This window comes from Bufo bufo, chromosome 5 (assembly GCF_905171765.1).
Source record: "Bufo bufo chromosome 5, aBufBuf1.1, whole genome shotgun sequence".
Classification (NCBI taxonomy): domain Eukaryota; kingdom Metazoa; phylum Chordata; class Amphibia; order Anura; family Bufonidae; genus Bufo; species Bufo bufo.
In genome coordinates, this window is record NC_053393.1 from 183,130,053 (window position 1) to 183,706,768 (window position 576,716).

The 576,716-nt window shown below is 41.9% G+C and overlaps 1 protein-coding gene and 1 long non-coding RNA gene across 2 annotated transcripts; one reads left to right on the forward strand and one right to left on the reverse strand.

The window, feature by feature from the left end:
- Positions 1 to 44,236: 44,236 nt before the first annotated feature.
- On the reverse strand, positions 44,237 to 49,828 carry LOC121001374. Its single transcript, XR_005779043.1, has 3 exons — positions 49,694 to 49,828; positions 47,721 to 47,723; positions 44,237 to 44,247 (listed from the first exon to the last, which is right to left on the reverse strand). It is a non-coding gene; the product is annotated as an uncharacterized LOC121001374 (long non-coding RNA).
- Positions 49,829 to 64,046: 14,218 nt separating this feature from the next.
- Positions 64,047 to 406,860, forward strand: CDH7 (cadherin 7). The gene is made up of 11 exons (XM_040432014.1): positions 64,047 to 64,256; positions 218,692 to 218,986; positions 229,321 to 229,440; positions 287,646 to 287,813; positions 299,307 to 299,494; positions 314,983 to 315,236; positions 340,145 to 340,281; positions 344,019 to 344,140; positions 363,287 to 363,401; positions 396,885 to 397,136; positions 406,367 to 406,860. The coding sequence occupies exons 1-11, from the start codon at positions 64,047 to 64,049 to the stop codon at positions 406,858 to 406,860; spliced, it is 2,355 nt and encodes a 784-aa protein (XP_040287948.1).
- The last annotated feature ends 169,856 nt before the right edge of the window (positions 406,861 to 576,716 follow it).

Genomic DNA, 576,716 nt, shown 5'->3' on the forward strand with positions numbered 1-576,716 from the left:
GGCCAAGTTAGTTTATCTGGCGTTCAATATACTAGATACAGTTAGGCCTGCGTTTCATACATCTGGAATTAGCAAACTAATGTGCTGGGGTTGGGAAAACATATATGTACCCATACTAGAATCTGTCAAAGAAAGCGGTACTCACATATAACAGTCATTCCATCTGTAATCCATACAGTCAAAAGACTGAAAGTATTCCAGTGAGGGGATTTTTTTTTATTTAAAAAAGGCCAAGTTAGTTTATCTGGCGTTCAATATACTAGATACAGTTAGGCCTGCGTTTCATACATCTGGAATTAGCAAACTAATGTGCTGGGGTTGGGAAAACATATATGTACCCATACTAGAATCTGTCAAAGAAAGCAGTACTCACATATAACAGTCATTCCATCTGTAATCCATACAGTCAAAAGACTGAAAGTATTCCAGTGAGGGAATTTTTATTTTATTTAAAAAAGGCCAAGTTAGTTTATCTGGCGTTCAATATACTAGATACAGTTAGGCCTGCGTTTCATACATCTGGAATTAGCAAACTAATGTGCTGGGGTTGGGAAAACATATATGTACCCATACTAGAATCTGTCAAAGAAAGCGGTACTCACATATAACAGTCATTCCATCTGTAATCCATACAGTCAAAAGACTGAAAGTATTCCAGTGAGGGAATTTTTTTTTTATTTAAAAAAGGCCAAGTTAGTTTATCTGGCGTTCAATATACTAGATACAGTTAGGCCTGCGTTTCATACATCTGGAATTAGCAAACTAATGTGCTGGGGTTGGGAAAACATATATGTACCCATACTAGAATCTGTCAAAGAAAGCGGTACTCACATATAACAGTCATTCCATCTGTAATCCATACAGTCAAAAGACTGAAAGTATTCCAGTGAGGGAATTTTTTTTTTATTTAAAAAAGGCCAAGTTAGTTTATCTGGCGTTCAATATACTAGATACAGTTAGGCCTGCGTTTCATACATCTGGAATTAGCAAACTAATGTGCTGGGGTTGGGAAAACATATATGTACCCATACTAGAATCTGTCAAAGAAAGCGGTACTCACATATAACAGTCATTCCATCTGTAATCCATACAGTCAAAAGACTGAAAGTATTCCAGTGAGGGAATTTTTTTTTTATTTAAAAAAGGCCAAGTTAGTTTATCTGGCGTTCAATATACTAGATACAGTTAGGCCTGCGTTTCATACATCTGGAATTAGCAAACTAATGTGCTGGGGTTGGGAAAACATATATGTACCCATACTAGAATCTGTCAAAGAAAGCGGTACTCACATATAACAGTCATTCCATCTGTAATCCATACAGTCAAAAGACTGAAAGTATTCCAGTGAGGGAATTTTTTTTATTTAAAAAAGGCCAAGTTAGTTTATCTGGCGTTCAATATACTAGATACAGTTAGGCCTGCGTTTCATACATCTGGAATTAGCAAACTAATGTGCTGGGGTTGGGAAAACATATATGTACCCATACTAGAATCTGTCAAAGAAAGCGGTACTCACATATAACAGTCATTCCATCTGTAATCCATACAGTCAAAAGACTGAAAGTATTCCAGTGAGGGAATTTTTTTTATTTAAAAAAGGCCAAGTTAGTTTATCTGGCGTTCAATATACTAGATACAGTTAGGCCTGCGTTTCATACATCTGGAATTAGCAAACTAATGTGCTGGGGTTGGGAAAACATATATGTACCCATACTAGAATCTGTCAAAGAAAGCGGTACTCACATATAACAGTCATTCCATCTGTAATCCATACAGTCAAAAGACTGAAAGTATTCCAGTGAGGGAATTTTTTTTATTTAAAAAAGGCCAAGTTAGTTTATCTGGCGTTTAATATACTAGATACAGTTAGGCCTGCGTTTCATACATCTGGAATTAGCAAACTAATGTGCTGGGGTTGGGAAAACATATATGTACCCATACTAGAATCTGTCAAAGAAAGCGGTACTCACATATAACAGTCATTCCATCTGTAATCCATACAGTCAAAAGACTGAAAGTATTCCAGTGAGGGAATTTTTTTTATTTAAAAAAGGCCAAGTTAGTTTATCTGGCGTTCAATATACTAGATACAGTTAGGCCTGCGTTTCATACATCTGGAATTAGCAAACTAATGTGCTGGGGTTGGGAAAACATATATGTACCCATACTAGAATATGTTAAAGAAAGCGGTACTCACATATAACAGTCATTCCATCTGTAATCCATACAGTCAAAAGACTGAAAGTATTCCAGTGAGGGGATTTTTTTTATTTAAAAAAGGCCAAGTTAGTTTATCTGGCGTTCAATATACTAGATACAGTTAGGCCTGCGTTTCATACATCTGGAATTAGCAAACTAATGTGCTGGGGTTGGGAAAACATATATGTACCCATACTAGAATCTGTCAAAGAAAGCGGTACTCACATATAACAGTCATTCCATCTGTAATCCATACAGTCAAAAGACTGAAAGTATTCCAGTGAGGGAATTTTTTTTTCATTTAAAAAAGGCCAAGTTAGTTTATCTGGCGTTCAATATACTAGATACAGTTAGGCCTGCGTTTCATACATCTGGAATTAGCAAACTAATGTGCTGGGGTTGGGAAAACATATATGTACCCATACTAGAATCTGTCAAAGAAAGCGGTACTCACATATAACAGTCATTCCATCTGTAATCCATACAGTCAAAAGACTGAAAGTATTCCAGTGAGGGGATTTTTTTTATTTAAAAAAGGCCAAGTTAGTTTATCTGGCGTTCAATATACTAGATACAGTTAGGCCTGCGTTTCATACATCTGGAATTAGCAAACTAATGTGCTGGGGTTGGGAAAACATATATGTACCCATACTAGAATCTGTCAAAGAAAGCGGTACTCACATATAACAGTCATTCCATCTGTAATCCATACAGTCAAAAGACTGAAAGTATTCCAGTGAGGGGATTTTTTTTATTTAAAAAAGGCCAAGTTAGTTTATCTGGCGTTCAATATACTAGATACAGTTAGGCCTGCGTTTCATACATCTGGAATTAGCAAACTAATGTGCTGGGGTTGGGAAAACATATATGTACCCATACTAGAATCTGTCAAAGAAAGCGGTACTCACATATAACAGTCATTCCATCTGTAATCCATACAGTCAAAAGACTGAAAGTATTCCAGTGAGGGAATTTTTTATTTATTTAAAAAAGGCCAAGTTAGTTTATCTGGCGTTCAATATACTAGATACAGTTAGGCCTGCGTTTCATACATCTGGAATTAGCAAACTAATGTGCTGGGGTTGGGAAAACATATATGTACCCATACTAGAATCTGTCAAAGAAAGCGGTACTCACATATAACAGTCATTCCATCTGTAATCCATACAGTCAAAAGACTGAAAGTATTCCAGTGAGGGAATTTTTTTTTTATTTAAAAAAGGCCAAGTTAGTTTATCTGGCGTTCAATATACTAGATACAGTTAGGCCTGCGTTTCATACATCTGGAATTAGCAAACTAATGTGCTGGGGTTGGGAAAACATATATGTACCCATACTAGAATCTGTCAAAGAAAGCGGTACTCACATATAACAGTCATTCCATCTGTAATCCATACAGTCAAAAGACTGAAAGTATTCCAGTGAGGGGATTTTTTTTATTTAAAAAAGGCCAAGTTAGTTTATCTGGCGTTCAATATACTAGATACAGTTAGGCCTGCGTTTCATACATCTGGAATTAGCAAACTAATGTGCTGGGGTTGGGAAAACATATATGTACCCATACTAGAATCTGTCAAAGAAAGCGGTACTCACATATAACAGTCATTCCATCTGTAATCCATACAGTCAAAAGACTGAAAGTATTCCAGTGAGGGGATTTTTTTTTTATTTAAAAAAGGCCAAGTTAGTTTATCTGGCGTTCAATATACTAGATACAGTTAGGCCTGCGTTTCATACATCTGGAATTAGCAAACTAATGTGCTGGGGTTGGGAAAACATATATGTACCCATACTAGAATCTGTCAAAGAAAGCGGTACTCACATATAACAGTCATTCCATCTGTAATCCATACAGTCAAAAGACTGAAAGTATTCCAGTGAGGGGATTTTTTTTATTTAAAAAAGGCCAAGTTAGTTTATCTGGCGTTCAATATACTAGATACAGTTAGGCCTGCGTTTCATACATCTGGAATTAGCAAACTAATGTGCTGGGGTTGGGAAAACATATATGTACCCATACTAGAATCTGTCAAAGAAAGCGGTACTCACATATAACAGTCATTCCATCTGTAATCCATACAGTCAAAAGACTGAAAGTATTCCAGTGAGGGAATTTTTTTTTTATTTAAAAAAGGCCAAGTTAGTTTATCTGGCGTTCAATATACTAGATACAGTTAGGCCTGCGTTTCATACATCTGGAATTAGCAAACTAATGTGCTGGGGTTGGGAAAACATATATGTACCCATACTAGAATCTGTCAAAGAAAGCGGTACTCACATATAACAGTCATTCCATCTGTAATCCATACAGTCAAAAGACTGAAAGTATTCCAGTGAGGGAATTTTTTTTTTATTTAAAAAAGGCCAAGTTAGTTTATCTGGCGTTCAATATACTAGATACAGTTAGGCCTGCGTTTCATACATCTGGAATTAGCAAACTAATGTGCTGGGGTTGGGAAAACATATATGTACCCATACTAGAATCTGTCAAAGAAAGCGGTACTCACATATAACAGTCATTCCATCTGTAATCCATACAGTCAAAAGACTGAAAGTATTCCAGTGAGGGGATTTTGCTTATAAAAAATAATATATTTCATTGTGGTGCGAGTTGAATCGCAACAATGAAGAAAAATACTATTAAGGGACGAGGACGCGGTCGTGGTGGTGTCCGTGGAGCCTCTGTTGCTGGTAGAGGACGTGGCCGTTCGGCCCCAGGCGCACACAGTAGGGAACGAACTCCCTCAACTAGCCGGCAGAATGTACCGCAATATCTCGTGGGGCCCAATGCCGCTCTTAGGATGGTAAGGCCTGAGCAGGTACAGGCATTAATCGATTGGGTGGCCGACAGTGCTTCCAGCACGTTCACCACATGGTCTTCCACCCAGTCTTCTGCGGAAAGCGCACAGGTGGCACCTGAAAACCAAGCCCATCAGTCTGTCACATCACCCCCAAGCATATCAGGGAAACGGTCTGAGCCACAAGTTATGCAGCAGTCTCTTCTTCTGTTTGAAGACTCTGCTTCCAGGGTTTCCCAGGGGCGTCCACCTAGCCCTTCCCCAGTGGAGGAAGACATACCATGCACTGACGCACAACCACTTATGTCTCCAGATGAAGAGGACATGGGAATACCACCACAGCAGAGTCACCGACTCTCTGATGATGACGAAACACAGGTGCCCACTGCCGCGTCTTTTTGCAGTGTGCAGACTGAACAGGAGGAGGTCAGGGAGGGAGACTGGGTGGAAGACGATGCAGAGGACGATGAGGTCTTAGACCCCACATGGACTGAAGGTCGTGGCGATGACTTTCACAGTTCAGAGGAAGAGGTAGTGGTGAGACCGAGACAACAGCGAAGCCAAAGAGGGAGCAGGGGGCCAAAGCAGACGAGCCGCCGCCCCCAGAGTTCGCCTGCTACTGGACATCGCCAACAGGGACCCAGCCCCACAAAGGCAGCTTCAAAGAGTTCCCTGGCATGGCACTTCTTTAAACAATGTCCTACCGACAAGACCCGAGTGACTTGCACGCTCTGCCATCAGAGCCTGAGGCGAGGCATTAACGTTCTGAACCTCAGCACAACCTGCATGACCAGGCATCTACATGCAAAGCATGAACTGCAGTGGGGTACACACCTTAAAAACCAGGCACTCGCTGAGGCTCCCCCTGCTCCCTCTACCGCTGCTGCCTCGGCTTCCGCCTCGAGAGGAATGTTGCCACCTGCCGAGCAGCAAACAGAGGATGTGCCACCGACACCACCACCACCGCCACCGTCAACTAGCGTCTCCACTATATCACACAGCAGCGTTCAGCTCTCAATATCTCAAACCTTAGAGAGGAAGCGCAAATTCCCCCCGAGTCACCCTCGAGCCCTTGGCCTGAACGCCAGCATTTCTAAACTGCTGGCCTTTGAAATGCTGTCATTCCGGCTGGTGGACACAGACAGCTTCAAACAGCTGATGGCCATGGCTGTCCCGCAGTATGTGGTTCCCAGCCGCCACTACTTCTCCAAGACAGCCGTGCCTTCCCTGCACATGCAAGTGTCCGATAAAATCAAGTGTGCACTGCGCAACGCCATTTGTGGCAAGGTCCACCTAACCACAGATACGTGGACCAGTAAGCACGGCCAGGGACGCTATATCTCACTAACTGCACACTGGATGAATGTAGTGGCGGCTGGGCCCCCGGCGGACAGTTCCTTGGCGCACGTCCTTCCGCCCCCTAGGATCGCAGGGCATCATTCTCTGCCTCCTGTAGCCTCCTCCTCCTACTCGGCTTCCTCCTCCACTGCTTCCACCAGCTCATCCGGTCAGCCACACACCTTCACCACCAACTTCAGCACAGCCCGGGGTAAACGTCAGCAGGCCATTCTGAAACTCATATGTTTGGGGGACAGGCCCCACAGCGCAAAGGAGTTGTGGCGGGGTATTGAACAACAGACCGACGAGTGGTTTCTGCCGGTGGGCCTCAAGCCAGGCCTGGTGGTATGCGATAATGGGCGAAATCTCGTGGCAGCTCTGGGACTAGCCGGTTTGACGCACATCCCTTGCCTGGCGCATGTGCTGAACTTGGTGGTGCAGAGGTTCATTCACCACTACCCCAACATGTCAGAGCTGCTGCATAAAGTGCGGGCCGTCTGTGCGCGCTTCCGCCGTTCACATCCTGCCGCTGCTCGCCTGTCTGCGCTACAGCGGAACTTCGGCCTTCCCGCTCACCGCCTCATATGCGACGTGCCCACCCGGTGGAACTCCACCTTGCACATGCTGGAGAGACTGTGCGAGCAGCAGCAGGCCATAGTGGAGTTTCAGCTGCAGCACGCTCGCGTCAGTCGTACTGCCGAACAGCACCACTTCACCACCAATGATTGGGCCTCCATGCGAGACCTGTTTGCCCTGCTGCGCTGTTTCGAGTACTCCACCAACATGGCCAGTGGCGATGACACTGTTATCAGCGTTACAATACCACTTCTATGTCTCCTTGAGAAAACACTTAGGGCAATGATGTTAGAGGAGGTGGCCCAGGTGGAGGAGGAGGAGGAGGATGAGGGCTCGTTTCTAACACTTTCGGGCCAGTCTGTTCGAAGTGGCTCAGAGGGAGGTTTGTTTAAGCAGCAGAGGACAGGTTCACAAGTCGCCAGCCAAGGCACTGTACTGGAGGACGAGGAGGATGAGGAGGAGGAGGTGGAGGGGGACGAGGATGACGCAAGTTCACAGCGGGGTGGCAGCCCAGGCCCATCACTGGTGCGTGGCTGGGGGGATACGGTGGACGATGACGATACGCCTCCCACAGAGGACAGCTTGTCCTTACCCATGGGTAGCCTGGCCCACATGAGCGAATATATGCTCCAATGCCTGCGCAACGACAGCAGAGTTGCCCACGTTTTAACGTGTGCAGACTACTGGGTGGCCACCCTGCTGGATCCCCGGTATAAAGACAATGTGCCCACTTTAATTCCTGAACTGGAGCGCGACCGTAAGATGCGCGAGTACAAGCGCACGCTGATAGAGGCGCTCTTGAGAGCATTCCCACATGTCACAGGGGAACAGGTGGAAGGTGAAGGCAGAGGAGTGGCAAGAGGTCGCCAACGCAGCTGTGTCACGGCCAGCTCATCTGAGGGCAGGGTTAGCATGGCAGAAATGTGGAAAAGTTTTGTCTCCACGCCACAGCTATCTGCACCGACACCTGATACGGAACGTGTTAGCAGGAGGCAGCATTTCACTAACATGGTTGAACAGTATGTCTGCACACCCCTCCACATCCTGACGGATGGTTCGGCCCCATTCAACTACTGGGTTTCGAAATTGTCCACGTGGCCAGAGTTAGCATGTTATGCCTTGGAGGTGCTTTCCTGCCCGGCGGCCAGCGTTTTATCTGAACGCGTATTCAGCACGGCAGGGGGCGTCATTACTGACAAGCGCAGCCGCCTGTCCACAGCCAACGTGGACAAGCTGACCTTCATAAAGATGAACCAGGCATGGATCCCACAGGACCTGTCCCTCCCTTGTGCAGAGTAGTCCTTATTAACTGCCTAAAACATGTCTTGTTGTGCTACGGGCCACTTCTTTATTTGATACAAATTTTATGAAACCCACAGTTGAATGAAACTCTTCTCTGTCTGGGCGCCGGGGCCTAACCAGATGAAAGTGGCCGGTTAAACTAACGGGTGACATGAAGCCATAACCTCTGCCATGCTACCTCTGTCTTCTGTCTGGGTGCTGAGGCCTAAGTCAAATAAAGCGGTCTTCTGCTGTGCTGGGGGATATGAAGCTAATCTCTGACCTCTCTCCTCTGTCTGGGTCCAAAGGCCTAAATCACTGAAAGAGGCCTTCTCCTGTGGTGTGTGATATGATGCCAGAATATGTGCTGTGGGGCCTCTCTCCTCTTCCTGGGTGCAGGGGTCAAATAAACTAAATTGTGGCCTACTCCTGTGGTGGTTGATATGATGCCTGATTCTCTGATGTGGAACCTCTCTCCTCTGTTTGGGTGAAGGGGTCAAAGTAACTAAATGGTGGCTTCTCCTGTGGTGGCTGATATGATGCCAGAATATGTGCTGTGGTGCCTCTCTCCTCTTCCTGGGTGCGGGGGTCAAAGTAACTCAATGGTGGCTTCTCCTGTGGTGGCTGATATGATGCCAGAATATGTGCTGTGGTGCCTCTCTCCTCTTCCTGGGTGCGGGGGTCAAAGTAACTCAATGGTGGCTTCTCCTGTGGTGGCTGATATGATGCCAGAATATGTGCTGTGGTGCCTCTCTCCTCTTCCTGGGTGCAGGGGTCAAAGTAACTAAATGGTGGCTTCTCCTGTGGTGGTTGATATGATGCCTGATTCTCTGCTGTGAAACCTCTCTCCTCCATCTGGGTGTAGGGGTCAAAGTCTTTCAAAGTCGCCTTCTCCTGTGCTGATTGATATAAAGCTGATGGTTGTGCCATCTGACATGGTTGCCAGGGTCTGATTCAATGGGGGCCTACTCCTGTGGTGGGTGATCTAAATGCCTGATTCTCTGCTGTGAAACCTCTCTCCTCCGTCTGGGTGTAGGGGTCAAAGTCTTTCAAAGTCGCCTTCTCCTGTGCTGATTGATATGAAGCTGATGGTTGTGCCATCTGACATGGTTGCCGGGGTCCCATTAAATTGGGGCCTACTCCTGTGGTGGGTGATCTAAATGCCTGATTCTCTGCTTTGAAACCTCTCTCCTCCGTCCGGGTGTAGGGGTCAAAGTCTGTCAAAGTCGCCTTCTCCTGTGCTGATTGATATAAAGCTTATGCTTGTGCCATCTGACATGGTTGCCGGGGTCTGATTCAATAGTGGCCTACTCCTGTGGTGGGTGATCTAAATGCCTGATTCTCTGCTGTGTAACCTCTCTCCTCCGTCTGGGTGTAGGGGTCAAAGTAACTAAATGGTGGCCTACTCCTGTGGTGGGTGATATGATGCCTGGTTCTCTGCTGTGGGACCTCTCTCCTTTGTCTGGGTGCTGTGGTCAAAATAATAGTAAGTGACCTTCTCCATTGGTGGGTGACTTGAAGCCTGATTCTGTGCTATGGGACCTCACTCCAATTAATATTGTTTAATTTTTATTTATTTTATGTTAACTCATCATTTCCCTATCTACATTTGTTTGCAGGGGATTTAACTACATTTTGCTGCCTTTTGCAGCCCTCTAGCCCTTTCCGGGTGTGTTTTACAGCCTTTTTAGTGCCCAAAAGTTCGGGTCCCCATTGACTTCTATGGGGTTCGGGTTCGGGATGAAGTTCGGGTCGAGTTCGGATCCCGAACCCGAACATTTTTCGAAAGTTCGGCCGAACTCGTCGAACCCGAACATCCAGGTATTCGCTCAACTCTAATCCTGAACGCATCCGGACCTAATCCGTCACGCTCGTGTGAAAGAGGCCTAAGGCCTCTTTCACACGGGCGTTGCGGGAAAATGTGCGGGTGCGTTGCGGGAACACGCACGATTTTTCCGCGCGAGTGCAAAACATTGTAATGCGTTTTGCACTCGCGTGAGAAAAATCGTGCATGTTTGGTACCCAAACCCGAACTTCTTCACAGAAGTTCGGGCTTGGGATCGGTGTTCTGTAGATTGTATTATTTTCCCTTATAACATGGTTATAAGGGAAAATAATAGCATTCTGAATACAGAATGCATAGTAAAATAGCGTTAATTTTTAACTCACCTTAATCCACTTGGTCGCGCAGCCGGCATCTCCTTCTGTCTTCATCTTAGCTGTGTGGAGGAACAGGACCTGTGGTGACGTCACTCCGGTCATCACATGATCCATCACATGATCTTTTACAATGGTGATGGATCATGTGATGGACCATGTGATGACCGGAGTGACATCATCACAGGTCCTGTTCCTTCACACAGCTAAGATGAAGACAGAAGGAGATGCCGGCTGCGCGACCAAGTGGATTAAGGTGAGTTAAATAATAAATAAAAAAATTAACCCCTCCAGCGCTATTGTACTATGCATTCTGTATTCAGAATGCTATTATTTTCCCTTATAACCATGTTATAAGGGAAAATAATAATGACTGGGTCTCCATCCCGATCGTCTCCTAGCAACCGTGCGTGAAAATCGCACCGCATCCGCACTTGCTTGCGGATGCTTGCGATTTTCACGCAACCCCATTCACTTCTATGGGGCCTGCGTTGCGTGAAAAATGCAGAATATAGAGCATGCTGTGATTTTCACGCAACGCACAAGTGATGCGTGAAAATCACCGCTCATGTGAACAGCCCTATAGAAATGAATGGGTCGGTATTCAGTGCGGGTGCAATGCTTTCAACTCACGCATCGCATCCGCGCGGAATACTCGCCCGTGTGAAAGAGGCCTAACAGTTGCTTAGGAGACCCAGCCTAGGGCTAGATCTCCTAGGCTTCCATAGAAAGCAGCTCCCGATGCCTGTACAAGGCATCTGGTTGCCTTCTCACCAGCTGCGGTGACGGGGACCCGAAGGATATCATACACTTTCTATGCCGATCAGCATGACGTAATAGTATGTCAAATTGCGGGAAGTCTCCTCCCGCTATGATGTACTATTATGTAATATGTCAGGAAGGGATTAAAAGTGGATCCAATAGAAGTACAAAGTGTAGAAATAGTGCAACATTTCAAATAATCCCTAGTCTTTCTCAAGCTTGGAGCTGGTTTAGTTTTTGTCTAAAACATCTGACTAAAAGGCCACACACTGTTCGGTCAGTGATTTTTATAAGTGATTATGAATCAAAAGCCACGTACGTGTCAAAAACACAGGACATGTTCAAATCTTTCCATTATACTTTATCTCTGTGTAGACTCCACTTCTGGCTTTGAATCACAATAACTGATATAAATCACTGATGTGTGAATAAGGCCTAAAACATTGACATTGAAAAATCTCCCCCACTGTGTCTATTCTCAAAAAAATATTAGCGACCAAATTGTCACCAAATTTCCATCCCCCTGTCATCTGCACTTGTTTTTCTACTCTTTTAATGACCTATAGTTCTCTTTCTTCTTTTTTGCATTTTATACTTCCTAATACCTGATCTATGTTCGTTCAAACTCACTTCCATGGGTCTACTGTAGATATCTATATAATGTAAAGTAACTTTGGCTGCATGGGCATTTTAACAAGTAGATTGCCATTCCTTGTTTCACAGGTAAATAAACCTTGGATAGGAAATAAAATACCCCTAGATAGATGACTTTATAGATGATGACTAGACTTGTGAGTAGTGAGCACATATAACAAATTCTCACTTCTTCTGCTAACTCACTACTTGCAAACTAGGTTAGGGGCAGATCTGTGTCCACACGTAACTTCCTGCAGGAGTTGATTCAGGAAGGACCATTAACCCCGACTTATCCATACAGAAGCTATGTTGGGTACTTTACAAAGCATTTTCAGATGAAAAAACATTTAATAATTCTGCATAACAACAACAGTTTGCAAGTACCCTGATCCGGGGTATTGCATCCTCCCCTAGCCCTTTAGTGAGGCAAACTTTCCTTGGCTTGTTGTAGGGTCCATTTGTAGCAACATGAAGCATTTATTCAAAGGAACAGGAATAATCTAGTTTCTTTCTTTTGAGTTGGCTGCAAAACAATGGTTAAAGCATATGCAATATACACTATCAGTAAGCCTATACACTATCTGACTACATCATATGGGTAAAAATACACAGTCCTTTTACAATAGTCCAAAGTTAACTAGTAAGGGAATGCAGGGGTTTAGTCACGTGAATGTCCTTTCCTGAAAAGTGTCGGGCGCAAATATTCAAATCGCGAATATAAATAATCGCAAATATCGTCTCTTCAAGAATTTGTGAATATTTAGAATATAGTGAGCTTAGCAACATCCCTAGCAACCAATAGGAAAGTTGCCTACCTCTTACTATATAAGAAACTCCCAGCAGCCATTTTCTGCTGATTTTTAAAGTTCTGAGCGAGAGAGCAGTGATATTACTGTGCTCTGTGTTTTGCTTTGTCATTACATTAGATAATTAGTTAGCTTATATATATATATATAATACAGATAGTTAGTGGGAGATAGTCAGTGTAGGTTAGATAGTGATATAGTGTAGCTGATAGGTTCTGCTGTCCATACATACATGCTACAGACATAGTGCTGTGATGTCACAACAATACTTAGTGCACCAATCAGTAATATGTAGTCAGACCTGCTAAAATGTGAAGTTTCACATATAGCGCCAAAATATGCGCATCATTAGTGCCGATTAGCGCAATCGTGAATATATTGGTGCACTCTATCTGCATATAAAGCTATTCTAATGTTCTGCCGTGCCAACCATTTTCTCCAGTCTCAGGAAACTTCTAGCAGCTTGGAAAATGTTGCAAAAGTGCCCCACGCCTGTATTACGCGCGCATTACGTGAATATTACATTGCTGATTTTCGCAATCAAGAAAATAATGTATATATATATATATATATATATATATATATATATATAATTAATATATGACAAATATTCTACAAAATATTAGCAAAATATTGCGAATTAGAATATTGTTCCTGCCGCTCATCACTATTCCTGAACATAGTACTATAGCATAGGGGGTCTAACTGCATTAAAGTCCATTCCTTGATGTAAACTGTCCAAGCTTCGTCAGGGCCCATGCATAAACGATGAACAGACAAATCACAGAAAGCTTGGGTGCTTCACTTGAACATTACAAAATTTAAAGCATAAAGCGCTTTAGTCAATGAGCATCTTTCTTTAAGTACAAAGCTTAAAACATTGCCATCCTCTCAAGTGTTAGTGTTAAACCTGAGAAGGGAAGAAGGGGTGAATGTTCACAACTTGCATTTTAATGGTGAAGAGGCATCAGGGCAGGCTTATTAGGGCCAACATCACACAAATAAATAAACCTTATAACATATCAAAAAAGAAAGAGATACCGCGCACTTCCACTTCCGATAATCTCACTGGTTCTTCCTCTGCATACAGCCACTTATTTGTATCAATCTAAAGTAAAAAATATAAAGTGAAAATTACCTTATTGTAGATACTGTGTTTGTGGCTGGTGTGTTCGTTTCTGCAGGCTCGGATCCAGGGGATATCAGTCCGGTGTCTATGTCATGGAGCGCGCCCCAGTTGGTGGCGCCGCTCCATACTGGTTTGAATAGATCGCGCTCACGTGGAGCAGCTAGTGACATCACTGACAGAGCTACAGGTAGTTGTATGTGCCAAGCAATAGAACTAGTAATGATCGAGCATGCTCGGCCGAATACCTGTTCGGCTCAAGCATCGCTATGCTCGGCACATGGTGGTACTCGGCCGAGTATCACATGTGTTCGAGCGCCATGCTCGAGTCTCCTCCCAGCACGTTTGGTGCCTGCTATGCAGCCAATAAACGTGCAGGTAAGTATTGCTATCACTGTAATGCCAGTAGCCATGTTTTCTACTGGCATTACAGTGATTGGCTGGCCAGAATGCGTCATCGGGTGCTATATAGCACCCGGTCACACGTGTCCGGCTCATTGCGAGTCAGGGAGAGCTGCTGTTAGGAAGGGACAGAGAGTGTATGGAAAATTTGATCGCAAATTACTCATTTTAAAGACGTTTCAAAGATCAAAAAGTCTTTTTAAGGATTATTGTGTGTGTTGGCAGCAATTTGAAAATGCAAAGTTGCACTTTTTTTTATTTTATTTACATATATTTCCCAGAATCTGACCACATTTTTGCGGTTTAATCCGTTAATCTCAGTTCTCTGCTTTTGAACACCGTCTGTGGTTTTCAGGGCCATATATTGGGAAAAAGTAAAAAAAAAAATATATATAGTATATATATATATATATACATATTTCCCAAAATCTGAACACATTTCTGCTGTCTGCGGTTTAATCCGTTAATCTCAGTGCTCTGCATTTAAACAAAGTCTGTGGTTTTCAGGGCCATATATTGGGAAAAAGTGAAAAAAATATATACAGTATATACATATTTCCCAGAATCTGACCACATTTTTGCTGTCTGCGGTTTAATCCGTTAATCTCAGTGCTCTGCATTTGAACACTGTCTGTGGTTTTTAGGGCCATATATTGGGCAAAAGTGTAAAAACACAACACAAACTATTTTCCCAGAATCTGACCACATTTTTGCTGTTTACTGTGTAATGCGTTAATTGTGTGATCTACATTTCAAAGCATTTGCTGGTTCTCAGGGCCTTATCCAGGGCAAAAATATAGGTTGTCAGGGCCATATCCAGGCCAAAAATTTAAATACAGAAAAAAGTATTTTCTCCCAGAATCTGACCACATTTTTGCTGTCTACAGTGTAATGTGTTAATTGTGTGATCTGCATTTCAAACATTTGTTGGTTGTCAGTGCCTTAACCAGGGCAAAAAAAAAGGTTGTCAGGGCCATATCCAGGTCAAAAATGTAAATACTGAAAAAAGTATTTTTTCCCAGAATCTGACCACATTTTTGCTGTCTACGGTGCAATGTGTTGTGTGATCTGCATTTCAAAGCATTTGCTGGTTGTCAAGGCCTTACGTAGGCCAAAAAATTCAATACAGAACACATTACTTTTTACATAATCTTAACACATTTTTGCTGTCTATGGTGTAATCCCTGAATTGAGTCATCTGCAATTCAATACCTTTTGTGGTTGTCTTCAGGTCCAGATTTTGCCCAAAAAAATAAAATACAGAAAACATGTTTTTTTCCATAATATATCCCGAATTTTTATGTCAATGGTGTCTGCCGTTAACCACCTCCGGACCGCTGTACGCACAGACGCGTCCTGGAGGTGGTTGATTCATTCCTCCTGGACGCGCCGGCGCGTCCTCTCGCGAGACACGAGATTTCCTGTGAACGCGCGCACACAGGCGCGCGCGCTCACAGGAACGGAAGGTAAGAGAGTTGATCTCCAGCCTGCCAGCGGCGATCGTTCGCTGGCAGGCTGGAGATGTGTTTTTTTTAACCCCTAACAGGTATATTAGACGCTGTTTTGATAACAGCGTCTAATATACCTGCTACCTGGTCCTCTGGTGGTCCCCTTTGTTTGGATCGACCACCAGAGGACACAGGTAGCTCAGTAAAGTAGCACCAAGCACCACTACACTACACTACACCCCCCCCGTCACTTATTAACCCCTTATTAGCCCCTGATCACCCCTGATCACCCCATATAGACTCCCTGATCACCCCCCTGTCATTGATTACCCCCCTGTCATTGATCAACCCCCTGTAAAGCTCCATTCAGACGTCCGCATGATTTTTACGGATCCACTGATAGATGGATCGGATCCGCAAAACGCATCCGGACGTCTGAATGAAGCCTTACAGGGGCGTGATCACTGACTGTGGTTATCACCCCATATAGACTCCCTGATCACCCCCCTGTCACTGATTACACCCCTGTCATTGATCAACCCCCTGTAAAGCTCCATTCAGATGTCCGCATGATTTTTACGGATGCACTGATAGATGGATCGGATCCGCAAAACGCATCCGGACGTCTGAATGAAGCCTTACAGGGGCATGATCAATGACTGTGGTTATCACCCCATATAGACTCCCTGATCACCCCCCTGTCATTGATTACACCCCTGTCATTGATCACACCCCTGTAAAGCTCCATTCAGATGTCCGCATGATTTTTACGGATGCACTGATAGATGGATCGGATCCGCAAAACGCATCCGGACGTCTGAATGAAGCCTTACAGGGGCGTGATCACTGACTGTGGTTATCACCCCATATAGACTCCCTGATCACCCCCCTGTCACTGATTACACCCCTGTCATTGATCAACCCCCTGTAAAGCTCCATTCAGATCTCCGCATGATTTTTACGGATGCACTGATAGATGGATCGGATCCGCAAAACGCATCCGGACGTCTGAATGAAGCCTTACAGGGGCGTGATCAATGACTGTGGTGATCACCCCATATAGACTCCCTGATCACCCCCCTGTCATTGATTACCCCCCTGTCATTGATTACCCCCCTGTAAAGCTCCATTCAGACGTCCGCATGATTTTTACGGATCCACTGATAGATGGATCGGATCCGCAAAACGCATCCGGACGTCTGAATGAAGCCTTACAGGGGCGTGATCAATGACTGTGGTGATCACCCCATATAGACTCCCTGATCACCCCCCTGTCATTGATTACCCCCCTGTCATTGATCACACCCCTGTAAAGCTCCATTCAGATGTTCGCATGATTTTTACGGATGCACTGATAGATGGATCGGATCCGCAAAACGCATACGGACGTCTGAATGAAGCCTTACACGGGCGTGATCAATGACTGTGGTTATCACCCCATATAGACTCCCTGATCACCCCCCTGTCATTGATCACCCCCCTGTCATTGATCACCCCCCTGTCATTGATCACCCCCCCTGTCATTGATCACCCCCCTGTCATTGATCACCCCCCCTGTCATTGATCACCCCCCTGTCATTGATCACCCCCCTGTCATTGATCACCCTCTGTAAGGCTCCATTCAGACATTTTTTTGGCCCAAGTTAGCGGAATTATTATTTTTTTTTCTTACAAAGTCTCATATTCCACTAACTTGTGTCAAAAAATTAAATCTCACATGAACTCACCATACCCCTCACGGAATCCAAATGCGTAAAATTTTTTAGACATTTATATTCCAGACTTCTTCTCACGCTTTAGGGCCCCTAGAATGCCAGGGCAGTATAAATACCCCACATGTGACCCCATTTCGGAAAGAAGACACCCCCAGGTATTCCGTGAGGGGCATATTGAGTCCATGAAAGATTTACATTTTTGTCCCAAGTTAGCGGAACGGGAGACTTTGTGAGAAAAAAATAAAAAATATCAATTTCCGCTAACTTGTGCCAAAAAAAAAAAATTTCTATGAACTCGCCATGCCCCTCATTGAATACCTTGGGGTGTCTTCTTTCCAAAATGGGGTCACATGTGGGGTATTTATACTGCCCTGGCATTCTAGGGGCCCCAAAGCGTGAGAAGAAGTCTGGTATCCAAATGTCTAAAAATGCCCTCCTAAATGGAATTTGGGCACCTTTGCGCATCTAGGCTGCAAAAAAGTGTCACACATCTGGTATCGCCGTACTCAGGAGAAGTTGGGGAATGTGTTTTGGGGTGTCATTTTACATATACCCATGCTGGGTGAGAGAAATATCTTGGTCAAATGCCAACTTTGTATAAAAAAATGGGAAAAGTTGTCTTTTGCCAAGATATTTCTCTCACCCAGCAAGGGTATATGTAAAATGACACCCCAAAACACATTCCCCAACTTCTCCTGAATACGGCGATACCACATGTGTGACACTTTTTTGCAGCCTAGGTGGGCAAAGGGGCCCAAATTCCAAAGAGCACCTTTAGGATTTCACAGGTCATTTACCTACTTACCACACATTAGGGCCCCTGGAAAATGCCAGGGCAGTATAACTACCCCACAAGTGACCCCATTTTGGAAAGAAGACACCCCAAGGTATTCCGTGAGGGGCATGGCGAGTTCCTAGAATTTTTTATTTTTTGTCACAAGTTAGTGGAAAATGCTGATTTTTTTTTTTTTTTTTTCATACAAAGTCTCATATTCCACTAACTTGTGACAAAAAATAAAAAGTTCCATGAACTCACTATGCCCATCAGCGAATACCTTGGGGTCTCTTCTTTCCAAAATGAAAGAAGAGACCCCAAGGTATTCGCTGATGGGCACGTGACACAAACTGGCACTCTACGCCTCAGAGGTGCTGGCCTGCCCTGCCGTCAGCGTTTTGTCAGAGTGGGTATTTGTTGCTGCTGGGGGCATAATAGCTAATAAGCGCATCCTCCTGTCAACTTAAAATGCTGACAGGTCGACTCTTATAAAAATGAACAAGGCCTGGATTGCCCCTGATTTCTCTACTCCACCAGATGAAAGTAGCTGAACATAAAGGCAATTTAAATGTGTTGTTTATAATGTAATGAATACACTGTATTCACATGCACCTCTGCCACCACAAAAAAGGTTATATGGTTCAAACTTTTTTTTCTCGTCCTTCTCATCATCCATCATGCAACATTTCCTGGGCCACCTATTTTTAAAGGTGTGCATGGACTGTGGGTGGTTGGCTGGGTATTCGCGCTTTGGTTCAAAGGCCTGGGTTAAGGACAACTGTATGTGGGCCTATTTGGTGTGGCCCACCTTCTCCCTTTAGCCATCCCACAGCCTCATCCAGCCTGTTGTGGTGCTGTGGATCCCTCCCCCTCTGTACTGCTGTCCTAGCTTGTCAGTGATGTCATCGTTCAGCAACCCCTCTTCCACTTCTTCACTTGGGTCATCCTCTTGACTTGTGTTGTTGACCAAACAAGACCCTCACTTATTGACAACTGTGTCGAACCCGCATCATCCACCTCCTTAAACACTAATTGCCATTCCCCACCCTTATTTTCTTCTGACTGTGGATGCTGAGGAGTTTGGGAATCAGTGCACAAGATCTCCTCATGTCCCTCTTCAGGGAGGGTCAGCTCACCTGCAGGCCCAAACCTAAAATCTTTCACTGGGTCAGCTCACCTGCAACTCAATGTGAATGAGGCCCTTCTTTATGTTATATACAGGTTGTATAGGAGTGCCTCTTCCTTGTAATTTTTTGCTGCAATTACACTTTATATACAAGTAAATCTACAGGAAATAATGTTTTTTTTTATTTTTTTCATCTAAATTAATTTTTTTATTTCAAATGTGGGTGTAAAAAATTGTGGACCTGGTGATCAGACAGATTTATTATAAAGATACAGATGGCAAATCCATCTTTAGAGCTGTATGATGGGCACCTGCAGAATAATGCAGCCATCAAAATGAAGTTGGGTTTGTCGGTTCCACCGCAGCTCACCAGCAGGACCTGAAATCTAATCTTAAAAAGGGTCAGCTCACCTGCAGGCCCCAACCCACAATCTTTTACAGGGTCAGCTCGCCTGCAGGCTCAAACCTAAAATCTTTTACAGAGTCAGCTCAACAGCAGGCCAGCAACTCACTGCTTTGAAATGGTAGCCGTATTTGTTTCTCAGGCGCCCGATCCGAAATTGAACAATGATTCACCTTCACCCGTGGTCACCATGTTAGGCGCATAAAAGAACATCAAAAGTTGATAGGCAAGATATCAAAATGGATTGTGGACGTACAATCAGGCAGAAGTTATCTAGAGTCAACAAAGCAGCAGCAGGGCCTCTCCTGTATAACGTTTCCTTATACAAAATACTGCAGTGACATTCCCTGTAAATTTTTATTGCTAATTCCAATAACAGGGCATCTTAAGAGTCATGTATTATTATTTATCGTCAATACCTCCCAGATTCAGGAGAAATTTGCGCGCCCCCCCGCTTGCCTTCCTTGGATGTGGTAGCTTTTTGTCAGGCTACCTCTCCGGAATCAAACACTGATTCCCCGTTACCCGTAGTTTACACATGTTTTGAGCTGACTATTACATGGACAGTTGATAGGCCAGACATCCGAATGGATCGTCGCCGCCACGGGTACGTGCCATCGACCCCAGGTTAACTAGAGTCACCAAATCAGCAGCAGTCCAGCACCCATAATGTTTTTGAGGGTCACCAGCAGGCCAGCAATGATAATTTTTCAAGGGTGTGTATGATGCCCTCCTTTATCTGTTAGAAAGGGTGTATTGGAGTGCCGGTTCATTGTAATTTTTGGCAGCCCTTTCACTTAGTGCATAGGCTTTATGAGTGTAGGAGTCCCACTACCTGAACAATTGTAACACAATGTAAATGAGGCCCTCCTTTATGTGATACACAGGCTGTTTCGGAGTGCCTCTTCCTTGTAATTTTTTGAAGCACTTGCACTTTTTATACAATTTAATATACAGGAAAGAATGTTTCCTAACAATTTTTGCTGTAACATTGATTTTTGTGCATGTTTTGGTCAGTCTGTAAAAGTGGGGTACAACGAGGACAAAATGGTTCCCCGCAGCGACCTGGGAGTCCAAGATGCATCTAGACATCGTCCCCATGCTGTTTCTGATCCATTTCGGTGGTGTTTCTGTCACTTTCTGACCTTTTCCAATGGACAGGCACCCTCCCCTCTTCCGAGCAGGGGGTGCCTGGTTGTCTCCCATTGATTTCCATTATACTCGGGTGCTCGGCCGAGGGCACGAATATCGCCTTGTTTTCAGGCCGAACACCCAAATACTTTGGTGCTTGCTCATCACTAAATAGAACACAAGCGCCAGTGGAACATTGTTAGTTTAATTTAGTACAAATGAATAAACAATGACTCGTTTAATGCCTAGATGCACTCTCTCATGACTCTGGCAATCTTTCTTTCATGGTGATCAGCAGGAATGGCTTCAAGCCTTGTCGGTACCCATGGCCTGTGATGCAGCAGATGAATCTTTGATTGAGGGATCCTTAATGCTCAGGTTCTTTGTGAAGCAATACATGATAACGCCTTGTTTTTTAATGGAATGGAGTTCTGCATTCAGTTGTGGCTACAGAGAACATGGTGAAGTATCTGTGGAGCTGTTACTATTTAGTATGTCACTTTTGGTGGTTAATATAGCCGGTATTGGTTTGGCAGTTTACTGGAAGGGGGTTACAGCAACAGTCAAATGGCGTTAAATATCACTCAAGGCTTGTGGTGAACTCTCTTGGGTTTGTGCCATCTCACAGGTTCCTCAGTGTAGCTGGTTTCTTTTTTTAGGGTACATTTTGGATCTGAGGATCTGGTTTTGATCTGAGGATTTGTGCTAGATAATCCAGTTGAGGCGCAGTAGGCTTACTTGCTCAGTTTTGTGGACTTCTGCTGGGGAGTCTTAGCAATGTCCCGCTCTCTGCAGTAAAGTCTTTATCATCCTTGAACAGCAAATACCTTGCTGTCTAACTCCGGACCTTTTCTTTTCCACTTTTTCTCTCTTTCTGGAGTACTATGAAGCAAAAATGGCCCTTTAGATGTGATAATTGCAGAGTTAATGCTTATCTGGAACACAGGCCTAGTCCTATGAGGAGTGAACACATGCAACAACCTCTCACTTCCTCTGCTAACTCTCTACTAAAAAAATAAATAAGTTAGGGGCGGATCTGAGTCCACACCTAACTCCTTGCAGAGACTAAGTCAGGATCATTAACCTCAGCAGTTATTTCCTCAATATGGAGAGGTACCAGGAAGTAGTAAACAGCAGTAATTCCAGAAATGTCAGATAAGCAGCAACCAGGGATTGGTGAAGTAACTATTACTTTCATTTTATTATTTTAATTTTTTTTGTCATTCTGACTCTAAATCATATTTTCTGGCAGAACAGCTCTTTTAGGTTTTTCAACAATCACAATCATCAACGTCCAAAAAACTATGGGGCTCATTTATTAAGACCGACGTTTTAGACGGCGGTCTTAATAACCCTTATATGTGGCAGAGGATCTGCTGAAGTTATGAAGAGGTGCAATCCTCTAAATAACTTCGGCGCATTCAGCGCCAGTCTAAAGATAAGCTTCCTTACTGGCTTATATTTACACAATTTTCTATGCCTAAAACAGTCGCCCACGCCATGCCCACTTTTATAGACCTGGTGTGAGAAGTCGCAGATTGCGGTGCAACTAACCATTGCGCTGCCATCTGCACCTGAAATATGCCTAATATAGGCATATTTCATTATAATAAATGACCCCCTAAATGTTCACTAGATTTTTGCCATGGATTCTGCAGTGAATACTTATCAAATTCTTTCAGAATGTATTTGTACCACGTGAACATTTCTTAACCCCTTAGTGACCACCCATACGTGTTTTTACGGCGGTCACTAAGGGGCCTTAGGCTGGGCCGCCGCGTTTTTACGGCGGCCCAGTCTAAGCGTGCACGGCTCCCCCGTGCAGCGGGGAGCGCGGACCTGGCTCTCACATGAGAGCAGGGTCCCTGCTCTAACAGCCCGGACCGGCAGGAGTGCCGATCCGGGCTGTTTAACCCTTTACATGCCGGGCGCAATGGCGCCCGCTGCATGTAAAGTGGTGACAGAGGGAGTGGTCTCCCTCTGTCTCCCATCAGCACCCCAAAAATGCGATCGCGGGGTGCTAATGTGTTGGGAAGCTTACCTTGCTTCCGATCAGGGCCCCCAGCCTGTCTTCCGTTACCTCCAGCAGCCTGCTGGTCAATGTTTGAATAGCATTGCTATTGAAATGCAATGCATTATAGAGATACTGCATTACATTTTAAAAGCAATCAAAATACTGTATATTATAGTCCCCTTGTGGGACTATTAAGTAGTAAAAAAAATAGAAAAAAAATACACATTTATTAAATTAAAAAAATTCCATAAAATAAAAAAATATGCTTTTTTTTCCATTGAAAATACGCTTTTCAATGAAAAAAATTGCAAAAAGAAAATATCCCCCATATGTTTGGTATTGCCGCGTCCATACCGACCGGGACTACATAAATATTACATAAATTATCCCCTATGGTGAATGCCGTTAAAAAAAAAAAAGAAAGAATTTCGAATTTATTCTTCGTTTCCACCGAAAAAAAAGTAATAACAAGCGATCGAAAAGCGGCATTTACTCCAAAATTATACCAATGAAAAATACAAGTCGTCTTTCAAAAATCAAGCCCTCACACAATTCCATATAAAAAATAAAAAAAAGTTATGGGTCTTGTGAAGTGGCAATGCAAAATCATTTTTTTTGGTAATAAAAGGGGTTTTATTGCAAAAAAAGTAGTAAAACGTAAACAAAATTACAAGTATTTAGTATCACTGTAATTGTACTGACCCAGAGAATAAAGATTTTATGTTATTTGTACCAAAAAATGAACGCCATAAAATTTATAATGTAAAAACGCAGTGGCAGTATTGCTATTTTTCCCCATCTCCCTCCCAGAAAGAGTTAATAAAAGTTAATCAGAAAGTTATGTGTACCCCAAAATGGCGCCATTAAAAACTACAACTTGTCCCGTAAAAAACAAGCCCTCATAAAGCTATATAGACGAAAAAATACAAAAGTTATAGCTCTTGGAACGAGACCATGAAAAAAGGAAGAAAAACGCTTGGTCATAAAGGCCCAAACAGGCTTGGTCACTAAGGGGTTAATATCTCTGTTCTGGCTCTGTTGGTCCAACACTTACAACAGTATTTGTTCCTCAAGCAGTATGTCACAACTGTAGCCTGTCATTGGCATGTGACCACAGTCTGTGCCAGAAGTTTACATGCAGAGACCCTACAGTGAAGACAATGTTGGACTGATGGAGGTGGAACCAAGCATAAGGTAGTAGATAATTATGCTTCTTTTGACAGGTCCCGTTTATTGTGGGGGTTATTAAAAAAAAAACATAGCTGCTGTACATAAAGACTTTGGCTGAGACAAGTGCCTCACATACTTTGCAGTACTGCAGCCTTGCGACACAATAGGAGTGAACACAACCCCAGAATAACAAAAATTTCAACAGAGGTCACAGTTGCAGCAGTCTGTGGGTCGTGTTCTGACCCCATTCACTTCCATTATGCTGTGAGCTATTGTGTTGCTTAGTGATATTTGGTCACGTCATAGCCAAAATTGCCATGTAGCCCCAGCCTTAAACCACAAATAGGTCAAGTTAATCTTCATTGCTACCACTAAACTCTCAGTATAGCCCCAACCTTAAAGACTATGTACACCTTTCAGTTTTTTTGTACTCATTTTGATCCAAAAATATTTTTTTAATTGGTCTTTATTAAAAATGTTCAGAAAATAGTAGTGGGTTGTAGTGGCTCACTCCTTAGTAGTTACAGGGTGGTGCTGCAAGGTCATATAGAGGGAATCACCCCACCCTCTGTTAAAAAGTAAATCTAACAATGGAAAAATGGGCGAGCACTCATACACTTGGCAACCAAATTGACACATGCAGAAAATATTTATTATTAAATCCCCATAAAATTCAAGTAATAAAAATAATAAAAACTGTGTATTATAGCAATGACATACAAAAACTACAATCACATAAACTATAGTAGATATAATAGTATAGTCAATATTGTATTGAATGCTAAAATATATGATAATAAAATATTCAATACTAGTCTATAGTCGATAAATTCACTGATATAAACCACACACCAAAAACTTCAAGTATTGTCCAGGTCTTATATATGCTGTTATTGTGAAGGGGGAGGTATTTCCTCTGTGAATCTATCTCAGATTGGGAAAATGAGTGTCACTTTAAATATTGTAGGTGTATTTCCCCTGGGAACATAATGTATTCATAAAATGTCCACAGGAATCCTGATAATGTTGGAATAAAAAGTCTCTTATGGTATTTCCTTTTAAAGTCGAGGTAAACTTTAAATCGGTATTTGGCTTACCGTCTGGTATCTGCTGTCTCCCTGTTGCTTGAGTGGAGCTTTAAATGTCTGCCGGCTTATTTGATCGCTCCTTCCATCAAGCTGGTTCAAATTTTGCGGGAGTTCCAAAGATCGCGGGAGTTGACACAGCTTTTCGACGATAAAAGTAGTTGTTCCTTTACTGTAGAATTTTTTTCTTTCTCTGTATGGCCATACAGTTTTATCAGAGGCTTCTCAATACAGGCACATCACTTATTTCACCATACGCGTTTCGGGTAGATTTGCTCTCCCTTCCTTAGTGGTCAAGTGTCTGCCTGCCTGGCGTCCATTTTTATCCATTCCTTCATTACTTCCCAACTCTAAAACACCTGCTGTTCATGCTGTTCCCAATTGGTCAGGAAATCCTCCCACATAATCAGGGGATAATTCTATACAGCATTGAAATTTTATTTTATTTTTATATTTTTTTTCTACTTGCAGTTTCCATGCGTTTTTTTGGGGACACATGCGTTTTTTTGCCCAGATGTCCCAATTGGTGTGATATACTGATGTATGAAATATAAACTTAATATCTAATTGCTAACACATAAAATCACATTTTAATGATAAAATATTATTAAACAGATTATTTAGATTAAAATCCGGATATAAAACTATAAATACTCCCCAACATTTATAATGGATTTGAGGAATCTTGAAAGTTGGAGATTTATAGGATTCTTGAAATATGATAAAATTCTTGGAATTTGATAGAGAAGGAAGGGTGGGTATCTAGGAGCCAAGGACACGTCGCAGCGCCGATAAACGGCCTAGCATGCAACGTGCCGTCGGCCACAAGACACCCAACCTACATGAATCCAAAAATCTCCAACTCCGAATTAAGACCTTTCGGTTGTAGAGATCCAAATTCATAAATGCGTCTGGATTCTATCCTAGACATTTGTCTAATAAAATCACCGCCTCTCCAGTGTTTCTCCACCTTCTCCAGTGCCATAAACATCAGACTAGATGGATCCTGATTGTGTACATCTTTATAATGTTTTGATAGGGAATGTTTATCCCCTTGAGAGATTTGAGTTGGAGCTCAGGAGATGCAGTATGGACGGATTGGACAATGGTACAATATCACAGCAGGAACTGGATTTTATTTTGGGCACGCAGAGGAGGCTACCATGCTTCTACTGCCTGCCTAAAGTTCATAAAAATCTGAATGATCCCCCAGGACGTCCTATCGTCTCAGGGATTGGATCCATTACATCCAACCTGTCCAAATATATAGATGTGCAGTTACAGCCAACAGTTAAGAAAACCAATTCCTATATCAAGGATACGACCCAAATCATACAGATTCTGGAAAACCTAGACGTCCAGTATGGGCACACTTGATATTCAATCACTTTATACTGTGATTGATCATCACCAAGGAATTGATGCTGTAAAAATGCAACTAACAAGAGATGGCGCAATAAAGTATGGAGCAATAAAAAAAGAGTTTATAACGAAAGGAATATAGTATATCCTGAGCCACAACTACTTTTTCTTTGAGGGAGAATTCTTCTTGCAGAAACGGGGTACGGCCATGGGGACCAGATTCGCCCCCAGCTATGCTAATTTATTCTTGGCCGAGTGGGAATATAACCACATCAAGCCGAGACTGGGGACGGATCTGGCCCTGTGGTGCCGTTACATAGATGATGTGATCTTCATCTGGAAACAAAGTAAAGAAGAATTGGAAAAATTCCTAGAAATAATTAATATTAATAACTTAAATTTGGTCTTTACCTCAAACATACAGGAGAGCACCGAATTCTTGGATTTACTAATCACAAAATCTGGTAATAAATACATATGTGAGACGTTTCGCAAACCCACAGCTAGAAATAGCTATATTGATTTTTCTAGCTGTCACCTGCCAAAATGGCTGACAAATGTTCCCTCTGGTCAGTTCCGTAGGATAAAGCGGAACTGCACAGAGGGACACACTTTTGAGATAGAGACCATTGAGATGAAAAGACAATTTATTGAAAAGGAATATCCTGAAAACTTAGTGGAGGAGTCACTTAATCAAATTAGGAAACTAGATAGAAGAGAGTTTTTTGAGAAGGAAGTCAACAAAGATAAAAATGAGAAAGATAAAACACAAAACAAAGAAGAAGCTATTGTTGTTCTTCCATTTAATGAGAACTATAGGAAGATTCAGAAAATTATTAAAAACCCATTGGCACCACGTGCTGAATAACAAAATTGTGGGACATCTACTTCCGACTGTTCCGACAATTACCTTCACTAGGGCACCTAATCTAGGTATTAAGGTGGCCCCTAATGTAAAACCTTGGAAACAGAACAAGTTGAGTCTTTCAGGAACCTGGCTGAGTCTGAAGGGTTTTTATAAATGTGGAAGGTGCATGGGTTGTAGAATGAATAAGAAACCCCTCCTGACGACGACTGTCCCCTCGACGAATGATTTTAATTGGGAGATAGAAGATTGTCTTACATGTGACTCCAGTGGAGTTATCTACCTTCTCCAGTGTCCTTGCAATAGACAATATATAGGACGCACCAAGAGGCCATTCAAAAAAAGAGTGGCCGAGCATATTGCTAACATCAGGAAGGGGTACGATAAACATTCCCTATCAAAACATTATAAAGATGTACACAATCAGGATCCATCTAGTCTGATGTTTGTGGCACTGGAGAAGGTGGAGAAACACTGGAGAGGCGGTGATTTTATTAGACAAATGTCTAGGATAGAATCCAGACGCATTTATGAATTTGGATCTCTACAACCGAAAGGTCTTAATTCGGAGTTGGAGATTTTTGGATTCATGTAGGTTGGGTGTCTTGTGGCCGACGGCACGTTGCATGCTAGGCCGTTTATCGGCGCTGCGACGTGTCCTTGGCTACTAGATACCCACCCTTCCTTCTCTATCAAATTCCAAGAATTTTATCATATTTCAAGAATCCTATAAATCTCCAACTTTCAAGATTCCTCAAATCCATTATAAATGTTGGGGAGTATTTATAGTTTTATATCCGGATTTTAATCTAAATAATCTGTTTAATAATATTTTATCATTAAAATGTGATTTTATGTGTTAGCAATTAGATATTAAGTTTATATTTCATACATCAGTATATCACACCAATTGGGACATCTGGGCAAAAAAAACGCATGTGTCCCCAAAAAAACGCATGGAAACTGCAAGTAGAAAAAAAAAAAAAAAAAAATTTCAATGCTGTATAGAATTATCCCCTGATTATGTGGGAGGATTTCCTGACTAATTGGGAACAGCATGAACAGCAGGTGTTTTAGAGTTGGGAAGTAATGAAGGAATGGATAAAAATGGAGGCCAGGCAGGCAGACACTTGACCACTAAGGAAGGGAGAGCGAATCTACCCGAAACGCGTATGGTGAAACAAGTGATGTACCTGTGTTGAGAAGCCTCCGATAAAACTGTATGGCCATACAGAGAAAGAAAAAAATTCTACAGTAAAGGAACAACTACTTTTATCGTCGAAAAGCTGTGTCAACTCCCGCGATCTTTGGAACTCCCGCTAAAATTTGAACCAGCTTGATGGAAGGAGCGATCAAATAAGCCAACAGACATTTAAAGCTCCACTCAAGCAACAGGGAGACAGCAGATACCAGACGGTAAGCCAAATACAGATTTAAAGTTTACCTCGACTTTAAAAGGAAATACCATAAGAGACTTTTTATTCCAACATTATCAGGATTCCTGTGGACATTTTATGAATACATTATGTTCCCAGGGGAAATACACCTACAATATTTAAAGTGACACTCATTTTCCCAATCTGAGATAGATTAACAGAGGAAATACCTCCCCCTTCACAATAACAGCATATATAAGACCTGGACAATACTTGAAGTTTTTGGTGTGTGATTTATATCAGTGAATTTATCGACTATAGACTAGTATTGAATATTTTATTATCATATATTTTAGCATTCAATACAATATTGACTATACTATTATATCTACTATAGTTTATGTGATTGTAGTTTTTGTATGTCATTGCTATAATACACAGTTTTTATTATTTTTATTACTTGAATTTTATGGGGATTTAATAATAAATATTTTCTGCATATGTCAATTTGGTTGCCAAGTGTATGAGTGCTCGCCCATTTTTCCATTGTTACATTTATAAAAAATGTGGCATTTTTTTTTCTGTACAGCGCTGAGATGCTCTAGTAACACCCTTTGGATTTTCTGTATTTTATGTCAGACCAGGAGCTGATCTGTGATCTCTGACCACCTAACTACTCATTATAGCTTAAAGAGAACCTGTCACCAGGATTTTGTGTATAGAGCTGAGGACATGGGTTGCTAGATGGCCGCTAGTACATCCGCAATACCCAGTCCCCATAGCTATGTGTGCTTTTATTGCGTAATATAAAACGATTTGATACATATGCAATTTAACCTGAGATGAGTCCTGTCCATGAGATGAGTCAGGACTTCTTGGCATCTTTCAGAGGACTCTCCTCTTCAGGTTTCCTATTTACCTTCTTCTCTACTAAATGAGAGATGTCTGGTACACACTTGGGTACAATGCACTCCCCACTCCTCTCTGCTGAAGCAGCAGATGTAGAAATGCCACCGTTCTCTTTTGGAAACCCTGAGGAAGTTCCACCCAGGGTCTCTTTAAGTGTTTCTTTGGAGTCTTCAACCTTCTCCTTGATATCAGGCAGTAGACCCTTCAGATCATCCATCTCCTTCTGGATCTCCCCCTTTAACTCCTCTGAAGCCTTGTTGTTCTCTGAGGGCAGTTAGTCTCTGCTCTATCATATCTATGGACTGTGTGAAGTGAGAGATGGCATCCTCATGTTTCCAGCTATACAGATATGCCAGGCAGTCTTCCACTGCTGGGGTATAGTTGTCGGACTCTATGCTGACTTCTGCCAGCTTGATCAGGTTCATGCCCTGAACCCACTCAGGCTCTTCTTCATAGGCACGGTTCACATTGTATGTCACCTTCATCAACTCTGCACATAAGCTCACTAAGTATAGAGCACTGTGCTGACTGCTTCTCTGCATCTGGTCCTTGTGGTACACCCTCTAGCACTGCCACACTTTCCTGCATTTTTTAAGGGTCCATTCACACATCTGTGTGTGTTTTGCGGATCTGCGGATCCGCAAAACACGGACTCCGCATTTCCAGATCCGGGCAGCACATTGTGCGGCCCCATAGAAATGAATGGGTCCCTAATTTTGTTCCGCAAAATGCGTAACAGAATTGCGGATATGTGAATGGACCCTTAGACAGTGGATTCCCTCAGCTGTGTGCTCTCAACATCAATCAGCATTTCTAAATCACATAGATTTTTACCGGCAGGGGGAGCTTCTTACCTGATCAAAACCTGTAAAGGAAAGGGGGTGTAATCATCATCATCATCATCATCATCATCATCATATATTTAACATGACCCCACGTTTTCATTATGCATTTTAGTTAAGTTGACACATTCAGTCTGCACACTATCTGCACCAGTTTTCAGTGGTTGTTTCTTCACCTAAACCATTGTGTATACTGTGCACCTCCCTTACACCTTTATTTAAAGGGACAGGTACAGGTTCTGCAGGAGTTTCGGCACTTGCTCCAGAAGTGTCTCCATTTCCTCACAACTCTAAAAACAAGGGGAAATGCCGGTCTAACATTAAGTCATACACGAGTGTATTTGCAACACCAAGTTCATAAGTCCCAGTTCTCAATGGAGTCTCACACTCAGTGAGAGCCACCGGATAGTTCTTGCTATCCCCATATATGTCCAGCACACTTAGCATTTTGTCCAACACATAGTCTCCAGCTACCAAGCTGGCATGTACCAGGCTCATCTGGCTTCCTGTGTCCGATAACGCTTGGACTGGACTGCCATCCACCACAATGTCACACATTTTTGTCACAGTCTCTAGTCCCGGTGTCTTAACACCTACTGGCTCGGCAGGTAGCAACTGCCGCCGGCTCACACCACAGTTCATGGCTTCTGAGACCCCAGGGCACTGGTCAGCAACATGCCCAACCTCCAGAGCCTTGCTCACTATCACATTGTTTACTGCACCAGCAAAGAGGATCAGTCTTACCACTTGACGTCACGGGTTTGGCACTCCCGGGAGATGAGGGTGTTCCAGGAACATCTCCACCAAGGTCATCATACTTCTCATGGATCTTGGGAACCTCCTGCCCTTAGTTCCTGGTGCCACGATCACATGCATACTCCTAAATGCAGTGGTTGCCATCGGAAACACCTTGGCCTTAAATCCAGTCTTCTTTTTCAGGACGATGAGTCACACACTCTACTGAAGACTTTTCCTCGGATTCTCCAGCCGCACAATTTGAAGCACTTTCTCAACTCCATAGCTGCCCAAAAAATGGAAAGTCTCTGCCCAGCACAAATTCTACTTCCAGGGTCACACATTTCACGAGCTCCCACTGTACAGAGCCATAGTCCATTACAAAGGTCAGAGACACACTGGTATCCGTCTCTGGCCCCCTCTTCAGGAAGTACAGTATCTCTGGCACAACCCAAGACACTTGTTGGCAAGCATCAAGAGTGACCCCCAGCGGGATTCCCCCTATCACCAACTCGCAGTCTATTTCATATGCTTACTCAGATCTCCTCAGATCCATTGCACAGTCCTCCAGCTGGCAACATTCCCAACAATACTTTGTTGCACCTGATGGGCTCCACCAAGCCGCAGCAACTTAATATTTTTTTTTTTTTTTTCAACAGGTCAGTCTCTTTCACTTGGGTTTCTGGCCCTTTAATTCACCACAATAATTTATTTGCAACACAGCAAAAAGTGTCCAGAATAGTAAGAGCTACAGCTCCACCGGACGAACAGGCTTCCGGCCCTTTAACTCCAACACAGTAGCAAAGCAGAGGATTTATCAAGACAATGGGCTTCCGGCCCTTTAAATGTCCAACTCAATTTCATGCCAAATAGCAACAGTGTCTGGATTAGCAGCATTCAGCAGCACCTGCTCTTTTTGTCATGCTATTACCCGTGCAACACTTTGTCTTTTAACTTTCTGTTGCCCCTAGCAACAATGTTGTGCCCTTTTAGCATGGACACTGCCCGCATCCTCCACCATATGTAAGGGATCGCTCTCTCAAGCAGGGCAGCAATGACAGATTCCTTCTCAGACAACGGGGTTCAAGTCCAAATGGTGCTTTATTCTGGCACTTCACTAATACAGATGATCACCCAGTTATATCGTCACAGGGTGAGGTGAGGTGAGGTTCCAGCACCCCAAAACACAGCAAAATAAATACCTGCCCATCTGGGCTCTACCTAATACATAGGTCTCCCTAAACCCTTTCACACACGGGGTATCCGGCTCTGACACTCAGCAGGTAAGCTTCACCAGGAATAAGTCCCCCATCAGGGGAGAGATCCGGCTTCACTCAGCCTCGCGGCCCCCAGCCATCCTGCCTGGAACCGCATAGAGCCTCTGCAGGCTTCCTTTTCATATTCCCCCTGACTCATACACTGAGGGCTGGTTTATCCCTAGTGATTAAATGCAGCTGGCCTCACCTGGCTAGGTGAATACCTGGGGTGGAATAGGGGTGTGGACTGAAATTATCTATCTATCTATCTATCTATCTTTATTCTCTATATAATATCTATCATCTATTTATTCTATCATCGATCTATCATCTCTCTATTATATCTATCGATCTATCTATCTTTCAAAGAAAAAATGTGGGGGATTCAATCAGCACAACCCTATATGCAGGTGCACATTGCTATGGCGAAATACATATACAAAGAAAAAGACACAAATGCAATGGCACTCTGCAACCAGCATTCTGCCCTGCCTCTATGCTGGATGAGGCATTGGTGTACATTTTGGCCAAAGCGTAATAAGCCACTCACCACGTCAAGGTCGCCTCTATGGAGTGGTCCCTAACACTAGTTCCTACCTGTTTATGGGCCATGACAGCCACACAAAGTCCAGGGAATGTAGGTGCAGCATGCACGCCAAGCACACTCTGCTTTTAACCCCGTCCGGTGCCATTACAGCTTTCATCGGATCCAGGGATGCAAGTACCAACATGCATGCTGAGCCCACCATATACTTCTCCTGGAGCCAAATGGCTACTGGTAGGTGCTATATATGCAGACTCTGGCTGGTTTTAAAGTCAGTATAAAACTGAGTCTGCATATATAGCACCTACCAGTAGCCATTTGGCTCCAGGAGAAGTATATGGTGGGCTCAGCATGCATGTTGGTACTTGCATCCCTGGATCCGATAAAAGCTGTAATGGCACCGGACGGGGTTAAAAGCAGAGTGTGCCTGGCGTGCATGCTGCACCTGCATTCCCTGGACTTTGTGTGGCTGTCATGGCCCATAAACAGGTAGGAACTAGTGTTAGGGACCACTCCATAGAGGCGACCTTGACGTGGTGAGTGGCTTATTACACTTTGGCCAAAATGTACACCAATGCCTCATCCAGCATAGAGGCAGGGCAGAATGCTGGTTGCAGAGTGCTATTGCATTTGTGTCTTTTTCTATCTATCTTTCAGTCTCCCTATTATCTATCTATTTGTATCCTCTATCTAATATATGACTATCTATCTATCTATCTATCTATCTATCTATCTATCTATCTATCTATCTATCTATTATCTACCTACTATCTAATATTTAGGCTATCTTTCTATCTACTATCTAATTTTTGATCTGTCTATCGATCTGTCTTGCTATCTATCTAGCTTCAACATTTAAAAAAATATAATAAATCAAAATATTTTGTGTGACCTGTAAAAAAAATAAAAATAAAGTATTCATATGTTATAGCCAATATACAACTAAAGACAGAGTGTTGTCCTTCTGTAAGTAAGCGAGCCAGGACTCAATGGAAGAAAAGTTAGGTGCGAATCAGCCTTCACTGCTCCACTTTCAATTTTACATGGTGCAAGCAATAGCAAGACAATAGAAACTAGAGCAATAGGCACAGTGTCTCCAGCAACACTATATATCTAACCTTACTCTATTGTTCCAAAGTGTTTAGACACAGGCCCTCTTTTGAAGATGAGTTTCACACTGAGACTAAATCATACACTGGGATTTTACACCTGATAACACAGCGGGTGGAGGAATATACTGAAATAAAGAGTATAGAACTAGGGCAAGCTTGAGAGATTGAAAGGGCAAAACCATAAAGAAAGAAAACTGTAAGTTGTGATTGGCTTTTATGACTTTGGCTTGATGCCTCAGGAGCTCAATTGATCATGGTTCCTAATGACAAGCAAAAAAAATAAAAAATTCTCTCCAGAAGTTCTTTTAAATGCAAATATTTCACAGGAGATAGATTAGTTGCTACCACGCCTCCATTTCATTGACTTTCTCTGATTTTATAGTGAAGGCTCCATCTGCACCTCCTGCAAAGAGGGATGTTCTTGCTTTGGTTTTCATTTTAATAGCAACTGCTGTATCTCAGAGGAACAAAAAGAGAAGAAAGGAAAAAAAGGAGAGAGAGAGAGAGAGAGAGAAGTCACTGTGCTGCCCTTTCACATCCTCAGGTGAAGAAGTGAACTAGTCAGAGCCCACAGAGCATGTTCCCTCAGCAGTTCAGAACCCCCTGAGACCCTCAGATCTCTAAGCTGCTGCTCCTACCGCACAGTCTGCCCAAAGCAGAGCTCCACCAACTTCTCCTTGTGACAGAGCAGGCACATGTCTCCTCCAGGAGCAGGTAGCAGCAGCTTAACATAAGGCACACAGGATTTGCATAATTCTTTATTTGGCTGCACTAGAAGAGCAAGTAGAAGAAGAAGGTAAGATGCTTCTGCTATTTTGGACTCCCTTTTGTGCACTGGATTATTTGTAAGCATTTCATTCCAGGGAATTGTATCCTAGGTTCTTATTTAGTGCCACAGAAAGATGTGTCATTTGCATGCAGCATCAATGACATTTAGAAGTTACTTCCATTCTAATCAGAGGTTGCTTTGAAAAGAGATAAAAAAGACCTGCTGCCAGTAAGCATATAAAAAGGCAAGTCTGCAAAAAAAAAAAAAAGAAGAAGAAGAAGAAGCATGCTTCAAATGAGAAGGCACAGAAGGGAAGGAGGGATAGACGGGAATAGGAAGATATCAGGAGAATGCTTCTCAGGCACAGCAGCCAATTTAGACAGGACTTTCAGGGATCCAAAATTAGGAGCAAGGTAAAAATTCATGCGTGTGTGTGTTTCTGTGTGATGTTTTTTCATTCTTATACATGTGAATGCTGCCTTATGCTCTTCTGACTGGGTTCTCTACACTTGCCCTTACTGATCTGCAGATATAAATGTTCATGTTAAAGTGCTTTGTTACATAGGTGAGGTTCAATGCTTGATGACTTCTGTTCTTCTAAGTGTTCTGACAACCAGGGTGTCTAGTATGGCACTTTATCACGGCGTCCCTGGCAATTCCAGATGAGGCTAAGGTCAGTGTGGTTTATGCTGAGCATGGTGTAATGTGATATGCTCATGCTGTTATGGCTATATCTATATAGAGAGAGAGAGAGAGAGTTACCCTATAGCACAGACTAGTGCACATGTGCTTATACTCTGTACGACATTCAGGTAATCAGAGTAACAGGAGAATGCTAAAAAAAAAATGCTTTGCTAGCAAACTTGTTAGGAATACAAATTACCTGTCCTGGCAGATTATAAAGGTCAAGTCCATTTACTTTCTTTATTTTTTTTCAAGCAGAATGTGCTAGATTTGCATCGAGAATACCTAAGGTGTTGCGTTTCATCAGGTTGGCTATTTATTATCAATGTCATCTCGAATGCAGAAGATGCTTACTAGCAAAGCACCTGAGATCAGGTCCAAAATGATGCTTCAGATCATTTTATGACTGGAAAGATCAATAGGGAATGCATTAAGCTTATTATCACGCATTTTTGGAATCGTTGACAAAAGAGTTCGCAGGTAACAACGCAAAGAACTTGCCTTTCGGTCACATGAGCAAAACTTGAGTGCTAATTTGATCTAAAATGATGAATTTCTCATGACTAAACCATACCTGAGAGCCAGCGATGGAATTATGGACCTTTTGTGTGTCCACGGCACTTTTCTATAGCCAAAGTAAATCAGGGGAAACAAGGATTCAACAGCGTGGAGCAGAGATAATTAGCTAGTTACTGTAGAAGCTACAGTAGTAAATTACCCTGTGCCGAGGTGTCCGGCAACCCTGCCTTCCTTTTATATCCTATCTAGCTTAATTGGAAATAGCGTCATTCAACTGCTCTGTCCACTTGCAACGACAGAGTTAATTTGTATTTCACTTCTGTAGTTCAGCCAGGAGTTCTGCAAAGACATACTGTACGCTCATATTCCCCGAAGCATGGACGCCCCTATCCCAAAAAGCACATTTTATTTATTTTTACATAATGGGATGTCATATAACCTTCAGTGTCGCAGTAAAGGTTAAACCGAGTCGGTCAGATACTGTGCTATAGCAAAACTTCATACAGGACAGTTGAAAGTCATATCCTGGTGATGTTGTTAACTCTAATCAATATATAAATATATATTAGATCTATCCTATTTTCCTGACTGACAGTGTTATACATGGGTGCGCAATGTTGGACCTAAAGGTTATCAACGTAAAGACTTTTAGAGACAGCTGCATTATGACACTTTGGTGCTCATTACCTCCTTGCTAATGTGAATGTTAGGCCTCATGCACGCGAGCGTATGTATTTTGCTGTCCGCCAAAAACGGATCCGCAAAAAATACGGATGACGTCCGTGTGCATTCCGTATTTCGCGGAACGGAACAGCTGGCCCCTAATAGAACAGGACTATCCTTGTCCGTAAGGCGGACAATAATAGGACATGCTCTATTTTTTTGCGGAACGGAAATACTGAAATACTACAGAATGCACCTTCCGTTTTTTGGGCGGACCCATTAAAATGAATGGTTCCGTATACGGTCCGCAACCAAAAACGAAACGGACACGGAAAGAAAATTAATTTGTGTGCATGAGTCCTTAATTTGCAATTATGCAATTGACAGAGACAGAACTGCTGAGTGCCATAACCTATTAATCCTCAGTGATTAATGAAAAAGTATTAACCTGATTAGAAGAATATTCTTTGAGCCCTGCGTGTGGGTAGGAGATCGTACTCCCAGTACCAGCAGATGTCAGTTATCATGGGCTTGTGGTGCATCGCTTGATAGCTTCCGTTTTCTCCTCTGCACAGGTAGACAGATATTTTAAGCCTCGTGGAACATTGCTATATTTATACTAGAAACAATAGGGAGCTGCTGGGCAGCTGGCATACCATGCATCATCATAGGCATTCTACCATCTTCACAGCCACCCTATGTGCTATTTGTAGATTACCAGCTTACCTTGCTAATTATCCTGGCCTGTGACTCATTCTGTTGTCTTTGTTTCTTTAATTATCTGTACCGTAGACAATACATAGAAAGGGATGTTTTTTTTTTCTTGTTTCACAAACAATTTGCTCTTGAGTTGAATGTGACTTTTAATGGGAATCTGAGGATCTCTCTTATTTTTTGCATAAGCGCTCGATGACTTTATTCCCAGATATAATGAAGCCTGCTATGCAAGGATATACGTAATGTGTATTCATGAGATTAAATGTATCGTTTGATAAATAACTATATTCGAACTGCGATGGATAATAAATACCAGACTGCAATGTGATCACCGAGCCAAAATCATCACCGACTACAATTCATTCAAGTGGCATGGTCCTCCATGTCTCAGATATTTCATTTAGAGCACTAATTTAAGGTAGAAGTCAAATAGGTGCATGGGGTCCCGTTTATGATCAACTTTCTTTGCAGTGAATTTTTTGGGGCGTGTATACCTTTAAAATAGTCCCACAAGGCAATTTGCATAGCAAACATGAATTAGAACAGTCCCAATCTACTGCCTTATTGACATACACTTCACACAGTAGAGTAATCTCAAACAAATCTCATGGCCTTAGACTTTCTACTGCAGTTCTAATACTTCCTACTGCAGAACCCATTTTAAAGAGGAACCCCGTCACTAGTTGGGGTGGATTTTAGGGATTTTAATATTTTTTAAAATATATATAAATTAACCCTAAGACCTGTCATATACACAGTGAAGTGCTATTTCAGAGGCAATTTCAGGCTGGGATAGCTGCTAATCGTAGCGTTAATCAATGATGTTCCAGAAACATATCTATCCCATCATCACTGCCATATGTCCACCTCCAATAATATTAGCAGCAGAGCTGTCATATTCTTTCTGCTTACCGTAGATTTTTTTTTTGCCCCTTTAAAATTAGAAATCTGTGATAAATTTACCAAACTTTTTTATATTTTGGAACAGTTTAACAAACCTATGGAAAGATTTAGAACAGTTAATAGCGAGCAAACTTCTTGTTTGTGATTTTCCTGTTTGGGCTGCTGACGGTAGAGATGAGCAAATTTCTCCAAATTTGTTCCAATCCTTGTGTGATTCAGTTTGGCTTCGACTCAATGCTACCTGAATCAAAAGTATTTTGCCTGGAAAATCTCTCTTTCTTTCCTCACCCTCACTCCAGACAATTTCTCTTAAATCGAATTTTAAGAAATTTTGATTCTGACTAATCAGATTTAAAAAAAGAAATCTAAAAATTACCGTAAGTTCAATTTTGATTCTCAGTCTGCATTATAACAGTTTGTCATAGCTAGAAAATACAAGGAAAGACAAGGAAGAGCTCAGGACTGTCAGTGTTAACCAGTGGGTGTCACTATAGTACTGACAAAGGAGGCACTAATTGAACAGAGAGAGGGAATGAGGGAATAACGAAAGTCTCCCTTTCCATGTATGAAACTATCGGCTCTTTTAGTATCTTGTGTTTCTCAGCTGAAATTTGCTTTTGCATTTCAGCAGCAGAAAATGTCTTTTACTGGATAAAGGTTTTACTAGGGAAAAGAAAAATGTTCTTGTTTCAGGTTAAAATCTATATAATATAAATGGCAGTCTCATTAATGCAGTGAATCGTATCTGGCAGAGCAATCTATAGAATTGTGAAAATGAAGCTGTTCCATATGTTGTGTTGCTTTTATGCAGTATTACTTTGTTCAAACATTTGTGAAAAACAAGTTTAAACAATGATCCTCCGAAGAAAGATCTAGGACATGGCTATTAGAGTAATGCAGTAATTCACATGACCGTTGCCCCTCCGTGCCCGTGCTGTGGACCGCAAATTGCGGTCCTCAATGCACGGGCACCGACCGCGGGACAGCTGCATGCGGATCGCGGACCCATTCACTTGAATGGGGCCACGATTCGTCCGTTCCACAAAAAGATAGAGCAAGTTCTATATTTTTGCGGTGCGGAGGCACAGAACGGAACCCCAGGAAGCAATCCATAGTGCTTCCATTCCGCACCGCCTTTTTCGGATTTGCAGACCCATTCAAGTGAATGGCCGGTGCCCCGTGTATTGCGGACCCGCCATATGTGGGCCCCAATACAACAGCGGAGGGGCAGCGGCCGTGTGAACGAGTCCTTAGTCTGTATTATTTGTGAGCAAATATGTAAGACAGATTTATTGTGTACAAGGCGAGGTGAACTATTTCAGCTTTTTTCACAGTTTCTGTTACTATACAGTTTAGTCAGAAAGTCTTCAGACCCTTTTACTTTTTTCACATTTTGTTATGTTGCAGCCTTGTGCTAAAATATAAAACAAATCTCAAGTTTTTCCCATCATTCTGCACTCTAAGCCTCAATACCTTATTAAGAAAGTGAAAACTGAATTTTAGAAATATTTGCTAAGGTAATAAAAAGGAAAAACAAAAATTTCACATGGACATAATTATTCAGACCCTTTACTATGAAATTTAGCATTGGGGGCTTCCAATTTCTTTTGATCATCTTTGAGATGTTTGTATGCCTTGATTTTCCACCTGTGGTAATTTCACCTCATTGGACATGATTTGGAAAGACACACCCCTGTCTATATTTATGGTCTCATAGCTGACAATGCAAATCAGAGCAAATACCAAGCAATGAGGAAGAAAGAACTGCCTGTAGAGCTCAGAGTCATGATTGTGTGGAGGCACAGATCTGGAGAAGGGTACAAAAATGTTCTTCTCTACTGAAAGTTCTCAAGAGCACAGTGGCCTCCATAATTATTAAGTTTGGAACAACGACGACTCTTCATAAAGCTGGCCATTCTGGCTGAACTCCAAAGATCATGTGTGCACATAGGAGAATCTTCCAGAGGGTCCATCATCACTGGAGCATCCTACCATTCTGTGATTTATGGTAGATTGGCCACAAAGAAGCCTTTCCTCAGTAAAAGACACATGTTTGTAACAAAGGTTGAACTTTTTGTCCTCAATTCTAAGCATCCCATTTGAAGGAAATCAGGCACTACCCAATACTATCTGTACAGTGAAGCATGAAGGTGGCTGCATCATGCTGTGGGGGTGTTTTTCAGTGGCTGTGATAGGTAGACTGGGGAAGTTGAATGGAGCAAAGTGCAGAGATATTCTTAATGATAACCTTATCCAGAGTGCTCTGGGCCTCAGACTGGGCTGAAGTTTTACCTTTCAAAAAAAATGTTTCCCTAAGCACACAGCCAAAACAACACAAGAGTGGCTTAGAGACAACTCTGTGAATGTCCTTGAGTCGCCCATCCAGAGAGACTTGAACCCAATCGAATAGCCCTAAGGAGACCTGAAAATGGCTGTCCACCCATGGTCCCCATCCGATCTAATAGAGCTTGAGAGGATCTGCAGAGAATATTGGCAGAAAATCCCCATATCCAGGTGTGCAAATCTTGTGGCATCATCCCCAAGAAGACTTGAGGCTGTTACCACTGCCAAAGGTGCTTCAACTAGTTTCAAAGTAAAGGGTCTCAATGCTTATGTCAATGCAATATTTTAGTTACGCAGAAACATCAGATTTTTTTTATTTTTTATTTTAGCACAAAGCCAAAATATGACAAAATATGAGGATTTTCTGAATGCAATGTATCTATGGCTAATATGGCAAAGTGCATGTGTCTGCAGTATATAGGTCATTTTTGATATTTGTCTTAAAGGAGCTGTCCTAGTACAAGAACATATTATTTACCTATAGGTTAGGAGGACTGACAGTGGAGTGGCAGACACACCTTAATGTCCACAGATCTATTTATCTTTGCAAATAGTCTTGATTAAAAATCTGCTACAGTTCAGGGTCTACAGCTTCTGTGCAGACCTATGTGAATCCCTGATTGCAGACTACAAAAGAACACTGTGTAGTCTTATCTGATGGTTACAGCATAGGCTCTTCTTTCTGTTCATTACTTCTTGCTCACTAAATGTAAGCTAGCAAGCAGTACTGGACAGCTTATTTGTTAACATTTAAAACTCCAAAATCTAGACATTGAAGTCTTATCCCCAGGAATGAACATTTTAGGAAGCTCCTAAAATGTCCAGGAATGCCCCAAAATGCCCACTGTTGGGTGGATTTTCCTAACCTGCTCATTTTGCAATCTGGTTTAGGAGATTGCTCCTCCAAAATAAGGTCTTTGACATATATGAGATAGGTGGAATTAGTTATTAATCTTTAACCATAACCATAGAGACATTGCTAAAAAGTTTTCATTGAATATTATTTGCGATGTTGTTTTAATTGAATTCAGGTGCAATATACACACATAATTAGCAACTTTTAACTTTGGGGGAGGGGGGATTTATTTCATATATACTGGTCCTAATGTAAGAACTGTAAGAACAGTGAAATTTATTCTAAGGGCCCACTGTATAGCTACATGCAAATGCTACCTGATCACATAGCGGCAGACAGCAGCAAGATGTTCAAGATAATTAATTATAAGGGGAAACTGTTTGAGAAGGCAGGTCCCTATGAAAAGAGGGTACTTTCTGACATTCCTCTGTACCTTCAAGTCATCTCAGCTACCTGATGTATCTATAATAATAAACTGGTTAGTTTTGTAAATAATCTACCCAGTTTTCTATATGGATGCCTAGGCTGGTTGAGATGCTGACAGCTGCCAGTCTATATCTAGTCCAATCAGTCATTACAAGGGGTAGGAGCATGGGAGCCCACCATGCTCAGGATTCTGCTATTCTCCTGTGGGCTAGTACAAGCCTGTATAGTAATATGAATGAACTGTATCTTATCTTATTTTCTGTAGTTGCTAAGAAATTAATTATAAAAATACTTCTACTGTTTAAAGAAGTTATTTGTTTTCCACAGTTCCTTTTTGTAAGAAGAGTTCCTCATGGATAACATGATAACAAGGTGTCCCGCAGATGTATCCCTCAGCAATAATCTGTAGTCTGTGGTCACTTGCCAACAAATATTTAATTCCTCTTCAGAACCATCACAGGAAAAATAAAGGGCCACCCCAGTAAAAAAGTAAAAATGAATTGTTTGGCCAATGCCATAGAGCTATACATACTCCCAAGGTTTCATTCACATGAATTGTGTCATTTTAAAGATCCCTTGTTGTGTGTGTGTATATATATATATATACTGCTACTAAAATAGCACAAACTAATGGCACTGGCGCTATTCTGTAACAGCTCATTGGCAGGGCGGTGAGATGTCATTGCCAATCAAACATTGATAGTCTATTTGGAGTATAGACCATCAATATTAAAATCCTGGAATACCCCTTTAAAGAGGGAGAGAAAATTGAGAGAAATTCTAATGCATGCTTTATCCACTTTTCTTAGAATCCATTTATATTTATATTGACAGTAATTTCACTAAACTGTTCTTGATTGATCAACTAAATCCTCTAGGAGCCATCATGTATTTATAGAGTTTTAAAGATTATTTCCATTTAGGGTGTACATATACAATTAGGTGATTAGCATGCACGAATAAACAAGTCCCAAAAAAATTCCACATGAATGTTATTATTAGAGATAAGCAAATTTTACAAAATGATTCGATCCAAATTGAAAATCAGCTATTTCCTGGCTGCAGAGAGCATATATAGTGGTGTAGAAGATTATACCTTGCAGCAACATGCATAGTTCGTCTGCTGTGTTAGTGAAACAATACTGTGAGTCAGTAGGACACGCAGATGACAGGCTTTGCTCTTAGAATCACCGCACACTTCACTTTTTTGGCCAGTTACAGGGCCAAAACTGACCAAATAACTCAAGTGTGAACTCAGCCTTCCAGGTCGATGTTAGCGTCAGGTATAAAGATCCGTGCAGAGGCTCAAGATCCTACTATAGCATGAAAGAGTGCACTTATTTTACACCGTCATCAGCTGATTCCACATAGATGTCTACAGAACCTGTTCTAATAAACACTTATACAAGTAGAGCCCCCCTGAGTGGAGAGTGTATCAGCAGTAAGTTTGTGTTGACGTCAATGATTATTTTGCCCTTTCTCTGATCGTCATAACAATGACCCCCCAAAAAAGGGTTCCTGTCTGTTGATCATCTGCCTTCACTCGGTCAACATTTGGTCAGTAATTCATCAGTATTGCTAATGAAAAAAAAACAGGAGTTGATCCAAAACAGAGATGACTCGTGAATGGAATATTTACATGTCTTCTGTGTTTTGTACCGACTCCTGCTTTTGGCTACCAAATCATAAGCCAATTCTGATGGGACCATACATGCCTTACAGCTGCTACACAGACAGGATCCGTTGTGTGTCTCATTTTTCCTTTCTTCTGACAGATCAGAAGTAGGGTCAAATAAATGATGATGTCAACCAGACCAAAAAGGCAAAATAGTGGCCCAGTCATAAAGTAGGGAGGGTGGGAACAGCATGAGAAGTCCACAGAGTGGCAAAATGACATAGTGTGGAGGTGGCAGCAGCAGCAGCAGCATGAGGAGGCAACAGAGTTGCAAGGTGACATAGTGTTGAGGTAGCAGCAGCATCAGGAAACCACAGAGTGGCAAGGTGACATAGTGTTGAGGAAGCAGCAGCATCAGGAGACCACAGAGTGGCAAAGTGACATAGTGTTGATGTAAGTAGCAGCAGCAACAGGAGACCACAAAGTGACTTAATAACATGTGTTGAAGTGGCAGCAGTATCAGGAGACCACAGAGTGACCCGGTGACAGAGTGGGGAGGTAGGTGGCACTAAAAGTACCCGCTGATGATGGTGGGTGTAAGAAGGAGCACTTGGCATCAGATGTGTGACATCGGGCGGGTGGCAGCATCAGAATAGAAGCTGAGGCAGGTAGCCAGAAGAAACAGGTCTCTTTTGTCAAGGATTGGGTGAGGCAGCATGGATGATCTAATCTGATGCATCAGGTATTGGTGGGTGGAAATCCTGGATGATCCACGCCTGATTCTTCTTGACAAAGGTCAGTCTCTCCACATTTTGGTTGGACAGGCGAGTTCTCCTTGGGGTAACTGGCCCCCGCCGCACTAAACACCCGCTCTGATGCCACACTACTGGCCGGGCAGGATAGCTTTTACAGAGTAAACTCTGCCAGTTGCGGCCACAAATCCAATTTGGCTGCCCAGTAGCCCAGTGGATCTTCAATGATGGCTGGCAGCGTTCACTCCAAGTATGCCAACACCTGCTGGTTCAGGTTCTGCTCTATGTCTAGCTGCTGGTGAGTAGTTTCCTCACTACACGGGTGAAGAAAGCTGCTCATAAGCGACTCTAGACTCAGGCTGCTGCTGATGGAGCTGGTACTGCTCCTGTCACCCCGCCTCCCCCCCAACAGCCATGGCAGTGGAATGTGAGCACAGAGGGCCCCCCCGGTCAGACCTGCGAGAGGATGGACGATGGCACAGATAGGCAGCGGCCAACTGACTACATAGGATGTTTCTATAGTAGTTCAGTTTGCCCTCCCTCTCAGCAGATATAAAAAATGACCCCATTTTGGACCGGTAGCGAGGATCTAACATGGTGGAGAGCCAATACTCATCCCTCTGCTGAATGGTGACAATTTGGCTGTCACTACACAAGCAAGTGAGCATGCATCGGGCCATTTGTGCAAGTGACTTGGAGGGACTCCCTGCCTCTATCTCCACTGCATAGTGCCACGGTGTGTTTGGGTCATCTGCCTCGTCTTCCTCATCACCCTCTTGCTCCTCTGCCTGCTCCTGCTCCTCCTCTCCTGTCACCTGTGTAGAAAAACCACCCATTAAGCTGCAAATTGCTTATGCTCTAATGTCCTCCTCCTATTTCTCCAGTTCAGCTCCCACAGGGCTCATGTGGCCATGAGATGTAGGTACCACGTCTCCAGTCCCCTGACCAGCCAGATTACCAGCATCTTTTCTAGGATATGAATCAGTGGAATGACGTTGTTAATTGAGTAGTCCTGGAGAATAAAGTGGCCTCCTTAAAGGGCACGAGCAAACGGCAGGTGTCATACATGAGCTGCCACTGGCTAACATCAAAGTTACACAGGGGAGTATCTCTGTCCGCTTGGATCATCAAGAAATTGTTTTTGGTCTTTCTCTGTTCATACAGACGGTCCAACATATAGAGGGTGGTATTCCAACGGGTGGAAACGTTGCATATCAGCCTATGTAGGAAGACGCCGCTCTGCGGCTGTAGGTCAGATGGGTGGAAGACATCAGGAAACACTTGACAACCAGATTGAACACGTGTCATGCAGGGCGCATGGCTCAGCTCTCCTTGAAGCAACGCCGACACCATGTTCTTCCCGTTGTCGGTCACCATTGTTAAGATTTTGAGTTGTTGCGGAGAAAGCCAGGATTTGATTTATTGATGAAGGACACAGAGCAGTTCCTACCTTGTGTGACTCCGTTCGACTATGCAAACTAGGTGCAGAACAGAGTGACTCCTCTGTGCCCTGCACATGTGGTATGCTGGTCGGGCACTGTGAATTGTCCCTGCAGTGGAGGCTGGGGAGAAGGTGGAGGATGAGGAGGCAGAGGCGGACATTGTTGCAGGACCAACGGTGTGAGAACGTGGAGACGGAAGTGACGTCACCTGGCCAAGTTGGTGTTTTGGCTGGACAGAAACCACATTTACCCAGTGGGCCGTAAAGGACATACCGTATATCATCCTTGACCGTAGTTATAGCTCCACACGTCATACAGCTCCTGCACTTTGGCAGACATGGACAGGCTCAAGTACTGGCCCACCTTCTGTTCTACATATGTGTGCAGGGCTTGTACTGCCTTTTCGGCAAAGAAATGACGGCTTGGGACTCTCCACCTTGGCTTCGCACAATCCATAAGTTCTCTAAAAGGTACAGAGTCCACCACTTGGAAAGTAAGGGAATACAGTACCAGCAACTTGGCCAGGAGCACGTTCAGCTTCTGCGTCGTTGGATGAATGCACGCATACTTTTGTCTTTTGGCAATCGCTTCAGTGATCGATTGCTGACGGAATGACTAACTAGGAGGAGGAGAAGGAGCATCAGGACCATCAGATGATGGGAAGGACAGACAGCTTCCTTCGTCTGAGATGGTGGAGCTTTGACTGCCTGAAATTGGGTGTGTTCCACTGGGTGATGCAGAAGTTGCTGCAGCAGGCTGGACCACCACATTGGAACCAAGGTTCTCCCAGACCATTTTATGCTCCTACGAAGCAGGTGGTTTACCCCGGGCACGTTTAGCTCCCGACCTCCCACTGCTGCCACCCTGCTGACTTCCGGTCACGCTACCGACTTGCTGGCTGCTCCGCTGCCTCACACACAATTGGCTCTATCATCATCGAGTACTGTCTGCACATCACTGATGTTCTCCTCAACGGTCTCTGAGCCAGGAGCTTGAGCGCTCGCAACACCAGCTCCCACGCCACTCTCCTCATCACTATTGCCCACCTATCGGAGGAAGCGATCTTGGCTGGGCAGTAGCTGCTGACTGTCCTCTAGTAGCTCTTCCCTGCTGTATAGTGGAGCTGAGCCCACAGCATATAGTACTTCTCTGGCTGAGGGAACAGAAAATGACAGAGACAGGTTGAGAACAGATGAGGGCACAGGGCCTGCTCCAGGGCTATGCTAACTAAGGGTTGTGTCTGACAAACCCACAGACTCTTAGCTGGGGTTGTCGGATGTCACTTGCGATGAAGTCGAAGATCGAGTCAACCATTCAAGAACCGTTGGGTTGCTGGTCAAGACATGACCGCCAGCTAACACTGGGAGCTCAGGCCCCTCAAAGTGAGCCATGCTGCCATGCCCCTTACTCTGCTGTGACATGTGCCTGCACCAGAAACATTTAGGCCTGTCCCCCTCCCCTGTGCAGGGCCTTTCACTGTCTGTCTGACATACTGTTAGATCAAATAAGTAAATAAAAAGAAAATCAATACACACCAAAAAGGGCTTTAATTTTCCCACTTCATCACACAATGGCTAATAAGCCTTTTTTCTTTTTCCCCACTAATACACTCCAAAAAACGTCTACATATTATTAGTTGAGGCATTTTTGGATGTGGTGATAATAATGATGTTTATTATTTTATTTTGAAAATGGGGAAGAGAGTTAAATAATTATATTTTTTTAACCTATTAAGGACAGGGCCAATTTTCGTTTTTTGCATTTTGTTTTTTTTCCTCCTTACATTCCAAAGCCATATCTTTATTTTTATTTCTATTCCCATACCCACATGAGGGCTTATTTATTGCAGGACAACTTTTTTTTAACCCTTTACTGACCGGTGACAGTCGAGTATTTAAAGATGGGTGTAGTGGGCACCATAGCCACTGGATGCCTGCTGTTTTAAACAGCAGACTCTTGGGGCTAATTTATGCGATCTACGATAATGTTGACCACGCACAGTTAACCCATCAGATGCCATGGTTTAATGTGACCATGGCATGAGAGCTCAAAAACCAGAAGCATGCGCTCTTGACCATGCACTAGCTTTCCCTAGTGAGAATCATGGTTGCCGGATGTTATGTGCGGTAGCTTTGGTCCTCCTGAATGAGCCAAGGCTTCTACACATTAGGTACCTATGGAAGACAGTGAAATTGTCCTAGACTCCAATTCTAATGCATTGGAGTCTATGAGGGAAGCAATCTAATGATTGTTTGTTCCTAGGAGAACTATTGAAGAGTATAAAAAAAAAAGAAAATATTTCTGAAAATATAAAAAAATATATATATATATAAAAATTCAAATGAGGCCTCCTTCCCCAGAATAAAAAAAAATGCATAAACAATTTAAAAAATAACTATCATAGGTATCGCCACATGCAAAAATGCCAATACTATTAAAATATAAAACTATCTCATATGGCACCTCCCACAACAATTGAATAAAAAGTGATCAAAAAGTCATACAAGTCATACACACCCAAAATGATATCCATGAAAAGTACAGCCTTCACACAGCTCCGTGCACACAACTTCAAAATCCATAAAATAGCATTTTTCCAATTTCACCCCATTTGGAATTTTTTTCCAGCTCCCGACTACATTTATATGCAATAGCAAATGGTGCCATTATAAAGTACAACTTATCTCACAAAAAAAAAGAAATAAGCCCTCATACGGCTATGTGAATGGAAAAATAAAAAAGTTATGGTGCTTAGAAGGCGGGGAGTAAAAAACAAAAGCAAAAAAATGGAAAATAAAGAGTTTTATGACAATATTTAACCCCCTTGCGTGCAGTGGGCATCATGGCTAGAGGGTCTTCGCTGTATCAGACAGCAGAGACCCACGGCTAATGATCACAACCGGCAAAAATGCTGATTGTAGTCATTAAAGCCTTTAGATGCCGTGATCAAGTGAGATCGCATGATCAAGTGAACTTGAGCTTCCAGGCTTCTTACCGGCATCCTCTATGGGCAATGAGGATGCCGGTAATAGATTTCAATGTGCCTGCTCTCTCTGAAGAGACCCAGCACATTGAAGCTGCAATTATTATTTTGTCCAGCAGGTGGAAGGCCAACATAAGAAATGAGCAATTCTGCATAAAAAAAATGGATCTAAAAAATCCATGATTGTTCAGTATTAAAAAAATTGATTTTGTAGGTTCAAATGCGAGATTCAAAAATCATAAAAATAGTAAATAAAACTTAAAAATATAGAAAAAATAAAAAAAAATATCAAATTTTAAATCACAGAATGAAAAACCTACATAAATAAGATATAAAAATATAAACATCATGGAGATCACTGCAACTGAAAAGACCCATACCAATAAAATATAAAAATATTTTTCCAGTACAGCGAATGGAGTAACAGAAAAAAGGGTCAAAATGCCCAATTTAGACTTTTTTCATTGCTTCTCTTACCCCAATTTTTTTTTTATTAAATCTGATCAAAAAGTGAAACACACACCAAAATGTTATCACTAAAAACTACAGATTGTCCTATAAAAAATAAGCCCCCACACAGCTCAGTAGATCTAACTATAAAAACGTTATGGGGGTCAGAATATGATGATGTAAAAATTCTTTTTTTTTCAAAGGCTACATTTATTTTTACACTATTTAGACATAGAAACATATACATATGTGATATGGTTGTAATGGTACTGACCCTGAGAATGAACAGCACAGATCAGTTTTGCTGCAAATGGAACGCTGTGGGAACAAAACCCGTAAAATGGTGGAGGAATTGAGGTTTTTTTTCCAATTCCACCCCATTTGGAATTTTTTCCTGCTTCCCACTACAGTTATTCCATAATAAATGGTGTCATTAGAAAGTACAACTTGTTCCGCAAAAAATAAGCCCTCATACAGCTATGTGAATGGCAAAATAAAAATAGTTATGGCTCAAGGAACATAGGGAAGAAAAATTTAAAGACAAAAACAAAAAAACATCCAGTATCCTAAGGGTTCATTTACCATGCCTTTTTTTGGAAATTCTTTGTGGGGTGAAAATAACAGATGAGCGAATAATTGAAAAGTTTGATTTGACTGATTCGCCGAATTTACCAAAAATTTGCTTTGTGACGAATCACTTTGTCACGAAGTGCATCTTTTTGTAAGTAGCGGGTGCAATGACATGGAGCTGCTATAGCGCCACCCCGGTCATTGTACCCCTCAGATGCCACGTTCATACATAATCGCAGCATCTGAGTGTAAAAACTGTGTAAAATTAACAATAAAAAAATAATTAAATCAAATTTATCGACTCCATTTGCTCACGACGGGCCGGCCGCCGCCATATTGCTTGAAGATCTGGAGCAAAAACTCGCGTAGCGCGAGATTACGTCATCCTGACGGCCGGCTTGGTGACTTCATACGCGCACGTGATTTCAGCCGAGATCTTCAATCAAGGTGGAGGCTGGCGGCCCGTCGCGAGCAAATGGAGGAGGTAAGTTTGAATTTTTTTTTGTTTTTTTTACACTATTTCAGGCTAAATTGATTCGCTGACACGAAGCAAGAGGAAATTCAGCTTCAAGGTGAATCTAATTTATCCTTAAATTTGGATCAAATTCCACTTTGTGGGATTCAATTTGCTCATCTCTAGTGAAAATGAAAAAAAAGAAACACATTCTGTCAAGGTTTTCTTCTGTTTTGATTTTACAGCGTTCACTGTGTAGTAAAAATGACAGGATTTCCTTTTTCTATGGGTCAATATGATTATGTCAATACCAAATTTGCATAGCTTTTTTTTTGCTTTACTACTTAAAACAATAAAAACCTTTGGAAAAAATCTAAGTTTTATTTCCATCCTTTTTTTCTGACAGTTATACCTTTTTATATTTCTGTCTGTCATAGTTGTATTAAGATGTGTTATATCTGTTATATCATAAACTGTAAGCGTTTATAACAGTCTATTGTAACATTTATGTGTTCCTATTAAGCCCTACTACAGACAGTGCTTAATAGTGGTTAACACCCCTCCCCCCCCAATACACTCTTCTTCACCTACCTGCTCCTATTTGACATTGAAGGTACAGTATATCCAGTGGCGTGACGGGGGGGGGCTTTTCCTGACCGCCACGCACACCCCCACTTTGCTACTTTGAATGATAAGTATTACAGCTTTCTACTTTGTTGATGGATTTCATGCACTTTAAACTGTTATACATCTATTCATGTGGGGGTATGTTCATGCTTTTGTGGTGAGTCAGTGTGGCATGTGTAATTGATTCACATGGCCCTGATCTATTGTATACAATAATTTTAACTTGTCTCTTGTCGTGTCTGTTGCTTTCAATAAATTTGATACAATTTTTAGATGTGCGGCTTTCATCTCGGTATTCTTTCTCTTTTTTTGAATCGTATTTTTATTAGTGTAGTCACTGTGCTGTTTGGTATTATGATGCATACCACTCTGAACATGGACCAAAGAAAGCTAAGAAGAGAGTTGTTTCAGAAGATTAGAAAGAATATTATATACATACATGTTAAAAGCAAAGACTGTCTCCAAACAACTTGATATTCCTGTTACTACAGTTGCATACATTATTCAGAAGTTTAAGGTCCACAGGACTGTAGCCAACCTCCTTGGACGTGGCCACAACAGGAAAATTTATGATAAATTGAAGAGACAGATAATACAAATGGTAACTAAAAAGTCTAGAACAACTTCCAAAGAGATTAGAGGTGAACTCCAAGGTCAAGGTACAGTGTCAGATTGCATCATCTGTCACTGTCTTATCCAAAGTGGACTTAATGGAAGACAACTGAAGAGGAAACCTCTGTTGAAAGCAATTCAGAAAGATCCAAAACTATAATTTGCCAAAATGCATATTGACAAGCCCTTTGGACAGATGAGACAAAACTGGAGAATGTCACACCAACTCTATGTTCACAGATTCAAAAATAAAGCATACAAAAAATAGAACATTGTAGCTACTGTGAAACATGGAGGAGGCTCGTTAATATTTTGAGTCTGCTTTGTTGTATGTGGCACAAGTGGTCTTGAATCTGTGAAAGGTACAATGAAATCTCAAAACTATACAGGCATTCTAGAGAGAAATGTACAGCCCAGTGTCAGAAAGCTTAGTCTCAGTCATAGGTCATGGGTCCTCCAACAGGATAATGACCCAAACACACAGCTAAAACATTCAATAATGGCTAAGAGCAAAGCATTGGACTATTCTGAAATAGCCTTCTATAAACCCTGATCTAAATCCTTTTGAACATCTGTGGAAGGAGCTGAAACATGCATTCTCAAGAAGGCACCCTTCAAACATGAGACAGCTGGAGCAGCTTGCTCAGAAGGAGTGGGTCAAAATACCTGTGGACGTGTGCAGAATTTTCATTGAGAATTAAATGGTTTAATTGTAGTGACATCCTCAAAAGGATGTTCCACAAAATATTAAGTTAAGGATACCATCATTTTTGTCCTGGACAGTTACATAGAGATGGGACAGTTTCTTAAATGACTCCAATTGAAAATGTTTTTGGAGTGATCTGATATAGTAAATTAATATTTATTTGGCAGACAGCCCCCTTAAACTAGTGAAATTCACATTCTGTTTCCTGAAAATAGAACATGGGCTGTCATTGTTTAGTGTTCCATTTGTTTATGTAAATATGGTTAAAGTACTGACCAAATCTAGTGCTCCAATTTACTATATCAGCTGCTAAACTGGACAATAAGTTTTGAAGAGATCATATTGTATGCAAATAATTCCTACTCAATCAAGGAGATTGTTCAGATGATTTCAACAAAATACATTCATTATAAAGTGGGGAAAAAAAATTCTAATATTTTCTCTGTATAACAGTTTTGTGATTGCCCAAAACTCTCCTTGCTGTCATTAATTATTTTCAGGGCACAGAGATCTGTTCTTGGAATTAATGGAGCAAGAATATTGCAAGTTTGTAGAATTGTCACCTAATAAAAAATGTACTATTAGCTGAAACCATTACATACATTACCAACCTCTGCGGTATAGGTATGGAAGAAGTTGGGTGTTTAAACATGGCGCCCGTTCATGCGCTAGCCAGGCACCATTGCCATATGTGCTTGCTGTTTTACATAGGAAATGTCTATAATCGGTGATAACGCCAATCTTGGATAATTAACCCCTGATATGCTGTGGTCAATTGCGACTATGGCATCTAAGAGAGGCATTGCACCTCCAGGGCCTGAATGGCTCTCACCCTGAGATCTTGGTAGCCATGCAGTTGTTGTGGCAGCCTCTTTCCTTCTGAAAGCTCTTATGCCTGTCAAACCTGTGTTCCTATAGAGCAGCAGTGGGCAACCTGTGCCACTCCACTACAATTCCCAGCATGCTCTATTAATTTCTATGAGAGTTATGAGAAGAGCAGTGCAAGTATGCATGCTGGGAGTTGTAGTTTCACAATAGCTGGAGTGCCGCAGGTTGCCCACTCCTGCTATAGAGCCTTCCCTATGGCAGGGTTCCATAGGAACATAATGAATCTCCCATAGACTGCAATGGTAATTCATTGAATTCTATAAGAGAAGCATTCTGATGATCGCATGCTAAAGCCCCCTAGTGGAACTTCAAAAATGTAAAAAAAAGTTTGTAAAAATGCAAAAAATAAAAAATATATATAACAATGTAAATCACCCAGTTTTACCATAATAAAAATAAACAATAAACAACAAGTATAAAGGTCACTTGCACTGTTACATTCCAAAATGCCCATACTATTAAATTATAAACATATGTATCCCATATGGTGAACGTAGTAATGGAAAAAAAAAATCAAAGTGGCTGATTTCCTGTTTTTTTGTCACTTCATCTCCAAATATAAAAAGAATAAAAGGTGATCAAAAAGTCTTAGGCCCCTTTCACACGGGCGAGTATTCCGTGCGGATGTGATGCGGGAGGTGAACGCATTGCACCCGCACTGAATACCGACCCATTCATTTCTATCGGGCTGTTCACATGAGCGGTGATTTTCACGCATCACTTGTGTGTTGCGTGAAAATCGCAGCATGCTCCTCTTTGTGCGTTTTTCACATAACGCAGGCCCCATAAAAATGTATATATATATATACAAAAATGTAAAAACGGGCAGCACTCAAGCGGATAAAAATAAAAATAACTTTATTTACCCATAAGGATCATGCGACGTTTCGTAACAATTTACATGTCAGGTGAACACAATTCATTACAATTAATAAATAATCAAGATAAAAAGTGCATTTCAAATATATAGAGAAATTTGACCCAAACAATCAATGTTGCATATTCGTGACAGACATGATTTTACAAAAATTACATCCATAATTATGAAATATAACAAAATATATACACAAACACATAATTAATATTAATTATGTGTTTGTGTATATATTTTGTTATATTTCATAATTATGGATGTAATTTTTGTAAAATCATGTGTGTCACGATTATGCAACATTGATTGTTTGGGTCAAATTTCTCTATATATTTGCAATGCACTTTTTAGCTTGATTATTTATTAATTGTAATGAATTGTGTTCACCTGACATGTAAATTGTTATGATTTGATACAACACTATATATGTTCAGTATTTGGTTTGTACACACTGCTTGAGGAAGGCTCCTGCGTAGAGCCGAAACGTTGCATGATCCTTATGGGTAAATAAAGTTATTTTTATTTTTATCCGCTGGAGTGCTGCCCGTTTTTACATTTTTGTATCTACTTGAATTGGCTTATATCCACATTGGGCTTATGCACCCTACATCCATTTTTTCATTGAGGACGGTGCTGCCATTTTTTTAATTTTTTTTCATATTTTTTTTCATATTTTTTTTTCTTTTTCTATATATATATATATATATATATATATATATACACACTCACCTAAAGAATTATTAGGAACACCTGTTCTATTTCTCATTAATGCAATTATCTAGTCAACCAATCACATGGCAGTTGCTTCAATGCATTTAGGGGGGTGGTCCTGGTCAAGACAATCTCCTGAACTCCAAACTGAATGTCAGAATGGGAAAGAAAGGTGATTTAAGCAATTTTGAGCGTGGCATGGTTGTTGGTGGCAGACGGGCCGGTCTGAGTATTTCACAATCTGCTCAGTTACTGGGATTTTCACGCACAACCATTTCTAGGGTTTACAAAGAATGGTGTGAAAAGGGAAAAACATCCAGTATGCGGCAGTCCTGTGGGAAAAAATGCCTTGTGGACGCTAGAGGTCAGAGGAGAATGGGCCGACTGATTCAAGCTGATAGAAGAGCAACGTTGACTGAAATAACCACTCGTTACAACCGAGGTATGCAGCAAAGCATTTGTGAAGCCACAACACGCACAACCTTGAGGCGGATGGGCTACAACAGCAGAAGACCCCACCGGGTACCACTCATCTCCACTACAAATAGGAAAAAGAGGCTACAATTTGCACGATCTCACCAAAATTGGACTGTTGAAGACTGGAAAAATGTTGCCTGGTCTGATGAGTCTCGATTTCTGTTGAGACATTCAAATGGTAGAGTCCGAATTTGGCGTAAACAGAATGAGAACATGTATCCATCCTCTGATGGCTACTTCTAGCAGGATAATGCACCATGTCACAAAGCTCGAATCATTTCAAATTGGTTTATTGAACATGACAATGAGTTCACTGTACTAAAATGGCCCCACAGTCACCAGATCTCAACCCAATAGAGCATCTTTGGGATGTGGTGGAACGGGAGCTTCATGCCCTGGATGTGCATCCCTCAAATCTCCATCAACTGCAAGATGCTATCCTATCAATATGGGCCAACATTTCTAAAGAATGTTATCAGCACCTTGTTGAATCAATGCCACGTAGAATTAAGGCAGTTCTGAAGGCAAAAGGGGGTCCAACACAGTATTAGTATGGTGTTCCTAATAATTCTTTAGGTGAGTATATATATATATATATATATATATATACACTGCTCAAAAAAATAAAGGGAACACAAAAATAACACATCCTAGATCTGAGTTAATTAAATATTCTTCTGAAATACTTTGTTCTTTACATAGTTGAAAGTGCTGACAACAAAATTACACAAAATAAAAAAATGGAAATCAAATTTTTCAACCCATGGAGGTCTGGATTTGGAGTCACACTCAAAATTAAAGTGGAAAAACACACTACAGGCTGATCCAACTTTGATGTAATGTCCTTAAAACAAGTCAAAATGAGGCTCAGTAGTGTGTGTGGCCTCCACGTGCCTGTATGACCTCCCTACAACGCCTGTGCATGCTCCTGATGAGGTGGCGGACGGTCTCCTGAGGGATCTCCTCCCAGACCTGTACTAAAGCATCTGCCAACTCCTGGACAGTCTGTGGTGCAACGTGACGTTGGTGGATAGAGCAAGACATGATGTCCCAGATGTGCTCAATTGGATTCAGGTCTGGGGAACGGGCGGGCCAGTCCATAGCATCAATGCCTTAGTCTTGCAGGAACTGCTGACACACTCCAGCCACATGAGGTCTAGCATTGTCTTGCATTAGGAGGAACCCAGGGCCAACCGCACCAGCATATGGTCTCACAAGGGGTCTGAGGATCTCATCTCGGTACCTAATGGCAGTCGGCCTACTTCTGGCGAGCACATGGAGGGCTGTGCGGCCCTCCAAAGAAATGCCACCCCACACCATTACTGACCCAATGCCAAACCGGTCATGCTGGAGGATGTTGCCGGCAGCAGAACGTTCTCCACGGCGTCTCAAGACTCTGTCACGTCTGTCACATGTGCTCAGTGTGAACCTGCTTTCATCTGTGAAGAGCACAGGGCGCCAGTGGCGAATTTGCCAATCTTGGTGTTCTCTGGCAAATGTCAAACGTACTGCACGGTGTTGGGCTGTAAGCACAACCCCCACCTGTGGACGTCGGGCCCTCATATCACCCTCATGGAGTCTGTTTCTGACTGTTTGAGCAGACACATGCACATTTGTGGCCTGCTGGAGGTCATTTTGCAGGGCTCTGGCAGTGTTCCTCCTGTTCCTCCTTGCACAAAGGCGGAGGTAGCGGTCCTGCTGCTGGGTTGTTGCCCTCCTACGGCCTCCTCCACATCTCCTGATGTACTGGCCTGTCTCCTGGTAGCGCCTCCATGCTCTGGACACTACGCTGACAGACACAGCAAACCTTCTTGCCACAGCTCGCATTGATGTGCCATCCTGGATAAGCTGCACAAGTGGACAGTTTGATTTCACAGAAGTGTGATTGACTTGGAGTTACATTGTGTTGTTTAAGTGTTCCCTTTATTTTTTTGAGCATATACTTTATATATATAAAGTTATGGGTGTCAGAATATGGTTGATACAAAGAAAAAATAGTTTTTTTTAAAATACTGACCTGAGGAATACAGTGAACAGGTCAGTTGTACTGCATAGTGAATGCCATAATAATGAAACCCATTAGATGGCGTTTTTTTTTCCATTTACCCCCTTTTTCCTCGAGCTTTCCACTACATTGCATAGAAGTTAAAATGGTTCCATTAGAAAGTGCAACTTGTTCTCCAAAAAAACAAGCTTTCATGTGACTTTGTCAATGGGAAAAAAAAAAAAAAGTTATGGCTTTGGGAAGAAAGAGAGTTAAAACAACACAAACATGAAATATCTTAAAGGTGTTAAAGCATATTTTATAGATAAAGCAGATATTAATTATATGATTGAACCCAGCTCTGCTTGAAACATAAGTATTTTAGAAGAGTTTTCTATGTTTAGCAACAAGGCAACACCATTAGGCCTCTTTCACAAGGGCGTCGCAGGTGAGGGCCGGATGCGGTGCAGGCGTGTTCAGGGAAAATTGTGCGAGTAAGAGCCTACAATAACCCAAAAACCGAACCTCACTCCCCAACTTACTGCAACTTGTACAAAAAAAGAGCAAGGATTTAACAAGGTAAAAAAAATCTAATTGTATTAATTATAAATCACATGAACATTACAGGTGAGACTCAAAAGGGACAGAACATGGAGACTGGGCCACAAAAGGGCTCTGCAATGTGGAGAATCACAATGGGGGATAATGTGACCATATACAGCAGGTAACAGGCAATTAACAGAAGCTGTGAATATTGGAGTAGTTGCGGGTGCAATTGCTGTCCCCTAGTGTTGAACAACTACCTAGCTCTTATTCACAGTGTCCCAGCAATGGATGCTGTAGGGTATAATTGGACGGTGCAATACTACTCATAAAGATGGCATATAACAATAACTGTAAGTCACTAGTCCCACCCTAATCCAGATACCATGTTACCTACCGATGTTGCTGCTGAAAAATGGTGACACGGTTCCCCCACTGCTTCGACCTCAACATGTGTTTCGCCACGTAGGCTTCGCCACGTAGGCAATTGCACCCGCAACTACTCCAATATTCACAGCTTCTGTTAATTGTCTGATACCTGCTGTATATGGTCACATTATCCCCCATTGTGATTCTCCACATTGCAGAGCCCTTTTGTGGCCCAGTCTCCATGTTCTGTTCCTTTTGAGTCTCACCTGTAATGTTCATGTGATTTATAATTAATAAAATGAGATATTTTTTTACCTTGTTAAATCCTTGCTCTTTTTTTGTACAAAAATTGTGCGAGTAGGCACACAATTTCAGTCAGTTTTGACTGTGATTGCGTTCCGTTTTGCACGCGCGTGAGAAAAAACTGAATGTGGTACCCAAACCCGAACCCGGACTTCTTCACTGGTTATAATGGAAAATAATAGCATTCTTTAATACAGAATGCTAAGTATAATGTCAATTGAGGGTTAAAAAATAATAAAAACATAACTCACCTCATCCACTTCATCACGGAGCCGGCATCGTCTTCTTTCTTCTTCTTTCAGGACCTTTGATGACGTAATTGCGCTGACCACGTGGTGAGCGTGGTGACGTCAGCACAGGTCCTGCTGAATGAAGATAGAAGGATCTTCATTCAGGACCTGCGCTGACGTCACCAAGCTCACAACGTGGTGAGCGCGATTACTCATCAAAGGTCCTTTTGCAGGTCCTGAAAGAATAAGAAAGAAGACAATGCCAGCTGTGTGATGAAGTGGATGAGGTGATTATATTTTTTTTTAACCCCTCAAGGCACATTTTACTAAGCATTCTGTATTAAGAATGCTATTATTTTCCCTTATAACAATGTTATAAGGGAAAATAATACAGTGAATTTACTTTAATGGAGTCTGGGGTTGCTTATACCTATCGTCTCCTAGCAACCACGCGTGAAAATCACATTGCATCCGCACTTGCTTGCGGATGCTTGCGACTTCCACGCATCCCCATTCATTTCTATGGGGCCTGTGTTGCGTGAAAAACACAGAATATAGAACATGCTGCGATTTTCACGCAATGCACAAGTGATGCATAAAAATCACCGCTCATCTGCACAGCCCCATTGAAGTGAATGGGTCCGGATTCAGTGCGGGTGCAATGCGTTCACCTCACGCATTGCACCCGCACGGAAAACTTGTCCGTGTGATAGGGGCCTTAGGATTTGAATGTAATATCTACTCACTACCCCTACTCGAGTCTTACCTAAAGCTTAATTTTAGTATCTTTTAAATTTTATGGAATGTTTAAATAAAGTAATGTGCTTTTGAAGCAGTCTGCAGTAAAATATACTGTATACCGTAATGTAATCGTAGTTGCTAAGGCACTACATTTCAGTCTGCCTCTCATCTCCCTGTGTGTGCTATCTAAAACACAAACTTTTTTGCCCATAGCCACCAATCACAGCACAGCTTTCATTTTATTACAGTCTTTAGAGATGAGCGACTCGAATCCCATGAAGTGGAATTAGATCTGAATTTCAGGATAAATTGGATTCGCCTTGAAGCCAAATTTTCTTGTATTTTGTGTCAGCGATTCGATTTAACTTGAAATAGTTAAAAAAAAAAAATATCAAAATTACCTCCTCCATTTGCTCGTGAAAGACCGCCAGCCTCCATCTTGATTAAAGATCTCGGCTGAAATCCTGTGCGTGGTGACGTATGACGTCACAACGCCGGCCGGTGTGATGACGTAATCTCAAGCCACGCGAGATTTCGCTCCAGATCTTCAAGCAATATGGCGGCGGGCGGCCCGTCATGAGCAAATGAAGGAAGTAAGTTTGATTTAATTTTGCACAGTTTTTACACTCAGATGCTGCGGTCATGCATGAATGCAGCATCTGATGGATACAATGACAGGGGCAGCTCTATCGCAGCTCCCTGTCATTGCACTCGCTAATTACTGTGCTTCTTGACAAAGTAATTAGTCACAAAGCAATTTTTATTTTTTTATTCGGCGAATCAGCCGAAGCAAACTTTTCAATTATTCACTCATCTCTAACAGTCTTCTTACAATATTGTAGACCTGTGTTCCCCGACCTGCTGCTCTCCAGCTGCTGCAAATCTGCAACTCATGTCATGCCTTGATGGCTGAAGGTTGTTGGGGGCATGATTATGACTCTGAATCACAAAAGACTATACCGCTATTGATGCTATTTCTCTTTTCTTGGGAAATCTTCACAGCCGTTCCTGGATTCAAACCAGTGACCCTTTGCTTGAAAATTAACCTAATAACACACTGAGCTATAAGGGAATGCGAGAACAGGTTGCAATTTGTAGTATACAAGTAGAAAATAAATGTTCCACCACCAAGAGCAAAACAGTAACAATGCATTTACATGACAAGAATCTGCATAACTAATCATATGCTAAAATGTTGAAGTCCAATTTATGTATGAGATAACCAAGATGATTGTCTATAAAATGATGGTTGTCTCACGTTCGAAGCTGTAGTGGATGGTGAGATATGGAGCCTGAAAGTCAAAAGTTTAAAACATTGTTATCCTTTTGCTTGTCAGTGTATATTAAATATCTATTGACTGACCATCAGCTATCTTTCCTGACTCCTTCACTGCTTCCCCATAAATATACATTCTCGGCTTGGCTGATTTCTGGAGGCAGCTGATCTCCCAGGAGAATAAAAAGATCAGTCAAAAATATTTAATTCCTCCCAGCATTCACTCTCTAGACACATACACATTAAACTGTCACTAAATGCGCCATTCTCAGCAGGTTGGGCCAACAATACAGTAATGTGTATGGTGGCCTTAAAATAAAAATATATAGAAAATTGAGGATGTTTTCTCTACCTCTCTATCTGGGTCAAAGACAACAATGAGTATTTCTAAGCGCGCATTAGAAAATATTTATATAGATGTACACCCGGGCAAATCCAGGTATATACACTACACATAATATTTTTTTTTTTTACCTTTTGTTACGTGTGCTATATTCTATAATAATACTAATGGATCCCTATTATATAGTAAAATGTAATCATTATATTATTTTCCTAAAATGTGATTAATACGTATTACTGTAGCAAAGATGCAGATACAGCAATATGTAAATTGTTTTATGAAAATTAGCAAGTTTATAATTCTTTCCTGTCAAGACTGGCAACTCAAACTGATATCTGAGAGGAAGTAGGAAATATATACATGTACCGTGGAGGAAACAATCAACAGCAAAAGGAATAGTTAATGAAAGTTAATTAAATTATATCAGCATAATGAGGAGTAACTATATTGTAATCCATAATATTGTTACTTAGAATTATATTTTCTCTGTAATTTTATGTACAGTAAGTGCAAAGTAGAATGTCTACCGTGTTCATAAAGTTATAATAGGAAGCATTTTAATTACCGTATTATTATTATTATTTTTTTTACTACGGACCCACCATCCTGGACCTCATCAGAAATCCATGTTAAAAGAAAGGACCTTTTATCCAACCAAAAGATATGACTTTGGGCTAAACCTATCCTGGTAGTCCCTGGTATTGACCCTTTAACTCCTTTCCAGGAGCTATATCTGAATCTGGAGTAATATAAATCACCAAATACACACACATTTGTATACTCAATGTACAGATGAAGCCTTTTTCAATACTAGATAATTAGATCTTGATTTCCACATTATTTCCATATAGGCTTCATGTTCTGCTGTCTATCCTGACCCATAAACTGATAACATTAACATGCTCACCACCTGCTGCCTACTCTGACAGCTTGCATTTGAAGTGTAGAGCTGATATTAGCATAGATTCTAACCTGACCAGTTCCATTTGGGAGATATTTGTCTGCTTTGATATTTGTCATCAATCTTCTGAATCGTCTGGTTTCTTCTGATTAACATACATTACACAAGCGTTCGCACAAATTAATTACTTGAACCTGGGTTAATTCAGTCGGCAACAAACAACTGACTTCCAATAAAAATAGGTCAAGTTGATATTTATTATGTCCCTCTTATTCTGAATCACATGCACATATCCATATCTGGCCAGTAAAATGTTTTTCACAGTATGAATGAGAAAATTATTTTGTCAATAATTTACCACTGGAGTTAATCAGCAGAAAGTTTTTTTCTTGACGTTTTATGGCTTTTGTGATCTGATTTCCCTCTGTGACATCATATGAAAGGCAAGTTGGAAAATGCTTCATGTGTAATGTATAAGTGACAAACAATATGGCTGCACATCCTGTTATAATTAGTGATGAGCGACATGGATCATATTCGAATTTGTGATATTTCGCAAATATTTTGTAAAATATTTGTAAATATTTGCAAATTCGAATATTTGTTTTATTCTACATTCTTTTTTTTTTTACTTGAAAATCGGCAAGGTAATGATCGTGTAACAAGTGAATATTACGCAATCAATGCAGGCGTGGGTCAAAAACGAATATATAGCACTATAGAATATAGTGGAAACACAAAAGGGGTTGGTCAGCATATCCCATCCACATGCGCAGGTACATGCTGATATGACTGGAAACATAAAACAACACAACATATAATGCAACAGCTCTCTGCGAACCAAATAAAGTAGAAAAAACATATTATAATGCTTATGCTATGCTAATAAAGTAGAGATGCTTGGCAAACACATTTTGTACTAATTATTTGAGCCCGTCTGCCGCACGTCAAGGCGATCTCTGCAAGACGGGAACCTAACTCTAAGTTTTACCTATTAAGTGCCATGACAGCGACCATGAAATTCAGGGGGTGTAGGTTCCACATGCATGCTGGGTCCCCTTTTATTTTTATCATTTTGGCACCAAATGTAGATAAATTCTATAAAAGCATGGTTGGATGGGTTTGGTGTGAAAGAACTTGACTGGCAGTGCTATGACCTCCACCTCAACAAACAAATTTGGGGTGAATTAGAACAGAGACTGTGAGCCAAGCACTCTTGTTCAACATAGCTCTCTGACCTCACAAACGCTCTTCAGAATAAAAAGGCAAAGATTCAAAGTCTTGTAGAAAGATTTCCTGGAAAAGTGGAAGCCGATTTAGCTGCAAAGGAGGGGCCAACTCCATATTAATACTTATGGTTTTAATATCATAAGAACTCCATTATTTGTCCATATAATGTCAATTCTAAAAATGACTTTTCCACTTGATGATCAGGCCACTGAGTTTACCTATTCCTTATCATGAAATACAGCAGATACACATACCAGAATGTTGGTGAAAAGTTAGACTTGGAAAGCTCCTTGAAGGCATTGATGACTAAGAAGTCAGTTTAAAGAGAACTTTTTATTAACTTTTATGGTACTGAGATCCTACTGTCAGTAACCACTACTAAGTAGTTCTCTGTTTGATCTCATCTAGAGTTATGTATTAACAGGCCTCAATGGCCATTGTTAGATTGTATGTCATTCTCATGGAAATTTAGCTTCATTATGATGGAAAATCTGCTTTAGTATATTTTAATAAAAGTATATTTTAATAAAAGATTCATACTTTCTAAATCTGCTGTTTTGAACTTAAAGAAATCTGAAACTTATTTTTATTTTTAATCCATTAATATTTGTTCTTTTGGAAAATAGTAAACATTTGAAAAATAGCATTTTTTTATTTTATAATATACAGCTTTATTTATTTGACTCCTATTTGGCTAATCTTTTTACTGTTCCTTTTGACATGGAAATATTAATTAAATTAGTTAAAGGACACGTTCATTTTATAATTAACCCAGAGTGTAATATATTCAATAATTCAGCCCTAGAGGGGAAATTAGCCCTTTACTGTCATCGCGCTATAGGTCCTATAGTAAGAACCTCTATTATAACTTCTATGGTAAGTGCAGTAAGTGTCTCACAATATATTTAGAGCTTTAAAAACATTTTAATAAAGCATAAAAAATGTAACTTTTTCTTTAGACTCTTCCAACTTTTTTCATCTGTTTTTCTCATAGTTACTTAACCATTTTCCTGTGGATATATTCTTCGAGTAACCTTCCACTGTCAACAACAAAACACTGTCTGGATCAAGACTGGATTTTATAAGAATACATTTGGGAACTGCTTCTTTCATAGTAATATTTTAATAAAAGTGAAAAAATGAAGATGGGCAAACATGAAATGTGTCATTATCTTCAGCTTATAGCTATTTTTTGCTGTCTCTCTGGAATAAGCCAAGCTGAGCTCTCAATGTCTACATCCAAGCCCTATATTCAGTCTGGAAAATCAAGGACAAAGCGAAGTTGGGTTTGGAACCAGTTCTTTGTCCTTGAGGAATACACTGGCACAGAACCTTTGTATGTTGGCAAAGTAAGTAATATATGTACTTGTATGCACTATATGACTATATATAATTAAGATGCATATACAGCAAATAGCTCTAACCAAATGTCAAGCAAAAAATATAATTGCCCTCTTAACACTAGCAGTACAAATTCTTTACAAGTCATGATATGGTATGGCATTCTATATACCGTAATAATTTTCAATACTTTTACATCATTCTAAATCTCCTTAAATAAATCATAAACATTTAGTATTTCTTCTAATCTCCCTAGTAAAGTTAGAAATAAAAGCAGAATGAAAGTACAGTTTGCACAAAAAATAAAGAAAAACATTTTTGTTTAGTAAAAATCTGATACTTTTGTAAAAATGATGGTTGCATTTTTGCAAAAAGAATTAACCATTTAAGTCCTTTTCAGCTAGAGATATTTTGGTGCAATTTTTATAAGTTTAAAACTTTGTCCCCTAATATAGTACAGATACATCCACACTGAAAGATGAGGCTTCTGTAAGTAGCTAGATGTCTAATTTTTTTCTTCTCATTATCCATGCTCAAAACCCAAGAATGGCTCATATGCAGTTTTGTAGTGCCTCATATGCAATTTTTATTCAGTATAGCTTTAATAGATAATCATTGTTGGCTAATAAAAATTGCAATTGAATTAAACCCTCTGTGTCCACCACCAGTCGACAGGCCACTTAGCCTTAAGGTGGCTATGCACATTTGATTGTTGTGAGCCAAACTTTCAAGGGAAAGGACTGGGCTGCTGGATTTCAATTTGTTCAAACCTTTCTCAGAGGAGATAAGCCTCCACCTGAGATGTCTGCCTAGGGCTTTCTTGGCCTCTCTCTCTCTCCATTTAAATGACTGTTATAATGTATAATTTCTTATGTGTTTGTATTCACTGAATGCCACCATTAAAACATAGCCTTTATTCTAGTTACATATAAAATTGAAATAACCCTCTAAATACGAAAAAAAATTATAATAATTGTGAAAACAAAAAAATCTCTAAAAATAAATAAAAAAAACAGGGGTCATTTAGCCTGAACGTAGATTCATTTTTTTTCTGGGACTCTGTCCCTAGGTCTCACCCTATTCTTGGTGCCCTGCCTACAAAATAAAATAGCCGCCCCTATAGGGCAATCCCGTATCAGGAACCTCCTATATACCCCTGGGGTGGCCCTGATAATGGGATGTAGAACCTCCTAGTGTAGACTGGTTGGTGGATTACCATAGGCACCAAAAATAACAAACAAATCAAGTATAGAACTACCATATACAGTACAGACCAAAAGTTTGGACACACCTTCTCATTCAAAGAGTTTTCTTTATTTTCATGACTATGAAGGCATCAAAACTATGAATTAACACATGTGGAATTATATACAGTACAGACCAAAAGTTTGGACACACCTTCTCATTCAAAGAGTTTTCTTTATTTTCATGACTATGAAAATTGTAGATTCACACTGAAGGCATCAAAACTATGAATTATATACATAACAAACAAGTGTGAAACAACTGAAAATATGTCATTTTCTAGGTTCTTCAAAGTAGCCACCTTTTGCTTTGATTACTGCTTTGCACACTCTTGGCATTCTCTTGATGAGCTTCAAGAGGTAGTCCTCTGAAATGGTTTTCACTTCACAGGTGTGCCCTGTCAGGTTTAATAAGTAGGATTTCTTGCCTTATAAATGGGGTTGGGACCATCAGTGGCGTTGAGGAGAAGTCACGTGGATACACAGCTGATAGTCCTACTGAATAGACTGTTAGAATTTGTATTATGGCAAGAAAAAAGCAGCTAAGTAAAGAAAAACGAGTGGCCATCATTACTTTAAGAAATGAAGGTCAGTCAGTCAGCCGAAAAATTGGGAAAACTTTGAAAGTAAGGGCTATTTGACCATGAAGGAGAGTGATGGGGTGCTGCGCCAGATGACCTGGCCTCCACAGTCACCGGACCTGAACCCAATCGAAATGGTTTGGGGTGAGCTGGACCGCAGAGTGAAGGCAAAAGGAGCAACAAGTGCTAAGCATCTCTGGGAACTCCTTCAAGACGGTTGGAAGACCATTTCAGGGGACTACCTCTTGAAGCTCATCAAGAGAATGCCAAGAGTGTGCAAAGCTGTAATCAAAGCAAAAGGTGGCTACTTTGAAGAACCTAGAATATGACATATTTTCAGTTGTTTCACACTTGTTTGTTATGTATATAATTCCACATGTGTTAATTCATAGTTTTGATGCCTTCATAGTCATGAAAATAAAGAAAACTCTTTGAATGAGAAGGTGTGTCCAAACTTTTGGTCTGTACTGTACATAACAAACAAGTGTGAAACAACTGAAAATATGTCATATTCTAGGGTCTTCAAAGTAGCCACCTTTTGCTTTGATTACTGCTTTGCACACTCTTGGCATTCTCTTGATGAGCTTCAAGAGGTAGTCCCCTGAAATGGTCTTCCAACAGTCTTGAAGGAGTTCCCAGAGATGCTTAGCACTTGTTGGCCCTTTTGCCTTCACTCTGCGGTCCAGCTCACTCCAAACCATCTCGATTGGGTTCAGGTCCAGTGACTGTGGAGGCCAGGTCATCTGGCGCAGCACCCCATCACTCTCCTTCATGGTCAAATAGCCCTTACTTTCAAAGTTTTTCCAATTTTTCGGCTGACTGACTGACCTTCATTTCTTAAAGTAATGATGGCCACTCGTTTTTCTTTACTTAGCTGCTTTTTTCTTGCCATAATACAAATTCTAACAGTCTATTCAGTAGGACTATCAGCTGTGTATCCACCTGACTTCTCCTCAACGCAACTGATGGTCCCAACCCCATTTATAAGGCAAGAAATCCCACTTATTAAACCTGACAGGGCACACCTGTGAAGTGAAAACCATTTCAGGGGACTACCTCTTGAAGCTCATCAAGAGAATGCCAAGAGTGTGCAAAGCAGTAATCAAAGCAAAAGGTGGCTACTTTGAAGAACCTAGAATATGACATATTTTCAGTTGTTTCACACTTGTTTGTTATGTATATAATTCCACATGTGTTAATTCATAGTTTTGATGCCTTCAGTGTGAATCTGCAATTTTCATAGTCATGAAAATAAAGAAAAGTCTTTGAATGAGAAGGTGTGTCCAAACTTTTGGTCTGTACTGTATATGTCAATCACCATTAATTAAGTGATTAAGAATCATCAGGGACTAAATTATCAGGAGTTACCATCACGCCAAAAATAATTGATACAAATATGGGGCAACATTAAAGTGACTCTCGAAATACTATCTAAGGAGTTGTCATTTGAATTGTGACTGACACAAGTTTATGGTGATTTAACTTAATTAATGGTGGTTGACATATATATGGTGGTTCCATACTTGATTTGTTTGTTATTTTCGGTGCCTATGGTAGTCCACCAACCAGTCTACAGTAGGAGGTTCTCCATCCCATCATCAGGGCCACCCCAAAGGGTATATAGAAGGTTCCTGATATGGGATCAGCCCTATCGGGGTGGCTATTCCGTTTTGTAGGCAGGGCACCAAGAATAAGGTGAGACCTTTGGACATAATCCCAGAAAAGAATGAGTTTACATCCAGGCTAAATTATCCCTGTTATTTTCTTTATTTTTTGAATTTTTTTGTTTTCATAATTATAATTTTTTTGTATTTAGAGGGTTATTTCGATTTTAAATGTAACTAGAATAAAGGCTATGTTTTAATGGTGGCATTCTGTGAATAACTGTCTGTTGGTACACTATTTCTGTGGATCATACCTTCTGGCAGGTTATTGCCTTAGCTGTGAGATTATGTATTTGTATGGCCTGATATGGCATGGCATGGTGTGGTATTTGTAAGTCTAGTCTGAATATATAGTAACTTTTAAAAAAAAATAAGTTTCTTTGGCTCATTTTCAAGGTCAAATGTTCACACAAATGCTCATTCGCAATAATTGGTGCATGCAAAGGTGCCACCGTTTACCAGATGAATGTTCATTAGAAGAACCCATAGTTGATGTGGTACCCCAAATCATCGCTTATAGGCAGCAGATCATCCTCTGTAAATATGATTCTCTGTGAGGACAAACAATCCCAGTAGTGATAGCTCACCCCCATACAGAAGGATGATTGCTGTCACGGCTGAGAGTGGGGGAAACCCTCAACCGTGCGATGTTAAACGTATGGAAGCTGCTTGGCCAGGACAACAGAATAGGGAGCAGGTCACCTCCTAACACATCCCTAAATCTGACCCTGACTCCTAGCTGTATGAGCCAACCTTGATAGTAGGAAGGCTCATACTCAGGAACCTCGGGTCACTACTAACCCTCAAGGGATCCCTGAACTAGGAGCTGGGTAAAACAACCTGTTCCTCCTAGACACGGATGAACAGGAGTCTAAACTGGCCTAGCTGCAAGGAAGGGGAAACAAACAGCCTATGGATATGGCAGGTGAGTGATAGCACTTCCACACCTACCTGCCACAGACACACTGACTGGATCCCGTGCTCGCAAGCTGATGTCCAAACCAAACATAAATGGACACAGCACACACACACAAGGAAAGGAGTTAACCCTTCCATCACCAAACAAGGAAAGTGTCACTTAAAGGGAAATGCACACACAACTAATTTCCGTGCATACCAAACATAGACCGTGAACACATTCAAGCACACGCTGCCAGAGGCAACCGCATGCTATGACAGTGAGCAGCCTAGCCACCAGCTCCGGCTGCTCCACTGCCAACCACATCATGTTGCCAGCGGCAACCACACGTGAGGCAACATACACAGAGCCCTCACCTGTGATTGACAACAAAAAGGAAACCACTGACCACTGCATGCGACCAAAGAGTCACGACCATGACCATGGTCGTGACAAAGGCTGCTTGTAAGTGAATCTCTCACCACTTCTGATGAGTAGTCAATAAACAAGAACTAACTGTTCATTGCCGATAATTGCTTGCTCAGCCATCCCATGTAAAGGGGCCTTTAGCCAGTTTATCAGGTAGCACTTTGCACTGGAGCTATATACCTCTTAGTTGGTAAGGCTAGTCATCCTGTTCTCTTTTACCTTATTTTTTTGAGTGAGAGTATCTAGAGGAAGAGCTTACATTTATGTTTGTGAAAACAGATGCACTCTGTGTTATTGTACCTTTAATTTTCTAGATTAAGCTAAATACAGTAGTAAGATTATACAAACATTTGATTAAATTACTTAGATCATCTATATGGAACAGACTTGGATGAAGTAGCATCAGATATGTGTCTAGAATAGAGAGATATATCAAAGAGAGGTATCAAAAACACTTAAAATAATTATATTTCAAGATGCACAAAATAAAAGTCTGGGGGAGTTATTAATAGTGCATGATAACGAGTCATATTGTAATTCTCATTTTTCTAAGGAAAATGGATCAGCAACAGTGACTTCTGCCTTCCTCATAAAGGGTTTGTAAATGTAGAAGGTTGACATGATAGACATATGTTTTTTTGAGCACATTGACTGTAACTTAAAGGGGTTGTGTCACTTCAGCAAATGGCATTTATTATGTAGAGAAAGTTAATACAGGGCACTTACTAATGTATTGTGATTCTCCATATTGCTTCCTTTTCTGGCTGGATTCATTTTTCCATCACATAATACACTGCTTGTTTCCATGGCTATGACCACCTTGCAATCCATCATCTGCTGGATTGCAGCGTGGTTGTCACCATGGAAACGAGCAGTGCATAATGTGATGGAAAATTGAATGAAGCTAGCAAAAGAGGTAATATGGATAATAACAATAGATTAGTAAGTGGCATGTAATAACTTTCTCTACATAATAAATCCCATTTTTTAAAACTATATTATTACATAATAATATAGACATGAAAACTTATCAAAGTAAAAAAAACAATAAGCAAAATACATTTTTAAATATAATGTAATTGAAGTTGAATAGACATAATTTGAGTGATATAATTAGATAATTAGAGATGAGCAAATCAAAGTTGACGAAGTAGAATTTGATCGGAATTTCAGGAAAAATTTGATTTGCACCAAATCCAAATTTCCTCACCCTTCGTGGTAACGAATCAAATTTTTTGCTAAAATGGCTGATGCACATGTTAGGACAAGGAGCAAGGAACTCTGGGAATGAGGGATCACCCACAATGCCATGCATGCAACCAATCAGCAGCCAGCCAGCTCTGTGATGCCAAAGCCCTATAAATAGCCTCAGCCATCTTGGATTCAGCCATTTCCCAGTGTACTTAGTGCAGGGAGAAACATCAGTAGGTGCTAGGGACAGTGGTAGTGGTAGGACAGTGCCGTATAGAAGTTCAGGGAAAGGATATGGAGGAATCATTCCACAGTATTGAAGCAGAACAGGGTTCAGTAGGGGAGTTTACAGCCTGGGAAATAGGAACAATCCTATTACACCTTGCTGCACTGACTGCAGATCCAAATTGCCATTATACAGCTCTGTAATTCCAGCAAATCATTCTTGTTATTGGGGTGCAAGTGCTGTTTGATTCAGCCACTAACAAAGTTTATTACAAGGAAATATTTCTATGTCTTATTTGCCCTTGTGTGGGGCAGTAATATTTTCTAAAGCCCTTTTTGGTGTGTATTAGTGGCAAAAAAATATATATTATTTGCCGGTCAGCGGTGCAGTTATATGTTCTAAAACCCTTTTTGGCATGTATTAGTAGTAAAAAATATATATATATATTTGCCGTTCAGTGGTGCAGTTATATGTTCTAAAGCCCTTTTTGGTGTGTATTATTGGCACAAGAATATATATAATTTGCAGTTCAGCAGTGCAGTTATATGTTCTAAAGCCCTTTTTAGTGTGTATTAGTGGCACAAAAATATATATTATTTGCCGTTCAGTGGTGCAGTTATATGTTCTAAAGCCCTTTTTGGAGTGTATTATTTGAGGTTCTGCGGTGCAGTTATATATTCTAAAGCCTTTTGTTGCATATATAAGTGGAAAAAAAATAAGGGCCTATTTGACGATTAGCGGTGCAATTATATGTTCTAAAGCCCTTTTTGGTGTGTATTAGTGGCAAAAAAATATATATTATTTGCCGTTCAGCTGTGCAGTTATATATTCCAAACCGCTTTGCGGTGCACTTATCTGTAGCAAAGGCTTTAGTAGGGGGGTTTTTACGGAAAAAGAAAAAAAATATTTGCAGCTCAGCAGTGTATTTATTTCTTGTAAAGCCTTTTGTGACATGTATTAGCGCAAAAAAAAAGAATACATTTACCACTCTGTGGTGCACTTATCTGTAGTAAAGGCTTTGGTGGGGTGTTTTAGCGGAAAAAGAAAAAAGACATTTGCTGCTCAGCGGTGTATTTATTTCTTGTAACGCCTTTTTTATGTATAATAGCGCAAAAAGAAAAAATACAATTACCGTTCTGCGGTGCACTTATCTGCAGTAAAGGCTTTGGTGGGGTGTATTAGTGGAAAAAGAAAATATACATTTGCTGCTCAGCGGTGTAGTTATTTCTTGTAAAGCCTTTTTTGATGTATAATAGCGCAAAAAAGAAAAAATACATTTACCTCTCTGAGGTGCACTTATCAGTAGTAAAGGCTTTGGTGAGGTGATTTAGCACAAAAAGAAAAAAAAAATTGCCATTCTGCAGTGCAGTTATTTCTTGTAAAGCCTTTTGTGATGTGTATTAGCGCAAAAAGAAAAAATACATTTACCGCTCTGTGGTGCAATAATCTGTAGATAAGGCTTTGGTGGGGTGTTTTAGCGGAAAAAGAAAAAATATGTTTGCCGCTCAGTGGTGCAGTTTTTTCTTATAAAGCCCGTTATAAGGTGTATTAGTGCAAAAAGAATGAAAACATTAGCCGGTTTGCGGTGCACTTATCTGTAGTAAAGGCTTTGGTGTGGTGTTTTAGCGGAAAAAGAAAAGTATATATTTACCGCTTTGCGGTGCAGTTATCTGTAGTCGAGGCTTTAATAGGGTGTTTTAGCGCAAAAAGAAAAAATACATTTGCCGCTCAGCGGTATAGATATTTTTTGCAATGCCGTTTGTGACGTGTATTAGCGCAAAAAGAAAAAAAAACACATTCACTGCTCTGCGGTGCACTTATCTGTAGTAAAGGCTTTGGAGCAGTGTTTTAGGGCAAAAAGAAAAATATATATTTGCCGCTCAGCGGTGTAGTTATTTCTTGTAAAGCATATTGTGACTTGTATTAGCGCAAATAAAATGCATTTATCTGTAGTAACGGTTTTGGTGGGGCGTTATAGTGGAAAAAGAAAAAATATATTTGCCGTTCTGCGGTGCAGCCTTTTGTGACATGTATTAGCGCAAAAAGAAAAAAATACATTTATCGCTCTGCGGTGCACATATCTGTATTAAAAGCTTTGGTGAGGTGTTTTAGCGCAAAAAGAAAAAATACACTGCTCAAAAATATAAAGGGAACACAAAAATAACACATCCTAGATCTGAATTAATTAAATATTCTTCTGAAATACTTTGTTCTTTACATAGTTGAATGTGCTGACAACAAAATCACACAAAAATTAAAAAATGGAAATCTAATTTTTCAACCCATGGAGGTCTGGATTTGGAGTCACACTCAAAATTAAAGTGGAAAAACACACTACAGGCTGATCCAACTTTGATGTAATGTCCTTAAAACAAGTCAAAATCAGTCTCAGTAGTGTGTGTGGCCTCCACGTGCCTGTATGACCTCCCTACAACGCCTGTGCATGCTTCTGATGAGGTGGCGGACGGTCTCCTGAGGGATCTCCTCCCAGACCTGGACTAAAGCATCTGCCAACTCCTGGACAGTCTGTGGTACAATGTGACGTTGGTGGATAGAGCGAGACATGATGTCCCAAATGTGCTCAATTGGATTCAGGTCTGGGGAACGGGCGGGCCAGTCAGTCCATAGCATCAATGCCTTCGTCTTGCAGGAACTGCTGACACACTCCAGCCACATGAGGTCTAGCATTGTCTTGCATTAGGAGGAACCCAGGACCAACCGCACCAGCATATTGTCTCACAAGGGGTCTGAGGATCTCATCTCGGTACCTAATGGCAGTCAGGCTACCTCTGGCGGGCACATGGAGGGCTGTGCGGCCCTCCAAAGAAATGCCACCCCACACCATTACTGACCCAATGCCAAACCGGTCATGCTGGAGGATGTTGCAGGCAGCAGAACGTTCTCCACGGCGTCTCCAGACTCTGTCACGTCTGTCACATGTGCTCAGTGTGAACCTGCTTTCATCTGTGAAGAGCACAGGGCGCCAGTGGCGAATTTGCCAATCTTGGTGTTCTCTGGCAAATGCCAAACGTCCTGCACGGTGTTGGGCTGTAAGCACAACCCCCACCTGTGGACGTCGGGCCCTCATATCACCCTCATGGAGTCTGTTTCTGACCGTTTGAGCAGACACATGCACATTTGTGGCCTCCTGGAGGTCATTTTGCAGGGCTCTGGCAGTGCTCCTCCTGTTCCTCCTTGCACAAAGGCGGAGGTAGCAGTCCTGCTGCTGGGTTGTTGCCCTCCTACGGCCTCCTCCACGTCTTCTGATGTACTGGCCTGTCTCCTGGTAGCGCCTCCATGCTCTGGACACTACGCTGAGAGACACAGCAAACCTTCTTGCCACAGCTCGCATTGATGTGCCATCCTGGATAAGCTGCACTACCTGAGCCACTTGTGTGGGTTGTAGACTCCGTCTCATGCTACCACTAGAGTGAAAGCACCGCCAGCATTCAAAAGTGACCAAAACATCAGCCAGGAAGCATAGGAACTGAGAAGTGGTCTGTGGTCACCACCTGCAGAACCACTCCTTTATTGGGGGTGTCTTGCTAATTGCCTATAATTTCCACCTGTTGTCTATCCCATTTGCACAACAGCATGTGAAATTGATTGTCACTCAGTGTTGCTTCCTAAGTGGACAGTTTGATTTCACAGAAATGTGATTGACTTGGAGTTACATTGTGTTGTTTAAGCGGAAAAAGAAAAAATATATTTGCTGCTTAGCGGTGTAGTTATTTCTTGCAAAGCTTTTTGTGACGTGTATTAGTGCAAACAGAAAAAATACATTTACCGCACTGCGGTCCACTTATCTGTAGTAAAGGCTTTGGTGTGGTGTTTTAGCCGAAAAGAAAAAATGCAATTACCGCTCTGTGGTGCACTTATCTGCAGTTATTTCTTAAAAAGCCTTTTGTGATGTGTATTAGCGGAAATAAATTATATACATTTACCGCGCTGCGGTGCACTTATCTGTAGTAAAGGCTTTGGTGGTGTTTTTTTAGCAGAAAAAGAAACAATATATTTGCCCCTTAGCGGAGTAGTTATTTATTGTAAGCCTTTTGTTACGTGTATTAGCACAAAAAGAAAAAAATACATTTACTGCTCTGCGGTGCACTTATCTGTAGTAAAGGCATTGGTGGAGTTTTTTTGCAGAAAAAGAAAAAATATATTTTCCGCCTAGCGGAGTAGTTATTTATTGTAAAACCTTTTGTGCCGTGTATTAGCGCAAAAAATAAAAAAATACATTTACGGCTCTGCGGTGCACTAATTTGTAGTAAAGGCTTTGGTTGGTTGTTTTTAGCGCAAGTATAAAAAAAAAATCCATTCTGCGGTGTAGTTATTTCTAATAAAGCCTTTTGTGACATGTATTAATTAGCTCAAAAAAACATAAATTTACCGCTATGCACCCAAAGCTATTAAAAGAGCTTAGCGGTGAACCAGCTAAACCATTAACAGATTTATTTTACCAATCACTGGTAACAGGAGTATTCCCAGAAGATTGGAAATGATCAAATGTTGTGCCCATTCACAAGAAAGGTAGTAGGGAGGAATCGGGCAACTATAGGCCAGTAAGCCTGACATCAATAGTGGGGAAATCAATGGAAACCATACTTAAGGAGAGGATTGTGGAACATCTAAAATCCCATGGATTGAAAGATGAAAAACAGCATGGGTTTACTTCAGGGAGATCATGTCAAACTAATCTAATAGATTTTTTTGATTGGGTGACTAAAATAATAGATGGCGGAGGTGCAGTAGACATCGCTTAACTAGACTTTAGTAAGGCTTTTGATACTGTCCCACATAGAAGTCTTCTCAATAAATTGCAGTCTTTGTGCTTTGACTCCCATATTGTTGAATGGATTAGGCAGTGGCTGAGGGACAGACAACAGAGGGTTGTAATCAATGGAGTATATTCAGACCATGGTCTTGTTACCAGTGGGGTACCTCAGGGATCTGTTCTGGGACCCATATTGTTTAATATCTTTATCAGCGAAATTGCAGAAGGCCTCGATGGTAAGGTGTGTCTTTTTGCTGATGAGACAAAGATTTGTAACAGGGTTGATGTTCCTGGAGGGATACACCAAATGGAAAAGGATTTAGGAAAACTAGAGAAATGGTCAAAAATCTGGCAACTAAAATTTAATGTTGATAAGTGCAAGATAATGCACCTGGGGTGTAAAAACCCAAGAGCAGAATATAAAATCAATGATACAGTCCTAACCTCAGTATCTGAGGAAAGGGATTTAGGGGTCATTATCTCAGAAGACTTAAAGGTAGGCAGACAATGTCATAAAGCAGCAAGAAATGCTAGCAGAATGCTTGGGTGTATAGGGAGAGGCATTAACAGTAGAAAGTGGGAGATGCTCATGCCGCTCTACAGAGCACTAGTGAGACCTCATTTGGAGTATTGTGCGCAGTACTGGAGACCATATCTCCAGAAGGATATTGATATTTTGGAGAGAGTTCAGAGAAAAGCTACTAAACTAGTACATGGATTGCAGGATAAAACTTACCAAGAAAGATTAAAGGACCTTAACATGTATAGCTTGGAAGAAAGATGAGACAGAGGGGATATGATAGAAACTTTTAAATACATAAAGTGAATCAACAATATAAAAGAGGAGAGAATATTTAAAATAAGAAAAACTGCTTCAAGAGGACATAGTTTTAAATTAGAGGGGCAAAGGTTTAAAAGTAATATCAGGAAGTATTACTTTACTGAGAGAGTAGTGGATGCATGGAATAGCCTTCCTGCAGAAGTGGTAGCTGCAAATACAGTGAAGGAGTTTAAGCATGCATGGGATAGGCATAAGGCCATCCTTCATATAAGATAGGGCCAGGGGCTATTCATAGTATTCAGTATATTGGGCCGACTAGATGGGCCAAATGGTTCTTATCTGCTGACACATTCTATGTTTCTATTTGGTGCGCTTATCTGTAGTAAATGCTTTGGTGGGGTGTTTTAGAGTAAAAAGAAAACAATATATTTGCCATTATGTGGTGCAGTTATTTCTTGTAAAGCCTTTTCTGAAATGTATTAGTGCAATAAAATATATACATTTACCGCTCTGCGGTGCACTTATCTATATTAAAGGCTTGGTGGTGTGTTTTAGCGGAAAAAGAAAAAATATAATTGCCGATTAGCAGTGTAGATATTTCTTGTAAAGCCTTTTGTGACGTTTATTAGCGCAATAATACATTTACCTCTCTGAGGTGCACTTATCTGTAGTAAAGGCTTTGGTGGGGTGTTTTAGCGCAAAAACAAAAAATGCATTTGCAATTCTGCAGTGCAGTTATTTTTTTTAAAGTCTTTTGTGACGTGTATTAGTACAAAAGGAAAAAATACATTTACCGCTCTGCGGTGCACTTATCTGTTGTAATGGCTTTGGTGGGGTGATTTAGCGCAAAAAAAAATAAAAAATACATTTGGCATTTTACAGTGCAGTTATTTATTTTAAAGCCTTTTGTGACGTGTATTAGCGAAAAAGAAAAAAATACATTTACCGCTCTGTGGTGCACTTATCTGTAGTAAAGGCTTTGGTAGGGTGTTTTAGCGAGAAAAAAAAAATATATATATATATTTCCGCTCAGCTATGCAGTTATCTCTTGTAAAGCCTTTTGTGACATGTATTAGCGCAAAAAGAAAAAGTCTTTGGTGGTGTTTTTTTGCAGAAAAAGAAAAAATATATTTGCCGCTTAGCCTTGTAGTTATTTTTTGTAAATCCTTTTGTGACGTATATTAGCGCAAAAAGAAAAAAGAAATTTACCGCTCTGTGGTGCACTTATCTGTAGTAAAGGCATTGGTGGAGTTTTTTTAGCGCAAAAAGAAAAATATATTTGCCGTTCTGTGGTGCAGTTATTTCTAATAAAGCCTTTTGTGACGTATATTAGCGCAAAAACAAAAAAATACATTTAACGCCAATCTTTTGTGGTGTGTAATAATTTCCTTTTTATTTATTTGATCCAACATTATGTCAGGCAGAGAAGTGCCAGGCCCTGCACAGGGGAGTGGCAGAAGCCTAAATGTTTCTGGCACAGGCAGAGGTCGCAGCAGAGTAAGGGGCCACGGCAGCAGGGGTCACTTCGAGAGGCCTGAGCTCCCAGTCTCAGCTAGCTGTCGTGTTGTGACCAGCAACCCAGCAATTCTTGAGTGGTTAACTCGATCTTTGACTTTGTCGCAAGTGACATCAGACACCCCCAGCCAAGAGTCAGTGGGTTCATTAGACACAACCCTTAGCTGGCATAGCCCTGGAGCAGGCCCTTTGCCCTCACCTGTCCATAACCTGCCTTTGTCCTTTTCTATTCCCAGAGCCTCAGAAGTATTGTATGCTGTGGGCTCATCTCCACTATACAGTGAGGATGAGGTACTAGAGGACAGTCAGCAGCTACTGCCAAGCCAAATTCTGGAGGAGACACCATAAAGTTCTCTGGGAGAACCGTGGCTCCAATGTGGTGGTCCAGCCTGCAGTAGCAACCTCTTCATCACCCAGTGGCACGCACCCAATTTAAGGTAGTCAAGGCTCCACCACCTTAGCCGAAGGGAGCTGTCTGTCTTTCCCATCATCTGCTGGTCCTGATGCTCCTGCTCCTCCTCCTTCAATTCGTCAGTCATTCCATCAGCAATCGATTACCGAAGCGATTTCCAAGAGACAGCAGGGTGCGTGCACTCATCCAACGGCGCATAAGCTGAAAGTGCTCTTGGCCAAGTTGCTGGTGCTGCAGTCCTTCCCTTTCCAAGTGGTGGACTCTGCACCTTTCAAAATACTGATTGCTTGTGCCGAGCCAAGGTGGACAGTCCCAAGCCATCATTTCTTTGCCAAAAAGGCAGTACCAGCCCTGCACACGTATATAGAAAAGAAGGTGGGCCAGTTCTTGAGCATGTCGGTGTCTGCCAAAATGCATGGCAGTGCCGACGTGTGGAGCTGTAGCTACGGTCAGGGACAATACATGTCCTTTACGGCCCCTTGGGTGAATGTGGTTCCTGCACAGCCACACCAGCAACTTGGCCAGATGACGCTGCTTATGCCTCAACGTTCTCATGCCATTGGTCCTGCGACAATGTCCACCTCTGCCTCCTCATCCTCCACCGTGTCCTCAGCCTCCACTGCATGGACAATTCACAGTGCCCCTCTAGCATACCACATGTGCTGGGCATGGCGGTGTCATGCTGTTCTGCACCTCGTTTGCCTAGACGAACAGAGTCACATAGGGGAGGGACTGCTCCGTGTCTTTCATCAAGATATTAAATCCTGGATTTCTCCGCAATAATTCAAAATCGGAACCATGGTGACCAACAGCGGGAAGAACATTGTATTGGCGCTGCGTCAGAGAGGGCTGAGCCATGCGACATGCATGGCACACGTGTTCAATATGGTTGTCAAGCGGTTTCCTAAAGTCTTCCACCCATCTGCAAGACATCCTAAAAATAGCCAGGAAACTTTGCATGCACTTTAGCCACTCTTACACCTCAAAGCATAACCTTCTTGAGCTGTAGTGGCAGAACGTCATCCCCCAACATAGGCTGATATGCGACGTTTCCAACCATTGGAATTCCACCCTCCATATGTTGGACCGACTATACGAACAGAGAAAGGCCATAAATTATTCATTCCACTGATTCATATCCTGGAACAGATACTGGTAAATCTAGCTGGTCAGGGGACTGGAGACATGGTACCTAGATATTACTGCCACATGAGCCCTCTGGGGGCTGAACTGGAGGAGGAGGAGGACATTAGAGCACAAGCAATGTGTAGCAAAATGGGTGGTTTTTCTACACAGGTGACAGGAGAGGGAGAGCAGGAGCAGCCGCAGGAGCTACAGGGCAATGAAGACGAGGCAGTGGATCCAGACACACTGTGGCAGTATGCAATCTAAATAGAGGCAGGGAGTCCCTCCAAGTAACTTGCACAAATGGCCCGCTGCATGCTCACTTGCTTGTGCAGTGAGAGCCGAATTGTCACCATTCGGCAGAGGGATGACTTCTGGCTCTCCACCTTGTTGGACCCTCGCTACCGGTCCAAAATGCGGGCCTTTTTTACACCCGCTGAGAGGGAGGACAAACTGAACTACTATAGAGACATTGTATGTAGTCAGTTGGCCGCTGCCTACCTGCGCCATCGTCTTGCAGGTCTGACCAGGGAGGTCCTCTGTGCTCACGTTTTTCTGCCATGGCTGCTGTGGCAGGTTGGGGGGATAAGAGCAGTTCCAGCTCCATCAGCAGCAACTTGAGTCTAGAGTCACTCATGAGCAGCTTTCTTCACCCGCATAGTAAAGAAATTACTCAACAGCAGCAGCAGCTTTACCTGAAGCAAGACCTTAACCAGCAGGTAGTGGCATGCTTAGACAGCACCCTGCCACCCCAAATTGACGTTCCGCTGGACTACTGGGCAACCAAACTGGATTTGTGGCCACAACTGGCAGAGTTTGCCCTGGAAAAGCTGTCCTGCTCGGCCAGAAGTGTGTCATCAGAGCGGGTGCTTAATGCGGCAGGGGCCATAGTTACTCCAAGATGAACTCGCCTGTCCACCCAAAATTTTGAGAGACTGACCTTTGTCAAGATGAATGATGCGTGAATCATCCAAGATTTCCACCCACCAATGCCTGATGCATCACACTATATCATCTATGGTACCACGCCAACACTTTGACAAAAGAGACCGGTTTCTTCTGGCTACCTACCTCAGCTACTATTCTGATGCTGCCACCTGCCTGATGCCACACATCTGATGCCAAGTGTTCCTTCTTTCACCCACCATCTTCAGCTAGTATTGGTTTTGCCACCCACCTCCCCACTCTGTCATCGGGTCACTCTGTGGTCTCCTTATGCTTCTGCCACCTCCACACTATGTCACCTTGCCACTCTGTGGTCTCCTGATACTAATGCCACCTCCACTCTATGTCACCTTGCCACTCTGTGGTTTCCTGATGGTGCTGCTACCTCAACACTATGTCACCTTTCCACTCTATTGCCTCCTGATGCTGCTGCTGCCCCCTCCACACTGTAATTGTGACACCCTGTGGCCTTCCCCTGATGCTGTTGCCGCCAACTCCACACTCTGTCATTGTGCCACTCTATGGCTTCCTGATAATGTTGCTGCCACCTACACACTCTGTCATTGTGCAAACCTGTGGCCTCGTCCTGATGCTGCTGCTGCCACCTCCACACTTTGTCATTGTGCCACTCTGCGGTCTCCTCATGCTGCCGCTGCTGCCACCTCCACACTGTCATTGTGCCACCCTGTGGCCTCCTCCTAATGCTGCTGCTGCAGCCACCTCCACACTCTGTCATTTTGCCACTCTGTGGCCTCCTGATGCTGCTGCCACCTCCAGACTCTGTCATTGGGCCACTCTGTTGTCTCCTCGTGCTGCTTCCACCTCACCAGTATGTTATAGGGCCACTCTGTGGACTTCTCACGCTGTTCGCTCCCTCCCCACTTCATGACTGGGCCACTATTTTGCCTTTTGGCCTGGCTGAAATCATCATTTATTTGACCCTTCTTCTGATCTGTCAGAAGGAAGGAAGAGTGAGACGCACAATGGATCCTGTCTATATAACAGCTGTAAGGCCTGCATGACATGGTCCCTATTTTGCATCAGAATTGGCTTATGATTTGGTAGCCAAAAGCAGGAGTGGGTACAAAACACAGAAGACATGGAAATATTCCATTCACTTGTCTTCTCTATTTTGGATCCACTCCTGTTTTTTTTTTTTTTGCTTCAGCAATACTGATGGATTACTGACTAAATGCTGACCAAGTAAATGCTCAACAGATAGGATCTGTTTTTTGGGGGTTATTGTTCTGACGGATCAGAGGAAGGGTAAAATAATCAGTGACATCAAGACAAACTTACTGCTGAAACCCTCTCCACTCTGTCAGGGTGGGGAAGGGGGGGCTCTACTTGTATAAGCGTTTAATAGAACAGGTTCTATAGACATCTATGTGGAATCAGCTGCCGATAGTGTAAAAGTAGTGCGCTTCTTCTTGACGCTAACATTGACCTGTAAGGCTGAGTTCACACTTAAATTATTTCATCAGTTTTGGCCCCGTAACTGCCCAAATAAGTGAAGTGTGCAGTGATTCTAAGAGCGACCCTGTGATCTGCATGTCATACTGACCCACAGTATTGTTTCGCTACCACAGCAGACTCCCTATGAGTGTTACTACAAGTCACAGTGTTCTACATCACTATAAAGGCTCTCTGCAGTCAGAAAATGGCAGTTTTTTAACGTGATTCCCCACAAATAAATTCGGATCGAACCAAATTATTTCGAAAAATTTGGCGAATAGGCCGAATCTAATTTTTGTGAAATCTGCTCATCTCTAGATATAATATAAGCATAGTTTCAATTGGCCATGTATATTTTATATTTATACTGTTGAGAAGAGTTTAATATATTTTTCTTGTCATTTCCATGTTACTGCCTTATTAAATTAAATTATACATAGATATGTAAATAAGGTATAGGATAAATAGCACAGAATATATACTGTTATTTACATCTTTTAAGAGAAATTTTTTGGCTTTCCTGTTATAATAAATTAACTATTAATGAATATGCTTTAAATAGCATGTCACCATGATCAGCACCATTAAACCAGATCTACTGGTAGGGTTGATCATAGTGGATAAAATGAGCTATCTATTGTTGCAATCAGAAGTACAGTAGCAGCATATTTAATAATTGTATTCTTATGCAAATTAGGTGTTTGGAGCACTGAAGAGCTCTACTAGCCCCTCAGAGCACCATTTCACCTCCTCCTCGTCATCACTATTCCAATTCATGACCTAATCGAAAGGGCCAGGCATCCTCGCTGTTCAGATGCCTTGCCATGAAATCTCATGCTTGTGCCTGTAAGACTTCATTGGCGCATGCATAGTCAATGTAGGAGGCTGTCCCCACTTATATCTGCACTGTGCTAGATAAGCAAAGCTGAGCATCTCCTCTTTTAGGAGGAGACTGATGTCATTGGTGCTTGAAGCAGTGCCTATACAGGGAGTGCAGAATTATTAGGCAAGTTGTATTTTTGAGGATTAATTTTATTATTGAACAACAACCATGTTCTCAATGAACCCAAAAAACTCATTAATATCAAAGCTGAATATTTTTGGAAGTAGTTTTTAGTTTGTTTTTAGTTTTAGCTATTTTAGGGGGATATCTGTGTGTGCAGGTGACTATTACTGTGCATAATTATTAGGCAACTTAACAAAAAACTAATATATACCCATTTCAATTATTTATTTTTACCAGTGAAACCAATATAACATCTCAACATTCACAAATATACATTTCTGACATTCAAAAACAAAACAAAAACAAATCAGTGACCAATATAGCCACCTTTCTTTGCAAGGACACTCAAAAGCCTGCCATCCATGGATTCTGTCAGTGTTTTGATCTGTTCACCATCAACATTGCGTGTAGCAGCAACCACAGCCTCCCAGACACTGTTCAGAGAGGTGTACTGTTTTCCCTCCTTGTAAATCTCACATTTGATGATGGACCACAGGTTCTCAATGGGGTTCAGATCAGGTGAACAAGGAGGCCATGTCATTAGATTTTCTTCTTTTATACCCTTTCTTGCCAGCCACGCTGTGGAGTACTTGGACGCGTGTGATGGAGCATTGTCCTGCATGAAAATCATGTTTTTCTTGAAGGATGCAGACTTCTTCCTGTACCACTGCTTGAAGAAGGTGTCTTCCAGAAACTGGCAGTAGGACTGGGAGTTGAGCTTGACTCCATCCTCAACCCGAAAAGGCCCCACAAGCTCATCTTTGATGATACCAGCCCAAACCAGTACTACACCTCCACCTTGCTGGCGTCTGAGTCGGACTGGAGCTCTCTGCCCTTTACCAATCCAGCCACGGGCCCATCCATCTGGCCCATCAAGACTCACTCTCATTTCATCAGTCCATAAAACCTTAGAAAAATCAGTCTTGAGATATTTCTTGGCCCAGTCTTGACGTTTCAGCTTGTGTGTCTTGTTCAGTGGTGGTCGTCTTTTCAGCCTTTCTTACCTTGGCCATGTCTCTGAGTATTGCACACCTTGTGCTTTTGGGCACTCCAGTGATGTTGCAGCTCTGAAATATGGCCAAACTGGTGGCAAGTGGCATCTTGGCAGCTGCACGCTTGACTTTTCTCAGTTCATGGGCAGTTATTTTGCGCCTTGGTTTTTCCACACGCTTCTTGCGACCCTGTTGACTATTTTGAATGAAACGCTTGATTGTTCGATGATCACGCTTCAGAAGCTTTGCAATTTTAAGAGTGCTGCATCCCTCTGCAAGATATCTGAGCCTGTCAAGTCCTTCTTTTGACCCATTTTGCCAAAGGAAAGGAAGTTGCCTAATAATTATGCACACCTAATATAGGGTGTTGATGTCATTAGACCACACCCCTTCTCATTACAGAGATGCACATCACCTAATATGCTTAATTGGTAGTAGCCTATACAGCTTGGAGTAAGACAACATGCATAAAGAGGATGATGTGGTCAAAATACTCATTTGCCTAATAATTCTGCACTCCCTGTACACTTTGAGTAGAGAACAGATATCTTCCTCAACTCCCCAATACTTTTATATGCTTGGATCTGATGATAAAGTATTTCTATTTAAAAGGAAGGAAAGAGAAGAAAGCCACTGCCAGACACCTTTGATGGTGGCTTATCTTCATGGAGAAAAAAAATTGAAATTTAATGCATGCAATCAGTCTCTCCTCCATGAAGCTCTATTGGAGCTTACCATTCACATTAGATTGTCATTCAGTCCTTCCAAATACAGTGTATTATCCAATATATAACTGTGGGCCTTACTCCTTGCTAAGCTATTACTTTGTTAATTAGGAGAGGTTCATCAGTAACCACAATGTTAACTTCATGTTATAGACAATGACATTGAAACTAAAGTAGCCATTTAGTACAAATGATCCTGCACACAATAGTGTAGATCTACTACTCCTAGGTCCTTTGTGTATGTCTTTGTACTTAATTGTATTGAATTTTTAATATTCCTACTTGATTGGAGTTTACATTATAACAGGTAACGGCATGGCTACATATACACTCATTTTAAACTGAATTGTTCAAGTGAATTCTCTTGTGCTATTTGAGTTATTTTACATCTTCCATCATGTATAGCACACATTCCAATAAAAAAATTTAGTAGGCATATTGATTCAGTTACATATAGATCAGCTATTAATGGAACCAGTATATAGAGATCTTGTTGCTTCTCTTACATATAGATCAGCTATTAGAGGAACCAGTATAGTTTCATAGTCATATGATAACTTTAATGCGGCATACACATAACTTTTCCAGTCGATCTTGTTATCTACATTTGCCGCAAAATAAATCGATTATTATTTAGTCTAATAGTTTTAATATTAGGAGTAGTGTTCTTGCAAATGGGCTCATTACATTCCTAATTAAACAAAGTGAACATTTCTAAGAATACTTTGTCTAATTTGAAGTCCATTTAAAACTTTAGCTCGAAGAAAAATTCTTATTACAGTTAAAAGGAAAAGATTATTAAAATAATTTTCTCACTAACACAGGCGCGCGATTTTTGAAATGCCGACAGGGCTGGCCGGAGGAGGAGATCCCGGCTGGCCCTGTCAATCAACACGACGAGGGGGCGGTTTTCTGCAGCTGCTACCAGCAAGTAGCCGCCCTACTTGCTGGTAGAGACCTAATTTACATATTATAAAACTTCATTTTTAGAAGAAACTGCTGAATCAAAGTAAGTAAGACCATTATATTTTCATATATCGCAATATAAGTAATTTAACTAGCCCAAAAAAAATATATGACTTTAGTGGGGTGACAGAAGCCCTTTAAATTAATTCCCTATCTTTAAACACCATGGAGGGAATTTAATTAAAATGGTTAATTCACAGTTTTTTTCTTGCTTCACTTCAACTAAAAAAAAATAATCAAAAGTGATCAAAAAGTCATACACGCTCCAACATGGTTTACCTAAAAACTACAGATCATGCCACAAAAAAAATAAAAAATAAAACTCTCTCAGCTCTGTAGAGGTTAATATAAAAATGCTATAGGGTTCAGAATATAGTGATGCAAAGAAAAATTTTTTTTTTCAAAGATTGTACTTTTTTAAGTATTAAAACACAAGAAAAACTATATAAATGTGGTATTGCTATAAAGATACTGACCAAGAGAATGAAGGCAACAGGTTAGTTTGACTGCATAGAGAATGCTGTAAAAAAGTTATGGCTCTGGGAAGACAAGTAGTAATAATATTAATAAAAAAATATGAGTCAGGAAGGGGTTAAACGCAGAAGCCCAGATGTACTAAGCCTTTAGATAACCTAAAATTGGAAAGGCTGTCTAGACCGGCACTAGATTTTTCACAGTAGCTTGGGGATGATAAATCTGGTGCAGAGATAGACATATTTGTATGACTCTATACAATTATTGATTGTCTTACCCTGAGACAATTTTTTTATGCCAGAATTGCCCTAAAATCTTAGACCCCCAACTGCTCTCTCATGATGTTCCACCTGCTTTCTGCTATGCCCTGGACCTTTTGTCAAGTATTTATAAGAAAACGTATATTAAGGCCTCATGTACACGACCGTGCCGTTTTTTGCGGTCCGCAAACCGCGGATCCGCAAAAAACGGAAGCCGCCCGTGTGCCTTCCGCAATTTGCGGAACAGAACAAGCTGCCCATTGTAGAAATGCCTATTCTTGTCCGCAAAACGGACAAGAATAGGACATGCTATATTTCTTTGTGGGGCCACGGAACGGTGCAACGGATGCGGACAGCACACGTAGTGCTGTATGCATCTTTTGCGGCCCCATTGAAATGAATGGGTCCGCACCCGAGCCGCAAAAAATGCGCTCAGATGCGGACCACAAAAACGGTCGTGTGCATGAGGCCTAGAAGTGTAAAGGTGTATAGTAATATAATAATAATAGACCATTAGATTACTGGTACCTGAATGACATCACAAGGTCCCTTAGCATTTGGGAACACAGCACTCAATATGAGCACTGTGTGTCAAGGTTTTAGTGCCAGGTTACTGGTCATTTCAGTCCTCTGTCATAGCACCAAATTGTTCAATTCATGGATAGGAAAAAAGCTCTGCAACTCAGCATGTGAAGAATCATGCCACCAGATTTTACTCAGATTTTACTAAATGCTGCAATTGACGTATTGAAATAATGTAAAATGTTGTGAACAAACTTCATGTTTATGTTAAGAAGAAAGGCCAATTTTCCTAATGTCTTAATTTTAATAGGACAGATTGCTTGTGGCTCTCCTTACTTTTAGACTTTAAGACTCATCTGAATATCCTACCTTTGTTTATAAATGCTTGTAGTCCATTAACAAGCAGAAGACAGGACTCTCTTGTGGCAGAACTGAATTTTAACACAAGCAGTTTAGAATTTAAACATTACTATTTAAAAGTAGAAACTGAACAGATTATTCTACTGTCTTTGATATCAAAAGTGCTTGGGAGTAGAGTTGAGTGGACACCTGGATGTTCGGGTTCGTCAGGTTCGGCCGAACTTGAAAAAAAAGTTCGGGTTCGGGACCCGAACTTGACCCGAACTTGACCCCGAACCCGAATCCTATTGAAGTCAATAGACAATTTGGAGACCCAGAAGTTGAATGGGGCAGAACCATCAGTCAGTACGTGTAGGCGTGTGCACAGGTACTGTTCCACCATGTTGTTCAAATGCTGCCTCCTGCTAAGACGTATCTTATCAGCAGTTGGGGACGGTTGTTGCAGCGAGGTGACAAAGCTTTTCCACATGTCGGCCATGCTAACCCTGCCTTCTGAGGTGCTGGCGCTGACACAGCTGCGTTGGCGACCTCTTCCTCCTCCCCTGCTTTCGCCTTGTGCTTCCACTTGTCCCCCGGCGTCAGTCGGGAATGCTCTTAGGAGCGTGTCTACCAGCGTGCGCCTGTAGTCGCGTATCTTCCGATCACGCTCCAGTGAGGGAAATAAGGACGGCACATTGTCTTTGTAATGGGGATCCAGCAGGGTGGCAACCCAGTAGTCAGCACACGTTAAAATGTGGGCAACTCTGCTGTCATTGCGCAGGCACTGCAGCATGTAGTCGCTCATGTGTGCCAGGCTGCCCAGAGGTAAGGACAAGCTGTCCTCTGTGGGAGGCGTATCGTCTGCGTCCTCCGTATCCCCCCAGTCACGCACCAGTGATAGGACCGAGCTGCATTGGGTGCCACCCCGCTGTGAACATGCTTCACCCCATCCTCCTCCTCCTCCTCATCCTCCTCCTCCTCATCCTCCAGTAGTGGGCCCTGGCTGGCCAAATTTGTACCTGGCTTCTGCTGTTGCAAAAAACCTCCCTCTGAGCCACTTCTAAAAGACTGGCCTGAAAGTGCTAAAAATGACCCCTCTTCCTCCTCCTCCTCCTCCTCCTGGGCCACCTCCTCTTCCATCATCGCCCTAAGTGTTTTCTCAAGGAGACATAGAAGTGGTATTCTAACGCTGATAACGGCGTCATCGCCACTGGCCATGTTGGTGGAGTACTCGAAACAGCGCAACAGGGCACACAGGTCTCTCATGGAGGCCCAGTCATTGGTGGTGAAGTGGTGCTGTTCCGCAGTGCGACTGACCCGTGCGTGCTGCAGCTGAAACTCCACTATGGCCTGCTGCTGCTCGCACAGTCTCTCCAGAATGTGCAAGGTGGAGTTCCACCTGGTGAGCACGTCGCATATGAGGCGGTGAGAGGGAAGGCCAAAGTTACGCTGTAGAGCAGACAGCCGAGTGGCGGCAGGATGAGAACGCCGGAAGCGCACACAGACGGCCTGAACTTTATGCAGCAGCTCTGACATGTCGGGGTAGTTGTGAATGAATTTCTGCATCACCAAATTCAGCACATGCGCCAGGCAAGGGATGTGCGTCAAACCGGCTAGTCCCAGAGCTGCAACGAGATTTCGCCCATTATCGCACACCACCAGGCCGGGCTTGAGGCTCACTGGCAGCAACCACTCGTCGGTCTGTTGTTCTATACCCCGCCACAACTCCTGCGCGGTGTGGGGCCTATCCCCCAAACACATCAGTTTCAGAACGGCCTGCTGACGTTTAACCCTGGCTGTGCTGAAGTTGTTGGTGAAGGTCCGTCGCTGACCAGATGAGGAGGTGGTAAAAGAGGAGGAGGAAGCCGAGTAGAAAGAGGAGGCAACAGGAGGCAAAGAATGATGCCCTGCCTGGGGCCCAGCCACCACTACATTTACCCAGTGTGCAGTTAGGGAGATATAGCATCCCTGGCCGTGCTTACTGGTCCACGTATCTGTGGTTAGGTGGACCTTGCCACAGATGATGTTGAGCAGTGCACACTTGATTTTATCTGATACTTGGTTATGCAGGGAGGGCACGGCTCTCCTGGAGAAGTAGTGGCGGCTGGGAACGACGTACTATGGGACAGCAAGCGACATGAGCTGTTGACAGCATTTCAAAGGCCAGTAGTTTAGAAATGCTAGCATTCAGGGCCAGGGATTAAGGGTGGCTAGGTGGGAATTTACGCTTTCTCTCCAAGGTTTGTCAGATGGAGAGCTGAACGTTTTTGTGTGACATGGTGGAGATGCTTGGTGACGGAGGTGGTGGTGTTGGTGGAACATCCTCTGTTTGCTGGGCGGCAGGTGCCAACGTTCCTCCGGAGGCGGAGGAAGAGGCCGAGGCAGCAGCAGAAGAGGGAGCAGGAGCCCTTTCTTGGTTTTGAAGGTGCAAACTCCACTGCAGCCTGTGTCTCACATGTAGATGCCTGGTCATGCAGGTTGTGCTAAGGTTCAGAACGTTAATGCCTCGCTTCAGGCTCTGATGGCACAGCGTGCAAACCACTCGCGTCTTGTCGTCAGCACATTGTGTGAAGAAATGCCATGCCAGGGAAATCCTTGAAGCTGCTTTTGGTGTGCTCGATCCGTGGTGACGGTGGCCAGTAGAAGGCAAACTGTTTTGGAGTACGGCTGCTCTGCTTTTGCTACGCTGTTGGCTCAGTCTCACCACTGCCTCTTCCTCCGAACTCTGAAAGTCAGTGGCACGACCTTCATTCCATGTGGGGTCTAGGACCTCATCGTCCTGTGCATCATCTTCCACCCAGTCTTCCTCCCTGGCCTCCTTTTCGGTCTGCACACTGCAGAAAGATGCAGCAGTTGGCACCTGTGTTTCATCATCATCAGAGACGTGCTGAGGTGGTATTCCCATGTCCTCATCAGGAAACATAAGTAGTTGTGCGACAGTGCATTCTATGTCTTCCACCCCTGGGGAAGGGCTAGGTGGATGCCCTTGGGAAACCCTGCCAGCAGAGTCTTCAAACAGCATAAGAGACTGCTGAATGACTTGAGGCACAGACAGGTTCACCGATATGCACGGGGGTGATGTGACAGACTTATGGGCATGGGTTTCAGGCGCCACCTGTGCGCTTTCTGCAGAAGACTGGGTGGGAGATAATGTGAACGTGCTGGATCCACTGTCGGCCACCCAATTGACTAGCGCCTGTACTTGCTCAAGCCTTACCATTCTTAGAACAGCATTAGGCCCGACCAAATATCGCTGTAGATTCTGGCGGCTACTGGGACCTGAGGTAGTAGGTTCAGTAGGATGTGTAGCTGTGGCAGAACGGCCACTTCCTCTCCCTGCACCAGAGGCTCCACCAACACCACCACCACGACCATGACCTCTTCCCTTATTAGATGTTTGCCTCATAGTTAGCATTCACCAAGCAAAGTAAAAAGTGGTTAAGTCTGTTAAAAATAATTAACCGCCAATAAAAACCCTGATGTAGGGTATTGCACTCAATTTTTTTTTAAAAACTCTATATGACAGCGGTATTTGTGGCCTAAATTTCACAGTAACTTATGCACCTCTAATCCCAGATGTGCAGTATATCAGAGTTTTTTTTAACTCCAGTAAGCAAAAAGCCGTATTTGTGGCCTAAATTTCACAGTAATTTATGCACCTCTAATCCCAGGTGTGCAGTATATCAGAGGTTTTTTTTTCAACCCCAGTAAGCAAAAGCTGTATTTGTGGTCTAAATTTCACAGTAACTTATGCACGTCTAATCCCAGATGTGCAGTATATCAGAGGGTTTTTTAGCCCCAGTAAGCAAAAAGCCGTATTTGTGGCCTAAATTTCACAGTCACTTATGCACCTATAATCCTAGATGTGCAGTATATGAAACAAAGGGGTTTGTTTCACCCCAGTATGCCCCAGTATGAGAGAGACGTATTTCTGGCCTAAATTTCACAGTCACTTATGCACGTCTAATCCCAGATGTGCAGTATATCAGAGGGTTTTTCAACCCCAATAAGCAAAATGCCGTATTTGTTGCCTAAATGTGACACTCACTTATGCACCTATAATCCTAGATGTGCACTATATAAAACAGATGTTTTTTTTTTCCACTTCAGTAAGCAAAAAGCCGTATTTGTGGCCTAAATTTCACAGTCACTTATGCACGTCTAATCACAGATGTGCAGTATATCAGAGGGTTTTTTAACCCCAGTAATCAAAAAGCTGTATTTCTGGCCTAAATGTGACACTCACTTATGCACCTATAATCCTAGATGTGCAATATATGAAACAGATGTTTTTTTTTCACCCCAGTAAGCAAAAATTTGTATTTGTGGCCTAAATTTCACAGTCACTTATGCACGTCTAATCCCAGATGTGCAGTATATGAAACAGAGGCGTTTGTTTCACCCAGTATGCCCCAGTATGCCAAAGCTGTATTTCTGGCCTAAATGTGACACTCACTTATGCACCTATAATCCTAGATGTGCACTATATGAAACAGATGTTTTTTTTTCACCCCAGTATGCCCCAGTAAGCAAAAAGCCGTATTTGTGGCTAAAATTTCACAGTCACTTATGCACGTCTTATGCCAGATATGCAGTATATCAGGTTTTTTTTAACCCCAGTAAGCAAAAAGCTGTATTTCTGGCCTAAATGTGACACTTACTTATAATCCTAGATGTGCACTATATGAAACAGATGGGTTTTTTTTCACCCCAGTAAGCAAAAAGCCGTATTTGTGGCCTAAATTTCACAGTAACTTATGCATGTCTAATCCCAGATGTGCAGTATATCAGAGGGTTTTTTAACCCCAGTAAGCAAAAAGGTTTATTTCTGGCCTAAATGTGACACTCACTTATGCACCTATAATCCTAGATGTGCACTATATGAAACAGATGTTTCATTTTGACTCCAGTATGCCTCAGTATGAGAAAGCCGTATTTCTGGCCTAGATGTGCACTATATGAAAAAAAGTTTTTTTTTAACCCCAGTGTCTCAAAGCAGTATTTCTGGACTTGCAGACATGCAGATATCCTGTGCTGGTGCACTATTGTTGCATAAAATGGCTGCCGATTATGTATTGATATTAACTAACTGAAGGAAAAAAAGTAATTTTTCAGTAGTAGTTGGCTCAGGGCAGGCTTAAAACAATTGTGCACTGCACCCACAAAACACATTTGCTGTAGATCGCTGAGTAAAGAAGCAGTTTCTCCCTGATCTCTCCCTCACAGCAGCTGCAGCCTATCCCTACACTTATCCGAGCAGAGTGACGGGCGGTGCTACGCGACTCCAGCTTAAATAGAGGCTGGGTCACATGCTGCAGTTGGCCAATCACCGCCATGCCAATAGTAGGCATGGCTGTGATGGCCTTTTGGGGCAAGTAGTATGACGCTTGTTGAATGGCTGCTTTGCAGCCTTTCAAAAAGCGCCATAAAAATCGCCGAACACCGAACCCGAACTTTTACATAGATGTTCGGGTCCAGGTGCCGAAAAACCTAAAGTTCGGTACGAACCCGAACTTTTGAATTCGGGTTCGCTCAACTCTACTTGGGAGGAATCACAAGAAAGTTCAGTTTTTATTTTCCTGCTGTGACTTTATAGCACACAGTTCTTCTTTCACATTGAGAATAGAAAATAGGAATATATATGGGTTGTCCAGACTTTGATATACAGCATAAGATGTTATAATAACATGCAGAGTTCACTGTAGAAAGAGTTTTAATGTCTGCATGTCGACATAATTGTCACACGATCATTCAAGGTTGGTAAAATTAATAATGTAATGTAAAGTAAATAAAATTGAGTGCAAATTTTAACAGTTAACTATAATCATAGTTAAAAAATATAATTTGGAATACATAATTATGTTTGCCTGGTTTCTGCAAGAAAATGGTTAGAACAGTTCTTAGAATATAAACAACAGACAATTTCATTTCATGGCAGCATCCAGATACAAATATATATTGTTTGTCTTTAATACATATTTTATAAGGAAAAAACATTTTCATGTTTACAATGTAAGAGGTATTTTATGGCCACCAAAGTAATGGGGTGGGGACATATATCAAGCCATGCCATCCAGAATTCTGTCTTCAAAAACTCACAAAATAGGCCCCCTTTGAGGTCACTTGTGCAAACTGTTTGTGAATTTTTGCATGTTTACACTAATAACTTCAGTTTCGAAAAGTAGTTGGAAAGTTTTGCTCCAGAATTATGACTTTTTTTTAAAAAGTTGTAAAAAAATAAATAAATCCCAAAGCCACTCCATAATGGGGTGGTACAGAAAACTAGAGAAGCATTTCTAGACAAAAGTATTAAGTTTAATCCATTCAGTACTGAGCTACTTTTCACCTTAACTCCCAGGCCAATTTTTGCAAATCTGACATATGTCATATATTTATGTGGTAATAACTCCGGAGTGCTTAAACTTATCCAAGCCATTCTGAGATTGTTTTCTTGTGACACATAATACTTCATGTTAGTGATAAATTTGAGTCAATATGTCTTACCTTTACTTAAAAAAAATCCTCACAGGAGCGCGCGTTCATAGGATTGCGCAGTATTCAAGTTTAACTAATGCCTGCCAGCGCTGATCATTGGCTGGCAGGCTGTAGATTTTTAAAATAACCAATCAAATAGGTATATCAGACGCTATTTTGTAAATAGCGTCTGATATACCTGCTACCTGCTCCTCTGGTCGTCCCTTTTGCTTGGATCGACCACCAGAGGACACAGGCAGCTCTGTAAGTAGCACCAAGCACCACACACACATTACACCCCCCCTGTCACTTATTAACCCCTGATCAACCCATATAGACTCCCTGATCGCCCCCCTGTAAGGGTCCCTTATCACCGCCAGTTAGTTAGCTACTTGTTAGGTAGTTAGCGCCCAGGCCACCGCACCGCAGTCACTGATTAGTCGCTGATTAGCGTCATCGCTGTCGCTAATCAGCACTAGTACTATATAGTATCTGTAAGTGATCAAGACTGATCGCTATCAGATCTATATCAGTACATTAGGGTCACCTTAGGCTCTACAAAAAACGCAGTGTTTGCCCGATCAGGCCTGATCTTGTGCCCACACTTGCGTTCAGTCCGCCCCACCGCAGTGACAGAAATGTTTTTTTTCTGATCACTGCAAAAACATCGTAAAATCACTGCGGTGCTATAAAAATCACTTTTGAGCTTTTTGTATCTTTATTAGCGATCGCAGCTTTACTTCGCAAGCACTCATTTTTACTAGGCAGGTGTGCTCTTTTTCCTGGGTAGTCTCCGAGGAATACCCCCTAAATTTAGTTAGCCCAAAATGTAAAAAAAGGGGTATTCCGCTGAAGAGTACTTTTAGGATTTCACAGAGCATTTTTACGCATTTGGATTCCAAACTACTTCTCACGCTTTAGGGGCCCTAAAATACCAGGGCAGTATAAATACCCCACAAGTGACCCCATTTTGGAAAGAAGACACCCCAAGGTATTCAATGAGGGGCATGGCGAGTTCATAGAAGATTTTTTTTTTTGGCACAAGTTAGCGGAAATTGATATATATTTTTTTTTCTTACAAAGTCTCATATTCCACTAACTTGTGACAAAAAATACAATTTTTCATGAACTCACCATAACCCTCACGGAATACCTTGGGGTGTCTTCTTTCTAAAATGGGGTCACTTGTGAAGTATTTATACTGCCGTGGCATTTTAGGGACCCTAAAGCGTGAGAAGTAGTTTGGAATCCAAATGCGTAAAAATGCCCTGTGAAATCCTAAAAGTACTCATTGGAATTTGGGCCCCTTTGCGCACCTAGGCTGCAAAAAAGTGTCACACATGTGGTATCACCGTACTCAGGAGAAGTAGGGCAATGTGTTTTGGGGTGTATTATTACATATACCCATGCTGGGTGAGAGATATATCTCTGTAAATTGACAACTTTGTATAAAAAAAATTGAAAAAGTTGTCATTTACAGAGATATTTCTCACACACAGTATGGGTATATGTAAAAATACACCCCAAAACACATTGCCCTACTTCTTCTGAGTACGGCGATACCATATGTGTGACACTTTTTTGCAGCCTAGGTGCGCAAAGGGGCCCAAATTCCAATGAGTACTTTTAGGATTTCACAGGGCACTTCTCACGCTTTAGGGCCCCTAAAATGCCAGGGCAGTATAAATACCCCAAGTGACCCCATTTTAGAAAGAAGACCCCCCAAGGTATTCCGTGAGGGGTATGGTGAGTTCATGTAAAAAAAAAAAATTTGTCACAAGTTAGTGGAATATGAGACTTTGTAAGAAAAAAATATATATATCAATTTCCGCTAACTTGTGCCAAAAAAAAAATCTTCTATGAACTCGCCATGCCCCTCCCGAAATACCTTGTGGTGTCTTCTTTCCAAAATGGGGTCACTTGTGTGGTATTTATACTGCCCTGGCATTTTAGAGGCCCTAAAGCGTGAGAAGTAGTTTGGAATCCAAATGAGTAAAAATGCCCTGTGAAATCCTAAAGGTACTCATTGGAATTTGGGCCCCTTTGTGCACCTAGGCTGCAAAAAAGTGTCACACATTGGTATCGCCGTACTCAGAAGAAGTAGGGCAATGTGTTTTTGGGTATATTTTTACATATACCCATACTGTGTGTGAGAAATATCTCTTTACAATTTTACATGTCTTTATTATGGGAAAGGGGAGTTTTTTACTTTTTTAACTTTTTTATTTTTGTCACACTATAGGACTTTAACTTTTGGAGGTTTGTTCCCCTCTGAAATGCATTACAACATATGTGTTTTGTAATGCATTGACTGTCACTCTATCGTAACACACTGATAGTGTGCCTGTCTGTGAGACCATACCCTCTGCAAACCCTGTGTATGCCGCAGTCAGCACTGACTGCAACATGCAAGGGGTTAATATGCCCGGCATTGGTGCATGCACCGATGCTGGCGCATACAGCAGGGGCTCGGCTGTTAGGAACAGCTGGACCCCTGCGGCCGATCGGGTGGGTGCAGCTACTGGACCTGCTCGATCAAAGAGACATACATGTACGTTATGGGACTCGTCATATCTTGCAGTGCCATACATGTATGGTGCTGGTATCCTAAGGGTTAAACATGAGCCAAGTTTGACAAACATGTGCTAGTTGATAAATTTAGCTCAACGTAAACTGACTTCAATTATTACCTTCTCCATAAAATCCTCCCATTGATTCTTTGCACCCATCCCTCTATCTATATTACATCTATTGTTATTTTATGAATAAACATCCTTATTGAGTTTTTCTGAGATTTTTTAACTAATGACCTATCCTCTGGATAGGTTATCAGTATCTGATCAGTGGGGGTCCAACACTCAGAACCCCTTCTGAACAGCTCTTTAAAAAGGCACCAGTGATCGCAGTAGCACCGCAGCCTTCTTTCAGCTCACCAAGCACAGCGCAACACATTGCATACCAGCTGTGTTTGGTGTCATAGCTAAGCCAAATTCACTTAAATATGACCCTTGAACCTGATATCAAATGGACTAGGAAAAGCTGCGAGCAACCGTGCCTTCTCAAACAGCTGATTGGCAGGGATCCCGGGTGTTGGACCCCCAATAATCAGATACTGATGACCTATTCAGAGGACAGGTCATAAGTTAAAAAATCTCATGAAACCCCCTTTAAAGCTGATAAAATACAATACAATGATTAATGTATAGTACTTTCAGAGAAATCTACTTTGCATTACGGCCTAACACCTTTCTGTAGATAAAGTAGTTTATAAACAAGGAGGCTTCCAGAAAGGCAATTAAGTTCTAGCAATGAAGTGTGCAGAATGTATGCAAATAAGTCGACAATTATACTGACAGCATCCACCAAGAATGTTTGTAAATTCTGTGTGAGTTTCCTCAACTAAATTGATATAAAGAAATCAATGTTATTGATTGGTTTATTTTGTGCTTTTTTAATGTTGCTTTTCACAACCATTAGTGTGTAATACCTATAATAACATATCTAACTGCAGGACTCCTTATTATGAGGTTGTAAACATCAACATAAGGTTTTATATTTGCTTAGCATTTGCAGTCATCTGATCTAATTTGATGAACAAATTCTCCAGATCTTTTGGAGCTTTTCAGTGTTCAGCTAGAAACATGTGCATTATATCACCCAGGTCTATTATTGCCAAGAACGGAACAAATAGACTCAACAAAACAAACATCTATGATTATTTTATAGACAATCAGACAGATTGGCTATGCTTATGAACCAAAAAGTAAGCAGACACAAATAATTTGCTTGCATTGAAGTCTGATAACATAGATACTGTATGAAAATAACAAGGAAAGATAGATTAAGTACCACAATAGGAGGGAATATGAATAATTTCTGATAATGCTTTGGGTGACAACCTTCAGTAAATCTTTTCCCTCAGTGTATTGGTGAAGGAACGACACCTGTCATGCAAGAATAGAATTAGTGGCTAACTGAAAATGAGTGTATACACTCTATGTATTGTAACAAGGATTTAAGAAAGGAGCAGCAGGAGTTTGTGGACTTTACTGCAGAAACATGAGGTGCACCTGCACTAACAACGATACAGTAGTGGTATAATAGGAAAAAATTCCAAAGAATGCTCAAGAAATGGACATGGGACAATTTAACTGAATCATTTTACATCTGAGAGTTACAATGGCATGCAAAAGTCCAGGCATCCCTGGTCAAAATCACTGTTACTGTGAACAGTTAAGCAAGGTGAAATGATCTCCAAAAGGGATAAAGTTAAAGATGAAACACACTTTTCAACATTTTAATATTAGTGTATTATTTTGTTTTGTACAATTTTTGAGTGAAAAAGGAAAAGAGTACCCTGCAAAAGGAGATTTGAGGGCTCAGATAACTTTGACTGATGTTTCAGACCTTAATTAGCCTTTTAGGGGTATGGCTTGTTCAGAATCATTGATAGGAAGACCAGGTGATACAAATTTCAAAGTACAAATACCTTGTCCCAAGAAAACAGTACCCATGGGTTCTTCTAAGCAGATGTCTAACACTCAAAGAGTTTTCAGATTGCTATTTCCTCCATTTGAAAGGTGATTAAGAAATGGCAATTAACAGGAACAGTAGAGGTCAAGAGAAGGTCTGGAAGACCAAGGAAAAAATTGGAAAAAACGATGTCCTCTTCACAAACTTCAGCGTCATAGGTTTTTAACAGAACATCTAAACAAGTCTGTTGCATTTTAGAATCAAGTCCTGTGGACCGATGATGTTAAAATAGAAGTCTTTGACCACAATGAACAAAAGTATGTTTGGAAAAAAAGGAACAGAATTACATCAAAAGAACATACTTTGTGGTTGTGTTACAGCCAATGGCACAGGGGACATCTCACAAATAGAGGGAAGAATAGATTTAATGAAATTCTAGCAAATTCTGCAAGCAAACATAACACCAACTAAAAAAGCTGAAGATGAAAAGAAGATGGCTTCTACAAATAGATAATGATCCTAACCCACACCTCAAAATCCGCAATATAGGGAGAGACTTGACAAGTGCTAGGGACAGTGTTCAAGAAGCCTTTAATTGTGGAATATTGGATAGGGAGACTGCAGGGACAATGCAGGCTCTGTAATATACATCATTCCCTGTGCAAGGCACAGAACTACAGTCCTGATCAAAAGTTTAAGACCACTTGAAAAATTGCAAAAAATCTTATTTTACATTGTTGGATCTTAACAAGGTTCCAAGTAGAGCTTCAACATGCAACAAGAAGAAATGGGAGTGAGACAAAACATTTTTTGAGCATTCAATTAATTGAAAATAACGATGAAACTGAAACAGGCTGTTTTTCAGCTGATCCAAATTTTAGGACCACATGCCTTTAAAAGGACAAATCTGTGCAAAGATGTGGATTCATTGTCATTATCTGTCAGGTAGTCACACGTTGTGATGGCAAACGCAAAAAAACTCTCCCTTTTTGAACGTGGTCGAGTTGTTGAACTGCATAAGCAGGGTCTCTCACAGCGCGCCATCGCTGCTGAGGTGGGACGCAGTAAGACAGTCATTTGGAATTTCTTAAATGATCCTGAGGGTTATGGAACAAAAAAGTCAAGTGGAATACCCCAAAAAATGTCATCAGCACTGAGCCGGAGGGTCCAATTGGCTGTCCGTCAAGACACTGGACGATCCTCGACCCAAATTAAGGCCCTTACTGGTGCTGACTGCAGCCCCATAACCATCAGACTGCATCTGAGACTGAAGTGCTTCATAAACAAAAAACGTCTTCAAAGACCTCGTCTCCTTGAAGGCCACAGAACTGCTTGTTTGGACTTTGCAAGAGAGCACCAATCATGGGACATTCAAAGGTGGAAGAAAGTTTTATTCTCTGATGAGAAAAAATTTAACCTTGATGGTCCTGATGGTTTCCAACGTTACTGGCATGACAAGCAGATCCCACCTGAGATGTTTTCTATGCGCCACAGTGAAGGGGGCGCCATAATGGTCTGGGGTGCTTTTTCCTTCAGTGGAACAATGGAGCTTCAGGAAGTGCAGGGGCGTCAAGCGGCCGCTGGCTATGTCCAGATGTTGCAGAGTGATATGTGAAGGGGAGCTCGTCTGCACTGGGTTCGTGCGGTGAGTGGATGGACACAAGGTGCAGTTCACAACCCAATTGTGGATACAACGTTTTTTTTATTCTTTGTTTAGCAAAGACGACGCGTTTCCGGGTACACAGGACCCCTTTATCAAGTCTGCATCCTTGTCACCGTAGGCTTACTGTGGGGCACTCCTGTTGAAATCCCTTTTCAAGGGCATAGCAGTTGGCACAGCTCGGAGATGCGGCCGGTGGGTGTCCTAGTATAATAGCGCTTCTGCACGTGCAGCCTGCAAGGTGCATAGGCAATCTTAATGTGAGAATGTGCCCTTATGCCTTCCATGTATCCCTAGAAATGTCAGTTATCTTATAGGTTGAGTTTTGGTGTTTAGGCTGAGTAGGCTGATTCCCATTTATATCCACCAACACAGCCTAGAGAGGCACAGAATAATGTGATGTTTAAGAATAAGCTGTAGCACCAGTGAGCTTTAATATCACCCGTATATGGGGACTAATGCCTATGGCTTAAAACTACTGATGACATACAAATGTAACTCTCGCTATATATAATGCAAAGTAGAGGTCACACCCTACACTTTTAACAGAATCAACAGTGCCATCAGGAGCTGCCAGTATCAGAATAAAAAGATATTAAATGTGAGATATGGCCACAACTGATGGTGTGTGGCCACGCAACCTTGGTCTCATCTGACCAGAGCACCTTCTTCCATATGTTTGCTGTGTCCTCTACATGGCTTGTGGCAAACTGCAAACAGGACTTCTTATGGTTTATTTTCAAAATTTGTTCAAGACTATTAGTTGTTCTCCGGATAGATTCCTGAGCTGTGGATCTCTGAAGCTCCTCCTCCAGAGTGACCATGGGCTTGTTGGCTGCTTCAATAATTAGTTCTCTCCTTGCCTGGGCTGTCAGTTTAGGTGGAAAGCCATGTCTTGTTAGGTTTACAGTTGTGCCATACTCCTTCCATTTTCAGATGATAGATTGAACAGTGCTGTCACAGCCACTATCTCTGGCTGCTCGTTCGGCGCTCCTCGCTGAAGTTTCGTTTCTGTGTGTTATTTGTTGTTCTGTATGGGTTAACTCCCCTGTGTTCCTATTAGGAGTTAATCCTCTCTGTCTGCTCCATGGGTGTGGCCTCTCTGCTGCACCCATGGAACCTGTATATAAGGCTGAGGTTTCCTCAGTTCTGGGTCAGCTCTCCTGGTGTGTGTTGTCTTGTCCTGCTCCTTGTTTGTACCCACTCTCCTATGCTGCTGACCCATGGGATCCCTGTCTGTCTGTCTGTGCTCTGTGGGTTTCCTACTTGTTCATTGACGACGCGGTGGTCTCTCCTGGGACCTCCAACTCGTGACAGAATGAACAAGTGAACTTTCACCGAGTTTTTGGTTCTGTTTTCTGCTTATCTGTGGTGTGTGTGCATTCTATATTTCCCTCTTTATGCTGCCTTTAGGTATCGGATTTGGTTGCCTTGGTGTACTGGCTGCGGTGTTTTCCGTGTATGCTGGTTGCCAGGGGCGACGTCCGGTGTAGCCTTTTAGCTTGCAGTTCTGCCTACGGCTGTGTTTTCTGTTATCGCTTCATGTATCTGCTTCTGTACGCCTCCGGAAGGGGGTGTCAGCATGTCTGACCAATCAGTTCTTGGCAGACATGCCATTCTCCGGAGGGAGAGTGGAGGGGGAGGTGTTAGCACACTGCAGTTCACCGTGACTTTTGTGGCCGTGTAGGCTGGCGGCATTCCCCTTGGCGTGCAGAGTGCTATGGGCAAGGCCACGCAGTATTCCACTGGTGGAGCTAGTCCTTCTCTGCTCATTGGCACTCCTGTTGCGTTTTTCGTGTAGGCTGTTGCTAGGGGCTGCGTGCTGGCTGCGGTCGTCTTATGTGTTCTGCTTGTGTACCTCTGTACCCCTTTGATTCCGATTTTCTTTGTATTCCAGTCTGGTTCCTGTTCCTGGTCCCAATCCTCCGGAAGGGGGTTGTCTGCATGTCTGGCCAATCAGTTCTTGGCAGACATGTCATTCTCCGGAGGGAGAGTGGAGGGGGAGGTAACATCTTGGTGCGGTTCACTTGACGTGTATGCCGTGTTGGCTGGCTATCTTCCCCTGGCGTACTGGTTGCGGACCCTCCGTGTAGGCTGGTTTTCAGGGGTTGGGCTGGTTGCGGTCGTCGTGTGTGTTCCTGCCCTTTTACCTCGTCACCCCTTTGATTTCTGTCCCCTTGCCTGGTTCTGTTTGGGTTGTTGCCCCACTTCTTCCCCTTTCTGTTTGGGAGGAGAGGGGGGGGCTTTGAGGGGTGGGAGTGTCACAGCCACTATCTCTGGCTGTGACCTTCCGTCCTTGCTCGTTCGGCGCTCCTCGCTGAAGTTTCGTTTCTGTGTGTTATTTGTGGTTCTGTATGGGTTAACTCCCCTGTGTTCCTATTAGGAGTTAATCCTAATGGAACCTGTATATAAGGCTGAGGTTTCCTCAGTTCTGGGTCAGCTCTCCTGGTGTCACGACTGTGACTGATCCAGACAGGTCTGGGAGGAGAAGGTCGCAGCGACTTGCTACTCGCGATAGCTTGTGAGTTCGCTCCGTGGTTCAGGGTATGTCATCTGGGTTTTGCCTTGTGAACCTTTTTGTCCTGACTGGGAGTTTGTAGGCATCCTTCTCAATGAGTCCTGTCTGCCACTCCCAGCTACTATATTAGTTTCACTTTCACTTGCAGTCATTGCCAGATATAGTCCTTACTTCCAGTGCTACTCTGACCTTGGAAGGAGATCGTTTGATGGTGTTGCTGTGGAGCTCTTGTCCGGCGTGGACTGTCGTGTTTGGGATCGCCTTCTCTGCTCGTGACTGGATAAGTCTATCTCTGCTGTTGTTTGTTTGTTGCTGTCTTCCCCTGTTGTTTTCCTAGACGTGAGTGATGGTGACTAGCGCTCCCATCGGCCTTTCCCCAGTCCAGACTTGTTAGGGCGACTGAGGGTTTAGGCATCCTGCTCGCCGCACGGGTTCACGCCCCGTCTAGGGTATCAGGGCAGACAGGTGCCAGCTTAGGGTTAGTCAGGGGTGGCCATTCTATTTCCCATCCGTAGATAAGGGTCCCCCTTCCCCTCCGTCTGGTGCGACACGACTGCTGCTGGGATAGCGGTCGTGACACCTGGTGTGTGTTGTCTTGTCCTGCTCCTTGTTTGTACCCACTCTCCCATTCTGCTGACCCATGGGATCCCTGACTGTGCTCTGTGGGTTTCCTACTTGTTCATTGACGACGCAGAGGTCTCTCCTGGGACCTCCAACTCATGACAAGTGCTCTGTGAGATGTTCACAGCTTGGGATATTTTTTTATAAACTAATATTGCTTTATGCCTCTACACAACTTTATCCTTCACCTGTCCAAGGTGTTCCTTGGTTGTCATGATGCTATTTGATCTCTAGCATACCTCTGAGGCCTTCATAGAGCAACTGTAGTTTTACTGAGAATTAATTACACATAGGTGGACTGTATTTACAAATTAGGTGACTTCTGATAGCAATTGGTCACACTGGGGCTGAATACAAATGCATGCCACGCTTTTCAGTTTTTAAAATCATGTATCATGTTCTTTTCACTTCACACATACTTGCTACTTTGTGTTTGTCTATTGCAAAAAATCCAAATGAAATACATATAAGGGCGTGAAGAAATGTGTAAAAGTTCAGGGGTATAAATACATTTTCAAGGCACTGTACGTGGAGTATTTTAATGATAAATTTGGTTCCAAGTAGTTTTGGTCAAGCACCAAAGTGCTTGTGTGCTCGAGTAGAACACTTCCCAATGCTCCGGTGCTCTACAGAGCCCCCGAGCACAATGGAAGTCAATGGGAGAACCCGAACATTAAACCAGGCATCCCCTGCTCTGAAGAGGGGAGGGTGTCAGGACTCTAGATCGGCTTGAGAGACCCTGCTCTGACTCTATATATAGCTATGTCACTATATGGAGTCAGTGCTTGGGGACACCCAGTGTATTTAAATCTAATTCAGCCTCTATTTCTTAAAAGTTTCTGACAGGAATCAAACTCACAACCTTCTACATTACAGCCAAGAATCTTAACCACTACACTATTTGGCCAGTTACTTTAATTGTTTAGTAGTAAGTATTCCTATAATGCAGAAGTCACATATATATATATATATATATATTTTTTTTTATTTATTAACTGGCCATGCAGCTTAATAGTGTAGTGGTTCACATTCTGGGCTGTAATGTAGAAGGATGTGAATTCGAATCCCGTGGGAAACTTTTCAGAAAAAAAGTCTAACTTTAATTTAAACATATATATTAGTTTTTAACCATAATATATTTGTACATATTATTATATATTTAGGATATATAATATATTATAATACTATCAGAAGGACCCGGCTTTACACGGGTATATTTCATCTATTTCATGTTTCCGTGTGTCGTATAAAAAAATATTGACAGTTTCCCCCATAACAGTAACCTCTACAGGGCCCGCCCCTGTAACAATGATCTCCACAGTGCCTGCCCCTTTAACATTAACCACCCCTTTAACAATGACCTCTACAGTGCCCGCCCCTTTTAAATTGACCACCCCTTTATTAGTGACCAACATAGTGGCCTCCCCTTTAACAATGACTTCCACAGTGCATGCCCCTTTTACAATGATCTCAACAGTGCCTGCCTCTTTAACAGTGACCTCCACAGTGGCAGCCTCTTTAACAGTGACCTCCACAGTGCCTGCTCCTTTAACAGTACCTGCTTCTTTAACAGTGACCCCCACAGTGCCCACCCTTTTAACATTGACCACCCCTTTTAACAGTGCCTGCCCCTTTAACAGTGACCTCCATAGTGCCCACTTCTTTAACATTGACTACCCCTTTAACAGTGACCTTCATAGTTGTCGCCCTTTTAACAGTGACCTTCACAGTGCCTGCCCCTTTAACCGTGACCTCCACAGTGACCGCCCCTTTAACAGTGACCTCCACAGTACCTGCCCCTTTAAAAGTGACCTCCACAGTGCCCGCCACTTTAATAGTGACCTCCATAGTGCCCGCCCCTTTAACAGTGACTGCCTCTTTTACTGTTACCTCTACAGTGCCCGCCCCTTTAACTGTGACTTTCACAGTGCCCGCCCCTTTAACAGTGACTTCCACAGTGCCCGCCCCTTTAACAGTGACCTCTGCAGTGCCCTTCTCCTTTAACAGTAACATCCACAGTACCCCTCCCTTTAACAGTGACCTCCCCTTTAACACTGGCCTCCACAGTGCCTGCCCCTTTAATAGTGACATCCAAAGTGTCCACTCCTTTAACAGTGCCCACCACAGTGACTTCCACATTGCCCATCCCTTTAATAGTGCCCGCCCCTTTAACAGTGACATTTACAGTGTCCCCCCTTTAACAGTGACCTCCACAGTACCTGACCCTTTAACAGTGACATCCACAGTGCCCGCCCCTTTAACATTAACCACCCCTTTAACAATGACCTCTACAGTGCCCGCCCCTTTTAAATTGACCACCCCTTTATCAGTGACCATCATAGTGGCCGCCCCTTTAACAGTGACTTCCACAGTGCATGCCCCTTTTACAATGATCTCAACAGTGCCTGCCCTTTTAACAGTGACCTCCACAGTGTCAGCCTCTTTAACAGTGACCTCCACAGTGCACCCCTTAAGGACACATGACGTATCGGTACGGCATGTTTCCCGAGTCCTTAAGGACACATGACGTACCGGTACGTCATGTGTTGTTCCAATCACTGCCGCCCGGCCGGCTGTGATCGGAACAAGGTGCCTGCTCAAATCATTGAGCAGGCACCTCGGCTAAATGCGCGGGGGGGTCCCGTGACACCCCCGATGTCCGCGATCGCAACAAGCCGCAGGTCAATTCAGACCTGCGGTTTGTTGCGCTTTCTGCAGTTTCTGATCGCTGCGGTCCCTGACCGCGGCGATCAGAAACTTTAGTGTGGCGAAAATATATATTTATCACCCCCCCTGCACCTCTGAATGATTTTAGCCCAGTGGGAGGTGCAGGGGGGGTGTTGCGGGCGGTGGGGGCGGTGCGGGAGGCGGGCGGTGCGGCAGGCGGGATCGCGATCCCCCACCCGCCTCCCATTAAATAATCGTTGGTGTACAGTGGGTATACCAGGGTGCCAGCACATTGCTGGCACCCTGGTATAAACGGCTGACATCGGTGATGCGATGTCAGCCGTTTAACCCTTTCCATACAGCGGTCCGTACGGACCGCTGTATGGAAAAAGTTAACAGTAAGAGGGAGCTCCCTCCCTCTCCGATCGGGGGGCTGCTGAGCCTTTGCAGCCCCCCGATGGGAGAGGGAGAGAGCTCCCAGACAGCCCCCCGCCAGCCCCGTCCTCACCCTTCCCCGTCTGCGAAGTTGTGGCAGACGGGGAAGGTTCCCATGGCAACAGGACGCCTCTCAGACGTCCTGCTGTCCATGGTGCTGAACAGATCTGTGCTGAAAGCATAGATCTGTTCAGTGTAAGTAAAATACAGTGCAGTACCCTATATAGAGTACAGTACTGTATTATACAGACATCAGACCCACTGGATCTTCAAGAACCAAGTGGGTCTGGGTAAAAAAAAAAGTAAAAAAAAGTGAAAAAAAAGTAAAAATCAAAAAACACATTTATCACTGATTAAAAATTAAAAAAATAAAATTCCCTACACATGTTTGGTATCGCCGCGTCCGTAACGACCTGATATATAAAACGGTCATGTTACTTCACCCAAACGGTGAACGCCATAAAAATAAAAAATAAAAAACTATGATGAAATTGAAATTTTGCCCACCTTACTTCCCAAAAAAAGGTAATAAAAGTGATCAAAAAGTCATATGCACCCCAAAATAGTGCAAATCAAACCGTCATCTCATCCCGCAAAAAATGAGACCCTACTTAAGATAATCGCCCAAAAACTGAAAAAAACTATGGCTCTTAGACTATGGAGACACTAAAACTTTTTTTTGTTTTAAAAATGAAATCATTGGGTAAAACTTACATAAATTAAAAAAATTGAATACATAGTAGGTATTGCCGCGTCCGTGACAACCTGCTCTATGAAATTACCACATGATCTAACCTGTCAGATGAATGTTGTAAATAACAAAAAAAAAAACGGTGCCAAAAAAGCTATTTCTTGTTACCTTGCCGCACAAAAAGTGTAATATAGAGCAACCAAAAATCATATGTACCCTAAACTAGTACTAACAAAACTGCCACCCTATCCCGTAGTTTCTAAAATCGGGTCACTTTTCTGGAGTTTCTACTCTAGGGGTGCATCAGGGGGGCTTCAAATGGGACATGGTGTCAAAAAACCAGTCCAGCAAAATCTGCCTTCCAAAAACCGTATGGCATTCCTTTCCTTCTGCGCCCTGCCGTGTGCCCGTACAGCAGTTTACAACCACATATGGGGTGTTTCTGTAAACTACAGAATCAGGGCCATAAATAATGAGTTTTCTTTGGCTGTTAACCCTTGCTTTGTAACTGGAAAAAAATATTAAAATGGAAAATCTGCCAAAAAAGTGAAATTTTGAAATTGTATCTCTATTTTCCATTAAATCTTGTGCAACACCTAAAGGGTTAACAACGTGTAAAATCAGTTTTGAATACCTTGAGGGGTGTAGTTTCTTAGATGGGGTCACTTTTATGGAGTTTTTACTCTAGGGGTGCATCAGGGGGCTTCAAATGGGACATGGTGTCAAAAAAACAGTCCAGCAAAATCTGCCTTCCAAAAACCAAACGGCGCACCTTTCACTCTGCGCCCCGCTGTGTGGCCGTACAGTAGTTTACGGCCACATATTGTGTGTTTCTGTAAACGGCAGAGTCAGGGCAAAAAAGATACAGTCTTGTTTGGCTGTTAACCCTTGCTTTGTTAGTGGAAAAAATGGGTTAAAATGGAAAATTAGGCAAAAAAATGAAATTCTCAAATTTTATCCCCATTTGCCAATAACTCTTGTGCAACATCTAAAGGGTTAACGAAGTTTGTCAAATCAGTTTTGAATACCTTGAGGGGTGTAGTTTATAGAATAGTGTCATTTCTGGGTGGTTTCTATTATGTAAGCCTCGCAAAGTGACTTCAGAGCTGTAGTGGTCCCTAAAAATTGGGTTTTTGTAAATTTCTGAAAAATTTCAAGATTTGCTTCTAAACTTCTAAGCCTTATAACATCCCCAAAAAATAAAATATCATTCCCAAAATAATTCAAACATGAAGTAGACATATGGGGAATGGTAAGTCATCACAATTTTTGGGGGTATTACTATGTATTACAGAAGTAGAGAAACTGAAACTTTGATATTTGCAAATTTTTCCAAATTTTTGGTAAATGAGGTATTTTTTTTATGCAAAAAAAAAAGATTTTTTGGACTTCATTTTACCAGTGTCATGAAGTACAATATGTGACAAAAAAACAATCTCAGAATGGCCTGGATAAGTCAAAGCGTTTTAAAGTTATCACCACTTAAAGTGACACTGGTCAGATTTGCAAAAAATGGCCTGGTCCTTAAAGTGAAATAAGGCTGTGTCCTTAAGGGGTTAACAGTGACTTCCATAGTGCACACCCCTTTAACAGTGACCTCCACAGTGCCCGCTTGTTTAACATTGACTACCCCTTTAACAGTGACCTTCATAGTGGTCGCCACTTTAACAGTGACCTCCACAGTACCTGCCCCTTTAAAATTGACCTCCACAGTGCCCGCCCCTTTAACATTGACCACCACTTTAACAGTGACCTCCACAGTGCCCGCCCCTGTAACATTGTCCATCCCTTTAACAGTGACCTTCATAGTGGCTTCCCTTTAACAGTAATTTTCACAGTGCCTGCCCCTTTAACAGTGACTTCCACAGAGCCCGCCCCTTTAACAATGATCTCCACAGTGTTCGCCCCCTTAACATTGACCACACCTTTAACAGTGACCTTCATAGTGGCCGCTTCTTTAACAGTGACCTCCACAGAGCCCGCCCCTTTAACAGTGACCTCCACAGTGCCCGCCCTTTTAACAGTACCTGCTTCTTTAACAGTGACCCCCACAGTGCCCACCCTTTTAACATTGACCACCCCTTTAACAGTGACCTTCATAGTGTCCGCCCCTTTAACAGTGACTTCCACGAAACCCGCCCCTTTCACAGTGACCTCCACAGTGCCCTGCCCCTTTAACAGTAACATCCACAGTACCTGCCCTTTTAACAGTTACCGCCTCTTTAACAGTGACCTCCACATTGCCCGCTCCTTTAATAGTGACCTCCACAGTGTCCGCCCCTTTAACATTGACCTCCACAGTGACTTTCACATTGCCCGTCCCTTTAATAGTGCCCACCCCTTTAACAATGATCTTCACAGTGCCCGCCCCTTTAACAGTGACCTTTACAGTGTCTGCCCCTTTAACAGTGACCTCCACAGTGCCCGCCCCTTTAACATTGACCACCCCTTTAACAGTGAATTCATAGTGGCCGCCCTTTTAACAGTGACCTCCACAGTGCCCACCCCTTTAACACTGACCAGCCCTTTAACAGTGACCTTCATAGTTGCCACCCCTTTAACAGTGAACTCCACAGCGGCTGTCTGTTCTATAGTGGCCCCTTCCTCCCCATGCATGTAGCATCGACCAGTGACCTGCGAACTGCTAAAACCTGTGATCAGTTGTTATGGCAACCTGGAGTAGGACCTGCAAGCTTCTAATGGCTAATAAGGGACATGTGACCATGTAAATGGCAGTTCGGGTTTAAGTGAAATTCTTGCCTGCTTCTTTTGGCTAATGCAGGTAATTTTTTTGGAATATCTCAGGAACGGTAAGTCCCAGAGAGCTGAGACCCAGTCTAAAACCTTCCTGGACACCTGGTGTACCTGTGTGCCAAATTTGGTAAGGAACGTTCCAGTAGTTTGGTCGCGCATAAAGAACGTCCAGACAGACACACGTCTAGACAGACATGGAGAAACTAATTTTTATGTATATAAGAGATATGTAAATATACTATGGCAAAAACATCAGTAGTTTCCCACATATTATGCATTCATATATATCAGAAGTATGATTTTATCTATCTATATCTGTATATACTGTATATATTAGTAATAAACAGTATAATAGTCATAATAACACATTTTTTATAATTACTAAAAAATATTATATTTATAAATTTAATTTAGCTTCTATTTCGGAAACGTTTCTAGCAGGATTTGAACTCTCAACCTTCTACATTACAGCCCAGAATGTTAGCCACTACACTATATAGCTGCATGGCCAGCTATTTAAAAATATATACAGTACAGACCAAAAGTTTGGACACACCTTCTCATTCAAAGAGTTTTCTTAATTTTCATGACTATGAAAATTGTAGATTCACACTGAAGGCATCAAAACTATGAATTAACACATGTGGAATTATATACATAACCAACAAGTGTGAAACAACTGAAAATATGTCATATTCTAGGTTCTTCAAAGTAGCCACCTTTTGCTTTGATTACTGCTTTGCACACTCTTGGCATTCTCTTGATGAGCTTCAAGAGGTAGTCCCCTGAAATGGTTTTCCCTTCACAGGTGTGCCCTGTCAGGTTTAATAAGTGGGATTTCTTGCCTTATAAATGGGGTTGGGACCATCAGTTGCGCTGAGGAGAAGTCAGGTGGATACACAGCTGATAGTCCTACTGAATAGACTGTTAGAATTTGTATTATGGCAAGAAAAAAGCAGCTAAGTAAAGAAAAACGAGTGGCCATCATTACTTTAAGAAATGAAGGTCAGTCAGTCAGCCGAAAAATTGGGAAAACCTTGAAAGTAAGGGCTATTTGACCATGAAGGAGAGTGATGGGGTGCTGTGCCAGATGACCTGGCCTCCACAGTCACCGGACCTGAACCCAATCGAGATGGTTTGGGGTGAGCTAGACTGCAGAGTGAAGGCAAAAGGGCCAACAAGTGCTAAACATCTCTGGGAACTCCTTCAAGACTGTTGGAAGACCATTTCAGGGGACTACCTCTTGAAGCTCATCAAGAGAATGCCAAGAATGTGCAAAGCAGTAATCAAAGCAAAAGGTGGCTACTTTGAAGAACCTATAATATGACATATTTTCAGTTGTTTCACACTTGTTTGTTATGTATATAATTCCACATGTGTTAATTCTTAGTTTTGATGCCTTCATAGTCATGAAAATAAAGAAAACTCTTTGAATGAGAAGGTGTGTCCAAACTTTTGGTCTGTACTGTATATATAAAATCCAAATAACTGTAACGCAGCACTCCTTAGATAAAAAGTGAAAAAATACAAAATGTATTCAACACATGTTGATACAGGCAATGTTTCAGCTCTCTCACAGAGCCATTATTAAGCCAGCTCTGTGAGAGAGCTGAAACGTCGCCTGTATCAACATGTGTTGAATACATTTAGTATTTTTTCACTTTTTATCTAAGGAGTGCTGCGATACATTTATTTGGATTGTGTTTGGACCCCAGGACCCAGGGGAAAACGCTGGCACCTGAATCATTTGCATCACTTGAAGTGAGGAGTGCTGCCCTGCCATCTTTTGGATATATATATATATATATATATATATATATTTTTTTTTAAGTAACTGGCAATGTAGCGCAATAGTGTAGTGGTTAGCATTATTGGCTGTAATGTAGAAGGTTGTGAGTTAGAATCCTGCCAGAAATTTTTCAGAAATAGAGGCTAAACTAGATTAAACTACACTGACTCGAGCATAGTGCTCGAGCACATGCGATATTCGGCCGAGCATAGCCTCACAAATAATTTACTAAGATTCTGGTGACATGTTTTCTGTGCCCCCCCCCCCCACCATTTTTTTTAATTATTATTATTAGTCTCTGTGGGCTAAGGTGAAATGAAAGTTTGCTGTCTATACATTCCCCTACTATTAAACACTGTTCACTGGTCTTTAGAGGCTAATAACTGCTAGTAGGTATGCAGTTATGTTTTATTAACCACTCAGAAAGTGCTGATAAGTGAAAGTGGCATACAAAAGACAACACATATTTCATATTCCTTGTGGTGGGGAAGGTGAGGTAGCAGGAGACTTGTTGGAGTCTGGATTCAACTGGCAACACGGAATGATGTAATTTAAAGATTTATGTCTGCACATTAGATTATTTGTTATGAATCAAAACAATATGGGCTCTTCCTATCTATCTTTATGCATCAAGTCCTGGCAGAATATTGCAGCACACATTTTATTTATATTGTGTTATGTGCTCAGAAGTGGCTGCTCTCTGCTCCTGCCTATCCTAGCTGTGATGAGATAGAGAATACTTCAAACTAGTTGACAGTGGGCTGTGGAAATACTGTTGAAATAATAGAAGGAATGTAATCTTCTTCTCTGTTGTGACAGTGTTTGCTTTGGAGGAGAAACAGGATGAGAACTGATATCCTGAACCAACAGTCCTTATTTTGAAGGGAAGGTGAAACAATAGATTCCCCAGTATAACATTGTTCATGAGTTTAAAAATGATACATTATTTCCTCTAAAAAATGATGGTTTCTTATATACTAAATCTATATAACTTATCTGCTTGATTTCAATAAAGGTTAACCTCTAATTTAAAAGCAAAAGTCAAATAAACATTATCAAAATTCTTACAAGTTTCATAAATATGCTATTTGTACATGCAGCCTTATAAATCCTCATAGAAAACTATAAGACAATGTCCATATTCTACTGTGGACCCATATTGCTCACAGATCTATTCACAGAAACCCTATATAACAGTTCAAAGAGTGATCATGATCTATACCTCACGCCCTCACACACTGTTACGCACTGCGCCGGGCCGTAACTTGAGCATAAATCGCCACCTGAAGCCTGCAAGCACACCCACGCACTAACACAAAACTTTCACTGCCACCACCCTTCAGTTATAAGGTCGACAGGACACCCCTGAGTGTTCCACATGATAGCAAGCCTCACGGAAAAAGAACATACAGCCTCAGACTGCACACACACTCTTCATGGAGCTAACAGGTTCTTAAGGTTGCAAGACAAACCATCCAACTTTTAGGTATAATGTATAAAAAATAGACAGTACTTGGTTACAAAAAAAATGATTAACAAGAGACATACATAAATGGCAAACAATTGTAAAATAAAAAGGAGAAAACATAGAAAGTTCTGATACTTAACATTTGTGTGGTAAAAGTCCTTTCCACCCAGGATATTTGGGTAGAGTAATGGTGCACAAACCAATTTAATTGGATCTCCCAATTTGTGACACCCAAATATCCAGACGCCAGCCCTTCTTCATAATTCATATCTCATTGTTCTGAGTTCTAGCATATCAAACGCTACGCGTCCAGGACGCTCGGAAGATGAGATCCTTATTTTAAGAAGATGAAGGCGAGTTGATATGCCATGTCTGGTGTCCATGCGATGCCCCCATCATACCAGAGATGGTAAGCTACTGTAGATTTTGGGGACATCCGATCCCTCCTGAACAAGTTATGAAGAATTACGGATTATGGTTCATGCTCTGGTTAGGAAGCCCCCATGCTGACACAAGACGCCGGAGAGTCTACTGTCCCCTGTCCCGAGTGTGACCAGCAAACCGGCCCATCCTCATTAGCATCTCTGTGCTAACTACCCCCCGGGGACCAGGCTGCTGTTTTCCCAGATATGAGGCAGACATCTTGGTTCTCTATGCAGCCTCTAACTAATTCATAAATCCATTACCCCCAACATGGCTGCTGGCCTTGTAATACAAATACAGAAATTCCCACTGTATACATGTAAATCACACCGGAATATGTTACACTATGACATATAACTATAAAACATATAATATGACAGCAAACATTATAATAACTAGGGATAAGGTGGTCCTTATTCCTGACACCACCCCCTTTTAAGAGATGGCAAGGGAGATTAATTCACAGATCATCTCTGGAGCCCATCTCAATGCCTTCTCCAGGACAGGATTGTGAGTGGAGATCAGCCGACCTCTTACACAAAGATCAATCATATCAAGATCACTGGGAGCCACATAGCAATGGTACAGTAGATGTTTCATGATCTTCCCTCACTTCAGGAAATGTCTCAAGAAGAGGGCTCACCTCGGTTACTGTGGATATCTGGGGGGTCAGTTTTGATGTTGAAAGGCCTATCATCTCTGATCCCCCTCGCAACTGGTGACATGATCCACCTAAGCGCATCTCAACGTTGAATTTCCTCTGCTACATCCAGTGAGGTTATAATAACTAGGGATAAGGTGGTCCTTATTCCTGACAGTGTTCTATATTCATTTGTCTACCAGTGTGCTGACTTCTGCCTTATTTATGGATTGTGACCCCTGTTGCCTCAGTGGTCCTGTGACTGACCTGTGGATTGCTTGCACTCTGCCTGTCCTGATCATTGCCTGTCCATCAGTACCATTTTGCCTTATCTTTCGTGCCCCACTTTGATGTCTCTGAGCCCTGTAAGTAAGCTGTCAACCAGAGACTACACCAGGAGGTAGTGGCCCGGTGGCTTCCCTGCAACAAAGTCTAGATAATTGTGTAGGGGTTAATGAGTGATAGCAGGAGACTGCCAGGATAACATCCTTAGATTTGGCACAGTGCCAAATCTGTTGATTGACAAAATGGATGCCCACCCACTTCCATAACAATGACCAACTTAAAAAAAAAATAATAATAATCCTGTGTTACTCTGTCATAAGATACATATGCAATAGGTGTCTCTATTCGTCCACCTGGTGGTTTTAATGAGAATTGCAGCCCATCAAGGGTTTGCTAGCATGTTGCAATAGTATATTGAATATACTTCATAGAAAATTTAAGTTCTTTACGAAATTCAAGAAAATAGTGCACACATATGCACACATTCACTGCATATGGCTTCATATTCTTACATCCAATAACCTGAAAACTAGTTTCATTAAATGTAAATTTTTTCTAAACAATAGTTTTAGCTTCAATTGCTGTTAATGGCACAAAAAATGTAGTAAACTCTGCATCGAATCCTTTTTAAGACAGAAAATGCAGTGATTCGGTTCATCAGAATGTGAGAAAAGTCCTGCTAAACTGGTGAACAATCTAAGTACCAACAGATGCAAACAAGTGATTACATTCCTTAGCAATATAATTAACTTCTAAGATTATTTTTCCTTCAGTTGTTAGGAAAGCAATCTGTTGGTTTGGGTAATGGCTTAGTGGTTTCTTTTGTCTTTTCTATGCAAATAGCTATAAGTACCAACAAAAGTTTTCTACAACTTTTTTTAAGTGGTTGGCAAAGTTTCAAGCTTCAATAGACAACGTAATTGTAGGCAATTGTCTTCTCTGTTGTAGGAAGACCATATTTTTTTGAAAAAAAAGTGTTTTACATTTACCTTTTGTCTGGATATACACAGAATGACAAATTGCCTTATTTAAAAAAATAATAATAATAATAAAAAAAAAAAATATATATATATATATATATATATATATATATATATATAAACATCCATTGTACTCACATTGGAGAATAAGGTCATGATAAATTAGGAAATATAGTATCTATTACAAGGGCATGTTAACCCCTTAGCCACCATGAAGTACTTGGTAAGTCACGGTGACTGAGGCAATGTATGGAGAGGGCTGGTGCAGTCTGTATTATACAGCAGGCACCTGGCCTCACTGACATATAATGACATTTAACCCCTTAAATGCTGCGATCAACACCAGCCATGGCATCTGTGATTGAAAGCAGAGGTATGTGGTTCACTCTGCCTTCCAACTTGAGCCCTGCAGAGAAATCAAGGGGCTCCAATCAGTAACCATAGCAGACTGGACACTTCTGAAGATTACCAGGCTGCCACGGTAAGCTCCCTGCTAAGGTATGCATGAAGCAAAGCTCAGCAGAACGAGTGTCAAAATCCTATTCACACTCATGGATTTCTATTAGGATGGATAGGACAAAGAATCAAAAGTTATTACTGTACAGTTAAAAAAAATAAAAGTTTAAATCACCACCCTTTCCATATAAATTATATTAATAAATATATATATCAAGTATCACCACATCCAAAAATGTCTGAACTATTAAAATAATTTTAAAAATGTCCTGTGTAGTAAACACCGTAATGAAACAAAAAAATATATAAGAATAACCCACAATTCACAGTTTTTCAGTCACCATTTTCAAAAAAAACATAATAATGACTGATCAAAAAGTCGGACCTTTCACAAAAATGGTACCAATAAAAACAAGCCCTCATATAGCTCTGTAGACCGAAATATAAAAAAGTTATGGCTGTCAGAAAATCGTGATACAAAGAAAATTTGTATTTTTTTAGAGGTTTTTTTAAGAAGTAAAAAATTATATATATATTAGGAATGAGCGAATTGACTTAGGATGAAAGATCCGAAGTCGATTAGCATAAAACTTTGTTCCAATAGTGTACAGAGCATGAGCTCCATACAGCATTAGAATGTATTGGCTCCGATGAGCCAAAGTTATTGCTTTGCAAAGTCTTGCGAGACTTCGCGCAATACCTTCATGAATCAATTTGTACTGTAAAAAAACATTTCCCGAGCTCAGGTTCGGTTCCAAGGTACCACTTAGAATAAGCAATAACTTCAGCTTCAGATCTGAGCCAATACATTCTAATACTGTACAGAGCTCCTGCTCCGTACAGTATTAGAATAAAGTTTTATGCGAATAGACTTTGGATGTTTCATCCAAAGTTGATTTGCTCATCCCTAATATATATATATATATAAAAAAAAAAAAAATATATATATATATATATATAGAAAAACAAAAAGTTCAGTGGCAGCACCGTCAATGGAATAGAAGCGGGTGCAGCTGACCCAGTGTGGATATAAGCCAATCCAGATAGATAAAAATAGCAAAAGAGGGCAGCACTCCAAAAAGTAAAAATGAAAAAATCTTTATTTACCCATATGGGACAAGCGACGTTTCGGCTCAGTATGTGAGCCTTTCTCAAGCTTCATCCAAAGTTGATTTGCTCATCCCTAATATATATATATAAAAAAATAAATATATATATATATATATATATATATATATATATATACGGATTAGAAATAAGAATATGTGTCGGTAATTTTATTTGGTAAAACAAAAATATAGGTGTTCCATTCCCTTTAACCCCTTAAGTACCCAGACCATTTTTGGTTTTTCATTTTCATTTTTTTCCTCTCCACGTTCCAGCTTTTATAATTTGCCTTAGCCAATAGAAGCTCGCTGGCCGTTATCCTCCACATACACAGTTTTACTCCAGGTTCCCATAACAACCCAGCCATTTATTTTCACAGCTGTAGGTCAGCTTTAAAGGTAATCTATCACCAGGATAACCGCTATTGAAGTAAAGCCATGGCCTAATAGCACTTAGTACCGTATTTCAAGATGTACCTTTGTTCCAGCAATAGCCGAGAGGGGCCTCACTCTTGCAGGAAGGAGCCCAGACACGCCCCCTGCCACAATGTGTCCACCCTCAAAAGACAAACTTAAAACCCCACCCCCAGGTCCCACTAAGCCACGCCCATGATGCAGTTAGGCCACACACCCTCCAACTCCTTAGCCAACAGGGATTGAAAAAATGAAGTTAAAAGTCAACTTCTGTAAGCTGCAGAGGTTGGAGCGAGGGTGACTTTCTCCCTGCAGCTCACACTCAGACAGCACAGTGCAGAGTTAGAAACTAGGTCCCCGGTCTCAATCACCGGGTTTGGCAGCTACCCCTGACACGCTTCAGGATGTTGCAGGTAGGCCCGCATCCAGTCCACAAATCGCACCCTCGCACTTTATCCCAGATAACATCAAAAAAGATATACTGGCAGGGAAGGACATGAATCTAGTGTCTATTCTCATTGCTTCTCAAGATATATCTGAGAACAGGGTCATCAACTGCGGGGAGGTCTCAGTGGTCTTAAAAAGCCAAGGATGCACGACTCAATAGAAAATTGTCTATACCTGAGTTTGTGCTGGCCTTTAGTCTTTACAGGGACATAATGTGCTCTGCCCAACCCAACAGGAGGGAAGAGTTAGATTCTTACCTGTATCGGGTCACGGATTTTGGGCACAAGTACAGCGGATCAGCGTTCTATGATTATCACCGGTCTTTTTCCGCTAAAGCTGCCGCGGCCCTAGCCCAGTTTCAGTTTGTCACAAATTGGGCAGATCTGGACATGGAACTTTTCTGCCGTCATTTTGCAGGCTTCAAGGCTCCACTCTGTTCCATTTGCCAATCCATCTTCCATTCATCTGAATGGTGCCCCAATTCGGTCCATCCTAATCAGTCAGGGCCCGCTCCAGGTCCCTCCGGGGCTCCGAGGAATGCAGCTTCGGTAGACAAGCTCGGTAGACCAATCGTGTACCTGGGTAACAGCCAGCTATGTAATAATTTTAATGCAGGGGGCTGCGTTTTTAACGCTTGCCGGGCGCTCCATGTCTGTACCGTTTGTTTTAGGGCACACCCCCGGTCCACTTGTCCTAGGAAGTCAGCCAAGAATTCCTGACTAACCGACATATGCTGTTAGATCGCAGAGGTGGTCGTAACCCTTGGCAACGAACAGTAAACAAAGCTGATAGAAAAATCATAATTCACAGACAACGAGTGGCTTTTAAAATAGCATTTCAATTGGTAAGTGCATTTAGACATTATGCCTGATATGGGACCACATTGTTTAGGTGTGACAACACCTTTAATTATAAATTCCCCATGGATTTTAAGGGATTAATTTGTGCTGACAACCCTTTTTTTCCTCCAGGTCAGCCAACCAAACCTTTCTTATTTCTCTCATTTTTACTCCTCTATTGCTATATTTTAATTTGTGTAGTAGTGTTGCTTTTTACAGCTTGGTATTGTTATATCAGCAGATGATGTTGCTGTTTACAAGTGTACTACTCCTAAATATTGTATTGTATTACAAATTAGTTATGAATTATAGACCCGAATATGTAAAGCATTGCCAAATATGGGTCCAAATTTAAGGAAAATACTTCAAACATAAAATGACATGTAATCTCAAGAGAATGGTTATGAAAATATTGTAATATTTTGCAGAGCTGTGATATGGTATTGTGCATGAGCCCTTACTCTCCCGCTCTCAGCAGACAGTATCGTTAACAGAAGGGAAGAAACTAAAGCTTAACTTTTATTAACACAGCTAAAATGCTAAATACACAATACTAAATACAATATTGCCAAAAATGCTGTGGAATTGACTACTGAACATATTATACTAACAATAGTGGCTTAAAGCAACAGTGTCAACAGATTTATTAATATACACAATAAGCAGCCAAGGCAGCCAGTAACAAGGTTTATATTCTCCTCCGCTCTGAGTTAAGAAGAGCTAAGTAGATAAAAGAAAAACAAATGAATGCTAAACATGTAAGATAAGTTTTCACAGACAAAAATAAAAATCATGTTGCCTACAAAATTTTAACTTTATATTGTCATGATAATAATGCAGAATTTGAAAACATAAGGGTGATGCCACACTGAGAGGTAGTGAGTGACATAGAAAATTTTGCAAGGAAACAGCTGTTTTTTCCCACAAAACCATGTGATATGAGGCATTTGCCAAAATAAAGCAATTTAGCAATCAAGCAATGTGGTCATGTCACTGCTGCTCATGTGGTCTCACCCTAAGTCTTTCAGACCTGTTAATTAATATTTTTTGCTGGAGCCGAGTAGAAGCCAAGAATGTCTGGAAGAAGAAACTGCTGACAAGGGAAATTAGTATATCTCACTGCTTACTGTGTAGATTTAGCTCTGTCAACCACATTTCTAGTAAATCAGTGTTAGTGCATCTGACCACCAGTCCATGCATAGTATCAAAGAGGACCCAGCACCACCCAAAAAAACTGTGCAATATCCAATTACCTTACTTCAGTTACTGTAGCCACTTTTCCCCAACACTCCTGTCATCATGCTGGGTGTTTGCAAATTAGGCTGTTATTATGTTAATTTGGACAACTTGATGGTCCTTGTTGCCCAGTGTCCACTGGATGTGAACGTTACCTGCTCTGACACTGTCCAATGAGAAAGGATAGCATCAGAACAGCTTTTGTAGCAATATACCACAATATTTCTATCCATGATCTTGCTGTCCTATCTTCACGCATGAGAACCAGCATCAGGAGGTGAGTCATAGCATGGGCAGCTAGGACCATCAAGTTGGGTGCCAAAATTAATGGTGGGAATAGCTGAATAGGACAGAGATAACTAGAAGCAGCACACTGTATGGGCATGGTATGCTCTCCTGAATGTATATGCCCAAAGGAATAGGTAGGTTTAGAGTAGGACCTGCCTAAATGAGACCACCTTGGCGCTGGTACAGTAGGCGGGCACAGATGTGTTGTGATCAAAATATATTGGCTGAGAGTCTCAGACTTTATCATATCAGAGTGAAAGCTTAGTCCTTATATAATGTTTGCATCTATTGTGTTAGTACATTATTCTGTGTGATTTATTTTAAAAATGTAGCCATGCACATCTACATATTTAGTTATCTTATGGTGCAATATGTTTCGTATCTTTTTCCCGTGATTTTTAGGAATAGATGGGTGGGGGGAAACTCTTAGAATTATATTATATTATTATATTATATTATTATACTAAAGGTAAAAAGGTATTTCACACAGTTTTTGGATGGTAACAGTTCTTCTTTGATGTGCAGTGTGGTAGAATACTTAAGAACTGTCAGGATAAATGTAAATGTTTCTTAAGTGTTTCATTTGGTAAATAAATAAAAATGTTATATGTTTAGAAACGGATGAGGGTATAAAGCATTGATAAGTCTAATAATATACATTGCCTTATCTGTGTGACAGGGAGGAATTGTATTAAAGGTACATAATGAGGCGTTACACACATAAGAAAGCGCTAGGGTAGATACAGTATATACATAGATATGTAATTACACGTCTTTGCCATTCACTTTATAACCTCATGATAATAGTTGTAATAAATGTCTGCTAAAACACCTTCCCTCCAGATAGAAACAAGCATGCACCTTATAATCAATCAAACTTTCATATTGCATTTTCATGCTTCCAGAATACCGTTCATTTTAATCTAGACATTTTTTTTTGTTTGTAGGCTAGTTTAACTAAAAATGGTCTTCTATGCACTAGAACAGGAGTCAGCAAACTCTGGCACTCCAGCTGCTATGAAACTACAACTCCCAGCATGCACAATAGCTTGCATAGACCTCCCATAGAAATGAATAGAGGGAATTGTAGTTCAGAACAGCTGGAATGCTGGAGTCTGCTGACCCCTGTACTACAGTGCTAAAAATGCTTATCTGTTATAGTCCTTTGAAGCAGCCATCTCTCCAGGAGAAATCACATAGAATATACATCTGCGCAGTTCCTGAATGGTTGATCCTCTACAGGTTCATATTTCCACTATTCCTCTGTAAGGAACCATATTCTTGCTAAAGTCTCATGCACATGGCTGTGATAAGATACACATAAAGGCTCATGGACACAAACATATTTTTAGTCCGCATCCAATTGCATTTTTTGTGGGTTAGGTGTGGCCCCATTCACTTCAATGCAGCTGCAAAAGATGCTGCCGTGTGCTGTCCGCATCCCTATGTCCGTGGTCCCGCAAAAAAATAGAACTATTCCTGTCTTATTCTTGTCCTTTTTACGGACAGTGGTGGCAGAGTTCTATACAGGGCAGGGCGTTTCATTCCGAAAAAAATGCAGAATATATATGGCCGGCAAAGGATTCTCTTATTGGGGGGCTTTATATCTGGGGTAAACTACACAATACGTCACATGCTGCCAGAGTGCACACCATGTAGCTTGTTTTCGGTCATAATAGAACATCTGCTGATGTATCAGCTTTGGAATAGGAAAAGCCTAGGGATAGACTCCAGCACATTGTGCCGTCCTTCCAGGTGCTGATTGGCCATAGAACCTACAGCAAATTTCAAGGTGGGCCAATGCACAGGGAGCTGCCTGAGCCCTTCTCATGGCCACCAGCCAGGTAAATAGTGATCTGACTCTCCCCTCCTGACTCCTGAACATAACTGTATTGTCATCCTGAGGCAACTGTAATAAGACAAAGCATGGCAGCTGGTGCTGGCGACTACAGAGTGGTAGTTTTTGCTGATGTATTTTGTGCTGCACTGTGTTAGGCTACTTTCACACTAGCGTTCGGGGCTCCGCTTGTGAGCTCCGTTTGAAGGCTCTCACAAGCGGCCCCGAACGGATCCGTACTGCCCCAATGCATTCTGAGTGGATGCGGATCCGCTCAGAATGCATCAGTTTGGCACCGTTTGTCCTCCGCTCCGCTCAGCTGACGGACACCCGAACGCTGCTTGCAGCGTTTTCGTGTCCGCCTGGCCGTGCGGAGCCAAACGGATCCGTCCAGACTTACAATGCAAGTCAATGGGGACGGATCCGTTTGACATTGACACAATATGGTGCAATTTCAAACGGATCCGTCCCCCATTGACTTTCAATGTAAAGTCAGGATTATACCATCAGATCGGAGTTTTCTCCAATCCGATGGTATATTTTAACTTGAAGCGTCCCCATCACCATGGGAACGCCTCTATGTTAGAATATACCATCGGATTTGAGTTACATCGTGAAACTCAAATCCGACAGTATATTCTAACACAGAGGCGTTCCCATGGTGATGGGGACGCTTCAAGTTAGAATATACTGAGAACTGTGCACATGACTGCCCCCTGCTGCCTGGCAGGTGCTGCCAGGCAGCAGGGGGCAGACCCCCCCCCCCCTCCTGTATTTAACTTATTGGTGGCCAGTGCGGCCCCCCCTCCCTCCCCAGTATTAATTGTAACCAGTGCGGCCCCCCTCCCTCTATATTCATCGGTGGCCAGTGCGGATATTAAATATGAGCAGTGCGGTCTCCCCCTCCCTCCCTCCCCAGTATTAAATATGAGCAGTGCGGTCTCCCCCTCCCTCCCCAGTATTAAATATGAGCAGTGCGGTCTCCCCCTCCCTCCCTCCCCAGTATTAAATATGAGCAGTGCGGTCTCTCCCTCCCTCCCCAGTATTAAATATGAGCAGTGCGGTCTCTCCCTCCCTCCCCAGTATTAAATATGAGCAGTGCGGCCTCCCATCTCTCCCCCCCCCCCATCATTGGTGGCAGCGGAGAGTACCGATCGGAGTCCCAGTTTAAATCGCTGGGGCTCCGATCGGTTACCATGGCAGCCAAGACGCTATTGCAGTCTTGGCTGCCATGGTTACTTAGCAACAAATAGCAGCATTATACTTACCTGAAGAGCTGCGATCTATGTGACCGGCCGGGAGCTCCTCCTACTGGTAAGTGACAGGTCTATAGGCAATGCGCCGCACAGACCTGTCACTTTACCAGTAGGAGGAGCTCCCGGCCGGTCACATAGATCGCAGCTCTTCAGGTAAGTATAATGATTCTATTTGTTGCTGAGTAACCATGGCAGCCAAGACTGCAATAGCGTCTTGGCTGCCATGGTAACCGATCGGAGCCCCAGCGATTTAAACTGGGACTCCGATCGGTACTCTCCGCTGCCACCAATGATGGGGGGGGGGGGAAGAGAGGAGAGGCCGCACTGATCACAATACTTTGAATCCGCACTGGCCACCAATGAATAGAGGGAGGGGGAGGCCGCACTGCTCATATTTAATACTGGGGAGGGAGGGAGGGAGGGGGAGACCGCACTGCTCATATTTAATACTGGGGAGGGAGGGAGGGGGAGACCGCACTGCTCATATTTAATACTGGGGAGGGAGGGAGGGGGAGACCGCACTGCTCATATTTAATACTGGGGAGGGAGGGGGAGACCGCACTGCTCATATTTAATACTGGGGAGGGAGGGAGGGGGAGACCGCACTGCTCATATTTAATACTGGGGAGGGAGGGAGGGGGAGACCGCACTGCTCATATTTAATATCCGCACTGGCCACCGATGAATATAGAAGGAGGGGGGCCGCACTGGTTACAATTAATACTGGGAGGGAGGGGGGGCCGCACTGGCCACCAATAAGTTAAATACAGGAGGGGGGGGGGGGTCTGCCCCCTGCTGCCTGGCAGCACCTGCCAGGCAGCAGGGGGCAGTCATGTGCACAGTTCTCAGTATATTCTAACTTGAAGCCTCCCCATCACCATGGGAACGCTTCTGTGTTTAGAATATACTGTCGGATCTGAGTTTTCCGAAGTGAAAAATCAGATCTGAAATAAACTGTTATGCAAACGGATCCGTTCTGAACGGATGCAAGCGTTTGCATTATAGGAGCGGATCCGTCTGATGAAACATCAGACGGACCCGCTCGAACGCTAGTGTGAAAGTAGCCTTAGTGGTACAATGTGCTTAAAGCAAACCTTTCACCTGGATTTCTCTTAATAAACTATCACCAGTACCTTATAGATTATCCTCATTGTGTTTCCATACAGTCTTGTGCCGCTTTCCTGCGATGTATATTCATGAAAAAAACGACTTATAAAGTCCTCTTCTCCAGCTCCTGAAGTCACGGTAGAAGTCAAGGGGGTAGCCCTTCCCTCACTCCGGGCTGTAACTCCCCTGCCCTAACCCTGCCTATTAGCAGTGTAATTGACACCCAGCGGGACCGCACTTGTACAGGCGGCGCATGCGCCGTCGGCCTCAGTAGCAGCGCAATCCCATCTATCGCGCAGACTCAAGCGCGATCCTGTAACTGAATCGCGCATGCGCCATCCCCGATGCCTGCCTGTCTTCTCTTCCTCACGCGCGATTCAGTTACAGGATCGTGCTTGAGTCCGACGGCGCATGCGCCGCCTGTACAAGCGGGGTCCCGGCGACTGAGCCGGGTGTCAATTACACTGCTTAGAGGCGGGGTTAGGGCAGGGGAGTTACAGCCTGGAGTGAGGGAAGGGCTACCCCCTTGACTTCTATAATAACTTCAGGAGCTGGAGAAGAGTACCTAAAATATCCATTGGGGAATACAGGTGGTGATATCTCTTTCCCTCTCACTCTCTCTCTCCCCAAAAACTCCCCTGAACTGAATCAACTAAAATTGTGATTCGATAGAATCTGAATAATTTTAAATCAGTTTGCTCATCCCTACTGTTAAAGGGGTTATCCAACCCCTAAAATGCCTCCCCCAAACACCCGAGCCCCTCACACAAGTTGTACTTACCTGGCTCTCTGGCACCAGCGTCGCTTCTGATGCCCATACAACCGCCGCTGTATCTCCCCGTCGCACAGATGAAAACATACGGCACCGGGGGGGTTCAGCCAATACCAGGCCATGATGGGAAGGAGCCTCCCTAGCAATGCTAGGAAGGCTTTTCACTGTCGCAGCCTGCTATTGACTGCAGCCCCCTCCCCCCAATGCCAGGTGTATTCATCTGCACGATGGGAAGACGCAGCGGCGGCCGTGCGGGCATCAGAAATTACTCAGGTGCCGCTACACCTCAAGGCAGATATATTGTATGATTTTTTTTTTAAGTCTTCATGTGTTATTGTATTCTTACACTTCTGTATGTTTTTATGTGGACCACTATCTTAAAATAGTAAAACTTCAAAGTACTGCGTCTGATGGAGCATGTCACAGTTATTTTTCCATTTTACCCAGAAATGTGTCAATTTAATAAAATTATTTTATGGTCTGATTAAAAGCCTGAAAAAATCTCTGGAAAAGTATCTCACTCTCAAAAATTCACCCAAATCAAATCTCAAGAACTTCATATTCTAACGAATCCCAATTTTTCCCAAAAATTAGGGCAGCTTTTTGATTCTGAAGAATCTTTTTGCTCAACTTTATACATTCTGTGTTAGACAGAAAAAAAGGTCTATAGAAAACTATGGATGCTTTATTAAAGTACCATACAACACAGATCCTTAGTGGAACCAGGTGCACAAGTCCAACGTACTGAGATTATAAAAAAAAAATATTCCACCCGTTGAATACAGTGCAGTCTTGTTCGGGCTCCATATAACACAGCAAATGCTTTTTATGTTATTCTTCTATTAGATCATTACAGTGGTAACTTTTTTTTACCAATACTTACACATTAGTTGGTGAAATCATTTTACCATGATATTTTGAATTCATTGGAAGAAATAATTTAAAAAATGTCTGAATAACCATTTGAGTTATTTTCAGATTTAATTAATACAGTGACGTTTCCCAGGTTTACGCTGGCTCACACGTTTTTATACTGCATCCTACATAGTGTGAGAAATGAAATGTCTGGATTGACTTATTTGAATAATGTTCAGTATGCACGATAAGGAAAAAAAAATCCTTTCTTATATATTTGTGTAGCCTTGGAAACATTTGTCCCTGGAAAAAGTGACATTACACATCACCAGCTACTGTGCGTATATGAATCTGTCCAGATTGTTGAATGTCATGCTTTCTTATTCTGAGTTGTCACGTCTCAGTATACAACCAATGTTTCAGAAAATCAAACATATGCATTATTTATACAGTTGTGTCTTTGATTTGATATTGTCTTACCTTATATTTAATATGATATATACAGTATAGTGTACACATATATCTTTATTTATTTATACAATGATCAGCCAAGGGAAAGGAATATGGTTTCAGTCAAAGGGAAGAATGTCACTAAGCACGCTTTTCTACAATCAATTATAACTGAATGCCGACAAAGTGTAATATTGGGAGTTGAAGATACTCTGTAAAGCAGTCAGAACATGAGCACCATGTTTCAGCCGTCTCTACTGTTGTTTTGCCGTAGGCAATGTTGTCAGCTTACCTCATGGGACAAGATGATTTGTGCTAGTTAACTTTTTTCCACTTCTACTATACAGGGAGTGCAGAATTATTAGGCAAGTTGTATTTTTGAGGATTAATTTTAATATTGAACAACAACCATGTTCTCAATGAACCCAAAAAACTCATTAATATCAAAGCTGAATATTTTTGGAAGTAGTTTTTAGTTTGTTTTTAGTTTTAGCTATTTTAGGGGGATATCTGTGTGTGCAGGTGACTATTACTGTGCATAATTATTAGGCAACTTAACAAAAAACAAATATATACCCATTTCAATTATTTATTTTTACCAGTGAAACCAATATAACATCTCAACATTCACAAATATACATTTCTGACATTCAAAAACAAAACAAAAACAAATCAGTGACCAATATAGCCACCTTTCTTTGCAAGGACACTCAAAAGCCTGCCATCCATGGATTCTGTCAGTGTTTTGATCTGTTCACCATCAACATTGCGTGCAGCAGCAACCACAGCCTCCCAGACACTGTTCAGAGAGGTGTACTGTTTTCCATCCTTGTAAATCTCACATTTGATGATGGACCACAGGTTCTCAATGGGGTTCAGATCAGGTGAACAAGGAGGCCATGTCATTAGATTTTCTTCTTTTATACCCTTTCTTGCCAGCCACGCTGTGGAGTACTTGGACGCGTGTGATGGAGCATTGTCCTGCATGAAAATCATGTTTTTCTTGAAGGATGCAGACTTCTTCCTGTACCACTGCTTGAAGAAGGTGTCTTCCAGAAACTGGCAGTAGGACTGGGAGTTGAGCTTGACTCCATCCTCAACCCGAAAAGGCCCCACAAGCTCATCTTTGATGATACCAGCCCAAACCAGTACTCCACCTCCACCTTGCTGGCGTCTGAGTCGGACTGGAGCTCTCTGCCCTTTACCAATCCAGCCACGGGCCCATCCATCTGGCCCATCAAGACTCACTCTCATTTCATCAGTCCATAAAACCTTAGAAAAATCAGTCTTGAGATATTTCTTGGCCCAGTCTTGACGTTTCAGCTTGTGTGTCTTGTTCAGTGGTGGTCGTCTTTCAGCCTTTCTTACCTTGGCCATGTCTCTGAGTATTGCACACCTTGTGCTTTTGGGCACTCCAGTGATGTTGCAGCTCTGAAATATGGCCAAACTGGTGGCAAATGGCATCTTGGCAGCTGCACGCTTGACTTTTCTCAGTTCATGGGCAGTTATTTTGCGCCTTGGTTTTTCCACACGCTTCTTGCGACCCTGTTGACTATTTTGAATGAAACGCTTGATTGTTCGATGATCACGCTTCAGAAGCTTTGCAATTTTAAGAGTGCTGCATCCCTCTGCAAGATATCTCACTATTTTTGACTTTTCTGAGCCTGTCAAGTCCTTCTTTTGACCCATTTTGCCAAAGGAAAGGAAGTTGCCTAATGATTATGCACACCTAATATAGGGTGTTGATGTCATTAGACCACACCCCTTCGCATTACAGAGATGCACATCACCTAATATGCTTAATTGGTAGTAGGCTTTCGAGCCTATACAGCTTGGAGTAAGACAACATGCATAAAGAGGATGATGTGGTCAAAATACTCATTTGCCTAATAATTCTGCACGCAGTGTACTATATGTTAACAAAATCATGACTTATTATAAATGTGATCATGTCATATCGACACTTAATGACAGTATACAGAATATTTTAATTTGAAAGTTTATTCTATCTATCTATCTATTGAGAGAGCACCATTTAACTGATATATAGTACTAAAAGAAGACAGTGTAGTGCAAATGAGTGATAAACTAATGAAACAATTGTTTCAAGACATACATTATTCATTGGGAGCCCATATGGGGTAACAATTAGAGATGAGCAAAGTTTTGGAAAATTTGATTTAGCTGCTGCGCCAAATTTTACAAAACAATTTTGCTTTGTGAGTCTGTGACTATTGTTGGACGAGCAATCTTGGCCGAACACCAGTTCGGCTCGAGCATCGCTATGCTCGGCCGAATATTGCGTGTGCTCGAGCACGATGCTCGAGTCAGTGTATTTAAATCTAATTTAGGCTACTTTCACACTAGCGTTCGGGGCTCCGCTTGTGAGCTCCGTTTGAAGGCTCTCACAAGCGGCCCCGAACGCATCCGTCCAGCTACCAATGCATTCTGAGTGGACGCGGATCCGCTCAGAATGCATCAGTCTGGCAGCGTTCAGCCTCCGCTCCGCTCAGCAAGCGGACACCTGAACGCTGCTTGCAGCGTTCGGGTGTCCGCCTGGCCGTGCGGAGGCAAACGGATCCGTCCAGACTTACAATGTAAGTCAATGGGGACGGATCCGTTTGAATTTGACACTATATGGCTCAATTTTCAAACGGATCCGTCCCCCATTGACTTTCAATGTAAAGTCTGGACGGATCCGTCTGAAGCTACTTTCACACTTAGAATTTTTTCTACAATATAATGCAGACGGATCCGTTCTGAACGGATCCCAAGTCTGCATTATATGAGCGGATCCGTCTGTGGAGACATCAGCCGGACCCGCTCTGAACGGTAGTGTGAAAGTAGCCTAAGCCTCTATTTCTGAAAGGTTTCTGGCAGGATTCAAACTCACAACCTTTTACATTACAGCGAAAAATGTTAACATCTACACTATAGAGCTGCATGGCCAGTTACAAAAAAATAAATAAAAATATGAGACTTCTGCCGTATAGGAATACTTACTCGACCAACACTATTTGTGATTAATTACTTTATCTTGAAGTGCATTTCTTTGTAAGTAATGGATGCAATGACAGGGAGCAGCAATTGTGCTGCTCTCCGTCATTGTACCCTTCAGATGCTGCGTTCATTGCTCTTGATCTGTTTCTGACTATAAGTATTGCCTGATACCTTGGTGCTTCTCACTGGTGTCTCTGACACCCATGGGTCAGATGTCAACTACAAATGCATACATTTTTAATCAGTCTCTGTGAGCCAATGTGGTGTGTTATCTCTTCATTAAAGAGAACAAAAGCCATTAAAAATCCTTTGAAAGAATGAATCTAATGCACCATCATTATGCAGAAAGTGCATCAAGGGACCAAACAAGAATGGACACGTCTCTACAGCAGGACTATTATTGCATCAGATTATACCCTGGTGGGTCTCCTGCAGCAAAGAACAGATCCCGTTAAAGAGGACCTTTCACCAGAATAAAACATCTAAACTAACTATACAGACGTGTAGAGCGGTGCCCAGGGATCCCCCTGCACTTACTGTTATACCTGGGCGCCGCTTCGTTCGCCCGGTATAGCCTCCGGTATCTTCATAGTTAGGCTCCACCCAAGGGAACCTGCCGGCGTCTCTTTCTCCTATGCTGTAGCGCTGGTCAATCGCAGCGCTCAGCTCATAGCCTGAGAGTTTTTTTTTTTTTCTCAGGCTATGAGCTAAGCGCTGCGATTGGCCAGCGCTACAGCATAGGAGAAAGAGACGCCGGCAGGTTCCACTGGGTGGAGCCTAACTATGAAGATACCGGAGGCTATACCGGGCGAACAAAGCGGCGCCCAGGTATAACAGTAAGTGCAGGGGGATCCCTGGGCACCGCTCTCCATGTCTGTATAGTTAGTTTAGATGTTTTATTCTGGTGAAAGGTCCTCTTTAAAGATGAAAACTGGAAGATGATCAGGACCACACCCTTGGGGATAGCCCAAAGCCAAACCAGTTAATTGGCACAGGGGCACCACACCCAATGCCCGTTGCAATCACTTTCATGCAACTTTGCAACAGACAATGTTTAAAAGGTAAACTGCATGAAAATTCAACTTTCCGACTGAAATGCTCACTCATGAAGACCCTTTAAAATATATCCTGCAAAAATCAGGCACATCTATGTTCACTGTTATATAGTGAAGAGTAAACTTCTGAAAAATTGATTCTGGTAAGATTCATCTGAATCTGATTTTGACCTGAATCAATTCTATGTACCTGAATTAAAAGGCTTTAATCTCCCTGAAAAGCTGTGCATGACATTTTGGTGTCTCTCTCTCTCTCTCTCTCTGACAAGTGCAGGAATGTGCCAACCAGTTTTTTCATGCAAAATAAACTGGGGATAATTTATGTATATAGTTTTACATCTCCTCTAGTTCTAATCAATAATCAAAAATCTGTAAACCTAATCTAAAATTGTAATACTGATTCGTTTGTCGGTTATTTATGGTGACAGATGGTGGGTGAAAATATGTTTCATGGGTCAGAAATATATTGTTGTTATTATGACTATGATGTCTACTGGATTTCCTTAGAGAAACGATCTGCAGATTTTACACTAATGATGTGGTATAGACAGAATAGGGATAGTGCACAATCTATAAACATTACGAATTTGTGCATGTTGCATATATTTTATTGCAACTTATTGTTGCCTACTTGGGTTTAGAGGAGTGATTAGATTTTCCTATTCTTTTCTTGGAAAAAAAAGATCTCCATATGAGACATAGATAAACTATGCTCATTTGAAATCATGCAAGGACAGAAGGAAGATCACAGATGCCCTTCTCTTGGCATATATCCAGCATGCCCCTGCTGCCCCTCTTTCTTCACACAAGTATTTGCAACTCCAACCTCAGCCGCTCTAGCTCAGTCTTAATGTCGCCTAGATTCTTAGCTTTGTGATCAAATCTGAGCTAGAGCCTTTATTAAGCAAAGACGGATATGTCCCAACAGTGCTCCCCTGCTAAGACATACAGTATACGTCTTTGTTAGGGAAAGAGTAGGGGTATTACCACAATTTTCTCTTGTGTTGGACTGTAATTAAGCAAATGAAGACCACACTTTTTAATCGGCCTGCATTTTTAATGGTCATGTGGCATTGAAGGTACCGCATGGCCATTAAAAATGCAGGCCGACTAAACAATGCAGTCTTCATTAGTTTAATTAGAGTGAAGCCATGCCATATGTTTTTACCCTTATGTTATTATCCAAACATGTCATTTATTTTTATTTTTTTCACAAGTGAGCAGTATCTGTGTTGAAATATTAAAAATGGTTGATTGTTTCTTGCTGGCCTTTGTACACTCCACGGCAGGAATGATGTGACACTCCAACACATGACCCCAACAATCAGTTACTGACAGCAGAAGAAAAATCTGAAAGGTGGATATGTGACTGTTGCAGCCAATGTCTGGTCATGTCCCAAGAGGATGATTTTGAAACTTTCAGCACAGGATTTTTCCTATATAAGAGATTATACACACAGTCCTATTATCACATCATTTTGTATAGAGCTGTAATAGGACTTTCATGGAGGCACATGAGTCCTCAGCTGTACCTCTGCATGCCTTGAATTTGATAGGGCTTTTTTTTCTGACTTTATACTTTGCATCTAGAGGACAGCGGTCCTGATTTAGCAAGACCGGTGTATGCTATGCCAGTCTGGATAGGACCTGTGCTACCAGAGGAGGCATGTCATTTATGATGAGGTGCAGGCCTCTTGTGGCCATTTGTGCGCTAGAATAAAATCTATAGCAGCTTGGAGTTGCTGGAGATTTCAGTCATTATGCCAGTTTCCGGAGTAAATAATGATGAATTAGCCGGGGCCGATGAGCCCACCCTCACCATACCCCCTTATTGTAAAATTGACAAAGGCAGTGTAAAATCCCAGATGCAACTAGAAAAAATTGCAATAGCAGTGAAAAGTTGCAAATCTAGTGGATCTGTGAGTTTTTTTAAAGCCAAAAACCAGCATAGGGATATAATGAATTTCATCCAATACACTGAGTCCAATAAACCATAAAGCCTATGTAGTCTACTAGCTGCCTTTTTGGATTTGTAGTTAGTAATTCATCTTTTAAAACTTAGTAGTAATTTTAGAAGTACCGAAGTACATGAATTTCACCAAGCAGTGACTCAGAAACTAATCCTGTGCAAATCAATTGGCAATTAGGCACAGCAATGGAATAAACCAGTTGAAATAATATCGTGTTCTAGTGTTAATGATATTTCGTTACTCTAATTATCTGTTGTTATTCATCAATAAATCTTTAATGAACCTTAGTATTTACTAATGTCCCTGTTCATTAATCACATCCTTGTCAGAGGCTTAATCATTTATGTCTGAAGTTCTGTAACTACCACCCTGTATTACCCTGTACACCTTTTAATATTTTAGGCTTAATCATTTATGTCTGAAGTTCTGTAACTACCACCCTGTATTACCCTGTACACCTTTTAATATTTTTGAGTCCTTAACAGAATTCAAGGATGCTAGTGAGTGAATTGTAGATATCTTGAATAAAAGGAAATATTGGAAAAAAAAATAAAAATCTCATGGAATATTTTATTTATTTATATATAATATGCAATATTACTCTTGGGTCATTAGACAGATGTGCAAATGATCAGTAATTGAAAATAAATTAGTCACCCAGAAAATTAAAAGTACCCAAGATCCAATGGAAGACAATCCCATCTGAAACTGACTTTGGAACAGTTCCATGTTTCTTAGGTTTTATCATGGCAGACAGTAAAGTTTACTATTCAATTAAAACAGGCAAACAGATGTCCTGCATAGGTGTGGAGTGGGCCTTTGGGTAAGCCTAAGTTACCTTACTTAGACATTGTCTGTTCCCAATCATCACATTAGCCATTTACTAAGCAGTTCTGACTGATATTATCACCTCCTCCTCCTAAGATCTGCACTGCCAGCTTTTCATTTCCCCCATGGTCCAATCACTTTGGGGATGTATGCACTTCACACACCCTCTTAAGGCTGGGTTCACACCTGAGCGTATTCAATAAGCGCTTTTTACAGGCGTTTTTATCTGGCTTTTGTATCGGGCGTTTTTATTGGGTGGAAACAAGCAAACGCCCATTTAGGCGCGTTCCCGCTGAAGTCTATGGGCGGGAACGCGCGACAATACGCCCCAAAGAAGCTCCTGTACTTCTTGGGGCGTAGGGTGTTTTTCAGCGCGTTCGTTCGTGCTGTAAAACGCTCAGGTGAGAACCATGCCCATAGGGAAACATTGGTTTTTGCCTGTTGAGTATTTTACAGCGCTGTAAAACGCTCAGGTGTGAACCTAGCCTAAAGGTCAGTTGGATTACTCTAGTTTATGTATGATAGACACCTTCAGACATCCAAAAAAGAATTGTAAAAGAAGCTTATACTGCATGGCTTATTCACCTTCAAAAGTCTACTTTAGTGTGTTTCTTTGTTTGGTATGATAGTTAAGACTATTTTGTATTATTATGGGGCATCTGCATGTACTGTATTTGTCCATATCATCTGGGAAATTGTGCCTTATTCTTTCCAAAAACCTGTTGCAAATCTTCTAAAGTTTATATATGTGCAATAAGCATATTGTGTGTTACTAGCAGTGTATAAATTTGTTATACCCAGGGGATATCCAATTACGCCTATATTTTTCCCTAAAAATTGTTGCAATTTTTGTACTATTTATAAATATGCAAATAAGTGCATTTTAGTGTGTCAATAGCAGTGTATATTTTGGTAGCACCCCATGGACATCCAATTGTGCCTGTTTTTTCCCCAAAAAAAACTGTTGCCACTGCTTCTAGTAATTACTCAGTGTGTCTATAAAAAAAAATGGCAGGTATCTGCTTCCAATAGGTCATTTTGTACTGTTTGTTTTTACATTTTAAAAAGCATATCCTAAATAAGCAAAGCCCCTTCTACCCTGGGCTAGTTTTTACCTTCCAGACCAGGCTATTTTTGCATATGTGTCATTTTATGTCGTAATAACTCTGGAATGCTTTTAATTATCCCAGCCATTCTGAGATTATTTTCTCATGACACATTGTACTTCACGATAGTGGTAAATATGAGTCAATATATTTCACCTTTATTTATAAAAAAAATCCAAAATTGACCAAACATTTGGAAAAATTAGCATTTTGCAAAATTTAAATTTCTCTGCATTTTAGACAGATAGTAATACCTCATACAATAGTTATTACTTTACATCTCCCATACGTCTACTTTATGTTGGCATCATTTTGTAAATGTCATTTTTTATGTTAGATGGATTAGAATTTTAGATGCAATTTTTAACATTTTTAAGAACATTTCCAAAACTCAATTTTTTAAGGAATAATTCAGCTATGAAGTCATTTTGTGACACAAAGAAACCACGCATAAATTACCCCATTGTAGAAGCTGCACCCCTCAGGTTAATCAAGTATGGGTTTACAAATTTGGTTAACCCTTTAGGTGTTCCACAAGAAATAAAGGAAAATAAAGGAGGATTTTTTTTTTTGCACAGCTTCAATAATAATCCATTTGTTCCTGTAAGGCAGCAAGGGTTAATCAAACAAAACTCAATATTTATTACCTTGATTATGCAGTTTACAAAAGCACCCCATATGTGGTCGTAAACTGCTGTATGCCATTTTTGTTTTCTGCTGATCGTCTTATGTAGGGGCTCCTTGTTTGCTGGAGGGTAGGTCATAGGATTTTTTAAAAGAGCCTCTCATTACAGATGCAGCAATATCTAATGTGTCTATTTTTATTAACTTTTTTTTTTAATTAAAAATCACTGGGCCTGCAGACCCTGAGGCCTTTGTATGGTCTATAGTTGACATGGCAGAAATCAGCCCCTGTCATTGCATCCTAAGGGGGGTTGATGAAGAGGCAGAGGGAGCCCTTTCCATCTGCGAACCTCATATATGCTGCAGTCAGCATTGATCACGGCATACAAGGGGTTAACCCACTGACTTTGGCATTTACAGTGATGCCACGGATACAGCTGCGCCCCTACATTGATGGGGTGTATAAATGACATACTAGTAAGTCAATTTGCGGGAAGTCACTTCCCACTGTGTATTCAACCCCTTGCTATGCCATATGTTAGCAAGGGGTTGAACAGGCTTTTTTTTTACACTGCCAACCATGTGTTGACCCATTTCGATATATGCCTAGTGTCACACTGACATTATTTATGTCTTTGGAGAGGAGCCCAGTGTGAAGGAGTAATAATCAGCCTATTTTCTGCAATAGCAGGAGCAAGACTAGGTGGGATCTGAGGAGAAGTCAACCAATTGGTACATATGAAGAAGGTTTAAATATGTCTATCTTTACCATTCCTCTAGTCAGGCTGCTGATAATATTAGATGTGTGAGGGGAGCATAATTGATGCTAGAGCAGTGCAGTGTTCTTGTCTCCAAGAAGGTGTGTTTTTAAGGCTGCATGAAAAGGTGAAGTTGTCGACTGGGTTAGATGTAACCACCTGCTTAGATGGATGGCCTGATGAAAGGAGAAATGACAGGTAGTCCAAAACCATCTTGCTTTCTCCATTGCATTTGTATTCAATATGCTATACGAGGCCTGGAGTGATTTCATAAGAAGTTAGAGATTATGGTTTTCAGTTTCATATAGTAGGATAAAGGAATATCTATGGGTCAAACTTGTAGCGTACTTAACATTTGTGGAAGAATTTAGGTCATGAATTAATTCTTTCTACCCACCCAAGACATATAAGATATCTTAATATTAGTGATATAAATTTTTATTTGCTATACAAGAGGGTGATAATTGTGGGTCAAAAAAACAGTCCAGGTTTGCCAACAGTTGGATGTCCAAGTACTTCAAGGAAGTAGATTGACATTTGAAGGGAGAAATCTCTTGTAGTCGTTAAGACAAGACTGTGGAACAGTAATATTGAGAGCTCCAGATTTATCATATGAAAGTGGGATAATCGTCAAAAGGAATGAAAAATCCATATTACATTAGAGGATGAAGACCTCAGGTTTCATTATGATTATAAATAAATCATTGGCAAAAGTTGTGGTCTGGTGAGTGAAGTTCCCCACCATGTACCCATTGACTTGTCTAAATTTCTGGATAAAGGTTTTCATGATTAAGATGAATAGGGTCCTGGAAAGTGGGCATCCCTGTTTGGTACCATTACCAATATCAAATGCCTCAGATTGGGGGCCATTCACTAGTATTTTAGTAGAGGGGGAGACATATAGAGTAAAGATTTCATGAACAAATAAAGGTGGAAAACAAAATTTTTATAGTACCCGCTTCATATATTGCAAATTAACTTTGTTAAAATCTTCCTTGGCATCTATGTCAATAAGGACTAAAGGTATTTTCATTTTTCTTGCTAAAAATGTTAAAGCAGTTATCCCATGAGTAATATAAAAAAAAAATTGGATATCACATAGTACATGACAGTATCATTCTAACAAGAACCAGTTCTACACCTCACATTGATTGATAGATCTGTTCATTTATTGCTGCAATTTCTCTGCTAGATTTATTTCAAGCTGGAAGCTCAGGAATGTGCACTTTCACAGATGTCATGCTCTGCTGGAGCTGTTGGTAGTTGAAGGATGGAACTGAGCATGTATGTCAACCTCAGTGAGCTGGACAGCGAATTTAGAAAAAGGGCAAACAGCAGGTGGTGCTATGCAGATTTCAGTGAATAACTCAGTGGCTACACAAAATTTTTTATTATATCCAATTACAAAAATATAAAAATTAAGGTGCTAGTTTTAAAAATGTAGAATACAATTTTTGTGGGACAAACCCTTTAATTTATGACATGAGAGGTATGTTTCTCCTCTCTGTGAGAGCCAAAGGCAAGTTGTTTTGGACAAGGAGGGGAGGAGAGGAGCTAAAAGTAGCTAGTAGCTCGGCCCACCAGTTCAGGTAACAGTTGTGAAACAAAATGAGTCTAAAGCTGCTACTCAGTTGTGCATAATTGTTTTAATCTGGCTTCACTGGAGAGTTCTCAACCATGAACTGTTCGTTTAACGTCTTGCCATAGCACCTCAATGGAATTCAAGTCAGGACTTTAACTTGGCCAGATCCTTAATTTAGTTTCTTTTGAGTATATTCAAAAGTTGGTATGTGTGTGTTTGTCAGTTCATTGTTCTGCTGAATAACACTCAACTGCGTTTTAAGTAAAAAAAAAACTGACAGGGGGGCATTCTCTTCTCATCTTATGTTTATGTGATAAGGCTTTTTAGAACAAATATGAGTCTTAAGAGACCAGAAAGTGTTATATACACATTTTAGGCTAATTTAAGCATATTTGATAAGTCCAGGATTCATTCAGGTCTGAATTGAACTTTTCAAAAAGCCTGGAAACAAATTTCAAGAAGTTTGCTCATCTTAAGTTGAAATCCAATTTTTTTTGAGAAGTCAGGAGAAATTCCAAATTGATAGAATTGATTTGTTCATCTCTAGTTTGTATATTTATACATATCTCTTTGAGCTTCATAGATCATTTTTCGCCCCCAATGTTATTTCCACTAAGGTTTTGGTGGTAGCCTCAAGAATTAATAATATTTTTTTATCTATTGATGTCCCCACATAATGCTTCACTGGAAAACAAACATGCACGCAAATCTCCCTTCTGAAAGGAAAGGGTCTCACACCAGTAATCCAGCTCTTTCTTGGTAACTATCGTTTAACAGAGCTGATGAAACAGACTATATTGGCTGTCTGAGAGGCCTTGGTTTGGGTACTATTTTTCTTATAGAGGGCACTGAGTTTGCATGAGACATATTGTAAGCCAGTCAATGTTCCTCTGTGTTTTTGGGGAAAATATATAAAAACTATCACATCTTATATCTGGAATGAGATAGGCTTAGAAAAGCTAATTTGAATATCTTTTCCAGAAATCCAGAGTGTATTCCCTGGCCTACAATACTCTGCACATGTACAACACATATATATTGCGAAGAAACCCAGATTATCATACTAGACTTCTCTCTCTCTCATCTGAACTTCTTGGGAAATTTGATTTGCTCATTATCCTTAATATATACATGTATATATACACAGTCGAGTGACATTATCATGACTACGTCAGCATGTAGCTCATAAAGACAGTCAAGTGTCATGAGATAGCTTTGTAGGTCATATAAAGTGTGCATCAATATGTCTGCACACATATCCCTCCTTGCTTTCATGGGTAAAAAGGGTTATTATAGTCTTTTGGGCCGAGGGTGGCAGCATTTCTGAAACTGCACAGTTTGTGAACTGTTCGCGTGCTGCTTTAGTGAAAGTGTATAATGAGTGGACAAATGGCACCATGGGCCACTGATGTGAGAGGTGATTTCCAGCTATGAAGGTATGCAAGGGTGGACTGACACATTAGGTTGGAGCAGCTCACTGCCGAAAAGAACCAGGGGGGCTACCAGACACGTCTAAAACTTGCGTTCAGTGAACCCCGGTGGTTTCTCATGGACCTTCGTAAGTTGAAACAAGAATCAACATACAACACTTCAGACTCAGACTAATCAAACAATCAGTCACTGGTAAAACACCTATATTGGCTCTCTAGTAGCTCCTCTTTACAGTACAGCAAGGTATGACATATCCTGTACTGTACTCTGTGCCAAGATGAGACTCTCCTTTATACACCAGGTGATGGTGGCTCCATTTTATTTTTTTCTGGTTCTCTGTATGCTATACAAGACCTTAAAGAAGCTCCTGTCCTCTATATAGAAAGTGATTTACAACTTCCAGCATCTATTTCTGACATATGTAAGAAAGAACTTTATTTTAGTTGTCTGCATATTTTTTTTAAATCTTAATTTTCTTTTATCTTGGTGCGAGATTTTGGGGCCTTGGAATAAATTATCAGAGTTATAGACTCATGATGTTTCCATACAGTTATAGATTCAAGCTACAATGGTTTCAACATTTAGCAGTCAAATCAGAACCAATTAATATTGTAACTTGAGGGATATATACATATAATATATATATATATATATATATATATATATATATATATATATATTGCATAGCTTCTAAAACTTATGCCCATCATGACCTGGGCAGCGATGGGGTCCTAGGTTTGAATTGGACAACATCTTCATGGAGTTTATATGTTCTGGGTTTGGGTGGGTTTCCTCCCACACTCCAGAGACATACTGATAGGGAGCTTGGATTGGGAGCTCTACTGGGGAGAGCAAGAGATTATAATGTAAGGTGCTGTTGAATATGTCAGCACTATGGAAGTGAGAAAAATAAATAAATAAAAATGTGACATGCAATATTTTTTTCTTCTCTTTTCTGTTGCCAAAAATTCTGTTTGTTTGAAAGCATTAGTAAGGGCTATCAGAAAGTAAACTGCTTTTATACATCTGTAAGCTTGGCGTTCTATTCTCTATAATGTATATTTGACTTATCTACACATTTATTCTGGTCAGAGAAAGGTCTACAGTAAATTATAGTTTACTGAGAGAGGAGTCTTTCTTGCATTTTCACTGTCTATTCACAGTCAGGATGTGATTTTTTTCTTCTCAAATCAGACTGCCACATGCTATATATGCTTGATATGTCATTTCTTTCTGTAAATGTTTTTTGATACTCTATAAAGCTGATATTTCAACTGGCATATGGATTATTAAGCCAAATTATAAAATAATACAAGTAACATAAAAGTAAAAGATGCCTAGTTATGCAATAAATACTGGTTTGAGTATATTTGAAAAAAATAAATATATATATATATATGGGTTTTCCCAAGATACAACCTTATCTCTTAGGTGGGGATGCGATCACTGGGACCCCTATGATCCAGAAAATGGGAGACTCGAGTTCCATGAATGAAAGCAGTGGGAGTCAATCATCTGGACTTTCGTCTTTTTTCAACTATATTAACTATGTAACCATGCATAATGCTGCTCCATTCGATCTCTATGGGACTGTTAGGGTCTGTCAGAGATATTTGAGGACATTGAGACTTTGTTTACGTGATTGACTTCCAGAGGTCCGATCCCCACTGAGGAGATATTTATCACTTATTCTCTGGAAATACAGAAATAAGTTTATACATTGGGAGCATCTATTTAAAAAAGGAGCTTTCTTTTCTCCATACACTGTGCCACTAGTGTACAAGAGACAATGGGGGACATTTATTAACCTAATTACCCACTATTGTGGTGTTATAAATCTCAAATTATGGTGCATGTCATATATGTGCAACACACCGCCCTCTAGGGCCCTATTGCTTCCCAGGTTTACTTGGAATGCAGAGTGGTGTGCTGCCTATATGTGTCACGGTGCTCCTACCTGGATATAGCGGAACGCCAGGCTTTGGCTCTATAGCATTAAAAAGAGGAATAATTGAGGGATGAAGGACAAATAACTTGAGTCTGGACCATGTTCTGAAGTTCAACAGCAGCTTTACTTGAATAAACTTTCATCCAAATGATATGCAGGCTTTGTCTTGGTTACAGCAGGCTTTGGCATAAACTGGCAGGCAAACTCAATAACCCTGCTTTCTCTCTTTCTCTGCTGTACTGACAGGCTTGCTTAAATACTTTGCTTTTTTTTTCTCCGTGCTGCACTAAACTTTGCTTAAGTCTGGTTTCTGTACTTTAGATCTGTTTTGGTATCCTTGGTTGGGGTGCCGTCGACTATTATTCCCCTCCTGACACTTAGTAAAGCTTATCTTCAGCCGAAGAACTATTCCTGTTGCTGATTTCTCTTATGGTGACCGAAGAACATTTTCCTCTGGTCCCTATGGCTTCCAGACATCTGCTTCCACGTCAGTAGAGCTTAGGAACTTCAGGCTGTGAGCGTGCCACACCTTACTTCTCTCTTGTCTAGACTAGACTTCTTACTCTCTCTGGAAACCGCTGCCCCCCCTGCTGTTAGGGAGCAGGCCTGGCCCACTTCTGCCCAAAGGAGGGGGGAATTGAATGGTGAGCTCCATTCTCTCTAACTATGGCTCTGCCATTTACACTGCCACCTATTGGTGAACCAGGCATATTACATGTAATAAAATATTACATGTAATAAACCGTTGCATAGAAAGATTTTATCACTGCACAATGAAGAGGACCTGGACAGAAATACAAAGATGCCATTTATGTTAACCATTAGAGACAGTAGCAGGGTGTAGGAATGGTAACAACACTCTAGGGTGTTACATACTGTATGCACCATAATTTGCGACTTTATTAGCGTTATGCCACTTTTCCGTTTTCCGAAAGTGCTGAGAAAATGGGTGTGGCTTAGCAGAATGGGGCGAGACATTTGCCTCTTAATAAATTGGGCACATCCCACACCATTGCAAGGAGATAAGAACTGGTATATGAGTACGTCAGTTTTGACAAATATCCCTCTTTGTCTGGTATGGCAGATAAGTTCCCATACACTTTAACAGAATGGAAGATTCAGTGCCTATTAGGCTACATTCACATGACAGTTAAAAATTGGACTTGTGACGGACATTTTTTTAATGGCTGTCACACATACTGTATGTTTTAAGATCAGTGGTAGTTGATGGGGTTATTCTCATGGATGTTTTTTTTTTATAACCAGTGATTAACAGAGAGAAAAAAATAGAGCATGTCTTATTTTCTCAGTTTTTACGGACCAACAACCTCCATACAATTGAAGAGGACTGTTTTTAACATCCTTTTCTCAGAAAGTCCATTTTGCCATTTTTAATGGACTTTTTTCAATGTTATGTGAAAGTATCCTTTGAATTGCTTGGCTTATATACATTACACATTTTTAAATTATTTTGAATTTTTAACTAGGCTTAATAGAAAATTCATAGTAGATTCAGATGTTACTGCAGTTTAATGAGAATGCATTTAGGCTGAAATAAATGATTGAATCCAGGACGAGATGCATATATTCTGCAACTATTCAAGCATAACAATTAAGTTCTTTTTATTTCAAGGTGTATGATATTGTTAACTGCACTCCCTTATTTCATGCTATGATACCACCATTTGTAAACCAGTTAGCAAGTGATTTTATAGCTTGCCATATTTTCTGAACAATGGCTTTGCTATATTATAAATGCATGAATTTTTTCCTCTTGAAGGATTGCTGTCAATCTGAATAAAATACATGTACTGTATTATTTTTTAGAAAAGTAGGTTAAAGAAAGTACAAGTCTTTTAGTGTTTTCTTTATTTTTCACTAGAGGGAATAAGTGTCAGTAGATATAGTTAATTGGTCCCTTAGTGTTACAGTATAACCTATACAGCTGATGGCTATCACCTACTAAATGCCATTTGAGGAAGTCTGAAATTTCACAGTAACATTGAGGTCTTTTGGTTGACTTTTAGTTTTAGTACTTCAAATAAATGTAAAGGTTGTAAAACTATAACTGACATCATAGCCGCATATATGGTGTAGTTAAATAAAGACTTTTTTTGTAGTCCATACTCTATAAGGATACAGGGTCAGCACGCTCTCTATGGCATTCTTGTCTTGAAGCTCAAGCATCATCACTAACTTAAGACAAGTTGCCCTTTAAAAACCAAGGCAGCAGGTCAGTGTTTAATGCACTTCATTTACTCTACTGATGAAAGAAAAAACAAAACTCTACCAAATGAGCAAAAGTGAAAAAGGCTTGTTTTATAAACAAATAGTGTTGAGCGTGAATATTCGAATAGCGAAAATTAATTGTGAATATCGCAACTTCGCGAATATTTTGAATATAGTGCTATATATTCGCTATATCAAATATTCGTCATTTTTTAACAACTGAAAACATTATTCCTCCCTGCTTCTTTCTTGTGGGTCAATGAGTCATTGGCCCAAAAGCAACTTAAGCGGGAAGGAATCATGTTTTCATATGGAAAAAAAACTAATATATAGCAATATAGCGAATATATTCGTTATTTTGAATATTCATCTTTTTTTTCAATCCGTACAGTTGTTCGCATACTCCTCCCCGACAAGCGTCCCCGTCACCATGTGAATTCCTGTGGGTTAGAAAATACCATCGGATCTGAGTTTTCCCTGAGATTTTGAAAACTTAGATCTGATGGTATATTCTAACCCACAGCCTTTCCCATGGTGACGGGGACGCTTGTCGGGGAGGAGAATGCCAAAGTGGAATACCAGTACAGATCGGAAAAAAAAAAAAGACGAATATTCTAAATAACGAATATATTTACTATATTGCTATAACTTTGTTTTTTAGAATATTCATCATATTCTAAAAAACAAAGTTATAGCAATATAGCGAATATTCGTAAAATACACATATAGACTGCAATTTAGCTAATATAGTGCTATAGTAATTTTTTATTTATTTATGAATTTATTGGCTGACCAATAAAAAGAAAGAAATCCCTTCATTACACTTACAAGCTTAATTAATAGTGTTGAGAGAGCATGCTCGGCAGAACACCAGTTCAGCTCAAGCATCGCGATGCTCGGAACATCGCAGTGTTTGGCCGAATACCGCGTGCGCTCGAGCTTGATGGTCGAGTCTCCTCCCCGCACATTTGTTGTCTGCGTAGCAGGTAAGTACTACCACTCACTGTAATGCCGTAGCCATGTTGGTTACTTGCATGACAGTGATTGGCTGGCCGGAACACATTATCGGGTGTTATAAAGCACCCGATGACACGCGGATCGGCTCAGTCTTAGTCAGGGAGAGCTGTGCTGTAGAAGGGATAGATAGCGTAGGGAATTGAATAAATTTTTTTTGTTAGGCAGGGTTGTTGTTGGAGACCCAGAAGTCCTTTTAAGGACCATTGTTGTGTTTGGCAGCAATATATATTTTTAGCGCAACCTGCGCTAAATTGCGTGCAATTGTAGAGACCCAAAAGTCCTTTTAAGGACTATTGTATCTGGCAGCAATATATATTTTTAGCGCAACCTGGGCTAAATGGCTTGCAATTGTTTGGCCGCTGCAGACAGCGACATTATCTGTGCTACATCTCCTGTCTAACATGTGCGCATCCTAAAAATATCTGTGACATCCAGTGTACTTTTTCCGTAGATGCTGCGGACAGTGACATTACCTGCGCTACATCTCCTGTATAATGTTTGCACATCCTAAAAATATCTGTGACATCCAGTTTACTTTTTCCGTGGACGATGCGGACAGTGACATTTTCTGCGCAACATCTCCTGTTTAACATGTGCGCATCCCAAATATCTATGATATTGACTGTAATATTTTCTTAGCGGCTGGTGACAGCAGCGCCATTACCTCTGGTACTTCTCCTGTATAACATTTCCACATCCAAAATATCTGTGACATTGATTGTAATATTTTCTTAGCCGATGGTGACAGCAGTGCCATTACCTGTGGTACCTCTCCTGTATAACATTTCCGCATCACAAATATCTGTGACATTGACTGTAATTTTTTCTTAGCCGCTGGTGATAGCAGCGCCATTACCTGTGGTACCTCTCCTGTATAACGTTTCCGCATCCCAAATATCTGTGACATTGACTATAATTTATTTGCGCATACACAAAAAAAAAACCTGTGCTACTGTACGTGTGACATACTTGCAAGCATATAGAGTATACCATTTAATATGATGAAGTCGAACAGTAAGGGATGGGGAAGTGGCTGTGCTGCTGATGGAGCACGCAGAGGCTGTGGCCCTGGGCATGGTGAAACTGTGCCTGCTGGCAAAGCACAAGAAAGACACTCATCCACGATACCTAGCTTCGTTAAGCACCACCCTGTCTTCCACAAAGTCCAGTCTCAGTAGCCAAGAGTCTAGTCAACCGAATCCTCGCCCTGATACTCTTTCCTCCCACCATGGAGAGTCTTTGCAAACAAGTGATCCCACACTCGGATATTTCGAGGAGCTGTTTTCATCGCCATTCCTTAATTTGGGCCTCTCACCAAGCACGCTTGAAGAGGGACATGAGGAGATCTTGTGCCCTGATTCCCAAACTCTTGAGCATCCACAGTCAGAATAAGATGACGGTGGGGAATGGCAATTAGTGCATCACGACGTGGATGATGAGGATGAGACACGGTTGTCAATAAGTGAGGTTGTTGTTAGGTCAACAAGTCAGGAAGATGACCAGAGTGAGGAAGTGAAAGAGGAGGTGGTGGACGATGAAATCACTGACCTAACTTTGGAAGGTGGCAAGCAGAGCGAGGACAGCAGTACAGAGGGGGAGAGATCCGCAGCACCGCAACAGGCTGAAAGAGGCAGTGGGGTGGCAAAAGGGAGAAGGTGGGCCACACCAAACAGCTCCCTTGCCAAGGGGTAGGTGTTCTGCAGTCTGGCGCTTTTTTGATGAAAGTGCGGATGATAAAAGAATTGTCATTTGCAACCTGTGCCATACCAAAATGAGCAGGGGCTTAAACACTAGCAACCTCACCACCACCAGCAGGATCTGCCACATGGCATCAAAGCACCCTAATAGGTGGGCCTAAAGCCTGGGTCCACAATCAGTGTCTGTGGGTCACACCACTGCCTCCTCTTCCCCTGTGTTATGTGCTGGCCAATCCCCTGTCCAAGACGCAGGCCCAGATGTCTCCCGCCCTGCACCTGTACTTTTGCAAGCACCATCAGCTAGCGCATCGACTTCTGTGTCCCAACACAGTGTACAGATGTCAATACCTCAGGCCTTTGAACGAAAGCGCAAATACCCAGCCACCCACCCACAGGCCATAGCACTAAATGTTCACCTTTCCAAATTGCTGGCCATGAAAATGTTGCCATTTAGGCTTGTGTACGCTGAGGTATTCCGCAGCCTGATGGCGGCGGATATCCCTCATGACTCAGTCCCCAGCCGCTGCTATTTTTCCCGGTGTACCGTCCCAGCCTTACACCAGCATGTGTCCCGTAACATCACCCATGCCCTGAACAACGCAGATTTTTGGGAAGGTCCACTTAACGACTGACACATGGACAAGTGCTTGTAGCCAGGGTAGCTACATTTCCCTGACGGCACACTGGGTGAACATTGTGGGAGCCAGGAGCGAGTCATACCCTGGGATGGCACAGGTGATACCGACGCCAAGGATTGCCGTCCCTACTTCCATCAGGATTTCCGCCACCACCTACATTAGTGTCTGAAACCCCCCCTTCTCCTCCTCCACTTTCTCCTCCACTTCCACCTCTGAATTGTCATCTTGCAGCGCCAGTCAGCCATCAGTCAGTAGCTGGAAGCAGTGTAGCACTGCAGTGGGGAAGCGGCAACAGGCCGTGCTGAAACTTATTTGCTTAGGGGACAAACAGCACACTGCCACAGAGCTGTAGCAGGGTATAAGGGACCAGACTGAGCTGTGGCTCTCGCCACTCAGCCTACAACCAGGCATGGTTGTTTCTGATAATGGCAGTTACTTGGTGGTGGCTTTGGAGCTTGGAAACCCCAATTTGCATAAACTACTAGTGAAGATGTGCCGCGTGTGTGCCACAAGTCATCAACCGCTGCCGTCGGTCTGGCAACGCTGAAGCAGCTCTTTCAATTGCCAGCTCACCGACTGTTATGTGACGTGAGCACGCGCTGGAACTCCACGTTCCACATGTTGGCCAGGCTTTGTGAGCAGCAGAGGGCAGTAGTGGAATACCAGCTGCAACATGGTCGTCGCCTTTCCAGTCAGCTTCCACTCTTCACAAGCTAGGAGTGGGCATGAATTTCTGACCTCTGTGAGGTTTTACGCAACTATGAGGAATCAACACAGATGGTGAACGGTGATGCCGCGATTTTCAGTGTAACCATCCCACTTCTGTGTCTACTGAAATGCTCGCTGCTCACAATGAAGGCGGACGCTTTGCATGTGGAAGAGGTGGAAATGGGGGAAGACAGTACACAGCGTGATAGCCAGACCACCCTCATTTCATCTTCTTAGCGCAAATTGGATGATGATAAGGAGTAGGAGGAGGAGCAGAAGATGGTTGCCTCCGCTACAAAGGGTAGTACCTATAGCAGGTTTATTCTATCTGTTCAGCGTGGATGAGGAGGAAGAGAATGAGGAGATTGAGAGTGATCCTCCTGATGAGGACAGCAAAGTCTTGTCTGTTGGAACTCTGGCACACATGGCTGACTTTATGTTATGTTGCCTTTCCCGTGACCCTCTCGTTATACGCATTTTGGCCAATACCGATTACTGCTTGTTTACCCTTCTCGACCCCCGCTACAAAGAGAACTTCTCATCTCTTATTCTTATGGTGGAGAGGACTAGCAAAATTGTGCAATATCAGAAGGTCCTGGTGGAAAAATTGCTCCAAAAATTTCTAGCTGACAACGCTGGCGGCAGAGTAGGTAGTTTCTTAGGCAAATGAGGAGGGGAGACGAGGGGAACACACAGCAGTTCCAACAGAGGCAGGGCAACACTCTCCAAGGCCTGGGTCAGTTTCATGACACCCCCCCAGCACTCTCACCCTGATGCACAGCCTACTGTCACAAGGAGGGAAAACTTTTGGAAGATGGTGAAGGACTACGTAGCAGACTGAATCTGCGTCCTCAATGATCCCTCTCTGCCTTACAACTATTGGGTGTCCAAGCTGGACATGTGGCACAAACTGGCGCTCTACGACTTGGAGGTGCTGGCCTGCCCTGCCACCAGTGTTTTGTCTAAGCGGGTATTTAGTGCTGCTAGGGGCATAATAACTGATATAAGCGCATCCACCTGTCAACTGAAAATGCCTGGATTGCCCCTGACTTCTCTACTCCACCAGAGAAAAGCGCCTGAACATAAAGGCACTCTAAATGTGGCTTTTATGGTGTATTGAATAAACTGTATTCCAATGCATCCCTTCCACCACAAAAAAGGGTATATGGTTCAATCTTCCTTTTCTAGTCCTCCTCCTCCTCCATCATACACTGCGTGCAGAATTATTAGGCAAATGAGTATTTTGACCACATCATCCTCTTTATGCATGTTGTCTTACTCCAAGCTGTATAGGCTCGAAAGCCTACTACCAATTAAGCATATTAGGTGATGTGCATCTCTGTAATGAGAAGGGGTGTGGTCTAATGACATCAACACCCTATATTAGGTGTGCATAATTATTAGGCAACTTCCTTTCCTTTGGCAAAATGGGTCAAAAGAAGGACTTGACAGGCTCAGAAAAGTCAAAAATAGTGAGATATCTTGCAGAGGGATGCAGCACTCTTAAAATTGCAAAGCTTCTGAAGCGTGATCATCGAACAATCAAGCGTTTCATTCAAAATAGTCAACAGGGTCGCAAGAAGCGTGTGGAAAAACCAAGGCGCAAAATAACTGCCCATGAACTGAGAAAAGTCAAGCGTGCAGCTGCCAAGATGCCACTTGCCACCAGTTTGGCCATATTTCAGAGCTGCAACATCACTGGAGTGCCCAAAAGCACAAGGTGTGCAATACTCAGAGACATGGCCAAGGTAAGAAAGGCTGAAGGACGACCACCACTGAACAAGACACACAAGCTGAAACGTCAAGACTGGGCCAAGAAATATCTCAAGACTGATTTTTCTAAGGTTTTATGGACTGATGAAATGAGAGTGAGTCTTGATGGGCCAGATGGATGGGCCCGTGGCTGGATTGGTAAAGGGCAGAGAGCTCCAGTCCGACTCAGACGCCAGCAAGGTGGAGGTGGAGTACTGGTTTGGGCTGGTATCATCAAAGATGAGCTTGTGGGGCCTTTTCGGGTTGAGGATGGAGTCAAGCTCAACTCCCAGTCCTACTGCCAGTTTCTGGAAGACACCTTCTTCAAGCAGTGGTACAGGAAGAAGTCTGCATCCTTCAAGAAAAACATGATTTTCATGCAGGACAATGCTCCATCACACGCGTCCAAGTACTCCACAGCGTGGCTGGCAAGAAAGGGTATAAAAGAAGAAAATCTAATGACATGGCCTCCTTGTTCACCTGATCTGAACCCCATTGAGAACCTGTGGTCCATCATCAAATGTGAGATTTACAAGGAGGGAAAACAGTACACCTCTCTGAACAGTGTCTGGGAGGCTGTGGTTGCTGCTGCACGCAATGTTGATGGTGAACAGATCAAAACACTGACAGAATCCATGGATGGCAGGCTTTTGAGTGTCCTTGCAAAGAAAGGTGGCTATATTGGTCACTGATTTGTTTTTGTTTTGTTTTTGAATGTCAGAAATGTATATTTGTGAATGTTGAGATGTTATATTGGTTTCACTGGTAAAAATAAATAATTGAAATGGGTATATATTTGTTTTTTGTTAAGTTGCCTAATAGTTATGCACAGTAATAGTCACCTGCACACACAGATATCCCCCTAAAATAGCTAAAACTAAAAACAAACTAAAAACTACTTCCAAAAATATTCAGCTTTGATATTAATGAGTTTTTTGGGTTCATTGAGAACATGGTTGTTGTTCAATAATAAAATTAATCCTCAAAAATACAACTTGCCTAATAATTCTGCACTCCCTGTATCAACATGCTTGTTAGGCTGCCCTCACTCCTAATGTTTTAGATGGTCAGCTCAGCAGCAGGCCCTCGCCCCTAATGTTTTAGATTGTCAGCTCAGCAGCAGACCCTCGCCCCTAATGTTTTAGACAGTCAACTCAGCAGCAGACCCTCACCCCTAATGTTTTAGATGGTCAGCTCAGCAGCAGGCCCTCACCCATAATTTTTTCCATGTTCAGATCAGCAGAAGGCACTCACGCCTAATGTTTTAAAGAGTCAGCTCAGCAGCAGACCCTCAACCATAATTTTTTTCAATGGTCAGCTAAGCAGCAGGCCCTCTCCCAAATATTTTTTCAATGGTCAGCTCAGTAGCAGGCCCTCGCCCATAATTTTTTCCATGGTCAGATTAGCAATAGGCACTCGCCCCTAAATGTTTGAGAGTCAGCTCGGCAGCAGACCCTCACCTCCAATGTTTTATATGGTCAGCTCAGCAGCAGACCCTCACTCCTAATGTTTTAGATGGTCAGATCAGCAGCAGGCCCTTGCCCCTAATGTTTTTTGAGGGTCACCAACAGGCCATCAATCATAATTTTTCAAGGTTGTGTATGATGCCCTCCTTTATGTGTAATAAAAGATGTATTGGAGTGCCGGTTCCCTGTAATTTTTGGCAGCCCTTTCACTTAGTGCATAGGCTTTTTGAGTGTAGGAGTCCCAACCTGAACAATTGTACCACAATGTGAATGAGGCCCTCCTTAATGTGATATACAGGCTGTTTCGGAGTGCCTCTTGCTTGTAATTTTTTGCAGCACTTTATATACAATTGAATATACTGGAAAAAAAATCATTCCTAACAATTTTTCCTGTAAAATTTATTTTTTTGGGGGGTTTTGTGCATATTTTTGTCAGTCTGTAAAGGTGGTGTACAACTCGGACAACATGGTTCCTAGCAGCGACCTGGGAGTACAAGATGCATCCAGACATTCTCCCCATGCTGTTCCCGAACCATTTCAGTGGTGTTTCCATCAATTTCTGACCTTTTCATGTGAACCAGACACCCTCCCCTCTTCAGAGCACGCGGTGACTGGTTTAATGCTCGGGTTCTCCCTTTGACTTCCATTGTGCTCTAGTGCTCGGTCGAGCACCTGAGCATCCCGAGGTGTTCTACTCGAGCACCCGAGCACTTTGGTGCTCGATCAACACTATCAATTAAATTTGAGCTCATCACGACACACCAAGCTTCTGCTTGACCATAGGATTTGCCTTCACTATTAAGTGCTGTATTGCATGAATAATACTGCTGCAGTTGACTCCAAATCACTAATTGGAATTCTGAATTTTTCTCCAGTATCTGTGCAAACTCAAAAGTCCCCTCAGTGTATTGGTTTACGGGGGTCACAGCAAGGGAACCGGGGGGAAGGCTGTTGAATGCACATTTAAATTAGCAATCCAGAGTGACCTGCAGCAGTACCATTCTTCTAGTACTGCACTTGACAGAGCTTAGGAGAGGTGACAGGCTCCATGCAACTACATGAAGGTTGTACAATTCAGTTCAAGGTCTTAAGAATGTCATGAGATAATTTTATAGCATTATGTTATGTAGATTTTCTATGGCAGGACAAGTTTATTTATTACATAAATGTCAAAGAGTATCTGAAAAATCTGTCGGTAATCGACCACAGTACAATTACTGTTTTAATTAGCAGCTCATGTCAAAGGTTGGTCTTCACCCTTGCTGTAAAACCCTATGACACGCTCCGCAAAGTAAAGATCAGCCACCTCAAATCAGCAGAAAATCTGAAGCAGAAAAGGACATGCTATAGGTTTAAAAATCCTCACAGCAACTTTGATTCTTTGCGGAATGTTTTTCATAAACATGTATTGCACTGCCACCCATGGCAGTTTTTCAGTGCAGAGGTCTGCATGGAAAATCCACAACAGATAGTATGTGAGCATTTACCCTAAGTGTGAAGTGATAAAAAAATAAAAAAAAAATAAAAGAAAATAGGTAATGATATCTGCATTACAAATATAGTTTATGCAAATAATATGAAAATATATGTCCATATGACTTGTAGAAGACCCTGGACTCATGGACAAAATTATGTAGTTTCATATCATGTCAATGCAAATGACATGGGAGTGCAGAGGTAGCATTTGTACCCTCACCTGATTGAGCCCAAAATCTCCTCTGTCACATAAGAATACACCAACATTATACATTTCACATGGTTTGTTCAGGTCAGTTTTATAGATTTTGCAGCAAGTAACGATTCTTGAAATGATATCAGAAGGGCAAGCTTTACCTGTGGCAGCTTCTCTCACACTAAGTATTCTGGAGCAGAATTGAAAAGAAAAATTGGAGCATCAGTTTAGATAATTGCTCATATCTGCTTACACTTTTCAGAATAATTGTGGGATTCTACTTGTGTTAGAATTTGAAGTATTTACATAAAACATATCTTACTAATGTACAGATGGAGCATTTCTAAACTAGTATGTGGTGGCACGGCACAGTGTGATATCACATCACAAAAGCCATTGAAAAAGTCAATTAAAAGTTTCTTGCAATTGCTTCCTTAACACATTAAGAATCAAGATGAGGATCACTACATCTGTGTGCCATGTGTTCAAAATCTATGACGTGATTTCATGTTTCTCACATTGAAAGGGGTTAATTGGCCATATGCTGTGATTTCTTATGTCTGCTTATGCTATGTATATCTACACAAGAGAAAATATATTTGAGGAGCTAATTATACAGGTACTGTAACTTTATTTTTGAAAAATCACATCCACAAGAGTGGCTTATATTCATTTGACTATAAAATCCACAAAGACAGTTCAAGTTACACCTCTAGCTGGAGGGAACTGGTTATGTCCAGAATTTGGCATGGGGAGGCTGTTTCAATTTTGGCCTCGTGCAACACGAAGGATATGTGCTTCCCTGCCCCTAGCCACAAAGCACTGAGGGAAGGGGAGACCAATCTGAACTCTTGCACCAGGGCCCATGAGCCTTTAGTTGCGCCCTTGGTAATCAGTATTTGATCTGTGGAGGTCTGACACCCGTAACCCCCACTCTTCGGATATTTAAGAAGGCATCAGCACCTGCAGTAGTGCCATGGCCTTCTTGCAGCTTTGCCTAAGCCATGTGATTTCACTTTCATCAGTCACATGGCCTAGGCACATCTCAGCCCGATTGAAGTAAATTGGACTAAGCTGCGATAGAAGGAACAGCCGCTATACAATGTACTGTGCGGAGATTTCCAGTGTCCTCTGAATCAGTTGATCAACAGAGGTCTCAGGTGTCAGACCCCCGCCCATCTAATACTGATGACCTAACCTGAGGAAAGGTCATCAGTTCCAATATCTTGGAATCGGCTTTAAGGTAGTGGCTACAGAACTTAGTCGAGCCCTACACTGCACTGATTTTTGGACAGTGTGTTATCAAGGGTTCACTGTATGTATTATATAGTAGTGTTAAGCATGGCATGTATGGTTGTAGTATTTAGGCACTCTAAGACACTATTATTTAGTCAATACTGAGACAGCCTAACAGTTTATGCACATGGCTGTATTGTGGCTTGGTGCATTAACTATTCATTTAGTGCAAAGACAGGACTGGTATCTGAAAGTTTTTCTTTAGGAAACCCTTTTTGAACTCCCATAGAAGACTTAGATTCCTTCCTTTGCACTAAATATTTGTTCTTCTGGAAGCAGCTAGCAGCAGGTGGCTGCCTTTCTCTGCCATCAGGAAGAAGGGAGATCTTGTGAGCATCTCATGGGAGAAATTTTTGCTGAAGTGCTAGTGGTAAGAGTTTTATGTACTGGTATTTTGAAAGGGTCCCTTTCTTTATCTAACCTTCAGAGAAGTCTTCAATCAATTTTCATACATATGGCTGTTCTATATTGGCTATACACAGAGTTGTACAGAAACCCCCTGTAATGTGTCCGTACATGATAATATACTGTAAACATAACAATTCATTGTTTAAGGGGTTAGCGTTCCTTCTAAACTGTCTTCATTATAGAAAGAAATTATAGAACATATCCTATACATTATTTTTCACTTCTGGCTTTATATTATGCTTTACTCTCTTTTGAAGCCAATGGGGGAAAATATCAAAAATGGCATGTGCGGTAGTGGGAAGTCTGGAAAAAAAACACATAATATGCCATAGAAATTATTGCTCTGTGGTGTCATGTGTAATCCGAATTTCTTTAAATGATTGTTTGCTGCAATCTTATACTGTCCAATGCTATAAAATGGGGGGGGGACGGGGACTAAATAATTGTGCCAAGAAAAACTGTGTTCCCAAACCTTTTAGAAAAGTGTCAGAAAAGAACTTTAGATACATGTTCCTTTTGATGAGTATGGAGATAAAGCACAGGGGTAGTGTCAGACGTTCTTCCAGTCAAATCACTATGCATTGCTGTTGCCATGCCAACCAGAAAAATCCAGAACACCTTCCCAAAAATATAAAATATACCTTTTAATAATCTCTTAAAAACATAAGCTCAGCTCAAGCTCAGACCCCATGGGTCAAGACACAACTTGTATAGAAATGAAATACTAGTTATCTCAGATCAGCATAAAGTTTAGGCAGTCTTCCAGGGTTACTCACGGTTTGTTGAAATAGCCCAGTGTCCCTGGTTTGAAGGTAGCGGGGTGCTTTTGTTGAGAGGGATGTGGTGAGGAAGAACGTGATGATAATATCACTGATACATCTTACATCTTGGTGGGATACACTTATGTACTCAGCATTCTGTTACTTTTAACTCCCTTTCCTTATTATGGTAGGGTTCAACACGGGCATATAGATTAGGTACGAGGACAGGGAACCCCTACCATCAAGGGGTGTCCCTGGGTTGAGGTTTAGGAAGGGACGCATAGGGAGAAATAGGTTCTATCAATTGTTCTTATCGTTTATTCCCATGCTGCGTTGCCCTGTAAGATGTATCAGTGATATTATCATCACGTTCTTCCTCACCACATCCCTCTCAACAAAAGCACCCCGCTACCTTCAAACCAGGGACACTGGGCTATTTCAACAAACCGTGAGTAACCCTGGAAGACTGCCCAAACTATATGCTGATCTGAGATAACTAGTCTTTCATTTCTATACATGTTGTGTCTTGACCCATGGGGTCTGAGCTTGATCTGAGCTTATGCTTTTTAAGAGACTATTAAAAGGTATATTTTATATTTTTAAGAAGGTGTTCTGGGTTTTTCTGATTTATACTTCCCTGTGTTTCTATATGCTGCTGAGACGGTTTGTGTGTTGATGCCATGCCAACCAGCCAAGTCCCAGCTTGTCAACCTGTCAATGTGACTGGAAGCCAAGCCAATGATGTTTCTGATTCTGTCTCCAGCAGTCCTAGAGCTACGCAGGAGATTATTACCGCTGATTCCTGATTAACTTGCCTGTAATTTGTATTTTGGCACCATACTGTATGAATTCCTATTGACTTTTCTGGTGAACTGACTTCTGGCTTGTTTTTATATTTACCCTGTGGCTGGTCTTCCTGCTTATATAAACTCTCCTGGCAACTGACTTTGACCTGCTTCTGGGTTAACTTCTCTTGTACTGCATTGATTGTATCTGTCTCTCATGTATCTCCCCTACTCCCTGGTCATTCTGCCATCTCTGCCATTACTTTGCCCACAACAGTTTTCCGTTAACAGCTCCACAGATGTATCCTGGTTATGTAGCTATAAAGTCCTTCTAGTCTCACAGAGGGCTCTGATGAACAATATAAAGGTAGCCTTAGCTTTCTACCACCTGGAGTGGTTTTGGAAAGCTAGCAGCAGTTTGGGGGTTGACTAGCTGTGATCCATATCGTGACCTTAGTACTCCATAACAGGGAGAGCATGATATACCACCTGTATATTGAAACCTGCTTGTAAATCTGTCTCTATGACTTACAAGCCAGCAAGCTATAGTGTATCAGCTCACTATCTACCTAGATAACATAAAGTACTACACATTTAATAGTGTAAACTGTGCAAATAAAAACCTGAAAATGCCTTTATCTTAAGCAAAAGTTGCTCAAAACGGATATTGATAATTCTAGACATAACTATAGATTACTAGTATCATTACCAGGTTTTGATAACATCCTGCTGAAGTATAATAGTAAAACTGTGTGCACCCATAATTTGTAGTACTAGTAACCAATAAAATGCCTACTAGTGGTAATATGACAAGTAATTGACCAGTATTGATCATAAGCTTACAGTTCATTTTCTACTGCCTGGCACTGGAAATTCCGTCCTGTCAGGTACAATGATCAGTGTGACATCTTTATTAGAGCAGTAAAGTAGATGGGTATATTATATCAAGGTTCATGCCTTTATTTTAATGTGTTTGTTTCACCATGTAGATTTAGTTCCATTAGTAACCTCTTGAAGATCTACATGTCTTACAGAAAACCTAGGGGGTCACTTATTATGACCGGCATTTTAGATGTTATTTAGACGGCCTCTACATAACTTTGATGCATCCTTCACTGCTTCTAAATGGCTGGCTTATATTTAGACCTTTATTATACCTAAAACAGGTGTAGAAAATGATGACTGAGACGGGCCTGCTGGCCAGTTCCCACCCACGCCACTCCCACCTTTTTAGATCTGGCGTGGGAGGGGAAAAGTCACAGATTGCATTGCAACTAACCATTACTCCGCAATCTGCACCTGAAATACGCCTAATATAGGCGTATTTCAGGTTAAAAAACTAGTGTAGGATCATTTTAATGAAATGGTGTACCCAGGGCAAAGGTTTCGTTAGTGCCCCCGACTCCCGAACACGATAATTTTTTCTAATGTCTTTGTAGTTACTTGAAGGGAACCTGTGAAGAGTTTCATACTGGCCAAACCACAAGCAGCATGGAATCCTAACAGACGCCCTGGTTACAAACAGCAATATTTTACAGTGCAGCATACACAGGAGAAGAGAAGTGGTACTGTGCAGTATGTTTATATACAGAATAAAAGCATACACTGAGAAATACACCCAGAATACAGGACAAGAGCAGTGGCAATGTGCAGAATATTAGCAGAAATTATGTGCAGACACACACACCTTGCATACAGGAAGGAGAAGAGTTGATGTGCAGTGCCATAAATATAGCACAAAAAAAGGGCTACTATTCAATGTCATAGATAGAGGACAAGAATAGTGTTACTAAGCAGTGTCATAAATATAGGACAAGAGTAGTGGCATTGTTCAGTGTCATAAATATATAGGCCAAGAGTAGTGGTACTATGCAATGTTATAAACATAGGACAAGAATAGTGGTAATATGCAATGTTATAAACATAGGACAAGAGTAGTGGTACTGTTTAGTGTCATAAATACAGGACAAGAGTAGTTTCACTATGCAGTGTCATAACTATAGGGGAAAAGTAGTGGTACTGTTCAGTGTCATAAATATAGGCCAAGAGTAGTAGTACTATGCAGTGCAATAAATACAGGACAAGAGTATTGATACTGTTCAGTGTCATAAATACATTAGATGAATAGGTGTACTATGCAGTGTAGTAACTACAGGACAAGAGTATTGGAACTGTTCAGTGTCATAAATACAGGATAAGAATAGTGGTACTATGCAGTGTAGTAACTACAGGACAAGAACAGTGGTACTGTTCAGTGTCATAAATACAGGATAAGCATAGTGGTACTATGCAGTGTAGTAACTACAGGACAAGAGTAGTGGTACTGTTCAGTATCATAAATACAGGATAAGAATAGTGGTACTATGCAGTGTAGTAACTACAGAACAAGAGCAGTGGTACTGTTCAGTGTCATAAATACATGAGAAGAATAGGTGTACTATGCAGTGTAGTAACTACAGGACAAGAGTATTGGTACTGTTCAGTGTCATAAATACAGGAGAAGAATAGTGGTACTATGCAGTGTAGTAACTACAGGACAAGAGTATTGGTACTGTTCAGTGTCATAAATACAGGATAAGAATAGTGGTACTATGCAGTGTAGTAACTACAGGACAAGAGTAGTGGTACTGTTCAATGTTATAAATACAGGATAAGAATAGTGGTACTATGCAGTGTAGTAACTACAGGACAAGAGTAGTGGTACTGTTCAGTGTCATAAATACAGGATAAGAATAGTGGTACTATGCAGTGTAGTAACTACAGGACAAGAACAGTGGTACTGTTCAGTGTCATAAATACAGGATAAGCATAGTGGTACTATGCAGTGTAGTAACTACAGGACAAGAGTAGTGGTACTGTTCAGTGTCATAAATACAGGATAAGAATAGTGGTACTATGCAGTGTAGTAACTACAAGACAAGAGTATTGGTACTGTTCAGTGTCATAAATACAGGATAAGAATAGTGGTACTATGCAGTGTAGTAACTACAGGACAAGAGCAGTGGTACTGTTCAGTGTCATAAATACATGAGAAGAATAGGTGTACTATGCAGTGTAGTAACTACAGGACAAGAGTATTGGTACTGTTCAGTGTCATAAATACAGGAGAAGAATAGTGGTACTATGCAGTGTAGTAACTACAGGACAAGAGTATTGGTACTGTTCAGTGTCATAAATACAGGATAAGAATAGTGGTACTATGCAGTGTAGTAAATACAGGACAAGAGCAGTGGTACTGTTCAGTGTCATAAATACATGAGAAGAATAGGTGTACTATGCAGTGTAGTAACTACAGGACAAGAGTATTGGTACTGTTCAGTGTCATAAATACAGGAGAAGAATAGTGGTACTATGCATTGTAGTAACTACAGGACAAGAGTAGTGGTACTGTTCAGTGTCATAAATACAGGATAAGAATAGTGGTACTATGCAGTGTAGTAACTACAGGACAAGAACAGTGGTACTGTTCAGTGTCATAAATACAGGATAAGCATAGTGGTACTATGCAGTGTAGTAACTACAGGACAAGAGTAGTGGTACTGTTCAGTGTCATAAATACAGGATAAGAATAGTGGTACTATGCAGTGTAGTAACTACAGAACAAGAGCAGTGGTACTGTTCAGTGTCATAAATACATGAGAAGAATAGGTGTACTATGCAGTGTAGTAACTACAGGACAAGAGTATTGGTACTGTTCAGTGTCATAAATACAGGAGAAGAATAGTGGTACTATGCAGTGTAGTAACTACAGGACAAGAGTATTGGTACTGTTCAGTGTCATAAATACAGGATAAGAATAGTGGTACTATGCAGTGTAGTAACTACAGGACAAGAGTAGTGGTACTGTTCAATGTTATAAATACAGGATAAGAATAGTGGTACTATGCAGTGTGGTAACTACAGGACAAGAGTAGTGGTACTGTTCAGTGTCATAAATACAGGATAAGAATAGTGGTACTATGCAGTGTAGTAACTACAGGACAAGAACAGTGGTACTGTTCAGTGTCATAAATACAGGATAAGCATAGTGGTAGTATGCAGTGTAGTAACTACAGGACAAGAGTAGTGGTACTGTTCAATGTCATAAATACAGGATAAGAATAGTGGTACTATGCAGTGTAGTAACTACAAGACAAGAGTATTGGTACTGTTCAGTGTCATAAATACAGGATAAGAATAGTGGTACTATGCAGTGTAGTAACTACAGGACAAGAGCAGTGGTACTGTTCAGTGTCATAAATACATGAGAAGAATAGGTGTACTATGCAGTGTAGTAACTACAGGACAAGAGTATTGGTACTGTTCAGTGTCATAAATACAGGAGAAGAATAGTGGTACTATGCAGTGTAGTAACTACAGGACAAGAGTATTGGTACTGTTCAGTGTCATAAATACAGGATAAGAATAGTGGTACTATGCAGTGTAGTAACTACAGGACAAGAGCAGTGGTACTGTTCAGTGTCATAAATACATGAGAAGAATAGGTGTACTATGCAGTGTAGTAACTACAGGACAAGAGTATTGGTACTGTTCAGTGTCATAAATACAGGAGAAGAATAGTGGTACTATGCATTGTAGTAACTACAGGACAAGAGTAGTGGTACTGTTCAGTGTCATAAATACAGGATAAGAATAGTGGTACTATGCAGTGTAGTAACTACAGGACAAGAACAGTGGTACTGTTCAGTGTCATAAATACAGGATAAGCATAGTGGTACTATGCAGTGTAGTAACTACAGAACAAGAGAAGTGGTACTGTTCAGTGTCATAAATACAGGATAAGAATAGTGGTACTATGCAGTGTAGTAACTACAGGACAAGAGTATTGGTACTGTTCAGTGTCATAAATACAGGATAAGCATAGTGGTACTATGCAGTGTAGTAACTACAGGACAAGAGTAGTGGTACTGTTCAGTGTCATAAATACAGGATAAGAATAGTGGTACTATGCAGTGTAGTAACTACAGGACAAGAGTATTGGTACTGTTCAGTGTCATAAATACAGGATAAGAATAGTGGTACTATGCAGTGTAGTAACTACAGGACAAGAGCAGTGGTACTGTTCAGTGTCATAAATACATGAGAAGAATAGGTGTACTATGCAGTGTAGTAACTACAGGACAAGAGTATTGGTACTGTTCAGTGTCATAAATACAGGATAAGAATAGTGGTACTATGCAGTGTAGTAACTACAGGACAAGAGTAGTGGTACTGTTCAGTGTCATAAATACAGGATAAGAATAGTGGTACTATGCAGTGTAGTAACTACAGGACAAGAACAGTGGTACTGTTCAGTGTCATAAATACAGGATAAGCATAGTGGTACTATGCAGTGTAGTAACTACAGAACAAGAGAAGTGGTACTGTTCAGTGTCATAAATACAGGATAAGAATAGTGGTACTATGCAGTGTAGTAACTACAGGACAAGAGTATTGGTACTGTTCAGTGTCATAAATACAGGATAAGAATAGTGGTACTATGCAGTGTAGTAACTACAGGACAAGAGCAGTGGTACTGTTCAGTGTCATAAATACATGAGAAGAATAGGTGTACTATGCAGTGTAGTAACTACAGGACAAGAGTATTGGTACTGTTCAGTGTCATAAATACAGGATAAGCATAGTGGTACTATGCAGTGTAGTAACTACAGGACAAGAGTAGTGGTACTGTTCAGTGTCATAAATACAGGATAAGAATAGTGGTACTATGCAGTGTAGTAACTACAGGACAAGAGTATTGGTACTGTTCAGTGTCATAAATACAGGATAAGAATAGTGGTACTATGCAGTGTAGTAACTACAGGACAAGAGCAGTGGTACTGTTCAGTGTCATAAATACATGAGAAGAATAGGTGTACTATGCAGTGTAGTAACTACAGGACAAGAGTATTGGTACTGTTCAGTGTCATAAATACATTAGATGAATAGGTGTACTATGCAGTGTAGTAACTACAGGACAAGAGTATTGGTACTGTTCAGTGTCATAAATACAGGATAAGAATAGTGGTACTATGCAGTGTAGTAACTACAGAACAAGAGAAGTGGTACTGTTCAGTGTCATAAATACAGGATAAGAATAGTGGTACTATGCAGTGTAGTAACTACAGGACAAGAGTATTGGTACTGTTCAGTGTCATAAATACAGGATAAGAATAGTGGTACTATGCAGTGTAGTAACTACAGGACAAGAGCAGTGGTACTGTTCAGTGTCATAAATACATGAGAAGAATAGGTGTACTATGCAGTGTAGTAACTACAGGACAAGAGTATTGGTACTGTTCAGTGTCATAAATACAGGATAAGCATAGTGGTACTATGCAGTGTAGTAACTACAGGACAAGAGTAGTGGTACTGTTCAGTGTCATAAATACAGGATAAGAATAGTGGTACTATGCAGTGTAGTAACTACAGGACAAGAGTATTGGTACTGTTCAGTGTCATAAATACAGGATAAGAATAGTGGTACTATGCAGTGTAGTAACTACAGGACAAGAGCAGTGGTACTGTTCAGTGTCATAAATACATGAGAAGAATAGGTGTACTATGCAGTGTAGTAACTACAGGACAAGAGTATTGGTACTGTTCAGTGTCATAAATACAGGAGAAGAATAGTGGTACTATGCAGTGTAGTAACTACAGGACAAGAGTAGTGGTACTGTTCAGTGTCATAAATACAGGATAAGAATAGTGGTACTATGCAGTGTAGTAACTACAGGACAAGAGTAGTGGTACTGTTCAGTGTCATAAATACAGGATAAGAATAGTGGTACTATGCAGTGTAGTAACTACAGGACAAGAACAGTGGTACTGTTCAGTGTCATAAATACAGGATAAGCATAGTGGTACTATGCAGTGTAGTAACTACAGGACAAGAGTAGTGGTACTGTTCAGTGTCATAAATACAGGATAAGAATAGTGGTACTATGCAGTGTAGTAACTACAGGACAAGAGTATTGGTACTGTTCAGTGTCATAAATACATGAGAAGAATAGGTGTACTATGCAGTGTAGTAACTACAGGACAAGAGTATTGGTACTGTTCAGTGTCATAAATACAGGAGAAGAATAGTGGTACTATGCAGTGTAGTAACTACAGGACAAGAGTATTGGTACTGTTCAGTGTCATAAATACAGGATAAGAATAGTGGTACTATGCAGTGTAGTAACTACAGGACAAGAGTAGTGGTACTGTTCAGTGTCATAAATACAGGATAAGAATAGTGGTACTATGCAGTGTAGTAACTACAGGACAAGAGTAGTGGTACTGTTCAGTGTCATAAATACAGGAGAAGAATAGTGGTACTATGCAGTGTAGTAACTACAGGACAAGAGTAGTGGTACTGTTCAGTGTCATAAATACAGAACAAGAGAAGTGTCAATGTGAAGGACAGCAGCAGAAAGCCAGCATACTTTTCACGCGCACTTATATACATACTCATACACACATATACATACCACTTGCACAGATCTTTCACAACTTCTTTTTCTCCTGTCCAGAGTCTTGATGTTCCTTTGACTTGGTCATCTGTAATGTGGTAATGTTATCTGGTCATATCATTTATTTCCAGGTCCTTAATCCACTGAAACATCAAGACTCCAGAGACTCAGTTTGCCCTATGGTTAAATTGACCCTGAGAACAGTCATTGTATGTATATCATAAAGCTGGAGTCATACAGTATGCACACAGTTTTTGTAACAGATTTTTTTGTTATATAAAAAGACTGATATAGTTCCTCTATTTTATTTTATTTTTGAATTCACTACTGTGTTTTGCTAATTTTTTATTCCATCCTTTAAGGGTTTTTTTCATTTTCTGTGGGTATTTTGATACAAAATGACTGGACCTGCAGAGGGAACATACTTACCTGCTCCCCGTTGCTGGGTTCTAACTCCTTCTCTCCCCTGCAGCACTTGGGTCCCTTGCTGTCAACAATGACTGGCCATAGCAGTCACCTGCTGCCTTTTTGTCACGTGACAATTTGAAGTGACACAAGGGGACAGGTCATCATTCAATATTCAGTATTTTAATCTTAAACAGTCCCAAATCTCATATATAACTTTGAATATAACTGTTTCTGTTCTTTTGTTCTGTTGCTAGTTGATCGATTTTATAGCAGAGTAAACTTGAAATGTTATTTACTTTTGTAGGGATAATGTTCAGTCATCCAGAATCTCAGAAATTTTAACTGCTTCTACTGAAAGTACCAACATATATTTTTTCATTTGCAAGTTAAATGTGTGGTGATTTGTTTATAAAAAATACAAGAAATTGAGAAAATGCAGCACTCTCTCGAAATACGCAAAAAGCTAGAAAGCTTTTTTCAAACAAGTGTGACCTTCAACCCAATATGAGATCATTTTGAAGTCTGTGATTGTAAAAGTACATACAAGAAGTATAGGATAAAAATGATTAACTATTATAACTCTAGGAATACAAGCATAAAGATTAACTCTGATTTGTATCAAATGGATGGTCCATTGGAGGTCATATGACAGTGATATTGTATGGTCAATGCTTCTAGGGGAGAATACTTCATAATACACTGTGCTATGGGTACTATACAGCATTAACATATAATGCCACATGTGTGACTCCCAATTTTGGTGGTATACTATTTATATTTATGAATTTATCTCTTTCTTTTACATTTGTTGTTACCTGGAAGCTGTGAACATGGTGATAGTTGATTTTCTAATATATTTTATTTTATACTTATTTGTATTGAGTAGTGTTGGGCGAGTCTCCTCACCGCATGTTTGTTGGCTGCCACGCAGCCAATAAACGTGAAGGTAAGTACTGCCATTCAGTGTAATGACGTAGCCATGTTGGCTGCTGGCATTACAGTGATTGGCTGGCCGGAACGCGTCATCAGGTGCTATATAGCATCCGATGACACGTGTTTGGCTCAGTATTAGTCAGGGAGAGCTGTGCTGTAGAAGGAAGAGATAGTGTAGGGATTGAAATAGCAATATTTTAGTTTTTACACTTGTTATAGACCCAAAAGTCCTTTTAAGGTCAATAATTGTATCTGGCAGCAATATATATTTTTAGCCCAACCTGCGCTAAATAGTTTGCCATTGCTTGGCCGCTGCAGACAGCGACATTATCTGCGCTACATCTCCTGTCTAACGTGTGTGCAGCCTAAAAATATCTGTGACATCAAGTGTACTTTTTCCATAGACGGTGGCCGCTGCAGACAGTTAAATCACCTGCGCTACATCTCCTGTATAATGTTTGCGTATCCAAAATATCAGTGACATTCAGTCAAATTTTTTTGCTGCTGGTGGCAGCGACGTTACCTGCGCTACATCTCCTGTGTAATGTTTGATCATCCTAAATATCAGTGACATTCATTCAGTGTAATTTTTTATTAGTCGATGGCGACAGCATCATTACTTGGGCTATGCCTCCTGTTTAACGTGTGTGCATCCTAGATATCAGTGACATTCATTCAGTGTAAATTTTTATTAGGCGGTGGTGACAGCGACATTGCGATATACCTCCTGTTTAACATGTGCGCATCCTAAATATCAGTGATATTCATTCAGTGTAATTTTTTATTAGGCAGTGGTGACGGCGACATTACTTGCACTATACCTCCTGTTTAACGTGTGCGCATCCTAAAACTATCTGTGACATTCTGTGTACTTTATTTGCGCATACACTTACAAAACCTCTGCTACTGTACGTGTGACATACTTGCAAGCATATATACCATTTAATATGCTCAAGGCGAGCACTAAGGGACAGGGAGGTGGCCGTGCTGCTGATGGTGCATGCAGAGGCCGTGGCCCTGGGCGCAGTGAAACTGTGCCTGCTGCCAGAGCACAAGAAACACACTCATCCACGATACATAGCTTCATGTCCCAGGTTTCAGGGTGCCGCAGGACACCGCTCTCGAAGTCACACCAGTGCGACCAGGAGGTAGATTGGATTGCAGCAGATAATGCTTTCAGTCGGTTAAGCACCACCCTGTCTTCTACAATGTCCAGTCTCAGTAGCCAAGAGTCTGGTCAACGGAATCCTCACCCTGATACTCCTTCCTCACACCATGGAGAGTCTGGGCAAACAAGTGATCCCACACTCGGATATTCCGAGGAGCTGTTTTCATCTCCATTCCTTAATTTGGGCCTCTCGCCAAGCACGCTTGAAGAGGGACATGAGGAGATCTTGTGCCCTGATTCCCAAACTCTGGAGCATCCACAGTCAGGAGAAGATGACGGTGGGGAACGGCAATTAGTGTTTGACGAGGTGGATGATGATGATGATGAGACACAGTTGCCAATAAGTCAACCGCAATTAGTGTCTCAAAAGGTTCATGATGAGGATGAGACACAGTTGTCAATAACTGAGGTTGTTGTTAGGTCAACAAGTCAGGAGGATGACCTGAGTGCGGAAGTGGATGAGGAGGTGGTGGATGATGAAGTCATTGACCCAACCTGGGAAGGTGGCAAGCCAAGCAAGGACAGCAGTACAGAGTGGGAGGGATCCGCAGCACCGCATCAGGCTAGAAGAGGCAGTGTGGTGGCCAAAGGGAGAAGTCGAGCCACACCAAACAGGCCCGTAACTGTTCCCCGGAGCACCCCCTTGCGGCAATCTCCCTTGCCAAGGGGTAGGTGTTCTGCAGTCTGGTGCTTTTTTGATGAAACTGCAGGCAACAAAAGAATTTTCAATTGCAACCTGTGCCGTACAAAAATGAGCAGGGGCGTGAACACTAGCAACCTCACCACCAGCATGATTGGCCAGATGGCATCAAAGCACCCTAATAGGTGGGCAGAATGACCTGGGTCCACAATCAGTGTCTGCGGGTCACACCACTGCCTCCTGTTCCCCTGTGTTACATGCTGGCCAATCCCCTGTCCAAGATGCATGCCGGGATGCCTCCCGCCATGCACCTGGAGCTTCGCAAGCACCATCATCTAGCACATCCATTTATCTGTCCCAGCACAACATACAGATGTCTATACCCCCGGCCTTTGAATGAAAGTGCAAATACCCAGCCATCCACCCACAGAGCATAGAACTAAATGCGCACCTTTCCAAATTGCTGGCCCTGGAAATTTTGCCATTTAGGCTTGTGGACACGGAGACTTTCCGCAGCCTGATGGCGGAGGCCGTCCCTCGTTACTCAGTCCCAACCGCCACTATTTTTCCCAGTGTGACATCCCCGCCTTACACCAGCATGTGTCCCATAACATCACACGTGCCCTGACCAACGCAGTTATTGTGAAGGTCCACTTAACGACTGACACATGGACAAGTGTTTATGGCCAGGGACGCTACATTTCCCTGACGGCATGCTGGGTAAACTTTGTGGAGGCTGTGAGCAAGTCGTACCCTGGGATGGCACAGGTGCTACGAATGCCAAGGATTGCGGGCCCTACTTCTATCAGGGTTTCCGACGCCATCTATGTTAGTGGCTGAAACCCCCCTTTCTCCTCCTCCCCTTCCACCTCTGAATTATCATCTTGCAGCACTAGTCAGTCATCAGTCAGTAGCTGGAAGCAGTGTAGCACTGCAGTGGGGAAGCGGCAACAGGCCCTGCTTAAACTGATCTGCTTAAGTGACAAACAGCACAACGCTGCAGAGCTGTGGCAGGGGATAAGGGACCAGATTGAGCTGTGGCTCTCGCCACTCAACCTACAACCAGGCATTTTAACAGATAAGCGTATCCACCTGTCAACTGAAAATGCTGACAGGTTGACTACTATAAAAATGAACAAGGCCTGGATTGCCACAGACTTCTCGACTCCACCAGAGGAAAGCAGATGAACAAAGGCACTTTAAACGTGTTGTTTAATTAACTCAATACATTGTATTCCCATGCACCCTTTCCACCACAAAAAAGGGTATATGGTCCAATCTCCTTTTTCTCCTCCTCCTCCTCCTCCTCCTCCATCATATCAACATCCTTATTAGGCTGCCCTCACTCCTAATGTTTTAGAGGGTCAGCTCAGCAGCGGGCCCTCACCCATAATGTTTTAGAGGGTCACCAGCGGCCCTCACCCATAATGTTTTTGAGGGTCACCAGCAGTCCCTCAACCATAGTGTTTTAGAGGGTAAGCTCAGAAGCAGGCCCTCAACCATAATGTTTTAGAGGTTCAGCTCAGCAGCAGGCCCTCATCCACAAAATGTTTTAGATGGTCAGCTCGGCAGCACACCCTCGCCCACAATTTTTTTTACATGGTCAGTTCGGCAGCAGGCACTCACTCACAAAATTTATTAGATGGTCAGCTCGGCAGCAGGCCCTCTCCCACAATTTTTTTTCGATGGTTAGCTCAGCAGCAGGCCCTTTCTACTAATGGTTTTGAGGGTCACCAGCAGGCCATCAATCATAATTTTTCAAGGGTGTGTATAGTGATCTACTTTATGTGTAATAAAGGGTGTATTGGAGTGCCGTTTACTTATACTTTTTGGCAAAACTTTATCTTAGTGCATAGGCCTATGAGTGTAGGAGTCCCTCTACCTGAACAATTGTACCACAATGTGAATGAGGCCCTCCTTTATGTGATATACAGGTTGTATCAGAGTGCCTTTTCCATGTAATTTTTGGCAGCACTTGCACTTTATATACAAGTAAATATACAGGAAAGACTGTTTCCTAACAATTTTTCCTCTAAAATCGATTTTATCTTCGGTTTTGTGCGTATTATTGTCAGTCTGTAAAAATGGCGTATTACTCGGACAACATGGTTCCCAGCAGCGACCTGGGAGTCCAAGATGCATCCAGACGTCCTCCCCATGCTGTTCCCGAACCATTTCAGTGGTGTTTTCATCAATTTCTATGAACCAGACACCCTCCCCTCTTTAGAGCAGGGGGTGCCTGGTTTAATGCTCGGGTTCTCCCATTGACTTCCATTGTGCTCGGGTGGTCGAACACTTTGGTGCTCGACCAACACTAGTATTGAGGTTTACTACTGCAATATCTTTAGATTGGTTCAATAAACCCCCTTTCCCAATCCTGCATCTTGGATGTTTAACACATGAAATCTAATTAGTATATTAATAGTTTGCCATTTTTGCTTACTTCTAGTTATATATATTTCGTACACTCAACTGTTCAAATCTTCAAACGCAATGTATGAAAACATAAAATGTTTAAAAATAAATTTAAATATCATTTATCTTCACACATCTACAGAGTAATATATTATTTTTATTGCAGTTTGGTTTGTTCCAACCAAACCATTTGACTTTGGGCTAGTCCTAAGAGATAGGGTTATCCTGTCCCTGGTTTTCACCCTTTAACCCCTATACAGGGGTCTTGTCTTCACTGCAGTGGAACCACAACTTGGAATAGTCCTAGTGTGGTGGGCTGCTGACCCATGGGGGTCAGTGACAACGGTGCAAGGCACTGAGGGAATCAGGCGATACTCCTAGTCAGAAAACAGGCAGATGTCAGGGCAGGCAGAGTTCATGCAAATCCATGAAACAGTCCAAAGGTCCTGGCAGGTGGCTCAGGGTCTGTACAGTAAAAAGGCACAGGTCAGTTGGCTGCAGATCAAAATCTGAAAATCAGTCTGAAGTTGGTACATAGGCAGACAAACGGGTTATAGATCTTTTTTAGGGTTTGTTACTCAGGCATCTTTCCCTTTGGAAAGATGTCTTAAGTACCCACAGGTGTCCAACCATTGGCTGGAGAAGATTGGTGTAATTGTGCACTGGCCCTTTAAGAGCCAGTGATTGTGCATATGCCCTATGGGAAACAGGAAGAGGCCTAGCAGACCGAATGCAGCTTTTAGTGGTAGACACAACTTGCTGGCCCCATTGTTGAAGGGAAGAGAGGGGCCAGTGGGGACCGGCCACCAGGCAGAATTTATGTAATGTGATGGCCATGGCCGCCCCTGATAGTGGTACGGTGGTGGGCAAAGAGCACTGCCATGACAATTATACAACTATATATTGAATTATATAGCTCTTATTGAACTTAATAGGAACTGTAAAAGTTTACGACATACTGTAGTGGTACTTACATTGGGTTAAAATCTCTGATGCATCATATCTTAGTTTCCTATGCCAGTATTTGTGCAAAGGAAACAGGTTCACATCTACATTTTACTGTGATTAACAAAAACTCAGGTTGATATGTACGAATAGCATTGACCTGAGTTTAGTGAGCTCTACCAAATATGGCTATAGGCAGCCAGAAATTTGTTGTTTAACTACGACAGGAAACAATGGATTTGGGCTGTGTAAGAAAATGAAGCTCCAACCGCTATAAACATATAAAGTATATTACAATCTATAGGTGGAGGGTAGTAAATACTGTTCCTGCTTCTGATGTCTCTCTCTCTCTCAGCAGAAGGTTGTACAGAGAGTATGTGTGTGTGTAGAGGGATGGAGGACTGCTTAGAACAGAAAGGCTGTAAATTGAGAGGAAAGCAGATAAAACACAATTTTCAGGGGAAGAAAGCAGCATCCTGGGCACACAGATTCACCATGTATTACTGGAAGAGACACACCCACATGATGAAAGTATGAAACTAGCAACAAGTTGCAACTGCATATCAGGGGAGTCTGAAATAAGTGCAGGAATGAAAGTTCCAACTTGAAACATAGACTAACTTTTTTTTAAATTCAAGATAGCCACTAACATATGTAAAAGCCATTGTTTCCATGTCAAAGTTATCCGTACCCTTTAAAATTTAGACTAAGGCTACATGCACACGATTGTACCATGTTTTGCGGTCTGTAAATTGGGGATCTGCAAAACATGAATGCTGGCCACATGCATTCCACAACTTGCGGAATGGGCCATCCATTATAGAAATGCCTATTCTTGTCCACAAAATGGACAAGAATAGGACATGTTCTATTTTTTTTTTGTGGGGCCACAGAACGGAGCAACGGATGCAGACAGCACACGGAGTGCTGTCCGCGTCTTTTGTGGCCCCATTCAAGTGAATGGGTCCACATCCGAACGGCAAAAAATGCGGACCAATACAGCGGTCATGTGCATGAGGCCTATAGGTGAGTCTATATACCCTGTATAACAGTAATATTGTCACAACATGTCGCTTCTCCTTAGATGTAGCGTTTGTAATGCATTACCTAAAATGTACTAGTCCCATCGACACAAGGAAAGGAGATAGAGTGATTTATATCAAATTTATTAATAATCACTTGTATCTGAAATTACCTGCATTAGGACAGTCTTACAGTTAGAAAATCGAATTTACTTGCTGTAAGAAAAATATGTGCCATTTTCGGGCTTTCTTTTCTGACTAGAACTAGGTCTCCTTAGAGAACATGATTATTTGTGTCGTGACTTTTCAAATTTGGCTAGTGACGAGAAAAGTCACAAATTCATCTTCATTTGTGACTTATTTAAGAAATGTTTACACCAAAAACTAGCTTAAACAGAATAGCAAATGTGGCCCCTTGTCTCCCGATTGAAGAGAGCTCTGCCTATTCTAATTACAGTTTTAATGAAGAGCATAAAAGAATTCCTAATAGATATGATGAATTTATTACACATTATTATTATTGTCAAAATTATCATCCCCTCCAGGGTTATGCATAAGAAATGTGCACTGCTAATTAATTAATTATATTCTGATATGAGATGTTCTTATTTTCTTAATACAATCTGTAATGGACTGAGCGTAGAAAGCTCGATAATAACACCTAAGTGCGTTATGCCATTAAAATGTCACATCACAATAGGTTACAACTTGATTTATGTACTTTTTCTTCCATTGTATTTTTGTGGATTATAATAGTAATGGAAATAAGTAAGACAGGCAAATGTGAATAAAAGGTAAAATAAAAGAAAAGCATATGACCCATTAATATGAAAGTCATTGAAATACGGATAGAAGAACCCTATGTAAAGGGTATATGAAATTGTATGTGTGTGTGTGAAGCAGCGGCCAAAACAGATTTTGAATTGGTATTTTTTCAGCATTCTTGGAGGCAACTCTATGTCTAATAAAGTATGATACTATGCTGTTTTTGTACTGTTATACACTGTATATGTACCTCATTTCTTATAGCATCGTTAATCCTAGTATTATAATTTTTCCATAACTGTTGTGTAGATCATTAGGTGGCTGCTCTGTGATATTTGCAGATGTGTAGCTTTGTATGAAATGCCCTTATAATGGCTGTAGGTGAGAACATGCCTGGTGTACTGGGAAGGACACATGCACTAATGTCCTACTGCTCTGATTAGCAAGACGCGTAGCAGGTGGCAGCACTCATCTCCTTAATCATACCATGTGACTCATTACATATTATTACAATCAATTCCAATTGCCTAATTAATATGCTTGCAGGCACAATGCATCTCTTACATCAGTCATTTCTTAGCAAATTAGGTTAATTGACTATTCTAAGGCATCTTGAGTGGTGAATTAATGGAACCAAGTTGCTAGCTAGAGTAAGTTGTAGGCAGTAATTCTACCAAACAATCACATATACGAATGGGCAAGTATAGCAATCCTGAACGCAGAATTACTGTCTCTCAGGTGTTTGACATGAGCCAGACTTTGGGAGTTTGCATCTCTAACTGCTGTTAATGTACTCAGCATGTCTAAGCAGGTGGTAGGGCATGCTGGCACCTTTACACACCACAGAGAATTAGAATAACAGTGTGAGCTTGTCAAATTAACAGCTTCTAACCTTCGAAGAGTGGTAAAGAAAATTATTTTCTATTTTCCTCCGCAAACATACGCAATACAAAGGGAAATAAGCTCAGACAGACTGACCTCGTCAAAAAAAAAATACCCAGAATTGTCGTTGTTCAGTCTAAAACGTGGCAAATTATAATAAAGTAGATAAAAAATAAGCATAAATCTATTGGTGTTTACTGCCAAGATATGTACATGCATGCTATCTGCACATATAGATCTGTTGGGTCAAGAATGATGACTGCACATGGCGGCAATTGCCTCCTTATCCGAATGCTCATATTTTAATGACAGTCTTAGTGATATGGTCATGTTCTATCACAGTTGGATACTGACATCAATTGATGAGCACAGTCTCCAGGGTGAAAAGCTGAGTCCTAAAGCTTATAGTAATACTGCTACCAATTTCCTCAATCCATCTCCATCTATGCTTCTCCAGCTATGCTTATATATGGATGTAGTGTATGTTTGGAAAATGAGCGTATACAACAGTGATGTTATCAGTGCAGGAAATTTCCAAATTTTTCTGAATTTATTTCTCTGCAATAAGTGACTTTCCATGTCTGCTTTCATGAACTGCATTTTTTTTTTTTTACACTCAAACATTTTCCAATAGATTGTCCAAGAGAGCTATTTGGTTTATGGAGCCATGTCTTTAGCAGTCAGTCACTTAGACAGTGCCCAAAAAAAGCTATAAAATGGGTCAGATTTACCAGTCCTGTAGATGGCCGAAAGTTAGGCAGGCTGTCCAGACCTGCACCCGGGTTATTACAGTGGGTCTTGCTGGATGATAAACTTGAAACATGTCTGGACACTTTTGTCTAACTGTATACCGACTATTAGTTCCCTTATTTTGATAAAGAATTTTATGCCAGAATTTTGGCACAATTTTGGGTTCAAAATGTTGCATATAACACCATTCCACCTTTTGAGTCAAGGCTACTCCATTTTCTCATTTAAGATTCTCTGTCGGCATGATCAGCACTTGTGTTGACCGAATTGGGCTTCGGATCAAAGGTCTGAAGTTGATTCGTTCAAAATTTCATTTGAATGCTGTACTGAGGTCTGTCTCAGTACAGCATTACAATGTATGGACTCTGGTGAGGTGAAATTTGTTATCACCAGGAATTTGGTGAATAACTTCGGCTATTGATTTTTAAACTTAAAAAAAAATAAAAAATTTAAACTTGGATCCGAAGTCTGCTTATTTAAAAATCAAAGTCTGAAGTTATTTACCTAAGTCCTGCTAGTTTCCCTTGCCAGAGCCCATCCGTACATTTGAATGCTGTAAGGAGGCAAATGTCCATAAGACATTCAAACAAAGTTTTGAACAAATCGACTTTGGACCTTGGATCCGAAGCTCGATTTGCTCAACACTAATCAGAACTATTAATCCAAGCATACTGCCTAGTATAGTAGATTGTGATGAATAAAACAATATATTTTTTTCTATCTGTATGTTAAACAGCTACAAAGATAGCAATTTTTATTCATTTATATACAAATGAGCACTTTGGAGCATTGCTTTGAAACTAGACATCTCTATGTGCAAAGAAGACAACTTATCTCTACAGTAATTGTATCATATTGACAGTTAAAGGGGTTTTGTTACTTCAGCAAGTGCCATTTTTTACTTCTATGGAAACAAGCAGTGTATAATGTGATGGAAAAATGTATCCTGCCAGCAAAGGATGCAATGTGGATAATAACAATACATTAGTAAGTGCATTGTATTAACTTTCTCTACATAATAAATGCTATTTGCTGAAGTTAAGGTTTTTCTATACTTAGAAAGCTAATACATATTACTAATATATTTATAATCATGTAATGTGTCTGTGTATAACATGTATAATATGTATAATGGTACCACTTGGAACCGAACTCGAGTTCGGTAAAAGGATTTTAACAGTAGAAATAAATTTCTGAAGTTATTACCCAAAGTCCCGCGAGACTTCACGAAGTAATAACTTCGGCTCATAGGAGTCAATACATTCTAATACTGTATGGAGCGAGCGTTTTATGCAAATCGACTTTGGATGTTTCATCCAAAGTCGATTCGCTCATCCCTATTAGGGTCCTGGTTTTGAATTTTAAAGGGGTTGTCTAACTTCAGCAAATGGGATTTATCATGTAGAAAATGTTAATATAAGGCTTTAACTAATGTATAATGATTATCTATATTGCCCCTTTTGCTGGCTTGATTAATTTTTCCATCACATTAAAAAACTTCTCATATCCATCAGCTGTGGCTATGCTTGCACACTATAGGAAAAGGGCCAGCATCTTTGGTGGCTAGGACCATGGGAGCACGTATAGGCCACTACTTTATCCTATAGTGTACAAGCATGGCCACCACTGCTCTGTTGCAGGGTGGTTGTAAACCTTGAATATGAGTGTATAAAGTGATGAAAAAAATTAATCAAGCCAGGAACGGAAGCAATATGGTCAATCACTATACATTAGAAAGGGTCTTATAATAACGTTGTCTACATGATAAATGCCATTTGCTGAAGTAAGACAACCCTTTAAGGGCAAAATGAGCATGAAGTTTATAAACTTGGGTTTCCTACTTCACTACAGGAGCATACTGAAAAGGAAATTTTAGGATTTGATTGTGAGCCCTAATGGAGACGTGTACATGTTTTTTTTTTCAGAATATGAACTAAAGGCATGGGCTTGTAGTATACATGGTCCTCTTGGCTTGGAAAGGTCCTTTAGTGCTCATACCTTTTCTATGTTTTGTCCAACAGCCCTATTTATGCAGCATCCTTACTTGCAGTTCACTAAAGCTATGGGGGTGGGTCCCCAACTCTAATGTCAACACTACAAATGCTGAGAACTCCTGTCCTTATTGCCTATTATACTTACTGTCCAATCAGATTCATGTCCCAAGGAGAAGCCCCCCTCTTTGCCATTCCTGTATGTCTTTCAGATATTAAAGGTGGGGGAAATTGGCCATAGTCCCTACAGGAAAACTTCTCGGTGGGCCAATGACCAGGAGGCTGTGTGAGCCTCCATTCAGGTGATTAATGTTCTGATTCCCTTCTCCTGACTACTGAATTCAACTGTATTGCCATCCCGAGGCAACTTGAGTAGGAGGATAGAACATGGCACAGGGATCCTTGAAGTTACAATTCACAATTTGTTTTTATGTGCAGGAGCCCACCTTTTTTGTCTAAAAATCTGTTGTAAGACTTCTACAGTTCATAAGTGTGCAACAGGCATATTTACCAACATAAGGAGCAGCATTCATTTTACTGCATATGGTGTGTAATTGTGCCTGTTTTGTGCAATTAAGCGTAATTTAGTGAGTCAATACCAATCTATAGTATACTGGTTTATCTCTACAGTATCTACCATATATCATATGAGGGGACCTTTGGAGCAAACTATTGTTATTGTATTTTTGGGTTTTTTTTGTAGTTTTTATTAGTTTCTATTAAAATTTAGTTTTTGACTAGAGGGTTTTTCTACTATGACTTTATGTATTTTTGTTGTAGTTTACAGTTTTGTCAGAGCCCTGGGACGTTCAATTAGGCCTTTTTTTGCTAAAAACCTGTTTCATTAAGACATAGTTTTTGGACTGCTTGTTCAGAACAAGATATTACGTCTTCCAATTATACCATTTGTGTGTATAAACACAGCATCCACCCCTGTTTAAGCATAATAAATAATTAGGATGCTAATTGAAAACAAGCTTCTGATACTAGCACATGTGTGTGCTAGTATCAGAAGCTTGATAAAAACAGGGAGTCATCTGTTAGGGCATAATTTTTTGATGCTTGTTTATAGAGATGAGCAAAGTTTAAAAAAAATCTATTTGACTGCTTCACAAAACTTCAACAAGAAATTTGATTTGTTACGAATTACTTAGTCACAAATCACTTTCCATTGTATGGAGTGGGTGCAATAACGGGGAATAGCGATCATGTTGCCTCTCATCATTTAACCCACAGATGTCGCATTCAACATTGATTGCAGCATCTGTCACTCACATTAAGCCGTTCAGCGGTTAATAAGAGGTTAAAAAAATTATACTCACCTCATCCACTTGCTCACGGAGAGGCCGTCCGCTCCTGTCTTGATTTAAGAAAGCCTACCAAAGAACCTGCGTGATCACGTGGTGTCGTCATCATGCTCGCTGCAGGTGCTTAGGTTGGTTTTCTTCAATCAAGGGGGGAGCAGACAGCAAGTGGATGAGGTGAGTATATTTTTTTAATTTTATTTTCAGCCATTTTAAAATTGATTTGTTACCACAAAGAGTGAGGAAATTCGGCTTTGTGGCGAATCAAATTTTTCGGAAATTCGGATCGAAATCCACTTTGGACACTTCAATTTGCTCAACACTACTTGTTGAGAACAAACCACTGTTTCTTCTGATACTACCTTTTCTGTGTATAAACATAGGCACCCATCTGTCTCTGTTGAACTCTTGACAACATTCGCCATACAAGTATGGCTTGTTTAGTCTGTTTAAAGAGAGAACCTACTCCGGAGTGAATCAGGTGCCATAGCAATCTGGTGCCTGATGTTTCACACAGCTGACAACTGGGGTTAATTTATGCGATCAATGTTAACAACAATCACAGACATTTAACTCCCTAGAGACAGTTTTCTGCTCCTGAGGACCGAACAGCTTTCGAGCAGTGAAATCAAGGAAGCTATCTCTCTGAAGAGTTTTATGCTATTACAACTCTAGCTCCTGGAGGATTTCAGGTGGCAGGGCTCTATAACAAAAACTGTAAATCTGCCATACACTACAGCGCTAATTCATTGCAATTTAAGGGAGAAGTGACCTAAAGATTGCATATTCAAGCGCTAGAGGGGCCTAAAATTTTTTTTAAAGTGAAAAAACTTTTAAAAAAATTGAAAATAAAAATAAAAAATCTAAATTCAACCCCCCATAAACAATAAAAGAAAAAGATTATATGCATTGGCACATCCCAAATCTTCCAAACTATTATACTAAAAAAGTATTTATCCTATACAGTGAATACAGTAATAAAAATAAAAAATGCAATTTTTTTTTTCCACTTCACCCTCCCAAAAATTTTTATAAAAAGAGAACATAAAGGCATACACACTCTAAATTAGTATCAATATAAACTACCAATAGCACCACAACAAATGTACCCCAAACAGCTCCATAGATGGAAATGTGGTATCACTGTAATCGTATTGACCCACAGGTTAGTTTTACAGCATATGAACTACGGTGAAAAGGAAACCCATAAAACTATGGCACAATTGTGTTTTTTATGTATGCAATATTAAATGGCGGCGTTAGGAAGTGTAACTTTTTTTTGCAAGAAACAAGCCCTCATAAATCTATATGAATAGAAAAATAAAAGCATCACTTTGGGAAAGTAGAAAGTGAAAAATGAAAATCTAAAAATGGAAGATGTGCAGGGTTAAGGCATAATTTTCGGACCATTTTTTAAAGCAAGCCACTGTTTTTTCTAATACTACTGTATTAGGGCTCGTTCACACGAACGTGTGATGACCGTTGCCATATTGCGGACTGCATTTGCGGATCCGCAATACACGGGCACCGTTCCGTAGCCATTCCACATCACGGATGCAGACCCATTCATTTCAATGGGTCTGAAAATCCGGAGATGCGGAACGGTGCTGAACGGAAGAACAAACAAAACACTCCGGAAGCACTATGGAGTGCTTTCTGGGGTTCCGTTCCATGCCTCCGCACTGCAAAAAGATAGAACATGCTCTGTCTTTTTGCAGAACGGAGGGATCGCGGATCCATTCAAGTGAATGGGTCCACAATCCCCTTGCGGCTGGGCCACGGTCAGTGCCCGTGCATTGCGAACCAAAATCTGCGGTCCACAGCATGGGCACGGGCTTCACAAGGTCATGTGAACGAACCATAATGGCCAATTTTTTTTAAACTTTAAAAGCATAAATCCAACGATGCAGTGCATTTTAAAACATGCTGTTTGTTAATACCATCAAACATGTGTTTACCCATAGCTATATTTGTCAGTGTCACACTCGCTTTCTTTGAGTTAAACAGCTTAAAAGGGGAGGGGGGAATAGCAAAAAAGAGAAGATAAACAATATGAGTTCTAAGAGACCTCAGAGTGTCATATACCAAATAAAATTTTTGTGATTGATTTGTTAGAATCAGACCCAATACAGACTTCAAGAAATTCACTTCAGCTCTAGAACCTACCCTTGTTTATGCTTTGCATTATAATAGAGAAAAATTAATAAAAAAAAAAAATGTTTTGCTCTGCAGTATGATAGCAATAAGTGAGTCTCTTCTTGGTAACACACACACATGAAAGTGTTATAACGCTTCACAAGGCAGTAAAGTACAAGACACAGCACTGGCAATGTTCCACACAGAACACAGGTCACAATTAAATAGAAAATGATTATGATGGCTGTGTCATAGGTGCTCTTATTTGATCTGAGCATACACAAATCAGACAGGATATTGATCAGCCAATTATCTCACTCATTCTCCAGATTCCCCGTGTCAGCAGGAACTCACATTTCTGATAGGTATATCTATTATCGTGTACTTAAATGCTTGCTGATGAAAAAATATCTTTTTTTCTCTTTTATTTGCTGCCAATCTCAAGTACATCAGAGCCTCAAGCAGCTGTAAAGTGAATGTTTATGAAATAGCAGTAATAAAATTGCTTTAATTTGTCATTTACTGCATATGGTCAAAAAAGTATATAAAAAGTATATAGTAGTGTTGAGCGAGCATGCTCGGCCGAACACCAGTTCGGCTCGAGCATCGCTATGCTCGGCCAAACACTGCGTGTGCTCAAGTCAGTGTATTTAAATCTAATTTACCCTCTATTTCTATGCAGAAGATCGCTGTACAGTGAGGGATATATATAGCTATGTCCACATATGGAGTCAGTGCTTGGGGACACCTCAGTGTATTTAAATCTAATTTAGCCTGTATTTCAGAAAAGTTTCTGCCAGGTTCAAACTCAAAAACTTCTGCATTAGAGGCAAGGCACTTAACCACCTAGCTATAATAGCTGCATGGCCAGTTATTTAAAAAAAAAAAAAAAAAATTCTACTGTACTGTACTTCTACTGGGACCTATACAGTAGAAGTCTCATATTTAATTTAATTAATTTTTTTTGTAGTGACTGGCTATGCAGCTATATAGTGTAGTTGTTAAAGTTCTGGGCTATGATGAAAAAGCTGTGACTTCAAATCCCATCACAAATTTTTTTTAGAAATAGAAGTTAAATTAGATTTATATAAGTTATATATTTTTTAGTCATTTAAAAAAATGTATGGCAAAAAATAAATGTGTGATAACTAGAAAAATAAATAAATAAAATAAATAAATAAATATATATATATATATATATACATATATAAAATCATACTTCTTAATATATGAATGCATAATATGTGGGAAACTACTACTGATATTTTAGCCATAATATATTTACTTATATTATAATATATTATATATTCTAAATATATATGTCACTACCAGAGCTTTGGGATGTTCTCACAGCTCTGTTTCTCCACCCCTGTGATGATGTCACTACTAGAGCTGGGAGGAGTTCTCACTGCTCTGTTTACTTTTGGTTTCCTTCCTCCCAGCTGTTCCTCATGCGTTTGATTTCCCTCTCTTTATATCACCCCTCCTCCGATTGTAGGGTGTGGATTATAGTTCTCATTTCAGTTGTAGCTCTTGCTTTAGTATCTTCACTTGTAGCTATCAGTTCACTGGACCTGTGTTCTGCTGCAGCAAGCACTCCGGATATTGCCAGCTGTCCTTGGATCCGTCTTCTCTGCGGCTGCAACACCTTCAGCTAAGTGTACAGACATTGTTGTGTACCTGATTATTTTCTGACTGGATCTGAGGTGGCCACGGTTCCCTCCATATACTGAGTAGGGCACCGGTGGCCGTGCCCCTTCCACTATTGTAGGGGTTACAGTGGTCATCAGTCTTAGGTACGTGGGCATGCCTCGTTCCGCCATTTGGATCCGGGCATGTGCTTTAGCAGCATAGGGAGAGCTTTGAGGGTCTGACAGGGGTCACCCTTTATCCTCCCTAGTTTGGGTCCGGTCAGTAGCTCTTTTACTGTGTATACTATTGTTGCTCACATACAGCCGTGACAATATAATAATATGTGTAAATATATTATGGCTAAAAACTATATATATATATATATATATATATATATATGTTTAAATAAAGTTTAGCCTCTATTTCTGAAAAAGTTTATGACAGGATTTGAACTCTCAGCTTCTGTCTGCATCACAACCCAGAACATTAACCACTACACTATATAGCTGCACATAGCCAATAGTAAAATAAAAAAAAATGAGACTTCTTTTATATAGGTCTCAGTAGAAGTACAGTAGAAGTCTCATATATTTTTTTTAATTATCATTTTATATATATATATATATATATATACTCACCTAAAGAATTATTAGGAACACCTGTTCTATTTCTCATTAATGCAATTATCTAGTCAACCAACCACATGGCAGTTGCTTCAATGCATTTAGGGGGGTGGTCCTGGTCAAGACAATCTCCTGAACTCCAAACGGAATGTCAGAATGGGAAAGAAAGGTGATTTAAGCAATTTTGAGCGTGGCATGGTTGTTGGTGCCAGACGGGCCGGTCTGAGTATTTCACAATCTGCTCAGTTACTGGGATTTTCATGCACAACCATTTCTAGGGTTTACAAAGAATGGTGTGAAAAGGGAAAAACATCCAGTATGCGGGAGTCCTGTGGGCAAAAATGCCTTGTGGATGCTAGAGGTCAGAGGAGAATGGGCCGACTGATTCAAGCTGATAAAAGAGCAACGTTGACTGAAATAACCACTCGTTACAACCGAGGTATGCAGCAAAGCATTTGTGAAGACACAACACGCACAACCTTGAGGCGGATGGGCTACAACAGCAGAAGACCCCACCGGGTACCACTCATCTCCACTACAAATAGGAAAAAAAGGCTACAATTTGCACGAGCTCACCAAAATTGGACTGTTGAAGACTGAAAAAATGTTGCCTGGTCTGATGAGACATTCAAATGGTAGAGTCCCAATTTGGCGTAAACAGAATGAGAACATGTATCCATCCTCTGATGGCTACTTCCAGCAGGATAATGCACCATGTCACAAAGCTCAAATCATTTCAAATTGGTTTCTTGAACATGACAATGAGTTCACTGTACTAAAATGGCCCCCACAGTCACCAGATCTCAACCCAATAGAGCATCTTTGGGATGTGGTGGAACGGGAGCTTCGTGCCCTGGATGTGCATCCCTCAAATCTCCATCAACTGCAAGATGCTATCCTATCAATATGGGCCAACATTTCTAAATAATGCTATCAGCACCTTGTTGAATCAATGCCACGTAGAATTAAGGCAGTTCTGAAGGCAAAAGGGGGTATTAGTATGGTGTACCTAATAATTCTTTAGGTGAATATATATATATATATATAAAAAGAAAACCAATTTACCTTTATGCACTTTATTGCGATTACGCATTCACTTTATAATGTATTTGATATATACCACTGATTCATTGATATATTGTACACTGTTATACTTACGTTTTTATGTATTATATATGCACTATTTGCACTTTATTGTATTTGGCTGATAATTGATCACATTGTGATGTCATAGGGGTTGGCCTATATATACCCCCTTTTGTATTGTGTTCATTGCTTGACAAAGGCTCTTGTATGAGCTGAAACGTTGCCATCCACATGGGTGAATAAACACCATCAACTTTTACCTGGAGTGCTGTCCGTTTTTCATCTACTATATATATATATATATATATATATATATATATATATATATATATATATATATATATATATATATTATTATTATTTATTTTTTTTAAAGTAACTGGCTATGCAGCTGTTATAGATGAGTGGTTCAGTGCCTCGCCTCTAATACAGAAGGTTGTGAGTTCAAATCCCTGCAGAAACTTTTCTGAAATACAGGCTAAATTAGATTTAAATACACTGGGGTATTCCCAAGCACTGACTTCAGATATGGACATACCTATATATGGAGTCAGAGCAGGGAATCCTATGCCGACACTCTCCCCTCTTCTGAGCAGGGGTGCCTCGTTTAATTCTCGGGTTCTCCCATTGACTACCATTGTGCTTGTGTTTTCTACTTTGGTATAAGATCAACACTAGTATATAGGCTTAACAAATCCTAAATACATGCTTATATAGAATATGAAACTTAGTTTTTCATTTGTCCTAATTGGTTATCACTGCTTCAACTCTGGTTTTGGTATATTCATGAACACTTTAAAAATGCTGTCCCCCTATACCGGGCCTGAACTAAGAAAATTTATTTAATTTAAAGGCCTTTTAGGCTATATGACAGGAAGCACCAGTATGATTATTTCTGCAGTATGGGGACTCTATCTTCAAAACTCCCATATTAACTACAGGAACTAAGTCATAATTCTTCCATTGCTTTCAAAAGGAAACATGAAGTACGATTTTCATACTGTTACATAGTTAATATGGTTGAAAAAAGACATAAGTCCATCAATTTTTAACCAAGGGATAGGTGGGGACTTCGGACGTGAATTCCAGAAGGAAGTGAGACTCAGATTTGCACATTTTCATAAACATTAATGTTGTTTACTTTTAAGAATTCATCTAAACCCTTTTTAAAACTGTCCACTGTTCCTTTTGTGACCACGTCTAGAGGAAGTATATTCCACAGATTCACAGTTCTTACAATAAAGTTTTGACGCTTCTGGAGACTAAACTTTTTCTTCTTTAGTCGGAAGAAGCGTCCCCGTATTTTTTGTATGGCCCATTTATATATTTGTATAGGTTTATCATGTCCCCCCTTAGACGTCTCTTCTCAAGACTAAATAAATTATTTTAATCTTTCTTCATAACTAAGACCCTTCATGCCCCTTATCAGTTTAGTTGCTGTCCTCTGGACTTTTTCCAGCTGCAGAGCTTCCTTTCTATGGACTGGTGTTCACAACTGAACTGCATATTCCAGATGAGACCGCAACAGCACTTTGTAAAGTGGTAGTATTACATCCCTGCCCCGCGAGTCCATGCCTCTTTTAATGCTTGACAATATCCTGGTGGCCTTAGAAGCAGCTTATTGACATTGTATGTTGTTATTCAATCTATGATCTACAAGGACACCCAAATCCTTCTCTACAAGTGACTCCCCCAGTGTTACATCCCCTAGGACATATGAAGCACAGAGATTATTACTACGCATAACTTTACATTTATCCACATTGAACCTCATTTACCAACTTGATGCCCAATCACTTAGAGTGTCCAAGTCAGCTTGTAGTTTATGAGCATTTTCCATAGACTGTACTGTACTACATACCTTACTGTGACATTGTCCCCAGTTAAAAAGAATAAAAATCTAACATAACAGTTCGCAAAACTACACAATATACGGTACATGTGTGGTAGACTGGAACTGTTCTGGTATGAGAAACTTCTGAACATGGGAAATGTCACAGTTCATTGCCAATATTGTACCCTATTGTCTTTAGCACTGACCAAGGCTTATGAAAAACACAATTTGTAATTCTCCCCACCAACAGGAGCTAAGGGAATATATTCACTTGTCATTATAGATGAACTGATTCATTGGAGCAGTGGAGAGGGGGTATACCAGTCAATATGCTAATTAAAACATCTGTGATCTACTCAGTACCTGTAAGCGATCTACTGATGGATCTTGATTTGCCGGTTGCTTAACAAGACCATGAAGGTGCGACCACGTGGCACGTTTGTGTCATGGTTTTGACGTGGGCGCTTTCAGTCGAGTATTACATGGCCGTAGAGGCCAAAGCAGGACACTTTCAGTACTGCACACTCATTAACAAAATAGACCCACTATACAATATGTGACATGACTGTGCTGTGTGCTTGTACTTTGAAATGGTTGACAATTCTATAATACATTCAGAATTCTCTTTAGATCATAAAAATGTATAGTGGACCTAGAGTGAAAATAGAAATCGTACATGTGCTGTAAGCTGTAGATGTTTCCTTTGTCAGACAATTATTAGGCTTACTCTAGTAGCTGAGTCCTTAAAGTAATGTTATATCAGCTATTTATACCACTGATGGAGCTGGGACAGTTCATGAGGCGACAGTTCATGGATGTACAGTCACTGATCTGCTTCCTTATTACATTTAACAGTGTTTTCATGTATAACCTTAAGGCAGGCATGCTCAACCTGCGGCCCTCCAGCTGTTGCAAAACTACAACTCCCAGCATTCCCAGACAGTCTACAGCTATCAGCCTGCAGCTGTGCATGGTGGGAGTTGTAGTTTTACAACAGCTGGAGGGCCACAGGTTGAGCCTCCCTGCCTTAAGGTTATACATGAAAACACTGTTCAATGTAAAATATATATATTTATATTTAAGTGACCGCATGACTGCTTTATTTTGGACCTAAGTTGCCTGTTCAAGTTGGTACAGAAGTCTTCTTATTGTACGTACTTCCATATGAAAAGCATTAATATAGTTTTTTATATGATCATAACAACCCAGATAGCAAGGATAACTTACCACAAACTTGTGGCAGGGTTAAATTGTAAGTCTTGTTAACTTTCTGCACACATTCTCAGGCAAGTTGTACACTTGCAGAGAACTTGCAGCACAAGTTCTAGTTGACACTTTTTCAACTTGCAGCAAATTTCCTTGGCAAGTCTCTAGCAAGAGCATAATAACTTAACGAGAACTTGCAGCAAGTTTGCAAAAGCAAGTTAATCTGGAGACTTGCAAAGCAGACTTGCTGCAAGTTTGCAACATACTTGTGAAGCTTGGCAAGTCTGCAATAGCTTAGAAAGTCATTTTCAAAATTGCAGCACAATTACTTGCTATCTGGGAAGAGACATAATTAACCATCATTTGCAGCTTCAGTGACCAGAATGCAAGTCAAAATGCCTTGTCTAAAATGCCAGTTGCAGTGTCCTGTCAGAAATGCAGTTGTAGTGCCCTATCCTATTGCCAGGAATGGCAAAGAAAAGGGAATGGCATAAAATATGCCAATGTGTGACACATTTGCGTCACAGTATTAGTGTAAAAAAAAGCTCACCAATAGGTTTTATAAAGTTACACAAGATTGTCAAAACATACACTAATTTAATCCTGCATGATTCATCTGGCATATCTTTAGAATGTCTAGTCTAAATTTAAAATGTCTAAATATTACACACGATTAGTACATTTTTTGCTATTTTGATATGTTTTGATCTAACCGATATGTGCACATATTTCCCTGATGGAATTTTAAATGATTAAATGTAACATTTTTAGTTAGTAAATTAAAAATTCTGCATCTATAGTTAAGCTGTTTTCATATTCACCAAATCTTCTAAAATGTAAATGTCCTTGCCACACAAAGCTTTAAGAAAAGTTACGGTCTAGCATTAAAATGGTTTTGGTCCAGTAGTTTATAGTGTTCTGTACTGACAATTAGTCACAGTTATTGGTTTAGCTGGTTTACATTTTCACCTTTTAACGTTTGGAAGTACTTTAATGATAGTAATTATTCTTTTTTCTAGCCAGAGTTGTGATGTAAAATACAGATGATGTATTGCTCTTGGAACTTAAATTCATATAGCACAAAAAGAATAACCTTTACAATGCTCTTGGAAAATTATTTAATTATAATGCTGATACTGAAAGGCCAAAACTTTATTTTTGATACTATTATGATACTGAAACCATGACCCTGCCATATTTCACCTTAAAGACCAGGCCATTTTTTGCAAATCTGACCAGTGTCACTTTATGTGGTGATAACTTTAAAAAGCTTTTACTTATCCAGCCAATTCTGAGATTGTTTTCTCGTCACATATTGTACTTCATGACAGTAGTAAAATTGAGTCCAACAATTTCATTTTTATTTATGAAAAATTTCAAAAATTTACAAATATTTTTAAAAATTTCCAAATTTACAAATTAGATAGTAAAACCTCCAAAAAAAGTTATTACTTTCCATTACCCATATCTACTTCATGTTTGAATCATTTTGTGAATGCCATTTTATTTTTTGGGGATGTTAGACATGAGTAAGGACTGCAATACAAGGGTCCGAAATGCGCAGACGTACTTTTGCGTTTGTTTGTTGGAAGTTTTTACTGCACCGCAAATAAAGAACCACTTGTTTGTCAAGAGACGGATTTCGTACCTATTTTTTCAGTTCTAACACAGCCGTGTCCAGGCTGTAATCCGAGCTCACAACAGGTGTAACAGGTGTGAGCTGCTTTTCCTTGTGTTGACAGTTTGATTGGTACTATTGTGGGGTGCATATGACTTTTTGATCGCTTGTTATTACACTTTTTGTGATGTAAAGTGCCAAAAAATGGCTTTTTTGACACACTTTTTATTTTCATTTTTTTGCGATGTTCATCTGAGGGGTTAGGTCATGTGATATTTTTATACAGAAGGTTCTAATGGATGTGGAAATAACTAATATGTCAACTTTTTTTTATTTAGTTAAGTTTTATACAATAATATTATTTTTGAAACAAAGAAAAATTATTTTATTGTCTTCATAGTCTGAGAGCCATAGTTTTTTTTTTTTTTTTTGGGCGATTGTCTTAGGTAGGGTATCATTTTTGCGGGATGAGATGACAGTTTTATTAGCACTCTTTTCGGGTGCATATGACTTTTTGATCCCTTGCTATTACTCCTTTTGTGATGTAAGGTGACAAAAATGGCTTTTTTAACAACCGTTTTTATTTAATTTTTTTCAGTGTTCACCTGAGGATAGGTCATGTGATATTTTTATACAGCAGGTTCTTACTGACACAACGATACCTACTATGTCAATTATTATTATTTTTAAGTTTTACACAATAATCATTTTTGAAACAAAAGAAAAATCATTTTAGTGTCTGAATGCCATAGTTTTTTTTATTCTTTGGGCGATTGTCTTAGATTGGTACTATTTTGGGGGGCATACGCCTTTTTGATCGCTTGGTGTTGCACTTTTAGTGATGTAAGGTGACAAAAAAAATTTTTTTTTTAGCAAAGTTTTTATTAAAATTTTTTGACGGTGTTCATCTGAGGGGTTAGGTCATGTGATATTTTTAAAGAGCCGGTTGTTACGGATGTGGCAATACCTAACATGTCAACTTTTTTATTTATGTAAGTTTTACACAATAATAGTGTAAAAGTGCAAAAGTGTCTCGATATTCTGAGAGCCATCGTTTTTTCAGTTTTTTTGCGATTGTCTTAGGTAGGGTATCATTTTTGCGGGATGAGATGACGGTTTGATTGGCACTATTTTGGGGTGCATATGACTTTTTGATCGCTTGTTATTACACTTTTTGTGATGTAAAGTGCCAAAAAATGGCTTTTGACACTTTTTTTTTTTTTTTAGGGTGTTCATCTGAGTGGTTAGGTCATGTGATATTTTTTATAGAGCCTGTCATTACGGATATATGTATACTTATTTTTTTTATTTATTTAAAGGGTATCTGTCACCTGAAAAATTGGTATTAGGTTGGCTGACAATAGCGATGTGCTAATGTCAGCTGAACATAGCTTTATTAGTGCCATCTCACTGCCTAAAGCCTTTATTGAGAAAAACCAACTTTATAATATACTAATTAGCCTCTAGGAGCGCGGGGAGGGCGTTGCACCTGCTCCTAGAGGCTCCGTTTGCCCACCTCTTTTCACGCCCTTCTTCTCTTGATTGAGAGGGCCAGGGCAACGCTGCTCTCCTTCCACCGGCCATGTCTGCAGTGTAAATCTTGCACCGTTCAGTATTCGGCGCAGGCGCAGTGAGGAAGTCAGCAGCCGTTGAGCGTCCTTTCCTCACTGCGCCTGCGCCGAATACTGAACGGCGCGAGATTTACACTGCAGACATGGCTGGTGGGAGGAGAGCAGCGCTACCTGGCCCTATTTTTTACTATTTTTTTTTACTTTATTTTTGGAAAAGGACGCTTTTTTACTATTTTTTTTTTTTTTATAAAACTTTTTTTTTTTTTTTACTTTTTTTTTACACTTTATTTTTTGTCCCACTCTGGGACTCCAACTTTTTGGGGTTTGATCCCCTTTACAATGCATCACAATACTTCAGTATTGGGATGTATTGGCTGTAAGTGTATTACAGGCTGTAATACACTTATGGCCTGTTTGTCTGTGAGATCCAGGGGGCTGGATTTCACAGTCTGTCACGTTAGGCAGCCACGATGCCTAAGGAATCCATAGGGCTGCCTTCCCTGCCATGGCTGCTCTATCCCTCCCTCCACACATCGCACATGCCACTGTCAGCACTGACCGCGGCACATCAAGGGTTAGCAGCAGGAGTCCGGCTATAAGTGACTGCCGGACCCCTGCCACAGATCGGTCGGGCTCATCTCCTGCACCCACCCGATCACAGCGCCGTACATGTACGGCGCTGGCCCTTAAGTCACGGACATCTTTGCCATACATGTACGGCGCAGGTCCTTAAGGGGTTAATTAACTTTCTTGTGTTCATATAAATTAATCTTGACTTATATATCACATGCTCCAATGTGGCACAGACATATGCAACTGTATTCCTTTCACCAATTGACTCCTATTGTAAATAAAATTAAAAAAAATTACATTCATATATATAGTCGACTATGAATAGAAAAGTTCTACAGTTCACCATTAGATCATTTCTTTTCCCCAAATAGAATAACTAAATATGGTAATTGAAATCTTAAGAAACTGATAGTCTCAAATTTGATTCAATTTAGGAAATTCAGTCCATATGATATATTTTCTACATGCAGACTTCATATTGTGCTAGGCCATAGCCTGTTACTACTTAAGTGGCTTCTGGCAGTCCATAGGAAGACAGGGACCTGGTTGTGGCCAGGAAAAGTCAATAGCCTCAATTAACACATATGCAGTGATCAGCAATGATGTGCCATTTTTGCACATTAGTGTTGGGCGCGAATATTAATCGCGAATATCGGCACTTCGAGAATTCGCAAGTATTTAGAATATGGTGCTATATATTCGTATTTTCGAATATTCTAGATTTTTTTTTCATCTGAATCCATGATCCCTCACTGCTTCTTGCTTATTGGCCAATGAGGCAATGTCTTTGTCAGAGCTTATCAACATCCCTAGCAACCAATAGGAAAGTTGCCTACCCCTTACTATATAAGAACCTTCCCAGCAGTTATTTGCTACAGTTTTTTTTTAAGTTCTGAGATTGACAGCAGTGTCATTGCTGTGCTCTGTGCTTTCTGCTCATTACATTAGATAGATAGATAGTTAGATAGCTCATATATATAATACAGACAGTTAGTGGGAGATACTTAGTGTAGGTTATATCCTGATATAGTGTAGATGTTGCAGTGCAGGGTGTTAGGTAGTGTGATAGGTTCTGTGTCCATACATACATGCTACAGACATAGTGCTGTGATGTCACAACAATACATAATAATTAATCAGTAATATGTAGTCAGACCTGCTAAAATGTGAAGTTTCACCAAAATATTTGCATCATTAGCGCAATCAAAAATATATTGGAGCACTCATATATACAAAATATATTCTACAAAATATTTGCGAAATATCATGAATTCGAATATTGCCCCTGCCGCTCATCACTATTGCACATATGACCGCCAAAGCCAGTGAATGTCTTCAGTAGTTTTATTACCAAGAACAGGTCTCCGCATCTTCCGGTTTGTGCACTCAGCACATCGGCCAAAATGAGCTATTTTATAGTTAGTTGCCTTTAACCTTAATTTGGGATAAAAGAGATAATAATAACAAGAAAACAATTCTAACAACATCTGGAGGGGTCTTCTTTACACACTACTGTTTGTTTATTTGCTGTGAGATACATTTTTAGATTAACCTGTAATATAACTTCAATATGTGTTGCAATCTTTCAGTTTTATGTGACTGTGTAAGGCCATATTTTTTTGTGTATTTTTCCTATGCACTAAAAACATGTTTTGCATCATCCCTGTGCTGGGACATCACTGCTAATTGCTGCTATAATCACTGCTTGTACATTTTTAGCACTGTAACTTCAACTGTTAAATCACTCTGAACATAATTTTTATTTTGATTAAAATTATTACCACTTTACTGTGTATGTGGATTATCTAAATATATAGAAAATTGATCAAATTGTCTATCTAGCATGCCTAGTATGCCTTTACATGACTTTCTTTAGGAAACAACTTGGATGCAGCTTTTCTCAAATCCCTCTGTCTCTTCATGTAATCCCAGACAAACTTGAGATCAGGCTTTATTGGGGGGTCACTTCCAGGACTCATTCTTCTTTACTCTGAAGATAGTTCTTAATTGGCTGTATATTTAGGGTTATTGTCTTGTTGCAGAATACATTTGGAGCCAATCAGACTTCTCATCGATGGTATTCCATGTTGGATAAGTATCTGCCTGAATTTCTTAGCATTGAAGACACAATTTATCCTGACCAAAATATGATCAGGTAGCCTCTTTTTTTAGAGATAAGTGAATCGAAGCTGACGAAGTGTAATTCAATCCGAATTTCAGGAATTATTCTATTTGCACCGAATCCGAATTTCCTAACGCTTTGTGGTAACGAATCAAATTTTTTCCTAAAACAGCTGCTGCACATGTTAGGACATGGAGCAAGGAACTCTGGGAATGAGGGATCACCCACAATGCCATGCATGCAGCCAATCAGCAGGCAGCTAGCCCTGTGATGTCACAGCCCTATAAATAGCCTCTGCCATCTTTACATTTTCCAGTGTACTTAGTGCAGGGACGCTAGGGACAGTGCTAGCAAAGACTTGAAAACATATATTTTGCTCAATAGAAGTTCAGGGAAAGAGCATTAGAAGTGTAGGGGAAGGATAGGGAGCAATTATTTCACAGTATTGAAGAAGAACAGGGTCTAATAGGGGAGTGTACAGCCTGAGTAATAGGAACAATCCTTGCTGCATTGACTGCGGTTCCAAATTGCCATTATACTGCAGCTCATTTCAGGTTTGCAATACCTCTGTAATTCCAGCAAACTGTTCTTGTTATTGGGGTCTTATTAGCCCTCGTGTGGTGATAAATATGTTCTAAAGCTTATTTTGTCGTGTATTAGTGGGGGGAAAAGGGGGTTTATTAGACGTTGTGTGATTAAATGAGAAAATTACAGCCCTTTTTGGTGTGTATTAGTGGCAAAAAAAATATATTATTTGCCGTTCACGGGCGCAGTAATATATTCTAAAGCCTTTTTTGGCGTGCATTAGTGGGGGAAAAAAAAAGGGCTTATTAGCCGTTGTGTGTTGAAGTGAGAAAATGAAAGCCCTTTTTGGCATGTATTAGTGGGGGGGAAAGGGGCTTATTAGCTGTTGTGTGGTGAAGTGAGAAAATTAAAGCCCTTTTTGGCGTGTATTAATTTCAGTATTATTTACTTATTTGATCTAACAGTATGTCAGACAGAGAAGTGACAGGCCCTGCACAGGGGAAGGGCACAGGCCTAAATTTTTCACACTGGCGTTCCGGTTTTGTTCCGGATGCGTCGCGTGTGCATTGTGGGAAAGCCGCACGAGTAGGCACGCAATTGCAGTCAGTTTTGACTGCGATTGTGTTCCGATGTTCAGTTTTTTCTGCGCGAGTGCAATGCATTTTGGTACGATTTACAAGTGCAGGGAAAGATTATTCGAGGTGTTGGGAAAATATAAGGAGGAATCATTCCACAGCATTTCTGTTGAACAGGGTTCAGTCAGAGAGGTGACAGCCTGGGTAATAGGAACATTCCTATTACACCTTGCTGCACTGACTGGGGATCCAAATTGCCATTATACAGCTCTGTAATTCCAGCAAACCGTTCTTATAAGGGTGCAAGTGCTTTTTGATACAGGCATTAACAGGTGTTATTACAAGGAAATATTTCTACGTTTTATTTGCCCTAGTGTGGTGCAGTTATATGTTTAAAGCATTTTTTGGTTTGTATTAGTGGGGAAAAAAAGGACATAGCCGTTGGGTGGTGAAGTGCAAAACAAAAATAATAGCTTTTTTTATCGTGTATTAGTGGCAAAAGTAAAATATATTTGCCGCTCAGCGGTGCAGTTATCTGTTTTAAAGCCCTTTTTTGCGTGTATTAGTGTAAAAAGGAAAAAAAAAATTGCTGCTCAGTGGTGCAGTTATATATTCTGAAGACCAGTTTGCCGTGTATTAGTGGTGAAAAAAATATAAATTCGCCGTTCAGTGTTGCACTTATCTGTTCAAAACCTTTTGTGTAAAAGTAGAAAAAAATTAGGGCCTAATTGCCGTTCTGCGGTTCAGTGAAATATTCTAAAACCCAGTTTGCCGTGTATTACTGGCAAAATAAAAATATATTCGCTGTTCAGCATTGCACTTATCTATTGAATAGAAAGTCTTTTGTGTTGTGTAAAAGTTGGAAAAAAATTAGGGCCTAATTGCCGTTCTGCAGTGCAGTGAAATATTCTACAGCCCAGTTTGCCGTGAATTGCTAGAGATGGCCTTGCGGTTCGCACGGTGGTCGTTTCACGGCAAACTTTGCTCGTTCGTGGTTCGCCGAACCTATGGTGAACATATGGCAATGTCCGCCATCGCCATAATCATTTGCATTGTGCAGAACTTTGACCCATCACACATCCATCAGGTGGGACAGGACAGCCAATTGAGAAGTTTCAGCACATAGACCCACCTCCTACCCTATAAATAAACCCAATCTGGCCGCCATTTTACATTCAGGCTTTTGCCAGTGTAGGGAGAGGTGGCTGTGTGGAGCAGGGACAGACTGTTAGGGACACCAAACGCTAGCTAATAGGGCCACAAAAGTCCGTTTAAGGACTGGTATAGGTGTGCTATCGATAGGTGTAACAAACAGAGGGGTGTGATATACTTATATTATACTTTCTAACATAGAGACATTCAGAGAGACAAACACTATTGGAACAACTAATTCCAACTGGTGTGATATAACAGTTTCTCCCCTAAAAAGCGATTAAGGCAGGGGTGTGATTTACCTATAATATAATTTCTATATAGTGCATTTGTATTGTTTAGCAGTTGTGTGCAGTCCTGTTGAGATATCGCAGCTATACAGAGGGACAAACGCTATTAAAACAACTAATTTCAACTGGTGTGATATACCAGTTGTCCCCCCAAAAAACTGATTGAGGCAGGGGTGTGATATACCTATAATATACTTTCTATATAGTGCATTTGTATTGTACAGCAGTTGTGTGCGGTTCTGCTGAGATACCTCAGCTATACAGAGGGACAAACGCTATTGGAACAACTAATTGCAACTGGTGTGATATACCAATTGCCCCACAAAAAAACTGAGCTGGCACAATTTGCCATGGAACTCTTAGCATGCCACTCATCGACTGTCCTGTCCGAAAGGACGTTCAGCACAGCAGGGGGGAACGTGACAGATAAGCCACATAATCACTTGTTCTTTTCTGTCAGGTGAATGCCTAATTTTTGGGGCCGGAACTGGCCTACAGTAAAATTTTTAGACAGTGACCTCCTAATGTACCTCCAGCCACATCATCACACGTTCTTTTCTGTCAGGTGAATGCCTAAATGTTGGCGCATGTACTGGCCTACAGTACATTTTTTAGCCAGTGACTGCCTAATGTACCTCCAGCCACATAATCACAAGTTCTTTTCTGTTAGGTGAATGCCTAATTTTTGGGGCCTGTACTGGCCTAAAGTAAAATTGTTATCCCCTGACCGTCTATTATACCTCCAGCCACATAATCACTTGTTCTTTTCTGTCAGGTGAATTCCAAATTTTTGGGGCCTATACTTCACTGGCCTACAGTAAAATTGTTATTCAGTGACCGCCTGATTTACCTCCAGCCACATAATCCCTTGTTCTTTTCTTTCAGGTGAATGCCTAATGTTTGGGGCCTGTACTGGCCTACAGTAAAATTGTTATCCATTGACCGTCTAATATACCTCCAGTCACATAATCACTTGTTCTTTTCTGTCAGGTGAATGCCTAATTTTTGGGGCCTATACTCCTCTGGCCTACAGTAAAATTGTTATTCAGTGACTGCCTAATGTACCTCCAGCCACATAATCACTTGTTTTTTTCTGTCAGGTGAATGCCTAATTTTTGGGGCCTGTACTGGCCTACAGTGAAATTGTTATCCACTGACTGTCTAATATACCTCCAGCCACATAATCGCCTAACTTTTGGGGCCTGTGCTCTTGTGGACTTAAATATAAATTTTCTAGGCTCCAGCAGGGCACATTTTTATGAGTTTCCCTTTAACAAATGAAAATACATATTTTTGTGGGAATGGTTTGCCACTATTCATGTTGTGGGACTATTTGTGCACTTCTAGTAAGTATTTGGTGGCGGAAAATATGACCTGAAGTTTTTACAGGTTCGCCTGCTATAAAAGTGAATGGGGCCAGCCGTGAACGCGCGGTTCGCGAACATCCTGGCCCATGTTTGTCCATCATTATTCTGCACCTCGTTTGCCTGGGCAAAACAGAGTCATACAGGGGAGAAACTGCTCCATGTCCTTCATCAAGAAATCGAATCCTGGCTCAATCCGAGACAACGCAGAATCGGAACCATGGTGACCAACAACAGAAAGAACATTATGTCGGCATTGCGCCAAGGAGGGCTGAGCCATGCGCCATGCATGGCACACATGTTCAATCTGCTTGTCAAGCGGTTCCTGAAGTCTTCCACTCTCCAAGATATTCTAAAAATGGCCAGGAAACTTTGCATGCACTTTAGGCACTTGTACACTGCCAAGCACACCCTCCTTGAGCTGCAGCAGCAGAACGGCATCCCTCGACATACGCTGATATGCAACATTTTCCCCCGTTGGAATTTCACCCTTTATATGTTGGACCAACTGTACGAACACAGAAAGGCCATAAACGATTTCCTGATGATCCAAGCAGACAGGAGTACTCCTCTGTGTAACTTCGATGTCAGCCAGTGGCAGCTCATGCATGACACCTGCCATTTGCTCAGGCTTTTTTTTACACCCGCTGAGAGGGAGTACAAACTAAACTACTACAGAGACATCCTATGTAGTTAGTTGGCCGCTGCCTATCTGCGCCATCGTCCATCCTCTTGCAGGTATGACCAGGAGGGCTCTCTACGCTCACGTTTCACTGCCATGGCTGCTGGGGAGGGGTGGGGTGGCAGGAGCATTACCAGCTTCATCAGCAGTAGCCTGAGTCTAGAGTCGCTGATGAACAGCTTTCTTCATCCGCATAGTGAAGAAACTACTCACCAGCATCTAGACGTAGAGCAGAACCTGAACCAGCAGGTGGAGGCATATATGGAGTGCACCCTGCCAGCCATCATTGAAGATCCTCTGGACTACTGGGCAGCTAAACTGGAAAACTGGATTTGTGGCAACAACTGGCCGAGTTTGCCCTGGAAAAGCTGTCTTGCCCGGCCAGTAGTGTGGCATTAGAGCGGGTGTTTAGTGCAGTGGGGGCCATAGTTAACCCAAGGAGAACTCACCTGTCCACCCAAAATGTGGAGAGACTGACCTTTGTCAGGCGTGGATCAGCCAGGATTTTCACCTAACAATTCCTGATGCATCAGACTAGATCATCCATGGTGCTACACCAACACTTTGACAAAATAGACCGGTTTCTTCTGGCAACCTGCCTCAGCTACTATTCTGATGCTGCCACCCGCCTGATGCCACACATCTGATGCTAAGTGCTACACTCTGTCAGGGGGGCTCTACTTGTATAAGTGTTTAATAGAACAGGTTCTGTATACATCTATATCTATGTGGAATCAGCTGTAGAGTTGAGCGAACACCTGGATGTTCGCGTTCGACGAGTTCGGCCGAACTTTCGAAAAATGTTCGGGTTCGGGATCCGAACTCGACCCGAACTTCATCCCGAACCCGAACCCCATAGAAGTCAATGGGGACCCGAACTTTTGGGCACTAAAAAGGCTGTAAAACACACCCGGAAAGGGCTAGAGGGCTGCAAAAGGCAGCAAAATGTAGTTAAATCCCCTGCAAACAAATGTAGATAGGGAAATGATGAGTTAACATAAAATAAATAAAAATTAAACAATATTAATTGGAGAGAGGTCCCATAGCACAGAATCAGGCTTCAAGTCACCCACCAATGGAGAAGGTCACTTACTATTATTTTGACCACAGCACCCAGACAAAGGAGAGAGGTCCCACAGCAGAGAACCAGGCATCATATCACCCACCACAGGAGTAGGCCACCATTTAGTTACTTTGACCCCTACACCCAGACGGAGGAGAGAGGTTACACAGCAGAGAATCAGGCATTTAGATCACCCACCACAGGAGTAGGCCACCATTGAATCAGACCCCGGCAACCATGTCAGATGGCACAAGCATAAGCTTTATATCAATCAGCACAGGAGAAGGCGACTTTGACAGACTTTGACCCCTACACCCGGACGGAGGAGAGAGGTTTCAAAGCAGAGAATCAGGCATTTAGATCACCCACCACAGGAGTAGGCCCCAATTTAATGGGACCCCGGCAACCATGTCAGATGGCACAACCATCAGCTTCATATCAATCAGCACAGGAGAAGGCGACTTTGAAAGACTTTGACCCCTACACCCAGATGGAGGAGAGAGGTTTCACAGCAGAGAATCAGGCATCATATCAACCACCACAGGAGAAGCCACCATTTAGTTACTTTGACCCCTGCACCCAGGAAGAGGAGAGAGGCACCACAGCACAAATTCTGGCATCATATCAGCCACCACAGGAGAAGCCACCATTGAGTTACTTTGACCCCCGCACCCAGGAAGAGGAGAGAGGCACCACAGCACATATTCTGGCATCATATCAGCCACCACAGGAGAAGCCACCATTGAGTTACTTTGACCCCCGCACCCAGGAAGAGGAGAGAGGCACCACAGCACATATTCTGGCATCATATCAGCCACCACAGGAGAAGCCACCATTGAGTTACTTTGACCCCTGCACCCAGGAAGAGGAGAGAGGCCCCACAGCACATATTCTGGCATCATATCAGCCACCACAGGAGAAGCCACCATTTAGTTACTTTGACCCCTTCACCCAAACAGAGGAGAGAGGTTCCACATCAGAGAATCAGGCATCATATCAACCACCACAGGAGTAGGCCACAATTTAATGGGACCCCGGCAACCATGTCAGATGGCACAACCATCAGCTTCATATCAATCAGCACAGGAGAAGGCGACTTTGAAAGACTTTGACCCCTACGCCCAGACGGAGGAGAGAGGTTTCACAGCAGAGAATCAGGCATTTAGATCACCCACCACAGGAGTAGGCCCCCATTGAATCAGACCCTGGCAACCATGTCAGATGGCACAACCATCAGCTTTATATCAATCAGCACAGGAGAAGCCACCATTGAGTTACTTTGACCCCTGCACCCAGGAAGAGGAGAGAGGCCCCACAGCACATATTCTGGCATCATATCAGCCACCACAGGAGAAGCCACCATTTAGTTACTTTGACCCCTTCACCCAAACAGAGGAGAGAGGTTCCACATCAGAGAATCAGGCATCATATCAACCACCACAGGAGTAGGCCACAATTTAATGGGACCCCGGCAACCATGTCAGATGGCACAACCATCAGCTTCATATCAATCAGCACAGGAGAAGCCACCATTGAGTTACTTTGACCCCTGCACCCAGGAAGAGGAGAGAGGCCCCACAGCACATATTCTGGCATCATATCAGCCACCACAGGAGAAGCCACCATTTAGTTACTTTGACCCCTTCACCCAAACAGAGGAGAGAGGTTCCACATCAGAGAATCAGGCATCATATCAACCACCACAGGAGTAGGCCACAATTTAATGGGACCCCGGCAACCATGTCAGATGGCACAACCATCAGCTTCATATCAATCAGCACAGGAGAAGGCGACTTTGAAAGACTTTGACCCCTACACCCAGACGGAGGAGAGAGGTTTCACAGCAGAGAATCAGGCATTTAGATCACCCACCACAGGAGTAGGCCCCCATTGAATCAGACCCTGGCAACCATGTCAGATGGCACAACCATCAGCTTTATATCAATCAGCACAGGAGAAGCCACCATTGAGTTACTTTGACCCCCGCACCCAGGAAGAGGAGAGAGGCACCACAGCACATATTCTGGCATCATATCAGCCACCACAGGAGAAGCCACCATTGAGTTACTTTGACCCCTGCACCCAGGAAGAGGAGAGAGGCACCACAGCACATATTCTGGCATCATACTAACCACCACAGGAGAAGCCACCATTGAGTTACTTTGACCCCTGCACCCAGGAAGAGGAGAGAGGCCCCACAGCACATATTCTGGCATCATATCAGCCACCACAGGAGAAGCCACCATTGAGTTACTTTGACCCCCGCACCCAGGAAGAGGAGAGAGGCACCACAGCACATATTCTGGCATCATATCAGCCACCACAGGAGAAGCCACCATTGAGTTACTTTGACCCCGCACCCAGGAAGAGGAGAGAGGCACCACAGCACATATTCAGGCATCATATCACACACCACAGGAGAAGGCCTCTTTCAGTGATTTAGGCCTTTGGACCCAGACAGAGGAGAGAGGCACCACAGCACATATTCTGGCACCATATCAGCCACCACAGGAGAAGCCACCATTGAGTTACTTTGACCCCTGCACCCAGGAAGAGGAGAGAGGCCCCACAGCACATATTCTGGCATCATATCAGCCACCACAGGAGAAGCCACCATTTAGTTACTTTGACCCCTTCACCCAAACAGAGGAGAGAGGTTCCACATCAGAGAATCAGGCATCATATCAACCACCACAGGAGTAGGCCACAATTTAGTTTATTTGACCCCTGCACCCAGGAAGAGGAGAGAGGCCCCACAGCACATATTCTGGCATCATATCACACACCACAGGAGAAGGCATCTTTCAGTGATTTAGGCCTTTGGACCCAGACAGAGGAGAGAGGTCAGAGATTAGCTTCATATTCCCCAGCACAGCAGAAGACCGCTTTATTTGACTTAGGCCTCAGCACCCAGACAGAAGACAGAGGTAGCATGGCAGAGGTTATGGCTTCATGTCACCCGTTAGTTTAACCGGCCACTTTCATCTGGTTAGGCCCCGGCGCCCAGACAGAGAAGAGTTTCATTCAACTGTGGGTTTCAGTAAATTTGTATCAAATAAAGAAGTGGCCCGTAGCACAACAAGACATGTTGTAGGCAGTTAATAAGGACTACTCTGCACAAGGGAGGGACAGGTCCTGTGGGATCCATGCCTGGTTCATCTTTATGAAGGTCAGCTTGTCCACGTTGGCTGTGGACAGGCGGCTGCGCTTGTCAGTAATGACGCCCCCTGCCGTGCTGAATACGCGTTCAGATAAAACGCTGGCCGCCGGGCAGGAAAGCACCTCCAAGGCATAACATGCTAACTCTGGCCACGTGGACAATTTCGAAACCCAGTAGTTGAATGGGGCCGAACCATCCGTCAGGATGTGGAGGGGTGTGCAGACATACTGTTCAACCATGTTAGTGAAATGCTGCCTCCTGCTAACACGTTCCGTATCAGGTGTCAGTGCAGATAGCTGTGGCGTGGAGACAAAACTTTTCCACATTTCTGCCATGCTAACCCTGCCCTCAGATGAGCTGGCCGTGACACAGCTGCGTTGGTGACCTCTTGCCACTCCTCTGCCTTCACCTTCCACCTGTTCCCCTGTGACATGTGGGAATGCTCTCAAGAGCGCCTCTATCAGCGTGCGCTTGTACTCGCGCATCTTACGGTCGCGCTCCAGTTCAGGAATTAAAGTGGGCACATTGTCTTTATACCGGGGATCCAGCAGGGTGGCCACCCAGTAGTCTGCACACGTTAAAACGTGGGCAACTCTGCTGTCGTTGCGCAGGCATTGGAGCATATATTCGCTCATGTGGGCCAGGCTACCCATGGGTAAGGACAAGCTGTCCTCTGTGGGAGGCGTATCGTCATCGTCCACCGTATCCCCCCAGCCACGCACCAGTGATGGGCCTGGGCTGCCACCCCGCTGTGAACTTGCGTCATCCTCGTCCCCCTCCACCTCCTCCTCCTCATCCTCCTCGTCCTCCAGTACAGTGCCTTGGCTGGCGACTTGTGAACCTGTCCTCTGCTGCTTAAACAAACCTCCCTCTGAGCCACTTCGAACAGACTGGCCCGAAAGTGTTAGAAACGAGCCCTCATCCTCCTCCTCCTCCTCCACCTGGGCCACCTCCTCTAACATCATTGCCCTAAGTGTTTTCTCAAGGAGACATAGAAGTGGTATTGTAACGCTGATAACAGTGTCATCGCCACTGGCCATGTTGGTGGAGTACTCGAAACAGCGCAGCAGGGCACACAGGTCTCGCATGGAGGCCCAATCATTGGTGGTGAAGTGGTGCTGTTCGGCAGTACGACTGACGCGAGCGTGCTGCAGCTGAAACTCCACTATGTCCTGCTGCTGCTCGCACAGTCTCTCCAGCATGTGCAAGGTGGAGTTCCACCGGGTGGGCACGTCGCATATGAGGCGGTGAGCGGGAAGGCCGAAGTTCCGCTGTAGCGCAGACAGGCGAGCAGCGGCAGGATGTGAACGGCGGAAGCGCGCACAGACGGCCCGCACTTTATGCAGCAGCTCTGACATGTTGGGGTAGTGGTTAATGAACCTCTGCACCACCAAGTTCAGCACATGCGCCAGGCAAGGGATGTGCGTCAAACCGGCTAGTCCCAGAGCTGCCACGAGATTTCGCCCATTATCGCATACCACCAGGCCTGGCTTGAGGCCCACCGGCAGAAACCACTCGTCGGTCTGTTGTTCAATACCCCGCCACAACTCCTTTGCGCTGTGGGGCCTGTCCCCCAAACATATGAGTTTCAGAATGGCCTGCTGACGTTTACCCTGGGCTGTGCTGAAGTTGGTGGTGAAGGTGTGTGGCTGACCGGATGAGCTGGTGGAAGCAGTGGAGGAGGAAGCCGAGTAGGAGGAGGAGGCTACAGGAGGCAGAGAATGATGCCCTGCGATCCTAGGGGGCGGAAGGACGTGCGCCAAGGAACTGTCCGCCGGGGGCCCAGCCGCCACTACATTCATCCAGTGTGCAGTTAGTGAGATATAGCGTCCCTGGCCGTGCTTACTGGTCCACGTATCTGTGGTTAGGTGGACCTTGCCACAAATGGCGTTGCGCAGTGCACACTTGATTTTATCGGACACTTGCATGTGCAGGGAAGGCACGGCTGTCTTGGAGAAGTAGTGGCGGCTGGGAACCACATACTGCGGGACAGCCATGGCCATCAGCTGTTTGAAGCTGTCTGTGTCCACCAGCCGGAATGACAGCATTTCAAAGGCCAGCAGTTTAGAAATGCTGGCGTTCAGGCCAAGGGCTCGAGGGTGACTCGGGGGGAATTTGCGCTTCCTCTCTAAGGTTTGAGATATTGAGAGCTGAACGCTGCTGTGTGATATAGTGGAGACGCTAGTTGACGGTGGCGGTGGTGGTGGTGTCGGTGGCACATCCTCTGTTTGCTGCTCGGCAGGTGGCAACATTCCTCTCGAGGCGGAAGTCGAGGCAGCAGCGGTAGAGGGAGCAGGGGGAGCCTCAGCGAGTGCCTGGTTTTTAAGGTGTGTACCCCACTGCAGTTCATGCTTTGCATGTAGATGCCTGGTCATGCAGGTTGTGCTGAGGTTCAGAACGTTAATGCCTCGCCTCAGGCTCTGATGGCAGAGCGTGCAAGTCACTCGGGTCTTGTCGGTAGGACATTGTTTAAAGAAGTGCCATGCCAGGGAACTCTTTGAAGCTGCCTTTGTGGGGCTGGGTCCCTGTTGGCGATGTCCAGTAGCAGGCGAACTCTGGGGGCGGCGGCTCGTCTGCTTTGGCCCCCTGCTCCCTCTTTGGCTTCGCTGTTGTCTCGGTCTCACCACTACCTCTTCCTCTGAACTGTGAAAGTCATCGCCACGACCTTCAGTCCATGTGGGGTCTAAGACCTCATCGTCCTCTGCATCGTCTTCCACCCAGTCTCCCTCCCTGACCTCCTCCTGTTCAGTCTGCACACTGCAAAAAGACGCGGCAGTGGGCACCTGTGTTTCGTCATCATCAGAGAGTCGGTGACTCTGCTGTGGTGGTATTCCCATGTCCTCTTCATCTGGAGACATAAGTGGTTGTGCGTCAGTGCATGGTATGTCTTCCGCCACTGGGGAAGGGCTAGGTGGACGCCCCTGGGAAACCCTGGAAGCAGAGTCTTCAAACAGAAGAAGAGACTGCTGCATAACTTGTGGCTCAGACCGTTTCCCTGATATGCTTGGGGGTGATGTGACAGACTGATGGGCTTGGTTTTCAGGTGCCACCTGTGCGCTTTCCGCAGAAGACTGGGTGGAAGACCATGTGGTGAACGTGCTGGAAGCACTGTCGGCCACCCAATCGATTAATGCCTGTACCTGCTCAGGCCTTACCATCCTAAGAGCGGCATTGGGCCCCACGAGATATTGCGGTACATTCTGCCGGCTAGTTGAGGGAGTTCGTTCCCTACTGTGTGCGCCTGGGGCCGAACGGCCACGTCCTCTACCAGCAACAGAGGCTCCACGGACACCACCACGACCGCGTCCTCGTCCCTTAATAGTATTTTTCTTCATTGTTGCGATTCAACTCGCACCACAATGAAATATATTATTTTTTATAAGCAAAATCCCCTCACTGGAATACTTTCAGATGGAATGACCGTTATATGTGAGTACCGCTTTCTTTGACAGATTCTAGTATGGGTACATATATGTTTTCCCAACCCCAGCACATTAGTTTGCTAATTCCAGATGTATGAAACGCAGGCCTAACTGTATCTAGTATATTGAACGCCAGATAAACTAACTTGGCCTTTTTTAAATAAAAAAGAAATTCCCTCACTGGAATACTTTCAGTCTTTTGACTGTATGGATTACAGATGGAATGACTGTTATATGTGAGTACCGCTTTCTTTGACAGATTCTAGTATGGGTACATATATGTTTTCCCAACCCCAGCACATTAGTTTGCTAATTCCAGATGTATGAAACGCAGGCCTAACTGTATCTAGTATATTGAACGCCAGATAAACTAACTTGGCCTTTTTTAAATAAAAAAAAAATTCCCTCACTGGAATACTTTCAGTCTTTTGACTGTATGGATTACAGATGGAATGACTGTTATATGTGAGTACCGCTTTCTTTGACAGATTCTAGTATGGGTACATATATGTTTTCCCAACCCCAGCACATTAGTTTGCTAATTCCAGATGTATGAAACGCAGGCCTAACTGTATCTAGTATATTGAACGCCAGATAAACTAACTTGGCCTTTTTTAAATAAAAAAAATTCCCTCACTGGAATACTTTCAGTCTTTTGACTGTATGGATTACAGATGGAATGACTGTTATATGTGAGTACCGCTTTCTTTGACAGATTCTAGTATGGGTACATATATGTTTTCCCAACCCCAGCACATTAGTTTGCTAATTCCAGATGTATGAAACGCAGGCCTAACTGTATCTAGTATATTGAACGCCAGATAAACTAACTTGGCCTTTTTTAAATAAAAAAAAAATTCCCTCACTGGAATACTTTCAGTCTTTTGACTGTATGGATTACAGATGGAATGACTGTTATATGTGAGTACCGCTTTCTTTGACAGATTCTAGTATGGGTACATATATGTTTTCCCAACCCCAGCACATTAGTTTGCTAATTCCAGATGTATGAAACGCAGGCCTAACTGTATCTAGTATATTGAACGCCAGATAAACTAACTTGGCCTTTTTTAAATAAAAAAAATTCCCTCACTGGAATACTTTCAGTCTTTTGACTGTATGGATTACAGATGGAATGACTGTTATATGTGAGTACCGCTTTCTTTGACAGATTCTAGTATGGGTACATATATGTTTTCCCAACCCCAGCACATTAGTTTGCTAATTCCAGATGTATGAAACGCAGGCCTAACTGTATCTAGTATATTGAACGCCAGATAAACTAACTTGGCCTTTTTTAAATAAAAAAAAAATTCCCTCACTGGAATACTTTCAGTCTTTTGACTGTATGGATTACAGATGGAATGACTGTTATATGTGAGTACCGCTTTCTTTGACAGATTCTAGTATGGGTACATATATGTTTTCCCAACCCCAGCACATTAGTTTGCTAATTCCAGATGTATGAAACGCAGGCCTAACTGTATCTAGTATATTGAACGCCAGATAAACTAACTTGGCTTTTTTTAAATAAAAAAAATTCCCTCACTGGAATACTTTCAGTCTTTTGACTGTATGGATTACAGATGGAATGACTGTTATATGTGAGTACCGCTTTCTTTGACAGATTCTAGTATGGGTACATATATGTTTTCCCAACCCCAGCACATTAGTTTGCTAATTCCAGATGTATGAAACGCAGGCCTAACTGTATCTAGTATATTGAACGCCAGATAAACTAACTTGGCCTTTTTTAAATAAAAAAAATTCCCTCACTGGAATACTTTCAGTCTTTTGACTGTATGGATTACAGATGGAATGACTGTTATATGTGAGTACCGCTTTCTTTGACAGATTCTAGTATGGGTACATATATGTTTTCCCAACCCCAGCACATTAGTTTGCTAATTCCAGATGTATGAAACGCAGGCCTAACTGTATCTAGTATATTGAACGCCAGATAAACTAACTTGGCCTTTTTTAAATAAAAAAAAAATTCCCTCACTGGAATACTTTCAGTCTTTTGACTGTATGGATTACAGATGGAATGACTGTTATATGTGAGTACCGCTTTCTTTGACAGATTCTAGTATGGGTACATATATGTTTTCCCAACCCCAGCACATTAGTTTGCTAATTCCAGATGTATGAAACGCAGGCCTAACTGTATCTAGTATATTGAACGCCAGATAAACTAACTTGGCCTTTTTTAAATAAAAAAAATTCCCTCACTGGAATACTTTCAGTCTTTTGACTGTATGGATTACAGATGGAATGACTGTTATATGTGAGTACCGCTTTCTTTGACAGATTCTAGTATGGGTACATATATGTTTTCCCAACCCCAGCACATTAGTTTGCTAATTCCAGATGTATGAAACGCAGGCCTAACTGTATCTAGTATATTGAACGCCAGATAAACTAACTTGGCCTTTTTTAAATAAAAAAAATTCCCTCACTGGAATACTTTCAGTCTTTTGACTGTATGGATTACAGATGGAATGACTGTTATATGTGAGTACCGCTTTCTTTGACAGATTCTAGTATGGGTACATATATGTTTTCCCAACCCCAGCACATTAGTTTGCTAATTCCAGATGTATGAAACGCAGGCCTAACTGTATCTAGTATATTGAACGCCAGATAAACTAACTTGGCCTTTTTTAAATAAAAAAAAAATTCCCTCACTGGAATACTTTCAGTCTTTTGACTGTATGGATTACAGATGGAATGACTGTTATATGTGAGTACCGCTTTCTTTGACAGATTCTAGTATGGGTACATATATGTTTTCCCAACCCCAGCACATTAGTTTGCTAATTCCAGATGTATGAAACGCAGGCCTAACTGTATCTAGTATATTGAACGCCAGATAAACTAACTTGGCCTTTTTTAAATAAAAAAAAAATTCCCTCACTGGAATACTTTCAGTCTTTTGACTGTATGGATTACAGATGGAATGACTGTTATATGTGAGTACCGCTTTCTTTGACAGATTCTAGTATGGGTACATATATGTTTTCCCAACCCCAGCACATTAGTTTGCTAATTCCAGATGTATGAAACGCAGGCCTAACTGTATCTAGTATATTGAACGCCAGATAAACTAACTTGGCCTTTTTTAAATAAAAAAAATTCCCTCACTGGAATACTTTCAGTCTTTTGACTGTATGGATTACAGATGGAATGACTGTTATATGTGAGTACCGCTTTCTTTGACAGATTCTAGTATGGGTACATATATGTTTTCCCAACCCCAGCACATTAGTTTGCTAATTCCAGATATATGAAACGCAGGCCTAACTGTATCTAGTATATTGAACGCCAGATAAACTAACTTGGCCTTTTTTAAATAAAAAAAAAATTTCCTCACTGGAATACTTTCAGTCTTTTGACTGTATGGATTACAGATGGAATGACTGTTATATGTGAGTACCACTTTCTTTGACAGATTCTAGTATGGGTACATATATGTTTTCCCAACCCCAGCACATTAGTTTGCTAATTCCAGATGTATTAAACGCAGGCCTAACTGTATCTAGTATATTGAACGCCAGATAAACTAACTTGGCCTTTTTTAAATAAAAAAAAAATTCCCTCACTGGAATACTTTCAGTCTTTTGACTGTATGGATTACAGATGGAATGACTGTTATATGTGAGTACCGCTTTCTTTGACAGATTCTAGTATGGGTACATATATGTTTTCCCAACCCCAGCACATTAGTTTGCTAATTCCAGATGTATGAAACGCAGGCCTAACTGTATCTAGTATATTGAACGCCAGATAAACTAACTTGGCCTTTTTTAAATAAAAAAAATTCCCTCACTGGAATACTTTCAGTCTTTTGACTGTATGGATTACAGATGGAATGACTGTTATATGTGAGTACCGCTTTCTTTGACAGATTCTAGTATGGGTACATATATGTTTTCCCAACCCCAGCACATTAGTTTGCTAATTCCAGATGTATGAAACGCAGGCCTAACTGTATCTAGTATATTGAACGCCAGATAAACTAACTTGGCCTTTTTTAAATAAAATAAAAATTCCCTCACTGGAATACTTTCAGTCTTTTGACTGTATGGATTACAGATGGAATGACTGTTATATGTGAGTACCGCTTTCTTTGACAGATTCTAGTATGGGTACATATATGTTTTCCCAACCCCAGCACATTAGTTTGCTAATTCCAGATGTATGAAACGCAGGCCTAACTGTATCTAGTATATTGAACGCCAGATAAACTAACTTGGCCTTTTTTAAATAAAAAAAAAATTCCCTCACTGGAATACTTTCAGTCTTTTGACTGTATGGATTACAGATGGAATGACTGTTATATGTGAGTACCGCTTTCTTTGACAGATTCTAGTATGGGTACATATATGTTTTCCCAACCCCAGCACATTAGTTTGCTAATTCCAGATGTATGAAACGCAGGCCTAACTGTATCTAGTATATTGAACGCCAGATAAACTAACTTGGCCTTTTTTAAATAAAAAAAATTCCCTCACTGGAATACTTTCAGTCTTTTGACTGTATGGATTACAGATGGAATGACTGTTATATGTGAGTACCGCTTTCTTTGACAGATTCTAGTATGGGTACATATATGTTTTCCCAACCCCAGCACATTAGTTTGCTAATTCCAGATGTATGAAACGCAGGCCTAACTGTATCTAGTATATTGAACGCCAGATAAACTAACTTGGCCTTTTTTAAATAAAAAAAATTCCCTCACTGGAATACTTTCAGTCTTTTGACTGTATGGATTACAGATGGAATGACTGTTATATGTGAGTACCGCTTTCTTTGACAGATTCTAGTATGGGTACATATATGTTTTCCCAACCCCAGCACATTAGTTTGCTAATTCCAGATGTATGAAACGCAGGCCTAACTGTATCTAGTATATTGAACGCCAGATAAACTAACTTGGCCTTTTTTAAATAAAAAAAAAATTCCCTCACTGGAATACTTTCAGTCTTTTGACTGTATGGATTACAGATGGAATGACTGTTATATGTGAGTACCGCTTTCTTTGACAGATTCTAGTATGGGTACATATATGTTTTCCCAACCCCAGCACATTAGTTTGCTAATTCCAGATGTATGAAACGCAGGCCTAACTGTATCTAGTATATTGAACGCCAGATAAACTAACTTGGCCTTTTTTAAATAAAAAAAATTCCCTCACTGGAATACTTTCAGTCTTTTGACTGTATGGATTACAGATGGAATGACTGTTATATGTGAGTACCGCTTTCTTTGACAGATTCTAGTATGGGTACATATATGTTTTCCCAACCCCAGCACATTAGTTTGCTAATTCCAGATGTATGAAACGCAGGCCTAACTGTATCTAGTATATTGAACGCCAGATAAACTAACTTGGCCTTTTTTAAATAAAAAAAATTCCCTCACTGGAATACTTTCAGTCTTTTGACTGTATGGATTACAGATGGAATGACTGTTATATGTGAGTACCGCTTTCTTTGACAGATTCTAGTATGGGTACATATATGTTTTCCCAACCCCAGCACATTAGTTTGCTAATTCCAGATGTATGAAACGCAGGCCTAACTGTATCTAGTATATTGAACGCCAGATAAACTAACTTGGCCTTTTTTAAATAAAAAAAAAATTCCCTCACTGGAATACTTTCAGTCTTTTGACTGTATGGATTACAGATGGAATGACTGTTATATGTGAGTACCGCTTTCTTTGACAGATTCTAGTATGGGTACATATATGTTTTCCCAACCCCAGCACATTAGTTTGCTAATTCCAGATGTATGAAACGCAGGCCTAACTGTATCTAGTATATTGAACGCCAGATAAACTAACTTGGCCTTTTTTAAATAAAAAAAAAATTCCCTCACTGGAATACTTTCAGTCTTTTGACTGTATGGATTACAGATGGAATGACTGTTATATGTGAGTACCGCTTTCTTTGACAGATTCTAGTATGGGTACATATATGTTTTCCCAACCCCAGCACATTAGTTTGCTAATTCCAGATGTATGAAACGCAGGCCTAACTGTATCTAGTATATTGAACGCCAGATAAACTAACTTGGCCTTTTTTAAATAAAAAAAATTCCCTCACTGGAATACTTTCAGTCTTTTGACTGTATGGATTACAGATGGAATGACTGTTATATGTGAGTACCGCTTTCTTTGACAGATTCTAGTATGGGTACATATATGTTTTCCCAACCCCAGCACATTAGTTTGCTAATTCCAGATGTATGAAACGCAGGCCTAACTGTATCTAGTATATTGAACGCCAGATAAACTAACTTGGCCTTTTTTAAATAAAAAAAAAATTCCCTCACTGGAATACTTTCAGTCTTTTGACTGTATGGATTACAGATGGAATGACTGTTATATGTGAGTACCGCTTTCTTTGACAGATTCTAGTATGGGTACATATATGTTTTCCCAACCCCAGCACATTAGTTTGCTAATTCCAGATGTATGAAACGCAGGCCTAACTGTATCTAGTATATTGAACGCCAGATAAACTAACTTGGCCTTTTTTAAATAAAAAAAAAATTCCCTCACTGGAATACTTTCAGTCTTTTGACTGTATGGATTACAGATGGAATGACTGTTATATGTGAGTACCGCTTTCTTTGACAGATTCTAGTATGGGTACATATATGTTTTCCCAACCCCAGCACATTAGTTTGCTAATTCCAGATGTATGAAACGCAGGCCTAACTGTATCTAGTATATTGAACGCCAGATAAACTAACTTGGCCTTTTTTAAATAAAAAAAATTCCCTCACTGGAATACTTTCAGTCTTTTGACTGTATGGATTACAAATGGAATGACTGTTATATGTGAGTACCGCTTTCTTTGACAGATTCTAGTATGGGTACATATATGTTTTCCCAACCCCAGCACATTAGTTTGCTAATTCCAGATATATGAAACGCAGGCCTAACTGTATCTAGTATATTGAACGCCAGATAAACTAACTTGGCCTTTTTTAAATAAAAAAAAAATTCCCTCACTGGAATACTTTCAGTCTTTTGACTGTATGGATTACAGATGGAATGACTGTTATATGTGAGTACCGCTTTCTTTGACAGATTCTATTATGGGTACATATATGTTTTCCCAACCCCAGCACATTAGTTTGCTAATTCCAGATGTATGAAACGCAGGCCTAACTGTATCTAGTATATTGAACGCCAGATAAACTAACTTGGCCTTTTTTAAATAAAATAAAAATTCCCTCACTGGAATACTTTCAGTCTTTTGACTGTATGGATTACAGATGGAATGACTGTTATATGTGAGTACCGCTTTCTTTGACAGATTCTAGTATGGGTACATATATGTTTTCCCAACCCCAGCACATTAGTTTGCTAATTCCAGATGTATGAAACGCAGGCCTAACTGTATCTAGTATATTGAACGCCAGATAAACTAACTTGGCCTTTTTTAAATAAAAAAAATTCCCTCACTGGAATACTTTCAGTCTTTTGACTGTATGGATTACAGATGGAATGACTGTTATATGTGAGTACCGCTTTCTTTGACAGATTCTAGTATGGGTACATATATGTTTTCCCAACCCCAGCACATTAGTTTGCTAATTCCAGATGTATGAAACGCAGGCCTAACTGTATCTAGTATATTGAACGCCAGATAAACTAACTTGGCCTTTTTTAAATAAAAAAAATTCCCTCACTGGAATACTTTCAGTCTTTTGACTGTATGGATTACAGATGGAATGACTGTTATATGTGAGTACCGCTTTCTTTGACAGATTCTAGTATGGGTACATATATGTTTTCCCAACCCCAGCACATTAGTTTGCTAATTCCAGATGTATGAAACGCAGGCCTAACTGTATCTAGTATATTGAACGCCAGATAAACTAACTTGGCCTTTTTTAAATAAAAAAAATCCCCTCACTGGAATACTTTCAGTCTTTTGACTGTATGGATTACAGATGGAATGACTGTTATATGTGAGTACCGCTTTCTTTGACAGATTCTAGTATGGGTACATATATGTTTTCCCAACCCCAGCACATTAGTTTGCTAATTCCAGATGTATGAAACGCAGGCCTAACTGTATCTAGTATATTGAACGCCAGATAAACTAACTTGGCCTTTTTTAAATAAAAAAAATTCCCTCACTGGAATACTTTCAGTCTTTTGACTGTATGGATTACAGATGGAATGACTGTTATATGTGAGTACCGCTTTCTTTGACAGATTCTAGTATGGGTACATATATGTTTTCCCAACCCCAGCATATTAGTTTGCTAATTCCAGATGTATGAAACGCAGGCCTAACTGTATCTAGTATATTGAACGCCAGATAAACTAACTTGGCCTTTTTTAAATAAAAAAAAAATTCCCTCACTGGAATACTTTCAGTCTTTTGACTTTATGGATTACAGATGGAATGACTGTTATATGTGAGTACCGCTTTCTTTGACAGATTCTAGTATGGGTACATATATGTTTTCCCAACCCCAGCACATTAGTTTGCTAATTCCAGATGTATGAAACGCAGGCCTAACTGTATCTAGTATATTGAACGCCAGATAAACTAACTTGGCCTTTTTTAAATAAATAAAAAATTCCTCACTGGAATACTTTCAGTCTTTTGACTGTATGGATTACAGATGGAATGACTGTTATATGTGAGTACCGCTTTCTTTGACAGATTCTAGTATGGGTACATATATGTTTTCCCAACCCCAGCACATTAGTTTGCTAATTCCAGATGTATGAAACGCAGGCCTAACTGTATCTAGTATATTGAACGCCAGATAAACTAACTTGGCCTTTTTTAAATAAAAAAAATTCCCTCACTGGAATACTTTCAGTCTTTTGACTGTATGGATTACAGATGGAATGACTGTTATATGTGAGTACCGCTTTCTTTGACAGATTCTAGTATGGGTACATATATGTTTTCCCAACCCCAGCACATTAGTTTGCTAATTCCAGATGTATGAAACGCAGGCCTAACTGTATCTAGTATATTGAACGCCAGATAAACTAACTTGGCCTTTTTTAAATAAAAAAAATCCCCTCACTGGAATACTTTCAGTCTTTTGACTGTATGGATTACATATGGAATGACTGTTATATGTGAGTACCGCTTTCTTTGACAGATTCTAGTATGGGTACATATATGTTTTCCCAACCCCAGCACATTAGTTTGCTAATTCCAGATGTATGAAACGCAGGCCTAACTGTATCTAGTATATTGAACGCCAGATAAACTAACTTGGCCTTTTTTAAATAAAAAAAATTCCCTCACTGGAATACTTTCAGTCTTTTGACTGTATGGATTACAGATGGAATGACTGTTATATGTGAGTACCGCTTTCTTTGACAGATTCTAGTATGGGTACATATATGTTTTCCCAACCCCAGCACATTAGTTTGCTAATTCCAGATGTATGAAACGCAGGCCTAACTGTATCTAGTATATTGAACGCCAGATAAACTAACTTGGCCTTTTTTAAATAAAAAAAAAATTCCCTCACTGGAATACTTTATGGCTTTTCACTGTATGGATTACAGGTGGACTGGTATTAGTAGGGGTGACACAAGCACACCCAAGTCCTTGATGTAGGATTTCTATGGCACAGACCACTATTACAAGTGATTAATGGACGTTGGGAGAGATTGTGCTGCAGCACTAGTCCCAAGATGGCCGCCGCCTATCAGCCCAGTAACATGTGCCACAAAATGGTCTGCACAACCTTTAAAAAAAATAGCCTTGGACTGTGCTGCTAAATCGCTATTGGTCTGTATCCCAGGTGTAGATGTCTGACTTGTTTGGAGCTTTGGAATGCACACTGTGGCAGCTTCTGCTGCAGCACTACAAGTCGCAAAATGGCAGCCGGCGGTCAGCCCAGGTACATGTGGATGGAAAAATCACTCTGGCCACTCTAAAAATAGCCAATCCCTATCAAAAAAGCAGCTCAGCTGCAGTTGTTCAGATGAATCACAGGTGGAGGAGAGAAATTTGCTTCCAGTTATTCAATTATCCCTGCCTATTCTCGCCCTAGCATCAGCTGCGTCTATCCCTGTTCTATTCACATCGGGAGTGAGCACGTCCCGACGTGCGCACAAGCTTATAAAGAGGCTGAGTCACATGCTGCACTTGGCCAATCACAGCCTTGCCAATAGTAGGCATGGCTGCGATGGCATCTTAGGGCAAGTAGTATGATGCATGTTGATTGGCTGCTTTGCAGCCTTTCAAAATGCGCCAAAATACATGCCGAACGACGAACCCGAACCCGAACTTTTACGAAAAAGTTCGGGTTCGGGTCCGTGTCACGAACACCCCAAAATTCGGTACGGACCCGAACTATGCTCGAACTGTTCGCTCAACACTAATCAGCTGACGTCGGTGTAAAAGAAGTGCGCTCTTTCACGCTATAGTAGGATCTTGGACCTTTGCACAGTTCTTTATACCTGACGCTAACATCGACCTGTAAGGCTGAGTTCACACTTGAGTTATTTGGTGTGCAGTGATTCTAGGAGCGACGCCTGTCATCTGTGTGTCATACTGACTCACAGTTTTGTTTCACTACTACAGCAGACTAACTATGCTTGTTACTGCAAGGCAGTGTTCTATCCTACTATACAGGCTCTCTGCAGCCAGGAAATAGCTGTTTTTTAACTTGATTCGCCACAAATTAATTCGGATCGAATCGAATATTTTCTGAAAATTTGTTGAACCGACCGAATCAAATTTCTGAGTAATTTGCTCATCTCTACTCTTGTTCACAAGAGTTTCCATTATTTTATTACTACATTTGTTAAAGTATAACTGTCCTTTCAGTTTAAAGAGTCTGCTATTAAAGCTGTAACTTAGCGTTACTAAGGAGAGTCTGTCTTCAGTCTTCAGAGTTTTACTGAGCACTAAAGATGTCTGTGTGTAACAAGTCAGATAGGCAGGGTGATGAACAGTAAGTCCACATGTCCATAGTCAGAGACTGATATAGTGACAAGAGGTGGCTGGTCACCTCTGCATATTACACATAGGTGTTTTCTGCAGATTTTAGACCAAACACAGATTATCCTTAGCAACGCTGTTAGAGCTTTACTAAGAAAGACTCTTTTCACCCTGTTTTCTAGTAGAAAGAATCATCTTTCCCTAATAAAGTACATGACAAAAATGTTTAACACCCTTATCCCTACATTATATTTAAAAAATTGAAACAACAGTTACACTTTAAGCTACTGTACTTGGTCTGTCATTACTGATTTCTTCTCTACTACCCTATTAGTCATTGTCTTATCATCAATAACATTGCCTGTTAGAAGTGACTGGTTAAACAAATCACTGGTGAAACAAAGTAAAAATGCAGTTCTTTAAGGTATTATGGATTCTATCTGGATAAATTGTCTTTTTTATTTTAATTTTACTTTAAATGCACCTAAAGTATCAGCTTCCAAAATACTGGAGTTGATCACTAGAAATAATGCCATGCCCAAAAATACTATGATTCCGCCTCCTGACAATACTGAAATGCTGTTCAAATTTTCAATGACAACATTATCCCCATTAATATAATTATTTTTATAATTTCTCATTATTGTAAGTTCTTCTTCCTTTGACCATTATACCTGAAAAAAGTTTTACACCCTCAATAGATTGATTGGTGGGGGTGCCGGGTGTCGGACCCCTGCTGATCTGATATTGATGACCTATCCTGAGGATAGGTCATCAATATTAAAAGTCCCGACAACCTCTTTAAGTTGCTTTGAATAGCTAATATATAGTTTAGTTGTTCTAATAGTGTCCATTTGGCACTCACGCCTAATAATATATTCCACCATTTTAATTCTTTTTATTTTAAATACTTTATTTCATTGGAAGAAATTCAGTTTCTAAGTATCTAAGTATTTATAAGTATAGATACTGTGACATCAATGTATGCTGAACAATAAAAGTTATATTTAGGATCCACATTTTTCGTTGTCCCATTAAGAACTAAAGTAAAGGGTGTAATATATAAACTATATTTTAAACAAACTGCACATTTTCTTTTTCTTAGTGCCTTCTTTCAACAATAACCTCAGAAGGTTTAGCAAGGTCTTAAAATCCTGAAATATGTTGAAATGCTTAACACTGTATAACGACAATATATTCTGAAAAACAAGCTTCTTGACTTTAGATGTCATGGCTACTGATCTAGAATTCTCAGGTTGAATTGTTCTCTTGAATTTCTATAAATCTTATGTCTTGGAAGATTAAAAAATGACTTGGCTATACATGAACAATTCTTGATTTAAAAAGAAAATGTTGGGTGCCTGCCATCTAGATTAAGACATAATATTTTTTTTTATCTAGTCTGTTATTCAACCCTTGCAATGAGTTTTCTAAGCATCTTTGGTGAACAGTAGACTTTGTTGAGATATTAACTTAAATAAACTATAAATTTGTCCTACAATGTCAGGAAATTTGTGTTCACTGAATAGATTATTTATGTTTAGTTTTGTCAGACACTTCTGGCCAAATTGATGGGAGATAAGACCATTTAGCTCTCAGGTTGTGAAGCATAGTAGATGTGAACACCATGAGTACTGACAATGTCTTCAGGAAGATTGACCCAAAATATGCCTGTTATTTTAAGCTACAATACTTTATACATGATTACTCATAAATATCAACACAAATTTTTACAACATTATCCATTTAGAATATTCAGGAAATACGGTAAATCTGAAAGAATTTGAAATATTTTAGTACACTTACATCAAGTATAACATACACGTGTCAACTCTTCCTTTATGTCTAATTTGGTTAAGAACTCCAATTAAAACAATTCAGTGCAACATCTCAATATGATAGTGAATCCCTTTAAAAGTTGAAATTCACATCAAAGCCACGAGTAGGATGTCCCTAGACCTATATAGGACAAAATTATGACAACATATCACAAATTTACATTGTTATGAATTGGTTGTTATCTTGTGACATAATAGGACATGTCCATGTAAGATGAAATGTAAGGAACAACACAATTTATAGGCATTGCTTATTTTGTATATGTGCTGAATTATTATTATTTTTTTTGGGGGGTGGGCAAATGCTAATGCTAAATAGCTTGCCTTTAATTCCTCCCTTTGTGAGGCTGCCAAAACATAAATAATAATAATCACTTTCTACAGATGTCTAAGGTTTGGATGATAACTTCATATTTACGTCATATTCATTGATATCCCAGCTCTTTCTATTGAAGGAAGTTAGAGTCATGTGGGCAACCCTTAAGCACAAAAAAAGCAGGGATTTCTATTTATTATTATTTATACTGCATATTTTCCCACAAAACTATATATCAATCTGCTCAGTTTATCTTGCTTTATTAAAGACCTGTGACCTCTATTGAAACGTCTTTTTAGCAACTACTTGTATTCACAATGTAATAATTCTGGGGTATTTATTCTTATGACTTATGTCTGGTGGACACAGTCAGTGCAATAAAATAAAAAATTAAACTAGAGAAGTGGAGCTGGTATAAAGATCAGTGATGCTCCAAAATAATACAGGCACTCCTGGTTCTCGGAACAGGTAGTAAATAGCAATCTGCTCTCATGTAGCTTCTTACATATATTTCTTAAATATGAAATTCAGTAGGTGTATGAATCTGAAAATAGATAGGAAGAGGCAGTTTAATATGAGCAAATTTTTCAAAACATTTTTTGATCCAATCAGTCTGAATTGGGCAAGAACTTCAACTTGTGTACAAATCTATTCTACTGGAACTAAATGTGTTTAAAATGCCTGGAAAAATCACCCTCTTTCTCTCTCTCTCTCTTTCTTTCTCTCTGCACAAATTCAACCAAATGCATCTGAAGGAATTCTGATTCTCCCAAATCAGAATTTTTTCAAAGATTCAAGTCGAATTTTGATTGTAACGGATCTCTAGAACAATAGAACAATAGAACAGTTTGATAGTGCAGGAGACTATAAGGCAGAACATTTAAAAAGTTTGTCAAATGTTATGTTCATCAGATTTCTTTGGTTCACAGCTAGAGACACAGAATTTTTCTGAAATTTGTTTTGGTTACAATTTAAACAAATCAGTCAGCAGATTCCATTCAGGTATGAATAAATTTGACCCAAATTTAAAGTGCTCAGATTTCCTTTAAAAGTTGTGTATTTTACTCTGGGGTCTTATTTGATTGTATCTAACCACTTTCAAGCTCTGTAATTCCAATACAGCATTAGTGATGTCTAGGGAAGAGCAAAGCGAGCTTCAGATCCTAGATCGGAAGTCTCTTCACTCAAAACCTTGAGTTAATGCTGTATGGAGATTAGTGTTGATCACGAATATTTGAATTGCAAATTTTTATTGCGAATATAGGTACTTCGAAAATTCGCGAATATTTAGAATATAGTGATATATATTTGGAATTTCGAATATTCGTGTTTTTTTATTGCAAATTTTTGTAATGCGAATTTACGTAATGCAAATTTTTTATCACAAATTTTTCAATTGCCAAGTAAAAACATGATTCCTCCCTGCTTCTTGCTTGTGGGCCAATGACTTATTGGCCGACAAGCAAGAAGCAGGGAGGAATCATGACTTTAAATGGGAAAAATGCTGAATATTCTAATATATCGAATATATTTTTTTTTCCGAATATTCGTAATATTTTAAAACAAGAATATATAGGATTCATAAGATTCAGATATATTGGGCAGACTAGATGGGCCAAATGGTTTTTATCTGCCGACACATTCTATGTTTCTATGTTTCTATATAGCAATATAGCAAATATTCGAAAAAAACTAATATAAAGCAATTTAGCTAATATAGTGCTTTAATCTTCATTGTCTAATAGTTGTATTTTTTTTCTCATCTGAAATTCTATTGAACTATTGAAAAAAAAGATTATAGCACTATATTAGCTAAATTGCTCTATATTTGTTTTGTTTTATTCGGATATTCGCTATATTGCTATATATTCTTGTTTTAGAATATTACGAATATTCGAAAAAACTAATATATTCAATATAGTGCAGTGCTATGACTCATTGGCCCACAAGCAAGAAGCAGGGAGGAATCATGTTTTTGCTCGGCAATTATGAAAATTTGCATATTACGCGATTATTAACTTGCCGATTTTTCAAGTAAAAAAAATCGTAGAATATAACGAATATTTGAATTCGTGAATATTCGCTGAATATTCTATAAAATATTTGTGAAATATCGCGAATTCTAATATGAAACCCTGCCGCTCATCACTAATGGAGATCCGTCCCCATACAGCATTAAAATGTAAGGCCTCCATTGAGGCAAAGTCAGTTATTCCTGAAGTCTCACAAGACTTTGGTGAATAACTTAGTTATTTGATTTTTAAAGTGGAAAACCATTTTAAAACTTGGATTGGAGATGGATATCCATACATCAATAATCCAAAGTTTTGAGCAAAGTGATTTTCAGATCTAGAATCTGAAGCTTGATTCGTTCATCCCTAGTAAGGTCAAATTTACTATGACTATGGGTTAACACATAGTGTACCATTTATTAAGATCGGCGATTTACACGCCGGTATTAATTGTCTTTGCACTGCTGGAGGAAGTGCCAAAGTTATATGGAGGCAGCAGCCTCTACATTACTGTACTTTGGTGCTTTCTTCAGCAGGCCGTGTGACAAACTTAAATTTATGTCAGCTCCCTTGCTGGTGTAGATTTAAGCCATTTTATATGCCTAAACCTGACATATAAAAGGCTGAATGAGACGGGCCTGCAGGCATGCCCTCTCCCCCTCTCACACCAGACCCCCTTTTTCTCCGCTTGTCCGAAAGTGGCGTGAGCAGGGAAAAGTCACAGATTTTGTTGCAGAATGGCTAGCTACAAAATTTGTGACTGATATATGCCACAAAAGTATATGCTCTAAATGAGCCCCATTTATCACCACCAATTCTGCTACCACTACTACATGTGCCAGTAAGTTCTGGGAAAGTGAAGAAGCAATTACTTTTGTAGAGCAAAAGTGGTAAGGAACCTGACGGAGAAGGCGGGAAGTGTGGCCGTGTAGGGGGTGGTAGTAGTGGCAGCAGGTGCAGTAGTAGTTATGATCCTCCTTTTTCTTCTTCCATGCCCTGCTATCTTCTGATCTATAAAATGGCATATGTCCAAATAGAATTGCAAGAAGCTTGGATACACTAGAACCCCAAAGTTTTTGGAAATTTGAGATTAATTTGATTTGTGTGAAATTGATTCACTCATCTCTATTCACAGGCCATGAATGTCAATAAAAAAGTAAATAATATAAGTGTATTCTACTGTTCCTATGCTAGGCTACAGATGCTTACATGGACTGCAGTTCTGGATATTTGCAATTAATAAATTGCCATCGCAATTATAATCCAGTAGCTTACATTAAAATTAATACATAATTCTGTTTTCTTAGTCTTCTCGATTTGGCATACAGTAATAGCAAAATATAACATTTACAGTTACAAAGGTGAATCACTTAAGAAAACAGGAAAATACGGAACATCCAAAAAATAATACATAGTGATGTGCAATGTCAAACAAGAAAACATTTCTAGTTTGTAAAAAAACGCAGCATAAATAACTTTATCTAAGATGCTCCTCAGTGACCCGGTGCCACTAGAGGAAATAAATTGTAAACTATTTACAAGTCATATTTCCTACGCAATGAATGTGACAGTGCTTCAAACTGTGGTATGAATGTGATTTCCAGCACAGTGTGAAATACAGAGTGCATCCAAATTGTTTATTGGGAGATATAAAAATTGGTTTGCTTCCCAAAGCATTTGACAGAGCTTCATCATTTTTTTCAGTGAACAAGAAACTTTTCCAGATCATTTTCAAAACAATGACAATTCATGTATTTCACTAGGAGGCAATGGATTTTTCTTGATTTTCTCTGTGTCACTTTGCCTTTTAACTTAACATCTTTTTTCAATTTTCCAACAGCTTCACTCTGATGTGGATACGGGAGAAAACTCCATCAAATATGTTTTGACGGGTGAAGGGGCTGGTTCCATATTTAATATTGATGAAAATACTGGTGACATTCATGCTACAAAGAGGTTGGATAGAGAAGAACAAGCTTACTATACGTTGCGAGCACAAGCTATTGACAGGCAAACAAATAGACCAGTGGAGCCTGAATCTGAATTTGTCATCAAAGTACAAGATATAAATGACAATGAGCCAAAATTTCTGGATGGACCCTATACTGCTGGCATCCCTGAAATGTCCCCTGTTGGTAAGAAAGAGAAAAAAAATATCTAGCTTGACATACTGAATAAAAGTATTTTTGCTTTCCTTTTGTTAAAATCTTTTGTTTTAACATTTTTCCTATAACCTGCAAAACCTTAGACCTTCCAGACATTGACTGGTTCATTAGAGATACTTCCCTGAAGAATTGCATGTACAAGCTGTAAAGCATGATGCTGTCAAAGTAAATCTGATTGGACAAGGCTGTGACTTCTCCAATAAACTCCTGACAATGTTACACAGCTTCTTTTATAGTCAATGTTCCCATTCTACCTCAACTACCTATTCAAAGATACAACGGTATACAAGCACTACTTACTGTTGCAGCCGTTGCTCTGATATTAGACTCTTTGTCACGCCAACTTCGAGATACGGTATGGTAATGGATATTTTGAGCACTGAATGTGTATTGCATCAAGCCTACAGTTCAAGCTTCTTAAATATAGCAATTTACTGAAAAAAGTCTCAAATGGTTTGCATCTATCGGGTTTCAAAGCTAATCACTATATATAAGAAAGAGCTCAAGCTAAAATAAAATAACAAAACTTTATTTGTAGTCAGGTTAAAATCTCAATAATCTGCTTTTATTTATGTAAACCAATGAACCAACCACACTCTGTGCTCCAACCCCTCAGAACACCTGCTTCTCATTAGGTGTGGTGTGGGTTGACAATGGCAGTGTCTGTGGTTCAGACTGATGTGAGGGTAGGGATAGTTTGGCACACTTATATAACGGGTAGCGATATGATCCGCTGAGCTGACCTAGTGCTTACTTAGATCATTAGCAGTATAAAATTGTATCTATGTATCTGGCACACTGATGAAATGTCTAGCAATTAAGATCCACTGAGCTAAACTTGTGCTCGGTTAGATCAATAGTAGCCTGGATTAGCTAGACCCGGTGTTGCCCTGTGTATAATCCCTATGTTAATAGCCTTCACTTAAATTGCCTACATATGTAATTGGCTTCCTAACCAGCGTCTTCCTCTATGCGTTTCCTTGCTGGATACTATTAGCTATTCATCAGGAGTAAAGGCGCATGTAATTAAGCCGGTTTAAACCAAAATAACAAATAAACATTAGTAGCTGCACGCCACTGATGTCATGCATGCAGCAGCAAGTAGCCCCCAGCACTATGACAGCCCTACCGCGGCCGCCATAGTGCGCTCCTTAAGAGCAGGTAGCCACTCCCCCTCATGTTGGAGCCCCACAGTGATGCGTCCAATAAGGTGAGGAGGCATGTATCACCACTTCTCCTCCAGCTGTGGATAGACGAATTCTGAATGACAATGCATGTTACAGAAGGCTGGACACTAACCCCACTGAGACCTTCAATATGAAGTTAACTCAGATCTTGGACAGAGCTAAGTGACAATGCTTGATCAGCGATGCTGAATATGCATGTTTGCTACCTAAATATCCGATACTGCCATCTTTTTTATAGTCTACCGAAGATACACAAGGGGGTCTCCCCTTTGAAAGCTAGACCAATTGTATCTGGATTGGTAGTCTAATCAGCCTTTACGTGGACAGGATTTTGAGATCGTTCGTAGTCAGCCTGCTGTCTTATGCAGTAATTAGCGGTATAGGCAAAAAAAAATTCACAATATTTCGTGAATTTTTCACATAATATTCGCGATAAATTAGCAAATTCTAGAATCCAAGATCACTAGTCATTATTTTCGTGATTGCACAAATCAGCACTAATGATGCACATATTTTTTGCGCAATACATGCAAATTTGCATTTTATCAGGTCTGAGTAGATATTACTGATTGGTGCACTAAGTATTGCTGTGACATCATAGCACTATGTCTGTAGCATGTATGTATGGACAGCAGAGAAACTTTGATTCCTATCACACTACCTAACACCCTCCACTGGAACCTATCAGCTACACTATATCACTATCTAACCTACACTGACTATCTCCTACTTACTAGGCGCCTTTATATATTATATATATATGAGATAAATATCTAATGTAATTGAATAAGGAATAGGATCCAGATGAAAGCACAGAGCACAGCAATGACACTGCTCTCTCTCTCTTAAAACTGCAAAAAAAAAACAGCAGAAAATAGCTGCTGGGGAGTTTCCTATATAGTAAGGGGTAGGCAACATTTCTATTGGTTGCTAGGAATGTTGCTAAGCTCTGACAAAGATATTGCAGCTTTCTCATTGGCCCACAAGCAAGAAGGGAGGTTACTGATGAAAAAAAAATCTTGAATATTTGCTATTACGAATATATAGGCCTACTGCATTATCCCCAGAGAAACCGCACCATACCATACAAATCTTGCGATTAAGGGGTATCAACCGGCAGCGCACAAAAAGAATTTGAACTCCGGCCTAACACTGATCATGTGGGACTCCACGTGACTTTCCGGCACCCACGTAACTTACTACCCGGAAGCAACCCGCAGTCTACGGGACCTACTCCAGGCTGAGACAGAGAACACCGCCCCAGCACACCGACCCACAAAGGGGGAAAGAGACGTTGGGGATACGGTAAACTCTCACAAGCTACGAGACCAGGTAAATCACTTCTTTAAACACTAAAAGGCTTCCCAAATCACAGCAGATACAAATAGGTACGTTGGATCACAGGGAATTTATCAGATCTAATACCCTGTGTAAACACCCAGAAAGTGGATACATCCCACCTCCCACAGCTACTACCTTTATATGGGAGATTTACTGAGATAATATATTTGAATTGAACTATACCCACACTATCCCAGGAGCTTGCAAGACTATATACACCCCTTCATCTGCAACCGGACTATTTTTATCACTATTTTTCATTTTTTAACCCCTTTTTTTTATCCTTTTACCCACCTTTTTGCTTTTTTACCAATTTTGAGGAACGCAATGTGAATATATGATCTATTAACTAAATAAATATATTTTTAATATATACATGTCTCAACACTGGATTCTCTATAACATCAACATCTCACCCATAGAAATACCTCTCTGCAGTTTCAGGTGATAGAGTGCCTGTAACACTCCATATACTTATCTAATATATTTCTGGTTGCTAGGAATGTTGCTAAGCTCTGACAAAGATATTGCAGCTTTCTCATTGGCCCACAAGCAAGAAGGGAGGTTACTGATGAAAAGAAAATCTAGAATATTCGCTATTACGAAAATATAGCACTATATTCTACATCTTCGCAAATTCTCGAAGTGCCGATATTTGCAATAAAAGTTAGCGATTAGAATATTCGCTATCAAAACTGGTCTTATGTACGAGACACTATGGATGTGTTAAGGTGCCTCGATAATATACACCTTGATGAAGGTATATTGCTAGTCAGTTTAGATGTTGAGGCTCTTTATAGCTCAATCCCTCATGACAAGGGATGTGAGGCAATTAGAGCATTCCTGGCGGAAAGAGGTGCACATTTAACGATGCACAATGAATTTGTGATGGAGTTGCTCCGATTTGTCCTGGGGCGTAACATCTTCTCCTTTGATCGGGATATCTACCACCAGCTCAGGGGTGTGACAATGGGGAGTCCATGTGCCCCGACTTATGCCAATTTATACCTGGGCTGTTGGGAAAGGTGACGTGATCGTCTTTGGTGACGTGATGGATTGATGGACCTCATCCATTGATTTATGGATGAAGTTCATTGATGATGTTTTCATTCTGTGGAGTGGTACCGTGACTGAATTTGAGGGATTTGTTTCCTCGCTCAATGTGAATGAGCTGGGGTTATATTTCACCTATGAAATCAGTGTTACTCATCTCACATTTCTAGACCTTTCCATCAGCATCAGTCAATCCAAAAAAATAGTCACCAAGATGTTTCGGAAATCCATAGCTACTAACTCCCTCGTGCAATGGGAAAGAAGACATCCAATCTCACTCAAACGAGGCATTCCTAAAGGCCAATATTTAAGGGCCTGACAGAATTGCTCCAAATGGGCAGACTTTAAGATGGCAGCTAGCGATCTCCAAAGAAGGTTCACTCAAAGGGGTTACCTTATTTCCTCCCTGAAGACAGCCTATCAGCACACTGTTGGCTGCAACAGGGAGAGTTTACTGAACCCCAAAAAAAGAGACACGGATCATGATTAATTGAGGATTATTGGCACATTCTATCTGGCGAACAAAGAAGTATGGGAGATTCTTCAGGAATCCTGGGGTATCCTACCCAGTTGTAGGAGATCTGGTGGCTTATTTTCCCCAGATTACATACTGAAGAGGTGGCAATTTAAGGGATAGATTGGTCCTGCAAATGAGATGTGGCTTCCAAAAGAACCATGTGGCACATTTAAATGTGGTGGCTGTGTTGCGTGCCAAGCTATCAAAAAAGGCAACACAGTCACTAGCTCGGTGACGAGACGCAGTTATAATATTAGATCATTTATTAACTGCAAAACTGTTGGCATAGTGTATGTGGCCACATGCATATGTCAAAAGCAATATGTGGGTAAAACCAAAAGGGAGTTTAAGAGACAGATAGGGGAGCATCTATCCAACATTACCAAACAGGATGACACATCTATAGCGCAACATGTGCTGGAACACCATGTAGGAAGATCTAACTGCATACGTTTTCAGGAAATTGAACAAATCAAACCATCACCTAGAGGAGGCAACATTGATAACCTCCTTTTACGTAAAGAAGCTGAGTGGACATTTAGACTCCATACTGTTAAACCTAATGGACTAAATTATTACATATCATACACCTGCTTTATATAAACAGTGTGTCCTGGCACAGGTTAGAAGGGTGCACAGGCATTCCAGTTCTGTTCATGTCTCTGCTTATGTCAATATCCACATCCATCGTAATTAGTTTTTTTTCCCCTTATTGATGGTTGTGGGTATTATATATGTACTTGAGGGCTTATTAGACCCCACATACTTCATATCTGAGTGGTCTCCGTATTAAATGCACAGATACATATCTAATTGTGCATGATATACAGATGTGTCCACACTTAACTGATCACTTATCTCAACATGTCCTGAGATGTGTCACGAAAGACGTTATATCTAAATTGGCTAAATTGCAATGCAAGGTTCAGACAGCAGGTGGCGCTTTGTGTTACTAGCTATGCAACGTTCAGACAGCAGGTGGCGCATTGTGTTACTAGCTAAATACCTGAACTTAAGGTAAAGAGCTGGTAATGGAATTACAATTGTGAAATTTGGTCGGGTTCACATCAGGTGTTTGTCTGACATTTAACATATATAAAAAAATATATTGTATACATTAAACAAATCCCTCCAACGGATGCTCTTTTTTTTTTTACTGGGCAAAGATTACCATGTATTTTGACCTGTTCCATTGTTCACTACAATTCTATATGCCGTATACTATGATTTAGATACACTTGGTGTCAGTATACAGTGCTAGTCTAGTATTATATTTATTATATTCAAAATAACACACCAACCACAGAATTATGCAGAGATTATTATATACTTTTAACAGTCCCATTACATGTTACAAATGTACATAATACAATTCAGACACATTGGGTGTCAGTATAGACTGCAATTTTTGCATGACATTTAAAATACTTATTGATTGTCTGCTGAGCTGTGTATCTAATCCTATCATGTGTGATACTGTCTGCTGAGCTGTGTATCTAATCCTATTATGTGTGATACTGCCTGATAAGCTGCATATCTAATCCTATTATGTGTGATACTGTCTGCAGAGTGGTGTGTCTAAACCTATTGTGATTGATACTGTCTGCTTAGTTGTGTATCTAATCCTATCATGTGTGATACTGTCTGCTCAGCTGTGTATCTAATCCTATCATGTGTGATATTGTTTGCAGAGTTGTGTATCTAATCCTATTTTGTGTGATACTGTCTGCTGAGCTGTGTATCTAATCCTACCATGTGAGATACTGTCTTCAGAGTTGTGTGTCTAAGCCTATGGTGTTTTATACTGTCTGTTGAGTGGTGTATCTAATCCTATCATGCGTGATACTGCCTGCTAAGCTGCGTATCGAATCCTATCATGTGTTATACTGCCTGCTGAGCTGCGTATCTAATCCTACCATGTGTGATACTGTCTATGAAGCTATTATATGTATTTGTATAGAGTATTATACAGATATAGGTTATATAGGATATATAGCAGCGGTCTTCTTTAATAACGAGCAGCAACATAACTATTCCCAAGTAATATCACCAAAGTGCCCTCAGTATTTATAATGCCGCCCCTGCAGGTCCCCATGTAGTTCTAATGCCCTCTGCAGTTATAACTCCCCTGTACTGTGCCCTCAGTATTTATAATGTCCCCTGAAGTGTCTGTATATATATATATACATAAAAGAGAGAAAGAGGAGAGGAGGCAGCGCCTCGTGTGTAGAACCTTACAGTAATAAGTGTTAGCAAGTACACTGATTATGCTTACCGAATGGGGTTGTGATGGGTCACAACGCCTCCGAATTGTTTTGCTGGATATTACCCGTCCAGCTTACGGGAAAAACTGCGTCTGCTTCCCTGGTCTGTGCCCCTTGCCGTGACTAACGGTTAGCGGGATAAGGATACATGCAGTAAAAAAGAAAATAAAATGATTACATTCAAACATACTTTTTCCCATTGTTTTATGCACTCTGTTTGAGCGCAATGTGTGTGAGTCACATGGGCGGGGGGGAGGAGTTGGGGGCGTGGAGGCTTGAGGGGTCAATAGGATACAGTGGCTCCCCTCAAGTTAAAACAGCCAATTGCTCCGTATTATGGGCGGTGTTGATGCCCTATGTCGTTCCTCCTGGTGACGTATTATGGGCAGTGCTCTTTTTTTTATTCGCCTGGCCTCCGGATGATTTCTATGGGGCGGATTCAGGATCTCTCTCCTAGTCGGTCACATGTACATCAGAGCGTGTGTAAGATAGTGACGCAGTATGATCACATGATTTTATTCTTGGTCAGGTGACCACCTGGAATGGTCTGAATTTTCTTTTTTACTGCATGTATATATATATATATATATATATATATATATATTTATTGATTGGCTCCAGTGTTTAATGCTCCTCCATTTCCACCAGTAGTGCCAGCAGTATATAATCCTCTTTTGACCTCCCTCCTCATTTTGCGTGCTTTGCCAATAAATATATATTGACCACCCTCTATTGCCAATGGAGAATTCCCCCTGCAAAATACACAAGGATAGGACAGGTTCTATATTCTTGGGGGGCCACAGAACAGACATTCAGATGCAGGCAGCACATGGTGCTGTCCACATCTTTTTTGCCCCCATTGAAATGAATGGGTCCTCAAAAAATGTGGATCGGATGCAGACCAAAAATATGGTCATGTGAATGCACTAAGGCTAAATACACAAGGTTTTTTGGATGAGGATTTGAAGCAGACCTGCCCACAGAAATGGATTGGAAAGGAATTAGAAATATACAGTAAAGGAAGGATTTCTACTTCTGGCTTTGGCTGAAAATCGGCTGTGTTTAGCCCTGGAATGTCAGCATTCAGCATCATAGCTTCTCACAAATCTCCCATCATCTAAGTGTCCAGGCCTCATATTTCCTGCCTATGTCAAGGCTCCAGTCTCCAGGCCCTGTCTCTTTATTAACTGTTTGTTGGCTCTGACTATTCACCATTGTATCCAGCTGTTCTTTGATTAGTCCCTGATTAAGTTACATCCAGCCGCTCCTCTATTGTTCACACCTAGAAGTGTAAACGTAAGGTTCTCGTTCTTCTGAGACATTGCACAAAGTGCACAAAATCAAATGATACCAGAATTGTAACTAATGAAATATACACTGCAAACAATGTTTCTGCTTTCCACAACTATCACCCCTATTCTCCTGCACTGCCGAAGACCCCTGCACCCAGCAAGGAACTTCTCATCTCCCCCTCCATCTGACCTCCTGCTCATATCTGTTCCTTAACACAAAACCTTCCTCTCTAGAGGGAATTGTAAGAATGATAGAGACAGAAAAACCTGGGAATGTAAAATGAGCCACTGTATCACACATAATAGGATTAGATGCGCATCTTAGCAGACAGTATCACACAGAATAGGATTAGATACACAGCTCAGCAGGCAGTATCACACACGACAGAATTAGATACACATCTTATAAAAAAAATTCACACATGATAGGATTAGATAAGCAGCTTAGCGAAGAGTGTCACACATGATAGGATTAGATACACAGCTAAGCAGAAAGTTTCACACATGATTTGATTAGATACACAACTCAGCAGGCAGAATCACACACAATAGGCTTAGATACACGACTCTGCAGACAGTATCACACAGAATAGAATTATATACACAGCTCAGCAGGCAGTATCACACATGATTGGATTAGATACACAGCTCAGCAGGCAGTATCACACACAATAGGCTTAGATACAATGCTCTGGCAGACAGTATCACACATGATAGGTTTAGATAAACAGCAGAGCAGACAGTATCACACAAGGTAGAATTACAGAGATACACAGCTCTGCGGACAGTATCACACATGATATGATTAGATACACAGCTCAGCAGGCAGTATCACACATAATATGATTAGATACGCAGCTGAGTAGACAGTATCACGCATGATATGATTAGATACACAGCTAAGCAGGCAGTATCACACATGATATTTGGATTCTGGATTTAGTGTTCCTTTATTCTCATGTGTTTGACTTTTGCACATTTAATATTCTCATAGATGTTACCAAATCTAGCTAGGTCTTCCGCTTAATATCTCATATTTGAGGCTAGCTTCTCTGCAGCTTAAGTAATAAGCTAAATGTGGAGCATTCACCGCCCAGTGGTTGTGATGTGTATTGCAGCTTTTTAGAGTTTAGTTACAGTCTCGCGATATGATGTTGTTTTGCTCTCAGGACAAAATTGACTCCACTTCCAGTTTGGAGATCAGGTAAGAGAGGACGCATCTGTATATCATGAGGTGCCAGAGGGTAAATAATCCCCCCTTTTTAGGGGTTTATTATGTTTATTGTAAGTATTGCATTTCAGTGACATATATACCATCTGTCACATGATCTAAAAATCTCTCCTTCGCTTTGGAAGGTTTACTACCATCTAACCTGTTTGTGTAAAGTATTTCTCTATTACCAGCGATTAGTAAAATACATATTATCATCGCTGTGATTGTCCTGCTGTATACTCTGCCTTGTCCCCAGAGCATTCTGTATGGCCGTGGTTTAGTCACTGCATACTTTGAATACATCATTCTCACCCTCTGGCACCGTGCGTGTCTATCCACAGCTGGAGGAGGAGTGGTGATACAGGCCTCCTCACTTTATTGGACGCGTCACTGTGGGTCTCTGCCTTGAGGGGGAGTGGCTACCTGCTCTTAAGGAGCACACTATGGCGGCCGCTCTACAGCCGTCATAGTGCCGAGGGCTACTTGCTGCTGCACGACATCAGTGGCGTGCAGTTGCTAATGTTTATTTGTCATTTTTGTTTAAACTGGCTTAATTACATGCGCTTTTTCTCCTGGTGAATAGCTGGCAGTATCCAGCAGGGAAACGCATCGAGGAAGGCGCTGGTTAGGAAGCCAGTTACATATGTAGCCAATTTAAGTGAGGTAATTAGTTTGAACCATAGAAACTGCCATTATCAACCCACACCTAATGAGAAGCAGGTATGCTGAGGGTTGGAGCACGGAGTGTGGTTCATTCATTGTTTTACATAATTAGAGGCAGATAGACAATTATTGAGATTTTAAGCTGACTACCAATAAAGTTTTGTTATTTTATTTTAGTTTGAGCTCTTTCTTATATCAAGTGAATAACTCCATAAATAAAGGGTTAATACAATTTGTATGCTCAATTCATTTTGTTTCTTATGTTCGAGTTGTTTTCTCTTATAGACTTATGAATATGTACCAATAAAATGTAATTAATATGCACCTCTCCTCATGCATATGCATTTTGGAGGCAACCATTTATAGAAATAAAACTTTACCAGAAGCCCATTTACTGGAAACTAGATACATTATTAAAGTCATAGAACTCAGTGATATAACTAGAAATTAATGAATGAACAATCTGCTACTCATGAACATCTAGTTTACAAAATCCCTTTCCATTTTAGCCTCTCTTTTCAAAACGTGTATTTAAAGTTACGGTAAATTCCGAATTACAACACGGGTTATGGTTGAATTCATTTTGTAACTAACTAACGCCATTTAAATTGGTTTTACAATGTGATTTATATGAGTTTATGTACAGTAATTAAATGAACAAATAACATGTACATCTGCCAGCAATGTTTCTAGAATTACAATATTATAAATGTTTTACAATGTACTGCTGTAGGTTGAAATCTGCTTAACTGAAACCAATACCATTTTATTAAGGAACATCAGTGATGCAAGTAACAGCAACAGATGCCGATGATCCTACTTATGGAAATAGCGCTCGAGTGATCTATAGCATTCTTCAAGGCCAGCCATACTTTTCTGTGGAGCCAAAGACAGGTAAGGAACAAAAAATATTTGTCTTATGAAAAACAATAGACTTCGATATAAAAAAAAAACACTTATGTAACTGTTTGATATTTAGTCCACTTAGGCTACTGTACTATTCCTTCAAGATGTGCCTTGATTTGCCTTGGAATATGTAGAAGAATGGATTCCTATTGGAAACAATTGGTTCCAGATTTCATGCAGATTTTGGCTTGGATGCTGAAATATTCAAGAAATTTGTGCCATACATGGACCCTTACAGTACTGCAAACAAAGTCATGCCACAAAAAAAAGAACTGCTATGAAAGATATATATATATATATATATATATATATATACATAGAAGATGAGAAAACGGACAGCACTCCAGGTAAAAGTAAGTGGTGTTTTATTCACCCATGTGGATGGCAACGTTTCAGCTCATACAAGAGCCTTTGTCAAGCTTTACAAAGGCTCTTGTATGAGCTGAAACGTTGCCATCCACATGGGTGAATAAAACACCACTTACTTTTACCTGGAGTGCTGTCCGTTTTCTCATCTTCCATTGACGGGGTAAGCTGCTTCATCCCTGGACATAGCACCCTCCTTGTGTTATTCTTCCGGTGCCGCCATTATTTTCCTTTTTTTATATATATACATATATATATATATATTTGTGGTCATGGCTACGGCCAAGAGATATCCGAAGAACCCTAGGGAGAGAAACAACGGGAGCAACCTAACCCAGCTAGGCGTGTCTTAGCTAACCTGACTAAATGGCTTGTTGTGTGCCCTAAGCCATGATCATGGGTAGGCCTATAAGTGGGCATACCCTGTGGAAATGAGAAGATAAGGGAGGGAGGGTGGGGCACCTGAGAACACACGCCTGTGAGTGAGGCTGTGGCTCGTATATGAAGAGCCTCCGCCCCTCCCACAAATGCAGGCTGACTAATCAGCCTTACCAACTTGTGGTCATGGCTATGGCCAAGAGATATCCGAAGAACCCCAGGGAGGGAAACAACGGGAACAACCTAACCCAGCTAGGCGTGTCTTAGCTAACCTGACTAAATGGCTTGTTGTGTGCCCTAAGTCATGATCGGGGGTAGGCCTATAAGTGGGCAAAAACCAAGCCAAGTAGGGTAGAAAAGGAACTCGAATGGCATGTGCAAACTAATCCCCAAGCCAACTGCAAGGCGTCAGGGATCTAGAGCAAAAATTCGGGGTGTATGAGGCAAGACCAGAAGGAGACCTACAACCCATCTTGTGGATGACAAGGCCAGAGATATAATGCTCAATATTGCGGATACTGCCCCAAAGGGGAATGGAGGACCGGGAATACGTTGTGAAATGGATCATGAAAACCAACTGAACCTTGTAAAGTTTTGGTTCTAGTGCGAGTACTGGCAATGCCCTAGCCTCAGGAGCTTGTGGGACCGAACCATGTAGATAGGAAGAGAATCCTTGAATAGTTCCCCAGACAACAGCTATCTGCTAGCCGTGGTCCACGAGTTGTTCTACTGTGTGCCCCTGAGAATTGTTTTAACGCTTGAGACGTGAAGACCGACCTACTATCTGAATCTTCTACCGTGAGGAAATGCTGAACCTTGTCCAAAAACCGATTCAACGTGGTTGTAGGGAGTCTGAGGTTAGTGCGGCAAGAAGCTATGAAGCCATAATATACAAGATTCTGTCTATCCCCTCCCATGAGTGAGGGAATACAATTGCAATGAAGCTACCGGCGAAAATGAATTCCTGGTCGTGGTAAAAAGGCAAAGACTTTGCGCGGGGACCTGGTTGACAAGATATGATCGACTACGATTAGAGACTGAAATGCTAGAGGGAATTGCCCTACTTGTTCTTCCTCTGGCAGGACCTGAACGAAAGCATGAACAATTAAAGCAAGTCAAAATATCTGCGTAAGACATGACAATGATGCTGTAGGGCAAACCGGACCAGTTTGCGGTCAAAACATAAAGTGAGCGATCAACATGGATTATTAGGAAATTAGGGAAGCAGGTATGTATGCAATACATACGGGCCAAATCAGCCCAGATGCACAGATGGACAATCAACCAGGCAATCAGCCCAGCAGGACTGAAAACAGTCATCAGGCCCCCAAAGCCATGGGGCCGAAGCTGTCATCGGGCCCCCGAAGCCATGGGGCCGAAGCTGTCATCGGGCCCCCGAAGCCATGGGGCAGAGTTTTTTTATTTTTATTCAAGAATCATAACTATAATAAGTGACCTGAATAAGGTGCAGGTGAAATTAAACCATGAGCCTGACCGATGTGGCAGGCGATACCCGAGATAAACTACGTGACCTGAATAACATGCAAGGCGAAATATCGTTAGGAACGAGACCTGACCGACGTGGAAGGTGACCCCCAACATGAGTATGGCGGGAGCCATGCGTGCGAGTCTCTTATGGCGGGAGCCATGCGTGCGAGTCTCTTATGGCGGGAGCCATGCGTGCGAGTCTCTTATGGCGGGAGCCATGCGTGCGAGTCTCTTATGGCGGGAGCCATGCGTGCGAGTCTCCTATGGCGGGAGCCATGCGTGCGAGTCTCTTATGGCGGGAGCCATGCGTGCGAGTCTCTTATGGCGGAAGCCATACGTGCGAGTCTCTTATGGCGGAAGTATCAGATGACCATGCGAACTACGAATGACGATGCCAGTCGTGAGGTCCTATAAGCGAAGAGTCACTCGTGCGAGCCTCATATGACTTTTTTTATTTTTTTTATTCGCATAACAATGACCCCCTCCAACAGCAAACCTGGGACACTAACCAGCCTACAACCATGTCGTACCCCTAACAAACAAAACATGAAAAACGGTTATGGGGCCCCCGGAGACATGAGGCCGGATCAGTCATAGGGCCCTCGAAGCCAGAGGGATGACGTTGCGGTGACGATAAGTAATTAAAACGTAAGCCGGACCTGATGGGATATGCAGCAACTTGAATGATTGGATTGGCTAGAAGGTGGCCTAAGGAACATAACTGCCAACAGGCGTTGAAAATATAGACATTAGAAATCCGAAGCACGTGCATACATAACACTAACCACCGTGAACCATAAAACGCAAACATGAAATTGAAACAGAGATGGGAGAAAAACAAGAGCCTGAGGCATTGCAAGTTCGCTAAGAGAAGTCTCTTATCGTGACAAACAAATGAACAGCTTGTGAATACATAGCAGGAAACTCACTCCTATTGGCCGACTGACCTCCGCTGAGGAGCTGTTTGGTGAACTGGGGCAGGAGACCAATCTGAGTGAATACGAACCAGAAGTAAAAGGAGACCAGTCTGAGTGATTATGAACCAAGATTAAAAAGAAAAGTAGTCCTATGGAATATAACAGACCACCGAGGAAAGGAACGTAAGCCTGAAAAAAACGCAGTTATGTTTGTCAGGAGAGAGGTACCAGAGTGGTGGGTGCAGACTGCCCCGGTGAGATTATTGAGTAAAACCATGACGTAGCAATGAACAGGAGAATGCAGCTTTGAGTGGGAGCAGAGTACAACACATGATGTAACAACAAATGGGTGAATGCAGCTTTGGATGTGAGTGGTACCTAAAAAACATGGTATGGGCGCAGCTCTGAGTATGGGTAGCGCATGAAAAGCATACGTGAAAATGCAATCTGAAAGTGATCAGAGTATTGACGTGATGTAGCAGTAGAAGTGTGAACACAACTCTGGGTATAAGCAGAGCATGAAATTTGGTATAACAGCAGCTCTGGTTGTGAACGGAGCATAACATAGATGTAACAGCGACGTGAATGCAGTTCTTGAAATGGGCCTGGAAAGAACCTGTAGTAGCATAGGACGTGTGAACGCAGCTCTGAGTGCGAGTAGAGCAAAAATGATGTACAGATAGACGTATGAATGCAACTATGGTCGTGGGTGGAGTGCAAAAAATGATTTGACAGCGTAGTGTGAATGCACCTCTGTGGCCGAGAATGAAATTGGAAGAATAGCAGCTCTAAATGTGAGTGGAGCATAAACATGATGTAACAGTGAACGTGAATGCAGCTCTGAAACAAGCCTAGTATGAACATGTTGTGACAGCGGACGTGTAAACACAGCTCTCACAGTGAGCAGAGCAAACATGGTATACCAGTCGACGCATGAACGCAGCTCTGGTTGTGAGTGGAGCAAGGTGGGAACACCAGGGTGGTGCATCCAGAGCTTAAAAACGGAGTAACAGTAGCAGCTATGGCTGTAAGCCGAGTATACAACATGTAATAACAGGTGTGTAATACGGATCCGGCTGTCGGCTGGGGACGGAATGAGATGTAACAGCCAACGGGTGACCGCAGCTTAAATGTGAGACCAATCTGAGTGAATATGAACCAAGAGTAGGAAAGTGCTGGACAGTAAAGACGTGCGGATTCTGCATAAGACACGAAATAAGAGCCGAAAGTGTAAATGCCGCTCAGGATAACAGCAGAGCATAAAAGTGCGGCAGGGTTTTTAAGTACATGGAGCAGTGAAATACGTGAAGTCTAAAGATGGTGGTAGCGGGGGGAGGGGGAGACACATGGCAAGGAACAGCTACAGCAAGAGGCCTAAACAATAACAGCTGCATCTGATCTCCAAACATGACGTCACGTGCAGCCCGGGTAACTCTTTCTTTACAGCAAACCGGCTGAAGTAACTTTTCATACGAGACGAACAAAGCGAAGTAAAACTTGTAAGATTTATACAGTAGGAACTAACTCCTATTACCCACAAACATAGTTGAAAAGAAATAGAAGTATTTAGCCCCAACGAGCAAACCTGAGGTAGCAGATTCTGAGGCGAAGCCTCCTGTTCGCTAGCAAAGTCGGTTCTGACCGGCCAGGAGAGACGGCCCCGGCCCAACCTACTTACATAGTATGGCACGTGCATGCTACGGTAGCAGAGAGCAAAATAACAAGCTCTATTCTGGCTCCATGCTGCAAAGAAAGACTCCTACCACCAGAGAAGCTAGTTTGCTAATGACACCCAGCGGCAGCTGTGCACCTGAGAACACACGCCTGTGAGTGAGGCTGTGGCTCGTATATGAAGAGCCTCCGCCCCTCCCACAAATGCAGGCTGACTAATCAGCCTTACCAACATATAAATATATATACATATTAAGGTCCAGATGGGTGTTACCAGTTGGATGTGTCTACCTGCACAATGAGAACCCCCCCCCCCCCAAATGGTAACACACATATGACCTTCAATACAGAATGCTGGTAATTTATTCATAACTTCTGGAAGGAATAATAAAGCAACAGAACACATACAGTCATAAGAAAATATGTTTTAGAATTGTTATTACAAGAGGGATGCAATTAGTTGTTAAGACAGACAAGTCAGGAGAGGCTACAAGTAATCTTTCATGTGTGGACATGTTTACTATGTCCATGTTATCATACATAAAAACAGATGTAATACCCAGTCACTGGCCTGATCTAATGATGATTAGGAAAACCTCGGATCTCCATCTTGTAACAGCCTCTGTGCCATGATCACAATCTCCAAAGGAAAACACAAAGGCCAATTCTCCCTTGATGATGTCAAGTAGCTATCCTGTGATGTCACCCATAGTCAACTTACATGGGCAGACATTCAGCAGATTATAGAAGGACGGTAGGGCTTGCTGTGCATGATGCCTTTTGTTAGGGCATATTACGTTAGGTTCTTATTAGAGAACAAACTAAAATTGTGCATGGTAGTGGTTATGCATGGTTGAGGCAATATTAGCTTCTGCAATCACTAGCTTCAACATCATCTATCTCTTACATAATGACAGATAAGTGTATGTGTGTACATGTGTGAGATGAGTGAATTTCTAAAAATTTGTTTCATCTCTGATTCACCAAATGTTTCCAAAAATTTTAATTCAGGTCCAAATCGTTTCTACCTGAATCAGGTATACATCAACTGTCCTGGAAATTGGTGCATACCACTCTAAGATCTTCTAAGACTTATGTTTTTCCTCTCAGATTCCTAGAAGATGAGAGACAAACACTTACCCATAACACTTCTACTTCCAAAGGGATCAGAGTACTAAAGTGAAAATTCCTCTGGTTTGATGAGTGGTCTTGGGAGTGTGCTTCCTCATTAAGGAGACCACCTAGTATGCATGAGGATTATTGTAGTTCAGCCAACACTGCTCTGCATTCCTCGGAAATGTGTATGCAAAGTTGTATATCTTATATTTGCTTGCATCAGATAGGCTTAGTGTTCTTTTCTTTTTGAAAGAAAAGCTAATTTGCACACAGTTGGGTTACTAGGAAATATATTCAATTTAGCTTTCCTTTATGAAAAAGCACTGATTGAACAGTTTAAGGGTACCACCAGATTTTCCCCACCAGTATTAGATCATGGGGGTCCAACTTCAGTCTGCTGTATGAAGAGAACACACTGCTCCAGCCAGAGCTGGGTTCTCTTCACTGTTTATCTGCTTGATGTCTACAGTACATTGCAGTGCAAGCAGGTGTAATTACAGCTTCTCTGTTGCATTCACTTGATGGTACAGTGCAATTGTACTTACACCCCATCCCATTCAAGTGAATGGGACAGAGGAATTGTAATGACACCTACTTACCGCTGCAATGTTGACGGCAAGCAGATAAACAAGGAAGAGAATGCAGTGCTTGCAAAAGCTCTGTGTTCTCTTCATACAGCTTATTAGCTGGGGTGCTGGGAATTGGATTCCTGCAGTTCTGGTATTGATGACCTATCCTGGGGATAGGTCATCAATATGGGGAAAGCAGAAGACCCCTTTAATAATAGATTCCCTTTAGAAAGTTCTACTATCAATCTATGTTGCTGCATATTTATTAGGATTGTCATAAAAAATTATCATTTTAGTATGGCCTATTCCAAGGGTAATGTGTGTATTTCTGGGCTTCTTTGTTAGAGTCAGGGATTTAGCAAAATCCAAAATCTGTTTTGACTCAACAAATTAGCAATTATATTGTGTTAATGTTTAGAAAAAAGTAACTCATTTCTAATTTATATCACTTATAGTTAGTAATTTGTACAGTGTCCATTTAACACATCATGGAGTTCTTACACAGGGAAGGTTTCATATGCATTTTTTATTCATATGCTTCTATTCCATTCTTTAATAACACAGTTCACTTCACAAACATAAAGTAAAATTAATCACATCAAGAACAAACAATACCCAGGGTAGAAATTATCAATATTGCCTATTTAAAGTGATGTATCACAGCATAATTACTCTAAAAAAAAAAATTCCAAAAATATAAAAATCTATTAAATGCATTCAATTATACTGTAAGCATCTATACATTTCACTTCAGAGTCCTGAAATCTGTTAACATGAAATAGTCTAAATTTGCTGACCGAAATTTATCTTTCCTTGTGTCCAAAGGCAGCACACACAAAAGGTTAATGTCTTGCTCCTCCCATCTAGGACAGAAGATAAATCATTAGTAATTCAGACTAATTAACCCCCCCATAAAGGAATGCACACCCACTAGGCAGACATGTTTTTTCCAAGCAATGTCTTTTTTCAGGAAAGGATTTAATTGCTGCCTTTGGACTCAAGGAAAAATACATTTCAGTAAGCAAATTTAGACTTTCCTTGTAGTTCTTCAGAGAGCACACACAAAGGGATCTGAAAAGCAGTATTAAACAAGAGGTGGATTAAAATCGCAGCCTTAATAATCACTTGTCTGTCAATGGCTGAATCGCAAGCACCAGATACATCCAACTTATATTGTTTTGTAAAGATGCATGGAGAAGACCATGTAGCGGACATGCATATTTGATCCAATGTCTTTATTTTTTTTTAGTCCCCCACCCTTTCTCTGTTAACTCAACCTGGTAACTGGAGTACTTGAAATTTAGAAGCAGACTTTAATAGTATTCTTAATCCAAGCAGTGTAGGCTTGCTGGCTTTTAAACCTCTCTACAAACAGCTGGTCAGCCGACCTGAAGGACCCAGGTTCTCCAATGACCAGTAGATGAAGCTTGTCTTGTTTAGCTGATGTTTTCCTTAACTTATATTCATGTCAGATGAGACTTTTGGTAGGATATAGGGCACCAACCTTAAAATCAAGTCTTCTTGATGTACTTTCAGATATGGCCCTTTACATAATAGAGATTGCAAAGTCTGACATTTCTTGGCTGATGCAATTGCCAACAGAAATAAAACCTTACAGGCAGTGGCGTACATAGAGACGTAAGGGCCCCATAGCGAGGATCAAACCAGGCCCCCCACATAGCACATAAGGGTTTCTGCCTAGACCATTTTCAATGACCCTTGGGACATTTCTCCACCGCCTTATTTGCTAAAAGTTGTTCCTTTAGAGGGTAGAGTCCTGACCAAGTTTTCACCTCCAGTAGAAGAGGAGATAATCGCAACTAAGACTGGGCCCCCTTTTGCCCTGGGACCCATAGCAGTCACATGGTCTGCCACTATGGTAGTTACGCCTCTGCTTCCAAGATACAAACCTTAGTGGTGCTTCTGTAAGAGGCTCAAATAGAGATTCAACCAGGGTCTTAAGAAGAACAGCCTGATCCCAGGCTGGAAAAAGAGGCTTAACTGATTAAAGTAAATGAAATTAAAAAAAATGATCTTAAAAAATGCATGAATGCACGATGGCTGCATCTATGCAAGCAGTGGCAGCCGTGGAATGCACTCTTAGGCCGAGTTCACACGTGTGTGACCCGTGCCCGTGCTGCGGCCCGCAAATTCTATCTTTTTGCGGAACGGAAGTAAGGGACGCAGACCCACGGAAGCACTCCGTAGTGCTTCCAAGGGGTCCCGTTCCGTGCGGCCGTTCCGCTATTCCGGATTTGCGGACCCATTGAAGTGAATGGGTCCGCATCCAATACGGCCACGGATCACACTCGTTCGTGTAAACTTAGCCTAACAGTGTTAGATTTTAACCCAAACTGGAAACCTTCCTGTAAGGCCTCATGCACACGACCGTATTTTTTTGCGGTCCGCAAAACGGGGTTCCGTTTTACCGTGATCCGTGACCGTTTTTTCGTCCGTGGGTCTTCCTTGATTTTTGGAGGATCCACGGACATGAAAAAAAATTTCGTTTTGGTGTCCGCCTGGCCGTGCGGAGCCAAACGGATCCGTCATGAATTACAATGCAAGTCAATGGGGACGGATCCGTTTGACGTTGACACAATATGGTGCCATTTCAAACGGATCCGTCCCCATTGACTTTCAATGTAAAGTCTGGAGTCCCTTTTATACCATCAGATCGGAGTTTTCTCCAATCCGATGGTATATTTTAACTTGAAGCGTCCCCATCACCATGGGAACGCCTCTATGTTAGAATATACTGTCGGATATGAGTTAGATCGTGAAACCTCATTTCCGACAGTATATTCTAACACAGAGGCGTTCCCATGGTGATGGGGACGCTTCTAGTTAGAATATACTACAAACTGTGTACATGACTGCCCCCTGCTGCCTAGCAGCATCCGATCTCTTACAGGGGGCCGTGATCAGCACAATTAACCCCTCAGGTGCCGCACCTGAAGGGGTTAATTGTACTATCATATCCCCCTGTAAGAGATCAGGGCTGCCAGGCAGCAGGGGGCAGACCCTCCCCCCCTCCCCAGTTTGAATATCATTGGTGGCCAGTGCGGCCCCCCCCCCCTTCATCCCTCTATTGTAATAATTTGTTGGTGGCACAGTGTGCCCCCCCCTTCCTCCCTCTATTGTAATAATTCGTTGGTGGCACAGTGTGCGCCCCCCCCCTTCCTCCCTCTATTGTAATAATTCGTTGGTGGCACAGTGTGCCCCCCCCTTCCTCCCTCTATTGTAATAATTCGTTGGTGGCACAGTGTGCGCCCCCCATTGGCCCCCCCTCCCTCTATAGCATTAACAACATTGGTGGCCAGTGTGCGGCCTCCCATCTCCCCCCCCCCCCCCGATCATTGGTGGTGGCGGGTTACTAGCAATAGTACAATAGTAAAAGATTCATACTTACCTGGGAGCTGCGATGTTCGTGTCCGGGCGGGAGCTCCTCCTACTAGTAAGTGACAGTTCATTTAGCAATGCGCCGCACAGACCTGTCACTTACCAGTAGGTGGAGCTCCCGGCCGGACACGAACATCGCAGCAGCAGCCAGCAGCAGGTAAGTATGAATCTTCTACTATTGTACTATTGCTAAGTAACCATGGCAACCAGGACTGTAGTAGCGTCCCGGTTGCCATGGTTACCGATCGGAGCCCCAGCGATTAAACTGGGACTCCGATCGGAACTCCGCTGCCACCAATGATGGGGGGGGGGGGGAGATGGGAGGCCGCACACTGGCCACCAATGTTGTTAATGCTATAGAGGGAGGGGGGGCCGATGGGGGGCGCACACTGTGCCACCAACGAATTATTACAATAGAGGGAGGGGGGGGGGCCGCACTGGCCACCAATGATATTCAAACTGGGGAGGGGGGAGGGTCTGCCCCCTGCTGCCTGGCAGCCCTGATCTCTTACAGGGGGCCGTGATCAGCACAATTAACCCCTTCAGGTGCGGCACCTGAAGGGGTTAATTGTGCTGATCACGGCCCCCTGTAAGAGATCGGATGCTGCCAGGCAGCAGGGGGCAGTCTTGTACACAGTTTGTAGTGTATTCTAACTAGAAGCGTCCCCATCACCATGGGAACGCTTCTGTGTTAGAAAATACTGTCGGTTCTGAGTTTTCACGAAGTGAAAACTCAGCTTTGAAAAAGCTTTTATGCAGACGGATCTTCGGATCCGTCTGTATAAAAACTAACCTACAGCCACGGACACGGATGCCAATCTTGTGTGCATCCGTGTTCTTTCACGGACCCATTGACTTGAATGGGTCCGTGAACCGTTGGCCGTGAAAAAAATAGGACAGGTCATATTTTTTTCACGGCCAGGAAACACGGCTCACGGATGCGGCTGCCAAACGGGGCATTTTCCGTTTTTTCCACGGACCCATTGAAAGTCAATGGGTCCGCGAAAAAAAACGGAAAACGGCACAACGGCCACGGATGCACACAACGGTCGTGTGCATGAGGCCTAAAAAATATGTAAGACTTAAGACAGATCAGGGTTCTGAAGAGTTTCCACCACCACATCTTACAAGCCTTTCTTCAGGCCTAAATAGAGATGAGCAAATTCTTTTAAAAAATTTGATTTGACGGTCCGCAAAATTTTTATTTTTTTAATCTGATTTGATCCGAATACATTTGCAGCTAATTTTGTTAAAAAAGGCTATTTCCAGCTATTTCCAGGCTTGCAGTAACACGCATAGGGACTGCTTTGGTAGTGAAATAATACTGTGAGTCCGTATGACATGCAGATGACAGGCATCGCTCTTAGAATCACTGCACAATTCACTTATTTGGGCAGTCACGGGGCCAAAACAGGACCAAATAACTCAAGTATGAACTCAGCCTTACAGGTTGATGTTAGTGCCAAAAGGTTGTCAGCTGATTCCACATACATGTCAACAGAACCTGTTCTATTAAACGCTTATACGAGCAGAGCCACCCCCCCTTCCCGACAGAGTGGAGAGGGTGTCAGCAGTAAGTTTGTGTTGATGTCACAGATTATTTTGCCATTCCTCTGATCTGTCAGAACAATAACCCACAAAAAATTAATCCTGTCTGTGAATCATCCGCCTTTACTCGGTCAGCATTTGGTCAGTAATCTATCAGTATTGCTAATGCCAAAAAAAACAGGAGTGGATCCAAAACAGAGATGACACGTGAAGGGAATATTTGCAAGTCTTCTGTGTTTTGTACCCACTCCTGTTTCTGGCTACCAAATCATAAGCCAATTCTGATGGAACCATACAGGCCTTACAGCTGCTTTACAGAGAGGATCCGTTGTGCATCTCATTTTACCTTCCTTCTGACAGATCAGAAGAAGGGTCAAATAAATGATGATTTGAGCCAAGCCAAAAAGGCAAAATAGTTGCCCAGTCATGTAGTGGGGAAGTTGGGAACAGCATGAGAAGTCCACAGAGTGGCCCTATGACATAGTGGTGAGGTGGAAGCAGCATGAGGAGACCACAGAGTGGCCCAATGACAGAGTCTCTAGGATGCAGCAGCGTCAGGAGGCCACAGAGTGGTACAATGATAGAGTGTGGAGGTGGCGGCAGCATCAGAAGACCACAGAGTGGCAAGGTGACATAGTGGTGAGGTAGAAGCAGCATGAGGAGACCATAGAGTGGCCCAATAACAGAGTCTGTAGGTTTCGGCAGCATCAGGAGGCCACAGAGAGGCAATGTGACAGTGTGGAGGTGGTAGCAGCATCAGGAGGCCACAGAGTGGCAAGGTGACATAGTGTGGAGGTGGAAGCAGCATGAGGAGGCCACAGAGTGGCAAGGTGACATAGTGTGGAGGGGCAGCAGCATGAGGAGACCACAGAGTGGCAAGGTGACATAGTGTGGAGGTTGCAGCAGCATGAGGAGACAACAGAGTGGCAAGATGACATAGTGTAAAGGTGGCAGCAGCATCAGGAGGCCACAGAGTGGCAAGGTCAAATAGTGTGGAGATGAGTGGCAATACCAGTACCCGCTAAAGATGGTGGGTGAAAGAAGGAGCACTTGGCATCAGATGTGTGGCATCAGGCGGGGTGCAGCATCAGAATAATAGCTAAGGCAGGTAGCCAGAAGAAACTAGTCTGTTTTGTCAAAGTGATGGTGTGGCGCCATGGATGATCTAGCCTGATGTTAGGAATTGGTGGGTGAAAATCCTGGCTGATCCACGCCTGATTCATCTTGACAAAAGTTAAGTGTCTCCACATTTTGGGTGGACAGGCGAGTTTTCCTTGTGGTAACTATTGCTTCCGCGGCACTAAACACCCGCTCTGTATCCACACTACTGTATGGGCAAGATAGCTTTTCCAGGGAAAACTCGGCCAGTTGCGGCCACAAATCCAGTTTGGCTGCCCAGTAGTCCAGCGGATCTTCAACGATGGCTGGCAGGGTGCACTCCAAGTATGCCACCACCTGCTAGTTCAGGTTCTGCTCTAAGTCTAGCTGCTGGTGAGTAGTTTCTTTACTAGGCGGGTGAAGAAATCTGCTCATCAGCGACCGTAGACTCAGGCTGCTGCAGATGGAGCTGGTACTACTCCTGCCACCCCACGACTCTCTGCACTCACGTTCCACTGCCATGACTGCTAGGAAGTCCCCCCAGTCAGACCTGCGAGAGGATGGACCATGGCACAGATAGGCAGGGGCCTACATAGGATGTCTCTATATTAGTTCAGTTTGTCCTCCCTCTCAGCGGGTGTAAAAAAAGGTCCCCATTTCAGACCGGTAGAAAGGGTTCAACAAGGTGGAAAGCCAGAAGTCATCCCTCTGCCGAATGGTGACAATTCGGCAGTTACTACCCAAGCAAGTGAGCATGCAGCGGACCATTTGCACAAGTGACTTGGAGGAACTGCCTGCCTCCATCTCCACTGCATACTGCCATGGTGTGTCTGGGTCCTCTGCCTCATCTTTTTTATCGTCCTGTATCACCTCTGGCTGCTGCTACTTCTCCTCTTTTGTCACCTGTGTAGAAAAACTACCCATTTCACTACAAATTACTTGTGCTCCAATGTCCTCCTCCTCCTCCATCAGTTCAGCCCCCACACGACTCATGTGGCAGTGAGATCTAGGTGCTACGTCTCCAGTCCCCTGACCAGCCAGATTTACCAGCATCTGTTCCAGGACATGAAGCAGTGGAATGACATTGTTCATCCCGTATTCCTGGCGACTGACAAATAACGTGGCGTCCTCAAAGGGCCATGAGCAAATTGCAGGTATCACGCATGAGCTGCCACTGGCTGACATCGAAGTTACACAGGGGAGTACGCCTGTCCACTTGGATCATCAGGAAATCGTTTATGGCCTTTCTCTGTTCGTACAGTCGGTCCAACATATGAAGGTGGAATTCCAATGGGTTGGGTGATGCCGTTCTGCTGCTGAAGCTCGAGGAGGGTGTGCTTTGTGGTGTACGAGTGGCTGAAGTGCATGAAAAGTTCATCCAGGCAAGCGAGGTGCAGAACAGCGTGACACTGCCTTGCCCTGCACATGTGGTATGCTGGAGGGGCACTGTGAATTGTTCATGCAGTGGAGGCTGAGGACACGGTGGAGGATGAGGAGGCAAAGGCGGACACTGTCGCTGGACCAACGTTATGGCAATGTAGAGGTGGAGGCAGCGTCACCTGGCCAGGTTGCTGGTGTGGCTGTACAGGAACCACATTGACCCAGTGGGTTGTAAAGGACATGTATTTTCCCTGACTGTAGTTACAGCTCTGCACGTCAGAGCTGCCATGCACTTTGGCAGACACCGAAAGGCTCAAGGACTGGCTCACCTTCTGTTCTACATGTGTGTGCAGTGCTTTTACTGCTTTTTTGGCAAAGAAATGACGGCTTGGGACTCTCCACCTTGGCTCAGTGCAAGCCATCAGTTCTCTGAAAGGTGCAGAGTGCACCACTTGGACAGAAGCACGTTCAGCTTCTGTGCCATTGGATGAGTGAACGCATACTGTTGTCTCTTGGCAATCGCTTCAGTGATCGATTGCTGATGAAATGACTGAAAAGGAGGAGGAGCAGGAGCATCAGGACCAGCAGATGAAGGGAAGGACACCTTTGACTGATGTGGTGGAGCCTTGACTGCCTGAAATCGGCTTTGTGCCACTGGGTGATGGAGCCATTGCTGTGGCAGGCTGGACCACCACATCGGAGCCACGGTTCTCCCAGGCCACTTTATGGCGACACTGTACGCAGGGCCGTAGTTCCAATATTGGCCCCCTGACCACGCTTCACCTTATGTCCAGAGATTCTAGATATGGCCACGTTCACCTCCTCCGGCGGCTTAACAAAAAACTGCCACACCACAGAGTAGGTGATTTTACCCCCAACACTACACACTGACTGACTGCTATCGCCACTGCCTCCTCGAACCCCTGCACCGCTACTTCAGGTAGGCTGACACAAAGCGGGTGGTCTACCCTGGGAACGTTTGGCTACTGAGCTCCCACTGCTGCCACCCTGCTGACTCCTGTGCACGCTAGTGACTTGATAACTCTGCTACTGAATCACGGGCAAGCTGCCACCCTTTTCTCCAGATGATGATGAAGTTTCTTCGTCACCTGGCTCCTAAGCGCAATCAGCTACATCATCATCATCATCGAATACTGTCTGCACTTCACTGATGTCCTCCTCAACCGTCTCTGGGTCAGCAACACCAGCTCCCACAACACTCTTCTCATCACTAATTGCCTGCCTAGTGGAGGAAGCGCCTAGCGGAGGATGTCTTCTCTAGATCTTGGCTGGGCAGTAGCTGCTATCCTCTAGTAGCTCTTCCTCGCTGAAAAGTGGAGCTGAGCCTATGACATATAATACTTCCGGTGAGGGAACTGAAAATGACAGAGGAGATTTCAGGACAGGTGGGGGCACAGGGCCTGCTCCATGCCAACTAAACATCGTGTCAGAGGAACCCACCGACTCTTGGCTGAGGTTGTCTGATGTCACTTGGTACAAAGTCGATGACCAAGTCAACCATTCAAGAACCGCTAGATGACACCTGGAGCTCAAGCCTCTCACTGCAACCCCTGTTGCCACACCCCCTTACCCTGCTGCGACCTGTGGCCTCTGCCACTTCTCTGTCTGACATAATTTAGAATATATCACTGCACCACTGAATGCCAATTAGGCCCTAATTTTGTTTCTACTTTTACACAACACAAAAGGCTTTTCAACAGATAAGTGCAACGCTGAATGGCGAAAATATTTTTATTTTGCCACTAATACACATCAAACAGGGCTTTAGAGTATATCAATGCACCGCTGACGACAATTAGGCCCTAATTTTTGTCTACATTTACACAACACAAAAGGCTTTTCAACAGATAAGTGTAATGCTGAACAGCGAATATATTTTTATATTGCCACTAATACACGGCAAACAAGGCTTTAGAATATATCACTGCACCGCACAAGGGCAAATATATTTTTCTTTTGCCACTAATACACGGCAAAAAGGGCTGTACAACATATAACCGCACCGCACAAAGGCAAATAAGACGTGTTTTAGAAATATTTCCTTGTAATAAACCCTGTTAATGGCTGTATCAAACAGCACTTGCACCCCAATAATCTGCACACAATCTGTTAAAAATACAGTCGGTGAGACTTCAACTGTGACCTACTTTACAGATCCGCCTGAACATTCAAAACACCCTGAATGTCACATTTCACTGCCCAAGTCATAATTTGACTGTATTGAGTGTTCCGTGGATCATAATAGAGATGTTGCAAACATAAAATTTTCAGTTCACGAACGGCGAACGCTAATTTCCGCAAATGGTCGCGAACGGGCGAACCGGGCGAACCGCCATAGACTTCAATAGCAGACGAATTTTAAAACCCACAGGGACTCTTTCTGGCCACAATAGTGATGGAAAAGTTGTTTCAAGGGGACTAACACCTGGACTGTGGCATGCCCGAGGGGGATCTATGGCAAAACTCCCATGGAAAATTACGTAGTTGACGCAGAGTCGGGTTTTAATTCATAAAGGGCATAAATCACCTAACATTCCTAAATTGTTTGGAATAACGTGCTTTAAAACATCCAGTGTGTGTATACGATCAGATATGGTGTTGTATCGATCAGGTAGTGTAAGGGTTACTCCCGCTTCACAGTGACAGACCAAACTCTGACAGACCAAACTCCCGGTTTAACGCACCGCAAACAACCGCAAAGAGTTGTCAATAGTTGACACACTCATGACATTAATTTTATTCCTCTATGCGTCAATCTTGGTGTAGTGATGACTGTGCTCATGCGCACGTTCGGGAGATTGCAGGCGATGGCAGTTTTTCAAAGCCTATGGTCGTGCTGAGGTAGTTCAGTGACAGTTAAGTGACCCAGAAAACAATGAATCTGCAGTGTGGGCCCATTGTTGGCCTAGTAGGCTTTAATGATCATCTTAGATGATCACAAAGAAAATTAATGTTTTTTCTATGAAAAATTATCCAGCCGATCGCTTTTGGTCTGTTCACAATGAAGCAACAACCTTATCATCTGGGGTGTGCCAACATTGCCAACACACTCATAGAGGTGATCGCTTCATTGTGATACGCAAGCCCCTTCACCACAACAAGGTAACGATCACGAAAGGGAATTGACACATGTATGTGCCTTCTTTTTTGTTTTGTTTTTGCAGCCACAGTGCAGCACCAGAGGCCCGAAAAATTAGGCATGTACGCATGCCTGACAAATTAGGTATTGTTAAAAATTGATGTTTTCCAGGCAGAAAGTGTACTAAAACATTGCGGCTTGAACCCTAGTTGGTGGCGGAGAAGTCACGCAAGTCATCCGGCATGCAGAGATTAAATACAGCAGCGTGGGGACCATTTTTAGCCTAAGGCATCTCATCAGGCCTTTTTTTGTCAAATGCATCCCCCACTGTCAGTCCCTTCGGGATCCATGCCTCATTCATCTTAATAAAGGTGAGGTAATCTAGACTTTTTTGACCTAGGCGACTTCTCTTCTCAGTGACAATACCTCCTGCTGCGCTGAAGGTCCTTTCTGACAGGACACTTGAAGCGGGGCAGGCCAGAAGTTCTATCGCAAATTGGGATAGCTCAGGCCACAGGTCAAGCGAGCACACCCAGTAGTCAAGGGGTTCATCGCTACTCAGAGTGTCGATATCTGTAGTTAAGGCGAGGTAGTCTGCTACCTGTCGGTCGAGTCGTTCTCTGAGGGTGGACCCCGAAGGGCTGTGGCGATGCGTAGGACTTAAAAAGCTCTGCATGTCCTCCATCAACAACACGTCTGTAAAGCGTCCAGTTCTTGCCGGCATGGTCGTGGTAGGAGGAGGATTACTTTCACCTCTTCCCCTGTTAGGCTACTTTCACACTTGCGGCAGTGTGATCCGGCGGGCAGTTCCATCGTCAGAATTGCCCGCCGGATCCGCCGATCTGCTGCTGACTGAAAGCATTTGTGAGACGGATCCGGATGCGGATCCGTTTCACAAATGCATTGCAAGGACGGATCCGTCTCTCCGCTTGTCATGCGGACAGACGGATCCGTCTTGTACATTTTTTCATATTTTTACCGGTCTGCGCATGGGCAGGCCGGGAGGACGGATCCGGCATTCCGATATTCTGAATGCCGGATCCGGCGCTAATACATTCCTATGGGAAAAAATGCCGGATCCGGCATTCAGGCAAGTCTTCAGTTTTTTTCGCCGGAGAGAAAACCGTAGCATGCTGTGGTTTTCTCTTTTGCCTGATCAGTCAAAACGACTGAATCAGTTCTTTTCCGGTATAGAGCCCCTGTGACGGAACTCTATGTCGGAAAAGAAAAACGCAAGTGTGAAAGTACCCTTAGATTCCCGTTGTGCTGTGACATCACCCTTATACGCTGTGTAAAGCATACTTTTTAACTTGTTTTGGAACTGCTGCATCCTTTTTGACTTCGGGTAATTCGGTAACATTTCAGCCACTTTCTGCTTATACCGGGGGTCTAGTAGCGTGGCCACCCAGTACAGGTCGTTCTCCTTCAGCCTTTTTATACGAGGGTCCCTCAACAGGCATGACAGCATGAAAGACCCCATTTGCACAAGGTTGGATGCCGAGCTACTCATGTCCCGTTCCTCGTCCTCACTGATCTCATTGAAGGTCTGTTCTTCCCCCAAGCCACGTACAACACCACGGGTCCCAGATAGGTGACAACGAGCACCCTGGGATGCCTGCTGTGGTTGGTCTTCCTCCTCCTCAAAGCCACATTCCTCCTCTGACTCCTCTTCCTCAGACTCCTCTTCCAGTGTTGCCGCAGGTCCAGCAAGCGATGATGATAAGGCTGTTTCTGGTGGTGATGGTGACCACAACTCTTCCTCTTCCTCTTCACGCTCATCTACGGCCTGATCCAGCACTCTTCGCAGGGCATGCTCCAGGAAGAAAACAAATGGGATGAGGTCGCTGATGGTGCCTTTGGTGTGACTGACTAGATTTGTCACCTCCTCAAAAGGACACATGAGCCTACAGGCATTGTGCATGAGCATCCAGTAATGTGGCAAAAAAATACCCAGAGGCTGTCCTAGCACCCCGGTCATACAAATACTCATTGACGGCTTTTTCTTCTTGGAGCAGGTGGTCGAACATTAGGAGTGTTGAATTCCAACGTGTCGGGCTGTTGCAAATCAAGCGCCTCACTGGCATGTTGTTTTGCTGCTGAATATCGGAAAAGTGTGCCATGGCCGTGTAGGAACGCCTGAAATGGCCACACACCTTCCTGGCCTGCTTGAGGATGTCCTGTAAGCCTGGGTACTTATACACAAAGCGTTTTACGATCAGATTCAACACATGTGCCATGCACGGCACATGTGTCAACTTGCCCAAATTCAATGCCGCCAACAGATTGCTTCCGTTGTCACATACCACTTTGCCGATCTCCAGTTGGTGCGGGGTCAGCCACTGATCCACCTGTGCGTTCAGGGCGGACAGGAGTGCTGGTCCGGTTTGACTCTCTGCTTTTAGGCAAGTCAACCCGAAGACGGCGTGACACTGTCGTATCCGTGATGTGGAATAGCCACTGGGGAACTGAAGGGGTGCAGTTGATGTGGAGCAAGACGCAGCAGCAGAAGAGGACTCAGCCGAGGAGGTTAGCGAAGAGGATGGAGTAGGAGGAGTAGAGGAGGTGGCAGCAGGCCTGCCTGCAAGTCGTGGCGGTGTCACCAACTCCGCTGCAGAGCCACGCATTCCATGCTTGGCAGCCGTCTGCAGGTTTGCCCAATGCACGGTGTACGTGATATACCTGCCCTGACCGTGCTTTGCAGACCAGGTATCAGTGGTCAGATGGACCCTTGCCCCAACACTGTGTGCCAGACATGCCATGACTTCCTTTTCCACAATAGAGTACAGGTTGGGGATTGCCTTTTGTGAAAAAAAAAAATCATCCTGGTACCTTCCACTGCGGTGTCCCAATAGCTACAAATTTTTTGAAGGCCTCAGACTCCACCAGCTTGTATGGTGAAAGCTGGCGGGCTAAGAGTTCCGACAAGCCAGCTGTCAGAAGCCGGGCAAGGGGGTGACTCTATGACATTGGCTTCTTACGCTCAAACATTTCCTTGACAGACACCTGACTGTGGGCAGATGAGCAGGAACTGCTGAAGGTGAGAGGCGAAGTGGCGGGTTGAGAGGGGGCAAGGAGGACAGCAGTGGTTGACGTGGCTGAAGATGCTGGACCAGGAGGAGGATGGTGGCTTTGAGTTTGTGTGCTGAATGTACTCATGTGTTGATCCCATAGGTGTTTGTGATGTGAGATCATGTGCCTTCGCAAAGCAGTTGTACCTAGGTGGGTGTTGGACTTCCCACGACTCAGTTTCTTTTGGCACAGGTTGCAAATGGCATTGCTGTTATCAGAGGCAGACACACAAAAAAAATGCCACACTGCTGGTGGCAACAGCATGCGTTGATTGGAGTGCTGTCTGGCTGACCCCGGGTGCTGATACCTGCTGTCTGACTGTGCCACTAGCTCCTTGCGACGACCTCCCCCTGCTTTCAACTCGTCTCCTCCTCCTCTCTGTCTCCCCATCTGAACTTTCCCCCTGTTCTTCTTCTCTTCGAGCGGGCACCCACGTGACATCCACGGACACATCGTCATCATCAACCACTTCACTTGTATCTGAAAACTCAGCAAAGGAAGCAGCAGCGGGTACAACATCATCATCATCATCACACCGTACGTCCATGTGTGTAATGCTGCCTGACTGAGACATATCCCTGTTATCTACATCCTCTGGCAATAATGGTTGCCCATCACTCATTTCTTCCAACTGATGTGTAAATAACTCCTCTGACAGATCAAGTGAAGCGGCTGTGGTGCTATTGTTGGTGGTGGTGGCGGGCGGGCGGGCGAGTGGTAACTTGAGAGGTGCCCGAAGCTGAGCTGGAGGAGGATGGTGCGTCAAGGTTCCGAGCAGAAGCTGTAGAAGATTGGGAGTCCTGTGTAAGCCAGTCAACTATGTCCTCAGAATTTTTCGAGTTTAGGGTATGTGGCCTCTGAACACTGGGCATTATTCTAGGGCCAAAGTAAATCACAGCACCATGACCACGACGGCCCCTGCGGGGTGGCCTGCCTCTGCCTGTCATTTTTTTTTTAGATTAGTGGTACTATGCATGCAATGTACTGTGCCACCCTATATGAGTGGTGGGCAGTGGGCACAGTACAGTCAGTAGGCCTGACACTCACTGGCAGGCAACTGCAATTATATTACAGAGGAAAAATTTAATGATTTTTTTATATGCAAGGTACTGTGCCACCCTATATGAGTGGTGGGCAGTGGGCACAGTACAGTCTGTGGGCCTGAGACTCACTGGCAGGCAACTGCAATTATATTACAGAGGAAAAATGTAATTACTTTTTTATCTGCAAGGTACTGTGCCACCCTATATGAGTGGTGGGCAGTGGGCACAGTACAGTCTGTGGGCCTGACACACACTGGCAGGCAACTGCAATTATATTACAGAGAAAAAATTAAATGACTTTTTTATCTGCAAGGTACTGTGCCACCCGATATGAGTGGTGTGCACACAGTACAGTCTGTGGGCCTGTGGCCTCTCACACACGAGCAGCCAACTGCAATATATATATAGAAAAAAATAATAAAAGCAGACTGATGTACCAGCCCTAAAATGGGTTTTTTGGGGTGCTGTCAGGACGCTGTCCTTACAGCAGATGAGTCTTTGAGGACTGGAGTGGACACAGAACACTTGCCTAGCTACCACTTTCCCTATTAATTCAGCACCAGCAGCAGTCTCCCTGCTCTAACTAACACTGCAGCTTCAGAATGAATCTAAGAGGGCTGCCGTCCTTGCTTTTTTATAGGAGGTGGGAGGGTCTGGGAGGGAGGGTATGCTGATTGGCTGGAATGTGTCTGCTGACTGTCAGGTACAGGGTCAAAGTTTGCTCAATGATGACGTATAGGGGGCGGACCGAACATCGCATATGTTTGCCCCCCGCCGCGGCGAACGCGAACAAGCAATGTTCGCCGGCGAATAGTTCGGGACATCTCTAGATCCGAGCGAGTCCTGTGCCAATTGTTGATATAGCACATGGTGGAGATATTATCTGTTTGCTCCACCACTGATTGATTATTGAGCCTGTCGTAAATGAAGAAATAGATACAGTGGATATAAAAAGTCTTACACACCCCTGTTAAAATGTCAGGTTTCTGTGTTGTAAAAAAAATGAGACAAAGATAGATCATTTCAGAACTTTTTCCACCTTTAATGTGACCTATAAACTGTACAACTCAATTAAAAAACAAACTGAAATCTTTTAGGTAGAGGGAAGAAAAAATATTATGGTTGCATAAGTGTGCACACCCTTAAACTAATACTTTTTGATTTTTATTACAGCACTCAGTCTTTTGGGTATGAGTCTATCAGCATGGCACATTTTGACTTGGCAAGATTTGCCCACTCTTCTTTGCAAAAACACTCCAAATCTGTCAGATTGCGAGGGTATCTCCTGTGCACAGCCCTCTTTAGATCACCCCACAGATTTTCAATCGGATTCAGGTCTGGGCTCTCGCTAGGCCATTCCAAAACTTTAGTCTTCTTCTGGTGAAGCCATTTCTTTGTTGATTTGGATGTATGCTTTGGGTCATTGTTATGCTGAAAGATGTAGTTCCTCTTCATGGTCAGCTTTCTAGCAGAGGCCTGAAGGTTTTGTGCAATATTGACTGGTATTTGGAACTGTTCATAAGTCCCTCTAGCTTAACTAAGATCCCAGTTCCAGCTGAAGAAAAACAGCCACAAAGCATGATGCTGCCACCACCATGCTTCACTGTGGGTATGGTGTTCTTTTGGTGATGTGTAGTGTTGTTTTGGAATTATGGCCAAAAAGTTCAACCTTGGTTTCATCAGACCATAACACATTTCCCACATGCTTTTGGGAGACTTCAGATGTGTTTTTGCAAAATGTAGCATGGCTTGGATGTTGTTCTTCATAAGAAAAAGCTTTTGTCTGACCACTCTACCCCATAGCCCAGACATATGAAGAATACGGGAGATTGTTGTCACATGTACCACACAGCCAGTACTTGCCAGATATTCCTGCAGCTACTTTAATTTTGCTGTAGGCCTCTTGGTAGCCTCCCAGACCAGTTTTCTTCTCGTCTTTTCATCAATTTTGGAGGGACATCCAGTTCAATGGTAATGTCACTGTTGTGCCACATTTTCTCCACTTGATGATGACTGTCTTCACTGTGTTCCATGGTATATCCAATGCCTTGGAAATTCTTTTGTACCCTTCTCCTGACTCCTGATACCTTTTAACAATGAGATTCCTCTGATGCTTTGGAAGCTCTCTGAGGACCATGGCTTTTGCTGTGGGATGTGACTAAGAAAATTTCAGGAAAGACCAACTAGAGCAGCTGAACTTTATTTGGGGTTAATCAGAGGCACTTTAAATGATGGCAGGTGTATGCTGACTCCTATTTAACATGATTTTGAATTTGATTGCTTAATTCTGAACACAGCTACATCCCCAGTCAAGAGGGTGTGCACACTTATGCAACCACATTATTTTAGTTTTTGTTGTTTTCTTCCCTCCACCTAAAAGATTTACGTTTGTTTTTCAATTGAGTGGTACAGTTTATAGGTCACATGTCTCATTTTTTTTACAGCACATAAACCTGACATTTTAACAGGGGTGTGTAGACTTTTTATATCCACAGTATATTGCTCCCAGGTCTCTGATATTGGATCACACATACATCTTTTGAGGAGACAAACTCTCCTGAACTCAAAGAATGTGGAAGTGTACTTCCTGACCAGAGATAATGGAATAGCCAAAAAAAATCTACCTTGTTAAGTATTTCTCGGACAAAGCCATCAAGTCTTCCGGAGTTTCTGGCTTAATCACCATAAGATGAACCAGACATGATAAACATTGATTTCTTCCTGAAACAATGCTGGTTTGCAATGTATACTAATGTCCATGTTACTGCTTCTATCGAAGAGGTCAGGAAAGTATATATTTGTAGACAGAGTGGCTGCCTGGCCTGATCTGATAGCGATCTGACTAGCGACAGGAGAGGTGGTTGCACGTGACGGGGGAAGGGGGAGGGGCTGGGGCTTGCACAGAAGTTGCTGAGGGGAGCCCTATTCAAATATTTCCTGTGGGCCAAGTTATTTCTAGTTACTCCACTGGGTCCTGACTGGCACTTGGTGATGGGACATTAGATCTCACATCTAACTTGATTTCTGGATCTGCTCCGGTGAGAGCTTAAGCAACCAGTTTTTGGAGTCTAACTGGAAGCTAAGGGCCAGGGGCGTAGCTAGAAATGCATGAGCCCCATAGCAAATTCATGCCCCCCCCATCTTCCACCCCCACATATCTATCTGGCCTCCCACCACCCCTTCCAGAGCTCCCACCCGAACACCCATCCTAGATCTCCCACCGCCATGAGCTGCGCTGGAGCTCCGCCCCATCCCCATTATAGTCAATGGGGACGAAGCAGCGGTCCAGCGAAATAGCGGCAGGACGGATCCGACAGGCTGCCGGATCCGTCCTGCCGCAAGTGTAAAAGTACCCTTAGTCTGTCATATAAGAAGGGGGGGGAGAAACCCCAGAACTAGAGTGTGCCCCCCAAAAGAAGGAAGGAACGCCCTCCTTATCACTGCTGGCATCTCAGATCATCAGACTCTCACTTACTAATTACAGCACACACCTCTGTAGTGTCCACCATCAGACAGGGGAGGGAAGAAACCCCAGTTGGGGGCAAACTCCAGTTCTGGGGTTTCTTCCCCCGTCTGATGGTGGACACTACAGGGGTGTGTGTGCTGTAAATTTGTAATTAGTGAGAGTCTGATGATCTGAATTCTGAAGTTAAAAAGAGCTGCCTGCATACCTGCAATGATAAGGAGGGCACGGGGGCCCCTGCCCCCTTGCTTCTCTTGGGGGCCCCAAGAGAAGGAAGGGGGAAGGGGCCCCCACACCCTCCTTCACTTCAGGTCTGCAGGCAGCTCTTTTTAACTTCAGAATTCAGATCATTATCAAGTTCAACATCATCACGATACTGTACTGATCATCATAATTTTCTGAACCTTAGTTCTAAGTTCTCACACTTACTTTTAGACTGAGGCACACTGGCACAGTCAGAACAGAAACAACTGTAGCCGCAGGCAGAGGCACAGAGGCAGGACTGGAGACAGTGTAGTGGACGCCGGAGTGGAGTGGAGACCACTGACCAGTTGAGGAGGAGGGAGCAAACTGGAGAAGGGTCGGACTCGGACCGGTCACCGGTCCCACCACAGCGCAGGCAGGCTGAGCTGAGGCACAGGCTGGCAGCAGAGAGACTGACATTTTCAGTCAGTCTCAGACACTGCTGCGGCGGGAATCAAGGCCACTCCCTCCTAGACTCCAGGACCAGGTATAGTACACACCCCCGTGACCCCGGCCCGACCCCCTCCACCGCGGCCTATCTCATCTGCTGCCCGGCCCCGTCGTGCCCTCACTGCCCTGATCTCTCCTGACTCCTCCTCCCCGTCCCCAGCCAGGCCCGAGCCGGCCCAGGCCGTGGACCGCCCTTGGATGGGCCGGCAAGTGGATGTAAAGAAAAAATAAAATAAAATAAATCAACAGGCCCGGGCGGGCCCCCAGTGGCATAGGGCCCCATAGCCACTGCTATGGTTGCTATGGAGATCCCTACGCCATTGCTAAGGGCTGAGTTAGCACCACAACTAGCATAGTAAAAACACCAGGCGATGATGATAAACCAAAGGTCAGTGAATTGAAGATTAGAAACCCTGGTGAGTGATTGCCATAACATTGTCCTGCTGGTGAATGTTGATAACAAAACAGAAATTCACATTATGAATTTCTTCCGAGAAGGTATTTGTTTAGTAGTGTTGATCACAAATATTCTAATCGCAAATTTTTATTGTGAACATCGGCACTTCGAGAATTATCGAAGATGCAGAATATAGTGCTATATATTCGTTAAGGCGAATATTCTAGATTTTTTTTTTTGCCATCAGTAACCTCCCTTCTTGCTTGTGGGTCAATGAGAAGGCTGCAATATCTTTGTCAGAGCTTAGCAACATCCCTAGCAACCAATAGGAAAGTTTCCTACCCCAAACCTCCCTAGCAGCCATTTTCTGCTGTTTTTTTTTTTTGCAGTTCTGAGAGAGAGAGAGCAATGACATTGCTGTGCTCTGTGCTTTCATCTGGATCCTATTCCTTATCCAATTACATTAGTTAGTTATCTCATATATATAATACAGATAGTTAGTGGGAGATAATCAGTGTAGGTTAGATAGTGATATAGTGTAGCTGATTCCTGTGCAGGGTGTTAGGTAGTGTGATAGGAATTACTGTTTCTCTGCTGTCCATACATGTGAAGTTGCATGTATTGCGCAAAAAAATTGCTCATCATTAGTGCCGATTTGCGCTATCGCGGAAATAATGACTGGAGATCATGAATTCTAGAATTTGCTAATTTATTGGGAATATTATACGAAAAATTCACAAAATATAATGAAAACGAATATTGCCTATGCCACTCATCACTATTGTTTAGGCACGTCAGATCTAGCCTCCATCTTACCTGTGGCTTTGGCACAGCATACACTCTTGAAAAGACCCCAGAAAGTTCCTGGGAAAGAGATCAATATTTCCCTTTGAAGTCCTGAAGGGTTGACTTATTTGCCTTGGGGGGCAACTTCTTTAACCTTAGGAAATAACCTGCATACAAGATTCTGTCCAGGTGTACGTAATCTTTGCACAATTTGAGAAAAGGTTTTGTAATTTTGCTCCAACTGGAAGCCTGTTGTCCTAAATTTGATGTTTCCCTGTTCAAAATTTCAACTTTTTAGTGCTTGGAGAGCCTGAAACTTAGAACTTACTCTTCTCTATCTGATATTTCTGAGCCTCTCTCAGGTGATCTTTGGAATTAAAATGATAAGAATGAAACTAGACCTAGAGGTATATTGTGGAAAGGAGAACCCTCTGTAACAACGATTGATTATAAATAGAATTAATTTGGTGAGGAACAAAATGGCACTAACAGAAAGTCCCTCTGTGCAGTGTGTCTAGGGGGAACACATGAACTCAGAGGCACATTCACGCGAAAGTATTTTTTCTTTCCGACACAATTTGCAGATCTCATGTGGACCCATTATTACAACGGGACTGAAAGACACGGACAGCACACAGTGTGCCGCCCACATCCGCACATCCATTCCGCGGCCCCGAAAAGAGATGCAGGAAGCAGGGTATTCTGAACTGCAAATGCAAAATTCACACGGTGGCATCTGTGTCCTATAGATCTGCAACTTGTGTTCGGCAAAATAGGCTACGGTTCTGTGAATGGACCCCTAATCTTAGTTGACTAAGCGAGGCTTCATGGGGAAGCAGCAGGAAAACAATCTTTCTGACTAGAAGATCCCTGACAGGGAATAACCGACTGCCAGAAAAAAAGTCTTCCTAGCCAGACTCGCCCCTAGGATATTACCTTAGGATGTTTCCCCACTGAGCTGAGACCACAGGATCTGTAACCTCTGTAATCTAGCTCCCATATAATGTTACCTATCTGGCTGGGACAATGCTCCTGCCATATATCACTTTTATAGGATCATCAGGAAATACCCTGGAGTTTGATTATTTTTTTTTATTTTTATTTTCATCCATTTTGGGCTTATCCCCTCTAGTTACAACCATTTCAAGGTGAGCTAGCACAGCTTTTAATAATGAAGGTAAATTAAACATCATGAAAGAAAGATCTTCAGAATCCTCCTAATCACAGAGACAGAGTCCACATCCAGATGGGATGAGGCAGGAGATAAGGTAAAAAGAGTTGTAAATAAGCATGGTCTTATAGATATGAGCAGAAAGGACCAGAGTGAAAGCTTCTGACCACAGAGAAGTAAACCATCTGTATGTGTGAGCTTCATTGTCCTAGACAGAAAACAAAAAACATCTCTGCCTAGTGAGTGTGCACTCCATTATAGGGGGTTAATTAGTCTGATTTACTAATGATTTATCTTCTATTCTAGATGGGAGGAGCAAGACATTAACCCTTTTTGTGTGTTGCCTGAAGGACAATAAGGAAAGCATTTATATACTGTTCTAACTAGAATGTTAGATTCTTCTGTTCCATGTTTCAAGTGGAAATGATTTTTAAGGTAGAGATGAGATCACACTGTGCCTCAGCAAGACTGAGAATATCATGAGATTCGTCTTATCTTCAATTATTTTAATTCTGTTAACCTCCAAGGACTACATTTTCAGAACGTCTTTTTAGAGATAAACATCTGATACAAAGAGCTGTGATAAACCTCTGTAATGTCTCTATCATACAATTCATCTAAGAGAACTCTTCTCCTCATAATTATCTGCTTGTTAGTTCCCAGAGGAACTTACTTTATTGTTTGCGTGCAGTGGTCCACGCAGTATGGACTTGAGGTTATACCAATGTTTTTTCCATTTCCAATGTGAACCAACATTAGAGATAAATGCAGTAGTGCCAAATTTAATTATATTACTATACATTACTAATCTTGTCTAAAATGTACAGCATAAATGTAGTCAAGCAGTCTAAAGATGTGCACAATCACTGATAAGGTGCCTATTAAAACTTAAAGGGGTTGTCCGGGCATTTTCTATTGATGACCTATCCTCAGGATAGATAATCAATATCAGATCAGCGGGGGTCTGACACCTGGCACCAACGCCGATCAGCTGCATGAGGAGATGTCGTATGCAGTGTGCATATGCAGGCTCTCGTCTCTCTTCATGTTCACTGCTACTTTGACATATACATAGCAGCGGTGAGCAGGAAATGAGATGGAAGACGGCACATGCACACTGCGTACGCCGTCTCCTCATACAACTGATTTGCGGCGGTGCCGGGTGTCGGACCCCTGCCTCTCTGATATTGATGATCTATCCTGAGGATAGGTCATCAGTATTAAAAGTGATAAAACCCCTTTAATTTTATTCTATATAGTTTAAAACCAAAGTTTTACACCAAAACCAAGGGACAACCTTAGTAGGGCTACTGTTGAGAGTAACATACTGCAAGCTATGTTAGGGTGAGTTCACACTAGCATTATGGAGTCTGTTATGGCTTTCCGTTATAACAGGGTTATAATGAAACATAACGGAATCCATAAGACGGAAGGACGCTGCCCATAGACTTGCATTATGACGGAATGCAAAATGGATGCCTTTAAAAGGCATTCCGTTTGCTCTCCGTCCTAATAGAAGTCTATGGGAATCAAAAAGGATCTGTCTGGTTCCCGTTATGCAAGACGGAAAACAAAGTCCTGTCGACAGGACTTTGTTTTCCGTCTTGCATAACGGGAACCAGACAGTGTCACAACCAGACTGCTGAGAAGCTCTGACAGGAGCTTTCCAGATCCTCCTCATTGAGTTTCTTTGTTTTGGTTAAGTTCCTCATCTCGTTAGTCTATCTCAGCTGTCATGCAGTTGGACTGATTGCTTCCCTTTAAGTTCCTCCCCATGATGCATTAGGTTGCGGCTTATACAACTTCCTGGAGTGTGTGTGCATGCTGTTTCCCAGACCTCTGCAAGATAAGTGCTGTTCCTTTATTTGTGATTTTCTGTCTGCTGGATTTTCAGGTGACCCTGACTCCCTCCGTCTCTAGTGTAGGGAGCCGGTGGTCGTGTCCCCTCACTATTGTAGGGTCTTCAGGTATTAGATAGCCGAGGTACGTGGATATGCGCCCATCCACCTTTGGGGTGTTCGCATAGGCTGAGCAATTAGGGAGAGTGGCAGGTCTCATGCAGGGGTCTCCCTTTTGTTCCTTAGTTGTGGATCCAGTAAGTCATTTATTGTATTGCATTGTCTTGTTTCCTGTACACCATCCGTGACATTATAAGCCGCCTTTAAACCGTCTCAAGCATGGATCCGGTTTCACTTTTGGCTGAGCGCTTCCAGGGTCTTTCATTGGAGGTAGCTGATCTCCGTAAGACTTTTTCTCAGTTTCAAGTGACCGGTTCAGCTTGCGTTCATGGAGTTTGTTCTGAGCCTAAGATCTCGCTCCCGGATACGTTCTCCGGGGGTAGTGAGTATTTTGTGCGTTTTAGAGAGGCTTGCAAACTCCATTTTCGCCTTCTTCCCCATTCCTCTGGTGATGAGGAACGGAGGGTGGGGATCATTATATCGCTGCTCAGGGGTAACGCTCAATCCTGGGCCTTTTCGCTGCCGGAGGGGGCACGGCCCCTCCGTTCAGTGGATGAATTCTTTTTAGCCCTGGGTCAGATATATGATGATCCGGATCGTATTGCTCTGGCTGAGTCTAGACTACGTCTGTTATGCCAGGGTAAACAATCCGCAGAGATATACTGCTCAGAATTTCGGAGATGGGCAGCGGATACTGGTTGGAATGATGCTGCACTCCGAAGTCAATTTTGCCATGGTCTTTCAGAGGGATTGAAAGATGCATTTGCCTTTCATGAGAGACCTACCTCCTTGGATTCTGCTATGTCTCAGGCCGTTCGTATTGACAGGCGTCTTAGAGAGAGAGGAGAGATCTCTCCTTCCTGTCATACTCAGTCCCGGGACAGTGCAGCGGTCTCTTTCTGTGCGCAGGGGTCTCAGTCGCTGTCAGCCCCTTCTGAGCAGGAGCCCATGCAGCTGGGGTTGATTGCCTCTGACAATAGAAGATTCAGCCCGCATGGGAGGGTTTGTTTTTGTTGTGGAGGTATAAATCATTTGGCAAATGTTTGTCCCTCTAGGAGATTCAGGCAGTCTTCTGGGAGTAATAAAGAAACAAAAAGGAAAAAATCTTTTAAAAATGTTCTGTCTGTTACTATTGGCAGGGTTGAGGCGGAAATTGAAGGTTTTCCATTTGCTTGTAGTTCCCGTTTTGTCCTGCCTGCTAGGGTGGCGCTAGAGAGCAAGAGCATTTTTTGTGAGATTTTTGTGGATAATGGAGCAGCTGTCAATCTCACTGATAATCAATTTGCAATAACTCATGGTTTCCAGGTATGCACTTTGGGAAAGGATATTCCTGTTTTTGCTATTGATTCCGCTCCACTTTCTCAGAAATCATTAAAGGGCATAGTTCACAATATCCGTTTAATTGTGAGTGATGCTCATGTTGAGGATGTGTCATGTTTCGTCCTTAGCGGTTTGCCTACTCCTCTAGTGTTGGGGCTACCCTGGCTCACTAAACATAACCCCACCATTGATTGGCAAGCGAGGCAAATAAATGGTTGGAGTGACTTTTGCAGAGAGAATTGCCTCATGACATCTGTTTCTGAGGTTTCTACTAAGACTGTACCACCTTTCCTCTCTGAATTTTCAGATGTCTTCTCTGAGAGTGGAGTTCAGGATTTGCCCCCGCACAGGGAGTACGATTGCCCTATTAATCTCATCCCAGGCGCCAAGCTGCCTAAATCTCGTTTATACAATCTTTCCCAACCTGAGAGGGTCGCTATGCATGCTTATATCTCTGAGAGTCTGAGAAAAGGACACATACGACCCTCGAAGTCACCTGTTGCCGCAGTTTTTTTCTTTGTTAAGAAAAAAGATGGTTCTTTAAGACCTTGTCTGGATTTCAGGGAGCTGAACAGTATCACTATTCGTGACCCTTATCCGCTTCCTCTGATCCCGGACCTGTTTAACCAGGTTGTTGGGGCTAAAGTCTTTTCCAAATTAGACCTAAGAGGGGCATACAACCTGGCCAGGGTCAGAGAAGGAGACGAATGGAAGACGGCTTTCAATACCCCTGAGGGCCATTTTGAGAATTTGGTTATGCCTTTTGGTTTGATGAATGCCCCAGCCGTTTTTCAGCATTTCGTGAACAGCATTTTTTATCATTTAATGGGAAAATTTGTATTAGTGTATTTGGATGACATTTTGATTTTTTCTCCTGATTTCAAGACTCATAAGGAACACTTACGTCAGGTCTTGCTCATCCTGCGGGAGAATAAATTATACGCGAAACCGGAAAAATGTGTGTTTGCGGTTCCAGAAATTCAATTTCTGGGGTTTCTTCTCTCCGCTTCTGGTTTTCGCATGGACCCCGAGAAGGTCCGCGCTGTGCCTGATTCGGAGCTTCCTGAGAATCAGAAGGCGCTGATGCGTTTTTTGGGCTTTGCCAATTATTACAGGAAATTTATTTAGAATTATTCCTCTGTTGTTAAACCACTCACTGATATGACCAGAAAGGGGGTGGATTTTTCTTCCTGGTCGGTAGAGGCGCGTAAGGCCTTTTCTAATATCAAGGAGAGCTTTGCTTCCGCTCCCATCCTGGTACAACCTGATATTTCGTTACCCTTCCTAGTTGAGGTTGATGCTTCTGAGGTGGGTGTGGGTGCGGTCTTGTCTCAGGGTTCCTCTCCTGCCAAATGGCAACCATGTGCCTTTTTCTCGAAGAAACTCTCCTCCGCAGAGAGAAATTATGATGTGGGAGATAGGGAATTGTTGGCCATCAAGTTGGCTTTTGAGGAATGGCGCCATTGGCTAGAGGGAGCCAGACACCCTATTACCGTGTTTACTGATCATAAAAATCTGGCCTACTTGGAGTCAGCCAAGCGTCTGAACCCGAGACAGGCCAGATGGTCTTTGTTCTTTTCAAGGTTTAATTTTGTTGTCACGTTCCGCCCTGGGGTTAAGAATGTGAAGGCAGATGCCCTGTCACGTTGTTTTCCGGGAGGTGGGAATTTTGAAGACCCGGGTCCCATTTTGGCTGAAGGTGTAGTGGTCTCTGCTCTTTTTCCTGAATTGGAGGCAGAGGTGCAGGCAGCCCAGTCAGAGGCTCCTGATCTTTGTCCTCCTGGGAGGTTGTTTGTGCCTCTCGCTTTGAGACACAAGATTTTTAAGGAACACCACGATACGGTCCTTGCTGGGCACCCGGGGGCAAGAGCCACACTGGATCTCATCGCTCGGAGATTCTGGTGGCCTGCGCTTCGTAAGTCGGTTGAGGGTTTTGTGGCAGCTTGCGAGACTTGCGCTCGTGCCAAAGTCCCTCATTCACGGCCATCCGGTCCTCTCCTTCCCTTACCCATTCCTTCCCGTCCTTGGACACATCTGTCCATGGACTTCATAACGGACTTGCCTCGTTCCTCGGGGAAGACTGTGATTCTGGTGGTGGTGGACCGTTTTAGCAAAATGGTGCATTTCATCCCTTTTCCTGGTTTGCCCAATGCTAAGACGCTGGCGCAGGCATTTATTGACCACATTGTCAAATTGCATGGTATTCCTTCAGACATAGTCTCTGATAGGGGCACGCAGTTTGTTTCCAGATTCTGGAAGGCTTTCTGTTCTCGCTTGGGGGTTCGGTTGTCATTCTCCTCTGCTTTCCACCCGCAGTCGAATGGCCAGACGGAGCGCGTCAATCAGAATCTGGAGACATATCTGCACTGTTTTGTGGCGGAGAATCAGGAGGATTGGTGTTCTTTTTTGTCCCTTGCTGAGTTTGCTTTAAATAACCGTCGCCAGGAGTCCTCTGATAAGTCACCATTTTTTGGTGCATATGGGTTTCATCCGCAGTTTGGGACTTTCTCGGGAGAGGGGTCTTCTGGTTTACCTGATGAGGACAGATTCTCCTCGTCTTTGTCATCTATTTGGCAAAAGATTCAGGATAATCTAAAGAGCATGAGTGAGAGATATAAGCGTGTGGCAGATAAGAGACGTGTGTCTGGTCCGGACCTGAATGTTGGTGATCTGGTGTGGTTGTCTACCAAGAATATCAAATTGAAGGTTCCCTCCTGGAAGTTGGGTCCTAGGTTTATTGGGCCTTACAAGATCCTGTCTGTCATCAATCCTGTTGCCTACCGTCTTGATCTTCCTCAGACTTGGAAGATCTATAATGTTTTTCATAAGTCCTTATTGAAACCTTATGTTCAACCTATTGTACCCTCGCCTTTGCCTCCTCCTCCGATTATGGTTGATGGAAATCTTGAATTTCAGGTCTCTAGGATTGTGGATTCTCGTCTTGTCCGCGGTTCCCTCCAGTACCTCGTTCATTGGGAGGGTTATGGTCCTGAGGAGAGGATGTGGGTCCCAGTGACGGACATTAAGGCCACTCGTCTCATCAGGGCTTTCCATAGGTCCCATCCTGAGAAGGTGGGCCATGAGTGTCCGGAGTCCACTCGTAGAGGGAGGGGTACTGTCACAACCAGACTGCTGAGAAGCTCTGACAGGAGCTTTCCAGATCCTCCTCCTTGAGTTTCTTTGTTTTGGTTAAGTTCCTAATCTCGTTAGTCTATCTCAGCTGTCATGCAGTTGGACTGATTGCTTCCCTTTAAGTTCCTCCCCATGATGCATTAGGTTGCGGCTTATACAACTTCCTGGAGTGTGTGTGTATGCTGTTTTCTGTTTCCCAGACCTCTGCAAGATAAGTGCTGTTCCTTTATTTGTGATTTTCTGTCTGCTGGATTTTCAGGTGACCCTGACTCCCTCCGTGTCTAGTGTAGGGAGCCGGTGGTCGTGTCCCCTCACTATTGTAGGGTCTTCAGGTATTAGATAGCCGAGGTACGTGGATATGCGCCCATCCACCTTTGGGGTGTTCGCATAGGCTGAGCAATTAGGGAGAGTGGCAGGTCTCATGCAGGGGTCTCCCTTTTGTTCCTTAGTTGTGGATCCAGTAAGTCATTTATTGTATTGCATTGTCTTGTTTCCTGTACACCATCCGTGACAGACAGATCCTTTTTGATTCCCATAGACTTCTATTAGGATGGAGAGCAAACAGAATGCCTTTTAAAGGCAGTCCTGTCGACAGGACTTTGTTTTCCGTCTTGCATAACGGGACCCAGACGGATCCGTTATGTTTTCCCATAGACTTCTATTAGGACGGAGCAAAACAGAATGCCTCTTAAAGGCTTCCGTTTTGCATTCCATCCTATGGACTCCATTATTTTCTGTTATAAACAGGTAGGAACTAGTGTTAGGGACCACTCAAATGAGGCGACCTTGACATGGTGAGTGGCTTATTACGCTTTGGCCAAAATGTACACCAATGTCTCATCCAGCATGGAGGCAGGACAGAGTGCTGGATGTAGAGTGCGATCACATTTGCATTTTCCGTTTGTATATGTATTTCGCCATAGTGATGTGCACCTACATACGGGTTGTGCTGACTCAATCCCCCACATTTTTTCTTTGTAGTATATATTGGAGGCGTGGCGATCTCCTTTGAGTCATGCACACCTGACCAGTCAATCTGTCCTGGAGGCTGGTTTTAAAGTCAGTATAAAACTGAGTCTGCTTATATAGAACCTACCAGTAGCCATTTGGCTCCAGGAGAAGTATATGGTGGGCTCAGCATGCATGTTGGTACTTGCATCCCTGGATCCAGAGTGCTGGATGTAGAGTGCGATCACATTTGCATTTTCCGTTTGTATATGTATTTCGCCATAGTGATGTGCACCTACATACGGGTTGTGCTGACTCAATCCCCCACATTTTTTCTTTGTAGTATATATTGGAGGCGTGGCGATCTCCTTTGAGTCATGCACACCTGACCAGTCAATCTGTCCTGGAGGCTGGTTTTAAAGTCAGTATAAAACTGAGTCTGCTTATATAGAACCTACCAGTAGCCATTTGGCTCCAGGAGAAGTATATGGTGGGCTCAGCATGCATGTTGGTACTTGCATCCCTGGATCCAGAGTGCTGGATGTAGAGTGCGATCACATTTGCATTTTTCATTCTGTTAGATGTTGCATTACATAGCATCAGTACTAGGCCACAGTTAAATATTTAGCCCTGTTCAACTGTGCAGTAGAACCAAATTTATCATACATAGTGAATGCATTTTGTTCGCTGTTATGTTACATAGTTACGTTACATAGTTAGACCATGGTTAAAGATCCAACTGGACAGAAATATAAAAAAAAGTTTTGGCTGTCAGAAAATGCAGATGCAAAGAAAATGCATAATTTTTTTTATTTTTTTTATTTTTTATAAGTAGTAAAACAAAATAAAAAATCCTGTATGAGTTTGGTATCTCTGTATTACTATTAACCCCTTAGGGACTTAGGAAGTACCGATACGCCACATTTGCCGAGTCCTTAAGGACTCAGGATGCACCGGTATGTCCTAACTTTAAAACGCGATTGCGATGCGGCAGGGGTTAATCGGAACAGGATGTCCGCTGAAATCATTCAGCGGGCATCCTGTCACAACGCCGGGGGGGTCATGTGACCCCCCCGCATCGGCGATCACAGCAAACCGCAGGTCAATTCAAATCTGCGGTTTGCTGCGTTTCCGGTCCATTCGGGTCTCCGGTGACCCAATGAACCGAAAAAGGACGGTGATCGGTGGTGTGATTACACACCACCAATCACAGTCCGAGCATTTTGGGGAGGCGGTGCTGGCCGTAGTGCTGATGGATGCTGTCCATGGTGCTGATTGGTCCTGGAGAGAGGCGGGAGATTCAAACTCCCGGCGCTCCTCTCTCCCCTCCTATTCCTGCTGCTGCACCTGCACCGTCCAGCACCGTCCTCACCAGCTCCTGCGATTCCCCCGTCGGCACCCATCACCTCCTGCACCCATCACCCTCCAGGTAGGTTAGGGTCAGTGAGGGAGAGGCACTATTAGGCAGGGATAGAAGGGAAAAGTTAGTTAGGAAAAAAAAAACACTTTATCTGATTTATTGTTTCTGGTGGTTGGGGTCCACAGCACTTAGCTGTGAGACCCTAGACCCACCCCTGCCCCTTGCCCCCCCAGCCCCACCCCCTGCTCAGCACCCGGGCTCCTTTTTGGCTAGACCCGGTGGCTGGACAGCTGTCAGTGCAGCCGAGATGAGGACATTTTGGGGCCTCGTGCTGCACATGGGTCTAGTGTAAAAACCCAGTGTCAGAGTGTCAGGCAATACTGGAGTGGGGACGTCCTCTACCAGACCCCACTCTACAGTATGTCTATGGTTTGAGGCCATCCGGAAATGTCTGCATTATTCAGATAATGCAGCATGTCCCCCGAGGTGATCCTGCCCATGGTCATTGATCACTTTGGGGCCAAATTTGCGCAGCCCTACATACCTGGAAGGGAGGTCGCGGCTGATGAGTCTCTCGTTGCGTTCAATTGGAGACTCAGTTTCCGCCAATACATTCCCACTAAGCGGGCGAGGTATGGCGTGAAAATGTACAAAATTTGTGAGAGTACCTCAGGGTACACTTACAAATTTTATGTGTACGAGGGGCGAGATTCCTGTATTGAACCCCCAGAATGTCCCCCCATTCTGGGTGTTAGCGGAAAACTTGTGTGGGACCTTATGCACCCACTGCTAGATAAGGGTTACCACCTATACGTGGATAACTTTTATACCAGTATCCCATTGTTCAGGTCCCTTGCCACCAGATCCACGTCCGCTTGTGGGACCGTGCAGAAAAATCCACGCGGCCTCCCTACCTACCCCCTCCAGGTACCTATCCCCAGGGGTGAGACCCGTGCCCTTACCAGTGGAAACCTGTTGCTGGTCAGGTATAAGGACAAGAGGGATGTCCTTATACTGTCCACAATCCACGGTAACAGCATCACCCCTGTCCCTGTGCGAGGTACCGCGGCAACGGTCCTCAAGCCCGATTGTATCTTCGACTACAATCGGTATATGGGAGGAGTTGATCTCTCTGATCAAGTCCTCAAGCCATATAATGCCATGCGCAAAACTCGGGCATGGTACAAAAAAGTTGCGGTCTACTTGGTACAGGTTGCCTTGTACAACGCTTTTGTACTATCCTGAAGCGCTGGCAGCACAGGGACATTCCTCCAATTCTATGAGGCAGTCCTCAAGGACCTGATCTTTTCAGACCAGGAAAGAGCAGGCCGGAGTACCTCGGGAATTGGAGGCACCCGGATCGTCCCTGGCCAACATTTTCCATACTGGAAAGAAGGGACGAACCCCAAAAAAGTGCAGAGTGTGTCACAGGAGGGGGATACGGAAGGACACCACCACTCAATGTGACACGTGCCCCAATCATCCGGGCCTCTGCGTTATCGATTGCTTCAGGGAGTATCACACTTCCATGGAGTACTACATTTTTATAATCCCCAACAGTCCCCTAGAGAACATAAAAAACTATGGCTCTCAGACACGGAAACAATTTTTTTTCCCAAAAATATTAGTTTTAGTGCAGGCATCCTCAAACTGCGGCCCTCCAGATGTTGTAAAACTATAACTCCTAGCATGCCCAAACAACCTACAGCTATCAGCAGGGCATGGTGGGAATTGTAGTTTTACAGCATCTGGAGGGCCGCAGTTTGAGGATGCCTGCTTAGTCTCTCCAAAGTCTGAGAGCCAGACATATTGGGCATCGCCGCGTCCGTAAAAATCTTCTCTATAAAAATAACATTTAACCCAACCCCCCCAGATGAACAGCGTTAAAAAAAAACTAACATCACAAAAAATGTAATAGCGAGCGATCAAAATGTCATATGCACCCCCAATGAGTGCCAATAAAACCGCCATCTCATCCCACAAAAAATGAGCCCCTACATTAGATAGTTGCCCAACTAAAAAAAAATAAACTGTAGCTCCCAGGCTATGGAGATACTAAAATAATTTTTTTTTGTTCCTAAAATGATAATTTAGTGTAAAATCTAAATAAATTTTAAAATGTAGACATATTAGGTATCACCGCGTCCGTAAGAATCTGCCCTATAAAAATAACATTTGACCAAACCCCTCGGATGAACAGCGTTAAAAATATAAAATAAAAACTGTGCCAAAACACCCATTTTTTGGCAAAATTTCCATTTGAATCCTTTTTTTACGGTAATAAAACTAAATATTTATTGCCCTGAATTCTGTAGTTTGCAGAAACACCCCATATGTGGTCGTAAAGGGCTATATAACCATATGGCCTTCCCCTTCTTCTATGTCCTGCCATTTAGCCAAATAGTAGTTTACGACCACATATGGGGTGTTTCTGCAAACTACAGAATCAGGGCAACCCATATTGAGTTTTGTTTGGCTGTTAACCCATTTTTTTCCAGTAATAAAGTAAGGGTTAAAATGGAAAATGTTCCCAAAAATAGAAATTCCAAAATAGTTTCTCCATCTGCCATTAACTCTTGTGGAACATCTAAAGAGTTAACAAAGTTTGTAAACCCAGTTTTGAATACTTTGAGGGGTGTACTTTCTTAGATGGAGTTAATTTTTTTGGAATTTCTATTCTAGGGGTGCAACGGGGGGCTTGAAATGGGACATGATATAAACAAAACCAGTCCTGCAAAATCTGTCTTCCAAAACCCATATGGCGTTCCCCTCCTTCTATGTCCTCTCGTTTGGCCAAACAGTAGTTTAGGACCACATATGGGGTGTTTTTGCAAACTACAGAATCAGGGAAACCCATATTGAGTTTTGTTTGGCAGTTAACCCTTACTTTATTAATGGGAAAAATGGGTTAATGGAAAATTTTCCAAAAAAAAATCGAAATTCCAAAATTGTTTCTCCATCTGCCATTAACTCTTGTGGAACACCTAAAGGGTTAACACAATTTGTAAACCCAGTTTTGAATATCTTGAGGGGTGTACTTTCTTAGATGGAGTCACTTTTTGGAATTTCTATTCTAGGGGTGCAACGGGGGGCTTGAAATGGGACATGGTATAAGCAAAACCAGTCCTGTAAAAACTGCCTTGCAAAAACCATATGGCGTTCCCCTCCTTCTATGTCCTCCAGTTTGGCCAAACAGTAGTTTAGGACCACATATGGGGTGTTTCTGCAAACTACAGAATCAGAGCAGCCCATATTGAGTTTTGTTTGGCAGTTAACCCTTGCTTTGTTCCTGGAAAAAATTCATTATATTGGAAAATTTTAAAAAAAAATTCTTACATTTTATGTCCATTTGCCATGAAGTCTTGTGGAAGACCTAAAGGGTTAACAAAGTTTGTATAATCAGTTTTGAATACCTTGAAGGGTGTAGTTTCTATAATGGGGTCATTTTTGGGTGGTTTCTATTACGTAAGCCTCACAAAGTGACTTCAGACCTGGACTGGTCCATAAAAAGTGGGATTTGGAAAATTTCTGAAAAATTTCCTTCAAAACTTCTAAGCTATGTAACATCCCCAAAAAATAAAATGGCATTCCCAAAAATGATACAAACATGAAGTAGACATATAGGGAATGTAAAGTCATCACAATTTTGGGGGGTCTTACTATGTATTACAGAAGTAGAGAAACTGAAACTTTGAAAATTTGCAAATTTTTTTTATGCAAAAAAATTTACTTTTTTTACCCAATTTTAGCAGTGTCATGAAGTACAATATGTGTCGGAAAAAACTATCTCAGAACGGCCTGGGTAAGTCAAAGCGTTTTAAAGTTATCAGCACTTAAAGTGACACTGGTCAGATTTGCAAAAAATGGCTAAGTCCTTAAGGTGAAATAGGGCTGAGTCCTAAGGGGATAAGCTGCATAATAAGGATGCCATATCATTTTTAGCATAAAGTGAACACTGTGATGTCAAAACCCCAAAACCTTGGCAGAATTTATTTATTCTTTTTTTTTTTGCAATTTAACCCCACAAATATTTTTTTCTATTTTCTATATAAAATACATGGTAAATTAAATGGTGCCCTTAAAATGCAACTTATCCCAAATAAAAATACACTCTCATATGGCTATATGAATGAGAGATTTTAAACTGCTGTTCGGCTCGGCACATGGCGGTACTCGGGCGAGTACTGCATGTGCTCAAGTGCCATGCTCGAGTTTCCTTCCCACACATTTTGCGGCTGCTATGCAGCCAATAAAAGTGCAGGTAAGTTCTGCCCTCACTGTAATGCCAGTAGCCATGTTGGCTACTGGCATTATAGTGATTAGCTGGCCGGAACACCTCATCGGGTGCTATATAGCACCCAATGACGCATGTTCGGCTCATTTGTGGTCAGGGAGAGCTGCGCTTCGGAAGGGACAGAGAGTGTAGGGAGTCTGATCGCAATCAATTCAGTAGAAAAACGCTTCAAAGACCAAAAAGTCCTTTTAAGGACTATTGTGTGTGGTGGCAGGCTGGCAGTATTTATAGCGACAGTACAATTTTTTTCCCAGCATTTTCTATATTTTTTCTATAGAGGTTGTCAGCAGTGACTTGTGACATCTGTCCAATACCTTCAGTGTGTCAGGGGAAGAAATTGGAGAAATATAAGTGAAAATTAATATATTTTTTTCTATCATTTTCAATACTTTTTATATAGAGGGTGCCTGCAGCGACTTTTGACATCTGTCCAATACCTTCTGTGTGTCAGGGTCAGAGATTGGAGAAATATAACAGAAAATTACTATATTTTTTCCATCATTTTCAATACTTTTTATATAGAGGGTGTCTGCAGTGACTAGAGACATCTGTCCAATACCTTCTGTGTGTCTGGGCCAGAGATTAGAGAAATATAACTTAACCCCTTAAGGACCGGGCTCATTTTCACCTTCAGGAGCAGGCCATTTTTTGCAAATCTGACCAGTGTCACTTTATGTGGTAATAACTTTAAAATGCTTTGACTTATCAAGGCCATTCTGAGAATGTTTTTTTTTTTATCACATATTGTACTTCATGACACTGGTAAAATGGAGTAAAAAAAATTAGCAAATTTCCAAGTTTCAATTTCTCTACTTCTATAATACATATAAATACCTACAAAAATAGTTATTACTTTACATGTCCCATATGTCTACTTCATGTTTAAATCATTTTGGGAATGACATTTTATTTTTTGGGGACGTTACAAGGCTTAGAAGTTTAGAAGTAAATTTTGAAATTTCTCCGAAATTTTCAAAAACCAACTTTTTAAGGACCAGTTCAGGTCTGAAGTCCTTTTGTGAAGCTTACATAATAGAAACCACCCAAAAATGACCCCATTCTAGAAACTACACCCCTCAAGGTATTAAAAACTGATTTTACAAATGTCGTTAACCCTTTAGGTGTTCGACAAGAATTAATGGAAAATAGAGATACAATTTCAAAATTTCACATTTTTGTCAGATTTTTCATTTTAATATTTTTTTTCCAGTTACAAAGCAAGGGTTAACAGCCAACCAAAACTCAATATTTATGGCCCTGATTCTTTAGTTTACAGAAACACCCCATATGTGGTCGTAAACTGCTGTGCGAGCACACGGCAGGGCGCAGAAGGAAAGGAATGCCATACGGTTTTTGGAAGGCAGATTTTGCTAGACTGGTTTTTCTGACACCATGTCCCATTTAAAGCCCCCCTGATGCACCCCTAGAGTAGAAACTCCATAAAAGTGACCCCATCTAAGAAACTACACCCCTCAATGTATTCAAAACTGATATTACAAACATTGTTAACACTTTAGGTGTTCCACAAGAATTTATGGAAAATAGAGATACAATTTCAAAATATCACTTTTTGGGCAGATTTTCCATTTTAATATTTTTTTTCCAGTAACAAAGCAAGGGTTAACAGCCAAACAAAACTCAATATTTATGGCCCTGATTCTGTAGTTTACAGAAACACTCCATATGTGGTCGTAAACTGCTGTACAGGCACACGGCAGAGCGCAGAAGGAAAGGAATGCCATACGGTTTTTGGAAGGCTTGGAAGGCAGATTTTGCTAGACAGTTTTTTTTTTCACCTTGTCCCATTTAAAGCCCCCCTGATGCACCCCTAGAGTAGAAACATCAAAGAACTGACCCTATTTTAGAAACTACGGGATAGGGTGGAAGTTTTGTTGGTACTAGTTTTGGGTACATATGAGGCTACTTTCACACTAGCGTTCGGAGCGGATCCGTCTGATGTTTCATCAGACGGATCCGCTCCGATAATGCAGACGTTCGCATCCGTTCAGAACGGATCCGTCTGCATTAAAACTTAGAAAATTTTCTAAGTGTGAAAGTAGCCTGAGCGGATCCGTTCAGACTTTACATTGAAAGTCAATGGGGAACGGATCCGCTTGAAGATTGAGCCACATTGTGTCATCTTCAAGCGGATCCGTCCCCATTGACTTACATTGTAAGTGTGGACGGATCCGCTCGCCTCCGCACGGCCAGGCGGACACCCGAACGCTGCAAGCAGCGTTCAGCTGTCCGCCTGGCCGTGCGGAGGCGAGCGGAGCGGAGGCTGAACGCCGGCAGACTGATGCAGTCTGAGCGGATCCGCATCCATTCAGACTGCATCAGGGCTGGACGGAAGCGTTCTGCTCCGCTCGTGAGCCCCTTCAAACGGAGCTCACGAGCGGACAGCAGAACGCTAGTGTGAAAGTAGCCTGATTTTTGGTTGCTTTATATTACACTTTTTGTGAGGCAAGGTAACAAGAAATAGCTGTTTTGGCACAGTTTTTTATTTTTTGTCATTTACAAAATTCATCTGACAGGTTAGTTCATATGGTATTTTTATAGAGCAGGTTGTCACAGATGCAGCGATACCTAGTATATATACAATTTTTTTATTTATGTAAGTTTTACACAATGATTTCATTTTTGAAACAAAAATAAAATCCTGTTTTAGTGTCTCCATAGTCTGAGAGCCATAGTTTTTTCAGTTTTCGGGTGATTATCTTAGGTAAGGTCTCATTTTTTGCGGGATGTGATGACGGTTTGAATGGCTCTATTTTGCGGTGCATATGACTTTTTGATTGCTTGCTATTATACTTTTTGTGATGTAAGGTGGGGTTAAGAGGTTAGGTCATGTGATATTTTTATAGAGCTGTCGATACGGACGCGGCGATACCTAATATGTATACTTTTTATTTATTTATGTAAGTTTTACACAATAATTTCATTTTTGAAACAAAAAAAATCATGTTTTAGTGTTTCCATAGTCTAAGAGCCATTTTTTTTTTCAGTTTTTGGGCGATTATCTTGGGTAGAGTATGATTTTTGCGGGATAAGATGATGGTTTGATTGGCACTATTTTGGGGTGCATATGACTTTTTGATCGCTTGCTATTACTCTTTTTGTGATGTAAGGTGACAAAAAATGCTTTATTTAGCACAGTTTTTATTTTTAATTTTTTATGGTGTACACCTAAATGGTTAGGTCATGTGATATTTTTATAGAGCCGGTCGATATGGACGCGGCAATACCTAATATGTATACTTTATTTTTATTTATGTAAGTTTTACACAATATTATCCTTTTTGAAAAAAAAAATAATCATGTTTTAGTGTCTCCATATTCTGAGAGCCATAGTTTTTTCAGTTTTCGGGTGATTATCTTAGTAAGGGTCTTATTTTTTGCGGGATGAGATAACGGTGTGATTGGCTCTATTTTGGGGTGTATATGACTTTTTGATTGCTTGCTATTACACTTTTTGTGATGTAAGGTGACAAAAAATGGTTTATTTAGCACAGTTTTTATTTTTTATTTTTTACAGTGTTCACCTAAGGGGTTAGGTCATAAGATATTTTTATAGAGCCAGTCGATACGGACGCGGCGATAGCTAATATGTATACTTTTATTTTATTTATGTAAGTTTTACACAATAATATCATTTTTGAAACAAAAAAAATAATCATGTTTTAGTATCTCCATATTCTGAGAGCCATCGTTTTTTCAGTTTTTGGGAGATTATCTTAGGTAGGTTATAATTTTTTGCGGGATGATATGACGTTTTGATTGGCACTATTTTGGGGTGCATATGACCTTTTGATCGTTTGCTATTACACTTTTTGTGATGTAAGGTGACAAAAAATGTTTTTTTTAGCATAGTTTTTATTTATTATTTTTTACGGTGTTCACCTAAGGGGTTAGGTCATGTGATATTTTTATAGAGCCGGTCGATACGGACGCGGCAATACCTAATATGTATACTTTTTATATATTTATGTAAGTTTTACACAATAATTTCATTTTTGAAACAAAAAAATCATGTTTTAGTGTTTCCATAGTCTAAGAGCCATAGTTTTTTTCAGTTTTTGGGCGATTATCTTGGGTAGGGTATGATTTTTTTGGGATGAGATGACGGTTTGATTGGCACTATTTTGGGGTGCATATGACTTTTTGATCACTTGCTATTACTCTTTTTGTGATGTAAGGTGACAAAAAATTGTTTATTTAGCATAGTTTTTATTTATTATTTTTTACGGTGTTCACCTAAGGGGTTAGGTCATGTGATATTTGTTTAGAGCCGGTTGATACGGACGCGGCGATACCTAATATGTAAACTTTTTTTATATTTATGTAAATTTCACTCAATAATATCATTTTAGAAACAAAAAAAAATATTGTTTTAGTGTCTCCATATTCTGAGAGCCATAGTTTTTACAGTTTTTGGGCAATTATCTTAGGTAGGGTCTCATTTTTTGCGGCATGAGATGATGGTTTGATTGGCACTATTTTGGGGTGCATATGATATTTTGATTGCTTGCTATTACACTTTTTGTGATGTAAGGTGACAAAAAATTGTTTATTTATCACAGTTTTTATTTTTTATTTTTTACGGTGTTCACCTAAGGGGTTAGGTCATGTGATATTTTTATAGAGCCAGTCGATAAGGACGCGGAGATACCTAATATGTATACTTTTTCTTTATTTATGTAAGTTTTACACAATAACAGCTTTTTTAATTTTTTTATGATGTTTTAGTGTCTCCATATTCTGAGTCATCGTTTTTTTAATTTTTTGGGCAATTGTCTCAGGTAGGGGCTCATTTTTTGCGGCATGAGATGATGGTTTGATTGGCACTATTTTGGGGTGCATATGATATTTTGATTGCTTGCTATTACACTTTTTGTGATGTAAGGTGACAAAAAATGGTTTATTTAGCACAGTTTTTATTTTTTACAGTGTTGACCTAAGGGGTTAGGTCATAAGATATTTTTATAGAGCCGGTCGATACGGACGCGGTGATACCTAATATGTATACTTTTTATTTATTAATGTGAGTTTTACACAATAATTTTTAGTGTTACACATGTTTTAGTGTTTCCATAGTCTAAGAGCCATAGTTTTTTTTCCGTTTTTGGGTGATTATCTTGGTTAGGGTATGATTTTTGCGGGATGAGATGACGGTTTGATTGGCACTATTTTGGGGTGCATATGACTTTTTGATCGCTTGCTATTACTCTTTTTGTGATGTAAGGTGACAAAAAATGTTTTTTTTAGCATAGTTTTTATTTATTATTTTTTACGGTGTTCACCTAAGGGGTTAGGTCATGTGATATTTTTATAGAGCCGGTCGATACGGATGCGGCGATACCTAATATGTATACTTTTTATATATTTATGTAAGTTTTACACAATAATTTCATTTTTGAAACAAAAAAATCATGTTATAGTGTTTCCATAGTCTAAGAGCCATAGTTTTTTTCAGTTTTTGGGCGATTATCTTGGGTAGGGTATGATTTTTTTGGGATGAGATGACTGTTTGATTGGCACTATTTTGGGGTGCATATGACTTTTTGATCACTTGCTATTACTCTTTTTGTGATGTAAGGTGACAAAAAATTGTTTATTTAGCATAGTTTTTATTTATAATTTTTTACGGTGTTCACCTAAGGGGTTAGGACATGAGATATTTGTTTAGAGCCGGTTGATACGGACGCGGCGATACCTAATATGTATACTTTTTTTATATTTATGTAAATTTTACTCAATAATATCATTTTTTAAACAAAAAAAAATATTGTTTTAGTGTCTCCATATTCTGAGAGCCATAGTTTTTACAGTTTTTGGGCAATTATCTTAGGTAGGGTCTCATTTTTTGCGGCATGAGATTATGGTTTGATTGGCACTATTTTGGGGTGCATATGATATTTTGATTGCTTGCTATTACACTTTTTGTGATGTAAGGTGACAAAAAATTGTTTATTTATCACAGTTTTTATTTTTTACGGTGTTCACCTAAGGGGTTAGGTCATGTGATATTTTTATAGAGCCAGTCGATACGGACGCGGAGATACCTAATATGTATACTTTTTCTTTATTTATGTAAGTTTTACACAATAACAGCTTTTTTAATTTTTTAATGATGTTTTAGTGTCTCCATATTCTGAGTCATCGTTTTTTTATTTTTTGGGCAATTGTCTCAGGTAGGGGCTAATTTTTTACGGGATGAGGTAACAGCCGGATCTCTGCCACTGATCGCGGGACCGCAGTGGGGGGAGAGAAGGATCGCAGGAAGAGAATGCTCATCCTCTAGCGCTAAGTGCCGTCGATTTAGGACGAGCATTCTCGTCCTGGTCATTAAGTGGTTAAAAATACTATATTTTTTCCATCATTTTCAATCATTTTACTATAGAGGGTGTCAGCAGTGACTTGTGACATCTGTCCAATACTTTATGTGTGTCAGGGCCAGAAATTGGAAAAATATAACAGAAAATTACTATATTTTTCTATCATTTTCAATACTTTTTATATAGAGGGCGTCTGCAGTGACTAAAGACATCTGTCCAATATCTTCTGTCTGTCAATGACAGAGATTGGAGAAATATAAGTGAAAATTATATGATTTTTTCCATCATTTTCAATAATTGTTCTATAGAGGGTGTCTGCAGTGAATAGAGACATCTGTCCAATACCTTCTGTTTGTCAGGGCCAGAAATTGGAGAAATATAAGTGAAAATTTGATAATTTTTTCCATAATTATCAATAATTTTTCTATACAGGGTGTCTGCATTGACTAGAGACATCTGTCCAATACCTTCTGTGTTTTAGGGGCCAGAGATAGGAAAAATATAGATGAAATCTATTTTCCTTTTTCCATACTTTTAGGTACTTTTTCCATATACTCTGCTTGCTGTGAACTGTGATATCTGTGCCACATCTTGTGTGTCAAGCGTGCATATAACATTTAATATGCGCAAGGTGAGCAGTAAGGGACGGGGAAGTGGCCGTGATGCTGATTGTTTAAGAAGAGGCCGTTGAAAACTGTGCCTGCTGCAGAGCACAAGAAAAACAATCATCCATGATACCTAGCATCCTGTCCCAGTTTGCAGAGCGTCGCAGAAAAAAACTCTTGAAGTTAGACCAGTGCGATCAGGTGATCGGATGGATAGTAGCAGATTATGCTTCCAGTCGGTTAAGCACCACCCTGTCTTCCGCCAAGTCCAGTCTCAGTAGCCAAGAGTCTGGTTAACAGAATCCTCACCCTGATCCTCCTTCCTCCCACCATGGAGAGTCTGGCCAAGCAAGTGATCCCACACTTTGAAATTCTGAGGAGCTCTTTTAATCGGCATTAATTGATTTGGCCCTCTCGCCAAGCATGCTTGAAGAGGGACATGAGATCTTTTGCCCTGATTCCAAACCTCTTGAGCATCCACAGTCACAAGAACATGATGATGGGGAACGGCAATTAGTGTTTAATGAGGTGGATGATGATGAGACACAGTTGCCAATGAGTAAACCGCAATTATTGTCTCAAGAGGTTAATGAAGGTTGTGGTTAGGTCAACAAATCAAGATGATGATCAAAGTGAGGAAGTGGAAGAGGAGGTGGTGGACGATGAAGTCACTGACCCAACCTGGGTTTGTGGAAAGCCCAGCGAGGACAGCAGTACAGAGGGGGAAGGATCTGCAGCACCGCAACAGGCTGGAAGAGGCAGTGGGGTAGCAAAAGGGAAAAGGTGGGCCACACCAAATAGGCCCACAACTGTTTCACGGAGCACACCCTTGCGTAATTCTCCCTTGCCAATTGGTAGGTATTACGCAGTATGGCACTTTTTTGAGGAAAGTACGGACGACAAAAGAATAGTACTTTGCAACCTGTGCCACACCAAAATGAGCCAGGGCGGGAACATTAGCAACCTCACCACTACCAGCATGATCCGCCACATGGCGTCCAAGCACCGTAATAAGTGGGACGAAAGCCTGGGTCCACAATCTGTGTCTGCAAGTCACACCACTGCCTCCTCTTCCCCTATGGTCAGTGCTGGCCAATCGCCTATTAAAAAAGGGCAGGCGAGGATGCCTCCTACCCTGCACCTGGACCTTCACAAGCACCATCAGCGACCACATACACTTCCCTGTCCCAGCGCAGCGTCCAAATGTCATTACCCCAGGCATTTGAACGCAAGCACAAATACCCAGTCACCCATCCACAGGCCATAGCACTAAATACGCACCTTTCAAAATTACTGGCCCTGGAAATACTGCCATTTAGACTTGTGGACACTGAGGCCTTGCGCAGCCTGATGTCGGCGGCCATCCCGCAGTATTCTGTCCACTATTTTTTGAGGTGTGCCATGCCCACCTTACACCAACATGTGTCCTGAAACGTCACACATGCCCTGACCAAAGCAGTTACTGGGAAGGTCCACTTTACGACAGACACATGGACAAGTGCATTTGGCCAGGGACGCTACATTTCCCTGACAGCACACTGGGTGAACATTGTTGTGGCCGGGAGTGAGTAGTACTCTGGGATGGCACAGGTGCTACTGACGCCGAGAATTGCGGGCCCTAATTCCATCAGGATTTCCGCCAGCACCTACGTTAGTGGCTCCAACCCCCACTTCTCCTCCTCACACTAAAAGCACAGAGAGCTATGGGGAATGGATATTGTAGATGTGCTAGCGGCGATCTAGCAGCCCATGTCCTCAGCTCTATACCCAAAATCCAGGTGACAGGTTTCATTTAAGGACGACACTTTGCATGTGGAAGAGGTGGAAATGGGGGAAGAAGACATTACACAGGGTGATAGCAAGACCACTCTCTGTCCGTCTTCTCAGCGTGAATTGGACGATGAAGAGGAGGAGGAGGAGCAGGAGATGGTTGCCTCCGCTACAGAGGGTAGTACCCATGGAAGTTTAATTGCATCTGTTCAGCGTGGGTGGGCAGAAGAGGAGGAAGAGGATAAGGAGATTGAGAGTGATCCTCCTGATGACAACAGAGAAGTCATGCCTGTTGGTACTCTGGCACACATGGCTGACTTCATGTTAGGCTGCCTTTCCCGCGACCCTCGCATTATATGCATTTTAGACAACACGGATTACTGGGTGTTCACCCTTCTCGACCCCCGCTGCAAAGAGAGGAGAGGACGAGCCAAATGATGCAATACCAGAAGGTCCTTTCCATCTGACAACGCTAGCGGCAGAGTCCATACTTCCTTGGGCAACCGAGGAGGGGAGGGGAACACACAGCAGTTCCAACAGAGGCAGGACAACACTCTCCAAGGCCTGGGACAGTTTCATGACACCCAGCCAGCACCCTCACCCTGATGCGCGGCCTAATGTATTTTTGGAAGATAATGGAGGAATACATAGTAGACCGTTTCAGCGTCCTCAGTGATCCTTAATTGCCTTACAACTACTGGGTGTCCAAGATGGACACATGGCACGAACTGGAGTTCTACGCCTTGGAGGTTTTGGCTTGCCCTGCCTCCAGCGTTTTGTCTGAGCGAGTATTTAGCACTGCTGGTGGCATTATAACAGATAAGTGTATCTGCCTGTCAGCTGAAAATGCTGACAGGTTGACTCTTATAAAAAAGGAACAAGGCCTGGATTGCCCCAGACTTCTCGACTCCATCATAGTAAAGCGGATGAACAAAGGCACTTTCAATGTGTTGTTTAATGTACTGAATACACTGTATTCCCATACACCCCTTCCACCACAAAAAAAGGATATATGGTTAAATCTTCCTTTTCTCATCCTCCTCCTCCTCTTCCATCCTATCAACATGCTTATTTGTCGCATATAATTTTTTACAGGGTCAGCTCAACTGCAGGCCCTCACATATAATGTTTTACAGGGTCAGCTCAACTTCAGGCCCTCGCATATAATGTTTTACAGGGTCAGCTCACCTGCAGGCCCTCGCATATGTTTTACAGGGTCAGCTCAACTGAAGGCCCTTGCATATAATGTTTTACAGGGTCAGCTCACCTGCAGGCCCTCGCATATAATTTTTTAGAGTGTCATGTTAGGCTGCCTTTCCCACGACCCGTGCGTTATACGCATTTTAGACAACACGGATTACTGGTTGTTCACCCTTCTTGACCCCCGCTACAAAGATAACTTCACATCTCTCATTCCTCTGGTGGAGAGGACAAGCAAAACGGTGCTATACCAGAAGGTCCTTGCTAAAAAATTGCTCCAAAGTTGATAGGGCAGACATCCAAATGGATCGTCGACGTTACGGGGACATGCGATCGCCTAGAAGTTATCTATCGTCAACAATGCGGCAGCAGGCCCTCCCCTACAAGTCTAGTCTAAGTAGCCAAGAGTCTGGTCAACACAATCTTCATCATGATGGCACACTGGGTGAACATTGTGGAGGCCGAGAGCAAGCAGACTTGCCCTCCAATAGATCCTCGTTGGCAGAAAGTGTATTCATTCCAATAACAGGGCCGCTTAGGAGTGCTGTATTGATATTTATCATCACTACCTCCCCGAGTCGGGAGTGGGTAATTGCCATGCGCCTGCTGCCTTCCTTAAATGCTTGTGCTTTAATAACTTGACCCACCTCTGGGTGATTCACAATTAGGAAAAAAAAAAGGGGCAAGGCAACAACAGCCAATCAGATTTCAGCCATTGACATTCCTTGGATGTGGTAGCCCTTTCTCAGGCTCCCTTTCCGGCATCAAACCCTGATCGCCCGTTTACCGTGATCACCATGGTAGGTGCAGAAAAGAACATTGAAAGTTGATAGTGCAGACATCCGAATGGATCGTCGCCGTCACGGGCACGTGCAATCACCCAGAGGTTATCTAGAGTCACCAATGCGGCAGCAGGCCCTTGTCCTTAACCCTTTCATGACCCTTTCATGACCAAGGGTCATTGATGTCCCAGTGTCCAGGTCAAATTTTACAAATCTGACATGCGTCACTTTATGTGGTAATAGCTTTGGAACACTTTTATTTATTCAAGCCATTCTGAGATTGTTTTCTCGTGACACATTCTACTTCATGACAGTCATAAATTTGAGTCAATATATTTCACCTTTATTTATGAAAAAATCCCAAATTTACCAAAAAGTTTGAAAAATTCGCAATTTTATATATTTCAATTTCTCTGCTTTTAAAACAGAAAGTGATTCCTCATAAAGCATTTATTACTTAACATTCCCCATATGTCTACTTTATTTTGGCATCATTTTGGAAATGTCATTTTATTTTTTTAGGACATTAGAAGGCTTAGAAGTTTAGAAGCAATTCTTAAAATTTTTAAGAAAATTTCTAAAACCCACTTTTTAAGGACCAGTTCAGATCTGAAGTCACTTTGTGGGGCTTACATAGTGGGTACCCCCATGAATGACCCCATTGTAGAAACTATACCCCTCAAGTTATTTAAAACTGATTTTACAAACTTTAAAGAATTAAAGGAAAATGGAGATTAAATTTAAAAATTTCACTTATTTGGCAAATTTTCCATTTTATTAAATTTTTTTCTTTAACGCATTGAGGGTTAACAGCCAAACAAAACTCAATATTTATTACCCTGATTCTGCGGTTTACAGAAACACCCCACATGTGGTCGTAAAATGATGTATAGGGCGCACGGCAGGGCGCAGAAGAAAAGGAGCGCTGCATGGTTTTTGAAAGGAAGATTTTGCTGGACTGGTTTTTAGATGCCATGTCCCATTTAAAGCCCCCCTGATGCACCTCTACAGTAGAAACTCCCAAAAAGTGACCCTATTTTGGAAACTAGGGGATAAGGTGCCAGATGTATTGGTACTATTTTGGGGTACATATGATTTTTAAATGCTCTATATTAAGTTTTTTGTGAGGCAAGGTAACCAAAAAATGGCTGTTTTGGCACCGTTTTGTTATTTTTAATATTTTACAAGATTCATCTGACAGGGTAGATCATGTGCTATTTTTATAGAGCAGGTTGTTACGGACGCAGTGATATCAAATATGTTTACTTTCTTTGTTTCAGTTTTAAATAATAAAGCATTTTTGAAAAAGAAATTATGTTTTTGTGTAACCATTTTCTGAACGCCATATTTTTTTTATTTTTTTGATGATCGTCTTGTGCAGAGGCTCGTTTTTTGCATCGCTTTGCATTTTTCCATCGTGATGCTTGCTTCGTCTAGCATCTATAACGTGACTCCGGCACCAAGATCACACAGACCTCTGCTGAGCCCATACATTTTACAGTAGTACGGAGTATTTATTGATAATACAATTTTCAAACTAATCAGGTTCGCATACAGCAGTCCGAACCCGATTCACTTAATACTAATACACACACCACCGGGGTCATGTAATCCTTGTTCATCTTTCCTGTCTTTGGAGAAATGGCTAATATTATTTTGAGAAATTTGCGTGAAACAAATTGAGAAACCATGTTGATTTCTGATTAGCTATGAATTGATTTGCTTATCTCTAATCAGAAGGTATTTAAAGATATAAAATTAGGATGTATAAAATAAATATTCAGTAGTTGCTAATATTAGAAAAATAAAATTGTTTATATTAAAAATAGCAGCACTGATATATAGAAAGATGAAAAATTAACTAAATAAATTGATCAATAAAAAAAAGATAGAAACAAATAGTTAGATTTTTTTTATACATTTATCAGATAAGAATTGATGTGATTGATTCAGTACAAAGCAATTATAAAAAAAAAAGAAGTAAAATCATGGGCAAAACTACCAGGGTAGCAAGCATAGCAGCCCTACAGCTGAGGGGGCCCATTATTATTCATGTGTGCACATAATGTGCAGCTAGTGATAAAATGTATATAGGTTGCCATGAAAAATTTACTACAACCCCATTCTGTTTTATTATCTTACTATCTAAGTTACTTTTTTAATTTATTACTCATTCCGCCTGCCATTACTTTTTGCTTCTTTTGTGCTGTGACATCACTACATTTATCCTGTTTTAAGACATAATATATGCATTATACTTGCATTTGACATCAGTGTATGTATTAGGGCACATGCGCAGTGATGTATGAATGATGGTTACACAGCCTTATTGAATGGTACCAATTGATGTGTTCTCTATCATACTTTTTTATACCTCTAATTTTATATCAAGATTTATATATATTTTTTTTCCTATCCAAAATCTTATGAAATCTGTGAGAGCAAAATTGTAGCATGTAGAATTGTATAAATTATTACTTAGATATTCTTCCCTAAAAGTATTGTTTCCAGGAGAGAATATGTTGCAGGAGCGTACGGCGTCATTGGTTGCTATGACGCGTGTATAGTGATACACTGGTATAGATTATACCAGTGTATGACTGTACTGTGGCGGCAGCAGGAAGCGCACAGCGTCAAAGCAACCAATGACGGAGTGCGCTTCTGCACTCAGAAGAAATCCAGGCCGGTATCACACGGACCGTGTTCCATGGACGTGTGAATGCAGCCTTATAGAGACACTCTAAAGTAACAATAATGCCTTTGGGCACATATTACAAGACTCCATAATATGGCACCACTGTGGGCCACCATACAGAACTAGCAAGTAAATGATAGGGATTGAAATGAAAATAATAATAATAATGTTGCCTTAAGCACTGGGAAAATATGCATAAATCATATCATAATTTTAAGTTGTCATTTATGGGTTCTAGTTTGTGATTACATTTTCAATTGGAAGCTTTGAAAAGATTTAATGACTCACAAAGCTATATATCAATCTGCTCAGCTCCTCCTACTGTATTACATGGTGCTTGTAGCCTACATTTGCATTTTCATGATGATAGATTCTCTTTAATTATATAAAACTGAGGTACAGGAAGCTTCACTAAATACTTTGGGGGAGGCTTATTGAAACTAGTATAAAAAAATAATAATTTTTCAGAGCTCCTTTGGAAACTGAAATGTGGAATCTGATTAATTGCTATGGACAACTAAGCCAGTTTTTGTTTACACCAGTTTTTATAAATCTCCCCCTTGAACTGTATTGTAAAAAGTACTATATATTCATTATTTTGTTAGAACTATATAAATTGAATCACTTAAGTCCAAATTTTTTAATATGTATTCCTATTAGTGTTGATCGAGCACCAAAGTGCTCGTGTGCTAGAGTAGAATAGAGTAGAGTAGAATAGAATAGAGTAGAGTAGAATACTTTGTGATGCTCAGGTGCTCTACCGAGCACAATGGAAGTTAATAGGAGAGCCCAAGCATTAAACCAGGCACCCCCTGTTCTGAAGAGTGGAGGGTGTCGGGACTCTAGTTCGGCTTAGGCTACTTTCACACTAGCGTTCGGAGCGGATCCGTCTGATGTTTCATCAGACGGATCCGCTCCGATAATGCAGACGTTTGCATCCGTTCAGAACGGATCCGTCTGCATTATAACTTAGAAAATTTTCTAAGTCAGAAAGTAGCCTGAGCGGATCCGTTCAGACTTTACATTGAAAGTCAAGGGGGAACGGATCCGCTTGAAGATTGAGCCATATAGTGTCATCTTCAAGCGGATCCGTCCCCATTGACTTCCATTATAAGTCTGGACGGATCCGCTCGCCTCCGCACGGCCAGGCGGACACCCGAACGCTGCAAGCGGAGCGGAGGCTGAGCGCTGGCAGGCGGATGCATTCTCAGTGGATCCGCCTCCACTGAGAATGCATTAGGGCCAGACGGATGCGTTCGGGGCCGCTCGTGAGCCCCTTCAAACGGAGCTCACGAGCGGACACCCGAACGCTCGTGTGAAAGTAGCCTTAGGAGTCCCTGCTCTGACTCCTTATATAGCTATGTCCATATATGGAGTCAGTGCTTATGGACACCCCAGTGTATTTAAATATAATTTAGCCTGTATTTCAGAAAAGTTTGTGCAAGGATTCAAACTCACAACCTTCTGTATTATAGCCAAGGCACTTAACCACCCAGCTATAATAGCTGCATAGCCAGTTATTAAAAAAATAATAATAATGAGACTTCTACTATACTGTACTTCTACTGAAACAAATACAGTAGAAGTCTCATATTTATTTATTTATTTATTTTTTAATTATTGGCTATGCAGCTACAGTGGGGGAAATAATTATTTGACCCCTCACTGATTTTGTAAGTTTGTCCAATGACAAAGAAATGAAAAGTCTCAGAACAGTATCATTTCAATGGTAGGTTTATTGTAACAGTGGCAGATAGCACATCAAAAGGAAAATCGAAAAAAATAACTTTAAATAAAAGATAGCAACTGATTTGCATTTCATTGAGTGAAATAAGTATTTGAACCCCTACCAACCATTAAGAGTTCTGGCTCCCACAGAGTGGTTAGACACTTCTACTCAATTAGTCACCCTCATTAAGGACACCTGTCTTAACTAGTCACCTGTATAAAAGACACCTGTCCACAGAATCAATCAATCAAGCAGACTCCAAACTCTCCAACATGGGAAAGACCAAAGAGCTGTCCAAGGATGTCAGAGACAAAATTGTAGACCTGCACAAGGCTGGAATGGGCTACAAAACCATTAGCAAGAAGCTGGGAGAGAAGGTGACAACTGTTGGTGCGATTGTTCGAAAATGGAAGGAGCACAAAATGACCATCAATCGACCTCGCTCTGGGGCTCCACGCAAGATCTCACCTCGTGGGGTGTCAATGGTTCTGAGAAAGGTGAAAAAGCATCCTAGAACTACACGGGAGGAGTTAGTTAATGACCTCAAATTAGCAGGGACCACAGTCACCAAGAAAACCATTGGAAACACATTACACCGCAATGGATTAAAATCCTGCAGGGCTCGCAAGGTCCCCCTGCTCAGGAAGGCACATGTGCAGGCCCGTCTGAAGTTTGCCAATGAACACCTGAATGATTCAGAGAGTGACTGGGAGAAGGTGCTGTGGTCTGATGAGACCAAAATAGAGCTCTTTGGCATTAACTCAACTCGCTGTGTTTGGAGGAAGAAAAATGCTGCCTATGACCCCCAAAACACCGTCCCCACCGTCAAGCATGGGGGTGGAAACATTTTGCTTTGGGGGTGTTTTTCTGCTAAGGGCACAGGACAACTTATTCGCATAAACGGGAAAATGGACGGAGCCATGTATCGTGAAATCCTGAGCGACAACCTCCTTCCCTCTGCCAGGAAACTGAAAATGGGTCGTGGATGGGTGTTCCAGCACGACAATGACCCAAAACATACAGCAAAGGCAACAAAGGAGTGGCTCAAGAAGAAGCACATTAAGGTCATGGAGTGGCCTAGTCAGTCTCCGGACCTTAATCCAATCGAAAACCTATGGAGGGAGCTCAAGCTCAGAGTTGCACAGAGACAGCCTCGAAACCTTAGGGATTTAGAGATGATCTGCAAAGAGGAGTGGACCAACATTCCTCCTAAAATGTGCGCAAACTTGGTCATCAATTACAAGAAACGTTTGACCTCTGTGCTTGCAAACAAGGGTTTTTCCACCAAGTATTAAGTCTTTTTTTGTTAGAGGGTTCAAATACTTATTTCACTCAATGAAATGCAAATCAGTTGCTATCTTTTATTTAAAGTTATTTTTTCGATTTTCCTTTTGATGTGCTATCTGCCACTGTTACAATAAACCTACCATTGAAATGATACTGTTCTGAGACTTTTCATTTCTTTGTCATTGGACAAACTTACAAAATCAGTGAGGGGTCAAATAATTATTTCCCCCACTGTATGTAGTGTAGTGGTTAAAGTTCTGTGATGCAGAAGCTGTGAGTTCAAATCCTGTCGCAAACATTTTTCAGAAATAGAGGCTAAACTTAATTTAAACATATATATATATATATATATATTTAGCCATAATATATATACACATATTATTATATATTTAGAATATATAATATATTATAATATAGGTAAATTATTATGGCTAAAACATCAGTAATAGTTTCCCACATATTATGCATTCATATATATCTTAAGTATGATTTTATCTATATATAATTTTAAAAAATATATAAAATATATAAATCTAATTTAACCTCTATTTCTGAAAAAAATTGAGACTTGAACTCACAGCTTCTGCATCATAGCTCAGAACTTTAACCAATACACAATATTGCTGCATAGCCAGTCGCTTAAAAAATTAAATAAAATATGAGACTTCTACTGTATAGGTCTCAGTAGAAGTGCAGTACAGTAAAAGTCTCATATTTTTTCTTTTTTCTTTTTTTTTTTTAGCAATGGGCTATGTAGCTATTATAGCTGAGTGGGTAAGTGCTTTGCCTCTAATACAGAAAGTCGTGAGTTTGAATCCCGGCAGAAACTTTTCTGAAATACAGGCTAAATTAGATTTAAATACAATGAGGGGGTCCCCAAGCACTGACTCCATATATGGACATAGCTATATATGGAGTCCGAACAGGGACTCCTAAGCAGCGGACTCACACTGAGGGATTCCCTCACTGTACAGCGATCTTCTGCATAGAAATAGAGGCTAAATTAGATTTACATACACTGACTCAAGCACACGCGGTGTTCGGCCGAGCATGCTCGCTCAACACTATTTCTTATGAATCATTAATAAATTTCCTCTGCTTTATTCTTGGTTATTTTTCCTTACAGGCATTATTCGAACAGCCTTACCTAACATGGACAGAGAAGCCAAAGACCAATATCTTCTGGTAATACAGGCTAAAGATATGGTTGGACTAATGGGAGGATTGTCAGGCACAACCTCTGTCACAGTCACACTTACTGATGTTAATGACAACCCACCAAAGTTTCCTCGAAGTAAGTTATTGCTTCCAAATTGGGAAGTGTATGTCTATGAAATCTAGGATTGTGTCTCATTTATCGTAAAATATTTTCTGGACTATAATATACTGTGGAAAAGTAACTTAAGAGGTTGTCCAATATTTAAAAGACTTGCAGGTGGCAACAATTTCCTATATTGCAGAGCTGTTCTACTGTTTGATCACTTTGGTGTTTATAGCTTCTGTGAAGAACTAATTGTCTCCTTGAGTCCACCCTGCAACAGACCCTATATAGCCTTATTCTGTGAGGATAATAATTTATACCAGGCTCCTTACAGCTTGCTTATGTGCATTTGCAAGGTTAAGGACTCTTTCACACAAGCAAGTTTTCCATGCGGGTGTAATGTGTGATGTGAACGCGTAGCACCCGCACTGAATCCTGACCGATTAATTTCAGTGGGTCTGTGCACATGAGTGTTGTTTTTCACGCACGTGGAGAACACGTACAGCACATGTCCGTGGAACACTGATGTGTGAATGAGGCTTGACTGACATGAAACAGTAAGATTTCTAATACTGTTTGCAAAGTTGCTTCATTTTTCTTAATGTTTTATATAGGAGCAATAAAAAATTTTTTGTTTCAAAGGTGTATATATCCTTTAAGACTGAAATTATGGTAATTACTACGAGGCTGTTGTTTATGGGTTTGCTTTGAGGTTGTATAAATCTTAGAACAAGTGTTTCTATTTTTTGGTCAGTATTGTCAGTGTATTTAGTGGTATTTAGCGGTAGTGGTGGTGCTTTTAATCTCACCATGCCCATTTAAAACCTGCCGCAAATGCAGTTTTTGATGAGATATTTTTGAGCTAAAGCGAGAAGTGAATCTAACAAGAGAAGACATCCTTCCTTTATATTTTAATTCCCTTTGAACCCTGTCCAAAACTGCATGTGTGCCTTAACTAAAGTGAATCTTTTTGCCAAGGTCATGAAGCTATACATGAAAGTTTTGTTCACGTGAATGGTGCCATTACAGAGATCCCCTTCTAGATCACAGCTGAAGCCTGCCATAACTGAATGTTTGATCTGAATGTGAAGAGTCAACTACTGTAATCCTATTATTTGTCAATATTTAGATAAGTTAGATATTAGATCACTCTTTGGTAAATTTTGTCTTTATCAATTTGACAAAAATATGCCAATTTACAGTTTTTGTCATACATATCTGTGTAATGAGACATGAATAGAGACTTAGAACGCTTGCTGGACTTAAATCTTGTTTACTTTTTAGCCACAATGATTTTCTTACTATCATTCGATCCAGTTTCTATTATGTCCAATCTCACAATCACAGGACCCACAGGCAATGCCTAGTTGCACCTGCATTTTATACTAATTGATGTCTCAGATATGGCGGGGAATGGCTTCTGGACCACATGATAGTGAGATGGAATGCAGTAATCCAGAGACAAAAAAAAAACTTTTATTTTATATGCAATATATCTCTAAAGTGCTCTGAGGACAGGAATTAGCTGCTCAGTGCACCATAGCTTTGACGCTTTGCTCTCCCAGAGCCTTCTTCTCCTGCTTGATTGACAGGGCCAGGCTTTACAGTGTCATCGCATATGTCCCTACATATCTAATACAAGTTTTTTTTAGTTTTTTTTCTCTGAAATACAGTATTGGTTCCTGCACATAAATGTATGATTATAACTTTGGGAGGGAGCTGTACCAAACATTGAAAGTACAAAAAAAAAAAAAGTTAAGACTCCTGTATGAGTCAATCCTCCTTGATAATATGCACCCGTGCACAGTGACCTGGCAGGGCAGGCGTCCTGTAAGCAATAGGACAAAAAGGCAAAGGGATCCAATACTGGGAATTCTTAATAATCCAAAATTCCTTTATTGGTCCATGCAAAGAATTGTTAAAAAAAAAAAAATTGACCTATGCATCATACAGACTTATGCATTTTGAGTGCAAAAGATGCTCTTACACACATGAGTCTTTTGCGCTCAATACACGTAGATATTTACAATGTTTCAACAGTTCAACAGTTCTTTCCATGGACCAATAAAGGCATTTTAGAATTATCAAGACTTTCCAATGCTGGACCACTTTGCCTTTTGTTGTACCAAACATTGAGCCTAGTTTAAAACTGATTTTTTATATATATTTTTTTAACACTAGACTCCCTTTAAGTGGGTACCGTCATTTCACAGAACTTTGAATAAATAAATAACCCGATAGCAGTGACCAGGTTCAGAGATAATCCTGATCCTTTTTATTTAACCCCTCAGATGCCCCAATCAATAGAGAATGTGGTGGCTGTTGGGTTAAACAGAGGGAGGCTTCCCTGTGGCTTCCAATTGGAAGACTCCCAGCTCTGTCATAGCGGGCTGCCTGAAAAGCCAATCCTGAAGCACAGTATGAGAAGCATCCAGTGAAATATCCCTAGACTGCAATAATATTCTACTGCAGTCTATGGGACAAGGAATCAGAAGATCACAAGTTCAAGTCTCATAAGGGGACCTAAAATGAAAATAAAAAAGTAAAAATAAAAATAAAAAACAAGAATAATAAAAATTCTAATCACTCCCTTCTCACAATTTTACATATAAAAATAGACTATAAAAATAAGGTGCACAGTATTAGGTATTGAATTAAAAGTAATTAAAGAGTTGTATGTACCCCTATATCTTACAAAAAGAAGCTACAACTTGCCCCGTAAACAAATAGCCTAGTATACAGAAAAACACAAATGTTATTTATGGCAATGCAAAGAAAAAAATCAAGGTTTTTATTTTCTAAAAGTAGAAAAACTTAATAGAAACTATATAAATTTGGTACCACTGTAATCATACCAATCTGCACTGGAAATTTTTATTTATTTTTTCAATTTTATCCTTCAAGGAATTTTTTCCCAATTTCCAAAGCAACCCATGAAAAATTAAATGGTGACATTATAACTAATACAACATGTTCTACAAAAAATAAGCCTTCAATTGGGTACATGAACAAAAAAAAATTATGGCTTTTCGAAGAAAGGGAGAAAAAAAAACGCAAAATTGAATATTGCCCATGTCATTAATGGGTTAAACAAAAATAATTCCTAGCAAAGTTAAAGGAGAATTCAATAGTGCTGGTAGGCTCTGCTTGCATACAGTCACTGCACGCCCGCCATCAGTGGTGTGCAGTTTTACTCTTGTGTGAGCTAACACGCCATATGTATAGGTGGGCAGCACTCACTGTACCTGCTATAATACTGCTATGCGCTGAGTTAATAGACGCGCAGTTACCCTACACTGATCCTGATGACTTGCTATTTAAATAAGGATAGAAATGCGTTGAGCAGACGCAATATAGAATAGAAGGGTTTGAAACAAAGCAAAATTAGTGAGCTTATGAGGTGTATGGGGAAATGGTGAGCGCTGGTGTTGTTAATAATGCTCTTATAACATTCAATGCATCAATGTTACCCCAGAACCCAGCTGTTTACCTTTGCAGCAGATTAGCTACTTTTTATATGTAGCAGATGGAGAGCAATATGCTACATAATGATACATAGTGCCCACTGATAATACTCTGAAGTGGTAATATGTATCTCTATTTGCCACCATATTAGGTATAGCTACAATTATTGGTGGATAAAGTGAGGAGGTTTATCTATATACAGTTGCAAGAAAAAGTATCTGAACCCTTTGAAATGATATGGATTTTTGCACAAATTGGTCATAAAATGTGATCGGATCTTCATCTAAGTCACAACAATCACAGTCTGCTTAAACTAATAACACACAAAAAATTTAATGTTACCTTGTTTTTATTGAACACACCATGTAAACATTCACAGTGCAGGTGGAAAAAGTATGTGAACCCCTAGACTAATGACATCTCCAAGAGCTAATTGGAGTGAGGTATCAGCCAACTGGAGTCCAATCAATGAGATAAGATTGGAGGTGTTGGTTACAGCTGCCCTGTCCTATAAAAAACACACACCAGTTCTGGGTTTGCTTTTTAAAAAAAGCATTGCCTGATATGAATGATGCCTCGCACAAAAGAGCTCTCAGAAGACCTACGATTAAGAATTGTTGACTTGCATAAAGCTGGAAAGGGTTATAAAAGTATCTCCAAAAGCCTTGCTGTTCATCAGTCCACGGTAAGACAAATTGTCTATAAAGGGAGAAAGTTCAGCACTGCTGCTACTCTCCCTAGGAGTGGCCATCCTGTAAAGATGACTGCAAGAGCACAGTGCAGACTGCTCAATGAGGTGAAGAAGAATCCTAGAGTGTCAGCTAAAGACTTACAAAAGTCTCTGGCATATGCTAACATCCCTGTTAGCGAATCTACGATACGTAAAACACTAAACAAGAATGGATTTCATGGGAGGATACCACAGAGGAAGCCTCTGCTGTCCAAAAAAAACATTGCTGCACGTTTACAGTTTGCAGAAGAGCACCTGGATGTTCCACAGCAGTACTGGCAAAATATTCTGTGGACAGATGAAACCTGAAAGTTGAGTTGTTTGGAAGAAACACACAACACTATGTGTTGAGAAAAAGAGGCACAGCACACCAACATCAAAACCTCATCCCAACTGTGAGGTATGGTGGTGGGGTTTGGGGATGGTTTGCTGCATCAGGGCCTGGACGGATTGCTATCATCAAAGGAAAAATGAATTCCCAAGTTTATCAAGACATTTTGCAGGAGATCTTAAGGCCATCTGTCCACCAGCTGAAGCTCAACAGAAGATGGGTGCTGCAACAGGACAACGACCCAAAGCATAGAAGTAAATCAACAACAGAATGGCTTAAACAGAAGAAAATACGCCTTTTGGAGTGGCCCAGTCAGAGTCCTGACCTCAACCCGATTGAGATGCTGTGGCATGACCTCAAGAAAGCGATTCACACCAGACATCCCAAAAATATTGCTGAACTGAAACAGTTCTGTAAAGAGGAATGGTCAAGAATTACTCCTAACCATTGTGCATGTCTGATCTGCAACTACAGGAAACGTTTGGTTGAAGTTATTGCTGCCAAAAGAACGTTCAAGCAGTTATTAAATCCAAGGGTTCACATACTTTTTCCACCTGCACTGTAAATGTTTACATGGTGTGTTCAATAAAAACATGGTAACATTTAAATCTTTGTGTGTGATTAGTTTAAGCAGACTGTGATTGTCTATTGTTGTGACTTAGATGAAGATCAGATCACATTTTATGACAAATTTTTGCAGAAATCCATATAATTCCAAAGGGTTCACATACTTTTTCTTGCAACTGTATGTTAATAAGAAAACAATAACCTCCACTTCACACCTAAGTCTGATTGAGATACAGTGGTTGTTAGCCACATATTAGTTTTAATAAGTGTATTTATTAAAGTATATGCTTTTAAGCGTTCCGTTTTTCAGACAGTAAAATTATTTGTTCCGCAAACTAGTGTATCGTATATTAGTAACTTCATCTGAGAATTCAATAAAACAAAGTATGGTATGCACAGGGTAAAGCCTTGGATTACCTTAATTACCATGCAACAAGGAGCCTTGATGTGTTGAGTAAGCTTTCTCTACAGTGTATTGTAATTTGTATTACCAGTAGAATCATTGTTGACTGTTTCTGGAGAATTATGCCATATCTTTTGCTGTGTACTACCTTTAACAATATAATAATAGCAAAGACAGGTGCACTCTGCAGACTTACTAAGCCCTCAAACTGATGATAAAATTGAGAGATTAGCCAACATGTCCTACTAGGAGGACATGTCTGAGTCCGAGCACCGCACCAAGGTTTCTCAAGTAGCTCGGGTCCTAACGCTCACCTACCTGAGCTGTATGGCTCAGGTAGGTGAGTGTTAGGACCCAAGCTACTTGAGAAACCTTGGTGCGGTCAGTTTTAGGGTTTGAGGGTTTAGTAAGTCTGCAGAGTGCACCTATCTTTTCTATTATTATATTGTTATATTGATTATCACATCCACATAATTGCTATCTTGTGTAGGATGTCTATTGTGGTACTTGTGGTCCGCCGCAGGCATCCTCCACTGTATGCATTTTTGCTGGGGATCGCCATTAGCAACGGGCCACAAGTACAGGATTTGCTCCCCTGTATATACATGCACAACTGCATGTGGGTTTGAGCACTTCCTGCCTGTTTAACACCATGCAATTCTTTTCATTTGTTTGTGTACTACTTTTAAATGAATGACTGATGAAAATCAACAAGGATAGCATTGTTAAAGAGAACATAGCACACACACAGTATCACATGACTGGAAGATCTAGAGACTATTTATAAAAGTTCAGAACTTTTACATTTTAGCCTTGGAATGCTAATCTTGAATAAAAACTTTTATGAAAATGGATAATGGACTGAGCTGTCACTAAAAGGTCAAGCAGAAAATAGTGGTCTGCATATGCTTTTGAAATAATCCTTCATAAAGCACACACTTGCAGGGACTGGAAATAAAAGGAACGACAGTGCTAACAATAAGAGCCTAGAATATTGAAATATAGATGAAAATTAATGGTAATGCGATGCTGGAAAGTGTGTGAAGCACTAGGTTTTATGGAGACTATTCAATTCCTAACAACTGAAATAATTAGAAAAATAGTGCTGTTTGGTATTTAATGACGGCTCTTACATAGCATTTTTATAATATCCGTTATTGTATTCTGCAGTATGGAAATAACATTACAAAACGCGTTTTCATTTTCAAAGTTTCGTGTCATGACAAACCCGAGGACAGATATATCACAGTCATGTGTGTGCTGCTATTTGCTCTTTTCTAATTCATTTAAATTGAAAGGCAACTTTAATTAGAGATACTAGTTTTGCATCATGCAGAGTAAGGTCTCATGCACATGAACATATTTTTTTCCCGTTTCTGTTCTATTTTTTTTACTAGCCCATTTGCGGAACCATTCATTTGAATGGGTTCGCTAAAAACCTGAAATGGCTCTGCGTGCATTCCATTTCCGTATATCTGCATGTCCGTTCTACAATAAAAATAGAACATGTCCTATTCTTGTCTGTTTGGCGGACAAGTAAAGGCATTGCTACAATGGATCCACAAAAAAAAAACTGATTCAACACTGATGTCATCCATTTTTTTATTTGCAGATCTGTGTTTTGCAACTGAAAAATACATACGATTGTGTGCATGAGCCCTAATGCAGTTTTGTCAATGTTTTCAAGATGTCTGCTGACTTTCCTTTTAAAGGAAGCTTTAAAGAAAATCTGTCATATCCAAAACGCCCTCAAACTAAAGTAAGTGTCGTATAGTGTAAGTGATGCCAGCTATGTCATTTTTATCTTCAGGCGCACTTGCATTCTAGTGCTGTAAAATGCATCGAGAGGACTCCTCCTTGAGTCCTCACCATTATAGGAGTAAGCACAGGAGTCCTCTCAATGCATTTTACTGCTGGTTTGTAGGAGCACAGCACAGGAATGCAAGTTAGTTTGAAGATAAAAATTACATAACTAGATTCGACAACACTTACACTATACACTGCTTGCTTCAGTTTGGGGGGGGGGGGGGGCGGTGTTTTGGATTGGATTCCCTCTAAGGTATGTGCACATGCATGTACACTGCAGAGTTTCCATTGTGGAACTGTATATATAGAAAATCCACAGTGCATTACGGCAGCAGGAAAGTGGATAGGATTTTACAAAATCTCATCCATATGCTGCAGAACAACTATGCAATGGTCTTCACACATAACTTGACTTATGGTGCAGACTTTAAAGGGAACCCGTCCCCATGAAAATCTAGTAGTTCAGTCTGCAGGCACATGTGATAGCAGAAGGAGCTGAGTAGATTGATATTTAGTGCTATGGGAAAAGATTCAGTATAGCTTGTAATTAGGAGCGAGCGTTCCATACAGTAATAGAATGTATTGGCTACTATGAGCAGAAGTTACCAATTGGTGAAATGGCTTTTTACAGTAGAAATTAATTTATAAAGTTATTATGCGAAGTCTCGCGAGACTTTGCTAAGTAATACATTTATCACACAACCAGATATCTATGGTCAATTGTTTGTTTTATAATGGATGACCCAATGGGTTATCATTCCTAACAATTAGTGGGTGTTCTTCCTAAAACTTAGCTTTTAATAAATATGCGATACAAAATAGGGCCGGTATACATATGTCTTAAAATATCTCAAAATAACACAATATAGTGCAACCTACCTGCATGAATATAGTGTTCATGCATACAGAAATAATGAAAGATAAAAGGCTGAGAAGAGGATAGCATATATCTGTAAAGAATAAATCAAGGCAACTGGACTTACTCTAGATTTCTTGAAAACGTTTCACTCGTTCTTCCAAAGAGCTTTCTCAATTCTGAGTGACTGTACAAGAATTCTCTGGGAATAAATATGTAACTGAATCAACATCTGGTAATTATACAAAGCATGGGGTCAGAGGTCATTATACCCAGCATGGGGTCAAAGGTGTTGATTCCATTATCCTAATTGGAGTCAGTAGGTGATAATGACCTCCCAGAAAAAGGTGTCAAGACAGCATTGTATGTGGCAGACAATAGATGTCTAACCCCCCTGCCTCTATTCAAGCTTAGCTTCTCCATTTTTATATGTCACACCTTTGAAGACAGTCAAGTATGTGTTTTGGATAAGGAGGCCGATTGGTACAAACAAGGTGTGAAGGAGGCCATCTATGTAAAAATGGAGAGGCCAAGCTTAGAGGCGGGGGGTTAGACATCTTATTGTCTGCCACATACAATGCTGTCTTGACACCTTTGGAATCAACACCTTTGAACCCATGCTGGGTATAATGACCTCTGACCCCATGCTGGGTATAATTACCAGATGTTGATTCAGTTACATATTTATTCCCAGAGAATTCTTGTACAGTCACTCAGAATTGAGAAAGCTCATTGGAAGAACGAGTGAAACGCTTTCAAGAAATCTACAGTAAGTCCTTGTCATGACCTAACAACTTAGGTTGTCCTTGTCCTCTTTGGTCCGGATGACATGGCGTCCCAGATTTCCAAAAAGAACTTCGAATCGTGACTCGTCTGACCACAGAACAGTCTTCCATTTTGCCACACTCCATTTTAAATGATCCCTGGCCCAGTGAAAACGCCTGAGCTTGTGGATCTTGCTTAGAAATGGCTTCTTCTTTGCACTGTAGAGTTTCAGCTGGCAACGGCGGATGGCACGGTGGATTGTGTTCACTGACAATGGATTCTGGAAGTATTCCTGAGCCCATTCTGTGATTTCCTTTACAGTAGCATTCCTGTTTGTGGTGCAGTGTCGTTTAAGGGCCCAGAGATCACGGGCATCCAGTATGATTTTACGGCCTTGACCCTTACGCGCAGAGATTGTTCCAGATTCTCTGAATCTTCGGATGATGTTATGCACAGTTGATGATAATAGATGCAAAGTCTTTGCAATTTTTCGCTGGGTAACACCTTTCTGATATTGCTCCACTATCTTTCTGCGCAACTTTGTGGGAATTGGTGATCCTCTACCCATCTTGGCTTCTGAGAGACACTGCCACTCTGAGAAGCTCTTTTTATACCCAATCATGTTGCCAATTGACCTAATTAGTGTTAATTGGTCTTCCAGCTCTTCGTTATGCTCAAATTTACTTTTTCCAGCCTCTTATTGCTACTTGTCCCAACTTTTTGGGGATTTGTTGACACCATGAAAATTGGAATCAACGTATTTTTCCTTTAAAATGATACATTTACTCGGATTAAATGTTTGATCTGTCATCTACGTTCTATTACAAATAAAATATTAACATTTGCTATCTCCACATCATTGCATTCAGTTTTTATTCACAATTTGTTTAGTGTCCCAACTTTTTTGGAATCCGGTTTGTATAAAAATTTACTATTTATTTTTATACAAATACAAACATTTATTTAATAAACCCATGATACTCCTTTATGTGTTATTTTGCCATTTTTTTGCTGCCAGTATCCTCTATCCCCAAGAGTTACAGTTTACAATGCTACATGACGATCAACATCACCCAACTGGATTTACCAATCGATGCTTGCCTCAAGTATGTCAGCATGGATGATATCACTGTGATAGGCAATAACTGACCACAACAAAAAGGCACTGGGATCAAGAAATTGTTTACTGCTGTAAACAGGAACCAGTGTGGGATAGGGGATGCCAACAGTTTATACAGTGATATCATTAGGTAGCTATACATAGGTGTTTTTTTCTTTATTTTTTTTGTTTTGCATAAAATAAAATAAAAATTTGCTCCCCAGAAAACATTTTTCACATAGTAAAATAACTTTCAGAAATTAGTCATGACAATTTTATGTCTGAATTTCATAATATTTTAAGGTAAAAAAAAAAGGCAGAAATTGATGAACTTTAAATGCATAAACAAACTTATTGTCATAAATTGCCATGTTTGATTTCCCTGCACCACATTAACAACCTCTTCTAAGAGCGTTGTCTAAGTGAACCCCTCATTCTTTGTAGTACCCCTGATGGTGGGGATAGACTTTACCGAGGGGAACACCAGGTTGCTAACTCTTGAGGAGGGCTGGTTCACAAGGCAGCTGGTCACAGTTGACCAGGAGGTACCAGAGCAAGGTACCAGAGGTACAGACATAGTCAACAGGCCAAGTCGTAACCAGGAGGAACAGTGCAGGACCATAGGATGAGGCAGAGACAAACAAGGAAAATGTCAGGGAGGGCAGCTCAGGTACAGGTCAGGCAATCCAGGTCGGCAACATAAGAGTCGAGGAAGCAGGCAGGGATCAGGTAGCGGAGTGCAGAAACACAAGCATGTGTCAGGTCACAGGAACACAATCAGGGATAACAGCAGTCTTTACAGGACACAAGGACCTTGATGATCAGTCACCTTGTAAGGGGACTGAAGCACTTATAAAGGCTAGCATTGGTCAGCATGGTCACATGTGCTAAACCCATAAATCACAGGAAGTGATGTGCCCTGGCCCTTAAGGAAGTGTTACAGGGAACAAACTGAAAGCATGCTGTGCCCAAGTCTGGAAGGAAACTGTAGAGCGGATTCACCGCTGAACACGGAGCCCAGAACCGCTGAGGTAAGCAGGGGGACATTGGCAGACAGCAACCGCTGTTACACTTATGCATGAATACTCCAAATACCACCATTTATAAAAACTGCCTTATTCAAAAAAATATTGTTTACCATTGCATCCTGTTGCAAATTTGCTTCGATACTCAGTAGCTGTAGGTTACATCTTGAATTGGAGCCTTGTAATGTAGGACGTAGAAGTGTTCTTGGTAAGGACATGGGGTGTGGTACGTGTGGCATGATCTCTTGATGTGAGGAAACTGTGGGACTGTAGACACATGACAAACCAGGAAGTAGGATTTAAACATGGGAAAAGAGAAAATGGCAAATAGGTAAAAAAAAAAAAAAAAGAACAATCTAAGGAGGAATGGAAACTGAGAAATAGCTGAAATTAAACTTTAGAGTGAAAAGTAGTTTATGGCACACCACTTTAACCTATAAAGTAAGATTTACTTATGGTTTACCTTTTTCTTTCTCCAGGGTCTGAACAGTATTATGTGCCTGAATCCTTGCCTGTTGGCTCAACAGTGGCAAAAATCAAAGCAGCAGATGCTGATATTGGACAGAATGCAGAGATGGAATATAAGATTGTTGATGGCGATGTGGAAGGGTTTTTTAAAATCTCTGTAGATAAAGATACGCAAGAAGGAATTGTTGCAATTCAGAAGGTATGTGAACATTTTCAAAAAAAAATCTGTTTTAATGAAGATATATTCCATCAGTCTCAAGGTGAAGAATATCCTATTTCAGGAACAGTACCTGACTTGGTAGTCCAAAGGATGCCAGTGCTCCATGTCTAAAGTTACTGAGCGCTTCAGCATAACCCATAATAGTATCAGTTATACAGCAGTGGATGTGGAACCATGGCAGTGGGTGTGGAAGCACTGTGTCAACCAACCAGCTTGACTTTGGGCTAAACCTAAGGGTATTATCCTGGCAGTCCCCTGGTATTTACTCTTTAACCCCTATTCAGGTATCTGGACTTTGCTGCAGGGGAGCCACCACTCCACGATCTCTTGGAATGGTCCCGGTGTGATTGGCAGCTAACCCATGGGGGTCAAAGACACTGATGTGAAGCACCGAGGGATCAGCCAGACTTATTGTCAGTAACCATATGAGGTTTGGCAGGCAGAGTATGTACAAATCCGTGAAACTGGTACAATGTCAGAGGAGCAAACAGTGTGGGTCAAAATGGTAATTAGGCACAGTCAGAGGATGTGAACAGCTAAACAAGTCAGTACAAGGGCAGACAATAGAACAGCACACCTTTACAGGGAACTTAGCAAGCCAAGGAAATGTATTGCTCAGTCACCTTTCCACTGGGGAAGGGCCTAAAATATCCACAGGATGCCAACCATTGGCTTGTGAATATTGAGACATGCTAGTCCTTTAAGAGCTGGAGGGAATGTGTGGTCACACTATGGTGTTGAGAGTGCAACATAGAAAGCCTCAGACTGTGAGTGGGAGCAGTGTTATCCCTGCAGTTGGATCACACGGTCCCCAATGGGGCTCACAATCTAAGGTCCCTATCAGTATGTCTTTGTAGTGTGGGAGGAAACTGGAGTACCCGGGGGAAACCCACAAACACAGGGAGAACCTACAAACTCCATGCAGATGTTGCCCATGGTTGGATTTGAACCTAGGAGCCACCATGCTGCCCAGATTATCACAAGGTTTAGCTTCATTGTCGTCAAATGTAGTTAATCCTGTACTTTTATGTGTTTGGCAATAAATAGAATGTTATATTTTTTTTTTGTGTGTGTGGAGCAGCAAAAAATCGGCATGCTAATGCTAACATGTATGGAATGTCCATTCACATGGGTAGGATGTGGACTGTCATTAGATTTGATGTCGATTTCAGCACAGAATCTGCGCTGAAAACCATGGCAAAAGTAACGTGTGAACCTTACAGATCATTGAAAGCACTTAAAAAAGCAGGATTAAAACATTTCTCCAGCATGCTGTAAGCTTGCATCCCACAGTTTCCATATCTGATGGTATTTGCAAGAATGCCTGTTCATTCTAAAAACTCATTTATTTATTCTCTTTTTTCAAGTCAATGTTTTTATTTCCCATTATATTAACCCAGAATACATTATATACCTGTATTATATTTTTTACATTTGTCCTGTATTTTTTCCATAAATTATAAATAGCGAACCTGAAGTAATTTTGTGATTTTATAAACAAATTAAAGTGAACTGTATTGGAACAATATTTTTTGAGCATTATCATACTAGTAATGAGAAGAAGAATTTTACGCCATACAACCCCATGTCCCCCTCTATATATTTCAGCAATACAGATCATCATCATTTACAAAACTCAATTATAATGATTTAAAAAAAAAAATAAAAGATTGTATCCATTTTGCATTTGAAATAAAATTCATTTTTCACACTAGATTAAACAGAATGATAAGAGTATTTTTCCCCTCTAGATATCACCTGTAATTAGTTTCTATAATCTAATCAATTATTATCACTAATGTGGTTTATAAGATATACTTTACTTTTTTAACAAAAGGGATCTACGCTTTAAAGCTTCAATTTTCACCTATGAAGATAATTTAAGTAACTGGTAGGCTGATCAAATCTAAAAGGCGGTAAAAATGTTACCATTTTAAGTATATTTCAAATTTTTAATTGACAACCTGGGAGAAAATTTCTGTAAAAGTGATTAGTCAACTTTTATTGCTTCATTGTATTTACCATAGTAAAAATGTGCAGTTTTATTAAACTTTATTTACTAAGCAAGCGCAACTGACTAGAAAATGTTATATTATTGCAGCCAAGCAAATTTTGCAGTTCATAAACCATACAAGGCCAGGATGATTCTTGAGTTTGTTTGTCGTTCTTGATTTGAGTGACAAAATGATTATGGTGTAAATCAAAACGATGACCTTCTCTACTGAGCACTGTCACCAGAAGTGTTATCCAAGAAACAAGCTGCATGTTTAGACATAATTCATGCAATCAATATAGTGTAGGATATTGCTAGTTTTGCATTCAAGTATATTCAAGCAGTGAATTCTCAAAGTGTCCTAGTGGATTAAAAAAAAATCCTTGTATCAGTACTATACATAACATATAATGTAAAATATTCCTGCTTTGCTTGAAGTGTAACTGCCATTTTTATCTAATGTGTAGGGACAATACAGTTTATTTAGAGAACTTGTACATTTATATGAGAAATCTTGCCCTGAAATGTCACTTAGCAGTGCTCTCTAAAAAAGCATTGATAAGTAGTGTCGAGCGAGAATATTCGAATAGCGAATATTAATCGCAAATATCACAACTTTGCTAATTCGCTAATATTTCGAATATAGTGCTATATATTCGCTATATTGAATATTCGTCATTTTTTAACATCTGAAAACATGATTCCTCCCTGCTTCTTTCTTGTGGGTCAATGAGTCACTGGCCCACAAGCAACTTAAGCAGGGAGGAATCATGTTTTCATATGGAAAAAAATGACGTATATTGTAAAAAACGAATATATAGCAATATAGGGAATATATTAGTTATTTTGAATATTCACCTTTTTTTTCCAATCTGTACAGTTGTTCGCATACTCCTCCCCGACAAGCGTCCCCGTCACCATGGGAACGCCTGTGGGTTAGAAAATACCATTGGATCTGCGTTTTCCCTGAGATCATGAAAACTCAGATCCGATGGTATATTCTAAGCCACAGGTGTTCCCATTGTGACGGGGACGCTTGTCGGGGAGGAGTATGCCAAAGTGGAATAACAGTACAGATTGAAAAAAAAAAAAGACGAATATTCTAAATAACGAATATATTCGCTATATTGCTATAACTTTGTTTTTTAGAATATTCGTCATATTCGTCATATTCTAAAACAAGAATATATAGCAATAAAGCGAATATTCGTAAAATACACATATAGACCGCAATTTAGCTAATATAGTGTTATAGTATTTTTTTTTATAGTGTAAATTGTTTCCAAATCTGAAGTTCAGAAGAGACTAAAAACTTTGACTATAAAAAAAGATTATAGCACTATATTAGCTAAATTGCAGTCTATATGTGTATTTTACGAATATTTACTGTATTGCTATAACTTTGTTTTTTTGAATATTCGTCATATTCTAAAACAAGAATATTTATAAATATAGAAAATATTCGTAAAATACACATATTAGCCATAGCCATAGCCAACCAATAGGAAAGTTACTTTATACAGTTAAAAGAAAATCACAATACGCGAATAATTAAATCACATATTATTCGCGATAAATAGAATCATGACGAATATTCGATTTCGACGAATATAAGACAAATATTTAATAGAATATTCGCGAAATATCGCGAAATCGAATATGGCACCTCCCGCTCATCACTATTGATAAGGCATGTGGATGGAAGATGGTTGGGGTTAATTCATTTTCCCTCCATGCTGGCTCCCATATAGTTCTAGAAATTAATATCTGTACTATGCCTATAGATATGGTCTGCCTTCTTACTATATTGACACTGATCAGCATGGTCAATGCTGAACATTAAAAATTCTTTTGTATGCCCAGGGAGATAAGAAGCTAACCAGCAGCCTGGAGATGCAGGGCAGATTGTGCAGTTAGCACCGACTATTGAGGAGGAGAAACAGGGGGCTGATTTATAACATATAGGGACAGTATATACTATAAATCAGCTACTCCCTGTCTCTCCCCGTCTTCATAGTGAGTGCTGCTCTGTACTGTGTAGACGGACATGCCTTAGAAATGGTCATTTAGAGAGCACTGCTAAGGGACATTTAATGGCAAGTTTTATCATATAAATGTACAAGTTATTTGAATAAAGTGTATTGAAATATGTTTCCTATAACCCTCCCTAAACAGTAGAAGAAAAAATAAATAAATAAATAAATAAATGGCAGATTCACTTTAAAGGGGATTTCCAGGATTATTATGGCTTTTATCAGATGTGCTCATGTAGTTGCTTACCTCATGCACATCTTCCTCATGCTTTTTTTTTCTTTCCAAATTTGACTCCAACCAAACCCATGATGCACTTCTCCTTTCTCTGCCAAAGCTCCAGCACTGTCCAAAAGTTTATGGCTCCTCCCACCCAGCTAGTTACATAGACATCCCCCTATCACTGCCCCTGTTGCTGCTTTGATACAACCATGGACATAACACCACAGGGAATAAGTAAGAGCTGTATGGACACGATCATGTGATCACAACCCAGATTGGAAGATAGAGAAATAAGATAAAAGAAATATGACAAGATTACAGCCACCATAATAAATGTTTTTTTTTTTAAAAGATGCTGATGAAAACTGGAAAACCACTTTAAATGCTAGTAGTAACCTATAATGGTAAAACATAATGGGACATATGAATTATTCATTTGGCTGGGAGACATTGTGATCTATAATTTGTTAGGCAGCATGGTAGCTCAGTGGTTAGCACTGGTGCTTTGCAGCATTGGAGTCCCTGGTTTGAATCCAAACAAGGACAACCTTTGCATGGAGTTTGTATGTTCTCCCCATGTTTGCATGGAGTTCCTCCCACACTCTAAAGACAGAGTAAGGAACTTAGATTGTGAGCTCCTTTAGGGACAGCTTGATGCTAATGTTTGTAAAGCACAGTGTATAAAATAAATAAAACAACACATTGTTTTTCAGAAAACTTAAAAATGTCACTTGACTCAATATCAATGACTGCAAAATAATAGTGAAGCTATAAACTAGGACTAGCCTCTCACAAAAACGTTTGTCTTCAGACATTTTACAGCATGTTTTATGGTTTGGGAATATGCTCCCCCCTCACTTGCCCCCGCCACCCACCTGAAGAGATTACTTACCTGCTTCCCAGCACTGGCTCTGTGCTCCTTCTCCTCCAGGCCTCCGATGCTCCGCTGGTCTCTCTCACTGTAAACATCCATTTTGACATGACCACAGCCAATCCCTGGCTGTGGTGGAGATCGAATCCCCTTGCATCATGTGACCATTTGTCATAACGTAAGGGGAGCCAGTCACTGCTGTACCAAGGATTGGCTGTGGCAATGTAAAACTAGGATGTTTACAGTGAGGGAGCCTAGAGGAGCATCACAGGCCCGGAGGAGAAGGACTGTGGACCCAGCACCTAGAAGCAGGTCTGGCCAAGTGTATGTGTGGGGGGAAGGGGGGGTTACTAATTCTATTCTTGCACAACCCCTTTAAAATAGAAATTAAAATAAGCAAAAATGCTGGCAAATATAACATAAAGTCAAAATGATAAAATGTTACAAAATATACAACCAAAACATCAAAAAAGGACTACATGAGAAAATAACATCATGTGTTTTGGTAGTCTATAGAAAATCTTATACCTAATGTATCTGAAATGAAAGCTGATATTTTATCATATTAAAGGGTTTCTATCACTTTGTTTCACCTATTTAGCTTTCAGACACTAGCGATCCGCTAGTGTCTGCTTTATCTAACCATCCTAATATAAGAGCTTATTGTCCTGCCGTTTAGCTAAAAAAATAACTTATATAGATATGCAAATGAGCCTCTAGGTGCTATGGGGGCGTGATTAGCACCTAGAGGCTCCGTCTACCTTAACAAACTGCCGCCGCCCAGCGCGTCCCTCCAGCCCGCCCATCTCCTCCGGAATGCGATGCTCCTCGTATTCGGCGCATGCGCAGTGAATGTCTGATCGCTTCCCTGCTCAGACATCTCCACTGCGCCTGCGCCGATGACGTCATAGTGCTCCGAGGAACAGGCGCAGTGGAGATGTCTGAGCAGGGAAGCGATCAGACATTCACTGCGCATGCGCAGAACAGAGACGCGCACGGAGAGGATCGCTTCAGCTGGAGATGGGCGGGCTGGAGGGACGCACTGGGCGGCGGCAGTTTGTTAAGGTAGACGGAGCCTCTAGGTGCTAATCACGCCCCCATAGCACCTAGAGGCTCATTTGCATATCTATATAAGTTATTTTTTTAGCTAAACGGCAGGACAATAAGCTCTTATATTAGGATGGTTAGATAAAGCAGACACTAGCGGATCGCTAGTGTCTGAAAGCTAAATAGGTGAAACAAAGTGATAGAAACCCTTTAATAGAACACAAGTCAGGCAGAACAATTAGTCTCTAGAGTCATAAACAAAACAACTCTCTCCAGGTTCCATAGACGTACTACACCCCTAATACATAAAATAAAAACAAAAACAAATCGGCTATGTGCATGCATATATTGTATAAAGTAAGTTTCTTATTAATTTCATAGAAAGTCCGATACTGTAAAACAAAAGATGACAGACCAAAGAGAAGATCTCACTTCTCCTTTTGGTATTTCATTTAGAAAATAGCTTTATCTTGGGCTTACAGTATGAGTACATGATTACAATTTGGGAGATGCTGGGTAGTAACTTGGCAAAAGGAAATATTCACACAGTAAATTAATGCACAAATAGAAGTAGAAGAAGGAAATAATATGTCCTAGTTGATTCTAGGCATTATTGAAGTGTTATAGACAGTCAAAATGTACAGTTAGGCTACATGCACACGACCGTATGTGTTTTGCGGTCCGCAAATTGCGGATCCGCAAAAAAAAAACAGATGACTTTCCGTATGGCATGCGTTTTTTTTGCGGATCCATTGTAATAATGCCTATCCTTGTCCGCAAACTAGAAAAAAATAGGACATGCACTATTTTTTTTGCGGAGCAACGGAACGGACATACTGATGCGGACAGCACACGGTGTGCTGTCCGCGTTTTTTTGCGGACCCATTGAAATTAATGGGTCTGCATCCTATCCGCAAAAAAACAAAACAAAACGGACACGGAAACAAAATACGGTCGTGTGCATGAGGCCTTAATATCTAACTCTCTGTTGAATATAGAGTTTAGGCCTTTGAAAGAGTGGCTAATAGCAAACTATTCTCCACTGATAAGGCCACCGAGCTTTATACACATTATTCTCTTCCTAATGGGAAACTATGTCAGTTTTAGATGATGGATAAAAGAGTGAACTAAAGGTTAATGGATGAAGATCAGAGAATATGTCACTCTTTCCATAATGATGTAATAATAGAAAAAAATGTAAAAAACAATATGCTAATTGCTCTCTATAGGTATGCATAGATGATAATGGCATCATTAGCCAGCAATATTTCCTAACTGACTGGTACGATATGAACAAAAAGCCAGTGTCAAATATCAGTAAAGGTTCTGTTGATCATTATTGAAATACATCACACTTTTTTTTAGAAGTACACAGTTTTTCTATATTTATAGTACATTTTTTGTTCTTTTAGTTTCACATTTAGATATAAATGATATGAAACCTGCATTTGCATTCTGTTGCCACAAAGGCAGATCATACAACTATGAATTAAAACTAGCCTGTGCTTCTGAACCACTATGGGTACTTTCACACTAGCGGCAGGGGACTCCGGCAGGCTGTTCCGGCGGGTGAACAGCCTGTCGCATCCGTCCTGCCGCTAGTTCACGTGTGCCCCCATTGACTATAATAGGGGCAGGGGCGGAGTTCTGGCGGCAGCATGGCAGCGCACGCCAAGAGGCGGCCGGACTGAAAGTACTGCATGCATCTACATCAGCTGCACTAGGGGAAAAAATGTTGTGCAGACTAAGGTTACTTTCACACTTGCGTTAGGAGCGGATCCGTCTGGTGTCTGCACAGACGGATTCGCTCCTATAATGCAAACTCTTGCATCCGTTCAGAACGAATCCGTCTGCATAACTGTTTTTTTCAGATCTGATTTTTCACTTCGTGAAAACTCAGATCCGACAGTATGATGGGGACGGGGGTGATGGGGACGCTTCAAGTTAGAATATACTAAAAGAACTGTGTACATGACTGCCCCCTGCTGCCTGGCAGCACCCGATCTCTTACAGGGGGCTGTGATCCGCACAATTAACCCCTCAGGTGCCGCACCTGAGGGGTTAATTGTGCATATCATACCCCCCTGTAAGAGATCAGGTGCTGCCAGGCAGCAGGGGCCAGACTCCCCCTCCCCCCCTGTATTTAACTCATTGGTGGCCAGTGCGGCCCCCCTCCCTCCCCTGTATTTAACTCATTGGTGGCCGGGGGCAGTTATTACACAGTTCTCAGTATATTCTAACTTGAAGCGTCCCCATCACTATGGGAACGCCTCTGTGTTAGAATATACTGTCGGATCTGAGTTTCACGATCTAACTCAAATCCGATGGTATATTCTAACATAGAGGCGTTCCCATGGTGAACCATCGTTAAAATATACCATCAGATTGGAGAAAACTCCAATCTGATGGTATATTAATAGGGACTCCTGACTTTACATTGAAAGTCAATAGGGGACGGATCCGTTTGCAATTGCACCATATTGTGTCACCGTCAAACGGATCCGTCCCCATTGACTTGCATTGTGAATCTGGACGGATCCGTTTGGCTCCGCACGGCCAGGCGGACACCCGAACGCTGCAAGCTGCGTTCGGGTGTCCGCCTGCTGAGCGGAACGGAGGCCAAACGGTGCCAAACTGATGCATTCTGAGCGGATCCGCATCCACTCAGAATGCATTGGGGCTGTACGGATCCTTTCGGGGCCGCTTGTGAGAGCCTTCAAACGGAACTCACAAGCGGAACCCCGAAGTGTGAAAGTAGCCTAATCCCTGTGAAGATTGTAACTAAAGTTGTTCATGCAGTAGTTCGCTAAAATCAGAAGTGTCTGGATGTTAATCCTAACCCCATTAAGCACCAAATGTGATTGCAAAAGTGAAACATGATGTACAGTTACCCATTGTTGTCTATATGAATCTAGGAATAAAGAGTTTATGCAGATATTTTTTATGCTAAAATGTGTATACATTTTTTGGCTCCTCTTTGTGTGTGTATATATATATACCGTATAAATATATATATATATATATATATATATATAATGCTGCATATTCATACACACTTACACACTGTCTACGTAACCAAGTATTTTCAAGGTATTTAAATATTTCACATTTCATATATATGATAATGCGCTATCATTTCAGGACATTTTAATATTTCATGCATTCTATTATTATGCTTTTAAAAGCTCTGTATTTTAGTCTCTTGTATAATATGTCAGTGAGATTTATTAAGTCCTTCCATTGTTACTTTTCTGTATATTACACCTGAGGTCTACATGATATTGATTGTATCTATCATTGCAAATAACCCATATCCACACATATAAAACATATTATCCTTACTGTAATATATATATATATATATATATATATATATATATACTATAATAGCTTGTGTTGTATTGTCTATATAATATTATGGTGAGAAAGACAATTTATAGTGAAATTTGAAGATGCAATAATGATGATGGTAGCAATTAGAGATGTTCAAATCAGCAAAAAAAAATATAATAAATCAATGGGTATGTCTCTCCAGTCAAATTTCCAATTGCAAAGCCATATTTTGTTCTATCAATTCAGTTTATGCGTTGTATCAATTTGGTCATAAGCAATTTACTCCAGACTAAACATTGGATTCCTTTTTTAAAGAATGTATGTGGGACCATATAAAATTAATTATATTTTATATTATTTATTTGTCAAAGCTGTACTTAGGTAATAATGTTTACTAGCTTCAACAGAAGTATATGGATAACAATTATCCACACATACACTATGACTTACTTACAGTTTGTACTTTTAATTGATACAATTTTGGAGTATGTGTGACTGATCACATTTTATAAAAAAAAATTGGGTAAGAGAAGCAATGAAAAAATGGCAATATATATTTTTTATTTTTTATATATCTTTTTACATTTTTTTTTATTTTTTTGTGATCATTATGTGTCTTATATATGAGCTTATTACATTTTTTATCTTATTTTTAATTTTGGTTTATCAGGAATTTATTATTAGCTTATTTTGCTCACTTTTGCTAATTTCTTATCCTGGCCTGCCATCGGTTGGCCAAAATAAGAATTGCAGTTTGAATACTGTTAGCTTACTCAGTAAGGCCTCTTTCACAAGGGCGCCGTGTGTGAGGGCCGGACAAGATGCAGGCGTGTTGCGGGAAAATGCACGATTTTTCCACGCGAGTGCAAAGCGTTTTAATGCATTTTGCACGCGCGTGAGAAAAATCAGCATTTTTGGTACCCAGACCCGAACCCGGACTTCTTCACAGAAGTTCGGGTTTGGGTTAGGTGTTTTCTGTAGATTTTATTATTTTTCCTTATAACATGGTTATAAGGGAAATTAATAGCATTCTTAATGTGATGGACCATGTGATGAGCGCAGTGACGTCATCAAATGTCATTTAGCCAGGTCCTGAAGAAAGTAGAAAGAAGAGGAGATCCACTACGCGACCAAGTGGATGGGGTGAGTTAAATTTGTTCATTATTTTTAACCCCTCAATGGACATTTTACTAAGCATTCTGTATTGAGAATGCTATTATTTTCCCTTATAACCATGTTTTAAAGGAAAATAATAAAGAACGGGTCCCCATCCCGATCGTCTCCTAGCAACCATGCGTGAAAATTGCACCGCATCCGCACTTGCTTGAGGATGCTTACGATTTTCACGCAGCCCCATTCACTTCTATGGGGCCTGCTTTGTGTGAACAACGCACAATATAGAGCTTGCTGCGATTTTCACGCTCATCTGAATAGCCCCATTAAGTGAATGGGTCTGCATTCAGTGCGGGTGCAATGCGTTCACCTCACGCATTGCACCCACGCGGAATTCTCGCCCGTGTGAAAGGGGCCTAAAGCTACTAGTATTCAGCGCAACTATCTATGCGCAACTATCACAGCGCTTAGGTAGGAAGCACGGAAGCGCGAGCTTCCAGGTTTTTTCCACATTTATGTGCTGTTATCTCATTTGATCATGCCATCTAAAGCATTTAATTACCGCGATCGGCATTATTGTCGGTCACGGAAATTAGCCGCAGGTCTCTGCTGTATGAAACAGCAGAGATCTTCCGGCCATGACGCCTGCTGCACGTGCGAGCGGGCATCATGTTTATACAGCGCACCAGCGCCGTAGGGCTAAGACCGGTGTTTTAGAAGCCAGTCTTAATAAAGCCCCTGTGCTGCTGGTGGATCGCTGAAGTTATGTAAAAGCGCTGACCTCTACATAACTTTTGCATATCCAGTGCTGCTTCTAAATGTAAGCCAGCTTCCTACCTGGCTTACATTTAGACCATTTTCTATGCCTAAAGCAGGCGTATAAAATGATGAATGAGATGGTTCTGCTGACCCGTTCCCTTCCCCGCTCACTTTTTTTAGACCTTACGTGAGTGGGCAAAAGTTGCAGATTACGTCGCAATTAACTGTTGTGCCGCAAATTCCGCAATATGCGCCTGAAATACACCTAATATAGGCATACAGTATTTCAGGTTGATAAATGACCCACTATGTGTCCTTCTTCATGGTCTGTTCAAAAAAACTACACATTTTATTTTAAAATATTCAGATCTCTAGCCACGTGATGGAGAGACTAGTCATCACCATCTGTAAAATTAAAGCTTGATAAACCTTACTAGAATAAAGAGCGTCTGTCAGCATGATCAAAACTATTAAACCATCTTGCCTAGTAGGGTTGTCCTGCTGAGTATAACAATATATTTATTTTGCTTGTATCTTAAACAGCTGCTGAGAAATCTTTACATTTATTTTTATGCAAATTAGGCAGTTGGAGCACCAATGGGCAGGCATAGCTCTTAGAGCACTGCTACTGCTATGCCCCTCGGTGCTCAATACACTCCCCCTTCCCTTTGATTGACAGGGCTAGATGAAATAGCCACATCTTCTCATGCCGTTGTGTCACTAATATGATTCCTTGTAAATATAATTGTAAATCATTGGTGTGTTAAAGCAAATCATGCATTTCAATTTTGCTTATTTTGCCCTGTTGCTTATGGTCAATGCTCAATGGTGGCAGTGGAGCCTCTGCAGAAGGGAGCAAGTACTGTGCACGGACAAGATAATACTTACAGAGTGATCCTTTCTGCAGATGTGCTCCTCCACTGTGTATGAATCATGCATGTCAGTCCATCTGGAAGTGGAGGTGCTGGGAGGATCAGACTAAGTATTCTATTGTCCTTGTACTGTGATACTGTGAGAGCTTCCTTCTTCACAGGCTCCACTACCACCAATGAGCACCAGCAAGCAAATATAAACAATAGAGCATCCGTAAAATCACTTAATATTAGTGGAATGTATGATTTCCTTGAGCACACTGCCACCGACGATTTACAATTGTAGTTACAAAGAATTATATTGGTAGCACAGCAGCATTAGAGACCAGTCTATCTCATCTAGCCCTGTCAATTATACTTGAGTGAATTGAGCTTAGGATCATAGATTCAAAGTCGATTCGTTGAAAAGATTTGGTGTTAATGCTGTTTCCGTACAGCATTAAAATGTTTGGCTCTATGGAGCCAAACCGTGTCGCCCAAAGCTGCGCTAAACTTCGATGAATTGTTACGGAATTCCTATCTGAGTCTTTAAAGACATTTTTAAATAGGAATCTGAGGTACTAGCCAGAACCAAAGCCCACTTCGGAGCCAATACATTTTAATGCTTTTTCAAACTAATGGACTTTGGGTCTATGATCCAAAGCTCGGTTCGCTCAAGCCTACTGTCAATCATGCCTAGTGCCTGCAGCCTACCAAAGTAATGGGGAAGGAAGATGCGTCTCTCCTGCTCCGCCGCAGCATCCAACTGTATCGCTGTCCTGAGGACGGCGTTACAGATGAATTTAGAGAGATGAGCGCTTCGACAATGGAAGTGCTCATTTCCCATGGCCCTGTCACCCGAGGCAATCACTTCACTGTGCCTAATTGGTGGTGCAGTCCTGGGGCCCCCCCAACAACAGTGGGCCTGGCACTTGCCCGGGTATGCCGGGTGATGATGCCAGTCCTATAGTTTTATGCACATTTTAATTTTCAGGGACTTGGATTGAAGATACTAACAACAGGTGGTGAGCTGAACTGTTTTTTAGTTTTTTATTTATAAGCTACATTATGCACGGTTTTTACAAAGAAAGGCAAAGAGAAGATAAAAATAATGCTCAATAGAATATAGCACAATTTCCTGTGGAATCCCTAATGTCATTCCTACCTCAGAGAAGTTTAGTGTAGCAGCTGGTATAACATTCTGTAACTCTTAACCAGTGCTATGAATGTAGCTAACGCTGTCTAAATGGATGGTACAATACTCAACTCATAGTCCACTATGCTATTTGCTTAGCATGCCTTTCAAATACACTTAGAAAAAGAATACTACACCATATTATCTGCCATGGTACAATACTCAAAGTAGCATGTTGTCATTAGATGACACTTGTTAGATCTGTACAGTTTGGCTCAAATACATTTGTTGGTACAATTCTTTAAATTGGCTGTTTGCTTTCCCTCTTGGTTGAAAGTGACAGGTCTTGTTGCTGTTCTGGGGAACCACTGTTCTGCGGAAACCTGTTTGGGAAATACAGGTATATAGTTAGATTATTCATTTCATACTGTATAAACAAGATTTATTACAGAAAAATGATTTCTTAGGTAAAGATTATGGGCACATTTCCACTGATTTTATTGTTCAATTGCTTCATGCATTCACAATTACTTCCATTTTGGTTCTGCAACGTGTCTGCAAGTCTTTCTTACATGGCCGGTCAGAGTAGAGATGAGAGAAAGCTTGCTCATTTACACACAGAATCAGTCCAGAAATTCAGATGTACTGAAACATTAAAGCTAATGAAGACAGCATCATCCTGGAAACACCAACCTGTCACTACCAGAGCTTTGGGACGTTCTCACAGCTCTGTTTCTCCACCCCTGTGATGATGTCACTACTAGAGCTGGGAGGAGTTCTCACTACTCTGTTTACTTTTGGTTTCTTTCACCACAGCTGTCCTTCATGTGTTTGATTTTCCTCTCTTTATATCACCCCTCCTCCTATGATAGGATGTGGATTATAGTTCTCACTTCAGTTGTAGCTCTGGCTTTAGTTTCTTCACTTAGAGCTACTGACTGGACCCAGAACTAGGGAGGATAACGGGTGACCCCTGTCCGACCCTCAACGCTCTCCCTATTCTGCTAAAGCACATGCCCGGATCCAAATGGCGGAAAGAGGCATGCCCACGTGCCTAAGACTAATGACCACTGTAACCCCTACAATAGTGGAAGGGGCACGGCCACCAGTGCCCTACTCAGTATATGGAGGGAACCGTGGCCACCTCAGATCCAGTCAGAAAATAAACAGGAACACAACAATGTCTGCACACTTAGCTGACGGTGTTGCAGCCGCAGAGAAGACGGATCCAAGGACAGGCTGGCAATATCCGGAGTGCTAGCTGCAGCAGAACACAGGTCCAGTGAACTGATAGCTACAAGTGAAGAAACTAAAGCCAGAGCTACAACTGAAGTGAGAACTATAATCCACATCCTATCATAGGAGGAGGGGTGATATAAAGAGAGGAAAATCAAACACATGAAGGACAGCTGTGGTGAAAGAAACCAAAAGTAAACAGAGTAGTGAGAACTCCTCCCAGCTCTAGTAGTGACATCATCACAGGGGTGGAGAAACAGAGCTGTGAGAACGTCCCAAAGCTCTGGTAGTGACACAACCTCTCATCCGGCATATATTACTGGAGGGGACACCCGACGTGAGAAATGTCTGAAACTAAGGACAGGTTGCAAACTGAACATTAGGAGTCTGAGAATAAAGGAATGAAGATTGTAAATTGAATCTTTGACTTCATTTAGCCAGCAATAATGTGGCCATATTTTAGTGTCCATATTACAGCTGTAAATCTCAAGCTTGGGCACAAATCTATTAACCCAGATTTACAGCACCATAGATCACTATTATGCTGTTAGTTTGAATCCCTAAATCCATGGTTGGGCTGGGATTTGCAGCTGTAGTATGCATGCTAAAATGCAAGCAGATTTTGGACATCTGTATGAGGACTTATACGTAAAAAATCACTTTTTTCCAATGCTAAAAATGTCCATATAATTTAACTGTATGTGTGTATTGTGCTGTTGTATAAGAAGCACAATTTCTTATTAAAAAATATATAAATGAGCTTTTATTTTTTTGTGTATAATATATCATAAGAAAATAAATATTTTATAGAAATATAAGTATTTGTTTTTTCCATATATTTCTTATTCTTCTCTTTGTGCTTTCTTTATTTTACAGGAGCTGGACTATGAAACAAAATCCAGCTATACACTGAAAATAGAAGCCTCAAATAAGCATGTGGACAATCGATTTCTCAGCGTTGGTCCATTTATGGATACAACAACAGTGAAAATTACTGTGGAAGATGTGGATGAACCTCCTGTATTTTCTCAACAGATATACACAATGGTGGAGTCTGAAGCAGCAAAAATAGGCAGCAGCATAGGAGCAGTAACAGCACATGACCCAGATTCTTCACACAGCCCTGTGAGGTAGAATATTTGTCACTATTTTCGTTATTGTTCTCAGCCAAAATATAGAATAATTTGCAGTGAATGACAATACTGCAGGGTTTGATCCGAATTTCTAATTGACATCATGAGAGCGACCAGCTTTAACGCTGAAACAAACCACATTCAGCATACTCAATTTTAATTAAGTCTCAGCATCCATAAATGTTTTGTAAATGTTCCTTTTTGCTGAATGTTCTAGTTGTGACATTCATTTATCATATATGTATGCATTAAAATTGTTGTTGGCCGCAGAGTTTAGTCATCAATCATTCTGTGAACAGGATACATGATTTCCTATGACTAGTAAATGAATTGAGAATCTGACCAAAATAGAGGGTAATCATATTGATGAAAGGCTATATATATGCATATTCATATTAATGGTATGAAATAGCCTACCCATGTGTTCATGAAATGTATAAATGCATTTTTTTGAATATTTAAAGCATAGTTAGGTATGCTTGATGTATAATATACTTGATAAGAGCATTATATGCATGCCCGTAATATACATTTATTAGATGATCTGTTTTACTTGGCAGAAACCCCTGGGGCCAGTGCAAAATTTTTAACACTTACCATGTATCTTTTATGGTACACATGTTTTTACATGTGGCAAAAGGACATTGGGGTGTTCTCAGTAACGTGGTCAGGGTGCATCTGGTACCTCTGGATCCCCCTCCGGGTGTAACTGGTACCTCTGCATCCCCCTCAGGATGCAACTGATAACTCTGCGTCCCACTGCTATTCTCTGGACCAAGGTCTGGGTGGGTGCAGCCTTTGGGGGTTGAAATAGATCTAGTACAGCAAAAGAGCCAGAAAATAAATTTGTTTCCACTTCAAAATACAAATTTCACATTGGTTTAAATTAGCCTACTTGGGAAGTCTTTCACTCCTAAGTGGAAAAAAAACAAATCTTTTACCTTCAGATATGCCTGATCATTAACACTTGATAATACATGTTGCTGCAGTCTCTTCTTCTGGTCACCTTTCCCACATAATAAACCAGTAGGATTACATTAGCATCTTCCTATAGTTGTCATTTCTCCACTCCTCCTCCCCTAGTTTCCTTGACAGTCAGCGTGAGTTCACTTCCATTGTCAACTCGCTTCTACCTTTATGAAAGGTGCAATGAGTGATATTCTTAGAAAGACAAGCAGAACCTACACTGTACAGAAAGGGTAGATAATGTAGCAATGCCTTATATTACTCTGCATTGTGAGGGTATTTAATAGTGATGAGCAAATCAAAGTCCACAAAATGGACTTCGATTCGAATTTCACAATAAATTTGATTTGCTGCAAAGCCGAATTTCCAATGTAAATTGAAATAGTGTAAAAAGCTAAAAAAAATTCTGCCAAAATCCTCTGCTCGGTGATGACGGCATGATGACGTCATCTTGGGCCACGCAACCTTCAAGCAGGATGGCGGTGGCCGGCCCGTTGCAAAAAATAAATCAGGTATTATGTTTCTTTTTTAATTTTACCCTCTCTTATGTATATCGGATGCCACAATTATTTATGAATCACTGCTCCCTGTCATTTCACTCACAAAGAAATGCTCTTTGTGATAAAGTTATTAATCACAAAGCGTTTTTTTTTTGTCAAATTTGGCGAAGCAGCCAAATCAAATTTTTTAATACTCATCACTGGTATTTAAGTATATGTTTAAAGCAGGGTGACACAGGGTTAAATAAATGTACCCTTCCCAATTGCTGGATCTTATAGTTGCATTTAGGTAGGATGGGCTTGAGAGGAAAACTATTTACTTTTATTATATTTAATAATTAAAGAGGTTCTCCCCTTTAGCTCTCTTGATAACCTACCCTCAAGGTAGGTAATCAATATCAAATTTGCGGGGGCTTGACTGCCAGCACCCCTGCCGATCAGCTATATGAAGAGAATACAGCACTCGTACAAAGGCTGTGTTCTCCTCACCATTTAACTGACATCAACATTGCAGCAGCAAGCTGTGTAATTACAACTTCTCCAGCCTATTCACTTCAATTGAATAGGAGGACGCTGCCTATTCACTGAAGGGAATGGGATAGCAGAGCTGTAATTCCACTGCTCGCCGCTGCAATGTCAATGGCGAGCAGGTAAACAGTGAAGAGTATGCATATGAGTGCTGTGTTCTTTTCATACAATTGATTGGCAGGGGTTCTGGCAGTTGAGCCACTGCTGATATGATTTTGAAGATCTATCCTAAGGATAGGTCATCAATATAGGAAAAGTGTAGAACCCCTTTATTGAACCTGTTTTACCTCCATACTTGTATCTGAAATATGAATAAAAACATAGAAAACTTGTGAAACTACATAAACCTTGTACTACACATCAGTACATGCACATGTTCTGTACATGCCAAAAACAGCATGTGTTTTGTAGTCATAAAATTTATAACAATAATAATCTTTATATACTGTAGAGCCAACATGTTCCAATCATGTACAAACAGATTCATAAATGCATAGGAACAAATAGCAACAAGTAAACAATTAAAGCAAGGGGAGTGAGGGCCCTGCTCACAACAGCCTACAATCTGTGAGGAGATAGGGGTGACACAAAAGGTAAAAAGTGTTTGTTTGTACAATGGTCCAGCCATCTTAACAAAATAGGGGAGTAGATATATAAAGCTGCATGAGCCAATCACCAGCTAAAATGTGTTGCTTTTGATTGCATAGGGTGATGGATCAGGTTCAGAAGAATGATAATGAAGGAGGAGGGGGGTTGAATGGAGAAGATTTATATCAGGGGAAGTGATAGGTCATCCTAAAAAAGATGTGTTTTAGGGAGCACCTAAAACAGTGTTGAATTACCCAAATTGCTTGGAATAGGGTATTTCAGAGAATTGATATAGCTTGGGAGAATTATTGAAGACAGGAGTTAGAGGGTGAGATTATGGTAGATGTGTGTCATAAATCAATTGCAGATCACAAAGCATGTATATGGTGGTAGACAGAAATGAGGTAAGAGATGTAGGGGGTGCAGCACTGTGGAGAGCTGTGTGGGTGAGAATGAGCAGTTTATATTGAATTCTGTACTGTATGGGCAACCAGTGTAATGGCACAGGCACAGGGTGGAGGCACCGAAGTAGTGGTTAGATAGATGAGCTTGGCTGCTGCATTAAGGATAGACTAGAAAAGGGAGAGTTTAGTGAGGGGGAGACCAATTAGTAATGATTTACAGTAGTTAAGACAAAAATGGATCAGGCTGACAATGAGTTTTTGTTGTTTCAACAGTAAAAAAGTGGCAGATTCTTGAGATGTTTTTGAGGTGCAGGCGGTGTGCAAGCAATTAAATATAGGGGGCAAAGGAAAGATTAGTATTAAAAATAACACTGAGACAGCTGCCTAGGCATTATGGCAGTGCCACACACTGAGAGAGAAATACCAGGTTTAGGTAGGTTAGTAGATGGAGAAAACATAAGTAGTTCGGTTTTTGAAAGATTCAGTTTCAAGAAGAGGACATGATGCTAGAGGCAGCGGACAGATAGTCATATGTGTTCTGTAGTACTACAGGGATGATATCACAGGTTGAAGTGTATAGCTGGGTGTCATCAGCATAGAGATGGTACTGAAAACCAAATCTGCTGATTTTTTCCAATAGAGGCTGTGCAGAGAGGAAAGAGGGGAGGACCTAGAACTGAACCCTGAGAAACCCCAACAGCTAGAGGGAGAGGAGGGGAAGTGGAACCAGCAAATAGTACACTGAAAGAGCGACCAAATTCAAAGGAAATGAACCAAGAGAGAGTGGTGTCCTTAAAGTTGATAGATGCTAAGTAGCAGATGATCTAACTGCAGAGATCCAGAAGAATTAGTAAAGAGTAGTCACTGTTGCATTTGGCTGTCAGTAGGTCATTTGTCACTATGAATTATAGTGGATCAAGAAGAAAGTTAACAGAGAGATAGCGAATGAGGTGAGTAGACCAGAGATGAAGTAGAGATTGGAGACGGGTCTGTAGTTAGTTGCTCAGGATAGGTCAAGGAAAGTTTTTTTTTTAACAACAGGGTTTAAAAAAGCAGTGGAAAAGGCCTAATTTCACCTTCCTTTACCCAAATCAGTTGCTTTTCTTAAATGGTTCTATTAATTGGTTTTATTTTTTATATTTTTTGGCAAATTCTTTATTTTTTAGTATAGTAAAACATAATACAAAGTCAATGACAATTAAAGGATTCAAGGTACATCATCTAACGAGTGCTGGAACAGTCCAGACATGTGTGAATACAAAAAAGGTAAAGGAAAAATACTTAGTGAGAGGAAAGTCCAGTACTGCAAATCTTGAGTGAAAGGCTTCATGAGTATCTCCTGATGTCCGATCCGGGAGACAAGGTGTAGAGTAAAAACAAATAAACAAAGACATAAAAGTAAAATCAACAACATAGATGAGGCATAGAAAGTTTAATGTGCAGCCTTCAATCAACAAGGTAAGATATGGATGTATCAGAGTGTCTGGATATCTGGATATCTTCCATTGGTAGGACTCAGTGGTTTGATTTATTTTTGATACATTTATTGACAAACCTATCCTCAGGATAGGTAAATAATATCAGATCAGTTCTTTAAAGTGAAATTAGGGCTAGTGTAAGTGTTGCTTCTGCTTCAAAATTAGCTACATCTTGTTTATAGAGACAGTACAGTGTAATTACATCTGCTCGTCCCATTCACTTTCATGAACTGCACAACCCCTTTGAGAAATTATAGAGATATTGATCATATGATTTGCGTAAGACTATGATTTTGGAACAAAACAGTACAGAAAATTCATATTGACTTTGAGGTTAGTTTAACATTGGTAGTGGAAATAAGCAAATTTCCAGTCTTTGCCAAATTCTTGAATCTAGCTTCAAAAAGAGAGTATAATGTTCCTTCCAAAATGGAAGAAAACTAACTGTCTTTGTGGAAAGCTTCTCTGGAAAAAAAATAAGTACACACCAGTCCTGCTTACTAAAGGAAAAGAAGACTGTCTCATACCAGTAAACAGTTTTAAAAAAAAATCAGGACTGAGTAGAGAGAATTAATGGAGAGACCTTGTTTGGGGTCTGAGGGTTCTACTATTATTCCTTATGAGACCGCTCAGTATGCATTATAAATGTTGTAGTCCAGGTAATGTTCCTCTGGGTTTCTCAGAAAAAATATATGCAAATTAGCACTACATGCAACTGCTGACATGAGTGAGACTTACCTTTCTTTCCTTTTTGGAATGGAAAGTTAATTTGCACATATTTCAGTTTCTAGAAACCATATGCAAATTAGCTTTCTCTTCAAAAGGAAAAGAAAGCTAAGCCTCCCTAATACCAGCAGATGTAAGAAGTGCTAATTTGTATATAATTTTCACAGAAACCCAAAGAACTTTTCCCTTGACTACAATGCTCCTTTTCGTGTACTCGCTGGTTTCCATAAAGAAAGATAGTACCCTCCAGACCAAGGCCTCTCAGGCAACTAGGCTAATTCTCTCTGCCAGCTCTAAAAGGAGAGCTAATTTGTATGTCTCTTTTTCAGAGGACTGTTATGCGGAGACATTTAGATTTCTTTCCTTTAGGAAGGACGACTGACTTGCATGTTATTTTTTCCAGAGAAGCGTTATGTGTTAGTTGATCTCTCTCCAGTTTTCCTGATGTGACTCTCAAAATTTTTTGGTTTCTTAGAACCTGATTTTTTTTAGAAATTCGGACTAAAATCCAAATCAGTTCACTCATTTTAAAATGGTAGTCATACATAAGTTTTCATTTCTTAGTAGGTTGTAGCAAGATGTAGCCATTTAATTTATGGTATTAAGAGCGCCAAAATGGAAAATAGATGTCTCCAGTCTAAGCAGTAGAATGAATGTCCATATAACTTAAAATTTTGGTTGCCTGGACATAGATGGAAATTCAACTCAAAGTCTTCTGATATTAAATTAAGCTTCTTTCACTTGTGCGGCTGTGCTCTCTGGTAGACTGTTTGTGGCATAGAATGCTGGTAATCAGCCAGATAAAAACTGTTGCGTGCCACATTTCTTGTGCGGCCGAATCTCAGCATATTTGCAAGCGACTAGATCTCTGCAAGTCCAAATTATAGTCAATGGGGATCCAAAAAACTCTGGCTGGCTCTACTGGAACAGCCTCCTAAGAGCACAGCCATAAATATGAAAATAGCTTTACAGTTTGTTTTTGTTTTTTTTTGGAGTTGAACTGTTTTATTTCTCCTTAGTGATCAAGTTTCCTCTTTGACAATTTTGTTTTATTGCATTAAAATTATATCAGTAGTAACATTCTATGCCAGAATATCTGAAAATAAACCCCCATTGACAAAAAGGAAACCTTATCAACAGGCACTTTATAGCATTGTAGATATTGCTCATGCCTTAACATTTAGGTCACAATCTATGTTTCAGGCTCAAAATGTTAATTTGTGCCTCATTGATCATGTGCTCATGGAGAAAATTAAATTATTTCTCATTGTAAAAGGTTTCTATCTTCCCACAAAATGGCAGACACATTGACATGTGAAATTGAGAAAGGCATCAACTGTGCAAACGTTCTACATAGTGTGAAATCACCATATATTATCTTTTACTGTTTGATATAGCACAAGAACTGACAGCATAATGAACAAATGAATTAGCAGGGAAATTGATTATATTGAGTCTAAACATCCATTAGAGCTTACTGGGTTATTATGTGTGCACTTATTTTCTACATAAATTCCATTTTGAAAATTTACCCTTGATGTGATATGATGTGATATGATGTTACTTATCTCAGCACATCAGATATGAGAATGACTAGGGAAATAATGAAATATAATACAAAAAATAAAGAAATAGGATGGCTACACAGTGCAAAAGTAAATTCTACTTTATGAACATGGTCCAAAACCAGTGGCTCCAGAGCCACGTGTGACTCTGCAATCCCTTGCTATGTGGATTACCACAGAATCCCTCATTTATCCCTTCTACGCCCTGCCGTGTGCCCGTACAGCAATTTACGACCACATATGGGGTGTTTCTGTAAACTACAGAATAAGTCCATCAAATATTGAGTTTTGTTTGGCTGCTAACCCTTGCTTTGTTACTGGAAAAAATGGATTAAAAAGGAAAATCTGCCAAAAAAGTGGGGTTACTTTTTTGGAGTTTCTACTCTAGGGGTGCATCAGGGGGTCTTTAACCACTTGCCATCTGGGCCATTTGCCCCCTTCCTGACCAGGCCTAATTTTGCAAAACTGACATATCTCACTTTATGTGGTAATAACTTTGGAACGCCTTTACTTATCCAAGTCATTCAGAGATTGTTTTCTCGTGACACTTTGTACTTCATGACAGTCATAAATTTGAGTCAAAATATTTCACCTTTATTTATGAAAAAATCCCAAATTTACAAAAAAAATTGAAAAATTCGCAATTTTCTAAATTTCTATTTCTCTGTTTTTAAAACAGAAAGTGATACCTCATAAAATATTTATTACTTAACATTCCCCATATGTCGACTTTATGTTGGCATCATTTTGGAAATGTAATTTTATTTTTTTAAGACGTTAGAAGGCTTAGAAGTTTAGAAGCAATTCTTCAAATTTTTAAGAAAATTGCCAAAACCCACTTTTTAAAGGACCAGTTCAGGTCTGAAGTCATTTTGTGGGGCCTACATAGTGGATACCCCCATAAATGACACCATTATAGAAACTACACCCCTCAAGGTATTCAAAACCGATTTTACAAACTTTGTTAACCCTTTAGGCGTTCCACAAGAATTAAAGGAAAATGGAGATCAAATTTTAAAATTTCACTTTTTTGGCAGATTTTCCATTTTAATCAATTTATTTCTTTAACACATCGATGGTTAACAGCTAAACAAAACTCAATATTTATTACCCAGATTCTGCGGTTTACAGAAACACCCCACATGTGGTCATAAACTGCTGTATGGGCACACGGCAGGGCACAGAGGAAAAGGAACTCCACATGGTTTTTAGATGCCATGTCCCATTTGAAGCCCCCTGATGCACCCTTACAGTAGAAACTCCCAAGAAGTGATCCCATTTTGGAAACTAGGGGATAAGGTGCCAGTTTAATTGCTACTATTTTTGGGTACATATGATTTTTTGATCATTCATTATAACACTTTATGGGGCAAGGTGACCAAAAAATTGGTTGTTTTAGCACAGTTTCTATTTATTTCTTTTTACAGCATTCACCTGAGGGGTTCAGTCAAGTGAAATTTTTATAGAGCAGATTGTTACGGACGTGGCGATACCTAATATGTATACTTTTTCTTATTTATTAAAGTTTTAAACAATAATAGCATTTTTGAAACAAAAAAAATATGTTTTAATGTGTCCATGTTCTGAGAGCTATATTTTTTTTATTTTTTGAGAGATTTTGTTCTGTAGGGGTTCATTTTTTGCGGGATGAGGTGACGGTTTTATTAGTACCATTTTGTGGGACATACGCATTTTTGATCACTTGGTGTTGCACCTTTTGTGATGTAAGGTGACAAAAATTGCTTGTTTTGACACAGTTTTTTTTTTTTTTTTACGGTGTTCACCTGAGGGGTTAGATCATGTGATATTTTTATAGAGCTGTTTTTTACGGACGCAGCAATACCTAATATGTATACTTTTTTTTATTTGTTTCACTTTAACACAATAATAGCATTTTTGAAACCAAAAAAATTATGTTTTAGTGTCTCCATGTTCTAAGAGCTATAGTTTTTTTATTTTTTGAGAGATTTTCTTATGTAGGGGCTCATTTTTTGCGAGATGAGGTGACGGTTTTATTGGTACCATTTTGTGGGACATACGCGTTTTTAATCACTTGGTGTTGCACCTTTTGTGATGTAAGGTGACAAAAATTGCTTGTTTTGACACATTTTTTTTTTTTTTTACGGTGTTCACCTGAGGGGTTAGGTCATGTGATATTTTTATAGAGCTGGTTTTTACGGACGCAGCAATACCTAATATGTATACTTTTTTTTATTTGTTTCACTTTAACACAATAATAGCATTTTTGAAACCAAAAAAATGATGTTTTAGTGTTTCCATGTTCTAAGAGCTATAGTTTTTTTTTATTTTTTGAGAGATTTTCTTATGTAGGGGCTCATTTTTTGCGGGATGAGGTGACGGTTTTATTGGTACCCTTTTGTGGGACATACGCGTTTTGATCACTTGGTGTTGCACCTTTTGTGATGTAAGGTGGTAAGGTGACAAAAATTGCTTGTTTTGACACCGTTTTATTTTTATTTTTTACGGTGTTCACCCGAGGAGTTAGGTCATGTGATATTTTTATAGAGATGGTTTTTACAGACGCGGCAATACCAAATATGTCTATTTTATTTATTTTTTTCTATTTTTAGCATTTTTTTTTATTCCTTACTTGGGGAATTTTTTTTTTTACATGTGAAACCTTTTTTTTATTTTATTTTTTCAACCCTTTATTTTTATTTTTTTTATTTTACACTTTTCGTCCCCCATAAGGTCATACAAGACCTCTGGGGGACATTTACTTCACTTTTTCTATTTTTTTTTAACTGTTGATTTCTCCTGTAACTGGGGCTGACATAGTAGCCCCAAATACAGGAGAAATCCACCGCCCAGAGAGGCTGTACAGCATAATTCTGCGCTGCACAGCCTCAGAGCAGGGCTAATCGAGGTCTGTGAAAGACCTCACACAGCTCCTGCACTCTCCGATCACGGCGGTCACATGACCGCCGGGCCGGAACAGGAAGCGCATAGCGCTTCCTGCTCTGCATACACAGTGCTCGGTGAGCGCTGTATATGCAGCGATCTAGAAGGCAGGGACACCTGGGCACTGTCCCTGCCTTCTCTCTGGGTTGCCCTGCTGTCACTGACAGCGGGCAACCCGATCAGCAGCTGCACGATTAGCATGCAGCTGCAGTTTCTGAACGGACGTTCTGGAACGTCCGTTCAGAAATAGAGAACCACCTCCCGGACATTTATATCCTATGGGCAGACGGGAGGTGGTTAAATCTGACATGTCAGCTTAAAATTATCTGAGTGAAATCTGTTTTCCAAAAACCATATGGTGTTCCTTTCCTTCTGCACATTGTCGTGTGCCCGTACATCAGTTTACGACCACATATGGGGTGTTTCTGTAAACTACAGAATCAGGGCAATGAATATTGAGTTTGTTTGACTGTTAACCCTTTCTTTGTTAGTGGAAAAAATGTGGATTAAAATGCAAAATCTGCCAAGAAAGTGAAATTCTGAAATGTGGATTAATGGTGTAATTTTTGGGTGGTTTCTATTATGTAAGCCTCACAAAGTTACTTCATAACTGAACTGGTCCTTAAAAAGTGGGTTTTGGAAATTTTCTAAAAAATTTCGAGATTTGCTTCTAAACTTCTAAGCCTTCTAACGTCCCCTAAAAATAAATTGGCATTCAAAAAATAATCCAAACAGGAAGTAGGCATATGGGGAATGTAAAGTAATAACTATTTTAGGAATTATTACTATCTATTATAAAAGTAGAGACATAGAAATTTGGAAATGTGCTAATTTTTCAAATTTTTTGGTACATTTAGTAATTTTATATAAATTAAAATTACAATTTTTGACTCAATTTTGAAGTACAATATGTGACGAGAAAACTATCTCAGAAAAGCGTTTTAAAGTTACTACTACATAAATTGACACATGTCAGATTTGCTAAAAATGGCCTGGTCCTTAAGGTGAAAAATGGCAGGGTCCTTAACCCCTTCAGGACCGGGCTCATTTTCACCTTAAGGACCAGGCCATTTTTTGGAAATCTGACCAGTGTCACTTTAAGTGCTAATAACTTTAAAACGCTTTGACTTATCCAGGCAATTCTGAGATAGTTTTTTCGTCACATATTGTACTTCATGACACTGGTAAAATGAAGTCAAAAAAATTATTTTTTTTGCACAAAAAAATACCTAATTTACCAAAAATTTGGAAAAATTTTCAAATTTCAAAGTTTCAGTTTCTCTACTTCTGTAATACATAGTAATACCCCAAAAAATTGTGATGACTTTACATTCCCCATATGTCTACTTCATGCTTGAATTGTTTTGGGAATGATAATTTATTTTTTGGGGATGTTATAAGGCTTAGAAGTTTAGAAGCAAATCTTGAAATTTTTCCGAAATTTACAAAAACTCAATTTTTAGGGACCAGTTCAGGTCTGAAGTCACTTTGCGAGGCTTACATAATAGAAACCACCCAAAAATGACCCCATCTAAGAAACTACACCCCTCAAGGTATTCAAAACTGATTTTGCATACATTGTTAACCCTTTAGGTGTTGCACAAGAGTTATTGGCAAATGGCGAGGAAATTTGAGAATTTCATTTTTTTGTCTAATTTTTCATTTTAACCCATTTTTTCCACTAACAAAGCAAGGGTTAACAGCCAAACAAGACTGTATCTTTATTGCCCTGACTCTGCCGTTTACAGAAACACCCAATATGTGGCCGTAAACTACCGTACGGCCACACAGCGGGGCGTAGAGTGAAAGGTGCGCAGTTTGGTTTTTGGAAGGCTGATTTTTATGGACTGGTTTATCTACACCATGTCCCATTTGAAGCCCCCTAATGCACCCCTAGAGTAGAAACTTTCTAAATGTGACCCCATCTAAGAAACTACACCCCTCAAGGTATTCAAAACTGATTTTACATACGTCATTAACCCTTTAGGTGTTGCACAAGAGTTATTGGCAAATGGAGATGAAATTTGAGAATTTAATTTTTTTGCCTAATTTTCAATTTTAACCCATTTTTTCCACTAACAAAGCAAGGGTTAACAGCCAAACAAGACTGTATCTTTATTGCCCTGACTCTGATGTTCACAGAAACACCCCATATGTGGCCGTAAACTACTGTATGGCCACACAGCGGGGCGTAGAGTGAAAGGTGCGCCGTTTGGTTTCTGGAGGGCTAATTTTGCTGGACTGTTTTTTTTACACCATGTCACATTTGAAGCCCCCCTGATGCACCCCTAGAGTAGAAACTCCATAAAAGTGACCCCATCTAAGAAACTACACCCCTCAAGGTATTCAAAACTGATTTTACAAACTTTGTTAACCCTTTAGGTGTTGCACAAGATTTAATGGAAAATAGAGACACAATTTCAAAATTTCACATTTTTGGCAGATTTTCCATTTTAATATTTTTTTTCCAGTTACAAAGCAAGGGTTAACAGCCAAACAAAACTCATTATTTATGGCCCTGATTTTGTAGTTTACAGAAACACCCCATATGTGGTCGTAAACTGCTGTATGGCCACACGGCAGGGCGCAGAAGGAAAGGAACACCATATGGTTTCTGGAAGGCAGATTTTGCTGGATTGTTTTTAGACACCATGTCCCATTTAAAGCCCCCTGATGCACCCCTAGGTTAGAAACTCCAAAAAAGTGGCCCCATTTTGGAAACTACGGGATAAGGTGGCAGTTTTGTTGGTACTATTTTAGGGTACATATGATTTTTGGTTGCTCTATATTACACTTTTTTGTGAGGCAAAGTAACAAAAAATAGAAATTCAGAAATTTCATCTCCATTTGCCATTAACTCTTGTGGAACACTTAAAGGGTTAACAAAGTTTATAAAATCAGTTTTGAATACCTTGAGGGGTGTAGTTTCCAAAATGGGGTCATTTTTTGGAGTTTATAATCTAGGGGTGCATCGGGGGGGCTTCAAATGGGACATGGTGTCAAAAAACCAGTCCAGCAAAAACTGCCTTCCAAAAACCATATGGCGCTCCTTTCCTTCTGCGCCCTGCCGTGTGGCCATACAGCAGTTTACGACCACATATGGGGCATTTCTATAAACTAAAGAATCAGGGCAATAAATATTGAGTTTTGTTTGGCTGTTAACCCTTGCTTTGTTATGGGAAAAAATGAATTAAAATGGAAAATTTGCCAAAAAATAGCTGTTTTGGCACTGTTTTTATTTTTTATTATTTACAACGTTCATCTGACAGGTTAGATCATGTGCTATTTTTATTGAGCAGGTTCTTACGGACGTGACGATACCTAATATGTATACTTTTTTATTTATTTAGGTTTTACACAATAATATAATTTTTGACACAAAAAAAAAACATGTTTTAGTGTCTCCATAGTCTGAGAGCCATAGTTTTTTCAGTTTTTTGGCGATTGTCTCAGGTTGGGTATCATTTTTGCGGGATGAGATGACGGTTAGATTGGTACTATTTTGGGGTGCACATGACTTTTTGATCGCTTGCTATTACACTTTTTGTGATGTAAGGTAACAAATAAATAGCTTTTTTGACACCGTTTTTATTTAATTTTTTTTACAGTGTTCACCTGAGGGGTTAGGTCATGTGGTATTTTTATAGATCAGGTTCTTACGGACATGGCAATACCTAATATGTCTACCTTTTTATAATTTATCAGGGTTTTACACAATAATATTTTTGAAACAAAAAAAAAATCATGTTTTAGTATCTCCATAGTCTGAGACCCATAGTTTTTTTATTTTTTGGGCCATTGTCTCATGTAAGGGCTCATTTTTTGCGGGATGAGGTGACGGTTTGATTGGTACTTTTTTGGCGTACATGCGACTTTTTTGATCACTTTTATTACTTTTTTGGGAAGTAAGGTGGGCAAAATTTCAATTTCCTCATAGTTTTTATTTTTTTATTTTTATGGCGTTCACCGTGCGGGGAAAGTAACATGACCGTTTTATAGATCAGGTCGTTACGGACGCGGCGATACCTAATATGTGTAGTGTATTTTTTTTTTTTTTCTTTATTCAGTGATAAATATGTTTTTTTGAAACTTTACTTTTTTCACTTTTTTTTACTTTTTTTTTGACCCAGACCCACTTGGTTCTTGAAGATCCAGTGGGTCTGATGTCTGTATAATACAGTACAGAACAATATATATTGTTCTGTACTGTATTTTACACTTGTCTGAACAGATCTATGCCTTTTAGCATAGATCTGTTCAGCACCATGGACAGCAGGACGCCTGAGAGGCGTCCTGTTGCCATGGGAACCTTCCCCGTCTGCTCAGTACTGGTCAGAACTGCGCAGACGGGGAAGAGTACAGGGCTGAGGGGGGCTCTCTGGGGGCTCTCTCCCTCTCCCATCAGGGGGCTGCAAAGGCACAGCAGCCCCCCGATGGGAGAGGGAGGGAGCTCCCTGCGCTGTTAACCTTTTCCATACAGCTGTCCGTACGGACCGCTGTATGGAAAGGGTTAAACGGCTGACATTGCATCGCAGATGTCAGCCGTTTATACCAGGGTGCCAGCAATGTGCTGGCACCCTGGTATCCCCACTAGACACCAACGATCATTGAAGGGGAGGCGGGCGGGGGATCGCGATCCCGCCTGCCGCACCGCCCGCCTCCCGCACCTTACCGCACCTCCGCACCGCCTGCGACACCCCCCCTGCACCACCCGCCCACATAACATCATTCAGGGGTGCAGGGGGGGTGAAACATCTTTATTTTGGGCATACTAAAGTTTCTGATCAGTAACCGCAGAAAGCGCTACAAACCGCAGGTCTGAATTGACCTGCGGTTTGCAGCGATCGCCGACATGGGGGGGTCACAGGACCCCCCTCGGCATTGACCTAAGGTGCCCGGCTGTGTGTGACAGCCGGGATCTCAGCGCTGTCACCATGTCTGCAGACATGGTGACAGTTTATGCCATGACGTGTATACTCATCATGGCGCGCTAAGTAGCAGTGCGCCATGACGAGTATACTCGTCATAGGTGGTGAATATTTTCACACTTTCTCCTTCTCTGATCGCTTCCCTGACAGGAATTGGGGCGATCAGAGAAGGAGAAGCACATAGTCCCTCCCTAACCCCCCCTTACCTGCCCCGATGCGCTGTGATTGGTCCCTCTGCAGTAATGGACCAATCACAGCGATCGCGGGCAGGTCAGAGCTCCAATACAGCTCCTGCCGGCTTTTCTGGTTGCCTAGCAACCCCAGCACGCCGGCTTCACTGAAGCTTCAGCGCTTCGCTCCCTGCGCTGACAGTGAAACTCGATCACGTACATGCACGTGGGGATGCGGTGAGGCACCACATTCCCCCACGTACATGTACGTGATGTTGCGTGAAGGGGTTAAGGGGTTAATGATAATGAACCAGCCAAATCAAATTTGAAAGAACTTTGCCCATCTCTGTTCCTCAGTTTTGGAAACTATGAAGGTTTTATTTTGTAAACCAGGATTCTGTATTTTAATGGAGCTTTCCCCTTTTATAAAGTGATGTCATTTTAGGTGTTATATTTGCTTTTTTGTGCTCTTTCTAAGGAAAATGTATCTATACTGTATGTATTACAAGAGAAGATTAAATAAAAATCAGCTCTTAGAACAAAATTATTAAATAGCTCTGATGATTCATTACATGGTTACATAAGGTAAATTTGATAACCAGGTTGAAAGAGTATTAATTAAAAGATATAAGTTGAAAGTTTACTTGTTTAATTACATTTAGATTATACACAGTGAACTAGCAGAATAACGTGTTCTTTATAGACCTTTTAAATGGCCATTTTTTAAAGCTTTATATAAAATAAAATATATTTTTTTCATAGAGAACAAGAGAGCAATAAATATGTGTGCAGCTGAACTCCATTATGATCATTTTCCAGTTAAATTGTACAAATTATAGCTGTGAATTTTTTATTCAATTTCTTCAGGGCCTTGCAATTTTCAGTTTTTGTTTTTTACTCCCTGCTTTCCCGGAGCAATAACTTTCTTCCACTTACATAGCAGTTTTTTGAGGGACAGGTTGTTCTTTATAGCGGCCATTTAATATTAAAATATCCAAATTGTGGGGAATTGGAAAAAAAAATGCAATTTTGCTATAGTTTTATGGGTTTTGTTTTCACTACTTTCCTAAAACTGACCCATTTCCATCATTCTCAGGGTCACTAAGATTACAATGATAACACATTTGTATAGATTTTTGTGTATTTTAATACTAAAAAAATATCAGATTTTTATTTTATTTTTATTTCATTGTCAAATTCTGACCCCCATAATTTTTTTTTTTGTTATGTCTATGGAGCTGTATGGGGCCTCATTTTTTGTTTGACAATTTGTAGATTTTATTTATACCATTTTGGAGTGTGTATTACTTTGTCATCACTTTTTATAGAATTTTTTGAGAGGAGGTTAAGTATTGAAAAAAATGGGGAATTGGTAATTTTGATTTTTTTTTTCTGTTATGCTGGTCGCCATAAGGGATAAATAATTTTTATATTTTAATAGTACAGCTGTTTTCAGATGCAGAAATGCCTATGATGTTTATTTTTTTGATTATTTATTTTGGGGAAAGGTGATTTAATTTTTATATTTAGCATTTTTAAATATAAAAAAAAAATGTTTCTTTTACTTTTTTCCCACTTTTTTATGCCCCCAAAGGCCTAACAACATGCAATCATCAGATTGCCACTTCTATTTGCTTTGGATTTAATTCCATTGATAATTAGAAGATTCAGTATATTCCAATGTAGTGCTGCCACCTGCAGGTCTATATTGGAATATACCTGTGAAAGGCATTATAGCCTCCAGCGGACTCCAAGCTTTTCATAACGAATAAATGGCTCCATCAATCTCTGTGCAGGGGAACTGTTCCAGGTCCAGAAGTGCATCGCATCCTGGTTTTGCATTCTCAGATGACATGGTCACATTTGACTATGACACCTGAGGAGTTAAATGCCGATGATTGGCATTATCGTACATGTATGACGGAAGTATGTGTCACGACTGTGACTGATCCAGACAGGTCTGGGAGGAGAAGGTCGCAGCGACTTGCTACTCGCGATAGCTTGTGAGTTTGCTCCAAGGTTCAGGGTATGTCATCTGGGTTTTGCCTTGTGAACCTTTTTGTCCTGACTGGGAGTTTGTAGGCATCCTTCTCAGGTGAGTCCTGTCTGCCACTCCCAGCTACTATATTAGTTTCAGTTTCACTTGCAGTCATTGCTAGATATAGTCCTTACTTCCAGTGCTACTCTGACCTTGGAAGGAGATCGTTTGATGGTGTTGCTGTGGAGCTCTTGTCCGGCGTGGACTGTCGTGTTTGGGATCGCCTTCTCTGCTCGTGACTGGATAAGTCTATCTCTGCTGTTGTTTGTTTGTTGCTGTCTTCCCCTGTTGTTTTCCTAGACGTGAGTGATGGTGACTAGCGCTCCCATCGGCCTTTCCCCAGTCCAGTCTTGTTAGGGCGACTGAGGGTTTAGGCATCCTGCTCGCCGCACGGGTTCACACCCCGTCTAGGGTATCAGGGCAGACAGGTGCCAGCTTAGGGTTAGTCAGGGGTGACCATTCTATTTCCCATCCGTAGATAAGGGTCCCCCTTCCCCTCCGTCTGGTGCGACACGACTGCTGCTGGGATAGCGGTTGTGACAGTATATCTGGCCTTTTAAAAAAAAAAAAAAAAAAAGTGATTTTTTTTTTTTTTTTTTTTTCTGCTTGCTGTTTTGCTTTGTATTTTGTCTGTTCCACTATGGCAGTGTTTTCCAACCAGTGTGCCTCCAGCTGTTTCAAAACTACAACTCCCAGCATGCCCGGACAGCCTTTGGCTGTGCGGACATGCTGGGAGTTGTAGTTTTGCAACAGCTGGAGGCACACTGGTTGGGAAACACTGCACTATGGATCCGGTTTCGGTTTTGGCGAAACAATTACAGGGGCTATCCCTTGAAGTGGCAGGATTAAAAGCAACAGTGCTGCAGCAGCAATCCTTGGGTTCCACCGTTGCTACGGGAAACCAAGGTACTCCTGAGCCAAAAGTGGCTTTACCTGATAGGTTCTCAGGAGGGAGAGACCAATTTGTAGCCTTCAGAGAAGCTTGCAAATTGTTCTTCAGGTTACGCCCTAGATCCTCCGGCGGTGAGGAACAACAGGTGGGCATTGTATTTCTCCCTACCATCAGACTCTCCGGCCTTACGATCAGTGGAGGAGTTTTTTGAAGCCCTGGGTCTCGTATATGATGACCCGGACAGGGTCTCACTGGCTGAGTCTAAGCTACGTAGACTTCGGCAAGAGAACCGGTCTGCTGAACTATATTGTTCCGAATTCCGTAGGTGGGCTACTGATACATTATAGAACGACTGGGCCCTTAGGAGTCAGTTCTGCCAGGAGTTGTCTGAAAAATTAAAAGACGCGCTGGCGGTATACGAGGTCCCTGGGTCTCTTGAGGCTGCTATGTCTCTGTCCATAAGAATCGACAGACGACTCAGGGAGAGACTATTAAATTTTACGGAGGCCTCTATAGGGCAGGGATCGGTCTGTTATGGTCCAGTCGAACCAATGCAAATAGGGGGCGCCACTAGACGGGTGAATCCTCCTAAGTTCCGCCGTAGGTCAGAGGTTTGTTTTCGTTGTGGGGGGAGGGGTCATTTTGTAAAGGTTTGTCCCTCAGAACCCAAGAGACCACAAACAAAGGAGCCGCCGGAAAACTAGAGTCCCCAGATTGTGCAGAGGAGAACAGTCTGGGCGTATTCGTTTCCTCCATACGCATGTCTCAGTTTTTGTTGTCCGCTACCGTTGAGGCGGGCAATAAAACTGAGATCTGTTCCGTCTTTTTGGACAGTGGGGCGGGGGTCAACTTGGTGGATTCACGGTTTGCTCAGGCTCTGGGTTTTACTCCGGAACTGGTATGCAGAACTATTCCTGTTTTTGCCATCGACTCCTCCCCTCTTACTCAGAGAGAGTTAACTCAGATCATCCATAATATCCATCTGCAGGTAGGGGACCTCCATAAAGAGCATATCTCTTGTTATGTCCTGGACGGTCTTCCGGCTCCTATGGTATTGGGGCTTCCCTGGCTGGTGACTCACAATCCAGTGGTAGATTGGCAGGCCGGGGAGATTGTGGAGTGGAGTGAACATTGTAAGGACAACTGCTTGAGTAGTAGGTGCTCTACACTCTCTGTAACATCTCTACCTGCTTTTCTGTCAGATTTTATGGATGTGTTCTCTGAGAAGGGTTGTCAGGGGTTACCACCTCATCGTCCATATGATTGCCCGATTAATCTATTACCTGGGGCAAAACTATCTAAAACCCGGTTATACAATCTTTCCGGCCCGGAGAGGAAGGCTATGAAAGATTATATTTCGGAGAGTTTGGCTAAGGGACACATCAGACCCTCTTCTTCACCTGTGGCTGCAGGGTTCTTTTTTGTTAAAAAGAAAGATGGGGGCCTACGTCCTTGCCTGGATTTCCGGGAATTAAACCGGATAACTATCCGAGATCCCTATCCTCTTCCTCTCATTCCCGACCTCTTTAATCAGGTTGCTGGCGCTAAATGGTTCTCCAAAATGGATCCCAGAGGAGCCTATAACCTGGTTCGCATCAAAGAGGGGGATGAGTGGAAGACGGCTTTTAATACTCCGGAAGGGCATTATGAAAATCTGGTCATGCCATTTGGTCTTACTAATGCGCCTGCGGTATTCCAACATTTTGTCAACGATATTTTTAGTCACCTTATCGGGAGATTTGTTGTGATATATCTTGATGACATCCTGGTCTATTCCCCGGATCTGGATACTCATAAGATCCATGTGAGACAAGTGCTGCAGATATTAAGGGCCAACAAATTGTTTGCTAAGTTAGAAAAATGTGTGTTCGCCGTAAAAGAACTGCCATTTCTGGGGTATGTGTTGTCAGATTCAGGTTTCCGCATGGATCCAGAGAAAGTCCGGGCGATTATAGACTGGGATCTGCCTGAGAACCTGAAGGCATTGCAACGCTTCCTGGGGTTTGCCAATTTTTATAGAAAGTTTATAAAGAACTATTCCTTGGTGGTCAAACCACTGACGGACATGACCCGAAAAGGTTCCGATTTTTCCAAATGGTCACATGCAGCCAAAACTGCCTTTGCATCTCTGAAGGAGAGATTCACCTCGGCCCCTATTCTCGTACAGCCAGATGTCTCGCTTCCTTTTATTGTAGAGGTTGACGCATCAGAGGTGGGGGTGGGAGCGGTACTATCTCAGGGCCCGTCCCCTGGTGAATGGCGTCCGTGTGCTTTCTTTTCGAAGAAATTGTCTACTGCAGAAAGGAACTATGATATTGGCAACAGGGAACTTTTGGCTATTAAGTTGGCTTTTGAGGAGTGGCGTCATTTTTTGGAGGGGGCGGTTCATCCCGTCACGGTGATTACTGATCACAAAAACTTATTATATCTGGAGTCTGCTAAACGTCTCACCCCTAGACAGGCTCGGTGGTCGTTATTTTTTACTAGGTTTAATTTTGTAATAACCTATCGCCCGGGGGCAAAAAATACTAAGGCGGATGCATTGTCTCGAAGTTTTCCTGGTGGGGGTGATGTTGAGGTACCAGAGCCCATTTTGCAAAAGGGGGTGGTGGTCTCTGCATTACACTCAGGTTTGGAGGGGAGGGTGTTGGAAGCTCAGGGGGACGCCCCGGCCTCCTGCCCCTCGGGTAAACTTTTTGTGCCAGAAAATTTACGACTGGAGATACTAAAAGAACACCATAACTCCACACTGGCAGGACACCAGGGTAGTAGGACAACCTCTGAGTTAGTGTCTCGTCGGTTCTGGTGGCCTAAATGGCGCCAGGAGGTGTTGAATTTTGTGTCTGCATGTGCTACCTGTGCTCGTTCTAAGGTAGATCATACTCGTCCAGCAGGGCGTCTTTTACCTCTGGCCATCCCCAACAGGCCTTGGACGCACCTGTCTATGGATTTCATTACAGATCTACCAGTATCAGCGGGGAAGACTGTTATTCTTGTAGTTGTTGACAGATTCAGTAAAATGGTGCACTTTATTGCTCTTGCCGCATTGCCTAATGCTAACACACTGGCTCAGGTTTTTATTGACCACATCGTGAAGCTTCACGGGGTCCCTTCCGATATTGTTTCGGATCGTGGTACCCAATTTGTTTCTAAATTTTGGAAAGCTTTTTGTTCTCGTTTAGGGGTTCATCTGTCGCTTTCTTCATCTTTCCATCCGCAGTCCAACGGTAAGACTGAACGTACCAATCAAAACCTAGAGACATATTTGAGATGCTTTGTTTCCGAAAATCAGGAGGAATGGTCATCTTATTTACCGTTAGCCGAGTTTGCCATTAATAATCGTCGTCAAGAATCCACCGATAAGTCACTATTTTTTGGTGCGTATGGTTTCCATCCTCAGTTTTGTACGTTTAGTGAGGGGGGGCCGTCTGGGATTCCCGAGGAGGAACGATTTGCGTCTTCACTTTCTTCAGTGTGGCAGAGTGTGCAAGAAAGTTTGAAGAGAATTGGTGGTAGATACAAACGAGCGGCTGATAGGAAGCGCTCTGAAGGTCCGGACCTTGGGGTGAATGACTTGGTGTGGTTGTCTACCAGAAATATCAAGTTGAAGGTTCCCTCGTGGAAATTAGGTCCGAGATTTATTGGTCCTTATAGGGTAATTAAGATCATTAACCCGGTGGCTTTTCGTCTGGAGCTACCTCAGACTCTAAGGATCCATAATGTCTTCCACAGATCTCTGCTTAAGAGATATCTAGAACCTCCTGAACCATTGCCACTACCGCCTCCACCGGTGGTTGTTGATGGTAGTCTTGCGTTTCAGGTAGAAAAGATTGTTGATTCACGATATGTTCGCCGCTCTCTTCAGTACCTGGTGCACTGGAAAGGTTATGGTTCCGAAGAGAGAATGTGGGTTCCAGCAGAGATAAAAGCGGACAGACTCATTCGGGCTTTTCATAGCTCCCATCCTGAGAGGCCTGGTCTTGAGGGTCCAGGGGCCCCTCGTAGAAAGGGGGGTACTGTCACGACTGTGACTGATCCAGACAGGTCTGGGAGGAGAAGGTCGCAGCGACTTGCTACTCGCGATAGCTTGTGAGTTTGCTCCGTGGTTCAGGGCATGTCATCTGGGTTTTGCCTTGTGAACCTTTTTGTCCTGACTGGGAGTTTGTAGGCATCCTTCTCAGGTGAGTCCTGTCTGCCACTCCCAGCTACTATATTAGTTTCAGTTTCACTTGCAGTCATTGCCAGATATAGTCCTTACTTCCAGTGCTACTCTGACCTTGGAAGGAGATCGTTTGATGGTGTTGCTGTGGAGCTCTTGTCCGGCGTGGACTGTCGTGTTTGGGATTGCCTTCTCTGCTCGTGACTGGATAAGTCTATCTCTGCTGTTGTTTGTTTGTTGCTGTCTTCCCCTGTTGTTTTCCTAGACGTGAGTGATGGTGACTAGCGCTCCCATCGGCCTTTCCCCAGTCCAGTCTTGTTAGGGCGACTGAGGGTTTAGGCATCCTGCTCGCCGCACGGGTTCACACCCCGTCTAGGGTATCAGGGCAGACAGGTGCCAGCTTAGGGATAGTCAGGGGTGACCATTCTATTTCCCATCCGTAGATAAGGGTCCCCCTTCCCCTCCGTCTGGTGCGACACGACTGCTGCTGGGATAGCGGTCGTGACAGTATGCAAAGGGTTAAAGGGGTTTTCCGACTTCGGCCGAATGGACACGGCCGTGTTCCGGGGCCGAGAGCAGTCCGTGGTATGCCGGGCTGGATTCCTGTTCAGAGCAGGAGCGCACGGCGTCATTAGTTGCTATGACTCAGTGCGCTTCATGCCGCCGCTGCTGTACAGTAATACACTATACGAGTGTATTACTGTACAGCAGCGGCGGCATGAAGCGCACGGTGTCATTGCAACCAATGACGCCGTGCGCTCCTGCTCTGAACAGGAATCCAGCCCGGCATACCACGGACCGCTCTCGGCCGCGGAACACGGCCGTGTGCATTCGGCCTTAGGCTGAGTACACACGGGTGAGATTTCCGCGTGGGTGCAATGCGGGAGGTGAACGCATTGCACCCGCACTGAATCCGGACCCATTCATTTCTATGGGGCTGTGCACATGAGCTGTGATTTTCACGCATCACTTATGCGTTGCGTGAAAATTGCAGCATGCTCTATATTGTGCGTTTATCACGCAACGCAGGACCATAGGTTGGGCAAGCAAGTGCGGATTCGGTGCGATTTTCACGCACGGTTGCTAGGTGACGATCGGGATGGGGACCCGATCATTATTATTTTCCCTTATAACATGGTTATAAGGGAAAATAATAGCATTCTGAATACAGAATGCATAGTACAATAGGGCTGGAGGGGTTACATTTTTATTTTTTTACTCACCTTAATCCACTTGTTCGCGCAGTCGGCATCTCTTCTGTCTTCTTTTGTGAAGAATAGGACCTTTGATGACGTCACTACGTTCATCACATGGTCCGTCACATGATCCATCACCATGGTGATGGAACAAGACAGAAGAGATGCCGGCTGCGCGAACAAGTGGAATAAGGTGAGTTTAAATATATATATTTTTTTTAATCCCTCCAGTCCTATTGTACTATGCATTCTGTATTCGGAATGCTATTATTTTCCCTATAACCATGTTATAAGGGAAAATAATACAATATACACTTCAACTAACCCAAACCTGAACTTCTGTGAACCACAGTCGGTTTTTTATCACGTGCGTGCAAAACACATTGCATCCGCGCGATACAAACTGAACATCGGAACGCAATCCCAGTCAAAATTGACTGCAATTGTGTACCTACTCGCGCGTGTTTGCCGCAATACACCGGGACGCATCCGGACCTAATCCGGACACGCTCGTGTGAACTCAGCCTTAGTGCAAATGGTTTATATACAGTAAGATCTATCATTTACTAATGCATTGTCTGTAGTGGAGACATATCTGTAAGCCAGTAAGTTACGTGATGATTCGGGTGGTTATCTCCTGGAGTATAAAATGTCACATATATTGTCTTATATATGCATTGCTTTCTTCTCCCTCCTATCTCAGGCCTCTTTCACACTACCGTATGGCTATTTCAGTGTTTTGCGGTCAGTTTTTCACGGATCCGTTGTTCCGTTTTTTGTTTCCGTTGTGTTTCCGTTTCCATTCCGTTTTTCCGTTTGGCATATACAGTATACAGTAATTACATAGAAAAAATTGGGCTGGGCATAACATTTTCAATAGATGGTTTCGCAAAAACGGAATGGATACGGAAGACATACGGATGCATTTCCGTATGTGTTCTGTTTTTTTCGCGGACCCATTGACTTGAATGGAGCCACGGAACGTGATTTGCGGGCAATAATAGGACATGTTCTATCTTTCAACGGAACGGAAAAAACGGAAATACGGAAACAGAATGCATACGGAGTACATTCTGTTTTTTTTCCGGAACCATTGAAATAAATGGTTCCGTATACGGACCGTATACGGAACGCAAAAAACGGCCGGCAAAACTGGTAGTGTGAAAGAGGCCTTACAGTTCCTTATACCCTATACTGAGGAAAGGGGGCAGATGTAAATGGAGGCAATGTCTGTGATAGGAGACAATAAATATTGGAACTACAGTATGGTTGTGTATGTGGCAATCCCACCACTGCAGTCCCTAGCAGCATCAAGCTAAATGTGTAATTAGATAAGATGCAAAAATGGAAAAAAGAAAACTGCTTCTAATCTATGGTGGCTTTGCCTGGTAAGCATTCAGCAACCACAAAGATATGTTTTTGAATTCTCTATAAGCTTAGAAAATCCTATAAAGAACTTCTCACTTTCCATTCTGATTGATTAATGCTAAATTGTATTTTTAGACTGCGGAAACCGGGGTTACCATAGGAAGTCAAAATTCTATTGCCATCCTTGTAGTACTTCTAAATCACTCCCAGATGGACCTACAGATGAATCAGTTTCTAACTTGAACCTGATAACTTGCTGCAGTGTGATGTCACACCATAAAAGCTATTGAAAACCATTAAAAAGTCAAGTAACAGTTACTTTTAACAGTTTTTCAGCCATTTTATAATATATTGTAGACAGTCACTCCAAACAATATTTTTTACTTTAAATCATATCAGTTGCTTGATTCATTAACAATGTGATGTATTGAATTCAATATTGAAAATTTTATTTTTTGTTGTTTTGCCTCAAAATAGATACTCAATTGATCGTAACACAGACCTGGAGAGATATTTTAACATTGATGCCAACAGCGGACTCATCACTATAGCTAAACCTTTGGACAGAGAGACTAACGCTGTCCACAACATAACAGTTCTGGCAATCGAGAGTCGTAAGTTAAAATGTTATTTATTGATTTATTCAAATATGCTAGAAATTTCCTGTAAAGGTTTATTATTGGTTTATTACTGCAACTGTATTATTAGATGAAAGTGGTAGAGCCCGCGTAGCACAGCATATTAGCTGAACTTATAGTACAAAGGGTATTACCTGGCTCAAATAATACTATGAATTGTGCAGTAATAAGAAATGACAACTAGTGCGTGTCATTTCTTCTGCAAAGCCTCCATGAGAATCACTTCATTTCAGTTTCTAAGGTCCGAGTTCAAAAACAGATGTGTAAATCTTATTTTCCTTATGACAGGTCTGAGCCAAGTTGTTGAAACAAACTGTAATGTTTTATTTTTTATTTTTTTTGCACATAACCTGCCTCCTACTTAAGGTGCCTGATAGCTTCTTCTAAACAAAATAGCTTTCTTCAACGTATAACTGTCCATAAGATCAAACTGGAATAATATTCCAGTGTAATATACAAGTGTAATTTTGCTTGTTTATTCCTTTACTGATACTTTTAAGTGCTATAGATTCATCTGAACTCAAATAGTACAGCCTGAGATAATAGCACATTTATTTTAACTTTTCATTGCTTTTTGCTGACAGAAAAATCTTTTAATTTGTTTTTCCTTTATACTGTATTGTAACACGATAGTAAATATATTATATCATATAATAAAATAAAGAATTGCCCCTTGCATCTAAGAAAAAAGACAAAAAAAACCGATTAAGAATTCGTAAGTATTTGAGAATGTGAAGGTGTTACTTTACTGTTAGATCTATAAACATTTGAAACATGTTCCCACTGGAACTGGTAAAGGTGGATTGTATTGATACATTTAAAAAATGACTGGGCATTTTTCTTTAGAAACGGAGTGAACAAGGTTACTGGTTTGAACCATTCAGAATATTGATTTACTGGTTTATCCAATTGCCTTTTAATTTAAAGGTTAGGAAGGAATTAGTCCACTTGCGGGGACTATGGTTTTCAAGGGATTTGGTTTGCCATTTTTTTATACTTTAAAGTATAGTATAAAAATAAAGTAAAAAAAATAAGCAAGCACAAATGCAACACTTACATTAGTCTTCCTGTATCTTATTCTAATCATTACATAGTCCCCCTCCATCTCCCCCTTACAGTGCTTGTAAACTGGAAATGTATGAGCAACTGATTTGGATTTTTTGCTATTTTTGTAGCTTGTATTATTATTATTTTTTTTATGTGTAAGTGATCCTGCTTCTCTGCAGTCTGAGACAAGGCAATATATCTTACACCACCTTACCAAAGCAATGCTCCCCGTCACAGTAAAAGGCGGAAGGGATAAGAATGACATGAATTCTGTTTTCTAAGCTTGTTATAATATTGTATGGAATGTTATCGTATTGCTATTTTATATCAAGTACACCTATTGAAAAGCAACACATTAAGTAACACTCATTCTTAAGCATAAATGCATATATAGGACAGCTTATCATGTGATGGAACAATATAATGATGATGATATATGAATAGTCACTGTCAACAAGTACATCAGTGGGTACAGTGCATGTAGTGAGACACATGTATGTGCAAGGTGGGAACAGCATGTGCTTAACAAGGAATAATAGAAACAAAAGAGGAATTTAGCGCAAAAGTCAGTGTGCTTTCTGGCATAGTCAGGTGGTATTGTGGCTGGCAATGTGATGAGACGCTGTGACATTATGGTTGATAATGTAATGAGGTACTGTGGCTGGCAATGTAATGGGGCACTGTGGCTGGCAATGTGATGAGTTATTGTGGCTGTCATAGTCAGGGGGCATTATGGATGCTAAATGTGATAAGACTCTGTGGCTGGGATAGCCAGGGGGCACTATGATTGAAAATGTGATAAGGCACTGTTGCTGGCATAGCCAATGGGCACTGAGACTGATATAGTCAGAGGACATTATGGATGCTAATGTGGCATAAGACACTAATCAGGCACTGTGGCTAGCATAGTCAAGGGGCACTGTGGCTGGTAATGTGATAGTTACACTGTGACTGGCAATATGATGGGACACTGTGGCTGGCAATGTGAAGAAGCACTGTGCATGGTATTGTCAGGTAGTACTGAGACTGGCATAGTCAGGGAGCATTAGGGCTGCTAATATGAGGCACTGTGGCTGGCAATGTGATGAGGTATTGTGGCTGTCATAGTCAGGGGGCATTATGGATGCTAAATGCGATAAAACTGTGTGGCTGGCATAGCCTGAGGGCACTGTGATTGGCAATGTGATAAGGCACTGTTGCTGGCATAGCCAGTGGGCATTGAGACTGATATAGTCAGAGGATATTATGAATGCTAATGTGGCATAAGGCGCTAATCAGGCACTGTGGCTAGCATAGTCAAGACACTGTGGCTGGTAATGTGATGGTTGCACTGTGACTGGCAATGTGATGGGACACTGCGGTTGGCAATGTGAAGAATCACTGTGAATGGCATTGTCAGGTGGTACTGAGACTTGTATAGTCAGGGAAAATTAGGGCTGCTAATATGAGGTACTGTGGCTGACAAAGTCAGGGGGCACTGTGGCTGTCAATATGATGGGGCAATGTGGCTGGCATACTCAGGGGACACTGGCAATGTTATGGGGCATTGGTACTGTGTCTCTAATATCAACTGGGTATCACCCATCGGATATGTACAGAAAAAAATATATATTTTCTATTTTTATGCTTCTAATTGTGGGTGCCTCTTATGGTCTGGTGCATCTTTTACTGCGAAAAATATGGTATACACTTCTTCAAACATGGAAATGTGCTGTTTTAAAATCAGAGGTTATTGCTGCAAAGACCATTAGGAATCAAAGAAATTGGAGGAAGCACACATAAAGTACTGGCTGATTTTTTTTATTTTCTGCAGATCATATTGTGTAACAGCTCTCAGAGTTTCAGGTCACAAGTGTAATTACAATGGCTACATAAGAAATATTATAACTGTAGAGATAAATGCATAGGGCTGTGCAGATTGTTAAAGACACTGTCATCCAGAAACAACCGTCAATCATTGCTGTAATGTAAGGTGTATGCCCTATCCAAGGCTGTGATCATGCATATAGTCTGCCCTAATTTATATTACATATTGTGATTTTTCAGATATAAAACAATATATATTCTTTTTGTACTTTTCTCAATGGAAACTAAAAAATTCACAGCATTTTTAAATTCAACTTATTTGAAAGAAATATGATGATATTTCCATTGAGTAAAACTATTCAATAGACTAATAAATGTTATATTAAAGTAGTTGTTCCCACAAAAAATATTCTACAGTTTTCAAACCAGCACCTAGATCTGAATACTTTTGTAATTGCATTTAATAAAAAATTTGGCATAGCCACTGAGTTATTCAATAAAATGTATCTGTATAGCGCAACCTGTTTGTTTTTTTCTTATTTCTTTGGCCTGCTCACTGAGATGGCTGCACATGCTCAGTTTCATCCTTCAACTGCCTCCTGAGCTGTGATAGGGAGAGTTGAGACACGCCCCCTTAGCTGCAGCAGAAAAGACACTCCCCTGAGCTGTCAGCTTGATATTAATCTAGCTGAGCAATGAATGAGGAGATCTGTGGATCCATGTGAGGTACAGGACTGGTTCTAACTTTGTTAGAAAGAGATTGTCATTTACTATTTGATCTCTCTTTTTCATTTTTTATATTAGTCATAGGATAATAATTTAATTACGTTATCATAAACTGTGTTTGTAATTTCGCACAGAAAATCCTGCACAAATCGGGAAAGGCTATGTGGCCATAAGCATTCTGGATATCAATGATAACGCACCTGAATTTGCTATGGAATATGAGACAAATGTTTGTGAGAATGCTCTTCCAGGACAGGTAAGTTCATTGACATATACACTGACTTTGACACATGCATATACACCCTTATATACTGACTTGATACAAACCAAATACTATACACTGTAGTAATAGGAACTAACGTAGTATAGAAACCTGCTGTTAGATTTCTTTAAAGGGGTTGTCCTGTTTTCCAATATTTGTGACATTCTCAAGATAGGTCATCCATATCAGTTCAGTGGAGGCCTGACTCCTGGCACTCCTAGCATGGCAGTTGATGCTGCTACTGATGTCTCTCTTAGGTGCTAATGGTTCCCTTGACTACCCTACATTTCATCTACAACAGTTTTGTGGCGCAAAATAAAACTGTAACTTGGAGTTGCTATAGATTTCAGTCTAGGTGTACAGACTGTCAAAAGAAACACCTAGCCATAAATTAGGCACATCCTCTGGCAACGCAGGGGATATCATGACTAGCGATGGCCTTGCGGTTCGCCCGGTGGTCATTTTGCGTCAAACTTTGCTCATTCGCGATTTGCAGAACATGTGAACATATGGCGATATTCGCACCGAATAGCGCGGAACTTTGACCCATGACACATCCATCAGGTGGGACAGGATGGCCAATTGAGACATTTCAGCACATGGTCACACCCCCAACCCTATAACAGAACCCAATCTGGCAGCCATTTTACATAATGTGTTTTGCCAGTGTAGGGAGAGGTCGCATTTTGGAGCAGGGACAGTTAGGGTCACCAAACGCTAGCTAATAGGGCCAAAAAAGTCCTTTTAAGGACTGGTATAGGTGTGCTATCAATAGGTGTGATATACTTATAATATGCTTTCTAGCATAGATTGAGGGGTTCTATATACCTGTTTCTGCCAAATACTGATTGAGGGGTGCTCTATACCAGTTTCCGCCAAATACTGATTGAGGTGTGCTATATACCCATATCTGCCAAATACTGATTGAGGGGTGCTATATACCTGTTTCCGCCATATACTGATTGAGGGGTGCCATATACCTTCTTCCACAAAATATTGATTGAAGGGGTGCCATATACCTGTTTCCGCCAAATACTGATTGAGGGGTGCTATATACCTGTTTCCGCCAAATGCTGGTTGAGGGGTGCTATATACCTGTTTCTGCCAAATACTGATTGAGGAGTGCCATATACATTATTCCACAAAATACTGATTGAGGGGTGCTATTGCTCTATACCTTCTTCCACCAAATACTGATTGAGGGCTGCAATATACCTGCTTCCACAAAATACTGATTGAGGGGAGCTATATACCCGTTTCCGCCAAATACTGATTGAGGGGTGCTATATACCTGTTTCCGCCAAATACTGATTGAGGGGTGCCATATACCTGCTTTCACAAAATACTGATTGAGGGGTGCCATATACCTGTTTCCGCCAAATAGTGAATGAGGCGTGCTATATACCAGTTGCCGCCAAATACTGATTGAGGGGTGCCACATACCTTCGTCCACTAAATAATGATTGAGGGGTGCTATTCCTAAATAACTTCTTCCACCAAATACTAATTTAACGCTACAATACACCTGCTTCTACAAAATACTCATTGAGGGGTACCATATACCTGTTTCCGCCAAATACTGATTGAGGGGTGCTATATACCTGTTTCTACCAAATACTGATTGAGGGGTGCTATATACCTGTTTCTACCAAATACTGATTGAGGGGTGCTATATACCTGTTTCCGCTAAATACTGATTATGGGGTGCCATATACCTGCTTCCACAAAATACTGATTGAGGGGTGCCATATACCTGTTTCCACCAAATATGGATTAAGGGGGGCTATATACTTTCTTTTACAAAATCCAGGAGTCTTGCGGCAGGCCAGGAAAATCTCTGGCCATTTTAGAAGATCTTACACGGCCATGGCTTGCCTTGCTGAGGTTCAGCGGTGAAACCACTTGCCCGTCAGACGTCTGATTTGTGACTGCCTGACACCCTGGAGCACTACCTTGTATATGCTTGATAGGCTTATCCAGCAGAAACGTGCAGTTAACGACTATCTGTACGAACTCCAAACTGGTCAGTCGCAGACAGGGCGCTTTCAGTGACATCGTACCTTACGTCTTCTTTTTGGAGCATGCATTGCGTCGTGTCATTGATCAAGCCATCGAGGAGCAGGAGCAGGAAGATGAGGAAGTCGCAATGCTAAATGAATTCCTGGGGGGGCTACTCCATCTGAGACAAGTCAGCAGGAGTCTGAAGAGGAGTCAGAGGAGGATGGTGACTGGGGGAAGGAGGAGCAAAAAGAGCAGGCTTTAATCTTTTCTGGGATCCCTGGTGTTGTCCGTGGGTGGGGGGAGGAGATTGATGACGACATTCTCCTGGGCGATAAGCAGGAGCCAGGGCGCTCCACCGCTTCCAATTTAGTGCAAATGGGGGCCTTCATGCTCCAGTGTTTGAAGAGGGACCCCCGTATAAAAAGCATAAAGGTCAAGGACCTGTACTGAATGGCAATGTACTTAGACCCCCAGTACAAACACAAAATGACGGACATGTTACCAGCATCACAGAGGGCTGTCAGAATGCAGCATTTCCAGGCCTTGCTGCCAGAGATGCAGCATTCTGCAGTTGCGGGCACTGGCAGAAGAATTTCCACCCACAGCGAAACAGTTGCGGGTACCAATCCTACCGCGCCTGCAAAAAGAGGGCGGTTTGAAGATGTGTTGGTCCCTTCGGATATGAGATCATTCTTGCAGTCAACCCATCGACAGCCGTCCTTCGGATCCAGCCTCAGGGAACGCCTAGCCTGACAGTTATCCGTCTACATCGTGTTAACGGCCGATGTGTACTCTTTGAGAAGCAAGGAACCCCTTGACTACTGGATGTGCAGGCTTGACCTGTGGTCAGAGCTGGCACAATTTGCCATGAAACTCTTGGCTTGCTCCTCGTTGAGTGTCCTGTCCGAAAGGACGTTCAGCGCAGCAGGGGGGAACATGACCGATAAGCCCACTAGCCTAGCTCACGACAGTGAGGACTACCTCACATTATTAAAAATGAAAAAATGAATGAGGCATGGATCTCTGAGGAATTCTACACCTGTGATGACCACGTGTAAATGAATTCCTCATGCCAGCCCACACATATCTGCCACCACACAGAACAAAGAATGGTCCTTGCATTATGTATATACAGCTGCATAAAAGGCCTTTTATGTATGGTGAATGCCTAATTTTTGGGGCCTGTACTGGCCGACAGTTAGATATTTATCAATTGACCGCCTAACGCACCTTCAGCCACAGAATCCAAAGTTCTGTGCTTTCATGTGAATGCCGAATGCCTATTGGATAATTTTTGGGGCCTGTACCGGCCGACAGTTACATATTTATCCTGTGACTGTTTAATGTACCTCCAGCCACAGAATCCAAAGTTCTTTGCTGTCAGGTTAATGCCTATTGCCTAATTTTTGGGGACTTTACTGGCCGACAGTTACATTTTTATCCTGTGACCACCTAATGTACCTCCAACCACAGAATCCAAAGTTCTTTGCTGTCAGGTGAATGCCTATTGCCTAATTTTTGGGTCCTGTACTGGCCGACAGTATTTTTTTTTTTTTATCTCTAACCACATAATCACACCCCTGTCTCACTCCTCTGCCTCTCATTATGGTGGCTTATGAACCACATTCACCATAAGGACCTTCTAATGCCACAGGGTCATGTGACTGTGCCCCCCACCCCGTACTGTGCCCCTCACCCTGTACTGTGCCCCCTTATAACCTGCATTGTGCCCTCTTACCACACCCTGTGCAGTGCCCCTAGTTATTCCCTGTACTGTGCCCTCTTATACCCTTTTATCCGGTCACAGTATGGCAGTGTTATCTGGTCACTGTACAGAGGTGTTATCCGGTTAATGTATGGCGGTGGTATCCAATAACTGGATAGCCATAACTGTATCCCTTTTCCTGCCCACGCCATCCTTTTTTAGACCTGGCATGAGCTGGAAAAATATGCAGATTGTGATGCTAAGGACCTTTGTGCCACAATCTGTGTCAGATATACGCCTAACATAGACGTATTTCTATATAATAAATGACCACCTAATTGTATTATTCGGGGGTAGGGCTCATGTCTTTATATTATATAGATTCTAGTGTATTATACTGTGCCCTCTATTTCCTAGTAGAAAATTATCCTTGGGAAACACAGTCCTCATCCCTGACTACCAGGACCAGGTAGCGCTCTGTCAGTACATGATGGCCTCCCCTCTACGCCACGCTGCTCCGCTGTGTACTGGTGCTTATTCTTACACTAGGGCTGGGTTCACATTCTATTTTTGCCATCCATTTAATGCATGCAAAAAATATATGCATTAACAGATGTCTCAGACTGATGCCGTACAGTGGTGTCCATTCACCATACAGTTCCATGGTTGAAAAAAAAAATGACATTAACGTATGCATTTTTTAATGGACACTGCAGGATACAAAAATGTGAAGTGCTGCACATTTGTATACATCAAACCGATAGGAAATAAAGTGTTTCTAGGCTTCAGCAGGGCACATTTTTTAGAGTTTCGCTTTAAGGCGCATAAAAATGGCCCCTGATTAAAATACATATTTTTTGTGGGAATTTTTGTCAATGATCCCCCTCTGGTATATCACTGTCAATGTTGTGTAACTATTTGTGTACTTCTAGTATGGCCTCATGCACACGACCTTTGTGTGTTTTGCGGTCCGAGATAACTGCCTATTCTTGTCCACAAAATGGACAAAAATAGGACAGGTTATATTTTTTTTGCGCGACCACGGAACTGAGCAACGGATGCGAACAGCACACGGAGTGCTGTCCGCATCTTTTGCGGCCCCATTGAAGTGAATGGGTCCGCATCCAAACAAAAACTCCCCTGCATAACGGAAACGGGATGGATCCATTTTGCAGCCCATAGACTTCTATTATGATGGAATGAATAACGGAATCCCTCTAAAGGCATTACGTTATGCATTCTGTCATAGAATTGCATTATGGTCCGTGGTAATGGAATCCATAAGACAATTCACCTTTTACGACCAAACAAAGTGTGAATGAATTTCAAAATATGAAATTTGCTCATCTTTAGTTAGAATGCTTAGAGAATTAGAAGCAAATCTTGAAATTTTTTTGAAAATTTCCAAAACCCACTTTTTAAGGACCGTTCAGGTCTGAAGTCACTTTGTGAGGCTTACATAAAAGAAACCACCAATAAATGTCCCCATTTTAGAAACTACACCCTCAAGGTATTCAAAACTGATATTACAAACTTTGTTAACCCTTTAGGTGTTCAACAAGGATTAAAGGAAAATGTAGATGAAATTTCAGAATTTCACTTTTTTGGCAGATTTTCTATTTTAATCAATTTTTTTCCAGTTACAAAGCAAGAGTTAACATCCAAACAAAACTCAATATTTATTGCCCTTTTTCTGTAGTTTACAGAAACACCTCATATGTGGTCGTAAACTGCTGTATTGGCACACGGCAGGGCGAAGAAGGAAAGGAACCCCATATGGTTTTTGGAAGGCAGATTTCACTGGGATAATTTTGAGTTGCCAAGACCCCCTGATGCACCCCTAGAATAGAAACCCCCCAAAAAACAACTTGGAAACTACGGGATAATGTGGCAGTTTTGTTGGTACTAGAGTACATATGATTTTTGGTTGCTTTTTGTGAGGCAAGGTAACAAAAAATAGCTGTTTTGGCACCGTTTTTATTTTTTGTTATTTACAATGTTCATCTGACAGGTTAGATCATGTGGTATTTTCATAGAGCAGGTTGTTACGGATGCGACAATACCAAATATGACTACTTTTTTTAGTTGTTTGTTTCAGTTTTACATAATAAAGCATTTTTGAAAAAAAAAATTTTTTTGTGTCTCCATATTCTGAAAGCCATAGTTTTTTTATGACACAGTTAATTTTATTTGTTTTTTTACGTTATTCATCTGAGTGGTTAGGTCATGTGATATACGGTGTTCACCTGAGTGGTTAGGTCATGTGATATTTTTATACATCAGGTTCTTACTGATGTGGCAATACCAAATATATAGACTTTTACATTTATTTAAGTTTTACACAATAACAGCATTTTTGAAACAAAAATATCATGTTTTAGTCTCTCCATATTCTGAGAGCCATAGTTTATTTTTATTTTTATGCGATTCTTAGATAGGGTCTAATTTTTTTGCGGGGTGAGATGACGGTTTAAATGGTACAATTTTGGGTTGAGTATGACTTTTTAAAAGCTTAGTATTACACTTTTTGTGATGTAAGGTGACAAAAAAGACTTTTATGACACAGTTCATTTTATTTGTTTTTTTACGGTGTTCATCTGAGTGGTTAGGTCATGTGATATACGGTGTTCACCTGAGTGGTTAGGTCATGTGATATTTTTATACATCAGGTTCTTACTGATGTGGCAATACCAAATATATAGACTTTTACATTTATTTAAGTTTTACACAATAACAGCATTTTTGAAACAAAAATATCATGTTTTAGTCTCTCCATATTCTGAGAGCCATAGTTTATTTTTATTTTTATGCGATTCTTAGATAGGGTCTAATTTTTTTGCGGGATGAGATGACGGTTTAAATGGTACAATTTTGGGTTGAGTGTGACTTTTTAAAAGCTTAGTATTCCACTTTTTGTGATGTAAGGTGCTAAAAAAATGGCTTTTATGATATTTTTTTTTTTTTTACAGTGTTGGGGGTTAGGTCTTTTGATATTTTTATAGAGCCGGTCATTATGGATCCGGCAATACCTAATATGTATACTTTCTTTTATTTATTTAAGTTTTACACAATAATATTTTTTGAAACAAAACAAAAAACATGTTTTAGGGTACTTTCACACTTGCGGCAGGACGGATCCGACATGCTGTTTACCATGTCGGATCCGTCCTTCCGCTATTTCCCATTAACTATAATGGGGAAATAGGGACAAGTGGCTCCATCCCCATTGACTATAATGGGGACGGGGGAGGAGCTCCGGCGCAGCACGGCGGTGCACGGCAAAAGCCGCCGGACTAAAAAGTCGGACATGCAGGACTTTTTAGTCCGTCGGCTTTCGCCGTGCTGCACCGGAACTCCGCCCCCGTTCCTATTATAGTCAATGGGGACGGAGCGGCGGCACAGTGAAATAGCACAAGGACGGATCCGACATGGTGAACAGCATGTCGGATCCGTCCTGCCGCAAGTGTGAAAGTAGCCTTAGTGTCTCCATAGTCTGAGAGCCATATTTATTTTTAATTTTTTGGGCGATTGTCTTAGATAGGGTTTCATTTTTGCGGGATGAGATGACTGTTTGTTTGGCACTATTTTGGGGTGCATATGACTTTTTGATCGCTTGCTATTACACATTTTGTGATGTAAGGTGACAAAAAATGGCTTTTGTGACACAGTTTTTATTTGATCTTTTTTACGGTGTTCATCTGAGGGGTTAGGTCATGTGGTACTTTTATAGAGCAGGTTGTTACAGATGCGGCAATACCTAATATGTCTACTTTTTTATTTTATTTTTACATTTAACCCAATAAAGGCATTTTTGAAACAAAAAAAAACATGTTTTAGTGTCTCCATAGTTTGAGAGCCATAGTTTATTTTTATTTTTTGGGTAATTGTTTTAGGTAGGGGCTCATTTTTTGCAGGATGAGGTGAAGGTTAGATTGGTTCTATTTTGGGATGCATACACCTTTTTGATCGCTTGGTGTTGCACTTTTAGTGATGTAAGGTGACAACAATTTTTTTTTGTAGCACATTTTTTATTTTATTTTTTTGATGTCGTTCACCTAAGAGGTTAGGTCATGTTATATTTTTATAGAGCCAGTCAATACAGATGCAGCGATACCTAATATGTCTACATTACTTTTTTTGCCTAATTAAAAATATATATATTACTTTATTTTGTGAAAATGAAGCTTTTTTTTTTTTATTGAAACTAAAAAAAAATTGTAAAACTTTATTTTTTTAACTTCTTTTTTCACTTTATTTTTTGTCCCACTCTGCGACTTTTACATTTGGGGGTCTGATCCCCTTTACATTGCATTGCAATACTTCTGTATTGTAATGCATTGGCTGTAAGTGTATTACAGACTGTAATACACTTACAGATTTCCTGCCTGTGAGATCAAGGGGGCTGGATCTCACAGGCTGTGACGGAAGGCAGCCGCAATGCTTAAGGAAGGCATTGGGCTGCCTTCCCTGCCATTGGGTCCCCGTCAAAGCAGCACGGGGACCCAATGGCAGCTCCTTCCCTCCCCATATATCGCACGTGCCTTTGTCAGCACTGACCGCGGCAGTGTGAGGGTTAATGCGCCGGCATCTGTGTTTTCACCGGATCCCTGCCACTGATATGGCGGGCGCAGCTCCTGCTCCCGCCCGATCAACCATGCAGTACATGTACGTCACTGGTCGTTAAGTTGCGGCCAGATATGATGTACATGTACGTCATGGGTCCTTATGGGGTTAAACAGATTTTAAACAAATCTTTACTGAATGGTTCACAGCTTTCTGTTACTGGAAATCTGGAATAAGTAAGTAAAATGCCACACAATTCAATCTTAGACTTGTGTCAGAAACAGAAATCTCTGTGCAGTTCTAAAGGTCTTGAGCTCTCTGCTCTCATTTCATTGATATGTGATAAAAGGAAGGTTGCTGTACAACTGTATGCTGTTATGTGCTCATTTATCATTCAAAACTCCTTGTCCATTATTTTTTTTAAATTAGAGTCTTCTTTAGGTATACATCGGCGTGTAGGCAAGTGTTTAATACAAGTCTTCACACTTTCTGTTTGATAGCATTACACATAGGATTAACATCAAATATGACGGATTTTAGACAAATCTTTAGCACCGAAGGAGAAAACTAATTTAGTTACTTATCAGAGCTTAGGAACATGAACATCTTACCAACAATCAATAGTGTCATTATATGAGCTAGAGGTGTATCTTACTGACAACTCTAAGGCTGAGTTCACACGAACGGATAAGGTCTGGATGCGTTGCGGCAAACCCGCGCGAGTAGGTACCCAATTGCAGTCAGTTTTGACTGCGATTGCGTTCCGTTGTTCAGTTTTTATCGCGCGGGTGCAATGCGTTTTGCACGCGCGTGATAAAAAACAGACTGTGGTACCCAGACCCGAACTTCTTCACTGAAGTTCAGGTTTGGGTTCGGTGTTGTGTAGATGTTATTATTTTCCCTTTTAACATGGTTATAAGGGAAAATAATAGCATTCTTTAATACAGAATGCTTAGTAGGTGGTCAATTGAGGGTTAAAAAATAAAAAAAATAATTAACTCACCTTCTCCTCTTGATCGCGTAGCTGCCGGTCTCTTCTTACATCTTTAATCATGAGCTGCCGGCTAAAGGACCTGTGGTGACTTCAGATCACATGGTCCAATCACATGGTCCATCACCACTGATGGATATATTACTATCACTTTGGAAACATATTATCAGATGTAAAGTGGTTGGATATTTTAACAGGTTTAATTTTATGCAAAATGTGAATGGGTATTTGTATGTGCAATTGATCACATGATACGGATATGTTAATTAATCACATGATTTGGATATGCTAATTTGTCACATGACTTTGTATTTGTATGTTCATTGGTCACTAGATTATTTGAGTGTTATTTAATGAAGGCACAAGCTTGTATACCTTTGCTTGAGAAAGGCTCAGTTGTGAGCTGAAACGTTGCAATTGTTCCACATGGGTGAATAAAGACATCATGTTTTTTCAAGTCTTTGAGTGCTGTCCGATTTCATATATATATATATATATATATATATATATATATATATATATATATATATATACAGAATAAGAGCAGATACTGAGAATTACACTCAGTATACAGGACACGAGAAGTGGAACTGTGCAGTATTCATATACAGTATACAGAATAATAGCAGTTACTGAGAATTACACCCAGTACACAGAACAAGAGAAGTGGTACTGTGCAGTGTCCATATATACAGAATAAGAGCAGTTACTGAGAATTACAGTACACCTATTATACAGGACAGGATAAGTGGTACTGAGCAGTTTCCCTATATACAGAATAAGAGCAGATACTGAGAATTACACCCAGTATGAAGGACAGGAGAAGTGGCACTATGCAGTGTCCATATATAAAGAATAAGAGCAGTTACTGAGAATTAACACCTATTATACAGGACAGGAGAAGTGGTACTGTGCAGTGTCCATATATACAGAATAGGAGCAGATACAAGAATTACACCCAGTATACAGGACAAGAGAAGGGGTACTGTGCAGTGTCCATATATACAGAATAAGAGCAGTTACTGAGAATTACACCCAGTATACAGGACAAGAGAAGTGATACTGTGCAGTGTCCATATATACAGAATAGGAGCAGATACTGAGAATTACACCCAGTATACAGGACAGGAGAAGTTGGACTGTGCAGTGTCCATATATACAGAATAAGAGCAGTTACTGAAAATTACAGTACACCTATTATACAGGACAGGATAAGTGGTACTGTGCAGTTTCCCTATATACAGAATAAGAGCAGATACTGAGAATTACACCCAGCATACAGGATAGGAGAAGTGGTACTGTGCAGTGTCCATATATACAGAATAAGAGCAGATACTGAGAAATACACCCAGTATGAAGGACAGGAGAAGGGGTACTGTGCAGTGTCCATATATAGAGAATAAGAGCAGATACTGAGAATTACACCCAGTATACAGGACAGGAGAAGTGGTACTGTGCAGTGTCCATATATAAAGAATAAGAGCAGATACTGAGAATTACACCCAGTATGAAGGACAGGAGAAGTGGTACTATGCAGTGTCCATATATAAAGAATAAGAGCAGTTACTGAGAATTACACCTATTATACAGGACAGGAGAAGTGGTACTGTGCAGTGTCCATATATAGAGAATAAGAGCTGATACTGAGAATTACACCCAGTATACAGGGCAAGATAAGTGATACCGAGCAGTGCAATTGCAGCTTCCTGTCATTGCACCCACTACTTACAAAGAAATACACTTCGTGACTTAGTAATTTGTCACAAAGCAAATTTATTTTGTAAAATTTGGCTAAGCAGACAAATTATGTTTTTGAATACTTCGCTCATCTCTAATTATGACCACTTCCTACTTTATGATGTCAGCAGCACATACTGTAGCTCATAAAATAATTACTTGTGGTGAGCTGTCTGCAGACATATAAACCTACAATGTTGTTAAAGAACAAACAACAAAAAGAATGCCCAAAATATTCCAAAAATATAGTTTATTTAATTACAATAGACATATCGTGATTTATAAAATATTAGAAATAACAGAATAGAGAACCAGCAGAAAGGCGGATGCCGCAATCCACTGGCCTATGCTGCTGTCACCCACCAAAAGATGGAGGACATGTCAGGTATACAGATGGTGTATATCAAGGTGATTCCGCATAAAGCAGCACAAAAAATGCTGCTACTGCCGAGTGTAAGATATGCGGTCATCACCTTGATACATGACCATCAGACAGGGCTCAACTCAAGGTTCAGTCAAGGGGAGATTGAACAAAGGCTAGAATCTAGCAATAGAGGGAGAGGTTGAGGTGAAACTCGCGTCGAGGTTCCTATCCTGACCTGCGCCTGCTGCTTTCACCCCCCATCATTTCTTGTGGTATGCTTTGATTTCGATTACTAGTTATTTGCTGGGCTCCTCCATACCCCTTATTATAAGGTTTTGTGAATTGTTATATTTTGAGGGGCTAACCTCTCCCTCTATTGCTAGATTCTAGCCTTTGTTCAATCTCCCCTTGACTGAACCTTGAGTTGAGCCCTGTCTGATGGTCATGTATCAGGGTGATGACCGCATATCTTACACTCGGCAGTGGCAGCATTATTTGTGCTGCTTTATGCGGAATCACCTTGATATACACCATCTGTATACCTGACATGTCCTCCATCTTTTGGTGGGTGACAGAGGCATAGGCCAGTGGATTGCGGCATCCACCTTTCTGCTGGTTCTCTATTCTGTTATTTTTAATATTTTATAAATCACGATATTATTATAATTTAATAAACTATATTTTTTAAATATTTTGGGCATTCTTTTTATTGTTTGTTCTTTAGCAACATTGTAGGTTTATATGGTTTTTAATCCTTTGCCCAGACTTATAGCTTGTATATTGAGGCGTTCTTTTTGGTTCTATGTCTGCAGACATATACCTCATTGCTGTCCTGGGTACCTAGTAGACAGGGAAATACATTGCACTAGTTTGTCTGTTACATTGTCGGGTGAAATTCACCAACTTTTGGCTGTGATATACCCCTGCTCTACCTAGAGGACAAGGAAATACATTTCACTAATTTGTCTGTTACATTGTCGGGTGAAATTCACCAATTTTTGGCTGTGATATACCCCTGTTCTACCTAGTAGACAGGGAAATACATTGCACTAATTTGTCTATTAAATTGTCGGGTGAAATTCACCAATTTTTGGCTGTGATATACCCCTGCTCTACCTAGTGGACAAGGAAACACATTTAACTAATTTGTCTGTTACATTGTCGGGTGAAATTCACAAATTTTTGGCTGTGATATACCCCTGCTCTACCTAGTGGACAAGGAAATATTTTTCACTAATGCGTCTGTTACATTTTTGGGTGACAAATGCTCATCTTTTGCGCTAGAAAGTACATTTGCGGCCTACACTGCATTTAGGACAGGATGAATCAGGTGAGGCCAGAACAAGTACAGACTATAGTAGATTGGGGGGGCTGACAGTGCCTACAGTTCCTATGCATTGTTTCCCACCCAGTCCCTGCTGAAAGATCAGAGTTGGCACCAACAGCCCATGGCCATCTGTCTTTCAACTTACCCCCTGGCAAATCAGGCAAGCAGTCTGAGCCTCAAGTCATGCAGCAGTCTCTTATGCTTTTTGACGACTCTGCTGGCAGGGTTTCCGTGGGCCATCCTCTTAGCCCTGCACCAGAAGTGAAAGAGATTGAGTGCACTGATGCCCAACCACTTATGTTTCAGGATGAGGACATTGGAAGACCACCACAGCACATCTCTGATGATGACAAAACACAGGTGCCAACTGCTGCGGCTTTCTGCAGTATGCAGACCGGCAAGGAGGGCACGGGTAAAGAGTGGGTGGAAGATGATGTGGAAGATGATGAGATACTAGACCCCACATGGAATCAAGGTCATGCGAGTGACGGGTGCAGTTTGGAGGAAGAGGCGGTGGTCGCAAAGAGGCATCAGCACACAAAAGAAGGGGCAGGGTGCAAAAGCGTCTGTTACATTCTTGGGTGACATTTTACCATTTTCGCCATGAATAAACCTCTGCTCTGCATAGGTGACAGGGACATAAATTTAAAAAAATTGTCTGTTACATTGTCAGGTGACATTTTACCAATTTTGCAATATACAAACCCCTGCTCTGCATAGGTGACAGGGACCTAAATTTGTAAAATCGTCTGTTCAATTGGTGGGTGACATGAACACAGTTTTGCCTAGAATAAAACCCCTGCTCTTCATACTTGACAGGGACCGAAATTTTTAAAAATCGTCTGTTCCATTGGTGGGTGATATTAACCCATTTTTGCCGATGAAAAACCCCTGCTCTGCATAGGTGACAGGGACTTAAATTTCTAAAATTTGTCTTTAATTGACGCGCGCCACTTCCTTTCATTCGATCCTTCCGCTTTAACAACTTGTCCCACATTTCCGCTCGATCACATTTCAGCCATTGACTTCCTTTGGATGTGGTATCCCTTTCTAAAGCTCCCTCTCCAGCGTGGGACCCTGATTCGCCGCTAACCGTGATCAATATGGTAGGCGCAGAAAAGAGCATCGAAAGTTGATAGAGAAGATATCCAATTGGATCGTGGATGTCACGGGGACGTGCAATCAGGCAGAAGTTATCTATTCAACAAAGCGGCAGCAGGGCCTCTCCTGTCTAACGTTTCCAAATCCAAAATACTCCAGTGACATTCCCTATAATTTTTTATTAATTATTCCAATAACAGGGCATCTTAGGAGTCCTGTATTGTTATTTATCTTCACTACCTCCCCGAGTCGGGAGTGGGTAATTGCTGCGCACCCCCTCCTTTACTTGGAAGCTTCTTCTTCAATAATTTGTCCCACTTTTCCGCTCTATCACATTTAATTTTATACATTGACCTCCCTTGGATGTGGTATCCCTTTCTAACGCTCCCTCTCCGGCGTGGAACCCTGATTCGCCGCTAACCGTGATCAACATGGTAGGCGCAGAAAAGAACATCAAAAGTTGATAGAGAAGATATCCAATTGGATCGAGGACATCACGGGGACGTGTGACATGGTGGAGCAGTATGTGTGCACACGCCTACACATACTGACTGATGGGTCTGCCCCCTTCAACTTCTGGGTCTCCAAATTGGGCACATGGCCTGAGCTTTCCTGTTACGCCTTGGAGGTGCTGCCCTGCAGCCAGTGTATTGTCTGAACATTTGTTTAGCACGGCAGGAGGGGGTTATCACAGGTTACATTTCCCAATTTTTGGGGGTCTACCCAAATTTAAACAAAAAATAATAATAATAAAATAAAAATAAAAAAACAGTGTTGGCTACCTCCTCCACCGCCGCTTCAACCTACACCACCACATCCACTGCCTCCTCAACCTCCTACTCCATATGGACATCTTCCTCTTAGATCAAGATTATTATTTTTATTTTTACGTATTTTATGTTATTTTAAGTAATTTCCCTATCCACATTTGTTTGCAGAGCTCTTGCCATGCTCTTAACCACATTTTGCTAGCCCTTTCCATGACTTTTTTGGAGCCATTTTATTGCTCAAAAGTTCGGGTCCCCATTGACTTTAATGGGGTTTGGGTCAAGATCGGGTCAAGTTTGGGTCATGAACTCGAACTTTTCTGTGAAGTTCGACCAAAGCCGTCGATCCCGAACATCCAGGTGTCTGCTCAACTCTAATAGTTAGGTAGCTTATATATACAGTTGTGTTCAAAATTATTCAACCCCCACTGAAATTGAGTGTTTTGGCCAGTTTGACATTGATTTTGATCATTTCAGTCATCTTGTTTACAATTAAATCAAAGAGGCACTTGTAAGTCAGACAAATATAACATAACATTTATAATGAAATAACCACAAATGTCTTTTCTGTGCTCACATCATTATCAGTTTTATTCAACCCCCAAGTGACATTCAATCTTAGTACTTAGTGCAACATCCTTTTCCAGTTATAACAGCTTTTAAACGTGAAGCATAGCTTGACACAAGTGTCTTGCAGCGATCTACGGGTATCTTCGCCCATTCTTCATGGGCAAAAGCCTCCAGTTCAGTCACATTCTTAGGCTTGCGCGCTGCAACTGCTTTCTTTAAGTCCCACCAGAGGTTCTCAATCGGATTTAAGTCTGGTGACTGCGATGGCCACTTCAAAATGTTCCAGCCTTTAATCTGCAACCATGCTCTAGTGCAGTGGTCGGCAAAGTGCGGCTCGCGAGTCACAAGCGGCTCTTTAGACCCTTCAATGCGGCTCTTTCCCACGGCGACCCATCCTGCACTACAGAGGAGTCAGTGGCGTAACTATCAGGGAAGCAGCTGCTTCGGGGCCCGGGAGCAGTCACTGTACTTCGTCACCCCGGGCCTCTGTCAGAGCAGCTGACTTCTCCTGCACCGGGTCCAGAGTCCTGCACTTGCACTTTGTCACATCTGACAAATCTTTTTTCAGTTCCTCAGCAGTCACACGGGGACTTTTCTCAACTTTGCGGTTCAGGTAGCGCACAGCAGTCAAAGTCAGAATCTTCTTTCTGCCACGACCAGGTAGCGTTTCAACAGTGCCCTTTGCCTTGAATTTGCAAATGATGCTTCCTATGGTGTCTCTTGGTATGTTTAACATCTTTGCAATCTTCTTATAGCCATTGCCCTTCCTGTGAAGAGAAATCACCTCTTCTCTTGACTTCCTGGACCATTCTCTTGACTTCACCATGTTTGTAAACACACCAGTAAATGTCTAGAAGGAGCTGAGTATCACAGTCCTTTTAAATCTGCCTAATTGGTGCTTATTATGCTTGATTGCTGCTCCTTGACATCCACAGGTGTTTTCAATACCTGATCGAAAACACTTGAATGAACCTCTGTTCTTAAGAGTGGTAGTCTTTAAGGGGTTGAATAATTGTCAATGAAGAAATCACAAAAAAAAAAAAACATTTAATACTGTATTACAAAAACAATTGATGTCATTTTAGTTGCATTTCGTTCTTTAAAAAGTCCTTGTAAGATTTCATTCTGAACACAATTACAAATGTACACTAAATTCCCTAAAACCCTTTACAGCATTGGGGGTTGAATAATTTTTAACACAACTGTATAATACAGATACAGTAGTTAGTGGGAGATAGTCAGTGTAGGGTATATCCTGATATAGTGTAGCTGTTGCAGTGCAGTGTGTTAGATAGTGTGATAGGTTCTGCTGTCCATACATACAGGCAGACCTACTATTGCGCCAAAATATTCACATCCTTAGTGCCAATTAGCGCAATAGCGAATATATTGGAGCACTCTAACTGGATATAAAGCCATTTTTAATGTTCTGCCGTGCCAAGCATTTTTTCCAGTCTCAGGAAACTTCTAGCAGCTTGGAAATTGTAGCAAAAGTAACCCACGCCTGTATTTCATGCACATTATGTGAATATTACATTGCCAATTTTTTGCAATCAAGAAAATAATCTTGAATTTGCGAATATATGACAAATATTTACCCAAATATTCGTGAAATCTCGCAAATTCAAATATAGCCCCTGCCGCTCATCACTAGTTGGCACCTGTGTTTTGTCATCATCATAGATGTGCTGCGGTGGTCCTCCCATGTTCACATTTTCAAACATAAGTGGTTGGGCATCAGTGCACTCAATCTCTTCCACTTCTGGGGCAGGGCTAGGTGGATGGCCCATGGAATCCCTGCAAGCAGAGTCATCAAAAAGCATAAGAGACTGCTGCATGACTTGGGGCTCAGACTGCTTGCCTGATTTTTAGATTTTTAAGGGATTGAGGTAAAAGACAAATGCCCATGGGCTGCAGGTGCCAACTCTACTCTTTCAGCAGGGGACAGGGTGGGATACAATGTGAAGGAGCTGGAGGCACTGTCAGCCACCCAATCTACTACTGCTTCTACTTGTTCTGGCCTCACCATTCGTACACTAGTATTCGGGCCTACAAAATAACGCTAAACGTTCAATCGCCTATGTGCACCTGAGGAAGGTGTTTCATTTGGGAGTGTAGCTGGCACAGATCGACTACATCCTCTCCTTGCAACAGGAGCTTTACCAACTCCAGCAACACCACAACCAGGGCCACGTCCCTTATTTGATGCTCTCCTCCTTCTTTGAGGTCTCCCACTGAACTAACAGACAGATTAACTGCATTAATTTTCCTGTCTAGTATGCACTGCAGGTGTACCTCACACCAAAAATGAGTATATGTCACCCACCAATCTAACAGACAAATTAACTATTTTAATTTCCCTGTCACGTATGCAATGCAGGTGTACCTCACAGCAAAAATGGATATATGTCACCCACCGATCTAACAGACAGATTAACTATATTAATTTCCCTGTCATGTATGCAGTGCAGGTGTACCTCACACAAAAAAATGGGCATAGGTCACTGACCAAACTAACAGATGGATTGACTATAATAATTTCCCTGTCACGGATGCAGTGCAGGTGTACCTCACACACAAAATCGGTATATGTCACCCACTGAACTAACAGACAGATTAACTATATCAATTTCCCTGTCACGGATGCAGTGCAGGTGTACTTCACACCAAAAATGGGTATATGCCACCCACCGAACTAACAGATGGATTAACTATTATATTTTTGTGTCAGGGGTAGAAAGATGGTGCATTGCACTCACAAAAAAACACTGTCCATCACTTAAAGGGGTTATCCGAGTTATGAAAAAAAAATAATATAGCACTAAATATCTGATCTATAACTGAGCTAAGCAAGTTTTATGCAAAAAAAATATATATATTTCCTCATTTCCCTGGTTCTTTTCTAGCCCTTTGTTTACATGCAATAAAAACAATCTCTGCCCCTCCCCCCGCTCTGCTAAGGGAGTGAATACAAGAGCTGCCCTGAGTGACATGTCTGCCTGCTGGGAGACTCTGCAGCTTGTTGTATGTGTAGGACTACAAGTCCCAGCTGTATAATGACACTGCTAAGGGAGTGGATACAAGAGCTGCCCTGAGTGCTGGGAGAAAACAGCAACTTGTAAGTGTAGAACTACAAGTTCCACTTATATAATGACACTGCTAATACACACAGGATCTTCTCCCTACCTGTAATGCTCTGCAGAACTTCTCTTTCAGCTCCTGTGCCCAGCATTTGTCTCCTCACTGCCTGCAGCTACACAGTAAACACTTCAGCCCTGAGTCTGTGCAGCTGAAGGGGTTAAGATTCCTAGGATAGAGCACACAGCCGGCAGGGAAGAGGGGCGTGGCCAGCACAGTGACGTCTCGTTTACAGGCTTGTAAACGACCTTTATCAGAGCAGGGAGAGAAGCTGACATCACAGGTCATGTGGCCCTCAGTAAAATCTGAGAAACCAGCCACTGCAGATAAAGTGAGTTAATTGGAAAGCTGTTACATTTGCCCAGTTAGGAACATAGAAAGAACAAAAAAATAACTCGGATAACCCCTTTAAGCTGCCTGCTTCCTGTCCCTGCACTACAGGGAGCTAATGGGTGGTGCTACACGTGATCCAGCTTGTATAGAGGCTTGGTCACATGATGCACCGGCCAATCACAACCATGCCATTACTTGGCATGGCTGTGATGGCTTCTAAGTGCCCACAGCTTAAAAGCTTGTTGATTGACTGCTCTGCAGCCTTTCAACAAACTTTATTAAATGCCCGATTACCGAACTCAAACCTGCACTTTTGCTGCAAAGTTAGGGTTCTGGTCCAGGTACCCAAACTCGCAAAATTCGGGTTCGCTCGCTCAACACTAATTACATTAAATATTCAGGACATTTTCTGTTAATTATATTTTTATAAAATGGTGATATACAACATTTTAGATGTTTAGTATAAAGTTGCTAAAAGCAAATTAATGTTCTTATTTTTTTTAAAAACTGAATGTAAACCTTGTATGTGTCTTCTTTTTACAGGTTATTCAAGAGATAAGTGCAGTAGATAAAGATGAACCATCAAATGGGCATTGGTTTTATTTCAGTTTGCCACCTGATGCAAGTAACATTAATTTCACGTTAAAAGACAATAAAGGTACCCATATTGCTGAAATGACATAAACAATGTATGCATTTTATGAATTTTACAAATTTACATAGTTATTCCTTCACCAAATTAATTCATTTCGTGTTAGCAGCTGGTAAGCTTTTTGTAACCTCTGGTCCTAGTATCCAAGTGTCTGGCCAAGATAGACCAGCTCTTTCATATTGACGAACTTGCTGCTCTTACTAATCACACTATTGCATCCTTCAAAGGGGTTTGGAAACTTTGGCGGATTTAGCATAAGTCTCCCTCTTATATTTCTACTATCTGTTCTCACTCTCAGAATACTTCCTAAGGAGCATTTGAAGCAACCTCCTGCACACCTATATAATTTATGTATAATTCAAAACAACACTCCATGAATTAGGTTTCTATATTGTTCCAATCCCTTCTATCTTACCCCATTAACCTAGCATTCCTTACCCCTAACCTTATCCTTACAACCACTCCTTCTAGTCCCCCTTCACCTTGACACACCCAGATAATGTTTGAAATCTTCATACATACTAATTTGTAGAAATAATCGGCACTCTGGAAGAAAGTGGTGGTGCTCGTATCCTTGCCGGCCCATACATCCAAGTAGAAGAAGTGGATCAGCTCTCGCCCTTTGATGCTAATAAATTTTCACTTTATTGCTAAAAACAGAATACAGGCAAATGTGACACATTTTGGCTAAACAGCCTTTTTCAGACAAGCATCTAGTTTGAAACAGGCTATTTAGCCAAAACATATCACATTTGTCTGTATTCAGTTTATGACAATGAAGGGAATCTTTGAACACCCTTTTATATATTAATGCAAATAGGCAGACAAGTCTTAATTTCTTAATACAATGTGGAACAGAAGTATTTGAACACCCTGCGATTTTGCAAGTTCTCCCACTTAGAAATCATGGAGGGGTCTGAAATTCACATTGTAGGTGCATTCACACTCTGAGAGACAGAATTATAAAAAAGAATATTCTGGAAATCACATTGTATGATTTTTTAAGAATTTATTTGTCTTGCACTGCTGAACATAAGTATTTGAACACCTGAGAAACAGCAAGAATTCTGGCTCTCAGAGACCTGTTACTGTGCCTTTTAAAAGTCTACCTCTACTCCACTCATTAATCTAACTTAGTAGCCCGTGTCTGAGCTCTTTAAAGACACCTGTCCACCCCACAGTCAGTCAGACGCCAACTACTACCATGGGCAAGACCAAAGAGCTGTCAAAAGACACCAGAGACAAAATTATGGACCTCCACAAGGCTGGAAAGGGCTACGGTGCAATTTCCAAGCAGCTTGGTGAAAATAGATCAACTGTTGAAGCAATTGTTAGAAAATGGAAGAGGCTAAAGACGACTGTCAGTCTCCCTCGCACCGGGGCTCCATGCAAGATCTCACCTGGTGGGGTATCACTGATGATAAGAAAGGTGAGGAATCAGCCCAGAACTACAAGGGAGGAGCTGGTCTATGACATGAAGAGAGCTGGGACCACAGTTTTAAAAGTCACTGTTGGTAGAACACTACGCCGTCATGGTTTCAAATCATGCATTGCACGGAAGGTTCCCCTGCTCAAGTCATCACATGTCCAGGCCCGTCTGAAGTTTGCCAATGACCATCTGGATGATCCAGAGACGTCATGGGAGAAAGTCAGTGTTCAGATGAGACCAAAGTAGAACTTTTTGGTCTAAACTTCACTCATCATGTTTGGAGGAAAAAGAAGCAGGAGTTGCATCCCAAGAACACCATCCCTAATGTGAAGCATGGGTATGGTAAAATCATGCTTTGGGGGTGCTTTTCTGCGAAGGGGACAGGATGACTGCACTGTATTAAGGAAAGGATAAATGGGACCATTTATTCAGAGCATTGAAGATGGTTTGTGGCTGGGTCTTCCAACATGACCACGACCTGAAGTACACAGCCAGGATAACCAAGGAGTGGCTCCGTAAGATGCATATCAAGGTTCTGGAGTGGCCTAGCCAGTCTCCAGACCTAAATCCAATAGAACATCTTTGGAGGGAGATGAAACTCCATGTTGCTCAGCGACAGCCCCGAAACCTGACCGATCTAGAGGAGATCTGTGTGGAGGAGTGGGCCAAAATCCTTGTTGCAGTGTGTGCAAACCTGGTCAAGAACTACAGGAAACGTTTGACCTATGTAATTGCAAACAAAGGCTTCTGTACCAAATATTCACACTGATTTTCTCAGGTGTTCAAATACTTATGTTCAGCAGTGCAAGACAAATAAATTCTTTAAAAATCATACAATGTGATTTCCTGATTATTTTTTTTTTTTATTCTGTCTCTCACAGTGGGAATGTACCTACAATGTGAATTTCAGACCCCTCCATGAACTTGCAAAATCGCAGGGTGTTCAAATAATTTTGTTCCTCACTGTATATCTTTAAAGTGATTAGAGCTATATTTCTTTGATGCATAAGCCCAAATCCCCTGTTTTGTTGATAATAGATAAAAGCTTGTATACTGTACCTATTTTTTTTAAAAAAGTATACAGTAAGTTCCGAATTTTCCTCTAGTGGTGTCCTTATGCAAAGAGCATGCTAAATTTTAACTGTATGTCTATGCAGTAGATTGTGAGCTCTGCATAAAAAAAATGGAGATCAGACATTATCAATATATATTATGGTATCGATAAACACATAAAGATCAGACAAAAATGTCATTGGAGGACTTTATCATGAAGAGAATTGTTGCCGGCATTTTCGCTTTAATTTGTGCCAGATTTGCCAAATGTCACATTGTTGTTTAATATCTGGCATATGGCATATGGCATATCTTTAACCATTATTAACAGGGTTATCCCAAAAATGTATTACTATTCAAATAATTCAATAATTGGGGCATTTAAAAAAAAAGCATTGTGTTTTTATGGACGTTTTCCTCCCTGGTAGTGCCCCCTGCTATTAATTCTTCTGGTCCACCTTGCATTTAGTGTGGACTAATATGCTCAATAGCATCCCTGCTCTCTTCTCTTCCTCTTTCTTCAGTCCTGATGCAGTGATCCAATAGAAATTTTAATCTAATCAATATCTCTCTCTAGACAGCAGAGAAGGAAATCTGGGAGCATTGAATCATCCATATTTATCTCTGCAGTAATATATGAGGGACTATTTAGGAGTTAACAAGAGATAGTTGAAATGAATCATGAGATATAAAGTTGCTTGTTTGTCTCATGTGAGCTGCTGCCCACCTACACAAAGGAAAGAGAGTGATCTAGATAAGTGATTAAAAAAACTGTTGTAAAATAAATTTTAAATGTGTAGGATAACCCTTTTAACACTTTGGTGTAGAGCTGTTATGTTTGTTGTAAGCTACCCCATTACAGGAGTAAGATTGCACTTTTAAAAAAACTGCAGGCGGATTAAACTAGCTAACCATGCCCAGCGTTTCTACTCACTTTAGTCCAGGGAAAGGCAAAACAACCTGCAAAAACCACAAAATTTCTATACAAATATTGTGCATGCAAAATATTGTAACTAGGGTTGAGAGAATCAAAGAATCTAAAGTGGAGTTCGATCCGAATTTCAGGGAAACTTTGATTTGCCGTGAAGCTAAATTTCCTTGTGCTTCATGGTAACAAATAAATTTCCCTGAAATGGCGTAAAAAAAACAAAACAAACGTACTCCCCTCATCTATTTCAGCGCGAAGAGGCCACCACAGCCATCTTGATTGAAGATCCCATGCAAAATCTCCTGCACGGTCACACACACCGCGCAACATTCGCACGAGATCTTTAATCCAGATGGCCGCATCGGCCTCTTAGGCCCCTTGGAGACGAGTGAGTATTCCGCGAGGGTGCAATGCGCCCACACGGAATCCGGACCCATTCATTTCAATGGGGCTGTGCTTTTTTTTGCGTTGGTTTTCACACACCACTTGTGCGTTGCAGCATGTTCTATATTCTGCGTTTTTTACGCAGCCCGGCCCCATAGAAATGAATGGGACTGCATGAATAACGCATTGCATCCGGATGCAATGCTTTGCATTCTGTTTTTAACGCATGTTACTTAGCAACAGTTGAAGGTAGATTCCACAGGAAGTGAGCATTTTCCGTGTCTGCCTCATACTACCTGTGCGGAGCTGGTTTCTTGGAGGTATTGCTGTCCTTGCTGAGTTCCAGACAAGATGCCAAGGCAAGCCAGCAAGCCTATGGATGTTGAGAAGCTGATCGTGGTGGTCCAGGAGAGGCCCTGCCTTTTGGACAGCAGGTCTGGCAACTACCATGACTGATATAAAAAGGATGCCGCCTGGGAGGAAGTAGCACAGAAGGTGTTCGCCAGTGTTTGGTCCAAAACCCCTGAACCAAAGCGCATTACTTTAAGTAAGTCCACTGTCCATATACAGTCCTGATCAAAAGTTTAAGACCACTTGAAAAATGGCAAAAAATCATATTTAGCATGGCTGGATCTTAACAAGGTTCCAAGTAGAGCTTCAACATGCAACAAGAAGAAATGGGAGTAAGACAAAACATTTTTTGAGCATTCAATTTAATGAAAACAACGAATAAACTGAAACAGGCTGTTTTTAAGCTGATCAAAAGTTTAGGACCACACCTCCAAAAAAAAACGAAACCCCCCCAAAACAGAAATCCAACTTCCAAACATGAACTCAGTAATGAGTAGCTCCGCCGTTATTGTTTATCACTTCAAAAATTTGTTTTGGCATGCTTGATGCAAGCATTTCCATGAGGTGAGTGGGAACATTTCTCCAAGTGGTGAAGACGGCCGCACGAAGGCCATCTACTGTCTGGAACTGTTGTCCATTTTTGTAAACTTCCCTTGCCATCCATCCCCAAAGGTTCTCAATTGGATTTAGATCAGGGAAACACGCACCGGGGCCAAAAGAGTGATGTTATTCTCCTGGAAGAAGTCCCTTGTCCTGCGGGCATTGTGTACTGCAGCGTTGTCCTGTTGAAAAACCCAGTCGTTACCACACAGTTGCTCTCTGCAACATCTGGACATAGCCAGCGGCCGTTTGACGCCCCTGCACTTCCTGAAGCTCCATAGTTCCACTGAAGGAAAAAGCACCCCAGACCATTATGGCACCCCCTCTACTGTGGCGCGTAGAAAACATCTCAGGTGGGATCTGCTTGTCATGCCAGTAACGTTGGAAACCATCAGGACCATCAAGGTTACATTTTTTCTCTTCAGAGAATAAAACTTTCTTCCACCTTTGAATGTCCCATGTTTGGTGCTCTCTTGCAAAGTCCAAAAGAGCAGTTCTGTGGCGTTCAAGGAGACGAGGTCTTTGAAGACGTTTTTTTGTTTTTGAAGCCCTTCAGTCTCAGATGCCGTCTGATGGTTATGGGGCTGCAGTCAGCACTAGTAAGGGCCTTAATTTGGGTCGAGGATCGTCCAGTGTCTTGACGGACAGCCAATTGGATCCTCCAGCTCAGTGCTGATGAATTTTTTTTGGGTCTTCCACTTGAATTTTTTGTTCCAAAACCCTCAGGATTTTCCAAATGACTGTCTTACTGCGTCCAACCTCAGCATCGATGGCGCGCTGTGAGAGAACCTGCTTATGCAGTTCAACCACCCGACCACGTTCAAAAAGGGAGAGTTTTTTTGCCTTTGCCATCACAACACTTGACTACCTGACAGAAAATGACAATGAATCCACATCTTTGCACAGATTTGGCCTTTTAAAGGCATGTGGTCCTAAACTTTTGATCAGCTGAAAAACAGCCTGTTTCAGTTTATTCATTGTTTTCATTAAATTAAATGCTCAAAAAATGTTTTGTCTCACTCCCATTTCTTCTTGTTGCATGTTGAAGCTCTACTTGGAACCTTGTTAAGATCCAGCCATGGTAAATATGATTTTTTGCCATATTTTGGTCTTAAACTTTTGATCAGGACTGTATATACAGTAGTATTAATTATACATATGTTTGTTTCAGCATGTTTTCAGAATAGGAAATAACATGAAACATTTAACATAGAATATGGTGGAACTCAGAATTGAGCCTTAAAATATTATTTTCTTTATTAGCATTAGAGTGAACGGCTCATTTAGTTATAGCAATATAGAGAATATTCGAAAAAAAAAAAAAAAAAAACGAATTTAGCTAATATAGTGCTATAATCTTCTTTGTCTAATAGTTGCAAGTTGTAAAATTCGCAATAAAAATTCACATTACGAAAATCCGCAAACAACACTACTCCTAAAGTCAAATTTACTGCAGCCTTCTCATTGGCCCACAAGCTAGAAGCAGGGAGGGATCATGTGTACTGATTAAAAAAAAAATTGAATATTCGAAATTACGAATATATATCACTATATTCAAAATATTTGCGAATTTTCGAAGTACCTATATTCACGATAAAAATTCTAAATTCGAATATTCGTGATCAACACTAGTCATATACCAGTTGCCCCCCAAAAAACTGATTGAGGCAGGGGTGTGATATACCTATAATATAATTTCTATATAGTGCATGTGCAGCATTTCTGTGCGGTTTTGATGAGAAACAGCAGCTATACAGAGGGAAAAACGCTATTGGAACAACTAATTGCAACTGTTGTAATATACCAGTTGCCCCTCAAAAAAACTTATTGAGGCAGGGGTGTGATAAACCTATAATATAATTTCTATATAATGCATATGCAGCATTTGTGTGTGGTTCTGCTGAGATACGGCAGCTATACAGAGGGACAAATGCTATTGGAACAACTAAGGCTACTTTTACACTAGCGTTCGGAGCGGATCCGTCTGATGTTTCATCAGACGGATCCGCTCCGATAATGCAGACGTTCGCATCCGTTCAGAACGGATGCGTCTGCATTAAAACTTAGAAAATTTTCTAAGTGTGAAAGTTGTCTGAGCGGATACGTTCAGACTTTACATTGAAAGTCAATGGGGAACGGATCCGCTTGAAGATTGAGCCATATGGTGTCATCTTCAAGCGGATCCGTCCCCATTGACTTCCATTATAAGTCTGGACGGATCCGCTCGCCTCCGCACGGCCAGGCGGACACCCGAACGCTGCAAGCAGCGTTCAGGTGTCCGCTCACTGAGTGGAGCGGAGGCTGAACGCTGGCAGGCGGATGCATTCTCAGTGCATCCGCCTCCACTGAGAATGCATTGGGGCCAGACGGATGCGTTCGGGGCCGCTCGTGAGCCCCTTCAAACGGTGCGCACGAGCGGACACCCGAACGCTAGAGTGAAAGTAGCCTAATTGCAACTGTTGTGATATACCAGTTGCCCCCCAATTTTTTTTATTGAGGCAGGGGTGTGATATACCTTTAATATAATTTATATATAGTACATGTGAGGCATTTGTGAGCGGTTCAGCTGAGATACCGCAGCTATACAGAGGGACAAATGCTACTGGAACAACTAATTTTAACTGGTGTGATATACCAGTTGCCCCCCAAAAAAAACTGATTGAGGCAGGGGTGTGATATACCTATAATTTATATATAGTGCATGTGCAGCATTTGTGTGTGGTTCTGTTGAGATACGGCAGCTATACAGAGGGACAAACGCTATTAAAACAACTAATTGCAACTGTTGTGATATACCAGTTACCCCCCAAAAAAACTAATTGAGGCAGGGGTGTGATATACCTATAATATAATTTCTATATAGTGCATTTGTATTGTGCAGCATTTGTGTGTGGTTCTGCTGAGATACGGCAGCTATACAGAGGGACAAATGCTATTGGAACAACTAATTGCAACTGGTGTGATATACCTGTTGTTGCTTCAAAATAAACTGATTAAGGGGTTTGATATACCAGCTTCCAACAAATACTCATAAAGGTGTTCTATATACCTGCTTCCACAAATACTGCTCTACTATAGGGACTTTTTCACAGACTCATTTTGAAAGTGACAGGCAGAGGAATATGCAGGCCATTCCGCAGGGGTGGTAGGGGTAGGGCAGGTGCACCAGGCCGGAGCCTAAGTGGGAATTTGAAGAAGGTGCGTGCAATTACGTCAAAGGACGCACCAGAGTTGGTTGAGTGGCTCACTCAGCCTTCCGCTTCTGCACCCTCCTCATCCTCTGTATCAGCACCCTCCTCACTCTCTGCTGTATGCACCCCCAAAGACACCACCATCACCATCATAGCCCCTCCACTTGAGTCAGAGGAATTATTTTCCTATCAATTTCTAGGGAATGCCTAGACCGACAGGTGTCCGACTACATCGGGTTAACCGCCGATGTGGACACTTTGAGAAGCGAGGAACCCCTTGACTACTGGGTGTGCAGGCTTGACCTGTGGCCAGAGCTGGCACAATTTGCCATGGAAGTCTTGACTTGCCCCTCGTCGAGTGTCTTGTCCGAAAGGACGTTCAGCACGGCAGGGGGGATCGTGACCGATAAGTGCACTTGCCTAGCTCACGACAGTGTGAACTACCTCACATTTCTAAAAATGAAAGAGGCATGGATTCAACACCTGTGACGACCATGTTTAAATGAATTTCCTCATGCCAGCACACATATATCCGCCACCACCCAGAACAAAGAATGGTCCCTGTAAATACAGCGGCATAAAAGGCCTTTTCTGTCCGGTAAATGCCTAATGTTTGGGACCTCGGAGGAATTCAACACCTGTGATGACCACGTGTTATCAAATTTTAACTTTATCATTTCAGGTTTTTTCAAGAGGGGGGATTTCGCTAGCCATGTTTTTATTCCATTTTTTTTATTTTTTGTTATTTGAAACATATGCATTTGACATGTATTTGTACTGGCCTGCAGTAAAATTAATATCCAATGAGCATCTAATATACCTCCAGCCACATAATCACTTGATGTTTTCTGTCCGGTGAATTAATAATTTTTGGTGCCTGTAGTCCACTGGCCTGCAGTAAAATTGATATCCATTGACCGTCTAATATACCTCCAGCCACATAATCACTTGATCTTTTTTGCACGGTAAATGCATCATTTTTGGGGCCTATAATCTAACTGGCCAACAGTAAAATTGTTATATGGTACCTCCAGCCACATTATCAATTGTTCTTTTCTGTACGGTGAATGAATAATTTTTGCTGCCTGTAGTCCACTGGCCTGCATTAAAATTGATATCCATTGACCGTCTAATATACCTCCGGCCACATAATCACAGATCTTTTATGTACGGTGAATGCATAATTTTTGAGGCCTGTAATCTAACTGGCCAACAGTAAAATTGTTATACGGTGAATGCCTAATGTACCTCCAGCCACATTATCAATTGTTCTTTTCTGTACAGTGAATGAATCATTTTTGGGGCCTATAGTCCACTGGCCTGCTGTAAAATTGATATCCATTGACTGTCTAATATACCTCTAGCCACATAATCACTTGATCTTTTATGTACAGTGAATACATAATTTTGGGGGCCTGTAATCTAACTGGCCAACAGTAAAATTGCTATACAATGAACGCCTAATATACCTCTAGCCACATAATCAATTGTTCTTTTCTGTACGGTGAATGAATAATACTGTACGGTGAATGAATCATTCGTAATAATTTTACTGGCCTGCAGTAAAATTTATATCTATTGACCGTCTAATATACCTCCAGCCACATAATCACTAAATCCTTTCTGTACGGTGAATGCCTAATTGTTGGGGCATCGGAGGAATTCAACACCTGTGACGAGCACGTGTTATCGAATGCAACCTTTTATCATTTGGGGTTTATTCAAGAGCGGGGATTTTGTTAGCCATGGTTTCAATCAAATTTAGTATTTTTATTTCTTTGAAACATATGTATTTGACATGTATTTGTACTGGGCTGCAGTAAAATTGATATCCAATGACCGTCTAATATACCTCCAGCCACATAATCACTTGATGTTTTCTGTCCGGTGAATGCCTAATGTTTGGGGCCTGTACTCCCGTGGACTAAAATAAAAATTTTCCAGGCTCCAGCAGGGGACATTTTTGCGAGTTTCCCTTTAAGATGCATAAAAATAGCCCCTGATTAAAATACAAATTTTTGGTGGGAATTTTTTCCATTGATGCCCCTCTGGTATGTCACTGTCCATGTTGTCGGATGATTTGTGCACTTCTTGTAAGTATTTGGTGGCTGCAAATATGACCTGAAGGTTTTTCAGGTTCGCCTGCCATTAAAGTGAATGGGGCCCGCCGCGAACTTGCTGTTCGCAAACATTTGATCGTGTTTGTGCGATCGTGTTCGTGAATCGTCCCGGCCGATGTTCGTCTATCACTAATTATAGAATCACGACCCTGAGTTTGGTGGCTTCATCACCCATATATGCTTCCCGTCAAGGCCACAGTTGGGGAATCGTGCCCTCTCCAGGATGCCCTGGGCAATCTGAATCCACTGCTGCCTTGTTGGTTGTGGCAGCACAGCATCTCGCAGTCGCAATCAAATGGTGGCACAGGTTGCCCTCACTATCCAAGCTATTGTGGAGATCCCCATGCAAAATTCAAAATGTAATGAGAAAAATGAGTTTCCTGTGGCCAAAAATCTGTGAACACATAAAAAGCAACATCAGGTAAACGCTATAAAAACAATCTCCATCACATTTATTTTGATATTATGCAACTTTAAATCACCTATATATCGGAAATAAACTACATTTCTGTTTTTATAACTGCACAAAAATGTACATACCTCAGAGTTATAATTAGCCGTTCTTCAGCTGAAACACAATGCCACATGTTGGTGTCCATGAAGGTCAAGCCAGGCCTCAACTCCCCCAAAAGCCGATCAATATTAGGGATCAACATTCTACAAAAATTTTAAAATTTTGCAGGGTGCTCACGTAGCTCTGCATACAGACTTGTAAACTGACCTTTGCAAGCCCTCCGCGCAATAATAGGGTGAACCCACATCCTCTTCCTCCGCGGTTCCTCCTCAAGCATTTCTCTTCGCTCTCTGAATCATCGGGACACCAGCCAGTGCAAAAGCACAAGGTCAGGATTTGATATGGGCAAAAAGGACATCCTGCTAAAAGGAACAACTTCAAAAACACTCCACTAACTTTAGATCCACACAAAATGGAGCTTCCCCAAACAGAAGAGCATGCTGTTTTTTTTTTTATATGTGTTTCCAATGAACATGTGACTATAGATGATGGTTGCGTTTTTTCTCATGCACTTTAAAAACGCATGCCATCCGGATGTCATCCGTGCAGAAAAAATGCTAACACTAAATGTAATCGCATTTAAAACTAACTTATTTTGGTATCAAAATTGCACGTTTTTAACTGAACGCACCCTGAATACATTCTGAGCCAATCTGTCCCGCTCGTGTGAAAGGGGCCTTAGCACTCAAATATATATATATATATATATATATATATATATATATAATTTAGTTTTTTTTACTGATTAACTCCTGAAAGTCCTCATTATTAATCTTAGTTTCTTCGATCAGCGATGAACGTGGCATCTGAGGGGTACAATGACAGGAAGCGGCACAACCCCCGTTCTCCATCATTGCGCATGCTACTTGCAAAGAAACGAGATTCGTGACAAAGTAATTCGTCATAAACCAAATTTCTTGGTGAAATTCTTCGAAGCAGCTGAATCAAATCTTTGTAAAATTTACTCAACACTAATGACAAATGGAATAATACATTTTCCCCTGGGTATCACAATGTGGACATGTGCTTTAAGGTGAAAGGGTTGTTTAAAGTAGTTTTCTAGGACTCCTATTCTCTGTATAGGTAATCAGCATCTGATAACACTCGGCACCCCAGGTAATCAGCTGTTTGAAGAGGCCAAGGTCTCTGGTGAGCGTTGTGGCCTTTTCACAGCTAACTAAGTACAGAGCCGTACATTGTACAGTGGCTGGGTTTTGTAGTGTAGCTCAAGCCCATTCTCATGAATAGTACTGAGCTGCAGTTAGGCCATAAGAACCGATGAATGTGATGTAACTGACCAATAAATAGGCTGCAACACTCACTGCAGCGCTGCAGCTTCTTTATACAAATGATCAGACTCCCAATGATCAGATACTGTTGACCTATCCTGAGGATAGGCCATCAATATACAAATGTGGCAAAACTAAAAGGAATTGTGCAACACGTCACAGTGCAATCTCATGACAAAAGCCATTGAAAAGCATTAAAAAAGTCATTAACATTTAATTGCCATTGTTTGTTTAACATGTTAACAATTTCTTTTAGCTTTGCTACATCTGTATGAAAAGCCTTTTTCACTTTTTTATTTTAGGCTTAAAGGTCATATAGTTTCATCAAAAACCTTTGATATATTGTAATATCAAGATAAGTTGTGCTGAACCTAAATCTTAGTTTTGCTGTACTTCTATAGTTGGATCTATTACTGTTGATATGTTAGTACGTGCATATTAGCACAGCTCTGCTATTCAGTTGTGACATTTTATGTTGTTACACTAAATTATTCAAAGTATTGTATTTTGTATTTTTTTTTTCAGTTTTGTGTGTATTAGAGATGATTTTTTTCACATGTCGAAAATGACCTCAAGTTACAGCAGTACAAAAAAAATATTGTCATCTTTGTGGAATATTTAGATAATCATTTCTCCAACGAGTCCTTAAGGAAATACTATCAACCATGCAGTGTATCAATTTATCTTTAAAATTGAAATCGGCAAACTCCAACCCTTCATCTGTTGATGAAATATGACTCATCTGCAGCAGCCTGTAGGCAAATGATTTTTAAGCAATTTCAGTGTAATCACTATGAACTGAAGTAATTCATACGTGATGGAAAATTTTAAATATTTTTTTCATGATTTGCTTTGTGACTTCGTTGAATACATTTACAATACAATGTTGTATATATTAAAAGCTAATGTAGCAATAAATTACAAATTGCGTATGACACAAATGATACTTTCGCAACGAAGATATATCTAAATAATATGAAAGAGGTATCCAGCTTTCAACACATGGGTCTACAAGACCTTATCCTTACAGCAGCTTATATAGACATTCTCATTTAAAAGAAAACTAATTGATTCCTTCCATCTTTCAAAGACAGATTTCAGCAAATGTGTTCCATTCATCTTATTTGATTATTATTATTTTTTTAATAATACCCCGTTAAGCTTTAAACCCCTTAACTTTTTCCAAATATCCAACATTCATGTATGCTGGAAGTCACAAGATAGTGTATTGCACAGGCACAGTAGCTGAGCCCACTTCTTACATAGAAGAGTACATATAGTGAAATATACTGCAACAGACAAGATTGAAAATAACTCTTATCCTGTCCATGTAACCCTGGGACTGTTCAAGTTGTTAGAGAGAGAGATAAGGTTCCTTCTGTCATCCAATTCTCACATTCACTCCCTCTCCCACAGAACATCATTGCAAGATGCTAATGGTTGTCAAGGCGGGAGACTGATGAAGGTGCTGAGGTCTGCCATCTGTGTACTCTTATTGGGCACTGACAGAGGCATGGCTTAATAGGATGACACTGCATGTAAAATACATTACAATACAAAAGTATTGCAGTGTATTATGAAAGCAATCAAGTGACTGCATTGTAAAGTTCCCTAATGGAGCTAAAACAAAAGTAATACAATATAACAAAAATTGAAAGTGAGGGCGAGCACTCAACACCTGTAGCCAATTAGTAGTGCATAAAATTTTATTAAATCACCATATAATAATATGACATATAAATGGACCATATGAACTAAAATGCAATATAAAATGCCACTTTAAGGAAAAGGTTAAATAGTAGCAGTCTCTTGTGTTCAAGGCTACTATAGAATGTAGCTAATGCGTTTCACCGCTGCGTTTCACTGTCCCATGCGCATATTACAATAGTCAATGAGTTTGGCTGACTCGTGTGCACTGCTCCAATATCAGCCAAACAATAGTGCAGGTAGATTTAACAGTGTCCGCTACCACATATGGACTAGGCTTGGTGTCCTCAACTGCCAATGGTCAAATGGCCGAGCACATTTAGTTAATAAGCCTCACCGCATGAGGTTTGAACCAGTAGTGTTCCTACCTTCCTCTGGTTTCGAGGACGTTAATCCAGACGTGTGCGGTGGGTCAGCTGCGAGCGACTGCTCCGGCGTCCAGCTCGTGGTGTCTGTGATCAGCTGTTTCCTGATCTCGCGGGACCTCGGAAGTAGTATGTGCCTGGACTGCACAGCAATACTAAGAGTTTCTGTACTTAGCGTCTCAGGAATCCAGCTTCTTCCGATAGGTTATGTTGTTCGCATGGCCATGCGTCAATTGCGGAGATGCTTCTGTTGCAGGTGTGCGGCCCAGACGCGTTTCGGGAACTCCTTCCCTTCGTCAGTGGTACAGCAACACCTGCATTACTCCGCCTTTTATATCCTCATCTAGCCCCCAAATCCTGGATCACCGGATTGGCTTTCAACTGCATGGAATGTACATGCGTTTTTTCAAGCGGTTCTGATGCGGTTTTTTTTTTTAAGGGACATGCGTTTTATCATAAAATAGATTCCTTATGACAATCTATATATCCTGCATGGGACACATATGTAATTTCCAATTGTGCAAATGAATAATAATGTTAACATCCAAATAGACATGCATGCATAGAATAATGACATTTTTCAACAGACTGCGACATGGACTAATCCAATAAATTAAATTCAACCATGATTAGTGGCATGTATAACACCATAGTGTCTCTTCTTATATATAGAAAATGTGAAAAAATAATACAAATACAAATAATTAAATAAAAATCTATAAGATATAGACTACCAGTAGAACATACCTCATATAAAAGTATATATATATATATGCACCTGGTATCAATGGTGTGATATGATATAAAAATACATACACTTAAAATGTATAAAAATATATATTTGGCTGGGAGAGAGAGTTAAAAATATATAATATAATATAAAAATGTAATATAAAATTATAAAAAATTATAAAAAATGAGAAATGCACATACAGGCTGGGTGCATGTCAGATAGATAATGGGGTTCAGACCGACTGTATGTGCTGGATGTGATGAATAAGACTGGGGGCCCACAACCGAGTCCACGACTCAGTGTCGATAAACGACCAAACTAAGTCGTAGGAGTCGGAATGGGGGCACCCAGTCTACAAAAAACCAAAAATCTCCAATTCAGCATTCAAGCCCACTGGCAGCAGAGATCCAAACTGGTAAATATGTTTGGATTCTATCCTAGACATCTGTTTAATGTAATTTCCACCCCTCCAGTGTCTCTCTACCTTCTCCAGTGCCGTGAAGACCAGGCCGGAGGGATCTTTATTATGTATATCTTTATAATGTTTGGACAGGCAATGCTTGTCATAACCCTTCCTTATATTGGCTATGTGTTCAGCCAACCTGGTCTTCAAGGGACGTTTAGTTCTCCCTATATACTGTCTCCTACACGGGCACTGGACAAGGTAGATGACTCCCGACGTATTGCAAGTGATGCAGTCTTTGATCTCCCATATGAAGTTATTTTGCATTGAGGAGATAGTAGTGGTTTTTCTAGTTGTGGGGTTGACCTTGCAGGCCATACATTTCCCACATTTAAAAAAACCTTTTAAATTCATCCAGGAGCCCAAGATTGTATTCTCCTTTTTCATTGTTTTAGATCTTTTAATTGATGGGGCTATTTTTAAACCTAGATTAGGTGCCTTGGTGAATATTAAAGCCGGGGTGGTTGGTAACAGATGGCCTATCTTTTTATCACATAAGATATGGTGCCAGTGGGTTTTAACAATTTTCTGTAGTCGCTTATGACTATTCGTGAATGGAAAGATAATTTTATTGTTAATAATCTCACTATCTTGTATAGTCTCTGTCCCATCTATCTTATTTATGAAGAAACTACTTCTGTCCAGATTTCTCGTTTTTTCTAGAGCTAAATTGATCACTCTTTCGGGATACTGTCTCTCCATAAATTGATCTTTCATCTTGACTACTTCCACCTCAAAATCTTCATCTTGTGTGCAGTTTCTTTTTATTCTGCGAAACTGACCGTATGGCACATTTAACAGCCAAGTCGGTAAGTGGCAGCTAGTAAACTGTATGAAGCTGTTTTTTGAGGTGGGTTTCGAGAATGTGTTACATATATACCTTTCTTCTACCGATTTTATTTTTAAGTCCAGGAATTCTGTCTCCTCTGCAATATTTGCAGTAAATTTCAAATTAAACTGGTTTTGATTAATTTCATCCAGGAAAGAATTCAGTTCTTCTCTACTCTTATTCCAAATAAAGATGACATCATCGATAAATCTCCGCCATAGGACCAGATCCACCCCCAGCCGGGGTTTGATGGTATTAAATTCCCACTCTGCCAAAAACAAATTAGCATAGCTGGGGGCGAATCTGGTTCCCATGGCGGTCCCGCATTTCTGCAGGTAGAAGTTGCCCTCGAAATAGAAATAATTGTGGGTCAAAATATAGTTTATACCCTCTAAAATAAATTCAATACATGTTTCATCCATTGTTCCATCTCTTCTTAATTGTTCCCCTACTGCTGATACACCTTGTTGATGGTCAATCACTGTGTACAGTGACTGGACATCAAGAGTACCCATAATCCACCCAGTTTCAATTCTCATTTCTTCCAATATTTTAATAATGTGGGTTGTATCTTTTATATACGAGGTTGTTTTCTTCACTACCGGTTGTATCTGTACATCTATGTATTTAGACAGATTAGATGATATTGAACCAATTCCCGAAACTATTGGTCTGCCTGGTGGTTTGTCCAGGCTTTTGTGTACTTTGGGGAGACAATAGAAGACAGGTAGTCTCCTCTGTGTCCCCAAAATGAAATCATGTTCTTGTCTCGTGATTATTGTGAGTTCTAAACCTTTGGTGCACAATAGTTTCAGGTCTTGTTCAAAGTCATCTAGTGGATCGTTTTTTAGTTGTATATATGTCTCAATATCTGACAATTGACGTAGACATTCATCATTATAGTCTACTGTATTTAAAACTACCACTGCCCCCCCTTTATCGGCGGGTTGTATCGTGATGGCTTCATTTTTTTGTAACTGTCTAATGGCTTGATGTTCTTGTCTGGTCAGATTGTCCTGGTGTGTCGAACCTGCTTTCAATTTGCGTATATCCTCTTCCACATTCCTTTGGAAGGTAGCCATTTCAGCACTAATTTCATTCCTAGGGAAGAATGTGGATTTATTTTTAAGTATGGGTTTTCTCGGATCTGTTAGTGTATTCCTCGTAATTGGATTCTTCAAGAAGTGTTTTTTTAAACATATATTTCTTACGTATTTTTGGATCCCTATATATGCGGAAAATTTATCTAATTTTTCGGTTGGCGCAAATTTAAGACCTTTTTCTAATAACTTAATTTGTGGATTAGTGAGATTAATTGAACTTAAATTAATTATTGTGGTGTTTGTATTTAACGGTGTCTCCTGTGATACCTTGTTCTTTCTACAACTTCTTCTGGTTTTTTTCGTGCCTCTGTGTAATCTTGGTGGTAATTTTTCCTGGAATCCTTTTGATTCCTTGGGAGATATGTGTTGTGGTCTCTCCCTTGGGGATTGTGGTGTTGGTGATTCTCTGAAATCTGTGTTGGATAATGATTTTTGTGCCTCAAGTTGTATCTGTGTGTTGGTGATTCTTGGTTGTGAATTGGGGGAGTGTGTTCTCTGTGTCTTATTCGTGTCTTGTGATGTGCTGGGGTATGGTCTAAAAAATGTTGGTTAGATAGCTGGTCATATCTATTATTAACCGTTACCGCATATCTATCTTGTATAATCTCTTCTTCTGTTTCTTTATTATTTAAGGGGTTATCCTCAGATACGTTCGGGTGGTCCCTAGTATTATCTGCCTGATAGTTCCTCTGGGAATATTGGTGTTTCCTCCCTTTTCTATTTATTATTTCACTTTCTATCCTATCTAGGCCCCTACATAATCTTTCCTGCCAGTTCTCAAATTCTTCATTTTTAGGTAATTTTTCAATCAATTCTTTTAAAATTGTAATTTTAATATTGAGATCGCCCAATATTTCAGTTCTCCTTTTAATAATTAATTTAATCAGCGACACTGAATGTGAAGCCAATAAGGCATTCCATTCCTCTTCAAATTTGTCGCTGAGTAAATCTTGTGCAGGAACTTTATTGCATAGGAGACCCTTTGGTATATCCTCATTCTCTAAATATTGTTGGAGGGACCTAATCTCCCAATGTTGTTTTAGTTGTTTTTGTAGGAGTCCCTCTAGTTCACGAAAAATATCTGACATGTCCCTATCTCCCGATTGTGCATTTTTCACTTCATTAAATTTAAAAGTCTCTGCTCTCAGCCTTTTGGCTTCTAAATGGTGCCAGATGTCCATAATCCCGTCTGAAGGAGCTCACACAAGGGGTGATTAAATATAGAAAGTCTGTGGACTCAAGATTGGTGGCTCACCTCAGATGGGGTTCTGGATGTGGTGCTACTAGCCCAGTGTAGAGGATCACCCCTCCTCTAGTGATAAATAAACAAAAATTGAAAGTGAGGGCGAGCACTCAACACCTGTAGCCAATTAGTAGTGCATAAAATTTTATTAAATCACCATATAATAATATGACATATAAATGGACCATATGAACTAAAATGCAATATAAAATGCCACTTTAAGGAAAAGGTTAAATAGTAGCAGTCTCTTGTGTTCAAGGCTACTATAGAATGTAGCTAATGCGTTTCACCGCTGCGTTTCACTGTCCCAGTCTTATTCATCACATCCAGCACATACAGTCGGTCTGAACCCCATTATCTATCTGACATGCACCCAGCCTGTATGTGCATTTCTCATTTTTTATAATTTTTTATAATTTTATATTACATTTTTATATTATATTATATATTTTTAACTCTCTCTCCCAGCCAAATATATATTTTTATACATTTTAAGTGTATGTATTTTTATATCATATCACACCATTGATACCAGGTGCATATATATATATATACTTTTATATGAGGTATGTTCTACTGGTAGTCTATATCTTATAGATTTTTATTTAATTATTTGTATTTGTATTATTTTTTCACATTTTCTATATATAAGAAGAGACACTATGGTGTTATACATGCCACTAATCATGGTTGAATTTAATTTATTGGATTAGTCCATGTCGCAGTCTGTTGAAAAATGTCATTATTCTATGCATGCATGTCTATTTGGATGTTAACATTATTATTCATTTGCACAATTGGAAATTACATATGTGTCCCATGCAGGATATATAGATTGTCATAAGGAATCTATTTTATGATAAAACGCATGTCCCTTAAAAAAAAAAACCGCATCAGAACCGCTTGAAAAAACGCATGTACATTCCATGCAGTTGAAAGCCAATCCGGTGATCCAGGATTTGGGGGCTAGATGAGGATATAAAAGGCGGAGTAATGCAGGTGTTGCTGTACCACTGACGAAGGGAAGGAGTTCCCGAAACGCGTCTGGGCCGCACACCTGCAACAGAAGCATCTCTGCAATTGACGCATGGCCATGCGAACAACATAACCTATCGGAAGAAGCTGGATTCCTGAGACGCTAAGTACAGAAACTCTTAGTATTGCTGTGCAGTCCAGGCACATACTACTTCCGAGGTCCCGCGAGATCAGGAAACAGCTGATCACAGACACCACGAGCTGGACGCCGGAGCAGTCGCTCGCAGCTGACCCACCGCACACGTCTGGATTAACGTCCTCGAAACCAGAGGAAGGTAGGAACACTACTGGTTCAAACCTCATGCGGTGAGGCTTATTAACTAAATGTGCTCGGCCATTTGACCATTGGCAGTTGAGGACACCAAGCCTAGTCCATATGTGGTAGCGGACACTGTTAAATCTACCTGCACTATTGTTTGGCTGATATTGGAGCAGTGCACACGAGTCAGCCAAACTCATTGACTATTGTAATATGCGCATGGGACAGTGAAACGCAGCGGTGAAACGCATTAGCTACATTCTATAGTAGCCTTGAACACAAGAGACTGCTACTATTTAACCTTTTCCTTAAAGTGGCATTTTATATTGCATTTTAGTTCATATGGCCCATTTATATGTCATATTATTATATGGTGATTTAATAAAATTTTATGCACTACTAATTGGCTACAGGTGTTGAGTGCTCGCCCTCACTTTCAATTTTTGTTATATTTATCACTAGAGGAGGGGTGATCCTCTACACTGGGCTAGTAGCACCACATCCAGAACCCCATCTGAGGTGAGCCACCAATCTTGAGTCCACAAAAGTAATACAATGTTCAGTTTTTTTCAATAGTAGTAAAACATAACACAAACAATATAAATCTGGTAACGTTTTAACAGAATAGAGCTGACATATAATTTTTTTTCTGCAAAGTGAAACACATAAAAATGAAAACCAAAAAAACTATGTCATAATCGATTTTTTTCTTATTTCGCCCTCAAATATTGTATGATACTGTACATTAAATGATACCAATAAAAAAAATTACTTATCCCACAAAATGAAAAGCCCACATCTTCAAGATAGGTCAACAGTTGGGATGAGCGAAGGGAGCTTCGGATCCAAAATCCAAAATCGCTTCGCTCCAAACTTAGTTTTAATGCTGTACGGAGATCCATCTCTGAACAGCATTAAAATGTATGGGCTTCATACTTGAACTTGAAAACTATTTTCAAACTTATTTCTGAAGTCAGCTTTGGTACCGAGGTAGCAATCGGTACCAAAGCTGACTTCAGATACCTGTTTTAAAATGTTTTTCAAGTTTAATAATCAAATACCAAAGTTATTCACTGAAGTCTACCAAGACTTCGGTGATAACTCACTTTGCTCGCCCGGGCGCACACATATTAATGCTGTATGGAGATGGATTTCCTTACAGCATTAAAATGAAGTTTGGGGCGAAGTGGCTTTGTATCTTGGATCCAAAGCTCACTTCGCTCATCACTAGTCAACAGTATTCAATCAGCTGTTTGAGAAGGCATCGACACTCCTGTGAGCACCGTGACCTTCCCTGTGCTTACAAAGCACAGCACTGTATATTGTGTATCAGCTGTGCTTGGTATCGCACTCAGTCCCATTGACTTCTATGGGGCTGACATTTTTTACACCTTGATTGGACTCCACCTTTGGAAATTTCATTTGATGTGGGGGGATATGAAAGTAAGTGAAAAAAAGTTACCACTTGATTTGGAAAGACATACCACAGCTGACAATGAGCAAAATGAAAAAAAAAAAACAGCAAAAACCAAGCCATCAAAGGAAAGAACTCCCTGAAGAGCAAAGAGACATGATTTTATGGAGGCACAGATCTGAAGAAGGGTAAAAAACGAATTGACCTGATGTAGACTAATGTTTTTGCTAAAATAATTTTGGTCAAATTGATAGAGTGATTTGTGTGGTTCATTCCGATAACCAACGACACTCCTCCTGTTTGTCAATAAACCAGCTACCATGTTTGATTCATCCAGCAAGATCAGCCCATCTGGTTTTATCCCTAATATATGTTGAAAGCAAAATACCATTAATTTCATAATATGGAGGGATCCCGGACCATATGGAAGGATCCACATGGGGTAAAATTCCATTGCACTGGACATTGATGTCAAATTTGCTTAAAATGTGTTGTGGATGTCAGTGTGACACATAATAAAATTTTCCATAACAGAATGTGGTAGCTAGGAATGAAGACATTTAGTTCAGTTGGTGGAGCAATTTATCTGATAGTACCATCAAAGTTCCGACTAGAGATGAGCAAATTGAATCCCGTGAATAATTTGCTTCGCCTCTAAGCCGAATCTCCTCGTGCTTTGTGTTAGCGAATCGATTTAACCTGAAATAGTGTAAAAAAATAAAAATAAATCATACTTACCTCCTCCATTTGCTTGCGACAGGCCGCCAGCTGCCATCTTGATTGAAGATCTCGACCAAAATACAGTGCGTGGTGACGTATGACGTCACCACATCATCCGGCGTGATGACGTAATCATGAGCGGCGTGAGATTTCACGCCAGATCTTCAAGCAAGATGGCGGCGTCCGGCCCGTCATGAACAAATGGAGGCAGTAAGTTTGATTGCATTTTTTTTTATGTTAATTTTACACCGTTTTTACACTCAGAGGCCACAATCATGTATGAACGCAGCATTCGAGGGGTACAATGACAAGGGGCTACAAAGTTGCAGCTCTCTGTCGCTGCACTTGCTATTTACAAAAAAATGTGCTTTGTGATGAAGTAATTAGTCACAAAGCAATTTTTTGGGTAAAATTCTGCAAATCAACCGAATCAAACTTTTCAAAAATTCACTCATCTCTAGAACTTATTAGCTACGAGGAATTTGGGTCGAGTTGGTAGAGTGATTTGTGTGGTTCATTCCAATAACCAACGACACTCCTCCTGTATGGCAATAATAAAGCTGCCTTTTTTTATCCATCCAGCAAGTACTGCTCATCTGGTTTTAATACACATATATACAAACCGGATTCCAATAAAGTTGGGACACTAAACAAATTGTGAATAAAAACTAAATGCAATGATGTGGAGATGGCAAATGTCATATTTTATTTGTAATAGAACGTAGATGACAGATCAAACGTTTAATCCGAGTAAATGTATCATTTTAAAGGAAAAATACGTTGATTCCAATTTTCACGGTGTCAACAAATCCCAAAAAAGTTGGGACAAGTAGCAATAAGAGGCTGGAAAAAGTAAATTTGAGCATAACGATGAGCTGGAAGACCAATTAACACTAATTAGGTCAATTGGCAACATGATTGGGTATAAAAAGAGCTTCTCAGAGTGGCAGTGTCTCTCAGAAGCCAAGATGGGTAGAGGATCACCAATTCCCACAATGTTGCGCAGAAAAATAGTGGAACAATATCAGAAAGGTGTTACCCAGCGAAAAATTGCAAAGACTTTGCATCTATCATCATCAACTGTGCATAACATCATCCGAAGATTCAGAGAATCTGGAACAATCTCTGTGCGTAAGGGTCAAGGCCGTAAAACCATACTGGATGCCCGTGATCTCCGGGCCCTAAACGACACTGCACCACAAACAGGAATGCTACTGTAAAGGAAATCACAGAATGGGCTCAGGAATACTTCCAGAAACCATTGTCAGTGAACACAATCCACCGTGCCATCCGCCGTTGCCAGCTGAAACTCTACAGTGCAAAGAAGAAGCCATTTCTAAGCAAGATCCACAAGCTCAGGCGTTTTCACTGGGCCAGGGATCATTTAAAATGGAGTGTGGCAAAATGGAAGACTGTTCTGTGGTCAGACGAGTCACGATTCGAAGTTCTTTTTGGAAATCTGGGACGCCATGTCATCCGGACCAAAGAGGACAAGGACAACCCAAGTTGCTATCGACACTCAGTTCAGATGCCTGCATCTCTGATGGTATGGGGTTGCATGAGTGCGTGTGGCATGGGCAGCTTGCATGACTGGAAAGGCACCATCAATGCAGAAAAATATATTTAGGTTCTAGAACAACATATGCTCCCATCCAGACGTCATCTCTTTCAGGGAAGACCCTGCATTTTTCAACAAGATAATGCCAGACCACATTCTGCATCAATCACAACATCATGGCTGCGTAGGAGAAGGATCCGGGTACTGAAATGGCCGGTCTGCAGTCCAGATCTTTCACCTATAGAGAACATTTGGCGCATCATAAAGAGGAAGGTGCAACAAAGAAGGCCCAAGACGATTGAACAGTTAGAGGCCTGTATTAGACAAGAATGGGAGAGCATTCCTATTTCTAAACTTGAGAAACTGGTCTCCTCGGTCCCCAGACGTCTGTTGAGTGTTGTAAGAAGAAGGGGAGATGCCACACAGTGGTGAAAATGGCCTTGTCCCAACTTTTTGGGGATTTGTTGACACCATGAAATTCAGATTCAACATATTTTTCCCTTAAAATGGTACATTTTCTCAGTTTAAACTTTTGTTCCGTGATTTATGTTCTATTCTGAATAAAATATTAGAAGTTGGCACCTCCACATCATTGCATTCAGTTTTTATTCACGATTTGTATAGTGTCCCAACTTTTTTGGAATCCGGTTTGTACAAAGATCACGTCCGATGCTGGTGGGAAGTTCAGACTTTGGACATATATATAAAAAACAACATAGTCCCATAAGGTCTTAGAAGTCCGATCCTCCCCACAGCACGTGTACGCTCTAGTGAGTTTCTCAAAAAGTGGGAACAGGAATCCATCGAAGGTTCCCTCCGCCTAATGCGGTTATTATTGGAGAAAGAGAAACGGTTACTTATAGTGAGCGAAGGATGCATTACACAAGCCAAAAAATTATGTGGTCATAGTGAATTTTGCAAAAAAGAAACGCTCTTACAACAAAATATTGAGCGTTTTACAGCCCAAATTAAAGAAAGAAAACACTTCCTGTACAACAGAGATACCAGCGACTTTAAGGAAGGGAGGGTACTTGAATTTGGCCCGAGACGTCAGGTCACTTCAGAGGTAGACACAGATTTATCTTCTTCTGAATGTGACACTGACGGTGAGCAATTCGAGGACATGGCAATTTGAATAGAAGATCTCAGGGACCACGGGGACCAAAACAAGGAGGTAGATCAGGGAGAGGGTCACGGGGTGTTTTTTTAGATCAGACCCCACCGGTATCTGACTACCTATTACGCTACAAGAGACCCCCAGTGGATCCCAAGTAGATGAACTTCAGGTTGTTAATTTGTCCAAATGTGACCTCTCTTCATCACAAATAGAGGTCCTTCAAAAGGGCTTATCTTTTGTACCCCTTCAAAAGTTTAACTTGTTCTACTGGATTAAAGACCTACAATTGTATGTGCGCAAGCTTAAGTGGAAGAAATTTTTCTCCATGCATAATAAACGACAGTGCCTTGAGTTGGGTATTGATGTGGAGGATCTTCAAGATCTAAACCTTTTGGTGGGCCTATCGGAGGAGGGGGATAGGAACATAGGTGATGGTCCATATACGGACCTGAAGAACCCATCAAAAACATTCCCACCCCTTAATGACAACACTCCAATGGATACCTTTCTAAATGTGGTAACTCGTGATCTCCGGAAACTTGACGGGGTATCTATGGGACACGATAATATGAACCACGAGGAAAGGATCGCCTTGGAGCAGTTGGAAAATGACAACAATATTGTCATTAAGCCCTCGGATAAGGGCGGCAATATTGTTGTCATGGACCAGGATAAATATCGAATGTTGTGTCGCAGACTCCTGGATGATAAAAAAAAACGATAATATCCTGGTTTCTGACCCTACATCTATTTTTAAGACCCAACTCATGACAATACTCAGTGATGCTATGGAGGAGAGACTGATTAGCAAGGCAGAGTATGAATTTTTACTACCTAAATCCCCTGTCCTTGCTACATTTTATAGTCTGCCTAAGTTACATAAACAAAGCCCCCTCTTGAAGGGCAGACCCATTGTCTCGGGAATGGGCAGCCTCACTGCAAATATTTTTGCGTCCATTTGTGGTGAGTCTGCCCTCATATGCCCGTGACACCATGGATGTGTTACAGAGGCTGGATGAAATTTATTGTGATGAGGGAATATGGTTGGCGAGTTTGGACGTCGAAGCCCTATACACCTCTATACCCCATGATTTGGGATGTGAGGCTGTGGGGACCTTCCTCCAACAGAGGGGTGATCAGTGTCGCCGCCATAATGCCTTCATTATGCAACTCCTGAATTTTATATTGACACGAAACATCTTCCTCTTTGACCAACGTATCTACCACCAGCTCAGGGGGGTCGCGATGGGCAGTCCTTGTGCCCCAACGTTTGCAAACCTCTTCCTGGGATGGTGGGAGAAGGAGGTGGTGTTTACAGACACGGTGGACCAATATACATCCTGCATCCAGTTATGGATTAGATATCTGGATGATGTACTGATATTGTGGAATGGTACTAAAAATAGATTTCTTGAATTTGTGGAGACCTTAAACACCAATGTGGTCGGCCTTTTCTTTACATCTGAAATGCAGGAGAGCCAGATCACGTTTCTAGACCTCACCATCTCTATAGGTAGGGATAGGAGATTTACCACCAAACTTTTTAGAAAACAAACCTCCACTAATAGTCTCCTACATTGGGAGAGTGGACATCCCCTGGTCCTGAGAAGTGGTATCCCGAAGGGACAGTATCTTTGGGCCAGAAGGAACTGTTCTGAGATGGGTGAGTTTAAGGTCGCAGCTTCGGACCTCAAATGTAGGTTTAAAAATAGAGGATACCCGGAATACACTTTGAAAAAGGCATACCACCATGCCATGAGTGCGAATCGGAGTGAATTGCTGGTCCCTAAAAGCAGGGACAATACCGATTCTGCTCCACGTATCCTAGCTAATTTTGACAAGGCCCACCGTCAAGTCCGTGAAATTCTGCAAAATCACTGGTCTATTCTCCAGTCGGATCCAGATATCGGACCATCTATATCCGACCGCCCATTGGTCACATACAGACGTGGCTCTAATCTACGTGATCGATTGGTGCATAGCCTTTACACCCGGCCCACGCCTGAAACATGGCTCCAAAATACAGCAAAAGGCAACTTCCCCTGTGGTTCTTGCATTATATGCAAGTACATCATGAAAGGAGATTTATTTACCAGTTCTTCTACTGGAGAGAGATATAATATTTGGTCCTTCATTAGATGTACCTCAGTGGGTGTAGTGTACCTGATTACTTGCAAATGTGGCCTACAATATGTAGGTAAGACCAAGCGTGAGTTTAGGAGGAGAATAGGCGAACACCTGTCGGATATCCGCAACTCACGGGACCCTACGGTGTCTCGTCATGTGTGTGAGGCACATGCTGGTAATCCAGATGTGTTGCGAGTTCAGGGGATTGTCATGCATAATAGATCCAGACGTGGTGGAGATGTGGATACACCACTACTTCGCAAAGAAGCCATGTGGATCTTTAAGCTACAAACCATCCAGCCTAGGGGCCTGAATGAAGCGATTTCCTATGCTTGCTTCATTTGAGCCAGATGTACCACATACCATGGTTACTTCCACATACCCTTGAGTTTATGCATATACTGAATTGTGTGGATGTCCTCTGATGCTTATCTTTTTCCTAAATTTCTTATCTGTTTGCTGCAAGTAGTGTGCTGCAGTATACAGATATGTTAGGCAATAAGCGGGGAGTACTAGGGCAACACAGTGTTAACTAATTTTGGTTTGTGTTTTCCTTAATATGGTTTTATAATCGATGCATATATATACCGTTTTGTCACCTGCTAGGGTTCCCTGTTATTCTGACACCAGAGTGAGGCGTTGAGGTGACATATACTGAGCCGCGATCTTCGATTCCCCCTATACATGAGCGCTTGTTGCACTGGTAAGGAGGCGTGTGCTGTGACGTGGGCACTGGGAAGATCAGGGGCGAATGTCAGATGACGTGCTTCTGGCTGATTCGCTGAGTGCCAGCACACGCCCTTACTATAGGCGGGGCTTATCTGATATCTCCTCGGCGTCTGAGCGGCCGCGTACGGCCATCACAGCGCCGGAGCCTTGACACGCAAAATTGTGAGGCTAGTTCTGCTCCACAGGCTACTTTATGTAATAAGAGATTCTTGCTCCTGATGAGTTGTGGCTTACAGTGCCATAGTGAAACACGTTGAGCCGGTGATCTATAATTAGGACACGGCTCTCTAGGCAGGGTGCTGATCAATAGTCAAGCAGCGCAAAAGCTGACTTGATAGTGTGTATGCGGTCTGAGACCGAGACCCAGTGTGTGTGCACATGAATGGGTAGGCTGATGGAGGCAGCTGAGTGAGCGTCCACATATATTATAGCATCTTGTGGATGCTGTATACTGAATTGCCTTGGCAACCAGCTTAACTTTCACTCGAAGCTGCCTTATAATTTCTGCTAGGTAGGTCTGCTCCTGATCACGCACCTGTGCCTGGTTCAAATATATGAACCGTGTCCTGATTCCCTCCCCAGTATATATTGGCACCACTGTGCTAGCTGGATAGGGATTTTGTCCAGACTTTAGGCTGTGTTGTGGATCCAATCAAACTCCTACACCACATTACCTGAGTCTGGAAGCCTGATAGTCACAGAAAGTGATATACAGTTTTTCCCGTTTTTAACCTAGAGTTTAATAAACACTTTATTATTTTCTTTAATACGTTCTTCAGGCAGTGAATTTCATCTGGTTTTAACCCTAATGCAAGGAATTATTTGACCCCAGGAGTTTCATGTCCATTTTCAAGGCCAAGTGGCATTCAATACTAACTGTTCTATGATGCCCTTACATGTCCGGGGCTGCACATATGCTGCACTGAAGGGATTTCCATGTGTCTACCCTTTGCCAACAGGTGTAGGTTACCCGCTGAAAGTCGTTGGACACGCCACAAACAGTAGAATGAGACAGGTGTATCACCAAAATTTGTGAATCAGGGTCTGATAGAATTGCTTATTTATCAATCAATGTGGACACGCCACAAACAGTAGAGTGAGACAATTGCATCACTTGTGAAAAAATGCCTAATAGAATTTCGTATATATTAAACAATGTGTCTATCTATAACAGAACAGACAAAGTATAAATGGCGTAGCAGATGACCTAGATAAATGTGCCTATATATTAGACTGACTGTTAACGTTGAGTCTGATTCACAGTAAGTCTATGTATAACAGGACAGATTAAGTATAAATGGCACAGCAGATTAATTAGATTAAACGCACCTAAATAATTGACCACCTGTTGACAATGAGTCTAATGCACAGTAAGTCTATGTATAACAGAAATTATTAAGAATGAATGGCACAGCAGGTGAGCAAGATGCACAGGGTGATTACACTGAGCCTGCACTGTCCCTCAAGTCTCCCTATGTTCTCCCTACAGTGTCTAAAAACTCTCCCTACGATCTCCCTACACTGTCACTGCACTGTCCTTGTCCAATATTATACAATTAAAAGCTTTCTAACACACTGTCCCTGGTGCTTGCCATGTTTCTCTCTATGCTCAGTTCATAATGAAATGGCAGAGATTGTGCAGGATCAGGGTCTTATAGGGATGTGACATCACAGGGGATGGCTGATTGGTTGGATGCACGGCTTTATGCGTCATATCACATTACCGAGCTTCTTACTTTCACTTTGTAACAGGTGTAGCTCCCATTTTAGGGGGAAAAAAATTGTTACCATGAAATGCAAAGAATTTTGATTCGTGGTGAGTTAAATTTTTCCTGAAATTCGTATTTGCGTCACTTCAATTTGCTCAACACTAATTCTGGTGATATACTTCTTTATGTTTTACTACTTTTGCACAATTAAAGAAATTTAATGAGATAAGCTCAGACAAGCCCTGCAACAGTCTAAAATAAAAGTTCACCTTACACCGTATATTAACCCCTTTCTCTGTAAGGCTGGTTCAGTCTTCCTGAAACTGTTTATTTTTTTACAAACTTTAGCTAGGATGTTCTGATATAAAGCATGCCGCCGCTGCCAGTCACTTGCTGTCTTCAGCCGTCTAAGATGCATACTGTTGAGGGCAGTGATTGGCTGCAGTGGTCATATGCCATTCAGGAGATCAGAGATAAGAGCTACACATGAGCCATCAGATAATGGGATTCAAGGAAAATAGAAAGTGACAGCTTGCAAAAGATTGATTTTCTATTTCTCAGAAATGGCTAAAAATGTTCAATAAAGACCAATTGAAAAAATGCAATCATAAAAAAATTGCCCGAAGGTGTCCATAGCCTCTAATATACACCTTGGACCCTATAGAAAAAAAAAAAACATTGGACCAGAATGCAAACATAGCATACAATACAAGCAACAGATAGGAGTGTGACTGCCTCAACATGCATTTTGTGTAGGCTTCGTCAGGAGGCTTAATGAATGTTCTTAAGGATTTGAGCATCAATCCCATTACCTCGTGCATGCTAAGGAAGCACTTTACCATTTCAGATAATCCTCCTAGCCTAACAAAGCATATGGTAGGATGATAGTTCCGGAGAAAGTTTAAAGTAATTATATTAATTTAGCCTTGACTATAGAAGGCAAAACAAACTACTATAAGTTTCTAAATGGCACATTAAAATAAAAAAAAGCTGTTTTATTTAAAATCCCCTCAAAAGACAATGGGTCACCCCCTCCATTTGGAAAAAAAAAAAAGGTCCAGTCTCCGGAGGCAACAAGGCTTCTTTAACATTAGAGCTGTGAATCTGTGGGATAGACTTCCTCAGGAGCCGGTCACAGCAGGAACAGTTAAAAGCTTCAAAAAAGGCTTAAATGATTTAATACTTATGTAAATGTAAAGAATTCTTGCTTGAATGTTGATCCAGTCTGATCACCACTGAGAAACAGGAGAGAAATGTAGCCCTTTTAGGGCGAATTGGTTTGTGCTTTACAGATTTTTTTTTTTACCTTCCCTTAGGAGGAAAAAAAATGTCTAAAGTTTAACCATACTACTTTTCTTCATCCACATCCTATCTTATCCTTTGGTTGAATATGATTAGAGATGAGTGAAAAAATTGTTTCACGTTCAACAAGAAGTTTGATTTGCTACAAATTAATTTGTCACAAATCGTTTTAAATCAGATATATCTCGGCCACTCTGCCGTTTAGGCAGGTTGCGGCCATGCTGCGTTGAAGAACCACACAGCCAATTAACCCACAGCTGCCTTTCATTTAATGATGAAGACCGCACTGTATAGTTGGTCTTCATTGTTAATGGCCGCACTTCAATTTTAATGCACCTTTAAACAGGGGCTGTTGCTGGTATGGGGTTTGGCTGGTTAGGTGGGGGCACAATATGCTTCCATACCCACTTCTCCAACCCCAGCACTCTCCTGGCCTACAGGTGGGAGACCTCTTTCTGCCATCTGCTTTTCCTCCTTTTCCACATCATCTAATATCGATGAGAATATGTCATTAGAAACATCCAGCTCCTTCTCACTCTGAATCTTGCTGACTTGTCCAGGAAGTAAAGCCAGAAAAAGATAAGGATGGGCAATATTAAGACCTGGCCCCCCTAAGTGGAGCAGACTGGATGGTATTGGTTGGCACGTTGGACATTGGAATAATAAAGGCTTCCTTTTTTGTATTAAATTATTCTATTAATCGTTTTCAACACTGTCTCTAGCGCATGAGCTCTTGCCACTACTCTCCCTATGCCCAGCACACAGGACATTGGCGGAGACCATGCGGGATGAGGGTTTTATCAGGCTGGGACCTCACAGGGGATGGCTATCTGTGGATTACCCAGGAATGTCTCCTCTACACTTAGTTTCACTTTGTAACATGTGCAGCCAGCATTTTAGGAAAACTTGATTCGTTACCACGAAGCGTGAGGAAATTCAGAATCAAAGTTTTCCTAAACTTCAGACTGAATTCCACTTTACATGCTTTGCTTCGCTCAACACTAAATATGATACATGGTGCTTTTTAACCATATAAACATGCAACTATGTAACAATACCGACGAACAGTAAGACAGAATTAGAACAAAAATCATCCAAGGCAGCCTTAAACTTCAAATGTGGACATTTCTGTAAAGTAGAAAGGAATGGTAATATTGTTCCTGTGAGTAAAAGCCCCTGAAACCAATGTTAAATGTCTTATCATATCAGCAAAATCATCACAAGTAAATTTATATTACATAAAGTTTATTTGCATGGACTGGTACAAAGAAAACATCTTAAAGAAAAAAGAAAGAAAAAAACTTTTGGGAGTGCATTTTAGGGTTCAGCATTAATTGGTACCCAGTGAAATTATTAATTATGCTGTATGTATTGACAGAGAAATGTTCATTAAAATGACATCTAAGGACAAGTTTTCAGTTCATCTCTATGGAAGCCACTTTCAGACGCAAAATAACTATGACAGCCTAAAATTATTTAATCAAAAGTACAATCTTTTTTCTCTTAGTGTTTTGCTGTTTTTCTAACCTTTACAACAGTCCTTCTTTTTAATTTTTTATTTTTTTGTTACAAACAGCAGTCTGCTCGGCCATATAATAAAGAAATGTCATGGTAACTGTTTTCTGTGCAACCACAGATCAAGTGTACTATATTGCATCTTCAAGGACATCATTTTGAAAAAAGTCATCACTCTTTCCTTCTTGTCAGTACAATTTATTTTTTCTTTTCTCCGGTCAGGATAATATTTGTGTGCTCGAAGTTCTCTTTATTATGAAAGACATATATTTTTACTTCAAGGCTCTACTTACGAAGCTTTTTTTTATTTTTTATTTTATTGTGCATCTACATATGTAACATATGCAGTTGCTTAACAACTGGAAGAATCAAATGGAGACTTTCATTTTTTAGTTTATTTATTTAAAAACAAAATTCCATAGATATCCACATTGAAGTTGTTGTTTTCATAAGACATGAGCATATATTTCTTTTTCTTGTACTCTTATACTGTTTGATTAATTCTGGCATTGCCAAAGGGTAATACATCGCTGACAAAAAGTGAGAAATCAAAAGTAATGCTAAATTGCCTGTCCTTCTTTGCTCTGCCTGTTGATTGAAGATCTGCAGTGTGACATTTGCTTGACTTTGTATCATGTCTGGATTGTGACAGAGAGCGTAATGCCTCCAAATGAAATATATAGATCAAATTTATAAACAATATTTAGATGCTAATTTAGGCCAAAGCGTATGTTAAACCTCCAATAGTAAAGAACATCTTGCACATAATGTATTGTTATCAAATAACTCTTGACAAATAAGTTAGAGTGCTCCGTATTCCATTCTGTCTTGTTTTTTAGCTCAGATGCTGTCTCTTAAAGATTTAGCTTTTAGCTTCAATGGTAGTGGCAATAGCTGAAATATTTTGTATTAATGTTACTCATTATAGAAAATGATAATTTGGGGAATATTTTTTATATAATAGTATTAATCGTCATCATTGTTATTGTTTTAACTACTACTACTGCTATTATTATTATTACTACTACTTTTACTTTTACTGTTTTACATATAGTAAAATATCATTAGTGGCAATGATGAATATTAAGAACATTTTCCTGCTTTAGTAATTCCATAGCAATCTCAAAAAAAGGAAAATCAAAACAGGATTTGGGATTATAACAGCCTCAGAGCATGCATTACATAAAAGGGAACATCTTTCTTATGGAGCCAATTACATAGAGGTTGTGCAGCCAGTACATATTGATGACCAATCCTCAGGATAGTTCATAAATATCTGATCAGTGGATGGGGAGGAGGGCGGCTACCCGCACCATCAACAATTTGCTGTTTGAAGAGATGGTGGCGCTTGTGCGCTGCTTCCTCTTCAAGATTACACTGTGTGTTGTCTCAAAAGTCTTGGCAGTGCAGTGTAATTACAAGTGATTGTTCCATTTACTTGAATGGGTCAAGCACTTGTAATTACACTGTGCTGCTACTGCTGCAAGTGAGATCACATGCAGTGTACAGAAAAGGAAGCAGTGCTCGAACGAGAGCCGCCTACTCTACAAACAGTTGATTGACAGGGGTGCCGGGAGTCAGATCCCCCACCAATCAGATATTTATGACTTATCCTGAGGCTAGGTCATTAATTTGTACTTGCTGCACAACCCCTTTAGCATTATTGATAATGAGCATGCTAACAATATATGTCTCCCTACAGATAATACAGCTTCAGTCCTTACAAAGAGAAATGGATTTCGGAGGCAAGAACAGTCAGTGTTTTATTTGCCAGTTGTTATTGTGGACAGTGGATCTCCATCACTTAGTAGCACCAACACCCTTACTATCAGGGTTTGTGATTGTGATGCAGATGGGATTGCTCAGACCTGCAATGCTGAAGCCTACACCTTACCTGCGGGTCTAAGTACAGGAGCACTAATTGCAATATTAGCCTGTGTCTTAACACTGTTGGGTAAGTATCAGATTTTCACATGATTATCATAAAAATATGTTGTAATTGGTCTACCATCAAATGCTCAATACCTGATTTAATAATAAAAGTAAAGCAGAGATTTTGGCTAGATTCACACTAGCGGCAAGGAACTACGGTAGGCTGTTCCGGTGGGTGAACAGCCTGTCGGATCCGTGCTGCCACCAGTGCATGCATGCCCCCGGACTACCGATCCGGCCCCATTTACTAGAATGGGGCGGGCCGGAGTTCCGGCGGCAGCACGACAAACATGCCGAGAGGTGGCCGGAATAAAACTATGACATGTCTTCTGTTTTATCCACCATTTGTAGTTTATGTGGAGTGGAGTTTGGTGTGATATTCTGCATCTGGAGCTATATAAGCCACTATAACGCTAGGTTTACATGACGGAGCTGGTGCATGCAGATAAAACCCAGCCCAATGACCACGTGACTTTAAAGGTTATGCCTTAGTTTTATCTTTAAAATCATGTGGCTGTCAGCCCCCACATTTGGCCAAGGTTTGGCCACCAAACCTCTTGGACCAGCCTGGCCATGAGTTTCTAACTATTGATGGGTTTTTAAACATTGCAGGAGAATCAATGTCTGACTCCTGTCTACATTATAATTGGCCTAACGGGTTTGGATCTTACTTTGATTTCTGATAAGCATATAAAATCTAATTAGAATTTAGAATGTGACAGTACTTTTCACTCCTGTGGTAGCGGTAAATTGATCATTCAATGCTCCTGAGGTACTTGTATTTTTATTTGTGGTTCTTTACATTTTACTTAAAGAGCATCTGTCTGCATGATCAACCCTAATTAAACCAGGCATGTTGGCTGGTAGAGTTGATCATGCTGAGTTAAACATTGTATTTATTTTTTATAAAGGGTTAATAATGGCCAAAATATATTAGTTATTATATTTATGTAAATTACCCATTTGAAGCACCAGGAGGCCGACCATAGCACTAGGAGCACCACTCACGCAACACCTCCTGTGCTGTCTATCCTCCCCTTTGTATGATAGGGCTAGACATTTTTTTTTGTGTTCTGAGTTCTGTGTTCATCTAATCATCTGTGTTCTTGCGGCAGCGCCAAGGCTCTGTGAGCGCTCATCAAATCCACTGTGCAGATACTGTCAACTTGGTGCGTCATGGAGTCAACTTGACGTGTGTGTAATGGATCTTCTGCTGCTTCCCAAGCTCAAGAAGCGGTATCTGATTCACCTAGAAAAAAACCAAGCCACTGAACCTCGGCACTTCTGCAAGAATACACCTCCAGATGAGATACAGTTAGGTCCATAAATATTGGGACATTGACACAATTTTCCACCACAATGGATTGGAAATGAAACAAACAAGATGTGCTTTAACTGCAGACTGTTAGCTTTAATTTGAGGGTATTGACATCCAAATCAGGTGAACGGTGTAGGAATTACAACAGTTTGCATATGTGCCTCTCACTTGTTAAGGGACCAAAAGTAATGGGACAGAATAATAATCATAAATCAAACTTTCACTTTTTAATACTTGGTTGCAAATCCTTTGCAGTCAATTATAGCCTGAAGTCTGGAACACATGGACATCACCAGACGCTGGGTTTTATCCCTGGTGATGCTCTGCCAGGCCTACTGTCTTCAGTTCCTGCTTGTTCTCGGGGCATTTTCCCTTCAGTTTTGTCTTCAGCAAGTGAAATGCATGCTCAATCGGATTCAGGTCAGGTGATTGACTTGGCCATTGCATAACATTCCACTTCTTTCCCTTAAAAAACTCTTTGGTTGCTTTTGCAGTATGCTTTAGGTCATTGTCCATGTGCACTGTTAAAGGGCTTCTGTCACCCCACAAAACCGTTTTTTTTTTTTTGTTTACTAATAATCCCTATACTGCGAGCTCTGCATACATAAGTTAAATAATCATTTTTGTTCAGTAGAATTTGATAAAAAGCGATTTTTTAAATATGCAAATTACATTGCTACCAGCAAGTAGGGCAGCTACTTGCTGGTAGCAGCCGCATCCTCCGATCCTAATGACGCCCCCTCCGCATTGTGATTGACAGGGCCAGGGAACGGAATTGTTCTCTGCTGGCCCTGCCTGTTAGCATTCAAAATCTGGCGCCGGCGCCGCGGCCGTACCTATCTTCAGTCTGTGCAGGCACACTGAGTGACGGCCACTCGCTCGGCCGCTCCATCCTCAATGCGCCTGCGCCGATGACGTCACATCTACACCTGGCGCAGGCGCATTGAGGAGCGAGCGGCCGCCTCTCAGTGCGCCTGCGCAGATTGAAGATAGGTACGGCCGCGGCGATGGCGCCAGATTTTGAATGCTAACAGGCAGGGCCAGCAGAGAACGATTCCGTTCCCTGGCCCTGTCAATCACAATGCGAAGGGGGCGTCTTTAGGATAGGAGGATGCGGCTGCTACCAGCAAGTAGCCGCCCTACTTGCTGGTAGCAAGGTAATTTGCATATTTTAAAAATCGCTTTTTATCAAATTCTACTGAACAAAAATTATTATTTAACTTATGTATGCAGAGCTCGCAGTATAGGGATTATTAGTAAACAAAAAAAACAAAACGGTTTAGTGGGCTGACAGAAGCCCTTTAAGCGCCATCCAATGAGTTCTGAAGCATTTGGCTGAATATGAGCAGATAATATTGCCCGAAACACTTCAGAATTCATCCTGCTGCTTTTGTCAGAAGTCACATCATCAATAAATGCAAAAGAACCAGTTCCATTGGCAGCCATACATGCCCACGCCATGACACTACCACCACCATGCTTCACTGATGAGGTGGTATGCTTAGGATCATGAGCAGTTCCTTTCCTTCTCCATACTCTTCTCTTCGTATCACTCTGGTACAAGTTGATCTTGGTCTCATCTGTTCATAGGATGTTGTTCCAGAACTGTGAAGGCATTTTTAGATGTTGTTTGGCAAACTCTAATCTGGCCTTCCTGTTTTTGAGGCTCACCAATGGTTTACATCTTCTGGTGAACACTCTATATTTACTCTGGTGAAGTCTTCTCTTGATTGTTGACTTTGACACACATACACCTACCTCCTGGATAGTGTTCTTGATCTGGCCAACTGTTGTGAAGGGTCTTTTCTTCACCAGGGAAAATATTCTTCGGTCATCCACCACAGTTGTTTTCCGTGGTCTTCTGGATCTTTTGGTGTTGCTGAGCTCACCGGTGCGTTACTTCTTTTTAAGAATGTACCAAATAGTTGTTTTGGTCACGCCTAGTGTTTTTGCTATCTCGCTGATGGGTATGTTGTGTTTTTTCAGCCTAATGATGGCTTGCCTCACTGATAGTGACAGGTCTTTGGATCTCATCTTGAGAGTTGACAGCAACAGATTCCAAATGCAAATAGCACACTTCAAATGAACTCTGGACCTTTTATCTGCTCATTGTAATTGGGATAATGAGGGAATAACACACACCTGGCCATGGAACAGCTGAGAAGCCAATTGTCCCATTACTTTCAGTCCCTTAACAAGTGGGAGGCACATATGCAAACTGTTGTTATTCCTAGACCGTTCATCTGATTTGGATGTAAATACCCTCAAATTAAAGCTGACATTCTGCAGTTAAAGCATGTCTTGTTTGTTTCATTTCAAATCCATTGTGGTGGTGTATAGAGCCAAAAATGTTAGAATTGTGTTGATGTCCCAATATGTATGGACCTGACTGTATGTAGTCTTGTCACTTAAAGGGGAAGGAAGAGTGCAGACAGCACAAAGGGTGTTGTGCTAGCAGTGCTCTTATTGCTCTGACCAGTCCCCTTGTGCTCCTACTAGGCAATTTACATATCTCAGCCATTATCAAGCCTTTATAGAAAACATATATATATATATATATATATATATATAAAGAAAAAACTGTGGCAGCACCGTCCCTGATGCAGGCTGGTGGGTGCAACAGCCCAGTACGGAATAAAGCCAATCCACAAATACAAAATGGAAAAGATGGGCAGCACTCCAAAAAGTAAAAAATACAAAAATCTTTATTTACCCCATTGGGAAATGCGACATTTCGGCTCTAGACAGGAGCCTTCCTCAAGCAGAGGCGAAACGTCGCATTTCCCACTGGGGTAAATAAAGATTTTTGTATTTTTTACTTTTTGGAGTGCTGCCCATCTTTTCCATTTTATATATATATATATATATATATATATAAATACAAATAGTGCAGCAGCACAGTCAGATGAGATGTACCGGGTGCAAACTCCCCACAGAGGTTGGCTCTTCCTCCTTGAGAAAGGCCTCATTGAACAGGCCGAAACGTCGCTTGAATAAAGTTTGGGGTCCTCACCCGTTCACCTTATACTGGAAGTGCTGCCTCATCATTCGTTCGATATATATATATATATATATATATATTGTATTGCTCAGCATGATCAAACCTAACAGGCAATATGTCTGGTTTAGTGGGGTTCATTAGGCAGACTGGGGCTTTTTAAAGGAGTATTTCAGCATACAAAACTTGACCTTTATGGCATCACTGATAGGCATTAGCATAGCTGGTAAATAAAAATTAATATTAAACAAATACAGTCAATGTCAATAAGTAATTGCCTACTCATCAATTTTTACCATTTGTAATATGTATCAATAAATTCTATTATTGTAATCACATTGTGTAATGTGGCTGTCACGGCTGGTGTGTGCACTTCCCCTTTTAGTGATATCCTCCCTCTGTCTGGTCCTTGAAGGGTTAACTCCCTGACTGGATGTGGCCACTAGGGTTTTATCCCCTGTGGCTCCCTGGCTGGAGTCAGTTGTACTTCAGCTGCCGTTGGTGCTGGAGCTCTGCTCCAGTCCAGGGTGTTCTATCTGCCCAATCCTTGAGGGCCACCTTGTAGGACATCGATGTCATCCCTCTGTCTTCTCCTTGTCCTTTCCCTACCTTATCTGTTGACTGTTTGGTGAGGGTTTGATTTGGGGACTTGTTGTTATGTCTAGTTTGTTGATACATGTCTGGTGTGTTGTTTGTGTTGTCCAGCATGTATGCTAGACATTCCCTTGCCTACCTCCGGAAGGGGGATGGTTTCCCAGAGGGGTGAACCATAAGCATGTATGCAGCACTGCCTGGGGCTGCCGTGCACCTTGCGGCATGGGGTCCAGACAGTATCTGGTGTGCTGGATACCTGTGTGTGGGCTCCTGTACTTATGCACGGGTTCCAGTCGTGGTGGCAGCGGCAGGTAAGCGTGTTGTCTGGTGTTATTACCTGCCGACTCTGTTTCTGTATTCAGTCTTCCACTCTTCCCTGCAGTTAGGTCATTTGAGACTTGTTCCTCCGTGTCTGGGAAGAACAGGTCATCTCTCCCCTGCATGTGAGGGATTCTCAAGGCCACTCAGGGCCAAAGGTATCCAGGGTATGAGCGTCATACCATCAAGGTCCGCTCATATGGTTAGGAGTTAGGGCGAGGATTAGGGACACAATAGGTGACCTGCTCCCTTATCCTTGTGTTTAGACCTAGTTGCTACCCTTATATCAATGACATTGTACGGTGGGGTGTTTTCCCCACTCCCCCACGTGACAGTGGCTTACTGGATACATCTTACTGTGACTTATTATAGAGGAATATCATATTACATAGGAGTGTAACTGTGTAGTGGCTATATATTATCTTCAATATATAGTCATGTAATATTTTCAATAGTCTCCCACATAATCACTCATCACTTAAGGGCGCAAAATGTGAGGAGTGAACCGGAGATCCAACAGCTCCAGTTCCAATGGCTCCACAGCAACAGTTGTCTACCTGAGGTCAGAATAGAATATCTGGAAGGAAGGTCTATATCTGGCAACAAGGGAATCAGAAAGGGAGAATATATAGTAGCTGGGAGAACAGCTAAAAGGAAAAGCTACAGATTCCAAAATGGGACACAAAGGATCGCAAACCAAAGCAGGAAAACCTGGACCAGAATCTATTCTCACCATTAGGTCATGGAGTGATCCCTTGAGAAACCGAGTGCATAGCCACCTGCTGCGAGCTTCTGACCCCAGGCACAACAGGGTCAGCGATAGGTCATGACACCCTCGTGACACTGTTACGACCAGTTTTAGCTTGATGGTCAAGTATGCTCAGTTCCAGAATTAGAAAATAATCGGAAGGTCATCAGGAAGGTCTACATGGGCTTTTGATGAAGCAAAGTCTATTCTTGCTGCTCTGAGGAGGAGCACATAGGAAACAATGGTGAAACTAAAAAAATGTAAATATGCATGTGTAGGGTGCAGCATTATTATTGTACCATTCTGTATATTACCTTGCAGCCTTTTTTCATGTTACTCATCCAAATGCCTGAATACAGGTGTAAAATATTTTTTCTTTAATTTTATGATGACTGCGTTTCAATTAGGAGAATGAAAAGGCAGTGGTCTTCACTAGAATCGGCAGCAGCTCTTTTTTTTGCTTAACAGTTATTATAGCATAGCCCATTCAAGTGAGCAGTACTAAGCTGCTATACCAGCCACATGCATATAGACATTGCTGTATTGTGTACTGCAGAGATTTTGCATGGAATAGAGCGCTTGAGGTTTGAATAACCAAATATGTATGATCCTAAGAATTTTTTTCCACTGCTCATGGTATACATAGATGGGAATTTATCACAAGGGTAATATCTGAAGTCAGTTTTGCTTCAGTCTGCATTGGAGTACTTTATGCCACATCAATAAAATGTCACATGTTTGATTAATGTGTTGTATCCTTAAACCTAAGACTTATGTCTAGAAAAGCTACTTCAGTTTTCCTACTCCACCCTCCTAATGCAGTGAGATTGCACCTTTTTTGCAACTTTTAAAAAAAAGTCTCAAATAAATCTGGAGTGAAACTCATTAACATAGCTAACCAAACCTACTTTTCCACCCACATTACAAAACTGGAGTGAGTGGTGTAAAAATGCAAAAAGTCGCAAATTTTTTGCATAGGTGAGTGCAAAAAGTTGCAAAAAAACTATTTTGCTTCTTTTTGATGCCAAAAATTTTGGACTGAAGCAATGATAAATCAGGGCCATAGAGCAGAAAGTAAAAAATAAATCTGTCTTGTCTTGTATATCGATTTATTTTATTTTTCTCTGTTTAATTCATAATTTATAGTTGGGTATATAGCGGCAAAATTTATGTACACACAGTCCCTTTTCATAATGGGGTTTATCATCTAATTTCCTTGTCTAAGAGGCGTAAAGTATATTTCTACTAATTTCATAGCAATTAACCTATCAGTATGTTTATGTAAGGGTTCTAATGATGATATATAATAATGTGGTGCCTGTGTTATAACAATAATAGGTGTGAAAGGATGAAATTATTTCATTCCTGTAGCCAAATCTTGAGGGAGAAGAATGTTGGCAGAAAAGTCAGAGACCCATGCCTAGAGTTCCTCCTTGGAACATTACAGATTTAATCCATTACTGTCAATGCTGATCTTGCATTTTAGTAAGAGGATTATTAAGGTTATCTCTGTGATACAGAGGTTATTGACTATAATGCAGATTAGTAAGAGGACACTGAATTATTAAGGCATGCGTGTATCTTTTCTAATATTTGAAGATTTGCATTCAAATTTTGACTTAAAGGGGTTATTTCATGACTAATGTAAAAAATTCAAATCAGACATCATATAGTACATAACAACCTCTTTCTAAGCTAGCTAGAAGCAGCCAGGTACCTCACATGGATCAGTCATTGCTCTGCTAGATTTATATCAAGCTGGCAGCTCAAGGGGAGTGTCTTTTCTGCTGCAGCTCAGGGGGCGTGTGCCAAGTTCCACCTATCACAGCTGAGGAGGCAGTTAAAGGATGAAACTGAGCATGTGCGACCTTCTCAGGGAGCCGGACAAAGAAATAAGGAAAAAAACAAATAGCAGGTGGTGCTATACAGATACATTTAATTGAATAACTCAGTGGCTATGCTAAATTTTTAATAACATGCAATAACAAAAGTATTCATATCCAGGTGCTGGTTTCAAAACTGTAGAATAATTTATGTGGCACAACCCCTTTAATAAAGCTGTTGGCTAATTTTGATCGTGTAAACAGGATACTGTTTTTCACCTTCCAGATGTCAAATGTCCGTGTGAAAAAAAAGTAATGCCAGTAAGATATGGCCATCACTAAAATGCATGAACAATAACAAGACACAAAGATATAGATATCAAGCAGTTGTGATGATTCGAGCTCTGTTTAAAGTAATTGGCAAGACATTCACAGAAAATTACCTTATTTTTTAATTAGAAATGATACTGCCTCTGCTTATTTAGACAGTAGAAAAGCATTTAAATGCCAATTTAAAAGGTCAGAGAAATTTCTTCAAAGCATCTCAGATTTTTTTTGCTAATGTGCCTGAAACCACTGTCTCCTCTATTTAATTTAAAAGTGAACCAGTGTTTGCATTATTTTCCAAGCAAACATTAAGGCTGATCTAGCATTATTTTACATTTGCAAGGCATCTACTAATATATGGATCATTAGAGGAAAGCCTGGTAGCTACTACATGACAAGTAATTTATTGCTTGTTATATGTGTCAAGGGAGGCTGCAGGAAAAAAAAAAAAAAAGTGCTTCACCCTGTTATGGAGACAGAGACCGACTTTTAACAGTTTTCCCTATAGGCTTAAACATAGAAAGGAAAATCTTTCAAACAAGGATACAGCAGATAAGTATTGTAAATTAGGATCATTTATCTCCCAAAGTGTAAAATAAATGTGAAAACACATATTAACCTAAGAAAAAATTCAGCATAGAGGAATCCACCGAGAAGTGATAGCTATCCGAGCAGGCTATTACTATTTTAAATTAAATCTCATTTTCTTATATTTTAAACACTGTGTATCCTGTTAAATATTTAAGGGCAGCAAACAAAATCAATTATTTTTGCATGGTTCTTGTTACTACTTCGGCCCACCATTTACTTACCATGGCACACGAACATCATTTTCTTCTTGCCTACTGCACTATGAAATGGGCAAATATATCCAGCCTTGCTGCTGGGGGTCTCATACAGCTTCAATGTCACCTTGGGCTCACACAGTTTTACTGCTTCATGGAGCACCCGTCGGCAATTTTGTTCATACACAGGAGCATCATTCCGAAAGGTTTCATTCTAATCCTATGAGACAGATGAGGGGTAGACAGCATCAAAGCTTAGATAGCTATTTTGAAAATGAGTCTATGTATTTCTTTGAAAGTATCTATTTGAAGCTAACTCATCTTTATTTTTTTTAATTTAGTACTCGTTCTTCTTATTGTCACCATGAGAAGAAGAAAAAAGGAGCCTTTAATTTTTGATGAAGAGCGAGATGTTAGAGAAAACATTGTAAGGTACGATGATGAAGGAGGAGGTGAAGAGGACACGGAAGCCTTTGACATAACCACACTGAGGAACCTTAATATTATCCGAGACAACAAAAGCAGAAGGGATGTAACACCAGAGATCCAGTTCTTAAGCAGACCATCACTACGGAGTGCTCCAGACAATTTAATCTTTAGGGAATTTATTTGGGAGAGACTAAAGGAAGCTGATGTGGATCCTTGTGCTCCACCTTATGACTCCTTACAGACATATGCTTTTGAAGGAAATGGCTCAGTTGCCGAGTCTCTCAGTTCTTTAGAGTCAGTCAGCTCAAACTCTGAACATAATTATGACTACCTTAGTGACTGGGGTCCTCGTTTTAAAAGACTTGCTGACATGTATGGCACTATTGAAGATAACTTGTACTCTTAGCACTGGAATACATACATCTAAGGCACTAAACAAACTCAGTATTGACTGCAAAAATGTACATTTGTGCTCATTGTATCCTTAGGGACTTTGATTTCGTGATTTTTTTCTCTCCTCCTGCTGAAGGCACTACACCGACCTGAAACTGGACAAATTTTACTTTTGGATGACAAAAAAAAAAATCTTCAATAGTTATAAAATATTTCATTGATATAATGTTAACATAGTCAAGATTTAATTCTGAACTGGTGTGCTGAAGGCTTTGATCAAATCAATTGAAAATGCAAGAGGATTGATTAGAAGTGTTGAGAGTGAATATTCGAATTGCGAATTTTAATGGCGAATATCGCCAATTTGAGAATTCGCTAATATTTAGAATATAGTGCTATATATTCGTATTCGCGAATAGCGTTGAATATTCTAATCGCAAATTTATCGCAAATTTATTGCAAATTTATTGCGAATATATTACATTGCCGATTTTCGCAATCAAATAAACAATGACTGGAGATCACAAATTCTCGAATTTGCAAATTTATGGCAAAAATTCGCAAAATATTGCAAATTCGAATATTGCCTATGCCGCTCATCACTATTCATTAGTGCAGGAAGTATCGTCAATTAAAAGGTATGTCCACCGTTGCAGCCATTTCTTAGGGTTTCAATGTACTATAAAAATAATACAACTTTAAAAATAGTCTTAATTAAAAATCTACAATTTTATATCCACAGTGTCAATGTAAACCTTCATGCATTTCCATGGTAACAGATAGGGATGAGCGAATCAAAGTCCACGAAGGATAACTTCGATACACTGCAAAGCCGAATTTTCTTGTGCTTCACGATAGCGAATAGATTTAACCTGAAATAGTGCAAAAAAGCCCCCAAAAAATAACAATAGTTACCTGCTCCATTTGCTTGAACGGGCTGTCCACCACATTCTTGCTTGAAGATCTTGGCTGAAATCCCATGAGTCACCACACCAGCCAGCGTGATGACATCATCTCAGGCCAGTCAAGCAAGATGGCGCGTCCAGCCTATTGTGAGCAAATGGTTCAGGTAAGTTTTTTTTTTAAACTCTTTTATGTATATCAGATGCCGTGATCATGTATGAACGCGGCATCTGCATGGTACAATAACGGGGAGTGGCATATTCACCGCTCACTGTCATTGCACCCACTACTTACAAAGAAATGCGCTTCATGATGAAGAAATTCGCCATGAAGCAGATTTTTTTTGTAAAATTTGGTGAAGCAGCCAAATCAATTTTTTTTAATACTTTGCTCAACTCTAATAACAGACTACAGACAATACCTATGTAATCTGGCCTGCAATCACACTCCCTTCCAACTGTCTCCAGGTACTTGCTAATGTACTTTTCTGAAGGAAGCATGACTACAGGATCTAACTACAAGGGGTTTGTTTGTAGTCTGCATAATGGAGATGCATAGGTTTATGCAAGATGGTACTGTAGGATGTTTTTAATCTATTTTCTAAGTTTCTTATTTTAATTCCATTAGAGGCAAAGGTGTACATACCTTTTAATCTGTGTTGACCCTGTACTTTTTTGTGCAAAGTAAACTGACTGTAGAAAATGACATGTTGCAAAGCGCAATTGTTAGATGTACAATGTTTCTGATCATTAGGGACATTTGCAGTCCCTATGCACGGGCAACATACATGCCGATTCCGCAGATGGATCTAGACTCATTATACTTGTCTGCATAGCAAAACGTAGTGCATGCACTACTTTTTTGCGGGGCAGAGGCCTGGACAGAAACCCCACAGAAACCTTCCAGATTGCAGACCCATTCAAGTAAATGGGTCTGCATCCGTGATACGTGGTGCACACAGCTGGTGCCCAGCCATGTGCATGAGCCCTAAGGGTGCGCGTTTTTTCTCATGGGTGTGCTCTTTCTGCTGCAGCTGGTGGCAGTTGAAGGATGGAACTGAGCATGTGCTTCTGTTTCAGTAAGAAGGACAGAGAAATTAAAATAAGAGCAAACAGCATATGGTGCTGATAGATTTCATTGAATAATTCAGTAGCTACAGTAATTTTTTAATTATTATCATTATAAAAGTATTCAGATTCAGGTACTAGTTTGAAAATTAGAGAACATTTTTTTTATGGACAAACCCTTTTAATTATAATAATTAGCAACGCAAAGTTAATAATAAAATCTAAGAATAAATATTGTTATCATAGCAATAGGATTTGTATTAGATTTATTAAATGGGAATTAAAAATCAAGCCCCCCGCCATACACTAAAACTGGCCTAAAATAAGTTTTTCTTGAGTATATAGGGACTGTGTATATACAGTAGAAGGTTATTTGAGATTAAGCTACCGTCTTGTACCCCAATATATTTCAAGCTACATAAGCTCAAGCAAAAACTGCACATAAAATTACAGAGCCACAAAATTATTCACTTGTGCTGGTACAGCAGTAAACTGTGCTGAAGTATGTCTATAAAAGCTAGAGGTTAGAAATGAGGCTTATATTCAAAATTGATTACATTTCAGTGTGAGCCTAAAGTCTTTAAAGAGACTATTTCATATACACAAGATTATTTTATCTAAGAAATGTATGCTGCTTGATAGGTGGACATCTCAGTTCATTGGTAAGAGCCCCAACTTGACCCTACACACCTTGTTTCCTAACTTTATAGTAACTATACAAATTGGACTCTCAAGCATTTTAACATTTTCCATGACAAAAGGAGATAAGGACCTATGTTCAATCTAAACAGATGATCCACGTTTATTCCACATTATAAAATGTGATATTATTGGAAATGATGGTGATATCAACAAGGTCAAATAGGTCATTTGTGAATACACCTTAAAATTTATACTAATTAGCTCCAAAGTCAGTAACAGTGGGTCATTTTCTTTTTAATCTTTTGGGCCTACCATTGGTCCACTGGAAGATCGACTTGTATTCTGATGGACCAGCTTAAAATACTGCACATCTCTTGAATGGTAGTGGTTGATGATGAATAGTAATATTTCAGTTCTTTATATAGACCAAATGCATTATGTTGTTGAAAGGGTTTGCCAGTAAGATTGTAGAAGTCTATTGGTTTGAAGGTCTTAAAAATAACAATAAGGTCTTAAAAATAAGAATGTTTACTCACCTTCACCAATTTTCCACCACTGCTATTCCGATGTTGCTAAGCCCCCACTGCTTTTAATTTCCTGATCTTGGCTTGATATGGTGGAAATGCCAGAAAACCCTGCTCAGGCAATCACTGGCCAAAATTGTATCTGAACTCAGGCAGTGAGTAGCTGAGGAGCCCTTCCTGGAATTTTTGGTGTCGAGCCAGAACCCAAACGTGAAGAACAACAGGGAGTGGAACAGGGTGGGAATAGGTGGGAAAGTAATGATTCTTTGTTATTTTTAACACCTTTTGACCACTGTGCATAAAAAAAAATGTTCTGGAAAAAACACTTTAACTTTTACCTTGCATACTGTAGGTAACACATGGGATGGCATCTTTCTTTATACAGTATGTGATCTAGGCAACACTATATTGTTTTCAAACCATAAGTACCGTTTTTTGCATTTACAATTGTGTACTTGTCAAGTGAAAGCTGCCTGATTACTCTATGGTGACCATTATGTCGCACATATACTTTAATATTTGTCTTAAACTTCCTCATTTTGGTTCCTCGTTAATTGATCAGGGGCCAGATCAGCCAATAAAAGTAACAGCTACAGACAGGAACAATTTTTACCCTCCAAAAGTGTGTCTCTAGAGGCCACCATGTACATTGAATAGCTGTCAGCTAAAGGATCGTTTGGCTGAAAGCTGTCTCCCCCGACTCCTCCATATACACACGTTCGGTTTGGCTGAATGTGTATGGATATTCAATGGAGAGAGGAGAGAAAGTTGCTGCTGCCATCTTCCAGTAGAACAAAAGGATCAGGTGAAAATATTCACTTCATTAGGCCCTTCTGCGGCATCCGACAGCAACCAGGGGTCCCTTTTATAAGAAATATTTGTGACGCCAGTTGCAGTGAAACAACAACCGGACGGAGTCCCTTTAAAAAATGGTGTTGGTGGTGGTACCCAGGTGTAGGAATGGCCGAGTTGTATAGGGTGGCCTATAATGTCCCTTAATGTTTTGTGCACGTGTCACAGTGCTCCTACCTAGATACGCTGGACCCCAGGCGTTGTCTTCCACAGCAGAAAAAGGGGATAAGTTAACATGGGGATGAAGACCTTGTGATGAAGTTGAAAAGCAGCTTTACTTTCAATAAACATTTATCCAAACGATTTACAGACTTTGTCTTCGTCCCAACAGGCTTTAGCATTAAAACTGTGTCAGGCAAACGCCTCTCTGCTACATCTGTTGCTCTCTGGCTCTGCTGTGCTGACAGGCTTACTGAATAACTTTGCTTTAGCTGTATGCTGCAACTTCTCTCTAGTCGGACTCTAGCTTAATCCAGGGAACTTTTCCTCCTGGCTCCTGAGGCTCTAAGCTGTGGCCTCTATATCCAGCAGAGCTTAGGGTGCTCTAACTGGCTTGCTTTGCTTGGCTGGGGCACATCCAGCAGGGACGTGCACCTGCTGCACACCCTTCCCCTAGCTGGGGGTGAACTAGACTAACTTCTAACTAACTAGTCCCCTCCCCTCCTTAGAGGGATTGTTAGAATGGAAATAAGGATTCCATTCTCTTTAACTGTAGCTCTAAAATGCTTGCTGCCACCTACTGGTGAACCAGGTACATTACACTTGAACATAACAGTTGCAAAACAGAGAATGTACAGTGTTTGGACCTGAAATAAATACACATAATGATATGAGGTTAACCAATAAAGACAGTAGCAGGTTGCAAAGGTGGTAATGCCACACTGGGGCGCTCTCTCCCCTGGCATCATCTGTCAGGAGAGAGTCGGGGATCTCCACACTGTTGCCCGAACTCGCTGGTCAATGAAGGCCTAGTTAGTTGTATGTATCCATTAGCAACATTATTATATTGTACTGGTTTCAGAAAATAGACAAAGGGGCTCTTGACTAAAAGAGAAAGGGATCTTGTTGGTAATAGCACCAGTTCATATTTTTTCTTTAATATAGTTTAGACAGTTCTTCCATTTATCATTTGTAGACTGTTGGAGTGATTACAAGTGTTCATTTCCCTTAAAACAACACCACAGGAAAACTTATGTGTAACATGGTGTTCCTTGAAATCTGACATGGTGGCTATTGAAATTAATGGGTAATATTTCTAATTCTTGAATGTGCTGGGCTGTTGTTAGTGAGACCTTCTTTGTAGCAGCTCTTCGCTTTGACTAATAAAGGTTGCTCTTAAATTAGTTACTCCCTTCTACTTAGTATGGCAATCTAGCATATTTGACAATGGGTTTTCGAAACCACACAGCCCAATCATCAACAATCAAGCAGTGAACAATGTTGTATCTATGAGTCTTATAGGCTCCAGGGCAAAATTTGAACCCACTTAAGCATTATACATGCCCTTCCCCACCCTCAGAGCTCACAAACAGTGCCACACTGGAATACATTATGACAATATCCCTGGAAACAGTATACAGTCTGACAGCATACTTTATACCAACCTGCCAATTTGCATACATGGTGGGGATGAGCAAATTGGTTCTAATGAATCGATTTGTCTAATTAGCAAGAGTCCTTCACCTGTGAAGGGATGTCCCCACAGGCGAAGAAGCTCCCACCTGCCTGTTGATTGACATGTAATGGCACTTGCACAGTCACTGCTCCTGAAGCTTAAGCAGATCCGTTGTCTCTGCACCATTACTGGGGCAAATAAGGGCCCAGATGGTCTATAGGCAGGTGGACACTTCTTCACCTGTGGGGACAGCTCCTTACAGATGAAGAATCCTTGCTCAATCCATTAGAATAGATTTGTTCATCCCTAATATATAGCGCTGTGTTAGATTCTAGTGCAGCACTGTGTCTGTGCATGTGAATGAGGCAAAAGTGTTGCCATTTCTGCATACATGGGTTCCCCTGCCTCTCCCAACTGAATAGCTGCTTTACTTTTATACACTGCACTGTAATGTATTCTAGCAATGCTCTGTGCATGCAATCGTGATGGTGAGGGAACAGACACTTCTGATCCCAGCTTGATCATGATGTGCTTTGCAGCATCATGGGCCCACTACGTCTCTGGACCCAGTCATGATTGTGCTCCAGTCAGTAGACCTGCACATTATAGAGGGGTGGATTTGGCATTTCATCGGCCGCACACAAAGTTATATCTGCCCTCCCCCTACACAACTAAGCTCCTTGGCAATTCCAAGCTCTGCTATTTTGGACCTCTGAGCCCCACTTTAAAACTAGCAGTGCAGACTGAGCACTTCTGCTGATGCTCTATTGCTGGGAAGGGGCCAGATCCCACCTGGGCAGTATGTCCACCCCATTTAGTCAGTTGTTTTTAGCCAACCACATGTGGCTGGGAGTGGGTCCCCCATCTCTGAGGTTTCTGTAGTGGTGAAGTCAGACCCTGATTACAGAAGGCTCTAATATGGTATTATATCTGATATGGTCTGCAAACACAGCACAGTGGTTCAGTGGTTAGCACTGGTTCCCTACAGTGTGAATTTGACCAAGGACAACATCTGCATGGAATTTGTATGTTCTCCCTGTGTTTTCGTGGGTTTCCTCCCACACTCCATAGACATACTGATAGAGAACTTAGATTGTGAGCTCCATTGGAGACAGCAAGCAATGATCATTTCTGTAAAGCAAACATTAACCATTTTGCAGGGATAGTTGATTGTGATCATAACTTTGGTAACATGTCACTTTCTTTGGTTCACAGCCAACAGCAACTTATTCATTAGAAAAACTGTGTGCAATACAGTAGCAGATAATTGTATATTGATTGTATATATTATGGTGACCATTGGCATTAGGTGCATTTTTTTCGTTAATAACAGATATGTTTCAGCAAGCTTGTGTACTATAATTGCCTACATTAGGCTTGAGAGAAGAAACTATTTGCAGTATATATTTTGTGATTGCCTTATTTACAGAATCAGAAAAGATAACACTTGAGTTATGTAACTGATACATTTAGAGTGCTGGTTCCTCAGGCGGTAACTTTGATAGTTGCATTCTTTGTTTTCTTTTATCCTCTAATTTATAAAGGACATTTACCTTTTTACTTGATGTGTAGTGTTGCGTTGCATTTTTGGAGCACTGATCTACATAAAATTCAGGTCCATTTTGCTGCCTTGCAGTATAAGTCTCAACAAAACATGCTGATTTTCCTCTGTACTCCTATGTGAATGAAATGAAGCATGGAAAATGAGAAAGAACTCTAAAGCAATCGAACGGCATTGATACAGAAAGAAATCGCTTACAAGGACATTTGATTTTGATACATTAATATTTATGAGACATTCAAATCAAATAATTGTACGCTATTTCCCTTGGAAAAAAAGGAAACTGAAGACGATGGCTATGGATTGAAATATGATTTTCAAAAATACCTGTTAAATCTGTTACTAAATTGCAGTCACAAGGGAACTTTTTGTGTTGTTAATAATATACAGTGATAAGGCTGTTTCGCATACGAATCTTATCTGTTGTTTTGCTATTGAGTTGACCTTGTTTTTTTCACCTACTCGTATTGATTTGGAAAACATACTTTGTATACTGATTAATACTCAACAAATAGTAAAATAATTTCAACTTCTAAAAAGCATTTTTTAATTCAATAACTTTTGCAAGACTCAAATATTTAAGCATTTGGGTGTTTTCATTCTATATGATGGATTAAATGTATTTTTCCTTAATATTATTTGAATTTTCTTGGTATATTATTTCATGATATATGGTCATATTAATATGGTAATTTTTTGCGTATTGGACACAGACTCGTTCATTTCAATGGGGCAACAAAAAATGCAGACACCACACCAGGCAAAAGAAATGTCTGTTTTGCGGACAAGATTATGGAATTTGACAGTGGAGCCCACCAAAAGTGCGGGATGCAAATGGTCGGTATCCCTATTTTGAGATTCTGCAGGTTACCATCCACAAAATGCATACAGTTGTGTGCATGACGCCTTCTACAAAGGAAAAAAACAGCTGCAGATATACATATACTTGGCATGTATATTTTTCTGGTATTATGGCCCTGGATCTGGACATTAAAGACATTAAAGGGTACCTATCATTTTCACAAACTTCTGATGTGCCATTGTGACATGCCAAAAGCTTTATCTAGTGGGGATCTGGGTGCTAAGACACCCCCTCTGTAATGACTAAATTGAAGGGACAGAAGTGCCGAGTAACCCTGTTTCTGTGAATCGGTACAGCCCCACTGAAAAGTAAGAAATTTAACACCAATATATCCAATTATTGCTTTTTTAAGCCTCACAAATGTTTGAAATCACATGTAATTTGCTTCTCTGTAAAGTTTTTCAAACAAAAATAAAGAAGCTCAACTGAGCTTTTCTGCCCTGACGTTATAGTGATTGGTTGGGTCTCAATACACGGATTCCTACCCATCAAAACTTTTGACATGTCACAATGACATGTCAGAACCTTGTGAAAATAATAGAAACCATGTTGTCTTTCACACAGTACTTCCAGAAGCTGTAGAAAATAGCCTTAATTGTATGGCATAGAGCTATAATGTTTCTAATGTTCTATACTCACCTTCTACTTCCCATAAATTAAGTAAGGAAGCAGGAGAAGAAGTGATGCAGCAGCAGCGCAACCAAAATAAGTAAGTCTTCACTGATCAAGCTTTAAGCACTTTATTTCAAGTTGTTCAAGTAACGAGTTTTGGAACTGGACCGGCCCCTTAGTTAGACAAAGTTGTGTTGGTCTGATGAAGGGCCTCTCTCCGGCCCTGAAACTTGTTACTTGAATACTGTAACTTTGAATAAAATGTTTAATGCTTAATCAGTGAAGACTTACATTGGGTGCGTCACTGCTGCATCCTGTCGTCCTCGGCTTCCTGGTTACTAGTCCTGTGCCACATGCCGTCTGGAGGGAGTGCTTGGCTGCATCTTGGTCTTTGGTGTTTCTACACTCATGAAGTGGCTGTTAAGCAATATGTGAAGTTGAGAAGCTCTGCTAGAAGGGCCCCTTTTGCATCTGACAGTCCTCCCTATTAAGCTCTTTTTTCTCTCATAAATGAAATGAAAAGTCATTCCAACCTCCTGAAGATTCTGTACTAAAGAGCCATATAGCACTCCATATCTAGGTAATAGCCTAAACTCTTCATCAGGGAGGGTGAATGAAAATATTGGTGAAACAATCTTCTAGCTAATATTATAGAATGTACTTAGTGAACAACTCCAAGAATTTGCGAAAGAGTATTTAAACTAGGAAGGGGGGGGCAAAAGAGTGAAAATAAAAGAGTCCAATTGCCCCCCGAAACAATGCCAGAACAGGTCAGAAGCACAGAGGTTAAGAAATGATAAGCTCAGAGTCCTGTCTACAAATGCTCGCAGTTTAGGTAAAAAAATCAATGAACTTGGGTCAATAATGGCATCTGAGAATGTAGATTTAGTGGCTGTTACGGAGACATGGTTTAATGAAAGAAATGACTGGGACATAACCATACCAGGGTACTCTTTATACAGAAGAGACAGAGAAGGCAAGAAAGGAGGAGGAGTGGCCCTGTATGTGAAAGATAGCATTAAATCTAACCTAATACAAGTTGGTGAGGCCAACATAGAGTCAGTTTGGGTTACATTGCAGTTTGCTAACCATGCAGTAACTCGTGTAGGTGTGATATATAGACCACCTGGTCAAGTTAAAGAACTAAATGATCTACTAGTTGAAGAAATAGCTAAAATGACAATGAAAGGAGAAGTTATCATTATGGGAGATTTCAATCTTCCAGATATAAACTGGAAAACCAAAATAGCAAGTTCTACCAGGAGTACAGATATTCTAAATTCCCTACTGGGGTTATCTCTACAACAAGTGGTTGAGGAGCCAACCCGGAGGGAGGCCATTTTGGATTTGGTATTTACAAACGGGGATTCGGTATATGATGTCATTGTAGGCGAAACCTTGGGATCTAGTGATCACCAGTCAGTGTGGTTTAATATAAGAACTGTGAAAGAGTCCCACCACACAAAAACAAAAGTTTTAGATTTTAGAAAAACAGACTTTTCAAAAATGAAATTAGTCATAAATGAGTCCTTATCAGACTGGAATGGATTACATGGAGTCCAGGAGAAATGGGACTACTTAAAAGGTGCATTATTGAAGGCAACAGAAAATTGCATTAGACTTGTCAGTAAAAGCAAAAAAAGGAGGAGACCAATGTGGTACTCAGCAGAAGTGGCCCAAATCATTAAAAATAAAAAGCTAGCATTTTGTAATTATAAAAAAACCCAGAGCAATGAAGATAAGGAAATCTACAAGATTAGGCAGAGAGAGGCCAAGCAAGTCATAAGAACTTCTAAAGCGCAGGCAGAAGAAAAACTAGCTCAGTCTATGAAAAAAGGGGATAAGACATTCTTCAGATATATAAATGAAAAAAGGAAATTAAAACAAGGAATAACTAAATTAAAAACAAAGGACGGAAGGTATGTGGAAGAGAATAAAGGGCTAGCCGACTGCCTTAATGAATACTTCTGTTCAGTTTTTACAAAAGAAAAAGGAGAAGGACCTCCACTAGAAAGAATGACTATTAAATCGTTTGATGCATGTATCTTTACAGAGGAAGATGTTCTAAGTTTGCTGTCTAAGGTGAAGACAGATAAGTCACAGGGGCCTGATGAGATACACCCAAAATTATTAAAAGAGCTTAGTGGTGAGCTGGCAAAACCGTTAACAGATTTATTTAACCAATCATTAGTAACAGGAGTCGTCCCGGAAGATTGGAAATTGGCAAATGTCGTGCCCATTCACAAGAAAGGTAGTAGGGAAGAATCGAGCAACTATAGACCAGTGAGTCTGACATCAATAGTAGGCAAATTAATGGAAACCCTATTAAAGGATAGGATTGTGGAACATCTAAAATCCCATGGATTGCAAGATGAAAAACAACATGGGTTTACTTCAGGGAGATCATGTCAAACAAATCTTATAGATTTTTTTGACTGGGTGAATAAAATAATAGACGGTGGAGGTGCAGTAGACATCGCATATCTAGATTTTAGTAAGGCTTTTGACACTGTCCCACATAGAAGACTTATCAATAAACTGCAGTCATTGAGCATGGACTCCCATATTGTTGAGTGGATTAGGCAGTGGCTGAGTGACAGACAACAGAGGGTTGTAGTCAATGGAGAACATTCAAAACAAGGTAATGTTACCAGTGGGGTTCCACAGGGATCTGTACTGGGACCGATTTTGTTTAATATCTTCATAAGTGATATTGCAAAAGGCCTCGCTGGTAAGGTTTGTCTTTTTGCTGATGACACAAAGATATGTAACAGGGTTGATGTTCCTGGAGGGAAACGCCAAATGGAAAAGGATTTAGGAAAACTAGAAGAATGGTCAGAACTCTGGAAACTGAAATTTAATGTGGATAAGTGCAAGATAATGCACCTGGGGCGTAAAAACCCAAGGGCAGAATATAGAATATTTGACACAGTCCTGACCTCAGTATCTGAGGAAAGGGATTTAGGAGTAATTATTTCAGAAGACTTAAAGGTGGGAAGACAATGTAATAGAGCAGCACGAAATGCCAGCAGAATGCTTGGATGTATAGGGAGAGGTATAAGCAGTAGAAAGAGTGAAGTGCTTATGCCGCTGTACAGAACACTGGTGAGACCTCACTTGGAGTATTGTGCGCAGTACTGGAGGCCATATCTCCAGAAGGATATAGATACTCTAGAGAGAGTTCAGAGAAGAGCTACTAAACTAGTACATGGATTGCAGGATAAAACTTACCAGGAAAGGTTAAAGGACCTTAATATGTATAGCTTGGAAGAAAGAAGAGACAGAGGGGATATGATAGAAACTTTTAAATACATAAAGGGAATCAACTCGGTAAAGGAAGAGAGCATATTTAAAAGAAGAAAAACTACCACAAGAGGACACAGTTTTAAATTAGAGGGGCAAAGGTTTAAAAGTAATATAAGGAAGTATTACTTTACTGAGAGAGTAGTGGATGCATGGAATAGCCTTCCTGCAGAAGTGGTAGCTGCAAATACAGTGAAGGGGTTTAAGCATGCATGGGATAGGCATAAGGCCATCCTTCATATAAGATAGGGCCGGGGGCTATCCATAGTATTCAGTATATTGGGCAGACTAGATGGGCCAAATGGTTCTTATCTGCCGACACATTCTATGTTTCTATGTTTCTATGTTTCTAATACCAAAATCTTTGCAAAACCAAAACAAATTGCCCTTCTCATAGTGGTGCTGTGTCTTCCCCAGGGAATTGACACAAACACACACACCAAGCCATTCACATGTTGAAAAAGAAAACATGATTTTTCAGACCAGACCACCTTCCTTTGTTGCTTCATAGTGCAATCTTGATGCCTCCTTGTCAAATACATTTACTTTTGGACAGGGGTCAGCATAACCACAATTAGAAATGAGCGAAGTTTTGAAAAATTCCATTGGGCAGCTTTGCCAAAGTCCCACAAAAAATTTGCTCTGAATTAATTTGTCACAAATTACTATAAATCAGTTATAAACAGGCTACTCTGCCTTAGGGTACAGCCACATGGAGTGGCTGTGCTGAGGGCAGGGTGCAGCCATGCTGTGGTGAATAACTGCATGGCAAATTATCCCACAGTTACCTTTCATTAAATAATGAAGACTGCACGTATATTCAGTCTTCATGGTAAATGGCCTCATGACACCTTTAATGCACCTTCAAATAAGGGCTGTACCCACATCTCCAACCCCAGCACTCTCCAGCCCTACAGGTGGGAGCCATTTGTCTGCCATCCGCTTTTCCTCCTTTTCCACATCAACTCATATTAATGAGAATATATAATCAGGAACATCCAGCTCCTCCTCTGTTTGCATCTTGACTTTTCTAGAAGATGGAGACTTTGAAGGATGATTTGGAAGACACAAAGTCAGCAAAAGATAAGGATGGTCATCATTAGCACCTGCCCCCCCTTAAGGAGTGCAGACTGGATGGTATTGGTTGGAACGCTGGCAGTGGAGTAATAAAGGCATCCATCTTATTGCTATTGAATTAAATATCTTAGTTCACGGCTTTTGTAGGAATAAGTAAATGTAGGAATAAATAAAATTGACACACAATGAGTCTCCATGCACTCTCCCTGCATTATCCCTGCAGTCTCCCTGCACTCTCCTTCTCTAATATTCTTCTATTAATCATTTTAAGCAACACTGTCCCTAGTGCATTAACACTTGTCATGTCTCTTCCTATGCGCAGCTCACAGGATAATGGCGGAGACCACACGAGATTAGGGTTTTATGGGGCTATGACATCACAGGGGATGGCTATCTGCGGATTGGTTGGTTGCACTTCATTATGGGTGATCTTACAGACTTGTCTCCTCTACACGTAATATTTCGAACACGTGCAGCACCATTTCGGCAAAACCAAATTTATTACCACAAATTAATGTTAAACTTTAGACCAAATTCCACATTGAATGCTGCTCTTCGCTCAACAGTACCTACAAACCAGTGGTACAAAGCCATCTATGCAGCAAGCTACAACTCACTGTGTATTTTGAAACCTTTCTAGTATAACCTTTCTAGCATAACCAGCATTAACTTTTTCAGTAATTTGTACTACAGTACATTTATTGTAGATCTTGTGTAGGATAGGACCAGGATGGCTAACTTTCGCTTCTGACATATATCAAGGAGTCTTGGACACCCATAACCCTCTACCCATTTGGCACTTCTTGGTCTTTCTTTTTGATAGGTAATCATTAATGCATGCCAGGAACACCTCACAAGACCTGCTGTTTTGAAAACTCTCTGACACAGTAGTCCAGCCATCACAATTAGAGATGAGTGAATCGAAGCTGACAAAGTGGAATTTGATCCGAACTTCAGGAAAAATTCGATTTGCACCAAAGCCGAATTTCTTCTTGCTTCTTGGTGACGAATCAAATTTTTTCCTAAAATGGCTACTGCACATGTGAGGACATGGAGAAAGGAACTCTGGGAAGCCGGGATCACCCATAATGCCATGCATGCAGCCAATCAGAAGCCATCCCTGTGATTTCACAGCCCTATAAATAGCGTCAGTCGTCTTAGATTCTGCCATTTTCCAGTGTACTTAATGCAGGGAGAGACGACAGCAGGTGCTAGGGACAGTGTTAGCAAAAACTTAATTGTGCTAAAGAAACGATTTACAAGTGCAGGGAAAGATTTTTCAAGGTGTAGTGAAAGGATAGGGAGGAATCATTCCACAGCATTTATGTTGAACAGGGTTCAGTAGGGGAGATTACAGCCTGGGTAATAGGAACAATTCTATTACACCTTGCTGCACTGACTGGGGATCCAAATTGCCATTATACAGCTCTGTAATTCCAGCAAACCGTTCTTATTAGGGTGCAAGTGTTGTTTAAAACAAGCATTAACAGGGTTTATTACAAGGAAAAATGTCTATGTCTTATTTGTCCTTGTGCGGTGCAGTTAAATGCTCTAAAGCATTTATTGGCTTGCATTAATGGGAAAAAAGGGCTTATTAGGCGTTGTGTGGTGAAGTGCGAAAATTACAGCCCTTTTTGTCCTATATTAGTGGCAAAAGTAAAATATATTTGCTGGTCAACGGTACAGTTATATGTTCTAAAGCTCCTTTTTATCATGTGTTAGTTGAAAAAGAAAAAAATATATTTGCAGGTCAGCGGTGCAGTTAGATGTTCTAAAGCCTTTTGTGGCGTGTATTAGTTGAAAAAGAAAAAAATATATTTGCCAGTCAGCGGTGCAGTTATATGTTCTAAAGCCTTTTGTGGTGTGTATTAATTTAAAAAAATAATATTTATATATATTTGCCGGTCAGCGGTACAGTTATATGTTTTAAAGCCTTTTGTGGTGTGTATTAGTGGAAAAAGAAAAAATATATATTTGCCGTTCAGCAGTGCAGTTATCTGTTCTAAAGCATTTCATGGTGTGTATTAGTGGAAAAAGAAAAAAATATACCGGTATTTGCTGTTCAGCGGTGCAGTTATCTGTTCTAAAGCCTTTTGTGGCATGTATTAGTGGGGAAAAAATTATAAAATTTGCCGGTCAGCAGTGCAGTTATATGTTTTAAAGCCTTTTGTGGCGTATATTAGTGGCAAAATAAAAATATATTTGCTGTTCAGCAGTGCAGTTACAGAGCATTACAGAGTTTTTTGGAGTGTTTTAATTTTCTTTTTATTTATTTATTTGATCTAACAGTATGTCAGACAGAGAAGTGCCAGGCCCTGCAGGGGAGTGGCAGAGGCCTAAATGTTTCTGGCGCAGGCAGATGTCGCAGCATAATAAGGGGCCGTGGCAGCAGGGGTCACTTCGAGAGGCATGAGCTCCCAGTGTCAGCTAGTGGTCGTGTCTTGACCAGCAACCCAGTGGTTCTTGAATGGTTGACTCAGTCGTCTCTGTTTTGGATCCACTCCTGTTTTTTTGGGCATTAAAAAAAATACTGATGGATTACTGACCAAATGCTGACCGAGTGAAGGCGGATGCTCCACAGACAGGATCTGTTTTTTGTGGGTTATAGTTCTGACGGATCAGGAAGAGCAAACTAATCAGTGACGTCAACACAAACTTACTGCTGATATCTTCTCCACTCTGACGGGGGGCTCTACTTGTATAAGCATTTATTACAACAGGTTCTGTGCAGTTGTTAAACAGGGTTTTAGGGGAAAAATCTTTGTGGAATCAGCTGACGATGGTGTAAAAGGAGTGCACTTCTTCTTGGTCCTAACATTGACCTGTAAGGCTGAGTTCATACAAGAGTTATTTGCTCAGTTTTGGCCCCGTGACAGCCCAAATTAGTGAAGTGTGCAGTGATTCTAAGGCCTCATACACATGAACTGATTTTTTTTCCGCTTCCGTTTCATTTTTTGGCGTAATGTATGCGGAACCATTCACTTCAATGGGTCCGCAAAAACAATGGAAGGTACTCCGTGTGCATTCCGTTTCCGTATTTCTGTTCCGCCAAAAAATTGTGCATGTCCTATTATTGTCCGCAAATCACGGTCCGAGGCCCCATTCAAGTCAATGGTCCGCAAAAAATACGGAACGCACACGGAACAAATCCGTATGTCATCCGTATTTCATCCATATTTTACGGATCCCTACTGTAGAAATGCTATGCCCAGCCCATATTGCTCATGTGTTTGGTGATTAATAAGTTACTGTTTCCGTTTCCGAATCGCAAAAAAAAGATCGCATACGAAAAACATACGGATATGTTTTGTGGAATAACGGAATGGAAGATGACTTAAATCAGAGAAAAAAAAAACTCAGATACGGAAAAACGGACCGCAAAACAACAACGGTCGTGTGCATGAGCCCTAAGACCGACGCCTGTCATCTGCATGTTATACGAACTCACAGTATTATTTCACCAAAGCAGACTCTCTATGTGTGTTACTGCAAGGCACAGTATTCTCCACCACTATAAAGGCTCTCTGCAGACAGGAAATAGCAGTTTTGTAACAAAATTCTCTTTGAATATATTTGGATCGAACCAAATTTTTTTTTGTTGAAGCGGCTAATCAAATTTTTAAAAAATTTTCTCATCTCTAATCACAATTTAACATGCTTAGTTCCTGACACTTGCTTGTTTTTCTGCTTCAAAGACATCTTCTAGAAGAATTTACTGCTCACCACCTAATATATCCCACTCTGTGCCAGGTCACAAGATAATTAGTGTTATTGACTGGGGTCAGAACAGGTGCCGACACATTCATTCTCAATGGGGACACAAAAGATGTGGATAGCACACTGTGTGCTGTACGCATCCTCACTTCCGTTCCGCAGCACCACAAAAAAATTTAACATGTCCTATTCTTGTCCGCATCCACGGACAAGAAAAGGCATATCAATTATAGAGCCTGCCATGTGCGGGCTGAAAAATGCGGAATTCACATGACCGGTGTCCGCGTTTTGCAGATCCGCAATTTTCGGATCGCAAAACACTTGCGGACATGTGAATGGACCCTTAATCAGTTTTTTTTTACTGATCGGTGTAGTACATGAGAATAGACAACATCTTCCCCTCACAGCAGCAGTAAACTGAGAATAGATTACATTTCTATTTAGAAGGTATTATCATTTGTCTTGACTAGTGTTAATCGAGCACCATAGTGCTCGGGTGCTCGAGCCGAACACATTGGGATGCTCGGGTGTTATACCGAGCACCCGAGTATAATGGAAGTCAATGGGAAAACCCGAGCATTAAACCAGGCACCCCCTGCTCTGAAGAGGGGAGGGTGCCTGGTTCATAGGAAAAGGTCGGAAATTTATGGAAACACCACCGAAATGGTTTGGGAATAGCATGGGGAGAATGTCTGGATACATCTTGGACTCCCAGGTCGCTGCTGGGAACGATGTTGTCCGAGTAGTACACCACTTTTACAGACTGACAATAATACGCACCAAACCGAAGATAAAATCAATTTTAGGGGAAAAATTGTTAGGAAACATTCTTTCCTGTATATTTACTTGTATATAAAGTGCAAGTGCTTGCAAAAATTACAAGGAAGAGGCACTCCGATACAACCTGTATATAACATAAAGGAGGGGCTCATTCACATTGTGGTACAATTGTTTATGTAGTGGGACTCCTACACTGATAAAGCCTATGCACTAAGTGAAAAGGCTGACAAAAATTACAAGGAACCTGCACTACAATACACCCTTTGTTACACATAAAGGAGGGCATCATACACAGCCTTGAAAAATTATGATTGATGGCCTGCTGGTGACCCTCAAAAACATTTGGAGCAAGGGCCTGCTGATCTGACTATCTAAAACATTATGTGCGAGGGCCTGCTGCCGCTTTGGTGACTCTAGCTAACCTGGGGACGATCTCACGTCCCCATGATGGCGATGATCCATTCGGATGTCTGCCCTATCAACTTTCAATGTTATTTTCAGCCCAAGCCATGTAGACCATGGGTAACGGGGGAATCATGGTTCAATTCCGGAGAGGGAGCCTGAGAAACAGCTACAGCTACCACATCCAAGCAAGGCAGCATGCGCGCAAATTACCGATTCTGTATAATTAGGTGATGGCCTGCAGATGATCTGACCCTGTAAAAGATTTTAGGTGCAGGCCTGCTGGTAATCGGACCCTGTAAAAGATTGTAGGTGAAGGCCTGCTGGTGAGCTGACCCTGTAAAAATTTATATGCGAGGTCCTGCTGGTGAGCTGACCCTGTAAAAAATTATATGCGATGGCTTTCAGGTGAGTTGACACTGTAAAAGATTGTAGGTGAAGGCCTGCTGGTGAGCTGACCCTGTAAAACATTATATGCAAGGGCCTGCTGGTGAGCTGACCCTGTAAAACATTATATGCGAGGGCTTTCAGGTGAGCTGACCCTATAAAGGATTTGAGGTGCGGGCCTGCTGGTGAGCTGACCCTGTAAAAGATTTTAGGTGCGGGCCTGCTGGTGAGCTGACCCTGTAAAGGTTGTAGGTGAGGGCCTGCAGGTGAGCTGACCCTCGAAAACATTATATGTGAGGGCCTGCTGGTGAGCTGACCCTTTAAAAAAATTATATGCGATGGCCTGCAGCTCAGATGACCCTGTAAAACATTATATGCAAAGGGGAAATATATCTTCTGGTATTGCACCGTTTTGCTTATCCTCTCCACCAGAGGAATGAGAGATGAGAATGTATTTTTGTAGCGGGGGTTGAGAAGGGTGAACAACCAGTAATCTGTGTTGTCTAAAATGTGTATAACGCGCGGGTCGTGGGAAAGGCAGCCTAACATGAAGTCAGCCATGTGTGCTAGAGTACCAACAGGCAAGACATTGCTGTCGTCATCAGGAGGATCACTCTTAATCTCCTCATCCTCTTCCACTTCTTCTGCCCACCCACGCTGAACAAATGGAATTAAACTTCCATGGGTTCTACCCTCTGTAGCGGAGGCAACCGCCTCCTGCTCCTCCTCCTCCTCCTCTTCATCGTCCAATTCGCGCTGAGAAGACGAACTGAGGGTGGTCTGGCTATCACCCTGTGTAATGTCTTCCCCCATTTCCACCTCTTCCACATGCAAAGCATTGTCCTTAATTGTGAGCAGCGAGCATTTGAGTAGACACAGAAGTGTGATGGTTACGCTGATAATAGCGTTATTGCCGCTCACAATATGTGTTGATTCCTCAAAGTTTCTTAAAACGACACAGAGGTCAGACATCCATGCCCACTCCTTGCTTGTGAATAGCGGAAGCTGACTTGAAAGGAGACAACCATGTTGCAGCTGGTATTCCACTACTGCCCTCTTCTGCTCTCAAAGCCTGGCCAACATGAGGAACGTCGAGTTACATTGCGTGCTCACGTCGGTAAGCTGGTAATTTCAAGTGCTGCTGCAGCGTTGACAGACCGTCTGAAGCTGTTGATGACTTGCTGAAATGTGAACACATTTTAAGAAACCGCTGAACCACAAGATTGAACACGTGAGATAGGAATGGGATGTGTCTGAGCTTGCCGAGCTCCAAAGTCACCACCAAGTTACGGCCATTATCAGACACAACTGGTTGTATTTTGAGTGGCGAGAGCCACAGCAAAATCTGGTCTCTTATCTCATGCCACAGCTCTGCGGTGGTGTGCTGTTTGTCCCCTAAGCATATCAGCTTCAGCACAGCCTGTTGCCACTTTCCCATTGCAGTGCTACACTGCTTCCAGCTACCTACCGACTGATGACTGATTGGTGCTGCACGCAAATAAATCGGAGATGGAAGTGGAGGAGGAGGCGGAGGAGGAGAAGTGGGGTTTGGAGCCACTAACAAAGGTGCTGTTGGAAACCCTGTTCGACGTAGGGCCTGCAATCCTTGGCTTCGGTAGCACCTGTACCATCCCAGGGTATGACTCGCTCCCGGCTTCCACAACATTCACTCAGTGTGCCATCAGGGAAATGTAGCGTCCCTGGCCAAATGCACTTGTCCATGTGTCCGTGGTTAAGTGGACCTTCCTAGTAAATGCATTGGTCAGGGCACGTATGATGTTACAGGACACATGTTGGTGTAAGGCAGGCACGGCACACCTCAAAAATAGTGGCGGCTGGGGACTGCGCAACAGGCAGCGGAAGGCCTCAGTGTCCACAAGCCTAAAAGGCAACATTTCCAGGGCCAGTAATTTGGAAAGCTGCGCATTTAGTGCTATTGCCTGTGTGTGGGTGGCTAGGTATTTTTGATAGCATTCAAAGGCCTGGGGTAAGGACATTTGGACGCTGCGCTGGGACACTGAAGTGGAAGTGGTCACTGATGGTGCTTGCGAAGGTCCAGGTGCAGAGCGGGAGGCATACGGGCCTGCGCCTTCGACAGGAGATTTGCCAGCACGTAACATAGGGGAAGAGGAGGCATTCGTCCCACTTATTATGGTGCTTGGATGCCATGTGGCGGATCAGGATGGTGGTTGTGAGGTTGCTAGTGTTCATGCCCCGGCTCATTTTCATATGGCACAGGTTGAAAACTACTATTCTTTTGTCGTCCGCACTTTCATCAAAAAAGTGTCATACTGTGAAACATCTACCCCTTGGAAAGGGACATTTATGCAAGGGGGTGCTCCGTGGAACAGTTGCGGGCCTGTTTGGTGTGGCCCGCCTTCTCCCTTTTGGCACCCCACTGCCTCTTCCAGCCTGTTGCAGTGCTGCAGATTCCTCCACCTCTGTACTGGTGTCCTCCCTCGGCTTTCCACCTTCCCAAGTTGGTTCAGTGACCTTATCGTCCACCACCTTCTCTTCCACTTCCTCACTCTGATCATCCTCCTGACAAAAACATGACAAAACATAACAAAAACTATATAAATTTGGTATCTCTGTAAAGATACTGACAAGCAGGATAAGAATGAAAACATGGATGAATTGGGTGTTTGTTTTTTTCAGTCTGCTGTATGAAAAAGCAGGCACCCGGTGGCTATAGCGCTTGCTACACTCTGGAGTGACACCGTCTTTAAAGACCCTACATCTTCTGTACATGTACGATGGATGTCGAGAAGAGTTGAGTGGACACCTGGATGTTCGGGTTCAACGGGTTCGGCCGAACTTCACAAAAAAGTTTGAGTTCAGGACCCGAACTTGACCCCGAACCCCATTGGAATATGGAAATGACTTAAAATAACATAAAATCCGAAAAAATAAAAAATAATAATCTTGATCTTGGAGGACGAGGTCCATATAGACTAGGAGGTTGAGGAGGCAGTGAATGTGGCGGTGTCGGTGGAAGCGGAGGTGGAGAAGGAGGGGGTAGCCAACACTGGTTTTTGGTTTGAATTTTTTATTTTTTAGTTTAAATTAGGGTACACCCCAAAACATTGGGAAATATAACCTGTGATAACCCCCTCCAGCCATGCTAAACAAACGATCAGACAATACACTGGCTGCAGGGCAGGCCAGCACCTCCAAAGCGTAAAGGGCAAGCTCAGGCAATGTGCCCAATTTGGAGACCCAGAAGTTGAAAGGGGCAGACCCATCAGTCAGTACGTGTAGACGTGTGCATATATACTGCTCCACCATGTCGCACGTCCCCGTGATGTCCACAATCCAATTGGATATCTGCCCCATCAACTTTCGATGTTCTTTTCTGTGCCTACCATGTTGATCACGGGTAGCGGCGAATCAGAGTTCCACGCCAGAGAGGGAGCATGAGAAAGGGAGACCACATCCAAGGGACATCAATGGCTGCAATGTGATCAAGCTGAAATGTGGAACAAATTATTGAAGCCAAAGCTTTCAAGTAAAGGAGGGGGCGCGCGGCAATTACCCACTCCCGACTCGGGGAGGTAGTGACGATAAATAACAATACAGGACTCTTAAGATGCTCTGTTATTGGAATGATTAATAAAAAATTATAGGGAATGTCACTGAGGTATTTTGGATTTGGAAACGTTAGTCAGGAGAGGCCCTGCTGCCGCTTTGTTGACTCTAGATAACTTCTGCCTGATCACACGTCCCCGTGACGTCCACCATCCAATTGGATATCTTCTCTATCAACTTTTGATGTTCTTTTCTGCGCCTACCATGTTAATCACGGTTAGCGGCGAATCAGGGTTCCACGCCGGAGAGTGAGTGTGAGAAAAGGATACCACATACAATGTGGGCCAAGCTATTAAAGCAGAAGGATGGAATGAAAGGGCCACTAAAAGATGAATTTTACAAATTTAAGTCCCTGTCACCTATGCAGAGCAGGGGTTTTTCATTGCCAAAAATGGGTTAATGTCACCCACCAAAAATTTTGGGCCCTGTCACCTATGCAGAGCAGGGGTTTATTCACGGCAAAAATGGTAAAATGTCACCCAAGAATGTAACAGACGAATTAGTGAAATGTATTTCCTTGTCCACTAGGTAAAACAGGGGTATATCACAGCCAAAAATTGGTGAATGTCACCCGACAATGTAACAGACAAATTAGTGAAATTTGTTTACCTGTCTACTAGGTAGAGCAGGGGTATATCACAACCAAAAATTTGAGAATTTTACCCAAAACTGTAACAGACAAATGAGTGAAATATGTTTATCTGTTTACTAGGTGGAGCAGGGGTATATCACAGCCAGAAATTGTGAAATTTCACCCGAAAATGTAAGAGACAAATTATTGAAATTACATCAAATAAAATAAAATGCATACAAATAAAAAAAAGAATATCTTAATGTATGAGGTGGAGGTACATATGGAGTAGGAGGTTGAGGAGGCGGTGGACGTAGCAGTGTAGGTGGAGGAGGACGAGGTAGCCAACACTGGTTTTTGGTTTTATTTTTTATTTTATTTTTTGTTTGAATTAGGGTACACCCCAAAAGAGTGGGAAATATCAAAAATACAACAATGAGCAATTGCGCTGTAGTATAACAATGGCTGGTTAAGGCCGGTATACATGTCTATTCTGCACAAAGTACGGACAAGTCCTGTAGGATCCATGCCTGGTTCATTTTAATGAACGTGAGCTTGTCCACATTGACTGCTGCGCTTGTCTGTGATAACCCCTCCTGCCGTGCTAAACACACGTTTAGACAATACACTGGCTGCAGGGCAGGTTTGCACCTCCAAGGCGTAAAGGACAAGCTCAAGCCATGTGCCTAATTTGGAGACACAGCAGTTGAAGGGGGCAGACCCATCATTCAGTACGTGTAGGCGTGTGCACACATACTGCTTCACCATGTTGCTGAACTGTTGCCTCCTGGTAAGACGTTCCATATCAACTGGTAGTGCTGGTTGTTGTGGCTTGCTGACAAAACGTTTCCACATTTCGGCCATGCTAATCCTGTCTTCTGAGGTGCTGGTGTTGCCCCAACTGCATTGGCGACCTCTTCCTCCTTATCTGCCTTCGCCTTGTGCTTCCACTGTGCCCCCGCTGTCAGGTGGGAATGCCACCAGCAGCGTGTCTACCAGCATGCGCTTGTACTCGCCCATCTTACGATCACGCTCTAGTGACGGAATTAAGGATGGTACATTGTCCTTGTAACGGGGATCCAGCAGCGTGGCCACCCAGTAATCAGCGCAAGTTAGAATGTGGTCAACTCGGCGTTCGTTGCGGAGACACTGCAGCATGTAATCGCTCATGTGTGCCAGGCTGCCCAGAGGCAACAAAAAGCTGTCCTCTGTGGGAGGTGTATCGTCCGTGTCCTCTGTATCCCCCCCCAGCCACGCACCAGTGATGGCATTGAGCTGGTCTGGGTGCCACCCTGGTGTGAACAAGGTTCCTCCTCCTCCTCCATCTCCTCCTCCTAATCCTCTACCTCGTCATCCTCCAGAACTGTGCCCTAGCTGGACAATTGTGTACCTGGCGTTCGTGGGTGCAGGAACTCACCCTCTGAGCCACTTGTGAAAGACTTGCCTGAAACCCTATGAAATGATTCCTCTTCCTCCTCCTCCTCCTGTGCTACATCCTCTTCCATCATTGTCCGAAGCGTTTTTTCAAGGAGGCATGGAAGTAGGATAGTAACGCTGGGAACGGCGTCATCGGCACTGGCCATGTTGGGGGAGTACTCAAAACAGCGCAACAAGGCATACAGGTCTCGCATGTATGCCCAGTTATTGGTGGTGAAGTGGTTATGTTCCGCAGAGCGACTCACCCGTGCGTGCTGCAGCTGAAGCTCCACTATTGCCTGCTGCTGCTTGCACAGTCTGGCCAGCATGTGCAAGGTGGAGTTCCACCTTGTGGGCACATCGCATATGAGGCGGTGAGCGTGAAGGCCAAAGTTACGCTGCAGCGCTGACAGGCGAGCAGCAGCAGGGTGAGAACGTCGAAAGCGCGAACAGATGGCCCACACTTTCTGCAGCAGCTCTGACATGTCAGGGTAATTTTTAAGAAACCTCTGCACCACCAAATTCAGCACATGCGCCAGGCAAGGATTGTGCATCAAAACAGCTAGGCCCAGTGCTTCTACGAGATTTTGCCCATTATCACACACCACCAGGCCGGGCTTGAGGCTCACTGGCACCAACCACTCATCGGTCTGTTGTTCCATGCCCATCCACAGCTCCAGCACGGTGTGGGGTTTGTCCCCCAAACAGTTAAGTTTTAAAACTGCTTGCTGTCGTTTACCCCTGGCTGTGCTGAAGTTGGTGGTAAAGGTGTTACGCTGACTGGATCAGGAGGCGGTAGAGGATGAGGAAGCGGAGTAGGAGGAGGAAGCAACAGGAGGCAAACTGAAGTGCCCTGCAATCCTGGGTGGTGGAAGGACATGCGCCAAACTGCTATCCGCCTCAGGCCCAGCTGCCACTGCATTTACCCAGTGTGCTGTTAGGGAGATATAATGTCCCTGACCATGCTTACTGGTCCACGTATCCGTAGTTAAGTGGACCTTGCCACAGATGGCGTTGCGCAGTGCACACCTGATTTTGTCCCCCAGTCTTAGTCAGAGCAGTGCTGCTGGATTTTAGCAGACCTAGAACAGCTCTGTATGTTTAAAGTACCCACACAGCAAGGCTGTTTTCCCCTGTAATTTGGGTTCCTCTGGATACCCCAGTTTTCATGGAATTGTGCAAAATAAAAATAAAAATTGTAACCGTCTTCCAGAAGTTGTTCTACAACAAAATGGCAGCTACACATATTACAAAGTGAAAGTAAGAAGCCCGGGAATGTGATATCACCCATAAGGCCATGCAAACAGCCAATTAGCAGCTAGCCAGCCTCTGTGATGTCACAGCTCTTTAAAAGCCTCAACCCGCATGGTCTCTGCCATTTCACTGTGAGATGAGCATAGGGAAAGACGTGACAAGCGCTAGGGACAGTGTTGTTTAAAGCTTTTAATTTTAGAATACTGGACAGGGAGACAGCAGGAACAGTGAGGAGATCGTAGGGAGAGTTTTTATACACTGTAGGGAGAGCATAGGGAGATCATAGGGATACTGCAGGGACAGAGCAGGCTCTGTAATCTGAAACTGAAGGATCCATAAGAGACAGCACAGTTTGCATCAATCCCTGTGTAGGGCACAGAGCTATCTAACTAAACAGTGTCCTCCTTGTTTGACAGAAAAGCAATTATATTAGGCCTTGATTCTCAAACTGGGGTGAATAAGCTGTCTAATTCTACTGTTATTGGGGGGTCCACCTGCCTGTCACATTAACTGTTTCACTACCAGAAAAGATTAGCTATGCACGTTGCTGCAATGCACAGTGATGTACACTGAGATACACTCTGCCTGCAGGCCAGGATATAGCTAAGTTAACATTCTTTGTGACACATTCATTCGGATTAAAGCTAATTTCTTTAAAAAAATCGGCGAACCGCCCGAATCTAATTTTTTTAAAGTTTGCTCATCTATAGTAAAGATGTGCAAACTTCCCAAAATTCATTTAGGTTCTGATTCTAAAAACTTAGGTCAGTTAGGTCTGAAAAATTTGACCAGAATCAATGTATGTCACTCGGGGACCTTCTTTGACTGTATCTAACCCCTTTCACGCTCTGTAGTAGCAAGACAGCATTATGAATGTCAATGTGGCAATGACATATATGGCTATGGGTAAATGGATGGTGACTGGTATTGGTTGGTACTTCTGTTATTTGTTGAAGTAGTGCTGGCAGCAGAAGCAGTAGAATGGTGATTCAGTCGGCAGCAGAAAGGGGCCTCTAGGTCGCTCATGTAGCCAGCAGGCATCTGTACAAGCTAGGTACAAAGTGTATCCTTGTAATGCACCAATTTTGACTCCTTTTCAGGAGAAGAAAAAATGTCCACATTTTTCTTTTAATTGAGGTTATAAAAGCAAGATTATCCTATAGTCATCCCTTTGCTTAATGTCAATGATATCAAGCAAAGCAACCAAGCATGCAGCTTGCCATTATAGCCAACATGCCCATGAACCTAGTTGTTTAAGTCTCAACTAGAGACGAAAAATTTGATTCAGCAGATTTGATTCATTATGAATTACTTTTTCACAAATCGCTTTTAGGGATAAGCGAACACATGAAAGTATAGGATCCGAACTTAACCCGAACTTGACCCCGAACCAGAACCCCATTGAAGTCAATCGGGACCTGAACTTTGGGGCACTAAAATGCCTGTAAAATAGTCATAGTAAGGGCTAGAGGGCTGCAAAAGGAAGCAAAATAGGGGTAAGAGCAGGACAATTGCCCTGCAAACAAATGTGGATAGGGAAATGACATAAAAAACATTGAATAGAAAAAGAATTATAATAATATATATATTTTTGGTATGAGCTGAGATGAGCGTGTGACGGAAGAGGCATGCCTACAACACTGCCCTGACCTATCTGGCTGGAGTGTGCCCGGAGCCAGGTACGAGGTAAGGCCTAAATATGTGGGCCACCCAAGGAGAGACATATGAGCAAAAGGGATGGGAGGGTGGGGCACAAAACGACTGCCCTCTGACTCCCGGCCGCTGAGGATAAGTAGCGGAGGCAGCCCCTCCCACAACTACAGGCTATATATATATATATATTTGTGGTATGAGCTGAGATGAGCGTGTGATGGAAGAGGCATGCCTACAACACTTCCCTAACCTATCTGGCTGGAGTGTGCCCGGAGCCAGGTACGAGGTAAGGCCTAAATATGTGGGCAAAAATTACGGTCGCCACTTTTTTGAAAGAGTTTAATTGAGCAAAACATGACCTTTACAGAGCTAATGAACAAAAGGCTCTAGATATTTCAACCTGTGGATTAGGAATATATCTTGCGTAACATGATAACCTCCAGCGACCCATCTTACGGATCACATGGGCCGGAACCTGATGCCTCGAACCAAAATCAGTAATGCGGTACAAATAGGTGTCTAATTCCTCCCGCCTGTGGGATTGCGCTGAGCAAATGGTGTCTCTGTACAGGCTGAAGTTGAGAATTCAACTCCTCCATTCTGGATTGGATATCTGCCACTGATCCGGCCAGGCTGCCGATAGTGGACTGCAGGTGGAGCCGGGACAGCTGGATAGAAGAGAGAGAGGGTTGTTTGCTTGAACCCCCTGACTCCGCCATCAGGAGACGGTAGAGTTCTGCCTTCCTCGCTGATGCGGGATGATGAATCCCTCTCTTATTGAGCTCCGAGATGAGCTTAGGTATGGTCCAGCTCCTAAGGGACTAGTTACTGGCGCGTCCTGACACCGAAGACCCGGGCAATGACATGTTATCCTCCACATCTGACGCTTGAGACATCTTTCGCCTGTATGGGAAACAAGTATGCATATATATTTATTTTTATTTATTTATTTTTATTTTATTAATTTTTTTAAAGACGAATTGCGATAGAAACGACCGGGTGAGAGCGGTGAGAAACTGGAAAAGCGTGACATAGAAATGATTCACAAACCTACCCGAACCAACCGTCAACCCTGACTAATTTCTCTGACGGGACTGGAGACCTGGCAATGAAAGCTCGCAATGAATAAGGGAAAAATAAAAAAATAGTGGCGCGACCGAATTTCGCAACCTTGCTTTAACTTAGCTGGAACCTGACATCGTGGAATGAACAACAATGGAGAAGAGCAGCGAATCGTATGAAGCTGGACCGGGAATTCCGATGGCTTGTGGCCCGGTTGAACGAAAAATAAGCTTGCGTTGACACGAGACCTGGAGAGGAGTGTACACGAAAAACCAGAAATGACTGGAGGAAGACAACCGAAAGAGCCGGAGATTCGGATGAACCAATAGACAGCACCGTGCATCCTGGTTGACCCGGAAGACAAGACAGATTGAAGACAAGGTAGCGACCTGAGTGATATAGGTAACTAAACAAACTATACATGACCTGAACGATTCAGGGACCAATGCTGCACTGCATGAAGAATGACCTGAGCGATTCAGGCAATTATACATGCGGGACCCATGACCGGAGCTAATCAGGAACCAACGGTACACTGCGAGAAAAAAGACCTGAGCGATTCAGGCAATTGCATATGACCTGAGCGATTCAGGAACCAACGTAACATTGTAAGACAGACAACCTGAGTGAATCAGGAAATAATACATGACTGATACATGACCTGAGTGATATCAGGAACCAACGATACCCTGCAGGAAAAAGACCTGAGCGATTCAGGCAATTGCATACGACCTGAGCGATTCAGGAACCAACGTAACATTGTAAGACAGATGACCTGAGCGATTCAGGAACCAACGTAACATTGTAAGGGTACTTTCACACTAGCGTTTTTCTTTTCCGGCGCTGAGTTCCATCCTAGGGGCTCAAATCCGGAAAAGAACTGATCAGTTTTATCCTAATGCATTCTGAATGGAGAGTAATCAGTTCAGGATGCATCAGGATGTCTTCACTTCAGTCTTTTTGACTGATCAGGCTTTTCAGAAAAACGTAGCATGCTGTATTTTTACCTCCGGCCAAAAATCCTGAACACTTTGACTGAACGCCGGTCTTTTTCCCATTGACTTGCATTAACGCCGGATCCGTCGCTGTGTGTTCAGTCAAACCGGATCCGGCTTTTGCATGTTAAACACTAAAATTTTTTTAAAAAAGTTAAAGTCTATAAATGGCGGATCCGTTTTTTCCAATGCATTTTTTCATTGTGATCAAAATCCTGATCAGGATTCAAATGTAATCAGTTTTCACACTTTTTTCCAGATCCGGCGGGCAGTTCCGGTGTCGGAATTGAACGCCGGATTAAAACAACGCTAGTGTGAAAGTAGCCTAAGACAGACAACCTGAGTGAATCAGGAAATAATACATGACTGATACATGACCTGAGTGATATCAGGAACCAACGATACCCTGCAGGAAAAAGACCTGAGCGATTCAGGCAATTGCATACGACCTGAGCGATTCAGGAACCAACGTAACATTGTAAGACAGACGACCTGGGCGATTCAGGCAACAATACATGACTGATACATGGCCTAAGTGATATCAGGAACCAATGATACCATGTAGGAAAAAGGCCTGAGCAATTCAGGCAATTGCATATGACCTGAGCGAATCAGGAACCAACGTAACTTGTAAGACAGACGACCTGAGCGATTCAGGCAATTATACATGACTGATACATGACCTGAGTTATCTTCACCGCCACTTCTGTGAGAAGGTCTGACAGACGTCCTTCTCTACGTCTTGCATGATGTTCTTTGTTTTGGTTTCTCTTTCTCATCTCATCTCATTTAGGGTTTTATAGGGGTTTTATAGGGGTCATCTATATGCTCCTTAGTTTGGGATCAAGCCAGTCAGATGTTTATTCATAACTTCCAGCTATCTGCAACATCATCCGTGACATTATAAACCGCCATTACTGTCTTAAGCATGGATCCGGTTTCAGCCTTGATTGACCGCATGCAGGGTCTTTCACTGGAGGTAGCAGATCTCCGTAAAACTGTGTCTCAGTTTCAGGTGACCGGTTCTGCTTGCGTTCATGCAGTTTGTTCCGAGCCTAAAATCTCGCTTCCGGATACGTTCTCCGGGGGTAGTGAGAATTTTGTTCGCTTTAGAGAGGCTTGCAAACTCCATTTTCGCCTACTTCCCCATTCCTCTGGTGATGAGGAGCAAAGGGTGGGGATCATCATCTCGCTGCTCAGGTATAACGCTCAGTCTTGGGCCTTTTCGCTGCCGGTGGGGGCACGGCCCCTCCGATCGGTGGATGAATTTTTTGTAGCCCTGGGGCAGATATATGATGACCCAGATAGTATTGCTCTGGCTGAATCTAAACTGTGTCTTTTATGCCAGGGTAAACAGTCCGCAGAAATATATTGTTCTCATTTTCGGAGATGGGCAGCTGATACTGGTTGGAATGATGCTGCACTCCGAAGTCAATTTTGCCATGGTCTTTCGGAGGGATTGAAAAATGCATTTGCTTTTCATGAGAGACCTGCCTTGTTGGAGTCTGCCATGTCTCTAACTGTTCGTATAGACAGGCATCTTAGAGAGAGAGGAGGGACCACTCCTTCCTGTCATATTCAGCCCAAGGACAGTGGGGCTGTCTCCTTCAGTGTGCAGGGGTCTCAGTCTCTCTCAATCCCCTCTGAGGAGGAGGCCATGCAGCTGGGTTTGCTTGCCTCTGATAGTAGAGGATTCAGCTCTCAGAGGAGGGTTTGTTTCTGTTGTGGGGGTATAAATCATTTGGCTAATGTTTGCCTCTCTAGGAGATTCAAAAAACTCTAAAAACTTTCCATTTCCTACTATTGGCAAGGTTGATGCGGAAATTGAAGGTTTGCTGCTTGCTTGTAGTTCCCGTTTTCTCCTAGCTGCCAGGGTGGCGCTAGACAGCAAGAACATTGTTTGTGAGATTTTTGTAGATAGTGCAGCAGCTGTCAATCTCATTGATAATCAATTTGCTATAACGCATGGTTTCCAGGTATGCACTTTGGAAAAGGATATACCTGTGTTTGCTATCGATTCTGCTCCACTTTCTCAAAGATCGTTAAAGGCATAGTTCACAATTCCCTTTTGACTGTGGGTGATGCTCATGTTGAGGATATGTCATGTTTCGTCTTAAGCGGATTACCTACTCCTCTAGTGTTGGGGCTACCCTGGCTCACTAAACATAACCCCACCATTGATTGGCAAGCAAGGCAAATAAATGGTTGGAGTGACTTTTGCAGAGAGAATTGCCTCACGGCGTCTCTTTCAGAGGTTTCTACCAAGACTGTACCATCTTTTCTTTGAATTTTCGGATGTGTTTTCCGAGAGTGGTGTCCAGGAGTTGCCCCCTCACCGGGAGTACGATTGCCCTATTTATCTCATCCCAGGCGCCAAGCTGCCAAAATCAAGTTTATACAATCTCTTCCAACCTGAAAGAGTCGCTATGCGTACTTATATCTCTGAGAGCCTGAGAAAGGGACACATCCGACCCTCAAAGTCACCTGTTGCCGCTGTTTTTTTTTTTTTTGTTAAGAAAAAAGATGGTTCTTTAAGACCTTGTCTGGATTTCAGGGAGCTGAACCGTATCACAATTCGTGACCCATATCCATTTCCTCTGACCTGTTTAACCAGATTGTTGGGGCTAAAGTTATTTCTAAGTTGGATTTAAAAGGGGCATACAACCTAGTCAGGGTCAGGGAAGGGGACGAATGGAAGACGGCCTTCAATACCCCTGAGGGTCATTTCGAGAATTTGGTTATGCCCTTTGGTTTGATGAATGCTCCGGCCGTCTTCCAACATTTTGTGAACAGCATTTTTTATCATTTAATGGGGAAATTTGTACTGGTGTATCTAGATGACATTTTGATTTTTTCTCCTGATTTCAAAACTCATAGGGACCACCTACGTCAGGTCTTGCTGATTCTGCGGGAGAATAAATTGTACGCTAAACTGGAAAAATGTGTGTTTGCGGTTCCGGAGATTCAATTTCTTGGTTTTCTTCTCTCCGCTTCTGGTTTTCGCATGGACCCTGAGAAGGTCCGCGCTGTGCTTGATTGGGAGCTTCCTGAGAATCAGAAGGTGCTGATGCGGTTTTTGGGTTTTGCAGAAAGTTCATTTTAAATTATTCCTCTGTTGTTAAGCCACTAACTGATATGACTAAAAAGGGGGTAGATTTTTCTTCCTGGTCGGTAGATGCACTTAAGGTCTTTTCTAGTATCAAAGAGAGTTTTGCTTCCGCTCCCATTTTGGTACAACCTGATGTCTCTCTACCTTTTATTGTTGAGGTGGACGCTTATGAGGTGGGTGTGGGTGCGGTCTTATCTCAGGGTCCCTCTCCTGCTAAATGGCGACCGTGTGCCTTTTTCTCAAGGAAACTCTCCTCTGCAGAGAGAAATTACGATGTGGGAGATAGGGAGTTGTTGGCCATCAAATTAGCTTTTGAGGAATGGCGCCATTGGTTAGAGGGAGCCAGACACCCTATTACCGTGTTTACCGACCATAAGAATCTGGCCTACTTGGAATCAGCCAAGCGCCTGAACCCGAGACAGGCCAGATGATCTTTGTTCTTTTCTAGGTTTTATTTTGTTGTCACGTTCCGCCCTGGGGTTAAAAATGTGAAGGCGGATGCCCTGTCACGTTGTTTTCCGGGAGGGGGGAACTTAGAAGACCTGGGTCCCATTTTGGCTGAAGGGGTGGTCGTCTCTGCTCTTTATCCTGATTTGGAGCAGAGATTCAGGCAGCCCAGGCAGAGGCTCCCGATCTTTGTCTTCCGGGGAGGTTGTTTGTGCCTCTCGCTTTACGACACAAGGTTTTTAAGAAGCACCACGATACTGTCCTTGCTGGGCACCCGGGGAGTAGAGACTCAGTAGATCTCATTGCTCGGAGATACTGGTGGCCGGCTCTTCGTAAGACGGTTGAGGGTTTTGTGGCAGCCTGCGAGACCTGCGCTCGTGCCAAGGTCCCTTATTCACGGCCATTGGGTTCTCTCCTCCTGTTACCCATTCCTTCCCGTCCTGGGACGCATCTGTCCATGGACTTCATTACGGACCTGCCTCGTTCCTCGGGTAAGACTGTGATTCTGGTGGTAGTGGACCGTTTTAGCAAAATGGCACATTTCATTCCCTTTCCTGGGTTACCCAATGCTAAGACGTTGGCGCAAGCGTTTGTTGATCACATTGTTAAATTGCATAGCATTCCTTCAGACATTGTTTCTGATAGGGGCACGCAATTTGTTTCCAGATTCTGGAAGGCCTTCTGTTCTCGCTTGGGGATTCATTTTCTTCTGCTTTTCATCCGCAGTCGAATGGTCAGACCAAACGCGTCAATCAGAATCTGGAGACATATCTGCACTGTTTTGTGGCGGAGAATCAGGAGGATTGGTATTATTTTTTGTCCCTTGCTGAGTTTGCCTTAAATAACCATCGCCAGGAGTCCTCTGATAAGTCACCATTTTTTGGTGCATATGGGTTTCATCCACAGTTTGGGACATTCTCTGGAGAGGGGTCTTCTGGTTTACCTGATGAGAAGAGATTTTCCTCGTCTTTGTCATTTATTTGGCAAAAGATTCAGGGTAATCTGAAGAGGATGAGTGAGAAATATAAGCGTGTGGCGGATAAGAGACGTGTGCCTGGTCCGGACCTGAGTGTGGGTGATCTGGTGTGGTTGTCTACAAAGAATATTAAACTGAAGGTTCCCTCCTGGAAGTTGGGTCCTAAGTTTATTGGGCCTTACAAGATCTTGTCCGTCATCAATCCCGTTGCATACCGTCTTGATCTTCCTCAGACTTGGAAGATCCATAATGTTTTTCACAGGTCCCTATTAAAACCTTATGTCCAACCCACTGTACCCTCCTCTTTGCCTCCTCCTCCGATTTTTGTTGATGGTTATTTTGAATTCCAGGTCTCTAGGATTGTGGATTCTTGCATTGTCCGCGGTTCTCTCCAGTACCTTGTTCATTGGAGGGTTATGGTCCTGAGGAGAGAATGTGGGTCCCAGTGGCGGTCATTAAGGCCACTAGTCTCATCAAGGCTTTCCATAGGTCTCATCCTGAGAAGGTGGGTTCTGAGTGTCCGGAGTCCACCCGTAGAGGGAGGGGTACTGTCACCGCCACTTCTGTGAGAAGGTCTGACAGACGTCCTTCTCTACCTCTTGCATGATGTTCTTTGTTTTGGTTTCACTTTCTCATCTAATTTTCTTCTCCCAGGTGTCACCTATTTAGACTAATCGTCTTTCCTTTATATTCCCTCCCATACTGCCTCACTTTGTGGTTTATACTACTTCCTGGATTGAAGTGTTCACTGCTGGAAGCTTCTGCTACTGCTTGTTCAGATAAGTCCTTTCATGTATTGTGTTTCCTTGCTGGCTTGATTCTAGGTGACCCTGACTCCCTCCGTATGAAGTGCAGGGAGCCGGTGGTCGTGTCCCCTTACTATTATAGGGTTTTCAGGTGTCACACAGTCTAGGTACGGGGGCATACAATCGTCTACCTTTGAGACCCTTGTATGTGCTTAGCAGTCAGGGTGAGCTCTTAGGGTTTTATAGGGGTCACCTATATGCTCCTTTGTTTGGGATCAAGCCAGTCAGACGTTTATTTATAACTTCCAGCTATCTGCAACATCATCCGTGACAGTTATTTCAGGAACCAATGCTACATTGCATGAAGGATAACCTGAGCGTTCCAGGCAATAAACATGATACCATACCTGAGCGAATCAGGAAGCCACGTCACACCGTATGAAGAGTGACCTGGGCAATTTCACTTACACATACCTTGGCCTGAGCGAATCAGGAACCCATATTAAGCTGCATGAAAGATGACCTAGGTGAATCAGTCAATTCTATATGAAAGATACCGGACCTGAGCGAAACAGTGACCAGCGCCACCCTGCCGGACGATAAACCTGAATGACACATGATTTGAGAGATGTGCAGCATAACCTGGGCGAGCAAGACATGGGCAAGGCATGACCTGTAAATAAGCACGGCGAGCCTGAGTGAAGCAGGGCCGGCCCTAACTTGGAAACAGCTGAGTACTGTGGAGAAAGCCCAAACACCTGTGCACCTTGAGGAATAGAAGGAGGAGATCGTACAGAAAAAAGCAAGATAGGAGAGGACCATGGTACACCACCTTGGAAGTGATATGTGCAGCGTCCCACTACGTGTGTGTGGGCACTACTTAAAAGCACTTTTTACTCTATTACAAGCACTAGGTTGTCATGTATAACTTTGCATTTGTGTATCTGCAAAATCCCTGTTAACAGGCCTATTAGGTGTAATTTATACATCCCGCCACTAGATGGGGATAAAGTTCAGGTCCTATATATACTCAGGCCAGGACTAGTTAGTTAGTTGTTGAGGAGAGGAGATCAGATTAGAACAGATTAGTTCAGGTCAGTGGTTAGTGGAGGTAGAATAGAGTGAGACCACGGGTCAGTGTGAAGATCAGTGTGTATATTGACACTGAGAGAGTGAAAAGGTGCACTTCAGCACTTCAGCTCTAAAGAAAAGTTTTAGTCCAGAAAGGGACAAGAGAAAAGATTCAACTTCATCCAAAGGATAAAAGCCGTAAACCAGGCATAAAGGACCTTTGGGATATTTTAGGTGAAGGATACCACAGCCTCCGGCAACCTCACCAGAAGTTCCACTGATATTGAAATAACCTGCTGCTCCAAATCCACAAAAACCTGACAAGCCTACAACAGTGGATTTGCAGAATTACCTCTGTATCATCTAAAGACTGCATAATTGTACTGCTGCAACTAAAAGACATCCAAAGTAAAAGTGAGTTGCATCTTACCACTATCTACCTCATTATTACTACCTATGGTTGTACCACCATTAACGGTACTGGCGTCACGACAAAAAACATCAAGGGACTCAGCCTCAAAAGCACCCTAAGCACCCCTAACATCAAGGGCACCTCAACCACCATCTTGGCTGATGCTTCCTACCACAGAGTGTGCCCCGGAGGATTTCGTGCTGTCCACTTCAACACTGTGCTGCCAGCCCAGGGAGGCATTCTGCTAACCGTGAGTAAACTGATGAACTGTGTGTTATACCATTTGACCCCTCATCGGTCCACCGTGAACCTCACGTGTTCCCCCTGCGACTGGCTGGCTGCATAACCTTTTTATTGGCGTCACGAACAGGATATTAACCCTTGCGCCATATTTGAGAGACTGTCGCATGTGAATAAGCCCCTTTATTTGCTTGAGAGACTTTTGCTTATTGTGCGCTGTTTTGGGGTCCAGAACTGTTCAAACTGATTGCAAAGTATATGGAGGTGCTATACTAGTCCCCAGGATCAAAACCGCTGTGTCAAAAGTGAGAAAATCCAACATTTGTGTGTCACTATACAGTGGGGGAAATAATTATTTGACCCCTCACTGATTTTGTAAGTTTGTCCAATGACAAAGAAATGAAAAGTCTCAGAACAGTATCATTTCAATGGTAGGTTTATTGTAACAGTGGCAGATAGCACATCAAAAGGAAAATCGAAAAAATAACTTTAAATAAAAGATAGCAACTGATTTGCATTTCATTGAGTGAAATAAGTATTTGAACCCTCTAACAAAAAAAGACTTAATACTTGGTGGAAAAACCCTTGTTTGCAAGCACAGAGGTCAAACGTTTCTTGTAATTGATGACCAAGTTTGCGCACATTTTAGGAGGAATGTTGGTCCACTCCTCTTTGCAGATCATCTCTAAATCCCTAAGGTTTCGAGGCTGTCTCTGTGCAACTCTGAGCTTGAGCTCCCTCCATAGGTTTTCGATTGGATTAAGGTCCGGAGACTGACTAGGCCACTCCATGACCTTAATGTGCTTCTTCTTGAGCCACTCCTTTGTTGCCTTTGCTGTATGTTTTGGGTCATTGTCGTGCTGGAACACCCATCCACGACCCATTTTCAGTTTCCTGGCAGAGGGAAGGAGGTTGTCGCTCAGGATTTCACGATACATGGCTCCGTCCATTTTCCCGTTTATGCGAATAAGTTGTCCTGTGCCCTTAGCAGAAAAACACCCCCAAAGCAAAATGTTTCCATCCCCATGCTTGACGGTGGGGACGGTGTTTTGGGGGTCATAGGCAGCATTTTTCTTCCTCCAAACACAGCGAGTTGAGTTAATGCCAAAGAGCTCTATTTTGGTCTCATCAGACCACAGCACCTTCTCCCAGTCACTCTCTGAATCATTCAGGTGTTCATTGGCAAACTTCAGACGGGCCTGCATATGTGCCTTCCTGAGCAGGGGGACCTTGCGAGCCCTGCAGGATTTTAATCCATTGCGGTGTAATGTGTTTCCAATGGTTTTCTTGGTGACTGTGGTCCCTGCTAATTTGAGGTCATTAACTAACTCCTCCCGTGTAGTTCTAGGATGCTTTTTCACCTTTCTCAGAACCATTGACACCCCACGAGGTGAGATCTTGCGTGGAGCCCCAGAGCGAGGTCGATTGATGGTCATTTTGTGCTCCTTCCATTTTCGAACAATCGCACCAACAGTTGTCACCTTCTCTCCCAGCTTCTTGCTAATGGTTTTGTAGCCCATTCCAGCCTTGTGCAGGTCTACAATTTTGTCTCTGACATCCTTGGACAGCTCTTTGGTCTTTCCCATGTTGGAGAGTTTGGAGTCTGCTTGATTGATTGATTCTGTGGACAGGTGTCTTTTATACAGGTGACTAGTTAAGACAGGTGTCCTTAATGAGGGTGACTAATTGAGTAGAGTGTCTAACCACTCTGTGGGAGCCAGAACTCTTAATGGTTGGTAGGGGTTCAAATACTTATTTCACTCAATGAAATGCAAATCAGTTGCTATCTTTTATTTAAAGTTTTTTTTTCGATTTTCCTTTTGATGTGCTATCTGCCACTGTTACAATAAACCTACCATTGAAATGATACTGTTCTGAGACTTTTCATTTCTTTGTCATTGGACAAACTTACAAAATCAGTGAGGGGTCAAATAATTATTTCCCCCACTGTAACTGCTTGCTGTCAGTGAATAGACTGTTACTGTTTAACTAATATGGCCTCTGGAGCTCCGATTTAAAAAAAGAATACTGTGCCATCACTGTGCTAATTGGCGACACCCCCTGCAGAGCGGGAAACCAGTGTGCCGCCCCTTTATGCAAAGTTGTCCGGTTCAAGCCCATCCTACCTGTACTGTGTGGGTTCTGAGAGGCAGGCCCTGTATGCAAGCTCAGCGCCTCCTCCTCTGCTTGTGGACACATCAAAGGGAGACGCCGCGCATGGGAGGACGGTGTGACGTGCGTGCATCCCCAAGGTATCGCGAGATTTACACCGGCAAGCTGCCGGATCGCATCGCATTGCCTGTCTGCCCCCAAGTAACCACCGCAGACTGTAAGTTACTATTGCCACCTGAGAGTGAAGCACCGCTAGCCAGGAGCGCCATTAGGAATCCAAATAAGCGCTGCCTGAGTATTGTACTTAGCCGACATTGAACATTTAAAGGGCCATACCCCGAAAAAAATAAAAATAAATAGCAGTCGTCCATAGCAATGTTAAGTAAAGAGTATTACAAGCCACAATTAACCTATCTGACTGCAATTAAACTATTGTCAGCATGTCTGTGCAGGAAGATAACGTACAGGCTGACCTCCGCGGACGCCCTGCGGTAGCCGCAGCCGGTCCTAGCGCAATGACAACTGCTGCAGCACCAAGTTTAATGCCTTTAACAATGCCTTATTATTTTGGGGCCCCCTAGTTCCCACGTTATTCTGGTGAAACTCATACTTTAAGGGACTTTAAAGAAAAAATGCTTGCTGCAGATGGAGATTCTTCTTGCGCAATTAGAAGGAGCTGCTCTCAGAGAAGTGAAATCCTGGCCAAGTTCAGAGAGGAGGACACTGAAGCAGATATTTGAACGTCTCTACAACACCTTTGAACCCAGGACCGTGTCAGAAGTCAAGATGAGGTTCTTCAGTAAAAAAACAGCAAACGGGTGAGTCACTCAGAGACTTTGCATTATCTTTACAAGAAGCCCTTAGAGCTGTTGTACAAGTTGACCCCCGCGAGGCAGAGAATCAGGACAAAACCCTGAAAGAACAGTTTATTGAAGGTGTTAATACAGACAATTTAAAGAGCCAACTAAGAATGTTAGCTGCCCAGCATCCAAGTGTTGCTTTCCTAGATTTTAAAGAACTAGCTATCAGTATACTGGGAAAAAGTTCACCAACAGAACCCGTTGGATCCGCTGTAGTGCCAGTAACACAGCCGGTCACCCCTGTTAAACCTTTACCTGTCGTCAGTCAGGCAACTCAAGCCCCAATTCCTGACGCAGTTGCTACCCTTACTGAGCAAGTCCAATTCCTAACTAAAAGTCTGGAGAAAGTTCATAAAAAATTGGAACAATGGGAAAAGCCACTATTGCTGGAGGATGAGAAACCAGTATCCAGAAGGCTCTTCTCTCCTGATTACAAAGGGACTTACTCCAGAAATTCAGGCAGATGCCCATCTGACCGCAATAGTACCCCCAAGCGGCCTATCTGTACATACTGTCACAAACCAGTTCATACTGATGCCACCTGCTGGCAGTTAAACGGGTGACCCCCGAGGTCAGGGACCACCCCTCGGGAGGTAGATCAATAGGTCCAGAAGATCCTTATTGGATGCCAAGATATGTAGGATCCTGTCCAGAAGTGACACTTCAAATAAATGGAGTTCCTTTTGTTGCCCTAGTTGACACAGGATCCCAAGTCACTACCATACAACAAACAGCATTTGAGAAATACTGGGATCAAAATCAACTTACCCAGCCACCAGAATCCTGGATGAGTCTCATAGCCAGCAACGGCAAACCTGTACCAATACTGAGTTACTGGGAACCTACCAATCAAATAGGAAGAACCATCTTATCCCAACAAGGCATTATTGTAGTGCAAGTGAAGGAAAACAATAACAACCCTCCTATAGTCTTAGGCATGAATGTCCTTAGGAATTGCTATGTTGAAATGTTGGAAGCTTTACACCAATCAGTGCCTACTGCTTCTTTTGCTTCTAAGAAGGTAATCCAACAAACTATCTGTGTGCTGAATGCGCAACAGAGATTCGCTAATGAAAGAGGAGAAATTTGCTGTGTCCGCATCCGAGACAATCAACCAGTGATTCTCAAGCCCAACACTGAAACTCTCCTATGGTGCCGAGCTGTAGTCGGAATTCAAGGTCAAGACTACCAAGCCTTGGTGGAACCAGTTGTTTTGGAAGACTATCCTTTAGTCAGAGCTGCAAGAAGCCTGGTAACTGTCAGTGAAGGTAAAGTGCCTATTCGTCTCCTCAACTTGAGTGATCACAATGTCACATTAGCCAAGTACCATCCTATTGCACAGCTGATCCAAATCACCTTTCAAGACGTCATCAGTGTGACTACAGATCTCAAGAAAGTACACCCACAGGGCCAAAACTTAAACACCCCCTGGTGGAAAGAACTTCATGTGGGAGATGCTTCCACACCAGAACACCAAATAGATGGAGTATTGCAATTCGTGAAGGAACATCACCGTGCCTTCAGCAAACATTCTACAGACTATGGAGAAGTAGACATCATAAAACACTTCATTCCTACAGGTTCACACGCACCGATCAAGGAAAGGTATCAGTCTATACCACCTACTATGTACCAATCTGTCAAGCGTTCCACAATCTGGGTCTGACAGTCACACCACTGCCTCCTCTTCCCCTGTTTTACGCACTGCTGGCCAATCCTCTGTCGAAGGCGCATGACAAAGACCCAAAGCATACATCCAAATCAACAAAGGAATGGCTTCAACAGAAGAAGATTTAAGTTTTGGAATGGCCCAGACAGAGCCCAGACCTGAATCCGATTGAAAATCTGTGGGGCTCTGCACAGGAGATTCCCTCACAATCTGACAGATTTGTAGTGTTTTTGCAAAGAAGAGTGGGCAAATCTTGCCAAGTCAAAATGTGCCATGCTGATAGACTCATACCCAAAAAGACTGAGTGCTGTAATAAAATCTAAAGGTGCTTCAACAAATTATTAATTTAAGGGTGTGCACACTTATGCAACCATATTATTTTATTTTTATATTTTTTCTTCCCTCTATCTAAAATAGTTTTCAGTTTGTTTTTCAATTGAGTTGTACAGTTTATAGGTTACATTAAAGGTGGAAAAAGTTCTGAAATGATTTATCTTTGTCAAATTTTTTTACATCATAGAAACCTGACATTTTAACAGGGGTGGGTTGACTTTTTATATCCACTCTAGATATCTTTCATGGGGGCTAATTACATGCCATCACTTGCCTAATGGCAGTGAAAGCCACTGAAATGGGAGCAACTGCAATGGCATCGCCAGCAACTTGGCCAATGGGAAGTTTGGTTGGCATACAGCTGGTTTACTGGATGATTATTATTGTTTCCTGTCCACACATACCATTATGGATAACTAAGTGTGGAGATCGATGAAGTGGAGGAGGATGTGTAGGAAAAGCAGTAGACCATGATGATGATGACAATGTGGCCTTGCTCTTAAAATAGCCATGTGGAGGAGGAGAATGATCTTGCTGACATTGCTGGCCAGATCTATTTTCCCTTGTGAGTCTGTAATTATTCTTCATGTTCTGATGGAGAGCTGTAGTTCCTACATTTGTGCCTAAATAGCTATGTCTTAGGGCGAGATTTATCATTACACTTACATCTTACTCCACTTTTACATATGTCCAAAGTCATTTTTGGCTGAATCTGATTTATTAATGGTCCTGTGATAAATGTGGTTTGACGGTAGCAGTTCATACTTCGGTAAACAGCTTTACAAAAGTCGCACGTCTTTACGAAATAGTTGCATGTTCTATTGAAAAGTCACATAAGATAAGCATGGTCCTCACTCGAGTGAAATTGTGTAATTTTTGCGCTTTTTTTGTGACTTTTTTTATATTGTCGCAATAGTAAATCTGTCTAGAGATTAATTTACATGAGAAAACACGCCCACTTTCAGAAAACTGGCGAGCATAGCGCAGAGCCAATAAAAGTCACAAATTTGTGCGCAGTTTTAGCGATTGCGCAAAAATTCACAACTTTTTCACTCCATTATTTTGACTTGAGCTAATGATTAATCTCTTCCTGCATAGCTTCACATTGCAATGTTTTTTTTTTTCTGCTGGCAATGTTGTAAAAAACAAGATTGACGGCTCCTGAGCTGACTATATTAGAAGCAGATCTGCCCCTGTCAGATATTTTTGATGCCTGCCTGCTCCAATGGCTGTCATAACTGTCTTTAATTTAATCACCTCCTCATCACCCTGATTCAGTTCTCTGGTCCTATCTAACACACAATTGTCATTGTCATCAATAGTGTTTTTAAGGGAAAAATTTGATTTGTCATGAAACCGAATTTCCGTGGTGGCGAATCAATTTTTCCTGAAATGGCAGTAAAAAAAAAAAAAAAAAACATACTCACCTCATCAATTTGCTCACGGAGAGGCCATGGCAGCCATCTTGATTAAAGGAAAAATGCAAAATGTTGCTTGCTGCCGTGGGACATTACCACATCATCACAATGGCCAAGCGTGGTGACGTAATCAGTAATGACTGATTGACAAAGGCTACATGTAGCCGAAACGTTGCCACTTTTGTACATCGTTCTTATGGAAGTCTGAATAAAGAAGCTCTGTATTTGGATATGCTGCTGTAGCCTCCATCCTTTTGTTGTAATCAGTAATGACGTCACCGCGTCCACCCAGCGTGATGACGTGGTGATGTCAGAGATATGCAATGAAAACTGGCTCAAAGGCATGGTGTCATACTCTGAGGTAACATCAACATCATCCTGCTATAACTGAGATAATAGGTCTACAGCTCCACAATGTCATCTGCTTTCTCCCCAATAACACACCATTGAAATTGCCATGAAAAAAATTACTGTGGCCTGAAATTACTGGCTGGAGGTCAGGTGCAGCTACTTCTGCTACAGCTACTCTCATTTTCACTGGCAGATGACAGGGCACATATGTTCTGTTTTAGAATACCCCATATAATATTGTCAATCTGATGTTTTTTAACATAGTACTTATCAAGATAGATAATCATTAGTGAAAAGCGAGCATGCTCGGCGGAATACTTTTTCGGCTCGAGCATCGCTATCTTCGGCACATGGCGGTACTCGGCCCAGTACCACATGTGCTCGAACGGCATGGGTGACATATTCCTATTCCTCTTGTGAGGTACACCTGCACTGCATACCTGCCAGGGAAATAAATGTAGTTATTTTTAGTGTTGAGCGAGCATGCACGGCCGAATACCGGTTCGGCTCGAGCATCGCTATGCTCGGCGCATGGCAGTACTCGGCGCATGGCAGTACTCGGCCGAGTACCGCTTGTGCTCGAGCGCCATGCTCGAGTCTCCTGCCCGCACATTTCGCGGCTGCTAAGCATATATAGGTAGAAAACTATAATACAGAAAACACAATTTTTTTCCTCATAATATATCCACATTTTTTCTGTCAACGGTGTAATCCGTGAATTGTGTGATCTGCGCTTCAATACATTGTGTGGTTGTCAGGCACAGATATAGTGAAAAATATAAATATAAACTACATCAGAAAACAGTGTCTGTACCGCAGATTCCAATAATCTGGGCCTAAAATAGTGTCCATATTCTGTGGTATACTGTGACATATACAGTACGCCTTCTGAAAACTGTTTCTTTAGCGTAAATTTAAATAATCAGGGGCCAGTCCTCATCTACTGTGTCGGTATTGTGTGCGTGTAATACACATCCGTGACATATACAGTACTCTATCCGAAAACTGTTTCTTTAGGGCAAATTCAAAAAATCTGGGCGTAATCTAGTGTCCATATTATGTTTGTTTATGTGACATATACTGTCCTGCATCCAAAAACTGTTTCTTAGGGCAAATTCCAATAATCTGGGCCTAATCTAGTGTCTATATTCTGTGTGTTTCTGTGACATATACTGTCCTGCATCCGAAAACTGTTTCTTTAGGGCAAATTCCAATAATCTGGGCCAAATCTAGTGTCCATATTCTCTGTGTTTCTGTGATGTATACTGTCCTGCATCCGAAAAAACTGAGTTTGTATTGCAAATTCCAAATATTGGGGCTTAATATAGTGTCCATATTCTGTGTGTTTCTGAGACATATACTGTCCTGCATCCGAAAATGGTTTCTTTAGGGAAAATTCCAATAATCTGGGCCTAATCTAGTGTCCATATTCTGTGTGTTTCTGTGACATCTACTGTCCTGCATCCAAAAACTGTTTCTTTAGGGCAAATTCCAATAATTTGGTCCTAATTTAGTTTCCATATTCTGTGTGTTTCTGTGACATATACTGTCCTGTATCCAAAAACTGTTTCTTTAGGGAAAATTCCAATAATCTGGGCCTAATCTTTTGTCCGTATTATGTGTGTTTCTGTGACATATACTGTCCTGCATCCAAAAACTGAGTTTGTATTGCAGAATCCAAAAATATGGGCCGAATCTGGTGTCCATATTTTGTGTATTTCTGTGAAATATACTGGCCTGCATCCAAAATCTGTTTCTTTAGAGCAAATTCTAATAATCTGGGTCAAATCTAGTGTCCATATTTTGTGTCTTTCTGTGACATATACTGTCCTGCATCCAAAAACAGTTTATTTTAGGGCAAAGTCAAAAAAATCTGGGCCTAATCTAGTGTCCATATTATGTGTGTTTCTTTGCCATATACTGTCCTGCATCCGAAAACTGTTTCTTTAGGGCAAATTCCAATAATCTGGGCCTAATCTAGTGTCCATATTCTCTGTGTTTCTGTGATATATACTGTCCTGCATCCGAAAACTGAGTTTGTATTGCAAATTCCAAATATCGGGGCCTAATATAGTGTCCATATTCTGTGTGTTTCTGAGACATATACTGTCCTGCATCCGAAAACAGTTTCTTTAGGGAAAATTCCAATAATCTGGGCCTAATCTAGTGTTCATATTCTGTGTGTTTCTGTGACATATACTGTCCTGCATCCAAAAACTGTTTCTTTAGGGCAAATTCCAATAATCTGGGCCTAACTTAGTGTCCATATTCTGTGTGTTTCTGTGACATATACTGTCCTGCATCCAAAAACTGTTTCTTTAGGGCAAATTCCAATAATCTGGGCTTAATCTAGAAAAATGACGGACTGTAAAACAATCTGCGCTACATCTAGTTACAAAACCATTAATATGAAGAAGGCAAGCACTAAGGGATGGGGAAGTGGGCGGAATGCTGATGTTGCATGCAAAGTCCGTGGCCCTGGGCGCAATGAAACTGTGCCTTCTGCCAGTGCACCAGAAAACATCCACCAAACCCAGCTTCATGTCCAATTTAGCTGGGCGGCGCAGGACAACACTGTCCAAATTGGACTAGTGCGAACAGTTGGTCGGTTGGATTGCTGAAGATAATGCCTCCAGTCGGTTAAGCGCCACCCTCTCTTCCATCAAGTCCAGTCTTTGTAGCCAAGAATCTGGTCAACCGAATACTTTCTATTATCATCCTTCCTCCCACCATGGAGAGGCTTGCCAAACGAGTGATCCCACACTCGGATATTCCGAGGAGCTCTATCCAGCGCCACTATTACATTTGGCCCTTGCGTCCAGCACGCTTGAAAATGGATCTGAGATATTGTGCCCCGATTCCCAACCTCTTGAGCCTTCACAGTCTCAAGAAGATGATGGTGGTGAACGGCAATCATTCGTTTACGAGGTGGATGATGATGAGACACAGTCACCAATCTCTGAGGTTGTGGTTAGGTCAAGTCAGGAGGATGAGCATAGTCAGGAAGTGGAAGAGGAGGTGGTTGACGATGAGGTCACTGACCCAACATGAGAAGGTGAAAAGCCAAGCGAGGACAGAAAGGGAGAAGTCAGCCCACACAAAACAGGCCCACAGCCATTCCACCGAGTACCCCCATGTGTATATCTACCTTGCCATGGGGTAGGTGTTCCACAGTATGGTGCTTTTCTTAGGAAAGTGCAGATGACAAAAGAGTGGTAGTTTGCAACCTGTGCCATACCAAAATGAGCCGGGGCGTGAACACTAGCAACCTCACCACCACCAGCATGTCCCCAGCTGCCACTATTTTTCACTGTGTGCCGTGCCCGCCTTGCATGTGTCCCAGAACATCACCAGTGCCCTGACCAATGCAGTTACTGGGAAGGTTGCCTTAACCACGTACACATGGACAAATGCTGGTGGCCAGGGACACTAAATTTTCCTGATGGCACATTGGGTGAATGTTGAGGAGGCCGGGAGTGATTCGTACCCTGGGATGGCACAGGTGCTACCCACGCCCAAGGATTGCGGGCCCTACGTCCATCAGGATCTCGGCAAGCAACTATATTACTGGCTCCAACCCCCACTTCTCCTCCTCCGCAGCCTCCTCCTCCGCAGCCTCCTCCTCCACTTCCACTTCCAGCAGCAGTCAGCCATCAGTCGCTAGCTAGAAGCAGTGTAGCACTGCTGTGGGTAAGTGTCAACAGGCCATGCTGAAGTTGATCTGTTTAGGGGACAAACAGCACACTGCCACAGAGTTGTGGCAGGGTATAAGGGACCAAACCGAGCTGTGGCAGAGTATAAGGGACCAAACCGAGCTGTGGTCCTCGCCACTAACCTACAACCAGGCATGGTTGTGTCTGACAATGGCCATAACTTGGTGGTGGCTTTGGAGCTCAGCAACCTGACACACATACCATGCCACTAGTGAAGGCGCGCCGTGTGTGTCCCCATTTCCGCAAATCGTCAACAGCTTTAGCCGGTCTGTCAGCGCTGCAGCAGCGGTTGTGCCTTCCAGCTCACCGACTGTTGTGCAACGCGAGCACGTGCTGGAACTCTACGTTCCACATGTTGGCCAGGCATTGTGAGCAGCAGAGGGCAGTTGTGGAATACCAGCTGCAACATGGTCATTGCCTTTCGAGTCAACTGCCACTATTCACAAGCGAGGAGTGGGCATTGATGTCAGACCTCTGTGAGGTTTTAAGAAACTTTGATGAATCCACTCAGATGGTTAGTGGCGATAACGCTATTATCAGCGTAACCATCCCACTTCTGTGTCTACTCAAACGATCGCTGCTCACAATTAAGGATGACGCTGTGAATGTGGCAGATGAGGAAATGGGGGAGGACATTACACAGGGTGATAGCCAGACCACCCACAGTTCGTCTTCTCAGCACGAATTGGACCATGAAGAGGAGGAGCTGGAGACAGTTGCCTCTGCTACAGAGGGTAGTACCCATGGAAGTTTAATTCTATCTGTTCAGCATGGATGGGCAGAAGAGGGGGAGGAGGAGATGGAGAGTGATCCTGATGTCGACATCGACGTCTTGTCTGTTGGTACTCTGGCACGCATGCCTGACTTCATGTTTGGCTGCCTTTCCCGCAACCCTCGCGTTATATGCATTTTAGATAGCATGGATTACTGGGTGTTCACCCTTCTCGACCCCCGCTACAAAGAGAACTTCTCATCTCTCTTTCCTGTGGTGGAGAGGACAAGTAAAATGGTTCAATACCAGAAGGTACTTGTTGAGAGATTGCTTCAAAATTTTCCATCTGACAACGCGGCCGACAGAGTCCATACTTCCTTAGGCAACCAAGGAAGGGAGACAAGGGGTACACACAGCAGTTCCAACAAAGGATGGCCAACACTCTCCAATGCATGGGACACTTTCATGACACCTGTTCAGCAACATCACCCTGAAGCGCGGCCTAGTGGTACAAGGAAAGAAAAGTTTTGGAAGATGGTGAAGGAATATATACTGTAGCAGACAGTGTCAGTGTCCTAAATGATCCCTCAGTGCCTTACAACTACTGGGTGTCCAAGCTGTACACGTGGCACGAACTTGCGCTCTACACCCTGGAGGTGCTGGCCTGCCCTGCCGCCAGTGTTTTGTCTAAACGTGTATTTAGTGCTGCTGTGGGCATCATAACAGATAAGCGTATCCGCTTGTCCACTGGCAATGCTGACAGGTTGACTCAGATAAAAATGAACAAGGCCTGGATTGCCCCTGACTTCTCAACTCCACCAGAGGACAGCTGAGCTAATAATGAACATAAAGGCAATTTCAATCTAACATTTATAATGTACTCAATCTAATGCAGTGTATTCCCATGCACCTTTTCCACCACAAAAAAAGAGTATATGGTTGAATCTTGCTTCCTCCTCCTCCTCCTCCTCATCCAGATTGTATATATTCCCTCCACTCAAATTTTTTTAATAGGGTCAGCTCAACTGCAGGCCCTCGCCCCTAATGTTTTAGAGGGTCAGTTCAGCAGCAGGCCCTCGCCCCTAATCTTTTAGAGGGTCAGCTCAGCAGTAGGTCCTCACCCCTAATGTTTTAGAGGGTCAGCTCAGCAGCAGGCCCTCGCCCCTAATGTTTTAGAGGGTCAACTCAGCAGCAGGCTCTTGCCTCTAATGTTTTAGAGGGTCAGCTCAGCAGTAGGCCCTCGCCCCTAATGTTTTAGAGGGTCAGTTCAGCAGCAGGCCCTCGCCCCTAATGTTTTAGAGGGTCAACTCAGCAGCAGGCCATCGCATATAATGTTTTACAGGGTTAGCTCACCAGCAGGCCCTCGCCCCAGATGTTTTAGAGGGTCAGGTCAGCAGCAGGCCCTCGAATATAATGTTTTACAGGGTCAGCTCACCAACAGGCGCGCACTTAAAATCTTTTCCAGGGTCGGGCTCACCTGCAGGCCCAAATCTAAAATCTTTTACAAGGTCAGCTCACCTTCAGGCCTGCATATCAAATCTTTTACAGGGTCAGCTCACCTGAAGGCCCGCAACTCATGCTGCCTTGCTTTGAAGTAGTATCCGTAGCCGTTTATCAGGCTCCCTCTCTGAAATCGAACAATGATTCCCTGTTACCGGTGGTCACCATGTTAGGCGCATAAAAGAACATTGAAAGTTGATAGGGAAGATATCTAAATAAACCGGGGACGTGCGATCAGGCAAAAGTTATCTAGAGTCAACAAAGTGGCAGCAGGGCCTCTACTGTATAACGTTTCCTCATCCAAAATACCGCAGTGACATTCCCTGTAATTTTTTATTACTCATTCCAATAACTGGGCATCTTAAGAGTCCTGTATTGTTATTTATCGTCACTACCTCTCCAAGTCAGGAGTGGGTAATTGCTGCGTGCCTGCTGCCTTCCTTGGATGTTTCTGCTTTAATAACTTGACCCGCCCTCTTAACCCAATCAGATTTCAGCCATTGACCTCCCTTGGATGTGGTATCCCTTTCTCAAGCTCCCTCTCCGACATCAAACCCTGATTCCCTGTTACCCGTGATCACCATGGTAGGCGCAGAAAATAACATTGAAAGCTGATAGGGCAGACATCCAAATGGATCGTTCCCTTACGGGGACGTGCAATCACCCAGAGGTTATCTATAGTCACCAATGCGGCAGCAGGTCCTCGCCCCTAAGGTTTAAGATGGTTAGATCAGCAGGTCCTTGCTCCAAATGTTTTTGAGGGTCACCAGCAGGCCATCAATCATAATTTTTTAAAGGTGTGTATGATGCCCTCGTTTATGTGTAACAAAGGGTGTTTTGGAGTGCTGGTTCCTTGTAATTTTTGGCAGCCCTTTCACTTAGTGCATAGGCTTTATGAGTGTAGGAGTCCCACTACCTAAACAATTGTACCACATTGTGAATGAGGCCCTCCTTTATGTGATATACAGGTTGTATCAGAGTGCCTCTTCCTTGTAATTTTATTGCAGCACTTGCACTTTATATACAATTGAATATACAGGAAAGAATGTTTCCTAACAATTTTTCCTGCAAAATTTTTTTTTGGGAGGTTTTCTGCATATTATTGTCAGTCTGTAAAAGTGGCGTACAACTCGGACAACATGGTTCCCAGCAGCGACCTGGGAGTCCAAGATGCATCCAGACATCGTCCCCATGCTGTTCCCGATCCATTTCGGTGGTGTTTCTGTCACTTTCTGACCTTTTGCAATGGACCAGGCACCCTTTCCTCTACAGTACAGGGGGTGCCTGGTTGTCTCCCATTGACTTCCATTATACTTGGGGGCTCGGCCGAGCACACGAATATAGCAATGTGTTTGGGCCGAACACCCGATACTTTGGTGCTCGATCATCACTAATAATCATAAGTCACAGAGTTGACTTTAAGTACATTGTATGGTTGGACTGAGTCCAGTACTGTCACCATGTGGTACACTGTGACAGTTGTGGTCATGAAGGCTGGATTCATGCTCTCGTGCCTACTGGCTGCAGGCTGACTCCTGTGTATGCTGGTTGCTTGGGGCTGCGTACTGGCTGCGGTGTTGTGCGTGAACTGTTGCCTGTCTTTGTGTCTCCCAACGTCCATATCTCTGTGGCTCCTGTGTGTACTGACTGTGGCGTTTCTATGTATACTGGTTCTGCAATGTGTGCTGGCTGTGGCCTTGAGTGTGAACAGGGTCTGAGTATGGATGCAATGCGCGGTTCTGTCACTCTTTGTTGTGTAGGCTGGCTGCCTGTAACCTTGTATTGGCTACAGTTTTTCCTGTGTATGGTGGTTGTCATTTGCGTGGTGCTGGCTGCAGCCTTCTGTGACTGGTATGAATTGACACTTGTGATTGTATGTGTTATGTTTCTGGTTACTCCTGTTTCTGGTGGGGTTATTATTCCCTGGTATGTTCCTGGGTGTAGCTTATTAGGTGCCCTCGTTATTGCAGCTATTCATATCTGTGAGTTGTGGAGCTTGGGGTCAGTTCTGTCTTGTCTATTGCTTAACCTGCTTGTCCTGCACTACTGTCGTGTTCCTTTATTGCATGTATAATAAAGTATTCCGTTGGTTTTCTGGTCTGTAATCTGCCTATGTCCTGTATGCATGACATTCTGGAGGTCTACCTGCTCCTCTGGAAGGTGACAAGTACAATATACCTATAGTTTACCTTAGATTGTGAGCCCCACTGGGGACAGCATGATGCTAATGTCTGTACAGTGCTGTGGAATATGTTAGCGCTATATAAGTGCATAAAGTAAGTGCATAAAGTAGTAACTGTGACACAGAACAATATGTTAGGTTGGTTGTACCCTGGTCACTGATCTACTGAGTTAAACAAAAGGTCAGTTTGACAGAGTTCACTACAATACACTGTTATAAAAAAAGCTGTCAGTAAACTAGTCTGTAATTAACAGATTTTTTTTTTATAAACTTTAAAAAGATTTTTTTCAAACAGGGCAATTGGACAGAGTCCACTACAATATACAGTCAATAACTGTGATGCACACAAATACGAAAGGCAGGACACTGTCAGCACCAGGATTATTATTGTGAATATTAATATTGTGATACCACAAAAAAAATAAGAAAGAAACAGTATAAGTAAAGTGAATTCACAAAAATGAAGAAGGAGGAAAAAAAAGGGGACATAATAGAGTGAGAATGATAAAACATGGATTACTTTAACTATAAACAAAAGAAGAAAAATAATGTCATCACTATTTATTTTGTATATAACCTAGAAAATATTCCCTTATAAGGTAATATGACAGCTACACAAACAAATCAACCTAAACAAAAAGAATGCATCAGTAACTCTATGGTGGTTGAAAGTTTCTGAACCTTTGGGATTCCTTTGTGACCTTGAGGACTATTACACACCTTGATCTTGGAGTGATCTTTGTGTAAACAGGTCGTCCACTCTCACCAGATCATCATCTCATCGAATGACCATTGAAACACCAGATGCTAATTTCACCTTCAAATTATCTGCTAATCCTAAAGGTTTACTTAATTTTGCATTTCACAGATGTGATATTTCCTCAATAAATAAACTGCCATGTTTTATATTTTGACTCATTTGTTCAATTTGGTTATCTTTATCTACATGTAGGATTTGTGTGAAATTCTGCAGACATTTAGAAAATTCTGAAAGTTTTACAAACTTTTAAGCACCACTATATATATAGTATATTTCTAGAATATACTACTTGTACTAATATTCATCATATACACAAACATCACATAGGTAAATGATTCCTTAGCAATAGCCGAGATATACCAGATCAAATAGATAAGTGGGATCATAAAGACAAGCCCCTACCCTTAGGCATAATGACTGTGTGGAAGCAAAAGACCAGGCAATGTATATCTTTTTTGCATCTTACTGTATGTTCTTTATGATGATGTTGTTTCCTTTCACTACTCTGGTCATTTGGTCCATTTGTTTTTTTTTTCCAGTAATGGATATTACACAACACTGTTCTGACTTTATTGTAGGTGACTGACACTTTGCTGATTTTTCTATTATCCATCAGTCATAATATGTCATGTCCTGGCCATACAAAATGATGTGAAAGTAATGAAGTTTGACTGTTGGGGACAGGTCAAGGCAATGGACAATGTCACCCAACAGCGCTGACTGTGTACTGTAGTTCTGTACATATTAGCTGTTTCATTCCCAAAAGCTCAGTAAGGAAATTATTCATATGTATCTTATGGAGTGGTTTCTTGTCTTATCAATGACAGCTGTTGTATATTTAAGTAATTATTTCCAGATAGGTATGGTGTATTTTTGTTAATTGGTGTTCAGAGATGTATTTGTGTTCCAATTATGGAGAAATCATACTCGTAGGAAGGTTTAACATAAATCCCTGAGACATATGAAAATGCGTAATGATTACAGACTGTGATTACCGTGCAGAAATCATTATTATTTAATATCCCTTAAAAATGCTTTATAGTCAAAAAATGTAACATTTCTTTCCCTGACATTTTATGAGCAGAGCTTGGGAAATTTACAGACTGTGAAACAAAAATTGTAAAATATATTTGGGGCAGATATATCAGCAAAGAGAAGCACTAAGCAATCATGGCAATTTATCAAGGAATTACAATGTGTTCTCCGCGGGTTCACTGTGTAGAATCATTCTCTTGCCAAGTTTATGTTCCAGAAAGTGAGAGCTCAGCCATGTCAGGGCTCTGTCAAATTAGCTCCCTGCCAAGATTTTATCTTGCACTGATGGGTCCATGCATTGCTCTTACCTAGAGAAGTCAACTTCACAATATGGAAAGCCTTCTGACATGTTAGTCTATATTTCTTCCTTGTTCTCCGGCTTTATATTAATAAAACATTGGCAATCTTCTTTGGTAACAGGAGGCCAATGGCTCATTACATCTAAGAGCACATCACATGTAACAGCTTGTTTTTCTACCTGCACTTTGCTTGTGAGGTCTGACCTTACTGGATGATTAAAGGAAACAAGCAATATAAAAGATGGTTTCAAGAGAGTATATGCCACGTAAGTAAGGTATTGTGCACTGACCTGAATCAGTAACCTCTAGTTTATCTGCAAAACATCTTGGCAGATGTTCAGACTCACCACTGATTTGTTCTGTTTTTAAGCAGTTTGTTATGTTAAATTCCAAAGCACCATACAATGTGAAAATATGCATCTTTTACTCCAAGAGCATTGATTTATTTTTTATGTAAATGTTTAAAATGCGTCTAACTTTACAATGACGATAATAAGCAAATTAATTTAAGCATAATATACTAAAGGGAAGTACGAAACTCACGCAAGTTGCATAGTTTGGGATATACTTTCGGTGTCACTCCTCAAACCTGCACAACATGGAAAGAATTTGTCATAAAGCAAATTTATGAATTATGAATTTATATTTAACATATACTTTGTGGGGGAGGCAAAAACATAGCATACTACAAGTCAGAAATAAATACATACATTAAATAGATACATTTTTTTCTTTTACAATGGAACTCTAAAGTGATGGGTACCACTACTGACTGTAAAGGTCATGTGTAGATGTTAAACAAGGACAAAAACCTTATGTGAACACAGCCTTATTTGCGTCAGATATTGCACATTGACAAATTTGCTTGTCAAGCAATGTTACACTAGTTTTTACGCCACCCACTACAGAAATGAGAGTGCACCATGTTTTTCAACTTTTTCACAAAGTGGCATCTGATAAATCTGATGTACACCTATGTATACCTACTCTCCTGGAAAACCATGCCTATTTTCCCAGCCGTTTTTCAAAAGTGACAAAAGCAGTGTTAAAATCTCAAAAATTGTAATTCATAATGTAACACTGAACAATGTATAATTGATCTGAGAAAAGTTTAGCTTTTAAATTTTTCTTCCCTATCTTCTTTGAGCCATAACTTTTTAGATTTCCATTCACATAGCTGTATGAGGGCTCATTTTTAGCAGGACAAGTTGTACTTTCTAATGCCACCATTTAAAAAATGTAAAACAATTCCAAATGGGGTGGAATTGGAAAAAAAACTCAATTCCTCCACCATTTTATGGGTTTTGTTCCCACAGCATTCCATTTGCGGCAAAACTGACCTGTGCCCGTCATTCTCTGGGTCAGTAAGATTTCAACAATACCACATGTGTATAGGTTTTTATGTCTAAATAGTGTAAAAATAAATTTTAACTTTGAATTTATTTATTTTTACATCACCATATTTGGACCTCCATAACTTTTTTATAGTTATATCTACTGAGCTGTGTGAAGGCTAATTTTTTGCAGGACTCTGTGTACGTTTAACTGATACCATATTGGAGTGTGTGTGACTTTTTGATCACATTTCATTATTTTTTTGGGGGTAAGAGAATCGATGAAAAAATTGCAAATTGGCCAATTTGACCTCTTTTGCCTTTATGCCAATTGCTGTATTGGAAAAAATATTTTTATAGTATGGGCATTTTCAGTCGTGGTGATGCCCATGATGTTTATTTTTTTTTTAGGATTTTTAAGCTCGTATTCATTATTTGTACAGAATTGTTCATTTATTTTTATTTATTTTTAACCATCGTTTTTATTGAAGAGTTTTCAAAAGTATAATACAGAGATGTATACAATATTACATCTTATGATAGATACAAATGTTTACTATGCAAACTTGTGATAGCACAAGATAAAATAAGGATTAGGGGGAGGGAGGGGAAGGGGAGGAATGAACAGTCAAGTCCATAAATATTGAGACATCAACACAATTCTAACATTTTTGGCTCTATACACCACCAAGCGAATAGATAATGGTGGTCGCGCTGCCCAGTACATAGAGGTCTGTCAGGTAACGGTAAATCAGATTTCCAAGCTCTTTACAATGCAGCCACACAATAAGATTCAGGGGTCGGTGCACTGGAGGACATCCAAACCGCTGTAACGAAAATTTGGCACAAGGATAAAATTCCCAAGGATTTTTATTATACTCACAGGATAGTGAATTATAAAAGCATAAAACCAAATAGTGGTTCCTCGTATAGCACCCGACCTAGGTTTCAACACAAATGAAAAATGTGCAACTCGCTATAGCTAAAGCGGGTATGACACATAAGGTAAAAGGTGAGATGTCACGTAAAAAAATGGGAGTAGTCTATTTGCCCGTGTGGGCTCCAGTACGTAGGCAGGACCCTCCGTAAACTCAAAACACGGATACAAGAACACATTGGCAATATCAAAAAAGGTTTGGAAAATCATAGTGTCCCTCTCCACTTCAAACTACATCATAATAAAATTCCGACAGGTTTGAAATTTATGGGTTTAGAAAAAGTTAGTTTGAACTGGCGGGGGGGGGGGGGGGGGTGATCCAGTATTTAATATAAATCGCAAAGAAGTGGAGTGGATATATAAAATGGACACCTTGAAACCAGGCAGGCTGAATATCGATTTCGATCTTAAGCCCTACTTGATCGATTAGTTAAAGTGTGTGAACCGTTTCTTGTATATTCGCTCTGTCAAAGAGGGAATCGACAGATATTCCATGTATTGTGTATTAAATAAAGAGAAGATTTGATGCGGCATTTGACTAGCTGAACAGGTGTAGGATCTAATTGGATGAAAATGGACACGTGATCGAACTGTGTATTGGGAGGCACATATGCAAACTGTTGTAATTCCTACACCGTTCACCTGATTTGGATGTAAATACCCTCAAATTAAAGCTGACAGTCTGCAGTTAAAGCATTATGGTGGTGTATAGAGCCAAAATTTTTAGAATTGTGTTGATGTCCCAATATTTATGGACCTGAATGTAAGTAATTTGAAGGGGATGGGAGGATAAAACATCACAGGTCGAGGATTGAAATACCAGCTGAAATGTAGATGAAGCTTGACATCTTGAATAGACTTTGTAAAAGTATCTAATTTATGCTAATAATTGGTCATCCTGTCCGGCAAGCAACCAAACACACAAAAACCAAGGATAGAAGAAAAAAGTATTCTTCATCACAAAATAAGCCTGTATGAGATCCTGCCCTACCGGAAGCATGGTTGCACCAGGCTAAAACATCAGTTATAATGGAGCAGGTAAGTTGCAGTAACCATTGAAGATCCAGATTCCCCATCTTCTCCCAAAGGTCCTTGTGGAGTTCAAGGATGAAGCCCAACATCCTTCATACCAACAGTTGTTGTTTACTGATCTTATGATCCTTTTAATATTTAGCAAAGTATTAGATTTCCAGCATAATGCAATTTTGTGTCTGGTAGAAATTAGAAAATGTAATATTACTGTTTTAAAATCATAAGGGAAGTACTCTAGGCCTATTGATAATAATGCCAATTCTGGCATAGGGGAGATTGAAACCTGACAGACCTCAGAGAGAAGACGGAACCCCCCCTCCCCCCACAGCTTCCGAAACCCACTGCATTCCCACCAAATGTGAATGAAGGAACCTTCTGAAATATTGCATCTCCAGCAGATTGAAGGACACTCTGGGAATATTTTATGAAGATATTGTGGAGTGTAATTCCATCTATATGATATTTTTCTGGATGTTTCTATATGGCCCGCACATTTGGAGAATTTGGAGGTTACCGAGAAGGAGACCTTCCATTGTTCCTGGGAGAATTGTTTACCTAAATCTGCTTGCCACAAGTCCATTAGATGGGATAGAGGGTCTTGAAGTGGGGTTTTTAGAATTTGCTAACCTTTGGTAATGCCTTTATCAGAAGGTTTCTTAGAGTTAATCCATTCGTATAAGGAGAGCAATATAGGAGTAACACTAGGGGTTTTAGAGGAGAGAAGTAAGTGGCGGATTTGGAGAAATTTGTAGAAGTCCTTGTTGGGTATGTTAAAGGACTATTTCATATAGTTAAAATCCACAAGTGAATTGTTGATCCATAATTGGGAGATTGAATATAGGCCTGATTCGATCCAGTTTTTAATGTTTAGATTTGGAATTAATAATTCACATATTTCTAGGTGCTGAGGAAAGAGATAATGTAAATGCTTTCTCTAAAATGGTTAATGATTTCCAAATCCTGTAAAACGAATGCAAACAAATGAGGTTATCTATAAATGTAGTGTTAATAAGGGAGTGGGCAGAGAGATGCATTTCTATGGGTTTGGGACCTATATAGTGTGATTCTATTTCCACTCATTTTCTTGATGTGTCTTTGCTAGATAAATAACTTCGCATATGATAGCTTTGTAATAGTGCTTAATAGAAGGAAAATGAATACCTCCTTGAGCTAGGGGTTTAATAAGATTGAGGCTTTGACTCTTGATTTATTTTTCCCCCATAATTGGTGGGTTAAGATAGACTGTAGTTTTTTTATATAGGAGTTTGGGAGAGGAATGGGAACATTACGCATGATATCAGAGGCATACATATAAATCACTGGGCCCCATAGCAAGAATCTGAATTGGGCCCCCTAACCTCGCCCACTACCTACCCCTGGCCCATCCCACCTCCTTTACTGGCTCCTCCCCTGCCACACCCCCATTTTCCAATAAAGAAATGTATACATACGTTTGTACGTATTCACACTGACCCAGAGAATGAAGGGCACAGGTCAGTTTTGCGGCAAAGGGAATGCCGTAGGAACAAAACCTTGTGATATCTGAATCTATGGGACTCCTGTGGATATTCCATAAAAGTTTTATCTGCAGTCCTATGTAACATTAAAAATAACACAGTGATAACTCTTTGAGTATAGATAATGTAGTAGATGTCACCTGTAGTCCTATGTAACACCACAAATAACACAGTGATAGCTCTCTGAATACAGATAACACAGTGATGGCTCTCTGATTACTGAAAATGTAGTAGTGTTACCTGCAGTCCTATGTAAAACCACAGATAACACTAGTGTAGATCATGTGGTAATGTTACTTGTGTCCTTAGTGTGCCTCCCTGTGCCTCTCCCATGGACTCCATGCAGGCGTCTTTGCCTGCTCTTCCTTCTTCTTTCTCTTGCCCCACACAGAACGTCCTGATGCAGCTGCGTCAAGACATAGGAACACTGTGTCATAGAGGACTCGGGGGGGGGGGGGGGGGGAGGGATCATATAGGACTCAGGGGGGGCTCATAGAGGACAGTGTGCTTTCCTCCTCCTACTTCCCCCTGGGCATTTTGGGGGGCATTATGGGTTAGGGGGGACTCATAGAGGACTCGGGGGGGCCCATAGAGGACAGAGCAGGAGGAAAGCAGACTTTCCTCTATGAGCCCCCTCTCCCCTCCCTCCCTATGAGTTCTCTTGCTGGAAATGCTGCATTATCCCTTCCCTTCCCATACACAACACAACCAACAACCAACCAATAGACCACCGGCCGGTTAGGAGCGGGCCGTCCTTTAGTCTGGGCAGTGGCAGATGACTTTTTCAGCATGGCGGGCGGCGAGGAAGAATGAGTGCAGGTGCAGGGTGCTGTGTGCGTCGCCTACTTGCCTCGCTCACACTCGGTATGTATGAGCGGCACCCACTAATGCTGCCTGCAATACACTGGCCAATCAGCAGCTGCCTCTTTGTGCTGACTTGCGCTGATTGGCCAGTGTGAACTACAACACGTCCGCAGCCCGGCCGGATGATTAAAGTTCAGGTAGGTCAGACAAGACTCCAGGGGGAGCGATGTTGCCGCCGTCGTCAATCAAAGGCAAGTGCCACTACGCCTGCACCACATATTAGCTACTTAGTGTGTGTACTGTCTAAACGGAGGGGGCGGGGCCTTCCGTGCACTCTGGGCCCCCCTGTGCTGCTGGCCCCATAGCAACGGCGTGGTCTGCCTATATTGGCGGTACGCCACTGCATGATATATTGTATTTTGGGAAAAATAGTCATCTTGATTGATGCTGATCTTCCTAGCCATGACAGATAGTGATATCGCCGTTTGCTCCTTTATCTCGTTCTCACAACCAAAAACAACCACCAGAAGTACAATCGGGAAATCCTTGGTGTAGTGTGCGTCGATATGTGCGCAATTCCTCCAAAATAACATCACAGAGACGTTCTCAAGTAGGATCCAATAATTTGCCTGCTTCCAACAGCTACGCGTGGTTTATTTATACCAGAAGATGGGAGGCGGTCTTACAATGCATGCACCAATGCACATCTCGGCGGCCATAGGCCTCCATCTCTGCACCATATATGCATCTCCTCTACCTCCATCGGCACAGTGCCTGACGAAGGCCAGACACGGCCGAAAACATTCGCACATTTTCGCCGCATTCCTTTGCAAATAAAATCTATGAAAGAAACCTTCTGCTATGATTTATGATTTTGATGACGACAGGGCTGGGAACCCTATCTACAGCACAAAGAGGCAGGTAGCCACAAAGTTTGGTAAAAAACTGTGGAGAGACAGGTTATGGTATGAAGTTATTGTCTGGCGAAGATGTGAATGTTCGCACACTTATTTGCGCCCTTGCATTGCCGCGCTTATCCTCGTGGATGAAGAAACCTTTGTTTGACGGTCCCCATCCCTCCCGCCTCAGCCGGCGCCATGACACTGGAATCCTGCTGGGCACAAATCAGCTACAGGTCGAGACGACCAGACCATCGTGCAAAAGTTTCTTCGCAGATGTGAACGTGAATGCGAACGAATCTGCGCATCTCCATAGGATAGATGGCGACCATACGGCGAACAATAATTTTTCCACAACAATAGTTTAGGTTTAAATCAAAGAAGGATTTATTTTATTGTATCTGTTAGTGGTTGGTAATTACAGGGAGTGCAGAATTATTAGGCAAGTTGTATTTTTGAGGATTAATTTTATTATTGAACAACAACCATGTTCTCAATGAACCCAAAAAACTCATTAATATCAAAGCTGAATATTTTTGGAAGTAGTTTTTAGTTTGTTTTTAGTTTTAGCTATTTTAGGGGGATATCTGTGTGTGCAGGTGACTATTACTGTGCATAATTATTAGGCAACTTAACAAAAAACAAATATATACCCATTTCAATTATTTATTTTTACCAGTGAAACCAATATAACATCTCAACATTCACAAATATACATTTCTGACATTCAAAAACAAAACAAAAACAAATCAGTGACCAATATAGCCACCTTTCTTTGCAAGGACACTCAAAAGCCTGCCATCCATGGATTCTGTCAGTGTTTTGATCTGTTCACCATCAACATTGCGTGCAGCAGCAACCACAGCCTCCCAGACACTGTTCAGAGAGGTGTACTGTTTTCCCTCCTTGTAAATCTCACATTTGATGATGGACCACAGGTTCTCAATGGGGTTCAGATCAGGTGAACAAGGAGGCCATGTCATTAGATTTTCTTCTTTTATACCCTTTCTTGCCAGCCACGCTGTGGAGTACTTGGACGCGTGTGATGGAGCATTGTCCTGCATGAAAATCATGTTTTTCTTGAAGGATGCAGACTTCTTCCTGTACCACTGCTTGAAGAAGGTGTCTTCCAGAAACTGGCAGTAGGACTGGGAGTTGAGCTTGACTCCATCCTCAACCCGAAAAGGCCCCACAAGCTCATCTTTGATGATACCAGCCCAAACCAGTACTCCACCTCCACCTTGCTGGCGTCTGAGTCGGACTGGAGCTCTCTGCCCTTTACCAATCCAGCCACGGGCCCATCCATCTGGCCCATCAAGACTCACTCTCATTTAATCAGTCCATAAAACCTTAGAAAAATCAGTCTTGAGATATTTCTTGGCCCAGTCTTGACGTTTCAGCTTGTGTGTCTTGTTCAGTGGTGGTCGTCTTTCAGCCTTTCTTACCTTGTCTCTGAGTATTGCACACCTTGTGCTTTTGGGCACTCCAGTGATGTTGCAGCTCTGAAATATGGCCAAACTGGTGGCAAGTGGCATCTTGGCAGCTGCACGCTTGACTTTTCTCAGTTCATGGGCAGTTATTTTGCGCCTTGGTTTTTCCACACGCTTCTTGCGACCCTGTTGACTATTTTGAATGAAACGCTTGATTGTTCGATGATCACGCTTCAGAATCTTTGCAATTTTAAGAGTGCTGCATCCCTCTGCAAGATATCTCACTATTTTTGACTTTTCTGAGCCTGTCAAGTCCTTCTTTTGACCCATTTTGCCAAAGGAAAGAAAGTTGCCTAATAATTATGCACACCTAATATAGGGTGTTGATGTCATTAGACCACACCCCTTCTCATTACAGAGATGCACATCACCTAATATGCTTAATTGGTAGTAGGCTTTCGAGCCTATACAGCTTGGAGTAAGACAACATGCATAAAGAGGATGATGTGGTCAAAATACTCATTTGCCTAATAATTCTGCACTCCCTGTATGTTCAAAGAGCAAGGAGGTGGGATAAGTTACGTTTATGGCAGAGATTTATCAGCCCAGGCGAAGCCAAAGGTCTTTGCAATCTCTTTTGAAAGAGGGACAGAAAGCCCCAAATTTAGCATTTGACATTTACTAGTGTTGATTTTTTAGTATGAGGCAGCACTAAAGCGGGAAATTATGTCATTAATAGACTTCAGGGATTCCAAAGGATTGGAAGTGGCCATAATGACATAGTCTGCAAATAGGTCAATACGATGTTCTTGATTACCCACAGAGATACCCTTTATACAAGGAGAAGAGCGAATATGTTCTGCAAATGGTTCCATTACCAAAGCAAAAATTAATGGTGAAAGGGGGCAACCCTGTCTTGTGCCATTTTTAATTTTAAAGGGAGAGGATAAAAAAACAGAAGTGTACACTGAGGCACTTGGGTTGGAATAGAGAGACATTACTGATGATAGAAAAAAAAAACCTGAGAATCAAAATTTAGTCAAGGTAGCTTCTAGCTAACCCCAGTGCACCCTATCAAACGCCTTCTCCGCATCCAAAGAGAGAAGCAGAGAAGGCATTTGAGAGAGGCAGGCCATATCTATTAAGTCAATAAAGCTTCTGGTGCCATCCCATCTCTGTCTACTTCTGACAAAACCACTCTGATCTCCACCTATCAGAGAGGGCAGAATATGTACCAGCCGGGAAGCAAGAAATTTAGCATATATTTTCAAATCTGAGTTTAGAAGAGAGATTGGTCTAAAGTTAGCAGGTGAGTCTGGCGATTTACCAGGTTTAGGCAGAGTTATGATAATTGCCATCAGCATATCCTGGGGGACCTGGCCGCTTTGAGCTAGTTGATCGAAGATTCTCAATAGGAAGGGAGTTAGAATACTGGAGAATGTTTTATAGTATTTGTTTGATAATCCATCCGTGCCAGGGGTTTTATTTGGCTTTGGCCTCATGCACACGACCGTTGTTGTGTTCCGTTCCGCAAAATGGGGTTCAGTTGTTCCGTGATCCGTTTTCGTTTTTGTTTCCCTGTGTCTTCCTTTATTTTTGGAGGATCACCAGACATGATGGAAAGTAAAGAAAAGTCAAGTTTGCCATGCAAATGATAGGGAAAAAACGGACGCGGACGCGCGGGCGTGGATGACAATCTTGTGTTCCTCCGCGTTTTTTCACGGTCCCATTGACTTGAATGGGTCCGCGAACCGTTTTCCATGAAAAAAATAGGACAGGTCATATTTTTTTGACGGACTGGAAAAACGGATCACGGACGCGGATGACAAACGGTGCATTAGCCGAGTTTTCAACGGACCCATTGAAAGTCAAAGGGTCCGCAGAAAATCACGAAAAGCGGAACAACGGACATGGAATAAAACAACGGTCGTGTGCATGAGGCCTTTAGAGAAGAAATAGCTGAATGGATCTCCTCAGAAGTTATTTTCTCATTTAGCTAAGATAAACATTGAGGGGATAGAGAGGGGAGGCTTATTTCCTGTAGAAAACTGTTAATGATAGTGGGGGTTGGTTGAATAATATCTTTAGTGTTTTCTAGGTTATACAAGGAGGCATAATAATTAGCAAATTCTTCTGAAATGTCTTTAGGGTTAATTATATTTTTGTGATTTTTGTTTAATAAATATTATATCCTGGATTTTGCTTCTTTCTTTTTAATTCTGTTAGCTAATATTTAGATGATTTATTACCTTGCCAATAATAATGAATTTTTTATTTCCTAAGGTGAAGTCCATATTTGCTTTGTAAAAGAAGATATAAGTGATATCTGGCTTCTTTCAGTTTAGTTAGAATAAGATGGATAAGATAATTTTTGTGGTCATCCTTCAATTTTTGGATGTATAATAGTAGATCATTGACTGCTGCAGTTCTAATTTTCTTTTGAGTAGCAGCTAATTTTAGAAAGTGACCTCTAATGTAGGCTTTATGCGCACACCATAATGAGGTGTCTGGTACCATATTATTATCATTAACCTGAAAGTATTCAGTGAGGGATTCAGTAGTTGCTTTCACTGTGGAAGGGTATTGTATAAGAGAATCATTTAGTCTCCAGGGGGAGGTAAATGGAGTATTTGTGGTTTCGGATAGGGTTAGTAAAATTGGTGCATGGTCCGTCCAGGATATGCCAAGTATATAAACACTCAAGACCCTCTGCAAAAGCCATCTTTCAGAAATAAAAAGGTATATGTGAGACCAAGGCTTGTGTGTGTTGGAGAAAAAATTTAAGTCTTTTTCGTTGGCATGTTGAGCTCGCCATATATCGTAAAGCCCTTCTTGGAAGAGAAAGTCCTGAAGGGTTGCTCTACCAGGTTGGTGAATGGGGGGGGATTCTTATCTATCATAGGGTCGGGGGATGTATTGAATTTTCTGCATATTAAGAGAGACCCTTGTTTAATATTGAGAGCCGATTGAAGTACTTCTTTAATGAATCTGAGCTGATGACTATTTGGAGAATATAGATGAACTATAGTATGTAGCTCATTGTTAATAGACCATACCAAGATGATATATCTGCCCTCTTCATCAATTAGTGTTTTGTGACATTGAAAGGCTAAAGTATTTTTAAATCCAATTATAACCCCCTTTATCTTTTGCTTAGGATGAGCAAAGAATATATTAGTGAAGGATTGGTGGTGAAACCTGTGGGAGTCAGATTGGTTCAGATGGGTTTCTTGAATACAGAAAAGGTCACATTTTTGCTTCTTAATTTCAGCCCACAATGTAGAATGCTTGAAGGGGTTGTTCAAACCCTTCACATTAAGGGATAGTATCTTAAGTACCATAACAAAGAATAAGAGATGCACTTTGAAATATGGTGACAGATTGTAACATATTTTTAAGTGTTGAGCCCGGTGCAACATACCTTACTATAATGTCAGCTACATTGACAGTAACTTTACCAGAGAGATTATAGAACCAGTAGAATCCTCTAGGATACAACATACATGTGACTTCTTGTGTATGAGACCTGTAAAACACAAACTGACAAAAAAGGAACTTTTTTTAGTCCAACTGGGACTAAAAATACCATAATATCAGGTCAGTTGGAGGATGGGAAGTCTCTAGGATAAGGAAGAAGGAGTCACGAGAGTGAGAGACGAGCCCCAGAACAAATATAAATGTTAGGATACAAAATGAAATTAACAAGAATAGAGTAAGGAAAGATAAAATGTAGAGTACAGTAGAACTAGAATATGAGAGAAGGAGAAAAGGAGTTTAAGAAGGGAGAGACCAGGTTAAAAGAAAATAATTGACAAGCAGTAAGCTAGTCATTTTGGCAGATGAACCAATTATTTCATTTCTAATCAACATCTTGGGTGGTGCTGGGTCCAACCTTGGACCATTCTTGGGACAACAGCGTTGGTTTCTTCCTTGGAGGTGAAGCAGAGTTATCTTTGTCTTTGTCTTGAGCGCCATCTTGTGGTAGAGAGATGTTCCATCTGCAGAGTGCCATTATGTCGCACTAGTAGTTTTGCAGGGTAACTCCATTTATATGGAATGTTATTCATCCTGAGAATTTTGGTGAAGGATATGAATTCTCTTCTCCTTGAGAGAGTTGCTGGAGAGAGGTCTGTAAAGAGTAAGATTTGTTTAAATCTATCAGGAACCTCTGGTTTGTTCATTGCTGCTTTCATAACAGCTTCATAACAGCTTCTTTCAAATGATAGAAATGAAGCCTGGCTGAAACAGATGTATTTTTTTTCACCCCAGTAAGCACAAAGCCGTATTTCTGGCCTAAATGTGACAGTCACTTATGCACGTCTAATCCCAGATGTGCAGTATATTAGAGGGTTTTCTCACCCCAGTAAGCACAAAGCCGTATTTCTGACCTAAATGTGACAGTCACTTATGCACGTCTAATCCCAGATGTGCAGTATATTAGAGGGTTTTCTCACCCCAGTAAGCACAAAGCCGTATTTCTGGCCTAAATGTGACAGTCACTTATGCACGTCTAATCCCAGATGTGCAGTATATCAGAGGGATTTTTCACCCCAGTAAAAAAAAAGCCGTATTTCTGGCCTAAATGTGACAGTCACTTATGCATGTCTAATCCCAGATGTGCAGTATATTAGCGGGTTTTTTCACCCCAGTAACCAAAAAGCCATATTTATGGCCTAAATGTGACACTAAATATGAAATCAAACTAGGGTGGTGTACTGGATATACGCCTATATATACAATCAAACAAATAATGTGGGAATAGGCGCTAAAACAAAATAATAATATTATCTTTATTATATGTACGGTTAAAATAAAGGGTATCACCCGTCAGTGTAACGGTCAGCACTGACTAATACTGAGTATGTGAGAAGGAAATAATGTCTCCAAACAGCGCCACCATCTGGAGCACTAGAACAGTCTCACAGACTAACCAACACGTAAAGGGGCTCAATACACCACAGGGTAGAAGGTATTTGACCCAGGGTGAGGACTATAATCAAGGGGATGTCTGGTGTCAGGAATTCACCAAACAACACTCCAAAGAGCGAAAGCCAGCGCGCAGACTCTCACTGCACTAGAATAGTCACAGGTGCAGGACTATGGCAGAGCATAAGCCGTCACTCCAATGTAGAATTACGGAGCAAGGATTGCCCTGACATACCCCTAATTGGTAACAGCTCAACGCGTTTCTATGCATTGGGAATGCATTTCATCAGTAACTATGTGCACCAAACTTAAAACAGAGCCCAAAGCCTCAGCTATGATTTTTAGACTGAGGTAGTGGACGGACAGACAGCAGTAGAATAACCTGCCTAACACCGCATTCCTCTAGTATGAGGTACGGAGCTGTAAATAACAGACCACTGTCCTGCCTGAGCTAGCAGCCTCTAGGTTGAGGCGCAGCGTGCTAGTGTGCATATGAATCGGCACTGTAATGGCCGCAAAGCGGCCCACAGAACGCCGAAATTTACAGGGTGAAACCCCGCCCTGCTAGACACGCCTCCGTCTCAAAGCCAATCCGGCCAGGAGGCTCGGCACAGGGTGAACCAATGGCTAACAGAAGGAGGAACTCAGTGGGTCTCAGGGGAAGCGCAGAAGCGCCACATTTGTATGTAAGGGAATTAACAAGGCGGCTTCAAATACAATCACCGCAGCATGGAAACCTTTTCATTAGTATACAGTGGGGTAAGATCATAAAGGAGAGATGTATGTGAACGAGCAGACGCATATGCTCACATGCATAAGTGGATCAATATGAATCTCTTAATTCAATACAATGCACGAGATGATCAAACAGTCTTGTCATTATATAAAGGGGACAAAAGAGATCGCATCATTGAGGCCAGATGGTTTAATGGTGTTTAAAGAAAAAATCCATCAAATGATGGATTTTTTCTTTAAACACCATTAAACCATCTGGCCTCAATGATGCGATCTCTTTTGTCCCCTTTATATAATGACAAGACTGTTTGATCTTACCCCACTGTATACTAATGAAAAGGTTTCCATGCTGCGGTGATTGTATTTGAAGCCGCCTTGTTAATTCCCTTACATACAAATGCGGCGCTTCTGCGCTTCCCCTGAGACCCACTGAGTTCCTCCTCCAACCTAGAGGCTGCTAGCTCAGGCAGGACAGTGGTCTGTTATTTACAGCTCCGTACCTCATACTAGAGGAATGCGGTGTTAGGCAGGTTATTCTACTGCTGCCTGTCCGTCCACTACCTCGGTCTAAAAATCATAGCTGAGGCTTTGGGCTCTGTTCTAAGTTTGGTGCACATAGCTCCTGATGAAATGCATTCCCAATGCATAGAAACGCGTTGAGCTGTTACCAATTAGGGGTATGTCAGGGCAATCCTTGCTCTGTAATTCTACATTGGAGTGACGGCTTATGCTCTGCCATAGTCCTGCACCTGTGACTATTCTAGTGCAGTGAGAGTCTGCGCGCTGGCTCTCGCTGTTTGGAGTGTTGTTTGGTGAATTCCTGACACCAGACATCCCCTTGATTATAGTCCTCACCCTGGGTCAAATACCTTGTACCCTGTGGTGTATTGAGCCCCTTTACGTGTTGGTTAGTCTGTGAGACTGTTCTAGTGCTCCAGATGGTGGCGCTGTTTGGAGACATTATTTCCTTCTCACATACTCAGTATTAGTCAGTGCTGACCGTTACACTGACGGGTGATACCCTTTATTTTAACCGTACATATAATAAAGATAATATTATTATTTTGTTTTAGCGCCTATTCCCACATTATTTGTCTAAATGTGACACTCACTTATGCATGTCTAATCCCAGATGTGCAATATATCAGAGGGTTTTTTCATCCCAGTAACTAAAAAGCCGTATTTCTGGCCTAAATGTGACAGTCACTTATGCATGTCTCATCCCAGATGTGCAGTATATTAGAGGGGTTTTTCACCCCAGTAACCAAAAAGCCGTATTTCTGGCCTAAATGTTACAGTAATTTATGCATGTCTAATCCCAGATGTGCAGTATATCAGAGGGTTTTTTCACCCTAGTAAGCACAAAGCCATATTTCTGGCCTAAATGTGACACTCACTTATGCACGTCTAATCCCAGATGTGCAGTATATCAGAGGGTTTTTTCACCCCAGTAAGCACAAAGCCATATTTCTGGCCTAAATGTGAAACTCACTTATGCATGTCTAATCCCAGATGTGCACTATATGAAGCAGATGTATTTTTTTCACCCCACTAAACAAAAAGCTGTATTTCTGGCCTAAATGTGACACTCACTTATGCACCTCTAATCCCAGATGTGCAGTATATGAAACAGATGTATTTTTTTTACCCCAGTAAGCAAAAAGTTGAATTTCTGGCCTAAATGTGACAATCACTTATGCACGTCTAATCCCAGATGTGCACTATATGAAACAGATGTATTTTTTTCACTCCAGTAAGCACAAAGCCGTATTTCTGGCCTAAATGTGACACTCACTTACGCACGTCTAATCCCAGATGTGCAGTATATCAGAGGGTTTTTTCACCCCAGTAAGCGCAAAGCCGTATTTCTGGCCTAAATGTGACACTCACTTATGCATGTCTAATCCCAGATGTGCACTATATGAAACAGATGTTTGTTTTTCACCCCAGTAAGCAAAAAGCTGTATTTCTGGCTTAAATGTGACACTCACTTATGCACGTCTAATCCCAGATGTGCACTATATGAAACAGATGTATTTTTTTCACCCCAGTAAGCAAAAAGCTGTATTTCTGGCCTAAATGTGACACTCACTTATGCACGTCTAATCCCAGATGTGCACTATATGAAACAGATGTATTTTTTTTTTTACCCCAGTAAGCAAAAAGCTGTATTTCTGGACTTGCAGACATGTAGATAGCCTGTGCTGGTGCACTATCGTTGCATAAAATGGCTGCCGATTATGTATTGATATTGACTAACTGAAGGAAAAAAAGTTTGTTTTCAGTAGTAGTTGGCTCAGGGCAGGCTTAAAAAAATTGTGCACTGCACCCACAAAACACATTTGCTGTAGATCGCTGAGTAAAGAAGCAGTTCTGAATCTTCATAAGATTTCTCCCTGATCTCTCCCTCACAGCAGCTGCAGCCTCTCCCTACACTAATCCTAGCAGAGTGACGGGCGGCGCTACGTGACTCCAGCTAAAAAAGAGGCTGGGTCACATTCTGCAGTTGGCCAATCACAGCCATGCCAATAGTAGGCATGGCTGTGATGGCCTTTTGGGGCAAGTAGTATGACACTTGTTGATTGGCTGCTTTGCAGCCTTTCAAAAAGTGACATAAGAATCGCCGAACACCGAACCCGAACCCAAACTTTTAAATAAATGTTCGGGTTTGGGTCCGGGTGCCGAAAACCCTAAAGTTTGGTACGAACCCGAACTTTACAGTTCGGGTTTGCTCAACTCTAATTAGTAGCATTGGTGAGGTAGCTGTATTCACCAGATTTTGAGCATTCACCACCATGGGAGAGCTGTGGTAGGAAACTCCAGGCATGGGAATTGGAGCTCCTTTGCTTGGAGAGCTGCTTTTCTGGCTTTTGCAGCTGGCTCCGGAGACAATTGATCGCTCTGGCGGGAATCGGCACCATCTTGGGATGCTGGAGGCGCATGGGTGAAAAAGGCAGTGAGTTTTGCCAGGCTTGTACCCTTTCTCCTCCTTCTTGTCATCTTCTGGGACATCTAGAAGCTTTGCGGAGGCTTTAGGAACAATTTGAAGTGTAATCTTGAGGCTTTTAAAAGATTGCTGTGTGTTGCTTGTGATCATGGGCTCGGAGCTTCCAGCTCACACGTCCTCCTCTCCCGGCATCTGGCCACCCAGAATTGCTCATTTCTTATGTTGGCCTGCCACCTGCTGGCCAAAATAATAACTTTAGCTTCAATGCCCTGGGTTTCTTCAGAGAGACACAGCACATTGCCTGCATCCTCATTGGCCAAAGGATGCCGGTAATAAACCTTTAGATGCTGTGATATCACTTTAAAGGCTTTAAAGGGGTTGTCTGACCTGATAAAGTCATAGTTATTGTGTATATGATGTTATTTTCAGTCACTTTGTAATGTACTTCTGTTTTCTATATGGCTTCTCTTCCCCGTTTTCTTTCATTATAACTTCCTTTAGACCCTGCTCATCTCTAGGGGTTACGGCCACTGCTGCAATGCACATGTGGTTGCTGCTCTTGCACACTTAGAGATAAATATCCGGCCTTTATGGTGGCCGGGAATCGCGGGAGCAAGTGTACATAGAGGCCAGTGTATGTGCATTCGCTCCCGTCCCCGGCCACCTGGTATGTATTATTGGATTATCTCCAGCACCCATCCACCTCGTTCTGCTATAGAACAGCCCTGAAGCTGTCCTGTACAGTTATGCTAGGAGGGTAAATAGTATAACAGGTTTGGGGCTTGCACAAATAGCCCTGAACCTGTAATATACAGATCTCAAGTGCCAGCAGTCATCTTGTGAAAGATGACTGTAGGAAAGCTTCAGATCTGACCTGAAAGTTTCCTACAGTGTCTATAACCTCCTCAGGAGACAGACATTACCGCTTGCTGGAACCCACTGTTATCTATATATGCAAATATATAGAGATAACAGTGTGCAGTGAGCTATGGAGGGCTGCCTGTGTGAGCGCATGGAGAGGCAAGGGTTGTCAGGAGGAGAAGCCCTGCCCAGCTCCAGCTCAGAACGAAGCCCACTGAGCAGCAGAGATGCTGGGAAGGCAGAAGGTGCCTCGATGTAACTGTTTATGGTCAGCTTTTATGTCTGGTTGGTTAGCTTTATGGCATATTCTCCCCAAAATTAGTTTCTGTTCATTCATAAATTCAGTCTCAGAAACAAACAGAAGTAAAATATTTAGAGTGCCATAACTACTTGAGTCCTAGTGGTAATGGGTAGAGCAGTCATATATCAGACCTTCTGCACAAAGGGGACGCAAAAAAGGCGAACAGTAAATGGATGTCATCATGTGCTGTCTGCATCTGTGTGTCTGTCCTGCAAATTCTAGAACATGTCATATTCTTGTCCATTTTGCAGACAAGAATAGCCATTTTTACTATTCAGACTGAGAAAAATATGGCATGCACACAGCCAATATCTATATCTTGTGTTCCACAGTTTGCAGACCACACATATTGTCGTGCGCATCAGGTCTAAGGGGAAGAAATTATAAAAATTGCATAAAACATTTCTCCTTATTGAAAAAAAATCATAGTAGAGTATAAAACTAATAGAAAAGTAGCATTATAGGATGGGTGAGAATAAACTTCTCAAACGTAATGATTCTGTTACAACAATTTCTATTTGCTGAACTTCCTTGATGCTTCCATATTGATTACAGGATTTCATCCATGTAGCTGTCTCCAACTCTACTCCAGACAAAAAAGCAACTGTGCTATCAGCAAATAGCATTTGCTTCCACTATTCAGCACAGCAGCCCCTGTGTTCTTCTGTGGAGATGAAGCTCTTCGATCTAAGTAAAAGCTTTTCTTTAGAACTGTCAACTTTTTTTTTGGACAAGATTGCTCCTGGTTAGATGATATAATTTATTTACCAGGTTTCATATTTGCAGCTAATCAGAGTAGTCTGCATGTTAGAGAATGAATAAAAGTATATTTTAATTTGTTATCCCTGACTTCAAAGGCTACTTTCACACTAGCGTTTTTTTGTGGATCCTTCATGGATCTGCAAAAACGCTTCTGTTACAATAATACAACTCATCCGGTTGTATTATGTCTAATATAGCTATGACAGATCCGACATGAACACCATTGAAAGTCAATGGGGGACGGATCACTTTTCTATCGTGTCAGAGAAAATGGATCATTGTGTGTCAGGATGGATCCATCTTGCCCCGCACCACATCGCGGACAGAAAATCGCTGCTTGCCGCATTATTCTGCCCGTGATGGGAGCACAACCAAATGGAACGGAATGCATTTTGGTGCATTCCGTTTAGTTCAGTTCAGTTTTGTCCCCATTGACAATGAATGGGGACAAAACTAAAGTGTTTTCATTTGCTATTGAGATCCTATGATGGATCTCAATAGCGGAATTGAAAACGCTAGTGTGAAAGTAGCCTAAGTTGGGTACTTGTATTTCAGTGAGCACTGTGTTTCCAGGCAGTGCTGGCAGTAATGAATATGTTTAAAATGCTCTTAGGCTATCATAGTCCAAATTTATAATAAAAGAGAGTTCTCGTTTGGCTGCTTTACTAGTGTTGATCGAGCACCAAAGTGCTTAGGTGCTCGAGTAGAACACTTTGGGATGCTCCGGTGCTATACAGAGCACCCGAGCACAATAGAAGTCATAGGAAGAACCCGAGCAATAAACCAGGCACCCCCTGCTCTGAAGAGGGGAGGGTGTCTGGTTCATAGGAAAAGGTCAGAAATTGATGGAAACACCACTGAAATGGTTTGAGAACAGCATGGGGAAGATGTCTGGATGCATCTTGGACTCCCAGGTCGCTGCTGGGAATGATGTTGTCCGAGAATTACGCCACTTTTAAAGACTGACAATAATACGCACCAAACCGAAGATATGATCGATTTTAGAGGAAAAATTGTTAAGAAACATTATTTCCTGTATATTTACTTGTATATAAAGTGCAAGTGCTGCCAAAAATTACAAGGAAGAGGCCCTCCAATACAACCTGTATATCACATAAAGGAGGGCCTCATTCACATTGTGGTACAATTGTTCAGGTAGAGGGACTCCTACACTCATAAAGCCTATGCAAGGGCTGACAAAAATTACCAGGAATCGGCACTCCAAAACACATAAAGGAGGTCATCATACACACCCTTGAAAAATTATGATTGATGGCCTGCTGGTGACCTTCAAAAACATTAGGGGCAAGGGCCTGCTGGTGACCTAAAACATAAGGGGTGAGGGCCTGCTGCTGATCTGACCATCTACAAAATTAGAGGTGAGGGTCTGCTGTTGAGCTGACCCTCTAAAACATTAGGGGCGAGGGTCTGCTGCTGAACTGACCATCTTAAACATTAGGGGTGAGGGTCTGCTGCTGAGCTGACCATCTAAAACATTATGGCTGAGGGTCTGCTGTTGAGCTGACCATCTAAAATAATAGGTGTGAGGGTCTGCTGCTGATCTGACCATCTAAAACATTAGGGTTGAGAGTCTGCTGCTGATATGATCTTCTAAAACATTAGGGGCGAAGGCCTGCTGCTGACCATCTAAAACATTATGGCTGAGGGTCTGCTGCTGAGCTGACCATCAAAAACATTAGGGGCGAGGGCCTGCTGCTAATCTGACCATCTAAAAAATTAGGGATGAGGGTCTGCTGCTGAGCTGAACATCTAAAAAATTAGGGGTGAGAGTCTGCTGCTGATCTAACCTTCTAAAACATCAGGGGTGAGGGGCTGCTTCTTAGCTGACCATCTAAAACATTAGGGGTGAGGGCCTGCTGCTGATCGGACCATCTAAAAAATTAGGGGTGAGGGTCTGCTGCTGAGCTGACCATCTAAAACATTAGGGGCGAAGGCCTGCTGCTGATCTGACCATCTAAAAAAATTGTGGTGAGGGTCTGCTGCTGAGCTGACCATCTAAAATTTAGGGGTAAGGGTCTGCTGCTGATCTGACCATCTAAAACAATAGGGGTGAGGGTCTGCTGCTAATCTGACCATCTAAAAATTATGGGTGGGGGTATGCTGCTGAGCTGACCCTCTAAAACATTTAGGACGAGGGACTGGTGCTGATCTAACCATCTAAAACATTATGGGCGAGGGCCTGCTGGTGACCCTCTAAAACATAAGGGGTGAGGGTCTGCTGCTGAGTGACCCTCTAAAACATTAGGAGCAAGGGCCTGCTGCTGAGCTGACCCTCTAAAACATTAGGAGCGAGGGCAGCCTAATAAGCATGTTGATATGATGGAGGAGTAGGAAGGGGACGAGAAAAGGAATATTGAACCATATAGCCTTTTTTGTGGTGGAAGGGGTGCATACAATACATTCAATACACCATAAAAGCCACATTTAAAGTGCCTTTAAGTTCAGCCGCTTTCCTCTGGTGGAATAGAGAAGTCAGGGGCAATCTAGGCCTTGTTCATTTTGACAAGAGTAAACCTGTCAGCATTTTCAGTTGACAGGCGGATGCGCTTATCAGTTATTATGCCCGAGCAGCACTAAATACCCACTCTGACAAAACGCTGGCAGCATGGCAGGCAAGCACCTCCAAGGAGTAGAGTGCAGGTTCATGCCACGTGTCCAGCTTGGACTCCCAATAGTTATAAGGCACAGAGGGATCACTGAAGACGCTTATATGGTCTGCTATGTACTCCTTCACCATCTTCCAAAACTTTTACCTCCTTGTGACACTAGGCCGCACATCAGGGTGTTGGCGGAATGTCATGAAACTGTCCCAGGCCTTGGAGAGTGTTTCCCTGCCTTTTTTGGAACTGCTGTGTGTTCTCCTCGTATCCCCTCCTCGGTTGCCCAAGGAACTACGCACTCTGCTGCCAGCGTTGTCATCTGGAAATTTTTGGAGCAATTTTTCCACAAGGACCTTCTGGTATTGCACCATTTTGCTTGTCCTCTCCACCACAGGAATGAGAGATAAGAAGTTCTCTTTGTAGCGGGGGTCGAGAAGTGTGAACAAATAGTAATCTATGTTAGCCAAAATGCGTACAACGCGAGGGTCACGGGAAAGGCAGCATAACATAAAGTTAGCCATGTGTGGCAGAGTGCCAACAGACAAGACTTTGCTGTCCTCATCAGGAGGATGACTCTCAATCTCCTCATCCTCTTCCTCCTCTTCAGTCCATCCATGCTGAACAGATGGAATAAACCTGCTATGGGTACTACCCTCTGTAGTGGAGGCAACCATCTCCAGTTCCTCCTCCTCCTCATTATCATCCAATTTGCGCTGAGAATACAAACTGAGGGTGGTCTGGCTATCACCGTGTGTACTGTCTTCCCCCATTTCCACCTCTTCCACAAGCAAAGCATCCGCCTTCATTGTGAGCAGTGAGCGTTTCAGTAGACACAGAAGTTGGATGGTTACGCTGATAATAGCGGCATCGCCGCTAACCATCTGTGTTGTTTCCTCAAAGTTGCATAAAACCTCACAGAGGTCAGACATCCATGCCCATCCACTACTGCCCTCTGCTGCTGGCCAACATGTGGAACGTGGAGTTCCAGCACATGCTCACATCGCACAACAGTCGGTGATCTGGCAATTACAAGCACTGCTGCAGCATTGCCACATTGGCGGCAGCTGTAGATAGCTTTTGGAAATAGGCACACACATGGCACACCTTCACCAGTAGCTTAGGCAAATTGGGGTAGGTTTTGAGAAACCGCTGAACCACCAAGTTGAACACGTGGGCTAGGCATGGGATGTGTGTGCGTGTTTGCCGAGCTCCAAAGCCGCCACCAAGTTACGGGCATTATCAGACACAACCATGCCTGGTTCTAGGTTGAGTGGCGAGAGCCACAGCTCGGTCTGGTCCCTTATACCCTGCCAAAGCTCTGTGGCGATGTGCTGTTTGTCACCTAAGCAAATTAGTTTCAACACGGCCTGTTGCCGCTTCCACAGTGCAGTGCTGCACTGCTTCCAGCTACTGACTAATGGCTGACTGGTGCTGCAAGATGAGAATTCAGAGGTGGAAGTGGAGTAGGAGGTGGAGGAGGAGAAGGGGGGGGGTTGTAGCCACTAATGTAAATGGTGGCGGAAATCCTGATCGAAGTAGGGCCCGCATTTCTCGGTATCACCTGTGCCATCCCAGGGTACGACTCGCACCCTGCCTCTACAACGTTCACCCAGTGTGCCATCAGGGAAATGTAGCATCCCTGGCCAAAATCACTTGTCCATGTGTCAGTCGCTAAGTGGACCTTCCCAATAACTGCGTTGGTCCGGGCACGGGTGATGCTACGGGACACATGCTGGTGTAAGGCGCGGACTGCCATGGCCATCAGGCTGCGGAAAGCCTCAGTGTCCACAAGCCTAAATGGCAGCATTTCCGGGGCCAGCAATTTGGAAAGATGTGCATTTAGCGCTATGGCCTATGGGTGGGTGGCTGGTTATTTGCGCTTTCGTTCAAATGCCTGGAGTATGGACATATGTATGCTGCGCTGGGACACAGAAGTGGATGTGCTAGCTGATGGTGCTTGCGAAGGTCCAGGTGCAGTCCAGGAGGCATCCAGGCCTGTGTCTTGGACAGGGGATTGGCCAGCACGTAACACAGGGGAAGAGGAGGCAGTGGTGTGACCCGCAGATACGGATTATGGACTCAGGCGTTCAACCCATCTATTAGAGTTCTTTGATGCCATGTGGCGGATCATGCTGGTGGTTGTGAGGTTGCTAGTGTTCATGCCCCTGCTCCATTTGGTACAGCACAGGTTGCAAATGACAATTCTTTTATTGTCTGCGCTTTCCTCAAAAAAGTGCCAGACTGCAGAACACCTACCCCTTGGCAAGGGAGATTTCCGCAAGGGGGTGCTCCAGGGAACAGTTGCAGGCCTATTTGGTATCGCCCCCCTTTTCCCTTTTGCCGCTACACTGCCTCTTTCAGCCTGTTGCGGTGCTGCGGATCCCTCCGCCTCTGTACTGCTGTCCTCGCTTGGCTTGCCACCTTCCCAGATTGGGTCAGTGATTTAATTGTCCACCACCTCCTCTTCCAATTCCTCACTCTGGTCACCCTCCTGACTTGTTGACCTAACAAGAACGTCACTTATTGCCAACTGTGTCTCATCGTCATCATGAACCTTTTGAGACACTAATTGCGGTTGACTTATTGGCAACTATGTCTCATAATCATCATCCACCTTGTGAAACACTAATTGCCGTTCCCCACTGCCATCTTTTTCTGACTGTGGACGCTTAAGAGTTTGGGAATCGGTGCAAAAGATCTCCTCATGTCCCTCTTCAAGCGGGCTTGTCGAGAGGCCCAAACAAAGGAATGGCGCTGAAAATATCAGAGTGTGGGATCGCTTGTTTGCCAAGACTCTCCATGGTGGGAGGAAGACAGACTCTTGGCTACTGAGACTGGACTTTTTGGAAGACAGGGGGGTGCTTAACCGACTGGAAGCATTATCTGCTGCAATCCATCCAACCACCTGGTCACACTGGTGTGACTTCGAGAGTGGTGTCCTGCGCCGCCCTGCAAACTGGGACACAAAGTAAGAAGTGTTGGGCGAGCATGCTCGGCCAAACACCAGTTCGGCTCGAGCATCGCTATGCTCGGCCGAATATCGCATGTGCTCGAGTCAGTGTATTTAAATGTAATTTACCATCTATTTCTGAAAAGTTTCTGGCAGGATTGAAACTCACAACCGCCCACATTTCAGCCCAGAATGTTAACCACTACACTATACAGCTGCATGGCCAGTTCCTTGAATAAAAAAAAATTAGACTTCTGCTTTATAGGAATGCATGCTGTATAAGTATTCCTATATAGCAGAAGTCTTATTTTTATTTTTTTTAAATAACTGGGCATGCAGCTGCATAGTGTAGTTGGTTAACCTTCTGGGCTATAATGTAAAAGGTTCTGAGTTTGAATCCCGTCAGAAATAGAGGCTAAATTTAATATATATATATAACATTTTAGCCATAATATATTTACATACAGTATATTATATATATTTAGAATATATAATATATTATAATATAATATATTATGCCTAAAACATCAGTAGTAGTTTCCCACATATTATGCATTCATATATATCAGAAGTATGATTATATATATACCGGCGTATAAGACCACTGGGTATATAGGGTTTGGGCTATACTCGCCGTATAAGACTACCCCTGCCTGCCCAGCCCTCCTTGTCTCCAAGACGATCTTCTCCAGTCCAGGGAACTGACCATGGCAGCCAGGCCTTCAGTAGCATCCTGGCTGCCATGGTAACCTATCTTTTTCTTTTCACATTCCCAGTTTCCCACATAGGAACTACTAGGGGCTGGGAAAAGATGGTGGGTCCATTGCAATGGGGGATCTGTGGATGGCACTGTTATAGAGGGGATCTGTGGATGGCACTGTTATTGGGGGGTATCTGTGGATGGCACTGTTATGGGGGGTATCTGTGGATGGCACTGTTATGGGGAGGGGGATCTGAGGATGACACTGTTATGGGAGGGGGATCTGTGGATGACACTGCTATGGGGAGGGGGATCTGTGGATGACCATGCTATGGGGGGATCTATGACACTATATAGCATCTTATGCTATATGTGTCATCCACAGATCTCCTCCATAACAGTGACCCCAATACACCAGCCCCGCCGCTCACAGGCAGTATAATATCTAAAGACTATTCGTTAACCGGCAGTAACTTGAACTTTAAATCAGCGCTATGATCTTTATTACCTTATTACTAGAGTTGAGCGAACACCTGGATGTTCGGGTTCGAGAAATTCGGCCGAACTTCCCGGAAATGTTCGGGTTCGGGATCCGAACCCGACCCGAACTTCGTGCCGAACTCGAACCCCATTGAAGTCAATGGGGACCCGAACTTTTCGGCACTAAAAAGGCTGTAAAACAGCCCCAGGAAAGGGCTAGAGTGCTGCAAAAGGCAGCAAAATGTAGTTAAATCCCCTGCAAACAAATGTGGATAGGGAAATGAATAAAAATAAAAATAAATAAAAATTAACCAATATCAATTTGAGAGAGGTCCCATAGCAGAGAATCAGGCTTCATGTCACCCACCACTGCAACAGGCCCCTGTCAGATATTTAGACCCCGCCACCCAGACAGAGGAGAGAGGTCCCATAGCAGAGAATCAGGCTTCATTTCATAGCAGAGAATCAGGCTTCATGTCACCCACCACTGGAACAGGCCATTGTCAATTATTTTTAGGCCCCGACACCCAGACAGAGGAGAGAGGTCCCATAGCAGAGAATCAGGCTTCATGTCATAGCAGAGAATCAGGCTTCATGTCATAGCAGAGAATCAGGCTTCATGTCACCCACCACTGGAACAGGCCATTGTCAGATATTTTTAGGCCCCAGCACCCAGACAGAGGAGAGAGGTCCCATAGCAGAGAATCAGGCTTCATGTCATAGCAGAGAATCATGCTTCATGTCACCCACCACTGGAACAGGTCATTATCAGATATTTTTAGGCCCCGGCACCCAGACAGAGGAGAGAGGTCCCATAGCAGAGAATCAGGCTTCATGTCATAGCAGAGAATCATGCTTCATGTCACCCACCACTGGAACAGGCCATTGTCAGATATTTTTAGGCCCCGGCACCCAGACAGAGGAGAGGTTCATTCAACTTTGGGTTGCCCCGCAATATAATGGTAAAATGAAAATAAAAAAGGATTGAATGAGGAAGTGCCCTGGAGTTCAATAATATATGGTTAAGGGGAGGTAGTTATAAATGTCTAATCTGCACAAGGGATGGACAGGTCCTGTGGGATCCATGCTTGGTTCATTTTTATGAACGTCAGCTTGTCCACATTGGCTGTAGACCGGCGGCTGCGTTTGTCTGTAATGACGCCCCCTGCCGTGCTGAATACACGTTCATACAAAACGCTGGCCGCCGGGCAGGCCAGCACCTCCAAGGCATAAAAGGCTAGCACTGGCCACATGGACAATTTGGAGACCCAGAAGTTGAATGGGGCCGAACCATCAGTCAGTACGTGGAGGGGTGTGCACACGTACTGTTCCACCATGTTAGTGAAATGTTGCCTCCTGCTAACACGTTCTGTATCAGGTGGTGGTGCAGTTAGCTGTGGCGTGTTGACAAAACTTTTCCACATCTCTGCCATGCTAACCCTGCCCTCAGAGGAGCTGGCCGTGACACAGCTGCGTTGGCGACCTCTTGCTCCTCCTCTGCCTTCGCCTTGGGCTTCCACTTGTTCCCCTGTGACATTTGGGAATGCTCTCAGTAGCGCGTCTACCAATGTGCGCTTGTACTCGTGCATCTTCCTATCACGCTCCAGTGTAGGAAGTAAGGTGGGCACATTGTCTTTGTACCGGGGATCCAGCAGGGTGGCAACCCAGTAGTCTGCACACGTTAAAATGTGGGCAACTCTGCTGTCATTGCGCAGGCACTGCAGCATGTAGTCGATCATGTGTGCCAGGCTGCCCAGAGGTAAGGACAAGCTGTCCTCTGTGGGAGGCATATCGTAATCGTCCTGCGTTTCCCCCCAGCCACGCACCAGTGATGGGCCAGAGCTGCGTTGGGTGCCACCCCGCTGTGAACATGCTTCATCCTCATCCTCCTCCACCTCCTCCTCATCCTCGTCCTCCTCATCCTCCAGTAGTGGGCCCTGTCTGGCCACATTTGTACCTGGCCTCTGGTGTTGCAAAAAACCTCCCTCTGAGTCACTTCGAAGAGACTGGCCTGAAAGTGCTAAAAATGACCCATCTTCCTCCTCCTCCTCCTCCTGGGCCACCTCCTCTTCCATCATCGCCCTAAGTGTTTTCTCAAGGAGACATAGAAGTGGTATTGTAACGCTGATAACGGCATCATCGCCACTGGCCATGTTGGTGGAGTACTCGAAACAGCGCAACAGGGCACACAGGTCTCGCATGGAGGCCCAGTCATTGGTGGTGAAGTGGTGCTGTTCCGCAGTGCGACTGACCCGTGCGTGCTGCAGCTGAAACTCCACTATGGCCTGCTGCTGCTCGCACAGTCTGTCCAGCATGTGCAAGGTGGAGTTCCACCTGGTGGGCACTACGCACATGAGGCGGTGAGCGGGAAGACTGAAGTTACGCTGTAGCGCAGACAGGCAAGCAGCGGCAGGTTGTGAACGCCGGAAGCGCGCACAGACAGCCCGCACTTTATGCAGCAGCTCTGACATGTCGGGGTATTTGTGAATGAACTTCTGCACCACCAAATTCAGCACATGCACCACCAAATTCAGCACATGCGCCATGCGCCAGGCAAGGGATGTGTGTCAAACCGGCTAGTCCCAGAGCTGCAACGAGATTTCGCCCATTATCGCACACCACCAGGCCAGGCTTGAGGTTCACCGGCAGCAACCACTCGTCGGTCTGTTGTTCTAGGGTCCACTAACACCACCACGACCATGTCCGCGTCCCTTACTAGATGTTTTCCTCATTGTTACCGTTCACCACAATAAGAAAAAAATTATTTGGCCCAATGTATTGAATTCAAATTCAGGCTTTTTTTTACAGGCACCTAACACTATCTGGCTATCTATTTAGGTACCGTATTACACTAATACAGGCACAGCAGTAACGACAGATTTAGCTGAATATAAATTGTAGGCCTAGTATTTAGGCGCTGGATGACAGGTATATGATTACGGACAGAATTAAACTTGGAAATGCACGGTAGCGTGTGTGTGAAGTAATTGAGAATGACCCTATCCGCACCTTCAATCTAATATACCCTTTTATGGATAGATTTAAAGTAGGCCTGATACAGCAGAAACCACTGATTTAGGGAATTGCTAAGTTGGGAATTGTATTCAACCCAGAACAAAAACTGTGCTTTGGCGGACACTAAATAAATTGACCAGCCTCAGCAATAAACATAGATTTAGCTGAATATAAATTTTAGGCCTATTATTTAGGCGCTGGGTGAAAGGTAAACGTTTACGGACAGAATTATTTAAACTTGGAAATACACGGTAGCTTGTGCAGTTATTGAGGATGACACTATCCGCACCTTCAATCTAATATACCCTTTTATGGATAGATTTAAAGTAGGCCTGATACAGCAGAAACCACTGATTTAGGGAATTGCTAAGTTGGGAATTGTATTCAACCCAGAACAAAAACTGTGCTTTGGCGGACACTAAATAAATTGACCAGCCTCAGCAATAAACATAGATTTAGCTGAATATAAATTTTAGGCCTATTATTTAGGCGCTGGGTGACAGGTATACGTTTACGGACAGAATTATTTAAACTTGGAAATGCACGGTAGCGTGTGAAGATATTGAGGATGACACTATCCGCACCTTCAATCTAATATACCCTTTTATGGATCAATTTAAACTTGGCCTGATACAGCAGAAAAAAATATTTAGGGGATTGCTAAGTTGGGAATTGTATTCAACCCAGAACAAAAACTGTGCTTCGGCAGACAGCAGACAGTATTACAATTGGCTAGCCACAGCTGAAACACCAGATTTAGGGTACTGCTATTTTGGCCAATTGTATTTTACTCCTCAATAAAATAGCAAGCACAGCCAAGCCCCTGATGCAGGATATAGCAAAAAAATAACCACACTATTGATGGTTAAATGGACTTGGTGGCAGCTTGTGCTGGCGCACCACAAGACGCAAAATGGCCGCCGATCACCCAAGAAAAAAGTGACATAAAAATGCTCTGGGCAGCCTAAAAACAGTGAGCAATTAAATAGCAGCAGTTCAATGATCCACAGCTGTAGATCGATCACTGAATTAAGTGTTTTTGCTGAGTAAATCCCTGCCTAATCTCTCCCTAACAGAAGCAGCTGCAACCTCTCTCCCTACACTGATCATAGCAGAGTGACGTGCGGCGCTATGTGACTCCAGCTTAAATAGAGGCTGGGTCACATGCTGCACTGGCCAATCACAGCCATGCCAATAGTAGGCATGGCTGTGATGGCCTCTTGGGGCAAGTAGTATGACGCTTGTTGATTGGCTGCTTTGCAGCCTTTCAAAAAGCGCCAAGAAAGCGCCGAACACCGAACTCGAACCCGGACTTTTACGAAAATGTTCGGGTTCGGGTCCATGTCACGGACACCCCAAAATTCGGTACGAACCCGAACCATACAGTTCGGGTTCGCTCATCCCTACTTATTACGGTAACAGGCAGAGCGGGCGACAGTGTAACGTCACTCACGTGACGCGTCTGCTCCGCCTGCTTCATTCATAAAGTGAGCGGAGCAGATGCGTCACATGAGTGAGTGATGTTACGCTACTGCTCGATCTGCCTGTTACCGGAGCTTCATTGTAAGGTAATAAAGATCATAGCGCTTATTTAAAGTCCAAGTTACTGCCGGTTAAGGAATAGTCATTAGATATTATACTGCTGTGAGCGGCGGGCTGCTGTAAGAGTACAGTGACTGCACCGGCCCCTCTGCGAGTTGCTGCCTCATGCCTCTTCTCCCTCCCGGCTGATACATCGCTGCGCTGTGAAGCATCGCAGCCAGCAATGTATCAGGCACTTAACTTGAAGCCCTACAGTGAATAAATTAAGAGAAGGCGGCGCTGGGATCCAGGATTCGGGGCGCGGCAGCACAGGGGGAGGGAGGGACTGCTTCCTTCTCCCCTGTGCTGCCTTTTACCTGGCGTATAAGATGATCCCCGACTTTTGAAAATCATTTTGAGTGTTAGAAAGTCGTCTTATGCGCCGGAAAATACAGTATATACTGTATAATCATACTTTTGATATATATGAATGCATAATATGTGGGAAACTACTACTGATGTTTTAGCCATAATATATTTACATATATTTAAATATATTATATATTCTATATATAATAAATATATAATAGGGCACCCGATCATCGGGAAGTGTTCTACTCGAGCACACAAGCACTTTGCTGCTCAACCAACACTAGAAGCTAGGCATCGTGGATGAGTGTGTTTCTTGTGCTCTGGCAGCAGGCACAGTTTCATTGTGCCCAGGGCCACAGCCTCTGCGTGCACCATCAGCAGCACGGCCACTTCCCCGTCCCTTACTGCTCGCCTTGATCATATTAAATAGTATATATGTTTGCAAGTATGTCACACGTACAGTAGCGCAGGTTTTGTAAGTGTATGCACAAATAAATTAAACTGAATGTCACTGATATTTATGATGCTCAAACGTTATACAGGAGATGTAGCACAGGTAATGTCACTGGCACCAGCAGCGAAAAAATTTAACTGAATGTCACTGATATTAAGGATGGGCAAATATTATACAGGAGATGTGGTGCAGGTAATGTCGCTGTGACCAGTGACTAATAAAAAATTAAACTGAATGTCACAGATATTTATGATGCACAAAAGTTATACAGGAGATGTAGGGCAGGTAATGTCGTTGTCAACAGTGGCAAAAAATATTAAACTTAATGTCACTGATATTTATGATGCACAAACTTTATACAGGAGATGTAGTGCAGGTAATGTCGCTGTCACCACCAGCGAAGAAATTTGACTTAATGTCACTGATATTTAGGATGCTCAAACGTTATACAGGAGATGTAGCGCAGATAATGTCGCTGCTGTTACCAGAGGCTAACGTTATACAGGAGATGTAGTGCAGGTAATATTGTTGCTGTCACCAGCAGCCAAACAATTGCACGCAATTTAGCGCACATTGCGCTAATATATTTTGCAGCCAGATAAAACAATAGTCCTTAAAAGTACTGTTGGGACTCTAACACCTTTCAACACTCAAAACTCTTTCAACACTCAAATTAAAAATTCCTTTCTCTACACTATCTGTCCCTTCTGCTGCAGCTCACCCTGACTAAGTCTGAACCGAACCACGTGTCATCGGATGCTATATAGCACAGGATGACGCTTTCCGGACAGTCAATCACTGTAATGCCAGTAACCAACATGGCTACGGCATTACAGTGAGTGACGCTACTTTCCCGCACGTTTATTGGCTGCGTAGCAGCCAACGAACGTACGGGGAGGAGACTCGACCATCGCGCTCGGGCACACGCGGTGTTCAGCCGAACATCCCGATGTGCCGAGCATCGCTATGCTCGAGTGAAAAAGGTGTTCGGCCGAGCATGCTCGACCAACACTATGCTTTACATTTGATATGCTATTTTTTATCTGTACTGAATAGAGTACAGCTGTATACATCAAATTAATGGCAATCAATATTAGGCATGAAGTGTTACGTGTCTAAACAGTCCTGCCACATATAATGCCCAAATTTGGAACGTATGGTGACTTAGTGGTTGGCATTCTAGGTTTGAATCTGATCAATATCAACATCTGCAGGGAGTTTGTGTGCTCTTCCTGGATTCATGTCTGGTTATTTGGCCATATATTTGGCCCTAGGATATCTGTTTGAAATAAGCACATCTGTCTGACATACTCTTGATTAAATGTCTCCTACCATTTTGTGTCTACAGTTCTTATGCAGGTCTATGTATCTAAATAGTATGCTCTGCTCTCTTCCATCTGCCCCTTACTTTTTACTAACACATTATTTTGTGTATTTTCAAGCTACTTCCCCTTCTAGCTTTGGAAATTGACCTACTTCTGTTTAGTAGTTAATGGTGCACAGAGAGAAGATGGGAATGGTCATGGGATATATATGTATAAAGTTTTAAAATTTTTGGTTACATAAAGATGCTTCATTTCTCTGCTCTGACATTACACTGCCATGGCATTAACTGACATTAAATTTTCTGACCTAATAAAAATAATTTACAAAAAATAAATACAAATAGGTCTACATAGACCTTGTTAACACAAGTTAGAATATTTTTAATCAAGGCTGTTTGCAAAGTTCCTTTTATTTTTCTTATACATAGGAATAGTATATGTTATTTGATGTGAAAGTAGATATAGCCCTAAAGCTTACTATTTGATTTCTTTCATGATTTCACCATTAAAATGCATATTCGGCTTAGGAGAAATGCGACTGAACATGTCGGACATTGGTGAATTTGCTGGCACAACAAAGGATGAAGGCATATCGAAATACAACATGCTTGACCCTAATTTATCTTGATGTCTTCCATTTACCATACACATACGATTGTAGAAAGGTCCCACTAATTTCTGCAAGGTCAATTAATGCACAGTAATATGGCAAGTACTGTCTGCTGGAAAATGTCTACGTGTAAGATGTTGATGTATGTAGGATGAATGTTTACTCCTCGTTTGACAAATGCACTTCTTTAGGACCAATACATTTTTGGCCTGTAGGGACAGAATTAGTTATAAAATTTTCCTTTTTTTTTTTAGGTACAGTAGATGTTTGAAACTTTGATTTTTCTTGGACAACTTTCCTGTATGGTTGGTTTGGACCAGTTATAATTTATGTTTTTTAACATTGTTCATTATATAAATTACATGTTATATTTACTATACAATATTTAACTTTACTATACAGATATTAAATATGTTTACTTTTTATATTTTATGACTTTATTCAAATATAACCTGTCACCACAAAATGTGATTGACATATAGTTTTGTGAGAAAACATTCATCAAAACTTTTAATTTTTACATTTAAATCTCTGGTCATCCTAAGTTCAGATGTACATAGAAGCCATCTCATCAGTGACTGATAGCTATGTATAGACTTTTAGGGGTCTATTAGACTTTCCAATGTTTGTGCAGGAAGAGCGTCCTTGGAGAATAAACATCCATTGTATGGAAAGTGAATGTGGTGGGAATGATTGCTACTGTAGTCATTTCTCCCTCATTCACTTTTCTGAGTAGACAGAGATGTGCTGCCAATAATTGCATCCTGCACTCTGATGAAAGATGCAAATCAGTAGACAAACAAGCATTTGCTCATTTATCTGCTGATCAGCAGCATGATTATATGCTTTTATATTATATGATTATATCAGGATGGAACAAACATTCCTATGAACACTTTTTCCCAATGATTGACCCAAACATAATTCGACATTATATGGCCCTTACAGAGAAAATGCTAAAAATGAGTGCTATCAACTGGAAATCTGGGAATCTTGTGGCACACTTGGTTATTCGGCGCTAGGAGTTGGGTTCTTACCCCATAGAAACATAGTAACATACAGTAGTTTGTTAGACTAAAAAAAAGACATCATTCATCCATTCTAGTCTGTTATCCTGCAAGTTGATCCTGAGGAAGGCAAAAAAATAAAACTGAGGTAAAAGCCAATTTTCCTTATTTTAGGTGAAAAAAATCCTTCCCGACTCCAATCAGGCAGTCAGAATACTCCTTGGATCAATGACCTCTCCAGAAATCTAATAACTATAACCTGTAATATTCTTACACTCCAGAAATACAGCCAAGCCCCTCTTGAACTCTTTTAGTGAACTCACCATCATCACCACCTCCTTCCATAGTCTCACTGCTCTTACTGTAAAGAATCCTCTTCTATGTTTGTGTACAAACCTTCTTTCCCTCAGACACAGAGGATGTCCCCTCGTCACAGTCCTGAGGATAAATAGATGATGGGAGAGATCTCTGTACTGACCCCTGATATAGTTATACTCAAATATTAGATAAATATGATTTATCTTCCCACTTTAATTCACTCCTAGTTTTGGCTTCCAAAACTGCCTGCAGAAACCGCGTGGCTGTACCCTAATACATATGCATTACCTTGCATTCTTTCCTGTGCAAAAAAAAAAGTGACATGTTCCTGCTTTATGCTTTATTTCATCAGGTTAAAATTATGGTCAGCTATTTACAGATGTAACTGTGATAATCCAGCAAAATCATGTTACAGTAATGCAACAAATCACTTTAAAGTGATCACTCTGGCATACATGTTGTCAAGATAAAGCTGGTTATATCTGTTCACATTTTGAGCCCTGAGTTATCTCTCATACCTACATCTGTTCTGTATGTGCAAATTGAAATTCAACCATAAACATCACCGTTTGTGACAAGGTAGACAGAAAATGAACAATGGCAGCCTGTTCCCTTTGTTCTTCCCTATGCGTGCCACAATTCATGGCACATATGAGGGTTAACTTATTAGTGACTGCCAATATGACTTTTTACGGCAGTCACTAACAGGCCTTAGGCTAAGCCACCACCTTTTTACGGTGACCTAGTCTAAGCACTTCATGGGTCTCCAATGGAGAGGGGGCTCGACTCTCACGAGAGTTGTGCTCCTCCTCCTAATCACCAGGACAGGCAGAAGCACCAATCCAGGCTGTTTAAACCCTCAGATGCTTTGGTCAATAGCGACAATGACATCTAAGTTGTTTAGAGTGAGGGATCTCCCTCTTGCGGGAGTTCTAGTGTCTTTGTATGGGAGTCTGGGGCCAAATGAAGGCCCTAGGCTTGTCAGCGGTGTATGCTTAGAATGCTGCACCTCTCTGGTGCAAAACCCAATATATACCCCAACCAGGGATCCTATTGCTACTCAAAGAGTAGATAACTAGCATAAGTCTATGGCAAAACACCATAATACAAAGCCTAATGACTGCCAGACCGCTTATAAATTAATGTCATTTTATTACATGATTACACATATTACACAAACACGAAAGCCTGCTGGTGTCCATTAGTATAGCACTGACAGGAAAATACGCTGTACTGCACAAGCAGCACAATGTATTGTAAAAACAATCAAAAGAATGCCTGTTTACGTCCCCTTTCAAAAAAAAGTTTAAAAAGTTTGATAAATTTATCCTGCATGGTAAAAGCTGTAAAATAAAATCCACCGTTGCTGTTAATGCTTAGTTGCCATAAAACAATTAAATAAAAAGTGATCAATAAGTGTTATGTGCTCAAAAATGATATAATTGAAAAAGGACATTGAAAATCTCTTGGTTACTAAGACCCAAAACAGGCTGGTCAGCAAAGGTGTCAAAGAGTGGGGACTGGAAGGAATCACTCTATTACTTTATAGAACATGTTGTTTTTGCTATGTAAAGCTGCTTTTGTTGCAAGAAAGGAAGACATGAATATTCATAATTTTCTCTAAGAATGTTTATATACTGATTAATTAGAATTAAGAGAAAGCTCAGTAATGCACTACTGATTGCTAAGACTTTCGAGCTTCTAGTAAAAGTTAAAATGTCTCAACAGACAATGAACAACTTGTATTACATTAATTTCCGCTAGGAAAACTCGACAGCATTATGTTTGACTAATTGCTACTCGCAATGTTTTGATCACTTTGAAGGATATTGCCATATTTATATTTTGGTTGTGTTTTTTAATTGCTTCACTTTTAACACAATATTTCATTGTTATTCAGATGAATTTGTTGCTTGCCTGAAATTCAGAGTATATTCCGGTGTGAATAGTGGTTAAATAATGCTTTGTTTAGTGCATGCAATTATGCTAATCTAATTTATCTTGACTGCAACACAGAATTGATCTGTTGACTCTGCACCTTTGTGGATCACTTACAAAACACTAGTAATTAATCAGTTCTTAATATGGCTCAGTTACTAGTCCATTTTCTGTACAACAGAGAAGGTCATTATGAAATTGGTACTGCAGTTAATGTAATGTCTGGGATTCACTCTGCTACTGTACCACAATTAGTCTAATATTAAACGTCTGCAAAATGTACATTTATTGCAAAATCTGTAAGGCTTAATCATGCAATTTGGTGATAAATATAAAACTATAGATACATTTTTAAGTTAGTATAAAATCACATAATTAAAACTGTACATCCACATAGCTATGTAACTAGCCCCCAGTTATTTTTTTATTACTTTATTAACTTTATATTATTACTTTATTTAGGTTATATTTTTTATTATTTTCTTTTTGCACAGTACCATAACCTGAAATACAGAGCCATAAGATGGTGTTTATAGACGTCTAAGAGGCCCATTGGAATCATTTTCATATGGAAAATACTAAATTCCATCGTAGCTTGTTCAATCAAACACTGTGTTATTGAGCTTATCTACTATAGAAGTCCTCTATGTTCCTCCATACAGACCTTGGTGCACATCAGAGATGTAACTAAAATATATAGGGCCCCATAGCAAAAATAGGATGGGGCCCCCACCAGGAGCGGACTGGGTACTTAAAGTGGCCCTGGTGAAAATACAAAGAGTGGCCCTATTTTGTAGTCGGGACCAAATTGATGGAAGTCAGGGCCAGCAATACCATATTGTGGCACATTATACCACCCTAACAGAGCCAAATACCACAGTCCATCACAAAATACTGCCAGCAGCACAAAATACATCCCCAAAAACTTTCAGTGCCCGTGAGGAGGGCACAGGCAGCCCCCTGGGCATCGGCCCACCGGGAAATTTCCCGGTAAGGTCTATGGCCAATCCAACCCTGGCCCCCACCACCTAGTATAATAAAATTAAAACAGCAGCATAAGTAGAAATAATTAAAGGTATGTATAATAGCACCATATATCAGAAAACAATAAGCCACTATATTATTTTTCCCCACACAAAGGTACAATCTTCTTGCACATGATAGCTAAACCCCACCCCCCAACCTTTGGTTCCGATAGCAAATGTTTTGGCTGCTGTGGCTAAAGTTATGCCCACGGTGCAAATGACTCAGCAATGTGCCATTAATTATTATTATTATTATTTAGTTTAACACCTTGACAACCAGCACTGTACATATACGGCTGAAGTTGTTACTTTAAAGATGACTTCTGCTCGTGAAAACCATAGCCGATGGGTCCCTGCTATCTCAAACATCAGAGGCCCGTGCGAATGTTAAGGCCAATAGCAGACATTTAACCCCTCAGATGCAGTGGTCAAACGTGACACCATCATCTCAGTGGTGAAAATGCAGGAGCTGCATGCTCCCTCTCTAGTAACAGATTCCCCCAGCTGAGATCAAGAATGCTGTTACCTTGTAGTGAAAGGCTGGAGCCTGCTTCAGGCTCTGATGCCTACCATTAGTATATTCCAATGAAAAGTACAGATTCCCCCACAAAAATGAGCCCTGACACAGCTCCATAGACATACCGTAAATATAAAAAAAAGTTATGGGATTCAGAATATGATAATAAAATGAAAATATATTTTTACAAAGTTTCTATTTATTTCAGGAATAAAACACAAAAAAAACTATCCAAATATGGTACAATTGTAATTCTCCTAACCCAGAGAATGAAGGTAACAGGTCAGTTTTACTGCATAGGGAATGCAGTAAAAACAAAACCCGTAAAACAGTTGGTAATTGCTATTTTTGTTTTTCAAATCCACCCCATTTGGAATTTTTTCTAGCTTCCCACCACTTTGTATGCAATATAAAATTGTGCCATTATTTCTTACACCTACCAACACTTTCCATTCAACAGATATCTAGTTTAAGTTCCCCCTTCACCCTCCTGGAACTGCAGCTTGCCCTAAAAGTCACTCCATCTGGAAAAAGCCCAGGCCCAGATGGTCTACCAGTGAATTTTTACAAGACATTCACTGATACGCTCCCCCCCCCCATTATAAGCCTTTTCTGCCGCGGCGGACGATCATGATTTTCCTACCCAGACACTAGAAGCCCATATTACCGTGTTACCCAAGGAAGGTAAAGATGCCAGTCTGTGCAGCAGCTATCGCCCTATCTCGGTACTTAATGTAGACGTCAAACTTTATGCCAAGCTTTTAGCAACCCGGCTTTCGCCACTCATTCCCTCCCTGATCAATCCAGAACAGGTGGGTTTTGTCAAATGTAAAGAGGGAAAGGACAACACCCTGAGGGTTCAACACCTGATTCAGTATGCCAAAATCAAGAAAATCCAGCTTGCCTTACTATCCACCGATGCAGAAAAAGCTTTTGACCGGAAAGACTGGTTATTTATGGGCATAGCTCTGGCCAAATTTGGGCTCCGTGATTTGTTCATTCAGGCCATCTTTGCACTATACAAGCATCCTACTGCCTCCATCCTAGTAAACGGCACACTCTTCTCCACATTTTTTATCCGAAATGATACACGACAGGGATGCCCTCTGTCCCCATTGTTCTTTGTTCTTAGTATGGAAACCCTCATACAACAAACTCGGCAACACCCTGACATTAAGGGCATCCAGGTGGGAGGTCGGGAACACCTAATAGCGGCATTTGTAGATGAGCTACTCCTTTTAACGTCCAACCCGAACACATCCTTCCCTATAATGTCTAGTATATGCGGCAATTTCCAAACCATCTCTAACTTCATTAACACATCCAATTCTACAACTTTGAACATTTCATGCCTATCCAGGTTAATTAGGCTACTTTCATACTCGCGTTTTGGCTGTCCGTTTGTGAGATCCGTCATAGGCTCACAAGTGGTCCAAAATGGATCAGTTTTGCCCTAATGCATTCTGAATGGAAAAGGATCTGCTCAGAATGCATCAGTTTGCCTCCGATCAGTCGCCATTCCGCTCTGGAGGTGGACATCAAAACGCTGCCTGCAGCGTTTTGCTGTCCTCTTGATGAAACTGAGCCAAATGGATCCGTCCTGATAAGAGTTGAGCGGACACCTGGATGTTCGGGTTCGACTGATTCAGCCTAACTTCACAAAAAAGTTTGAGTTTGGGACCCGAACTTGACCTAAACTTGACCCCGAACCCCATTAAAGTCAATAGGGACCCAAACTTTTGAGTACTAAAATGGCTCTAAAAATGTCATGGAAAGGGCTAGAGGGCTGCAAATGCCAGCAAAATGTGGTTAAGAGCATGGCAAGTGCTCTGCAAACAAATGTGGAGAGGAAAATTACTTTAAATAACATAAAATACGTAAAAATAAAAAAATATAATCTTGGTCTAGGAGGACGAGGTCCATATGGAGTAGGAAGTTGAGGAGGCAGTGGATGTGGCGGTGTAGGTAGAAGCGGCAGTGGAGGAGGAGGTAGCCTACACTGCTTTTTGGTTTTAAATTTATTTTTATTTTTTTAAATTAGGGTACATCCCAAAACATTGGGAAATATAACCTGTGATAACCCCCTCCAGTCGTGCTAAACACACATTCAGACAATACACTGGCTGTAGGGCAGGCCAGCACCTCCAAGGCGAAAAGGGCAAGCTCAGGCCATGTGCCCAATTTGGAGACCCAGAAGTTGCAAGGGGCAGACCCATCAGTCAGTTCGTGTAGGCGTATGCACACATACTGCCCCACCATGTTGCACGTCCACGTGATGTTCACGATACAATTGGATATCTGCTCTATCAACTTTCGATGTTCTTTTCTGCGCCTACCATGTTGATCACGGTTAGCGGCGAATCAGGGTTCCACGCCGGAGAGGGAGCATGAGAAATGGATAGAACATCCAAGGGAGATCAATGGATAAAATTTAATTGTGATTGAGTGGAAACGTGGGAGAAACTATTAAAACAGAAGAATCGAAGGAAAGGAGGGGGCGCGCGGCAATTACCCACTGCCAACTCGGGAGGTAGTGACGATAAATAACAATACAGGACTCTTAAGATGCCCTGTTATTGGAATGATTAATAAAAAATTATAGGGAATTTCACTGGGGTATTTAGGATTTGGAAACTTTAGCCAGATTTGGAAACTGCCGCTTTGTTGAATCTGAATAACTTCTGCCTGATCGCACGTCACCGTGATGTCCACGATCCATTTTTTTATCTTCTCTATCAACTTTCGATGTTCTTTTCTAAACCTACCATGTTGATCACAGTTATCGGCGAATCAGGGTTCCAAGCCAGAGAGGTAGCGTGAGAAAGAGACCTTATCCAAGGGAGGTTAATTTTTTTTAAATTAAATATGATCAAGCGGAAAAATGGGACAAATTATTGAAGCGCAAATGTGAGACAAGTTGTTAAAGTTTAGGCATTGAATGAAAGGAGGGGGCGCGCATCAATTAAAGAAACATTTTTGACATGTAATTCCCTGTCACCTATGCAGAGCAGGGGTTTGTATAAGGCAAAATTGGTAAAATGTCACCTGACAATGTAACAGACGATTTTTGGAAATTTATTTCCCTACCACCTATGCAGAGCAGGGGTTTAATCACAACAAAAATGGTCAAATGTCACCCAAGAATGTAATAGACAAATTAGTGAAATGTTTTGACCTGTCTACTAGGTATAGCAGGGGTATATCACAGAAAATAATTGGTGAATTTCACCCGAGAATGTAACAGACAAATTAGTGAAATTTGTTTACCTATCTACTAGGTACAGCAGGGGTATATCACACCCAAAAATTGGTGAATTTCACCCAAAAATGTAACAGACAATTTAATGATTTTTTTTTTTACCTGTCTACTAGGTATAGCAGTGGTATATCACACCCAGAAATTGGTGAATTTCACCCAAAAATGTAACATACAAAATAGTGAAATGTTTTTACCTGTCTACTAGGTACAGTCGGGGTATATCACACCTAAAAAATTGGTGAATTTCACCCAAATATGTAACAGGCAAATTAGTGAAATGTTACATGTCTACTAGGTAGAGCAGGGGTATATCACACCCAAAAATTGGTGAATTTCACCCGAATATGTAACAGCCAAATTAGAGAAATGTTACAGGTTTTTTTTGCCTTCCTCTGGATCAACTTGAGGATAACAGGCCGAACTGGATGGACAAATGTCTTTTTTCGGCCTTATGTACTATGTTACTATGTTACTATGTTACCTGTCTACTAGGTAGAGCAGGGGTATATCAATTAGACAGAGGTCCCATAGCAGAGAATCTGGCTTCACGTCAGCAGAGAATCAGTCTCTTCATGCCATAGCAGAGAATCTGGCTTCATGTCAGCGCAGAATCAGTCTTCATGTCATAGCAGAGAATCAGGCTTCACGTCACCCACCACTGGAACAGGCCACTGTCACACATTTAGGCCCCGGCACCCAGACAGAGGAGAGAGGTCCTGTAACAGAGAATCTGGCCTTATGTCAGCACAGAATCTGTCTTCATGTCATAGCAGAGAATCAGGCATCACGTCACCCACCACTGGAACAGGCCACTGTCACACATTTAGGCCCAGGCACCCAGGCAGAGGAGAGAGGTCCCGTAACAGAGAATCTGGCCTTATGTCAGCGCAGAATCTGTATTCATGTCATAGCAGAGAATCGGGCTTCACGTCACCCACCAATGGAACAGGCCACTGTCACACATTTAGGCCCCGGCACCCAGACAGGGGAGAGCGGTCCCGTAACAGAGAATCTGGCCTTATGTCAGCGCAGAATCTGTCTTCATGTCATAGCAGAGAATCAGGCTTCACGTCAGCCACCACTGGAACAGGCCACTGTCACACATTTAGGCCCAGGCACCCAGGCAGAGGAGAGAGGTCCCGTAACAGAGAATCTGGCCTTATGTCAGCGCAGAATCTGTATTCATGTCATAGCAGAGAATCAGGCTTCACGTCACCCACCACTGGAACAGGCCACTGTCACACATTTAGGCCCCGGCACCCAGACAGAGGAGAGAGGTCCTGTAACAGAGAATCTGGCCTTATGTCAGCGCAGAATCTGTATTCATGTCATAGCAGAGAATCAGGCTTCACGTCACCCACCACTGGAACAGGCCACTGTCACACATTTAGGCCCAGGCACCCAGGCAGAGGAGAGAGGTCCCGTAACAGAGAATCTGGCCTTATGTCAGCGCAGAATCTGTCTTCATGTCATAGCAGAGAATCAAGCTTCACGTCACCCACCACTGGAACAGGCCACTGTCACACATTTAGGCCCCGGCACCCAGACAGAGGAGAGAGGTCCTGTAACAGAGAATCTGGCCTTATGTCACCACAGAATCTGTCTTCATGTCATAGCAGAGAATCAGGCATCACGTCACCCACCACTGGAACAGGCCACTGTCACACATTTAGGCCCCGGCACCCAGACAGAGGAGAGGTTCATTCAACTTTGGGTTGCCCCACAATATAATGGTAAAATGAAATTAAAAATAGTATTGAATGAGGAAGTGCCCTGGAGTAGAATAATATATTGTTAAGGGGAGGTAGTTAATATCTAATCTGCACAAGGGATAGACAGGTCCTGTGGGATCCATGCCTGGTTCATTTTTATGAACGTCAGCTTGTCCACATTGGCTGTAGACAGGCGGCTGCGTTTGTCTGTAATGACGCCCCCTGCCGTGCTGAATACACGTTCAGACAAAACGCTGGCCGACGGGCAGGCCAGCACCTCCAAGGCATAAAAGGCTAGCTCTGGCCACGTGGACAATTTGGAGACCCAGAAGTTGAATGGAGCCGAACCATCAGTCAGTACGTGGAGGGGTGTGCACAGGTACTGTTCCACCATGTTAGTGAAATGTTGCCTCCTGCTAACACGTTCCGTATCAGGAGGTGGTGCAGTTAGCTGTGGCGTGGTGACAAAACTTTTCCACATCTCTGCCATGCTAACCCTGCCCTCAGAGGAGCTGGCCGTGACACAGCTGCGTTGGCGACCTCTTGCTCCTCCTCTGCCTTCGCCTTGGGCTTCCACTGGTTCCCCTGTGACATTTGGGAATGCTCTCAGTAGCGCGTCTACCAACGTGCGCTTGTACTCGCGCATCTTCCTATCACGCTCCAGTGTAGGAAGTAAGGTGGGCACATTGTCTTTGTACCGGGGATCCAGCAGGGTGGCAACCCAGTAGTCTGCACACGTTAAAATGTGGGCAACTCTGCTGTCGTTGCGCAGGCACTGCAGCATGTAGTCGCTCATGTGTGCCAGGCTGCCCAGAGGTAAGGACAAGCTGTCCTCTGTGGGAGGCGTATCGTCATCGTCCTGTGTTTCCCCCCAGCCACGCACCAGTGATGGGCCCGAGCTGCTTTGGGTGCCACCCCGCTGTGAACATGCTTCATCCTCATCCTCCTCCACCTCCTTCTCATCCTCGTCCTCCTCGTCCTCCAGTAGTGGGCCCTGTCTGGCCACATTTGTACCTGGCCTCTGGTGTTGCAAAAAACCTCCCTCTGAGTCACTTTGAAGAGACTGGCCTGAAAGTGCTAAAAATGACCCCTCTTCCTCCTCTTCCTCCTGGGCCACCTCCTCTTCCATCATCGCCCTAAGTGTTTTCTCAAGGAGACATAGAAGTGGTATTGTAACGCTGATAACGGCGTCATCGCCACTGGCCATGTTGGTGGAGTACTCGAAACAGCGCAACAGGGCACACAGGTCTCGCATGGAGGCCCAGTCATTGGTGGTGAAGTGGGTCTGATCCGCAGTGCGACTGACCCGTGCGTGCTGCAGCTGAAACTCCACTATGGCCTGCTGCTGCTCGCACAGTCTGTCCAGCATATGCAAGGTGGAGTTCCACCTGGTGGGCACGTCGCATATGAGGCGGTGAGCGGGAAGGCCGAAGTTACGCTGTAGCACAGACAGGCGAGAAGCGGCAGGGTGTGAACGCCGGAAGCGCGAACAGACGGCCCGCACTTTATGCAGCAGCTCTGACATGTCGGGGTAGTTGCGAATGAACTTCTGCACCACCAAATTCAGCACATGCGCAAGGCAAGGGATGTGCGTCAAACCGGCTAGTCCCAGAGCTGCAACGAGATTTCGCCCATTATCGCACACCACCAGGCCGGGCTTGAGGCTCACCGGCAGCAACCACTCGTCGGTCTGTTGTTCTATACCCCGCCACAACTCCTGTGCGGTGTGGGGCCTGTCCCCCAAACATATGAGTTTCAGAATGGCCTGCTGACGTTTACCCCGTGCTGTGCTGAAGTTGGTGGTGAAGGTGTGTGGCTGACTGGATGAGCAGGTGGAAGAAGAGGAGGAGGAAGCTGAGTAGGAGGAGGAGGAGACAGGAGGCAAAGAATGTTGCCCTGCGATCCTTGGCGGCAGAAGGACGTGCGCCAAATAGCTCTCCGCCTGGGGCCCAGCCGCCACTACATTTACCCAGTGTGCAGTTAGGGAGATATAGCGTCCCTGGCCGTGCTTACTGGTCCACGTATCTGTGGTTAGGTGGACCTTGCCACAGATGGCGTTGCGCAGTGCACACTTGATTTTATCGGACACTTGTTTGTGCAGGGAAGGCACGGCTCTCTTGGAGAAGTAGTGGCGGCTGGGAACAACATACTGTGGGACAGCAAGTGACATGAGCTGTTTGAAGCTGTGTGTGTCCACCAGCCTAAATGACAGCATTTCATAGGCCAGTAGTTTAGAAATGCTGGCATTCAGGGCCAGGGATCGAGGGTGGCTAGGTGAGAATTTACGCTTTCTCTCAAATGTTTGTGAGATGGAGAGCTGAACGCTGCCGTGTGACATGGTTGAGATGCTTGGTGATGCAGGTGGTGGTGTTGGTGGTACATCCCATGTTTGCTGGGCGGCAGGTGCCAACGTTCCTCCAGAGGCGGAGGAAGAGGCCGAGGCGGCAGCAGCAGAAGAGGCCGAGGCGGCAGCAGCAGAAAAGGTAGCAGGGGGAGCCTGAGTGACTTCCTTGTTTTTAAGGTGTTTACTCCACTGCAGTTCATGCTTTGCATGCAGGTGCCTGGTCATGCAGGTTGTGCTAAGGTTCAGAACGTTAATCCCTCGCTTCAGGCTCTGATGGCACAGCGTGCAAACCACTCGGGTCTTGTCGTCAGCACATTGTTTGAAGAAGTGCCATGCCAGGGAACTCCTTGAAGCTGCCTTTGGGGTGCTCGGTCCCAGATGGCGGCGGTCAGTAGCAGGCGGAGTCTCTTGGCGGCGGGTGTTCTGATTTTGCCCACTGCTCCCTCTTTTGCTACGCTGTTCGCTCGGTCTCACCACTGCCTCTTCCTCCGAACTGTGAAAGTCAGTGGCACGACCTTCATTCCATGTGGGGTCTAGGACCTCATCGTCCCCTGCATCGTCTTCCACCCAGTCTTGACCCCTGACCTCCTGTTCAGTCTGCACACTGCAGAAAGACGCAGCAGTTGGCACCTGTGTTTCGTCATCATCAGAGACGTGCTGAGGTGGTATTCCCATGTCCTCATCATCAGGAAACATAAGTGGTGGTGCGTTAGTGCATTCTATCTCTTCCACCCCTGGTGAAGGGCTAGGTGGATGCCCTTGGAAAACCCTGGCAGCAGAGTCTTCAAACAGCATAAGAGACTGCTGCATAACTTGAGGCTCAGACAGTTTCCCTGATATGCATGGGGGTGATGTGACAGACTGATGGGCTTGGTTTTTATGCGCCATCTGTGCGCTTTCTGCAGAAGACTGGGTGGGAGATAATGTGAACGTGCTGGATGCACTGTCGGCCACCCAATTGACTAATGCCTGTACCTGCTCAGGCCTTACCATCCTTAGAACGGCATTGGGCCCCACCAAATATCCCTGTAAATTCTGGCGGCTACTGGGACCTGAGGTAGTTGGTTCACTAGGACGTGTGGCTGTGGCAGAACGGCCACGTCCTCTCCCAGCACCAGAGGGTCCACTAACACCACCACGACCATGTCCACGTCCGCGTCCCTTATTAGATGTTTTCCTCATTGTTCCCGTTCACCACAATTTTGAGAATGGCAAATTTGGGAATGCTTTTTCAACCCAGAACAAAAAGTCTGCTTTGACGGTCACTACAAATAACTTGACCAGCTAAAACTGTGCAGATTTGGTTGAATAGAGATGTGAGACCTGTTTTTTTTTGCGCTGTGTGACAGTTATAGCTTTAATCACAGAATGACACTTCTATCAGCACGCTAGCGTGTGTCTTAGGTTTTTCTGAATGATACTATCAATAACTTTAATGGAAGATTTTCTTTTTGGGATAGATTTCAAGTAGGCCTGAAATACCACAAACTAGTTATTTTCAGAATGGCAAATTTGGGAATGCTTTTTCAACCCAGAACAAAAAGTCTGCTTTGATGGTCACTACAAATAACTTGACCAGCTAAAACTGTGCAGATTTGGTTGAATAGAGATGTGAGACCTGTTTTTTTTTTGCGCTGTGTGACAGTTATAGCTTTAATCACAGACTGACACTTCTATCAGCACGCTAGCGTGTGTCTTAGGTTTTTCTGAATGATACTATCAATAACTTTAATGGAAGATTTTCTTTTTGGGATAGATTTCAAGTAGGCCTGAAATACCACAAACTAGTTATTTTCAGAATGGCAAATTTGGGAATGCTTTTTCAACCCAGAACAAAAAGTCTGCTTTGACGGTCACTACAAATAACTTGACCAGCTAAAACTGTGCAGATTTGGTTGAATAGAGATGTGAGACCTGTTTTTTGTTGCGCTGTGTGACATTTATAGCTTTAATCACAGAATGACACTTCTATCAGCACGCTAGCGTGTGTCTTAGGTTTTTCTGAATGATACTATCAATAACTTTAATGGAAGATTTTCTTTTTGGGATAGATTTCAAGTAGGCCTGAAATACCACAAACTAGTTATTTTCAGAATGGCAAATTTGGGAATGCTTTTTCAACCCAGAACAAAAAGTCTGCTTTGACGGTCACTACAAATAACTTGACCAGCTAAAACTGTGCAGATTTGGTTGAATAGAGATGTGAGACCTGTTTTTTTTTGCGCTGTGTGACAGTTATAGGTTTAATCACAGAATGACACTTCTATCAGCACGCTAGCGTGTGTCTTAGGTTTTTCTGAATGATACTATCAATAACTTTAATGGAAGATTTTCTTTTTGGGATAGATTTCAAGTAGGCCTGAAATACCACAAACTAGTTATTTTCAGAATGGCAAATTTGGGAATGCTTTTTCAACCCAGAACAAAAAGTCTGCTTTGACGGTCACTACAAATAACTTGACCAGCTAAAACTGTGCAGATTTGGTTGAATAGAAATGTCAGGTCTATTTTTTAGGCGCTGGGTGACAGGCTCAACTTGCCCCTGATGTAATATATGGCCAAAAAATAACCAGACTGTTGATGGTTAAATGCACTTCGGTGACACAGGCTCAGCCTGCAGCTGATGTAGTATATGGCCAAAAAATAATCAGACTGTTTATGGTTAAATGCACTTGGGTGAAACAGGCTCAGCCTGCAGCTGATGTAGTATATGGCCAAAAAATAACCAGACTGTTGATGGTTAAATACACTTCGGTGACACAGGCTCAGCCTGCAGCTGATGTAGGATATAGCACAAAATAACCACACTATCGATGGTTAAATACACTTGGTGATAGCTCGTGCTGGCGCACCACAAGTCACAAAATGGCCGCCGATCACCCCAGAAAAAAAGTGATCTAAAAACGCTCTGGGCAGCCTCAAAAAAGTGAGCAAGTCAATAATAGCACTTCAATGATCCACAGCTGCAGATCGATCACAGAATGAAGTCTTTTGGAGGAGTTAATCTGCCTAATCTCGCCCTAACGTCGCAGCTGCAACCTCTCCCTATACTGATCATAGCAGAGTGACGTGCGGCGCTACGTGACTCCAGCTTAAATAGAGGCTGGGTCACATGGTGCACTGGCCAATCACAGCCATGCCAATAGTAGGCAAGGCTGTGATGGCCTCTTGGGGCAAGTAGTATGACGCTTGTTGATTGGCTGCTTTGCAGCCTTTCAAAAAGCGCCAAGAGAGCGCCGAACACCGAACCCGAACCCGGAATTTTACGAAAATGTTCGGGTTCGGGTCAGTGTCACGGACACCCCAAAATTCGGTACGAACCCGAACTCATCCTTAGTAGCCAACACTGGTTTTTGGTTTTAATTTACATTTTTTTAAATTAGGGTACACTCCAAAAGAGTGTTAAATATCCAAAATACAACAATGAGCAATTGCGCTGTAGTATAACAATGGCTAGATAAGGCCGGTATTCATGTCTTTACTGCACAAAGTACAGACAAGTCCTGTAGGATTATTTTAATGAACGTGAGCTTGTCTACATTGGCTGTGGACAGGTGGCTGCGCTTGTCTGTGATAACGCCCCCTGCCGTGCTAAACACACGTTCAGACAATACACTAGCTGCAGGGCAGGTAGCACCTCAAAGGTGTAAAGGGCAGGCTCAGGCCATGTGCCCAATTTGGAGACCCACAAGTTGAAGGAGGCAGACCCGTCATTCAGTACGTGTAGGCGTGTGCACACATACTGCTCCACAATGTTGCTGAAATGCTGCCTCCTGCTAAGACGTTCCATATCAGCTGGTGGTGATGGTTGTTGTGGCTTGCTGACAAAGCTTTTCCACATTTCGGCCATGCTAACCCTGCCTTCTGAGGTGCTGGTGGTGCCCCAGCTGCGTTGGCGACCTCTTCCTCCTCCTCTGCCTTCGCCTTGTGCTTCCACTGTGCCCCGCTGTCCGGTGGGAATGCCACCAGCAGTGTGTCTACCAGCGTGCGCTTGTACTCGCGCATCTTACGATCACACTCCAGTGACGGAATTAAGGACAGTACGTTGTCCTTGTAACGGGGATTCAGCAGCGTGGCAAACCAGTAATCAGCACAATTTAGAATGTGGGCAACTCGGTGGTCATTGCGGAGACACTGCAGCATGTAATCACTCATGTGTGCCAGGCTGCCCAGAGGCAACGAAAAGCTGTCCTCTGTGGGAGGTGTGTCGTCTGTGTCCTCTGAATCCCCCCAGCCATGCACCAGTGATGGCCATGAGCTGGTTCGGGTGCCACCCTGCTATGAACATGGTTACTCCTCCTCCATCAACTCCTCCTCGTCCTCCACCTCGTCATCTTCCAGAACTGTGCCCTGGCTGGACAATTGTGTACCTGGCATTTGTGGGTGCAGAAACCCACCCTCGGAGCCACTTTTGAATGATTGGCCGGAAACCCTATAAAATTATCCTTCTTCCTCCTCCTCCTGTGCCACATCCTCTTCCATCATCGCCAGCAGCGTTTTTTCAAGGAAGCATAGAAGTGGGATAGTAACGCTGAGAACGGCGTTATCGGCACTGGCCATGTTGGTATATCCGTAGTTAGGTAGACCTTGCCACAGATGGCACTGCGCAGTGCACATCTGATTTTGTCCCCCACTTTTTTGTGCAGGGAAGGGATGGCATGCCCGGAAAAGTAGTGCCGGCTGGGCACGACGTACTGTGAGACAGCCACCGCCATAAGACTTTTAAAACTCTCCGTCTCCACCAGACGGAATGACAGCATTTCAAAGGACAGTAATTTTAAAATGCTGGCATTCAGGGCCAGGGATCGCAGGTGGGTAGGGGGTTACTTCCTCTTCCGCTCCATTGTTTGGGAGATGATGAGCTGAACGCTTCTGTGGGACATTGTGGAGATTCTTGGTGACCCAGGTGGTGGTGTTGCTGGCAAATTCTCTGTTTGCGGGTTGGCAGGTGGCACTGTCACTCCAGAGGTGGATGAAGAGGCCGAGACTGCAACAGAAGAGGATGCAGGAGGAGCTAGAGACTAGAGTTGAGCGAACACCTGGATGTTCGGGTTCGAGAAGTTCGGGCGAACTTCCCGGAAATGTTCGGGTTCGGGATCCGAACCCGACCCGAACTTCGTCCCGAACCCGAACCCCATTGAAGTCAATGGGAACCCGAACTTTTCGGCACTAAAAAGGCTGTAAAACAGCCCAGGAAAGAGTTGGAGGGCTGCAAAAGGCAGCAACATGTAGGTAAATCCCCTGCAAACAAATGTGGATAGGGAAATGAATTAAAATAAAAAAATAAAATAAAAAAATTAACCAATATCAATTGGACAGAGGTCCCATAGCAGAGAATCTGGCTTCACGTCAGCAGAGAATCAGTCTCTTCATGCCATAGCAGAGAATCTGGCTTCATGTCAGCAGAGAATCAGTCTTCATGTCATAGCAGAGAATCAGGCTTCACGTCACCCACCACTGGAACAGGCCACTGTCACACATTTAGGCCCAGGCACCCAGGCAGAGGAGAGAGGTCCCGTAACAGAGAATCTGGCTTCATGTCAGCAGAGAATCAGTCTTCATGTCATACCAGAGAATCAGGCTTCACGTCACCCACCACTGGAACAGGCCACTGTCACATATTTAGGCCCCATGACCCAGACAGAGGAGAGAGGTCCCGTAACAGAGAATCTGGCTTCATGTCAGCAGAGAATTAGTCTTCATGTCATAGCAGAGAATCAGGCTTCACGTCACCCACCACTGGAACAGGCCACTGTCACATATTTAGGCCCCGGCACCCAGACAGAGGAGAGAGGTCCCGTAACAGAGAATATGGCTTCATGTCAGCAGAGAATCAGTCTTCATGTCATAGCAGAGAATCAGGCTTCACGTCACCCACCACTGAAACAGGCCACTGTCACATATTTAGGCCCAGGCACCCAGGCAGAGGAGAGAGGTCCCGTAACAGAGAATCTGGCTTCATGTCAGCAGAGAATCAGTCTTCATGTTATAGCAGAGAATCAGGCTTCACGTCACCCACCACTGGAACAGGCCACTGTCACATATTTAGGCCCCGGCACCCAGACAGAGGAGAGGTTCATTCAACTTTGGGTTGCCCCGCAATATAATGGTAAAATGAAAAAAAAAATAGGATTGAATGAGGAAGTGCCCTGGAGAGCAATAATATATTGTTAAGGGGAGGTAGTTAATGTCTAATCTGCACAAGGGATGGACAGGTCCTGTGGGATCCATGCCTGGTTCATTTTTATGAACGTCAGCTTGTCCACATTGGCTGTAGACAGGCGGCTGCGTTTGTCTGTAATGACGCCCCCTGCCGTGCTGAATACACGTTCAGACAAAACGCTGGCCGCCGGGCAGGCCAGCACCTCCAAGGCATAAAAGGCTAGCTCTGGCCACGTGGACAATTTGGAGACCCAGAAGTTGAATGGGGCCGAACCATCAGTCAGTACGTGGAGGGGTGTGCACAGGTACTGTTCCACCATGTTATTGAAATGTTGCCTCCTGCTAACACGTTCCGTATCAGGTGGTGGTGCAGTTAGCTGTGGCGTGGTGACAAAACATTTCGACATCTCTGCCATGCTAACCCTGCCCTCAGAGGAGCTGGCCGTGACACAGCTGCGTTGGCGACCTCTTGCTCCTCCTCTGCCTTCGCCTTGGGCTTCCACTTGTTCCCCTGTGACATTTGGGAATGCTCTCAGTAGCACGTCTACCAACGTGCGCTTGTACTCGCGCATCTTACTATCACGCTCCAGTGCATGAAGTAAGGTGGGCACATTGTCTTTGTACCGTGGATCCAGCAGGGTGGCAACCCAGTAGTCCGCACACGTTAAAATGTGGGCAACTCTGCTGTCGTTGCGCAGGCACTGCAGCATGTAGTCGCTCATGTGTGCCAGGCTGCCCAGAGGTAAGGACAAGCTGTCCTCTGTGGGAGGCGTACCGTCATCGTCCTGCGTTTCCCCACAGCCACGCACCAGTGATGGGCCCGAGCTGCGTTGGGTGTCAGCCCGCTGTGAACCTGCTTCATCCTCATCCTCCTCCACCTCCTCCTCATTCTCGTCCTCCAGTAGTGGGCCCTGTCTGGCCACATTTGTACCTGTCCTCTGCTGTTGCAAAAAACCTCCCTTTGAGTCACTTCGAAGAGACTGGCCTGAAAGTGCTAAAAATGACCCCTCTTCCTCCTCCTCCTCCTGGGCCACCTCCTCTTCCATCATCGCCCTAAGTGTTTTCTCAAGGAGACATAGAAGTGGCATTGTAACGCTGATAACGGCGTCATCGCCACTGGCCATGTTGGTGGAGTACTCGAAACAGCACAACAGGGCACACAGGTCTTGCATGGAAGCCCAGTCATTGGTGGTGAACTGGAGCTGATCCGCAGTGCGACTGACCCGTGCGTGCTGCAGCTGAAACTCCACTATGGCCTGCTGCTGCTCGCACAGTCTGTCCAGCATGTGCAAGGTGGAGTTCCACCTGGTGGGCACATCGCATATGAGGCGGTGAGCGGGAAGGCCGAAGTTACGCTGTAGCGCAGACAGACGAGCAGCGGCAGGGTGTGAACGCCGGAAGCGCGAACAGACGGCCCGCACTTTATGCAGAAGCTCTGACATGTCGGGGTAATTGTGAATGAACTTCTGCACCACCAAATTCAGCACATGCGCCAGGCAAGGGATGTGCGGCAAACCGGCTAGTCCCAGAGCTGCAACGAGATTTCGCCCATTATCGCACACCACCAGGCCGGGCTTGAGGCTCACCGGCAGCAACCACTCGTCGGTCTGTTGTTCTATACCCCGCCACAACTCCTGTGCGGTGTGGGGCCTGTCCCCCAAACATATGAGTTTCAGAACAGCCTGCTGATGTTTACCACGGGCTGTGCGGAAGTTGGTGGTGAAGGTGTGTGGCTGACTGGATGAACAGGTGGAAGAAGAGGAGGAGGAAGCTGAGTAGGAGGAGGAGGAGACAGGAGGCAAAGAATGTTGCCCTGCGATCCTTGGCGGCGGAAGGACGTGCGCCAAACAGCTCTCCGCCTGGGGCCCAGCCGCTACTACATTTACCCAGTGTGCAGTTAGGGAGATATAGCGTCCCTGGCCGTGCTTACTGGTCCACGTATCTGTGGTTAGGTGGACCTTGCCACAGATGGCGTTGCGCAGTGCACACTTGATTTTATCGGATACTTGGTTGTGCAGGGAAGGCATGGCTCTCTTGGAGAAGTAGTGCTGGCTGGGAACAACATACTGTGGGACAGCAAGTGACATTAGCTGTTTGAAGCTGTCTGTCTCCACCAGCCTAAATGACAGCATTTCATAGTCCAGTAGTTTAGAAATGCTGGCATTGAGGGCCAGGGATCGAGGGTGGCTAGGTGGGAATTTACGCTTTCTCTCAAATGTTTGTGAGATGGAGAGCTGAACGCTGCCGTGTGACATGGTTGAGATGCTTGGTGACGCAGGTGGTGGTGTTGGTGGTACATCCCATGTTTGCTGGGCGGTAGTGCCAACGTCCCTCCAGAGGCGGAGGAAGAGGCCGAGGCGGCGGCAGCAGCAGAAGAGGCCGAGGCGGCAGCAGCAGAAGAGGTAGCAGGGGGAGCCTGAGTGACTTCCTTGTTTTTAAGGTTTTTACTCCACTGCAGTTCATGCTTTGCATGCAGGTGCCTGGTCATGCAGGTTGTGCTAAGGTTCAGAACGTTAATGCCTCGCTCCAAGCTCTGATGGCACAGCGTGCAAACCACTCGGGTCTTGTCGTCAGCACATTGTTTGAAGAAGTGCCATGCCAGGGAACTCCTTGAAGCTGTCTTTAGGGTGCTCGGTCCCAGATGGCGGCGGTCAGTAGCAGGCGGACTCTCTTGGCGGCGGGTGTTCTGATTTTGCCCACTGCTCCCTCTTTGTCTTTTGCTACGCTGTTCGCTCGGTCTCAGCACTGCCTCTTCCTCCGAACTGTGAAAGTCAGTGGCACGACCTTCATTTCATGTGGGGTCTAGGACCTCATCGTCCCCTGCATCGTCTTCCACCCAGTCTTGATCCCTGACCCCCTGTTCAGTCTGCACACTGCAGAAAGACGCAGCAGTTGGCACCTGTGTTTCGTCATCATCAGAGACGTGCTGAGGTGGTATTCCCATGTCCTCATCATCAAGAAACATAAGTGGTGGTGCGTTAGTGCATTCTATCTCTTCCACCCCTGGGGAAGGGCTAGGTGGATGCCCTTGGGAAACCCTGGCAGCAGAGTCTTCAAACAGCATAAGAGACTGCTGCATAACTTGAGGCTCAGACAGTTTCCCTGATATGCATGGGGGTGATGTGACAGACTGATGGGCTTGGTTTTCATGCGCCATCTGTGCGCTTTCTGCAGAAGACTGGGTGGGAGATAATGTTAACGTGCTGAATGCACTGTCGGCCACCCAATTGACTAATGCCTGTACCTGCTCAGGCCTTACCATCCTTAGAACGGCATTGGGCCCCACCAAATATCCCTGTAAATTCTGGCGGCTACTGGGACCTGAGGTAGTTGGTACACTAGGACGTGTGGCTGTGGCAGAACGGCCACGTCCTCTCCCAGCACCAGAGGGTCCACTAACACCACCACGACCATGTCCACGTCCGCGTCCCTTACTAGATGTTTTCCTCATTGTTACCGTTCACCACAATAAGAAAAATATTATTCGGGCCAATGTATTGAATTAAAATTCAGGCCTTTTTTTACAGACACCTAACACTGTCTGGCTATCTATTTAGGTACCGTATTACACTAATACAGGCACACCAGTAATGACAGATTTAGCTGAATATAAATGTGAGGCCTATTTTTTAGGCACTGTGTGACAGGTATACGTTTAATCACAGAATTAGACTTGTATCTGCACTGTAGCGTGTGTGTTAAGTTTTTCACAATGACCTTATCAGCACCTTGAATCTAATATACCCTTTTAGGGATAGATTTAAAGTAGGTCTGATACAGCAGAAACCACTAATTTTGAGAATTGCAAATTTGGGAATTGTTTTTCAACCCAGAACAAAAACTGTGCTTTTACGGTCACTAAAAATAACTTGACCAGCTAAAACAGTACTGATTTGGAGGAATATAAATGTGAGGCCTATTTTTTAGGCGCTGTGTAACAGGCTCAACTTGCCCCTGATGTAGTATATGGCCAAAAAATAACCACACTATTGATGGTTAAATGCACTTAGGTGACACAGGCTCAGCCTGTACCTGATGTAGTATATGGCCAAAAAATAACCACACTATTGATGGTTAAATGCACTTGATGAAAGCTTGACCCTGATGTAGGATATAGCAAAAAATAACCACACTATTGATGGTTAAATGCACTTGGGTGACACAGGCTCAGCCTGCACCTGATGTAGTATATGGCCAAAAAATAACCACACTATTGATGGTTAAATGCACTTGATGAAAGCTTGACCCTGATGTAGGATATAGCAAAAAATAACCACACTATTGATGGTTAAATGCACTTGGGTGACACAGGCTCAGCTTGCCCCTGATGTAGTATATGGCCAAAAAATAACCACACTATTGATGGTTAAATGCACTTGGGTGACACAGCCTCAGCCTGCACTTGATGTAGGATATGGCCAAAAAATAACCACACTATTGATGGTTAAATGCACTTGATGAAAGCTTGACCCTGATGTAGGATATGGCCAAAAAATAACCACACTATTGATGGTTAAATGCACTTGGGTGACACAGGCTCAGCCTGCACCTGATGTAGTATATGGCCAAAAAATAACCACACTATTGATGGTTAAATGCACTTGATGAAAGCTTGACCCTGATGTAGGATATAGCAAAAAATAAGCACACTATTGATGGTTAAATGCACTTGGGTGACACAGGCTCAGCCTGCACCTGATGTAGCATATGGCCAAAAAATAATCACACTATTGATGGTTAAATGCACTTGATGAAAGCTTGACCCTGATGTAGGATATAGCAAAAAATAACCACACTATTGATGGTTAAATGCACTTGGTGGTAGCTTGTGCTGGCGCACCACAAGCCACAAAATGGCCGCCGATCACCCCAGAAAAAAGTGACTGAAAAACGCTCTGGGCAGCCTAAAAACACTGAGCAATTGAATAGAAGCAGTTCAATGATCCACAGCTGTAGATCGATCACTGAATGAAGTCTTTTGGAGGAGTTAATCTGCCTAATCTCACCCTAACGTCGCAGCTGCAACCTCTCCCTACGCTTGTAACAGCAGAGTGACGTGCAGCGCTACGTGACCCAAGCTTATATAGAGGCTGGGTCACATGCTGCACTGGCCAATCACAGCCATGCCAATAGTAGGCATGGCTGTGATGGCCTCTTGGGGCAAGTAGTATGACGCTTGTTGATTGGCTCCTTTGCAGCCTTTCAAAAAGCACCAAGAAAGCCCGGGCACCGAACCCGAATCCGGACTTTTACGAAAATGTTCGGGTTCGGGTCCGTGTCACGGACACCCCAAAATTCGGTACGAACCCGAACTATACAGTTCGGGTTCGCACATCCCTAGACATAACCACATAAATTTCTTGATCCGTATGCATTACCCTCGCGGTCACCCCGACACTGGTCGTCAATCCATTCTTGTTGATGAAGCATTTTGTTTTTCCAGTTTGTATTTTAAATCTTGTGGTTTTGCCCCTTCTGTGTTGTATTTTATGTGTGTTAATATCCTGTTTGTTAAATAAACATAGTTTTTTCTCCCCCGTTAAAAAAATAAATAATAATTGGTTTGTGATTTGGTAGCCAAAAGCAGGAGTGGGTGCAAAACACAGAATACAAGCAACACTTCCGTTCATGTGTCATCTCTGTTTTGGATACACTCCTGTTTTTTTTGGCATTAGTAATACTAACGGAATACTGACCAAATGCTGACCATGTGAAGGCGGATGCTCAAAAGACAGGGTCCGTTTTTTGGGTGTTGTTCTTATGATAGATCAGAAAAAGGGCAAAAAATAAACAGTGACATAAACACAATCTTACTCCTGACACCCTCTCCACTCTGTTATAGGGGCACTAAGTTCTGTAAACATCTATGTGGAATCAGCTGATGACGGTGTAAAAGGAGTGCGCTTCTTCTTGGCGTTAAAATGACCTATAAGGCTGAGTTCATACTTGAGTTATTTGGTCAATTTTGGCTCCGTGACTGCCCAAATAAGTGAAGTATGCATTGATTCAAAGTGTGATGCCTGTCATCTGCTTGTCATACTGACTCACAGTATTATTTCACTACCAAAGCAGACTTCCTATGCGTGTTGCTGCAAGGCACAGTGTTCTACACCACTATAAAGGCTCTCTGCAGCCAGGAAATAGCCTTTTTTAAATGTAATTCACTGCAAATTTATTCGGATCGAACCAACTTTTCCCCAAAAAATTGGCGAACCAGCAAATACATTTTTTTTAAAAATTTGCTCATCTCTAACAATTTTCATACATTTTTCCCAAAAACCAAGAATAGTATTGCTTATCATAAAATAGTTGTCACATAAATTACCTTGTCTCTATAATATAAGTAGTACCCACAAAATCCTCCCCCCAAGGCTTCTCAGCTAGAAAACTCAATTCTGCCTGCTTTACTGTAATAAAGGCTTGTTTGCCCTGAAAGCAATGTTTGCAGATGTGTTGTTCAAGTTATGCTATGAAGCCTGTTTAACCTCTTCAGGACACATGAAGTATCGGTACTTAAAGCATTGAGCAGGCACCTTGGCTAAATGCGTCGGGGGGTCCTGTGACCCCCCCATGTCGGCTATCGCAGCAAACCGCAGGTCAATTCAGACCTGCGGTTTGCTGCGGTTTCTGTAGTCTCTGATCCCCGCGGTCTGTGACCCATGTGGCAAAAAAGGAAGCAACGTTTCAGCTCAACAATAGAGCCTTTCTCAAGCCTTGAGAGAAAGGCTCTATTGCTGAGCCGAAATGTTGCTTCCTTTTTTGCCACATGGGTGAATAAATCTTGTTTCATATTTGGAGTGTTTATATATATATATATATATATATATATATATACACATACATATTTAGTATGTTAGATTAAAGCTATATTTTAGATGAGAAAAAAAATATCTTTCTTTAAACTATGAGAAGAATATTAGCTTACTTAGATAAATGTACTCTTAGAGCAGAATAATAAGAGCTCCGACAGTCATGACTAAATCTGTGCTGTGAAAATTAAAAAAACATCAATAGGGAGAAATGAACAGGGTGTTAGCTAATGACTTTTAATTAATTTTAATTGCTGACATTTAGAATAGTAGTTTTGTGTTTTTATTCTTGCATTTTGATAAGTTTGGGATTTGTGCCAGTGTTCTTATTACTCAGAGATTCTTAATGCCTTGTTAAAAAAAAAAGAAAAAAAAATCTGTTTTAATACTTGTCTAAATGAGACCATGAAATTAAGTAAATATTGCGGTAACACTGCATGATTTTATAACCGAATGGGTTAAAGTCAAGGATTCAGTTGCAATCTGCTTTAAAACTCCCGAGAGAACTTTAAAGTGCCATCTGTACTGATCATATTTTAAGGTTTAGAACATGTGGCAGTGACATTAAATAATATATTAGTAATTTCAAAATTCAAGGAACATTTTTTACTAATATCAAAAAAAATTAACATCACGTAAAATGCCAAAGACATACTATAACATGCTGATGCAAAGAAAACTTGTAAGTGCATAAATACACTGCACTGCAAGAAGTATAAACTAAATGGTAGTAAGAAGAGTGCATACAAATCTAGTTACTGTATATAAAGCACAATGTTACATAAATGAATGGAAGCGCATTTCTTTGTAAGTATTTTTTTTAATAGGCCTTTAAAAAAGGAGACATAATAATAGGTATTGTGGCATCTGCAACAACCTGATCTATAAAAATTTCACATTATCTAACCCCTAAAGTGAATGCTGTAAAAAAAAAGTGCCCAAAAAAATATTTTTTGGTTCTCCTTGTCCCATAAAGTGTATGTTGAGTGATCAAAAAATCATATGTAACCAAAAGTGGTACTAATAAAAAGGCAACTCATTCAGCAAAAAACAATCCCCAAAGCAAGACGATTGGCAGAAAAATAAAATAATATGGCTTTCAGAAAATGGAGGCATCAAAACATGATTTTTTTTCTAAAATTCTTTATTATGTAAAACCGAAACAAAAAAATGGACATATTTGGTATTGTTGCTTTATAAAAATAGCATATGATCTTACCTGTCAGGTGAACATTGTAAAAAACAGAAAATAAAAGCTGTACCAGAACAGCCATTTTTTTTGTTACCTTGAATCACAAAAAGCGTAAAATAAAGTGATCAAAATCATAATAACCCCAAAATAATACTAACAAAACTGTCACCTTATCCTTCAGTTTCCAAAATGGGGTCACTTTTTGGTAGTTTCTGCTGTAGGGTGCATCAAAGGTCATCAAATGTGAGATGGTGCCTAAAAACCAGTTCAGCAAAATCTGCCCTCCAGAAACAATATGGCCATGTTGTGTGTCCATACAGCAGTTTACAAGCACGTATGGGTAGTTTCTGTAAATTGCAGTATCAGGGTAATAGATTTGGAGTTTTGTTTTATCTCTTAACTTTGCTGTGTTACAGGAAAAAATGTATTCAAATGGAAAATCTGCCAAAAAAAGTGAATTTTTTTAATTTCATCTTCATTTCTTTTGACCATCTCCGGACCGCTGTACGCACAGACGCGTCCTGGAGGTGGTTGATTCATTCCTCCTGGACACACCGGCGCGTCCTCTCGCGAGACGCGAGATTTCCTGTGAACGCGCGCACACAGGCGCGCGCGCTCACAGGAACGGAAGGTAAGAGAGTGGATCTCCAGCCTGCCAGCGGCGATCGTTCGCTGGCAGGCTGGAGATGTAATTTTTTTAACCCCTAACAGGTATATTAGACGCTGTTTTGATAACAGCGTCTAATATACCTGCTACCTGGTCCTCTGGTGGTCCCCTTTGTTTGGATCGACCACCAGAGGACACAGGTAGCTCAGTAATATGTTGCACCAAGCACCACTACACTACACCCCCCCCTGTCACTTATTAACCCCTTATTCACCCTTGATCACCCCTGATCACCCCATATAGACTCCCTGATCACCCCCCTGTCATTGATTACCCCCCTGTCATTGATTACCCCCCTGTAAAGCTCCATTCAGATGTCCGCATGATTTTTACGGATCCACTGATAGATGGATCGGATCCGCAAAACGCATACGGACGTCTGAATGGAGCCTTACAGGGGCGTGATCAATGACTGTGGTGATCACCCCATATAGACTCCCTGATCACCCCCCTGTCATTGATTACCCCCCTGTCATTGATTACCCCCCTGTAAAGCTCCATTCAGATGTCCGCATGATTTTTACGGATCCACTGATAGATGGATCGGATAAGCAAAACGCATACGGACGTCTGAATGGAGCCTTACAGGGGCGTGATCAATGACTGTGGTGATCACCCCATATAGACTCAGTGATGCCCCCCTGTCATTGATTACCCCCCTGTAAAGCTCCATTCAGATGTCCGCATGATTTTTACGGATCCACTGATAGATGGATCGGATCCGCAAAACGCATACGGACGTCTGAATGGAGCCTTACAGGGGCGTGATCAATGACTGTGGTGATCACCCCACATAGACTCCCTGATCACCCCCCTGTCATTGATTACCCCCCTGTCATTGATCACCCCCCTGTAAAGCTCCATTCAGATGTCCGCATGATTTTTACGGATCCACTGATAGATGGATCGGATCCGCAAAACGCATACGGACGTCTGAATGGAGCCTTACAGGGGCGTGATCAATGACTGTGGTGATCACCCCATATAGACTCCCTGATCACCCTCCTGTCATTGATTACCCCCCTGTCATTGATCACCCCCCTGTAAAGCTCCATTCAGACGTCCGCATGATTTTTACGGATCCACTGATAGATGGCTCGGATCCGCAAAACACATACAGGCGTCTCCCTGGAGCCTTCCAGGGGGGGTGATCACCCCATATAGACTCCCTGATCACCCCCCTGTCATTGATCACCCCCCCTGTCATTGATCACCCCCCCCTGTCATTGATCACCCCCCTGTCAGGCTGCATTCAGATGTCCGTATGATTTTTACGGATCCACGGATACATGGATCGGATCCGCAAAACACATACGGACATCTGAATGGAGCCTTATAGGGGGGGGATCAATGACAGGGGTGTGATCACCCCATATAGACTCCCTGATCACCCCCCTGTCATTGATCACCCCCCTGTCATTGATCACCCCCCCTGTCAGGCTGCATTCAGATGTCCGTATGATTTTTACGGATCCACGGATACATGGATCGGATCCGCAAAACACATACGGACATCTGAATGGAGCCTAATTGGGGGGGGGTGAATGACAGGGGTGTGATCACCCCATATAGACTCTCTGATCACCCCCCTGTCATTGATCACCCCCCTGTCATTGATCACCCCCCTGTCATTGATCACCCCCCTGTAAGGCTCCATTCAGACATTTTTTTGGCCCAAGTTAGAGGAAATTTTTTTTTTTTTCCTCATATTCCACTAACTTGTGTCAAAAAATAAAATCTCACATGAACTCACCATACCCCTCACGGAATCCAAATGCGTAAAAAATTTTGAGATTTATATTCCAGACTTCTTCTCACGCTTTAGGGCCCCTAGAATGCCAGGGCAGTATAAATACCCCACATGTGACCCCATTTCGGAAAGAAGACACCCCAAGGTATTCCGTGAGGGGCATATTGAGTCCATGAAAGATTGAGAAGGGAGACTTTGTGAGAAAAAAATAAATAAAATCAATTTCCGCTAACTTGTGCCAAAAAAAAAAAAATTATATGAACTCGCCATGCCCCTCATTGAATACCTTGGGGTGTCTTCTTTCCAAAATGGGGTCACATGTGGGGTATTTATACTGCCCTGGCATTCTAGGGGCTCTAAAGCGTGAGAAGAAGTCTGGGATCCAAATGTCTAAAAATGCCCTCATAAAAGGAATGTGGGCCCCTTTGCGCATCTAGGCTGCAAAAAAGTGTCACACATCTGGTATCGCCGTACTCAGGAGAAGTTGGGCAATGTGTTTTGGGGTGTCATTTTACATATACCCATGCTGGGTGAGATAAATATCTTGGTCAAATGCCAACTTTGTATAATAAAATGGGAAAAGTTGTCTTTTGCCGAGATATTTCTCTCACCCAGCATGAGTATATGTAAAAAAACACCCCAAAACACATTGCCCAACTTCTCCTGAATACGGCGATACCACATGTGTGACACTTTTTTGCAGCCTAGGTGGGCAAAAGGGCCCACATTCCAAAGAGCACCTTTAGGATTTCACAGGTCATTTACCTACTTACCACACTTTAGGGCCCCTGGAAAATGCCAGGGCAGTATAACTACCCCACAAGTGACCCCATTTTGGAAAGAAGACCCCCCAAGGTATTCCGTGAGGGGCATGGCGAGTTCCTAGATTTTTTTATTTTTTGTCACAAGTTAGTGGAAAATGATGATTTTATTTTTTTTTTTCTTACAAAGTCTCATATTCCACTAACTTGTGACAAAAAATAAAAACTTCCATGAACTCACTATGCCCATCAGCGAATACCTTGGGGTGTCTTCTTTCCAAAATGGGGTCACTTGTGGGGTAGTTATACTGCCCTGGCATTCTAGGGGCCCAAATGTGTGGTACAGAGATTAAAATCAAATTCTGTAAAAAATGACCAGTGAAATCCGAAAGGTGCTCTTTGGAATATGGGCTCCTTTGCCCACCTAGGCTGCAAAAAAGTGTCACACATGTGGTATCTCCGTATTCAGGAGAAGTTGGGGAATGTGTTTTGGGGTGTCATTTTACATATACCCATGCTGGGTGAGAGAAATATCTTGGCAAAAGACAACTTTTCCTATTTTTTTATACAAAGTTGGCATTTGACCAAGATATTTATCTCACCCAGCATGGGTATATGTAAAATGACACCCCAAAACACATTCCCCAACTTCTCCTGAATACGGAGATACCACATGTGTGACACTTTTTTGCAGCCTAGGTGGGCAAAGGGGCCCACATTCCAACGAGCACCTTTCGGATTTCACTGGCCATTTTTTACAGAATTTGATTTCAAACTCCTTACCACACATTTGGGCCCCTAGAATGCCAGGGCAGTATAACTACCCCACAAGTGACCCCATTTTGGAAAGAAGACACCCCAAGGTATTCGCTGATGGGAATAGTGAGTTCATGGAAGTTTTTATTTTTTGTCACAAGTTAGTGGAATATGAGACTTTGTAAGAAAAAAAAAAATCATCATTTTCCGCTAACTTGTGACAAAAAATAAAAAGTTCTATGAACTCACTATACCCATCAGCGAATACCTTAGGGTGTCTACTTTCCGAAATGGGGTGATTTGTGGGGTGTTTGTACTGTCTGGCCATTGTAGAACCTCAGGAAACATGACAGGTGCTCAGAAAGTCAGAGCTGCTTCAAAAAGCGGAAATTCACATTTTTGTACCATAGTTTGTAAACGCTATAACTTTTACCCAAACCATTTTTTTTTTACCCAAACATTTTTTTTTTATTAAAGACATGTAGAACAATAAATTTAGAGCAAAATTATATATGGATCTCGTTTTTTTTGCAAAATTTTACAACTGAAAGTGAAAAATGTCATTTTTTTGCAAAAAAATCGTTAAATTTCGTTTAATAACAAAAAAAGTAAAAATGTCAGCAGCAATGAAATACCACCAAATGAAAGCTCTATTAGTGAGAAGAAAAGGAGGTAAAATTCATTTGGGTGGTAAGTTGCATGACCGAGCAATAAACGGTGAAAGTAGTGTAGGTCAGAAGTGTAAAAAGTGGCCTGGTCTTTCAGGGTGTTTAAGCACTGGGGGCTGAGGTGGTTAAAGGGTTAGCAAAGTTTGTAATATCAGCTTTGAATAACTTGAGGAGTGTAGTTTCTGAAATGGGGCCATTTATGGGTGGTTTCTACTATGTAAGCCCCACAAAGTGACTTCAAAACTGAACTGGTCCTTAAAAAGTGGGTTTTGGAAATTTAAATTTCTAAGCCTTCTAAAGACCTACAGAAAAAAATATTATTTACAAAATGATGGCAACATAAAGTATACATATGGGGAATGTTAAGAAATAACTATTTTATGAAATTTTTAAAATTGGGAATGTTTTCACATTTTTTGTAAATTTTGGATTTTTTTTCTAAATAAATATGAAATATACCACTGTCATGAAGTACAATGTGTCACATGAAAACACTCTTAGAAGGGCTTGGATAAGTAAAATGATTCCAAAGTTATTACCACATAAATTGACACGTCAGATTTGCAAAAAAATGTCCTGGGCAGGAAGGTAAAAACTGTCTCGGGGTACAAGGGGTTAAAACCTGGAGAAAAACAAAAACAGAAACAAAAATAAGTCATAAAACAAACAAAACAAAATGCTCGACATTTTTGCTGGAGCAGTAGAGCAGAAGAAGGTATCTTCCGTAGTGAAGATGCCATATCTAAAGGGCTAATATAGAATGGTCAAACTGAGAAGAGCTAACAGTCAAAAAGGTGCTCGCAAGCACCGACAACAGCAAAGCTAGAGACTTACACATAGCTAGATAATTATGACAACTCTCATGGCGGGGTTGTTCGTTTGGGTGAGACTTATTTCCATTCTAAACCCACTCTGACTAGAGCCCAGATTCTGGAGAAGACTGGGTGAGTGTCATGTATCCTTTAAGAAGTTGTGTGCCATCTCACATGAAGGAAATTGCAAAGGTAGACCCTTTTTGGTTGATGATAAGTTTCACTGGGAATCCCCAGTGATAAGGTATATTATTCTCCTCCAGCGTAGCTATAATCAGCAAGAGTTGTCTCCTGAGTCTCAGGGTCATTGACAAGAGATCAGTGTACAATTTAACCTGATGGAAAGGAATAGGTAATTCCTTGGACTTGCATGAAGCAAACATGGTCCCTTCTTTAATATAGAAATAGTGCATTCTTCCTTCGAATTGTTTTAGGTAGGTGTTTCGGTCGTGCCACTCTGTGTACTTTATCCAAAGTGAGATCCAGTGGAGTGCTAGTTGGTAAGAGTAGCAGGAGCAGTTTTTGCAAGTAGGGAACTAATTCTTGTTGGGTAATCTCCTCATGAATACCCCTGAACTGTATATTGCTCCTGCAGAAAAGTCTTCTAAATCTACAACCAGCCCACAATGATGTCACCTCCTCCTCTAGCACCTGATGCAAATCAATTAACTAATTGTTGGAGCCCACAAATTCGCCGATCTTGATTTCTATATGGGACACATGGTGGTGTAAATCTGAGACTGATGCTTGCAAAGGAAAAACTAGCTGGGTGATGCTCTGCTGAAGCGATTGGCTGTATGCCAGTAATAGCTCCTTTGGCATTGAGCCTGAAGTGGGGATAGAGGCAAAGCACTCTGTCGTTCTATAGTGGGACTCGTGGACAGAGAATTCCAAGATGGCACCGCTGTGATCTACAGATTCCCGTGGTGCATATCTGGAGCCTGGAGGGGAGTTTGCTGATGGGCCCGGTAGTGTGGAGGGGTCGCTTCCCTGGTCTGTGACGGCTTCCTGGTCTGCTGGATCACCCAGAACTGAAGACTGTGAGGATTAAGGTGAGTTACTTCCTCGCATGGTTGCCGACTCCGCTCTTTCACTGTTGGCCTCAAAGTAGAAGTCCAACTTACTCTGGGACTTAAGCCTTCTCTTTACCGTGGTCATCATGCCTTCCAGAGTGGGGATATTAGATTCAGTGCCGTAAGAACCTGGAACGGGCTGCTAAAAGCTGCGTCGGTGACAGAGCTTTGTGTTTAGTTGGCCACTTGTGCTCACAGCAAAACCACTCCCCCTCCATTTTGCAGATTTTATTATAGACATTATAGATTTCCAGAAATCTTGGGGTGAACATATAAAATAGGTTTAAAGTGGATAACTTAAATCTGGAACATTGCCTGAGAGCCCCTTCTTCCCTTGTGCCCCTGTTATGTTGGAGCTCCTGCCTGATTGTAGTTTGGGTCCCTTTGGTGTTATAAGTGTGGTAAGGGTGCAAGACATGTGCGTATGGGTGATGAAGTCAATAACCAGGATAATTGTATAAAATAAACAAGTTTCTATTTTTAAAGTGTAGAATGGAAGTTTTAGTACATCCAACAATATCAAGACACAGTTCCAAGGCAAGTCACAGTGCATTCTCTTCTCAATAGCTGTACATAGGCAAATCAACAATGATGATAATAGGAGTAGTACTGTAGTTCCTAAGCTCCTTCTAAGAACTTTGCAACTTTTCCAAGATGATCACAGACGTGCAAAACTCTCAAAAATGTGGTAGGCATCCTAGACAATAAACCATCCATACACATAGCAAGAAAGCGTGGTAGGCGACAGAAACTATAAACAACCGACATGTAAAAAGTCTCACAATCAGCCCTATAGACTGTCCCAGACCGAGGGATACAGATCACCAAATGGTCAGCCAAACCATTATATTTGCGAAAGGTGCCGTTAACTGGTAATCCTTCCACAAGCAGCAAAATGTCTATCAGCCATAAACAGTGAATACCTTGCTAACATGCATAACCTTGTGTTCCTACACACTTTGTGAATGTCTTCTCCAGCTTTCCCTCAGGTGTTGTTCTCTAAAAAGAAATGTTGTTTCTCCTGGAGCTAAACTGTGCTAGCATCTGACTCTAGTCAGAACATAATGTCGGCATTCTGCTTATGCTTGAAAAAGGATTTTCTGGTAAACCCAAAATGTTGCAACTAATTGATTAATTTGTTAATGGAATTTTATGATTTAAGTAGTGTTGAGCGAACCCGAACTGTAAAGTTTGGGTCCGTACCGAACTTTGCGAGTTCGGGTACCCAGACCCGAACTTTGACGTAATAGTTTGGGTTTGAGTTCGGCGTTCGGGTATTTAATAAAGCTTTTAAAAGGCTGCAGGGCAGCCAATCAACAAGCTCTTAAGTTGTGGGCACTTAGAGGCCATCACAGCCATGTCAGCCATTGGCCGGTGCATCATGTGACCCAGCCTCTATACAAGCTAGGTCACGTGTAGCTCTGAGTAGTGCAGGGACAGGAAGCAGGCAGCTGAAGCAAAGAAAAGTGTTAGGAACCTGTATATTTGTTTTGTGAGTGACCTATAATGATTTATTGTGGGTGCAATACGCCAGCTTTGCACCCCTGACACAGAAATATAAAAATAAATCTAGCTGTTAATTCTGTGGGAGACCTATAGTGATTTTTTGTGGGTGCAATGCACCATTTTTGTACCCGACACAAAAATATAATAGTTAATCCGTCAATGGGTGACATATACCCATTTTTGGTGTGAGATACACGTGCACTGCATATGTGACAGGGAAATTAATATAGTTAATCCCTCTGTTAGTTCGGTGGGTGACATATTCCCATTTTTGGTGTGAGGTACACCTGCACTGCATACTTGACAGGGAAATTAATATAGTTAATCCGTCTGTTAATTCGGTAGGCGACCTAAAAGAATAAGGAGAGCATCAAATAAGGGACGTGGCCCTGGTTGTGGTGCTGCTGATGGAGCTCCTGTTGCAGGGAGAGGATGTGGTCGATCTGAGCCAGCTACACGTCAAAATGAAACACCTTCCTCAGGTGCACGTAGGCGACAGGAGTTCAGCGTCATTTTGTAGGCCAGAATACTGGTGTACGAATGGTGAGGCCAGAACAAGTAGAGGGGGTAGTAGATTGGAAGGCTGACAGTGCCTCTAGTTCCTTTACAATGTCTCCTGAGAGTTAGCACATGCAGCCCATGGGCATCTGTCTTTCACCTCACCCCCTTGCAAATCAGCCAAGCAGTCTGAGCCCCAAGTCACGCAGCAGTCTCTTATGCTGTTTGATGACTCTGCTGGCGGGGTTTCCGTGGGCCATCCGCCTAGCCCTGCCCCATAAGTGGAAGAGATTGAGTGCACTGATGCCCAACCACTTATGTTTCAGGATGTGGACATGGGAGGACCACTGCAGCACGTCTCTGATGATGATAACGAAACACAGGTGCCAACTGCTGTGGATTTCTGCCATGTGCAGACCGGCAAGGAGGGCAGGGGTGAAGAGTGGGTGGAAGATGATGTTGAGGATGATGAGGTTCTAGACCCTACATGGAATCAAGGTCATGCGAGTTATGTGTGCAGTTCGGAGGAAGAGGTTGTGGTCACACAGCGCCAGCCACACAGCAAAAGAGGAAGCCGGGTGCTAAAGCAGAGTGGCTGTCCCGTAGCCAGTATGCCTGCTACTGCCCACCGCACTCAGGGACTGAGCACACCAAAGACAGCTCCAAGGTGTTCCCTGGCGTGGCAGTGTCGGAATATTTATGCTGTCTCCGATTGACAGTCTATATTATTTATGTGAATAAATTAAAATCTATAATGAAGGAGATTATAATTTATTATCATAAATATCAAGCTAAAACAAGCTCGTGATCTGCGTTGAATTGAAGACAAAACCCAGTTACAAACAAAATATATATGTAATTTATTAATACAAATTTTAGTACAAAATAATATATAATAAAATTGGTGATAATAAAATTCAATCAATAATATGCAAAATAGTGAGAAAGTCAAAAATAATTAGGAATATATATCTACACAATTATGCCTTCTTATAATGATACCCCTCAATTATATTTTAAATCAATTTAGTACTTGATTTCTCTCAGCCGACAAATGTCCGATTAAACCCAAATCTGGTTTATCTTTTATCTATACAGATATTTATACATATATAATCAACCGTACCGGTCTAGAACTGAATTCAGTTCCTTGGAGATAATACCGTGTTTTCACCAGTATATTTTTACTCTCCCTGTATTGGATTAATTTTCAGGATGATGCTGCAGGTACACCCCAATCTTATTCCAAAACAGATACTATACGCAAGGTATGGTTAATTGAATATACAGGGAGTGCAGAATTATTAGGCAAGTTGTATTTTTGAGGATTAATTTTATTATTGAACAACAACCATGTTCTCAATGAACCCAAAAAACTCATTAATATCAAAGCTGAATATTTTTGGAAGTAGTTTTTAGTTTGTTTTTAGTTTTAGCTATTTTAGGGGGATATCTGTGTGTGCAGGTGACTATTACTGTGCATAAGTATTAGGCAACTTAACAAAAAACAAATATATACCCATTTCAATTATTTATTTTTACCAGTGAAACCAATATAACATCTCAACATTCACAAATATACATTTCTGACATTCAAAAACAAAACAAAAACAAATCAGTGACCAATATAGCCACCTTTCTTTGCAAGGACACTCAAAAGCCTGCCATCCATGGATTCTGTCAGTGTTTTTATCTGTTCACCATCAACATTGCGTGCAGCAGCAACCACAGCCTCCCAGACACTGTTCAGAGAAGTGTACTGTTTTCCCTCCTTGTAAATCTCACATTTGATGATGGACCACAGGTTCTCAATGGGGTTCAGATCAGGTGAACAAGGAGGCCATGTCATTAGATTTTCTTCTTTTATACCCTTTCTTGCCAGCCACGCTGTGGAGTACTTGGACGCGTGTGATGGAGCATTGTCCTGCATAAAAATCATGTTTTTCTTGAAGGATGCAGACTTCTTCCTGTACCACTGCTTGAAGAAGGTGTCTTCCAGAAACTGGCAGTAGGACTGGGAGTTAAGCTTGACTCCATCCTCAACCCGAAAAGGCCCCACAAGCTCATCTTTGATGATACCAGCCCAAACCAGTACTCCACCTCCACCTTGCTGGCGTCTGAGTCGGACTGGAGCTCTCTGCCCTTTACCAATCCAGCCACGGGCCCATCCATCTGGCCCATCAAGACTCACTCTCTTTTCATCAGTCCATAAAACCTTAGAAAAATCAGTCTTGACGTTTCAGCTTGTGTGTCTTGTTCAGTGGTGGTCGTCTTTCAGCCTTTCTTACCTTGGCCATGTCTCTGAGTATTGCACACCTTGTGCTTTTGGGCACTCCAGTGATGTTGCAGCTCTGAAATATGGCCAAACTGGTGGCAAGTGGCATCTTGGCAGCTGCACGCTTGACTTTTCTCAGTTCATGGGCAGTTATTTTGCGCCTTGGTTTTTCCACACGCTTCTTGCGACCCTGTTGACTATTTTGAATGAAACGCTTGATTGTTCGATGATCACGCTTCAGAAGCTTTGCAATTTTAAGAGTGCTGCATCCCTCTGCAAGATATCTTACTATTTTTGACTTTTCTGAGCCTGTCAAGTCCTTCTTTTGACCCATTTTGCCAAAGGAAAGGAAGTTGCCTAATAATTATGCACACCTAATATAGGGTGTTGATGTCATTAGACCACACCCCTTCTCATTACAGAGATGCACATCACATAATATGCTTAATTACTAGTAGACTTTCGAGCCTATACAGCTTGGAGTAAGACAACATGCATAAAGAGGATGATGTGGTCAAAATACTCATTTGCCTAATAATTCTGCACGCAGTGTATATAGATATGTATTATATTAATTAATTATCCTATAAAATATAGGTAAGGTTATACTATACCCAAAATATCAGCTAGCAGAAATCAGTTTCAATGGTTCTAAGATGTCTGCCTCCAATGATTGAAAAGGTGGTCAGGGCTGGATCTGGTCTTTTCCCTTGATGATCGTCCCTTGATGATGATAGTTAGAGAGAGAGCTCCAGAGATAGATTGATGGATGGCTCCTTGGATGGATCAATGGATCCCCTCTGTCAGCCCAGACCATCTTTTTATCCTCTCTTAGAAAGGGTTTGGCCAAGTTTTATCATTAACTAGTGACCTCACTTATAACCAATAGAACCTCCCTCTAGGGAAAATACACCCGAGATCTTTAGGTTACCCTAACACTAGATGGCACTAGTACTCCATACAAAATCGAGGCACTCATTTATATTTTCTTATTCATTTACTAACGACAAATTTTTAACTAAGGTTTCAGACACAACCTTGAGGAGATCTTGAATAGACAATGACTTTTGCATCTGGTCAAACACCTCGCATATCCCTTAATCTTTTGACCAGACCTAATTAAATCAAGATACACATGACCATACTCAAGTCATTGTTCTGGGGAAAAGACAAGGTTTGTTTATGGTCACCTGTGTCCACATTTCTTCATTCAAGAAACTTTCAGGAAAGAAATCATTAATTTGTTTCTGGAAGAGATTCTAAAAAAAATGACATAGGAATTTCTAACATTAAAACTGAATATATCTATAAGGACCACACTCTTATATATACAGTACAACACACGTATTTAAATTGATGATATAAAATCAATCTACTCATACATTGCTTAATATAAAAACCCCAAAGAAAGATTAGAGTCTTTCTATACACTGAAAATCATCAAGACTCAGCATATGTCTAATACATTGTCTTATCTAGGCAATTACTAAAAACAGACTTGAGTAAACACCTTGGTACAGATTGTTAATCTTAGGTTAGTAATTCTGAGTTAAAATCTTGAACTCACTCTGCCCTCTTAAAATAAGACAAAATGGTTGTTCTTTAGGCTCATGTTCAGACATCTTATATAGGCCTTATACTTATAGACTTTATTTATACCCAATAGTTCTGACAGCAGTTCTTCAGACAATGTGCTAATGACAAGATGTGAGTGGTTTGCACGCTGTGCAAACAGAGCCTGAAACAGGGCATAAATGTTCTAAACCTGAGCACCACCTGCATGACCAGGCATCTAAATGCAAAGCATGAGCTGGAGTACACACCTGAAAAACCACTCCTCTGGCTCCCTCTTCTGCTGCGGTCTCGGCGTCTTCCTTCCTCTCTGGAATAACAGTGGCACCTGCCACCCCGCAAACATAGAATTTGGCAGCTACTCCACCACCACTGTCACCCAGCATGGGACAGTGTGTCCCATGGAAGCATTCAGCTTTCCATCCCCCAAACACTAGAGAGAAAGAGGAAGTACCCACCAACCCACCCACGATCCCTGGCTCTGTATGTCAGCATTTCAAAATTCCTGGCCTTTGAAATCCTGTCATTCCGTCTGGTGGACACAGAGACTTTTAAAAACCTTATGGCGGTGGCTGTCCTACATTACGTCGTTCCCAGCCGCCACTACTTTTCCAGGAGAGACAACCAAGTGGCGGACAAAATCAGGTGTGCACTGCGAAATGCCATCTGTGGCAAGGTCCACATAACTACCGATACGTGCACCAGTAAGCATGGGCAGGGATGCTATATCTCCATAACTGCACACTGAGTAAAAGCAGTGGTGGTGGATAGCAGCTTGGTGCATGTCCTACCGCCATCGAGGATTGAAGGACATTTCTCGTTGCCTCCTCCTCCTGCTCTGCTCTCTCCTCTACCGCCTCCTCATCCAGTCAGCATAACACCTTCACCACCAACATCAGCACAGCAGGCTGTTATGAAACTCATCTGTTTGGGGGAAAAATCCCACACCGCATTGGAGCTGTGGACGGGCATGGAACAACAGAACGATGAGTGGTTGGTGCCGCTGAGCCTCAAGCCTGGCCTGGTGGCCTCGTAGCAGCTCTGGGGCTAGCCGGTTAGACGCACATTTCTTGCCTGCCACATGTGCGGAATTTGGTGGTGCAGAGGTTCCTGAAAATTTATCCCGACATGTCAGTGCTGCTGCAGAAAGTGCGGGCTATCTGTGTGCGCTGTCGGCGTTGTCACCCTGCTGCCGCTCGCCTGTCTGCGCTGCAGCGTAACTTCGGCCTTCCCACTTACTGCCTCATATGCGACATACCCACAAGGTTGAACTCCACCTTACATATGCCGGAGAGACTGTGCAACCAGCAGCAGGCAATAGTGAAGTTTCAGCTGCAGCACGCACGCTCTGCGGAAAAGCACCACTTCACCAACAATGAGTGGGCCTTCATGCGGGACGTGTGTGCCGTGTTGCACTGTTTCAACTACTCCACCAACATGCCCAGTGCCGATGACACAGTGCTCAGCGTTACTATCCCACTTCTATGTCTCCTTGAAAAAACACTTTGGGCAATGATGGAAGAGATTGTGGCACAGGAAGAAGAGGAGGAGGAAGAGGGGTCATTTCCACGGTTATCAGGCCAGTCATTCACAAGTGGCTCGGAGGGTGGGTTCCTGCACCAACAGAGGCCAAGTACACAACTGTCCAGCCAGGGCACAGTTCTGCAGGATGTGGAGGAGGAGGATGATGATGAGGAGGAACCGTATTCACAGCAGCGTCGCACCCAAAGCAGCTTATGGGAATCATTGGATCGTGGCTGGGGGGATACAGAGGACACAGATGATACACCTCCCACGGAGGACAGCTTTTTGTTGCCTCTGGGCATCCTGGCACACATGAGCAACTACATGCTGCAGTGCCTGCGCAATGACCACCGAGTTGCCCACATTTTAACTTATGCTGATTACTTGGTGGTCACCCTGCTGGATCCCCGCTACAAAGACAACATGCTGTCCTTAATTCCGTCACTGAAGTGTGATCGGAAGATGCGCGAGTACAAGTGCACGCTGGTAGACACACTGCTGATGGCATTCACACCTGACAGCGGGGGCTCAGTGGAAGCACAAGGCAAAGGCAGAGGAGGAAGAAGTTGCCAATGCAGCTGGGGCACCGCCAGCACCTGAGAAGGGAGGGTTAGGATGACTGAAATGTGGAAATTCTTTGTCAGCACACCACAACAACCAGCACCACCAGCTGATACGGAACGTCTTAGCAGGAGGCATCATTTCAGCTAAAACTATGAGGTTGCTCAGGCATCTTCCTGTGGTAGGAAGCACCTTTAATTACCTCCTGCAATCCAGCCAAAGGCTGATGAGACAGAGGTCGTGTATGTGTTGCCTCATAGGTGAAGAGAGACACACCTATGCAAACTTCAAACACCAGTACAAGTCTCCAGCAGGAAGGAAACTGGCATGGAACACAGATATCATAGTTAAGCTACCTGCTGCCCTCACTTGTCAGCACGGCACATGGCGGCAAAAAAAGAGGGAGCCTGGCGCCCTTGCCCGTGGTTAGGGGCAGCAGCTCCGGCACGGACCACTGGGCTAACACCCTCTAGCCCTTACTATGACTATTTTGCAGCCATTTTAGTGCACTAAAGTTCAAGTCCCCATTTACTTCAATCGGGTTTGGGTTCGAGTTCGGGTCAAGTTCGGCCGAACTCGAACATCCACGGGTCCGCTCATCCCTAGATTTAAGCTTTGCTGGACAAAAATAAAGACTACCAAATTGCAGTAAAATATTTAGTGCTGTCCTCATATATTAAAATTATGGTTGTCTAAAGGCTTCATGGTAGAAGAGGTTTCTATTAGACCAAGCTATTGTTACTAGGAGATGGATAATGCTGTTGCCATCCACTAAGAAGTTCTGATACAATTCTGATACATATTTAGAATTTATGAACATTTTGCTTTATTTTTTCCAACCTGAACAACTATATAGTAAATATAAAAGAATGTTTAAAAAAATTATGCTGTTCTGGGAATTAGCTTCATTAGTCCAGTTTAAACCTATTGGTTTCTATGGGCAATGATAGCATTTTTCTTCTTGTAAAATTCAGAAGACAAGCTACCCTGTATATATGGAATTAATGTCACATTTATGCAATTTTTCCACCTCAACTATGTTTTTGTGGCTTAATAACATAAGTAAGTGTATTTAAAATGTATGCACTTTTGAGCATTGTTATCAATAGTTAAAGTGCTGCAAGTTCATCAGTTTTCAGATTACAAAAAAAGAGTATATCTATATGGACATAAATATTAACCAGGATACTGCATGGCTAAATAATTAGGGTGAAGAAGGCTTGAGAAGACAATCAATTTTCTAAAAACAAAGTTTCATCCACAGATAAGACAGTGTTATACCAAGTGAAGATTAATTTATAGTTACTGATTTTCCTTGGAGCATGATGAATAGGTTGCCAACGATACTATGGTGCAGCATTTCAATATAGCTGAAGACGTTTGCAGTTCTCGGTGGAGAGTATTTGCATGTACAGTTCTTATCTGGTGAAGCTCTGAATCTCACACCATTAGCTGAAAACAGTTGCAAGTCTAGAATATATATTTTAAACTTGACAAATGCTGCATATTTTTTCAAAACATAATGTAAGTTAGGTCAGTAAAATATATTCCAAATACTAAAAAACTGGACTAGAACTGAGATTGTTTGGCTTGTTTAGCCTTGTCCCTGCTATGATACAGATTGCCCTATTTAGCAGTTGAACTTCCATTATTACAGCACATCTCACTCCCAGTGTGACATCGCTCTCCAGCCATCTTTATCATACTCCTATATAAAAGTTAAAAGGTATGTTGCCAACAACTAACTTCTTCTCTGATTGGCTGCAGTGGTGGTCACATGGTGTGAACACTTCAGCCAATCAGCGGCAGGTTGAAGCACAGCTAGTGCAAACTGTAACTTCTCAGTCTGCTTCTCATATCTCTGTGTGGTCTATTCTAAGTGTGCTATCATTTTACTAGAGCAGTTTAATAAAAGGAAAACTGAGCTCTGACTGGTTGCTATTGGCATGACAATGCCACATGGAGACAGCAATGTAATACAAGTATATACATATAGTGAATCAGCTCTTGCAATAATAGCAATAATTGCATCATTTGTAAAGCCTAATGGAAGGGACAGACACGGACAGTGAACTGATAATACAACCATGTGCATCCGTTATGAACGGATCAGGTTGTATTATCTTTAACATAGCCAGAGCATGCTGAAAGATCTGAATTGCACGATGAACGAGCAGTATTAGACTGCCAGATGATCGCTAACAAGCATTCATAGAAATGGTTGTTAGCGATTAACGGGGAGAAAATCTGCCAGTCTAATATAGCCTTTAGTGAGGCTGCCCAATAATTCTGTTGCAAAGTAAGAAAGCCAATAGATGATAACATTATACAAAAGTGTCTAGCCGTACTCCAAACTTATCATCTAGCATGAGCCACTGTGATAAATTTGGTGCATTTTTAGGTTACTATCAAAATTTACATTGGCTACAGGATTAATAAATCTTCCCCAGTGTTATTTGCTTAAAGAATATAACTAAACTAAAAAGTCTTTGTCCTTGGCTGAGCCAAATTAAATGTAGCTTTACCAAGAGAAGAATGAGATTACCACTTGTACAATAAACCATTGATTTTTTACTAATGGTAATTGAAGCTCATTGTTCCTAATTTACTCGCAAAATAGATTACTTGAACAACCAGTTAGATTGTTAGATAATTTATAGCAATAGGTGTGATAAATTAAAACTGGGAAAAAATTATTCTGCTCACTGCGAACACTGCACATATCAGTGGATATAAATGGTATATATGAAATAGGCAGGCAAACACTGACCTTTTTAGTAGGTGTGCACAACATAATGTTGTGAAATACTTGCATATTTAAAGAATTTACTAGTTTAAAAAAACAGATATTTTTCTCCGTTCAGACCTGAATTGATTCTACCCAAACCAAAGTTTCATGTTACGATTTCGCCTTTGCGATTTCACTCGATTTTTTGTGGTTCTTTCAACAATCGATGCTCTTAACAACTGATCCTTTTAAGTATTTCAATCAATATTGTTTGAATATTATTCTCAAGAGTTGATTATAACATCGATTTATATTCGAATATTATTCTCAAGAATCGATTATAATATCGATTACAACATCGATTTATATTTGTATATTATAGAATGATTTGATTTGTTTTAAATGCTATGTTTTAAATGTTAATTTTAATGTTATAGTGATATGTTTATATAAACTTTTTTGATGCAACTCCTATGACTTGAGTGCCCGTTTCTACATATATTTACTTTTCACTTGTTTTTGGGGTAAACATATACATGGGCACCTGATCCCAATTGGTTTGGAGGTGAGCTGCCCGTTTACATTTTCTCTAGTTGCCCTGAAAATTGGTATATAATGCCCTCTAGTCTCTTAGGAAAACATCTCATCTCCTGTTAATTTTTTTATTTATTTTTTGTTTCTTTTTCCTCTCCCTCCCCCTCCCTAAGCTCTTGAAAGCAATGACAGCAACAGCAAATAAAGCTGACACTATAATATATATTTGAGTAAATGCATGTTTGATAACATTAACAAACAACAAGTTTAAAAACACACTGCACCATTGCAAGTGTTATGTTTTATTCATATTCCAAAGCTTCCAAAAATTGTTCCATGTTGGGGACAGATATGTTTAAATACACACAATGTTATGGGGAAAAACAGTAGCTTGTTGGAGGACCAAGTGTCCAAAAATGATGCCTTTATGGGGTCTCAATGCTTGTCCATATGACACACAGATGGCAAGAGTCAGACCACCTGGGATAAATAACATTTTGGCAAAGGTGCGAAAGTGCACCACATTTCCAGACCAACGAGAGTTAATATTTTGTTTATAGGTCTGACAGTGCTGCTCTTGCTTGCTTGAGTTAGTTGTTAGTTGCAAGAGAGTCCAAGCACACCACCCGGGCCACAATTTAGATAAACTAGATTCAGGCAAAAGTGTGGAAGTGCATCACATTGACAAGTTAAATTTTGCATATAGCATTGGTATACATTCCGTTATGGATACCTCAATATGGAGCAGAGGGCAAGAAAGAGGAAAAGTCTGAGCAGGAGATGAAGCAGCTGATAATGATGAAAAGGACACGGTACTTCTTGGGGATGCAGGCTGGTTGCCACCAAGAAGGCCAGGAGAAGGAGTACAGACTTGTTCTGATTGGGAATTCTGTCCAATTCTATTTTCTCACAGGATCCAGTGATGTCACATCTTGTGCTTCAATAAAGCCCTGGCACCTATCTTTGTGTTTGGACACCCACAACTTAGTTTATTCCTGCATCACTTGCTGGTTATGGTTTTGTGTTCCAGCTTTGAGAAGAAAAAAAATGGCACATGGGAGTTGATCACAGAGACCTAGAGACAGCTCGGCCTAGGTCTTGGACATTTTGAACCTGTACCCGCAGTATCAGCGGCATCACCAGTTCCCAAGTAGAGCACACTAGAAGCAGACCTAGCCCTGGCAGTTGTTTTGGAGGTTTTGGCCATACCTTGCCTCCTGTCTTTATTGCCACCGTGGCCACCACCCTTTTACCGGCTCCTCAGCATCTCGATCCAGCTCCTAGGTCCTGTCCAAAAATCATAGTCCTCACCTCTATGCCACTTTTTATCATACTGATATCTCATTGTGGGCTCATTGGCTCCACTTCCTATTCCCTGTTCCGTATTTGCCCAGAGCACCACTATCGCTACCACTGCCCCTACCATTGCTATTGTGGCTATAAGTGCCATCACCACTAGCACCAATACAGCTATGCATGAGGTCCTCCATTTCCCCTTAAACTCCTCCTGTAGGCAGTTCAAACACTAACTGCTCTCACACAAGTCAACATGGAAGACCAGAAAGTATACTGTGATCTCTGGCTTTAAGGAACAGTGTTAGATTCAAAAGCTACCTCTATGGCATCCTGTTGTGACTGAGAGGACGAGTGATCCATCCAGTCCACAATCTTCTCTTTTTCCAGAATAATAATGTTCGGAAGCCAGTGAGAACTGTGGCCTACCATTACTATTACTACCTGGATTGCTGCTGCTAAGCACATTCTGGCTCTGGAAGGATGAGGTCTTGATCTTTCATTTTGAAGTCTTCCATATTCCAATCATTTCATTATGACGCCTAATGAAAACTCACAATTTTCTTAAATAAAAAGTCACGGGTTTGGTGCATAGTCCTACAAATTATGGAACGATGAAAGCAAAATTGCAAGCATGTTTTCTGTAATTTAATTGAAGAGGTTCAATTAAACATCCTTTGCCTTCTACAAACACACTCACTGGCATGGAAAATTTACTTTAGGAATATTGCATTATTTTAGCCAGTAAGATTTCTGCCTGCTGTGTTATAAGCGTCTTTGAGATGGGAGTCAGAGAGTTGGATTAGCGAGGATTCTAGTTATAAGTGATTGGTTACAGGGAGAGCGTGAGAAGGGTGGTAGACAGAAATGAAGGAGGAGATGTAGGGGGTGCAGCTTTGTGGGTGAGGGGAATAAATTTAAACTGTATCTGGTATGGGTTACCAATGCAGTGACTGGCATAGGGTAGTGACATTGGTATAGCGGTTGCACATGTAAATTAACTTTTCTACAGGATAGATTGGAGCAGGGAGAGCTTAGTAACTGGAAGACCCATTAGTAATGAGTTATGATAATCCAGATGAGAATTTATCAGGGCAACAATGAGAGCTTTTGTTGTTTCCACAGTAAGAAAATAACAGATCCTAGAGATGTTTCTGAAGTGCAGGTGGCATGAGCGGACAAGTCGTTGAATATAAGAGGTGAATAAAAGATGTGAGTCTATTATAACCACAAGACAGTGAGCATTCTGTCTAGGAGCCATGGTAGTATTACTCACTGAAGCTAAAATTTCAAGTTTAGATAGCTTAGTAGATGAAGAAAAAAGTTCAGTTTTTGAAAGATTGAATTTAAGATAGAGAATAGATATGCCACAGAAAGGCAACCACTGGTGTTGAATTTGTAAGGAGCAATGTCACTGGATGAGGTATGACATCAGCATATAGATGGTATTGAAAGCCAAATCTGCTGACAGTTTGTCCAATAGTAGCTGTAGAAAATAGGACAGAATCTAGGTAGAAATGCTGAGGAATCCCAACTGCAAGGGTAAGAGGAGAAGAAGTAGAGTAGACAAATGAAACACTGAAAGAAGGGTCAGAGAGGTAGGAAGAAAACCAAGACAGAGCAGTGTCCTTTTTTTATTTTTTAGTTAACATCTTTATTACTATGAAAAGCAAATACACAACGTACAGTTAAAGCTTATTAAAAATTTTCTCAACATTTTACCCGCTTAACCCCATTATCCCCCCCCCCCCCCCACCCTGCGATGCGTCCACCGTCCACCCCCTGCCCCCCCCTCGAAAGGAAATAAGGAGAAGGGAAGATGGAAGAGCGAGAAAAAATAAATAAATAAATAAATATATTCCAGATACGGTCCTATCAGAACTACCAGCCGTCCCATATCTTAACCCATTTCTCTAATCTACCTCTCTGCTTATAAAGAATCTGTTCGTAGTTTTTCACCTTATTAACCAGGTTTATCCAATTGTTTACCTCTGGAGCATGGCGTGCAAATCAGTTCTGACTAATCAGGAGCCTGGCCAATAGTAATGTTCTACCTAGTAGAATCTTTTGGGGTTTATGGCTACTTAATGTGGAAAGATCGTTCAGTAAAAACAATTGTGGCTCAAGAGGAATCTGTGCTTTTAATTTGTGGGTGAGAAGATTGTTAATAGCACTCCAGTATGCCCCGAGTTCTGGGCATGCCCAGATCATATGTAGATAATCCGCACCGTCAGTGTCACATCGAGGACACTTGGAGGTGGTATCTCTTATTCCACACTTGTTTAACCAAACAGGGGTAACATATAATCTGTGATAAATGTTAAACTGTACTAGAACATGATTAAAGTTATAAGAAAGTGCATCTGGATTAGTGAAAATGCTCCCCCACCCTACCATTTGTATATTTGGGCAGTCCCTCTCCCAGGCCTTCTGCCCTGGTGATTGTGTCTCAGAAAACCGTTACTTAATTAATAATTTGTATATGTTTGACATCTTCATTCTTAGTGGTATCTTCCCGAACCTCTCATTTAACGGAGAAGAATTATCTATTTCTAACAGTGATTTATCCTCCAAACTAAAAAGTGCAGAGCGAAGCTGAAAATACCTAAACCAAGATAGATTCTCTACACTATGTGATAATTCCACAAACGACTTAATTTCTCCGTTCTTAACCACCTGTGTCGTATAGAGAATCCCATTCTTTTGCCAGAATTGATTCCTTGCTATACCATCTAAAGTCTGTAAGTAAGTATTGTGCCAGAGAGGCGTGAATATAAGTGATCCCTTTACCCCCAACCATCCTCTAGTAGTAGCCCACATTTTCAATAGTAATTTTTTAACCCCTTTATGGCCCCAGTCCCTATTATTCAATAGCCCAGATTCCAAAAGCGTAAATATATTATTATGTACAGAGCTTCTTACTAGGCTGCTTAAGGAAGTACTATTTGGCCATTCATTGCACATCCATAGCTGAGCAGTGATGAAATAGCCTTTAAAGCATGGGAGATTTAAACCCCCTGCTCCAGCGGCTTATATAAATATTCTAATTTGAGTCTCACTCGTTTTCTTCCCCAAATCAAATCATTGATTATTCTTTCCATTAGTTTGAAGTATTTATCCTCTACCCAAATAGGTATATTCCTAAGGACATAGAGGAATTGGGGTAGAATTACCATTTTAACCAGTGACACTCAGTCAGCTCTGGATAAGGGAAGCCTCAACCAGATCCCTATTTTTGCCCTAGTTTTTGTTATCAATGGGGTCAGATTAAGATGTACAGAATTTTCAACCTTGGGGGATATCGTCATACCTAAGTATTGAAAAGTATCAACAACATCTAACTGGGTTATCAAGGACTCCTCTTGAGACACCGGGTCTATTGGCATCAGGATAGTCTTTGACCAGTTTATATCCAGGCCTGATACCTCACCAAATAGTTTAACCATCCGAATAATTCTTGGGACAGTTATCTCTGTATTATCTGCAAAAAAAAGGACATCATCCACGTATAGAAAAATACAATCTTCCTCTCCCAGTGTTCCAAATCCTTTAATTTGGACATCCTGCCTAATAGCCAAGGCCAGGGGCTCAATATAAATATTGAATAGGAGTGGGGATAATGGGCAACCCTGACGAGTACCTCTATTTAGATCAATACTGGCAGTCAGCTCCCATTGATACTCAACTTGGCCGTAAGGATCTGTAGAGTGTTTTGATCATATTTATAAATCTCTCCCCAAAGCCCATCCTCGCCAAAACCCTCCATAGGAACCACCACTCCACCCTGTCAAAGGCCTTAGAGGCATCTAAGGACAGGATGGAGCGAGTAGACCCCCCAGAAGCCTGTATATTGGCCAAAAAGCCGGTGGAGATTATGTTGTGTGCCTTTGTTTGGAATGAAACCGTTCTGGTCCGGGTGGACAATGGAGGAGATAACCCCAGAAAGTCTTGTGGCCAGGATCCTCGCCAGGAGTTTTACATCCCCGTTCAACAGCGAGATCGGTCTATAGGATCCCATATCTTTGGGGTTCTTACCTTTTTTTGGAATTTAATATTATTACGGCCTCCATCATTAGACCCGGAAGTGTCCTTAAGGCCAATCTACTGAAGCATGCCGAGTATGAGTTGGTGTTTTACAATGTCAAATGCTGCAGAGAGGCCAAGAAGAATCCATATAGAGTGGTCATTTTTACATTTAGCCATCAGTTGATGATTTTAAACTTTTGTAAGGGCAATATCTGTAGATTGTGTGGAAACCCGATGCTAAGGGGTCGAGAAGAGAGATATCAAATAAAATAAAAACAGAATTCAACAGTTCAATTCCCTGCTGATCCATTGCATATGCTTTGTTGGCTGCTCATCGATCTTTGATTACAGATTGCTAGGGATATTTTGTATGCGCACATGCCAAATGCAACCAGTTATTATTGTTAAAGGAAATGTGTCACCATTTTTTTTCTGACAGTTAAAACCAGATAGCAACACATATCCTATACTAGGCTACCATCTTGCCTGTAATTATACAAAAATCCCAATAAAATTGTTCTTATCACGAGCTCAAATACTTGCGCTGCAGGTCCCAGAAGTGAAGTGGGTATATTCACATAGAGACATTATATATAGCCCCTGACAAAGCCTTGTGCGAAACCCGCGTCGGGCTGTTACGCGGATTATGTTTTATGATATGCTCGCAATTTTATTCTGTGTGTGAGTATAATAAAACCACAGAAATGTTAAACTTTACCAGAGGTATTTCACTATTGTGTGATTTTGATACTCTACAGAGGAACCCATAGAGGTCTGGTTTAAGATCAATGTTGGGAGTATTGATGTCCGATGTCTGATAATGTGGATGATTGCACCAAAGGATAAAGTTCTTCGAATGTGAAACAGGGCGGTTCCATAAATTTTGCATCGTTGCCTGTAATGATGCTTGTTCTTAATTAGTGATGAGCGGCAGGGGCAATATTCACATTTGCGATATTTCGCAAATATCTTGTTGAATATTCGTCATATATTCGCGAATTTGAGAATTCGCGATTAAATACTTGATTGCGAAAATCGGTAATGTAATTTGCGTGTATTGCGCACGCAATATAGGCGTGGGTCACTTATGCTACATTTTTCAAGCTGGTATACGTTTTCTGAGACTGGAGAAAATGGTTGGCATGGCAGAACATTACAATCGCTTTATATGCAGATAGAATGCTCCAAAATATTTGCGATTGTGCAAATCGGCAATTAATGATGTGCATATTTTAGCGCATTATGTCCAACTTGTGACATCACAGCACTATGTCTGTAGCATGTATGTATGCACAGCAGAACCTATCAGCTACACTATATATCAATCTAACCTACACTGACTACCTCCCCCTAACTATCTGAATTATATATATGTTAGCTGTCTAATGTAATAACACAAAGCACAGAGCACAACAATGACACTGCTGTCTCTTTCATAACTGCAATAAACTTTAGAAAATGGCTGCTGGGGAGGTGCTAATATAGTAAGTGGTAGGCAACTTTCCTATTGGTTACTAGGGATGTTGCTAAGCTCAGACATAGACATTGCTGCCTTCTCATTGGGCCATAAGCAAGAAGCAGGGAGGGATCATGGGTTTAGAAGAAAAAAAATATTTGAATATTCGTGAATATAAATAGCACTAAATTCTAAATCTTTGCAAATTCTCGAAGTTGCGATATTCGCGATTAATATTCACAATATGAATATTTGAGCCCAACACTATTGTTAATAACATTTAGAAAGCATTAAGTAAATTGCTTTATGGTAGCCTCAAGGTCCATAGACACAGTCGTCGAGAAACCTCCATGGCTTCTATGAGTTAATTTTCCAGGTATACTCTGTGACCTGTGCAGTTGTCACAGAATAGATAAGCTTTGACAATCACCTACTGTGAATGGTGGATTGTGTCTTATCTATACACAGAGATGACATCATTATAGGCAGGATTAGAATGACAGATAAGACGATAACTGCAGTAAAGTGATTTGTACAAAACAAGAAAGAATTAGGCTTAGTGGCTACTGTGAAAACTGAAGAATTTTATGGTTTTTGTTTACATATAGATATTGACATGGAAAAATTCAAAAATATTATCATCAAAAATTCTTTAAAAATATGTTTAAAAAAATGATTTAAACAATAGGTCATTTTCTGATGACACATCCCTTTTAAAGGGTTAAAATTCAGAAACCAGTATGACAAATATGCAATTACAGGGGATATCTTATTTAAATGGGTTTCCGCATTACAATATTTCCTCTGTCCACAGAATAGGCAATAAGTGTCTGATTAGCAGGAGTCTGACTGCTGGGGCTCCAGATGATCTGGTGTTCCTCTATTTGAATAGAGCAGCAGAACTGAATGCATGTCAGATAGGCTGTATGGGGCTGCTAAAGATAGCTAAGTACTAGAGAATGTCTATTTCCTACAGCCCCATAGAGTTGAATAAGGCAGCAGTACACATGGGTATCGCTCTTCAAATGCAGGAACATGAGTGGCCTTTCTGGTGATTGATGGGGGCCCCAGTGGTCAGAACCCTGCTGACCAGACACTTATCCCCTTTAAGTGTTCTGTAATCACTGTGTATACAGTAATACAGATATATTTTCAGACTTTTAATAAAAAGATCCATAATGTCAGTGGAAGAACATGCATGGTTTAAACAATACTGAAATATTCTGTAGATGGACAGTTTGATAAATAGAGATCTGATCCTTATGCTGTTGAGTAAGAAAGTCAAATATGGAAAGTGCTGAAATGACAAACCAGTAGAGATAATCGTAAGTGATGAAAGTGGCCATAATGAAATGCAAAGGAAGTGATTCTGTATAAAAGTGCCCATGTAACATACAAAAAATAATGAACACTGGAAATAACAGCGCATAAGGAGGTGTCAGATGAAACAAATATGGAACATAATCATCAGCGACTGAGAAAGAGATATATTTAAAGCCAATTCTCCAAACTACCTTCTTCTATTTCTCTTTGAATAACTCTTTTCCAAAACTTAAGGATGGTTGTTAATACAGTGGAAATGCTTCCTTCTCAGGTAAATGTAAGTCTCGTTAATTTTATTTATTGAACTTGCTTTTGTTTATTATCAAGCTGAACTGGCTAATGATGAACAATTAGGGGGCAATGTATTAATGGGACTTTTTGCCCTCATTTGTCGCACAGAATACCTATGGATTTTTTCATTCTAAAATCTAACATCATTTATTATAGAGGCCTCCAACAGTCTGTACGTAACCAGGGCACTGGAGTACACTGGTGACTTTTCAAAGGTAAAAAAAAAAAGTTGTAATAAGAAATCTGGCTAAAAATAAAGCCTTGTCCACAAAACATCTGTCCAATCCTAAGTAAATGTAGTTTGCCAGAAATGGTGCAAACCCACCTAAAAATAGCACCATATATTTTGAGCTAATGCCTACTCCACTGACAAAATAGGCAAAATAACTCAAATTTTCTAGCACAGAATAGATTGTTCTAATTTGTGTCTTCTTGGATTTAAAAAGTTAAAGTTCCAATCTCGGCAGTTAAATCTGCTAATGGGCTTGTTAGTATTTTTTTAACCCTATCCTTTCCAGGGCACAAAGCTTAGAGGGAACACTGCTCCTAAGTTTACACTACCTATTAGTTGCCTTAGTTTACTCCCTTTTTGGTGAATGACAGCTCATTTAAGCCACATCCTCTCCCATGAAGCCACACATCCTTTTTGTTAATACACACCGCCTATTCAGACAAGGCATACATAGGTTAGAAAAGTGTCTAAAACACTTGATAAATACAGTGAAAATCATGTATGCCACTTTTTGCCACAAATTGTGGCAAAAAAACTGGCACATTTTCAATGCTAAGTCTGTCCATGATATTTGTAAAAACCATTGAGGATTTATAAAGATATTGTTTCTGAAAGCACTAAAATCTGTAACAGTTGATACTACAAATGCAGAAATAAAATACAAGTAAAAACATAGAATAGAAATAAAGTTAATGTTATAGTTATAATTAATGCATTACATGTTAGGAAAGTTCAGGCACTAAAAACAAAATATTAATTCCATTCAAGTAAGCCACTGGTGTCAAGAATTAGACTGAAAACTAGCCCATGTTAGCCAAACCAGAGATTCCCCCAAATGGAAGAGCAGCTCATCTGTACATAGCAGTTTCAGGGTTCTGGCCCTTGTCAGTACAGAGCAGGGTATTAGTAAGATGGATGAGATGCATTGGATGCAACTGGGTTGCTTGGTCTCGTTGCAGGGACACAGTGGGTGTACTGTATGGAGACTTATTTCTAAGGTAAAAAACATTAAACAGCTGTCTACGGTTGGATTCTTCCATTTGGAAAAGTCTATGGTTTGACTGACATAAGCTAATGTGTATACTAGAGATGAGCGAATCGAAGCTGAAAAATTTTATTCGCACCAAATGCAAATTTCCTCGCGCTCGCTGCTGCACATGTGAGGACATGGAGAAAGGAACTCTGGGAAGACGGGATCACCCATAATGACATGCATGCAGCCAATCAGCAGCCAGCCCGCCCTGTGATGTCACAGCCCTATAAATAGCGGCAGCCATCTTAGATTCTGTAATTAGTGCAGGGAGAGAAGTCTTCAGGAGCTAGGGACAGTGCTAGAAAAAACATAATTGTGTTAAAAAAAACGATTTACAAGTGTATGAAAAGATTATTCATGGTGTAGGGAAAGTATAGGGAGGAATCATTACACAGCATTTCTTTTGAACAAGGTTCAGCCAGGGAGGTGACAGCCTGAGTAATAGGAACAATCCTATTACACCTTGCAGTACTGACTGGGGATCCAAATTGCCATTATGTAGCTCTGTCATTCCATAAAACCGTTCTTATTAGGGTGCAAGTGCTGTTTGATACAGGTACAAGGAAATATTTCTACGTTTTATTTGCCCTAGTGCGGTGCAATTATATGTTCTAAAGCATTTTTTGGCTTGTATTAGTGGGAAAAAAGGGCTTATTAGGAAGTGCGATAATTACAGCCCTTTTTGTCGTGTTAGTGGCAAAAGTAAAATATATTTGCCGCTCAGTGGTGCAGTTATCTGTTTTAAAGCCCTTTCTTGCGTGTATTAGTGGAAAAGGGAAAAATATCTTTGCCGTTCAGCAGTCCAGCGATATATTCTAAAGCCCAGTTTGCCGCGTATTAGTGGCAAAATAAAAATATATTCGCCATTCAGCGTTGCACTTATCTATTGAAAAGCCTTCTGTGTAAAAGTAAGGCTGAGTTCATACTTGAGTTAATTGGTCAGTTTTGGCCCCGTGACTGCCCAATTAAGTGAAGTGTGCAGTGATTCTAAGAGCGACACCTGTCATCTGCATGTCATACTGACTCACAGTATTATTCAACTACCAAAGCTGACTTTCTATTTGTGTTACTGCAAGGCACGGTGTTCTACACCACTATAAAGGCTCTCTGCAGCCAGGGAAATAGCCTTTTTTTAACGTAATTTGCCGCAACTTTATTCATATCGAACCAAATTTTTCCAAAAATATTCAGCGAAACGGCAAATCAGATTTTTGAAAAATTCACTCATCTCTAGTGTACACTGTACCTTTGCTTTTAAAAATAAAACTCTGTATGCTCACTGAGTCTCTTCAATGAGAAAAGGTACTTCCCCAAGCAGCATCCTATCGAGCTAACCAGTACCCTGCGGTACTTGAGGGGAAATTGTCCTTAAAAAAGTTGTCTACAGGTGAGTTGCTTTTCCTTTTAAAGTGGTCTCTTCAAAGACAAATCTTCCCTCCCCCGAAATGAAAGTGCATGAAATCCAATTGTGGCAACAGTATATAGGCTAGGGCTTCACATCAACTTACAGTTGCACCTTTAGGTTTTTCCTTGAGTATCCACAATATAATGTCTCCATCTGGAGGAAAAAAAATCATATCTCCATTTTGTAAGGGGTCAAACTGGTCAAACCCCTGGTGCAGTAACAGCCCTATAAGCTACCTGATAAGCATGTCTAGCAGCAACCAGAGGCTATGCAGCCCTGGAGCATTATGGCTTCTGCATAATGCCAGCCCAGCATTTAATTTGTGAGAGGGGGAGGATGCCATTCCAGATTTTTAGAAATTACTTGGTATACTTACCCTTTGCTGATGCTGTCAAAACCCAGACCCAGTGAAGCAGTGACCAGAGCTGATGAGGACTAAAAAGTAAAAGAGGATAAGTATTCAGAGATCTGGCCTGGGGTCTAAAAATTTGCATTAGGGCCCAGCATTTTCTAGTTTTTGCCTGTGATAGGTAATATTATTTTGATAGTGTGATATTTGAGAGAATTGGCTAAAATCTAGGTACAGTAATGGAGGAACCTAGGACAACAAAAGTCAAGGTATTGGTGGTAGCTGCAAGATCACATTGTTAAAACATCAGAGGGTTTTGCTGCTATAGGGGCTAGAAATAGTATGGGGAAATGAGAGTCCAAAAATAATTGTGTGGGGTTATCATAGCAGTCCTAGCTGAATGGGGGAGACAGGAAAAGCAGGCTACTACAAACAGGGAATATATCACCTGTGAGTCACTGACATTTTATCGTGGCTCTGACAGTGTCTGATATGTTCTGCATTTACATGTATGATTTATGCTAATATTTGGGATATGCCAGTTTTTTTGTGTTGCTGCTAATACAGATTTCCCATAGAACTCAACCACGTCTTTACTAAATAGAAAGATTTAGCCTTGTTAATTAAATGTAGAGGAATGTATATTAAATCTGTATGAAAGGCGATTCTCTGTTTTCCAGAAACCAGCAATGGGTGTGGACCCACTGTGCTAACTAACCAGTATGACTTTGGGCTAAATCTAAGGGTGTTCAACTTTTAACCCCTGTACAGGGATCTGGTCTTCATTGCAGGAAACCAGTCAGGCTGCTACCACTTAGAGTAGTCCTGGTGTAGTTGGCTGCTTACCCACAGGGGTCAGAGACAAAAAAGTTTAGTCTGAACACAGCCCAATAGTCAGGGCAGACTGAGCACTAGAATATTCCAAATAACAATTCCAAGGTCAATGCAGGCTGAGTACAAGCGTAATCCAGGTCATGGTTACAAGGTCGGGGCAGGAAGCAAGGAGCAGAATTTGTAGACAGACAAGGTTTGGTGTACGGATATCAAGATGAGATCATCTTCACTGGCTATTAGCAAGAAGGTAACCTCAAAGCTCAGGTGAGGAAGTGGATCCACAGCCCAGCTAAGCAGTGATGAGTGGCAGGGGCAAAATTCGAATTTGCGATATCATAATAGAAGTCTATGGGCTGCAAAACGGATCCGTCCCATTTCCGTTATGCAGGGTCATAATAGAATTCTATTGGCTGCAAAACGGATTTGTCCATTTTCCGTTATTCAGGGGAGGACTCCCACCACCTGGGTCACCAAGCATCTCCACAAGGTCCCACGGAAGAGTTCAGCTCTCCATCTCCTAATCACTGGAGAGGAAGAGGAAGTACCCCCTTACCCACTCGCGATCCCTGGCCCTGAATGCCAGCATTTCAAAATTACTAGCCTTTGAAATGCTGTCATTCTGTCTGGTGGAGACGGAGAGTTTTAAAAGCCTTATGGCGGTGGCTGTTCCACAGTATGTCGTGCCCAACCGCCACTACTTTTCCAGGTGTTCCATCCCTTCCTTTTACAACCAAGTGGTGGACAAAATTAGGTGATCACTGCGCAACGCCATCTGTGGCAAGGTCCACCTAACTACGGATACGTGGACCAGTAAGCACGGTCAGGGACATTATATTTCCATAATAACACACTGGATAAATGCAGTGGTGGCTGGGCCTGAGGCGGATAGCAGTTTGGCGCATGTCCTTCCACCACTGAGAATTGCAGGGCGCTTCAGTTTGCCTCCTGTTGCTTCCTCCTCCTACTCTGCTTCGCCATCCTCTACCGACTCCTCATCCGGTCAGCGTAACACCTTCACCACCAACTTCAGCACAGCCAGGGGTAAACAACAGCAGGCAGTTTTAAAACGTATCTGTTTGGGGGACAAACCCCACACCGCGCAGGAGCTGTGGACGGGCCTTGAATAACAGACCGATGAGTGGTTGGTGCCAGTGAGCCTCAAGCCCGGCCTTGTGGTGTGCGATAATGGGCGAAATCTCGTAGCAGCTCTAGGACTAGCTGGTTTGACACACAGCCCTTGCATGTGCTGAATTTGGTGGTGCAGAGGTCCCTTAAAAACTACCCGGATATGTCAGAGCTGCTGCATAAAGTGCGGGCCATCTATGCGTGCTTTCAGAGTTTTCACCCTGCTGCTGCTCGCCTGTCAGCGCTGCAGCGTAACTTCGGCCTTCCCGCTCACCGCCTCATATGCGACATGCCCACAAGGTGGAACTCCACCTTGCACATGCTGGCCAGACTGTGTGAGCAGCAGCAGGCGATAGTGGAGTTTCAGCTGCAGCACGCAATGGTTAGTCGCTCTGCGAAACAGCACCACTTCACCAACAATGACTGGGCCTCCCTGCGAGACCTGTGTTCCTTGTTGCACTGTTTCGAGTACTCCACCAACATGGCCATTGCCGATAACGCTGTTCTCAGCGTTACTATCCCACTTCTATATCTCTTTAAAAAAACGCTGTTGGCGATGATGGAAGAGGATGTGGCACAGGAGGAGGAGGAGGAAGAGGGATCATTTCATAGGGTTTCCGGCCAGTCATTCACAATTGGCTCCGAGGGTGGGTTCCTGCACCCACAAACGCCAGGTACACAATTGTCCTTCCAGGGCACACTTCTGGAGGATGACTAGGTGGAGGATGAGGAGGAGGAGATGGAGGAGGAACCGTGTTCCCAGCAGGGTGGCACCCAAACCAGCTCATGGCCATCACTGGTGCGTGGCTGGGGGGATACAGGAGACACAGACAATACACCTCCCACAGAGGACAGCTTTTTGTTGCCTCTGGGCAGCCTGGCACACATGAGCGATTACATGCTGTAGTGTCTCCGCAACGACCGCCGAGATGCCCACATTCTAACTTATGCTGATTACTGGGCGGCCACTCTGCTGGATCCCCGTTACAAGGACAACGTACCGTCCTTAATTCCGTCACTGGAGCGTAATCGTAAGATGCGCGAGTACAAGCGCACGCTGGTAGACGCACTGCTGATGGCATTCCAACCTGACAGAGGGGGCACAGTGGAAGAACAAGGCGAAAGAGATCGCCAATGCAGCTGGGGCACCACCAGCACCTCAGAAGGCAGGGTTACCATGGCCAAAATGTGGAAAAACTTTGTCAGCACGCGACAACAACCAGCACCACCAGCTAATATGGAACGTCTTAGCAGGAGGCAGCATTTCAGCAACATGGAGGAGTAGTATGTGTGCACAGGCCTACACGTACTGAATGACGGGTCTGCCCACTTCAACTTCTGGGTCTCCAATTTGGGCACATGGCCTGAGCTTGCTCTTTACGCCTTGGAGGTGCTGGCCTGCCCTTCAGCCAGTGTATTGTCTGAACGTGTGTTTAGCATGGCAGGGGGCGTTATCACAGACTAGTGCAGCTGCCTGTCCACAGCTAATGTGGACAAGCTCACGTTCATTAAAATTAACCAGGCATAGATCCCACAGGACTTGTCCGTACCTTGTGCAGAATAGACATGTATACCGACCTTAACCAGCCATTGTTATACTACAGCGCAAGTGCTCATTGTTGTATTTTGGATATTTCCCACTCTTTTGGGGTGTACCCAAATAAAAAAAAAATATTTTTTATATTTAAACAAAAAAGAATGTTGGCTACCTCATCCTCCTCCACCGCCACTTCCACCTACACCGCTACGCCCACCGCCTCCTCAAACTCCTACTCCATATGGACCTCCACCTCATAAAGTTTTTATTTTTTTATTTTGTAATTATTTTATTTTATGTCATTTCACTAATTGGTCTGTTACATATTTGGGTGAAATTCACCAATTTTTGGCTGTGATATACCCCTGCTCTACCTAGTAGACATGTAATAAAAAAAACACTAATTTGTCTGTTACATACTCGGGTGAAATTTGCCAATTTTTGGGTATGATATACCCCTGCTCTACCTAGTAGACAGGTAAAAACATTTCACTAATTTGTCTGTTACATATTCGGGTTAAATTCACCAATTTTTGGCTGTGATATACCCCTGCTCTACCTAGTAGACAGGTAATAAAAATTCACTAATTTGTCTGTTACATATTTGGGTGAAATTCACCAATTTTTGGCTGTGATATACCACTGATATGCCTAGTAGACAGGTAAAAAAAAATCACTAATTTGTCTGTTACTTATTCGGGTGAAATTCACCAATTTTTAGGTGTGATATACCCCTGCTGTACCTAGTAGAGAGGTAAAACAATTTCACTAATTTGTCTGTTACATACTCGGGTGAAATTCACCAATTTTTGATTGTGATATACCCCTGCTGTACCTAGTAGACAGGTAAAAAAAAATCACAAATTTGTCTGTTACATACTCGGGTGAAATTCACCAATTTTTGGCTGTGATATACCCCTGCTCTACCTAGTAGACAGGTAAAAAAAAATCACTAATTTGTCTGTTACATATTTGGGTGAAATTCACCAATTTTTGGCTGTGATATACCACTGCTATACCTAGTAGACAGGTAAAAAAAATTCACTAATTTGTCTGTTACATATTTGGGTGAAATTCACCAATTTTTGGCTGTGATATACCACTGCTATGCCTAGTAGACAGGTAAAAAAAAATCACTAATTTGTCTGTTACTTATTCGGGTGAAATTCACCAATTTTTAGGTGTGATATACCCCTGCTCTACCTAGTAGAGAGGTAAAACAATTTCACTAATTTGTCTGCTACATACTTGGGTGAAATTCACCAATTTTTGATTGTGATATACCCCTGCTGTACCTAGTAGACAGCTAAAAAAAATCACAAATTTGTCTGTTACATACTCGGGTGAAATTCACAAATTTTTGGCTGTGATATACCCCTGCTCTACCTAGTAGATAGGTAAAAAAAATTCACTAATTTGTCTGTTACATATTCAGGTGAAATTCACCAATTTTTGGCTGTGATATACCACTGCTATACCTAGTAGACAGGTAAAAAAAATCACTAATTTGTCTGTTACATATTTGGGTGAAATTCACCAATTTTTGGCTGTGATATACCACTGCTATGCCTAGTAGAAAGGTAAAAATAAAATCACTAATTTGTCTGTTACTTATTCGGGTGAAATTCACAAATTTTTAGGTGTGATATACCCCTGCTCTACCTAGTAGAGAGGTAAAACAATTTCACTAATTTGTCTGTTACATACTCGGGTGAAATTCACCAATTTTTGATTGTGATATACCCCTGCTGTACCTAGTAGACAGGTAAAAAAAAATCACAAATTTGTCTGTTACATACTCGGGTGAAATTCCCCAATTTTTGGGTGTGATATACCCCTGCTGTACCTAGTAGACAGGTAAAAACATTTCACTAATTTGTCTGTTACATTCTTGGGTGACATTTGACCATTTACGCCGTGATTAAACCCCTGCTCTTCATAAGTGACAGGGACATAAATATCAAAAAATCGTCTGTTACATTGTCAGATGACAGTTTACCAATTTTAGCATATACAAACCCCTGCTCTGCATAGGTGACAGGGAATTAAATTTCAAAAATTCTTCTTTAATTGACGCGCGCCACCTCCTTTACTTGTAAGCTTTGGCTTCAATAATTTGTCCCACTTTTCCATTCGATCAACATTTAATTTCATCCATTGACCTCCCTTGTATGTGGTATCTCTTTTTCACGCTCCCTGGTTCGCCAATATCCGTGATCAACATGGTAGGCTCAGAAAAGAACATCCAAAGTTGATAGAGAAGATATCCCAATGGATCGTGGACGTCATGGAGACGTGCGATCAGGCAGAAGTTATCTAGAGTCAACAAAGCGGCAGCAGGGCCTCTACTGTCAAACGTTTCCTAATCCAAAATACCCCAGTGACATTCCCTATAATTTTTTATTAATCATTCCAATAACAGGGCATCTTAAGAGTCCTGTATTATTATTTATCGTCACTACCTCTCCGAGTCGGGAGTGGGTAATTGCCGCACGCCCCCTCCTTTCCTTCGATTCTTCAGGTTTCCACATTTCCGCTCGATCACAATTAAATTTCATCCATTCATCTCCCTTGGATATGCTATCCCTTTCTCACGCTCCCTCTCCAGCGTGGAACACAGATTCGCCGCTAACCGTGATCAACATGGTAGGCGCAGAAAAGAACATCGAAAGTTGACAGAGCAGATATCCAATTAGATCGTGAACATCACTGGGACGTGCGACATGGAGGAGCAGTATGTGTGCACATGCCTACACGTGCTGACTGATTATTCTTACCCCTTCAACTTCTGGGTCTCCAAATTGGGCACATGGCCTGAGCTTGCCCTTTACGCCTTGAAGGTGCTGGCCTGCCCTGCAGCCAGTGTATTGTCTGAACGTGTGTTTAGTACGACTGGAGGGGGTTATCACAGGTTATATTTCCCAATGTTTTGGGGTGTACCCTAATTTAAAAAAAAATATATAATAATTTCAAATGAAAAACCAGTGTAGGCTAACTCCTGCTCCTCCACTGCCGCTTCCTCCTACACCGCCACATCCACTGCCTCCTCAACCTCCTACTCCATATGGACCTCGTCCTCCTAGATCAAGATTATTATTTTTTATTTTTACGTATTTTATGTTATTTGAAGTAATTTCCCAATCCACTTGCCATGCTCTTAACCACATTTTGCTGGCATTTGCAGCCCTCTAGCCCTTTCCATGACATTTTAGAGCAATTTTAGTGCTCAAAAGTTCGGGTCCCCATTGACTTCAATGGGTTTCGGGGTCAAATTCGGGTCCCAAACTCGAACTTTTTCTGTGAAGTTCGGCCGAACCCGTCGAACCCGAACATCCAGGTGTACGCTCAACTCTAATGCCAGCCTTTTGCCAGATATAAAATGTTGCATGCAACATATTTGTCCAGACAAAAAGCACCACTTTTGCTGGAAAGTGGCTGTATCCCCACTGGAATCCATTATATTCAATGGGGTCCGACAGTGAATGGCAGTATCTGGCAAGGCCTGATCTGGGGAACTCTGGCAGTCTGGTCTTGGGCAGAACAGCCTGCCCAATCTATTTAACGCAACTGTGGACCTACTATAAGTTACTCAACTTGTAGTAATGGGCTTTTCTGAAGCCACTAGCATGAAAGTCAATTAGAATAGTAAGGATAGTATTACTTCCAAAGTTACTGGGCAACATCACTTCCACAGGATATACAGTATGTTTGAAAATGATGTGGTCTTCTATGAATTTACTAATATTAAGGAAAATTGCTTTGTGTAATGTAATGTTTTTCTCCTTTGTGCTATAAGCTTTAATGAGGGAATCCTCTGCTGTTCCATTTAAACTAGATTATCTACTTTGCTTTTTTTTTTTATACCTATAGGAGCTAAATCCACTACAAAGTCATTATTGATTGCCATTATTAATTGCTTCCATGCTGCCGCTGGCACTAGTTGTTGCCATTTAACTTTTAGGTCTTTTTAACCTTTCCTATCTTACAGTTCATTTGATCTGAATTTTTTGTAGTTAAGAAGACTCAGGTAGAATTCCATCTCATATCCATTGGCCTTCAGGAGATGAAAATCAAACATATTCATTTTAAAACAAAATGTAATGCAAAAAATGTAATTACTATGGGAAAGTGAAGTAATTTAAACTTAGTTTCAGGCATTAACCTTCTTATGTATTCAACAGATTTGACTGGCTAAGTGCTGACTTAATTTTGTGTTGCCCGTCAGAAGGAAAGTCTCCCATCAATATTCAATAACAAGAAGAAAGAAATTGATGTGCTGTGCTGTTGGGCAGAAACAATACAGATTGCTCCTTCTGAATTCCAATTATTGAACAGTTTTTTATGTTGTGCTGCCCATTAGCTTAAATGAGATCAGTTTATTATGCCAAATACATAACAAAATCACTGTCAGCACTGACTAACTTGTCTTTATAAACTTTCATATTTTAGCATCTGTTAAAATATATTTCAGTAGCTTTGGGGAATCCACAGTGAAGACACAAACATACTGAACTTGATAAGCCAGGCTGTAGCTCATGCTATGCATTAGATTTTTGTTTCATTTCCAAAGGGTGAAGAGTGACATTGATTTTATTTCGTACAACATAACATTAGCGCTCACTTTCTCTAATAGTTTTTCTATTTTGCTTTTCATATGCTCAAAGCTCATAAGCGGAGTATGTACATTTCTATTCTATGATAGAAAGGCATAATAGAACCATCTCTTCTTTACCATTTCAAAGCTTAAAGAACAAAGCATAATTTCTTCCCAGTTTATGAGATTATTTGCAGCAGCATACAAAGTATATGAAATGAATATGATATGATAATAAGACATTGTAGTTTATTTACAGATATGTAAAGGTGGCCATACACATAAGATAAGTATCAACTGGAATACATCTCCTATTGGAGACTGCAGGCACTGCATAAACAAAATGGAAATGATCACTTTTGTTCCTTTGATCATGGTATATATAATTGTAATTTTGCTTGGAGAAAGAGGCTTTCTCAAAAAAAAGAAAACAATCTCAGATTACCTGGCTAAATATTCCATGTGATACCTTAAGCAATTTGACATACTACGACTGAGTCATAAAATACTATTTCAGTGCAGTTTGAGTTTAGCAGTTTTTAAGCTGTCATTAGTCTTTAAGCACACCTAAAATATCAGATAATTTTTGAGAATAAGCTTCAATATGTATATAACGGAATGACAGTACTATATCTGACCATTATATCTTTCATAGCAGGCATTTTTAGCTGTTTTCTCCTTTGCGGGCTAAATATTTATATCTCAGTTGTCATTGAGCTGGTGGGTGGAAACTAGCAGCTCATCATGTCTCTCCATAGACTATATTTGAAGACAGCAGATTGTTCTCCCTGATCTCATACACAGAAGGAGAATAAAGGAAATTATAGAAAAGTCCTGAGTAGCATTGATGTGAATAAAGCATTTCTAAGCATAACAAAACTTCTCACCAGCTACAGCAGAATCTGTTTAAATATAATTAATCTGGAGACTGGCTTGGACCAAGTTGGAGCACCATGACAAGGTTCTAATGATGCGTCCGGCACTGTGATGTCTCCATAAAACTGGAACTTTATTATAGTGGGGGTAAAATACAAGGAAGGCTGATGCATTTCAAGCTATGTAGCCCAAAACATGTCAGCATTAGGCTAGTTTTAAACTAGCATTCAGAGATCCCTGCTGGAGCTCTCTGGATCCGGCTTCACCAGACGCTGTCTAAATGCCCCCAGCCCCATTAAATATAATGGGGACCAGCAGAGATCTGGCCACAACCCGGCAAATATGGCAAGAATCGTCTGGACAAATTCCGCTGCACGCAGATATATTACTTACTATTATCTGAAGCGCTCCTGTGATGAGTCTCTCTTTCTCTCTCTCTCTCTCATTGCAATTCCTTGTCCCCTCTCCTTAGGCTTCTATGGGAAGATATAATATGATCTTTCAGTAAGCAGGCAGCTCATATTAGTCTCAGAATAAGAATTTCTCACATATTTCATATAGAAAGTCATTTTAAGAGTGGGGAGTGAAAGAAAACAGCTGATAACAAGGTATTTTTCTCTGATAAGATATATCATCTGTAGAGATGGTAATTGATTTTAAATGTATCAAATTTATTTAGAATTTCATCAAAGTTAACCTCCTCACAGTCACATTAAAATTGGAAAAACCCTCCCAAAAATGTCACTTTGTTGTTGTAGATTTTTAATATTCGTCTGCAGTAAATCTTGTTAGTATACAACTCAGGGGAAACAATTGCATTTTTAACCTCTTAGTGACATAATTAATTTTAGCCTTAAAGACCAATAATATTTTCCCCTTTTGTGTTCCAGCAGTCATAACTTTTTTTTTTTTTCTAAATTATTTTTATAATTTTGCGGGATCAGTTGTAGGTTTTTAAGGATTCATTTTGTAAGATGTATAATGTAGTAAGTAACATTCATTATTTTATTTTTAGGGGGAAAGATAAAAAAAAAATGTTCATGGTATGCTACTAACAACATAACTTTATTATGTGGGTCAGTACAGTGATGATATTGCCACATTTTCATATATTTTTTATTATTTTCCTTTAATCCTGCAGGCTGTCAGATCTACTGTACAATTGCTCCCTCTCCTCCTCCAGACTAAAAGAGAGGGAGATAAAACAAGTTTACTGGTGCTCTTACTTAAAAATGTTGTCAGTGTGCTGCAAGGAAGGTCAGTGCTGCAATGACAAAGGGAAAAAGTAAAAGAACAGTTCCTGCGCTTACTCTCGGACTGCATCTCAGTACCAATGACTAGTAGTGGGGTTCAAACGCGTCTGCTGTCCTCTAAGTTATAAGTAGAGATGTCCCGAACTATTCGCCGGCGAACAGTTCCGGGCGAACATTGCTTGTTCGCGTTTGCCGCGGCGGGTGAACATATTCGATGTTCGGTCCGCCCCTATACGTCATCATTGAGCAAACTTTGACCCTGTACCTCACAGTCAGCAGACACATTCCAGCCAATCAGCATACCCTCCCTCCCAGACTCTCCCACCTCCTATCAAAAAGCAAGGACAGCATCTATCTTAGATTCATTCTGAAGCTGCAGTGTTAGTTAGAGCAGGGAGAGTGCTGCTGCTGCTGAATTAATAGGGAAAGTGTTAGCTAGGCCAGTGTTCTGTGTCCACTCCAGTCCTCAAAGACTCATCTGCTGTAAGGACAGTGTCCTGACAGCACCCCAAAAAGCCCTTTTTAGGGCTGGTACATCAGTCTGCTTTTATTTTTATTTTTTATATATATATATATATATATATATATATATTGCAGTTGCCTGCCCGTGTGTGAGAGGCCACAGGCCCACAGACTGTACTATGTGCACACCACTCATATCGGGTGGCACAGTACCTTGCAGATAAAAAAGTCATTGAATTTTTTCTCTGTAATATAATTGCAGTTGCCTGCCAGTGAGTGTCAGGCCCACAGACTGTACTGTGCCCACTGCCCAGCACTCATATCGGGTAGCACAGCACCTTGCAGATAAAAATCATTTAATTTTTACCCTTTAATATAATTGCAGTTGCCTGCCAGTGTGTATCAGGCCCACAGACTGTACTGTGCCCACTGCCAGTGCCCACCACTCATATCGGGTGGCACAGTACCTTGCAGATAAAAAAGTCATTTAATTTTTACCCTTTAATATAATTGCAATTGCCTGCCAGTGTGTGTCAGACCCACTGACTGTACTGTGCCCACTGCCAGTGCCCACCACTCATATCGGGTGGCACAGTACCTTGCAGATAAAAAGGTCATTTAATTTTTTCTCTGTAATATAATTGCAGTTGACTGCCAGTGAGTGTCAGGCCCACAGACTGTACTGTGCCCACTGCCCACCACTCATATAGGGTGGCACAGTACATTGCATGCGCAGTGCCCCAAATTGGAAGTAAGAGGACCGACCAACCATCTTTTTCCATCTCCCAGTTCCTAAAATCTATTCCATACACTGGCCCCTGATAGGGGACAAAACAGAGATTAAACTGGTAAGAACAGATTTTTTCAATTTAAAAAAATGAGGACAGCCTCTGCGGAGCTGGATATTTTTTGGCCGCGTTACCGAACGCTCATGCACAATGGCTGTAGGCTCATGCGTCCTTTTGCGGAGGTGACAAACCTGGTCAGCCAAACCCAATGCAACATCATCGACCTCATCCCATATGCGTTTTTTCTGGAGCATGCCCTGCGAAGAGTGCTGGATCAGGCCGTAGATGAGCATGAAGAGGAAGAGTTGTGGTCTCCATCACCACCAGAAGCAGCCTTGTCGTCATCGATCGCTGGACCTGCGGCAACGCAGAGAGAGGAGTCTGAAGAAGAGGAGTCAGAGGAGGAAGGTGGCTTTGAGGAGGTGGAAGACCAACCACAGCAGGCCGCCCAGGGGGCTTGTTGTCACCTTTCGGGTACCCTTGGTGTTGTACGTGGCTGAGTGGAGGAAGAGACCTTCAATGACGTCAGTGAGGACAAGGAACGGGACATGGCTAGCTTGGTATCCAACCTTGTGCAAATGGGGAATTTGCGGTTGTGCAAATGGACTCTTTGTGGTTGTTTGCGGTGCGTTAAACAGGGAGTTTGGTCTGTCAGAGTTTGGTCTGTCACTGTGAAGCGGGCGTAACCCTTACACTACCTGATCGATACAACATCATAACTGATCGTAAACACACACTGGATGTTTTAAAGCACGTTATTCCAAACAATTTAGGAATGTTAGGTGATTTATGCCCTTTATGGATTAAAACCCGACTCTGCGTCAACTACGTAATTTTCCTTGGGAGTTTTGCCATGGATCCCCCTCCGGCATGCCACAGTCCAGGTGTTAGTCCCCTTGAAACAACTTTTCCATCACTATTGTGGCCAGAAAGAGTCCCTGTGGGTTTTAAAATTCGCCTGCCTATTGAAGTCTATGGCGGTTCGCCCGTTCGCGAACATTTGCGGAAATTCGCGTTCACCGTTCGCGAACGGAAAATTTTATGTTCGCGACATCTCTAGTTATAAGTAGTATCTATATGTAACACTGCTATGTTGATGTGTAGTGGTGAGTACTTGATAGCTGTCCCGATCCTCCAGTCTAGTGGAAGCAGTCAGGCTGTGTAGTTGGAAAATGTACCCCGGCCAGCAGCTTGTTTCCTATTCAAAAAAACTTGTGCTCCAGATTGGAGCGCCGGTGACGAAGCGGAAATACGGAAAATGCACGTCGAGGCAAGGGGGCTGGACCTTACACGCGGTTTATCTTGGTATGACATTCATTTATATTATAGTTTTTTTCACTGATCCATATTCAGTAGTAGGCTTTAGCATTCACAGTATATATGGTTAGTGCAGTTTCTTCATTTAGTAATAACTGTATAAAAACTCTCCTGTCTAGTCTATCAGGTTCCATACTTTTCTGCTACTGCTATATCTACTACTGCTGCTATTTCTACCCCTACATAGCCATATATCTCCTGTACTCTCAGGTCCCATGCTGTACCGTTGCTACTCCAGAAAAAGGGATCATTTTTGGACCACTTCTTCAAAACAAATCATTGCTTTTTCCAATACTATTGTCTGTGTATAAACATTGGCTGGCATCTGCCCTAAGGGATCATTTGTGAACATTTTTTAAACTTAAAAGGCATGACACATCTGACATTTCAGTATTTATAAACAGGTTGTTTGTTATGGCCTTCATCCATGTGTTTATCCTTATCCATATAATGTATATCACTGTTGCTTTGACATTACAAGAGTGGTATAAACAACTTTTTAGTGCAATCTAAGCAGTTTCGATTTGGGTCAATTTTATTCATACCTGAAATCTTCCAACAAATGTGTTAGAATCGGACCCAGAACAAATGGGAAAAAAAAAATTGCTCATCCCTAATTATAAAGTTTCTTATGTTTGTCTGTACTATTAATTTACGCAAAGTTGCATGTTAGTACAGTGACTATTAAAATATAAGTTTCAGTGCTGCCAGTGACAGGTGCAATTTTCATTTACTTGCCAGAGGTCAAAGAACCTATGGACAAGAATATTATGTTACAAAACTGTTGTGCAATACAATAGTTGTAGTTCACTGCATGGCCACTGGCATGGCTTGGTTGCACTCATTGATGAGCACAAAAGTATTTCATTTTTCCACTTTTTACCCACAGAATCAGAATTTGCTGTCCTGGAGTATTATGATGTAAAGCAAATTGTCTATTTGTTTCAAAAGCACCTTTCAAAGGTTAAAGATTTTGATGGTTGCAGACAGTAAGGCCCCTTTCACACGAGCTAGTATTCCACGCGGGTTCAATGTGTGATGCGAACGCATTGCGCCCGCACGGAAACCAGATCCATTAATTTAAATGGGGCTGTCTACAAGTGCGTTGGTTTTCATGCATCACTTATGCGTTGCGTGAAAATCGCAGCATGTTCAATATTCTGTGATTTTCATGCAACGCTAGTCCCATAGAAGTGAATGGAGCTGCGTGAAAATCTCATCGCATCCACAAGCAACTGCGGATGCAATGCATTTTTCATGGATACTTGCTAAGAGATGTTGTTTGTAGACCTTCACTTTTTTATCATGCGCTTGCAAAACACATTAAATCGCATTGCACCCACGCGATAAAAACTGAATAACTGAACGCGATCGCAGACAAAACTGAATGACTTTGTTTGTGAAATTGCGCATTTTTCACTGAACATTCGCAACGCATCCGGACCTAATCCGCACATGCTCGTCTGCAAGGGGACTAAAAAAAAAAAAATCAAGTCTACAATTCCAAGGATTACCCATGTGAAGTGGTGGCTTAAGGATTGCAGGTTATAAATTGCACCCAGGCACATTTATATAGTTTATATATGGCTAGGTTCAGGTGCACATAAGGTTGTATGTACAGTATTTGATCATGTTCTAGAAAAACAGGGCTACAAGCCATTTATTGCTCTTAAGTATTTTGCATGCAGCTATATTATCATGTTTGTAGTAATTTAACCAGAGTGGGCAGTTTAAGTTGAATTTAGGCAAAATTATTTAAAACATAGTAAAAAATTATTCCTCCCCTATAAGAATTAATTAGAATTTGCATACAATTTTCTCTATTTTATAATTGCTATATAAATTCACTATTTATAATCTTACATCAAACTAACTCAATACGAATAGCATAATTCTCATTGGTATCTTTGAAATATCTTACCTTCATTTTTTACCTGTCAAGGAAAAATGTATTTTATGATATATCTTTTACTTGAAGGTCCTTTCAATGTATGGCATAATAGCTATTAGGTTTAATAAAAATGTTAAGGCTCTGTGACATACTTCAAAACAATTAAGATTTAGAATACCTTGATTTACGTTCTCTACCTCGAGAAATCATTACTAAAGATATAGGGCTAGCATATGCATGCTTTATTTTTATTCCTCTCCCATTGTATTTTTAGCTAGCCAACGTACATCCATTTTGTATAAATGATGTCCCCCAAGTACTGTCTATCATTCTCTTGCAGCACTCGAAAAGCAAAAGGTAATTATCTAGCTTTTAATGTGTGGTTTCAATTCTACATCTTCAATCTTCATGTCCTCTGGATGACTACTGTCCTGACATAAAGACGTGAAAAATTAAAGGTGAATACCATTTTTTATTTTTTATTTTATTTCCTTGTAATCTCTCTCTCTATCTTTATAATTAGTACTCAAAATGCTGGTTTTGCAGCATCTTGCTATAGAAATGGAAACAATGGCAAATTACATTTAACTTAACATAGTAATTAATAGTTTTATTAAAAAAAAAGTAATCTAAATAAAAATATGGTATACCACAGATTTTAATGAAAATTTCACTTTGGTTGAATAAATAAATAAATAAATAAATAAAAAAGAAAGTCTATATCCTTTGAATTTGATTCATAGTCTGATTGGTATCCAGTTATAATTGGTGCGCCCCAAACTTCAGTCCTGGCTCTGATATTAAACATGTTTAAACATGTATGACTGGCAGAACAGTCCAAAAAAAATGGATCCTGTATTTTGAGCATCCATCTCAGCCCAGTAGTGCTAGGCTGCCCAGTAGTCCAGGGGATCTTGAAAATGGAGTGACAAGGTACAGTCCCAGTATGCCACCACCTACTGGTTAAGATTCTGTTCCATGTTCTGCTGCTGGACGGTTCCTTCAGTAGGTAGCTGAAGAAAAGTGATCATCAGAGACAAAAGACATAAGTTGCTGCTGATGAAGCTGCTCCTGCCTTCCCCCCCCTCCAGCAGCCATGGCAGTGAAGCGTGAGCTCAGAAGATCCTCATGGTTAGACATTCCTGAGGAGGGGCAATGGCACACATAGGAAGTGACAAACCGACAACAAAGGATGTCTCAATAGTAGATGAGTTTTTCATCCCTCTCTGAAGGTGTATAAAAGACCCCAATTTTGGACTGGTAGTGAGTTTAACATTGTGGAGAACCAGTAGTTATCAAGCAACTCAGCATGCATCTGGCCATTTGCACAAGGGATTCGGAGGGACTCCCTGTCTCCATCTGCACTGCATACTGCCATAGTCTGTGGGGTCATCTGCATCATCTTTGTTGTCGCCCTTTAACTCCACAAGCGCCTCTTCTGTTGCTTGGGCAGATAAGCCACCTAGTTGTGTATAGAATTCCTGGGTTTATGTTTGCCTCCTTGTCATTCTCCTCCTCCTGTGCCAGTTCATCCTCCACAGGGCTAAGGTGGCTGTGAGATGTAGGGACCACCCGTCAGGCTTATCAGCATCCCCTCCAAGAACATGAAGGAGTGAATTTACAGTCCTGGGGAATGACAAATAAAGTGGCCTCCTTAAAGGGCATGAGCAAATGGCAGGTTTCATGCATAAGCTGCGAATGTCTACTGTCAAAGTAATAAAGGGGAGTAGTTCTGTCCATCTGCATTATCAAAAATTCGGTCACAGGTTTCCTCTTCTTATATAGACGGTCTGATGTCTGAAGCGTGAAGTTCCAATATGTGAAAATGTTGCATATGAGATGTAGGGTAACACCATTCTGCCTTTGCATGTCAAGGAGGTAGTGTTTTGCATGGTAAAAGTGGCTAAAGTGCATGTTTCCTTGACAGTTTCCTTGACATTTTCAAAACGTCTTGCAGTTGGGTGGAAGACTTCAGGAACCGTGCGACAGCCACATTGCAGACATGCATCATGTAAGGTACATGGGTCAGCGCTCCCTGATGCAGCACAGACATAATGTTTTTTCTGTTATTGGTGACCAAGGTTCCTATCTCCAGTTGGTGAGGACCCAGCCAGTACTCGATTTTTTTGGTTGATAACATGGGGCAGTTCCTCCCCGGTGTGACTCCGTTCACCCAGGCTGACCAGATGCAGAACCGTGTGACAATACCATGCCTTTCATAGGTGGTATGCTGTAGGACCACTCTCAACTATGCTTACAGTGGAGGCTGAGGATAAGATAGTTGGAGGATGAGGAGGCAGATGAGTACATTGGCACAGAAATCCCATGATTGCTGGCGAAAAAAGTAACAAGGAGTAGGAGCATCAGGAGCAAAAGGAATGACAGTTTCCTTCTCCTGGAGTTGAGAAACCTTGACAGCCTGTACCACTACATTAGTGTCAAGGTTTTTCCAAGCCACTTTATGGTGACACTCCATGTGTTGATGCAGGGCCATTGTGCCAACATTAGCACCCTGACCACACTTCACCTCCTGCCCACATATCCTGCATACCTCCACACAAACGTCCTCCAGCGACTTGATAAAAAATTACCACACTGCCGAGGATGGCTTTTTACCCCCACCACTCTGTTCTGACTGCCTGTCGCTGCCTTTATGAACCTGCACATCACTAGCTATTTCCTAACAGGTAGTCTACTGAGTAGGAGTTGGTCTAACCCATGAACATTTGGCTCTAGATCTCCCACTGCACCCACCCTGCTGGCTCATCAGAACGTTGCAACCCTGCTGCTGTCTCATGGCCTGCTGCCACCCTCACTCCCTGATGCTGATGATGCCCCCTTTTTAGCCGGCTCCTATGTACAATTGGCTACATCATCATCCATTGACTGGTTGTCACATCTCACCCTCAACAGTCTCATGGCCTCGCTCCTAACTGCTTGCAACACATGCTTCCACCCAATTATCATAATTGCTAGTTACACACCTAAGGAAGGATGCAGCAGATCTCACCTCCAAGTCTGTGCTGCCCTGTAGCTGCTGAATGCCCTCACTAGGCTCATCTTCGCTCAGAACCGGAGCAGAGCCGGCAGTATTACTTCCCAAGCAGAAGGGATGGCAAAAGAAAGAGGCAGTTGTAGGACAGATGAGGGCACAGAGGTTGTCCTTGGGCCATGGTGTCAGAGGAACCCACCGATTCCTGGCTGTGTGAATTTGTTGTCACCTGAGATAATGTTGAAGACCCATTCCAACCATTCCAGGACAGCTGGATTGTTGGTAAAAACAGTGAATGACAGTGGCAGCTCTGCCTGTTGCTGTGGCTGCTGCTATCACCACTCCTTTTTCTGCTGCTACTTGTGCCAGTTAAAGCAATGTTCTGTTGGATCTGGTAATTTCTAATGATGCAGAGCTTGTTGGAAATGTTACTATTCGAGAAACATTAGCTAATAGTGACCACCATATAATTATATCCCCCCTAAACTATAAGAAGCAAACTCTGTCAGGCAGAGCAAAGACACAGAATTTTAAAAAAGCCAATTTCCCTGGGTTGAGGGCAACATTTCAAGGCATAGACTGGGAGCAGCTACTGTCACATAATAATACTGAGGATAAATGGGAGAGCTTCAAAACCACATTTAGTAATTGCACTAAAAAATGATTCCTTTATGTAACCTGCATAAACGGTTAAAATTAGGACCCCCCCCCCCCCCCCATGGCTTATAGCTACTGCAAAAAAGGGCAATAAAATACAAAAAATGGGCATTCAAAAAATTCTAATCTGAGAGGTCAGCTGCAGCATTTGAAAAATACAAAGGCCTTAATAAAATCTGTAAAAAGGAGATAAAATTAGCAAAAATACAAAATGAACAGCAGGTGGCAAAACAAATCCCCCAAAAATCTTTAAATATAGAAATGCTAAAAAAAAAACAAGGTCCAAGCAGGTAGGTTCCCTAAATAATGGTAAAGGGGGGGTAGTCAGATAAGGAAAAGGCAGAGTTACTAAATGTTTTTTTTTTAGGTCAGTATATGCAAAAGAAGATAAAGGAGATTATATCTTTGGTGCTGGGGCTGTTAGTACATCCAGTAATATACTCAATTGGCTAGCTGTAGATATGGTCCAAGATAAGTTAAATAAGGTAAATGTGAACAAGGCTCCGGGACCAGATGGATTACACCCAAGAGTGCTTAAAGAGCTCAGTTCAGTCATTGCTGTGCCCCTGTTTATCATTTTTAAAGAATCTCTAGGTACTGGTACAGTGCATGGGCGTCCGCACAAATTTTTCCGGGGGGGGGGGGGGGGGGGGGGGTGGCATAATTTTATTGCCATCCATGCTCTGCTTGTTTCTGAGAATGTAATGAAGGGGAGGGGCATATTCATTATCACAAAGTATAATAACGCATGAGCTGTGCAGTGGCGGATCCAGAGCCTGGTCTCGGGAGGGGCACTTCCAGATTATTTTCTGTCCGCCACCACAAAACAATGGTGCTTATAGAACAGACTACACAGTGTATGCTATATGTGTATAACAAACATATTTCACATGAAAACTTACAATTACTTGGCTTGGCCCTTGGGGATCTCGGACACCACTTCAACACTTGGCTGGGGGGCTCGGCGGAGCTGATGTTGTGTTTTATCCTAATGAGAAAGATTTCATAATAAGGATTTGGAGAAGGGGCAGAGGAATAGCAGAACAGGGAGAGGATGGTGCTGCTACTAGGGGGTCATACCATGTGGGAGTAATAAAGCCCACCATAATGCCCCCCCCAGTAGAAATAATTCTCCTTATAATGTGATAAAAAAATACCCCCTTGTAATGCCCCCAGTTGAGCTAATGTCCCCATAGTGCCCCCATAATGTACAAGTATAAAATACCCCTATTTAGTGCCCCCAGTAAATGCCTCCATAGTGCTCCTCTCCCCCCTTTCTCCTAGTACCCCCCATAATGTACCAGTATAAAATGCCCCAGTAGATGCCCTCAGTGTCCCCCATAATTTGCAGGTATAAAATACTCCTTCTTAGTGCCCCCCGTAGATGACCCCATAGTACTCCTCTCCCCCCTTCCTCATAGTACCCACCATAATGTGTCCCAGTATAAAATTCTACTCTACAGAGCCCCCCATATAAAACACCCCTTCTTTGTGGCCTCAGTAGATGCCCCTATAGTGCCCCCAATAATGTGCCAGTAATAACAAACCCCCCCAGCATGTGCCAGTAATAACAGCCCCCCATCATGTGCCAGTAATGACCGCCCCCCATTATGTGCCAGTAATGACAGCCCCCCATTATGTGCCAGTAATGACAGCCCCCCCTTGTGCCAGTAATGACAGCCCCCCATTATGTGCCAGTAATGACAGCCCCCCATTATGTGCCAGTAATGACAGCCCCCCATTATGTGCCAGTAATGACAGACCCCCATTATGTGCCAGTAATGACAGCCCCCCCATTATGTGCCAGTAATGACAGCCCCCCCATTATGTGCCAGTAATGACAGCCCCCCATTATGTGCCAGTAATGACATCCCCCCCATTATGTGCCAGTAATGACAGCCCCCCCATTATGTGCCAGTAATGACAGCCCCCCCCATTATGTGCCAATAGCCAGAGACCCCCATTATGTGCCAGTAGCAAGAGCCCCCCATTATGTGCCAGTAGCCAGAGACCCCCATTATGTGCCAGTAGCCAGAGACCCTCCTTGGCAGCGATGCGATGCAGGCCTCTTCCGGCCTGTGTCCACCGCTGTACGGCTCAGGCCTAGTGCCTGCAGCCTATCAGAGGAAGGGAAAGGGACACGCCTCTCCCTCCCCTGCCTCAGTACAGTCATCTGTATCGCTGTCCTGAGGTGGGGGGGCAACTGGATCCGCCAGTGCTGCTTCCCCTCCTTGCCCCTCCCTGCGGACGCCCATGGTACAGTGCCAAGTGATTGGTGCAAGGCAAATGTGATGCTCATATTCAAAAAAGGTCCATCACATGTAATTACAGACTAGTTAGTTTAACCTATGTTGTGGGAAAAATGCTTGAAGGGCTCTTAAGGGACTATATACAGAAGTATTTGACTGTAAATAATATTATAAGTGATGGAAAATCAAATGTTTCCGGAAATTCGGATCTAGTAGTGTTTCTCAAGCACCGTAGTGCTCAGGTGCTAGGGCCGAACACATCGGGATGTTCAGGTGCTCGACAGAGCACCTGAGTATAATGGAAGACAATGGGAGAACCCGAGCATTAAACCAGGTACCCCCTGCTCTAAAGAGGGGAGGTTGCCTGGTTCATAGGAAAATGTCAGAAATTGATGGAAAAACCACCGAAATGGTTCTGGAACAGCATGGGGAGGATGTCTCGATGCATTTTGTACTCGCAGGACCCTGCTGGGAACGATGTTGTCTGAATAGTACGCCACTTTTACAGACTGACAATAATATACACAAAACAGGGGGGGGGGGAATCAATTTTAGAGGAAAAATTGATAAAAAACATTATTTCCTGTATATTTACTTGTATATAAAGTGCAAGTGCTGCCAAAAATTGCAAGGAAGAGGTACTCCGATACAACCTGTATATCACTTAATGGAGAGCCTCATTCACATGGTGGTACAATTGTTCAGGTAGTGGGACTCCTACACTCATAAAGCCTATGCACTAAGTGAAAGGGCTGCCAAAAATTACAAGGAACCGGCACTCCAAAACACCCTTTGTTACACATAAAGGAGGGCATCATACACACCCTTGAAAAATTATGATTGATGGCCTGCTGGTGACCCTCAAAAACATTTGGAGCAAGGGCCTGCTGTTCTGACCATCTGAAACATTAGGGGCGAGGGCCTGCTGCCGCATTGATGACTCTAGATAACCCCTGGGTGATTGCTCATCCCCGTGACAGCGACGATCCATTCAGCTGTCTGCCCTATCAACTTTCGATGTTCTTTTCGGCGCCTACCATGGTGATCACGGTTAACAGGGAATCAGGGTTCGATGCCGGAGAGGGAGCCTGAGAAACGGCTACCACATCCAAGGGAGGTCAATGGCTGAAATCTAATTGGCTGTTCTTACATTGCCCTTTTTTTTTCCTAATTGTGAACCACCCAGAGAGGGTGGTTAAAGTTATTAAAGCACAAGCATCCAAGGAAGGCAGCAGGCGCGCGGCATTTACTCACTCCCGACTCGGGGAGATAAATTACAATACTGCATTCTTAAGAGGCCCTGTTATTGGAATGAGTACACTTTCCGTTAATAGGATCTATTGGAGGGCAAGTCTGGTGCCAGCAGCCAACTTGCTCCCGACCTCCACAACGCTCATCCAGTGTGCCATCATGGTGAGGAATGTGTTGACCAGACTATTGGCTACTGAGACTGGACTTGTAGGTGAGGCCCTGCTGCTGCTTTGTTGACTCTAGATAACTTCTAGGCGATCGCACGTCCCCGTGACGGCGACAATCCATTTGGATGCCTGCCCTATCAACTTTGGAGCAATTTTTTAACAAGGACCTTCTGGTATAGAATCGTTTTGCTTGTCCTCTCCACCAGAAGAATGAGAGATGATAAGTTCTCTTTGTAGCGGGGGTCGAGAAGGGTGAACAACCAGTAATCTGTGCTGTCTAAAATGTGTATAACCCGCGGGTCTTTGGAAAGGCAGCCTAACATGAAGTCAGCCATGTGTGCCAGAGTACCAACAGGCAAGACTTTGCTGTCGTAATCATAAGGTGAGCCGACCCTGTAAAAGATTGTAGGTGAGTGCCTACAGGTGAGCTGACCCTGTAAAACATTATATGCGAGGGCCTGCAAGGGAGCTGACCCTGTAAAACATTATATGCAAGGGCCTGCAGTTAAGCTGACCCTGTAAAACATTATATGCGAGGGTCCTGTAGGTGAGCTGACCCTGTAAAAGATTTGAGGTGCGGGCCTGCTGGTGAGCTGACCCTGTAAAATATTTTAGGTGCAGGCCTGCTGGTGGGCTGACCCTGTAAAAGATTTTAGATGTGGGCCTACTGGCGAGCTGACTCTCTAAATGGTTATAGGTGAGGACCTGCAGGTGAGCTAACCCTGTAAAATATTATATGTGAGGGCCTTCAGGTGAGCTGACCCTGTAAGAGATTGTAGGTGAAGGTCTGCTTTTGAGCTGACCATGTAAAACATTATATGCGAGGGTGTGCTGGTGAGCTGACCCTCTAAAACATTATATGCGAGGGCATATATGCGAGGGTATTATATGCAATGAATAAGCAGGTTGATGTGATAGAAGAGGAAGAGGATGAGAAAAGGAATATTTAACCTTAAACCCTTTTTTGTGGTAGAAGTGGTGCATGGGAATACAGTGTATTGAGTTAATTAAACAACACATTTAAAGTGCCTTTGTTCATCCGCTTTCCTCTGGTGGAGTCGAGAAGTCAGGGTCAATCCAGGCCTTGTTCATTTTTATAAGAGTCAACCTGTCAGCATTTTCAGTTCACAGGCGGATACGCTTATCTGTTATAATGCCACCAGCAGCACTAAATACCCCCTCAGACAAAACGCTGGTGGCAGGGCAGGCCAGAACCTCCAAGGCGTAGAGCGCCAGTAAGTACCACATGTCCAGCTTGGACACTCAGTAGTTGTAAGGCACTGAGGGATCACTGAGGACGCTGTCATGGTCTGTTACGTACTCCTTCACCATCTTCCAAAACTTTTCCCTCCTTGTGACACTAGGCCGCGCATCAGGGTGAGGTTGCTGGCGGGGTGTCATGAAACTGTCCAAGGCCTTGGAGAGTGTTGCCCCTACCTCTGTTGGAACTGATGTGTGTTCCTCTTGTCTCCCCTCCTTGTTTAACCAAGAAAGTATGGAAATTTTTGGATCAATTTTTCAACAAGGACCTTTTGGTGTTGCACCGTTTTGCTCATCCTCTCCACCAGAGGAATGAGAGATGAGAAGTTCTCTTTGTAGCTGGGGTCAAGAAGGGTGAACACCTAGTAATCAGTGTTGTCTAAAATGCGTATAATGCATGGGTCGCAGGATAGGCTGTCTAACATTAAATCAGCCATGTGTGCCAGAGTACCAACAGGCAAGACTTTGCTGTCGTCATCAGGAGGATTACTGTCAATCTCCTGATCCTCTTCCTCCTCTTCTGCCCACCCATGCTGAACAGATGGAAATAAACTTCCATGGGTACTACCCTCTGTAGTGGAGGCAACCGTCTCCTGCTCCTCCTCTTCATCGTCCAATTCGCGCTGACAAGACGGACGGAGGGTGGTCTTGCTATCACCCTGTGTAATGTCTTCTTCCCCCATTTCCACCTCTTCCACATGTAAAGCGTTTTCCTTCATTGTGAGCAGCAAGCATTTGAGTAGACACAGAAGTGGGATGGTTGCGCTGATAATAGCGTTATCGCAGCTCACCATCTGTGTTGATTCTGCAAAGTTTCTTAAAACCTCACAGAGGTCAGACATCCATGCCCACTCCTTGCTTCTGATAAGAGGAAGCTAACTGGAAAGGCGACGACCATGTTGCAGCTAGTATTCCACTACTGCCCTCTGCTGCTCACAAAGCCTGGCCAACATGTGGAACGTGGAGTTCCAGTGCGTGCTCACGTCGCACAACAGCCGGTGAGCTGGCAAGTTAAAGTGCTGCTGCAGCGTTGACAGACCGGCTGAAGCTGTCAATGACTTGCGGAAATGTGCACACACACGCGGCGCACCTTCACCAGTAGCTCAGGAAAGTTGGGGCAGGTTTTGAGAAACCGCTGAACCACAAGGTTGAACACGTGGGCTAGGCATGGGATGTGTGTGAGCTTGCCGAGCTCAAAAGCCGCCACCAAGTTGCGGCCATTAACAGACACAACCATGCCTGGTTGTAGGTTGAGTGGCGAGAGCCACAGCTCAGTCTGGTCTCTTATCCCCTGCAACAGCTCTGCTTCCCCACTGCAATGCTACACTGCTTCCAGCTACCGGCTAATGGCTGACTGGTGCTGCACGCGGGTAATTCGGAGGTGGAAGTGGAGGAGAAGGCGGAGGAGGAGAAGTGGGGGTTGGAGCCACTAACGTAGGTGCTGGCAGAAACCCTGATGGAATTTGGGCCTGCAATCCTTCCTCAGCGTCAGTAGCAACTGTGCCATCCCAGAGTACAACTCTCTCCCAGTGTGCTGTCAGGGAAATGTAGCATCCCTGGCCATATGCACTTGTCCATGAGTCCATGGTTAAGTGGAATTTCCTAGTAACTGCGTTGGTCAGGGCACGTGTGACATTTCGGGACACATGTTGGTGAAGGGCAGGCATGGCACACCTTAAAAAATAGGGGTGGCTGGGGACAGAGTACCGTGGGACGGCTGTCAACATCAGGCTGCTGAAGACCTCAGTGTCCACAAGCCTAAATGGCAACATTTCCAGGGCCATTAATTTTGAAAAGTGTGCATTTAGTGCTATGGCCTGCGGGTGAGTGGCTTGGTATTTGAGCTTGCGTAAAAATGCCTGGGGTAATGACAGTTGGACACTACGCTGGGACAGGGAAGTGGATGTGGTCCCTGATGGTGCTTGCGAAGGTGCTGGTGCAGGGAAGGAGGCATCCTCACATACGCCTTCGACAGGCGATTGGCCAGCACGTACCATATGGGAATAGGAGACAGTGGTGTGACCCGCAGACACAGATTGTGGACCCAGGCGTTAGTCCCACTTATTGCGGTGCTTGGATGCCATGTGGTGGATCATGCTGGTGGTGATAAGGTTGCTAGTATTCGCACCCCGGCTCATTTTCGTATGGCACAGGTTGCAAACTACTATTCTTTTTTCGGCCGCACTTTCCTCAAAAAAGCGCCATACTGCGCCATAACACCTACCCCTTGGCAAGGGAGATTTACTCAAGAGGGTGCTCCTTGAAACAGTTGCGGGCCTGTTTGGTGTGGCCCACCTTCTCCCTTTTGGCACCCAACTGTCTCTTCCAGCTTGTTGCGGTGCTGCAGATCCCTCCCCATCTGTACTGCTGTCCTCGCTCGGCTTTCCACCTTCCCAGGTTGGGTCAGTGACCTTATCATCCGCCACCTCCTCTTCCACTTCCTCACTCTGATTATCCTCTTGATTTGTTGACCTAACCACAACCTCAGTGATTGACAAATGTGTCTCATCCTCTTCATCAACCTCTTGAGACAGTCATTGAGACATTGGCAACTGTGTCTCATCATCATCCACCTCATTAAACACTAATTGCCGTTCCCCACCGTCATGTTCTTGTAACTGTGGATGCTCAAGAGGTTGGGAATCAGGGCACAAGATCTCATGTCCCTCTTCAAGCGTGCTTGGTGAGAGGGCCAAATCAAATAATGGCGATGAAAAGAGCTGCTCGTAATTTCCGAGTGTGGGATCACTTGTTTGGCCAGACTCTCCATAGTGAGAGGAAGGAGGATAAGGGAGAGGATTCTGTTGACCAGACTCTTGGCTACTGAGACTGGATTTGGTGGAAGACAGGGTGGTGCTTAACCGACTGGAAGCATTATCTGCTGCAATCTAACGGACCCCCTGGTCGCACTGGTCTGACTACAAAAGTTTTGTCCTGCGACACCCTGCAAACTGGGACATGAAGCTAGGTATCGTGGATGATTGTTTTTCTTTTGCTCGGGCAGCAGGCATAGTTTCAACACGCCCAGGGCCACGGCCTCTGCGTGAACCATCAGCATCACGGATACTTCACTGTCCCTTACTGCTCACCTTTTTCATATTAAATGTTATATGCAAGCTTGAAACACAAGATGTGGCATGGATGTCACAGTTCAGAGCAAGCACAGTATATTGTAAAAGTATAGGAAAATACATTTCACTTATATTTCTCAAATCTCTGGCCCTGACACATAGAAGGTATTGGACAGATGTCACAAGTCACTGCAGACACCCTCTATATAAAAAGTATTGAATATGATGGAAAAATATAGTAATTTTCAATTATATTTCTTCAATCTCTGGCCCTGACATACAGAAGGTATTGGACAGATGTCACAAGTTATTGCATACACCCTCTATATAAAAAGTATTGAAAATTATGGAAAAAAATATAGTAATTTTAACTTCTATTTCTCCAATCTCTGGCCCTGACACACATAAGGTATTGAACAGATGTCGCAAGTCACTGCACATACCCTCTATATAAAAAGTATTGAAAATGATGGTAAAAATATAGTAATTTTCACTTATATTTCTCCAATCTCTGGCCCTGACACACAAAAGGTATTGGACAGACTACACAAGTCACTGCAGACACCCTCTATATAAAAAGTATTGAAAATGATGGAAAAAATATAGTAATTTTCACTTATATTACTCCAATCACTGGCCCTAAAATACACAAGATATTGGACAGATGTCACAAGTCACTGCAAACACCCTATATATAAAAAGTATTGAAAATGATGGAAAAAATATAGTAATTTTTACTTATATTTTTAAAATCTCTGGCCCTGACATACAGATGGTATTGGACAGATGTCACAAGTCACTGCAGATACCCTCTACATAAAAGTATTAAAAATGATGGAAAAAATATAGTAATTTTCACTTATATTTCTCCAATCTCTGGCCCTGACATACAGAAGGTATTGGACAGATGTCACAAGTCATTGCAGACACCCTCTATATAAAAAGTATTGAAAATGATGGAAAAATATAGTAATTTTCACTTATATTTCTAAAATCTCTGGCCATGACACCCAGATGGTATTGGACAGATGTCACAAGTCACTGCAGACACCCTCTATAATAAAAGAATTGAAAATGATGGAAAAAATATAGTAACTTTTACTTACATTTCTCCACTCTCTGGCCCTGACACACACAAGGTATTGAACAGATGTCACAAGTCACTGCAGACACCCTCTATATAAAAAGTATTGAAAATGATGGAAAAATATAGTAATTTTCACTTATATTTCTCCAATCTCTGGCCCTGACACACATAATGTATTGGACAGATGTCACAAGTCACTGCAGACACCCTCTATATAAAAAGTATTGAAATTGATGGAAAAAATATATTAATTATCACTTATATTTCTCCAATCTCTGGCCCTGACACACAGAAGGCATTGAACATTCAAATAGCGAATATTAATCGCGAATATCGGCACTAATTATCTAATATTTAGAATTAGAGGTGGGACGAATCCAATTTTTTTAGAATCCGAATCTGAATCCGAAAAGGTTCTTGAATCTTTAGAATCGCGAATCCTATGAATCCTGTACATAAGAATTGTGCGAACGGTGTAAGAAACAAAGTGATCCAAACTCAATATTCTTTTAATATGAAAAAATAAAGGGTAAGGCCGAATGCACACGGCCGAGAGCGGTCCGTGGTATGCCGGGCTGGATTCCTGTTCAGAGCAGGAGCGCATGGCGTCATTGGTTCATGTTGCCGCTGCACTACAGTAATACGCTATACGAGTGTATTACTATAGTGGAGCGGCGGCATGAAGCGCACGGTGTCATAGCACTCAATTACGCCGTGCGCTCCTGCTCTGAACAGGAATACAGCCCGGCATACCACGGACCGCTCTCGGCCGCGGAACATGGCCGTGTGCATTCGGCCTAATACAGCACACATCTCTTACATCCAGTGACGTCTCTTTGACGTAGATGTTCTCTTTCCTTATCTTCTCCTTTCAGACCTTCAGATCAGACCTCCAGTTTTCAGCCATTTTTCGTCTCAGCAATATGACAAAAAAAAAAATCTTAGTTTACTACTTTTCCATCATTCTCGCATCTTTTGGACAAATCATCCTACCACAATACTGTGCCGCTGTGCTCCCCAATACAATACTGCAGAAACAGATAAACCCCCTGATAATACTAGTACCACACAGAGCCCCCCCATATCAAATTCCCCTTCTTTGTGGCCTCAGAAGATGCCCTCATAGTGTCCCCCAATAATGTGCCAGTAAAAAGGGACCTCCATAATGCCCCCCAATAATGTGCCAGTAAGTGTCCCCATAGATGCCCCCCCATGTCCCAGTATCAAGTGCCAAACCCCCCATGTGCCAATATCATAGTGCCATCTTCCCCCCGAATGTGCTAGTATCAAGTGCCTCTCTCCTTCCCACCCCCATGTGCCAGTATCATAGTGCCAACCCCCCATGTGCCAGTATCAAGTGCCTCTCTCCTTCCACCCCATGCGCCAGTATCATAGTGCGATCTCCCCCCTATTGTACCAGTATCATAGTGCCATCTCCCCCCCTCCCAATGTACCAGTATGAAGTGCCTCTCTCCTTCCCAACCCCCCATGTGCCAGTATCATAGTGCCATCTCCCCCCTGCCAATGTGCCAGTATCAAGTGCCTCTCTCCTTACCACCCCCCCACCCCATGTGCCAGTATCATAGTGCCAAACCCCCCCATGTGCCAGTATCATAGTCCCATCTCCCCCCCAATGTGCCAGTATCATAGTGTCATCTCCCCCCTCCCAATGTGCTAGTATCAAGTGCCTCTCTCCTTCCAATCCCCCCCCATGTGCCAGTATCAAGTTCCTCCTGCTCCCCCCATGTGGCAGTAACAGTCCGG

Coding starts and splice junctions, on each gene's coding strand:
- CDH7 (XM_040432014.1), top strand. CDS start 64,047: ATGAAGATGGGCAAACATGAAATGTGTCATTATCTTCAGCTTATAGCT. Junction 287,814..299,306: donor CCCACCAAAGTTTCCTCGAA/GTAAGTTATTGC, acceptor TTCTTTCTCCAG/GGTCTGAACAGTATTATGTG. Junction 299,495..314,982: donor GAATTGTTGCAATTCAGAAG/GTATGTGAACAT, acceptor TTTATTTTACAG/GAGCTGGACTATGAAACAAA.